General features: G+C 42.9%; 26 protein-coding genes and 4 long non-coding RNA genes across 49 annotated transcripts; 9 read left to right on the top strand and 21 right to left on the bottom strand.

Annotated features, from left to right (window-relative positions):
• The first annotated feature begins 8,816 nt into the window (after positions 1-8,816).
• Positions 8,817-14,458, top strand: LOC106563502 (sulfate transporter-like). The gene is made up of 3 exons (XM_014129156.2): positions 8,817-9,055; positions 10,546-11,198; positions 11,435-14,458. The coding sequence occupies exons 2-3, from the start codon at positions 10,605-10,607 to the stop codon at positions 12,956-12,958; spliced, it is 2,118 nt and encodes a 705-aa protein (XP_013984631.1). The 5' UTR covers positions 8,817-9,055; positions 10,546-10,604; the 3' UTR covers positions 12,959-14,458.
• A 2,823-nt stretch (positions 14,459-17,281) lies between these two features.
• On the top strand, positions 17,282-31,046 carry LOC106563511 (protein regulator of cytokinesis 1). Of its 4 annotated transcripts, none has more exons than XM_014129187.2 (14): positions 17,282-17,476; positions 18,057-18,189; positions 18,295-18,417; positions 18,538-18,771; positions 18,945-19,115; positions 19,235-19,384; positions 19,710-19,860; positions 19,944-20,080; positions 23,566-23,661; positions 26,540-26,692; positions 27,153-27,254; positions 27,607-27,693; positions 28,087-28,191; positions 30,283-31,046. In XM_014129187.2, exons 1-14 carry the CDS (start codon positions 17,460-17,462, stop codon positions 30,346-30,348), a joined length of 1,725 nt encoding a protein of 574 aa, XP_013984662.1. In that variant the 5' UTR covers positions 17,282-17,459; the 3' UTR covers positions 30,349-31,046. The 4 variants fall into 4 exon arrangements, with proteins under 4 accessions (XP_013984662.1, XP_013984652.1, XP_013984644.1 ...); XM_014129177.2 differs by having other exon boundaries at positions 27,604-27,693; XM_014129169.2 differs by having other exon boundaries at positions 27,592-27,693.
• Positions 31,047-79,595: 48,549 nt separating this feature from the next.
• LOC106563528 (5-hydroxytryptamine receptor 4) lies at positions 79,596-95,033 on the bottom strand. Its single transcript, XM_045700048.1, has 6 exons — positions 95,018-95,033; positions 94,794-94,824; positions 94,221-94,421; positions 83,483-83,636; positions 81,467-82,044; positions 79,596-80,162 (listed from the first exon to the last, which is right to left on the bottom strand). The coding sequence occupies exons 1-6, from the start codon at positions 95,031-95,033 to the stop codon at positions 80,111-80,113; spliced, it is 1,032 nt and encodes a 343-aa protein (XP_045556004.1). The 3' UTR covers positions 79,596-80,110.
• Positions 95,034-95,175: 142 nt separating this feature from the next.
• Positions 95,176-108,143, bottom strand: LOC123725138 (uncharacterized). Its single transcript, XR_006757523.1, has 3 exons — positions 107,943-108,143; positions 95,674-95,785; positions 95,176-95,412 (listed from the first exon to the last, which is right to left on the bottom strand). It is a non-coding gene; the product is annotated as an uncharacterized lncRNA (long non-coding RNA).
• Positions 108,144-128,714: 20,571 nt separating this feature from the next.
• Positions 128,715-137,274, top strand: LOC123725137 (uncharacterized). Its single transcript, XR_006757522.1, has 3 exons — positions 128,715-128,911; positions 130,279-130,398; positions 134,341-137,274. It is a non-coding gene; the product is annotated as an uncharacterized lncRNA (long non-coding RNA).
• Positions 137,275-197,479: 60,205 nt separating this feature from the next.
• Positions 197,480-204,016, top strand: LOC106563492 (dual specificity protein phosphatase 4). Its single transcript, XM_014129145.2, has 4 exons — positions 197,480-197,981; positions 198,818-198,951; positions 199,563-199,782; positions 201,614-204,016. Exons 1-4 carry the CDS (start codon positions 197,594-197,596, stop codon positions 201,994-201,996), a joined length of 1,125 nt encoding a protein of 374 aa, XP_013984620.1. The 5' UTR covers positions 197,480-197,593; the 3' UTR covers positions 201,997-204,016.
• A 9,921-nt stretch (positions 204,017-213,937) lies between these two features.
• LOC106563476 (poly [ADP-ribose] polymerase tankyrase-2) lies at positions 213,938-333,281 on the bottom strand. Of its 4 annotated transcripts, none has more exons than XM_014129093.2 (28): positions 332,815-333,281; positions 330,521-330,745; positions 316,688-316,783; positions 267,396-267,432; positions 261,790-261,865; positions 236,710-236,730; positions 234,880-234,974; positions 234,426-234,492; positions 233,722-233,908; positions 233,433-233,554; positions 233,233-233,324; positions 233,053-233,131; positions 229,443-229,614; positions 229,274-229,353; positions 228,592-228,737; positions 228,086-228,251; positions 226,265-226,484; positions 223,000-223,109; positions 221,622-221,810; positions 220,991-221,363; positions 220,670-220,755; positions 218,470-218,590; positions 217,752-217,849; positions 217,424-217,498; positions 217,163-217,268; positions 216,848-217,034; positions 216,336-216,492; positions 213,938-216,197 (listed from the first exon to the last, which is right to left on the bottom strand). In XM_014129093.2, exons 1-28 carry the CDS (start codon positions 333,242-333,244, stop codon positions 216,111-216,113), a joined length of 3,900 nt encoding a protein of 1,299 aa, XP_013984568.2. In that variant the 5' UTR covers positions 333,245-333,281; the 3' UTR covers positions 213,938-216,110. The 4 variants fall into 4 exon arrangements, with proteins under 4 accessions (XP_013984568.2, XP_013984577.2, XP_013984588.2 ...); XM_014129102.2 differs by having other exon boundaries at positions 220,676-220,755; XM_014129113.2 differs by lacking the exon at positions 236,710-236,730.
• A 4,253-nt stretch (positions 333,282-337,534) lies between these two features.
• On the top strand, positions 337,535-338,497 carry LOC106563467 (heat shock protein beta-11). The gene has a single exon (XM_014129082.2). It carries the CDS (start codon positions 337,682-337,684, stop codon positions 338,300-338,302), a length of 621 nt encoding a protein of 206 aa, XP_013984557.1. The 5' UTR covers positions 337,535-337,681; the 3' UTR covers positions 338,303-338,497.
• Positions 338,498-338,892: 395 nt separating this feature from the next.
• LOC106563459 (heat shock protein 30) lies at positions 338,893-340,403 on the bottom strand. Its single transcript, XM_014129069.2, has one exon. It carries the CDS (start codon positions 340,284-340,286, stop codon positions 339,642-339,644), a length of 645 nt encoding a protein of 214 aa, XP_013984544.2. The 5' UTR covers positions 340,287-340,403; the 3' UTR covers positions 338,893-339,641.
• Positions 340,404-341,163: 760 nt separating this feature from the next.
• On the bottom strand, positions 341,164-342,140 carry LOC106563452 (heat shock protein 30-like). The gene has a single exon (XM_014129057.2). The coding sequence runs from the start codon at positions 342,081-342,083 to the stop codon at positions 341,439-341,441; it is 645 nt and encodes a 214-aa protein (XP_013984532.1). The 5' UTR covers positions 342,084-342,140; the 3' UTR covers positions 341,164-341,438.
• Positions 342,141-343,139: 999 nt separating this feature from the next.
• LOC106599147 (heat shock protein 30-like) lies at positions 343,140-344,144 on the bottom strand. The gene has a single exon (XM_014190251.2). It carries the CDS (start codon positions 344,051-344,053, stop codon positions 343,409-343,411), a length of 645 nt encoding a protein of 214 aa, XP_014045726.2. The 5' UTR covers positions 344,054-344,144; the 3' UTR covers positions 343,140-343,408.
• A 1,073-nt stretch (positions 344,145-345,217) lies between these two features.
• On the bottom strand, positions 345,218-346,112 carry LOC123725135 (heat shock protein 30-like). Its single transcript, XM_045689141.1, has one exon. It carries the CDS (start codon positions 346,019-346,021, stop codon positions 345,377-345,379), a length of 645 nt encoding a protein of 214 aa, XP_045545097.1. The 5' UTR covers positions 346,022-346,112; the 3' UTR covers positions 345,218-345,376.
• Positions 346,113-347,109: 997 nt separating this feature from the next.
• Positions 347,110-348,043, bottom strand: LOC123725133 (heat shock protein 30-like). The gene has a single exon (XM_045689127.1). It carries the CDS (start codon positions 347,985-347,987, stop codon positions 347,343-347,345), a length of 645 nt encoding a protein of 214 aa, XP_045545083.1. The 5' UTR covers positions 347,988-348,043; the 3' UTR covers positions 347,110-347,342.
• An 864-nt stretch (positions 348,044-348,907) lies between these two features.
• On the bottom strand, positions 348,908-349,880 carry LOC123725134 (heat shock protein 30-like). The gene has a single exon (XM_045689134.1). It carries the CDS (start codon positions 349,783-349,785, stop codon positions 349,141-349,143), a length of 645 nt encoding a protein of 214 aa, XP_045545090.1. The 5' UTR covers positions 349,786-349,880; the 3' UTR covers positions 348,908-349,140.
• Positions 349,881-350,802: 922 nt separating this feature from the next.
• On the bottom strand, positions 350,803-351,671 carry LOC123725567 (heat shock protein 30-like). Its single transcript, XM_045691883.1, has one exon. The coding sequence runs from the start codon at positions 351,582-351,584 to the stop codon at positions 350,940-350,942; it is 645 nt and encodes a 214-aa protein (XP_045547839.1). The 5' UTR covers positions 351,585-351,671; the 3' UTR covers positions 350,803-350,939.
• Positions 351,672-352,597: 926 nt separating this feature from the next.
• On the bottom strand, positions 352,598-353,511 carry LOC123725562 (heat shock protein 30-like). Its single transcript, XM_045691849.1, has one exon. The coding sequence runs from the start codon at positions 353,509-353,511 to the stop codon at positions 352,867-352,869; it is 645 nt and encodes a 214-aa protein (XP_045547805.1). The 3' UTR covers positions 352,598-352,866.
• An 886-nt stretch (positions 353,512-354,397) lies between these two features.
• On the bottom strand, positions 354,398-355,387 carry LOC106598773 (heat shock protein 30). Its single transcript, XM_014189781.2, has one exon. It carries the CDS (start codon positions 355,309-355,311, stop codon positions 354,667-354,669), a length of 645 nt encoding a protein of 214 aa, XP_014045256.1. The 5' UTR covers positions 355,312-355,387; the 3' UTR covers positions 354,398-354,666.
• Positions 355,388-356,329: 942 nt separating this feature from the next.
• Positions 356,330-357,209, bottom strand: LOC106600230 (heat shock protein 30-like). Its single transcript, XM_045691777.1, has one exon. It carries the CDS (start codon positions 357,109-357,111, stop codon positions 356,467-356,469), a length of 645 nt encoding a protein of 214 aa, XP_045547733.1. The 5' UTR covers positions 357,112-357,209; the 3' UTR covers positions 356,330-356,466.
• A 786-nt stretch (positions 357,210-357,995) lies between these two features.
• On the bottom strand, positions 357,996-358,972 carry LOC106598765 (heat shock protein 30). Its single transcript, XM_014189777.2, has one exon. It carries the CDS (start codon positions 358,907-358,909, stop codon positions 358,265-358,267), a length of 645 nt encoding a protein of 214 aa, XP_014045252.2. The 5' UTR covers positions 358,910-358,972; the 3' UTR covers positions 357,996-358,264.
• Positions 358,973-359,952: 980 nt separating this feature from the next.
• hsp30 (Heat shock protein 30) lies at positions 359,953-360,941 on the bottom strand. Its single transcript, NM_001140968.1, is given in 1 exon segment — positions 359,953-360,941. A coding segment is annotated over 1 exon segment (645 nt). The 5' UTR covers positions 360,881-360,941; the 3' UTR covers positions 359,953-360,235.
• Positions 360,942-361,582: 641 nt separating this feature from the next.
• On the top strand, positions 361,583-371,677 carry carm1l (coactivator-associated arginine methyltransferase 1, like). 4 transcript variants are annotated; one of them, XR_006757509.1, is made up of 15 exons: positions 361,650-361,809; positions 362,123-362,135; positions 363,024-363,149; positions 363,253-363,362; positions 363,456-363,560; positions 363,674-363,784; positions 366,997-367,174; positions 367,280-367,370; positions 369,963-370,044; positions 370,150-370,235; positions 370,387-370,476; positions 370,599-370,736; positions 370,854-370,943; positions 371,175-371,285; positions 371,422-371,677. XR_006757509.1 is itself a non-coding variant. In XM_045689120.1 (13 exons), exons 1-13 carry the CDS (start codon positions 361,638-361,640, stop codon positions 371,429-371,431), a joined length of 1,389 nt encoding a protein of 462 aa, XP_045545076.1. In that variant the 5' UTR covers positions 361,587-361,637; the 3' UTR covers positions 371,432-371,677. The 4 variants fall into 4 exon arrangements, 2 of the variants coding, with proteins under 2 accessions (XP_013984517.1, XP_045545076.1); XR_006757508.1 differs by lacking the exon at positions 362,123-362,135 and having other exon boundaries at positions 361,583-361,809; XM_045689120.1 differs by lacking the exons at positions 362,123-362,135; positions 371,175-371,285 and having other exon boundaries at positions 361,587-361,809.
• On the top strand, positions 371,637-388,141 carry pum3 (pumilio RNA-binding family member 3). 3 transcript variants are annotated; one of them, XM_045714666.1, is made up of 17 exons: positions 371,637-371,877; positions 372,890-372,966; positions 373,103-373,330; positions 373,512-373,650; positions 375,407-375,482; positions 375,882-375,975; positions 376,101-376,167; positions 376,900-377,074; positions 377,256-377,359; positions 377,467-377,545; positions 377,631-377,729; positions 377,826-377,879; positions 377,983-378,206; positions 380,890-381,112; positions 381,386-381,473; positions 384,416-384,506; positions 387,607-388,125. In XM_045714666.1, exons 2-17 carry the CDS (start codon positions 372,903-372,905, stop codon positions 387,731-387,733), a joined length of 1,932 nt encoding a protein of 643 aa, XP_045570622.1. In that variant the 5' UTR covers positions 371,637-371,877; positions 372,890-372,902; the 3' UTR covers positions 387,734-388,125. The 3 variants fall into 3 exon arrangements, with proteins under 3 accessions (XP_045570622.1, XP_045570602.1, NP_001133835.1); XM_045714646.1 differs by lacking the exon at positions 371,637-371,877 and adding an exon at positions 372,398-372,538; NM_001140363.1 differs by lacking the exon at positions 371,637-371,877 and having other exon boundaries at positions 372,891-372,966; positions 387,607-388,141.
• Positions 388,142-389,297: 1,156 nt separating this feature from the next.
• Positions 389,298-393,089, bottom strand: LOC106563439 (potassium voltage-gated channel subfamily V member 2). The gene is made up of 2 exons (XM_014129015.2): positions 391,634-393,089; positions 389,298-390,637 (listed from the first exon to the last, which is right to left on the bottom strand). The coding sequence occupies exons 1-2, from the start codon at positions 392,936-392,938 to the stop codon at positions 390,329-390,331; spliced, it is 1,614 nt and encodes a 537-aa protein (XP_013984490.1). The 5' UTR covers positions 392,939-393,089; the 3' UTR covers positions 389,298-390,328.
• A 4,781-nt stretch (positions 393,090-397,870) lies between these two features.
• vldlr (very low density lipoprotein receptor) lies at positions 397,871-413,933 on the bottom strand. Of its 2 annotated transcripts, XM_014128995.2 has the most exons (19): positions 413,570-413,933; positions 410,052-410,171; positions 408,880-409,002; positions 407,306-407,428; positions 406,768-407,139; positions 406,293-406,415; positions 405,327-405,449; positions 404,792-404,911; positions 404,460-404,585; positions 403,897-404,068; positions 403,381-403,602; positions 403,153-403,271; positions 402,883-403,022; positions 402,280-402,421; positions 401,724-401,873; positions 400,520-400,582; positions 399,398-399,478; positions 398,954-399,123; positions 397,871-398,696 (listed from the first exon to the last, which is right to left on the bottom strand). In XM_014128995.2, exons 1-19 carry the CDS (start codon positions 413,634-413,636, stop codon positions 398,661-398,663), a joined length of 2,592 nt encoding a protein of 863 aa, XP_013984470.1. In that variant the 5' UTR covers positions 413,637-413,933; the 3' UTR covers positions 397,871-398,660. The 2 variants fall into 2 exon arrangements, with proteins under 2 accessions (XP_013984470.1, XP_013984478.1); XM_014129003.2 differs by lacking the exon at positions 400,520-400,582.
• Positions 413,934-417,065: 3,132 nt separating this feature from the next.
• On the bottom strand, positions 417,066-442,344 carry LOC106563413 (SH3 domain-binding protein 2). 3 transcript variants are annotated; one of them, XM_014128983.2, is made up of 14 exons: positions 442,191-442,344; positions 435,235-435,374; positions 432,736-432,838; positions 427,853-427,970; positions 427,691-427,758; positions 427,379-427,464; positions 427,224-427,301; positions 420,266-420,902; positions 420,015-420,135; positions 419,705-419,760; positions 419,428-419,503; positions 419,251-419,310; positions 418,137-418,211; positions 417,636-417,911 (listed from the first exon to the last, which is right to left on the bottom strand). In XM_014128983.2, the coding sequence occupies exons 2-13, from the start codon at positions 435,368-435,370 to the stop codon at positions 418,152-418,154; spliced, it is 1,599 nt and encodes a 532-aa protein (XP_013984458.1). In that variant the 5' UTR covers positions 435,371-435,374; positions 442,191-442,344; the 3' UTR covers positions 417,636-417,911; positions 418,137-418,151. The 3 variants fall into 3 exon arrangements, with proteins under 3 accessions (XP_013984441.1, XP_013984449.1, XP_013984458.1); XM_014128966.2 differs by lacking the exon at positions 418,137-418,211 and having other exon boundaries at positions 417,066-417,911; XM_014128974.2 differs by lacking the exon at positions 418,137-418,211 and having other exon boundaries at positions 417,066-417,911; positions 420,015-420,132.
• Positions 442,345-444,783: 2,439 nt separating this feature from the next.
• Positions 444,784-449,870, bottom strand: LOC106563404 (uncharacterized). 4 transcript variants are annotated; one of them, XR_001319252.2, is made up of 4 exons: positions 449,678-449,870; positions 449,155-449,245; positions 446,468-446,576; positions 444,784-446,051 (listed from the first exon to the last, which is right to left on the bottom strand). It is a non-coding gene; the product is annotated as an uncharacterized lncRNA (long non-coding RNA). The 4 variants fall into 4 exon arrangements; XR_001319253.2 differs by having other exon boundaries at positions 449,455-449,685; XR_001319254.2 differs by lacking the exon at positions 449,678-449,870 and having other exon boundaries at positions 446,468-446,597; positions 449,155-449,428.
• A 33,684-nt stretch (positions 449,871-483,554) lies between these two features.
• On the top strand, positions 483,555-488,064 carry spp1 (secreted phosphoprotein 1). The gene is made up of 7 exons (XM_014128936.2): positions 483,555-483,797; positions 485,221-485,334; positions 485,889-485,951; positions 486,097-486,150; positions 486,571-486,672; positions 486,884-487,189; positions 487,303-488,064. The coding sequence occupies exons 2-7, from the start codon at positions 485,236-485,238 to the stop codon at positions 487,741-487,743; spliced, it is 1,065 nt and encodes a 354-aa protein (XP_013984411.1). The 5' UTR covers positions 483,555-483,797; positions 485,221-485,235; the 3' UTR covers positions 487,744-488,064.
• A 5,879-nt stretch (positions 488,065-493,943) lies between these two features.
• LOC106563402 (uncharacterized) lies at positions 493,944-496,489 on the bottom strand. Its single transcript, XR_001319249.2, has 2 exons — positions 495,193-496,489; positions 493,944-494,946 (listed from the first exon to the last, which is right to left on the bottom strand). It is a non-coding gene; the product is annotated as an uncharacterized lncRNA (long non-coding RNA).
• An 11,636-nt stretch (positions 496,490-508,125) lies between these two features.
• pp2bc (Serine/threonine-protein phosphatase 2B catalytic subunit) lies at positions 508,126-537,058 on the top strand. 3 transcript variants are annotated; one of them, XM_014128458.2, is made up of 13 exons: positions 508,126-508,760; positions 514,096-514,293; positions 514,420-514,544; positions 516,454-516,565; positions 516,695-516,840; positions 516,984-517,201; positions 517,314-517,408; positions 517,558-517,683; positions 517,773-517,850; positions 529,842-529,926; positions 531,215-531,312; positions 533,159-533,185; positions 535,505-537,058. In XM_014128458.2, exons 1-13 carry the CDS (start codon positions 508,700-508,702, stop codon positions 535,660-535,662), a joined length of 1,527 nt encoding a protein of 508 aa, XP_013983933.1. In that variant the 5' UTR covers positions 508,126-508,699; the 3' UTR covers positions 535,663-537,058.
• An 81-nt stretch (positions 537,059-537,139) lies between these two features.
• dema (Dematin) lies at positions 537,140-546,306 on the bottom strand. The gene is given in 16 exon segments (NM_001140164.1): positions 537,140-537,934; positions 539,499-539,579; positions 539,706-539,773; positions 540,300-540,345; positions 540,443-540,483; positions 540,683-540,803; positions 541,015-541,118; positions 541,212-541,346; positions 541,437-541,481; positions 541,574-541,670; positions 542,004-542,048; positions 542,146-542,226; positions 542,340-542,411; positions 542,593-542,670; positions 542,871-542,916; positions 546,202-546,306. Coding segments are annotated over 15 exon segments (1,137 nt in total). The 5' UTR covers positions 542,880-542,916; positions 546,202-546,306; the 3' UTR covers positions 537,140-537,820.
• Between the last annotated feature and the right edge of the window lie 5,773 nt (positions 546,307-552,079).

Genomic DNA, 552,079 nt, shown 5'->3' with positions numbered 1-552,079 from the left:
CCGTGCAGTCATGAGTGAACAGGGAGTACAGGAGGGGACTTCGCACTCACCCCTGAGGGGCCCCCGTGTTGACGATCAGCATGGCAATGTGTTGTTACCTACCCTTACCACCTGGGGGCGGCCCGTCAGGAAGTCCAGGATCCAGTTGCAGAGGGAGGTGTCCGAAATTTATTTTTGATCCGAAATGTATTTTTGATACTGTCGCAAAGCTAACTAAAAAGCAGCATTCCCCAAGAGAGGATGGCTTTCACTTCAGCAGTAATAAATTCATGAACTTCTTTGAGGAAAAGATCATGATCATTAGAAAGCAAATTACAGACTCCTCTTTAAATCTGCGTATTCCTCCAAAGCTCCGTTGTCCTGAGTCTGCACAACTCTGCCAGGACCTAGAATCAAGGGAGACACTAAAGTGTTTTAGTACTCTATCTCTTGACACAATGATGAAAATAATCATGGCCTCTAAACCTTCAAGCTGCATACTAGACCCTATTCCAACTAAAATACTGAAAGAGCTGCTTCCTGTGCTTGGCCCTCCTATGTTGAACATAATAAACGGCTCTCTATCCACCGGATGTGGACCAAACTCACTAAAAGTGTCAGTAATAAAGCCTCTCTTGAAAAAGCCAAATCTTGACCCAGAAAATATAAAAAACTATCGGCCTATATCGAATCTCCCATTCCTCTCAAAAATTTTTGAAAAAGCTGTTGTGAAGGTGGTAAATTACCTTTTAATGGCGTCAGACCGAGGCTCTGCATATTTCCTCGTGCTCCTAGATCTTAGTGCTGCTTTTGATACCATCAATCACCACATTCTTTTGGAGAGATTGGAAACCCAAATTGGTCTACACGGACAAGTTCTGGCCTGGTTTAGATCTTATCTGTCGGAAAGAGATCAGTTTGTCTCTGTGAATGGTTTGTCCTCTGACAAATCAACTGTAAATTTTGGTGTTCCTCAAGGTTCCATTTTAGGACCACTATTGTTTTCACTTTATATTTTACCTCTTGGGGATGTCATTCGAAAACATAATGTTAAATTTCACTGCTATGCGGATGACACACAGCTGTACATTTCAATGAAACATGGTGAAGCCCCAAAATTGCCCTCGCTAGAAGCCTGTGTTTCAGACATAAGGAAGTGGATGGCTGCAAACTTTCTACTTTTAAACTCGGACAAAACAGAGATGCTTGTTCTAGGTCCCAAGAAACAAAGAGATCTTCTGTTGAATCTGACAATTAATCTTGATGGTTGTACAGTCGTCTCAAATAAAACTGTGAAGGACCTCGGCGTTACTCTGGACCCTGATCTCTCTTTTGAAGAACATATCAAGACTGTTTCAAGGACAGCTTTTTTCCATCTACGTAACATTGCAAAAATCAGAAACTTTCTGTCCAAAAATGATGCAGAAGAATGTATCCATGCTTTTGTTACTTCTAGGTTGGACTACAGCAATGCTCTACTTTCCGGCTACCAGGATAAAGCACTAAATAAACTTCAGTTAGTGCTAAATACGGCTGCTAGAATCCTGACTAGAACCAAAAAATTTGATCATATTACTCCAATGCTAGCCTCTCTACACTGGCTTCCTGTTAAGGCAAGGGCTGATTTCAAGGTTTTACTGCTAACCTACAAAACATTACATGGGCTTGCTCCTACCTATCTTTCCGATTTGGTCCTGTCGTACATACCTACACGTACGCTACGGTCACAAGACGCAGTCCTCCTAATTGTCCCTAGAATTTCAAAGCAAACAGCTGGAGGCAGGGCTTTCTCCTATAGAGCTCCATTTTTATGGAATGGTCTGCCTACCCATGTGAAAGACGCAGACTCGGTCTCAACCTTTAAGTCTTTACTGAAGACTCATCTCTTCAGTGGGTCCTATGATTGAGTGTAGTCTGGCCCAGGAGAGTGAAGGTGAACGGAAAGGCTCTGGAGCAACGAACCGCCCTTGCTGTCTCTGCCTGGCCGGTTCCCCTCTCTCCACTGGGATTCTCTGCCTATAACCCTATTACAGGGGCTGAGTCACTGGCTTATTGGTGTTCTTCCATGCCGTCCCTAGGAGGGGTGCGTCACTTGAGTGGGTTGAGTCACTGGCGTGGTCTTCCTGTCCGGGTTGGCACCCCCCTTGGGTTGTGCCGTGGTGGAGATCTTTGTGGGCTATACTCGGCCTTGTCTCAGGATGGTAAGTTGGTGGTTGAAGATATCCCTCTAGTGGTGTGGGGGCTGTGCTTTGGGAAAGTGGATGGGGTTATATCCTGCCTGTTTGGCCCTGTCCGGGGGTATCATCGGATGGGGCCACAGTGTCTCCTGACCCCTCCTGTCTCAGCCTCCAGTATTTATGCTGCAGTAGTTTGTGTCGGGGGGCTAGGGTCAGGCTGTTATATCTGGAGTATTTCTCCTGTCTTATCCGGTGTCCTGTGTGAATTTAAGTATGCTCTCGCTAATTCTCTCTTTTTTTCTCTCTCTCGGAGGACCTAAGGCCTAGGACCATGCCTCAGGACTACCTGGCATGATGACTCCTTGCTGTCTCCAGTCCACCTGGCCGTGCTGCTGCTCCAGTTTCAACTGTTCTGCCTGCGGCTATGGAACCCTGACCTGTTCAATGGACGTGCTACCTGCTGTTTTCAACTCTCTAGAGACAGCAGGATCGGTAGAGATACTCTCAATGATCGGCTATGAAAAGCCAACTGACATTTACTCTTGAGGTGCTGACTTGTTGCACCCTCGACAACCACTGTGATTATTATTATTTGGCCATGCTGGTCTTTTATGAACATTTGAACATCTTGGCCATGTTCTGTTATAATCTCCACCCGGCACAGCCAGAAGAGGACTGGCCACCCCTCATAGCCTGGTTCCTCTCTAAGTTTCTTCCTAGGTTTTGGCCTTTCTAGGGAGTTTTTCCTAGCCGCCGTGCTTCTACACCTGCATTGCTTGCTGTTTGGGGTTTTAGGCTGGGTTTCTGTACAGCACTTTGAGATATCAGCTGATGTAAGAAGGGCTATATAAATACATTTGATTTGATTTGATTTAGTCCCAGGGTCCTTAGCTTATTGATGAGCTTTGAGGGCACTATGGTGTTGAACACTGAGCTGTAGTCAATGAATAGCATTCTCACATAGGTGTTCCTTTTGTCCAGGTGAGAAAGGGAAGTGTGGAGTGCAATAGAGATTGCATCATCTGGATTTGTTGTGGCGGTATGCAAATTGGAGTGGGTCTAGGGTTTCTGGGATGATGGTGTTGATGTGAGTCATGACCAGCCTTTCAAAGCACTTCATGGCTACTGACGTGAGTGCTACGGGTTGGTAGTCATTTAGGCAGGTTACCTTAGTGGTCTTCAGCACAGGCACTATGGTGGTCTGCTTAAAACATGTTGGTATTACAGACTTGGAGAGGTTGAAAATGTCAGTGAAGACACTTGCTAGTTGGTCAGTGCATGCTCGCAGTACACGTCCTGGTAATCCGTCTGGCCCTTCGGCCTTGTGAATGTTGACCTGTTTAAAGGTCTTACTCACATCGGCTGCGGAGAGCATGATCACACAGTCTTCCGTGGCTTCTGGTTGGGGTATGTATGTACTGTCACTGTGGGGACGACGTCATCGATGCACTTATTGATGAAGCCAATGACTGATGTGGTGTACTACTTAATGCCATCGGAGGAATCCCGGAACATATTCCAGTCTGTGCTAGCAAAACAGTCCTGTAGCTAAGCATCTGCTTCATCTGACCACTTTTTTATTGATCTAGTCACTGGTGCTTCCTGCTTTAATTTTTGCTTGTAAGCAGGAATCAGGAGGATGGAATTATAGTCAGATTTGCCAAATTGAGGGCGAGGGAGAGCTTTGTATGCGTCTCTGTGTGTGGAGTATAGGTGGTCCAGAGTTCTTTTTCCTCTGTTTGCACATTTAACATGCTGATAGAAATTTGGTAAAACGGATTTAAGTTTCCCTGCATTAAAGTCCCCGGCTACTAGGAGCGCCGCCTCTGGGTGAGTGTTTTCTTGTTTGCTTATGGCGGAATATAGCTCATTCAATGCAGTCTTAGTGCCAGCCTCTGACTGTGGTGGTATATAAACAGCTATGAAGAATACAGATGAAAACTGTCTCGGTAGGTAGCGTGGTCTACAGCTTATCATGAGATACTCAACCTCAGGCGAGCAATAGCTCGAGACTTCCTTAGATATCGTGCACCAGCTGTTATTTACAATAATACATAGTCCGCCGCCCCTTGTCTTACCAGACGCCGCTGTTCTATCCTGCCGGTACATCATATCACTGTATGTTGATATTGTCATCATTCAGTCATGACTCCATAGAGGCATAAGATGTTACCGTTTTTAATGTCCCGTTGGTAGTTTAATCTTCCGAGTAACTCGTCAATTTTATTCTCCAAGGATTGCACATTTGCTAGCAGAATGGAGGGAAGTGGGGGTTGGACTTGATTTAGAAAGGCACACACCTGTGTATATATATATATATATATATATATATATATATATATATATATATATACTGCTCAAAAAAATAAAGGGAACACTTAAACAACACATCCTAGATCTGAATGAAAGAAATAATCTTATTAAATACTTTTTTCTTTACATAGTTGAATGTGCTGACAACAAAATCACACAAAAAGTATCAATGGAAATCCAATTTATCAACCCATGGAGGTCTGGATTTGGAGTCACACTCAAAATTAAAATGGAAAACCACACTACAGGCTGATCCAACTTTGATGTAATGTCCTTAAAACAAGTCAAAATGAGGCTCAGTAGTGTGTGTGGCCTCCACGTGCCTGTATGACCTCCCTACAATGCCTGGGCATGCTCCTGATGAGGTGGCGGATGGTCTCCTGAGGGATCTCCTCCCAGACCTGGACTAAAGCATCCGCCAACTCCTGGACAGTCTGTGGTGCAACGTGGCGCTGGTGGATGGAGCGAGACATGATGTCCCAGATGTGCTCAATTGGATTCAGGTCTGGGGAACGGGCGGGCCAGTCCATAGCATCAATGCCTTCCTCTTGCAGGAACTGCTGACACACTCCAGCCACATGAGGTCTAGCATTGTCTTGCATTAGGAGGAACCCAGGGCCAACCGCACCAGCATATGGTCTCACAAGGGGTCTGAGGATCTCATCTCGGTACCTAATGGCAGTCAGGCTACCTCTGGCGAGCACATGGAGGGCTGTGCGGCCCCCCAAAGAAATGCCACCCCACACCATGACTGACCCACCGCCAAACCGGTCATGCTGGAGGATGTTGCAGGCAGCAGAACGTTCTCCACGGCGTCTCCAGACTCTGTCATGTCTGTCACGTGCTCAGTGTGAACCTGCTTTCATCTGTGAAGAGCACAGGGCGCCAGTGGCGAATTTGCCAATCTTGGTGTTCTCTGGAAAATGCCAAACATCCTGCACGGTGTTGGGCTGTAAGCACAACCCCCACCTGTGGACGTCGGGCCCTCATACCACCCTCATGGAGTCTGTTTCTGACCGTTTGAGCAGACACATGCACATTTGTGGCCTGCTGGAGGTCATTTTGCAGGGCTCTGGCAGTGCTTCTCCTGCTCCTCCTTGCACAAAGGCGGAGGTAGCGGTCGTGCTGCTGGGTTGTTGCCCTCGTACGGCCTCCTCCACGTCTCCTGATGTACTGGCCTGTCTCCTGGTAGCGCCTCCATGCTCTGGACACTACGCTGACAGACACAGCAAACCGTTCTTGCCACAGCTCGCATTGATGTGCCATCCTGGATGAGCTGCACTACCTGAGCCACTTGTGTGGGTTGTAGACTCCGTCTCATGCTACCACTAGAGTGAAAGCACCGCCAGCATTCAAAATTGACCAAAACATCAGCCAGGAAGCATAGGAACTGAGAAGTGGTCTGTGGTCCCCACCTGCAGAACCACTCCTTTATTGGGGGTGTCTTGCTAATTGCCTATAATTTCCACCTGTTGTCTATTCCATTTGCACAACAGCATGTGAAATTTATTGTCAATCAGTGTTGCTTCCTAAGTGGACAGTTTGATTTCACAGAAGTGTGATTGACTTGGAGTTACATTGTGTTGTTTAAGTGTTCCCTTTATTTTTTTGAGCAGTGTATATATACCTATATAAGGTCTCACAGTTGACAGCGCATGTCAGAGCAAAAATCATGCCATGAGGTCAAAGGAATTGTCCGTAAAGCTCTGAGACCGGATTATGTCGAGGCACAGATCTGGGGAAGGGTACCAAAACATTTCTGCATCATTGAAGGTCCCCAAGAACACAGTGGACTCCATCATTCTTAAATGGAAGAAGTTTGGAACCACCAATACTCTTCCTAGAGCTGGCAGCCCGGCCAAAATGAGCAATCGTGGGAGAAGGGCCTTGGTCAGGGAGGTGACCAAGAACCCGATGGTCACTCTGACAGAGCTCCAGAGTTCCTCTGTGGAGATGGGAGAACCTTCCAGAAGGACAACCATCTCTGCAGCACTCCACCAATCAGGCCTTTATGGAAGAGTGGCCAGATGGAAGCCACACCTCAGTAAAAGGTACATGACAGCCCAGTTGGAGTTTGCCAAAAGGACTCTCAGACCATCTGAAACAAGATTCTCTGATCTGATGAAACGGAGATTGAACTCTTTGGCCTGAATGCCAAGCATCACCTCTGGAGCAAACATGGCTCCATCCCTACGGTGAAGCATGGGGGTGGCAGCATCATGCTGTGGGGATGTTTTTCAGTGGCAGGGACTGGGAGACTAGTCAGTATCAAGGGAAAGATGAACGGAGCAAAGTACAGCGAGATCCTTGATGGAAACCTTCTCCAGAGCTCTCAGGGCCAGACTGCGGTGAAGGTTCACCTTCCAACAGGACAACGGCCCTACGCACACAGCCAAGACAATGCAGGAGTGGCTTCAGGACAAGTCTCTGAATGTCCTTGAGTGGCCTTGAACTTAAACCCGATAAATCATCTCTGGAGATATCTGAAAATAGCTTTGCAGCGACGCTCTCCAGCCAACCTGACAGAGATTAGGAGAGGATCTGAAAGGAAGAATGGAAGAAACTCCCCAAATACAGGTGTGCCAAGCTTGTAGCTTCATACCCAAGAACACTCAAGGCTGTAATCGCTGCCAAAGGTGCTTAAACAAAGTACTGAGTAAAGGGTCTAAATACTTATGTAAATGTAATATTTCAACAACAAAAAAATATTATACATTTTCAAACACTTCTAAAAACCTCCTTTTGCTTTGTCATTACTGATTGACGAGGGGGGGGGAACTATTTCATCCATTTTAGAATAAGGCTGTAACGTAACAAAATGTGGAAAAAGTGAAGGGGTCTGAATAGTTTCCGAATGCACTGTATAGGTTTTTCAAGAGGTATTTTTTGTTTGGAATGAATGGTATACAAACGGATGATGAGCAGTATTGTGTTGCCCATGAAACAATAACAATATACACATTTCAGTAATTTAGTAGTGTTACTCTACTGAAGCCTGTTACACGGTTGGACAGGGGTCTGTTGAATGCAACATCTTCAGCCCACCAACAATGGTGCCATTCACTGTGAAATACAGCCAAACAAAGCAAAAACCTAGATGAAGTGAATAACTGATTAGTGAAAAAGCCATCTTTAGTTTGCATGTAAGCTATTCCATTATAAAAGGCTATATAATATCATTCTATACACAAAGATTATTCCATACATGTAGTTTATTATGTTTACACAGCTTCTATTTCATATTGATGATCCAGACCTTTTGGAGGGTATGTTTCAACTAAACCGGTCAAACGGAGTGATAAGTTATGGTGTCTGCCAAGACCTGGCACAAATCAATTCACACACATCTCACAAGACCTCACTGGTCAACGTTTGACTTAATTCATCTGGATATAATGTCAAGGGCCATTGTACAACTTCTCCCTCATGGCACAATAGTGGAAAGACCAGACGACACATAGTCTGTCTTGTGATCCCATACTGGAGTCATGCCATATCATAATGGGATTTCACATGTGATTTCAAGCTAAGATATTCTTTAATATTGGGTCCACAGATATGACATCACTGCAGGTCACGAGACAGGAACTATTAGCTAGTCACAGATCGATTTCTGTACCATAACACTGAGCACAATGGGACTTCATATAGCAAATTTGGAGTGATGTGCTCCATGGCTTAATTGGCTAAGTCTAAGTCAATGACATAGCTAGAAACCAGGAACACAACTCATAATCTAGTAGTTCATTAATGATGACTAATATGCAATGCAGAAGTCAAAAAGAATGTGTGAACACGTATTTACCTTAAAAGGCAAAACTTACTAAACCCTAGGCCTCTGGAAACAGGACATTCAGTCAAATGCAAAAAAATCTAGTTCTAAAAAAACATGTAGATTTCCATATTTGACACGATGACAGATATATTAATGTATGCAATACATAATAAACTGAGACGAGGGATCAGTAATCTGGTGTCAAGTCAATAGTGAATGAACCGCTATCTTATTGCTGTGTTGTAAGACAATCACCAAACCAGGTCACTGTGTCAACTGGAACTACTGTATGTTAACAGTTTGGACCCTTCTTCTTCAGTTTCAGTTTGAAAACTAATCAGATCCCAGGTTAGGTCTGAATACTAACAGATAGATAAGCCACACAAGCAAGTAAACGATTGACTTTTGTTACCCTATTGCCCTGAACCTAACTAGATTGCCAAGGGAGGCCTTGCTTCCACTTTATGGACAACCCAAAAGGAGACAGTGGCCCCACCCCCCCACGCTGTCCAGCCTATGGCAATGATCAGTGTCAGGACAAGGGTCGCCCTTATCGCTATACTCATCCAACATAGATTTGCGACAACACCCTTTTTGTCATTCTACTCCGGGGTAGCAGGAGAGGAGTGTGTATGACACTTGCAGAGAGACAGGAGAGACAGGAGAAGAGAAAAGTAGAGCGAGTTGGTTGTGAGGGAGAACACTGATAGCTGTGACTATTTTTAGGTGTACCTGTAGGTTACATGTTCCTGACAACAAAACTTTGACACAAAATTTGCATTCCTCTTTGGGTTGGCAGAACGAAGTGTGGGTGAGTTATTGTTTTGCCTCAGCCTGAACATTGGTAGAATAACAAGTAGCCTGTGTTTGTAACCTATGTGTGCCATTTCATGCGTTTTAAGACAGGTAAACGTAGAGCATCTAGAGGAGGGTCTAAAAATGATTTTGATCTAAAATTGCTATTACTATTTGAGTCCCGTTAGTGCAGATAATACATGAGGGGTGGGTGTTGACTTTGGTACAGGAAGAAGAAGCAGGAATCAAAGCCCATCAGACAGCTGTAATGAGGTTATGATGGGACACAACGATAAGACTTAATCTTCTGTTTACTGCTACCGTAAAGGGTTATCATCCCAAACGGGCACAACGTCTGTTGCACGTTGGTTCAACCTAAGTTCATTGAAATGACGTGGAAACAACGTTGATTCACCCAGTGTGTGCCCAGTGGGACAGTTATCTACTGCATAGTTTAGGGCTTCTGAAGACATGATGAGACATGATGAGCTCTATGGTGAATGTCTGGATCACTCATTCATCTCAATCTACAGATGTTCAGACTGTTCACAGTGGGAAATGTAGAAATTTCTTTCTTTCTACTGATATCATTAGAGGCATGCTTTGATGCTTGATATTTCCGGTTAGGTCGCATTTAAGATATATTAGAGTTTTAGATGGTTTGTCAATACATTGTCTGCGTTTGTCTTTGAATTAAGGGGCAATCTGAGATGGGTTGATAGATGGGTTGCCTAAGACACCTGTATATTTTCACTGTGGTCCTTGAGTAAGTGTTGCCACGGTTATCACCATTCAGGTAAGACCCAGATGCAGACAACGTCAAAGTAACAACAGTTTATTAATCGAACAGGGGCAGGCAAAAAGCAGGTCAAGGGCAAGCAGAGGTCGGTAATCTAGATTGGTGGGGCAACGGTACAGGACGGCAGGCAGGGTCAGGGCAGGCAGAATGGTCAACACTGGGAAACAGGCACAATAGCGAGACAGGCGCAGAGGGAAAACCACCGGTAGGCTTGACGTAACAAAACGAGCTGGCAACAGACAAACAGAGAACATAGGTATAAATACACAGGGGATAATGGGGAAGATGGGCGACACCTGGAGGGGGGTGGACACAATCACAAAGACAGGTGAAACAGATCAGGGTGTGACAACGATGCTGAATGTCGCTGTGTAACATTGAACTTGATGTGGGAGCACATTAACAGCAAGCAGGAAGTTTCTTTGACGATAGCCTAACTAATCTCTCACAGATCCCGACATGTTTATTGCTTTTCAATGTTTTCATTTTCACTAAATCACTACTTGACTGAACCTCTGTTACAGTTTCAATGATGTAATAAACTACGCATCAAAGTTTAACGAGAGAACTATGAGTAATGCAACACCCCTTGAATTCAAATGCTAGTTGGGAAGGTGTTTAATCATTGTTTTCTTCGGGGAGGACACACTATCTAATGATCAAAGGGTGTCATGATGAGTGAAGATTCTCTGTCTGATTCATTCCAGGAGCACAGCTAAGCACCCCACCCCACCACCACCCCCACAACCCACCCCTTTCAGAGGCCATGGAGGAAGCCAAGGTCACAGAAGTTCCCCACCTGGAGCGGAGGATCCGGCAGCGGAAAGAGCCCATGACCGCTCTGAAGACCAAGCTAAGCCGTAGCCTGTCCTGCTCTGTGCCCAGGGTCAAGAACACCTTGACTGGGTTCTTCCCTGTGGTGCTCTGGCTTCCCAACTACAAGCTGAAAGAGTATATTTGGGGTGATCTCATGTCAGGCCTCATCATAGGCATCATCCTGGTCCCTCAGGCCATCGCCTACTGCCTGCTGGCTGGAGTGGACCCTATCTATGGCCTCTACACCTCCTTCTTCGCCAACATCATCTACTTCTTCATGGGGACCTCCAGGCACGTGTCTGTGGGCATCTTCAGTCTTATGAGCCTCATGGTGGGCCAGGTTGTGGACAGAGAGGTGTATATGGCAGGGTTTGAGCTGGATGACACCAAAGCAGCCACCGTAGATGGATTCTTAAATGTAACAGGAGACTCAGACAGCTCAGCCGTCAACCTGACAATAGGGGCCTTCGGCATGGAGTGTGGGAAAGAATGTTATGCCATCAGCATCGCAGCAGCCTTGACGTTTTTGGCTGGGATTTACCAGGTACAGTTTAAAATACTCTGATTGATTCAGCACTCTCATAACTGCTTTCAACATGTTAGTCATTTAGTGGAACAGATTTCAACATGTAGTGGAACAGATGTAAATCAGTTACACTTGATTAAACACTCATGTCCTAAACATCATAAATTACCTCACATCAAAGATGACTGTGCTGAATATTGACCTTTAGATTAGATTAAATTAACTATCTGATAAACATGGTTGCCTCCTTCCAGGTATTGATGGCTGTGTTCAGACTGGGCTTCGTCTCTGTCTACCTCTCTGCTCCCATGCTGGACGGCTTCGCCACAGGCGCATCGTTCACCATCCTCACCGTCCAAGCCAAGTACCTACTGGGGCTCAAGATCCCTCGCCACCAGGGCTACGGCACTGTGGTGGTCACCTGGATCAATATCTTCAGTAACATCCAGAACACCAATTACTGTGACCTCATCACCAGCGTCATCTGCATCTCCGTCCTGGTGTTGGGGAAGGAGCTCCAAGATCGCTACAAGGATCGTCTGAAGATCCCTCTTCCCACAGAGCTGGTAGTAGTGGCGGGCGCTACACTGGTGTCCCACTTTGTAGACTTCCACGGACGGTACGACTCCAGTGTCTCTGGTGCTATCCCCACAGGCTTCATCCCCCCTAAGGTGCCCAGTTTTGGTCTGATGCCCCGGGTGGCCTTCGATGCCATCCCACTGGCTGTAATCAGCTTTGCCTTCACGGTTTCCCTCTCTGAGATGTTTGCTAAGAAGAACGGCTACACCGTCCGGCCCAACCAGGAGATGTTGGCCATTGGTTTCTGTAACATTATCCCTTCCTTCTTCCACTGTTTCACCACTAGCGCTGCCCTGGCTAAGACCATGGTGAAAGACTCCACGGGCTGCCAGACTCAGGTCTCCAGCATTGTAAGTGCCTTTGTCGTTCTCCTGGTCCTGCTCTTCTTCGCCCCTTTCTTTTACTCCCTCCAGAAGTGTGTCCTGGCCTGTATCATCATCGTCAGTCTGAGGGGAGCTCTCCGTAAGTTCAGAGACGTGCCCAGTAAGTGGCGCGTCAGTAAGATGGACGCTATCGTCTGGATGGTGACTATGAGTGCCTCAGCTCTGATCAGTGTGGAGATGGGGCTGGTGATTGGGGTAGTTTTCTCTATCCTCTGTATCATCGTCCAGACCCAGAAGCCCAAGGTTTCTCTGCTAGGACAGGTCCATGACACTGTCTACTATGAGGATTTGGAGGAGTATGAAAACCTCATGTCCCTCCCTAAAGTGAGGATCTTCCGCTTCCAGGCCCCGCTCTACTATGCAAACAAGGACTTCTTCCTGAAGTCGCTGTACAAGGCCGTGGGTGTGGAACCCTTCCTGGAGATGACCAGGAGGATGGAAGCAGAGAAAAAATCGAAAAAAATGGCAGCGAAGGAAGTCGGGAGAGACGACAAGACTAATGGAGAGGTGAATGTAGGGCTGGTGTCCAGAGAACTTGACTTCCACACTATCATCTTAGACTGCTCTGCCATGCCCTTCGTAGACTCCACAGGGATGCAAACCTTCAAAGGGATCATTAAAGACTATAAGGAGGTGGGTGTCACAGTGCTGCTAGCAAGCTGTAATACAACGGTCATAGATTCTCTCAGACAAGGCTCTTTCTTTGGGAAGGCTGACAAAGACATGGAACGCTTGTCATTCTATACTGTACACGCTGCAGTTCAATTTGCCAATGACAGGGAAACATCTACATTTATTGGTGACTCATTGGTGTAGACCAGAGCCGTATATATCCAAATAAATGGATATGTAAATAAATGGCTCTGGTCAGGGATGGATTGGCCATCTGCCAATTCTGGAAAATGCAAGATAGGCTGGACAATTTTTTTTGTTGGGTGGCTTGGTCAAAATTGACACACACACAAATATTTTTTTTTTATATCAAAATAAAACAATTAAGAAGGTGACATCGCCGGCGGTCCATGGGCCTGGTAGCCCTTCACACTCACAGCCCCTGTCATCCCTATACGGGTTGAAAATGGCAGATTTGGTCACTCATAAGCACCTAAATCTGAATGCAGTGGCTGTACAGTAACGTACTATATATGATGTCAGAACTCAAGCGTTTACTTTACAGCTCAAACTTTACTTTACAGCTCACTTTACAGCCCTGTGTGGGATTCAACTGACAGTCGTTCTAAACATGTGTACCACGCACAATAAAAAACTGCCCCCAATCTCTCCTGCTAATTGGGTAAGTAGTTAAGCAATATTTTTGTGGTCTGTGTAAGGGGATGCTGTAAATTGAGAGGAGTCGATGTGTTCTGATAGATGACACTTGGAGGATTATAATAAATACTGCTTTGATGTCATACAAGCAAATCACACACCCATAAGTCCAAATGTGCACTTCACATTTCCGTATTTGAAAACTGATATAATTTACAGTATCAACAATTATGATAGCTATATTTGATGTACAGTTACAAGGATGACAAGCGTCATACCATGGGTTGTCCTGAACAGAATGTTTGTCATATTGCGAAGAACATTTGCAGCGGAACACACACTTGAATCACTCCATTCTATGAGCACCAAAAAATGTTGTTTGTCTGAAGTGCCTTGTGAAAGCCTAACACTGTAAGATCATATTTTATAACTAGTCATGTTGGCAATAGAATCATCTTTCAAATGATGCCCACCTGACCCAGATTGTGATTTATAATGGACCGTTTTTTGGATTGTGTAAACAACAACAGTAATTGTGTGATGGTGGGGACGCAGGGCTGTGTTACAAACAAAAGACTGTAAGTGTGCTTGCTTCAGTTCCTCAACGGCAAAGCTAGGAGATCTCAAAAAAGCACCTTTAAGTTGAAGGCTCTTTGTGTCATTAAAGTGCATAAAAATTACTTAGGTACTGTGCACAGTTTGGAGAGGTGTGTGTCCACTTGAAGACACCAGTTAGACCTCTCACTCAAACTCTTGTAATAATGTTTGCACCTACCCCAGAATTTCCATTATTATTCTTATCATGTTACTGAGTGTATTTGTTATCAACAAATGCAGCGAAAAGTACAGTAAATGTAAAATGCACATGAAATCAACAGCATAATGTTTGGATTTGTTTGGTCTTGTGTCAGGTGAACTGTTGTGTTCTCACCTTTGGTCTGATAATTTCTTTCATTTGAAACCATGGTCATGCATATACTTTTTATATTTCTTCTGTTAGAAACTATCCATATAGGTGTAAAGGGTTAAAGATGTACTAAGCAGAAATCTCTCCGATATTTCCTGGTTGCTAAAATTCTAATAGTTCACCTAATTTCAGTTTGTGACAAAAATAAGCAAGTATAGTGTAGAGAATCATTGTACAATCTGTGAAATATACACTGCTCAAAAAAATAAAGGGAACACTTAAACAACACAATGTAACTCCAAGTCAATCACACTTCTGTGAAATCAAACTGTCCACTTAGGAAGCAACACTGATTGACAATAAATTTCACATGCTGTTGTGCAAATGGAATAGACAACAGGTGGAAATTATAGGCAATTAGCAAGACACCCCCAATAAAGGAGTGGTTCTGCAGGTGGTGACCACAGACCACTTCTCAGGTGGGGTGGCATTTCTTTGGGGGGCTGCACAGCCCTCCATGTGCTCGCTAGAGGTAGCCTGACTGCCATTAGGTACCGGATGAGATCCTCAGACCCCTTGTGAGACCATATGCTGGTGCGGTTGGCCCTGGGTTCCTCCTAATGCAAGACAATGCTATACCTCATGTGGCTGGAGTGTGTCAGCAGTTCCTGCAAGAGGAAGGCATTGATGCTATGGACTGGCCCGCCCATTCCCCAGACCTGAATCCAATTGAGCACATCTGGGACATCATGTCTCGCTCCATCCACCAACGCCACGTTGCACCACAGACTGTCCAGGAGTTGGCGGATGCTTTAGTCCAGGTCTGGGAGGAGATCCCTCAGGAGACCATCCGCCACCTCATCAGGAGCATGCCCAGGCGTTGTAGGGAGGTCATACAGGCACGTGGAGGCCACACACACTACTGAGCCTCATTTTGACTTGTTTTAATGACATTACATCAAAGTTGGATCAGCCTGTAGTGTGGTTTTCCATTTTAATTTTGAGTGTGACTCCAAATCCAGACCTCCATGGGTTGATAAATTGGATTTCCATTGATTATTTTTGTGTGATTTTGTTGTCAGCACATTCAACTATGTAAAGAAAAAAGTATTTAATAAGATTATTTCATTCATTCAGATCTAGGATGTGTTATTTTAGTGTTCCCTTTATTTTTTTGAGCAGTGTATTTTCCATAACCAAAAATGTATTTTCAGCTGTTTGAAGCTGGTGTATAAAACCGAAAGTAAGATTTAAGACTGGGAAGCATAGAAATGGCGCTCATAGAACAGATCTACTGCTTCTTAGACTTGCTTTCAATAAGAATGACAGATCTATAACTCACATTTCTATAAAATTTGCCTTTGGTTGTTCTGTGGGCAAGGGCCGGCGTGGTTTTCTGATTGGCTGAGCTGAGGTCACGCAAACTCACATTCAAGGTCAAACGTGGCATCAGCAAAGAGACTTTCTCCGATTCTGTCATAAGCTATACAGCCAAGATCATGGATTGTAAAAAACGGAAAGGTGTTTATAAACGTAGCAAGAGCAAGTTGTACATTGTCACCTCACTCAAAACGTCCTATTTTTTGGCAGCTAAACCTACGATTTGGTCAAACAGTAAAGTGCATTATCCTCATGATTCCTGTAAGGAAAGTGTCTGCCATGTGCCTGTGCCCTCGCTGGTGTCTGCCTCCGTGATGAGCACTCTCTTCTCCCCCATGCGCTCGAGAGAAAAAATTAAAAAACAGCTTTGGAAGCTTCGTGCCCTTCGCCCCCTTCTTCCTGTCGAAGGGAGGAAGGTCTCAGGTTTCTGTAGGTATAATTTGATTTTTTAAAAACAACATGTACGCACGCGTTCATGAGAGACTCAGCTTTCGATGGTGGGGTCAACCATTCAGACGCTACAGACAGAAGTTGGCACATCAGTGGCACCGACTTCAGATGATTTTCGGGATGTCTCCTGGTCGGACAAACACCGGTGTAACTCTGCCACCTTCCACCACAGATGCGGAAGACCAATACAGGTGGATTGAGACGCAGCCCATGTAAATTACTAATCAAGGGAGAATCAATCTATTTTATGTTTCATTTTGAGTTTGACCAGGACAGATGCACCATAATATATTCATGGTGACTTCAGCAGTTATTTTGTAACACACAAACTCCAGTTTCTATTCCAACAAGGCGCTGGTATCTAAAGATTTACAATAAAAGTTGATGTTTCAGATGAACTTTTAAAGTTTGGAATCTTATCAAATTATTCTCAAAATTGTATTTTATATTACTTTGTAGAGTTGTTGGTGGTTGAATGTTTTTATAGACTGTGCATCTTAGTTATCAATAGAAACAACGCTTTTGTATAAAGTATAAGTAAATTCATGGTTTAATAAACTACTACAATACTAGCTATGTGTAATTTAAATGACTAATGATTTTGAGAGTATGAAGTTATGTTGAATGTTAGTCCTTTTCAGTTGCCAATTCACTTGACAGCAGGTGTGTCAATGATCAACTGGCAAAATAACAGAATGCAGCATTGGAACAATTCCTCTGTGCTCAGCCATTACAGGCTTACTACCGTTTAGTCATTTCACAATTTGCTGTGTCAGTGACAGAAATAATCGTTTACCTTGGGCATTGGCATGAATTATGCTGACTTTTCATATTGCAGGTTCAAACATCACTCCAGAGCACTACAGATATTGATTACAATGTGAGTTTTCCTGACTCTTTATTCAACATGATTGAATGCATAGACTAATGTGTATCCATCTAATCAGCAACATCTACCTACAAATAACAGTGATATGGCGTGTGGCGTAATTTTACAAAAGTATTTTGACTTACTTTGTATAGTACTGAAGTGAAAATGCAATGTAGCCTACTGTCCACTTGATGGCGGCAGAGAGCCTCCTGACCAAAGTGAGAAAATGGGAGTGCCATTGGTGAGTGAATAGCCTATTACAGCGCTTCTTGAACAAGGACAACTTTTTTGAATTTTTTTGCACAAGCAGCTGAAAGAGCACTGCGTCCGCACCGCTGTAGTGACAAATGAAACTAGCCAGCCATCTACGTCTTTTTGTATAAATAATTGATATTCTTCAACAGCTACCTATTTTTCCTTTATTGTTTTCGGGGGAAACTATGTCAAGTCGGAGGAGGTAAGTTCAAGTTGATTTGCTAAAGTATGCTAACGTTAGTACAGACGGTAGCACCACAGTTATACGAAATCTTTGGTAGTACCCGTTTAACTTAGCTAGTTAAAGTTAGCTGCATCAATGTTTGGTTGATTACAATTAGAAGTTGCTTCCGCAATAGAAATAGCTAATAACATTGCAGCATTGCCGAGATAGGGGAAATGTTCAAACCGTTGGTAGCTAGCTAACAGAGGACTAACGCTAATCTTTGATACCCTTACAAACTAGCCAGCTGTGTGTTGGCTCTGGTCCAGGGTGTTATTTTTACATTCGCCCCTAGATGGATTTCCACCTTAATATTGACAGGCTTTAACATAATTCCGCTACTCGCCAAAGTAAAGATGTTGCTAGAGTAACGGTTGCTGACGAACCTTTCTCTGCCTGAACCGCGAAAATAGTAACGTGTGGTCCATCCGTTGTAGTGCAGATCCAACGCATGCGCTTGGACCAGAACTAGTCTGGCAGTGAACAAAGTGTTCAAAATACCTACTTATATGTTTGCTAGCTACCAAGCCAGCTTAAGTCTTGTCACTCATCTCTGCAGTGAAGCCCTGGCTTTCTCGCTAGTGACGGGTATAAACAATGCCATGGCCAGGCTGGTGGACATCTGGGACAACATAGGCATTATGGAGGAGCAGAGGGTGGAGCGGATGGAGACAGTGAAGCAACACATTGAGGTGAGGCTTTAGACAACAGTATATTCAGATGAACTGCATGTTACTGAATCCTCATCAAGTAGATAATTAACCAACTCTATGACACTATATGACTATTTTCCTAAGGGCCTTTTGAATGACATGATCACCGAGGAGGAAGCCTTGAAGCTCCGCATCCGGGCCAATATCATCACTTTTAAAAAACAGCTGGATACCTTGTGCCTGGAAATGTCAATGGATCCATACAAAGTAAGTGGTACCTTAAGGCTTTTTATAATCAACCTCAACAACATTGTTTGCTGCTTCCTTTCCTTAACTCCTTCCCTTCCTTTGTACTAACCTCCTGTCTCCAACTTGTCCACCTGTCAGATGGAGGAGGGCCTGACAGTCCTCCAGATTGAGAAGAACCTGCGTCTGCGTGTGGAGGTTCTGACCAAGGAGAAGGGGGAGCGTTTGAAGGAGCTACACGGACTGCAGCAGCAGGATAAGGAACTGTGTGTGGAGCTGTGCGTCACCCCCTATTACATCCCCACTGGCAGCATGCCATCTTGCACGCAGCTGCAGGAGCTCCGGGAGCACATCCAGACCCTCAGCGAGGAAAAGGTACTGTAATGGCTGCAGGCCAGGTTGAAGATTTGGGTTTAGTATGAATGTCATGTTGAACCTCCTATTGTCTTTAAAAAGCAACATTATTATTCAAACTGTACATTTGTCATAGCTGCTCATTACTGGTATTTTGGGGGGAAAATCGAAACTCTTGTCTCTCCATCCTGTAGAAGAGTCGTGCAAAGGTGTTCTCAGGTCTGCGTGAGGACATCAGGAAGCTGATGGAGGAGATGGGTCATGAACCAGAGACTAGCCTGGAGAAAGAGTCTGTGGGCCACGACGAAGATGTATTCCTGCTCACTCATGAAAATATCAAAGCCCTCAAACTGCTGCTCTGTCAGGTACTGAAAATAATCAAGCCACGCTACTAATGATTCCTTAAATATTGTATTGTAGTCTTTTATTGTATCTGATGTGACTTCTAGGTCTGGGCCAATAGTATTTGTATCATTTTGTGTAGATGGAGGTCAAGAAGGAATCACTGACAAATACTCTAGCTGAGCTGAAAGAACGATCCATGTGCCTGTGGAATCGTCTGGATGCGCTGGAGCAAGACTGCAATGTGTTCCAAGAGAGTGTGATGGGTACCCTCTCTGACCAAATTACACAGGTTGGTACTCTCCTCCTTCATACCTCTCCTTCACCACTGTGTTGGACAAAGCTTCACATGCATACCACACACCACTGTTCGAAACAGTAAACCTTACACTATGACTATAATGTTGCCCCGGACTTAGCTAACAAGGGAACAGAACAGAGATGGTGCTAGTACTACACAGTGTAGTGTTTGAGACGACGGTCCTTACCCGAGTAGTGTTCATTGGGGATCACCGAGGGAAAACATGTTTCTTATTGTACCTCCTCGTATCACTGTTTCTGAGCAATGTTTTCCTTTCCTTTCTTCATACTGAACCTGACCATGTTGTTCGGTCCAGTGGCAGGGGGAGTTGGACCGTCTGACAGACCTGCAGAAGACCAGGCTGGAGGATGTGATTGACAAGGTCAGACAGGAACTAGTGGCCTTCTGGGACAAGTGCAACATGGGCCCTGAGCAGAGGGAACCCTTCAATGCCCACTTCTGTGACAGTGAGTAGAACAACACTATGAAATGTCACTCTCGCAGACAAAATACACATGCATACTGATCGAACCAATTCGTTTTCCCCTAGATAACGTCACAGAGGAGTTGTTGGCGCTGCATGATGCTGCGCTATTGAAGGTGAAGAATTATTACGACCAGGTAAAGCCCTTTCTGGAGGCCCTGCAGAGATGGGAGAAGTATTGGGCCCTCTTCCAGGACTTTGAGGTACTGCTGGTATTTGCGGTCAAGCTATGTTTGTGAATGAAATTGCAACGTTTTGTAAAATTGTGCACTACTTGGTGCATGTCATCTAGGACTGTCCGCAACAACAAAAGATCTTGGTCGACTAAGAGTTGACTTCTTTCGACCAATCGATTGGTTTAAATTTTGAAAGGTGTATATTTCCCTATATAGAAATCAACTAGCCTATATGTAGGCTAATGAGCTTGTCTTATGTTTTAAACACAGTGATTAAATAATTAGGACACAAATGACTCAAGAGGGAGCCAGAGATAGCCTTCCCTCCTCCTCCCTTTGCTGCTGGCTTTCTGCAGTTAACCTGTTGGGGTGTAGGGGGCAGTATTTTCACGGCCGTATGAAAAACGTACCCAGTTTAAACAGGTTACTACTCTGGCCCAGAAACTAGAATATGCATAGTATTAGTAGATTTGGATAGAAAACACTCTGAAGTTTCTAAAACTGTTTGAATGGTGTCTGTGAGTATAACAGAACTCGTATGGCAGGCAAAAACCTGAGAAAAATCCAAGCAGGAAGTGGAAAGTCTGAGAATTGTAGTTCTTCTCTTGATTTTCTATTGAAACTACAGTATCTGTGGGGTGACGTTGCACTTCCTAAGGCTTCCATTGGCTGTCAACAGCCTTCAGAAAGTAGTTTGAGCATTCTCCTGTCACTGGGCAGATAATAGGAGCTCAGTTACTGAGTGGACTGCCTGGAGACAAAGGGATTGGATATGCTCGGTCCCGCGAGCCTGCTGTTCCTTCTTTTTCTTCTTGAATAAATATGCTATTGTCCGGTTGGAATATTATCGCAATTTTACGTAAAAAATACCATAAAGATTGATTTTAAACAGCGGTTGACATGCTTCTAAGTACGGCAATGGAACATTTTGACTTTTCGTCTCTGGTACTGCGCTCGCGCGTTATGCCTTTGGATAGTGACCTGAACGCACGAACAAAATGGAGGTATTTGGACATAAATATGTATTATTTCAAACAAAAACAACATTTCTTGTGGAAGTAGCAGTCCTGGGAGTGCATTCTGACGAAGATCAGCAAAGGTAAGACAATATTTCTAATACTAATTCTGAGTTTAGGTTGCCCCGAACTTGGCGGGTGTCTGTATAGCTCGCTGTGATGGCTGAGCTATGTACTCAGAATATTGAAAAATGTGCTTTCTCCGTAAAGCTATTTTAAAATCTGACACAACGGTTGCATCCAGAAGTAGTCTATCTATAATTCTTTAAATAATTGATATATATTTTGTCAACGTTTATGAGTATTTTTGTAAATTGATGTGCACATTCACCTGAAGTTTTGGTGGGAATACATTTTCTGAACATCACGCGCCAATGTAAAATGCTGTTTTTGGATATAAATATTAACTTTATCAAACAAAACATACATGTATTGTGTAACATAATGTCCTAGGAGTGTCATCTGATGAAGATCGTCAAAGGTTAGTGCTTCATTTAGCTGTGTTTTGGGTTTTATTGACACGTCCTTGCTTGGAAAATGGCTGTGTGATTATTTTTGTCTATGTACTCTCCTAACATAATCTAATGTTTTGCTTTCACTGTAAAGCCTTTTTGAAATCGGACAATGTGGTTACATCAAGGAGAAGTGTATCTTTGAAAATGGAGGATTCTTTGATGAAAGCAAAGTTTGAAGGCAACAATTATTATTTCAATTAAAAATCATTCTTTATGGCCTTGTCAATGTCTTGACTATATTTCTTATTCATTTTGCAACTCATTACATGTATGTTTTCATGGAAAACAAGGACATTTCTAAGTGACCCCAATCTTTTGAATGGTTGTATGTATACACAGAGTGCATTCGGAAAGTATTCAGCCCCCTTCTCCTTTTCCACATTTGTTTTACGTTGCAGCCTTATTCTAAAATGGATTAAATAATCATTTTTCCTCATCAATCTACACACAATACCCCAAAATGACAAAGCGAAAGCAGGTTGTGGGAATTCTGGGCAAATTTATTACAAATAAAAAAAGATAAGTATTCAGACGCTTTGTTATGATACTCGACAAACACCTGTCTATATAAGGTCCCACAGTTGACAGGGGAAAAACCGAGCCATGAGGTCGAAGGAATTGTCCGTAGAGCTCTGGGACAGGATTGTGTGAAGGCACAGATCTGGGGAAGGGTGGCAACTTTTCTGCAGCATTGAAGGTCCCAAAGAACACAGTGGCCTCCGTCATTCTTAAATGGAAGAAGTTTGGAACCACCAAGACTTCCTAGAGCTGGCTGCCCGGCCAAACTGCGCAATCGTGAAAGAAAGGCCTTGGTCAGGGAAGTGACCAAGAAGCCGATTGTCACTCTGGTGGAGTGCAGCAGCTCTGTCAATCATGCCTTCATGGTAGAGTGGCCAGACAGAAGCCACTCCATATTAAAAGGCATATGACAGCTTGCTTGGAGTTTGCCAAAAGGCACCTAAAGGACTTTGACCATGAGAAATGAGATTCTCTGGTCTGATGCAATCAAGATTGAACTCTTTGGTCTGAATGCCAAGAGTCACGTCTGTAGGAAACCTGGCACCATCCCTACAGTGAAGCGTGGTGGCAGCATCATGCTGTGGGGATGTTTTTCAGGGACTGGGAGACTAGTCAGGATTGAGGAAAAGATTAACCGAGCAAAGTGCAGAGACATCCTTGATGAAAACCTGCTATAGAGCGCTCAGGACCTCAGACTGAGGTAAAGGTTCACCTTCTAAAAGGACAACGACCCTAAGCACACAATCAAGACAATGCTGGAGTGGCTTCGGGACAAGTCTCAATGTCCTTGAGTGGCCCAGCCAGAGCCCTGACTTGAACCCGATCGAACATATCTCTGGAGAGACCTGAAAATAACTGCTGCGACGCTCCCAATCCAACCTGATAGAGTTGGAGAGGATCTGCAGAGGAGAAACTCCCCAAATACAGGTGTACCAAGCTTGTAGCGTCATAAAGAAGAATTAAGGCTGTAATTGCTGCCAAAGGTGCTTCAACAAAGTACTGAGTGAAGGGTCTGAATACTTATGTAAATGTAATATTTCAGTTTTGCATTTTTAATAAATTTGCAAACATTTGTAAACTTTTTTTGCTTTGATATTGTGTGTAGATTGAAGAGAAATTATTTAATCAATTTTAGATTAAGGCTGTAACGTAAAAAGCTATAGAAAAAGGGGTCTGAATACTTTCCTGAATACAATGGATATTTTATTTGTTTCCAGCAAATCCTAAACAGATTACATTAGGGCTGACCCCATGTAGTTGACTGGTTGATGGTCAACCAATAGCCTATCAACCAGTTGCCTAAATGGGGTCAGTCCTAATGTGATCTGTTTGAGATTTGCTGCAAACTAAACTAAACTAACAATCTGCTCTTTTTCTGATACATGTTCAGTTTGTTGCTAATTTTGTTCTATATAATTTGAGAAGAAAATGTATAATCTGTTACTGAAACTTCTCTTTGCAGAAAAAGGCCAATGATCCAAACCGTTTCTCCAACAGAGGAGGAGCCCTTCTTAAAGAGGCCAAAGAGAAGGTCAAAGTTCAAAAGATGCTGCCAAAGGTAAGACTTGATTTGATTTAAGTCATGTCCTTCTGTAAATTTGTATGGCAGTTGGCTTCAGTCTGAAGGAAAGTTATATACCATTCATTCATCTGACAATTATTTTCACCTGCTTAAAATCTGTTGTAAGTTGTAGAAATTATAGTCTTTACATTTTTACATATAAAATATGTTTATGAAAAGTGACAGACATGGTTGATGATGGTAATCAAACAAACTCCTGCTAAATTAGAGGCACTTTGCAGTCCAGCGTTAAATCACCACAGCTTCTATTCACAACCGCTCACTGGGGAGCATCCAATGATCGGTTCAAGGTCATTCTCATATGCTGCTTATATGGTGGGGTCAGTGAAGTTGTAGTCTGACGTAAAATGCCAATGACGTATACAGTGCATTCAGAAATTCCATCATTCTTAAATGGAAGAAGTTTGGAACCACCAAGACTCTTCCTAGAGCAGGCCGCCCGGCCAAACTGAGCAATTGGTGGAGAAGGGCCTTGGTCTGGGAGATGACCAAGAACCCAATTCTCACGCTGACACAGCTCCTGAGTTCCTCTGTGGAGGTGGGAGAATCTTCTAGAAGGACAACCATCTCTGCAGCACCCCACCAATCAGGCCTTTATGGTAGAGTGGCCAGACGGAAGCCATTCCTCAGTAAAAGGCATATGACAGCCCGCTTGGAGTTTGCCAAAAGGCACCTAAAGGACTCTCAGACCATGAGAAACCAGCTTCTTTGGTCTGATGAAACCAAGATTGAATTTTTTGGCCTGGATGCCAAGCATCACGTCTGGAGGAAGCCTGGCACCATCTCTATGGTGAAGCATGGTGGTGGCAGCATCATGCTGTGGGGATGTTTTTCAGCGGCAGTGACTGGGGGACTAGTCAGGATCAAGGGAAAGATGAACGGAGCAAAGTACAGAGAGATCCTTGATGAAATCCTGCTCCAGAGCACTCAGGACCTCAGGATGGGGTGAAGGTTCACCTTCTAACAGGACAATTACCCTAAGCACACAGCCAAGGCAATGAGCGAGTGGCTTCGGAACAAGTCTCTGAATGTTCTTGAGTGACCCAGCCAGATCCCAGACTTGAACCTGATCGAACATCTCTGAAGAGACCTGAAAAGCTGTGCAGACCCACTCCCCATCCAACCTGACAGAGCCTGAGAGGATCTGCAGAGAAGAATGGGAGAAACTCCCCAAATACAGGTGTGCCAAGTTTGTAGCGTCATATCCAAGAAGACTCAATTTTCTTTACGTAGTTATTACACACAATGATTCATCGATACGTATGCTATGATGCTGGTAAAGTTGTCTTGCGCACCTACAGTGCTGGTCATAAAAAGAAAAGCTAGCTTAGCTCATGGATGCAAACAATGTTCTTCCCCAAAAACATAGCAAAACGACATCTGTTTCAGTAGCCATAGTTATCTAGCTAACTATATAGCCAGGTGTTATCATTTATAAGACAGTTTTTGTTAGATGGGTCCGACCACCATTAATCAATGTGACGCTAACCACAATAAGGATTAGCCACAATAGTGGACTTTGCGGTTAGCCTTCAAAATAACAGTATGGTGTAATTCTACTATTTGTATTCATTTGCATCACTTTCAATGACTTATTTTGAAGGCAAACCGCAAATTCCACTATTGTGCCTAATCCTTATTGTGGCTAGCTTCACCACACATAACCATGTCCGGTCGAGCCTCACTAGCCAGATGAAGCCAGCTGGCTGCTTATAACGTTAGCTTTGGGTAACAGGGTTAAGTAGCTGGCTAGCTATTTATTTTCATGATCTGAAGTTAAATTTCAATAGGTGAACAACAAGTGGCAACCTAGCTAATACTTACTCACAAGGATTCTTAAATCATTGCTAAGAATAATGAAAATGACTGCAGTTTCTACTGGTCATTGTTTTCAGGCTGGTTGTATTGGTGCTAGCTAGGTACCAAGCTAAAGCTAGCTTGCCCAGAAGTTGCGGTCAAACAAATTATGCTTTATTACCAACGCGGTATTGTAAACACATCGTTCGTGGCCGGTGTTTGCTGGTTTGCAGACTTTTGTACAGCTTTGACAGTGCTACTGTATCTTTTTTGACACGCAAAGACCCGAACGGCGTTCCATAGTATGTATGTCTTGACGCTAATTGCAGTGACACTATTACTGTGTAACTCCAGTAGGGCAACATCTGAAAAATAGCGCACTTGGTAGTGTTTACCGGTGCTTGACCAGTCGGCGAAAGCCAACATCACTTTTGACAGAGAACGGTTGATTGTGAAGGGCAATGAATTCCATCATCTTGGCTTTCTTGGATTTCGCCTTTTGAGTTGTCTCGCTGAAATGTTCTTAGTCTTTCAAATGACTGCTCGAGTTGTTGACTGCTCGAGCGACACCTCAGACATTGTGGGCTAGGTTGTGAATGCTGTGTTGCACACGTAGCGGCAAATTTTATGAGGCGCGATTATGGCATGTACCTACGTTATTTAGGTATGCACGTCAGCTTTGACATCGGTTTTGCACATCACTGTTAAACTAGACATCAGCCGATACCGATGTTGGCATTTTTAGCTAATATCGTCCGATTCTGATATGTTCACCGATATATCGTGCATCCCTAATTATGGGGTATTGTGTGTAGATTTTATGAGGTGGAAAAAACGATTTAATCCATTTTAGAATACAGCTCTAACGTAAAAAAATAAATAAGGAAAAGGTAAAGGGGTCGGAATAATTTCCAAATGCACTGTAAATGCCAGTGTTGGTGGTGTGTGTGTGTGTGTGTGTGTGTGTGTGTGTGTGTGTGTGTGTGTGTGTGTGTGTGTAAAGGCTTTTTACATAGGAAAAGTGACGTTGTTTCTCCCTGTTATGTGATGTGACCAGTTGGAGGAAGAGCTGAAGAAGGGGGTTGAAGCCTGGGAGAACGACCAGGGTTCTGCCTTCCTGGTTCAGGGCCAGAGAGTCATGACCTACATCTCCAGCCAATGGGAGGAGTACAAGCAGCAGAGGGGCAAGGAGAAAAGTGAACGTGCCGCCGTAAGTCCAGCCCCTCCTAATTCTCACCCATAGATTACCACAGTATGAGTCATAATCCCCATAAACCCTAGCAGTCAAACAGGGAATTGGTTCCAATTGTTTTTCCACCATGCATTTTTCCCATAGGGGATTTTAGAAACACTTAAATGAAGGGCTGTGTTTCGTCTAGGCTTACTCTGGCATAACGTTTTGATACCTGTGTAAATCTCTCTTACAAGGTGACTGTTTTTCATCACAAACTATCATAAAGCCATATCTCTCTGTTCCCATGTGCAAAAGGCCAATTCTAAAACTTACTGTGCTGAACTTAGATTAAAATAGACTTGTACAGAGTATTGTGGTCAACATGTGTAACTGCCGAATGGCAATGCTGAGAAATGGGGAGTTGACCATTCTGGGGCAATGATTGTTTGTTACTGACTGGTCTGTGACTGAGGCTTTGTTTGTCTCTGTGTTGAAGTTGCAGACATCAAAGAAGGGGGAGATGACGACTCCATTCAAAACTCCCACTAAGAGGGCCCATGGAGGGATAAACGGCCCCACCCCCAACAAGATCAGAAAGGTACTAGGGCTGGGAATTGCCAGGGTCCGAACAAGCTATGAAGGAAAAATACTGGAGTTTTGGTACAGGGACAGCTGTCTAGCGCAAACATAATATTGCGATTTTTGTCAAAAGATAATATCCAGATATGTAGCTGTAGAAGGTACAGTAACTAGCACTTACAGTGGTCCTTATGAGACTAGTTCACTGGCCTCCGAAACCAACTCGACACTTTATTATTGTGGTAACACTTACTTTGATATAATTGCGTAATGTAAGAATCTCTCATTAAGTACCTTACATGGGTAGAAAATGTAAGAAATGTGTCACTAGTCTTACATGACCTTGACTCACATAGCCCTTCTTTCAGAAGACTCCTAGCCAGCTTACCAGGGTGCGGTCATCCAGCACCTTCATAAGTGTGCCCAGCAGCAAGCCTCTCTCCCAGGTTCAGATGCAGGTACACACCCAGCACTCACTCCAAACTGTGGACCATCGTTGGTTCTTGTGCTTGCCCACTTATATCCAACTTGGATTGTGAACATCTTCCGTTTATATAGCGCGATGACTATTAAGACAACCACTAGGTGATTGCTGTTATAGAATTTTCCCTATTCGAGCGGTAAGCCACTTTCCACAGTCTACCTAGCTTGTGAAAGACACAGTATTGACAGCAAAATCAAAACTCGTCTTTAGAATCTAAATCTCTTTCCAAGTTAATAATTCTATTAAAGAGATGTAGAAATATAATACTTCAGGTGGATTCGATAGGTAAGCAGAGAAGAAAGTGTGCTGCATGTTCAGTTTGTTGACTCTGATGTGCCGTGTTTGTGTCCTCTCATTGGCTGTGCAGAAAATGAGGCCCCTGGAGAGCAGCAGCAGTCAGAGAACGCCCCTGCTGGAGTGCAACAGTACAGAGAGGAAACAACCTGTTGAAATCAGCTACTCTGACTTCGCTGTGAGACCAGCCTTTTAAACTATACTTTGACTTTAAGACCAGCTGTTCATTTGTTTTTTTTAAAATATTTTTAATAGATTTCTCTCAGCTCTATAGTCAACCAATTAAATAAATTCAATAAACATGGCACTTTACAAAACAAAAGCAATTCATACATTCTCATAGATCATCATATATTGTTAGTTGAGCCTTTTAAACTATACTCTGACTTCACTGTAAGACTAACCTTTTAAACTAAACTCTACAACCCTCATGTCTGCAGATACATTTTGCTCTTATAAATCACATTTCCTGCAATTCTACACATTTTGTCATGGGGTGGAGAGAAAATATTAGTTTTAAAGCAAATTTCCTGCAATTTATATATTGTTAAACCAGCCTTTTAAACTATATTCGGACTTCACTGTAAGACCATCCTTAAGACTGTGTCACTGTGTACTTAAATAATCTGGACACATAAATTTACAGTGCATTCGGAAAGTATTCAGACCCCTTGACTTTTTTCCACATTTTGATACGTTACAGCCTTATTCTAAAATTGTCCACCTGTGGTAAATGCAATTGATTTGGAAAAACACACCGGTCTGTATAAGGTCCCACAGTTGACAGTGCATGTCAGAGCGAAAACCATGCCATGAGGTCAAAGGAATTGTCCGTAAAGCTCCGAGACCGGATTGTGTTGAAGTGCAGATCTGGGGAAGGGTACCAAAACATTTCTGCAGCATTGAAGGTCCCCAAGAACACAGTGGCCGCCATCATTCTTAAGTGGAAGAAGTTTGGAACCACCAAGACTCCTCCCAGAGCTGGCAGCCTGGCCAAACTGAGCAATCAGGGGAGAAGGGCCTTGATCAGGGAGGTGACCAAGAACCCGTTGGTCACTCTGACAGAGCTCCAGTTCCTCTATGGAGATGGGAGAACCTTCCAGAAGGACAACCATTTCTGCAGCACTCCACCAATCAGGCCTTTATGATAGAGTGGCCAGATGGAAGCCACTCCTCAGTAAAAGGCACATCCCAGCCCACTTGAAGTTTGCCAAAAGGCACCTAAAGACTCTGTCCATGAGAAACAAGATTCTCTGATCTGATGAAACCAAGATTGAACTCTTTGGCCTGAATGCCAAGCTTCACGTCTGGAGGAAACCTGGCACCATCCCTACGGTGAAGCATGGTGGTGGGAGCATCATGCTGTGGGCCGGTTTTTCAGCGGCAGGGGCTAGTCAGGATCGAGGGGAAAATGAACGGAGCAAAGTACAGAGAGATCCTTGATGAAAACCTGCTACAGAGCACTCAGGACCTCAGACTGGGGAAAAGGTTCACCTTCCAACAGGACAACGACCCTAAGCACACAGCCAAGACAACGCAGTAGTGGCATCGGGACAAGTCTCGAAGTCTAGGCTGGGCCAGTAACCGAGAAGTTGCTGGTTCGAATCCCCGAGCTGACTAGGTGAAATTTGACGACTTGCCCTTGAGCAAGGCACTCAATCCTAATTGCTCTTTTAAGCTCTGGATCAGAGCGTCTGCTAAATATAAAGTCTCTGAATGTCCTTGAGTGGCCCAGCCAGAGCCTGGACTTGAACCCAATCAACCATCTCTGGAGAGACCTGAAAATAGCTGTGCAGTGACGCTCCCCATCCAACCTGACAGAGCATGAGAGGATCTGCAGAGAAGAATGGGAGAAACTGCCCAAATACAGGTGTGCCAAGCTTGTAGCGTCATACCCAAGAAGACTCAAGGCTGTAAATGCTGCCAAAGGTGCTTCAACAAAGTACTGACTGAAGGGTTTGAATACTTCTATAAATGTGATATTTCTGTACTTTTGTTGTTGTAGACTTGCAAAAATATTGAAACCTGTTTTCTTTGTCATTATGGGGTATCGTGTGTAGATTGATGCGATGGAAGACACTTTTTTTAAATAGATTTTAGAATAAGGCTGTAACGTAACAAAAAGTCAAGGGGTCTGAATACTTTCCGAATCCACTGTAAATTAAATGTTGACCTAAGTTTTTTTCCCTCACTTTATACTCCAACAGTGCTTTTTTTGGGGGGAGGTTATGATATCAGTTACTGAAATATGTCTTTCATTCCCTCCCAGAGTGCGCTGTCCAAGAAGACAAGTGACTCAGTTTTCAATTCCACAGAAAAGGACCCCACGTTTTAAGAGGTGCGTGCACAGTTCACTCCTCAGAGGTTGTGTTCTGTCCACTTGGCACTCTTCTCCTGGCTATACGGCCAGTGTTTTGTAATGGTCAGTGAACATTTCAGGTAACGCAAGCTTCAACAGACAAGTCTTTGATGTCTTGATGCAACTAATTTGAGCTAATTGGTGTTGCTGTTACTTTGAAATCTAACAAATTGTATTTATGTATAGTAATACTTCTTTTATACAACCTGCATGGAAGTGGATAGGTCAAAAGGGACTCTTAGTAGAATTTGCAACGTGTTGCAATAGTAAAGGTGTGGATGAAACTATCAGAAAGCCATGTTTTCCTGTGATTAATATTCTGCTGTCCAGGGAAGATATTGCACGAGTTTGATACTTTTTTAAAGGTAGAGCCCCTTAGATGTTAGACATGCAGTACTTTAATATTCATTTTAAAGGTTTTACTTTACTTTTTAATAAATGACCAGGTAACACCAGAGGAAGCATCCTGTTTTGATACAGACCTTCTAGCAGATCGACATGCTACTCTTTTAAAAAGTTTTTTTTAATGTATTTCTGTTTGTAAATATTGCTTTCTTGTAAAGCTACTTCTCATTTTTTCTTCTGCACACATAGTCTTGTCTTTGTTCTTATGTCGACATGTGAATTTTACTGTTTCTTGTATACCTATTAATAAATATGTCACCTGTCTTTGACTTATAGTAGTGCATGCATTTTCATACTGGTCCCACGCGGGATTTGAACTCCACAACCTTGGTGTTACAAGCACCATGCTCTATCAACTGAGCTACATGGCAGTGTTTGAACTTTTATCTACAGTATAGCTTAATACACATGAAAAGATGGCACGGGAGAGTTTGGCTTTATTCATGATAGGGAAAATTGATTTAGAGCCAAAGTCCTGAGATTGATCTAGACCCTGTAAACTTGAATGGTTATAGAGAATGAATGATATTCCTCTTCTGCTCCATCAATCCTGGATTGTTTCATTGACCTTGAGCTAAAACACTCCTTTGCCGTTAATTGATGAGTGGGATTGTAGAAACCATGTAATTGTCATGGATAATCAAGTTAGTCATTTATGAACAGGGAGAAGAGGTTTTTGGCTGTATAATTGCCTCACTCAAACAATGGCATAATGGTCAAGAACGTTTAAATGCTTTCAAGGCAACACAGTATTACACAATTAAAGCTGTTTGCTATTCAACTGTCTCCATTGAAGCCCGTCACGTTGTCTAGGCTGCATGATTACAAATCTAAGGCTAGATTAAACAGACCGCAATGAGTTTGAATAATACCCTGATCCAGTGGGAAAGAATTTGTTTAGACATTCAGAAGCACATTTTTAGTTGCCAAATTCTTGGCACATTACATGATAGTTACATTTGGTACATCCAAACTATGCAAAACGTATATACCTATACATACATACATGAAATATTTGTCAAAAGATAATGTAATGCTAAGTTGATTGACATATTTAAACGTAGTTGTCCTTAACACACAGGTCACTAGCAGGAATGGGAGAGACCCCAGTCCACAAAACTGCTTGGCCAACTGATTACATGGACAATAGCTTTTAACTTCATAGGGACTCTTGGAACATCAATCACAAACAATCTTGGCACAATGCTGAAGTCATTCCACAGGCACACTAGCTTTTGATCTCTTCCTGTATCGTCATTGTCTGAGTCTTCACTTGGGGGAGGGGCTCGACTGGACAGTGCTTTTTCTTTTTGCATCAAATTCCATAAACCTTGATCTGCTAATTCAATAATCAGACTGCAGTCCTCTCAAGTCCTTCAGCTCAGAATCTCAATGTCGTGACCATACGTCCCCATTAATACTTACTGTATTTCACTTGTTCAACTTGTGTGAGACGAGCAGGTTAACACCATTATCTCTCTGGGCTATAGTCCACCCATGGAGTCCTGAGATCCTACCTCATTGGATAAAATCTTTCTGCTGTTCACTGTGGCTTTGGTTGGGAAGGAAGGATAATCTAGAAGGAGGAAATGAAAAGAATGCTGTTAGTTACCGTTTATAAGCTGATGAGGGTCAAAGTGAAATAGTAATGATATCCAGTGGAAAGGTGAATCGGAAAAAACACTAATGTAGGTGTAGGGAATTTGTATGCAAGTGCTGTTTCTCATGAGTTCTAATACTGTGTGCTGTAGTTGGCTTCTAGCAGGCAGGGCAGATACCAGATAGTGTTACGCAACCAGGTACACTAACAATAGAATAATTGACACATATTTCATGCCTCAAGACATGGATTCTTAATTACTATACAAAAATACCCCTCTTAGCCAGTGAGAAAACACGTCATATTTGGAATATTGGATAGATCATGTCTTAGGTGGTTTAATCACATGTAGGGTTAGTTGAGTTATGACTGAGCCCCTCAGGCAGCAATAAGGCTCATAAGAAGTGAAAAGTAAGTAGGACTAGTGCTGCTAGGTTCTATTGCTGCCCTGCCTGAGTTCCAGGGAGTCTACTGAAGCCAGTCTCAGGAGGCCAGATTTCAGTTGTCCTCATTATCAGACCACCAAAGCCCTCGATGAGAAACCTGAGGGGGAACAAAACAAACAGCAATGTTCCTCCACCTCCAAATGCACTCTGTTCTCTCAGGAGACCCTTTACTGTCCAAGTAGAGCTCTGTAAGTACTTATCATACTCAGACAAACCATGTCAGATGCCACCTGGCTTAGCCCGTACAGTATGGGAGGTAATTGTCATGTCAGGCATTGTCATGATCAACTTAACATGAAAATGTCACCAATCAAGTTTGTCACATGAACATCCATCAGTCACATGGATATCCATCAAACTTGGGAACGTGTTATCACTCCTACACTGATGTATGTTACAAGCAAGAATAACAAATGGCTTATGAATTGTCCATAAACAATATTGTAATTGTTTTAGGTCATATTTACACTGCTGATCTGCCATTAAAGCTGTAATAATGCCACTGTAATTACTAATTTGTTGTAGTTCTGAAAGTCGCACTCACGAGCCAAAAGGCGTACTATGCCACGAATGTGCAGATTTGTGCACCACGTCATTGCTCTCTCTCTCTGGCGACGGGCTGAAACTTGAATTTCTAGGGGGCTGGCCCATGTGGGGGAAAAAATGCCGCCACACAGCTTCCAAAAAACCCCCAATGGCTTTCAAACTAGGGATTTTGCGGCTAATTGAGGTAAAACAGTACTTATTAGTTGCCAAAGTTCCACAGTATTTTTTTTATTTACACAGCAACATACCTGTATAATGCTACTGTGCCTTCTCTATGGTGGTATATTCTGTCAGTGTAAAAATGCCTATTATATACACTTAAATGGAATGAAGGCCATCACAATAACACACTGTGGCAATCACAATAAGACACAGTAGCAGAATGATTCTGTACCTATGTCATTGGACTTGTCCACTGCAATTATGTTTCAGAGACTTACAGTAGTGAGTGCATACGTTTTCATGCTTTTCCTTTTTGTACTGGTCCCCCGTGGTAATCGAACAAAACCCTGGCATTGCAAGCGCCATGCTCTACCAACTGAGCCACACAGGAACACACAAAATATACAAGACATGTTCAATGTTATTTCTAGATTATTTATATTATGCCCTCTGGAGACAGCTCAAACCTGAGGTCTGCATGCATGGTGTCAGACAGTTATGTGATACTGACTAAAAACTGAGTGGTCCTCTGTAGCTTAGTTGGTAGGGCATGGCTCTTGCCATGCCAGGCTAGTGGGTTTGATTCCTGGGGCCACCTATACATACAAAAAGTGTGCATGCATGATTATATATATATATATATATATATATATATATATATATATATATATATATATATATATAAAATCATGCATGCACATATATATGTAGGATCTTAATTTCAGTTTGCTACAGCAGGAAAATAATCCTGCAGCAATAGGAAATGTGGAATATAATTAATAAAACATTTTGTAGGGGTTGATAAAAAAAAATGGTAAGGGGAAATCAAGTCTGAAATTTCAAATTGGAAACTTCAGAAGCCTTTTTAAACCCCAAATACAATTCCCATTGCAGGAAAGTTATCCTGCAACAGAGTGATCAAATTAAGATCCTGCATATGTAGGTCGCTTTGGATAGAAGTGTCTGCTTAAAGGCATATATTGAGACAATTTGAATGCCAATCATACATTTCTAGAGCAGCACACTTGTATGGTTCCATTCACCAACAGACAGTTATGATTTAGCTTGATGGATTTACCATAATGGACATTCTCACATTTGACCAAAATGGGTTCTATAGTCCCCCTCGTAACCCCTGAATTGTATTTCATATAATGGAAACACGTTGGTGGTGTCACCCTATCACACTAAGCAGTAGATCAGACTGATATCTTTGATTGTAGTGCAAACTCTTGAGAACGAGAACAAAAGGGGGTGTCCACATTTTTGATAACTGGGAAACCTCCAGCATGTACAGTTCTGAAAGATCATGTGCCAAAATCCATTCAACGCTATACAAGTCCTCGAAAGAGAATGTGTAGTGAACATGGGGCGGCAGGTAGCCTAGCGTTCCCCGATCTAATCCCGAGCTGACAAGGTAAAAATATGTCGCCCTGCCCCTGAGCAAGGCAGTTAACCCACTGTTCCCCGGGCACTGAAGATGTCGGTTAAGGGAGCCCCCCGCACTTCTCTGATTCAGAGGGGTTGGGTTAAATGCGGAAGACACATTTCAGTTTAAGGCATTCAGTTGTACAACTGACTAGGTATCCCCCTTTCCAATGAGTAAGCTGATCCAGTTTATTAGTTTAGATCTTTCTCACTTAAAGAGATTCTCCAGTACTTTTGCATACTTTTTAGCCAGGAGTTAAAGTAGTGCTCATGAGCCAAAAGTGGTCCCCAAAAATTGTGTACTACTTCACATATGTGCAAATTCTCTCGCTCTGCCGTGTGTGCATCTTGCTAGCTTTCACTCAAATGGCAAGGGGCTCATTGGTTGGAACTCGAATTGCTAGTGGGCTAGCCCATGTGGAGTAAATGGTGCTTTTCAAACTAGATTAAATAATTATTTTTAAACTTTGAGACAATTGAGGCATGTATTGTGTATGTGTGCCATTGAGAGGGTGAATGGGAAAGACAAAATATTTAAGTGCTTTTGAACGGGGTATGGTAGTAAGTGCCGGGCGCACTGGTTTTAGTGTCAAGAACTGCAACGCTGCTGGGTTTCTCACACAACAGTTTCCCATGTGTATAAAGAATGGTCCACAACCCAAAGGACATCCAGCCAACTTGACACAACTGTGGGAAGCATTGGAGTCAACATGGGCTAGCATCCCTGTGGAACACTTTCGACACCTTGTAGAGTCCATGCCCCGACAAATTGAGGCTGTTCTGAGGGCAAAAGGGGGTGTGCAACTCAATGTTAGGAAGGTGTTCCTAATGTTTGGTATACTCAGTGTACAATGTGTGTGGCTAAATTCACTGACTACCTTGTCTTTGAATGTAACTTAAGCCCTGTTTATACCTGGTGCTAACATGGGTCCTTTGTCCTGATCTTGTCTACATTCTGATTGTGTCCACATTTCCAGAAATGTGTCTACACATAATATTAAAATGTGTCTGTTATCCATCCACTGTGTCTGCATTGTGACCAGATTTCCTGGACCATTCCTATATGCAAATTATTTCACATATATTCTTTCAAAATAATGTGTATTTATTTATTGTAAGACACATATTGATTTGATCAGTTAAGGGTGCCAACTGTCAATGACATTACCACACCCATTCCACTGCTAAGCAACAGAATGTTTCTCTGACTATGATTCAACCTTCACTATCAGCCATATCATAGAGATGGAGAAATATCCATAATATCCATCATAGCATGATCACACTTCACACATGTCCTCCACATACTGTAGAACTCAGTTGTGATTACAGCAACATTAGAGAAGATTGTGAGAACAGTATTTCAGGTAAAGTCCAGGGCCCAGATTCATAAAACCTTCTTAAGAAGAAATGTCTTCTTAACTGCAATTTTTCCCCTAACTATAGACTTATGAAGAAAGTTAAGCAAAGTTGCTATTCTTCCAAAACGTTCTTGGAAATGTACTTGCGCTATGTCTTATGTTTCTCCTTAAGCAAACATTTAAGAAGAAATGTGATTCTTGAAAATAAAGTTTTGGAATTTGTTCTTAATTCCAAGATAGCTTAACCTTTTTCTTAAACGCAGGGCAGTGAGAGACTAAGCTCATGAAAGCAATTGAACATGTTTAATTCACTCACAAGTTAATCTGAAAGTTTCAGTGTTGATTTTTTTAACCCAAGAACATGTTTTAGAACAGTAATCTCTGTAGGAAATATGCTAACATGATTGCCATTGCTAGCTAGATAGCTAGCTAAATCGGTTGACTAGCAACAAACATCCTAAGAAGATTCGTAAGAACATATTTGAGAAGTTCGTAAGAAAATTATTAAATCTTAAGATATTGTTGAGGAATTGCACATACACACTTTGTTATGAACTTCTTCTTCTTTTTTATTCTTCTTACATTTTTGAGTAACAAGTGTTTTGTGAATCTGGGCCCAGATGTTTATTATCCACTATCCTCTGTGGGAAGTTCAACATGTCTCTGACGTGGATTAAACCTGAAGCTTAAATCTCATACACATGAGGTCTACATCAATGCAGGGCGACCATTTGAACATGTCCATGGGAAGGTTTTATTGACTAGTTTGCTGTTTAATTTCATCTTGATTCCTCGGGCGCTGGTCCACATGGTTGTTCTTGCCAACACATAATGTGATCAGTCTTAAAGTATAAACTCTGAAACCTGGAGGACTCTGGGTGGAAATCAAACCCAAACACTGGACCTGAGACATGTACAATGCAGACATGAGGAGCCATGGAGATCACATGTTGATTGGCTTATTAGTAATAATATGTCTTTCTTCTGACATGACATCAAAGAATGTTGAAATTGAGCTACAGTATATGATACAAACCACTTCTACCTTATTTCACAGGGGTCAGAAAACAGAACCTGGCATGAGTCCCTTGGGTACTTGAGTATGCTGAATGTCTTACTGCCAAAACTTGCTATGAAGGATTTGTTCTGCCTCTAAAAACAAATAAATTGCAATTTTTAAACTCTATCAAATCCCAAAGTCCCAGATAGTTTCAAATGTAGTACAACCAAAGCCCATCTCTGGTGCAACTTGTCAGGGAATAGCAGCAGGCAATATTTGTAAAAATGTAGAGCCATGGTACATTTAACAACTGTTTATTCCCAGACCAAAAAAGAACAGAATAAAACATGTTTTTCTTTTTAACCTTTAACTAGGCAAGTCAGTTAAGAACAAATTCTTATTTACAATGACAGCCTACACCAGCCAAACCTGGACCAATTGCGCACCGCCCTATGGGACTCTCAATCACAGCCAGTTGTGATACAGCCTGGATTTGAACCAGGGTATCTGTAGTGACACCTCTAGCACTGAGATGCAGTTCCCTTAGACCGCTGCACCACTCGGGAGCCCAGATACCCCAAAGGAAATTAAAATACCAACTTTCCAATCACCAGACCATTATTCCAGGCATTATGCCACCGGTACAATAGGTATGTTTATGTGCCCCCAACCGATTGTATTTTTTTGTTTGTTTATCTGCGTTGTTTTAAACTTATTTTTTTACTCATTTTGTACATAATGTTGCCGCTACCGTCTCTTATGACCGAAAATAACTTCTAGACATCAGGACTGCGATTACTCACCACAGACTAGCAGAATCCTTATTCTTCTTTCACGACTCTGACGAGCCCGAGGCGGCGGATATACGGCTTCCTCGGGAACAGGCCCCGACAACCGTGATCTGCGTGAAGATGAGGCGGAGAAAGAGAGGCCAGAGAGCGGGAGAATTCGAAGGCAATCGAATAAACCCCCACTTCCCTCAATTCTGCTAGCAAACGTGCAATCTTTGGACAATAAAATCAATGAGTTACAGGGAAGATTAAACTACCAATAGGACATTAAAACTGTAATATCTTATGCTTCACGGAGTAGTGGCTGAATGACGACAATATCAACATACAGCTGGCTGGTTATACGATGTACCGGCAGGATAGAACAGCGGCGTCTGGTAAGACAAGGGGTAGCGGACTATGTATTTTTGTAAATAACAGCTGGTGCACTATATCTAAGGAAGTCTCGAGCTATTGCTCGCCTGAGGTTGAGTATATAATGATAAGATGTAGACCACACTACCTACTGAGAGAGTTATCATCTGTATTCTTCATAGCTGTTTACATACCACATCAGTTGGCACTAAGATAGCATTGAATGAGCTGTATTCCACCATAAGCAAACAAGAAAACGTTCATCCAGAGGTGGCGCTCCTAGTAGCCGGGGACTTTAATGCAGGGAAACTTAAATCAGTTTTACCACATTTCTATCAGCATCTTAAATGTGCAACCAGAGGAAAAAGAACTCTGGACCATCTATACTCCACACACAGAGACGCATACAAAGCTCTCCCTCGCCCTCCATTTGGAAAATCTGACTATAATTCCATCCTCCTGATTCCTGCTTACAAGCAAAAATTAAAGCAGGAAGCACCAGTGACTAGATCAATAAAAAAGTGGTCAGATGAAGCAGCTGCTAAGCTACAGGACTGTTTTGCTAGCACAGACTGGAATATGTTCCGGGATTCCTCCAATGGCATTGAGGAGTACACCACATCAGTCATTGGCTTTATCAATAAGTGCATCGATGACGTCGTCCCCACAGTGACAGCACGTATATACCTCAACCAGAAGCCATGGATTACAGGCAGCATCCGCACTGAGCTAAAGGCTAGAGCTGCCACTTTCAAGGAGCCGGACTCTAACCCGGAAGCTTATAAGAAATCCCGCTATGCCCTCTGACGAACCATCAATCAGGCAAAGCATCAATACAGGACTAAGATCAAGTTGTACAGCCTTCCCTGTGGCTCAGTTGGTAGAGCATGGTGTGTGCAACGCCAGGGTTGTGGGTTTGACTCCCACGGGGGGCCAGTACAAAAAAAAAGAAAAAGGCATGAAATGAAAATGAAATGTATGTATTCACTACTATAAGTCGCTCTGGATTAGAGCGTCTGCTAAATGACTAAAATGTACTACACCAGCTCTGACGCTTGTCGGATGTGGCAGGGCTTGCAAACCATTACAGACTACAATGGGAAGCACAGCCGAGAGCTGCCCAGTGACACGAGCCTACCAGGCAAGCTAAACTACTTCTATGCTCGCTTTGAGGCAAATAACACTGAAAAATGCATGAGAGCACCAGCTGTACCGGAATACTGTGTGATCATGCTCTCCGCAGCAGATGTGAGTAAGACCTTTAGACAGGTCAACATTCGCAGGGCCAGACGGATTACCAGGACGTGTACTGCGAGCATGCGCTGACCAACTAGCAAGTGTCTTCACTGACATTTTCAACCTCTGCCTGTCTGAGTCTGTAATGCCAACATGTTTTAAGCAGACCACCATAGTGCCTGTGCCCAAGAACACTAAGGTAACCTGCCTAAATGACTACCGACCCATAGCACTCACATCTGTAGCCATGAAATGCTTTGAAAGAGTGGTCATGGCTCACATCAACACCATCATCCCAGAAACACTAGACCCACTTAATTTGCATACCGCCCCGACAGATGATGCAATATCTATTGCACTCCACACTGCCCTTTCCCACCTGGACAAAAGGAACACCTATGTGAGAATGCTATTCATTGACTACAGCTCAGCGTTCAACACCATAGTGCCCTCAAAGCTCATCAATAAGCTAAGGACCCTAGGACTAAACACCTCCCTCTGCAACTGGATCCTGGACTTCCTGATGGGCCGCCTCCAGGTGGTAAGGGTAGGTAACAACACATCTGCCACGCTGATCCTCAACACAGGGGCCCCTCAGGGGTGCGTGCAAAGTCCCCTCCTGTACTCCCTGTTCACTCATGACTGCACGGCCAGGCACGACTCCAACACCATCATTACATTTGCCAATGACACAACAGTGGTAGGCCTGATCACCGACAACAACGAAACAGCCTATAGGGAGGAGGTCAGCAACAACCTCTCCCTCAATGTGGTCAAGACAAAGGAGATGATTGTGGACTACAGGAAAAAGAGGACCAAGCACGCCCCCATTCTTATCGACGGGGCTGTAGTGGAGCAGGTTCAGAGCTTCAAGTTGCTTGGTGTCCACATCACCAATAAACTAACATGATCCAAGCACACCAAGACAGTCGTGAAGCAGGCACGACAAAACCTATTCCCCCTCAGGAGACTGAAAAGATTTGGCATGGGTCCTCAGATCCTCAAAAGGTTCTACAGCTGCACCATCGAGAGCATCCTGACTGGTTGCATCACTGCCTGGTATGGCAACTGCTCAGCCTCCGAACGCAAGGCCCTTACAGAGGGTAGTGCTAACGGCCCAGTAAGATAACTGGGGCCAAGCTTCCTGCCATCCAGGACCTCTATACCAGACGGTGTCAGAGGAAGGCCCTAAAAATTGTCAAAGACTCCAGCCACCCAGTTCTCTCTGCTACCGCACGGAAAGCGGTACCAGAGCACCAAGTCTAGGTCCAAGAGGCTTCTAAAGAGCTTCTACCCCCAAGCCATAAGACTCCTGAACATCTAGTCAAATGGTTATCCAGACTATTTGCATTGCCCCCCCCCTCTCCACACCACTGCCACTCTCTGTGGTCATCTATGCATAGTCACTTTAATAACTCTACCTACATGTACATACTACCTCAACTAACCGGTGCCCCCCGCACATTGACTCTGTACTGGCACCCCCCTGTGAATGTTATTTTTTTACTGCTGCTCTTTAATTACTTGTTACTTTAATCTGTTATTCTTATCCATACTTTTTTGAAACTGCACTGTTGGTTAGGTGCTCGTAAGTAAGCATTTCACTGTAATGACAGGTCTACACCTGTTGGAGTCGGCGCATGTGACTAATAAAACTTGATTTGATTTAGTTCTACAATATACGATGCTAATAGATGAAAACACTGACAACTGAAATTACCATCCAGATCAGCCTCCTCTGATCCCTGGTATGTGGATGTTACTTGTTTCAATTTGTATTGGGTATATTGGTTTGAGGCTGAGACACACTGTTACATTTTTCAAAAATGTGGTCCTAAACTCAAAACCTTGATCATAACCAGATGACCACCAATATGGTCAGAGCAGGACAGGAGTGAGAGGGACTGTGTGAGAGAGAGGGTGGTCTGTCTGAGGAAAAGGACCCTGCTATTGGAGGAGCCTTGCTACAGTCCCTTCAGAGAGTATTCACACCGCTTGACTTTTTCCACATTTACAGCCTGAATTTAAAATGGATTAAATTGAGATGTTTTGTGACTGGCCTACACACAATACCCCATAACGTAAAAGTGGAATCATGTTTTTCAAAATATGTACAAAATAATAAAAAATGAAAATGAAATGTCTTGAGTCAATAAGTATTTAACCCCTTTGTTACGGCAAGCCAAAATAAGTTCAGGAGTAAAAATTTGCTGAACAAGTCACATAATAAGTTGCATGGACTCCCTCTGGATGAAATAATAGTGTTTAACATGATTTTTGAATGACTACCTCATCTCTGTACCCCACATACAATTATCTGTAAGGTCCCTCAGTTGAGCAGTGAATTTCAAACACAGATTCAACCACAAAGACCAGGGAGTTATTGGTAGAAAAAGCAGACATTGAATATCCCTTTGAGCATGGTGATGTTATTAACTTACGCTTTGGATGGTGAATCAATACACCCAGTCACTACAAAGATACAGGCGTCCTTCCTAACTCAGTTTCCAGAGAGGAAGGAATCCGCTCAGGGATTTCACCATGAGGCTAACGGTGACTTTAAAACAGTTACAGAGTTTAATGGCTGTGATAGGAGAAAACTGAGGATGGATCAACAACATTGTAGTTACTCCACAATACTAACCTAATTGTCAGAGTGAAAAGAAGGAAGCCTGTACAGAATAAAAATATTCCAAAACATGCATCCTGTTTGGAACAAGGCACTAAAGTAATAGTGCAGAAAATGTGGCAAAGCAATTTTGGGGCAAATCACTGAGTACCACTCTCCATATTTTCAAGCATACTAGTGGCTGCAACATGTTATGGAATGCTTGTAATCATTAAGGACTGGGGAGTTTTTCAGGAAGAAAAAGAAACAGAATGGAGCTAAGCACAGGCAAAATGCTAGAGGAAAACCTGGTTCAGTCTATTTTCCACCAGACACTGGGAGAAGAATTCACCTTTCAGCAGGACAATAACCTAAAACACAAGGCCAAATCTACACTGGAGTTACTTACCAAGAAGACAGTGAATGTTCCTGCATGGCCGAGTTAAATCTGCTTGAAAATCTATGGCAAGACCTGAAAATAGTTGTCTAGCAATGATCAACAATCAATTTTACAGGGCTTGAAGAATTTTGAAAAGAATAATGGGCAAATGTTACACAATCTAGGTGTGGAATGCTTACAGCTGTAATCGCTGCCAAAGGTGCTACTACAAAGTATTCACTCAGGGGTGTGTACTTATGTAAATTAGATATTTATGTACTTCATTTTCAATACATTTGCAAAAATGTCTAAAAACATGTTTTCACTTTTTCATCATGGGGTATTGTGTATAGATGGTTGAAAAAATATATATTTAATCCATTTTGAATTCAAGCTGTAACAAAATAAAATGTGGAATAAGTCAAGTGGTATGAATACTTTCTGAAGGCACTGTATCTCAGCAGGTAGACAAATCACCACAGGTTAGCTCACTGAAGGGATCTAGGAAGCATCAAGCATCAACCAGGTCTGGTTAAATGAAGTAACAAACAATATCTGTTACATGTGAAAAATGTTAATAAAAATTACTGTTCAAGTTTCAAAACATGCAGATAAATTACACATGAACACTACACTTTGGTGTAGTGTTCATAAAAGCTTCCATTGAGTCCATCTCAATTCTATTCTGTGCAGTAAACAAACACCTGGCTTGACTAAAGTTTGCAGAACCTAGAGGGGGTGAGTTCTGAGGTTAAAATAAACATGGCAACAGTTAACATGTCATCCCCCACGAATGATGTTATCGTGTGTGCCCACAGGTTATCCATTATATTGACCAGATAGTCAAGTGTCCACTCTAACAATGAAAATACATTTCTTCAAAAATGGAAGGCAGTTCGCCTGGGAACCAGTCTCTTTTGGTAATCCACTCCCTGTACTCCATGTCATGTGTCAAAGACTTGCAGTAAAATAGTAAATAATGGACACTTCTTAGAAAGTATTAAACTGTCAAGAATATTTATTTATTATGGCCATTGAAGTGTTAGCTATTAAAATTACATCCAACAATAATATCAAGGAGCTAGAAATCCGGGGCTTAAAAACAAAGGTTTCATTGTACGCTGACAACTCATGTTTTATTTTAAGTCCACAATTTGGATCCCTGCACAGCTTCATAGAAGATCTAGATCCTTTATCTAATCTCTGTGGATTACAACCAAATTATTATAGATGTACCGTATTACATATTGGATCACAAAAAAATAAAATGTTTACATTACCGTGCAGCTTACCAATAAAATGGTCTGACTGTGTCACGTCTACTCCCGCTCCCCCTCTGCGGTGCTCAACGTCGCCGGTCTACTAACCACCGGTCCTGGCAACCCAACATTACGCACACCTAGCAACCTTCATTACGCACACCTGCGCCTCATCATTAGGCACACTTGGACTGATTACTCCCCCTTTATCTAGCACTCTGTTGTCATCACCCATCAGGCAGTACTGTTTCTGACTTCATGTTCAGATGCTATTCTTGTTCGTGTATTCACTCTATGTTCGTTCTTATTAAACTGACAGACTGCACATGCTACCTGACTCCCTGCGTTTTCGTTACAGAATACTGCCTCACAAAATGGAAGCAGCAGCCAGCCAAGGCATCTCCCAGATGGTCCGCGAACAGGGAGACCTACTTCGCCAACACCATGACCATCTGGCCCAACTGGAGACGGCTATGGATAAGGTCCTCCACGTTCTTCAACATCTAGATCTTCCTCAAGGAGCGGAGGATCAAGCGGAGGATCCTATACCATGAGTCGAGCCAGCACCCCAGCCCATTCAACAGTCTGCCCAGGTCAGTGATGCCCGTCTGTCCCTCTAGGACAAATATGATGGGACTCCATCCAAATGCCGTGCCTTCCTCCTCCAGTGCTCCCTCTATTTCGCTCATCAAATGGGAGCCCCCACCACCGAGAGGTTCAAGATTGCCACGGTTATTTCCCTGCTGACCAGGCGAGCATTGGAGTGGGTTACGGCCGTCTGGGAGAGAGGCAAGGAGGAGCTGGGTTCCTATGAGAGGGTCATGGCTCTGTTCAGAGGAGTCTTCAATCATCCATCGGAGGGCAGAGAGGGGGGTGAGCGCCTACTACAGCAGGAGGGCCAGACCACTGGGGTGTATGCCCTCACCTTCCGTACAGTGGCAGCATCCAGCGGATGCTGCGTCTACCCCCTGTCGGTGGCTGAAACCAAGGTTATGGAGGAGTGCATCCAGGAGGCTCACCAACAAGGTTTCATCTGCCCATCCACCTCCCCTGTGTCGGCAGGTTTCTTCTTCGTGGCCAAGAAGGAGGGGGGTCTACATCTGTGGGGGCCGTTTTTTTACTAAGCTCGACCGGCGTAGTGCCAACAATTTGATCCGCATCCGGGAGAGGGATGAATGGAAGACGGCCTTCAGCACGATGTCTGGGCATTACGAGTACTTGGTGATGCCATCAAATCAAATTGTATTTGTCACATGTACTGAATACAACAGGTGTAGACCTTACAGTGAAATGTTTACTTTACAAGCCCTTAACCAACAATGCAGTTTTAAGAAAAATATGTGTTAAGTAAAAAATATGAAATAAAAGTAACAAATAATTAAAGAGCAGCAGAAAAAGAACAATAGTGTGGCTATATACAGGGGGTACTGGTACAGAGTCAATGTGCGGGGGCACCTGTTAGTCGAGGTAATTAAGGTAATATGTACATGTGGGTAGAGTTAAAGTGACTATGCCTAGATAATAAACGGAGAATAGCAGCAGTGTAAAAGGGGGGGGGGGCAATGCAAAAGTCTGGGTAGCCATTTGATTAGCTGTTCAGGAGTCTTATTACTTGGGAGAGGAAGCTTTTGAAAAGCTTTTGGTCCTAGACTTGGCGCTCCGGTACTGCTTGCTGTGCGGTAGCAGAGAGAACAGTCTATGACTAGGGTTGCTGGAGTCTTTGACAATTTTTAGGCCCTTCCTCTGACACCGCCTGGTATAGAGGTCCTGGGTGGCATGAATCTTGGCCCCAGTGATGTACTAGGCCGTATGCACTACCCTCTGTAGTGCCTTGTGGTCAGAGGCCAAGCAGTTGCCATACCAAGCAGTGATGCAACCAGTCAGGATGCTCTCGATGGTGCAGCTGTAGAACCTTTTGAGGATCATGGGACCCATGCCAAATCTTTTCAGTCTCCTGAGGGGGAATAGGTTTTGTTGTGCCCTCTTCACGACTGTCTTGGTGTGCTTGGACCATGATAGTTTATTGGTGATGTGGACACCAAGCAACTTAAAGCTCTCTACCTGTTCCACTACAGCTCGTCGATGAGAATGGGGGCGTGCTCTGTCCTCTTTTTCCTGTAGTCCACATTCATCTCCTTTGTCTTGATCACGTTGAGGGTGAGGTTGTTATCCTGGCACCACACGGCCAGGTCTCTGACCTCCACCCTATAGGCTCTCATCATTGTCGGTGAATAGGCCTACCACTGTTGTGTCATCAGCAAACTTAATGATAGTGTTGGAGTCGTGCCTGGCCATGCAGTCATGAGTGAACAGGGAGTACAGGAGGGGAGTGAGCATGCACCCCTGAGGAGCCCCTGTGTTGAGGATCAGCGTGGTGGATGTGTTGTTACCTACCCTTACCACCTGGGGGCGGCCAATCAAGAATTCCAGGATCCAGTTGCAGAGGGAGGTGTTTAGTCCCAGGGTCCTTAGCTTAGTGATGAGCTTTGAGGGCACTATGTTGTTGAATGCTGAGCTGTAGTCAATGAATAGCATTCTCATATGGGTGTTCCTTTTGTCCAGGTGGGAAAGGGCAGTGTGGAGTGCAATAGAGATTGCATCATCTGTGGATCTGTTGGAGCGGTATGCAAATTGGAGTGGGTCTAGGGTTTCTGGGATGATGGTGTTAATGTGGGCCATGACCAGCCTTTCAAAGCACTTCATGGCTACAGACGTGAGTGCAATGGGTCGGTAGTCATTTAGGCAGTTTACCTTAGTGTTCTTGGGCACAGGGACTATGGTGGTCTGATGGAAACATGTTGGTATTACAGACTCAGACAGGGAGAGATTGAAAAATGTCAGTGAAGACAGTTGGTCAGCGCATGCTCGGAGTACACATCCTGGTAATCCATCTGACCCTGCGGCCTTGTGAATGTTGAACTGTTTAAAGGTCTTACATCGGCTACTGAGATGCCTTCTGGAGAACCATCTTTATGTAGAAGCGGAGAAGTGCCAGTTCCATCAGGCTGTCCTCTACTTCTTGGGATATCGGATCAGCCCGCAGGTAGTGGTTATGGAGGAGAGGAAGGTTGATGCAGTCAGGTCATGGCCAGTCCCAACTACCATAAATGGACTACAATGGTTTTTGGTGTTTGCCAACTTCTACTACCGGTTCATCAAAAACTGCCTAGTTTTTCGTACGTAATGATTGGGTATTTCCCCCCCTAAATTCAAGTATTTACTCTGAGCATTGTAATAACTTAAGCAAAATTGAAAAGGGGAAAATAGGAAAAGGTCGCGGAGCTACAACAACAGCCTGTAACAAGACAGCAGAAGATATAATAGTAGATTAACCCGAGATGGCTAATGCTAGCGCAAATCAGATAGCAGCAGCAAAATAACCCTAATTTCGTGTGGTGATAAAGGAGGAGTTGCGCGAGGTGCTCACAGGCTTACGAGAGGAACTTCGATAAAATGTAAGAAAATAACTAAATGAGTTCAAGAAGGACATAAACCAGAAATTTGAAGAAAACAAATTAGAACTTCACAGCATATCTACAAGAATGGGAGACGCAGAACAGCGCATTGGGGAAACGGACACATGGAACTCCGCAGTCAAGGAAATACTTGAACGGTCACTGAAAACCCAACACACACTACAGGCAAAAGTAACAGAACTCGAAGGTTTCTCACGTCGAAACAACATTAGACTTTATAACATAGTAGAGGGCGCAGAAAAAGACTCTATGCCCAAATTCATGGAGGGTCTATTCAAAGACATACTTGAAGTCGACACTGACCTGGGAATCTAGAGAGCACACCGAGCTCTGGCCCCAAAACCCCCCAGCGGCGCCCCACCAAGATCAATAGTAGTACGGTTCCTAAAATTCTCAGTCAAAGAGAAAGTCTTACATGCAACCTGGAAAAAGCCTGTTAGCTTCCAAGGCAAACGAGTGTTCTTTGATCATGACTACGCGGGAGAGATACTGAAAAGAAGGAAAGAATACACCCCCATTAAGAAAGCACTTAAAGAGAAGGGTATACGCTTCCAAACACCATTCCCAGCAAAAATGCGGGTATTTCTGGAAATTGGCCAGGTTACATACGAGCATGCAGACGAGGCGGCTGAGGATCTGAAGTCGAGGGGCATCCCAGTGGAGTATACCGCCAGGAGAAAGGCGACATCAACGGCGGAAAGACTCGAGCAGGCTCTCCCATGGATCGTTATCGACAAGCAGAGTCATGGAGAAAGAGGGAAACCACCTCGGCGAGAGGACGTTCACATCCGAGAGCGACTCAGGCATTTCCAACGGGAAGATGGAAGACACTGAATCAGATTTAACAGAATTAATAGTTACCGTGAGCTGTTAAGACGTTGGGTTATTACGGTTGACATTGCAATAGGTAAAGTATCTCCCCTATTTTTCCCCAATGCTGAACAAGGGTGAGTAGCCAAAAGTATGTGTTCTTTATAAACACACTAAGTAGCGGCACGTTAACATATATATTAACTAAGTATTAATGACACATTGACAACGGGGTGACAGAAGGAAATATCAAGGGGAGGATTCATGATATGAACGCATGACCGATATAGTTTTCACTTGTAATTAACCGATGTGTATAAGCGACGAAATAGGCACTCTTATTATTTTCGTTTCCAACAGGTCTTGGTGGGGCCAACGTCACACATTTTCATATCAGAGCGAGGGGCCCCTCCAGCGGACAGGCTCATCCCCTCAAACCCCAGAGGCAAGAGACAGTCCTCTGACATGGGAGTCCAAATACCAAAGTATTTTCCCACTTTGGTTTACTTTATTATCGTTCTTGATTTTTCGTTCATTTTTAGGCTCAAGATAAGCAGGCAGATATGGTGCACAGTTTTTTGTTATTTATATCGATGCATCATCGGGAATTTAAGGTCATAAGTCAATGTAAACGGACTGGGGAGTGCCATCAAGAGAAGTAAGGTAATAGCAAAGATGAAACAGGAGAGAGTTGACATACTATTCTGACAGGAAACTCAATTATCCACACCTGAACACGAGAAACTCAAGAAAATGGGATATAGGAATACTTTTTTTTCTTCTTAGAAAATGGGTAGAAGGGGAGTTGCAATCTTGATCCCAAATTCAGTTAATTTTGAGTTTATGTCAGAAATAAAAGACAAGGAGGGTAGATTTATACTTGTTAAATGTAAACTGGATAACAAGGAAGTTACATTATTTAATGTATACGCACCCCCAGGGAGGGACATGGTCTTCTACAGGAAGGTGTTTGATTTAATTGCCACAGAAACCTCTGGCACTCTTATCTGTGGAGGGGATTTTAACACAATTTTAAACTCAAAATTGGACAGCACAAATCAAAATAGGAAAATGAGTCTAGTTGCTAAAAAGATCAATAGGATATTGCAGGATCTAGGACTGCTCGATGTATGGCGTGACACCCACAAGACCGATAAGGAATATACTTTTTACTCAGCCCGCCACACTGAATACTCCAGGTTAGACCATTTTTTCATGTACAGTGCAGATAGACACAGGCTTAAGGATTATATGATCGGGCAGAGTGACTTATCAGATCATAATGGAGATTACCTTACTCTACACCTTGATAGCAAACCAAGAAATACTCTATGGAAACTTAATACAAGTATGCTGAATGATCCAGCATTCAAGGAATCAATAAAGACAGAACTGAACATCTATCTGGAGAATAACGATAACGGGGAAGTATCCCCTGCTACATTGTGGGATGCAGCTAAGGCGGTTATTAGAGGAAAGATCATAGCCACATCATCTCTCAAGAAAAAGATTAAAGCACAGAAACTGCTGAAATTACAGGAAACACTAAGAAACTTAGAACGATCTCATAGTCAATACAAAGATCCTCTTATATTACGAGAGATTCAAAAGGTAAAAGGACATTTCACAGATTTATAGAGAAGAAGTAGAGAAAAAGCTCAGGTTCCTGAAACAACGATATTATGAAGCAGGCTCAAAGGCAACCAAATTACTAGCATGGAGACTCAGGAAACAACAAGCACAGAATACCGTTTTCAAAATAAAAGACCCCAAAACAAAGAAGATCACATGCAAATTAGATGAAATACAGAATGCATTTGAATCATATTACACAAATCTGTACAAGTAACCAGAGAAGGCAGATGCATAGACAATAGAGCATTTTTTTTAACTCACTTGATCTCCCCTCAATTGGGGCAGAGCAAAATGATAGATTAACTTTAGAAATATCCACCGAAGAAACTAATAAAGCAATATCTCAACTAAGAGTAAACAAGTCTCCAGGCACTGATGGCTTCCCTTCAGAATGGTTCAAGACCTTCAGAGAACAACTAACACCTCTACTTAAGGCCTGTTTTAACTGGACTCTGGTCTCCCACCGTCATGGAGAGAGGCCATCATATCTGTAATCCCAAAAGAGGGTAAAGAAGGAATGCAGTTCACATAGACCTATCGCAATTCTTAACACGTATTATAAACTATATGCATCAATAATAACCAAAAGAATGGAGAACATAATCCCAGAATTGATTGACGGAGATCAAACTGGTTTCATACAAAATAGGCAGACACAGGACAATATAAGGAGAACACTACATGTCATGGACCACATTACTCAGAATAAGACAAGTGCAATATTAATCAGTCTAGATGCAGAAAAAGCATTTGATTCAGTGGGATGGGATGACCTATTCCAAGTTATGGAAAGATTTGGTTTCAACAAAGAAGTGATACAGTACATCAAAACACTGTATTCATGTCTGACCGCTAGAATAAAGATAAATGGACATTTGTCACGAACGATAAAATTAGAGTGAGGGGCAAGACAAGGCTGTAATCTTTCACCCACGCTCTTCTCCTTGTACCTCAAACCATTAGCACAGGCAATAAGACAGGACCCAACCTTAGAGGGAATAACAATAAGAGGCAGTGAACATAAGATATGCATGTATGCTGATGACGTTCTGTTATTCCTTAAAGACCCAGGCTCAAGTGGACCTAGATTGATGGATGTTTTACAAACATTTGGAACATATTCAGGGTATGTGCTTAACGTACACAAGACCCAAGCCCTAGTATATAATTATACCCCACAGGAAGAGCTGAAGAGTAGGTATAACTTCCACTGGACTTCTTCATCCATTAGATATCTTGGAGTATATCTACCAAAAGATACACCCAAACTTTATTGCATGAATTACGATCACATCAACAAGAAAATAAATGATGACCTAGACAGGTGGAATTCACTTCCCTTAGATCTTAGTAGTAGAATTGAAACAATCAAAATGAACATCCTGCTGAGGTTACTGTATTTGTTCCAATCACTGCCCATAGAAATCCCACCTAAACAGTTTAGGGATAAATTGATATCAAGGTTTATCTGGAACAGTAAGAGACCAAGAATTAGATATACAACATTACAATTACCAAACAACTGTGGGGGTATGGCCTTACCAAACCTAAAAGATTATTATGTGTCAGCCCAATTGAGACCTCTGGTGTGTTGGTGCAATTCAGAATATGAATCCAAATGGAAAGACATTGAGACTACTTTGACAGAGACACCCATACAGTCAGTTTTGGGAAATAAAGACATGGTAATAGAAATATACAGTAGACAAAATCAGTGGATTCATTTCTCTCTGAAGACATGGTTTAGGGTAGTTCAGCAAAATCATTTAGACAGAGATCAAACTGCTGAGCTGGCCCGCATACGACCCCAGCTTCATCCCTGCAACTCAGGACAGCAGATTTAAACAATGGACGCAGAAAGGCATCACATCATTCAGTACAATTATAAGGAATGGGGACCTAGTTAACTTCCAGGACCTAAGTAAAAAACGTGGCTTGGATAAACAAGATTTTTACAGATACCTACAAGTTCGACACTATTTCTTAAGGGAGACAAAAGTGACTGACCCTCGAGCACCTCCAAAATTAATCCAAGTATTCACTAACGCATACAACTTGGGGAGTAACAAAAAAACGATCTCAAATCTCTACTTGGGTATTCAAGCCTCAAAGAAACATTCTACAAACTATATTAAAAAGAAATGGGAGGAGGAACTTAACATGTAAATAACTGATGAAACATGGTTTAACATATTAGAGACTCAACAAAGCTCCACCAACTCAAGGTCATGGAGAGAATTCTGTTGGAAGAATGTTGTACGTTTCTTCATAACACCTAAACTTAAATCAAAACAGACTGGCTCCCTACATACTTGTTGGAGAGAATGCAGCCTATCGAGGGTGGATCACTCTCATATCTTTTGGACTTGCCCCGCAATCGAAACCTACTGGGGAGAAATAAGATCTAACATTGGAAAAATAATGGGATTTGACATAGAACAAACATTTCTTTGTACTTGGGTGAAATACCTGATAACTTACACAATAGAGAAAAGTACCTCTTGAAGGTCCTACTGGCAGCCAGTAAAAAGGCTATCACTAGGAAATGGCTACAAAAAGACCCTCCCACAGTGACACAATGGATAGACATTGTAAAAGAAATACACCACATGGAGCGTATGACCTTTGCTTTAAGAACACAAGAGGAGAGAGGTCAGGAATACTGGGGAAAATGGGTTTCGTACTTGGAAAAGGTCTAATTCAAAGATGTCAATGTAACTAATATGATGAAGGTATGACGTGCACTATAACTGCCAGATCTTTTGTTGTTCTTTTATTTTACTTCTTTTGTACTTTCTTTGTGTTCCTACAATAAAAACAAAGTCTAATTGTTTTTTTAAGCTAATTAAGCTACGGCCGTTTCTAGTGAGGCATTGCAAACAGGGACGAGCGTTGCCCGAAAATGAGAGCAGCCTCCGTCAAACTCACCTGCCCCGTGTGTTTGACCAACATATGACTGCTGTTCTACAGAAGATCCGTGGGAAGAAGTTTGCGGTGGTTGTTCTGCCTCTCCAACTAGCTAACTATCACTGTATCTATATTGTGTTTACACTTGAAATTTAAATCATACTTTTATTTTGTCACAATGTTATTTTAAGTTAAAACATAATTAAAGTTTTTCCTTATCTTTCATTGTAGGTGTTGAAAACCAGTACTTTCTGGCGGATGTCATTTTCATGGACAGATGCAACTAGTCAACGTTTTCCCAAGCTATACTAGCCTCCCTCCACAGCAACGATCTGAACCTGAATGATGCCTGGGAAGTGGTCACAGATAATGCCTCCTACTGCCTGAAGACATACAAGGAGGTTCTGAAAGGAGTGACGCACAACAGTGTTCATGTAACCTGTCTCTGCCATGTCATCAATTTGGTGGGGAGACCTGGCAGCACTACAAATACTACTCTGAAGTTGCATCACTTGTGACATGGATGAGATCTGTCTTCTTCAAGAAGCCTGCCAGAAAGAGAAGACGGGTGAGCTTCCTCATTATGAAGGAGTTTGTGCAGGCCAAGGCTCCTCCTGAAGCAGTGAGCTCCACATGGAATAGCTGGTTTGAGGCAGTGAAGTACCATGCAGAGCATGTTCATCTGTACAGAGAGTTTTTGTTGGCAGAAAAGTCATCATCCCAGGCAGTCACAAATATCCTCAGACAGCTGGAAACAGAGAAGAAGGTTGCTGCACTGTTGCCTAGATTTTTGCATTCCTTTTTTAAATTTATAATAAAACACTTAGTAGAACTCTGTATTGAAGCACTTGCCTTGATTAAAAAATTGTGGAATGTTGTGCTGTAACATTCCAAATGTACTGTTATATCTTATTAAATTGTTGACGTTTTATTCATTCACATTATTAGACACTCTTTCTGATGATAAAATTAGAGTAAATCGTAAAACCCAGAATTCTGAATTTTTTTTTATGGAAAAAACATAATTTGGGAAAAAAAATCTATCGTAATTTGGAAGAAATTAAACGAATATCATAGGGCCATATTAGCTTTGCAAATAACACTTCTGGGTGATTTGAAAAGCCATAGTCAATCGATCAATAATAATAATACTCTTAGTAAAAATGTCTATCTTAAATTTACAATCTGTAGAAACTATGAGAATAGAAAGGTTCAGAACTTTTGTGAAACATTACAGCACAATATATATGGCAAGTAGAAATCAAAAGTGGATGGTGTTCAGAGATACTGTAGATGGGAGGGGTTGAGGGGAGATGAAGGGTGGGACTAAAAACACATTTAAAAAGTTAACTAATGTAAAATATACCATGTCTGTAAAATGTATATAGTAGGTAGAAGCCAAAATATTGTGGTCTATTATTTTACTCCAATTAGGGGAGGAGTGGTAGGGTTAGGGGAAAATAATAAAGGATTATTTCTACAGATTTCTTCATGGTTCTATTTAAAGTCATGTTCTCAGAACATCAAGAAAACGTTGCATAAAAAAACACCCCAAAAACATTAGTAACATTATTTTTTTTTTATAAGAATGTTATTTAAAAACATCTATATTCTGTTCTCAGCAGCAATAATACTCTCTCTATCCTCTATCTTGTTAAGTGTGTTCAGGTGGGTTGGCTGCTCCCACTAATTGGCCACACCTGATTTGAATGAGTGCTTGATTAACTTGAAATGGGGTCTGTTTGAATAGACTAAAACAAACAGCTTTGTATGAGTAAAAAAAAAAAGCCCAGCTAGCCTCATCCTGGTGGAGCAGTGGACTAATTCCATGGATAGTGAACAGAAGACCATAGGTTGGAATCTCACTGATGCTGTGCCGCAAGAAAAATAATGCCAAAGGAAATTCATTTCCTTATGTCCTATCTGTGCTTGGTGTTCAAAACAGTTAACCTACGCTAGCAATGTTATTGAAAGTCTTACTGACACATTCAGTGAAAGTTTTAAGGAGGTTATTCAGTAAATTTAGTTCACAACATTTAGAGAATGATCTCAGAACTTTATTTAATTACCTTCAAATAACCTATAATTTTCATTCTCCGAATGTTAATACAACCTCCCAGGAAAACTTTCTCAGAACCACCCTGCAACCTAAAAATGTACATTCCCAGAACAGGTCTAATGAATTTATTTCAATTGACTGATTTCCTTATATGAATTGTAACTCAGCAAAATCTTTGAAAATGGTTGCATGTTGTGTTTATATTTTGCGTATATATATAAAATTACTGCTGTACACACCTTTTCTATTCACATACTGTCCACACTGTCTATGCACACAATTCACATACATATACAGTGCCTTATACAGTGCCACACCCCTTGACTTTTTCCACATTTTGTTGTGTTACAAAGTGGGATTAAAATGTATTTAATTGTAATTTTTGGTCAACAATCTACCAAAAATACTCTGTAATGTCAAAATGGAAGATACATTCTAACATTTATAAAAAAATCAATGAAAAATAAAACGAATATATCTTGACTAGATAGTGCCTTCAGAAAGTATTCATACCCCTTGACTTATTCCACATTTTGTTGTGTTACAGCCTGAATTCAAAATGTATTAAATAAAAAAAATTCTCACCATCTACACACAATACCTCATAATGACAAAGTGAAAACATATTTTTAGACATTTTTGAAAATGTATTCTATACAGAAATATCTAATTTACATAAGCAATGTCAAAGGTCCTTCCACTGCCCAAAAATAGCAGAGCACCCTTTAATGGTTCAAACAGCAGACCAATCAGCCTGCTACTGATGCTTAGCAAACTTTTGGAAAAAATTGTGTTTGACCAAATACAATGTTATTTTACAGAAAACAAATTAACAACAGACTTTCAGCATGCTTATAAGGAACATGTGCAGCACTGGCATAAATGACTGATGATTGGCTGAAAGAAATTGATAATAATGTAACGGCTGTCTGGAAGAGGGAACCAAGGTGCAGCAGAGGATGTGTTCATCATTAGAATTTTAATTCAAATAAACAAGAGAAAACTACAAAATGAACAAAAACGACAGCAAACAGTCCTGTTAGGAAAATACTCAAAACAGAAACAATTACCCACAAAACCCAAAGGAAAAACATGCTCCTTATGTGTGACTCCCAATCAGCAGCAACAAGCTTCAGCTGTGCCTGATTGGGAGCCACACACACGGCCCAAAACAAAGAAATACCAAAACATAGAAAAAGGAACATAGAACGCCCACCCAATGTAACACCCTGGCCTAACCAAAATAAAGAACAAAACCCTCTCTATGGCCAGGGCGTTACAGTACCCCCCCAAAGGTGCGGACTCCGGCCGCAAAACCTGACTCTGAAGGGGAGGGTCCGGGTGGGCCTTCTTACGGCGGCGGCTCAGATGCGGGACGTGGCCTCTGCTCCACCCTTGACGTCGCCCTCTTAGGTGGCGCACCTGGCCGCGCCGAAGGTCTGGTGGGCGACGCTGACTGCGCCCGGCTGGCGGGCGGCGATGGTTGCGCCCGGCTGGCGACCGGCGATGGTTGCGCCCGGCTGGCGGGCGACCCTGGTTGCGCCCGGCTGGCGGGCGGCGATGGTTGCGCCCGGCTGGCGGGCGACCCTGGCTGCGCCCGGCTGGCGGGCGTCCCTGGCGGCTCCGACGGCACTGACCCAGGATTCACCAGGCTGGGGAGACATGATGGATGCCTGGCCCTGGGCACAGGCACAGGACTCACCAGGCTGGGGAGACATGACAGAGGCCTGGCCCTAGGCGTAGGCACAGGACTCACCGGGCTGGCGGGCGTCCCTGGCCACTCTGGCAGTTCAGGGCAGTCTGGCCACTCCGGCAGTTCAGCGCAGTCTGGCCACTCCGGCAGTTCAGCGCAGTCTGGCCACTCCGGCAGTTCAGCGCAGTCTGGCCACTCCGGCAGTTCAGCGCAGTCTGGCCACTCCGGCAGTTCAGCGCAGTCTGGCCACTCCGGCAGTTCAGCGCAGTCTGGCCACTCCGGCAGTTCAGCGCAGTCTGGCCACTCCGGCAGTTCAGCGCAGTCTGGCCACTCCGGCAGTTCAGCGCAGTCTGGCCTCTCTGACGACTGTTGACTGGCGGGCAGCTCTGACGACTGTTGACTGGCGGGCAGCTCTGACGACTGTTGACTGGCGGGCAGCTCTGACGACTGTTGACTGGCGGGCAGCTCTGACGACTGTTGACTGGCGGGCAGCTCTGACGGGTGAGACCCACTGGAGGCCTAGTCCTGGGAGGTGGCACAGGACGGACCAGGATGGGGAGACCCACTGGAGGCCTGGTCCTGGGAGGTGGCACAGGATGGACCAGGATGGGGAGACCCACTGGAGGCCTGGTCCTGTGAGGTGGCACAGGATAAACCGGGCTGTGGGGGAGCACTGGAGTTCTGGTACGGACACTCTTTACCCACACTCCAGGCTGAATGCCCACTTTGGCCCGGCACGGGCGGAGAGCAGGCATTGGGCGAACTGGACCCTCCCAGCGCTCTGGAGACACAGTGCGCAACGCCGGCGCAGGATAACCTGGACCGAGGAGGCGCACTGGAGACCAGACGCGCTGAGCTGGCACCATCCGCCCTGGCTCGATGCCTGCACTCGCATGGCACTTGCGGGGGGCTGGTATGTAGCGCACCGGGCTTTGAACGCGCACTGGGGACACCGTGCGCTCCACAGCATAACACGGTGTCTTACCAGTACCACGCTGCTTCCGGTAAGCACGGGGAGTTGGCTTAGGTCTACCACCTGACTCCGCCAATCTCCCCGTGTGCCCCCCCTCAAAAAAAATTGTGGGGCTGCCTCCCGTGTCTGTTGCGCTCCCTCTCCTCATACCAGCGCCTCTCAGCTCTCGCCACCTCGATCTCCCACTGTGGGCGGCGATAATCCCCAGCTTGAGTCCATGGTCCTTTCCCGTCCAGGATTTCCTCCCAAGTCCATGACTCCAGATAGCCTTTCTCCTGGTGCCTCTCCTTGTGCTGCTCCTTCCTCTGCTGCTTGGTCCGTTGTTGGTGGGTAATTCTGTAATGGCTGTCTGGAAGAGGGAACCAAGGTGCAGCAGAGGATGTGTTCATCATTAGAATTTTAATTCAAATAAACAAGAGAACACTACAAAATGAACAAAACGACAGCAAACAGTCCTGTTAGGAAAATACTCAAAACAGAAACAATTACCCACAAAACCCAAAGGAAAAACATGCTCCTTATGTGTGACTCCCAATCAGCAGCAACGAGCTTCAGCTGTGCCTGATTGGGAGCCACACACACGGCCCAAAACAAAGAAATACCAAAACATAGAAAAAGGAACATAGAACGCCCACCCAATGTAACACCCTGGCCTAACCAAAATAAAGAACAAAAAACCCCTCTCTATGGCCAGGGCGTTACAAATAATAAGATTTTGAGAGCTGTTTTGTTAGACTTCAGTGCAACCTTTCATATCATTGATCATAACATATTGCTGAAAATAATTAGGTGTTATGGATTAGCATTCTCTGCCTTATCATGGATGGACAGTTATCTGTCCAATAGAACACAAAGGGTTTTCTTTAATGGAAGCCTCTCTAATGCAAATTTGGTTGAGCGTGGTGTACCGCAGAGCAGCCAGCTTGGACCATTATTGTTGTCTGTGTTTACTAATGACCTTCCACTGACCTTGTCCATGTACGCTGACAACTCAACAGTATACACGTCGGCGACAACAGTAAAATAAATAGCTGACGCCCTCAACATAGTGCTCCAATCAGTTTTAGAATGGATAACTAGCAATTGGCTGGTGCTAAATATTTGAAAAATTAAAAGCACAATTTTTGGGACAAATCACTCACTAAACCTAATCTGGATCTATTATTGAATCTATTACATAAATCTGTTGATGTGCCTTTGAGCAAGGCACTTAACCCCAATTGCTCTTGTAAGTCGCTCTGCATGAGTGCATCTGCTAAATGACTAAAATGTAAAATATCCAATTTATATATGTATTCACACCACTGAGTTGATACATGTTAGAATCACCTGTGGCAGTGATTACAGCTGTGAGTCTTTCAGGGTAAGTCTCTAAGAGCTTTGCACATCTGGATTGTACAATATTTGCTTCAAGCTCTTTCAAATTGGTTGGTGATCATTGCGAGACAACCATTTTGATGTCTTGACATAGATTTTCAAGCAGATTTAAGTTAAAACTGTAACTCGGAACATTCACTGTCTTCTTGGTAAGCAACTCCAGTGTAGATTTGGCCTTGTGTTTTACGTTATTGTCCTGCGGAAAGGTACATTCATCACCCAGTGTCTGGTGGAAAGCAGACTGAACCTGGTTTTCCTCTATGATTTTGCCTGTGCTTACAGAAGCGCCATTCTATTTATTTTTTACCCAGCCACCACTATGCTGGAAAATATGGAGAGTGGTACTAAGTAATGTGTTGTATTGGATTTGCCCCAAACATAACACTTTGAATTCAGGATCTTCACTCTGTCAATTAACTTAGTATTGTGGAGTAACTACAATGTTGTTGATCCATCCTCAGTGTTCTCCTATCACAGCCATTACACTCTGTAAATGTTTTCAAGTCACTGTTGGCCTCATGGTGAAATTCCTGAGTGGTTTACTTCCCCTCTGGCAACTGAGTTAGGAAGGATGTCTGTATCTTGTAGTGACTGGGAGTATTGATACACCATCCAAAGCCTAATTAATAACTTAATCATGCTCAAAGGGATATTCAGCATCTACAAATAGGTGCTCTTCTTTGTGAGGCATTGAACAGACGCAGACACAGGAGGCAGATGGTTGAGCTCCGATATTTATTATGACAAAAGGTGTAGGCAAACGGCAGGTCGGTGTACAGGCGAGAGTTCATAAACCAGGTCAGAGTCCAAACAGTACCAGGTGATAGGCAGGCTCGAGGTCAGGGGCAGGCAGAGTGGTCAGGCAGGCGGGCTCAGAGTCAGGACAGGCAAGGGTCAAAACCAGAAGGCCAAGAAAAGAGACTGGGAAAGCAAGAGCTGAGAAACAAAAATGCTGGTTGACTTGACAAACAAGATGAACTGGCACAGAGAGACAGGAAACACAGGGATAAATACACTGGTGAAAATAAGCGACACCTGGAGGGGGTGGAGACAAGCACAAGGACAGGTGAAACAGATCAGGGTGTGACAACAGCAGTCTCCTCTGAACAGTTGATGTTGAGATGTGTCTGTTACTTGAACTCAGTGAAGCATTTATTTGGTCTGCAATTTCTGAGGCTGGAAAGTCTAATGAACTTATCCTCTGCAGCAGAGGTAACTCTGGGTCTTCCTTTCCTGTGGCGGTCCTCATGAGAGCCAGTTTCACCATAGCGCTTGATGTTTTTTGAAATGTTCTGTATTGACTGACCTTCATGTCTTAAAGTAATGATGGAATGGCATTTATTTTTGTTATTTGAGCTGTTCTTGCCATAATATGGACTTGGTCTTTTACCAAATAGGGCTATCTTCCACAAATTAACTTTCAACATGGCACACCTGTTAATTGAAATGCATTCCAGGTGACTACCTCATGAAGCTGGTTGAGAGAATGCCAATAGTGTGCAAAGCTGTCATCAAGGCAAAGGGTGGCTACTTTGAAGAATCTCAAATATAAATTAGATTTTGATTTGTTTAACACTTTTTTGGTTACTACATGATTCCATATGTGCTATTTCATAGTTTTGATCTCTTCACTATTATTCTACAATGTAGAAAATAGTAAAAATCTAGAAAAACCCTTTAATGAGTAGGTGTGTCCAAACTTTTGACTGGTACTGTAGCTCATTCTAATATTTCTACTACTGTACAATGCATTTTGGTTACATTGTTTATACACAATGCATATTTATTTATATACTGGATTCTTGACATAGCTTACTCTAATATATCTACTGCTGTACATATCATTCTTAGTATAACTGGTGTAAATTCATCCGTTGTATATACATATGGATCGCATTTGGATTAGTGTTACACTGCTGTTTGGATTGTTAATTGGATTCGTTCTGACATTTCTAGATAATTTTTTGTATTATTTGTGTACTTGTTTGACATTTAACTGAATTGTTAGGAGCTAGTAACATAAGCATTTAGCTGCACTGGCTATAACATCTGCTAAAAGTTGCACACAACCAATACATTTTGATTTGATTTGTCAAATGGTACAGGGGCCAACTCAGGCCATGAAAAGAAAACCGGTCATGTTACATCATGAATAAATGTTGCTTGTAAAACAAGTTCCTAGTCGCAGCTATTATTATCTGAGTACAAAGTATGACACTTTGCAAACTTTATTGTTTACAATTTCATTAAGAATTAATTATGAGTGTTGATGTGAAGGTGTATCATTTATAGAATGCATTTGATCTTTGTTATATGGAATGTTTGTCCAGAGTTAATTGTGTTGCTGCACAATGCGGAGGAGAGCTTGACTTAAATCAATTATCAACGCTCTATCAACAACTGTCAAAGCAAACACGTTGATATGCAACGCTCATATCAAGGCTAATTAAACGTAAATAAACCTTCAATAAACTGAATTTCAACTTAATCAAAACCAAGAGGTGATACAGTATCTGAACAATCAAAAGGTCTGTACTGAAGATCACTGACTCTCCAGACGTTACCGCGGACTGACCAAATCCAGTCTTCACATACTTCAATAATCCACTCGCATTGCTGCTCCGTACTGTTCGTCACTATTACTCAGTGTTAATGGAACAGTGCATATTTATACTGGCAATTTGCTTGAAAGCAAAATCCTCCAAACGCAGATCCTGCCAAACGCCTGTCTTGAACTGGGACGGGAAAGACTAATCAAAATGATAATTTTGGACAGATCTGGCAGTATCACCACCTTGGTTTGATTTGAACACTGACATCAGACGACAACACATGAGATGACGTACCAGTTGTTTTGCTGTTACTATACAAACAAACATAATGGAAAACAACTTCTTTGGTTGTGAGTATCATTCTGAAAATACATGGGACCATGTCACTGAGCAGACATTTATTGTAATCAAATTAGTCCTGCAAGCTGGAGAAGATACTGGAACCTTTTCCAGGTTACATGTGTTACAATGACGATTACTGAGATTGTCAAAATACAAGTCGACCACAAAGCTGCTCTTTTGGAGATGAAACCAGCTACATTTCCAGAATTAGCTAGATATTTCAGTATGCTGTATTGGACAGACACGAGAGGCAAACCTGAAAAACAATGGATGTTTTCTAGGACTAATCAATGTGACTGCCTGACAGCCGTAGCCAACAGACTGACAGGGCTGGCCATCAACCGAGATGAGTTGATTTGGTGCTTCATAGACAAAACTTTACCCAAGTTTGACCAAATATGGAGATATCCTTCTAGGAAATGGGTATTTTCTTGGTAAGTCACCATGGTGATATACACTGATAGAAAGGCTGATAATTGGGAGACAAATTGTACTGGACAGCCTCACTCAATCCACTATTGTAATCAGCATAAAAAATGCTCTGTGATTTCAGTAAAAATAGGATTTGATTAATTCTAGTGGTATATCAAAAATGTTGATCTCACTACCAACAGTGCAGTTGACTGCAAGGGCCGTAATGCTATGGGGGGAGGATTGTATATTTACTTTTGATCTCACACTCACAGGTTCTAACACCCAATATCCCTGATCAAGCCAGAACATAAATAATACCTTTCATCTCCTGATTCTCCTCATACATAGAAACAAGTGGAGACAGAGTTTCCCATGTACAGTAATGTAGTCAAGTCAGAGTAGGAATAATAGAACTGGGCAATGAGATTCCAGAAGGTAACTTACCCTCTTCATGCAACCTAATTTCACTTCCATACAAAGAAAATGTATTTAGGCATTCAGGTCAGCAAAGTACAGCTGTTGGTGATTAACATTGGCAGCAGAGGGTACAATATACAATAGACTGCAACACACCAGTCTCTACAGAACACCTTCTACACTAGACAACAGAAGCCCAAAGGGTGACCACCGAACCAGACCTTCACACCGTTATCAACATGTACATTTCATTAAACATTGTAGACATTTGCAGGCGTTCCCCACGCATGTAAATTGCAACGTATAGACTTGTTGAATTCTTTGTCACACACAGCATAGTATAGGCACGTGTCTTTTTAAAATATCAGTCTCTCTAAACCACAGAGGATGTTAGTTGACATTTTAGGACGCTACAATGACTGGTTTCCAGATCCATATGATTAACATCTGCAGAATATACATACACACATGCACAAACACACACAGTGCACACAGCTAAACACCTGTAATGTACCAAAGGTCAAATCTATATAGCACTTAGCCTGCTTCTCTAGTGAGCTTCTTGAAAGGCCTCAACCCTTCTGTCTGTCTACCTGGAAGGAAGGTTAATAATAGTGTGCCAAATGATGTAGTGATTACATTGAACATATCTTCTATTCTGTTAGGCCTATCCTTTACCACAATGAAGACACACAACACAAAGGACGCTGATCATCATTTTTGTATCAGTTCATGACTGCAATGTTCATGGGCAAAGCTAATTGTGACAAAAGAAGCATCATGACCCGATGTAGGCTACAGTACGGCTGTGTCAGTGAGAGAATCACAAAGAGTCCAGGTCTGTTTGAGCTGAAGAACATTAAACCCAGTGTTTCCCCAAGGATTGGTAGTGGTACTGTAGTGATAGTGGGTTTGGCCAATTGCACAGTCTCCCACCAAAGATTTTAAAGGTCCTACTATTGGCTGCAGAGACAAAATGTTGCTTGTTTGAAAGCTAATTTCCTTCAATTTTTCCATGGGCCGGAGAGAAAAATGTACAATTTTAAAGTTGTTTTTCTGCAATACTACACATTTTATTATGGGCTGAGAGAAACGAAAAAGGTTTTAGAGCTAATGTCCTGCAATTCTCCACATTTTAAAGCTAATTTCCCATGGCTTATGCCATTCTTATGCTATCAGAGTGACTCAAACCTTACAAAAAAATCAATGAAAAAAGTTCTTAGTAGCTAGTTAACTTTTCAATTTGGATCTCGCGACGCAGTTGGCATCAGTTGCTGGGACTGCTAGCTTCTGTCCAGTGATCCTGCCGACCAAGAACGGGTCTGAGGAGCAAGCTAGCGGGGTTTTCTTGAGGGCTTGAACACCGGTTAGCCATTGTGTCTGGGACTGCAGATTGTCCCGGGTTTGTGGCTGCCTAGATCCCTGATGTTTGTTGTTTTCAATCTTCCCTGTGACTTGCCCTGTCTCAAACTGCGAGGAGTAACAGCCTAACCTACGTTGCTAGCTACCATGACAAAGACCAAAGCCAGTGGGAGTACCGTTGAGGACAGTGGTGTCTCTCTATCACACGTGAAGGATCTTTTAACGAACAAAAAGAGTTCTACAAGCAGTTGTTACAACAACAAGGAAATAGCTTAAATTGTTTTGTCCAAATACTGGTAGATTCAACTAATAAAAGAATGGACGACCTGACCAGAGAGATCCAGGACCTGAAGAACAGTTTGCAGTTCTCCCAGGGTCAGCTCGATGAGTTGAAACAGGAGAACGGAAAAATGACAGCAATCTGTAAGTCATTGAGAGAGGATATCAGTTCTGTATGTGAATCCTTGATAACAATGATGGATAAATCAGACTATCTCGAGGGACAATCAAGCTGGAACAACATGGTTGTGGACGGAATTGCAGAATCTCCACATGAGACCTGGACGGAGTCTGAGGACAAAGTGATCTCTGAGAAACGGAAGATGGACCACAGGAAGATTGGAGTGCACCCACAGGACTGGAAAACCCTCCACCAGCCCAGGTGACAGGCCCAGGCCAATAGTGGTAAAGTTCCTGAGGTTCAAGGACAAGGTAGCTATTCTGGAAAGAGCCAAGAACTTGAGAGGAACGTATATCTTCCTCAACTATCCTGAAGCTGTGCGCCAAAAGAGGAAAGAACTGATCCCAGCCATGAAAGCTGCCAGAGTGTGTGGGGACATTGCTTACATCCGCTATGACAGGCTCATTGTCCACCCTCCCTCCCAGAAGCCTGGAGGGGATGAGAGAGCCAAGCCTATGGGTTCGTAGTTTCAACCCTGCAGCACACACACACACACACACACACACACACACACACACACACACACACACACACACACACACACACACACACACACACACACACACATATACACACACACACACACACACACACACACACACAAATTGATTAATGGACGGCTGAATGTATATATTTTTTATCTTGCTTTGTATGCTCTTTTCAGTATTATGTCTATCTCTGATAAGCTACCAGGAAAGGGCTGAACATAGCCCATATTAGTATATGTAGCCTTAGAAATAAGGTTAATGAAATCAACAACTTGTTAACATCAGATAACATTCATATTTCAGCCATTTCTGAGACTAATTTTGATGATACAGCAGTAGCAATACAAGGATATAACATTTATAGAAGAGACAGAAATACTTATGGGGGAGGTGTTACTGTGTATATTCAGAGCCATATCCCTGTAATGCTTAGAGAAGATCTTATGTCAAGTGTTATTGAAGTGTTGTGGTTGCAGGTTCACTTGGCACATCTAAAGCCTTTTCTTTTGGGGTGTTGCTATAGGCCACCAAGTGCTAACAGTCAGTATCTAAATAATATGTGTGAAATGCTTGATAGCATATGTGATGTAAACAGAGAGGTCTACTTTCTTGGGGACCTGAATATTGACTGGTTTTCATCAAGCTGTCCGCTCAAGAGAAGGCTTCTTACTGTAACCAGTGCCTGTAATCTGGTTCAGGTTATTAATCAACCTTCCAGGGTGTTTACAAACACTACCGTAACAAGATCATCCACATGTATCAATCACATTTTTACTAATGCTGTAGAACTTTGTTCTAAAGCTGTATCCGTACCCATTGGATGCAGTGATCACAATATAGTGGCTATACCCAGGAAAGCCAAAGTTCCAACAGCTGGGCCTATAATAGTGTATAAGTGATCATACAAAAGATTTTGCTGTGACTCTTATGTGGATGATGTTTAAAATATTTGTTGGTCTGATGTGATAAATGAGGAGCATCAAGATGCTGCACTTGATGAATTTATGAAATTGCTTCTTCCAATTATTGATAAACATGCACCTATTAAGAACCTGACTGTTAGAACAGTTAAGGCACCATGGATTGATGAGGAATTGAAAAACTGTATGTTTGAAAGAGATGGGGCAAAAGGAGTAGCTAAAAAGTCTGGCTACACATCTGAATGGCTGAATTACTGCAAATTGAGAAATTATGTGACTAATCTCAACAACAACAACAACAAGAAACGTTATTATGAAGCCAAAATCAATTATATAAAGAATGATGGAAAAAACTTTGGAGTACTTTACATTAATTTATGGGCAGAAAGACAAATTCAGATGGCTTATTCATCACAAAACCATTTGATGTTGCAATTATTTTAATGATTACTTAATTGGCAAAGTGGGCAAACTTAGGCAGGAAATGCCAATAACGAGTGAGCCATCATATTCATGCATAAAAAAACAAATAATGAAAGAAAAGCATTGCAGGTTTGAATTCTGTAAAGTTAGTGTGGGAGAGGTGGATAAATAATTGTTATCGGTCAATAATGACAAACCTCATGGCATTGACAACTTAGATGGAAAGCTACTGAGGATGGTAGCTGACTCTATAGCCACTCCTATCTGTCATATCTTTAATCTGAGCCTAGAGGAAAGTCTTTGTCCTTAGGCCTGGAGGGAAGCCAAAGTAATTCCGTTACCCAAGAGTGGTAAAGTGGCCTTTGATACTGTTGATCATGACCTGTTGTTGACCATAACCTGTTGTTGAAAAAACATACATTATGTGTTATGGCTTTTTTAGTGTGGATTCAGAGCTATCTATCTAATAGAACTCAAAGGGTTTTCTTTAATGGAAGCTTCTTTAATGTCAAACATGTCAAGTGTGGTGTACCGCAGGGCAGCTCTCTAGGCCCTCTACTCTTTTCTATTTTTACCAATGACCTGCCACTGGCGTTAAACAAAGCATGTGTGTCCATGTATGCTGATGATTCAAACATTTACTCATCAGCAACACAGCTAATGAAGTCACAGAAACCCTTAACAAAGAGTTGCAGTTTGTTTTGGAATGGGTGGCCATTGTATTTGCTACAAATCATTCCCTAAATTCTAGACCTCAGCTGAATCAGGTAATGAATGGTGTGGCTGTTGAACAAGTTGAGGAAATTAAATTACTTGGCGTTACCTTACATTGTAAACTGTCATGGTCAAAACATACAGATTCAATGGTTGTAAAGACGGGGAAAGGTCTGTCCGTAATAAAGAGATGGTCTGCTTTTTTGACACCACACTCCAAAAAGCAAGTTCTGCAGGCTCTAGTTGTATCTAATCTTGATTATTGTCCAGTCGTGTGGTCCAGTGCTGCAAGGAAAGACCTAGTTAAGCTGCAGCTGGCCCAGAACAGAGCGGCACGTTTTGCTCTTAATTGTAATCAGAGGGCTGATATAAATACTATGAATGCCAGTATCTCCTGGCTAAGAGTTGAGGAGAGACTGACTGGATCCTTCTTATTTTTATAAGAAACATTAATGTGTTGAAAATCTCATTGTTTGCATATTCAACTTACACACAGCTCTGACACATTCAAACACTTACCCCACAAGACATGCAACCAGGGGTCTTTTCACAGTCCCCAAATCCAGAATAAATTCAAGAAAGCGTACAATATTATATAGAGCCATTATTGCATGGAACTCCATTCCATCTCATATTGCTCAAATAACCAGCAAACCTGGTTTCAAAAAACAGATAAAGCAACATCTCACGTCACAACGCCTCTCCCCTATTTGACCTAGATAGTTTGTGTGTATGCATTGATATGTAGGCTACGTGTGCCTTTTTTTAAATGTATGGAGTTCTGTCCTTGAGCTGTTCTTGTCTATTGATGTTCTGTATTGTGTCATGTTTCATGTTTTGTGTGGACCCCAGGAAGAGTAGCTGCTGCTATGGCAACAGCTAATGGGGATCCTAATAAAATACCAAAAATACCAAATATACACATGTTGGGGAGTAACGGATTACAAAACAACGGTATCTGTAAACCGTTACGTTACCAGCAAAAATATTGTAATTTCAAAAAACTAGATGATTACTTCGAGGATTAAATTTAAATTCAGATAGGATGTGCGGGAAAAAAATCATTGACAATTCTCTGTTTTCTCAATGACATTCAAATCAGCATTGAAAAAAGGCTCAAGTTTAAGTTTATTCCACCTGAGCGAATTTCACCACAAGTCAGAGACCACTATGATAACACACCAAATGTATTTGGTGGATTGCTGGAAAAGAGCAGGAATGGGCTTTTTGTAGGCTACAGTCCAAGCTATGTCTTCCAATGGTACGACTGCTGTCGGCATCCAAAGATTATCCAACATGAATAAACGCTTGGAGGTAAGGAGGACAGCAGTGGTGTGGTCTACGGCGATACGGATATCACTTATTATTGATATCTACATAGCGCATTGATGTGAATCACACTGCTTCTCTCTGATTTAGCTATATGCTCCTTACGGATTGTGGTTGTTGTGGATGGCTGTTCACAAATCTAAATGTGTATTTGAACCCAATAATGGTTGAATTCAAGAAGTTTAAGCTGCCTATCAATCATTGTTTTTGATACCAGTGGACAGCAAGTGAAAAATGCGCTCTTGTTACAGCTGCATAGTGCAGATCCCAGCCTATGGAATAAAAGTGGGGATTTTATTGCTCAATCTAATTCATTTATTTATTTTAAAAAATGTAACCTTTATTTAACTAGGCAAGTCAGTTAACCTGTTATGGATAGGGGGCAGTATTTTCACGGCCGGATAAAAAACGTACCCGATTTAATCTAATTATTACTCCTGCCCAGAAACTAGAATATGCATATAAGTATTATCTTTGGATAGAAAACACTCCAACGTTTCTAAAACTGTTTGAATGGTGTCTGTGAGTATAACAGAACTCATTTGGCAGGCCAAAACCTGAGAAGATTCTGTACAGGAAGTGCCCTCTCTGACCATTCCTTGGGCTTCTTGACTCTCTTTATTGAAAACTGAGGATCTCTGCTGTAACGTGACACTTCCTACGGCTCCCATAGGCTCTCAGAAGGCGGGAAAAAGCTGAAGGATGTCTTTGCAGCCCCTGGCTGAAAAACATTAGCGCATTTTGATAGTGGTCGATCTGAGTACAATGAGACTGAGGCGCGTGCACGAGCCGACCCCATGTTTTTATTCTTTCGTCTTTGAACGAAAACAACGACTCCCGGTCAGAATATTATCGCTTTTTTACGAGAAAAATAGCATAAAAATCGATTTTAAACAGCGGTTGACATGCTTCGAAGTACGGTAATGGAATATTTAGAATTTTTTTGTCACGAAATGCGTCGGGCGCGTAACCCTTCGTCACCCTTGGATAGTGTCTTGAACGCACGAACAAAACGCCGCTATTTGGATATAACTATGGATTATTTTGAACCAAACCAACATTTGTTATTGAAGTAGAAGTCCTGGGAGTGCATTCTGACGAAGAACAACAAAGGTAATCCAATTTTTCTTATAGTAAATCTGAGTTTGGTGAGGGTCAAACTTGGTGGGTGTCAAAATAGCTAGCCTGTGATGGCGAGCTATCTACTCAGAATATTGCAAAATGTGCTTTCACCGAAAAGCTATTTTAAAATCGGACACCTTGATTGCATAAAGGAGTTCTGTATCTATAATTCTTAAAATAATTGTTATCTTTTTTGTGAACGTTTATCGTGAGTAATTTAGTCAATTCACCGGAAGTGTTCGGTGGGAATGCTAGTTCTGAACGTCACATGCTAATGTAAAAAGCTGGTTTTTGATATAAATATGAACTTGATTGAACAAAACATGCATGTATTGTATAACATAATGTCCTAGGAGTGTCATCTGATGAAGATCATCAAAGGTTAGTGCTGCATTTAGCTGTGGTTTTGTTTTTTGTGACATTATATGCTAGCTTGAAAAATGGGCGTCTGATTATTTCTGGCTGGGTACTCTGCTGACATAATCTAATGTTTTGCTTTCGCTGTAAAGCCTTTTTGAAATCGGACAGTATGGTTAGATAAAGGAGAGTCTTGTCTTTAAAATGGTGTAAAATAGTCATATGTTTGAAAAATGGAAGTTTGGGGATTTTTGAGGAATTTGTAATTCGCGCCACGCCTATCATTGGATATTGGAGCAGGTGTTCCGCTAGCGGAACGTCTAGATGTAATTAAGAACAAATTCTTATTTACAATGACGGCCTACACCAGCCAAACCCAATTGTGCGCAGCCCTATGGGACTCTCAATCACGGCTGGTTGTGATACAGCCTGGAATCGAACCAGGGTGTCTGTAGTGACGGCTCTAACATTGAGATGCGGTGCTGATAATGCAGTGCAGTGCTGATAAAAAAAATTGACACATGCTCAAACTCGCACATTTTTGATAGACTTAAAGAGGCAATCTGTCGCTATATTCATTTTTGGACTTATAAATGATATATACATATATATCCATTGTTTCTTGAAGAATATAACTTATAAAATGCCTCATGAGCTCAGTTCAACTGTCACACTCCATGAGAACCCACAATATAAACCTGTTTTTCTCCAATGTTTGTAAACATTGTAAATGTAAACGAATACTGTATAGCCAAACAAACACTGCCTCATAACATGGTTAAAAAAATACTTTTGATATCATGGATGATCAGTCCTTGTATCTATAGCTCTGTCTATTAATCTGAGAGTGGTTACATTTCTCCAGGCCCATCCCTCAGCTTTTTACCAAAACAGGGGCGGGACAGCCGTTTTGTTATTGTTTCATCTGAGGATTTGTCCTTTAAACAGCTGCATATTATCAAGATATCAAAGTGTCACCAACAAAAAGGTCAACAATAGGCCTATAGCAAATGCAGGATATGGCATTTAATTATCACATGTAAATAGCACTTTCCGTAGCGCTCAAAGCATGCCATTCCATGACCGCAGCATTTATTTTCAACTCGAATCAATGAGCCCAATCAGTCCTCCATGACAACAAAATCATAAACAATACAGTAGGCTAATAAGTCCTTAGTTTTGGCGTTATGCTCAGGTAAAACAATATGGCTAATCTATACTTCCATATTTCCAAGTCTTATTCTTGAAGATCAAGAGGGGTATAACATTTATTAAAATGACTGGAATTCTAATAGACTTTGGTTTTTAATGTAAAGATATAATTTAATGCTATTATTATATGTAGTAGAAAGCAATGGGTTAGAAGAAACCTATGTAACCAGCCCATAAAGTAAAATGTAAAATCCATATGGCCAGCAACTGTATGTATATTTTAACATAGTTCAATTGGTAACATACATTTTTGTCTTCTTCTATTGCCTATTAAGGGGAACGTAATCTAAAAGTAACTGAATGTAATCAGATTACGTTACTGAGTTTGGGCAATCCAAAAGTTATGTTACTGATTAGAATTTTGAACAGGTAACTAGTAACTGTAACGGATTACATTTAGAAAGTAACTTACCCAACCCTGCATTTACAGTGACTTCAAATAGTATTCACACCACAACTTTTTCCACATTTTGTTGTTGTTACAGCCTGATTTTAAAATGGATTACATTTAGATTTTGGTCACTGGCCTACACACAATGCCCCATAATTTCAAAGTGGAATGATGCATTTCTAAATGTTTACAAATGAATTAAAAACAAAAAGCTGAAATGTCCTGAGTCAATGAGTATTTAACCCTTTGTTTATGGCAAGTCTAAATAAGTTCAGGAGTAAAAATGTGCTAAACAAATCACATAATAAGTTGCATGGAATCTGTGTGAAATAATAGTGTTTAACATGATTTTTGAATGACTACCTACTGTCTGTACCCCACACATACATTTATCTGTAAGGTCCCTCAGTCGAGCAGTGAATTTCAAACACAGATTCAACCACAAAGACCAGGGAGGTTTTCCAATGCCTCGCAAAGAAGGGAACCTATTTGTACATTGTTAAAAAAAAGCAAAGCAGACATTGAATATACTTTTGAGCATGGTGAAGTTATTAATTACACTTTGGATGGTCACTACAAAGATACAGGCATCCTTCCTAAATTGCCGGAGAGGAAGGAAACCCCTCAGGGATTTCACCATGAAGCCAATGGTGAGTATAAAACAGTTACAGTTTGGCTGTGATAGGAGAAAACTGAGGATGGATCAACAACATTGTAGTTACTCGACAATACTAACCTAAATTACAGAGTTAAAAGAAGGAAGCCTGTGCAGAATACAAATATTCCAAAACATGCCTCCTGTTTGGAATAAGGCACTAAAGTAAAACTGCAAAAAAAATGTGGCAAAGAAATTAAACTTTGTGTCCTGAATACAAAGTGTTATGTTTGGGGAAATCCAACACAACACATCACTGAGTACCACTCTTCATATTTTCAAGCATGGTGGGGGCTGCATCATGTTATGGTTATACTTATCATTGGCAAGGACTAGGGAATTGTTTTGGATAAAAATAAATGGAATAGAGCTAAGCACAGGCAAAATCCTAGAAGAAAACCCGGTTCACTCTGCTTTCCAACAGATGCTGGGAGACAAATTCACCTTTCAGCAGGACAATAACCTAAAACACAAGGCCAAATATACATTGGAGTTGCTTACCAAGATGACGTTGAATGTTGCTGAGTGGCCTAGTTACAGTTTTGATTTAAATCGGCTTGAAAATCTATGGCAAGACTTGAAAATGGCTGTCTAGCAATGATCAATAACCAACTTGACAGATTTTGAATAATTTTTAAAATAAAAATATAGCAAATATTGTACAATCCAGGTATGACAAGCACTTAGAGACTCACAGCTGAAAAACATACAGCTGTTATCGCTGTCAAAGGTGATTCTAACATGTATTGACTCAGGGTTGTGAATACGTATGTAATTTTAATGTTTCTGTATTTCATTTTCAATACATTTCTAAAACCACATTTTCACTTTGTCATTAGGGGTTATTGTGTGTAGAAAAAAATATATTTAACAATTTTGAATTTAGGCTGTGGAATAAGTCTTTCACATGCTTTGCTTGCTGTTTGGGGTTTTAGGCTGGGTTTCTGTACAGCACTTTGAGATATCAGCTGATGTACGAAGGGCTATATAAATAAATTTGATTTGATTTGATTTGAATACTTTCTGAAGGCACTGTATATTTATTGGCGTGGCGGCAACAATTTAGAAGCGGCGGCTCACCACTGCAAAAAAAAAGATAGGGGAAACACTGTTAAACTCTCACTATGTTGTTCAACAATTTACAAGCCCTATACTGTAGCTACCTGGGCCTTTACAACCTGAAATAACTACACTTCACATAATCGCATACAGACCAATAAAGCAGTATCAACATCTTCAAGTCTGCCTCAAGTTTACCGCTAACACAATGTTCTAGTATCTTGAAAGCATTCCACCATCTTGCCAGAAGTAGCCTACTCTTGTCATCACTGTTGCATCCAAGATAAAAGCATGGATGGATTATGTTCTTTCTAAAATGTCTATATCTAAGTGATGTAGCTACAGCACCAATTTTGCACCAGGACATCCGATTTCCTGTGTATAAGCGCTTTTGGTGGCAAGGTGACAAGTCAATACAACCAAATGGAACCTGGCTAGACTGGGAATTCCACAAGGTTAGGATACAAATGTGTACTCTATAAGTGCCATTGAATCTTTATTGCCCACAAGGGTTGAGAGCAGTGGAGGCTGCAGAGGGGAGGATGGCTCATAATAATGGCTAGAACAAAGCAAAAGGAATGGCACCAAACCATGTGTTTGATGTATTTGATACCGTTCCACCGATTCCACTCCAGCCATTACCACGAGCCCGTCCTCCCCAATTAAGATGCAACCAACCTCCTGTGGTATGAGAGAAATACATTTGTAAAGTAATCAAAGGGGCTTACAAGAAAATGACTAATACGAGGCAGAAAGGGGTTTGAGCACTTTAATCCATTGTTCAGGATGAGTAAATCACCTGTACTTACCCTGAACAATGGATTAAAGGGAGCAAATAAGAAATTGATCTCTGCCTTTTTTGTTGAGTGCTCCTTTCTGCCTGCAATTTAGTCCTTTTGGAAATGTTTCTTGGTAAGCCCCTTTGATGGATTTTTTTTCATTGTTGTCAAGCACCCCTACTTTTCTTTGTTTGCTGTTGCTCATTTGTAAAGTAAATACATTCACTCTCAGTGTGTTGGCTCACCACAGAGACATAAGTGCCTCCTACCCCAGCTAGCATATAACGTTCTGAGAACCATATGTTTCTTAGAGCTTCGTGAGAGTATGGTTGTCCTATGGTTATGTTACCTGCAACCTTCACAAAATGTTATTGGAATGGTGTAGGATAGTTGCTTGGCTTTGGAACATTCTCAATACATTTAAGGAACATGACAAAACAACGTTATTACTTTAACAGAATGTTTCCTAAAAGTTCAAACATGGTTACATTGAATTAAATGTTTTGTTATTGTTCTAGGAATGTTCTCCAACTGGTTTGGCATTGGGAATGTTCTCAAAGTTCAAAGAACGTTAAGAAACAACATTCTTCTGTGGGAATATTAGTACTTCAGCATAATGTTTCCTACAGGTTTCCTCTGGGTTCTATTTAAAGTAATGTTCGCAAATTGTTCAGAGAATGTTAAGAAGCAATGTTCTTCTGTTGGAATTTTGGTACTTTAGAGTAACATTTCCTACAGGTTTCCTTATGGTTCTGTTTTAAATGATGTTCTCAGAACGTTCAGAGAATGTTAAAAAGTGGAACTGACAGCATTAACTACTTTGCAGATATGAAACAAACAGACAATCATAATATCAGTGAAGAATATCAAATTCCTACTTTATGCTACAAAACCAATTTTATAAGAGGTTTTAAATAGGTTCTACTTTACTCAAAATTCCATGATGTACAGTAAGGCATTGTTGGCAAAATAGATGGTTGCAGTTCAATACATGAATAATATAATTCACCAATACATTTCTTCGCTTTTTTCCCAAAAAATGTATAGCTGTAAATCACAGCTGGCCCCGTACATTGTTTGCTGCCTCCACCCATTCGGGCGGGATGCACTGTTTCAGGGCAATGATCACAAGTCAGTCATAGCGTAGTCATAGCGTGGCTAATAGGCTAGCGTACGTGTCAAACATAAGGCCCGTGGGTCGAACAGGACACATAAGCGAGTCAACAATTGAGTCATCTATATTATCAAATTATAGCCTGATGTCCTGGCATCGGTGAAATCAACTTCAATTGCACTGCTTTTGTTTGTCCCATTTACAGTGCACAGCGGAGGGAAAGTGTCCTAGCTAGGCTACTAAAAACTAAGCCTGCAGCAAAACAACATGCAGAGGAGCACTATTACAGGGTGAGGAGTGAGTTTCACACATCCCCATGTGCTACATTCACCCCTCAAACTTACTTAACAGTGACCCCAGCACTGAACTGAGCGCAACTGTAGATCCGAGTCACTAGGAACCACTGTAAAGGACGTCACGCTGTTTGCTTAGGGAGTACTACCTCCTCCCGATTCGGCCCATACCTGGCGCGAACTCGGGACCTCTGCCTTAAAAACACACGTGACCGCCCTCCTCAAGCGTAGCCGATCGCACCACCTCAAAAGCTAGCTAATGAGGCAAAGCAAGCAGGATACTTAAGGCTGCGGAGTAAGTTTCACACATCCCTATGTGCTACACTAGATTCTCAGAAACATATATCTTCGTTCCCAGAACCAATGGGAAACCAAAAATGTACGCTACCACTACTTCCAAGAAACCAAATGTGCTAGCTGGGACTGCTCTCAATATGGCCACCAACACTACTTCCTGTAGCAACTCCACTTTCAAATGCAGATTTGTGATCTAAACCCTAACCAACCCTAGCACTGCTCAGCTTCAGCCATTTGCAAACAGAGAGGCTGAGGGTGTGTGTGGCTGGCCTGACACAATCCATAAAAATATCCCTGAAAAAAAGCACACTACATCCCTGTCAACAGCTCAGCACCATTGGGACACATTTCCGCATTTGACATTCCTAGATTACAATTTTAGGGTGTAGGTGAAAGTTACTGCAGATGCAGTATCTGTTAATGTAATGAACACTAAGTTATTTTACCTCAGAGCTTGAGCAAAAACTGTGGAGAGTCTTCAATTGAGTAGAGACATGGTAAGAGGAAGTGATGGAGAAGAGGGCCGCAGGTTATTTTAATCATACTATGACACAAATAATCAATCTCTAGCATTCTGTGCATTTGATTGTGCTATTGATGCATCTTAAAATGTAAATACAAAAAGTATGTGTGTGTATATATATAATATATATAAATTCATTTTCAATCCTTCCCTATTTGCTATGTGAATAAAACCAGAGTGCTCAGCGAAGTGCATCAATGAACCAAGCCTTATTAATGTGTGAACCAAGGTGAGATCCGAGCGCAGCAGAGTGGATGGTAATCTGTGTGTGAACCAAGGCTAAACCAGCTTTTCAGCCACAAGAACTTAATTCTCTGTGTATATTATAACCTTATTACACAAGGCTTGGTTTTTTGACGTGTAATGTCCTTATGCCTTTTTCCTGCAGATTACTAAACACACACTCTCTATCGACACTTTGTTCTGCTGCTGAAAGCAGCTTCAGAATAAACAAATACAGACTAGAGCAGCTAAAGCTACTAAGCAAAGGGAAATCCATAACAAATACTGAAAACAATGGATGCACAATTCAACACAGAATGGATTTTGACCATCCTATGTAGGCATTATAACATAACTAATAAAGTGTTATTCAACATCCTGAAACCTCATGGAAAGACGACCAGTGCTCTATACTATGAATCAGGTTTGAGGAGTTAGCGAGGTCTACGGAATACAAATGAGGAACTTCTTAATTTCTCCTCCCCAGGCCTCCCCCTCCCCTACCTCAATCAAATCAAATTGTATTGGTCACATGCGCCGAATACAACAGGTGTAAACTTTACAGTGAAATGCTTACCTACGAGCCCATTCCCAACAATGCAGAGTTAAAAAGTAAGACAAACATTTGCTAAATAAAAAAGGAAATAGTAACACAATAAAAACAATAACGAGGCTATATAAAAGGAGTACCAATGTGCAGGGGTATGAGGTAGTTGAGATAATTATGGTAATACAGTATGTACATGTGATTATAGGTGTAAAAGTAACTAGGCAATCACTGAACAAAATATAAACACAACATGTAAAGACCCCCGAAATATTCCATACATTTTTTGTAAATTTGTTAACATCCCTGTTAGTTAGAATTTCTCCTTTGCCAAGATAATCCATCCACCTGACAGGTGTGGAAATTCAAGAAGCTAATTAAACAGCCTTATCATTGCACAGGTGCACCTTGTGCTAGGGACAATAAAAGGTCACTGTTTTTGTCACACAGAACAATGCCATAGGTGTCTCTAGTTTTGAGGTCATGTGATATTGGGATGCTGACTACAGAGTGTCCACCAGAGCTGTTGCCAGAGAATTTAATGTTAATTTCTCCAGCATAAGCTGCCTCCAGCGTCGTTTTAAAGAATTTGGCAGTACGTCCAACCGGCCTCACGTGCATGACACCGTGTGGGTGAGCGGTTTGCTAATGTCAACATTGTGAACAGAGTGCCACATGGTGGCGGTGGGATAATGGTATGGGCAGGCATAAGCTACGGACAACGGAAAAAAATGCATTTTATCGATATCAGTAATCAAGGTAAGACCCAAGTGCAGATTGGGTGAAGTAACAATATTTATTGTAACCACATGGGCATGCAAACGAGGCCAAGGTACAGGACGTCAGGCAGGCTCAGGGTCAGGTCAGGCAGAGGCCGGTAATCCAGAGGTGGAGCAAAGGTACAGGACGGCAGGCAGGCTCAGGGTCAGAGAAAGGCAGCGGTCAGGCAGGTGGGTACAGGGTCAGGACAGGCAAAGGTCAAAAACCAGGAGGACGAGAAATAGAGACTAGGGAAAAACAGGAGCTGAAACAAAACGCCGGTAGGCTTGAACAAACAAGACGAACTGGCAACAGACAGAAAACACAGGTATAAATACACAGGGGATAATGGGGAAGATGGGCGACACCTGGAGGGGGGTGGAGACAAGCACAAGGACAGGTGAAACAGATCAGGGCGTGACAATCGATGGCAATTTGAATGCACAGAGATACTGTGGCGAGATCCTGAGGCCCATTGTCGTGCCATTTATCCACCTCATGTTTTAACATGTTGCTAATATCTCTCTGTCCTAACATTTTTCCTTACGAACTAGAAAATCTTTCCATAATGTCCTCCCCAAAAATGACCTGCCCTATCCAGTCTACTTCCTCCTTTTTCTGACAGCTGAAGCAAAAGTCCTTTCACCCTCTTCCATGACTGTTATCTACAAATGCATTTGGAGCTTGTGTTTTAATTTACAATGATAAACGTCAAGATAGATAGCTAATAAGAAGTTAGCTAGCTGATGATATTGGATTTACTTAGCTATACAGTAGGGTTAGCTAGCTAGCATCTCATCATACACCTGTATGCAAGCTAATAATAATATATACATGTATATTATATATATATATATATATATATATATATATATATTTTTTTTTTTTTTTATTTTTTTTTTCAAAATGTATTTACTTCAATGAATAAGTTATCCAACTGCCTCTGTTTTTTGGAATCCTTATAAAAACGACAATCTGCAATCTTCCCGATTCTTTTGGTCTCCAAAAAACCCTACCTCTCGCAAATATTCTGTCATCATCCCCTTCATTTGAGGAAGATGACTGATAAAATATTTTATGAATCAAATATTTTTGGTTTGTAAAAAATAGTTACGTTAAAATAACTACCATATTATACATGTAATAATGACAGCATTTGCTTCCCAAACTATACGTTTTTCACAAGATTGTTTTGGAGATTTGCAAAAGGCAAACTGACAGCCACAACCAACCATAGACATATTTATCCATAGATGTAAGTTTCCATTTAAGACAAAACTGTCAGCTATTCATAGTATACCCAGGAGTTTAACAGTCAAATTGCCAGGGTTAGAGGTTCCAAAACCCTTCTATGGATTATTTCTATGGCCACAACACAACAAGCTGTTCCATCAACATGTTCTCGGAGCACTTCGTATTATTCTGTACGTAAATCTGAGACACTCCATTTAGTATGATATGTTATGTTTTGTATGGTATGTATTAATTTGTGGATGTCCATCACCCATTTCGTATGATATGTTATGAATTACAATTCATATTATATGTTACAAATTTGCTAAACATACAATATGTTACGAATTTGCAAAACATACAATATGTTACAAATTTGCAAAATGTATGATGTTATGAATTCTAGCTAGGTAGCTAGGTGGCTAACGTTGCCTATGCTAGGGGTTAGGGTTAGGTTAAAGGGTTAGGGGAAGTAAGGCTGTCCCTAACTAAATCAAATCTTGGTAGACTGAAAGTAGACTGTTTTTTCAACCAATCGATTGGTTGACATTTTCACTATGTGACTGACTGCTGACCACTTTAAAGCTAGAAGAAAAAGTATCTTACGCAAAATCCGTAATGACTTTCCAACAGCTTCTATTCCAGTTGCAGTAATTTGATTCTGAGTGGAAAAAATACACATCTGCTTTGTGTCTCAGACATTTTTTAATAGAGAGACATTAGGGTGTCTATAATACCATTTATTTTTCTGCCTACTACATTACACAAAAATGTATCCAAGGAGTAACCACTACAACTGTGAATACGGCCGCAGAGTTACCAGTTAAGAATGAAATGTTATTTTCCAAAATGTAATAAAATAGAAACACATGGATGGTAGACTTGTAACATTTTGTATGGAAACAAAGTCATAATCATTATGTGAAAAACTCACAAACAAAACATTGAACAATAACAAAAGGCTAAGTCACCCTGGAGAGAAGTATGTAAAACCAGCTACCTCTCTCTCTCTCTTCCTTTGAGAAATGATGACACAAAAAGATCACAACATCCGGCACCTCATCCGATTTCAAATGGAAAACATAATCATAAAAACATGAATAAACAAACACTATCCCATTTCCAAATGCCACATACATACTACTTCTGGGCCAATTGACAATCCAGGATATAGTCACATCCATTTTGTTTTTCCCCCTCTGTGTATCCAGTAGTGTTGATGAGGTCATATAGGCGTGGGCTGAGTGGCCTAAGTGCCTTCCTCACACATGGGCCTCTGAGTCTGGCAGAAGAGTACAGCACTGCTCAACGAGCCCAACCAAATTGGGTATGGAAAAAAAACAGGGTATAAGAGCAAATCTAAATCTCCCTAATGATGCCCCATCCTTTACTTGTCTTCAATTGACGATAACCTATTCTGGCTTCCTGGTTGTCTACTTAAACATGAGACATTTTTAAATAACACACAGACGTTCAACAGTTAAACAAACTCAAGCTTCTGATTCAACATGTTGAAATCTGATGTAAATATTCATTCTTTGATGACCCCGATTGGAGAATAACCAGGTTTTCTCTTCAGATCTCAAACTGTCACACCCTGATCTGTTTCACCTGTCTTTGTGTTTGTCCCATTAATTTTTTTATGTTTTTATTTAACCTTTATTTAACTAGGCAAGTCAGTTAAGAACAAATCCTTATGTACGGCCTACCACGGCCAAACTCTAACCCGGAAGACGCTGGGCCAATTGTGCGCCGCCCTACGGGAATCCCAATCACTGCCGATTGTGATACAGCCTGGAATTGAACCAGGGTCTGTAGTGACGCCTCTAGCACTAAGATGCAGTGCCTTAGATGTCAAATCGTACCGGCGTGTTTTGCGCGTTTCCTGTGCTCTAGTTTTTGTTTTTCTTAGTCTTCCCAGTTCTGACCTCTGCCTGTCCAGACTGATCCTGCCCGTCGTGCTGTGCCTGCATGACTCTGATTTGGATTACAACCCTTTGCCTGCCTTGACTTACCTTTTGCCTGAGACTCGTACTATCCACTACCCAGCTCCTGTGTCTGCATCTGGGTCTTAGCCTGAGCCGTGATAGTACGAACTGGCTATGACTGACCCAGCAGACTCAGACCAGCTCCACAACGCTGTCTCCCAGCAAGGAGCCACCATGGAAGACACGAGGAATTACTGCAATGCCTTATGAAGGCAGGCAAAAGGTAAGTCAAGGCAGGCAAAGGGTCGTAATCCAAATCAGAGTCAGGCAGGTACAGGACGGCGTGCGGAATCAGGGTCAGGACAGGCAGAAAGGTCAGAACCGGGAAGACTAAGAAAAACAAAAACGAGAGCACAGGAAACACAGGAACACGCTGGTAGGACTCGACGGGACAAGCACAAAGACAGGTGAAACATCAGGATGTGACACAAACATCTTGGGCAATATCTCATCTCAGATGATTCGAAATGTATTTGAAGTAAGATAGGGCACCAGAGACTCAGCTTAACCCACCTGAGAGAACATTATGTATCTGTACCTGTGAGAGAATGATCTTAATTCAAGGCTAAATGATAAAAGGTAGGACACGTGTGGGTGGTCCAGTATCAGTTCCTTACCTGAGTGCGATGGAGGTCCTGTTGACAGATCCAGAGTAGCGTCTGGTGGGGCCGTAGCTCCCCTGGCGTACGTATCTCTCACCACCACAACACAATACCATGAGGAAGGCCCGTCTGAAGGCCCTGTTCAGGAAGGCGTAGAGAAAGGGGTTAAGGCCAGAGTTAATATAGCCAAGCCACAGCCAGGCGGTCCACATCTGCCAGGGCACACTGTAGTGGATGAAGGGGTCCACCACGTTGGTGATGAAGAACGGGGCCCAGCAGAGACAGAAGCAGCCCATGATGACAGCCAGGGTCTTGGCAGCTTTGGTCTCTATGCGCATGCGACTGGAGCCCTGCTGCTCGGAGCTGAGGTAGTGATGGGGGGGCGCCGAGTAGTGGGCGGAGCCTGCCCGCTGCAGCGTGCCGATCTGCCGCGCGTGGCCCATGGCGGTGATGTAGATGCGCTGGTAGGCCAGCACCATGAGGCCCAGGGGAACGTAGAAGGCCACGGCGGAGCAGATGAGAGCATGTGGACGGTTCACCACGAATACACAGCTGGTCTTGTTGCTGCTGCTGCTGAACTTCCTCTCCTCAATCTGGAGACAGACAGCATGCAGAGAGAGAGCAATCAATGAACAAGCAGATCCACGTACAGGAAGAGGTGTGTTCATACTGTTGTATCCACATCCACTTATGGAATAGTGACACGCTTGTATCCCCTTCAACCGAGAGTGTAACGATTGCCTAATGTCCATTTACTGACTCTCTTAAAACAAACTATGAACGGGTAGATGTTAACATATAGTATTATTTGTGTTCATAAACTGGTAGCTGTGAATTGTACTCAGCACTGACTCCAGTGTTTAGATCTCAGTGTGCTTGGAATTTTCTTGGGTGTTTATGTCTATGTAAATGGTAGTGGTAGCTTTAGTCTAGGATGGTTGAGTGCACTTGGACGGCACTTACACTGAGAGAACAAAACATTAGGAACACCTTTCCATGACCTAGACTGACCAGGTGAATCCAGGTGAATGCTATGATCCCTTATTGATGTCACCTGTTAAATCCACTTCAATCAGTGTAGATGACGGGGAGGAGAGAGGTTAAAGAAGGATGTTTAAACCTTGTGACAACTTAGACGGATTGTTTATGCGTGCCATTCAGAGGGTGAATGGGCAAGACAAAATATTTAAGTGCCTTTGAGCAGGGTATGGTAGTAGGTGCCAGACACACCGGTTTGAGTGTGACAAGAACTGCAACAATTCTGGGTATTTTCACGCTCAACAGTTTCCGTGTGTATCAAGAATGGTCCACAACCCAAAGGACATCCAGACATCTTGACATAACTGTGTGAAGCATTGGAGTCAACATGGGCCAGCTTCACTGTGGGACGCATTTGACATATAGTCCATGCCCCGACAAATTGAGGCTGTTCTGAGGGAAAAAGAGTGTGCAACTCAATATTAGGAAGGTGTTCCTAATGTTTTGTCAGTGTATATGGATAATTTGAATTTTGTAAACAATAATCAGTGTCATCATTTGACAGATACATTTTTTCAGATGTCAAAGGTGAAACAATGAGTCATAGTATTATTTTTTGAACTAAAAGAGGGCTTGTGTGTTTGCTCTCCCCAAAGAGCTTGACGCATGAACAGTTCATGATCTGAGCAGCTCAAAAACGGCACTATGTCAAAACATTAAAAAAACTATTCAAACATAGGTCTCCAGTTGGATCTGTTATGCTTGTTGCTGAAAAAGGGCTGTGAATAGTGCAATTGTTTTATGACTACTACAACACCATTCTACGAACTTGAAATGTTATTCAAATAAAAAATGGAATGCTTGTTGGTTTAACCATGTGTCCTTCACTTAACATATGTCCACATTTTCAAGGATCAACAAAACAATTAATGGTAGTTCAAAACCTCCAGTATATAAATGTTTTAGATCAAACGATTTAGACTACAGAGCAAGACTCTGTCTGTAGTAGAACCATCAGATAGACAGGCTGGCCACAGCTGCTTACAGACTTACAATGTCCTCTATGCCAATGGCATGCCAGCTTTGCATGATGGGAAGGAAGGAGATGAATGAGGCGATGACCCAGCATCCCCCCAGCATTAGGGCCACTCTGACGGGAGTCATCTTAGTCCTGTACACCAGCGGCTGGCAGCAGATCGCATAGTACCTACAGTATCAAAATAATATAACAACATTATAACAACATTATAACAACAACAACATTATAGATTCAACAGAGGACAAAACCTGTAATCTATTGATAGTGGGTTTCTGAATAATATTTATATCTACCTGCTATGTACATACCAAAATACTGCAAATGATGACTCATTCCTTATTCCTTAATAATCTCCTTACTTGCGATACCAAATAATAAACTAAATTGAAACCCTCTTTTAAATGCATTAGCCCTATATAGGTGGATAAGAAAGAAAAGCAGTGACTCATCACTTCAAAGACTACTTAAAAAATATATATATATCCTTCTAATGACTGATTGCAGTTTTATAATAAAATGTTACACTAAACAAATGTGGGTCATTTCTGTAACCCAGCACTGGGTCAATATAGTACCTACCGTGCTTCTACATCTACATTGCTAGCTGTTTGGGGTTTTAGGCTGGGTTTCTGTATAGCACAGTGTGACATCTGCTGATGTAAAACGGGCTTTATAAATACATTTGATTGATTGATTGATTGATTGATACCTGGCACTAGCTTATTTTGACCCAGCAGTGGGTTGGTTTTTACTCTTGCTGGGTTATTGTTATTCATGTATTTTTAACCCAGCTGAAGGTTATTTATTACTTTATGGCTGGGTTATCATTATTTATATTTTTATTTACCTAGCAGTGTTCATTTCTTAGTTTCTTACTGGGTTATCTTTTTCTACCTTCTCTCCATTACAGAATCTGCACATTTTCTTAAAGTACAAATACTTCTAACAATCAAAGTTACAACGTTACTACACAAATTTTTATTTTTCAGCTCTTAATTTCAACTACAAAATGAAGTCATGCAAAAGATTAAAAAATAAATAAATAAGGAACACACAAATCAACCAACATTTTAGAAGCACAATCCATCATTTGAATATCACAGCAGCCCTACCAATTAAAGCTGAGGAATGAGGCTGAAGAAAAGTAACCACCCCACAGCCCCTACCAGGTATACATTTTAAACATGATTTTATGTCAAACAACAACAAAACAATATTCTGCTCCAGAGCCTGCCCATTCATGATGGTGAATGCCAGGGAGTAGAGGTGATTGTCCCCGAGAGTCAGAATGAAGGGTTCGGGTCCCTTGTTCTTTTGGTCGCCTGGCAGAGTTATTCAGCCATATGTGTAACAACCTGTGGATTAGAGAATGTTATCAATGTTGAAAAATGATCACAACACTTTTGCACACGCGCACACACACACACACACACACACACACACACACACACACACACACACACACACACACACACACACACACACACACACACACACACACACACACACACACACACACACACACACACACACACACACACACACACACACACACACACAGTGGCCTTTCCTATTGGAAAGGGGGCGCCAGGTAGCCTAGTGGTTAGAGCGTTGGACTAGTAACCGAGAGGTTGCAAGATCGAATCCCCGAGCTGACAAGGTAAAAATCTGTCATTCTGCCCCTGAACAAGGCAGTTAACCCACTGTTCCTAGGCCGTCATTGAAAATAAGAATTTGTTGTTAATTGACTTGCCTAGTTAAATAAAGGTAAAATAAAAAATTGCTCAGAACATGCTCTACTCCTATACAGTCTATTGCTGTGTGCAGGACGTTAATCTGCATTGAGTTGAGTTCAGCCCCTTTGTGCATGGTTTACAGTATTACATATTAAATAGAATTCAATATTCCACATGTATACTTACAGTATGACTTTCAGGCATCATCAATGCTTGGGCAGGCAGTCTTCTTTCCAACTTGTAACACACGTCTTTAGTATCTGTATCTGGGGAATACAGACGTAAGAAGAGTTTAGGGGACAGTCAAAATGGACAAACGTGGATAAACATTTGAGATTCTACTTTCATTTCCATATGTAGCTGCCTGCACTCTGTACACTGGTCGTGGGATAAGTACTCTCAGGGCCATGCCGCCTTTAGTATCTGGGGGACAAAGACATGGCAACGTTTAAGTGGAGAGTCTAATTGGATAGTTTAAACTTGGCTGAACAATTGAGACACTCCTTTCATTTCAATATAGCTAGCTATATCCACCTAACGTTAAGGTAACTATGCCTGCATCCAGACTGAGACTAGCTAGCTAGCTATATCCACCTAACGTTAAAGTAACTATGCCTGGATCCAGACTGAGACTAGCTAGCTAGCTAACTCATGGAAATAATAAGGATAAAAACCATACAGTAACTGAACCACCATAAAAGCATGAATTATAAGCTTGCCAACTACTGTAGCTACCAACCATGTTAAGTTTACTGCAGTGGGCACACACAGAATGTTTCTTGGTACAAATCTACTTTGAACAAAAGTATACACCTTATACACAAAGGTATGGGCTTAAAAAAGAAGATGCATTTCAATTCTATATCTGACATGTTGCAGGTATTTCATTTTGAGTTTGCATCCTAATATTACACTTGATCTACATCATATAAGACTGAAATATATTTTAAAAAATCATTTGATATAGAAACACCAGATTTTTGGCAGTTAAGAAAACCCAATGTCTATAAATTATGAAATTATGAAAAATATTAATAATATTCCACCCGTGAGGCCACTAGAGGGTGATTTGGTAATTTGACTACAGGAAAGGGCTACATTAACTCAGAGACAGGGAATACTCCTAGCTAAGTAAAATCTAACGTTTGGCTAGCTAGATAGCTAGCTAAAATAAGTTAGCTAGATACCTGAGGGGAAACAATGCCGCACACAGTAGGCCTACAGAAGACAGGTTTTCTACAGGCACTGATATAGCTATCTTCAACAAAAACCTTACACCTTACAAAAACCTGCTTTCACACACAGCACATGAAAATATCTTGCATCATATGATGCAAAATGGCATTATATATGGGATGAGTTCTGTATTTTGAAAGTTACATATCTTGGAAACTTGAGTGCTGACAAGCAAAACATTTTGGGACTATGTCAACAATGGACTAATGAAACAAATACCAAAATATAGTTTTGGGGTGGAATTTTCCTTTAAGACCATCAAAACATTAAATACATGACACAAAATCAACTACTTCCATCAAAGCATACGACAACACATACAAATGTGTTCTTATTTCAATCAATCGTTACACAATGGCCCATTAAATACGGTGCCTTCAGAAGGTATTCACACCCCTTGACTTTTTCATGTGTTTTGGTGTTACAAAGTGGGATTAAAATGGATTTCATTGTCATTTTTGTCAACGATCTACACAAAATACTCTGCAATTTAAAAGTGGAAGAAATATTCATGAAAAATAAAACACTAATATCTTGATTAGATAAGTATTCAATCCCCTGAATGAAAACATGTTAAGCCGAAACCACACAGACAGACGCCGTCAACGGCGTCAAAATTTGCGTGCCAGAGTAGAGAGAGTCAATTCACATTACACTGCCTAGTGTATGCCAACTTAATGGTCATGAGAATCCATAATAAACAGTTGTAATATGTTATATTTGCTTTGTGAATTATTGTTGTGTGTTCCTTTTGACTCACCTTATACTGTATGTCCTACGGGAGCCCCGTACCTGCCTCCTGTTACGTCGGCTCACGAACATGAGGAGAGTTGTAGCTAATACACCCTAGCAGATGATAAAGAATTTAGCTAGTCTCATTCTTTCTACATAGCAGTATTCTCTCTTGAACAGAGTTCTGCAAGTTTCCCAGCCGTAGCCTGCATAGGCCATATGCCTGTGCTCAAAATCAACAAAGGTAGGCATAACATTATTGTTTTTAAATATGTATTACTGGCACTGGCAGCTAAACTTATCAACACAAAATAGACACTTTTTAAAAGTCCAGACATAACAATTCACAAACAGTGTATTTTCTGGCAAATTTCCGCTCACTTTACCAGCATTGCTTCGCGTACACGTAAGAAAAATTGACTTGCTTTCTAATTTGAAGAGCATGATGCCGTTGAAGGCATTGAAGCTCGCGCCTCGTCTGTTTTCTCTCATTCACTACTGTACATTCTAATTCCAGTGTGTACGCGCTCATTCACGCCTGTAAAAAACGAAATTCTTTTCGTTTGATTTGGGCTTTAGAATCACCTTCGGCAGCGATTACAGCTGTGAGTCTTTCTGGGTAAGTCTCTATGAGCTTTCCACACCTGGATTGTGCAACATTTGCCCATTACTCTTTTCAAAATTCTTCAAGCTCTGTCAAATTGATTGTTGATCATTGCTAGACAACCATTTTCAGGTCTTGCCATAGATTTTCAAGTATATTTAAGTCAAAACGGTAACTAGGCCACTCAGGAACATTCACTGTCTTCTTGGTAAGTAACTCCAGTGTAGATTTGGCCTTGTGTTTTAGGTTATTGTCCTGCTGAAAGATGAATTATTCTCCCAGTGTCTGGTGGAAAGCAGACAACCAGGTTTTCCTCTAGGATTTTGCCTGTGCTTGGCTCCATTCTGAAAATATAGAGAGTGGTACTCAGAAATGTGTTGTATTAGATTTGCCCCAAAGATAACCCTTTGTATTCAGGACAAAAAGTGAATTGCCTTGCCATATTTGTTGTAGTATTACTTTAGTGCCTTGTTTAAAACAGGATGCATGTTTTGGAATATTTTTTTTCTGTTCAGGCTTCCTTATTTTCACTCTGTCAATTAAGTTAGTATTGTGGAGTAACTACAATGTTGTTGATCCATCCTCAGTGTTCTCCTATCACAGCCATTAAACTCTGTAACTGTTTTAAAGTCGGTTTCCTTCCTCTCCGGTACCTGAGTTAGTAAGGAAGCCTGTATCCTTTTAGTGACTGGGTTCTATTGACACACCATCCAAAGTGTAATTAATATACAGTGGGGGGGAAAAGTATTTGATCCCCTGCTGATTTTGTATGTTTGCCCACTGATAAAGAAAGGATCAGTCTATAATTTTAATGGTAGGTTTATTTGAACAGTGAGAGACAGAATAACAACAAAAATATCCAGAAAAACGCATGTCAAAAATGTTATAAATTGATGAGCATTTTAATGAGGGAAATAAGTATTTGACCCCTTCTCAAATCAGAAAGATTTCTGGCTCCCAGGTGTCTTTTATACAGGTAACGAGCTGAGATTAGGAGCACACTCTTAAAGGGAGTGCTCCTAACCGCAGCTTGTTACCTGTAAAAAAGACACCTGTCCACAGAAGCAATCAATCAATCAGATTCCAAACTCTCCACCATGGAAAAGACCAAAGAGCTCTCCAAGAATGTCAGGGACAAGATTGTAGACCTACACAACGCTGGAATGGGCTACAAGACCATCGCCAAGCAGCTCGGTGAGAAGGTGACAACATTTGGTGCGATTATTCGCAAATGGAAGAAACAGAAAAGAACTGTCAATATCCCTTGGCCTGGGGCTCCATGCAAGATCTCACCTCGTGGGGTTGCAATGATCATGAGAACGGTGAGGAATCAGCCCAGAACTACACAGGAGGATCTTGTCAATGATCTCAAGGCAGCTGGGACCATAGTCACCAAGAAAACAATTGGTAACACACTACGCCGTGAAGGACTGAAATCCTGCAGTGCCCGCAAGGTCCCCCTGCTCAAGAATACATATACATGCCCGTCTGAATTTTGCCAGTGAACATCTGAATGATTCAGAGGACAACTGGTGAAAGTGTTATGGTCAGATGAGACCAAAATAGAGCTCTTTGGCATCAACTCAACTCACCGTGTTTGGAGGAGGAGGAATGCTGCCTATGACCCCAAGAACACCATCTCCACCGTCAAACATGGAGGTGGAAACATTATGCTTTGGGGGTGTTTTTCTGCTAAGGGGACAGGACAACTTCACCCCATCAAAGGGACGATGGACGGGGCCTTGTACCGTCAAATCTTGGGTGAGAACATCCTTCCCTCAGCCAGGGCATTGAAAATGGTTCATGGATGGGTATTCCAGCATGACAATGACCCAAAACACACGGCCAAGGCAACAAAGGAGTGGCTCAAGAAGAAGCACATTAAGGTCCTGGAGTGGCCTAGCCAGTCTCCAGACCTTAATCCCATAGAAAATCTGTGGAGGGAGCTGAAGGTTCGAGTTGCCAAACGTCAGCCTCGAAACCATAATGACTTGGAGAAGATCTGCAAAGAGGAGTGGGACAACATCCTTCCTGAGATGTGTGCAAACCTGGTGGCCAACTACATTTAGACGAGAGGCAACATTTTTTTTTGGGCCCGTTGAAAACCTGACCATGCTCTACCAACTGAGCTACAAGAAATGTCTGACCTCTGATTGCCAACAAGGGTTTTGCCACCAAGTACTAAGTCATGTTTTGCAGAGGGGTTAAATACTTATTTCCCTCATTAAAATGCTAATCATTTTATAACATTTTTGACATGTTTTTCTGGATTTTTGTTGTTATTCTGTCTCTCACTGTTCAAATAAACCTACCATTAAAATTATAGACTGATCATTTCTTTGTAAGTGGGCAAACGTACAAAATCAGCAGGGGATCAAATACTTTTTTCCCCCACTGTACATAACTACACCATGCTCACAGGGATATTCAATGTGTGCTTTTGAATTTTTTTTACCCATCTACCAATTGGTGCCCTTCTTTGCGAGGCATTGGAAAACATCCCGGGTCTTTGTGGTTGAATCTGTGTTTGAAATTCACTGCTCGACTGAGGGACCTTAAAGATAAATGTATGTGTGTGGTACAGAGATGAGGTAGTCATTAAAAAATCATGTTAAACTCTATTATACTCCTGAACTTATTTAGGCTTGCCAAAGGGGTTGAATATTTATTGACTCAGGACATTTCGGCTTTTAATTTGTTATACATAAAAAAAATAAACATAATTCCACTTTGACATTATGAGGTATTATATGTAGGCCAGTGAATTGTGTATTAATCCATTTTAAATTCAGGCTTTAACACAACAAAATGTGAGAAAAGCCAAGGGGTGTGAATACTTTCTAAAGGCACTGTACTAACTACAACTATCAATATACCCTAACCTGGTTAACCCTCTTTTATATGTCTATGCCATTTGTTGATACTATAATTATAGGATGCGCCATAAAAGGCAAGTAAATTATATTATCACAGCATGGGCTGTATTACTTTTTCCTAAAATGTAATTTAAGAGCATGAATATCCAGAAACAAAAGGCTTTATTTTACCCTTTTCCATTTTAACTGAGAGCTGAACTTTCTTCTTCTGAGTCTCTCTACAGTACCTCTCCTTTGTCCTTTTCCTTGGCCTCTTACTTGGTCCATTCTTGCAAACAGCAACTCAGATTTGACCTCTTTTATGCATGAATAAGGACTGATTGCTGATTGAAAAATTGTGCAAATAAGTTTTGCACACGTGCAGAAGCGGTTCGCATTCATGGGAGTAATTTGTATCAGCTGTCACCAAATGTTGTAATTTTGTTTTTCCTGATTTACTCAACTGAGTTTTGCACCTTTTGTAGAGAGTTATGTTTACTGTTTTTCAATAATGTGCTTAGCATTTGCATCATGTGCAAAAGCAATGTGAAATGACTTATAGTTTTGCAAAACATAATACTGTAGTGCTCATTAGGTTATGATGGAGATCAAGTGGACCCCAGTTTCATTAAAAGTGTCTTAGCATTCGAGAAAAACTGTAACCTGAATGGATGATCAGTAACGTTAGCTTTTTACTCACAGCTTTCAGTCAGCCACAATGCCTTGCCCATTGGCCGTCAAAAAGTAATTCCGCTCAGTGCCTGGCTGAACTGGTAGACTTACAATAGCTGCAACAGTCCTCATTCACGAGCTTGCCGGATAACTTTATTCTTCTGGATTTGGCGGGGAAATTAACCCACTCACTGGGTCATCATATTTCAAGAGTACCGAGGTGATGTGCAAGGGTACGAGATAATTGAGGTAACTATGTACATATAGTAGGGGTAAAGTGACTCGGCAAAAGGATGTTTTTACTTTCACAACAGGAGTGTGAAAGTGTCTGTGTCACTGTGTGTGTAGTCATTTGATTAGCTATTTAGCAGCCTTGTTTAGCAGTCTTATGGCCTGAATTCTTCAGGGCATGGATTCTACAAATTGTGTTAGTTTCAGTGATCGCGTGCTCGCTGGAGCCGCTTCTTCTTGTTTTTAACTGATAAGCGTGGAACCCGTTGTGGTCGTCTGCTGCAATAGCCCATCCGTGAGAAGGACTGACGAGTTGTGCGTTGTGCGTTCCGAGGTACTGATCATGCCATGTCACCTAGGTCACTCGATTTTGCCCATTCTAACGTTCAACCGAACAGTAACTGATTGCTTCGATGCCTGTCTGCATGCTTTATATAGCAAGCCACGGGCACGTAACTTACTGTCTGCACGAGCAAAGCATTTTTTGAACGGGGTGGTGTACTTAATAAACAGGCCCCTGAGTGTATGTCCAAACTCTGAATCAAATAGGTTTCTCCAAAATAACATGGTTGTTTACTTTGATTGACGATCTTGTGCATTTATCAAAATTTCATCAGGTAGACTGACTTCAGATGTGTCATGTAAACAAGATTATTAGGAAATGTTTCTTCTTCCACATAACATGTAAACGTTTAAATAAAACGATTATATTATTCTGACTAGTCACCATAATCGTATTATTTTGTGCCAATCGTGTTCTTATTGGTCAGTCACCAGTAGACCTAGACCCTGTCACACTGAACAAGCCAAGACGTCCGACAATCGTTTACAATGTAAGAATTTTCCCACAGCGTCGAAATTTTTGTCTGGGATGACAAAATGGTGGCATAAGACAGCTATAATCGTACAGTCTGCAAAGGCCTTTAGGTGGCTGGAGTCTTAGACCATTTTTTGGGCCTTCCTCTGCCCCTTCACAACTGTGTGGGTGTGTGTGGACCATGCTAATTCCATAGTGATGTGGACACAGAGGAACTTGAAACTCTTGACCATCTCCACAGCAGCCCTGTGGATGGGGGTGTGCTCATCCCTCTGTTTCCTGTAGTCCACAATCAGCTCCTTTGTCTTGCTGATGTTGAGGGAGAGGTTGTTGTCCTGGCACCACACTGCCAGGTCTCTGACCGCCTCCCTATAGGCTGCTTCATCGTTGTCGGTGATCAGTGCTACCACCTATTTGGCATCAGCAAACTTGATGATGGTGTTGGAGTCGTACGCATCCACGCAGTCGTAGGTGAACAGGGAATACAGGAGGGGACGAAGCACACATCCCTGAGCGGCCCCGTGTTGATGATCAACATGGTGAATGTGTTGTTGCCTACCCTCACCGCCTCGGGTTGGCCGGTCGGGAAGTCCAGGATCCAGTTGCAGAGGGAGGTGTTCAGTCCCAGGGTCCTGAGCTTGGCGATGAGCTTGTAGGGCACTATGATGTTGAATGCTGAGCTGTAGTCAATTAAAAGTGTGGAAAGCAATAGAGATTGTGTCATCAGTGTGTTGATGTAAGCCATGACCAACCTTTCATAGATATAGATATGAGTGCTACTCGGATTTAGTCATTTATGCAGGTTACCTTGGCATTGGCATGGGGACTATGGTGGCCTGCTTGAAACAAGTTGATATTACAGACCGGGTCAGGGATAGGTTGAAAATGTCAGTGAAAACACTTGCGAGCTGGTCAGCGCATGCTCTGAGTACACATCCTGGTATTCCATGTGGCCCAGTGGCCTTGCGAATGTTAACCTGTTTAAAGGTCTTACTCACATTGGCTATGGAGTGAAAGATCACACAATTGTCCGGAACAGCTGCATGGTTCAGGGTTGCTTGCCTCGAAGCGAGCATAAAAGGTATTTAGCTTGTCTGGTAGGCTTGTGTCTATGGGCAGCTCACGGCTGGGTTTCCTTTTGTAATCTGTGTAGTTAGCAAGCCCTGCCACATCCATCAGAGCTGGTGTAGTAGGATTCGATCTTAGTCCTGTATTGACGCTTATCCTGTTTGATGGTTCGTCGGAGGTCATTGCGTAATTTTGTATAAGCGTCCAGATTAGTGTCCCGCTCCTTGTAAGAGGCAGCTCTAGCCTTTAGCTCAGTAAAACAGATTTCCGTTTCGGATTTGAGTTTTTAAAGCAAATTTTCTGCAATTATACACATTGTGCTATCTCGGGGGGGTAACTTACAGGGGGCCCACAAACTCCCCCAAATTAAAAATTATAATAATTGGTTGAGGGCCCACTGGAGGTCGGGGCATAACTGTTCGGTAATCCGGCCCTGGTCCTGTGGAGAAGCATACATTAGATTTGTGTTTGGAACGAGGGGGTGAGCTAGCAGATGACTTACTCCAGTGACTTTTGACTGTATGGGGCAGGTGCAGGACAGGACAACATAGCTGCTCATGTATCAGCCATGACAGGCTGCCATATGCTTAAGGACAGAGAAGGACAGAGAGGTGCTAGAGAAGGGCCCTCCAAGACATGTGCTAATGCTAACACACAGCTGGGTGCTAACAAAGGTGTACGGCTATTAGGCTGAATGGATGCCTCAAGGTGACTGGGCTGGGGGGGCGTGGCAACAGTTTGCAATAGTTTTGCAATAACTTCCAAAGTGAAGGGATGTTTTTCACTATGTTCATTGCTCACCTGTCCAGTGCTATGCAACACAGGTGTAGGATAGATGCAGTGGTCAGAAACACGTCCAACGAGGTCCTGACCAGACAGAAGATCTCCCCATACCTCCACTGACCTGTGGTCAGCTCAATGGCTGCAAATGGCATGACAACCACAGCAACCAGGAGGTCTGCAAACGCCAACGACACTATGAAGTAGTTGGTCTTCTTTTTCCTTGAGGGAGAAGGGGAACAAAAGCATTTTCATTCATTTACAGAAAGGTGCATGAGTTGAATGCAAAGATAATTATAATTTTTGTTATCTAGCTTTTAAAATGATCAACTCAGAACAACCTTTATTTTCTCATAACTCTACTGCATAAACATAGAACATGACAGAAACAATGCCAGTGTCTAATGTGAGAGCTGCTTTGTTTGTCACCCAATAGCCAGAAGGTGGCATATTCATCAGTCTCCTACACACATGTCCTACTTCAATTAAATTCTGTCCAATATTTTTTTGTACATGACTTCATGTCCTTTTATAGAAAACAGTGCACTTAACAAAAGGCCCATATGAGAATCCCCTAGAAGCAAATATACATACTTGTTGACAGACAGCAACAAGATAATGTTCTCTAGAGATGGTGGGACACAGGATGTAAACACAATTATAAACTATCTCTGTGCTAAAAAGCACACTCTAAAGCAGTGGTTCTCAACTCCAGCTCTTGAGTACTCCCAACAACACACATTTTCTGTTGTGCTTTAAAAGGGTCACATTCCCTCCTTTGAGCACTTAGGTGTTTTCTCAATTGGATTTGCTCCTACGTCCTCTCTCCTCCATCCTCTCACCTCCTTTTGAAAAGGGTCAAAGGTAATCGAGGAGAGGCGGCGAGGAGTGCTTGTATGAAATGAGACTCTCCTTCTCCACTCGCACATCATCAGGAAAATTACGTTTACAGGGATGGATCACGGGTCACGGAAGAGAGAGGAGAGAGGGTGGAGCATGGACATTTGCCCAAATTAGAAAAAGCCTTGACAGGACGTGACCTACATGTAACAGGAAGTGGGCTTACCGAAGATGTCTGTCCTTGCAGAGCGCCACCATCACCAGCAGGTTTCCCAGAACAGTCATGATGATGATGATAGAGAGGAAGATGGTGAGAATGACCCTCTCCAGTGAGTTCAGCACATGCTCCATGTTTACCACGTCATCGACTGAACTAAACAATCAAACAATTACTGTTATTAAGGTCATCATCATAACATCATTGGAATATGACTGATAATCATAAGACGTATGAATGAAGACCTTTCGTAACATTTAAAAATATATATTTTCAATAACAGAGAGCATTTGATGTGTGGGCTGTGTGGCCTCTAAATGGTATTCAGTTTAGATGTTTCATATAGACCATCATATCGCAACAATGAATTATGTTCCCTCTCAGGAAGTAAAAGTGATTTGAATTGAAATGAATTACTCATGTTCCACTGTGTGTTCATACTGTTCAGGTGGGTGGGATTCTGTGGCCATCGCTGTTCATCTGCATAGAGGGTGCTAAAGGAGAGTCCTCCACACCAGTCGCTGTGGCCCTGAGGACAAACACAACCAGGCAGCTCATCACAGCTCTAATACTAACACTGTGAATTGTTCACATCTACAGCTTTAAGACTGTATGATGTTACAGCTGAAATATTGTACAATGTTACAGATGTAATACTTTATGTTACAGCTGTAATACGGTACGATGTTACAGCTGAAATATTGTACAATGTTACAGCTGGAATACTGTTTGATGTTACAGATGTAATACTTTATGTTACAGCTGTAATACTGTACGATGTTACAGCTGTAATACTGTACGATGTTACAGCCAATGACGGACTGGCCGTCTGGAGCGCCGGGAGTTTTCCCGGTGGGCCGCTTGACAATTGGGGCCGATGCAACGCAAAATATAAATAACCCCAGCCCCCGCTTAAATAAAAATAACTGAGTGCTGTGTGTCTGACTGGCCCAGGCGAGTGGGCTGCCGGCCCACTGCCACTGCGGTTGGGTATTACATCTGTCAGCCTCGCTCTCCCAGCCAATTACTTTGGTCCAGTCCATTCTAACTTCACCTGGGCCCCGCCCCTTTCCCATCTCTGTTAAGTGGTGACATTTGGATAAATAGTGGAGTGGAGCAAGATGGACAAACAAAAAGAGAAAAACGTGAAGGTGGTGCTGAAAAGCAGAGAGAGAAGAGGTTGAAGTCCCTTGAGGCTGATGCAGCCAAATGTTTAAAATAACAAATTATTCATTTGGCGCCGTTACCAGTCAATCATCTCAGCCTAGTGAGCCTGAAGACACTGGCAGCAGAGGAGAGAGAGCGGAGAGCAGCCCATTGAGCCCAGCGATACCAGTTCAACTGTTAGTCAAGGTTTTGCAGCTGAAGCGGTAAGACAATATTATACTAACATTATACTATTATGTTATAATAATATTATACTAATTTATACTAATTACTCATCCAGGTTGAGGATAGTGCATCTGCAGTGGACAGATTGAGCCAGAGCCAGGATGCCACTGCCACCCCAATTTGTGATTATTTTAAGAGGCTGAAGTCAGGGGACCTAGATATGTTTTTTAGCTTTCACCCCCAACAAATGTGTGAAAAGTCTGTGGTGCAGAAGGTTTTTCTTTTATAAAGATGGGACCAACAGGAAGTGGCTGTCATACAGTGAAGAGAACCATGCTTTATTCTGCTTCATTTGTATGGCATTTGCAAAGCCCACAGAGAACAGCCCTTTCATGAATGGAATGTCAGACTGGAAGCATATCCATCAGAGAGTGGAAGAGCATGAGAAGAGCGTTATGCATAGAGGTTATGCAGAGGCCTACTTTCTAAGGTCCTCCAAAGGTAACATTGAGAGCTTGTTCATCAGCAGTCAGATGTCTGCTCATAGAGAGCAAGTCAACAGAAGAAGGCATGTGCTGGAGCGCATTATAGATGTTGTTAAAGTCATAGGCAAGAGGGGTCTGAGCTACAGAGGCATGCAATCTGAAGCAGCTTATACGCTAGATGACAGCAGCATTGACCATGGCAACTTTTTAGAGATGATCATTCTACTGGGAAAGTATGACCTGTGTATGAAAGTGCATCTCACTGCCTGCATAGAGAAAAGCAAAAAACTGCATGAGTCTGGGTCAAGAGGGGGTAGAGGCTCTCTAATCACTCCATTATCAAAGACTACCATCGATAACGTTATTACCACCATCCAACACACAATGCAGGCCACCATAGCAAGTGAAATCCAGGAAGCTGCTATGTTTTCAGTCCAGATTGACACTACGCAGGACATTACAACACAAGACCAATGCTCTGTCATAGTCAGATATGTGACGAACGTCATCCATGAGAAGTGTGTGACTGTTATGAAATGCGAGGCATCCACTGGACAATACTTTGTCCAGGTACTGAGTGAAGTACTGGAAAACATGAAGCTTGACATCAGCAAGTGCATTGGCAATTCCACTGATGGAGCCTCCAGTATGCAAGGCCAGTATACAGGCTTCCCTGCCCTGCTCTCTGCAAAGTCAACCAATCAAGTGCATGTGTGGTGCTATGCACACATTTTGAACCTTGTTTTGGCAGACACAACAGAGAGTGTCTTGGCAAGTGGGTCACTTTTTTCTCTCGTTAACAACATAGCTGTGTTCTTCTGTGAATCCTACCAGAGGATGAACATTTGGGAAAAGGAGAGCAAGGACCCAAGACACAGACGTCTTGCACCAATTGGAGAGACGCTGGTGGGCTAAAGACAGTACCTTAAAGAAGGTCTTTAGAGCTTTTTGAAATCCAGATGAGGGTCTGTATGTTGATGTCCTTCTCACTCTTTCAACCATACAAGATCAGAAAAACATCAACACTACTGCACGGGTCAAGGCACAAGGATACATTGAGGGGTTGCTGAAGTATGAAACAATAGTTCAAGCTCAGATATCCTCAGAATATTTCAGGTCACCTCACCAGTCTCAAAATATCTTCAAACAACTGGAATGGGCATTCTGTCTGCGCATCGTATGGTTGTGTCTAGAGAGGAGCAGCTGAAAGGAATGGCAAGAGATTTTGAAAAAGTCAAGGCAGCTGCAGACACATTTGTTCAGTGGGCCAACAGGAAGTTGCAGGAACTGGATGAGGAAACAAAGCTGGAGTTAGAGACCACTCTGCCAACGAAAAGGGCTTGAAAGAAGAAAACCAATGCCTGGAGGGATTGCCTAAAATGAGACTTTTACTGGGGCAGAGAGTGCATACAGGATTGGTGTCCATAATCAAATTCTGGATACAGTCATAGGTAGCATCCATCGGCGATTTCTGAGTAATGGCACTTTGTATGCCGACATGGCTCTTCTGGACCCTAAACACTTTAGTCAGCTAACATCCAGTGCCAGTGGCCTTCCACAGACAGCCCTTCAAGAACTAAGCAAATGTTTGATCAAATTTGACAGCAGAGCAACGGTGGCCAATTTATAGAGTGAGCTCATGAGTCTGGCAGAACAGTGGACTAGGTTAAAACAATCGGGATTTGAAGAATGCACAACCAGGACTATGGAGGATCATGGACCTGAAGGAAATGAAAACGAGGTGGAGATGGTGAACAAGAGCTGTTCATCTTGCAAGGACTGTCCAGCGTGTTGCTACCGTATTCTTAGTCAGTACAACCTATTGACTGACGCATACCACATCATGGGCCTTGCTTACAAGTTCCGACTTACCCTGTCAGTAACCCAGGTAGCTTGCGAGCGGAGCTTCTCTACTCTGAAATTCATCAACAGTAGGCTCAGGAGCACTCTAGCTCAACAGCACCTGGAGGCTTTTATGCTCATGGTTACTGAGCGAGATATTTTAATGGCCCTGGACAGTGACCTGGTTATAGATGACATTACTGAGAGAAGTGAGCTGCTGCAGAAATTGTTAATTTAAAGAGGTAGGAAATATGTTTATTTTAATTTTATTCTATGACACCAGTCTTTTCACCAACAAATTTCTTCCTGTATTATTTATTTCACTGGTCAGATTGTTGCCAGTGCCATTGTGCAAGTATCTGCTCCTTCTAGCCAGCCTCCTCCTAAGAGCAACACGTTCCCCTTCTTCTATTTTACATCTATTTTACTAAAGTTATTGTTTTAAATATTGTTCATTAATCTTGTTTACATAAAGTGTGGCGTGGGTTGTGTGGGTGGTGGTGTATCGCTGGGGGGGTTTTGGTGGGCCGGTCTGAGTCAAAAAGTCCAGGGCCATTTTTCATTCCCAGTCCGTCATTCCCAGTCCGGTTACAGCTGTAATACTGTATGATGTTACAGCTGTGATACTGTATGATGTTACAGCTGTGATACTGTATGCTGTTACAGCTGTGATACTGTATGATGTTACAGCTGTAATACTGTATGATGTTACAGCTGTGATACTGTATGATGTTACAGCTGTAATACTGTACTGTAGGATGGTACAAAGCCACTATTTACCCACTGTCTGGTACTCATGATCGAACAATGACTTTATAGAGGAATTCTATATCAGTCGTGAATATTTTTAACTCAGAAGTACTGGAAGGTCCATCAAAGTCCAGGAAAATGGTGTTGTCATATTGGCAACAATTATAAAGTTCATGTCATAACCCACTATATCTACTGTGTGTGAGGTTTCCCTCATGTTATGGTTCTATGTCAACATATTTGAGAATATCCCTCTATGGTCCACATTTGGCCTTGATATAAGACAGCTACAGTAGATTACAACTATAGGCTGAGAAGGGATTTCCGGATGGAGATCAACAAGTATGGTCTGAATCCCTCAGACATTGACGAAGCAATTGTGAAAGAGCAAACAGAGGGCAGTGGCTGCATGTGTCTGCACACAAATCTCCCCTCCGCATAAACCTTAGCGGCTCGACAACAAACAGAGACACACAAGCACACGTGCATACTGTGCACCCACACACACACACCTTACAGAACTACAGAACAAACACAACCCACACAGCCAATGGAATAACAAAATATCTGCTCTCTGTTTTTAATCACATAAAAGAGAGCAGAGAACGCTTTTTGACAACGCCACCATTTTCTTTGACACACTATTTCTCTAGAGGTGTCTAAATTTCCGAACATAAATGTGTCATCTTTCAGACAGGGAGTTTAGTTAAACAGGAAGGTTTCCCTGCACAACACGAGGAAGGGAGATGAGTTTTGGCACATTATTATTAACAGGGAGTCCTCTGTGGCCAAATTACATCTCAGCCTCCGAGGAGGGGGGGCAGTGGGTCCAACTCACACACGACTGCTTTGCCTAGAGCCCCTGCTGGGTAAATACATGGGGACATTGAGATCCATTTATCCTAGGCCCTACACTAGAACATAAAGGACACCTCTTACAAAGAGGAGATGCATTCCAGGAACACAAACATACATGGCGATGCCATCACAGCCTATTTCACAATGCTCAAAACACTCTCTGGGAATATCTTTCATGTATGGCTTCTATTTTGTGTTCAAATACCTCAGAGAAGAAGAGTTAATTTTCCATGAATAGCTTGTTGGAGAGTCAAAAGTCCTCAGCAATGCACTGCAATAGTTTAGACATAGGAATGTCAAGCAGAATGCACTGCAATCCTGTGAAATAGTGCACTGGGTTTGCAGTTATCTCTTCATGACCACAAACCAAAAGGATTACTAGTAAATTGATAATGACCATGTGATTACAGTTCCCTGAAAAGTTTGTGTAACCGACTCCATTAATCGGCATGGCTGACTAATTAGGGCCGATTTCAAGTTTTCATAACAATCGGTAATTGGCGTTTTTGGACGCCGATTATGGCCGATTACATTGCATTCCTTCGAGGAAACTGTTACGCGAGTGCAGCAAGGAGCCAAGGTAAGTTGCTAGCTAGCATTAAACTTACCTTATAAAAAATCTTAACATAATCACTAGTTAACTACACATGGTTGATGATATCACTAGGTTAACTAGCTTGTCCTGCGTTGCATATAATCAATGCGGAGCCTGTTAATTTATCATTGAATCACAGCCTACTTCGCCAAACAGGTGATGTTTTAACAAAAGCGCATTCGCAAAAAAAGCACAATCGTTGCAACCATAATCATCAATGCCTTTCTTAAAATCAATACACAGAAGTATATTTTTTGAAACCTGCATATTTAGTTAAGAAATTCATGTTAACAGGCAATATTAACTAGGGAAATGTCACTTCTCTTGCGTTTATTGCAGGCATAGTCAGGGTATATGCAACAGTTTGGGCCGCCTGGCTTGTTGCGAACTAATTTGCCCGATTTTTACATAATTATGACATAACATTGAAGGTTGTGCAATGTAACAGCAATATTTAGACTTAGGGTTGCCACCCGTTCAATAAAATTATGGAACGGTTCCGTATTTCACTGAAAGAATAAACGTTTTGTTTTCGAAATTATAGTTTCCAGATTTGACCATATTAATGACCAAAGGCTCGTATTTCTGTGTTTATTGTATTATAATTAAGTCTATTATTTGATAGAGCAGTCTGACTGAGCGGTGGTAGGCAGCAGCAGGCTCGTAAGCATTCATGGGCTCCGGCCATGGAGCAGGACTGGACGCCGTGCCTGGACTGGGCATTGGCGCAGAAGAAGACTCTGGCCTTGGAGCTGGACTGGATGCCGTGCTCGGACTGGGCATCGGCGCAGGGGAAGGCTCCGGCCATGAAGCTGGAGGTTCCGGACCGTGGACCGTGGCGGGAGGTTCCGGACCGTGGACCGTGGCGGGAGGCTCCGGACCGTGGACCGTGGCGGGAGGCTCCGGACCGGGGACCGTGGCCGGAGGCTCTGGACTGTGAATGCGCAATGGAGGCCGAGTGCGTGGAGCCAGTACAGGTGGCACCGGACTGGTGAGGCGCACCTCAGGGCGAGTGCGAGGAGCAGGCACAGGACGTACCTGACTGGGAAGGCGCACTGGAGGTCTAGTGCGTGGAGCCGGCACAGGTGGTACCGGACTGGTGACACACACTTCAGGGCGAGTGCGAGGAGCAGGCACAGGACGTACCGGACTGGGGAGGCGCACTGGAGGCCTGATGCGTGGGGCCGGCACAGGTTGCACCGGACTGGTGACACGCTCTTCAGGGCGAGTGCAAGGAACAGGCACAGGACGTACCGGACTGAGGACACGCACTTCAGGGTGAGTGCGAGGAGCAGGCATAGGATGTACCGGACTGGGGAGGCGCACTGGAGGCCTGATGCGTGGGGCCGGCACACGTGGCACCGGACTGGTGACAGGATCCTCTGGTCAGATGTTGATCAGAACACATTTGTACAACATCTCTCTCATCTCTCCCCATTAGGTTTCTGGCTCTTCCCTCTGCTCAGCCGCCAGCTCCATGTGCCCCCCCCCCAATTTTTTTTATTGGGGTTTCTGTGGCCGTGGTCTGACGACACGCTCCTCCAGCCATCCCTTGTGCCCCCCCCCCCAAAAAAAAATGTCTTGGGGTTGTCCTTGGGCTTTCTGTGGCTACGAACCCCGGCGTCGTCGCCTTCCTCCATCATTACCTTCCGTCTGCCACCAAGGAAGGGTCTCGCATCCACCCATCACTTCTTCCACTGTCCAAAACTCCTTCACCTGGTGAACACGCTGCTTGGTCCTGGTTTGGTGGGATATTCTGTCACGGTTGTCGTAAGAACGGGACCAAGGCGCAGCGTGTGTAGAGTTCCACATCTTTATTCCAAAAAGAAACTTCAAGCAAAAAACAAATAAATCAAATAAACGAACAACTAAACGTGACTACGTGGTGCACAGGCACAAACACAAAACAATATCCCACAAACACAGGTGGGAAAAATAGCTACTTAAATATGATCCCCAATTAGAGACAATGATTACCAGCTGCCTCTAATTGGGAATCATACCAAACACCAACCTAGAAAATATAAACTAGAACACAACATAGAAATATTAAACTAGACTATCCACTAGTCATGCCCTGACCTATTACACCATAGAGAAACAAGGGCTCTCTATGGTCAGGGCGTGACAAAAGGAAGATGAGCATTGTCATTATCAATTACAAGACTCGAGATAGCTATAGTATTTCCTAAAAAGTCTGAATTGAGTTGATCATGCAGATGATCATGCCATGAATGCAAATTAAACTTACTGTAAAAGCCTTGAATGAATCCCAAACCATTTACCAGCGCCTCCATATAAATAATTTACAAGTAAATACTCCAAAACAACTTCACACATAACTTCACACATCATGCTTTAAGTGATCTGGCATGCTGTGGATTTACATGTGAGGAGGAGGAGGGTCAAATCTGGCCACTGGCCGCTTGGACGTCTCCATGTCAAAATATGATACCCCTGTAGTACTCTCATTGCTCAATGAGTGATGATCCTGCTATCATATCCACAACCTATGGATTTCAGAATACACTGATAGACATTTTATTGAAAATCTTAGAACTGCGTGTCTTTGCATCCTAAAATAGTAATATAGTTAAACTAGAACTGGATCAATAAAATCCTATTTTTTACTACTAAAATCTAGGAAAATAACACTTGTCGCCTTCATTCATTTTCATCCATAGTCCCAGGATGTAAAATCTGGGCATTTCACTTTCCAGTGTGTTCAGGCATACTTCTGTCCCAACACATTCAGGCAAGGAGCCGAGTTCAACCCAAACAGACTTGCGGGAAGGGAAATTTAAGGGAATTTGAGAAATAGCATACTTGTAAAGTTTGTTTAAGAACCAATATACATGGGCTCCTTGTCAAACTTCTGTCCCACATTCATTTGTTACAAAGTGAGAGAATAAAAATAAGTAAATCAGAGATCCCTGATATGTTAAACCCCTGCCACCATCACAATCCGGAGTTATTGAGAAAGACCAAAACAGATTAATTGAATTACAATACATTACATAACATTAGTGGAGGAATAAGAAAAAAGTTATGACAACTGCTGCTCGCATAATCATAGCTGACACCTTCCCACACTGGCTGTCTTTACTGTGTGGCTGTTGAACAGGCAAACAGGTTAATATTCTATACACCTCCACTGACCACACGCAACAATTTGTTTAGTTAATTTTAGAGTATGGAATATATAATCTAACCATGCTATAATCTCAGCCACAGTAGTTTATTACAGTAAGAGTAAGTAACTTTAACAGTAGGTTGACAGTAACTGTACATATGTAGGATCTTCATTTGATCCAGTTTGGTACAGCAGGAAAATAATCATGCAGCAACAGGATATGTAAATTATTATGTGGATTATAATTGATGTTGAAGCTCCCAATTCACCACTTTATTGACAACGTTTCGATCGGAGACAGATCGACCTGACAAAGATCCGTTTCGGATTAAAACGTTGTCAATAAAGCGGTGAATTGGGAGCTTTAACAGTATGCGGGCCTTCTTTTTCTATGCTAGTACTCTTATTTAGCCCAGCACCTATGTTTTTAAGGTTGTGCGTATGACCACAAACTTGATTATAATTTTTGGACATTTTTGTAGGGGTTGACACATTTTTCGTAAGGGAAAATCAAGTCTGACATTTTTAAGTGGAAATTACAAACTTCAAAAGCTTTTTTATATCTCTAATACACTACAATTAAAACATTTCCTGTATTGCAGGAAATTTCTCCTGCAACAGGGTGATCAAATGAAGATCCTACATCTGTACCAGTAGTTTGTGTTCTACGTACCGTATGTTCTCTGACATTTACTCTAATGGCTGACAAATTGGGCTTCTCCACAGTAATCCAATCGTATCATCTTTTCTAATTCACAGGACAAGCATTTCAAAGCCTGTAATTTTCTCCATAAATAACACCATAAAGAAGACTTTTCCATGTGCTTAGGGAGACAATTTCACACGCTATGCAAACCAACGACAGGGACAGGATGCAAACCCAAACTCTCATTCCATGCAAAGAAACATGTTTTATGAATTGAGCTACTTAGATGACTGTAACGATTTGTGAAGGAGTAAGTGACTATGCAGGGCCACTCAGAGGAGTCGTTGTGACGCCTGTGATGGGGGGTTAACGGAGAATGAATACAGACACACCAGGCACCATGGAATAAAACAGCTATTCGCTACCATCAGGCAGCTGTGGATGTGGTTTTCCCTCTATTCGGTGGAAACTGACTAAATCTCCATTCTCTCATGGCACCTCATGGCAGCACTGTCAAGATCAATGATAACTAGATTCTTGGGCTAGGCACTGTAACTGAAGCTATTGAGAGTATGATACGCTGTTGGATCACACTTCTGCTAATAGCCTCTGATAGACAGAACATCCTACAGTATAATACTTATCAGGATGTGGATACTTTTAAAATGGAACAGAAGTGGAGCTTGGAAGTGGAAACAACCTGAAACAGAAAGAAACTAAGGGAAAGTAGTAGCAGAATCTTATGGGCATGGTACACTGGAGCACTAGTAGAGACAAAGACTCATAATATTGTGTGCAGCCACCTGGAAGGCACAGCGCTATATCTATAGCCTAGATACTATCTTCCCAATCATGTCTGCTGGTGCCTTAAAAGACAGAGCAAAGTTCCTAATCATACTATACCTATACATGCAAACATCCCCTTGAGAGTATTTCAGCAAGGCTATACATGATGCTTTGGATATGAATGAAATGAAACAGGATTGGTCAAAGCATAAGCATTCCTCCTTGGGGTTAACGTTACATCATTACTGGAGCTCTCCTAAACACTAAAGACCTGGTAGCAGCTAACCTCGTGTGTGTGTGTGTGTGCGTGTGTGCGTGTGTGTGTGTGTGTGCGCGTGTGTGCGTGTGTGTGTGTGTGCGTCTGCGTGTGGGTGTGGGTGTGTGAGAAAGACGTCAAGAGAGAGCGAGAGAGAGAGAAAGCAAAAGGAAGAGAGAGAGAAAGTGTGTTTACTCTGTGCTGTGAAATGGATGTGAATGTTTGCCATTAACGGTTCAGTACTTTCTAGTCTCTTTTTACCTCCATTTAGATCCGGGGTGTTGGTTTAGCTGCGGACCAGCCAGCCTGATCTCTGCTCTAATGAAATCCACAAGGTGTAACACTATAAAACCCAACAAGGTGTTATATATACCAACCCAGTAAGTGATAGGCTACTGTTTACTAAAGGGTGATAAAGTAACAAGGATCGAAGAAAGAATTACATTTAACGCGTTGATGAAATGAGCTTGCAGTCTATGAGCTTACACTAGCCTGCAGACCTTGAGCCTCATTTTAATATCTGATAATCATGCCATGTTAATTTCCACACATTATTTATACTAAAAAGTGTTTTTTGTTCTAAGCCTACTATTATTTTAATATAGCCTACCAAACAACAAACACTTGGATTTACACCTGGAGCAAACTCTGCAAATAGCACTGCTGGGTGATTTAAAAAGTAATAGTCAATCGATCAATAATATAATAATACTCTTAGCAAAACATGTTATATTTCATGTACAATCTGTAGAAACTATGAGAATTGAAAGGTTCAGAACTTGTGTGAAACATCACAGCACAGTTGAAAAATATATGGCAAATAGAAATCAAAACTAGATGGTGTTCAGAGATAGATGGGAGGGGTTGAGTGGAACTGAAGGGTAGTACTAAAAAGAACAAGATAATTAATGTAAAATATACTGTGTCCGTAAAATGTATATAGGTTCAGAACTTTTGTGAAACAGTACAGTTGAAAAATATATGGCAAATAAAAATCAAAACTGGAAGGTATTTAGAGGTAGATGGGAGGGGTTGAGGGTAGCTGGATGGGCCTAAAAACAAACAAAAGATAACTATTGTAAAATATACTGTGTCTGTAAAATGTATATAGTATGTACATTAGTTTAGTCCAATTAGGGGAGGGGTGGTAGGGTTAGGGGAAAATAAAACATTAAAATATATTTAAACATCTATATATTATTTATTTATTTAATATTTCATATATATATATATAGATTGTGGCTTTTATCAATGTAATTGCCTGCATCATTTCCAATCCCCCATATATTTATTTATCAAATAAATATATGGGGGATTGGAAATGATGCAGACAATTACTTTGATAAAAGCCACAATCTATCTTCAATATTAAAGCTGATCTACCCCCTAAAAAATAAAACACTTGGAGTTGTCATTTAATTGCCATCAAGCAATTAAATGCAATGTTAAGTTATGGCCAATAGGCTAAACTGTTCTATGCCACTTTGTATGAAAACTGGGTTAAGAAAAATAGTGCACTTTAATTGACAATGCTATGCACAAAAAGAGCAAGTGAAATATGTTACTGCTCTGTTCACTGTCAAATTAGCTACCCGTTCACAAATAACAAACTAAAGGTAGCCTATGCCTAATCACGGACACATAATAACGGCTAGATAATTATCTCGATTATAGCATGCATTAATTAGTTGTTAAATAGAATAAACAGCCTATACAATTCAGGGTTTGTATGGGATTTTTGTGTACGTTAACAACCAAAGTCTGATAATGCCTACTTCAATCATAGACGGATATAAGAGTACATTTGCTGAAAGTCTCGTGCGTAATTGTGTTATGCACAACGATATTGCCCATGCAGAATATCCTCAGACTGTACTACTACAAACTCTTCAATTAGGTTATATTATTTTCGATGTAACCAATTCATTTTCAGTGTCTTAATAGCTACATAAACCCCCAATGCTGCTGAGGTTTTCCAAATTTGATATCAAAGTTTTCCTCACCTTTCGGGGTCGGCTGCTCGGTTTTCGGGTTTGAGCAGCTCCCTGGGTTGCTATGGACTTTCATATTCCATAGGTGTCACGGATTAATTAAACACACCAGGCAATGACCATTGAGTGCCATAGGAGCGGGAAACGTACATGCCATGGTGCGCGAGCCGATGTGCAGGAGAACAAATGAGTGGGTCACAGTTTGCAAATGAACTAAATTTCATTTCATTTCTACCGGTGGGCGGTAGATGGGAAACCCGCTTTTAACGCCAGTTTCTCTCGAATGAGAGAAAAGGTTGACTAGACCGTCCCCATGTGGTTCCAATAAGGAGACACTAGGAGACCACATCTCTCCCCCTGTGAGCCACATTATTGTGCCAAACGCTGGATACTTAGATTCATTTTTTTTTGGACAACTGTTACTTTGATGGCCAACTTCATTGTCCTCTTTCCCTCCATGCTCTGACATTACTTGCCTCAGAATGTGCATAGGTCTGCAGCTTCAAATAAAAGAAAGTAGATGTTCAAACAGTATTAGAGTGATTTTGCAACTATGGACACTTTTGGCATTTGTTATTTAAAAAAAAAAATGTGTTTCATGAAATCAACTTTTATCAACAGAGATATTTTGTAAGGAACCATAAGCTGGTATTGGCTGTGACCATTTTATTCGACAATACATGGATTTTTCACAAAACACAGATGACACTGCAGATGTCATTATCATCACATCATAAAACATTGAATTTTAGTTTAAAACTGAATGACAAACACAACAGGTTTTGGGGTTATTGGGTTTATCTGTCTATAGGGTTTGGTACTACCACATTAAGAAATAACAGAGTAATGGTAAATTGCATTAGTTGTTAAAAAATAAGTGGGTGGAAATGGATATCTACAATATCATTGATTGTTATAAAGACAGTAAAATATCATTTGATAAGCTGTATTGAGCAGGGGTATTCCCATTTTATACAGAAGTTATACAAAAAGTCGTTATTTTCTGATAGTAATAAGCCTTGAAATCATCATTACTGACACATTTTGTGGTGGTAATGACAGTGTTGGTTATGACAATTTGCAAATATATAATGATTTAACTGCCAGGCCATGAGGTTTACTTGGTTAATATGATCAGCTATCATTTTATAAATCCCAACCACAACATAATGAGATGTATTCTTTCAAATAGAGGACAATAGAGCCCCACAGTGAAGATGTCATAACACCCATAAAACCTAGCGGTCGGACAAGGAAATGGTTCCAATCGTTTTTGCACGATTCATTTTTCCCACAGGGGATTTTAGAAACACTTAAAATAAGGTATATTTCGTGTAAGCTAACCCTGTGGGGAAAAGCTAACATTTTGATAACCATGTCAATTTATTTCGGACAAGGTGACTTTTATCAATATATTCGGCTCTACTTACTCTCAGATTGGAAAATGCTAATTAGCATTAAAGCAGACATCATGCAAGACTACAAATCCTCCTGCACATCATCTCTAGCTGACACCTAACAGGTATTGTGTCAATTTAAAACTTGCCCAAGACAGTTCACAGAATTGTCAATTTAAAGAAATGTTGACAATTTATTCATTACTGCATTTAGCTAACATTAAATAGTTAATCCAGAGATTCTTACCTTTGCCTCGATTTGGCAGTCTCATCCAGATCATCATGATTCCTTACTCATCATGAGTAAAGAATGGCGCCGGAGGAGATGGCTGCCGTTTTATGGAATTCTAACCAATTGTGCTATTTTGTGTTTTTTTTGCGTTGTTTGTCATTTATTTTGTACATAATGTTTCTGCCATCGTCTCTGCCATCGTCTCTCTTAAGGAATTCTCAAGGTTTTGCTCACCTGAGGTAGAGTATCTCATGATAAGCTGTAGACCACACTATTTACCAAGAGACTTTTCATCTATATTTTATGTAGCTGTCTATTTACCACCACAAACTGATGGCACTAAGACCGCACTCAACAAGCTGTATAAAGCCATAAGCAAACAAGAAAATGCTCATCCAGAGGCGGTGCTCCTAGTGGCCAGGGACTTTAATGCAGGGAAACTTAAATCCGTTTAACCTCATTTCTACCAGCATGTTAACAAGAGCAACAAGAGGAAAAAAAACTCTAGACCACCTTTACTCCACACACAGAGAAGCGTACAAAGCTCTCCCTCGCCCTCCATTTGGCAAATCTGACCATAATTCTATCCTCCTAAATGCTGCTTACAAGCAAAAATTAAAGCAAGAAGTACCAGTGACTCGCTCAATACGGAAGTGGTCAGACGACACAGAGGCTAAGCTACAGGCCTGTTTTGCTAGCACACACACAGATGTTCCGGGACTCATCTGATGGCATTGAGGAGCATACCACAGCAACCGTAAATACCCCAACCAGAAGGCATGGATTACAGGGAACATCTGCACTGAGCTAAAGGGTACAGCTGCCACTTTCAAGGAGCGGGACTCTAACCCGGACACTTATAAGATATCCCGCTATGCCCTCAGATGAACCATCAAACAGGCAAAGTGTCAATACAGGACTAAGATCGAATCCTACTACACCGGCTCCAACGCTCGTTGGATGTGGCAGGGCTTGCAAACTATTACAGACTACAAAGGGAAGCACAGCCGAGAGCTGCCCAGTGACACGAGCCTACCAGATGAGCAAAATTACTTCCATGCTCACTTCGAGGCAAGTAACGCTGAAACATGCATAAGAGCATCAGAGTGTGATCACGCTCGCCATAGCCAATGTAAGACCTTTAAACAGGTCAACATTCACAAGGCCGCAGGGCCAGATGGATTACCAGGACGTGTACTCCGAGCATGCTCTCACCAACTAGCAAGTGTCTTCCCTGACATTTTCAACATGTCCCTGGCTGAGTCTGTAATACCAACTTGTTTCAAGCAGACCACCATAGTCCCTGTGCCCAAGAACACTAAGGTAAACTGCCTAAATGACTACCAACCCGTAGCACTCACATCTGTAGCCATGAAGTGCTTTCAAAGTCTGGTCATGGCTCACATCAACACCATTATCCCAGAAACCCTAGACCCACTCCAATTTGCATACAACCCCAACAGATCCACAGATGATGCAATCTCTATTGCACTCCGCACTGCCCTTTCACACCTGGACAAAAGGAACACATGTGAGAATGCTATTCATTGACTACAGCTCAGCGTTCAACACCATAGTGCCCTCAAAGCTCATCACTAAGCTAAGGACCCTGGAACTAAACACCCCCCTCTGCAACTGGATCCTGGACTTCCTGACACATCCGCCATGCTGATCCTCAACACGGGGGCCCCTCAGGGGTGCGTGCTCAGTCCCCTCCTGTACTCCCTGTTCACTATGACTGCACAGCCAGGCATGACTCCAAAACCATCATTAAGTTTGCCGATGACTCAACAGTGGTAGGCCTGATCAACGACGAGACAGCCTATAGGGAGGAGGTCAGAGACCTGACAGTGTGGTGCAAGGACAACAACCTCTCCCTCAATGTGATCAAGACAAAGAAGATGATTGTGGACTACAGGAAAAGGTGGACTGAGCACGTCCCCATTCTCATCGACAGGGCGGCAGTGGAGCAGGTTGAGAGCTTCAAGTTCCTTGGCGTCCACATCACCAACAAACTATCATGGTCCAAGCACACCAAGACAGTTGTGAAGAGGGTACGACAAAACCTATTCCCCCTCAGGAGACTGAAAATATTTGGCATGGGTCCTCAGATCCTCAAAAGGTTCTACAGCTGCACCATTGAGAGCATCCTGACGGGTTGCATTACTGCCTGGTATGGCAACTGCTCGGCCTCCGACCTCAAGGCACTACAGAGGGTAGTGCATACGGCCCAGTACATCACTGGGGCCAAACTTCCTGCCATTCAGGCCATCTATACCAGGCGGTGTCAGAGGAAGGCCCTAAAAAATGTCAAAGACTCCAGCCACCCTAGTCATAGACTGTTCTCTCTGCTCCCTACATGTACATATTACCTCAATTACCTTGACGAACCTGTGCCCCCGCACATTGACTCTGTACCGGTACCCCCTGTAAATAGCCTCGCTATTGTTATTTCACTGCTGCTCTTTAACTATTCGTTACTTTTATTTACATATTTTTGTTGTTGTATTTTTATTAAAACTGCATTGTTGGTTAAGGGCTTGTAAGTAAGCATTTCACTGTAAGGTCTACACCTGTTGTATTTGGCGCATGTGACGAATAAAACTTGATTTGATTAGTTGCTTTGCTATGGTCCCTGGTTGCTGCAGCAGGGAGAAGAGAGAGAGAATGTGTACCAGTCACAGAGGCACTCGCTGTCATTTTTCTAAACACAGCTCAGCCCAAATCAATTGCAGTCGGGCTCCCTCACAGATACATATGAGGGGGGAATACAAATCTTACAAGCTTGTTGGGCTGGTCTGTAGCTTATTCTTTAGATGTCTGAGGCTGCTGGTGAAGCATGATCAAAATCAAAGGGACTCGGGACTATCGCACTTGCCAGAGTCTTTAGGATGTCTATAGCTAGGTTTCCATCCAATTGACAACAGATTTTCATGAAAATATTCTATAATCTGCATAAAAACAATATGCTCATTTCAGAGTTTCTTTTGGAAAATTTGGTGCCAGACAACTGACCTTGAAGATTTTAATTTACTGGACATTTGAGGAATTTGACGACATCCATATGCCTTCAGATCCGACCTGGCTTCAGATCCAACCTGGCGCAGCCAGCATCATCAATAAACGAGGGATATTGGCCAAATGAGCCACATTTACTTAAAAACAGCCTATTACAAATCGATGTGTAGCATATGCAAAAAAAATAAAAAATGAATTGTCCACCTCAAGGTTCAGCTGTCAGAGATTTGAGCACTAATTGCATCAGGGCATTGCATGCATAGGCATATAGGCTTAGGTGTCCACTGCATGACATTAATATTTAAAACAAATATATATAGCCTGTATATAGGAAGAGAAGCTTAGCCCCAGAGAAACTTTTGAATGAAACATTGAAATCACAGGGCTTTTGCGCTGTTATTCAAATTACATTTTCACTGCAGCCTAGAGTAGAATTTTGTACTGGCTTGAAAACAATAACGAATTATTAATTGCATTGTGGTGTTGTAGGCTAGTCTAGGGAGGATAAATGTATTGTCCCTAAAAAGATCAATAGGGGAGCTTAACTGTTCTTTCATGTGCAATGGGCTCTCCACTGCCTATCAGCTATCCCTTTTTGTTCTTGTGGATTCATATTTTTTAACATTTATGCAGCTTTGAATGCTTTCATGTGTGGTATGATTGCTAATTAGCCTATTGCTGATCTGGATAAACAATCCACCTAGCACTATTGTCACTATGAATGGTGGATAAAGGGCAGGATGGACCAATAGACTGGTAGACTATACTGATCTGTAGTATAGTAAAAGTTACCACACAGGGAAGTACCAAAACACCTTGATATAGGGGAGGAGCATGCAAGCAGATTAGGAAATTTGTCTAGGTTGGAAGAAATGATGTAGTAAAACTAGAAACTAGCGAAGGTAAACCAGGGAGAAAAATGCACTATCCTCCCCTGTGCCCAATAAAAAGAAAACACCCCTGCCACCCAATCTGTCCCTTAAATGCTATGAAAGCTGACAAAAATTAAATGTTATTTGTGTGTGTGTGTGTGTGTAAATCTACCCCTGGGACACAAATAAAATCTGTAGTTGCAAAAACGCCTATTAATTCAAGACACAGCGATAGAGGATTATATATACACTGTTATATACACGCTGCTTACAACGAACAAGTGCCAAGATCAGTGGCGACCTGTCATTCAGGGCAGGTGGGGCTGTTTTGAGCCACACCTGTTTAGCAAAAACAAAAATGTTTTGAGTTTGAGTTTATTTTATTTTTAAAGGGACAGTGCACATTAATCAACGTTTCAGTAAAAGTGCCGGTTTTAGCCAGCCGGCTAATTTTCAACCGCAGTCCCTGGGCAGGTTATTAAAAACAATTACAATATAGACAATCATTGAACAGTGAGCACACGCAGAGTAACATAGGACAAACAAGACATAGCATACAGACAGAGCAACATAGGACAAGCAAGATGTAGCATACAGACAGAGCAACATAGAACAAAAAGCAACAAGACAAAATCCATAAAAACAACAAAGTGTTTCCACACCTCACAAGCTACAGACAACAGACAACATGGAAAGCGGCAATACACAGCTAGGGATTATGTTCACAAGTCTGATTGACCTTTAGCCATGTCTTCATGCATTTTGTGAAAGTGTGATATGTGGTGCAGTTATGTGTGTCTGATGGCAGTGTATTCCAGACATGGGAAGCTCTCACAGAGAAAGCAGATTTACTAAAGGTGCTTTTCCTTAAGGGAACTATACAGTCACCTCTCATGGCAGACCTTGTGGATCTGCTGCCATATGTTTGGGTTTTCTGTTTTACAAAAATACTGAGTGGAGGGGGAGCTAGGCCATTTAGGATCTTGAATACAAGACATGCGTCGGTGTATTGCACAAGATTTTCCCAACTCAGGAGCTCATGCTTTCTGAGGATGTAACAGTGATGATGGCTATTGGGCTTCCTATCGAGCACTTTGAGAGCCTGTTTGTAGACAGACTGAATAGGTTTTAATGTTGTATAGCAAGCTTGGGTCCAACTAGTCAAGCAGTATGTTAAGTGGGGGAGTATCATCGATTTGAAATACAGTTTTGCTACCTCTGTGGTCAAACAATTTCGTATAAATGGGAAATTAGCTAGTTTGAATTTAGTTATTTGAATTACCTTTTTCACATGCTTTTTAAAAGAGAGGTTGGAATCAAGTATGATTCCAAGGTACTTAAAATCAGATACCACCTGGAGCTTCTCCCCTGACACATAGACATCTGGCTCAGTAGCATCTGTTGCCCTCTTTGTGAAGAACATGCAAACTGTTTTTTTCACATTGAGATGCAAACACGAGTCACTGAGCCACTTTGTAACCTGGACCATTACAGTAGTGAGTTCTTGTGCAGCTTGTTGTTTGCTCTTTGCATGCACATATATCACTGTATCATCTGCATACATTTGAACTTCAGACCCAGTGCAGACGGAAGGCAGATCATTAATGTACAGGCTGAACAGGAGGGGCCCCAGTATTGACCCTTGGGGCACGCCCACATCATAGCTAAGAGTGGGCGACAGTTCATTGCTCACTCTGACACACTGAGTTCTGCCTTCAAGGTATGATTTCATCCATCTCAAGGCATCGGGGGAAAAGTTGAACTTGGACAATTTTGTGATGAGAATCTCATGGTTAACAGTATGGAAAGCCTTCCTTAGGTCCAGAAACACAGCCCCAACAACGCCCCCTTTGTCCATCTTGGACTTCACATTTTCCAGAAGAAAGCAGTTGGCCGTTTCTGTGGAGTGTTTCGCTCTGAAGCCAAACTGCATGGAGTGTAATGTGAAGGGGCTGTTGTTGAGGTGGGAAATCAGTTGTTCTGCTACACACTTTTCAACAACCTTCGACACCAGAGGTAGTATACTAATGGGCCTGTAGTTACTCACGTCAGTAGGGTCGCCCGATTTAAAGATGGCCGTTATTATGGCTGACTTCCATACCCTTGGAAACACCCCCAGACCAATAGATGTGTTGGTGACCTTAGTAATGGGGCCAATGAGTGACTCTTTGTAGTTTTTAAGAAAGGTAGAGTCCAGCCCAAACACATCTTTGGATTTCGAGTTCTTTAGTGAGCTAATCACCTTGTTCACCTTTGACTCAGAAACCTCCCTTATGATGAAGACAGGTTGAGCGTCATTTTAATTGTTGTTTTTTGTGTGTGCCTGTTTTGCGTGTTATTTTGGCATTAATACTTGTCACATATCAGTTTGCCCAAAAAAATACGAAAATCTGAGTTAAGTAAAGCCGCATGCAAACATGGTCTTGCTTTGATTGGACTGATCATGTCAACATCATACAGTACTTTCAAAATCTTAGCTAGCAAGCTAGACAAGCGGTCATCATCATAAATAACATCGACATTCTACTGGCAAATCCTTTTCAATCCTTGTCATATGAAGAGAAATGATAGATAAAACGTATCGGTGCTCATTGGCCACAGGACATAAACATTACACAGCAAGTTGGGAATCGCAAATTCAACAATGCGTGGTTTGGAAGGAATCAGTGGCTAACTGCAAGCGTTGCAAAGCAATCACTATTTTGCTTCCCCTGCTATTTGGTGGAGAGGGTGTGTGGTCCAAGTATGGGTTTAAGGGACTATTTTCCAAGCTTAAAAGGATAAACATTCAACATTGGCCATGCTGTCAATCCAGCATGACGTCTGCCGCGTTCAAAACATCTGGAAACTCGGAACTGGGGTGACTGGGAAAATACACTTTGAATGGTCAACCAACTTGGAATTCCAAGTCGGGAACTCGGGCCTGTTTCTAGAGCTTCGACCTGAAGATCACTGATGCCATGATTTGCTCCCGAGTGCCGCAGCGGTCTAAGGCACTGCATCTTAGTGCTAGAGGCGTCACTACAGACCCTGGTTCAATCCCAGGCTGTATCACAACTGGCCGTGATCAGGAGTCACATAGTGCTGCGCACAACTGGCCCAGCGTCGTCCGGGTTAAGGGGGGGTTGGCTGGGGTAGGCCATCATTGTAAAATAAGAATTTGTTCTTAACTGACTTGCCTAGTTAAATGTTTTTCTGAGTTCCCTGTTGTCTTGGATTGAAAGCACCATAAATCCAGAGAATGCCAGACTTTGATGACAAAGTTTCATGACAAAATTTGCCCACAATAAGGACCACCTTCCTGTTCAAGTTAGTGCAGCACAACAGTGAGTCCAAAAATGTATTGTATGCTGCTGCATAAATGATGTAATATGCCAGGAAGATATGTATACTGTAGCTAAGAAAGTAATACTAATAATTTAATCCCTTTCCTCCTCATAATTTAGCCTACTGTTCTGACTTGGTGGTGCACATGTAGCCTATAGACTGTTTTAGAGAAATGTCATCATTGAATATTGTAAGAGTTTTCATTGTCTACTTATACCCCCTTTATTTATCCTATGGTTCTGACTTGGTGTACAGGGAGAATACTGTAAGAGCAGCCCATGTTCTGAATTCTGTCGCAGTACATTTCAAGAGTGCTGAACAAAAAGTAATATTGACTTCGTCCGTCTTAGCTTGCTCATTAATGTCTTAATTGAAATTACGGATATCCTCTTATCCGCTCATCGTTCCCTTATGCCATAGTTTATACATCTCAAATGTCAATTGTCAAAACCACATTTGTTTAAGCAAGTCAGCCATTTGAGCTATGAACTAAGGCAGTAAATGAGGCTGAATGAAGTGTGTCGCTGCCAGACAAGACTATGCGGTTGGGACAGCTTTATGTAGGCCCTAACAGTTTGTGGGCACCGTTTGTCACCGTTAGAGTGCAATTAATGCATTGTTTAGTGTTGTGTTGTGTAGTAGCTTTGCTGGCATGTATCTAAAAAAAATAACATAGAGTTTGCACCACCAAGATTTACATGCTAAAATCGCCACTGGCCAAGATACTACAGTAGTCTGAAACTCTGCAGAGGAGGAACGATCACCTGACGAAGTAGTGGGTGGGACTACTGAAGTCCATCCAGGAAGCGCTTTGCTGAATACTTTCGGTTGCGGTCGAGATATCAGGATGAGATAGGTCTGTGTAATACAATATGACAGCTGTCAGAATAAACAAACACATTGGGTGACTTTAATCATGCTTTCAGATTGATTGGAGTTTGTTTTATGGCATAGTTAGACAAATAGCCATTTCGATCTTTAACCTTGTTGCAGAATGGATATAAAAGGCTATATGCAGAATAAATGCAGAATAAACAGGTATTTTTTTTATCACTCCAACAAACTAGACCATGCCGTCTAATCCAACTACTGTTTGGTTAAACTAACCATTGAATTACCACTGCAGAGTGATTTAAAATAATGTCGAAACTACCAGCCGCTGCAGGGGTCTCTGTGTCCCGGGCGACAAGTCTGGAGTTTTACCGAGACACAGTGACTTTTTGTGAACAACGAATTGAAAAGCAATCAAGATTGCCGAAGAAAACAACCTTCGTCTGTTAGGAATTCTTTGTGATAGTCCTATAATAGCCACTTATTCGCACGCTTGTATGTGTGCGCGTGCATGTGTTGCAATGGCCTAATCAGTTGAACTTTGTCACGTTTGCCTAACAGGCCTACATTGTTATACATTAATACATTGTTTTGCTTTTCATAGTCTACATATCAGTTTAGACTTGGTTTCTGTTTTAAACACATTAGCAGGCAATGATAGGATTTCATTCATGATAATTCATCCATGGATTAGACAGGGCTTTGGTAACTGACCATGTCATGAGATGCACCAGTGACTTTGTCTGGGGGGTAGGGGTTCAATGCATTCCACATAAGGGTACAGTTTATGGTCTGAATGTAAAATGATAACATTGTAGTCTAGTTTCAGACCTATCCCTTGCACAAAAGGCCCACATTAGAAGATCACAGCTATACCCCTTTGTTTCCCCATTGAAAGAGGAAATTGCAACTGATGGGGAAATGTGGTCATGATATTACTGTTTTTCAGAGAAATCATCTCTGTTCCTGAAAGACCCCACTGATGTAATTCACAGCATGTTTTATTTTTTTATTTCACCTTTATTTAACCAGGTAGTGTCACGGCTGTCGTTGTGTAGAGAGGACCAAGGCGCGTGAACACGGAAAACAAAGAACGACAAACCGACAGTTTTACAGGCTGAATACTAGCAGTGCAAAATCAACTACCCACAAACAAACAGGTGAACACAAGCTCTTAAATATGGCTCTCAATCAGGAACAACGATGAACAGCTGTTCCTGATGGAGAGCCACACGGACCAACAACGAAATACACACACTAGAAAAACCTAGAATACAAAAACCAGAACATACACCAAAACCCCGGAATACATAAATAAAACACCCCTCTACAATACACATAACCCCCGAACCACATACAACAAATACCCTCTGCCACGTCCTGACCAACCTACAAATACAAATAACCCCTATACTGGTCAGGACGTGACAGTACCCCCCCCCCCAAAGGTGCAGACCCTGGATGCACCTAAAAATAAAAAATAATAAAAATAAACCCCAAACTAAAGGGAGGGAAGGGAGGGTGGCTGCCGTCAACGACGGCACCTGTGCTACACCCCCCCTCCCCAACCCACCTATACTGGAGGTGGCTTAGGTTCTGGCCTACTGTCCTCCAGACTGTAGGCAGAGTCTCTTGTCTCCGTACCGTAGGCAGACTCACTCGGTTCCGGGTCGCAGGCAGACTCACTCAGTTCCGGGTCGCAGGCAGACTCACTCAGTTCCGGGTCGCAGGCAGACTCACTCGGTTCCGGGTCGCAGGCAGACTCACTCGGTTCCGGGTCGCAGGCAGACTCACTCGGTTCCGGGTCGCAGGCAGACTCACTCGGTTCCGGGTCGCAGGCAGACTCACTCGGTTCCGGACAGTGGGCCGTCTCACCTGGCTCCGGACAGTGGGCCGTCTCACCTGGCTCCGGACAGTGGGCCGTCTCACCTGGCTCCGGACACTCTGGATGAGGCACTGTTGCCGGACACTCTGGACGAGGCACTGTTGCCGGACACTCTGGACGAGGCACTGTTGCCGGACACTCTGGACGAGGCACTGTTGCCGGACACTCTGGACGAGGCACTGTTGCCGGACACTCTGGACGAGGCACTGTTGCCGGACACTCTGGACGAGGCACTGTTGCCGGACACTCTGGACGAGGCACTGTTGCCGGACACTCTGGACGAGGCACTGTTGCCGGACACTCGGGCCTGGTCTGACGCACTAGAAACCTGATGCGTGGGGCTGGTAGTGGAGGTACCAGTTTGGGGACACGCACCTCCGGCCTAGTGCGGGGAGCGGGAACAGGCTGAGTTGGACTGGGCTGACTCACTGGAAGCTTGATGCGTGGTGCTGGTACTGGACGTGCCAGCCTGGAGACACGCACCTCAGGGCTAATGCGGGGAGCAGGACCCGGCCGAGTTGGAGTGGGCTGACGCACTGGAAGCCTGATGCGTGGCGCTGGTACTGGACGTGCCAGCCTGGAGACACGCACCTCAAGGCTAGTGCGTGTAGCGGGAAACACTGGACCGTAGAGGCGCACTGGCGGTCTCGAGCGCAGGACTGGCATCACCCCTACTGGCTGGATGCCCACTTTCCCCTGGCACATGCGGGGCGCTGGTACTGCGCATACCAGCCTGAAAATACCCGGCCTCGCCACAGCACCCATCACCCCTAAGCACGGGACCTGTCCAGTCAAATGTCGCCCAAAAAAGGTACGGGGATTTGGCCTGGGGCTCAATCCTCGCCCAGCCAAACTTCCCGTGTGCCTCCCCCCCCCAAAAAAAATGATTGGGGCTGCCTCTCGGGCTCCCTTACCAGCCGTGGTCCCCGGTCTTCACCAGACTTCTTCCATGGACCCTCTCCGGCCAGAATCTGCTCCCAAGTCCATTTCTCCCGTTGGTCCAACTCAAATTCACATCGCTCCTTTCTCCGCTGCTTGGTCTTTTTGTGGTGGGTAGTTCTGTCACGGCTGTCGTTGTGTAGAGAGGACCAAGGCGCAGCGGGTTGCGTGCTCATCATTATAATTTATTAAATAAATGTGAACACGGAAAACAAAGAACGACAAACTGACAGTTTTACAGGCTGAATACTAGCAGTGCAAAATCAACAATCCACAAACAAACAGGTGAACACAAGCTCTTAAATATGGCTCTCAATCAGGAACAACGATGAACAGCTGTTCCTGATGGAGAGCCACACGGACCAACAAAGAAATACACACACTAGAAAAACCTAGAATACAAAAACCAGAACATACACCAAAACCCCGGAATACATAAATAAAACACCCCTCTTCAATACACATAACCCCCGAACCACATAAAACAAATACCCTCTGCCACGTCCTGACCAACCTACAAATACAAATCACCCCTATACTGGTCAGGACGTGACAGGTAGGCTAGTTGAGAACAAGTTCTCATTTACAGCTGCGACCTGGCCAAGATAAAGCAAAGCAGTGCGACACAAACGACAACACAGAGTTACACATGGAATAAACAAACATACAGTCAATAATACAATAGAAAAAGTCTATATACAGTGTGTGCAAATGAGGTAGGATAAGGGAGGTAAGGCAATAAATAGGCCATATGTATGGAGACAACATAGTGACTGCTAATGCTGAGTTGATCCCCTAAACCTGCATGCTTTGGTGTAATTTGGATCGGTGAATTGATGGGATGCCAGGCCGTCCCAAAAATTTGACAGAGAAAAAAAAAAGAAAAAACATACCATTATGTATCTTTCGTCTCTCTGTGTTTCATAATTTTCCTTCAATTCCCAAGAGATTGAATGTATCTCACAGGAGAAAGCATTCGAGCTAAACAGCATCCTTCTGTCTCTCTATTTGTAGGCCATCTATCTGATGCTGTCTGGTCCAAACAAGTATGCCGCCCGTAGCATTGAAGCGTTGAGTTAAACTGAGCGAGCTCAACTGTGAAGGGAAGCCAGCTTGAATTTTGGCGTCACTCCTATCAAATCCCATTGAGAGCATACGTCATTGACAGAAAAACTTGAATTGTTGTATCTCGTTGTGTTGTTGTCCTCCGGTGGCTGGCTAGCTAGCCAGCTAGCTAAAATGGTCCTTTTCCTAAATTACAAATGAATGGAGATAGGGATTTGGACTTGTGGTTTTACTTAATTCTCTGTACTGGCCAATGATTATAATGGTGATTCTGATCCAACCATTAATTCATACATTGTTGTGCCCCTGGCCTGAGAGGATGGAATTTCAAAATGTAGCTAGATGTAGAAGGCTAATGTTTACTAGCTAACGTTGCCTATGAATCCAAGGTAGGCTAGCGAGCAAGCATTTGAGCCAGGTAGCCTAGAACAACAACAAATAAAAGCATGTACTGTATGACTGAGTTATAGACCATTTCGTCGACATGAAAGAGAGGAGGATGGCATTAGCGTTTCTCTACAAGTAGTGTCAACATGTTTTCTACTTGCACGCACACACACACTCAGAACCATGGACAGCCACATCATATTTAGCTTGCATTGATTAAATGACTAAATCATTTTTGGTATATTTTAGTTGTCACTGTATTAGACTAAACAGGGGTTATTTGATGATGTTGAAATGGTGGTGGAATAGTGGAGGCAACTCATGTTTTCTTTGCGACTTGCGGTAACTCTGTGGTTCTAAATCAATAGTTGTTTCGTGGTCCGAAAATGTAGGAAACATTAACTTGCTTGACCATGCTGTAGGTCATGTAACTGTCTGTTACTCTACATGCAATATGCTTTGTGGACTTCACCAGACAGAGGCTGGGATAAAACAAGGGTGTGGTTGAATTTATTCTGCCACTCTGTCTTCTTATTGTCTTGGCCTTTAGGCCTACAGTGCATTTGGAAAGTATTCAGACCCATTGAGATTTTTTCCACATTTTGTTACGTTACAGCCTTATTCTAAAATGTATTAAATAGGTGTTTTTGCTGTCAATATGCACACAATACCTCATAATGAAAAAGCAAAAACAGTTTTTTAGAATTTTTGGCAAATGTAAAAAATGTCATGAAATATCACATTTACATAAGTATTCAGACCCTTTACTCAGTATTTTGTTGAAGCACCTTTGGCAGCGATTACAGCCTTGAGTGTTCTTGGGTATGACGCTACAAGCTTGGCACATCTGTATTTGGGGAGTTTCTCCCATTATTCTTTGCAGATCCTCTCAAGCTCTGTCAGGTTGGCTGGGGAGCGTCGCTGCACAGCTATTTTCAGGTCCCTCCAGAGATGTTCGATTGGATTTAGTCCGAGCTCTGGCTGGGCCATTCAAGGACATTCAGAAACTTGTCCTGAAGCCACTCCTGCGTTGTCTTGGCTGTGTGCTTAGGGTCGTTGTCCTGTTGGAAGGTGAACCTCCTTTGCCCCAGTCTGAGGTCCTGTGCACTCTGGAGCAGGTTTTCATCAAGGATCTCTCTGTACTTGGCTCCGTCCATCTTTCTCTCGATCCTGACCAGTCTCCCAGTCCTTGCCACTGAAAAACATCCCCCCAGCATGATGCTGCCACCACCATGCTTCACCGAAGGGATGGTGCCAGGTTTCCTCCAGACGTGACGCTTGGCCTTCAGGCCAAAGAGTTCAATCTTGGTTTCATCAGACCAGAGAATCTGGTTTCTCGTGGTCTGAGAGTCCTTTAGGTGTCTTTTGGCAAACTCCAAGCGGGCTGTCATGTGCCTTTTACTGAGGAGGGGCTTCCATCTGGCGACTCTACCATAAAGGCCTGATTGGTGGAGTGCTGCAGAGATGCTTGTCCTTCTGGAAGTTTCTCCCATCATCACAGAGGAACTCTGGAGATCTTTCAGAGTGACCATCAGGTTCTTGGTCACCTCCCTGACCAAGGCCCTTCTCCCCCGATTGCTCAGTTTGGCCAGGCGGCCAGCTCTAGGAAGAGTCTTGGTGGTTCCAAACTTCTTTCATTTAAGAATGATGGAGGCCACTGTGTTATTGGTGACCTTCAATGCTGCAGAAATGTTTAAGTAACCTTCCCCAGATCTGTGCCTCGAAACAATCCTGTCTCGGAGGTCTATGGACAATTCCTTCAAACTCATGGCTTGGTTTTTGCTCTGACATGCACTGTCAACTGTGGGACATTATATAGACAGGTGTGTGCCTTTCCAAATCATGTCCAATCAATTGAATTTACCACAGGTGGACTCCAATCAAGTTGTAGCAACATCTCAAGGATGATCAATGGAAACAGGATGCACCTGAGCTCAATTTTTCAGTCTCATAGCAAAGGGTCTGAATACTTATGTTTTTTATTTTTAATACATTTGCACAAATTAAAAAAAAACCTGTTGTCGCTTTGTCATTATGATGTATTGTGTGTAGATTGATGAGGGACAAAAAGAATTGTATCCATTTTAGACTAAGGCCATAACGTAACAAAATGTGGAAAAAGTCAAGGGGTCTAAACATTTTCTGATCACACTGTATATATCACGACACAAGGCATATGAATTAACAGGTTATAGAGAGAACAATTCAATAATCACAACATAGAGGGTAAAGCTGCTTCAGGCCTCTACACTATTTGCTCTACACTATCTACATTCATTTATCAGAAGTTGAAAAGCAAACAAGCAAAATATTCCTTATTTAGACCAATAGATGGAGTCATTGTACAGTGTTTCTTTATTTCTCAAATACACTGCTCAAAAAAATAAAGGGAACACTTAAACAACACAATGTAACTCCAAGTCAATCACACTTCTGTGAAATCAAACTGTCCACTTAGGAAGCAACACTGATTGACAATACATTTCACATGCTGTTGTGCAAATGGAATAGACAACAGGTGAAAATTATAGGCAATTAGCAAGACACCCCCGATAAAGGAGTGGTTCTGCAGGTGGTGACCACAGACCACTTCTCAGTTTCTATGCTTCCTGGCTGATGTTTTGGTCACTTTTGAATGCTGGCGGTGCTTTCACTCTAGTGGTAGCATGAGACGGAGTCTACAACCCACACAAGTGCCTCAGGTAGTGCAGCTCATCCAGGATGGCACATCAATGCGAGCTGTGACAAGAAGGTTTGCTGTGTCTGTCAGCGTAGTGTCCAGAGCATGGAGGCGCTACCAGGAGACAGGCCAGTACATCAGGAGACGTGGAGGAGGCCGTAGGAGGGCAACAACCCAGCAGCAGGACCGCTACCTCCGCCTATGTGCAAGGAGGAGCAGGATGAGCACTGCCAGAGCCCTGCAAAATGACCTCCAGCAGGCCACAAATGTGCATGTGTCTGCTCAAACGGTCAGAAACAGACTCCATGAGGGTGGTATGAGGGCCTGACGTCCACAGGTGGGGGTTGTGCTTACAGGCCAACACCGTGCAGGACCTTTGGCATTTGCCAGAGAACACCAAGATTGGCAAATTCGCCACTGGCGCCCTGTGCTCTTCACAGATGAAAGCAGGTTCACACTGAGCACATGTGACAGACGTGACAGAGTCTGGAGACGCCGTGGAGAATGTTCTGCTGCCTGCAACATCCTCCAGCATGACCGGTTTGGCGGTGGGTCAGTCATGGTGTGGGGTGGCATTTCTTTGGGGGGCCGCACAGCCCTCCATGTGCTCGCCAGAGGTAGCCTGACTGCCATTAGGTACCGAGATGAGATCCTCAGATCCTTTGTGAGACCATATGCTGGTGCGGTTGGCCCTGGGTTCCTCCTAATGCAAGACAATGCTAGACCTCATGTGGCTGGAGTGTGTCAGCAGTTCCTGCAAGAGGAAGGCATTGATGCTATGGACTGGCCCGCCCGTTCCCCAGACCTGAATCCAATTGAGCACATCTGGGACATCATGTCTCGCTCCATCCACCAACGCCACGTTGCACCACAGACTGTCCAGGAGTTGGTGGATGCTTTAGTCCAGGTCTGGGAGGAGATCCCTCAGGAGACCATCCGCCACCTCATCAGGAGCATGCCCAGGCATTGTAGGGAGGTCATACAGGCACGTGGAGGCCACACACACTACTGAGCCTCATTTTGACTTGTTTTAAGGACATTACATCAAAGTTGGATCAGCCTGTAGTGTGGTTTTCCACTTTAATTTTGAGTGTGACTCCAAATCCAGACCTCCATGGGTTGATAAATTGGATTTCCATTGATTATTTTTGTGTGATTTTGTTGTCAGCACATTCAACTATGTAAAGAAAAAAGTATTTAATAAGATTATTTCATTCATTCAGATCTAGGATGTGTTATTTTAGTCTTCCCTTTATTTTTTTGAGCAGTGTACTATGAGCAGCTCCATAATGTTGTCCGTTGTATTCTGTGGTTTTTAATTCATGTGAGGAGGCCTGCTTGCTGCGTCTGTCTGTCACCAACCTCTTCACAGGAAATTGGCTCGACTCAGGGTCTGACCTCACCAACAGGTAAAGACTTGGGTAAGACAGGGTGAAAATGTCATTACAAATAGACATGAATTTAGGCTAACAGTGCTGGTTTTGCAGTTTTTCTTTCCTGCACAGTGTTTGTGAAAAGGGATTATAGGGTCTTTCTGCAACGTAAGAACCCTTTAAACCCCCAGTCACATCCTTCATGCAGTCTTACTCAAAATACACCAGCAGGACCATACCAGAAATGTATGTTTTGTTCACTTCTCTGACTACCACTTCTTGTGGAGTGTACCCCTTGTTTAAACAGCTGGGGACAAAGCTGGTGTTAGGGCTGTTCCTGAACGTGAACCCAGAGTGAGATTACAGGCTCGGTACCCTACACTGGCACAGTGAGATTACAGGCTCGGTACCCTACACTGGCACAGTGAGATTACAGGCTCGGTACCCTACACTGGCACGGTGAGATTACAGGCTCGGTACCCTACACTGGCACGGTGAGATTACAGACTCGGTACCCTACACTGGCATGGTGAGATTACAGGCTCGGTACCCTACACTGGCACAGTGAGATTACAGGCTCGGTACCCTACAATGGCACGGTGAGATCAGCCTCTGCCACCCATACTGTAGATTTACCCCTCATAGACATGCTGCTCACACTGGGCCTCAGGGAATAACCACAACTATAATTTCTACATATAAACAATTTAACACGTATTTTAGTCTCACTTTGTTTCAAAGAACTTTCTGCCCCCTTTGCACATACAGTTTATTATTTTATCAGAATGTGACCGTTGACCTTTCAACTCCCTGTCCTTCCCCTACAGGGGATCATCTCATGTCTGGCTTCTGCACAGCACTGGAGGCTAAAGACAAGCTCATGGACATCATTAAAGACAAGCTGGAGTGTGAGAGACAGGGGTGAGTCCATAAACATGTTGTCATAGACACATACCTTGTGATCACATGTAGTGGGTCTTCTCTCCTCACTTTCATCGTCACTGTCTCTCAATACTCTATCACTTACTCTCGCTCTCGCTCTCTCTCTCTCTCTCTCTCTCTCTCCTCCCCTGTCTCTCTCTCTCCCCCCTCTTTTTCTCTCTCTCCCCCTCTCTCTCTCTTCCTCTCTCTCCCACTCTCTCTGAATAGCCAATCAGGTGAGTCCACTACATTGCTTGTTATCTCAGCTCTCTCTGTCCATTCATGGTCTGAGCTCTAGGGGGAGTAGCATGCCCACGGCTCTAAAGAAGTCTGAATGTAAAGGGAACATCATGTCTTTTCCTAGACTTATTATAGCCAACTGGGATCTCCCTGTGTCACGCAGTGACAATTACTTTCTGTCTAAGTTGTTTACAATGATACGTCATGAGTATACAGATATCAACTCTATTTGTATTTTCCATCCCATCCCAATGTATGTTATCTCTGATAATAGGAAGGGTATTCATCAAAGCAGGCCTCCTACATCCCAGTCAGTGTTTATGATGCAGTTGCTGAAATGTATGGATTGTGTGACTAAAAATAAGTTATTGAATATCGTATTATGGATGTTTTTAGTAGTAGAGCTGTCAGCCAATAGATTCTTGTCTTACTCCCATCGCCAATTCATTATGGTCCAGTTGATGACGTCAATCTTGGAATTGTGTGACCTCATGCCTCTTTACGCATCAACTACAGCCCATGAGGGGAATTGATTGGGCTTAAATTGATTGACCCTCTTGTGTTTGCTGTGCGAGTGGAAAAAGTAATAGCTTGCATTTGCAATGGCTTAAACTGTGTGCTAGGATGTTGCGTAATGTCTTTTTCATATTTTTTAACACTGAGTGAGTGTGTATAGTTAGTACAATCTTTCTCAATTAAAGTTGTATTTTTTTATTAGGAAAAACTCTTAGTCAATTGGACTGATGTAAGATTTCTCCCTGTGTGAGTCCTGACCTGGAGATGTCGTTAATTAGAAGTGGCTTGGGACTTCAACCAGCCAGTGAGGCGCCGACACAACTAAGGGCAAGAAAAAACATTTACAAGTGTTGAGATTAATCAGACCCAAACAGGTGGTAATAGATGCATATTTAATCCAAATAGCTCATGAATATGAATCTGTCGTACAGAGTCAACTGTCAGGGTGGGGAGGGGAGGATGGAGAGAGTGAGGATTGCGAGGGAGAGGAGGATAGAGGAAGGGAGTCGGGAGACGGGGGGAGGATGGAGAGGGAGATGATGGATAGAGAGAGGGAGTCGGGAGACGGGGGGAGGATGGAAAAGGAGATGGAGAGAGAGGAATAGAGAGATGGGAGAGGTAGGATAGAGCGAGGGAGGATAGAGGGAGTCGGGAGAGGGAGAGGAGGATAGAGAGTGAGATGGAGGAGAGGATCTAGAGGGAGAGGATGGAGAGAGGGAAAGGTTGGAGAGAGAGAGGGAGAAGAGGGGAGGATGGAGAAGGAGGAAGGGAGAGTTGGGGGAGGAGAGGAACCCAGCTCCCAGTAGACCTCCCCCCTCTCGGCAGGTGGATGAATAATGCATACTTACACACCCAGGTTATGATGGGTAATTGATTGAGGCGTAAACACTGATGATGCAGGGCTGGAGTTGGGGGGGTGTTCGTCATGGGTGGAGGGAGTTTCGTCATGCCCTCCCCTCACCTGAGGAAAAGCAGCTCCGCCACAACAATAACAATACCAGGAGAGTGAGAGAGAAGGAAAGTGAGAGAGAGTGGGAGGGAGAGACAGAGAGAAGACAAAAGTAGGTTAGGGAGAGAGAGAGAGAGAGTGAGAGAAAGATAGAGTACTTTAACCAAGACCCAGGCAGCCAGCCAGGCATCAGAGCCGCAAGGCCTCACCTGGCATCATTAAGGTGGCGGATTAAGATTCCCAAGCTGTCGGAAAGACGTGAGTAATCCTCTCAAATGGAACGAGGGAGTGTGCAGCGGCATTTTAAGCCTGTCCTGTTGTCGCTTGCTGGTGGAATATTAACTCTGAGGTCAGTGAGTCTTACTGTTCTCTACAATGACCTGACTGGGGATGATGTGGCTGAGCTAGTTTCCACTAACACTGACAGACTATTGCTGGACTCTTTCTTTCCTACTCTAGCTATGCCACGGCACTCATTCACTTAGCCCTGGACTCTTGGACTCTCACACTTCATTCTGGAACCCGTAGAAGACTTTATATTCCGTGACAGTTGCTGCATCACCTTTGTGCCAGCCTATGATCGGAGATGGAGTCGAGACAGCAACTGTTGAGATCCAGACCCATCTCTGCCCCATGTTGGGTTTTATTTATTTCCCTCAGAACTTTGTGCCCAGAGCCCCGGCCAGGTGGGCCCATATGCTGTCTGCTAATGTGGTTATACATAAAATGTCCACAACTGGCCTGCTGCCTGCCTCACTGCCTGGTAGCAGGATGTGCATGTCACTGGGAATAAGTACTAGACCTGATGAGGGGTTGTAGTCTACCGGGGACCTGTGATACAAGACTGTAGCTCCTCAGCTTCAATCAGCCATCTTTAAATGCCAGGGATCACGAATTCAGACATCCTAAATATGTGAGGTCATTAGCTAGCTTCCCTTTTAGACTTCCACTAAACCATAGAACAAGTGTACACATTGAGGAGATTTTTTCCCCACTCGGTTTTTGATAGTTCATTGGAATAAAATCTATTTTCCCAGTCTTCAAATAGTTGTATTAGAATCGTATTAACCCAGATTCTCTGTCACTGTATCATGGTCAGTATTCCTTTCAGAGAACAAGGATCAGTATCCAGAAAAGTGTTTTGTCTAGCACTCTGCAGAGTGGTGACACATTAAGCAATGTTTTTCAAAGTGTGTGTGTGTGTGTGTGTGTGTGTGTGTGTGTGTGTGTGTGTGTGTGTGTGTGTGTGTGTGTGTGTGTGTGTGTGTGTGTGTGTGTGTGTGTGTGTGTGTGTGTGTGTGACCTGTAGACATGCTCTCTGCTCTGCTCTAAGAGGAGGCTCTCTCTATCTCCTGCTGGTAAACAGGAAGCAGATTCTCTAGAATGACACATCAGTGCCTCTCTGTGATGGACTTAATGCCTTAACAAACCCCCCACTGCCTCTAATTGAGTTAATGCAAGAGGGACAGAGGAGAGGAAGAAGGAATTCTTCCTCAGAATTCTCTCTCGATATTGTGCCAGTGGAACACTAGTCATTAAGAGTGATTACTGATTGCATACCAAATGTATGTTGCTATAATTAAATACCTCAGTTTGTTCCTGCCATGTTCATGTCTCTAGGATTTCTAGGAAAAGCAACCACTGATGTTGAGTTATAGTCAAATTACTGCCCTCACAACTCAATGCCAATCTCCTACTATTTGATTCTCTCCAAAGGACACTAGTCTGGGAGGCTTCCACATTCCCATGGGTTACGCTGCCATGTACAATAGCCACGCGGTCAAAGCGACCCGGAAGTGTTGCAGAGGACTTCCTGCCAGAGAGTTAGGGTGGAAGGTGAGGACTTTACACAGAAACTCTTCTCTTATTGTTTTTACAGTAGCATAATTCACTTTTCCTCTCAAACAGTGCATCAAAACAGTGCATCAAAACATAGCAAATCAAAAGGGAATGACCTCTCAGTGAAGGCACACTCTGGGCCTGAGTGTCTTGTCCCTGTCTGTGTGCCTCTGTCCGTGCCGCTAGCCAGACTGCAGCTGGAGTTAATCATTACGCTCTCTTTTAGAATATTGCCCTTCTATCTCTCTCTCTGTCTTCTCTAATACCTTTAGAATATTACCCTTCTATCTCTCTCTCTCTGTCTTCTCTAATAGCTTTAGAATATTACCCTTCTATCTCTCTCTCTCTGTCTTCTCTAATACCTTTAGAATATTACCCTTCTATCTCTCTCTCTCTGTCTTCTCTAATACCTTTAGAATATACCCCTTGTAATGTAAGGATTTGATGCTTTTGCCATGATCGGATGTTGAGATCGAAATGAAAGTTTCCATTATGCTGATGATCACATACTTTTCCTGGGTCAATCGAGCTGCCATCTGGCATTATAGTTTTATAGGAGGAACTTCTATATTGTGAGCTTATCTTGTTCTCTTCTGAAGGATTTAACTTAGAAAAGTGGTCCTCTTTAGCTCAGTTGGTTCTAAGCTGACATATGGAATTGTTTTGTGGTCATACCATGGATCATACCATGGATCATTTCATTTAGAATTTTAGGACCACTTTAGACTCCAAAAATATATATATTTAAACGCTATTTGATAAAATATTGAATTTGGCCTTTACTACTATATTCCATAGAAATGCACTTAATAACACATTCATAAATGGCAAAAAAAGACAGTCAAAAAAGCAAGCTCATCAATAAGCTAAGGACCCTGGGACTAAACACCTCCCTCTGCAACTGGATCCTGGACTTCCTGACGGGCTGTCCCCAGGTGGTAGGGGGAGGTGACAACACATCCACCAAAGAAGTCAAGGGATGTGAGAAACTCCCCAAATACAGGTGTGCCAAGCTTGTAGCGTCATACCCAAGAAGAGTCGAGGTTGTAATCGCTGTCAAAGTTGCTTCAACAAAGTACTGAGTAAAGGGTCTGAATACTTATGTAAATGTGATATTTCTGTTTTTTTTATTTGAATAAATATGCAAAAATGTCCAAAAAACTGTTATTCCTTTGTCATTATAGGGGATTGTGTGTAGATTGATGAAGGGGAAAAACTATTTAAACAATTTTAAAATGAGGCTGTAACATAACAAAAGGTGGAAAAAGTCAAGGGATCTGAATACTTTCCGAATGCACAGTATGTACTCACACACACACACACACACATACAGTACCTGTCAAAAGCATGGACACACCTACTCATTCCATGGTTTTTCATTATTTTCACTATTTTCTAAATTGCAGAATAATAGTGAAGACATCAAAACTATTAAATAACACATATGGACTCATGTAGTAACCAAAAAAGTGTTAAAACATCAAAATATATATTCTATTTGAGATTCTACAAAGTAGCCATGCTTTGCCTTGATGACAGCTGCACCCTCTTGGCATTCTCTCAACAAGCTTCATGAGGTAGTCACCTGGAATGCATTTCAATTAACAGGTGTGCCTTGTTAAAAGTTGTGGAATTTCTTTCCTTCTTAATGTGTTTGAGCCACTCAGTTGTGTTGTAACAAGGTATGGTTGGTATACAGAAGAGAGATTTTTGGTTCCATGTGCCGTGTCTTTGTGAGACGCAGAGTAGATGAATGGATGATCTCCACATGTGTGGTTCCCACCGTGAAGCATGGAGGAGGAGGTGTGATAGTGTGGGGGTGCTTTGCTGGTGACACTGTTGGTGGTTTATTTAGAATTCAAGGCACACTTAACCATCATGGCTACCACAGCATTCTGAAGCGATACGCCATCTCATCTGGTTTGCGCTTATTGGGACTATCGTTTGTTTTTCAACAGGACAATGACCCAAAACACACCTCCAGGCTGTATGAGGGCTATTTGACCAAGAAGGCGAGTGATGGAGTACTGTATCAGATGACCTGGCCTACACAATCACCCGACCTCAACCCAATTGAGATGGTTTTGGATGAGTTGGACCGCAGCATGAAGGAAAGCAGCCAACAAGAGCTCAGCATATGTGGGAACTCCTTCAAGACTGTTGGAAAAGCATTCCAGGTGACTACCTCATGAAGCTGGCTGAGAGAATGCCAAGAGTGTGCAAAGCTGTCATCGAGGCAAAGGCTGACTACTTTTGACTAGTTTTGATGTCTTCACTATGTTTCTACAATGTAGAACTGGTTCTCTCTCTCTCTCTCTCTGTGTGTGTGTGTGTGTGTGTGTGTGTGTGTGTGTGTGTGTGTGTGTGTGTGTGTGTGTGTGTGTGTGTGTGTGTGTGTGTGTGTGTGTGTGTGTATGTGTGTGTGTTTATGCTCCAAACTCTGACATTGCTCCTCCTAATATTATATATTTCTTAATTCCATACCTGTACGTTTACATTTGTGAGCATTGTTGTTGTCACGGATCCCTCTGGAACTTTCATCACGCGCACCTGTCCCTTATTCCCACTTATTAGTATTGTATACTGATTGTATATATGTTCCCTTTGGTTTCCATTGGTGGGTCGATTATTGTTCCCACGTCCGTTGGTGGTGTGAGTACCTATGCGTTGGTGCAGCTGTTATGCTGCGTGCTTTATATATTGTGTATTACTTGTATCGTCCTGTGTCGTTCAACAAGGTTTACCATCGCTCTTTTGTTTGGGTACAGCCCAGTGTTTTTGTCTAAGTATTTTTTGGGGGTGTATTATTAAAAAACCCTATTGTGTATTCCTGCGCCTGTCTCCAAATACTTTATATCAGCGTGACAGTTGTGAATTGTTAGATATTACTCCACTGTTGGAGCTAGGAACACAAGCATTTCGCTACACCCGCAATAACATCTGCTAAATATGTGTATGCGACCAATAACATTTGATTTGATATTCCTAGCACGCAATGACTACATCAAGCTTGTGACTCCACAAACTTGGATACATTTGCAGTTCGTTTTGGTTGTTTTTCAGATAATTTTGTGCCCAATAGAAATGTATGGTAAATAATGTAGTGTCATTTTGAGAATAGAATAGATTTCTTAACACTTATACATTAATGTTAATTCTACCATGATTACGGATAATCCTGAATTAATCATTAATAATGATCAGTGAGAAAGTTACAGAGGGTCAAAGATCATACCTCCAAGACATGCTAACTTAGTATGTCTTGTGGTTATGATCTTTGACCCTCAGAATTCTATCTCTTATAATTATTCACGATTGATTCAGGATTATCCGTATTCAAGGTAGCAGACACACTAAGTGTTATTCATTTTGGACCCCTCTGTATCAGTGGAGGCTGCTGAGGGGAGGACGGCTCATAATGTCTGGAACAGAGCAAAATGGAATCCACACTTGGTGTATTTGATCCCGTACCACTCCAGCCGTCACCACGAGCCCGTCCTCCCCAATTTAGGTGACAACAACCCATTGTGGACTGTTTATACTGTCCTTAACAATTCCACACGTCTCATACATATAAAATATGGGTTCTGTCAAGAGGAAAATCATACCATCCCTAATCATATACATTCAATATTCTCTCCAATAATTTTCCTCCACATATTTATCTAATTGTCATGTTGACTCAAATAATAGCAGAACACTGTCCTTCATTTTCTTTAGATGAATCAGAAGTACTACAGGGGAGGGGAAATATGAGTCAACCATGGTAATCTGTTGATTAGCCATGAGTCAACTAGCTTCAAATGCCTGGGTGCAGTGAGTGAGTCTCTCTAGTCGTTTCTACACTGCTGCAGTATAGCATAGAGCATGATGCCCATGGCTAATCAACAGAACAGCGTGTAAAAACTCTCTCTTCCTGTTCACTTTCCCCACCGGCAGATGGAGGCTTAATTTTCCCTGGAGGGTCCACCACTGCCCACCCTCATCCCAACCCCCACTCCGTGCCGTCCCCAGGCCTCTCTCCTCTCACTGAGCTCTGCTACCACCCCCCCAACCTGTCATCCCCTCTCAGTGGTCTGATTCCCTGCCCCCAGCAGAGGCGGTCACAGCTGGTGATATGGGAACAGGAAGTGAACTGCCACTCACTGTGACCTCATACAGGGCAGCCAGGCCAGGTCTCATCATGCATCATACCCTGCAGCAGTGGGAAGCATCTGTGGGCTTCCGACTGACAATGAGGCCAGTTTGATTCACTCTCCACCTTTCTATCCTATTATTCTCTCTCTCACCGACCCCCTCATCATCATCATCATCATCAGAGCACCTACCGTGTTACTGATGTATAATTTTATGGTATGAATTTCACACGTTGTTATCAGGCACTTATCAGACATTATCACAGTGTTACCACAGAATTTCACTCTAACCCTGTTATGACTGTATGAATAACTGTATGACTGTATCTTGTCTCTTACCAGATCCTTGGGCTCTAAGCATTGACAGCCTTATCAACATTATCTCTGATACTCAGTTGTTCTCATGATAAGCCTCTCCCATAGAACAGAGATAAAGATGAATCCCCTAGATATACAGACGCTTGTGAAAGTCTACACCCCTTGCACAGTCTTCACATTTTTCTCATTTAATATTACATGTAAAAAGGATTACGTTGGATTTTTTTTTCTTACCAATCTACACAACCTACTCCACCATTCCAAAGGGAAAGAAAAATAATATAACATTTTCCTAATTAATAATACAAAAACGAAGATGTGTTGATTGTGTATGTCTTCACAACCCAGGGTTAATACTAGGTGGAAGCACCTTTGGCATCCATTTCAGCTATAAATCATTTTGAATAAGATTCTACCAACTTTTCACAAATCTTAGGGCAACATATATCCAAATTGCTCAAGCTCAGTAAATTCGGCAGGCAATCATTGACGGACAGCAATATTCAAGCCTCTCTGATTCTCAAGCAGATTTAAGTCAGTACTGAGACTAACCCACTCAGGAACACTCAACACCTCTTGGAAAGCCATTCTGGTGTGTCTTTGGCATTAACATTTCTGTAATGGTCCCGCTGAAAAATAAAACTCTATCCCAGGGTTTGTTTGGCAGAATACTGAGACAGCTTTTCCTCTTTTTACCTGTGCTTTGCTCCTTTCATATTTATTTTGATTCTGAGACACTCCCCAGTCCCTACCAGTAACAAGCATACCCATAACTTGATGCCACCACAAAACTTGAAAATACAGAAAGTTTCACTTGGTATTGTGTTGCGTTGGATTTGATGCAAACCTGTTTTTCATTTAGGCCAAAAAGTAAATGTATTTGATGTGTTTGTCTTGCATGTAATTCCTTTATCATATATTCCAGAGATGTAGCAAATAGTAAAGGGTCTGAATACTTGTAACAGGGCTTTGTGAAGCCTTCATTTAATATGATTTATTAGGCCTTTATTAAGCGGTGCTTATGCCACCCTTTATAAAGCACAGGTTTATGTCATATTTGACATTGGTGGTTATTTCACACAGTTATGCCACATTTATGAACCCTTTAAAAAGCATGACATACGGTTATAGATGATTTGTAACACATTCATGTAGTGTTTATGAAGGCTTTATAAGCTGCACTTCATTTAAAGCGGGATCAAATGTAATGTGAGAATTGCATTGTGAAAGGCAATTACTTTATATGAACATGTATTGTAATGTGAAACATGGATTTCTAGATGAAACACTAAGTTTGATGAAACTATGATTTTGTGTGTTTTTCTTAGTCAATTGAAATTGTGCTTAGCGTTTTCAAACAACTGCCTTTTGGATGATCTGTTTTGAGTTTTGGACTAGGAGTGGTGAAAATGCTCGACATACTTGTGGAAATTGCACCAAACCGACCAAAAAAAAAACTATCCTTTCCCATACAGTGTTGACTGTAACTTGACATGAACAGTTTTTGTAGAATTTGTATCCAATGATAGGTTGTGAGCAAGTTAAGAAATATGTCGGTCCTACAGTTTCATTATCCTTATACAGTACATGCGTCGGATAAATCATCAGAAATGGGGGTAATGTAAAGCAGTTGACTGCTTTATAAACGTTGTACGGTGTTTTATGCCATTTCTGCCCCATGTAACATTGTACAAGACCACCTTTTCTTTGCGTGACTTGTCAACTGATACATTATCACCTGTCCCTCTGCTTGAAATGTATCAACTTACAGTGTAATAATACAGATAATGAGTGGCACATATTGTCATATTCAACCCAGGTATTTCAGCAGTGCATTGTACACTACACTACATGTATAATTCCAAATGGTAGAATATAGATTGACTCTTACAACTTTGTCCTATTGATGCACATTGGCTGATGGAGAATGACAACGTATTATTTACAGCCAGATCCATATTTGGTTTTACCTTCCACCATAAATGTATGTCAAATTGATACATTTATGAGGTAAAATGATAGAAATGTACAGTGTTCAGCAGTTATCAAACTAAATACATTAACTAGGCACTACATCATTTTGGTTCAATAGTTATCAGTTTTGAGCAGTTTGATTAAGTTCATTGTATTGTTAACAAATTAGAATAGAATTTTGGAAAAGCAGATACTTAGATTGAATATGTATCCAAATTGGAAGAGTGATTTGGTGCAGTGAACAAGTGACTTGTGAATTTGTTTGCTGTACTCAGTCAATTGAAAATGTGCTTAGAGTTTTGAAACATGAACCATAGGTTTTGATTTTTGTGCCAAAGTGATGATAAATAAACATTCGGGGAGGAGGAGGGGGTGTCACGACTTCCGCCGAAGTCGGTCCCTCTTCCTGTTCGTTCGGCGGTCGACGTCACCGGCTTTCCAGCCATCGCCGATCCACTTTTCATTTTCCATTTGTTTTGTCTTTGTTTTACACACCTGATTTCAATCCCACAATTACTGTTTCATTATTTAACCCTCTGTTCCCCCATGGGTTTTTGTGAGTGATTGGTTATTGTATTTTCGGTCTGTCATGGTGTGTGTGTATTTGTTACTTTTGTCATGACGTTGGCCTGTGGGTAAGGTTTATGACCCCCCCATAAATACCTTTCTCCCTTCCCCTCTCTCTCTGACCCTACTGAAGGACTCTCGAATAGCCTTGTTGAACATAGAAAGTCTGGGAACATCAAACAAGTGGGGGTAAGGAACCATATTTCGGTAATAGAACCAGTTGGAAATATGCGTTGGAACTTAATGAGTATGGATGTCAGTTCGGTTGTCATCTGAGACATTATGACTGATGACAGGACGACATAAACTGTATCTGGGAAAGTCTACACATTCCAGTTATCAGATTCACATGGAATTGTTGTGCAATTTAAATGTTTGATATTGAATTTGTTTGTTACAAGATTACATTTAATTTTAGCTTCCAAATGAGAGAATTGGGTTTTCATAAGGAAAGTGCCCTGCTTAATCAGTGGCCCGCCCCTGTGAAGAGACATGGGTAATAAACCATGAAACACACCCTTCTCCCTCTTCACTAATATAAGCCTTTGACGAAAAGGTAACCACCCTGTTCCGGGTACGTGAGGTCTGCAGCCTCTGCGTTAAAAGGACTCACATGTTAATTAAGTACAGAACTAAGCCAACCTCAGCGTTAGCTTTGGTTCGTGAATGGTATGAACTTGGAACTCTTATTCACTGCAGAAGTGATACTTCCAAGCCGTTGAGTTAGCAGCGGCCGCTGTAAACGCGGGCTAGGAAAGGACGGATGACGGATCCAGCCTAACACACAATGAAGATACTACAATGTATCCAATTTACCACCAGAGACATTCTTCCGAGGACAGGAAGATCTCTGTTGGCCAGCATCTACGACCAACCTACCGAAGCGCAGCTCAGAGTAAATATTTATTGCATTTTCCTTTTCCAAATGGGCGGTAATTTAGAATGCATAAGATTCTGTATTTACGATAGCATAGCAGCTTCTCCCTTTGTTCCTCAGTCTTCCCGCTCTTTCATTCAAGCCCAACCCCCTCTCTTTGTGTAACAAGCCTCATACAGGTTCCGTCCACCAGGGACGTTTTCTGTATGACATAATTTGTATTCTGTGTATATGTAATTCTGTGTGATTAGTTTAGGTATTTGGTAAATAAATAATTAAACCCAATTTTGTATTTCTGATTCTACTTGTTAGCCAGGGTTCGTGAAGAGACTGAATAAGGTGACGATTAACATTGACGGCTATCGATGTAAAATATTACTAAGTCTTTAAGAGTTTATTCGGAAGATAACGGCTCTATAAACACTGTTCCGTGGTGTCCCGACTTTCTAGTTAATTACATTTACATGATTAGCTAATCAGTTGATATTAATTACAGAGAAAGGATTTTATAGGATAGCATGTCATATCACTTAATCCGGCATAGCCAAAGACACGACACTTTGTATATTTGACATTTTGAGTAAAGTACGTTAATTACTCATATCTGCTGTCCTGCGCCTGACTCTCTACACCAGACACACATAGGACCCTTTACAGGGGGGGTGCATTAGAACCCATTTTCATAAACAATAGGGGGGGAATGATTATACATTTTTCATAAATGGACTGTCCATTATCTATTACTATTTTTAAAAGCATTGCAAAAACAGAGGGAAGGGCTATGTTTATGTATAACGTGGATGGGTTCAGAACTACACAGGCTGGTTTCAATCAGCCTGGGTTTAATGGGAGAGAGTCCATATGCTGCATAGAAAATAAACCAGGTAATGGGATTTATGTTGTTGTTTTTCTTGTTGTGGTGTTGCTCAAGGGAGGGGATGTACAGTCTGTTGTGCTGTCTGCTTTTCATGCAGCAAAGGAAAAATAGAAAGTAATTCAGCCATTAATTTCCACTTCTCACTGTAGCACTGTGCACCATTATCAGGACTGGTAGACTGGAATGTGACGGTTTAGGGAGGACAGTGATGGAGAGACGGGGCTATCAACAATAAAGAAACTGCTAAGTACTGCTCTCTCTATCATCACTCCCAGAATAGAGGCAAGCTAATAAACAACCTATTTATGTGTTAATTTCACTTTTACTTTTTGACTCTTTGTTGGTTTGCCAGACATACACCATTATCAGAGCCCCATAGATTCCATCTCTCCATCTAGGCAGGAAGTTGATCTGGGGTAATGGAGTGTACCTGTTGTATCTGCTACTCTTCTATTTCCTCTCAGACGAGCCGGACGCTCCTTTTGGCTGCTGTTGCTATGGTTTCCATGCAGCTGTGCAACAGATGTTGTGTGCAGCTGTGTGGGGCAGGGCAATGAACTTTGTTTGTCTCTAGCAGACAGCCTTGGTGTAACTGAAACCCTGGACCATAAACAGATAGCAGCCCGAAGACATTTGGACACATCTCTTATAGCCATTATTGAAGGAGGCCACATCAAGACATCAAGTGTTTTACAGTTTGAAGCTTTCTCTTGAGTGGGCAGCCTGATGAAAGCCAGTCAATATTTAAATCTCCCAGAAAATATAACTCTCTGTTGATATCACATTCATTATCAAGAATTTCACATGTTATTCAGATACTGACTGTTAGCACTTGGTGGTCTATAGCATATTTAGGGGAGGCAGTTGAACCTGTAGCCATATTACTTCAACAGTATTTAACATGAGATCCTCTCTAAGCTTTACCGGAACGTGGTTCTGAATATAAACAGCCTTTTGGTATTTCTGTCTTTTCTGTAGATCTTATAACAATGTATTGCTACCACTGTATCATCAAAGGTATTATCTAAGTGAGTTTCAGAGATTGTCAGAATATGAATGTCATCTGTTACTAGCAAATTATTGACTACATATGTTATGTAGTCAATAATTTGTTATGTAGTCAATAAACAATACATAACAATACATGTGTTATGTAGTCAATATGTAGTCAATAAACTACATATGTTAACATGGGCTATTTTTAGCACTTTTCTGGGATGATTGATTGTTTTTATTGCCTTACTGGGGAGATTAGCAGAGGTAGACATGCTCATGTTATTTATGTTAGTGCAGGGTGAGCTGCACACAGTGGACTTCCTCCTAGGGCACACTGCCTCAGTGCTAACAGTATAACTCTGGTTCATAGGCACATGATTACTGCATACAATAGCTGTGGGATCAGCAGAGGCATTCGGGGCAGTGAGAGAAATATAAATTAGGTTACTTACATTGTGTCTTCCAACGCCCCTGGGATAATGTACATTTGCTGAAGCATTATGACAACTCAGCGACACAATGGTAGGGATTAAATGAGCTGGGCTTGGGTCATTGATAAGTCATTGTCTCAACGCAGCTTTATAATGCTGTGAAAGGATCCAGGAACCCAAATGATTTGGGTGGATCCCATCCTTCTTAAAATACGAGCTTTGTTTCCAGAAGGTATCAAAATTGTCAATAAATGTTACACCCACAGAGCTGCCATAGTCTCGTAGCCAGCTATGGAGGGCTAAAAGTCTGCTGAACTGTTCAATGCCACGATTTAGGGAGGGCAGTGCCAGATATTATGGCCGTTTGTTGGTGTCAAGTAGTGACCCAATCAGTTCTTTAAAATCCATCTTCAGCTGTTCTGAGCTGCATTTCATAATGTCATTGAATCCCACATGAACTATGATAGACTCAATTTCCTGATGCTGGTTTAAAATGTTTGGGAGCAGCTTATTGATGTCCTGTACTCATGCTCCTGGATAGCACAATGTTTTTGCCCCAGGGACTGAGAAATTTCTCACCATTGAACTGCCCAATACAATGGCCGGAGAAGGGAATTGAGAAATCCGCCCATTGCTCTTATTTAGCATGGGAGGTTGGTTCTCAGTTGTCAGAAGCTACTGGTCAGAACCAGGTAAAGAGAGAGGATGATGGCAGCTCCTGCTGGTTCAGCCAGATGCTTTATTGTTCTCTGTGTGAATCATGCAGCCATGAATTAGATTTATGGTCCTTCCTGTTACAACGGTTCACTCCACATAATAAGGGAAATGCTTTAATGCTCTGGTTGATAGTTATTGTAACTCCATTCTCAAGTGCTCAATAATAGTGATTGTCATTTCTCAAGGTGCACTGGAGTTATGATGATGATAGAGGGGTTAATGCAGGGGTCTCCAACAAGTAGATTGTGAGCTACCAGTAGGTTGCAGCCCACCTATGACTAGCTCACCAAACAATTCTGAAAGTACATGCAATTTTGACGTGTTCCACTGCCAACTGTCATAAACAAATCTCGCAAGTATCAGACACCACAATCTAATCAACGCAACATTGACATTATCCCAACCCTGGTTGGCCACTATTGTCTTAAAAAGCCAAACTTAACACAATACTGTAATTAATGCCAATTAATTTCAGCAATATTGCTCTTGTCTGTCTGTGTGGTGTGCACGCTTGTTTATCACGCTGTGTGTAGCCAGCTGATGTGATAATCATTTTGTGGGTTGACACTACTTTATCTTGTACACTAAGGACCTGGGGAAGAGTTGCAAGGGAGAGGAGAAGAGAAGAATGTTCCTATTTGAAAGCTAGAAAAAGTAGCTCGCGACATGTTACATTTTTTTGAAGTACAGTGCCTTGCGAAAGTATTCGGCCCCCTTGAACTTTTCGACCTTTTGCCACATTTCAGGCTTCAAACATAAAGATATAAAACTGTATTTTTTTGTGAAGGATCAACAACAAGTGGGACACAATTATGAAGTGGAACGAAATGTATTGGATATTTTAAACTTTTTTAACAAAAAAAAAAAAAATAAATGAAAAATTGGCCGGTAGCTCACAGATAGGCCTAAAGTGTGGGTAGGCTGTGCGGGTAGGCTAGTCTACATGATGAGAGTATTATGGATAAGAATGTTTTTATTTGTCAAACAGCAGTCAAGCATCGACCATCATGTCACCAGAATAAGACCCAAGATATTTATTGGAAAGCAGCATCAAGCTCATCATCGTGCACCTTCACCACCCTGTTTCATCTGTAGCATAATAAACTGCATCGTTTCCCGAGTCATAGTCGGAGGACCACACACCATATCTCCTACATGAAAGCAAGATTTGCTTTTATACTTACAAGACCATCAGGCTTGGTTGAGTGAGCTGTTTTGTCGTGTAGTAATGTGGTGCCTGCCTGTTTTTCCCTAAACCTTTTTTTTAGCAGTACATGTGATTGAGATACTTTTTAGAAAATGTCATATCAGTAGGTGTCCAACATAACAACAGGTGGTCAGTCACTCATACAGACATAATGAGCTAGCCTGTCTGCATTCCTGATTCTTGTAAACGTTAACTACCTCTGCAATATTGCCATGAGCTCAGAACCACTTTTTTTTTAGCAAACATGGTCCTATTTTATCAATTGCTGTGCTGATCAATGGACAGTTCCTTACCTCTGTCAAATGAATATGTAGTTTAAAGTTATGCTTGTATTTGTATTTATTTTTGCAATGAAAATGGTGACAGTACAACAATACACATTTACAATAGGCCTTTATCTAAAAATACATACAGCCTAATATACTGTACATATTTTTATTGATATTTTTATATATATATATATATACTGCTAAAAAAAAATAAAGCGAACACTTAAACAACACATCCTAGATCTAAATGAAAGAAATAATCTTATTAAATACAATTTTCTTTACATAGTTGAATGTGCTGACAACAAAATCACACAAAAATAATCAATGGAAATCCAATTTATCAACCCATGGAGGTCTGGATTTGGAGTCACACTCAAAATTAAAGTGGAAAACCACACTACAGGCTGATCCAACTTTGATGTAATGTCCTTAAAACAAGTCAAAATGAGGCTCAGTAGTGTGTGTGGCCTCCACGTGCCTATATGACCTCCCTACAACACCTGAGCATGCTCCTGATGAGGTGGCGGAAGGTCTCCTGAGGGATCTCCTCCCAGACCTGGACTAAAGCATCTGCCAACTCCTGGACAGTCTGTGCTGCAACGTGGCGTTGGTGGATGGAGCGAGACATGATGTCCCAGATGTGCTCAATTGGATTCAGGTCTGGGGAACGGGCGGGCCAGTCCATAGCATCAATGCCTTCCTCTTGCAGGAACTGCTGACACACTCCAGCAACATGAGGTCTAGCATTGTCTTGCATTAGGAGGAACCCAGGGCCAACCGCACCAGCATATGGTCTCACAAGGGGTCTGAGGATTTCATCTCGGTACCTAATGGCAGTCAGGCTACCTCTGGCGAGCACATGGAGGGCTGTGCGGCCCCCCCAAAGAAATGCCACCCCACACCATGACTGACCCACCGCCAAACCGGTCATGCTGGAGGATGTTGCAGGCAGCAGAACATTCTCCACGGCGTCTCCAGACTCTGTCACGTCTGTCACATGTGCTCAGTGGGAACCTGCTTCATCTGTGAAGAGCACAGGGCGCCAGTGGCGAATTTGCCAATCTTGGTGTTCTCTGGCAAATGCCAAACGTCCTGCACGGTGTTGAGCTGTAAGCACAACCCCCACCTGTGGACGTCGGACCCTCATACCACCCTCATGGAGTCTGTTTCTGACCGTTTGAGCAGACACATGCACATTTGTGGCCTGCTGGAGGTCATTTTGCAGGGCTCTGGCAGTGCTTCTCCTGCTCCTCCTTGCACAAAGGCGGAGGTAGCGGTCCTGCTGCTGGGTTGTTGCCCTCCTACGGCCTCCTCCACATCTCCTGATGTACTGGCCTGTCTCCTGGTAGCGCCTCCATGCTCTGGACACTACGCTGACAGACACAGCAAACCTTCTTGCCACAGCTCGCATTGATGTTCCATCCTGGATGAGCTGCACTACCTGAGCCACTTGTGTGGGTTGTAGACTCCGTCTCATGCTACCACTAGAGTGAAAGCACCGCCAGCATTCAAAAGTGACCAAAACATCAACCAGGAAGCATAGGAACTGAGAAGTGGTCTGTGGTCCCCACCTGCAGAACCACTCCTTTATTGGGGGTGTCTTGCTAATTGCCTATAATTTCCGCCTGTTGTCTGTTCCATTTGCACAACAGCATGTGAAATGTATTGTCAATCAGTGTTGCTTCCTAAGTGGACAGTTTGATTTCACAGAAGTGTGATTGACTTGGAGTTACATTGTGTTGTTTAAGTGTTCCCTTTATTTTTTTGAGCAGTGTATATATATTCATACTCTTTATAGGGGGTAATGGACTTTACAGTGTTTTGCTATTAAAGTGTTCTGCTGTTATTTTAATAGCAGAACACTGTAAAGTCCATTACCCCCTATAAAGAGTATGAATTAGGCTGCTTGAGAAGGTTTGCCATTGAGTCCTCCGTTATTGAATGTGAGCTGCAGATCTATGAATGAACCAGGGGCCTCTCTCTCTCTCTCTCTCTCTCTCTCTTGCACTCTCTCTCTCTCTCTCTCTCTCTTTCTTTCTCTCTCTCTCTTTCTCTCACTCTCTCTCTCTCTCTCTTGCTCTCTCTCGATGTCTCTCTCTCTCTCTAGCAGATAACTGTTGTCATGGCAACTGGCCACCTGACTGTGTCTTTACCATGGGGATTCCCCTATCAAAGGTTCCTCTAGGATTTTTTTTACAGCAGCTGTGGCAAAGGCAGTGGGGGGTTGGAGGTGCTCTTTGCTGGGGTGGCCCAGCAAATGTTGTAAATTACTATTGTAGCTGGAAACGGCTGATTTTTTTATGGAATATCTACATAAGCGTACGGAGGCCCATTGTCAGCAAACATCACTCCTGTGTTCCAATGGCACATTGTGTTAGCTAATCCAAGTTAATCATTTTAAAAGGCTAATTGATCATTAGAAAACCCTTTTGAAATTATGTTAATACAGCTGAAAACTGTTGTCCAGATTAAAGAAGCAATAAAACTGGCCTTTAGACTAGTTGAGTATCTGGAGCATCAGCATTTGTGGATTAGATTACAGGCTCAAAATAGCCCGAAACAAAGAACTTTCTTCTGAAAATTGTCAGTCTATTCTTGTTCTGAGGAATGAAGGCTATTCCATGCGAGAAATTGCCAAGAAACTGAAGATCTCGTACAATGCTGTGTACTACTCCCTTCACAGAAAAGCGCAAACTGGCGCTAACCAGAATAGAAAGAGGAGTGGAAGGCCCCGGTGCACACCTGAGCAAGAGGACAAGTACATTGTTAACCAGTTTGAGAAACAGATGCCTCACAAGTCATCAACTGGCAGCTTCATTATATAGTACCCGCAAAACACCAGTCTCAACGTCAACAGTGAAGAGGCGACTCCGAAATGTGGGCCTTCTAGGCAGAGTTGCAAAGAAAAAGCCATATCTCAGACTGGCCAATAAAAAGAAAAGATGGGCAAAAGAACACAGACACTGGACAGAGGAAGATTGGAAAAAAGTGTTATGGACAGATTAATCTAAGTTTGAGGTGTTCAGATAACAAAGAAGAACATTAGTGAGATGCAGAAAAAATGAAAAGATGCTGGAGGAATGCTTGACGCCATCTGTCAAGCATGGTGGAGGCAATGTCTGGGGGTGCTTTGCTGGTGGTAAAGTGGGAGATTTGTACAGGGTAAAAGGGATCTTGAAGAAGGAAGACTATCACTCCATTTTGCAATGCCATGCCATACCCTGTGGACGGCGTTTAATTGGAGCCAATTTCCTCCTTCAACAGGACAATGACCCAAAGCACAGCTCCAAACTATGCAAGAACTATTAGGGAAGAAGCAGTCAGCTGGTATTCTGTCTATAATGGAGTGGCCAGCACAGTCACCGAATCTCAACCCTATTGAGCTGTTGTTGGAGCAGCATCAAGCCAATCCAACTTCAGGAAGCATGGGTGAAATCTCTTCAGATTACCTCAACAAATTGACAACTAGAATGCCAAAGGTCTGCAAGGCTGTAATTGCTGCAAATGGAGGATTCTTTGACGAAAGCAAAGTTTGAACGACACAATTATTATTTAAATTAAAAATCATTATTTATAACCTTGTCAATGTCTTCACTATATTTCCTGTTCATTTTGCAACTCATTTCATGTACGTTTTCATGGAAAACAAGGACATTTCTAAGTGACCCCAATCTTTTGAACGGTAGTGTACTGTAGGTGATAGGGTGCCATTTGGGACAGCTTCTGAAATATTCATCATGCAAAGAGAAGCTTGGCTTCTGACCAGAGTATTGACTGACTTGATCCTGTGTCTTTTCACCAAATGTTATGGGTCTTACTTTCTAGGAAAGAAAGCCAGCTCAGGGGTCATCAGTCTGTGTGATGATAAGTCCTTGTGTCTCTGTGCCCTTCACCGCACTGCAGACAGAGCAGCTGTAGAGGATCCTCCCCCCTTCATCAGCTGAGGCAGGGGGGCAGGGGCTGCTCTGCTCTGACTCACTTCTGAATCATCCGTCTCCCCAGGGTTTCATGGGAGAGAGCAGCATCCCTCTCTCCCAACTCACAGACACACACTCAGACGTTAACACAAACAGAGACATTCCACACACACACACACACACACACACACACACACACACACACACACACACAAGTGCACAAACACCAACATACACCGATGGACATTGCATGGATGCAAAGAGACGTATCGATAAACAGACATGCAAGAAATATGTAGACTACAGTACTTCAATCATAAGGCTAATACAACGTAAGAATGGAAGCACAGCCATAGATTGATTTAAAATCGTTCCTTTTATATGAATATGAATCATTGCGGCCACTCCAAAAAATATGATTACATGAATAAAACATTTTGTCGAGATGTGCTTCTATTTTTTTATTTTTTTATTTCACCTTTAAAGCGATAGTGCATGTAATTGCTAACAGCATGCTAGCTGTTCCTCTAAACTTCTAGTCATTGTGCTAACGCTAGATAGCAATGGTTTGTGAAACTACCTTCAACTTCCTTTAAATTGCAGGTAGAGACATAAAAATTGCATCTATGAGTTCATCTGACTCTGGGTAAGTGGAAAAAGTTCTTAGTTACCTAATCTTGCACTGTTACACTGATCAATTTGATGTTATTTTAATGGACAAAAAATGTGCTTTTCTTTCAAGAACAAGGACATTTCTAAGTGACCCCAAACTTTTGAACGGTAGTGTATGTAGGGCTCTATCTTGGGAACAGGGTGCCATTTTGGATGCAGACAGAGCCTCTCCTGCTCTCCTCATCACCTGCCTCTTCAAATCAATCAACTCGCTCTTTGAGGACCAACATCCTTTCCTAGAGCCTCTTCATCTACATAAACCCTTTGAGACTGTAGTGTTTTCATCAGCATACGGAGAACAGTAACCCCTAACACCTATAATCCAGGCTGGGGTTCTCTCCCTCTTGTCCTGATTGCTGTCGCACTCCTCTTCAGACCTCGTCGTGTTTAATTAATGCAGAAGGAAAAGTAATGCCCCACCTCTTTTTGATGGTGTCCATTGCGCTCTTCCCGTCATTGAGTTCTTCTTCTCTTTCTCTCCTCTGCTTTCTCATCTCTCTCCCCTTTCTCTTCTCTCCTCTCTTAGTCCCTGTCTTTTCTGTCTGTCCTTGTCTCCTCAGTGGACATCAGATGGAGTGAACAAAGTGCTGGGTTTCGGTCAGCTCTGAGGCTGGATCAGCCCTCTAAGCAACACTAATGACTGTCCAGTCCTGTGATAAGATGTCATGCATGGACCGCAACCCTGATCTCAGCAGTCAGGAAGGCAGGGTAATCTCACTACTAGAGCCCACTGACAACAGTACACCACTCAGACTGGAGTAATCATGCTATAAGGCAAACAATAATTTAGAATGTGGAATCCCTAGAATGTGCTTTAGAAGGTCACTTCCACAAAATCCCGTAACTTGCCTGTTGGGAGAGAGAAGGATATATAACTTGCAGCTGTGGAAACATTATCTGTTCTATCATACAGAGGGACTGGAAGAGGGACTGGAGAGGTAGAGATGCTTGCCCTAGTGTGAAAATAAATTGGCCTGAAGAAGGATGACAGTGAGATGTCCTGCTGCAGTTCATTCACACCTGGCTAGTAGTCACTGACAATGTGTGCTGTGCAGGAAGAGAGAAGAGCGGAGCCCAAGAACACCGTTCTCAGTATAATATATCTAACATTCGATATGACGATGATATGGTGATATATCGTTTTACAAGAAAACATTCTGCATGCCTCTCTCTTTCTGAACAACCAGACATTCTAAAGACTCAAACATTCTAAACAGTCGTCATTCTGGCAGACATTCTGACTGAACAATGACGGTTTTATACGTTCAGTTATTGTTTGTGAGGGCTGTTTTCAACCTCTATTGCTTCCTGGAGACTGTGATATGCTTGACCCCTGAGGTGTATGATATGTCATTCATCTGCAGATGACTCATAGCAGAGTACTGGACCCCTCCCTGCATCATAGTGACTGACTGCATACTCACTGGTACACACTGATAGAGATGGTGAGGCAACATTCATGTCTTGTATGCCTGTATGTTAGGTTGAGTGTAAAAAAGACTTGAATCAATATACTGTATATATTTCCCTACACTCTGTGGCATCTATGTTTGTTCAACGTGGTTTACATTATCACAGTTGCACAACTCCCAGGAAGTACAACAAAGGGGATGGAAAACCATTTCACACATTAGAATAACAGTGTTGAAGCTGACCACAGGATCCGATGATCCGGTTGGAAAACACAGCTCTGCTGGATTTTGGAACCCAGCCACTCAGAACCTGTGCTTCATCTCTGTCCACTTAGTGCATTAGTCCACACTCCTGTCTCAGAGTAAGCCAATATGCTTCCTCTCACTCGGCTTGCTTCCTGTAATACTGGTGGAGAAAGAGAGCTGAAGTATATTAAAAAACATGTTAGTTAATATGTGTGGTGCTGAGACAAGTAGGTTCCTGCTGTCGGTCTCACTGCTACTCTATCACTACCACCTATAGACAGGTTAGACAGAATGAATGTAGGTAGCTAGATATAGAAAATTATAAACTGGGTGGTTCACCTTCCCTGTGGCTCAGTTGGTAGAGCATGGTGTTTGCAACGCCAGCATGGTGTGTGCAACGCCAGGGTTGTGGGTTCGATTCCCATGTGGGGCCAGTACAACAACAAAAAAATACAACAAAAAAATGCATGAAATGAAAAAGAAATGTATGTGTTCGCTACTGTAAGTCGCTCTGGATAAGAGCGTCTGCTAAATGACTAAAATGTAAATGTCGGTTACTAGTCCAACGCTCTAATCACTAGGCTACTTGCCACCCCTATATAGCAAGCCACGGCCATGTGACTCACTGTCTGTAGGAGTGAACCATTTACGTGAACGGGGTGGTGTACCTAATATACTGTCAGGTGAGTGTCTATCACTGCATTTCATAGAAACCCATGGGAGACAGTCTCTAGATGCATAGTCCTAAAGGCAGTGATAGCAGTGTTCTGTCGGCTCCCTGATGCTGCTGACTCAATCACCAGGGTCGTCACCCCACATCTCTGCACCACGGCAGAGATGTGACAGCTACAAGCCACAGCACCCAAGGTCTCAGCTTTAGTCATATGAGCAGAGAGACAGAGTGGTAAGAGAAGACTGTGAAGTAATGATTGGTTATGCTGTGCTTTGTTGTCTGTCTTAGAAACGCAGGACAGGAGGATCTACTCTGCAGCCTAGGCAACGGAACTGCATTGGAGTCCAGCTCAACAGTCTTTCTCAAGGTTGCTCCTCTCATTTACTCTCCTCTCATCGCTCTTATTCCTTTCAGTGTCAGTGAGATACACTGTTATCATTTCTCTTTTCGCTCCATCAAGTATGAATTTAACATGATGCTACCAATGTCCCTTAAAAAGAAGTAGTATTTGGTCAACGTAAATGTCCAACATTGCTGACCATTTAGATAGGAAAGGTCTGTCTCCAGTGCTTGAAAGTCTGTAGCCAGTTTCTCAGCAAGTAGAGCACCACTCAGGAGACAGAGACTGGGCTGTTCAGTAGGGATTGCTCTTGGCTACAGGGATAATGCTGTTACGGTGGTAAGTGTTGCTGTAGGTATTCTATTTGGCTGCTTGTAAGAACAGGCCAGCTGTGCAGTGCCCTCTGTGGCGTCACTGCCAGGCAGGCAACTGTTAACTGAGACCATCTGGTTGCATCCCAAATGTCTCCCTATTCCCTATGTAGTGCACTACTTTTGACCCTAGCTGTTTGGGCCCTGGTCAAAAGTAGTGCCTTACAAAGAGAATAGTGTGCCATTTGGGATGCAGACACTTCTGTCTGTCCATGTGAGAAACAGGACAGGTGTGCTGCTGCCATGATGACAGTAAGGTGGGCGGGGATCCTCTTCCTGTTGCCGGTGGCTATGACGACGTGTGTACCAATAGTCTATATCCAGTGGTTTTGACGGGCAGGAGCCAGGAGTCACAGCGTCTGATCACCAGATCGCTCGCTGCTTATCAGTCAATGGAACAGAGATGTGTGACGGGCCCTGTTGACAGGGATATTGATGTCCAATGTTTGCTGTTCACAGTCAGGGTCGGCCGGTGGTGGTGACACAGGATGTCCAGTCATTACACTCTAAAAATATCACCAACACGACAACGATTGTTTTAACAACAGCAGCTGCTTAAGCCCTTGCAGATCAGATCAGATCCTCTGTGAGGCTGTGAGGGAGCCTGGGTGCCTGCCTGTCATGCCTTGGCTGTGTCCCAAATGGCGCCTATTCGCTTTATAGCGTTCTACTTTTGACCAGGGCCAAAAAAGGCTGTGGTCAAACGTAGTGCACTATAGGGAATAAGATGCAATTTAGGAGGCAGCCCTTATCCTGTCAGATCAGACTACTTCCTCTGACGTACTGAGCTGAGTGTCTGTACTGAGCACTCTGATGCCCACTGATAGACAAGGCTCTGGGAGATTGCCATCCACTAAGCAGGGAGTATGACTCACTCTCTATTGCTTTTCATCCAAGAGAACCAGTTACTGTCAGTCATATAGACGATAGGTACCACACTACTTCATTCAGCCCATCACTCACCCTGGGAATTGCAGATTTTCAGAACTATGCGGTAATACGAGACCCCCAAGGCCTAGAATCATGACAGGAGGAGTTTGTGTATGCTTACGGACGTCATCGACTTCCAAAAATAATCATCCTTTTCCTGTTTAGTGATTTTATGATTTAGTGCATGCGGGCGGGCGGACAGGGGTATTGTGAGGGATGACTCAATCCTGATCCTGATAATGGAAGAGCTGATGCTGAAGTGTACTTACACTGCCTCCTGCATACAGATGTGCTGGCTGACAAAGCCTGTCTTACAGCTGCTATAAGAACTGTGCTTCTCGCTTACTGTAGCTGTTTTGTTTGAAGGAATGGAATGCACTCATTGCTCAATTGTGGTGTAGGTAGGCCTATAGTGAAAATATAGATATCAAGCTCATTATATATGAGATATTGTGTCTGTCTGAGTAACTGATCATTGATGAAAGAGCGAGAGCATGAAGCATATCTTTGAGACGGGTACCATGGCAACAGACAGACATTGGTTTGAGAGGATGAGCTGTACTAAGTACATTTACATTTACATTTAAGTCATTTAGCAGACGCTCTTATCCAGAGCGACTTACAAATTGGTGGATTCACCTTATGATATCCAGTGGAACAACCACTTTACAATAGTGCATGTAAATCTTTTAAGGGGGGGGGGGAGGATTACTTTAGAAGGATTACTTTATCCTATCCTAGGTATTCCTTAAAGAGGTGGGGTTTCAGGTGTCTCCGTCTGTTTTATTATAACAAGCCATTTTACCTAGCTCAGGTCAAAACCTCAAAGTAATAAAAGCAATGTTGATGTTTTTTAAGAGTAAGACACCCTGCTGGGCAGACCACATCATTTCAACGTGGAAAATTGGGTAATATTTGGTTGAGAGGTTGATCAATGAGGTTACGAGCCCTACAACCCTGCCTGGAAAATGCCCTCCATTCACCTTATATGGTAACAAAAAAAAACAAATTTGCTGTATGATTTGATGATGTTGGAACTGGACCATGGTAGTTCCTAAAAGAAAGCTCAATGGCAAATTTGATCACATTTCTGTAGAGGTGTGGGCAAAATGCTGCAGTGACTTTTCCAAACTAAAAATGCATGCCGCCTAGCGAGTGCCAAACACTGGCCGCGCATTCTGCTAGATTGATTGTCCTTTCGAAACAATTGAAAAGTAAAAGCTGCAGTGCACACTTCCATGCAAAAGACAAATTGTTGTTCAATATTTTCTTTATCAATGCATGATTGTGTTTCTATTTCCTGCCCTGCTATAGGCTCAGAATTTAAATAGGCTAGGCTATGATGTCGCCCTCCTAAGCTAGAAATATCCGTTTTTTTGCATGGGCTGCGTTTCAATCCACCTCATCCGCCAATGGTGGCCTTCCGCATCTGAGGTGGAGGGTGGCCCAGCTACAGTGGTGTTTGTCAGACCACGAGACTTCCCGAAAATTGCTCTTCTCACGAAAACGTCTGTAGCGTTCGAACGGTTTGACCCTTCTAACTAATTTGACCCTTCTATGGAAAGGTGAGACTCTCACGAACACCTACATGGCGGTTGTTTTGCTCACAAGCTTCACAAGACTCTCCTGAACGTAGCCCGGTACCAGTTCAAAACTTTTATGGAAGTATATATGGCAGTGGTTTAGTGCCTAAAATAACGGGTTAAATGTGTCAAGAAAAATAAAAAATAGTTTCCTGATCTTTCTTCGATCTCTCAGATATAGGACAGACACATCAAAATAGACTTCCTTTCGATTTCTTTTTTTTACTTTCTTGTTTTTCCATGTATGAATCTGTTATTCAATGCATTTCTTTTGGCTAATAGCAGTATGACCAAATTCAATGTTTCATTCAACAACAACAAAAAATATACCGTAAATTCTGGACTATAAGCCGCAACTTTTTTCCCAGCTTTGAACATCGCGGCTTAAACAATGACACGGCTAATATATGAATTTTTCCCGCTTTCAATTTAAAAAAAACAAAAAAAACACATTCTGTGATGTGCTCAGTTTTTTGGCGGCATGAAGCTTTCATTAGACCAATGAAATTGCCGAACGGCTTAATAATAAGGTCAAACAACTTTTTTGTTTACTGTTTAGATTAAATCGAGCGCTCTCAAACTTCCCATCATTCTGATTACGGTAGTCATTTTGTCACCCTTATCATGGCAAAGACATGGAGAAATGCATATGATGCAGCTTTCAAGTTGAAGGTGATTGATCTGGCTGTTGGAAAAGGAAATAGAGCTGCTGCACGGGAGCTTGGTCTTAATGAGTCGATGATAAGACGTTGGAAACAGCAGCGTGAGGAATTGACTCAGTGCAAAAAGACAACTAAAGCTTACTGCTAATTTTTTATTTTTTGTTACAAGCCATGTTTCGTTAAAGCCTATTTATTTTTGTTACAAGCCGTGTTTCGTTAAAGCCTATTTATTTTTGTTACAAGCCGTGTTTCGTTAAAGCCTGTGTAAAGTTCATTTGTTTCAATGTACCGGTAGGCACCTGCGGCTTATAGACATGTGCGGCTTATTTATGTTCAAAATATATATATATTTTTTAATTCAGTGGGTGCGGCTTATATTCAGGTGCGCTTAATAGTCCGGAAATTACGGTACCTAAAAGGGTCCTAAAACTTTAAATCAGATAGCTAAACGATCCTTGGTATAACCATTTTAAAACAATTCGCTTAGTAGAACACCCCTCGCCCAATTTAGACTTTTAAGCTCCTAATCCTATCACACAGCAATACTGTAGCCTACCCATACTGTCACATACTGCCAAGGCTACCGGTCTATTTACTTTTGAGCCTGCTTGGCTATTGAATGAGCGATTGATAAATGGTAGCCTACTATTGAATGAGCGATTGATAAATGGTAGCCTACTATTGAATGAGCAATAGATAAATGATTGCCTACTACTAAATCAGCGATTGATAAATGCTAGCCTACTATTGAATGAGCGATTGATAAATGGTAGCCTACTACTGAATGAGCGATTGATGAATGGTAGCCTACTACTGAATGAGCGATTGCAGAATGGTAGCCTCCTATTGAATGAGCGATTGATGAATGGTATACTACTATTGAATGAGCGATTGATGAATGGTAGCCTACTACTAAATCAGTGATTGATAAATGGTAGCCTACGAATGAATGAGCGATTGATGAATGGTATCCTACTATTGAATGAGCGATTGATGAATGGTATCCTACCTTTGAATGAGCGATTGATGAATGGTATCCTACTATTGAATGAGCGATTGATGAATGGTAGCCTACTATTGAATGAGCGATTGATGAATGGTATCCTACCTTTGAATGAGCGATTGATGAATGGTATCCTACCTTTGAATGAGCGATTGATGAATGGTAGCCTACTACTGAATGAGCGATTGATGAATGGTAGCCTACTATTGAATGAGCGATTGATGAATGGTAGGCTACTATTGAATGATCGATTGATGAATGGTAGCCTACTACTAAATGAGCGATTGATAAATGGTAGCCTACGAATGAATGAGCGATTGATGAATGGTATCCTGCTATTGAATGAGCGATTGATGAATGGTATCCTACTATTGAATGAGCGATTGATGAATGGTATACTACTACTGAATGAGCGATTGATGAATGGTAGCCTACTATTGAATGAGCGATTGATGAATGGTATACTACTACTGAATGAGCGATTGATGAATGGTATACTACTACTGAATGAGCGATTGATGAATGGTAGCCTACTATTGAATGAGCGATTGATGAATGGTAGCCTACTATTGAATGAGCGATTGATGAATGGTAGGCTACTATTGAATGATCGATTGATGAATGGTAGCCTACTACTAAATCAGCGATTGATAAATGGTAGCCTACTATTTGTTGTGTAGCGAGAATCATTTAAACCAGTTAAGTCAGAAAATGGCAGACATGTCCTGCAATATGATTATTATTTAGGCCTATATAATAAAAGTAAAATAAACATATTAGATGACATGCTGCTATGCGATCTCCTTATCAATGGCAAATGCATCTGTTTTATCATTAGGCCTACGTTTGAATGTTTTTCTTAGTCTACCATTATTATAATTCCTGTGCATCAAACACCCCCATTTCCCCCAAATGAACAAGAAGCCTATTTGCTTGCAATACAGTTAATCAACATTCTAGTAGTTGTGCGCAGGCAGGGTTTGAGATTTGCGTGGAGATGCGTACACTTACCCGTCAAGTTCAAAATGGATAAATACCAACCTTTGTGGAAAAACTGGCGCACGCAAGGTTTAGAGTAAATTTTGTGGGCATGCACCTTTGATAAATGAAGCCCCTTGATTGCTGTTAAGACTACAATAAAAGTACATGGCGCAAGTGATCGTTGCCGTTCGAGATTCTGCGCAGATTATTACAGCGATTGTGAAGATCTCCACAGACCTGCGACGACCTATACATGCTATCTTGAACATGCATGCTTTATATGATTACATAAGAAGACATTTATAGTTACAGTAACCTCAAAATGTGGCCATGGATGTATTAGTCATTTTAAGGTGAATGTTACATTAGTTTGTAAGATAGGCTTAACTTTTGGCTGTTTAATGTATTACAAAAGTACTATTGAATTGTGTTTGGTTTGACAACGCAACCAAATATCAACATTTAATGGAGATGTATCTTCTGCTTGGATAGTTCCATCTGACTTAGTATGGCTTTAATTCCAGTTTGTCTACAAATTAATAACTCATGTCAATCAACCAAAAATCAAAGTTAAAGAATAGGACAAAATCAAATCAAACTTTAAATGCACTTTAATTTAGTCCTATTCCTTAACTTAGATTTTTTGGTTCAGTTGGAGACTTTTTGGATGAGATGTGAATCCAGCGTATCAATTATTAATTTGTAGACAAACTTGAATTAAAGCCAGACTAAGTCAGTGGCACAGATGGAACTATTTGTATTTCTAGTAATATGGGTTTGGATTATGGTTAATTGTTTAGCTCACTCTGTTTAGCACATGGCCTCACATGTGAATCCTTAAAGAGATAGGTGGGGCTAACAGGCTGACTACACCGCTCGCATCGCATGCGCAAACGTTGCAAAATAAATTTACACATACATGTTATTCAATTACTGCACCCACACTGCTCGCGCACGCCAACGAGCGTCTGCGTTTCCAAGGGCTAAAGTAGAATTCAGTTCTATTTCTGACACAGATCGCGCTGCAAGTCCTGCCTCTCCCATCTCCTCATTGGTTTATAGAAGCAGGTATCCACGTGCCATCTCCTCATTGGTTATACCCATGTGGGTATCTGACAGACGAACGAAGTCAGTGCCGGTAATGCACCTAATTTATGAAAGTTGCCAATCGCAATATAAAGTCAAGAGAAGAAAAAGCCTGGAAGGAGGAGAGATGACTAGAAACGATTCGGTTGACCATTTTATGTGTGGATTAACTGGCGGAGTAGAGGACCTTGTGCATTTCAGGTAAAATAACAACTCAATGTTTATATCCCAGTACAAATTAGCTAGCAACAGCAAGCTAGCTAAATAGGACAAATTAGCTAGCAAGTGCAAGCTAGCTATGTTTAATGCTTTTTGACCTGTCCCCAAATTAATATAATTGGTTCAGAGTTTGTTTTGATATTTTAACCTGCGTGTCATGATCGCGTTTGGTGTGGGGGGACAAAATACATTTATGCATGATGGCGCACTCGCGCAGCCGGTTTGGGTTCCATGTAAGGCTTAAGAGGGTGTGAACGATGCTGAACAGGTGTAGACAAAGAAGAGCTCTCCAAAACATTCAAGGGGCCATTTTCTCAAAAGTTGATCAACTTTCAAAGCAGAATAACTTTCACATTGTTCCTCAACTGCAGTATATGATACATTATTTTCTAGCTCTGAGTCTCTACTTTTATCCAATGTAAAACTTTTTTACAATTTTTTATATTTTCCTACGTAAGACCTGTGGGTCACATATGGTGTCGTAGTGTCCTGTTCGTCAACTGCAGGATCTCTGAAGTGACCAGTTTGATGCTAACAGTACTTGAATGACAGGTCGTCCTTGCCCCTCCTCTCTTTCCTTCTGAGTGAGTGCCGTTGCCAGGGGCCGTAAGGGGAGAGGGTAAGGGAGAGGGAAGGGGGAAGATGACTCATAGCTTCTGACCTACATCCTACTGCTCTCCAGAGTCTCCTCTCTGGTCACATAAATCCCAATCACTAGCCTGGCCAAGACAGAAACTGCCAGCTACCCCTCTTGTGATGGTGCCTCAGTAATGACCACTGAGAACACCGCTGCAGTTGGGATGGGCCAGGTAATAAATCACAAGAATACAGAGAGCATGTTTCGGATGGATTCCAAGAGGCTATTCCAATGCATTTGATTTAAAAAGCTAAAGAAGGGTTCCATGCAATACACTAATTGACTGTTTTTGAAAGACACCCCATTTCTCTTCTCTTAATATATGCCTTTATGCTTAAAGAGAAATATATGATTTTGTTTTACGTAGATATAAATCAACACTTAGAGTAGATCCATGACTCTGAAACTCACACCTTCTCACCTCTCATACAACTCATGGTCCTATAGAATGGTGTTGAGCAATTAGTGCTTTTAGAGATCGGTTTGGTTTCTGTTCGAATATAAAAATTGTTATTACGGTTTCCGACTACAAATATTTTTTACAACATTAAATGCATTATGCATTATGTGGGATGACTGTGACAACACAGACTAAAACAATTAATAGAAGTCCCATGATGGTAGTGACTGCTCATTACTGCTTATTATTAACCATAGTTTTTTTCACATTACTTTTATTTTAGAAAATATTTCAGTTGTGTACAATACATCTGTTTTATTTAATGACTTTATTTCATTCCAAGTCATCATCTCATCTCTATAGAGCTGCTGTCTATACTGTCTGACAAAATCTATATTTTAGTAGATCTTCAAACTAAATGAGGTATACTTTTATGACTGCTGAATACCAATTATCAATCACTTAGATCATGTATTTTCAGGTAGAGATACCTCACGAAGCAACTGCTCTCTATCCCTGTTGATCGTGCGTCTTCTGTCTCTTCTCTCCCTCTTCGTGTCTGCCGCACACAGACAGGACTAGTAGGCGCGCAATGGATTATGGTAATTCTAGTTAATTACTACATTTTCCGCGCTAAACTATGTAGAATATTGACCTGTTGGAAACTACAACTCCCTACTTCATCACACAGTTTTGGGCTTGATCTGATTTATCTCTGTAGAAACTGTGCATTGAGATCACAGATAAAAACTTCATGAAATGGAATTCAAATAATTGAACCGACCATCGTCAATTATTTTTTCTGTTTTTAAACAACTAACCAAATGTTGGTTAATCGGTCAGCAATACATTAGTAGTGTTCTTGGTACTGCTGTAGAGAGAAAGCCCTGCTGATGTGTGTGTGGGTGTGGAGGCTGCCATGTGTAAAGGAGGATGACAAATGGACTGTCCCCTCAGGGGTGACCTAGGTTTGGGGGGCTGGCCACGCTAGATTTCACTAAGCCAACATCATCTGTCCCATGACTTAGCCCGCCCCAGCTCCTCAGAATCTCAGAATGTGTATGTCTGGGTTCAATGTTAACGTCACAGCCCACTGCAGCTAGCTAGCAGCCCCGGCATGACGAGATACTGTAGGATATACTTCTTTACAATGCACCATCACCTAGGATCTAAACTTAAGAGTAGTGAATCTTGTTTCAAGTACCGCAGAACCTATATATATACCATCAAAACCTGTTACTGCGTGTCTGTACACAACAAGGGAGAATCGCAATCTAGTCAACATAGGAGAGTAATGTCCCACTGGGCGCAAACTGGTTGAATCAATGTTGTTTTAACATAGTTTGTCAACGTATTGTGACGTGGAATCTATGTGGAAAATACATTGGATTTGAAAAAAAGTTATCAATGTAATCTACTCTAAGTGTTCTCTTGAGGGTGAAATTTCAACCACAGGATTATGTCATCATGGTAACCAAATTTCAACATAGACAAACCTTGTTGAATTTGTATCTTTGAACAACAGATCTTCAACATTATATCCACTATCAGAAAAAAATAAACAGTAGGCTGGACAGCACCTCCTACTGGACAAGGGAACTATTTACAGCTACCCTTCAGTCTCCCGGCCTGGGTTTTAACCAATCCCAGCCCTGCTATGACATTTGTCACTGACTATTACCAATGTGCTATGGTGAGAATGACTGTTGTGCAATCACCACTTAAAAACGAAATAGATTCACTGTTGCTATCGAAGTCATTCCAAAGGGTAGATTTAACAGAGCAAATGAAATCATCAATGACTATATCAATGACTAGGACTATATATCGTTTGCAAAGTCATCAACAACTATTGTTTCAATACAACCCAGGGTTCCTCAGAAAATAGACAATATATAGGCCTAGGGTTTCAAGCTTGGTTGATTTCAAATGTAATGATATTTAGTGATATTGAATTGTGTTTGGTCGTCCACACAACCAAATATCAACATTTGAAGGAGATGCGCTGTATCTTCTACTTGGATAGTTCCATCTGTGCCACTGACTTAGTCTGGCTTTAATTCAAGTTTGTCTACAAATTAATAATTGATAAGCTGGATTCACATCTCATCCAAAAAGTCTCCAACTGAACCAAAAAATCTAAGTTAAGGAATAGGACTAAATTAAAGTGCATTTAAAGTTTGATTTGATTTTGTCCTATTCTTTAACTTAGATTTTTGGTTGATTGACATGAGTTATTTGTACTGGGATATAAACATTGAGTTGTTATTTTACCTGAAATGCACAAGGTCCTCTACTCCGCCAGTTAATCCACACATAAAATGGTCAACCGAATCGTTTCTAGTCATCTCTCCTCCTTCCAGGCTTTTTCTTCTCTTGACTTTATATTGCGATTGGCAACTTTCATAAATTAGGTGCATTACCGGCACTGACTTCGTTCGTCTGTCAGATACCCACGTGGGTATAACCAATGAGGAGATGGCACGTGGATACCTGCTTCTATAAACCAATGAGGAGATGGGAGAGGCAGGACTTGCAGCGCGATCTGTGTCAGAAATAGAACTGACTTCTACTTTAGCCCTTGGAAACGCAGACGCTCGTTGGCGTGCGCGAGCAGTGTGGGTGCAGTAATTGAATAACATGTATGTGTAAATTTATTTTGCAACGTTTGCGCATGCGATGCGAGCGGTGTAGTCAGCCTGTTAGCCCCACCTATCTCTTTAAGGATTCACATGTGAGGCCATGTGCTAAACAGAGTGAGCTAAACAATTAACCATAATCCAAACCCATATTACTAGAAATACAAACTGATTGTCATAGCTAGCCACCATGCATGAATTTGCAGCTAGCTAAAGCTAACCAACTAGGTTTAATGTTAGCTAGCTAGCTATAACTAACAATGCAAATGGATTTCTGAGATATAAATAATATTACTGCACAGAACATAATGTTAGCTTGCAAGCCAGTCAGCTAACATTAGCTAGCTAACAGTACACTTTAACTTGCAATGAAAATGACTTTCTGACAAAATTAGAAACATATAATATCTGAAAATGTAGCTAGTTTCTTAACCGTTTACATGAATGAATGCTTCTCCCTCTCTGTCATTGATGCCATGGTTGGCCTTAGTTTGAAGATGTAATCCAGAGACAGGTGTTTTATACAACAGCTTTCTGTGTTCTCTTTTCAACTCCCTCCACATTCACAAACATACTCTGCTTCAACCGGGCATTCCACTGATTTCAACACTCGGTCAACTTCTTCTGTGACAACAACACTGTTGATCTCTGTTTCTTCCCCATCACTATCATCAGAAGACTCTACAATGTATGATTCAATTAAAATGTTTTGACCTAAATCAGGGATTTCCTCATCGTCTGATTCGTTTTCAGAGTCAGAGAATGTCAGCATGGCACGATCGTTCTCCAGAAAGTAGTCCCTCACAACTTTTTCCCCACTGATCTTTGTCGATAGAGCCTGTTAAATTCAGGGCAGCAATATTGAGAGCAGTAGCAACACTTTTACAGTACTCCATGATATCTTTCAAAAAAGAGGTGGTAACAAGGATTATGTACACATACTGAGCTGCTCATGTTATAGGCAGAAGCATGCTACATGGCAGACCAATCCAAACTCATCTCGGCATGTGCAGCCCATCCATTAGCTCAGCCAATCATGGGTAGCGGGAAGGTTCCCCAATTTTTCCGTGGCTAAACAAACTAGGCTCATAATTTAACAATTGTATTTGTATATTCAGGTGGCATACAAATTTGTTATTAAGGCACATGAAAGTTCCAGAAAGCATTTCTGCCAAAAAATGCATTAAACAAAATGTTTATGTTCAACTGCATCTCCTGTGAAGTAATGACGTGCAACATACGTCTAGCTTCTTGAAACGGGTCACATATTTGGACCTCAGTAGCCAGATTGGCAAGAGTGATAGTTTATGTACCCTAGTGTGTTGTGTCTTAAAATAACATCTCTATTGAGGAGGGACATCTGTTTCAGGCAGCGTGTGGGTACCTGCTCCAGTACTATAACTGGGACCTGAGCCCCTCCTCACAGGCCCTCCAGTATAAATGGCTCCCTGTGTCCTGCCTCACTGTCCCCCCCCCATGGTGAGCTTCACTGGGCTGGAGCTGGAGAGCAGTGCTTCAGACCTGCCTGATGGTACACCCTAAAAACCAGAGCATGGACACTGAGAGGCAGGCGAATTAGATCAGGAGAGGCCTCTCTATAGCAGTGGCCTTCATGGTCCCTGGGCCCCAGTATGTACGGGCCTTAGTCAGTACTAGTTACTCGATCTTCAGGTACTGATCTTTAAAGACGATTTCGATGTTGATATGGATCACTGTTCACATGTTGATACTGTATATTGTCCAGAACAGGACTGACAACAGTGGCAGTGTCATATCTCTGTTGTTGATGTAAACTGCTGCTTTTTGATTGTCACGTGGCTGTCAATGACTGGAACACAGGTACAGTACATACTGCAGCCTACATTAGATCATGTTGGCCTATTTTAAGATTGTTGTTGTTGGTCTTGTTTATACGTGTGTTTATTGAGGATGCTTTAGGGCTGTCTCTAACACTGCGCCATAAGCCTGTCATATGAGTGGAGTTTGGGTTTGAAACAGTTCTGCAGCAGCACCAGCTGTCAAGGAATGCCCTCAGATTTCAGCATTGCACCAAGGGCTCCCCAAATGTTCTTACTCTCACTTAGCAACCAGAAGTGCTTAGCAACGGTTCGCCCCAGCGACTCAGAGCTACCCAGCCCATGTTAGTGTCTGGCTGCTTGTTATCATGCAGCTCTCATCCTCACACAGACAGACATCTTCACATTAAATATTTTGTTTATTATAGCAGAGGGGACGAAAATAACGTATGAATGGCAATGAAGTGCAAGCTGTTTTGGGTGAATTTGAATATGTCAATGGATATCTTGTTTTTTTTATGTTCAATATTTACAAAAAAATTATGGCAATGCTAGAGCACTTTTAAAAGTTGATTGTAAGTTGTGTATAATATATTTGAATCCATATTTATTTAAGACTACGATAGACTGAACAGATGATGCTGTATCTGATCATTAGGACAGTTAATTGTGCCCTTTTTTATTAGACTGATTGTGAGGATATAAATCATTACTTATTTCTCCAGATCATGCAATGTACTCTGTATTCCCTCAAAACACAATTCCATCAGAGGTCATATGTCCTTGTGTTTTAAATGTGGTGTTATAAGTACATTTTGAAAGTTACGTCAAATATTTATTATGCATTTACCATGTACAGATTTCTTTTTACCATGTAACAATGGTTCCACTCTGTTTTTCTGTCAATCACAAGTAGAGAATCCCTGATAAAGCTATTTGAATGTAGAAACACTCACTGCCTAACGATAAACATTTGCACAACAGTAACTCAATTCTAGTTAATGAAAATAAATCTATGAAATGTAAGATATGCTGCCTATCCTGGATAATGTTCCTATAGATTCTACAGGACACTATTGTCCAGCACTGCTACACTGCACAAACCTCGTCAGCACACAGGAACGCACTTTAGACATCCTGCTTGCTCTCTCACAGACAGAGCACAGAAGGTCTGGTAAGTAATAGCTTGTTTGTGAAAATGTAAGTAATGCAGGAGTCACTTCATTTTTTTAATTTCATGTGGAATAGTATGGACATTCCAAACTACTGGCCTATGTGTGTTTTGTATTCCTCCCTGTTTTGTGCAGAATAATTAAACCCATTCCATCTACGTTCTCACACTGCTGTATTCATTCTGTTGCATTAATGTAGCATTTTGCACACATAGTTCTGTATTTCTATGCACACTGTAGGCTCCTACCTCCTACTCTGCCTCCTACACACAGGAAACACAATAGCAGGCAGTATGCCTCCAGTAAGGGCACATAGCTCTAAACATTCTGTCTGCAGAGGCCAAGGCCCATGTAATGAACTAGCGCTCAACACTGTCAACGGAAAGAAAGAACACATGTATGAGAATTCTTAGATGACTTTGAACGTGTACATAATATCACTCAGGCTACAAATACAAGCATGAAGTCCGGCTGAAACGGAAAACATACAGAGGCCCCCTACAAGATCACTTTAGCGTTCCTCGTGCTTCATATTTTCAGACTTCCTGTACAGTAGTACACTGGAGAGAAAAACACGCACCCACACATACATTTTAGCACCTCGAGATCCGGTGGTAGCTCTTCCTGTCCCTGACCTATCACCCCATGCCCTGTCATGGTGGTGAGGCAGTTATAGCCCACTTCCTGGTTTTGTTTGGTCTGTTTCTCCACCCCTGATACAGGAGGTAAACGGGGAACCAGATGTCACTACAAAGGCACAGGGCCTCTTTTAATTACCATGCCTAATTAGAGCATGGCGGCTACAAGGAGCCCTGTGCCATTCAGCCTCACAGGACTGCCTTTCACATTGTAATCAGAGGAGGAAGAGGCCACAGGATACACCTCTGCATGGTCTGGAACTGGATACTATATGGACGGACACTGTAATTGATCTGCTTTGTCGTTATTTGACTTTAGCATGTTGAGCGTTTCCTGTCTTGCATAGTGCTCCTTATATGGAGCTGTTTGATGAAGATATAGGTCACTAAGACGGTTCAATAAACATTAGGACACAGCAACTGCGGTCAATGTGAATGAAGTAAAATCCCAGCGCTGGGAGAAGACAACCGTCCCTCCCTCCATCCTTCCGTCCATCGCTCCCTCCAGCTCTTCCTTGGCCCAGCAGGAACCATGTCGAGGCACAGCCCCCAGGGTCAGGTCAATTCCATTATCACAGATTGAATTGGCTTCCTGTGCAGCTCTGGGACCGTAATAACCAATCGTACCCAGCTTCCTGTGAGGCTAAGGGACCGTAATAGCAGTCACACACACAAACAGCTCCAAGCTGGACCACAACCTTGAGTAAGGGAATGGAATGGCAGGAGGGTGGGGGGAGGCTGTCTGAGACAAGGGTGGCTCTTCAGACTGTAAGAGCAGCATAATCAACGGGGCAATTGTGATCATTTAAGTGTGCACGCTTAGGCCTTATTAATACGTGCTCCTGTCTTAAGGTCATGCGACCAGCAAACAAGCACTACAGGCGTTCTTCCTCTGGCTGAACATACGATAAATGGCTACAATAACTTAAGCGATTGAGTTTTAAAGTGCTGGTCCGGTCTGTGTGCATTTGCTGAGTTATTGAGAAGGGGACACATGCCCTCTCTCCTCATAGCTGGGACAATCTCTACCCTTCCATAGGACTATTCATGCTAACTCTAATGAATACTGCAAGCCCATTCACCACCCCAGCTGAGTCATACACTCTATTTGCAGCCACTTGGAGGCTCATGCCATGAATCGTTTTGCGCGCTACATGCCTACTAATGTTATGGCATAATCTGCAATAAATCAATTACGGTCCTGAAACCACACATTTTTCACTGTCACCTCGGCAAGCGCAGGAGATCATTTGTTTAGATTTTTCTGGCTTTATTGTCATATTCCATTAGGCAGGAAGTTAGATGGTGATAAAGTAAACCATTAGGTTTCACAGAGACTCAGGGCCAAGTGTGACACCCACAGAGCCCAAGTACCAATAATCTATTCAATCTTTCAAGCAAACATGAACTGTGTTATATTACAGAGGCAAGTAAGAAGGAGAAGGATAGATACTCTGTAGTGGATATCTTACTACTTCCATACCCAGCACCTCTCCTCTTTAGTGTCTTCCTATGCCATGTAAACTCAAGCCCAGTATACACCCACCTATACATATATACCTGCTCTCTATGCTCCTTCCACTGATTGCTACTCATTGACACTCAGCACTGACATCCTCTGTTTCACTCTGCACCTGCACGCTCAGCTCAAGTACACACGCACGCACACATGCATGGACGCACGCAACACACACACACAGACACAAGCACACACACACACTTCCTCTCTCTCTGATGTGTGAGTGTTTGTCTGCCTGGCTGGCTGGACCTCCAGAGCTGGCAAGAAGAGGGGCCATTACTCACTGGGGTGCCATGAACGTCTCTTTAATTGTGTCATTTTTCATCCCAAGAGCCACAGCTCTCTCTTGTCTCCTCAATCAACACTAGTCGTTAATTGCAACACTATGGAACAACACTTGAGCTATTTTTACACCAGAATCACAATGGCACTGTGGAAAGGGGAAGAGAAGTAGGTTAGAGACAAGACAAGGTGAACCAAGGTGACAAACATTTCCTGAAGAGACAAAAAATGGATTGCATTTCATACTCAATCTACAATACCTGACAATATTCGAGAAAAAAACATGGCCCATATAGCTATTACTAAAAAGGACATCTAAAATCCTGGAAAACTTTTCAGTCTCTTGGTATACAGTAAGGAGCAGTCCATCTTCAGTAAAAGTCAAAAGTTTGTACACACCTACTCATTCAAGGGTTTATCTTTATTTTTACTATTTTCTACATTGTAGAATAATAGTGAAGACATCAAAACTATGAAATAACACATATGGAGTCATGTAGTAACCAAAAAGTGTTAGACAAATCAAAATAGATTTTAGATTCTTCAAAATAGCCACCATTTGCCTTGATGACAGCTTTGCACACTCTTGGCATTCTCTCAACCAGCTTCACCTGGAATGCTTTTCCAACAGTCTTGAAGGAGTTCCCACATACTGAATGCTGAACACTTGTTGGGTGCTTTTCATTCACTCTGCGATCCAACTCATCCCAAACCATCTCAATTGGGTTGAGGTCAGGTGATTGTGGAGGCCTGGTCATCTGATGCAGCAGTCCATCACTCTCCTTCTTGGTCAAATAGCCCTTACATAGCCTGGAGGTATGTTGGGTTATTGTCCTGTTGAAAAACAAATGATAGTCCCACTAAGCGCAAACCAGATGGGATGGCGTATCACTGCAGAATGCTGTGGTAGCCATGCTAGTTAAGTGTCCCTTGAATTCTAAATAAATCTCTGAAAGTATCACCAGCAAAGCACCATCACACCTCCTCCTCCTCCTGCTTCATGGTGGGAACCACACATGCAGAGATAATCCGTTCACCTAGCTAAGGCTAAAACTGGGGAGTTTAGAGAGTATTTAGGATATTGTTATCCACGTCGGCACCAACAATATTAAGATGAAACAGTTAGAGGTCATCAAGCGCAACATATAGCTTCAGTGTGTAAATCAGCTAGAAAGATGTGTCAGCTTCGAGTAATTGTCTCTGGCCCCCTCCCAGTTAGGGGGAGTGATGAGCTCTACAGCAATCGCTGGTTTTAAACTGTTTTCTGCCCCTCCTGAAAGATAGAATTTGTAGATAATTTGCCCTCTTTCTGGGACTCACCCACAAACAGGACCAAGACTGGCCTGCTGAGGAGTGACAGACTCCATCCTAGTTGGAGGGGTGCTCTCATCTTAAGTACAGTGCCCTGCAAACGTGTTCAATCCCCTTGGCGTTTTTCCTATTTTGTTGCATTACAACCTGTAATTTAAAATTATTTTTATTTGGATTACATATAATGGACAAACACAAAATAGTTCAAATTGGTGAAGTGAAATGAAAAAAATTACTTGTTTCAGAAAATTCTAAAAAATGTGTTACAGAAAGTGGTGTGTGCATGTGTATTCACCCCCTTTGCTATGCAGCCCCTAAATAAGATCTGGTGCAAACAATTACCTTCAGAAGTCACATAATTAGTTAAATAAAGTCCACCTGTATGCAATCTAAGTGTCACATGACCTGTCACATGATCTCAGTATATATACACCTGTTCTGAAAGGCCCCAGAGTCTGCAACACCACTAAGAAAGAGAAACCACCAAGCAAGCGGCACGATGAAGACCAAGGAGCTCTCCAAACAGGTCAGGGACAAAGTTGTGGAGAAGTACAGATCAGGGTTTGGGTTATAAAAAAATATCAGAAACTTTGAACATCCCACGGAACACAATTAAATCCATTATTAAAAAATGCAAAGAATATGGCACCACAACAAACCTGCCAAGAGAGGGCCGCGCACCAAAACTCACGGACCAGGCAAGGAGGGCATTAATCCGAGGCAACAAAGAGACCAAAGATAACCCTGAAGGAGCTGCAAAGCTCCACGGCGGAGATTGGAGTATCTGTCCATAGGACCACTTTAAGCCATACACTCCACAGAGCTGGGCTTTACGGAAGAGTGTCCAGAAAAAAATAAGCAAACATGTTTGGTGTTGATGTTTCCTTGTGGGAGACTCCCCAAACATATTGAAGAAGGTACTCTGGTTAGATGAGACTAAAATTTAGCTTTTTGGCCATCAAGGAAAACGCTATGTCTGGCGCAAACCTAACACCTCGCATCACCCCGAGAACACCATCCCCACAGTGAAGTATGGTGGTGGCAGCATCAGGGACTGGGAAACAGGTTAGAATTGAAGGAATGATGGATGGCGCTAAATACAGGGAAATTCTTGAGGGGAACCTGTTTCAGTCTTCCGGAGATTTGAGACTGGGACTGCTAAAGCAACACTCGAGTGGTTTAATGGGAAACATTTAAATGTCTTGGAATGGCCTAGTCAAAGCCCAGATCTCAATCCAATTGAGAATCTGTGGTATGACTTAAAGATTGCTGTACACCAGCGGAACCCATCCAACTTAAAGGAGCTGGAGCAGTTTTGCCTTAAAGAATGGGCAAAAATCCCAGTGGCTAGTTGTGCCAAGCTTATAGAGACATACCCCAAGAGACTTGCAGCTGTAATTGCTGCAAACGGTAGCTCTACAAAGTATTGACTTTGGGGGGGTGAATAGTTATGCACGCTCAAGTTATTTGTTATATGTTTGTTTCACAATAAAAAATATTTTGCATCTTCAAGGTGGTAGGCATGTTGTGTAAATCAAATGATACAAACCCCCCCCCAAAATGCATTTTAATTCCAGGTTGTAAGGCAACAAAATAGGAAACATATCAATGGGGGTGAATACTTTCACAAGCCACTGTATGAACATAGACAGGGCTCTAGCTCCACAATGAGATAGGGTGCAGGCCAGGCAGCAGGCTGTTAGCCAGCCTGCCAGCTTAGTGGAGCCTGCCACTAGCACAGTCAGTGCAGTTACCTCAGCTATCCCCATTGAGACCGTGTCTGTGCCTCAATCTAGGTTGGGCAAAACTAAACATGGCGGTGTTCACTTTAGCAATCTCACTGGAATAAAGACCTCCTCCATTCCTGTCATTACTGAAGGAGATTGTGATATCTCGCATCTCAAAATAGGTCTACTTAATGTTAGATCCCTCACTTCCAAGGCAGTTATAGTCAATGAACTAATCACTGATCATAATCTTGAAGTGATTGCCCTGACTGAAACATGGTTTAAGCCTGATGAATTTACTGTGTTAAATGAGGCCTCCTGGTTACACTAGCGACCATATCCCCCGTGCATCCTGCAAAGGCGGAGGTAGTGCTAACATTTACGATAGGAAATGTCAATTTACCACAAAAAATGTTTTGGTCTTTTGAGCTTCTAGTCATGAAATCTATGCAACCTACTCACTTTTTATAGCTACTGTTTACAGGCCTCCTGGGCCATATACAGCATTCCTCACCGAGTTCCCTGAATTCCTATTGGACCTTGTAGTCATGGCAGATAATATTACATTTTTGGTGACTTTAATTTTGACATGGAAAAGTCCACAGACCCACTCCAAAAGGCTTTCGGAGCCATCATTGACTCAGTGGGTTTTGTCCAACATGTCTCCGGACCTACTCACTGCCACAGTCATACTCTGGACCTAGTTTTGTCATGTGGAATAAATATTGTGGCTATTAATGTTTTTCCTCATAACCATGGACTGTCAGACCAACATTTTATTATGTCTGCAATCGCAACAAATAATCTGCTCAGACCCCAACCAAGGATTATCAAAAGCCGTGCTATAAATTCTCGGACAACACAAAGATACCTAGATGCCCTTCCAGACTCCCTCCACCCACCCAAGGATGCCAGAGTACAAAAATCTGTTAACCACCTAACTGAGGAACTAAATTTACCCTTGCGTAATACCCTAGATGTAGTCGCACACCTGAAAACAAAAAAACATGTCTAATAAGAAACTAGCTCCCTGGTATACAGAAAATACCCGGGCCCTGAAGCAAGCTTCCAGAAAATTGGAATGGAAATGGCGCTACACCAAACTGGAAGTCTTCCAATTAGCTTGGAAAGACAGTACCAAGCAGTATCGAAGGGCCCTCACTGCTGCTCGATCATCCTATTTTTCCAACTTAATTGAGGAGAATAAGAACAATCCAAAATGTATTTTTGATACTGTCATAAAGCTAACTAAAAAACAGCATTCCCCAAGAGAGGATGGCTTTCACGTCAGCAGTGATAAATTCATGAACTTCTCTGACGAAAAGATAATGATCATTAGAAAGCAAATTACAGACTCCTCTTTAAATTTGCGTATTTCTCCAAAGCTCAGTTGTCTTGAGTCTGCACAACACTGCCCGGACCTAGGATCAAGGGAGACACTCAAGTTTTTTAATGCTATATCTCTTGACACGTTTATGAAAATAGTCATGGCCTCTAAACCTTCAAGCAGCATACTGGACCCTATTCCAACTAAACTACTGAAAGAGCTGCTTCCTGTGCTTGCCCCTCCTATGTTGAACATAATAAACACCTCCCTATCCACCGGATGTGTAGCAAACTCACTAAAAGTAGCAGTAATAAAGCCTCTCTTGAAAAAGCCAAACCTTGACCCAGAAAATATAAAAATATAAAAAATATAAAAAACTATCGGCCTATAATCTCCCATTCCTCTCAAAAATGTTAGAAAAGGCTGTTGCGCAGCAACTCACCACCTTCCTGAAGACTAACCATGTATACAAAACGCTTCAGTCTGGTTTTAGACCCCCTCATAGCACTGAGACTGCACTCGTGAAGGTGGTAAATGACCTTTTAATGGCGTCAGACCAAGGCTCTGCATCTGTCCTCGTGCTCCTAGACCTTAGTGCCGCTTTTGATACCATCGATCACCACATTCTTTTGGAGAGATTGGAAACCCAAATTGTTCTACATGGACAAGTTCTGGCCTGGTTTAGATCTTATCTGTCGGAATGATATCAGTTCGTCTCTGTGGATGGATTGTCCTCTGACAAATCAACTGTAAATTTCAGTGTTTCTCAAGGTTCCGTTTTAGGACCAGTATTGTTTTCACTATATATTTTACCTCTTGGGGATGTCATTCGGAAACATAATGTTAACTTTCACAGCTATGCGGAGGATACACAGCTGTACATTTCGATGAAACATGGTGAAGCCGCAAAATTGCCCTCCCTGGAAGCCTGTGTTTCAGACATAAGGAAGTGGATGGCGGCAAATGTTTTACTTTTAAACTCGGACAAAACAGAGATGCTAGTTCTAGGTCCCAAGACAATTAATCGTGATGGTTGTACAGTTGTCTCAAATAAAACTGTGAAGGTCCTCAGTGTTACTCTGAACGCTGATCTCTCTTTTGACGAACATATCAAGACATTTTCAAGGACAGCTTTTTCCATGTACGTAACATTGCAAAAATCAGAAACTTTCTGTCCAAAAATGATGCTGAAAAATGTATCCATGCTTTTGTCACTTCTTAGTTAGACTACTGTAATGCTCTACTTTCCGGCTACCCGGTTAAAGCACTAAATATACTTCAGTTAGTGCTAAACACGGATGCTAGAATCTTGACTAGAACCCAAAAATTTGATCATATTACTCCAGTGCTAGCCTCTCTACACTGGCTTCCTGGGTAAGGCTAGGGCTGATTTCAAGGTTTTACTGCTAACCTACGAAGCATTACATAGGCTTGCTCCTACCTATCTTTCCCGATTTGGTCCTGCCGTACATACCTACACTTACACTACGGTCACAAGACGCAGGCTTCCTTATTGTCCCTAGAATTTCTAAGCAAACAGCTGGAGGCACAGCTTTCTCCTATAGAGCTAATCTTTTAAGGAATGGTCTACGTATCCATGTGAGAGACAGACTCGGTCTCGACCTTTAAGTCTTTTTTGAAGACTCATCTCTTCAGTAGGTCCTATGATTGAGTGTAGTCTGGCCCAGGGGTGTGAAGGTGAATGGAAGAGCACTGGAGCGATGAACCGCCATTGCTTTCTATGCCTGGCCGGTTCCCCTCTCTCCACTGGGATTCTCTGCCTCTAACCCTATTACGGGGGCTGAGTCACTGACTTACTGGTGCTCTTCCATGCCGTCCCTAGGAGGGGTGCGTCACTTAAGTGGGTTGAGTCACTGACGTGATCTTCCTGTCCGGGTTGGCGCCCCCCTTGGGTTCGTGCCATGGGGGAGATCTTTGTGGGCTATACTCGTCCTTGTCTCTGGGTAGTAAGTTGGTGGTTTGAAGATATCCCTCAGGTGGTGTGGGGGCTGTGCATTGGCAAAGTGGGTGGGGTCATATCCTGCCTGGTTGGCCCTGTCTGGGGGTATTGTCGGACGGGGCCACAGTCTCCCGACCCCTCCTGTCTCAGCCTCCAGTATTTATGCTGCAATAGTTTATGTGTCGGGGGGCTAGGATCAGTCTGTTATATCTGGAGTATTTCTCTTGTCTTATCCGGTGTCCTGTGTGAAGTTTAGTATGCTCCCTCTAACTCTCTCTCTTTCTCTCTTTCTCTCTTTTCTCTCTTCTCTTGCAGGACCTGAGCCCTAGGACCGTGCCTCAGGACTACCTGGCCTGATGACTCCTTGCTGTCCCCAGTCCACCTGGTCGTGCTGCTGCTCCAGTTTCAACTGTACTGCCTGCGGCTATGGAACCCTGACCTGTTCACTGGATGTGTTACCTTGTCCCGAACCTGCTGTTTTCGACTCTCTCTCTCTTCCGCAACTGCTGTCTCTAACTCTGAATGATCGGCTATGAAAAGCCAACTGACATTTACTCCTGAGGTGCTGACCTGTTGCACCCTCTACAACCACTGTTATTATTATTATTACTTGACCCTGTTGGTCATATATGAACGTTTGAACATCTTGGCCATGTACTGTTATAATCTCCACCCGGCACAGGCAGAAGAGGACTGGCCACCCCTCAGAGCCTGGTTCCTCTCTAGGTTTATTCCTGGGTTCCTGCCTTTCTAGGGAGTTTTTCCTAGCCACGGTGCTTCTACATCTGCATTGCTTGCTGTTTGGAGTTTTAGGCTGGGTTTCTGTATAGCACTTTGTGACATTGGCTGATGTAAAAAGGGCTTTATAAATAAATTTGATTGATTGATTGACCTATTCTGCGACTCACAAAGACACAGCGGTTGGAACAAAAATCACAAATTTGGACTCATCAGACCAAAGGACAGATTTCCTCTGGTCTAATGCCCATTGCTCATGTTTCTTGGCCCAAGCAAGTCTCTTCTTATTATTGTTGTCCTTTACTGGTGGTTTCATTGCAGCAATTCTCCTCTGAACAGTTGATGTTGAGATGTGTCTGTTACTTGAACTCTGTGAAGTATTTATTTGGGCTGCAATTTCTGAGTCTGGTACCTCTAATGAACTTATCCTCTGCAGCAGAGCTAACTCTGGGTCTTCCTTTCCTGTGGCGGTCCTCATGAGAGACAGTTTCATCATATCGTTTGATGGTTTTTGCGATTGCACTTGAAGAAACTTTCAAAGTTCTTGAAATGCTCCGTATTGACTGCCGTTCATGTCTTAAAGTAATGATGGACTGTCGTTTCTCTTTGCTTATTTGAGCTGTTCTTGCCATAATATGGACTTGGTCTTTTACCAAATAGGGCTATCTTCTGTATACCACCCCTACTGTCACAACGTCCACAGAAGGTGGCGCCACTCCCCGGTCCCGCGGGACTCGGCGGTCGTCGTCGCCGGCCTACTAGCTGCCACCGATCCATGTTTCATGTGTCTGTTAGTTATGTCTGTTTTGTGCGCACCGGTGTCTTGTTTGTAATTAGTGGGAGGGTATTTAGTTTGTCAGTTTCTTGTTTGGGGTTGTGCGGGATTGTTTCATGTTACGTTTTTGGATTTAGGGCTGGAGCATTTTCTTATGGGTTTGATTACACAATGCTGATATTAGGCATTAGGGTTGCCGGGCTGCGTCCCGTGTATTTTGAGTTTTGGAGCTGTTCTACCTCCTGCTTATGTTTTGCACCCTGCCTATCGTTGTATTCACTCTGGACTTAATTAAATATTTTTCTATGGACCTTTTTGTCTCCTGCGCCTGACTCACCCGTTTCCTGCTCCTTGAAAGACGTGACAGAATCCCGCACCACAAGATGGAGTCAGCAGGAGCCGAAGCACCGTCCATGGCAGATCAGGTATCACAACATGCCAGCCTCCTTCAACGACTGGGCACGGCCATGGATCAGGTGCTGGTCCATTTGGAGAGCTGGGAGAGAGCCGCTCCCTCACCACCTCCAGTACATACTCACCACCCTGCGCCCCTACCAGTAATCACCGAACCCAACACGAGTGGGATTAGGATCATGGCTCCCAGGGAGTTCGATGGTACGGCCGCCGGGTGCAAGGGGTTTTTGTTACAATTAGATTTGTACCTGGCGACTATTCGGCCCCTTCCCTCGAACGAAGAGAGGGTGAGCGTTCTCGTCTCATGCCTCACGGGTAGAGCCCTAGAATGGGCCAACGCAGTCTGGGATGGCCCAGACACGGCTAGGAGCGACTACCCGGAGTTCGCCTGTCACTTTCGGGCGCTATTCGATCATCCCCCGGAGGGCAAGGCGGCGGGTGAGCGATTATTCCACCTGAGGCAGGAGACGAGGAGCGCTCAGGACTTTGCCCTGGACTTCCAGACTCTCGCCGCTGGATCGGGGTGGAATGAGTGGGCACTGATTGACCACTACAGATGCAGTCTTTGTGAGGACGTCCGCCGGGAGCTGGCTTGCCGAGACAATACGACCACTCTGGACCAGCTTATTGATTTGTCCATCAGGCTGGACAACCTGCTAGCTGCCCGGGGGCGTTCTAGTCGGGGTCTGTTTGCTCCACCTCCCGGCCCTCCTGCTCCAACGCCCATAGAGATAGGGGGGGCGGCAGCTAGGAGGACCGGAGGTGGAGCATTTGTGGACGAAGAGGGCACACTGCGGACCGGTGCTGGAGAGGTCCACCCGGGAGTTCGGATGGCAGGCAGAGCACCACATCGACCCCCCAGGTGAGTCAGCACCAGTCACACCCAGAGCCCCCTGTCGATCATATGTACACCTCTGTTTGTTTCCCAGATTTTTTCCCGCACTTTACAGTATAAGGCACTAGTCGATTCAGGCGCAGCTGGGAGTTTTATGGACCGTGGGGTCACCACTAAGTTAGGTATTCCCCTGGTTCAGTTGGAACAACCTTTTCTGTACACGCCCTAGATAGTCGACCACTAGGATCCGACCAAGTGAGGGAAGTCACAATGCCACTACTCATGGTGATGCGGGGGGGTCATAAGGAGCGTATCAGCCTGTACCTCACTGATTCCCCAGCGTTTCCGGTGGTACTGGGAATTCCCTGGCTGGCTACTTATAACCCTAATATTTCATGGAGGCAGAGGGCTCTTAAGGGGTGGTGGAGGGAGTGCTCAGGCAGGTGTATAGGAGTTTCCATTGGTGCGACCACGGTGGAGAATCCAGAACCAGTCTCCACCGTACACATTCCCTCAGAGTATGCCGATTTAGCTATCGCCTTCAGTAAAAGGAAGGTGACTCAATTACCCCCCATCGTCAAGGGGATTGTGCGATAAACCTCCAGGCTGACGCGACCTTTCCTAGGAGTCACGTGTATCCTCTGTCTCAGGAGGAGACAGCGGCTATGGAGACATTCGTCGGTGAGTCCATGAGACAGGGATACATTCGGCCATCTAAGTCACCCCTCTCCTCGAGCTTCTTTTTTGTGATGAAAAAGGAGGGAGGTCTGTGCCCGTGCATTGATTATAGAGGTCTAAATTCCATCATGGTGGGTTTCAGTTACCCGCTACCTCTCATTGCCACGGCAGTGGAGTCTTTTCACGGGGCGTGCTTCTTCACAAAATTAGATCTCAGGAGCGCGTATAACTTGGTGCGTATCCGAGATGTAGACGAGTGGAAAACCGCATTTAGTACCACATCTGGCCATTATGAGAACCGCGTCATGCCGTATGGGTTAAAGAATGCTCCCGCTGTCTTCCAATCCTTTGTAGACGAGGTTCTTCGAGACCTGCTCGGTCAGTTTGTGGTGGTGTATATCGATGACATTTTGATTTACTCCGCCACACGCGCCGAGCATGTGTCTCTGGTGCGTAAAGTGCTTGGGCGGCTGCTGGAGCATGACCTATACGTTAAGGCTGAGAAATGTGAGTTCTTTCAACGAGCCGTCTCTTTCCTGCGGTATTGCATTTCCACCAATGGGGTAGAGGTGGAATGTGACCGCGTTACAGCCGTGCGTAATTGGCAAGGAGGTGAAGGAGGTGCAGCGGTTCTTGGGGTTTGCTAATTACTACCGGAGGTTTATCCGGGGCTTTGGTCAGGTAGCGGCTCCCATTACCTCACTGCTGAAGGGGGGCCCGGTGCGGCTGCAGTGGTCGGCAGAGGCGGACGGAGCCTTTAGCCATCTGAAGGCTTTGTTTACCGACGCCGTGCTGTCTCATCCGGACCCCTCTTTGCCATTCATAGTGGAGGTGGACGCGTCCGAGGCTGGGTTAGGAGCAGTGCTGTTGCAGCGCTCGGGCGCACATCCGAAGGTTCACCCCTGTGCATTCTTTTCTAAGAAGCTGAGTCCGGCAGAGCGCAACTATGATGTGGGGGACCGGGAGTCGTTGGCTGTGGTCGAAGCTCTGAAAGTGTGGAGACATTGGCTTGAGGGGGCACGTCACCCTTTCCTCATCTGGACTGATCACCGTAACATGGAGTACATCCGGGCAGCGAGGAGACTTAACCCTCGTCAAGCCAAGTAGGCCATGTTTTTTACGAGGTTCCAATTTACCTTGTCGTACATTCCAGGTTCCCAGAACCAGAAGGCCGATGCACTGTCGCGTCTCCACGACACCGAGGAGCGGACCATCGTTCCGTGTATTTTGAGTCTCCTGCTTATGTTTTGCACCCTGCCTATCGTTGTATTAACTCTGGACTTAATTAAATATCTTTCTACGGACCTTTTTGTCTCCTGCGCCTGACTCACCCGTTTCCTGCTCCTTGAAAGACGTGACACCTACCTTATCACAACACAACTGATTGGCTCAAACACATTAAGAAGGAAAGAAATTCCACAAATTAACTTTTAACAAGGCACACCTGTTAATTGAAATGCATTCCAGGTGACTACCTCATGATGCTGGTTGAGAGAATGCCAAGAGTGTGCAAAGCTGAGTAGGTGTGTCCAACTTTTGACTGTTACTGTACATCTACGTGACACAGGCCTCTCCTCTCCTCCAGGGATTTGATCAGCTCTACAGATGTAGGATCTTAATTTGACCTATATTGTCACAGCTAAAATAATCCTGCAGCAACAGGATTTAAACGTTTAGTCCATCATGTTGCTTCATCGGTGGTTAGGCTATTAGCTTCCAAAAGTAGGCTAAATGAAAAGTGCAATGCTGTTAATATAACTGTGTGTTAATGTGGGCTTTCAGTGAATTTCTGGAAATCACAAATCACAATTCTCAGCAACAAAAGATTGATCCAATGAAGATCCTACATCTGTATCTCCAGTGGCAGGCAGTAGGCCGGGAGATCAGGACGGGCTATGTCTCTGGTGACTCACTACAAGGGAAGCTGACAGGCCACAGCCCAGCAGCATATCAAACAGAATGATTCATCCCTGTTCTATTCTTCCCTATAGACAAGACACACCTGGATGACTGACCTCTGACTATGTGATGTTACCAAAGCGATTCATCTCCTTCGTCCTATGATGAATGCAGTTTGAATTGGTTCTATCTAACAAGGACAAAATGTCCTTTGTTTCACTATTTGGAAAATCAGCATCAGGATGTTATTTCTGCTCAGTTACTATGGTATTACTGTAGTCCGTTATGTTCACTAATAGCTTTAGTTTCAGCAATAATTCTCTTATCCATCAACTTCTTTGAAGGGTACGGTAATGCTTGGTTCAGTTGGTTTAAGTCAATATTAGACATTTAAATAACCAACTGTAGTCGGAATCTGTCTGGTTCTGCAGAAACATATGGTTTCTCAGAATCAGCAGGCATTCCATACATAGAGGAGTTGTGTGACAAACATACACATCAGACTCTCCAGCCTCTCAAGTTTGCAGACGACACAACAGTAGTGGGCTTGATTACCAACAACGACGAGACAGCCTACAGGGAGGAGGTGAGGGCACTCGGAGTGTGGTGTCAGGAAAACAACCTCTCACTCAACGTCAACAAAACAAAGGAGATGACCGTGGACTTCAGGAAACAGCAGAGGGAGCACCCCCCTATCCACATCGACGGAACAGTAGTGGAGAAGGTGGAAAGTTTTAAGTTCCTTGGCATACACATCACTGACAAACTGAAATGGTCCACCCACACAGACAGTGTGGTGAAGAAGGTGCAACAGGAGGCACCTAAAACCCTCACAAACTTTTACAGATAAACAATTGAGATCATCCTGTCGGGCTGTATCACCGCCTGGTACAGCAACTGCACCGCCCTCAAATGCAAGGCTCTCCAGAGGGTGGTGCGGTCTGCCCAACGCATCACCGGGGGCAAACCACCTGCCCTCCAGGACACCTACAGCACCCAATGTCACAGGAAGGCCAAAAAGATCATCAAGGACCACAACCACCCGAGCCACTGCCTGTTCACCCCACTACCATCCAGAAGGCAAGGCCAGTACAGGTGCATTAAATCTGGGACCGAGAGACTGAAAAAAGCTTCTATCTCAAGGTCATCAGACTGTTAAACAGCCATCACTAACTCAGAGAGGCTGCTGCCTACATACAGACTCAAATCATTGGCCACTTTAATAAATGGATCACTAGTCACTTTAAATAATGCCATTTTAACAATGTTTACATATCTTACATTACTCATCTCATATGTATATACTGTATCTTATACCATCTATTGCATCGGCCATCGCTCATCCATATATTTATATGTACATACTCTTATTCCATCCCTTTAGATTTGTGTGTATTAGGTAGTTGTTGTGGGATTGTTAGATATTACTGCACTGTCAGAACTAGAAGCACAAGCATTTCACTTCATATGCTAAGCATGTGTATGTGACCAATACAATTTGATTTTATTTTATTTGGGGGGGAAAAAAGCCTAGTAGTACTTCAAATCTTCATCTGAATTGGAACTGACTATACGGTCGTCAGCCTTATCCAATCATGAGTAGAGATGGCTGGCCTCATATGGTTGGCATCATTCATTTAATCAGAGTAAAGACTACTGTGTGTTCTACTGCTTCATTCAGACCAGAGCTTCATTCTGACCTTTGCACTGGGTCAGAGGGCCCAGGAAATACGCATATTTATCCTGGTTGGGAAACAGGGTTTTACAAACACTCACTGATACATACCCAACAAAAGGCCACTTGTTTCAGTGTTCTTGCATTTATCGTTGCAGCAGACCAGACCAGGGCAGAGTTAAAAGGGTAGGACATGTTTCTGATGTTCATTTCACATCGAGGAGGTCAGCTGCCAAGCTAGTATTTGTCCATAAAAACCTTGATTTGTGATGAGGTTAGATGAACAACCAAAAATACTTTTGACTCTTTTAAATAAACAATGTTATTAATTGCGTTGTTACAAACATGACTACACCAATCACACTGTGTGGTACGAAATCAAATTGTTCCTTAGATATCCCCATGGTTCCTTGGAACCACATGGTGTAGTACGACATTCACATTTTCCTTAGAAAGTACAGAGGGTGGTTTGTTGCAATATAATGTTTATTGCAGTATAATCCGCTGTGCTACCTGAGTAGAAGACATATTGGGGTCGTTGTTAGGCAATTTCCTCTTCCTCCTTCCTCAACAGTATAAATAGGCAGCAGATTACCTAGAAAACTGGGAGTAACTGTCATTAAAGCCTAGATCCACACAGAGATAGTTATAAGGTCATGAACAGCCCACTCAAACAACGTCACTATTCTTCACTTGAAATTATCGCAGCACTTGTTCTGCATATTTTCTAACAGATTACGCCTCATTCCAACCAGATTTGTTTAAGAACATTATACTGCAAACTATAATAATCCTTCAGACAAGCTGGACAGGAATAGTTTATGAAAATGAAAGGGTTGAATTAAGGTGATTCTGTACAGGTCCTCATTACTTCAACGGCAGTTTCTCCCTGTATTGTGAAAGGTATATATAAGTAAGTAATTAAGTAATAGAAGTAATTATACAGTCAATAATGAACGGAACCTCTCTTCTGAAGACAATGTTGTACCCTGAATGTATTGTCTTCACCTGTCCTTTTAGGCTTTATTTTTTGTCTATCCCACAAGCATATTACCAGGGCATTCACATTTCCACTGAGGTGTTTCCACGGCAACTCGTCTTCCTATCAGGAACAGACGTCCTTGATGCCTCACCTCTCTCTTCTCCCTAAAATCACTCCAACCCGCACCCCTGTCCTACGGACCTACTTCTTTTGTACAGATTTCACTTTCAATCTTTCTTACTGTCTCTGGATTCAACCGTGGGCGTACAGCCTAAAGGATATGAGTAAGAGGAGAGGGCAGTGACTGACACTGACTAATTAGGGCTTGAACAGGAACCTTGGCACCACCGCCAAGGTTTGGTTACTGTTACTTTTGGTTTTCATTCAGTTTCATTTCCCAAATGCACACATCAGTAGAGGAGGTGCCTGTATTATCACCTTGCCCCTGTGTGAGTGGGGTTGCACTACGCATCGCATATTCACTACCTCATAATATACTGTCAGTGGTTACTGTTACTTTTGGTTTTCATTCAGTTTCATTTCCCAAATGCACACATCAGTAGAGGAGGTGCCTGTATTATCACCTTGCCCCTGTGTGAGTGGGGTTGCACTACGCATCGCATATTCACTACCTCATAATATACTGTCAGTAGCCCGCCCTCCCTCCCCACTCCAACAACTCACAGGTTCTCAGATGGTTGTCAGATAGTTGTCAGGTTTTTACAGCGGGTTCAGCCCACTGTGGCAGTTAGACCAACAGAGTCAGATGTATTTGCTTTAGCAGCTTATCATTTTCCCATGTGAGAGAGAGTGCGGACTATTTGCATATCGTTACAACACTGTGCATAGCCATAATATGACATTTCAAATGTCTCTATTCCTTGAAAACTTCTGTGAGTGTAATGTTTGCTGTTCCTTTTTATTGTTTATTTCACTTTTGTTTATTATCTATTTCACTTGCTTTGGCAATGTAAACATATGTTTCCCATGCCAATAAAGCAGTTTGAATTTAATTTAATTGAGTGCCATTCAGAGTGCCATTCAAGGTTAGAGCTAGTCCTACACTGGCTTCGTGTCGAATTATGATTAATTCCCTTGGAATCCATTACAACACATTTTGATGTCTGTCGGCGGACTGCACAAGGATAATTTTATTATTGGCCAATAGTACTCACACAGATGCTTGATTATCCATTCGAAACACTTTAGCTGTCTTGCTCTGTAAGAGAAGAGACCACACATCAATTAAAAGTCAGGAAAGGAAATTCAATCACTTGGAAGTACCACTGTCACGTTAGTGAGAGGACTTTGCTTCCTCCCTCTCTGTCATCTTTCCTGTCTGTTTCGTCCCTATCACCCCTCCTGTCCACTCTCTCACCCCTGGCTTTGCTGGGGAGGGGACCTGGTGCCAAAAGTCTATACGTTGAAGTCTGCCTCCTCCCTTCTAACTTTCACTGACATGAGAGGGAGGCTTCCTGTGTCTGGCCTTTGTCATTTTTTAGTCGAGCAAAGCATAAAAGAGAGGACAGCTTAGCGCATATCTTACTGAGCATAATCTGTCTTTAACATAATTCAAAAGATGAAGGCTGTAGTGCTTAAAATGCCAAGATCTTGAGCACTTAGAAAACACGGCAATTAGCATTACATAACACACACTGGCTTGGTGGATGTGTGTGCCATTTAACGTGTCACTATTAATTTGATTAAAGAAGGTTAATTTAGTTCAAAGTAAATTACATTTCACAAAAAAAAAGTCTATTGATTCAAATGTCTATTCAAAGGTTATTATGTTCTCATGATCTGAGTGTTGAAGAAATGTATCCCAGCACTGAAAGAAAAATGTCAGCACGGCAAACACTATCATATCTGGCAGTTGTTTACTAACAAATGCAAAGAAAACCGGTGAAAAAAACGAGGCCCATATTTTCAGTAGGAGTAGATGTGTCATCATCAGACAAGCTGCGTTGCCATGGTTACTGTGTTCCTAGCTATTTCTTAGTCTGTCTCGAACTCAAAGAGTGAGAACTTGACAGATGATGTGTCATCGTGACCCCTCCCAGAAGCAGTATAGCAGCCTGTGTCACGCCCTAACCTTAGAGACGTTTATTTTCCTCTAGTTTGGTTAGGTCAGGGTGTGATGTGGGGTGGGCAATCTAGTTTTTCTATTTCTTTGTTTTGGCTGAGTGTGGTTTCCAATCAGAGGCAGCTGTCCATCGTTGTCTCTGATTGGGAACCATACTTAGGCAGCTGTTTTTTTTCTTCCTTGAGTTGTGGGATCTTGTTTTTGTGTAGCTGCCTTGGAGCAGCCCCAGAACGTCACAGCCTATCCATTGCCACAGTGAAGGCAAGGGCGTTAATGTTAGTAAACAGCTGGACAGTATAGTGTATATGATTCATGACACATCTCTGGGTGCGTAGTACAAGTCCAAGCCAGAGCATTAAAGGGTGCATATTTAATTTATATCTCAATTCATCATATTATAATGCCACCTATAACCTCATAAGTTTACAAGGCTTTTGGTCCTAAGCCCACACATATTGCTATAGTTGGAAGGGCATCTTTTGACACATTACATTTACATTTTAGTCATTTAGCAGACACTCTTATCCAGAGCGACTTACAGTAGTGAAAGCATACATTTCATACATTTCATTTCACGCATTTAAAAAAAATAATTGTACTGGCCCCCCGTGGGAATCAAACCCACAACCGTGGCATTGCACACACAATGCTGGCGTTGCAAACACCATGCTCTACCAACTGAGCCACAGGGAAGCTGTGACTGTATTGTAGAAGAATCAGTATTCATCAGTGAATATGATTCATTATTGACAAAGAGATGCTGAAGCCATTTTGCAACTTCGACACTCCCCACTCACCACTCTCTCTTCTTTCTGAAGAGACTTCCCATAAGAGATAGGTGAGCCTGGTGCATAGATATCCAGTTGCTTAGCAACAAATCAAACTTCATAATATCCAATATCCTGCTTATTATGGAGAAAATGGTGGTAGTGTGGCTGAAAGGGGTGCTGTAACCTTATCCAGAGAGAGAGAGAGAGAAAGAGAGAGAGTGGAGAGAGGGAGAGAGAGAGAGAGAGAGAGAGAGGGAGAGAGGGGGGGGGGTAACAAGGTCAAGGTACTGAGCCACTTCCTGCTGATGTCATTTGCGATTAATGTCAGTTTTCTGCTTTCCTGTTAGTCAAGATACCTTGGCCATGAAAATAAATATCGGTATGAATAAAATATTGTTGTTAAGCACCCTTTGAGAGCTTCGAGGAAATGCAATATTACATGTACTTTTCTTCCAGGAGGATGTAGGAAGGTTTGAAAATACTCTTATACTTACTGTGTGTATACTTGTGAGAGGTATCCCATCTCTCACAGTATAAAGATCAACCCACAAGTCTTTCTCATCCAAACAAATCAACATAAATTACTGCTGGGTGACATAAAATAGCTTACATGAGTCTGAAAATATAAAGAGAGAAATACATGCACACATACACATACAGCTCTCACACACTCACATTATCCCTGCTTCAAAGGACATCTGCATCATTTTGTAAAATTGAATATCACAGAGGTATCTTAAAATCTGCAATACATTAGTAGCCTACGCATGTAAACGCAATTGCAGGGTAACCATGAGATTTTTGTTGTTGTTGAGAGAGCCATAAGACAAAACTTGTACACTGACGACTTTTTGCATGTTGATGCAACATGATTATCGTCATAACAAGTTGAAATGACCGTTCTTTTTGCCCAGGGGGTGGGGTAAAAGATAAGAGTGGAGAGACAGATACAGTGCCTTCAGAAAGTGTTCACACCCCTTGACTTTTCCCACATTTAGTTGTGTTACAGCCTGAATTTAAAATGGATTAGAATGAGATTTTGGTCACTGATCTACACACAACACCCCATAATGTCAAAGTGGAATTATGTTTTTAGAAATGTTTACAAATTAATAAAAAATGAATAGCTGAAATGTCTTGAGTCAATAAGTATTCAAACCTTTTGTTATGGCAAGCCTAAATAAGTTCAGGAGTAAAAATGTGCTTAACAAGTCGCATAATAAGTTGCATGGACTCACTCTGTGTGCAATAATAGTGTTTAAAATGTTTTTTAAATGACTACCCCATCGCCGTATCCCACATATATAATTATCTGTAAGCTCCCTCAGTCGAACAGTGAATTACAAGCACAGATTCAACCACAAACACCAGGTAGGTTTTCCAATGGTTCGCAAAATTGGGTAAAAAAAAAGCACACATTGAATATCCCTTTGAGCATGGTGCAGTTATTAATTACGCTTTGGATGGTGTGTCAATTCACCCAGTGACAGCAAAGATACAGGTGCCCTTCCTAACTCAGGGATTTCACCATGAGGTCAATGGTGATTTTTAAAACAGTTACGGAGTTTAATGGCTGTCAAAGGAGATAACTGAAGATGGATCAACAACATTGTAGTTACTCCACAATGCTAACATCAATGAATAAAAAGAAGGAAGCCTGTACGGAATACAAGCATTCCAAAACATGCATCCTGTTTACAATAAGGCACTGAAGTAACACTGCAAAAAAAAATGGGGCAAAGAAATCAACTTTTTGTCCTGAATACAAAGCGTTATGTTTGGGGCAAATCCAACACAACACATCACTGAGGACCACTCTTCATATTTTCAAGGACAGTGGTGGCTGCGTCATGTTGTGGGTATGCTTGTCATTGTCAAAGACTAGGGAATTATTTAGATAAAAATAAACCGAATAGAGCTAAGCACAGGCAAAATCCTAGAAGAAAACTTGCTTCTGACTGCTTTCCAACAGACACTGGGAGACAAATTCACCGTTCAGCAGGACAATAACGTAAAACACAAGGCCAAATATTCTTGAATATTCTTGAGTGGCCTACTTACAGTTTTGACTTAAATCGGCTTAAAAATCTATGGCAAGACTTGAAAATGTCTATCTAGCAATGATCAACAACCAACTTGACAGAGCTTGAGGAATTTTTTAAGAATAATGGGCAAAGATTGTACAATCCAGGTGTGCAAAGCTCTTAGAGACTTGTCCAGAAAGACTCACAGTTGTAATTGCTGCCAAAGGTGATTCTAATATGTATTGACTCAGGGGGTTGAATACTTATCTAATCAAGATATAAAATGTGGAAAAAGTCAAGGGATGTAAATACCTTCTGAAGGCACTGTATAGCCAAGCCCTACTCTATTTAGGAGTGAGTCAAGAGGCGTATGAAGAAACCTTAGCAGCAGCAGCAGTGTGTGGGGCAGAGGAGTCCACGTGTGCTGGGCCTCTCCACAGCTTCCTGGATCCAGGGGGTTTAGCTCTCACATGTTGTTTAAACCTCTTAAATGTAAAGTCCCCATATTTGGGGACCCTATTAGATTGTTTTTAATTCAATTCAGTCTGGTATGAGAACGGTAGCCCCTATCTGCAAAAGCAAGGGGTCTGCGGAAAGCTGAGTATCTTGGCTATTGATCGGTGCATTCAAATCTTTGGTATGACTTACTACCGTATATGGGCATACAAATGGCAGGCCGAGCCGATGACCTCATTTCAATATGGCTGCTACCTACATTCCGGTTAATGTTGTGAAGCATAAACAAAATAAACACGGAATAGGTTGATACATACCGAAAACCCGGACTCCACAGATCATGGGGATATCTTATTTGTCTGCCTGTGACCTACCGTTATTGATCACCAGCCCCAAGAGTCAAAATGTTTTTACACGTTGACACCAAACAGCAAACATCTTACAAGGTAAGCTTCAATTTGGTCTGTGTTTGAGCTATAGCTACATGGGGGGTATCAAATGAATCTTTGGTTGGTAGGAACAAATCTAGCCTATCGCCAATGTTATCTGATGGTGTATGACCATCGAATGTCCACCAAGTGACTATATCTTTGCGCATCAAAGAAATTATGTTGTCTGCTTATCCATATCCCCTGTATGTCCCCAGACACCAGCACAATGTTTGAGAGAGGTTGGTGTTGTAGACATTTTGTTTTTATAGTGAACAATAACTTTTAGGCACATCCAGTGTGCAAAAACAGTGCAATTACCACATTTGGACACTTTGGAGAGGTTGAAAAGACACTTGAATGTACCCTGGATACCCCATAACACAAACAAACTCTTACAGGGGATATTTAATGATAGAATATAATAGATGTACTCTGTGAATGCCCTTTGGTTGACTACAATCCCCTAACATAAACAGTGCTGTATAGTTCAGTCTTAAGTGGATTCCAAGCATCTTTTCAAGACAGTCAAAGCCTGTGTCCAACTTGTGTCTGTCTGGCTTTTTCCACACAGCCAAAGCTCCTGTCTAGGCTGAGGCTCTCTACCCTCCGTCCCTCCATCCCCAGGAAGTCCAGATTCAGGCGGTCTGCTCTGCTGTGCTATTGAGGGGATGAACATGGATTATCCCTGGCCCAGGCCAGCCCACGAGGCCAGCCCACCAGGCCAGCCCACCAGGAGGCATGGGGAGAAGCAGTGCTAAAGAGTGTCTGTGGTAAGTGGCAAGTAAGCAGTGCGGACACTCAGGGATAAGGGAGCAGAAAAACACTAATATTAAAACCTCTTAAATGTAATGGCAAAATATAGATTTCAGCCTAAATAGACATACCCAAAAGTAACTGTTATTCCTGTATATTTACATGATTCTGACATGCAACAATTGGTATATCTGGAAAGAAGACATCTGGGAGATTATTAGGAAATGAACAAAAGATAGATAGGAGTCACAGTTCAGAATACACAAGATCAAGCACACACAAAATACATTTTTTTCCTATTTATTTTGAAAGTCATCTTTCATTGACAAGCTATAAGTAAATTATTGATGACTTTGCAATCCCTAAATGCTATTTGTTCAGTATAAAAACACAATTTCTACCATATCAACCTCACTCAAACATTGTGGTGGTGGTATGAGGTTTTGCAATCTACTCTGGGAACATTTCAATTTCCCATGGTGTCAGATCACTGAAGAATGAATAGGTTTGTGTTTCATCCAAGAGCTTCACCCAATAAAATCATCGAGTAACATCTTGTCAGTGGCCTGACCTGAACCCATCTGCTCCCATCTGATTGACAAATTTGACTATACAAAACAGGGAGTTTGAATGAGGATACAGCAGTTTCCGGAGGTGTGTGGGTGGAATTTGTGTCTGTCACACTGGCCTGGGTGTTATGTCAGTGAATATCCTCCTGCTGCACACACACACTCACTCACACACACTCACACACATACACACACCTAAACACAGAGGGGGGGGAGATGGCGAGAGAGAAAGAGAGAAAAAGAGAGTGATAGCGAGGCTGTGGTTCTGTGACTTACCGTATCTTTAGGGTGGTTCAGTGAAATGGGTGCCTTTTGTGACCCTTTGGTATTTTAGGTAGACGTTGTGCACCAATTTAGAATTTGAAAAGCCTGTTATGTTCAATAAAGTGTCCTTTACTATTGACCACATCGATAATTCAATAAATCTGATTTATTTTATATGAATAAAGACTTGCTAAAGAGCCAAAATGCATTATTATGACAGTATTATCTCTCTGTGCACTCCCTGTGACTAGCAGGAAGATTTCAACCCACTTAACCCTATCATTTCTCCAAGTTTTCACCATCATTGCAAAGCGCTAGTTATTTTACAAATCTGTCGTTCTGCCCCTGAACAAAGCAGTTAACCCACTGTTCCTAGGCCGTCATTGAAAATAAGAATTTGTTCTTAACTGACTTGCTTAGTTAAATAAAGGTAAAATAAAAAATAAATAAAAAATGGTTGCTTTGACAAAGTCATTTGTGAAGATTATTATTTAATGTGATTAATGATTGATTTTAAGCTAAAAAAACAATAACCTGTACCTCATTTTCAGGTCAAACATGTTAGGTGAAGTGAACTCTCATTTTCATATGGTGAAACAACATTTTTATTTTTTATTATTTAAAATAAATATTGGACATCTAATAGTCAAGTCATGCAAAACAGGGGTTCACAAACGTCTTTGGCCCATGACCCCATTTTGATATCTGAAAATTGCCGCGAACCCAACCATGTGAAAAAATATATGTAATTAACAGCCGAAGTTACGTTTTTTTTATTTGGGACTACAGCAGTCAATTGAAAAACATTCTAGCAGTATTTCTGATTGGCTTCTCAACTCACCATCACATACTTTTAATGTGGGGCTATGACAGTCAGTTGCAAATGAGTCTGACATAATGTCTCTTATCTCACCGCCACTAATGAGGTGGGTGTGATTGATGCATGTCGAGTCAGAGCTTCTCAAAGTCAGGGGGCGTGGTCGATAATGCGCACCTCCTCTCTGCTCACATCCAACCTGGATCGATATTTGGTTTTAATGCAGACGAGAGCACTGAATCCAGATTCACACAGATATGAGCTGGCGAAGGGTAGCCTACCATGAGTTTTATGGTGCTTTCAAGAAAACTGGGAACTCTGAAATATATGAGGTCAAATCATGATGTCAGTGATCTTTAGGTCAGAAAATCGGAGCTCTAGAAAGAGGCCCGAGTTACCAAGTTGGAATTTCATTTCTTTCCGAGTTCCCAGTTGTCTTGAACGCAATGGTGCAGCTGTAGAACATTTTGAGGATCTGAAGGGCCCATGCCTAATCTTTTCAGCCTCCTGAGGGGGAAGAGGTGGTGTCGTGCCTTCTTCACGACTGTGTTGGTGTGTGGTCTAGAGGCCTTTACAGATCCACCCGTACCCGAATACCCGAGACCCGTGAAGACCTCTAGTCTGGACCATGATAATTCCTTTGTGATATGGTCACCAAGAAACTTGACGCTCTGGATGGGGGCGTGCTTGTCCCTTTGTTTCCTGTAGTCCACGATCAGCTCCTTTTTCTTGCTGAAGTTGAGGGAGAGGTTGTTGTCTTGGCACCACACTGCCAGGTCTCTGACTTCCTCCCTATATGCTGTCTCATCGTCGTCGGGGATCAGGCCTACCACTGTTGTGTCGTCAGCAAACATAATTATGGTGTTGGAGACTTGCACGGCCACACAGTCGTGGGAGTGCAGGGAGTACAGGAGTGGACTAAGCACGCACCCCTGAGGGAGGGGTGTTGAGGGTCAGCGTGAGGGATGTGCAGTTGCCTAGCCTCACCACCTGGAGGCAGCCTGTCGGCAAGTCCAGGATCCAGTTGCAGAAAGAGGTGTTCAGACCCATGGTCCTGATCTTAGTGATGAGCTTGGAGGGCACTATGGTGTTGAACGCTGAGCTATAGTCAATGAACAGCATTCTCACATAGGTGTTCCTTTTGTCCAGGTGGGAGAGGGCAGTGTGGTGTGCAATAGAGATTGCGTCATCTGTGGATCTGTTGGGGTGATATGCAAATTGGAGTGGGTCTAGGGTTTCTGGGATGATGGAGTTGATGTAAGCCATGACCAGCCTTTCAAAACATTTTGGCTACAGATGTGAGTGCTATGGGGCATTACCTTGGCGTTCTTGGGCACAGGGACTATGGTGGTCTGCTGGAAACATGCAGGTATTACAAACTGGGTCAGGGAGAGGTTGAAAATGTCAATGAAGACACTTGCCAGCTGGTCAGCGCATGCTCTGAGTATGCCCCTGCGGCCTTGTGAATGTTAACCTGTTGAAAGGTCTTACTCACATCGGCTACAGAGAGCGAGATCACAGTCATCCGGAACATCTGGTGCTCTCATGCATGGTTCAGTGTTGCTTGCCTCGATGCAAGCATAGAAAGCATTTAGCTTGTCTGGTAGGCTTGTGTCACTGGGCAGCTCACAACTGGGCTTAATTTTGTAATCTGTGATAGTTTGCAAGCCATGCAACAACTGACAAGAGTCAGAGTCGGTGTAGTAGGATTTGATCTTAGTCCTGTATTGACGTTTTGACTGACGGTTTGATGGCTCGTCGGGGGTTGTACCGGCATTTCTTATAAGCGTCTGGATTAGTGTCCCGCTCCTAGAAAGCGGCAGCTCTAGCTTTTAGCTCAGATGTTGCCTGTAATCCATGGCTTCTGGTTGGGATATGTACATACGGTCACTGTGGGGACGACGTCATCGATACACTTATTAATGAAGCCGGTGACTGATGTGGTAAACTCCTCAATGTTATCGGATGAATCCCGGAACATGTTCCAGTCTGTTCTAGCGAAACAGTCCTGTAGCTTAGCATTCGCTTCATCTGACCACTTCTGTATTGAGTGCGTCACTGGTACTTCCTGTTTGAGTTTTGGTTTGTAAGCAGGAATCAGGAGGATAGAGTTATGGTCAGATTTGCCAAATTAGAGGCGAGGGAGAGTTTTGTATGCGTTTCTGTGTGTGGAGTAAAAATTAGGTAAAACGGATTTCAGTTTCCCTGCATTATACTCACTGGCCACTAGGAGCTCCACCTCTGTATGAGCATTTTCTTGGTTGCTTATGCCCCTATGCAGCTCATTTAGTGCGGTCTTAATGCCAGCCTTGGTTTGTGGCGGTAAATAGATAGCTACGTAAAAATATAGTTAAAAAACCCTCTTGGTAAATAGTGTGGTCTCCAGCTTATCATGAGGTATTCTAACACAGGTGAGGAGAACCTCGAGACTTCCTTAACATTAGAGATCACGCACCAGCTGTTGTTAAGAGACACACACCTCCCCCTTAACCTTACCAGAAGCTGCTGTTCGGTCTTGCCGATGCACAGAAAAAACAGCTAGATGTACAGTATATTATCCTTGTACTCGTTCAGCCATGACTCCGAGAAACATAGGATATTGCAGTTCTTCAAGTCCCATTGATAGAACAGTCTCGAATGGAGTTCGACTTGTTTGTTCTGTAATGATTGTATGTTCGCCAAAAGAACGGAGTGTAGAGGCGATTTATTTACTTGCCGACACAGTCTCGTCAGCATGCCCGCTCGTCGGCCTTTCTTGCGCGGTCTCTTCCTCCTTCGAGTCCCGGGGATTAGGGCCTGGTCTGTTGAGCTGCTGACCCGTTGAAGTAGAAGTCTTCATCCAAATCGAGGTTAGTGATTGCTGTTCTGATGTCCAGAACCTCATTTCAGTAATAGAAAATGATGGAGGAAATATTATGTACAAAAAAAGTTAAGATCAGTGTAAAAAAACAAACAAAATTGCATTATTGGTCAGGAGCCCGTAAGACGGCAGCTATCCAGTGCAGCATGTTGACAGAATGTTAACATTTTGTGAAAAACATGTTTTTTTTTTCACCAAGCTGCACATCTCAAAAGGCACGTGTTGGTGGAACGACCCAGTAGCAATAGTGACTACCCATTAGCCAGCAGCTTCCCTGTGATCTGAGACCTATTTAGATAGATGCTGTCCACCACTCCTAAATATCAAAACAATTATTTTATTAAGCAACAGAAATGCAACATAAGGTTATATTGATTCAGATACTGTAGCTTGCTTTTGTGGTCTGTCATAGATTTAAATATTAACGTTGTGAAAACGTTTATATTTTCTATTTCTGGACATTATCATTTAAGTCAACCACTGAGTCGTGGCTGAACAAGTACAATTGGCAATGATTCCAGGATGAATTTCTCATAACGGTCATTATATGTTAGGAAACCCCCAGTTTGAATAAATAGCCTGAGCACAATTGATCTGTGGTGTCTAACTGTTGTAACAGCCAGCAGAAACATGCAGGCCATTGGGTATAACCGCAGAGGATAGAAGGGAACAAGAGAGACTGTTCCTCAGGACTAACTGACTAATTAGGAAAAGATTACTCAGCCCAACTGAGCCTGCGGTTTCTTATTCTGTCTGCACTGCCTGGCATCTGTGGGCAGAACCCAACTGGCATGTCTCAGACTGAGCAATATGGCTATAGGGGAAACGGTATTCAAGACTATAGTCCCTAGACAAAATAACTCATTATTCAAAGAGTTTAGTTACAAAACACTATGTCCACCAATTTTTCACATTTGTATTTTTTCATCAGAAATGATTGCTTATGGGTACCTTCATGTCTGTGTATTACTGCTTTCAGATTTTTCATTCATAGATTTTAGATATGTATTAAAATGGGTTTTGTTGCAAAACGCTATATATCCATTGTTTAGCTGGAATGGAAGGTTCATGTCCTGTATATTTGACTGTGATATGTGGTTGTCTCACCTAGCGATCTTAAGATAAATGTACTAACTAACTGTGAGTCGCACTGGATAAGTCCATCTGCTGAATGGCAAAAATGGCAAATGTAAATATTTTACATACAGATCTCATATTACTATATTGATAACTTTTTTTAAATGTAGTTATTCGTCACATTTAACTGTGTAAAACCTAGTATTACTACTTATTTCTCTGAGAGTGACGCGGATACATAGCTATTTGCTAAAATATTATTATTTGTCTGTCATTGAACAACCCAATGCCAAGTTAAGGTGATAAGTTCTTTATACAATAAAAGGTAATTTACCAACATTTCTAAAATGAATATATAGCATTTTGGAATGAAACTCTTCATTTATTCTATATTGAGCAGAGTAGTGAACCCATGACCTCTTAAATTGTTGCGTTTCGATCCACCTTTGTACACCAAATGAAATGGACTCTGCTCTGAGTCTGAGCTGGTTCCATCCAGAGTGAAAGGTCTCTGGCTTGCCTTTACAGGGTGTAGAAGCACAATGTTTGCCTTCCTATCCTGTTCTTACACTAATCTCATGGTCCCAGCCGCATAAAAGATGTCCTTTTAAACCAGATTCCATTTCCGCTTGTTATTGTGCATTGCACATACCTCAACAATTCAAAGCCTGTATGAATGCACGGTACCTAAACAGAAGGAAATTGTCAAGTCACATAACATCCACAATGGAGTTGGAGCTGTAGATTCCAAAGTCCCTACCTCAATAAGCTAACAAGGACTGAGGTTCTGGTGAACTTTCCATGCCTGGACTGAAGTCTGCTGCCCAACCAATATACTATTTTACAGATCCAGCAAACAGGTGAGAAGTCAACATACGGGTTGAGGTTATTGACACAGTAACTAGGTCATTGATTAACTCACAGATTTTCCAAAAACACCACTGTCTAATGCTGCTCTGTGGCGTGTTGACGTTTAACGTCATGCACTACACGTGTCATATTAACTTCTTCTTAGAAATGGAAAAAGCAGCTGGCGCGTACACTGTAGCCGTCTACATTACATTCACGTGGTTGGGTACCTTTGAAATCTACTTCCTCATGTATCTCATAGCCTGATGTTGTGGATGATGTTTATCCAAAGCCCTGCTACATATTTTGCCGTGATGAGAGGGGAAACCCGTCTATGATCCAAACAAAACTCTGAGGGATTTCCACAGGAGCAAATTTAGTTGAATGGATCTTCTGGCCTTTTTGAAATGGTTCTTGGTCTACCCCCACCTCCCACCTCCCTCAGCCCAGTCCAGTAATCCCAGGAGAAATCAAGCAGTCTGGAGTTACAATCTAATCTAAAAGCCTTGGACAAATGACACACTGTGTGACAAAAACATACATAACACATATGCAACCTGTCCACATGATGCACACATGCAACCTGCCCACCCATCTCTATGTCTGCCCCATATAAACATATAGAAACACACACTTATACCAAAACACCACATACACATTCATAAAAACACACCACTCTCAGTTGATGCTTAAATACTGGATTAAAATGGTTTATGGAGAAAAGGTTTAGAGTGCAGGGTACAGAGAGATTTGTGAGTGGTTTCCATGAACCTGAGAAAGGGGGGTGGGAGAAGGAGAGAGGTAGAGAAGGAGAGAGAGTGGATGAACTGAGGCAGACGGACATACTGGTGTAGTCAGGGAGGGACACACAGCTGCCCTGAGAGCAGAGAGCAGAAAGCAGACAGCAGAAAGCAGAGAGAGGAGAGCGAGGGAGTGGGATGTAATTCCCATGGCTTCAACGGGTGACTCATACCCTACTCAGCATGCAAAGTGATGGATGTTTATCATTCCAATGAGGGAGGGAGGGGGCAAGGAGTGTGTGAGAGAGGAGGAAAATTAAGCTTCACTTGGGAGTAGTCTGTGTTTGGGAGGATGTGGAGGGAGGGAACCCAGCCTGTGTTGTGTGCCTGCCTGGGCGTCCTCTCCTGGGGTGTGATGTGATGGGGACCGGCGGATGGAGGGTGGTGGAGTATAATGACGTCAAACAGAACAGAGGAGGGCCACACACACACTAACACACACATCCAATGACAGCCACATCCAGCGCTCTCTGCACCCACTTAATATACCTTTCCCTTGTTGCCATGACGGCTGAGATTCATTGCAGCTCCCTCGTTGCATGCATACGTGGCGCTGGGAGCCATGGCGATAGCAGGACAAATTCCATTCTGACACTGCTGACCACTGTGCACATGTTGTCACACTGGCCTGGGTGTTATGTCAGTGAATATCCTCCTGCTGCACACACACACACACACACACACACACACACACACACACACACACACACACACACACACACACATATGCCACCTCTTTCTCTCGTTCCTCTCTGCTCTGAAACATTCAAGGCCTTCCATTCATTATTCAGCTGGTACCGCAATGCAACACTGCCAGTACGCCTGACACCTCAGGATATACTTATTTACTATTTGTCCTTTTATGCTGTCTTATTGTAACCTGGACACTATTTCTGATACTGTACCTATCTAGCCTTTTTGTATAGTAGCAGAGTGCAGTCGGTCTGTCCGTCTCCTACGTGCCCTGCAGCCCAGGACGTTGTGTTAATTTTCACATTAACACATCCGCCCTGTGTCACCTCATCTCCACCCTACCTTACTGAAGCCATTGAGATGAAATCAACATGCAAATACCTGAGCACTCTGAAAGGTTTTGTGTTAAACTATGCAAATGATACACTTTTACCTTAGAGAGAGAGAGAGAACAAAGACTCTACAGTAGGCTATGACGCTATATACAGGTAACTGCCAAAATAATGGAAACAATTGAGTGAATGAGGGATGCAAAGTGTATTGAAAGCAGGTGCTTCCTCACAGGTGTGGCTCCTGAGTTAATTAACATGCTATCATGCTTAGGGTTATGTATAAAGACCCAATTGATTCTGGAGCGGCACCTGAGACAGCGTTTTTCACCACCATCAATGAAACACCAAATGATGGAATTTATTGTGGAAGAATGGTGTTGCATCCCTCCAATAGAGTTCCAGACACTTGTAGAATATATGCCAAGGTGCATTGAAGGTGTTCTGGCTCGTGGTGTCCCAACGCCCTATTAATTAAGACACTTTGTTGGTGTTTCCTTTATTTTGTAAGTTACATGTATGTGGGGAACCACTAACCTCTGTAAGATGAATGACATGACATGTTCTCTGAATTGGAAGTGTTATTGTGGCCTTTGACAGATTTGAAGACTAATTAATGATGACACTTGAGTGAGAATGGGGCATTAGGAACTGAAACACTCCAGAGACATTGAACCTTAATCAGACAATGACACCACAACAAAGATTCAGGAAATCACTTTGTGGACACTCAATGTGGTGCCTTCATCTATTCCTTCAGATCTGTCTGAGGAAATCAATTATGCTTCCTTCTTTTAAAGCCGTGACTTCCTCCGTGAACGTCTTGGTTACTAATGCTTGATCAAAACCACTCAGAGAGAGACAAAGTAGAGTGGACATGGAGGAGAAATATCCAGTAGATATCTGACAGAAATAGAACATAGAGAGCGAGAGAAGAAAGAAAAGAGAGTGATTTTCCACCATGACAATAAATTGAAACAGTACATTAATAATGATGTCTGTGAAAAAAGAATTCAGGGCTGATTATAATGGGATTTCTTCTGATAGGGAGAGCAACCATGCTGCAATTATAGGAGAAGGAAACAAAAAACACTCAATAGGGTTTCTGGCACAACACTCCATTACTGAGGCTCATCAGAGAGGAAGAGGCGAAGCAGGAGGGATAACTGGGGCCAAACTCTGTCTTCTCCAGCAGGGGGCGTTTTTAATTTTTTCGCTCACCAAGTGAGAAGTTTTGTATAGGGGTCAATGAGAGAATGTTGAATTTGGTTAACAAAAAATGTCTTATCACTAGTTACCTGGTCTTGCCTCGTCATCACTAGTTACCACAGCCACAAAGTCATAATCCCTGCCTATTTACTAAATGTATCTTCTTAAATGTTGATTTTAAACCTAAACCTAACCCTAACCTTAACCACACTGCTAACACTACGCCTAACACTAACCTTAAATTAAAAGCAAAAAGCAAAAAATGCAATGAAAATTATACTTTTTGTGTTCACTAAAGTAGCGCACTGGGCCTTTACTAGTCCTGTATTAGCCACTGATATAACCGTCTGTAGAGCCCCCCCACCCCCCCCCCCCACCCCCTTCACAGTGGAAGTGAGGGATAGCCTACTGATGAGGTGTGAATGTTCTAGAAGACAGCTGCCACCGAACAGAACAGTGAAACTACTGATTGCGTGAAACTGAGAAAATCTGCATACCCTGCTTTCAACGCTCTGATCCTGTTGCTAAAAACAAGTTTGGGCAAATATCATTGGTCATATCCTGCAGGATCCTGTAACGGCTGTGTGAGCAAACAAGAGAGGTATCCTGGCCCTCTGGCACCCAGTTGAGAGAAAGGGATTGGGGGAGGGAAAGCTCTACCAGAGGAGGCTGGTGAGAGGGGCTAAAGGAGGACAGGTTCATTGTAATGGCTAGAATGGAATCAATGGAACGGTACCAAACATGTGGAAACTCCGTTCCGTGAATTCTATTCCAGCCATTACAATGAGCACATCCTCTTATAGCTTCTCCCACCAGCCGCCACTGGTCGGTACCCTATTCACAAAGGTATACTACTTAGAATCTAAATCAAGAATGGCAAAGGCATATAACACATTCATAACATTTGACCAATTGATCTTCCTATGAAGGAATATAAAATAGTACATGATTAAATAGCCTCGGCATGGTAGCCTATACGATAATTTTGACTATCGTGGGAAAAGAAGTAGACTACTGCATTTTGCATTCATTCAGAAGAGAGTCAACATCATTTTCGAGGTTTGGCAGGGGTAATTTCATCTTCTGTCGGCTTTGATTGTTGACTTTTCATGAATGAAGAGAAAGGAGAGAATGGCTAATGAACGGTACTAGCAGGTGACGTCACCTCCAGCGTGACGCCACCACCCATTCATAAACGGAAAGAGGTGACTGCTCGTGATAGTAATGCTCTCAGAAGAATAACAGCACAACATTGCGCAGGAGCTGCTCAGGATTAACGCACATCCAGCACTCTCTTCGTGTTCTTCAACACGAAAAACTGTTTTTTTTTCTTCATTATGGGGGAAAATATGGTTATCATGGATGAACTTTGTGAAATGGATTGCAACGTTTTGAAAAGGTTGTTGAAGGACGACAGTGCGAAATGTCTGGTGCTGGACTGCAGATCATTCCTGGCGTTTAGCGCTGGACACATTCGGAGTGCAGTGAATATCCGCTGTAACACAATCGTGAGAAGGCGAGCAAAGGGCTCGGTGAGTTTAGACCAGATTCTATCCGGTGATGAAGAGGTCAAAGCCCGGCTGAAATCAGGACTGTACTCCGCTGTGATCCTCTACGACGAGAGGACGCCCGACATAGACACGGTTAAAGACGATAGCACAATCACTCTGGTGCTCAATGCATTATACAGAGACACATTTGGAACTGAAATATATCTACTAAAAGGTAAAATGATCCCAATACACTTAAGGTTATCAGAATTTAAAACATGCCCAATGCTGACTTTGTTTACAAATATAAATAACAACAATTAAATATCACATCTGTCTCATTATATCTGACAAGTGTGTTATTGCCATGTTATTATTATACTTTCTCAATCAGTTTAAAATGGTAGGGTACATGTAGTGCGGTTTTGTATTGCTGCACAATTCAACCCACAATGGGCATTAGGCTCTAACAATGATGTAATGCGTAGAGAGCCACATCTGGGTGCACGAGGATGTGCCGCAGTGAGTATCTTGTGATCCTCAACAATTGGTTCATCATCAAGATTTCCACGTAATATTTTTTATTTGATAATAGTTATTATTGTAAATTGCTCATTATCGCAATGTCATTATCCAAAAGAGATTTAAATGACGCACACGCATTGAAGCGTGAAGTGTTGGCAGAAAATCACACAACAGTATTTCTCAATAAATTATTGGAAGTTAATGGGGAAATGCAAAAACATTTAATCTATTCGAGTATTTAATAGGTTTTCAATTTTAATTAAGGCTTTAACCGTTAGGCATAGGCCTACCCAAATTCTAAATTACATTTTAAGAAATTGAAATACTAATTATGATTGTGTTCTATAATGTTTTATGTAATTATTCAGACATATTTAATTGAGTTGTTATTGAACAAATGTATGATCTGTAGGCCTATTAAGCTAGGTAGGCCTAATTTGTAAATTCTTCCGTCGTTTTTTAACGCACACGGTGTGCTATTATTTTGTGTTGAGTGTGGCCTGTGATTGGAATATCCTGATGTCTAACGTTCATCTCTTTTCACAGGGGGCTATGACACATTTTTCACGGAGTATCCCGAGTTCTGTTTGAAGACCAAAACGTTATCTTCGTTCTCTACCCAGTCCAGTTTGGACTCCTGTTCTTCCTGTGGAACTCCACAGACGTTGCACCATGACCAGGTAAAGAAGGGTCCCTGTTTATCTCGGTGGCCGATTTTGACTGAATATGTGGCATTGAGTGAAATACTAGGGGACTCGTACATTTTGGCCATCCACTGGTTTCCGGGCTCGATAAGAGCACCAGTTGTGCTTCCGTTTTTTTCCCCTGCTGGAAGGGGTGGTAGGCCTGTGTGACGAACATTGCCCCGGTCTACCTTCCCTATGCACATCTGTTTTACATAGCCCTTATCGATCATTTCTGCCGTTTGAAGCGGGCCCATATCAGCAATTACATAACAGGGCCCAAATCAATAAACTGTCCTGAGATAAATAATCTGCTGGAGTTCAAATCATTGCCGTTGGTGATTGGCCGAGATTTTATATGACCACATGTCAGACCCTATTGCTGCTACCTTTCTATTAAAATCATTCACATAAAAAGTGCACACTGTAAATTGTATTTATCAGAACCTTTTAATTTATTGATGATTACAAATTGTTAATAGTCCCTTTCTCCAGTCCTATTAATTGTGTTAATTTGTGATGTTTGAAAGAGACATTCTGACTGTAAAATTGCCTCTATTCTCTCTTGGCTCTGTATTAATGCCCACTTTGTCTTCTCTATGTACCAGGCTGGTCCAGTGGAGATTCTTCCTTTCCTGTACCTTGGCAGTGCCTTCCATGCCTCCAAAAAGGACATGCTGGACGGCATGGGCATCTCAGCCTTGCTCAATGTGTCCTCTAACTGTCCCAACCACTTCGAGGGGGTCTACCAGTACAAGTGCATTCCTGTGGAGGACAACCATAAAGAGGACATCAGCTCCTGGTTCATAGAAGCCATTGAGTTTATCGGTAAGTTTCAATTTCTTAGGAGAATACGTGGGACCTGTCCCGAATGACACCCTGCTCCCCACAGTGCACTTCTTTTGACCCGAGTCAAAGTAGTGCACCATAAAGGGAATAAGGTGCCATTTGGGACACAGTCTAATGCAACTTCATCATGATGAGCAGAAGGAGAATTACATGGTTCCATGATGGTCTCCGTAGGACCCAGCTGCCGCATAGCCCAGTAGAATGTTAATTTGGTCATGTGATTGAAGGGCGTCTTCTTGCAGGGACGAGATTGTTACTTTAATTGATGGCTCTTCAGGAGCATGTTGTACAGATGGCTCCTTTGCTAATTCATGCTAGTGTATGAGTAATGGTTGGCAGTATCTTTCAAATCTGCGTGGCGTGATGTATTTGAGAGAACATTTTCATTTCATGCTAGGTAATAGCCTATCTGATGGGAGAGCATTTTAGAATAAATAATTGGGAATAAATAGAGAGTAAATAATGTGCTCATGCAGAATCTCAGTGTGTGTGTGTTGCCCATGCTCAAAATGCTTTGGTGATATGGGCGACGGAGGGAGAGGAGTGCTGAACTATAGTTATTGCAGTACTCCAATGGTTAGGGATTACCATGAGGGAGGATAGGAGGGCGTAGCTCCTAGAGGTTCCATCTTGGAGGTGTGTGTGTGTGTGTGTGTGTGTGTGTGTGTGTGTGTGTGAGCGTGTACGGACTTGAATGCGTCAGAGCTAGCTGCTTAGGGAGTCTGACTCATCCACTGTTCTTGGGTGCGCCGCCTCGTTAGTTGGAGTTACCTGTGTGTGTGTGTACGCGAGAGACACACGACGGCACTTGTATAGAAGTGGATACCACATTTCTATGTTTTAATGAGTATTTATGAAATTCTACCTATGTGTAAATATGTGTGTATTACTACTCAAAATGGCCTCCCTGTGATGAGGGCATGTCCCCTGTTGTTGCTATTTCTCATGGTGAGAAATGTTTATTTATGGGAAGGGCTGCTGTAGGTGTCTTGGATGCGGGATATACTGGAAACTGTATATAAAATAAAGGAAACACAAACAGAGTGTCTTAGTAGGGCGATGGGCCACCACGAGCCACCAGAGCAGCTTCAATGCGCCTTGGCATATATTCTACAAGTGTCTGAAACTCTATTGGAGGGATGCGACACCATTCTTCCACAAGAATTTCCATAATTTGGTGTTTTTTTGATGGCGATGGAAAACGCTGTATCAGGCGCCGCTCCAGAATCTCCCATAAGTGTTCACTTGGGTTGAGATCTGGAGACTGACACGCACGCGCGCACACCCTAAACCCCTAACCCTAATTGCAAACCTGACCCCTAAGCCTAAAATAGCCTTTTTCCTTTGAGACCCCTCTTTCAAAGTCACCGATATCTGTTCTTCTAGCCATGGTAGCCAAAATAATGGGCAATTGGGCATTTATATACCTGACCCTAAGCATGATGGGATGTTTTAATTGCTTCATTAACTCAGGAACCACACCTGTTTGGAAGCACCTGCTTTCAATATACTTTGTATACCTCATTTACTCAAGTGTTTCCTTTATTTTGACCGTTACCTGTCCATTTGCATGTCTTTTCTCTTGGGTGCATAGTGTTGCTGTTTGTGTTTTATAGGGCTACAGAGTAATATATTGCTTATGAGACACTGAGGTGTAAGAGGCTGGTGTATGCTTTTGTTGGGGGGTGTCTATCATCAAAGCTTATGGACCATGGCGACAGATCATCCTGAGCACTATGTATCACCTATCCTGTACATATCAATATCCTGGGGTCAGTTCTGAACCCCTTATCTCTTTGTCTCTCTTCAGACTCGGTGAAAGACTCTAACGGGCGTGTTCTGGTGCACTGCCAGGCGGGCATCTCTCGCTCTGCCACCATCTGCCTGGCATACCTGATGAAGAAGAAGCGTGTTCGCCTGGACGAAGCCTTTGAGTTCGTCAAGCAGCGCCGCAGTATCATCTCCCCTAATTTCAGCTTCATGGGTCAGCTGCTGCAGTTTGAGTCCCAGGTGCTGGCCACGTCATGTGCGGTGGAGGCCGCCAGCCCCTCGGCAGCCAGCCTGGGCCCCAAGTCTTCCTCCACCCCCACCTCACCCTTCATATTCAGCTTCCCCGTCTCCGTGGTAGCACATGGCCAGCCCAGCAGCCTGGCCTACCTGCACAGTCCAATCACAACCTCGCCCAGCTGCTGATGCCCTGCCCCCACAGACAGACATCGACACTGAACTGACCCAGGGGGCTCCTGTCAGCCCCATTTCTCTCTCAATCCAGGGCAGAGAGAGAGAGTTTCTCTTCTCCTAACTGGTATAAGCTGAAAGGTCCATTGACAATGAAAAACTGAGGGTGCCTATGCTGCTGCCTGACTCAAAAAACTGTATATAATATGACACACACACACACACATTCATCACTATTTGGTAAACATTAAATAAGCTTTTTCTGAAAACAGGCTCAAGAAGATATGCAGTTCCTGTGGTTTAGTGTGAAGGACGGGGCGGCAGACTTCTAAGTTGCAGTCCATCTCTTTCATTTCCTGTGGAGTTTTCCAAAGCCTCTCCAGTCCTGCTGAGAGGGGTGAATGGCCATGAGCAGAGATGCAGAGAAAAGGAAAGAGCAAAGAGGGGAGGAGGGGGAAAGAGAGAGAAAGAGAGCTCAGTCATTTAGTCGCTTCCTGATGGAGAGCAGGAGGCTCTTCAGTTGTGACAGGTGCTCTACTAGCGTCCTGTCCGGCTTCCTGTCCTTGACATCCCCATCCTATCTCCCATGCGCCCCCTCCTCTCCTGGAGCAGGACTGCTGATGAATGAGAGAATAAAAGCGTCCCCCATGCGGAGGTGGAGAGGCCGTTGAGATAAAGAGACTAACTTTCTGAGACGGTGCCAAATGAACGTCTGAGCCCCTGCTACATAGCCCGGGCAACCCCTGGTCTTCCATGTAATAGGCTCGGTCGGTGGACAGATAGGCTTTTGAGGAGAAAGTTTGTTTTTTCTGTTTGTTGGTCAGTGCCTTGTTCAGAAAAGGTATAGGATGTTTTTTCTGGCGCTTTTGGATGTGCTCAAGTGCCCCAGCGTCTTTCCTTTTCAAACAGACTGAGGCAGATAAACTGGGAAATCTCTAAACAACAACGTTTCAAGTCAACACTGCAATACAGACAATGTAATCCCATCCGTTCCTCTCCCCCAAGTAGAGCAATAATCCGTTTCTCTCTCTTCCCAGTTGCCACCAAAGCACTACATTGTGTTGTGTATTTCTGATCATGTTTTTTAGCTTCATATGTGTATTCACTCATCGATACAGACCGGATATTTGAAAAGTGTTTTTTTGCCTTAACAATAATTATTTATAGAATTCTCAAGATAAGAATGTGTTGTTTTTCATCCTTGTATGGGGGCATGTTATTGTCTGTTACATAGGTACTATTTCTGTCCAGACAATAGATGTTGATTGGTCTAATGCTTGTTGAAAGACGTAGACTTAATTGGGAACTGACCTATGAACCTGAAGCGGACTTGTTTTTTTTGTCTTGTCACTGTTACTCCACCAATGTCTAGTAGAACAAGTCTACTATCTAATTGGGATGATTTCCCAGCTACGCACAAACACCCCTAAGAAACAGACACTGGGATATCAGACATCACTGGGAAAAGAAAAGGTAGAAAACTGCTTGTGTGTGCTGCCACTAGACTGACTCCTGAGAAATGGTTCATTGTTTTCCTTTTCATGTTAAACAGACAGTTCTCTGAGCGTTTGAGACAAAATATTGCCTGGAAGCATTGGCCTAGGTGACGATCAGAGCCAGGAGCAAAGGCTTCTGGGGAAACAGGATTTAATTCCCCTCTTTTTTGAAGAATGTTAGCACCTTTTATAGAGCACTTTTAAGTGATGCAATACTGTATTATTTAATTGGTTTGCACATTATTGTTATACCAGGTGGTAACTGATTACTTTTCATACACTCATTATGTTGTTTTCTTCTTGAGCAAGAGTATGTAAATGATATGAAGATGAGAGGTGTTCTCTGGTCCACAATCATTGAATAATGCAATACTTTCTACCTGTGTCAAGTGAAATGCTGTTGTCTCCTTATGGCAGTATCATTAATCAATTTGACATTTTTTGTACTTTTTTTGTTCAATTGTATATGCTTTATTTATTTCTAAAATTCCATTGTTAAATACAACATTGTTCTTAAAAAAATAATCTCTGTGTCTTATTTGCATGAAACATCACACATGGCTACATAGCGGTGGTCTTTTTTTACATTCATGAACACTTTATTACACAAACACCTAGGTCATAAACAGGCAGATGGCTCATATTCAAATACAACCTTGAATTGAAACATTTTTGGCAGTTTTAATCACCATAATTGCAAGAACAGGTAATGTCTCAAAATAATCAAAGGCCTACTTACCATCTAAATCACCTCACAAGGAAAAGGCTGGTGTTTAGATGTAGCCAGCCTTAGACTATGCAGCAATCTTTGCCGCAAAACTTGATGAATAGTGATGGTCTGTTCATAACCGGAGTTGGTCCTGTCTAAAAATCTACATAAACTTCAGTGCTGTGACCAGAATAGAGCTGTGTTGCGTTTCCCAACATTAGTGTAGGGTTATAACGCCCCCTAGTGGGTGATCTTAATTCTTCGCATCCTCTTAAACCTCTCCATAGAAATCAAATGACATTTTATTTGTCACATGCTTCGTAAACAACAGGTGTAAACAGTGAAATGCTTACTTGCAGCGAGAGAGAAAAAATAATGACACGAGGAATAAATACACAATGAGTAACGATAACTTGGCTATATACATGGGTACTAGTACCGAGTCGATGTGCAGGGGTACGAGGTAATTGAGGTAGATTATGTACATGGTTGATTTTGCAAATAAGGGCATGTTAAATGTTTATCAGAATATCTTCACTCTGTCTGGAAACAAGATTTAATAGTGGCAGACTATTTGGAAGTTTTCTTAATTATATGTATTCCTCATTGTCATGTTTAAATGCCCATATATGCCTTGGTGATACTCAGAAACATGTATTTACCACATCAATATCTTACTATTTTACATTATGTTAGGAATTATCTTAAGAACAAGCATATAAGGTTCACATATGGGGAAAATCATCCATATCGATTGAAATTTAATACACCTTTTCCTCAAAAAGATGTACTGTGATGGTAATGACCTAGGGTTGTGGTAATGACCTAGGATTGTGGTAATGACCTAGGGTTGTGGTAATGACCTAGGATTGTGGTAATGACCTAGGATTGTGGTAATGACCTAGGGTTGTGGTAATGACCTAGGATTGTGGTAATGACCTAGGATTGTGGTAATGACCTAGGATTGTGGTAATGACAGACTGTGGTGGAAAGTATATTTCATATAAAACTGATGAAAAATACCATTAAACAGTTTAATGTCACAGTTGTACATGTTCATCTTGATTGAAGACATAGAACACACCATTCAAAACCTCAAATAACAAAGGTCACATGCCTCATGAACTTAAAGCATATTTTAGAACAATTTTTGGGATTCAATGCATTAGGCAGAAATACAAGTACAAGGTAGGAAACATCGGTTGACATTAAACAAATGATTGTTCACTGGCTGCAGTCTATTGATTCAGACTCGTGAGACTGGTGTGGGCTCACTCAAGATTAGGTTTTGCCCTTAACGCACTCTATTGCTTAACGAGAGAGCAATTTTTCTCCCAGACTGCGCCATCGAGCATCATATGTGATTTTGTCGCTGGATGAGCCTCAGGGACAAGCCCAAGCCCCTTCTCTGGTTGGTACCATACAATGTCCTCTTTCATTGGTCCAAATAATCAGTTGGCTCCCACATGACTCATGGTCTTGACTAGAGCGCTGCTCTCTGGGTCAACATCTTGTATAATACCAGGGTAACGGTCTTCATCATATTTCACAACACATCACCTTCCAATCAGTCTCTCTTGTATGTCTGCAATGGGCTGTATTGCGCTAGAAGATGGATGAGATGCTGTGCAGGTGGAAAGTGGAAGGTTGTGCTTTGTCTGCGTCTGTTTGTTGAATTATCCCGGTCTGTCCACCTAAACAATCACACAGATGTGGAGTCATTTGAGGGGCAGGTAGGTCATCATTCTGTAGCTGTAAGACTTCCGGTGAGTGTGGTGGTGTGTTCCTTGCCAGGTATGACTTCATAACCACTCTTTTCTGGATAGTTGATCTTCTGTTTCTTTGGTTAATTTTCCATCACCTCCACTTTTTGCTTTTTTCTCACTGGGAGAGTTGTGAGATGGATTTCGGGTTCACTGCTTTATTTTCTCTTGACATATCTTTCTTTTTTGTTTCTTAAGATACTCCTGGTATCTTATAGGAGCATGTTTGATTTTGTTTATATATAGTATGTCCTTGTCCTTTCCTTGGTTGATTTAGGGAGCATCTTATAGAAAAAAATCAATCAATAATTAATGTCAGTAATAACCATAGTAAGTCACATTAAATAGACATCAAAATCACTCAATTATCCTAACATACAAAACGTAATGGTCTTATTTAGAAAATAAGTGTTCAATTTCAACTTAACCATGATCATATACAGTACCAGTCAAAAGTTTGGACACCTACTCATTCAAGGGTTTATCTTTATTTGGACTATTTTCTACATTGTAGAATAATAGTGAAGACATCAAAACTATGAAATAACACATATGGAATCATCTAGTAACCAAAAAAGTGTTAAACAAACCAAAACATATTTTATATTTTAGATTCTTCAAAGTAGCCACCCTTTGACTCGATGACAGCTTTGCATTTTTACGATATTTGGTCATAAATAGCAGCGATTCTAGCATGCTAACTCCAGTTGAACAGCTACCATACAACGTATCCTAAATACACATGATTAAAACATAACTTCACAAATCTAACATCATTTCATGAAATTAGAGCCTATTTGGTAATGACGTTCAATATTATCTTCTCAAATCATATTTACCTTTCTTTTTCTATCCTTTCCCGGCATCAACATTTGAATCTCCCTCCAAGACATCCATGTGCTCCACGGTCACTATTTATAACCATGGTAACCAAGTACACAAACTTTAGAAAAATATTATCATTACGTAATCAAAGAATATGAATATGTACATATAAATACATGGATGAGCGTTGACCAAGCGGCATAGGCAAGATGCAATATATGGTATAAAATATAGTATATACATTAAGGGCATAAGGGCACTGCGTTCATCCACCACTGGCCTGCTGGCCCCCCTACCTCTGAGGAAGCACAGTTCCCGCTCAGCCCAGTCAAAACTGTTCGCTGCTCTGGCACCCCAATGGTGGAACAAGCTCCCTCACGACGCCAGGACAGCGGAGTCAATCACCACCTTCCGGAGACACCTGAAACCCCACCTCTTTAAGGAATACCTAGGATAGGATAAAGTAATCCTTCTAACCCCCCCCCTTAAAAGATTTAGATGCACTATTGTAAAGTGGTTGTTCCACTGGATATCATAAGGTGAATGCACCATTTTGTAAGTCGCTCTGGATAAGAGCGTCTGCTAAATGACTTAAATGTAAATGTAAATGTAAATATGAGATGAGTCATGTAAGATATGTAAACATTATTAAAGTGGCATTATTTAAAGTGACTAGTAATCAATTTATTAAAGTGGCCAATGATTCGAGTCTGTATGTAGGCAGCAGCCTCTCTGTGTTAGTGATGGCTGTTTAACAGTCTGATGACCTTGAAATAGAAGCTGTTTTTCAGTCTCTCGATCCCAGCTTTGATGCACTTGTACTGACCTCGCCTTCTGGATGGTAGCGGGGTGAACAGGCAGTGGCTCGGGTGGTTGTTGTCCTTGTCTTTTTGGCCTTCCTGTGACATTGGGTGCTGTAGGTATCCTGGAGGGCAGGTAGTTTGCCCACGGTGAAGCGTTAGGCAGACCGCACCACCCTCTGGAGAGCCCTGCGTTTGCGGGTGGTGTAGTTGCTATACCAGGTGGTGATACAACCCGACAGGATGACCTCAATTGTGCATCTGTAAAAGTTTGTGAGGGTTTTAGGTGCCTCCTGTTGCGCCTTCTTCACCACACTGTCTGTGTGGGTGGACCATTTCAGTTTGTCAGTGATGTGTACATGAGGAACTTTCAACCAAAAAGTTCAATCTTGGTTTCATCAGAACAGAGAATCTTGTTTCTCATGGTCTGAGAGTCCTTTAGGTCTGAGAGTCCTTAATTCCAAGAGGGCTGTCATGTGCCTTTTACTGAGGAGTGGCTTCCGTCTGGCCACTCTACCATAAAGGCCTGATTGGTGGAGTGCTGCAGAGATGGTTGTCCTTCTGGAAGGTTCTCCCATCTCAACAGAGGAACTCTGGAGCTCTGTCAGAGTGACCATCGGGTTCTTGGTCACCTCCCTGACCAAGGCCCTTTTTCCCCAATTGCTCAGTTTGGCAACCAGCTCTATGAAGAGTCTTGATGGTTCCAAACTTCTTCCATTTAAAAATTATGGAGGACACTGTGTTCTTGGGGACCTTCAATGCTGCATCAATGTTTTGTACCCTTCCCCAGATCTGTGCCTCGACACAATCCTGTCTCAGAGTTCTACAGACAATTCCTTCAACCTCATGGCTTGGTTTTTGCTCTGACATGCACTGTCAACTGTGGGACTTTATGTAGACAGGTGTGTGCCTTTCCAAAACCTTGTCCAATCAATTGAATTTTACACAGGTGGACACCAATCAAGTTGTAGAAACATCTGAAGGATGATCAATGGAAACAGGATACACGTGAGCTCAATTTCGAGTCTCATAGCAAAGGGTCTGAATACTTACGTAAATAAGGTATCTGTTTTTTATTTTTAATACATTTGCAAACATTTCTAAAAACCAGTTTTTGCTTTGTCATTGTGGGTATTGTGTGTAGATTGATGAGGACATTTAGAATAAGGCATTTTTAGAATAAGGCTGTATTGTAACAAAATTTGGAAAAAGGGAAGGGGTCTGAATAATTTCCAAATGCACTGTAACTGTTTGTTACATGCAGTATGCTTTGTGTACTTCACCAGACCAAGGTTTTGTGATAAAACAAAGGTGTGGTTGAATTTATTCTGCCACTGTGTCTTATTGTCTCAGCCTTTAGGCCTATATATCACAGTCGCAAAGCATATGAATTAACAGGTTATAGAGCAAACAACGCAATTATCACATCACATAGGTTGTAATATGGCTTTTGTTCTGGCTTCCCCAGTGATTTTACCCACGCACTGATCGGTACCGATTGCCATGCAGTAGCAGAGAGAAGTCTATGACTTGGGTGGCTGGAGTCTTTGAAGAGTCAATACAAAAAGGGTCAATGCAGATAGTCCGGGTAATTTATTGGATAAAATACTTAGATTTACCAGTGCGTCAATCTAAGTAGCATAATAAAAAAAATCCCCATCAACTTCGGTCTGTTTAAACTAGAGATATGTTGTTTTTTTTACATGGCCTGTGTGTCAATCAACCGCATCCCCTTATGTCGGCCTTCAGCATCTTACATTTACGTCATTTAGCAGACGCTCTTATCCAGAGCGACTTACAAATTGGTGTATTCACCTTATGATATCCAGTGGAACAACCACTTTACAATAGTACATCTATATCTTTTTTTTTGGGGGGTTAGAAGGATTACTTAATCATCTGCGGTGGAAGGTGGCATAGCTACGGCAGTGTTTGTCAGACCATGAGACTTCCCAAAAATCAGTCTTTTCACGAAAATGTCTGTAGCATATGAACGGTTTTGCCTACACTCTATGAAAGATAAGTCTCTCAAGAATAAGATGGTGTTCTCTGTTTTGCTCTACAACCCCCACGTCGGTAACGCTGATGTGCTAACTTCTGTCTGTAGTTTCCAAACCGTTTGGGCTACAAACTAATATGACCCCACTTTTTGCACTACGACGCCCACAAGTGTCACGGGACTCGTCTGAAGGTAACCCATACAAATGAATGGAATTATGGAGTTTCGTGCCAACAAAAAATGTGTAAAAAATATATATACATTTATCTATTTGTATTTAACTAAACAGGTCAGTTAATAATTCTTATTTACATTGACGGCCTACCCCGGCCAAACCCCAACCCGGACGACGCTGGGCCAATTGTGCGCTGTCTTATGGGACTCCCAATCACAGCCGGTTGTGATACAGCCTGGAATCGAACTAGGGTCTGTAGAGACGCCTCTAGCACTGAGATGTAGTGCCTTAGACTGCTGCGCCACTTGGGAGCTGTATATACTGTATGCATTTCCTGAGCATTCTTATATCTCCTAGATATAGGACCTTAAAACCTTATTCCTTATGATTTATTTTTTGACTGTCATTTTTGCCATTTATTAATGTGTTATTCAATGCATTTCTATGGGCTACAGTAGTAGGCCAAATTCAATATTTTTTTCATACCTAAAGGGGTCTTAGAATTCCAAATCAAATAGCTAAAATATCCATGGTATGACCATCTAAAAACAATTCCATATGTTAGTTTAGTAGAACATCCCCACCACCCCTGCCCAATCAGCTGAAATCCATAGGTTAGGTCTTATTTTATTTATTTCAATTGACTGATTTCTTTACATAAACTGTAACTCAGTGTAATCTTTGAAATGGTTGCGTTTACATTTTTGTTCAGTATATTTAACTAACTATTTAGCAGTCTTATGGCTTGGGGTTAGAAGCTGTTCAGGGTCCTCTTGCTTCCGGACTTGGTGCATTGGTACCATTTGCGTGTGGTAGCAGAGAGAACAGTATGACTTGGGTGGCAAGTATCTGACAATTCTGACACCGCCTGGTATAGAAGTTATGGATGGCAGGGAGCTCGGCCCCAGTGATTTCTGTGCCGTACGCACTACCCTCAGTAGCACCTTGCGGTCGGATTCCAAGTAGTTGCCAAACCAAGCTGTGATGCAGCCAGTCAAGATGCTCTCAATGATGCAGCTGTATAACTTTTTGAGGATCTGAGGGCCCATGCCAAATCTTTTCAGCCTCCTGAGGGGGAAGAGGCGTTGTCGTGCCCTCTTCAAGAATGTGTTGGTGTGTGTGGACCATGATAATTCCTCAGTGATGTGGACTGAAAGAAACTTGAAGGTCTCGACCTGCTTCACTACAGCCCTGTTGATGTGAATGGGGGCGTGCTCGGCCCTCCATTTCCTGTAATCCACAATCAGCTCCTTTGTCTTGCTGATGTTGAGGGAGAGGTTGTTGTCTTGGCACCACACTGCCAGGTCTCTGACCTCCTCCTTGTAGGCCATCTCATCGTCGTCAGTGATCAGGCATTACCACCATGTCATCTGCAAATGTAATGATGATGTTGGAGTCGTGCGCGGCCACCAGAGTATGTGAGCGGAGTTGAGCGGTCGGATCACGGATCACGGAGCAGTGCTCGTGGGGTGAACAGGGAGTACAGGAGGGGATAAGCACGCACCCCTGGGGGGCCCCCGTGTTGAGGGTCAGCGTGGCAGATGTGTTGTTGCCTACCCTCACCACCTTGGGTCAGCTGGGGAAGCCCAGGATCCAGTTGCAGAGGGAGGTACTTAATCCCAGGGTCCTTAGCTTATTGATGAGCTTTGAGGGCACTATGGTGTTGAATGCTGAGCTGTAGTCAATAAACAGCATTCTAACGTAGGTGTTCCTATTTCCTGGTGGGAAAGGGCAGTGTGGAGTGCATTAGAGATTGTGTCAGCTGTGGATCTGTTGTGGCGGAATGCGAATTGGAGTGGGTCCAGGTTGTCTGGGATGATGTTGTTGATGTGAGCCATGACCAGCCTTTCATAGCATTTCATGTGAGTGCTACAGTGCAATTTAGACAGGTTACCTTGGCGTTCTTGGGCACAGGGACTGCGGTGGTCTGCTTGAAAACATGTAGCTATTACTGACAAGGTCAGGTAGAGGTTGAAAATGTCAGTGAAGACATGCCAGCTGGTCAGTACATGCTCTGAGTACGCGTCCTGGTAATCAATCTGGCTCTGCGGCCTTGTGCATGTTAACCTGTTTACAGGTCTTACTCACATCGGCCATGGAGAGCATGATCACACAGTCATCCGGAACAGCTGGTGCTCTCAAGCATGGTTTAGTGTTGCTAGCCTCAAAGAGAGCATATAGTATTTAAAAGGTTGGCTTGCGTCACTGGACAGCTCATGGATGGGTTTCCTTTTGTATTCCATGATAGGTTGCAAGCCCTGCCACAACCGACGAGCGTCGGAGCCAGTATAGTAGGATTCAATCTTAGTCCTGTATTGGTGCTCTGCCCATTTGATGGTTCATCAGAGGGCATAGCAGGATTTCTTATAAGTGGCCGGATTAATGCCCCGCTCCTTGAATGCGACAGCTCCAGCCTTTAGCTCAGTGCAGATGTTGCCTGTAATGTATGGCTTCTAGTTGGGATATGACCGTACGGTCACTGTGGAGACGACGTTGATGCACTTGTTAATGAAGCTGGTGACTGATGTGGTAAACTCCTCAATGTCATCATTTGAATCCCATAACATATTCCAGTCTGTGCTAGCGAAACAGTCCTTTAGCTTAGCATCCGCTTCATCTAACCACTTCCATATTGAGAGCGTCATTGGTACTTCCTGTTTGAGTTTTGGCTTCTAAGCAGGAATCAGAAGAATAGAGTTATGGTCAGATTTGCCAAATGGAGGGCGAGCTTTGTATGCGTCTCTGTGTGTGGAGTAAAGGTGATCTAGTGGGGTTTCTTCACTTCTAGCTTCGCCTCTAAATCACATTGTAGGAGTTTGTTGGCTATAATGATGACATGATGGGCGACGAACCTGGAGCTCAAAATCAAATCAAATTTTAATGGTCACATACGTGTTTAGCGAAATGCTTGTGTTTCTAGCTCCGACAGCGCAGTAATATCTAACAATTTCACAACATACCCAAAACACACAAATCTGTGTTTGTGAAGTGTGGTGAAGAAGGTGCCTCCTGTTGCACCTGCTTCACCACACTGTCTGTGTGGGTGGACCATTTCAGTTTGTCAGTGATGTGTACGCGAGGAACTTGGAAGCTTTCAACCTTCTCCACTGCGGTCTCGTCGATGTGGATAGGTGGGTGCTCCCTCTGCTGTTTCCTGGAGTCCACGATCATCTCCTTTGTTTTGTTGATGTTGAGGGAGAGGTTATTTTCCTGGCACCACTCCACCAGGGCCCTCACCTCCTCCCTGTCGGCTGTCTCGTCATTGTTGGTAATCAAGCCTACTACTGTTGTGTCGTCTGCAAACTTGATGATTGAGTTGGAGGCGTGCTTGGACACGCAGTCATGGCTGAACAGGGAGTACAGGAGGGGGCTGAGCACGCACCCTTGTGGGGCCCCAGTGTTGAGGATCAGTGAAGTGGAGGTGTTGTTTCCTACATTCACCACCTGGGGGTGGCCTGTGAGCATATCCCCTCCATATATGTATAGGCCTATACACTATGCATAATAAACACATCATCATACAAGCTCTAGGTCCATCCACGTCATCCAGCAGAGAAAACAATTTAGCTCTGTGTGACAAACAGGAGGATAGATTGCTTGGCTTGACCAACTGATTTCTAATGGGCCTTCTGAATGAGAGGATTGATTAAACATCCGTCTTTTCCTGCATGGGATCGCTGAGGTAATGGTCAACTCTGTCCTCACACCTATTCATCTCCCCCACTTTGCAGGAAATCAATTACCCTCTACAGGAATGCAAAGCATGGACAATACTGTTTCAGTGTCTAGTGAATTTTACCCTCTCCAGGAATGCATAGCATGGACAATACGGATTTAGTGTCTTGTGAATTTTACCCTCTACAGGAATGCATAGCATGGACAATACGGATTTAGTGTCTTGTGAATTTTACCCTCTACAGGAATGCATAGCATGGACAATACGGATTTAGTGTCTTGTGAATTTTACCCTCTACAGGAATGCATAGCATGGACAATACCGTTTCAGTGTCTAATGAATTTTTCCTCTAGACATTTCCATGAATGTCCTGTACAGTATGTAGTGTAGCCAATACAAGGCCCTGCTCCTTAAGCAGGACAGTTATATGCTGTGCATTTAACTTCAACAAAAGCCATTCAAAGTCTAACATTAAGACCAAACAATCTTCAGTGAATAGGCATTGGTCGGATGTGAAGTTATGTACTTTATTAAGACTTTACAACACTGAGGAGTGTTACATTAGTCTGCAGATCAGCTGTGAGTGGGTCATTGCAGGATCTTTCAGCACCAGGAAAACAAAATTAACCAGTGATGAAATAAGATACCTGTAGTAGGAAGTAGGTATAGGCAGCGAGGCTCTCTCCAGGTGCTGTTGGTCTGAAGGAACGCGGAGTGGAGATTGAGACCATGGTTCCATCCCAAATGGCACCCTATTCCCTATATAGTGCATAACCTTTGACCAAAAAGGCACTGGTCAAAAGTAGTGTACTATATTGGGTTTAGGATGCCATTAGGGACACAGGATGCCATTTGGGAACCACTCCAGGTTGTAGTAACAGATGCGTTAACATTCCGGTCAAAGCACAGGCAGTTATGGAGGACTAGTGATCCTAGCAGTGGAAACAATAGGGAAAGCACAGTACCACAGCAGCAAGATGCAGATAGAGGCCAGCTAGTGAGAGGAGACCGAGACACTGTCTTTCAATTCAAATCAGCCACTACTACTTCTGTTGCTTCCAATTGCTATTTCCCAGAGGACGGTAGACAAATCCAGCAGGAAGTAAGAAAAGTTATTGTTTACGCCTCAGAAAGAGGACAAAGAGCAGAGGGATGAATATGGCAAATAGTGACTAAGAAAAGATGAAAACACAGCTGCAAACAGTTCATACAGGTACAATCTTAAGAGGGTACAATTGAGCAACTCACTCAACTAAAAAAATCTATTTTATCCCAGAAAAAACCCAAAGCATAAAAGATCCACAAAAACCCCCACTTAATTTACAGTACTAATACAGCCCACTCTTCATCCGTTAACAACATGGTGAGCTTTACAAAGGCATCGTCTGCTACACACTGTACATCTTTTTTTCGTCGTTATTTTCAATCAATTTTCAAATAACTTAAAAATCATTCCCGTTAAAAAGTGCAAATCCATTAAAAGATGAGCTTGACTGGATGGGCAATGGTCATGAAAAGTCCGATGTTCAGTGTTTTCTTGTGCAAAGTAATGTTATAATAATACAAATAATAGTAATTATAAGAGTAATACAGGTGTGATAGCTCGCTGTACTTTCTCACATAACTCCATTCGAGTCTCAATCCCACCTGCTTTTTGTTCCCAATCTGAAACCTTTTAGAGGATGTTCCATCAAATCCGGGAATGGAGAGAAAACCCTTAATAGTCCCAGAGAGGGATATTATATATCATCTCAACTTTTTTTTAAATCAGAAAGGGGTCAAAAACCGGCAGGTCCCCGTTTTGACATGGTCCCATTATAGTGTACACATCTCCAAAAACAAAGTCAAAACAATAACGTAAAACCAACATGAAAATATCACTAAATAATACAGAGCTAATATCATAAATGAGGTCTAATGCTTTTGAGTTGTTTTGCTTAAATGATTAGTGTGCTGGAAAGGAAAGGGTGAGGTCATTGGTTGTCTTTATAGTAACACATGATCTGTGTCCGGGGTCTGTATACTGCAGCTTCCCTTGCCAGGCTTGTTGAAGACACAGGGCTTGGAGCGAGGCTAGTATATGCACTACTACACCCACCCTAATCTCTGCCCCTGTCTGAGGGATAGGTAGAGGAGCCTCTGCCAGGCTTCATTAGGGCTGCTAACACTCAGGTAAAGGCAGACTGGCATGGGTCCTCATCTCAGACCCTAACTGCTTATCAATGAGCTGCGAGTCCCCATCTCTAACCTTAACTACTAACCAATGAGCTTTGAGTCGCAATGTCTGACCTAACCCTTATCCACTTGGTTCTCTCTATTTGGCCTTAACCAGTGAAAACAATCACAAAGGGCAACCATGAGCGAGAGACCTGGAGATGGGCACTAGGGGGCGACAACATGACTCGAGAGACGATTCCCCGGGAAGGCAACATTTTCATGTAAACACTGAAGTAGGATGAGGAAAGAATAAATGGGTGGTGGTTGTGAGAAAGTGGTCATTTATAGTGAAATGGAACAACAAAAAACAAGTGGAGGAAAGAAATCTTTCCATTGGTGTAGAGTTGAGTTAAGGGCCTGGGGTTTGTCCCGGCTCAGCCCAGAATGTGTGAAGTGTTTCTGGTAAGAGTCTCTGTGGTTGGTTCTTTCCCAGTAAAGGTGGGTGTGAGTTGGTCTGGTTCCGTCTGGACTAGGACTTCTGTTCTTCTCCGGCTGTGGATGAGGGTGTGCTCTCTGGCTTCAGGATCTGATACGTGATTAGGTACTCTGGGTACGCCTGAGGAATACAGTGGGAGAGGACAGTCATTGTCATTATAAACACCAACCATACACTCTCAACACATCTACAGTATGTGCTTTTTTGCACTGTGGAACCGTGGCTCTTGTGAAAGGTGTGTGTGCGTGTTAGACCGACCTGTTCTCCTCTGTAGATTACGTACTCTGCGTAGGCCAGTCCATTGACGCTGGGCCGGCCAATCACAGAGTGGTGTCCAGGGGGGGCGTGGGCCATTTTCATGGCACTGAACTGGAGGAAGGACTTACCCAGGGTCACCCTGCAGAACAACAACTGCCTGCAACACACAACAACCCAACACACACACACACATTAGAACAAAACACATACCTGCCTGTAATAAACAACTTAACAGACGCCAGAACATTACACACAACTTCAGATCATTCATAACACACACACACACACACACACACACACACACACACACACACACACACACACACACACACACACACACACACACACACACACACACACACACACACACACACACACACACAAATCAGAACAGCACATACCACTGGCTGCAACACCAGATGGATTAGAAAACAGCAGCATACACACAGCCTCTGCTTGCAGTAGAGGCTAGACATCACACATCATTAAGGAACGTCTGGATTGAGTCTAACCTGTGGCAGACATAGCAGGAGCGGTCTTTGTGAGTGGGGCAGCCCGTGCCCCCTCCTATCCCGTACACGTACTGGTTACTCTTGGAGGAGTTCTCTGCGAAATAGATGCCTGCGCCGAACATGCCCCCGATGTAGGCATGCCGCTCGTCAAAACCCTTATGGATGATGGCGTTGATGAATGGAGAGCCTGGCAGAGGAAGGGGTGGGGGGGGGGGGGGACAACCCTCATTCAGAAACAAAAGTTGTAAGAGAATTGTCTCTCTTCAACAGAAATGATAGGTAAATGGTAGAGGTACTGGGTAAATGAAAAACTACCGTGGAAGAGCATGCGCTCGTTGTGGTGGTTGTGGTTTTCGTCAGCGATCTCTTTCTGTCTGTGCGAGTACCTCTCCCTCAACTTCTTATTCACCACCTTCTGGATCTACAGACGGACAGAGCGCACACAGTCAGACTCAACAGAACTGCCCACGTGCTCAAATCTTCCAGTCTTATTACCAGTGTTATTAGAGAGGTGTTTTAGTGAGGAGGAATAGGGCTTTGGGGAGGTCGTCTCCTCTCCAGACGCCTACGACTCACCTTTAGGATGTTGTACCTGCTGAAGACCCCACCTGCGTTGCCCCCGTCCTGGTGCTCTCGGATCGTACTTTGCAACTGTGAGGACGGTAAAGACAGAGCTGTCATGACAGAGCTTTTGGTCCGATGTCCTTACTCCTCCTAAGTCTACCTTGTCCACTTCTAACACTGATCGAATCTAATTGAACGAAGGCCTGTTTTCGATTGTCCACTTGATTGAGGAAATGATCTACGTCGTTGCGCTGCCGACTGAGCAAGTAGCCCCTGGACCAAATCAGAGCTATGTCTGCAGTGTTTACATGGTAGAGGAGAGCTATAGTATAGCACATACCTCCTCCTCAACAGACTGGAACTCCTTATCGTCGGTGGCCAGGTCTATGAGCACCGTGCCCTGACTGGCACAGTGGAACGTCAGGTACGGGTTAGCACCTGGAGCAGAGGGACAACAACACGGCATATGACAATAATTAATCATGTGAAATTGTATCAGGCAACAATGTAAATGCCCGCTACCTTATCCTCCAATGAAGACGTTTCTTTATAAATTGCCTAATTGTCCTTTTGTCCACTGTACTTGTTTTATGCATACATAGAAGATGTAGTGTAGTAGTGTAGTATAGACGACGCCTGGCCCATGTTTGACTATGTTTGTATTCAGTGTCTCACAACTCAATTTGAGTGGTCCACGATGTGGTTTCAAAATATTTGTAAAAATCTGTCTTTTGTATTACTGCGTCATAGTGGAGTGACACTTCAATACATTTGTCGAACTCCACGAGAAACCACAATAACACAGAGCTGAAGGTGGTGTCCTCTGAGTAGCAGGCTGTACTGAGAGAAATAGGGTATGGGTTAGCAGCAGTGTGCATGTGTCGTATTACTTCAAAAGACGTTAAACAGTCCAGCTAAAAAACCTTAAACTCTCGCGATTAAGCCTTTAATTAAGCCACTATATACTGTATAAGAGAGTTGTTAAATATTAAATCAATAAGAGATGAATGGAAAACGATCCGGCTGGCAGTATCTTGGCTGAGATCTGGCTCTCTGACCTTGCTGTCCTCCCAGGAGTCTCTCCATGCCTTTGATGAGTTTGTGGCGGTGACCGTAGGCGTTGATCCCAATCTCCTTCAGCTCCTCGTGGCCCATATCGGCCAGGACATCCAGCGTAATCTGCACGGAAACAGAACAATCAGCCAATCAAAAACATGAGCAGAGACAGAGCATCCTAAACACAGCAAATCGGAGTGGCTCTCCAAAAAAATGCATCCAATCATAATATCATTAGAACCAAGAGACAGTGACAGTGCAGAGAATAGCAAGTCACAGACCGCTACAAATAATGTGACATTTGGAATGAAGAATATCAACAAATTCCAAAAAAATCTTAGATTTATCTTAGTTCTCTGGTTAAATGTACTTGCAGGCCACCATTTCTAGCCCTGCAGCCTACAATGACCCATTTCTACCAAGATATGACAAGATACGGTTTAGAGCCATCTCTCTCGCTCTCAGTCTGTGTAAACCCTCACTCATCCGGCCAGTGCAGGGAGTTGTGTAAAATCTCTCCAGCCACTGAGGGGATAAACTTAGCCAGTGGTTGAGGAGAAGAGAGGTGTTTAAATGGGTAACTCACTACTCAAATGCATATTCACTGATCAACAACACTGGAGAATCCTCATCACAGCATCATCTAGTCTACTCACCAAAAACAAACCTTCAGATATGGACAAACAAACGCTCACACAATCACATAGAGAGAGTGTAATATAGAGAGACTATGAAGAGGCCGTGGTGTGAGTGTGGGGTAGGTTAGTGACTGTGTGTGGGGGACACTTCATAATTTCTATTCCCTGAGCATATATCCTCTAAGGCTGAATCACCTCTTCTCTCTCTGACACTCCCAATCTCAAATAGCCCCCTCCTTGGCTATCCTTCACAAGTAAGACAGGTCTGTCACACACTGACACCCGGGCCGCTGGCCCTGTCTAATCAATCAGGAAAAGGAACGCCCCACGTTTGACTCACATACAGATGTGATAATGCAGCACAGGAGGTTGGTGTCACCTTAATTGGGGAGGACAGGCTTGTGATCATATGTTATTTAACCTTTATTTAATTAACTAGGCAAGTCAGTTAAGAACAAATTCTTATTTCTAATGACGGCCTACCAAAAGGCCAACTGCGGGACGGGGGCTGGGATTAAAAATAAAACAAAATAAAAATATAGAACAAAACACTCAACAGCTGGAGCGGAATCTGTAATGCAGTGATAATGGTGAGGAACCAAAAACCAATCTGGTACGAGAACAAACCACTCCACTTTCATCTCATAAGCTTCTCTACATCTGAAAGACAAACCTTTTCCTTTAGCTGTGAACCCCTTCCTTCATGTAACTTCTTTCTTTCCTTTCCTGGCCTGGCTGCTCTGATTCTGAACTTGTCTTTAGGAGAGACAGGAAGGTTGAGTAAGGTCTGATTTGCTCTCCTCTCCTGACCTCCCTCCTCGCTCCCGTTCCCTCGCTGCAGGGATCCCTCTGCTCATCTATGTGCAAATGAGATCCCTCTCTGTTCCAGCACGGCTACCATGTCCCCAGCCTGATTTCACCTGACATGTCGTCCCGCACCCCCCTAACACCACACGCCGCTCAGCGTGGAACCCAACATCCCCCTAAAATCAATCAGTGGTGGGATGAAGAGGTCAGTCTAAACTACCCTGCCGGAGACACGGTGCACTTTGAGCTGCTGCAGACACAGAAAGAGACAGGGAGAGAGAGAGACAGGGGGAGGGAGAGAGAGAGAGAGAGAGAGAGAGAGAGAGAGAGAGAGAGAGAGAGAGAGAGAGAGAGAGAGAGAGAGAGAGAGAGAGAGAGAGAAAGGGAGAGAGACAGGGGGAGGGAGAGAGAGAGAGAGAGAGAGAGAGAGAGAGACAGGGAGAGAGAGAGAGAGAGAGAGAGAGAGAGAGCACAATGTGCTCTGCAGCATGAGGGAAATTTCATAGTGTCTGGCCATGCAGCACAGTGAAGTCTGATTTCAGCCTGTCTGAGATGATCTGTCTATGCATAAGGAGGCAAGTAATACGACTGACTGACTGACGATCTGAAGGGCCAGTAAAAAGGCCAGCTGCAGACAGAGCGGCACGAATGACAGACTGATTGAGAGTTGAGCTTTTTAGACTTGTGAGTGACGGAGGTGTATGAACGGGCAACAGTAAAAGTGATTGGCTTGTACAGGGACCACTAGGATACGTGCATTTACCTGTTCCCTCTGGAAGATGTCGCGTAGGTGCTCCAACCCCAAGCTCTTCAGGAACTGGCTGATGTTCATGTCTAGAATGGCTGTTGAATAAAACACAAAACAGACAACGTGTCAAATGACGGCTTAAATACGGTCTACTCAGACAAATCAGACTAACTCTTTTTCATACGTATGGCCGTATTATGGGAGTCTTTATTTTTACATTGATGGCCTACCTTGTATGGTGATGCAGAGGGAAAATGTCCATCCATGGCTGGACACAAAGTTTAATTATATTCTATCTGTGATATGTAAAAGACGAAAGTGGTTACGTACGCTGTCCTTCCTTCCTGTCGGACCCGGAGGCTCCGTCTGCAGGCCCGGTGGCTCCAGCCACAGTGAGCTCACTGAGGGGACCGGCCAGGTTGTCTATGCTGCTGGCTGCAGACAGGCAGGATGGCGTAGAGGCCGGAGAGATGTCCGCTGCGCTGCCCACCGAGCCGCTGCCCACCGAGCCGCTGCCCACCGAGCCGCTGCCCACCGAGCCGCTGACCACCGAGGCGCTGACCACCGAGGCGCTGACCACCGAGGCGCTGACCACCGAGGCGCTGACCACCGAGGCGCTGACCACCGTGGCCTGAGGCTTGAAGCAGCTGGGCAGGGCGTCTGGAGGCATGGCATCAATCAGCAGCGCTCTGATGTCATCAGCCTGAGACAGAGGGGACAAGAAACAGACATGTAATGAGGATACTATGATAAACATATTGATTGATTTACACAGTAAACCGTCTACCGCATTCATCTGAAGGAAGGTCTTAATTGCCTAAAGTTAATTACTTCTCAATATCAGAACACGACGGAAATTCTAACAAGCTACGGTTGTGTATTCCAGTATTAAAGGGCAGAGTGACTCTGTGAGAGGCCATTTACCGGAGGTAATTACAAGTGTGTGTGTGCGTGTGTGTACCGTAGCCAGGTCCAGTGGGGTCTGTCCCTCCTGGTTCTTCATTGTAGGGTCAGCTCCGTGGGCCAATAGCAGAGCACACAGCTGGGTCCGGCCTTTCTGAGCCGCCTCGTGGAGCGGAGTGAAGGCCCATTTATCTGTAGCGTTCACACACGTGTTGTGCTTGATCAGGAGAGCAGCTATATCCACGTGCTTGCGGGAGAAACAACAGGGACGCATTAGGCTCAAATCTGAATGACCCGAAAGAAACAAATCCTTCAGTGAATCAGTTCAATGACTTATCTTAGTGAAAGAGAGAACTTAGAAACCCTATCAAGGTCTGACGTTTCTAGTGTTCTGTAATCATCTCAGTGTTGAGCCGAGCCCACTGACATTTCATCATCACCACACACTGTCACGCACACCCACACAGTGGCCCTACGGAATATAGACGGCCAGGCCCAGTCAAGGTCAACCAAGGCCTGCCAGCAGCCAACTGACCCATGGGCCTAAGGAGCACACACTCCACACCCACACAGTGGAAGTCAGAGCAGCACACAGGCAGATAGTTGTGCAGCAGGAGCAGTTCTCAGGACCCATGCCAAGGGTAGCAGGCGTTGGACTGGACTGAGAGCTATCCCAGGACTGTTACGTAAAACAGCCTGCTCCGAGCTTCCTGCTTGGGCCCAATCATGTCACCAGGCCCCTACACACTATTACTGGACTAAACGGCATAAAGATCACAAACAACGGCCATTTGGACTGCCCATTAGCTTAACAAATGTCCAAGTTTCCCCATCTGTGTCGTCGCAATGGTCAGAGCTGTCCCTGAGAATGCGTTTGATTTAGGGTGGGAGAAGGTTTGGTTTTGGCTTGTCCCTGAGAATGTGTTTGATTTAGGGTGGGAGAGGGTTTGGTTGTGGCTTGGACATTTATTTTGCTTGTTTGATTTAGACCGTGGTTGTGTTTCCTGTCAGTGCTGCTGTGCTCGCTCTCTCTCTCTCTCTCTCTCTCTCTCTCTCCCTCTGTGACCACTCTCCGTATCATCTCCATATCAGCCAGTGTTCACAAAGCGCCTCCCTCAATAGGCCACGGCAGTGCTTCCCTACTAAATGAGTGATGAAACGCAGTGTTGTATGAAAAGTTGATGAGCTTCTTCGGCCTTGGAGGGACCTCTACAGCACAACATTTACACGCCCGACACAATGTGTCACACTCAGGAACACAACAGAGTGTTTGGTATAAGCAGGGAGCACAGAGAGGCCGTGTGGGGGAACAGGAGTAGAGGAGCTCTGATTGGCTCAGTAAATGTCATTGGCACACTGGTGTTATAAGTAATAGTCACTTTTTGGGCTGTGCTCCATGGATTGGAGAAGAGGGGGGATGAGATTATGGCACTCACCCCATAAGAGGCAGCGTTGTGGAGGGGGATGAGGCCCCCCTTGTCCTGGGCGTTGACATCAGCTCCATGCGCCAGCAGGTACTCTGCTACCTCCAGGTTATTGTAGCCAGCTGGTGGGGGGGGGGACGCAAACACACAATGGGTTAATGCAGACACCGAAATGTGCTCATATGTATTGCCATGAATGCCTCATTTGGTCAGCCAAAACTTTTCAGAGACCTTTGCGAGGAAAAGGGTGCAAAATGGATTACTCTGGCACCATGGGGCTCAGTGTTCCATCTGACACTGGTATCTCTCTCTCTCCCTAGCTCCCTCTCTCTCTCCTTCTCAGTATTCTTTCAAGGTCTCAAACGAGCTCAGCTTCAAAGGAGAAGTGACCCTATACCACTGCAGCAATTTATGGTGTGAGAAATTGAGCAGAAATCCAGAAATCAGTTCCGCAGCGGTGTGTTGGAGGCACGGTGAGCACACTGTTCCCTCTAGTTGACTCCCCTCCAGGACCCAATCTAATTAACACTCATTATTAGCTGCAGCCCGATGCCGATCCACACACGGCTCTGGGCGTGTGCGTCTCCTACACTCTCAGACTCTCTCACTGCTACTTTAATGAGAAGACAGCTAATCAAAGTCATTCTCATAGATTAGGTCTCTCGCTCCTCTCAGCTCTTCACGGTGTGAACATGAGGGGAGATGTCTGTCTGGCACATAGACCCACACACACACACACACACACTTCTCACACTACTAAACACACACATCTCTCCCAGCAGCAGGGTGTTTGATTGGACTTAACGTTCTGCTGGGGGAGATAATTGAGCTGCCGTGTTATGGAGACTAAAGACCTCCGAAACCTCCACTGCAGCACGGACCTCTAGTTAGCAGAATGGAAGTGAATGATAGACTAGAGACACTAAGTTTAAGTGGTAGTATTGCATGTAAACGTAATTAAACAGTTGAATCACACCACACACACACACCCCACCATCTTCATTTCTGCCGTGCGGTCGAAAGTTGCTCATTTAACTGTGAAATCAAGCTGCGGTAGAAAGTGTGTGAGCGCATGAGACGAGGGGCGTCTGTCCTGATCATCCGCCACCTAGAGAGAGGCCATACTGTAGTAAACACATGGTGTGGTGTGAGGTTTGTGTCAGGTCAGCCGTTGACTGTTGTCCCAGCCCAGGTCCGTTCCCGGTTGCCTCCTGTGACTGTTTGTTCACCCTCACCCATCTGTTGTCCCCCCTCAACTGAGCGGGCACAGGGAGGGCAGACTTGTCCAACAGTCCTGGCCATCTGGGTACACACACTCATGACCATTCGGACCTATATACACTAGAGGTCGGCCGATTATGATTTTTCAACGCCGATACCGATTATTGGAGGACCAAAAAAAGCCGATACTGATTAGTCGGACGATTTTTAAAAATGTATTTGTAATAATGACAATTACAACAATACTGAATGAACACTTATTTTAACTTAATATAATACATTATAGCTTCCGTCCCTCTCCTCGCTCCTACCTGGGCTCGAACCAGGAACACATCGACAACAGCCACCCTCGAAGCAGCGTTACCCATGCAGAGCAAGGGGAACAACTACTCCAAGTCTCAGAGCGAGTGACGTTTTAAACGCTATTAGCGCGCACCCGCTAACTAGCTAGCCATTTCACATCGGTTACACCAGCCTAATCTTGGGAGTTGATAGGCTTGAAGTCATAAACAGCGCAATGCTTGAAGCATTGCGAAGAGCTGCTGGCAAAACGCACGAAAGTGCTGTTTGAATGAATGCTTACGAGCCTGCTGGTGCCTACCACCGCTCAGTCAGACTACTCTATGAAATCATAGACTTAATTATAATAAACACACAGAAATACGGTCGGATCCGGAAACTATCATCTCGAAAAAAAAGTTTTTTCTTTCAGTGAAATGCGGAACCGTTCCGTATTTTATCTAATGGGTGGCATCCCTAAGTCTAAATATTCCTGTTACATTGCACAACATTCAATGTTATGTCATAATTACGTAGAATTCTGGCAAATTAGTTCACAACGAGCCAGGCGGCCCAAACAGTTGCATATACCCTGACTCTGCGTGCAATGAACGCAAGAGAAGTGACACAATTTCACCTGGTTAATATTGCCTGCTAAAAATATATACTTGTGTATTGATTTTAAGAAAGACATTGATGTTTATGGTTAGGTACACGTTGGTGCAATGACAGTCCTTTTTCGCGAATGCGCACCTAATCGATTATATGCAACGCAGGACAGGCTAGATAAACTAGTAACATCGTCAACCATGTGTAGTTAACTAGTGATTATGATTGATTGTTTTTTATAAGATAAGTTTAATGCTAGCTAGCAACTTACCTTGGCTTCTTACTGCATTCGTGTAACAGGCAGGCTCCTCGTGGAGTGCAATGTAAAGCAGGTGGTTAGAGCGTTGGACTAGTTAACCGTAAGTTTGCAAGATTGAATCCCCAAGCTGACAAGGTAAAAATCTGTCGTTCTGCCCCTGAACATGGCAGTTAACCCACTGTTCCTGGATCGTCATTGAAAATAAGAATGTGTTCTTAACTGACTTGCCTAGTTAAATAAAGGTGTAAAAAAAATATTTTACAAAAAATATCAAAAAGCGGAAAAAATATTGAAAACAAAGATGAAAGAAAAAAATTTCATGACATTTTTTTTTAAATAAAATCGGCAAATCGGTGTCCAGAAATACTGATTACCGATTGTTATGAAAACTTGAAATCGGCCCTAATTAATCGGCCATTCCGATTAATCGGTCGACCTCTAATATACACACACTGCGGGAATCTAGAATCCCACTTACGCCTGGCTTGAAAATACAGTGGCTTCCATGAGCTTACACTAGACGTGGTATGGCATGTAACTGCTGCAGTGGATGGGAGCTGTCTTATTGGCTCGTGACCATTTTGTGTGTGTTTTTTTTTTTTTACGCTGATCTTAACGTATCTGCCATCATTTCACCGTGTATTTTTTCCTTGTGTCACAATTTCTATATTTTATCTCTAACTGCACATTGTGGGAAAAGGACCCGTAAGCAAGCATTTCACCGTTAGTCTACACCTGTTGTTTACGAAGCATGTGCCAAATAAAATGTGATTTGATTAAGCTATTCATCAAATCTGGCCCTTTTGACAAGTATAACAACCATTGATAATTGTTAACAGAACTTCAGAAACAGACGTCAAACTAGATGGATCTATGTACCCATGGTTATGTCTTGGTGGCCAGTCTTACCTGCAAGGTGCAGGGGGGTGGAGTTGCGTCCCTGTGTGTCTCTACAGTTGATGTTCTCTGGGCTGCAGAGTTTCTGGACGCGGGCCAGACAGCCCTTCTTCGCAGCGTCCAGCAGGGCAGCGTCTCCTCTCAGTAGGTCCTGGATGTCCGTGTCCCCCTCCTTCACCATGTCCAGAGGAGTGTTGCCGTCACGGTTCTTCTTGGTCGGGTCCGCCCCATGCTGAGGGGACCACCAGAGCAGAGAGGCTTGTCATGGATTGCTAAGGAAAAGCACTGAATATACACTCTTCTGTATGTATTTGAACTGTGAAGCTACATTTTTACATTTAGCTCTATACTCCAGCATTTTGGATTTGAGATCAAATGGATTTGAGATCAAATCAAAAGTTCCTATTGGGAAAAAAACATAACTCCAAACAAATGCAAATGAATCCAACGAGTTTGTAGAGTCGCAAGCTTGATGTAATCATTGGGTGATAGGAATATGGGACCCAATGCTAAACTTTTTGACTACTTTAATACCCTGTAAGGGAATTTGCCATAATACTTATGACATCTTCGAATAGGCAGACAAGACACATAAAGTGCTTTCATTTCTAAACGGTAAAACAGATATGTATGAATATACCCTCAAATAAAAAGTGACATGCTGTACTGTCGCGTCAAATGAAACATTTGATCTCAAATCCTAAATGCTGGAGTATAGAGCCACATTTGTTATTTTAGCGTCACTGTCCAAATAGATACGTAGGGAAGTATGGCTCTTGGCTGCTGCAGTTAGGCAGAGTTAGATGTTATGGTGGTGGGTGAATCCATGGCTGCTTAGATGCCAAAGTGAGACCATTGTGCCTTCGAGAAGACATTTTGAAATGGTTCTGAAATATCCTCTTCTGAAACTAAACTAACAAGCTCTCTTTAGATAGAAATTGTCTCAGTTGATCATTGAGGTGACGGCGTCATTTCTTATCATGTGCATCAAGTTCAATGCAACACTTGTCCCTCTAACCATGAGGTGGGAAGTAACACGTTCCAGCAGCTCTTGGCGGTCTTATAAGATAACGCTACCAAAAATAACTCCCCAACTCACAGCTCAGACGCACATGTTTCTGAGGTCCTTATGATTTTAGAACTCACATCAATTGGACCTGCTTAACCATAATGATGAATAAAACCATAAAAAGGTGCTTACATACGGGCCATGGTAAATAGCAACTGAAACGCAAGAAGATCCGCCTACCGCGTGTAGAGACCAGGGGTCCCGGTTGTTGTCTGCTCAAATGTTGTCATTAAAACATTGCTTGATTGGTTGACAAGATGAACTCTGCTAATTGGTCAACCATGCGCAATGTCCGCTCAAGACTTCGGCCAAATTTCATCTTACGGGCGCTCGAGCCAGTGGCACCGCTCACGGGAGCACAAACCACGCCGCTTGCAAAACTTATTGCGTTTTGCCGCCCTACCCCCATTGAAGTCTAGGAGACCTTTGCCGCTTACAGCGGCCCGTCTCTAAGCGCCTTTAAAACACCCTTCTCGAGTGATGTTTTCATGACCGGAGATCTAATGAAAAAAAGTCCATAAAACACAAGTGGTGTTACTGTCCGCTATTCACCCGTAATCAACAGTATAACTACCACTGGGCTTTAACATGTGGTAAAATTCTAATACTGAAGCGTTATGACTTTCTACAGTACCTCTCCGTAAAAAAGGGCTTAAAACAGAGAGAGGGAGAGAGACAGAGAGAGGTTGAGAAAGCGTGTGACAGTCTACAGAGACTGAGGGGACTGACTAACTCAGTTTTAGACACCCAGTTGCAGGACATACCTTGAGGAGCAGCTTGCAGATCTCATATTTGCCCTTGGCTGCAGCCTCGTGGAGAGGGGTGAACTTCCACAGGTCTGCTACGTTCACCGACGCCCCGTGTCTCACCAGCAACTCAGCCACCTCGTAGTGACCGTAGGAGCAGGCGTTGTGCAGGGGCACCAGACCTCTGCACAGAGAGGGGGAGGGAGAGAGAGAGGATCGAAAGAGATAGAGAGGGAGAAAAAGGGAGAGAGCAAAGGGAGACCCAGAGGAGGGAGGGTTAGAAAGTGATGAGCTTCTCCCTACTCTGAAATGTCTTGGGTCTAATATAAGAGACATAGCCTGAGGAAACACAACAGAGCGATAACATCTTTGATAGAGATTCTATATTATCTGGGGGGAGTGGTGGAGCGGAGAAGATGAAATCACTGCTGAGACAGAAGGTGATTTACAGACATATAGATTCCTGAGCAAACAAGACGGCTACAGAAAGACAACTAGCCAGCCAGCCAGCCAGAAAGACTCACCCCTTGTCTTTAGCGTGGACGTCGGCCCCATGATGCAGCAGGTACTCCACCACCGCCACACGGTTGTAGCCGGCGGCGAAGTGCAGCGGCGTAGAGTGACGACCCTCCAGGTCCCGACAATTCACATTCTGTGGAGAGCACAATGACTGCAAGGAGAGAGAGAGAGAATCAGTTTACATTCTGACAGTGGCACAGGAAGTCTGCAGAGAGCATGGTCACACACGCGTGGGAAGTGCACACACACAGAGGGGGGGGGAGGAGAGAGAGAAAGAGAAGCAGTCTAAAGAGTGACATACTCAACATTCTGACAGCAGCACAAGCTGTCTGCAGGCAGAATGAGAGTATTAGTGTGAGCTCTGAGACCAAAGCCTAGTTCAGATCAAACCGGCAAAAGCAGCCGTGATGAAACTGGCAAGTTTTCAAAAACATTCTCAGAATATCTTGAGCTGAAGGCGATGCAGTCCAGTGAGTTCATACACCAGAACACGGAGTAGCAGAATATTAAATAACAGTTTCCATATCAACGGGTCCTGGGCATGTCATGTAAACTTGCTTATTAGCCTTCTTTTTTTCCTGTGAGTCAGCTAGCTATACCTATAGTAGGGACCCACACACACACACACACACACACACACACACACACACACACACACACACACACACACACAAATGAGAATCCTACCTTCACAGTGTCCAGGTCTCCAGCTTTAGCTGCCTCCAGGAGCCGATAGTCTACGTCAGAGTTCCTCACTGGTACATTTTCTGGGGGAGAGAGAGAGAAGTACAACGTCACAGTATCATCAACCAGTGTCTTAGAGTAACACACACACGCCCGCTCTCTCTCGCCGTACCGTCGAGTATCTGCTGCACGGCCTCATTGCCCATCTGTGAGGCGGTGAAGCCCTGCAGTGAGAGGATGGAGGCGTCTGCTCCGTAGCTCAGCAACAGCCTGCAGGTCTGGAGGTGTCCCGCCATTGCAGCACGGTGCAGGGCTGTCTGCCCCAAGGTGTCCAGGGCATTCATCTGGGAGAGCAGGAAAGAGTGAGTGAGGAGAGGAGTTGAGAGTTGTGGGGATTGAGCTGTGCGACTAAATTCCCGCATTTTGAAATGAACACAAACAATAATTAATCAGCTGAGCCCTCATGCTGCTGGAGCTCTTCAGAGACTATCAGCACCGAGCAGGAACTGGGAGAGATAGTGTTATTTTGTGTGTGTGTGTGTGTGTGTGTGTGTGTGTGTGTGTGTGTGTGTGTGTTTGGGAGGTCAACTGCACATGTACGTGTATAAATGTACGCTTGTCTCCCTGTACAATTGTGTACAAGAGCCGAGCGTTTCAAGTCTGAGATTGCTTCCTGCCTGGCTTTTATTTATTCTGCCCCGTCTTCGTTTCCCTTAGCTCCTGGGATATCCTCATTTCGATTCATTACCGATTGTACAACTCCAAATGAAAGGGGAGGCTCTGCTTAGAACATACACACCACAGCGCTGCTCCCCACAGACCCACTGATCAGAGTACAGCAGCAAAACTCCAATACCAGGCGCTGCTCCCACAGACCCGCTGATCAGAGTACAGCAGCAAAACTCCAATACCAGGCGCTGCTCCCCACAGACCCACTGATCAGAGTACAGCAGCAAAACTCCAATACCAGGCGCTGCTCCCACAGACCCACTGATCAGAGTACAGCAGCAAAACTCCAATACCAGGCGCTGCTCCCCACAGACCCACTGATCAGAGTACAGCAGCAAAACTCCAATACCAGGCGCTGCTCCCACAGACCCGCTGATCAGAGTACAGCAGCAAAACTCCAATACCAGGCGCTGCTCCCCACAGACCCACTGATCAGAGTACAGCAGCAAAACTCCAATACCAGGCGCTGCTCCCCACAGACCCACTGATCAGAGTACAGCAGCAAAACTCCAATACCAGGCGCTGCTCCCCACAGACCCGCTGATCAGAGTACAGCAGCAAAACTCCAATACCAGACGCTGCTCGACTTTACTTGTTAACCCTGCACACTCATGGGAATTGGCCTCTTTGAATAGGGCCAAATTGAAATGCTTCTAACAAAATAAATATGAGAAGCATAATCACGGTAGAAATTGAAGAGAGATTACGGGGAAAAGATCAGACCAAAAGGTTAGGACAACAGAGCTCATTTGACATTTACTGTACTTTTCGCAGCATTTGTCGCAAAATCTGAAAAGCCTCTGGATATATTCAATAAGACAAGAACAATATTCATTGAAAACGTGGGGTAGGTTCAACATAAAGACCAAAAATGAAAGGGTTTGAGTGAGAGGTCTCACTGGTGTCTCCAAGTGGTCACACAGCTCTCCAAAGTGAGCACAGTTCCTAAGTCATTCCAGTGCACTTTTCTGACTCAAAGAAGAGAGCCATTAACTATAAAAGGTGCTTTCTTGAGCTCCCCTAGCTGTGCCGTTGAGGAACTAGAGCAAGGACATCCGTATTGTTTTGTTTGGAACACAGCTCTGCATCCCCACCATCACTGAATCACTGTTGTTGTTGTTTACGCAATCCAAGAACGGTCCATTATAAATCGCAATCTGGGTCGGATGGGCATCATTTGAACGCTTGTTCTATTGCCAACATGACTAGCTAACTTAGAAAATGCCATGTTACAGTGTCACGCTTTCGAAAGTTGGTCCCTGTAAAATCAGCACTGCAGAGAACGTGGATGGAATCATGGAATCCAGACATAAAAATGGAATGAAACAATACTCAAAAAATGTATTGAACTCAGTAGGAAATCAACTAAATGTATTGAACATATAAGAAAACTCATTCATTTGCCCAAGTGAATCAAAAAGACATTAACAAAATGCATCAGTGATTTGTATTTTCCTGCCACTTCTGAAACGGCAAGCGAATGTGCGGTGCGCACGCAGGTCTACACTTTGTGTAGCCGTTAGCGATGATGTTAATGATAACCTTTTGGTAGAGATGGAAAGGCTTTCCCAAATACCTTCTCAATTAAACGCTAACTCCTTAGTAGCCCACGCCTACCTGGCAGAATGACGTCATGACTATTTGCATCAATCCAGTGGCCATTTGTTATGCAAACTCAGCAATCACATGAGCGCTTGCTGGTGTGCACTTGCTTTAAAAGGGTCAATTCACCCCAATGTTTTAGATATTTTTCCTAGACCTCAAAAGTGGTCTCCTGATGTGGTTTAAGCATTGATGTGGACTTAGAACACCAAATGTTGTTGTTTTTCTATAAATAAGTGTGATTTTGAGTAAAAACAGAAAATAAATTAACGGAATCACACTAAACAAGGGCCCTACACAACGCCCTTCGGAGAAACGGTAGTAATTTTGGTGCACATAGAATAGAGTCATTAGTGCATTCAGGTGTGTGTTTTGGGCTAATTTTCTTCACAGCATAACAAAACATAGGCTAATTCTGTTCAGAGCAACCCAGGTTTTGACATGTCATCCATGTAACTGTACATCAAACAAAGCGGTCATAAACATTGATACTGTAAATGACATGCACATTTGGACTCGGAGACCCTGTAACATGTATAGCATGTTACTGCGCAGCCAATGCGTTCTAATATAGGCGCTTATCAGTGATCAAATCTGCCATTTTCACACCGTATACCGGTAGCGAGTTTAACAGGCTGCCTGCTCAGGCAGGCAGGGAAGTGCTGCGGTTTACTTTCGATGTCTGTTCCATCTGTCATGCTCCCTAACCAGCTAAGTAGTGCTGGGCCTCTGTGGGGGATAGCTACCTCCCCTTATTACTATGAACAAGACAAGCCCAGACATGACAGTCAAAATACCACTGTTTGGAGACTTCTCTTCTCTGGATAGATACTCAATGAGTGGTTCTGTCAAAAACACTCAGGAGCCTCTCTGTCCGTCTCTGACGTCTTTCTTTAGAAAGTAATATAAAACACAACTCACGCCATTGAGAGAATTCCATCAAGGGAAGCTATCAAGAGGATTCTCTTCAGAGGCTGTCTGGCTTTTAAACATTGTGGAACTGGTGTGCGTCTTTCACTAGGTCTGCATGAGGGAAGGACCGCCTGTGAAGGTGAGGATGGGCTCTTCAGGGGGTGACTGGCAGGCTCGGAACACTCCATCCATCTGCTCATTCTTATCTGATGGAGCTCTCAGAACCAGGCAGTTGATCGGCCAGGAGGACAGTCTTCCACCCCCAGTCCGTGCTGTCGTTGGTCTCAATAATACTATAAATGACTGAGCTCTAAAACAACTGGTAACTTCAGACCCACCCGGACACTGAGGAGAGAGATCTCTGCCTTTTTTTTGTTAGAAAAACATCCCGTCTCACAGGGTCTGGGTTCACTGAAACGGCTGCAGATTTACACTCCGATGTAGTATTTTCCATTAAACTTGCCGCTTTTGCTGATACAAGCAGCAAGACCAGTAGAGAGCATGGCAGAAGGGATGGACGGGTGAGGTGAACACTGTACCTTTGCTCCATGTTTCTGCAACACCTCCATGATGTCATTGTGGGCCCTCTCAGCAGCCACGTGTAGGGGGGTCATGAAGCTGCAGAGACAGACAGACGCACACAGGGTTGGGTCAACATCGTCATGATATAGCAGTGGTTAGAGGTCAGACAGAGGTCAGCTAAACAGGAAGACACTCACTCCTTGTTCTTCTCGTTGACGTTGGCACCTTTACGTAACAGCAGCTCTGTGATCTGCTTCCGCTTGGGGTGAGGAGAGGCCACTGAACAGTGCTGCAACACAAGAGGAGGAGTCCATTTAACACTGTGTGGTGTGTGTGTGTGTGTGTGTGTGTGTGTGTGTGTGTGTGTGTGTGTGTGTGTGTGTGTGGTGTGCCTCACCAGTGCCGTCTCGTGTGTCTGTGGGTGTTTGAAGTTGATGATCTCTAGAGCGAGGGACTTCTTGGCCTTGGCCACGTCTGCTTCCCGCGCAGCCTGGAGCAGAGAGTGCCCCTTAAACTCATCTACCCAACACACACAGGGGGAAAACCATGTCCTCATTTACACACACGCCATAAAACTTCCATTAATCTCCCAAGTCGTCTGAGGGAAAAACTATGTGAGCATGTGAGTGCATAGGAGAGTCTATAGGTCAGTGTGTGAGTGTTAGTAAGTAGATGTCTTTTCTCACAGGTGAGTCTCTCTTTGAGCTCCGGGGTGGGGGCCATGTCCAGAGCACTCTTCCCATGACAGTTGACCAGGGTGGGGTCAGCCCCGTGGCTCAGCAGCAGAGAACACACCTCCACGCGGTTCTTCGAGGCAGCCTCGTGGAGAGGGGTGAACTGCCACAGGTCCATGGCGTTCACACACGCTCCATGCTAACAGGAAACAGGAAACACACAGTACACGTGGTGAAGGAAATAAAGTGGCAGACATTTAGACATGTTTTTAAAAACATTTTTTTTTTTTTTAAACTCTGTTTTGAAATCCGAACTGGTTCAATAAGAGCAAAGAAAAACGGCTTATTAAAGTGTGAACACAACCGAGGTGTTACAGCACTACTGACGCGATGTCTGACGCGATGTCTGACATGAAACGTCAGATGCGTTACGATGGCTTCCCTTAGACATGCTAGTCAGTCCTGAGTCTTCATCTCAAAGACCAACTCAAAGACAACGTGAAGGGAGAAAGTCTGTCTGTCCGAGTCTGTCTGTCTTCTGTCAAAGGAGGAGAAGCCGGTCAGGCTTTTCGGCCTGTGACAAACCCCTCTGAAAACACCTGACAATAACAGCTTTCTCAGGGACCTCTATCTCCCCAGAGCTAAAGGATTCTCACTTCCGTAGCCGCCACGTAACAAGCATACCAGCACACACAAAGCAGCATAGAGTTTCTTACCTTCAGCAGCAGCTCTGTGACTTCGTAGTGACCATAGGAACATGCATTGTGGAGAGGAACCAGACCACTGAGGGTGAAAGGAACACAGACACCATTAGGTCATTACAGGGACAGAGCCTTTATATCTCTGTGCAATTAAAAACTAAGTTCATTAGTTAAGGAGGTCAAATGATGTGTCTGAGCAAAGTGTGAACTCAACATTCCAGAAACATTATTGGGACGGACGGACACTCCAACACAACACTCACCCTAAAGCGCATGCAAACAACAAACATTTTACATTTTAGTCATTTAGCAGACGCTCTTATCCAGAGCGACTTACAGTAGTGAACGCATACATTTCATACATTCTTTCCCCCGTACTGGTCCCCCGTGGGAATCGAACCCACAACCCTGGTGTTGCAAACACCATGCTCTACCAACTGAGCCACAGGGGACAAACAAACACACTTACCCTTTGTCCTTTGCATGTACGTCTGCACCGTGCTGTAGTAGGAGCTGTACTATTCTGACCCGGTTGTACCCTGCTGCCAGGTGGAGAGGGGTGGACTACAGGAGAGAGAGAGAATGATCAGAACAAGACAAGGACATCTGAGAGCACACTTTCTAAACCACAGGAAATACCTCCTACTGGGCAGGAGCATGATGCGCATTACAGCACCTAAAGCACATTAACAACGCTCCTTAGTGCTAGCCTATGGGCGTGTCTGTCTGGGGAGAGAAGTTGATGTGAGGTCCCAAAGAGGGAGGAGAGGACTTAGGACGGAACGTTTATCCGGAGGTCAGAGTTCACTGAAACAGAAGCGCAATTAACTCTGAACCGGAGGCGGCAACATAAAGAGCTGATCTGGGAGGACAATATTCTTTAGGTCATTATAGTTAATGCTTCATATCAGGTGAAAACCTGGTGGGCTAGCCTGGGCTATAGTGTGACTGCTTTCATATCTTATCAGTGTGTGTGTGTGTGTGTGTGTGTGTGTGTGTGTGTGTGTGTGTGTGTGTGTGTGTAACCTAAATGAAGTGCATCTCATCTCACAGATTCTGTCCTCCCACTGAATAGTCAAATAGATTACTTCACCTCATTAAAAACAATTAGTGCAATTAGGAAACTGCAGATTCAAGCTGGATCAAAAACGTGAATCAATGTCTTCCTTCAGAGCAGGCGTGTGAAAGCCTCTCTCAGCTGTTTCAGCCTTGAGCAGAATGCTCTACACTGTTGAGTCAACAGCCAAGTAGGGAAGCACTAGAACAATGGCTGCTTTAACAACACAGGGAACACATTGATTTGCATGTTTTGTTGTGGACTGTCCTACTGTTGTGATTCTAGTAAGTTGTGGAAATTACTTAGCTACGTCTGTTGTGAAGAGGCAGTGACAAGACAACACAGACAAAACAACAAACTGAAGGAGGAACTCAAAAGAAAAGGAAGCATCAAGGTCATTCTATCAACAGAACAAAGAGATGAGCAGCGTAGCATCAATTGTCATTCACAGAGACAGGAGTTAGCCTAGCGCCCGTGCATTGAGTGGGTATCAGAGACAAAATAAATGGTAACAACCAGACAGTGAATAAACAGAAAGCAGGAAAAAGAGAGGACCCCATCCCCCTTCATATATACTTTCTAGGTGAGGAACAAGTATGTGACTGGAGAATAGTGAACCAAATAAAGAGAAAATGTGCCAATGAGGCGTGCACAACAACAAATACTGACAATGTGTCATTGTTTCCTGCATTCCACTGATTACACAATTAAGGAACTGTGTAAATTGTCTACCCATAGATCATTTACAACTCTTATTTGGTCTTGACAATATTACCAAAATGCAAGAAACAAGCTTTCGTCACATGCACATTATAAAAACGACAGCGAAGTAGACAACAAACCGAGTCAAGAACAATATTAACATGTGTGACTCAAGCTATGGGATGGCAGGGTGTCACAGTAAGGCATTACAGTAGCAGGTGCAGACAGGGGAGGGGAAGTATATTGTCTCCCAGTAATTAGCAGGCAATAAGGTGGAATCAGGAACACCTCTTAGAGAAGGTTCGTATCCCAGGGTTCTTTATCCTGCCCCAAACTCACCTCCACCCCAAATCATAACCTTAACCCAGGACACAGCAGGAGCATTGGTGGGTGGATGAAATATGACCAACAAAAAGGCCAAGGTTCCAAAATGTGCACAAGGAGTCAAGAGGCATCTTAACTGATAAAACCATAATCCAAGAACCCCAAACAGAAATCAAAAGGAGTGCATCATCTTACAGCTGTTTGAAAATAACTTACCAGCATTTTTTGGGTTGTTGACTGATAGACAATGTCAGCAGAATCACAAATAAAACAGAACAAAAAAAGGAAAAAAAAAACAGAAAAAATGATATGAAAGCATCATGTTGGTATTCCAAGCTAGTAGAAGTTCCGTAGAACTCATTTGATTCCTCCCTGTATTTTCAGCTGTTCACTAGGCCTACATGTTTATTATTCTTTGAACAAGTTGTGGAGAACCGCGTGACTGCACTAGAACTTTCAGGGACAGTTGGTCGGGTGGGAGGTGCAGGAGACAGGCATTAGCAACCATAACATTTACAGGACATTTGAACAGAATCTGGAGGGAGGCGACAGGGTTGTTCATCATCCTGTCTTCTCTGTCCTCCTCGGTTCGGCCCATCTGGCCACAGGAAGGGTTGGGCCTGGCGTCAGGGGCACCAGTCAGCCCTGTTCTGTTCCACCCCCAGATAGATAACGCTACATGAGCAGGACTGGGAGGATGATTCAGCCAAAACATGGCAGAGCAGAGCTGTTGTGTGTTATTTAGGACAGGATGCAACACTGGGCCTCTCTCTTCAACGTGACAGCTGTGAGTCATATGTATTTATTTCTATGCTATTTAGCAGACACTTTTATCCAAAGCGACTTACAGTCAGTCATACTGTGGGTCTCAATACAAGACTGCTATAGAACCAAAAAAAGCCATTGTAAGACTTCAGAACTAGCGCCTCAGGAGAAACCAGTACCATGCACGTCTTGATTGCTTATTTTACAGTGAAAAAATAAACCATTATACAGTGCATTCGGAAAGCATACAGACCCTTTGACTTTTTCCACATTACGTTACAGCCTTATTCTAAAATGTATTAAATAGTTTTTTTTAATCCCTCATAAATCTACACACAATACCCCATAATGACAAAGCAAAAACAGGCATTTCTAAATATTAGCACATTTCAAAACAATATATATGAAATATCACATTTACATAAGTATTCAGACCCTTCACTCAGAACTTTGTTGCAGCACCTTTGGCAGCGATTACAGCCCCGAGTCTTCTTGGGTATGACGCTACAAACTTGGCACACCTGTATTTGGGGAGTTTCTCCCATTCTTCTCTGCAGATCCTCTCAAGCTCAGGTTGGATGGGAAGTGTTGCTGCACAGCTATTTTCAGGTCTCTCCAGAGATGTTAGATCGGGTTCAAGTCCGGGCTCTGGCTGATCCACTCAAGGACATTCAGAGACTTGCCCCGAAGCCACTCCTGCGTTGTCTTGGCTGTGTGCTTAGGGCCGTTGTCCTGTTGGAAGGGGAACCTTCGCCCCAGTCTGAGGTCCTGAGCGATCTGGAGCAGGTTTTCATCAAGGATCTCTATGTACTTTGCTCCGTTCATCTTTCCCTCAATCCTGACTAGTCTCCCTGTCCCTTCCGCTGAAAAACATCCCCACAGCATGATGTTGCCACCACCATGCCTTGCTGTAGGGACGCTTGGCATTCAGGCCAAGGAGTTCAATCTTGGTTTCATCAGACCAGAGAATCTTGTTTCTCATGATCAGAATCCTTTAGGTGCCTTTTGGCAAACTCCAAGCGGGCTGTCATATGCCTTTTACTGAGGAGTGGCTTCCGTCTGACCACTCTACCATAAAGGCCTGATTGGTGGAGTGCTGCAGAGTTGGTTGTCCTTCTGGAAGGTTCTCCCATCTCCACAGAGGAACTCTGGAGCTCTGTCAGAGTGACCATCGGGTTCTTGGTCACCTTCCTAACCTTGGCCCTTCTCCCCCGATTGCTCAGTTTGCCCGGGCAGCCAGCTTTAAAAGAGTCTTGGTGAATCCAAACTTCTTCCATTTAAGAATGATGGAGGCCACTGTGTTCTTGGGGACCTTCAATGCTGCAGACATTTTTTGGAACCCATCCCCAGATCTGTGCCTCCACACAATCCTCTCGGAGCTCTACAAACACTTCCTTCCACCTCATGGCTTGGTTTTTGCTCTGACATGCACTGTCAACTGTATATAGACAGCTGTGTGCCTTATATAGACAGCTGTGTGCCTTTCCAAATAATGTCCAATCAACCGGTGGACTCCAATCAAGTTGTAGAAACAGCTCAAGGATGATCAATGGAAACAGGATGCACCTGAGCTCAATTATCGAGTCTCATAGCAAAGGGTCTGAATACTTATGTAAATAAGGTATTCATTTATTAATTATTTTATTAAATTTGTAAAAATGTCTAAAAACCTGTTTTTGCTTCGTTAATATGGGATAGCGTGTGTAGTTTGATCAGAGGGAGAGAACAATATAATTAATTTTAGAATAAGGCAGCAAAGTAACAAAATGTGGAAAAAGTCAAGGGGTCTGAATGCTTTCCGAATGCACCGTATATGCCCGACATAAAGCAAACCACAAAATAAACACCAAAATACCCACAAAAGGTCATTTTTTGTTTCTCTATTTTATATGCATCCCATACCACTGGCTAGACCAATGATAAGACTAGACTATGTATCCCAGTTACATGCCACTATTCTCTAACATGTTGATATGAGTCACACACCATGCTGACAAAGGGCTTTCTTTCACTGCATTTTTCATTAACAGTTTTCCCTTGTCTGCCAGTCTGTTTTTATTAGGCTGTGTCTAACCCAGGAATATTGCAAATTCAATGCATCACAGGGCTGCATCACCATGGCGACAGTTGTAGCCGAGGTTGGGCTCAATCGCTTAGGCTCCGCCCGTCAATCTGTCAACCCGGAGGGGCGGGAATGAGGGGAGAGGGGGAGGTAGGGAGGAGGGCGAGTCTACTGATAGCTAGAGCTTCCCACCGGCTTTATACGGCACACAATCAAACACTGCAGCTCTCTCTAAAAAAACAAAACAAAAAAAAACACTTAAGGACACAATAACAAACCCTGTTGTTAAAAATAACTAAGTACTGCTTCCGCTCTCTCCCCCTCTGCAATCGCTTACATGGCTCATTGACAAGACCGGGTAATGTTCCATCTGCTTTCAGACACAAAGCTGTTCACTGTTAAACAACTGACTGGAAATTATTACAATCCGGCCTCCCCTTTCGAGAGTCATCATGACCTTCCAGTCTAGTCAACTACTACACAACTCACTACCCTGTCCCCACCTCTAATAATGTACTGTCGCCGCGGATATGAAATCAAACGACAGTTTTGATTTGGAACATGACGTACTGAAGACATACAGATAGGGGAATTGCATGCTGGGGCATATTGTCTCGGAGGCCCGACGTGATAACGGAGAGTTTTCATCTTCGAACCAAATCTTAAGTATTTGTAAGGGAACATCTGTGATGGAATAAAGCACTGTTTCATTTCCCGGTGGACCTGGAGAGGGCAAGGCAAAGCTGAGCTGCTTGTCGGAGAGAATATGAGAGCGAGAGAGAGAGAGAGCACGAGAGCGAGCGAGTGAAAACGGATGTGGCAGGATTAACCTATTGTCTCCCATCCCTTGGAGATATGTACTGTAGTGAGTCAGATAGAGGGAGAGAAAGGGGGAGGAAGAGAGCAGGTTCAGGAGGGTGGAGTGTTAGAGAGTAATATGTCTGTGTGTACTATATTGCAATGTTCTTTGAACTGTTACCTGGCAGCCCTCTTCATCTCCAATACACAATGAGTACGGATACATACAAACAATAATACAATTGTGAATAATCAAATTGATATAATAGTTTGATTTAAACGTATACATGCTTTGCAAGAAGAACGATTTCCCTAATAATCTTTTGTACATATCAAATAAATTTACGTGACGGGACTCTGAAATTGAGAAAATCGGCAATCAAAATAAACGTTCCACCACAGCGACCATGTTATTTTTGTGACGCATATTTGATTCTGAGTTCGGACATATACAGTTTGTATGTGAAAACTATTTATATGACGCATACTTTCAGTTTTTCCGAACTCACTTCACTCGGACAAAAGCAAGCTGCTCGTGCGAAATACACTGCTATAAGGCTGATTATGGGGTTAACGTGTCCTAATAATTTGAAAGATTGCTCAGAAAACCAGGTGTTTTAAAGCGTGTATGCTTACTCGATTATGATTATCTTCATATAATATTTTTGCAGGAATCTCCTTGCGAATGATTTTGCCGAAGATTGTATCTCCGCTGGCCTGGGCAACCTGAGCTTTTGCTATCAATAACCCCCAAAAATTCAAAGAAACACATTTTTTTTTTGAATTTATCTTAAGCCTCTGTTTCATAATTTTCCTTCAATTTGCAAGAGGCTGAATCTATCCGAGCCAGCGAAACAGCTCCACTCTGTATGTGTAGGCCATCTATCTGGTCATAAAGACTGACATTGTTTGTCGCCCATGGCATTAAATGAAAGGGAAGCCAGCGAGTATTTGGCCTCCCTTGATAAAAAAAGTATTCAATAATATCCCATCTGCATTGATGTAAACTGAGTGAGCGCAACTGTGAATGGTCCTGGCACACAAAAACAAAAGTGACAAGGGAAGCCAGTTTGTATTTGGCTTCACTCCTATCACATTGCATCAAGAGAAATATGTCATTGACAGAAATAACTTGAATTGATGCATCTCGTTTTGTTATTGACCTCCGGTGGCTAGGTAGCTATCTAAAATCGTCCCTTTCCTAAATTAGCCATGGATGGAGATAAGGATTTGGACTTCTGGTTTTACTGAATTCTCCATACTGGCCAACGATTACAATGGCAATTCTGATCCAACCATGAATTCCTCTATTGTGCCCCTGGTCTGAGAGGATGAAAGTTCAATATTTAGCTAGAAGTAGAGGGCTAATATTAACTAGCTAACGTTGCCCATGAAAGGAGGTTAGGCTAGCGAGCAAGAATTTTTGGCAGGTAGCCTAGAACAACAAATAAAAGTGTGTACTGTATGACAGTCATAGACAGTTTCGTCAACATGAAAGAGAGAAGAATGGCATTGGCGTTTCTCTACAAGTAGGGTGAGTCAACATGCTTATTCTACTTGCACGCACGCACACACACAAATCAGAACCATGGACAGCCACATCATATTTAGCTAACGTTGATTGGACTTTTTGGTATGTTTAGTTGTCACTGTATTAGACTAAGGGTAGGTGATTTCATGATGTTGAAGGCGAAATGTTGCTGGAATAGTGGAGGCAGCTCCTGTTTTCTTTGCGACAACTCTCCGTGGATCTAAATCAATAGTTGTTTAGTGGTTTGAAAATGTTGGAAACATTAACTTGCTTGACCATTCTGTAGGTCACGTAACGTTTTGTTACATGCAATATGCGTCGTCGACTTCACCGGATAGAGGTTGCAAGGCATATGAACTAACATTATAGAGCAAACAAGGCAATCATCACTACACAAGGTGTAATTTGGCTTATTTTTGGGCTTGGCTTCCCCAGTGATTTTACCCACACCCCGCTACTGCTTGTAGAGTCCATTCCCAGACCAATTAAGGCTCTTCTGAGTGCAACTCAATATAAGGAAAGTGTTCTTAATGTTTTGTACACTCAGTGTATATTCAGTCTTCAATTACACCAGAAATTGTATGACACACTATTCCATTAGACTAAACAGGGACATAGCAGACTTCCAAACTTAGCTGGATATCCAGCCGGTACTTTATGAAATCGGCACTAAGGTAAAATTGAATAAAATACGTTGTGTTTTTAAACTCTAAAAGCAGACTGCCAGGCAACCGGAGCATATACAGAGTAGCAGGCAGGAGAGCGGCAGGGGTGGGAGTATGTCGCAAAGCTCTGATTCCGTCCTTTGCCATTACTTTCATGAGCTCCATTCCTTTGTCCCATTTTCTCTCCTATTTCCTTAGCCCTCTCTCTCACTCTTCACAGAATTGTAACCTGTAACCATGCCAACGGTGACTGCTAGCTGTCAGCTGTTGCCATGGTGGCAGTGCATGCTATAACTACCATAAAATTGGTACAGTGTGAGGTTTGGCCGAGGCACTGCGCTTTCCTGAGCGAACCAACTTACAGAGAACCTCTCTCTCCACTGAGATAAGCCTGTCGATGCATGGTTAACCCTGGGGAGGGAGAGAGAGACACACCACCAGCCAGGGAGGGAGGGAGGGTGATTGTCTTCATGTCCTGTTCCAAGGGATACGGTAGAGTAGACAGCCCGGTCCGAGGGGAGGCAGGCGAACACAAATGTTGGCCAAACAGAGAATGGAGGATAGCCCACTCTTTCCCTGGATCGATAATACATTAGGCCTCTCCACTCCCCTCCTCTGCCCTGCTGACGGCTAACTGCTGGGGGAGATATACGGCCCTGCCCCGGCCCCTATCCCCAGCCACTCTGTGGTAATGATGCATAGCACAGCCCAGGTCCAGGGGGATGGGAGCCCTGCCCATCCTCCAGACATAAAGCACACTACATGCACACCTCTGTTAATGTGTCCTTCTGACCTCCATATATTCCAGGCTAGCGACTACGTAAACACAAACACCACCACCGTGCAGGTATGTTCCTGAAACCTTACAGCAGGCTATTTCTATTGGGTGCCCCTTTTCATGAGCCAACAGTTGACAAATGTTCAGAAAATGTACTTAACATTAAGCACATATTTAAACAGTCTGTTTTCCCATAGTACAGACAGAGGGTAGTCTTCACACACCAAAATTGGGAGCCGTCTTAGCATGCTGCTTTCATCCAGAAATATGATGAACATCTTAACAAGCATCTTTGATGAGGGCTACAGAGCGACTCCCTAATCGTTAGGTCTTTGATGTTGTAGTTAGCTGTGGCACGCGCGTGGGTGGTACTTCACTGCCACCTTCTATTCCCATTACAGCTAGACTCAGACAAAACACAGTCAGGAAGGACAGCCGTGCAGGCGGCCTACATTTATATACGGTCAAAACATGGATCGAGAACATTTTAGAAATCACATACGCCTTGCCGAGCAACTGATCTTTCCAACCTTGAGGCGGCTGCGGCACGATAACGGTGAACGATCTAAACCACACGAGGCTCAAAAGAAGCTCAGAATCCCTGAGTAGCAAACTCACAAAAGCTGCTAGTGTTTATTGGGTTGAAAAGAAACACTCTTCCAGCATTGGCCGCAGACTCTCTTCCCAGTCCAATCCTAGCACTCACACCAGCAATAGATCATTTTTAAGTTCAAGCCAGGAGATATCGTCATGTAAATGTTAGATATTACCCCTGCCAACGTGATAGCAGAGTGCAGGTGGACATTCTGCCGGTAGTTCTGATATAATCTTAATGGAATAACGTGTGGGTGTGCAACGAGAGGCTAACAGTCAAGTCTGTACACAGTAGCCTACACAGAGAGAACTGAGAAGGGTACAGTCTTCACCTGGTACAGGAAACTATGTGAGAAAGAAGCAGCTCAGTGAAATAAAGATGAAGGACTTTGTTCAGTAGTGGTGTTACCAACTCAATATCTGTGCCATGAACCACAACAAAAAAATACCACCACATTTGCCTGCCGGGCAGCTTTCGTGGATGGTTCAAACAAGTCAAAACACTCCACATTAACGACCCTGTCTCAGTGAGGTCCTGCAGCACATACCGCAACATTAGCCCTCTCTGTACCACACTCAGGATTCTATGCTGAAATTTGTTCCTAGGGGCACCGGTGCTCCTAAATTAAAATTCCAGGTAGCACAGTAAAATATTTAGGAGCATATGCGACCAAAATTGTAGCACTGTGGAGCCCTTACACTCCCCTCTCACAGAACTAGTACGAATGAGGAATACATAAAAAGGAGAAAAAGAGAGGAAAAACCAGAAAGGTCAGTGAAACAATCGAGGTGGGATTCTCATGGCTGCGCTGCACATGTGTGGTGGAGTAAGTGATTGGTTTTTGAGAAGGCATTTTGATAATGCTCTCCAGCGAGCTGCCGCATCGAGCCGTGCCACGTTAATAACGTCCTGCACTCCTGAGCTCTCCATCATCTTCAGACCCACCCACGGAGTCTCTCTCGTACACACACAATCACACACCTCTCTCTCGTACACACACACACACACACACACACACACACACACACACACACACACACACACACACACTGTTACTACAAACTTCCAAATTAAAGCTTCTGTTGGAGGCAGGATAGCGTAAAAGAGGGCGGCTGGTGTTACAGAGATGCCTTTTCAAATGATGCTTTTGAAGAGTTGCTTCATTGCAGACTGAGTTAAGTGGCACACACACTGACTCCTGTCAGCTTTGATGTGAATCACAGGCAGCAGTATTAATACCTGGCCGGTGTTTCGTATTCCTACTCCCTCCACAGGTATTGATGGCAGTTGTCACATTTGACGGTAAAACCGGTGACAGATTCAGAAGTGGGCATTCCAATCTGCATGAGCTGATGATCGTCATGCATTTGGGACGTTGGCTGCTCTTTCAGTTCACCACAAGGGAAAACAGCTGTCAACATCCAGCCACAAGCTTGACTTCCATCAGTATTCGTCACATTGCACAATGCACATTTGCATGTATGATCATTGAACCTGGCTGGCTATCAGTCCTCTCAGAGGGGGAAGTAATGACCTGTCTCTATGACCTGTCCTCTCCATGACCTGTCTCTATGACCCAGCAGTGTTTTGGACTGCTCTGCTCTCTCCCCCAAAGGCTCTCGGGGGAGTAAACCTTTAATGCAAGGGCGGCTCAGGAAATGTACTTGGGCCTCCATATCCAGGACAAGGAAGCACAGAGGAGCTTTGACTAGTAATGCCGGAGCCTCGCTACAGCAGACTGGGTCAACACAATGGAGCTTACCTACCCATCTTGGCCTGACAGGGCAAGTAGCAGAACACTTATGCGAGGAGTGTTGACAGCATTAACCCCTTCCTGGCTGGACTTCTACTGCAGACTAAAGCCATCCAGACTAAACTACTGGATGCTAATCATACCTTTGGTCGATGGCAAACTGTTCTGCAGAATGTGGAGCACCAAAGAACTGAGACTGGTTTCGCTCTTCTGGTTACAGCATAGACTAATGGGTGAAGAGGTGGTATTCCCAACGCCCAGGAATTACCCTTAATTACACAGGCAAATCACCAGCTAATCAAGACTATTAAAGGATGAAGCATAAGTGCCATCAGAGAAATTATCACCTCACAAACATCTCTTATAGGACGGTGTGAACCAGATGGTTAACGGATTAGACTAGACAGAATCAGCTCTGTGAGAGAACACTAATGTGTTGTGCCTTCAATAAGTTTTCAGACCCCTTATCTTTATCCACATTTTGTTACAGCCTCATTCTAAAATTGATTAAATAAATAAAAATCCTCAGCAATCTACACACAATACCCATTATGACAAAGTGAACAGGTTTTTAGAAATGTTAGTGAATGTATTAAAACTAAAAAACAGACCTTATTTACATAAGTATTCAGACCCTTTGCCATGAGACTCGAAGTTAAGCTCAGGTGCATCCTGTTTCCATTGACCATCCTTGAGATGTTTCTACAACTTGATTGGAGTCCATCTGTGGTAAATTCAATTGATTGGAGATTATTTGGAAAAGCACCCAGCTGTCTATATAAGGTCCCACAGTTGACAGTGCATGTCAGAGCAAAAACCAAGCCATGAGGTCTAAGGAATTGTCCGTAGAGCTCTGTGAGAGGTTTGTGACGAGGCACAGATCTGGGGAAGGATACCAAAACATTTCTGCAGCATTGAAGGTCCCCAAGAACACAGTGGCCTCCATCATTCTTAAATGGAAGAAGTTTGGAAACACCAAGAATCTTCCTAGAGCTGGGCACCTGGACAAACTGAGCAATCGGGGGAGAAGGGCCTTGGTCAGGGAGGTGACCAAGACCCCGATGGTCACTCTGACAGAGCTGTAGAGTTCCTCTGTGGAGATGGCAGAACCTTCCAGAAGGACAACCATCTCACCAATCAGGCCTTTATGGTAGAATGGTAGCATTGCCTTTAAATTGTATAACTTGGGTCAAACATTTCAGGTAGCCTTCTACAAGCTTCACACAATAAATTGGGTGAATATTGGCCCATTCCGCCTGACAGAGCTGGTGTAACTGAGTCAGGTTTGTAGGCCTCCTTGCTCTCACATGCTTTTTCAGTTCTGCCCACACATTTTCTATAGGATTGAGGTCAGGGCTTTATGATTGCCACTCCAATACCTTGACTTTGTTGTCCTTAAGCCATTTTGCCACAACTTTGGAAGTATGCTTGGGGTCATTGTCCATTTAAAGACCCATTTGCGACCAAGCTTTAACTTCCTGACTGATGTCTTGAGATGTTGCTTCAATATATCCACATAACTTTCCTCCCTCATGATGCCATCTATTTCGTGAAGTGCACCAGTCCCTCCTGCAGCAATGCACCCCCACAACATGATGCTGCCACCCCCGTGCTTCACGGTTGGGATGGTGTTCCTCGGCTTACAAGCACATTTGCATGTATGATCATTGAACCTGGCTGGCTATCAGTCCTCTCAGAGGGGGAAGTAATGACCTGTCTCTATGACCTGTCCTCTCCATGACCTGTCTCTATGACCCAGCAGTGTTTTGGACTGCTCTGCTCTCTCCCCCAAAGGCTCTCGGGGGAGTAAACCTTTAATGCAAGGGCGGCTCAGGAAATGTACTTGGGCCTCCATATCCAGGACAAGGAAGCACAGAGGAGCTTTGACTAGTAATGCCGGAGCCTCGCTACAGCAGACTGGGTCAACACAATGGAGCTTACCTACCCATCTTGGCCTGACAGGGCAAGTAGCAGAACACTTATGCGAGGAGTGTTGACAGCATTAACCCCTTCCTGGCTGGACTTCTACTGCAGACTAAAGCCATCCAGACTAAACTACTGGATGCTAATCATACCTTTGGTCGATGGCAAACTGTTCTGCAGAATGTGGAGCACCAAAGAACTGAGACTGGTTTCGCTCTTCTGGTTACAGCATAGACTAATGGGTGAAGAGGTGGTATTCCCAACGCCCAGGAATTACCCTTAATTACACAGGCAAATCACCAGCTAATCAAGACTATTAAAGGATGAAGCATAAGTGCCATCAGAGAAATTATCACCTCACAAACATCTCTTATAGGACGGTGTGAACCAGATGGTTAACGGATTAGACTAGACAGAATCAGCTCTGTGAGAGAACACTAATGTGTTGTGCCTTCAATAAGTTTTCAGACCCCTTATCTTTATCCACATTTTGTTACAGCCTCATTCTAAAATTGATTAAATAAATAAAAATCCTCAGCAATCTACACACAATACCCATTATGACAAAGTGAACAGGTTGTTAGAAATGTTAGTGAATGTATTAAAACTAAAAAACAGACCTTATTTACATAAGTATTCAGACCCTTTGCCATGAGACTCGAAGTTAAGCTCAGGTGCATCCTGTTTCCATTGACCATCCTTGAGATGTTTCTACAACTTGATTGGAGTCCATCTGTGGTAAATTCAATTGATTGGAGATTATTTGGAAAAGCACCCAGCTGTCTATATAAGGTCCCACAGTTGACAGTGCATGTCAGAGCAAAAACCAAGCCATGAGGTCTAAGGAATTGTCCGTAGAGCTCTGTGAGAGGTTTGTGACGAGGCACAGATCTGGGGAAGGATACCAAAACATTTCTGCAGCATTGAAGGTCCCCAAGAACACAGTGGCCTCCATCATTCTTAAATGGAAGAAGTTTGGAAACACCAAGAATCTTCCTAGAGCTGGGCACCTGGACAAACTGAGCAATCGGGGGAGAAGGGCCTTGGTCAGGGAGGTGACCAAGACCCCGATGGTCACTCTGACAGAGCTGTAGAGTTCCTCTGTGGAGATGGCAGAACCTTCCAGAAGGACAACCATCTCACCAATCAGGCCTTTATGGTAGAATGGTGAGACGGAAGCTACTCCTCAGTAAAAGGCAAATGACAGCCCGCTTGGAGTTTGCCAAAAAGGCACCTAAAGGATTCTGATCATGAGAAACAAGATTCTCTGGTCTGATGAAACCACGATTGAACTCTTTGGCCTGAATGCCAAGCATCCCTGCAGCGAGGCATGGTGGTGGCAGCATCATGCTATGGGGATGTTTTTTGGCGGCAGGGACTGGGTTACTAGTCAGGATCGAGGCAAAGATGAACGGAGCAAAGTACAGAGAGATTCCTGATGAAAACCTGCTCCAGAGCGCTCAGGACCTCAGACTGGGGCAAAGGTTCACCTTCCAACAGGACAATGACCCTAAGCATACAGCCAAGCCAATGCAGGAGTGGCTTTGGGAGAAGTCTCTGAATGTCTTTGAGTGGCCCAGCCAGAGCCTGGACTTGTACCCGATTGAACATCTCTGGAGAGATCTGAAAATAGCTGTGCAGCAATGCTCCCCATTCAACCTGACAGAGCTTGAGAGGATCTGCAGAAAAGAATGGGAGAAACTCCCCAAATACAAGTGTGCCAAGCTTATAGCATCATACCCAATAAGACTTGATGCTGTAATCACTGCCAAAGGTGCTTCAACACAGTACTGAGTAAAGGGTCTGAATACTTATGTAAATGTGATATTTAATTTTTTCAAAATGTTTTGCTTTCTCATTATGGGGTATTGTGTGTAGATTGATGAGGGGGGAAAACAATTTAATTACATTTTAGAATAAGGCTGTAACGTACAGTTGAAGTCAGAAGTTTACATACACCTTAGCCAAATACACTTAAACTCAGTTTTTCCACAATTCCTGACATTTAATCCTAGTAAGAATTCCCTGTCTTAGGTCAGTTAGGATCACCACTTTATTTTAAGAATGAGAAATGTCAGAATAATAGTAGAGAGAATGATTTATTTCAGCTTTTATTTCTTTCTTCACATTCCCAGTGGGTCAGAAGTTTACATACACTAAATGTAAATGTAAATGTAAATGGTAGCATTGCCTTTAAATTGTATAACTTGGGTCAAACATTTCAGGTAGCCTTCTACAAGCTTCACACAATAAATTGGGTGAATATTGGCCCATTCCGCCTGACAGAGCTGGTGTAACTGAGTCAGGTTTGTAGGCCTCCTTGCTCTCACATGCTTTTTCAGTTCTGCCCACACATTTTCTATAGGATTGAGGTCAGGGCTTTATGATTGCCACTCCAATACCTTGACTTTGTTGTCCTTAAGCCATTTTGCCACAACTTTGGAAGTATGCTTGGGGTCATTGTCCATTTAAAGACCCATTTGCGACCAAGCTTTAACTTCCTGACTGATGTCTTGAGATGTTGCTTCAATATATCCACATAACTTTCCTCCCTCATGATGCCATCTATTTCGTGAAGTGCACCAGTCCCTCCTGCAGCAATGCACCCCCACAACATGATGCTGCCACCCCCGTGCTTCACGGTTGGGATGGTGTTCCTCGGCTTACAAGCCTCCCCCTTTTTCCTCCAAACATATCGATGGTCATTATGGCCAAACAGTTCTATGTTTCTTTCATCAGACTAGAGGACATTTCTCTAAAAAGTACGATCTTTGTCCCCATGTGCAGTTGCAAACCATAGTCTGGCTTTTTTATGGCGGGTTTTGGAGCAGTGGCTTCTTCCTTGCTGAGCGGCCTTTCAGGTTATGTCGATATAGGACTTGTTTTACTGTGGATATAGATACTTTTGTACCTGTTTCCTCCAGCATCTTCACAAGGTCCTTTGCTGTTGTTCTGGGATTGATTTGCACTTTTCGCAACAAAGTACGTTAATCTCTAGGAGACAGAACACGTCTCCTTCCTGAGCGGTATGACGGCTGCCTGGTTCCACGGTGTCTATACTTGCGTACTATTGTTTGTACAGATGAACGTGGTACTTTCAGGTGTTTGGAAATTGTTCCCAAGGATGAACCAGACTTGTGGAGGTTTACCATTTTATTTCTGAGGTCTTGGCTGATTTCCTTTGATTTTCCCATGATGTCAAGCAAAGAGGCACTGAGTTTGAAGGTAGGCCTTGAAATACATCCACAGGTACACCTCGAATTGACTCAAATTATGTCAATTAGCCTATCAGAATCTTCTAAAGCCATGACATCATTTTCTGGAATTTTCCAAGCTGTTTATTAAAGGCACAGTCAACTTAGTGTATATGTAAACTTCTGACCCACTGGAATTGTGATACAGTGAATTATAAGTGAAATAATCTGTCTATAAACAATTGTTGGAAAAATTACTGGTGTCATGCACAAAGTAGATGTCTTAACCGACTTGCCAAAACTATAGTTTGTTAACAAGACATTTTTGGAGTGGTTGAAAAACTAGTTTTAATGACTCCAACCTAAGTGTATGTAAACTTCCGACTTCAACTGTAACTAAATGTGGAAAAGGGGAAGGGGTCTGAATACTTTCCGAATGCACTGTAACTAGGGCTGACCCCATTTAGTCGACTGGTCAATTGTTTGGGTCCATAAGCTGTTGGTCGACCAAGATTTCTTTAGTCGAGCAGTCGCAATTCATTTGTACTTTAAAAAAAATGGTGCACAAGACACCAGTCTGATTCGCGACTGTCTCAGTGGACTAATCCTTTGCGGAGGCCACGGGGATGGAACAGTCCATCGCTCTAAGACATGTGATACTGAAATTGTATATGGTTATATTATGTAAAAATAACGTTGCAACACTAATACATTTAATATTATTTTATATCAAATGCACTTTCTCCCGCGTTGTTTACGGTCACTGACCGCGGCTTTGAAACATACTTTAGTGCGCCGTAGAATTGGCTCTTTTCCCTATGTTGCTATGTGCATAATAGCAGTTAACCTGTATATGGGGATTGAGAACATTGCAGCGGAGGCAGCAGCAGCAAAGACGAGGAAACAGCCCTTGCCTAATTGTCTAATAAAATTGAGGAGAGAGGAAACCCCAACTTAATTAGCTCTATAATAAATAGCCTAACTGTTAAATGTGCCTGGCTTTACAAATCATATATATATATATATATATATATATATATATATATATATATATACACACACATATATATATATACACACATATATATATACACACATATATACACATGCATACATACATACATACACACATGCATACATACATACATACATACATACATACATACATACATACATACATACATACATACATACATACATACATACATACATACATACATACATACATACATACATACATACACATAAATAAGACAGAGCTTGCCTATGTTGCCTGTTTGAGAGCTTGTTTAATTGCCTGCTGATTCGTGAGAACCAAGCATCATGCAACGGCAAAACAGATTTGGCTGTTTTTAGCCTTTGCTATGCTGTAATATTTTAACACACGTTATTCTATTTTGTTAGGATAGACTGGTATTACTTACAATTTATTTAGTGTTGTTTACACTGTTCCAAACAGGCAGGAAAAAATATATTTAATCTAACAGCATCCGTTTGTCACACATAATAAGCACGCATCTCTCGGTCTTATACCCTCCATTTTATTGATCTCATTCTTATTGTTACAATTATTATTACAATTATCATTATAATAATAAGTATTGTCATTATCATTAGTAGGCTTTGTACTGTAGCCTTGTACAACCACCAAGGAGCTGTAGGCCAGTCTTAATACTGTAACTTACTTAGGCCTATATTTCAATATACACTATCAATCAATCATTTGTTCATTCATGCCATCACACAGCATCCGAGACATTCATACTTTGAAATGCAATCAAGCATAATTAAATATCAAGGGGAGCTTTGAATAAGAAGCCTAAACAATAAATAAACTGCAATTCACGAATGCATGCAACTGTTTTTAGTCTGCTGTAATAAAGGCTCCATATTTATTATTTTTCATTATAACAGACATATTTATTTAGTGTTGTTTACTGTTCCAAATGGTCCCAATTTTTTTTTAATGTAATAGCAACTGTTTGGCACACATAATACTCACGTTACTCTTGCTCCTATACCCTCCTCTTTCTTCATCTCCAGGATTTTCCACAACTAAGTAAAATCTCTTCCACAGATCTGACTTCCACTTTTCCTCCTGACAAACCAGTAAACAAACCGTTTTGAGTTTATTTTTCACGTCTTCCGCATCCATTTTGCGGTCACGTGTTTGTTATAACCAATATATTGATGTGATTATGGTTACATGCATGTGATGCTTACATGTTGCAAATCAAATCTAATTTCAAGTTAAGAAAGCAAATATTGAGGGAATAGGGAAAGTTTCTCCTAAACAAAATAGGGATTTGGGTAACAGTATTTTTCAGTCAGAAACAAGTAAGAAACAAATGGCTGAAATGTTGCAGCTTCAGCACAATAAACACTTGCTGTGCGGTGGTACCTTTTCGCTGCAGTAGGGAGGAGAGCGAGGCAATGTGCGCCAGTCACACAGGCACTCGCTGTAAACATTTTTTTAACACAGTGTGACCACCGGGGTCTTTGACTCATCTGTGTGTCTTAATAATTTAATCAAACAGTGTGCTTAAAGCATCAGACACGCTCAGTGCATATGTAGTTGATTTTATTAAAACACATAGGGTGTGCCTGTCTATATATGGGAAAAAAAGGTTAAACATTTCCAAGATTTTGTCAAGTTGGGGACAACCCTAAATGTAACAAACACTTGTGTGATTACGTAGTCCAGCTGGTGTCACGCAGAGACATCCATGGACCTGAGCTACCCAATCACATGATTGATTCACTTAACTCAGTGATTCATCCTCAGCGTCATATGCTCTCCATTGAAATTCTAAAGCCCGATATACCAAAGCATTTCTTTTAGTCGCCCCCTCTCTCATTTTCCCCTGCGGTACGATATGCGGAGGCGGATGTCACTTCGAAGTCAGTCCCTGAATACAGAGGCAGTAATGGTTATGACAAGCCTTGATGTTGATGATGGTTAAGACACGGCAAAAATTGTGAGGTTTGAGACAGGCCCGGTTCCTTCATCCTCAGCACATCCCACTGTTCCTAGGGCCATTGGAGGGACAGGATGGCAGCAGGTTGTTAAAGTAAATTGAGATGCCATTGTGCCCGGGGAGACGAGCACGTGTCTGCTCTGCTCCTCACACATAGACAGACTGGATCTCCTCCTCCTGGATACTGAGCAGCTTCCGAAGGCGTTTGGCCGCGTCCGGGTACTGGGTTGAGGCAAACCGGTCATTACAGGGAGCGTCTCATCTCAGCGCTCCACTAAGCTTCCCGTCAGTGTCCACCCAAGGTCATTTCTTTACACACTACTGATATGACAGAGCGGAGTTACTAACAGCAGACGCCAAGGGATAGGCAGTCTACAGATTCCTCCACAGTATCAACACAAACCAGTCAGAAAAGAAAAGTAAGGATTTAATAAATCCTGCTACATAAAAGAGGATGATCAAAAACAACTAGGGCCTATTGTTCATGTCTTGAACCTCAACCTAATAGGGGTTTCTAACAACTAACTATAACCGGTGCTGCAGACACCGCAGTAACCTAGATTAAAAACATGGCTGTTGGCAGGGGGTCCACGTATGCCTAATATCAGGTTCGGAGTGGATTAATCACTTTACAATGTTCTCTAGTATCGCCTACCCCTCTTCCCCTCCTTGTAGTAGCCATGGAAATAGCCTAACACTGAGGACACTGCCAGGGACAGCATTCTCCATTTCCTATTGTCCCTGATCACCCCATCATCGCCAACAGCCTTTTCTGTCCTGGGCTGCTGCAATATCCATTGTAGAAGCAAACTGTGACAAACGCAATGAATTTACGGAACAAACTGAGTTTCAGGCCATGAAGATATCGGAGGATGATAACAGCCCTTTGCTGCTTTTTTTTTTTACTCTGGGTGTGGATTCAACAAAAAACAGAAGAGGGGAAATAGAAGAGAGACTGGCACAGCAACAGAGTCCCATGACAAATGGTGCCGCTCGGTAAGAGCTAAAGTATTCTATTATATACTTCAACAAAATAATGCACCTGTAAGCTGGAAATGTATGACAAATGGAAAACAGAAGACTTGAGCAGCCAAGGGCGAGCTTCTCTTAAATTCTTTCCCTGGGTTATGGAGGCGGAGGGACAGAGGAGCGGGGTGGGGGGACGGGCAGAGGCAGCAAATGCGAGCAGTGGATCTTTAAAACGCACATAGGCAGATCACTAAGGAGATAAAAACAAAAAGCTAACTGAATAGGTTCAGGAAGCAAGTGTGATCAACTATTTATTTAGCCGAGTATCGAAGGAGAGATTAGCTGGGCATGGAATAACGCTAGACAGGTGAGAGCACTGAGGACTGACTGACTGTGCCTCTGGTCTCTTTAAGGAGAGGTTAAAGTAACACGTACTGCACCTGAGTGGTAGAATCTCCACGAAACAACCTGTGCCACAAGGTTACTTCTTAACTACCACATGAATAGCACACATCTCTGAATAAAATGCACCAACAAAACATCAGCAAGCTTAGTACATTTTCAAGTTCACTCTTCTCTCTCAAGGCGGGCCTTAGACCTTTACTTCCATTCCAGTTGAGTCGCTCATTTCTTTATTAGTTTTGACAACAGAAATTACAAGTGGAATGGGTTATGAGGACGGAGAATCCTCAGAACAGAATATCATTAGTATGGTAATCAGAATCCACACTTACAGTATTTGCATATTGCACGGAGAGATCACGCAGATGGCTCTATCTCTGGCTCACACACTCAGTTCTCCCTCTTTCTTAGGAAGAAATCAGGGCAATTCTGTGTTAGCGTTAAGTGGAGTCCAGGTAATTACAAACAGTGAGTTGACGTGTACTAACCATCTTAGGATAGCTGAGAAGTTCACTTTTAGAGGTTAGAGTGGGAAGGGGACTAGAACACACCTGACAGACTGGATGTAGCCTAAACACCTACAAAAAGCTCCCTTGGAAATATCTAGGAGCCCTATGAATTGCACCGTGTCGGCTAAATGCTGACCTCTCACTTTCCCATAATCTCCTCTATAACTCCTGGGTCTCCCTCCTAGGTAAAATACCTGTGACTCACTGGACAGTCAATTAAAGGGCTATATAGTAGCAGGGAAACAGAGCTGTGGCCTTAGGAGAGGCCAAGTAAGCCTTTTCTATCTGAAAAACTCATAAAACACAATTATAGTCCAGTCCAGCACAACGTACCATCCGAACACACATGGTGTTTCTCAAAATACATACCAGCACAGAAGGGTCAGAGTATGAGTCCAAATCAAAGTATGAGTCCAAATCAAAGTGTGCGAAATGGAGCACAGAGGGCACTTCTCGAATGTGTGCTCCGTTTGTACATATCTTGAAGCATGCACCGATGCAAGCTTCAACGGAAAGTATGCAAAGAAATATGATGCAACCATGTCAAAAATTACACACATTTTCTTGAAATCAATGGTGGCCATTATTGGAGCTGAAGTGAGAGAAAATACACTCTGACTTCGAATGAAATGTTGCCTATTGGCCTCCCGAGTGGCGCAGCGGTCTTAGGCACTGCATCTCAGTGTTGCGGCATCACTACAGCCTCGGGTTCAATCCCAGGCGGCTGTGTCACAACCAGCCGTGACTTGAGTCCCCTATGGCGATGCACAATTGGCCCAGCGTCTTCCGACACATTGGTGCAGCTGGCTTCCGGGTTTAGCGAGTGGGTGCTAAGAAGCGCGGCTTGGCGGGTCGGATGCATGACTCGACCTTCGCCTCTCCCGAGCTCGTTGGGGAGTTGCAGCGATGAGACAAGATTGTAATCCCAAAATTGGGGAGAAAAAATTGACAAAGTAATAAATAAATAAATAATAATAAATGTTGCCTATCCACCTCTCATATGTTGTCTGACTACAATATTTTAACTTCATACCTTAACAAATACATGCTGTGTTAATTTTGGCATGGTTACCTGCCTACCATACCCACTGTGGTGTGTGTAGACCGAAAGCCATAGTAAGTCAATAGAGCTAACTGGCTAGCTAATACTGTTAGCTAGCTAGATAGCCACGAAGAATTGTTAGCTAGCTACCCATGTAGAATTCACATCTATATTGGATAACATTGGTTTTAGGTCATTTTTGCCAGTTATACTATCTGGTTAGCTACATTATTACGATTCACATATAGCTAGCTGATAGTTATGAAGTAAAACTTTTGTTTTGTGTAAATCTTGTTTCGTCTCTATTGCCATTGTCCTGGCTAGACCGCTGCTCGTCTAAGACACTGCATCTCAATGCTAGAGGTGTCACTACAGACACTGTGGTTCGAATCCAGCCTGTTTCACCACCGGCCGCGATTCGGTGTCCCATAGGGCGGAGCACAATTGGCCCAACATCGTCCGGGTTTGACCGTCATTGTAAATAAGAATTTGTTCTTCACTGACTTTCCTAGTTAAATAAAGGTTAAATAAATAAATACAAATAAAATGGAAGGTTCAGTGAATGGGTAAGTCCATAGTAAGTCAATAGGGCTAACTGGCAAGCCACAAAGAATTGTTAGCTAGCTACCCACGAAGAATAAACATCTACTGTACCTTGCATAACATTTGTTTTAGGTCATTTCTGCCTGTTTAACTAGATAGCTGGCTAGCTAGATTACAAAGATTCATATATACAGTATATCTAGCTGATAATTGTGAAGTAAAACGTTAGCTTGGTGTACGTCTTGTTTCGTCTATATTGTTGCCATTGTCCTGGCTGGAAGATGGTTCAGTGAATGGGGAGATGCAGCGTGAGGTAATACAGTACGGGGAGTGAGAGTGTTTATTAAATGTTAAGTTTTATGTGTTCTCCACACCCTTGTCCTCACAAGAGCATACTCAAGAGCACTGCTTTGGAGAAAGCACGTGGAGCACGAGTGTGGGGAGCACGGTAGTATGCATATCGAGAAACACCGAGGACTCAACAACCCAAAGCAATGTAACTAGCAGGAGCAACCCTCTCATCTGCCTTAGAACAGCATCTCTGAACCGACATGCTGTGCTGCCAGGGCCACAGCAACTCATTAGCACAGAGAGACTAACCGCACTGCACATTAGTGAAGACTGTAAAGGAGAATACATTCTCTCTGTTCATAAACACTGAGGTCTGGGGAGCAACCAACTGGCTGGCTGGCTGGCAGACAGGAACACTGCACCCTGCAGAGCTGTATTAGAGGGCCGTGATCTGGCAAACAGAACCAGCCATAAACATCCACAACGTCTAGAACGGCACTGCTCACATAAAAGGCAGAGAATTGGCCAGGGAGGTGGAGGGAGGGATGGTGGCATTTTAATTAAAAGGAAAAAAGGGGTAATAAAGAAAAGGGTCTTGAGATGGAGATTATGGCGACAATCTTTGGGAAAGCTTCATTAGCATTTTAATATGCATCATTGTGTCAGTTATTATTATCGCTGTCATCATACCCTCACGGAAATCAATCCAAATCTAAATGTCATTGCATGCCTCCTGAAGCAGACAGGGACAGAATTCAGATATACAAAGCCACAGCAGTGACAACCCAGCCGGTGGATGATCAGGAGTCATTGAATGCTAACGGCTTACTTAATAGCCATAACTACAACCTACACTGCTGTGGTGTAGGAATACAAAGAACCTCACTGCGGAACCCCACACAGATCCCCAAATCCCTCTACCGGAATAATTCTAAACTATAAAACCGGTTATTTGGATATTGGATGCTGATTGGTTGATAAGAGTTAGTAACCACAATCCCGGGTAATGAATTTACTAAAATAATTTACTCACCCCTACTACCTACATGTACAAATTACCTCAACTAACCTGTACCCCCGCACACCGACTCTGTACCTGTACCCCATGTATATAGCCTCGTTATTGTTCTTTTATTGTGTTACTTTTTATAATTTTTTTACCTTGGTTTATTTGGTAAATATTTTCTTAACTCTTCTTGAACTGCACTGTTGGCTAAGGGCTTGTAAGTAAGCATTTCACGGTAAGGTCTACACTTGTTGTAGTCGGCGCATGTGACAAATAAAGTTTGATTTGATAATGTCTGTTAACAGTTCCATTTGAATCAATGCGCATCCACTGTCCGACAGCCTAGCCAGGTAATTTATGCACTTCATCTCCCCTGAGAAAAAACGTCTAGGCAATATTTCCCCATGCTACTAGTCTAGCATTTGGTTTGCAACAGTTGGGGTTTGTCTAAAACTTGCTGTCTGCTTCTCCAATCCGTGCCATGCATATGAACGTGACTGACAGATTCTCTGGATATAATGAATATATCCAAAGAAACGAAGGTAAAACAAACAAAAATGCACATTGCTTGCTGTCATTTCAGCTGCTTGATGTGATTGTGTGTTTGCTTTAGTTGGCTAGGTTTGCAAAGGAGAAAGTGCTAGTCTCATAGCAACCTTTTTTGCTTAGACCAGGGGTGTCAAACTCATTCCATTGAGGGCCTTGTGTCTGCAGGTTCTTGGTTTTTCCTTTCAATTAAGCCCGAGACAACCAGGTGTGGGGAGTTCCTTACTAATTAGTGACCTTAATTCATCAATCAAGCACAAGGGAGGACCGAAAACCCGCATAAACTTGGCCTTTTGTGGAATGAGTTTGACATCTGTGGCTTAGAACGTCCATGCCAATAGAATGGACGACCAGCCCATTTGGCTTGCAACTTCAGGATTCCAGGACTAACGACTGTCTTTTCTCAGACTATATCGTATGGTGGAAGGATTAAATCAAACAAATTTACTAAATAAAAAATGAAAACATGCCGTTAAATCTGTTTTTTTGGTCATACACTAGCAACCGTTTTATAAAAGCAATAAGGGCCTCGAACCCAGGAATTATCTTGAATAACAAATCAAACTTTATTTGTCACATGCGCCGACTACAACAAGTGTAGACCTTACCGTGAAATGCTTACTTATAAGCCCTTAGCCAACAGTGCAGTTCAAGAAGAGTTAAGAAAATATTCCCGTCCCTCTGCTCTGCGTCGGGCCTAAAAACAGCCCTTAGTCGGGAGTTACTCATACGATAGTTCTCAGGCCTTATTGCTAAAATGTTCCCAGGAAGATAACATTACAGTTCTCTCTGAAAGTTTGGACATGATGAATATCACAGCATGTGGCTATACTGTCCAGTCGTGGCCAAAAGTTTTGAGAATGACACAAATATTAATTTGCAAAGTCTGCTGCTTCAGTGTCTTTAGATATTTGTCAGATGTTACTATGGAATACTGAAGTATAATTACAAGCATTTCACAAGTGTCAAAGGTTTTTCTTGACAATTACATGAAGTTGATGCAAAGACTCAATATTTGCAGTGTTGACCCTTCTTTTTCAAGACCTCTGCAATCCGCCCTGGCATGCTGTCAATTAACTTCTGGGCCACATCCTGACTTATGGCAGCCCATTCTTGCATAATCAATGCTTGGAGTTTGTGGGTTTTTGTTTGTCCACCCGCCTCTTGAGGATTGACCACAAGTTCTCAATGGGATTAAGGCCTGGGGAGTTTCCTGGCCATGGACCCAAAATATCGATGTTTTGTTCCCCGAGCCACTTAGTTATCACTTTTGCCTTATGGCAAGGTGCTCCATCATGCTGGAAAAGGCATTGTTCGTCACCAAACTGTTCTTGGATGGTTGGGAGAAGTTGCTCTCGGAGGATGTGTTGGTACCATTCTTTATTCATGGCTGTATTCTTAGGCAAAATTGTGAGTGAGCCCACTCCCTTGGCTGAGAAGCAACCCCACACATGAATGGTCTCAGGATGCTTTACAGTTGGCATGACACAGGACTGACGGTAGAGCTCACCTTGTCTTCTCCGTACAAGCTTTTTTCGGGTTGCCCCAAACAATCGTAAAGGGGATTCATCAGAGAAAATGACTTTACCCCAGTCCTCAGCAGTCCAATCCCTGTACCTTTTGCAGAATATCAGTCTGTCCCTGATGTTTTCCTGGAGAGAAGTGGCTTCTTTGCTGCCCTTCTTGACACCAGGTCATCCTCCAAAAGTCTTCACCTCACTGTGCGTGCAGATGCACTCACACCTGCCTGCTGCCATTCCTGAGCAAGCTCTGTACTGGTGGTGCCCCGATCCCGCAGCTGAATCAACTTTAGCAGATGGTCCTGGCGCTTGCTGGACTTTCTTGGGCGCCCTGAAGCCTTCTTCACAACAATTGAACCGCTCTCCTTGAAGTTCTTGATGATCCGATAAATGGTTGATTTAGGTGCAATCTTACAGGCAGCAATATCCTTGCCTGTGAAGTCCTTTTTGTGCAAAGCAATGATGACGGCACGTGTTTCCTTGCAGGTAACCATGGTTGACAGAGGAAGAACAATGATTCCAAGCACCACCCTCCTCTTGAAGCTTCCAGTCTGTTATTCGAACTCAATCAGCATGACAGAGTGATCTCCAGCCTTGTCCTTGTCAACACTCACACCTGTGTTAACGAGAGAATCACTGACATGATGTCAGCTGGTTCTTTTGTGGCAGGGCTGAAATGCAGTGGAAATGTTTTGGGGGATTCAGTTCATTTGCATGGCAAAGAGGGACTTTGCAATTAATTGCAATTCATCTGATCACTCTTCATAACATTCTGGAGTATATGCAAATTGCCATCATACAAACTGAGGCAGCAGACTGTGAAAATTAATATTTGTGTCATTCTCAAAACTTTTGGCCATGACTGTAGTATCCATTGTCACTAGAATGTCGTGTACTGTACTAACAATGTGTTACTTATAATCAACATACTATAGAAACTAGGTGTGGTCAAAATCTCAAAAACAAATTTAGTAGAACAGAGAGCGGTGGTGCTATCCTCAACTCTGACCTATTATTGCATTATGATTACCTTGCAGCAGACAACTGGGTAGCACAAATCCTCTCATTTCCAGTATGAAAGGTCTGTGAGAAGGGATGTCGTGGCTCAGATTAAGCCTCTTCTCTGGACTGACTTGGATCCTGTAGCTTTCCCTGAGATCAGACCAGGCCTCTAACACTGACACCTGGGACCGGACTATGACATCAAGAGGGCCACATACCCCTCCTCACACTGTTCCACTTGTGTTCACTTACAATTACTACCTCCGCTAGCAAAGAATGTCTCAATGCCTCTAGATTTACCTGAACCGATTGGTCCATTTCACTATGACTTAACGATTGAGTTGGAATATCATGGTTTGAGCGGAGATCGCTTGGGTAACAATGTGTGTGCAGACACGTGCGTGCTGGCGGAGCGAGCCCTTACCTTGCGGCCGTCGCTTGCGTGGCAGTTGACGTTTAACGGAGTGAGCAGGGCCATGAGCTTCTCTTCATTTCCACTCCTGCAGCGGAAGAAAACAATAGAAAATAGGGATCGAAAAAAACAAAAGAATTTATACCATGCCCTGCATTAGATATACCCCAACGAGTGAGCGAGAACGAGAGATAGAAAGAGAAGGGAGGAATATCATTAACTAAAAAAAGGAGAATAACAAAAGGCTTGGAGAGTAGAAAACTTGCCCAGGGAGTTGCCTAAAATGGACAGAACGGCGAACTAAACTAAAAGAGCATTATTTATGTCTGCAGTCAAAACCAGTCTTTAGATCTCTGAACACACTGGTCAAGATAGTTAGGTAACAGAAAACAACAAGAGTGAAAAACACTGACGCAGTATAAATTATTTCCTTATCCCAACAGAGACTTCCTTTTTGCCAAAGGCTATGCATGGCTGTAGAGAGATTCAGAGAGAAGGCTTCCGGATAACAGAGTCAGCATCTCTACCTGCTGTGGAGGTCTTTCCTGTGTTCTGCTCTACCATCCCAAAACACAGCAGGACATTACACATTGAACACACACTAACAGCCGGTCCTGAAGTCTGGTCCTAAAATCCGGTCCAGGGTGATGGTCCAGTGTGGTCAGGAGACATGTAAAGCCTCAGCATCTCTTTCCAGGGTCACTGAAGCCGAAGGGCCATCCTCTCCGCTCCACTCAAGTTCTCAATGTGACTGTATGGCACTCCGAAGGATCCACAGTTAAGAGCCGGGGGGGGTAAAAGACAGGCCTGAATATGGGATGGACAAAATAAAAAACTACAGTAAGGCCCTACTACTGTGCTGGGTCAGGGTAATGCTACTCATTCTCCTCTGTCCGTGTGTCTCTTCACCCTTTGGCTGTTACCAGAAGCCCTGCTGCCTGCTCTGTTCTGGATCAGGGTGGCCGTGCCAGTCAGTCTTAATGTTGGCACGCTCTGAGAGTTTATTTATTAGGGATGCCCTCTGCCTCCTGTGGTTGGTGCACGGTGCCCAGACACGGTGACGGCAGGCCTGGCCAGGATGCACTACCCTGGCAGCGGAGCCGGCCAGTCTCTGCATTACCCAGATGACGACAACTCTTTAAGGCTGTCAGAGAAAGGAAGAAAGGGATCTTTCTCCCCCCCACCTCTCTTTCTCTTTTGTTCCCCCTGTATCAACCTTTGCCAAAGTTCCTTCAGCGAAGATGCATTCATAGTCGGTGGCTTTGCTTTCTTCTGTTCCTCTCTTCTCTCCCCTCTTTCTCCTTCCGCCGGTAGACAACGCTAACTGGGCTTAAGTGAAAACAAGAGATTCTTAATTGAGATGCACAACAACATCCCAAGGTTTAGCAGAGAGTGGAGGCCACAGGATTAAAGCTAGTGTGTTTGTCAGTTTCATCTTCCTAATTACCAGGGCGCTAAGATGGAGCCCATACAGAGTAAACCTCCTGTCATAAGTCAATCAGCTATATGAGGCTCGCCCCCTCCATAATACAGACATCTCAGAAGAGCCTTATTCCTTACCGCAGAATAACCAATAGCAGGCCTCGTCTTTATTAGAAGTGCTGAAAGCAAAGCCCTGGATGGATGGAGCTCCACAGTACATGTGCTTGTTGTGGAAAGAGTGAGTGGAACATTACATTATACTCCATGGCAACCCCTCTCATCATGGTTTCAACCGACCAACTGCGTTCCCAGATAATGAAGACGGAGTCTTTATAGTTCTCATCTCTGCCTGCCTTCATTCCCCCAGTGCGTATTCTGATTCAGTCATCAAAGACAGATTTCATGTGTTCTAGTAGGGTCTGCTGGCCAAGGGCCAACAGAGACAGGCACTTCAGTATAATGAGCTGAATGTGACATACATGCCTTGCACTGCAAGACATGTTCGGGTGGTTCAAAGCACGACTATAACAGACTTTGCTATGCTGGGGTGACCATTGTGGGGAGGAAACTGTGCGTGGAGCGACCACAACAGCCATTTTGGGGCAGCCTGTATGTCCTTCATTTGTAGGAACAAGAGAGAAATCCCCTCATGCTTATAGCGGACATGACAGGAGTTCCCAGTGGGCATAGGGAGTTCGTGTTCAGGCAGCAGGAGCATCGAGAGCTGGGCGGACAGAGGGTGGGAGCACAGAGCAGGAAACCAGGGAATCTCAGCTGTTCAGATGACAGGAGGAAGACTCAGTACTGCTCCTCTTCCTCTCTCTGGGGGCTTCACTCCTTCCCAAAGTGCACCTCTGGCCGTGTGAACTGTGAACCCGCTGGCCAATAAGAAATATCCATCCACCACATCTACAATGGTGTTGTCATGTCAGTCATAACAGCCATAGAGAGAGAGAGATAACCCCTACTCTGAATCCCAGCTGCCTCCGGACCAGACGGTCTATCTAGCCTTCTGTTGTTATCCCTACAGCAGGGATCATCAACTAGATTCAGCCGCAGGCCATTTTTTGTTGTTGTTGAGAGGATGGTAGGGGGCAAGAACATAATTATGAATAATTTATAGACTGCAAATTGACCGCAAGAAGCTCAAACAGATATGTTTGACTAAAACAATCATTTCCAGCCTTTGTATATGATCACGTGTCTGTCGATTATGTGTGGGAATACTTGAAAACAGATTTCTTAAATTAAAATAACTTGGAGCTGACTTCCTGGTGTTTTTACAGTCTTTTATGTCGAACAATGAAATGACAAAAACGGTTTGGTTATTCTTTTGCTCATAAAGCCACCATTTGGCGAACCCTGTCCAAAAGGGTCCTTCCAAATGATTTCAATCACTTTCTGACCGCACTCCTTTTGATTTGAACTAAACCTTCCATACATGTTTGGCCATGGTAGAAGTGGTCAGAAAGTGACTTTTTGGACATGTATGCCAAAACATTCAGGAGATAGAGGTTCTCAAAGTTGACCCATTTTGCATAGCCCGCCCTACCATGAGACATCCATGTCGTTGTCACTGAAAAAGATAAATGGTTGAGTTCGATATCATTTGAAAGCTTACAGAGTTGTCAAACTATTTTATAATAAAACATTTAAAAATATATACAGTACCAGTCAAAAGTTTGGACAGAACTACTCATTCAAGGGTACATCTTTATTTTGACTATTTTCTACATTGAAATAACACATATGGAATCACGTAGTAACCAAAAAAGTGTTAAACAAGTCAAAATATATTTTAGACTCTTCAAAGTAGCCACCCTTTGCCTTGATGACAGCTTTGCAAACTCTCGGCATTGTCTCAAACAGCTTCACCTGGAATGCTTTTCCAACAGTCTTGAAAGAGTTCCCACATATGATGAGCACTTCTTGGCTGCTTTTCCTTCACTCTGCGGTCCAACTCATCCCAAACCATCTCAATTGGGTTGAGGTCGGGTGATTGTGGAGGCCAGGTCATTTGATGCAGCACTCCATCACTCTCCTTCTTGGTCAAATAGCCCTTACACAGCCTGGAGGTGTGTTGGGTCATTGTCCTGTTTAAAACAAATGATAGTCCCACTAAGCCCAAATCAGATGGGATGGCGTATCGCTGCAGAATGCGGTGGTAGCCATTGCTGGTTAAGTGTGCCTTGAATTCTAAATAAATCACAGACAGTGTCACCAGCAAAGCACCCCCACACCATAACACCACCTCCTCTATGCTTCACGGTGGGAACCATACATGCGGAGACCATCCGCTCACCTAATCTACATCTCACAAATACACAGCGGTTGGAACCAGAAATCTCAAATTTGGACTCATCAGACCAAAGGACAGACTTTCACCGGTCTAATGTCCATTGCTCGTGTTTCTTGGCCCAAGCAAGTCTCTTCTTGTTATTGGTGTCCTTTAGAAGTGGTTTCTTTGCAGCAATTCGACCATGAAGGTCTGATTCACGCAGTCTCCTCTGAACAGTTGATGTTGAGATGTGTCTGTTACTTGAACTCTGTGAAGTATTTATTTGGGTTGCAATTCCTGAGGCTGGTAACTCTAATGAACTTAACCTCTGCAGCAGAGGTAACTCTGGGTCTTTCTTTCCTGTGGCGGTCCTCGTGAGAGCCAGTTTCATCATAGCACTTGATGGTTTTTGCGACTGCACTTGAAGAAACTTTCAAAGTTCTTGACATTTTCTGGATTGACTGACCTTCATGTCTTAAAGTAATGATGGACTGTCATTTCTCTTAGCTTATTTGAGCTGTTCTTGCCAAAATATGAACTGTTGCGTTTGATCCAATCAGTTGTGTTGTGACAAGGTAGGGGTGGGTATATAGAAGATAGTCCTATTTGGTAAAAGACCAAGTTCATATTATGGCAAGAACAGCTCAAATAAGCAAAGAAATTACAGTCCATCAGGAATTTAAGACATGAAGGTCAGTCAATCCAGAAAATGTCAAGAACTTTGAAAGTTTCTTCAAGTATAGTCACAAAAGTGCTATAACGAAACTGGCCCTATGAAGACCACCACAGGAAAGGAAGGCCCAGAGTTACCTCTGCAGCAGAGGATAAATTAATTTGAGTAACCAGTCTCAGAAACGAATGTCTCATGGTAGGGTGGGGGGCTATGCAAAATGGCTCAACTTTGAGGGCTTCTATCACATGAATGTTTTTGCATTCAGGTCCAAAAAGTCACTTTCTGACCACTTTACCACAGGCAAACATGTTTGGAAGGTTTTGCAGTCGGAAAGTGATTAAAATCAAATGGAGCAACCTTAAATGATCCATTCTGGTTCTACTCTGGGTCTCTGGTCGGTGAGCTAGCACCTTACCAAGGAACTCAGTCCGGACTCCGGTCAGTGTGTCTTAACATAGTGTGTTCTGTGTTGATTGAATGACACGTCGCTGTCCTGCCACCCACACCAAGCAGAAGTAACAACTAACCCTCCACACAGACAGGGGCCTTTAAATTGGATTTGCTCAACTCCTGCGTTCTCTGTCCTCTCTCGCCTCCTTCTGAAAAAGGTCAAAGGTAATCGAGGAGTGGGAACGTGGACGAAAATGCTCTTGAATGAATGAGAAGCTCCTCCACTCGCGCGTCATCAGGCCAATGACGTTTACATGGGTGGAACCCAAAATAAATGTGTAAAGTGCTAAAAATAAATTAAGTTAGTTGTGCAAGACAGTTTATAGCTAAACGGATACGTAGCTTTTTGTCTTTAAATGTGTGCATGCTTTTCCCCTCTGACAATACAACAGCTGATTCATAAGGTGGTGTGGCAGATATCAAAACTCTTCCGCGGTAGGAAACATTTGTGCTTCCTCGCCAAAAGGAGGCTATCGAGGGCGGGGGGACCATCTTCCGTTTGCCTACTAACTAATTGACACGCTCCTCGACCACATCGGTTTACGGGGCACGGAAGTGAAAGGACGGAGGAGAGCGAGGACGGACTTCTGCCCAAAAGAGAAAGGGCCACACACAGTCCACGTGGGTATCCCTTCACAATAACAACCCTCACCGTGCACCAGCACTCCTAAGCCACACGCTCAGCCCTTTCACAACACCTGTCTGCTAATGCCGGAGGGGAAGAGGGGAGAAGGGAGATAGAGATTAAAAGGAGGAGAGACATGGAGAGAGGATGAGAGGGGAGCTTGTACTCACCTAGCCGCCTCCAGGAGTTCGTCTTTCTTGTATTCACCTAAATGGTTGCAGAAAATCATAGTGTCAGAGACGGGCAGGGAGAGAGATGCACAGCAGCAGCACAGAGCCAGTGTCACAGTCGAGAGAGAGGCAGCTACGGCACAGAGAGAAAAGAGAGAAACACACACAGACACTGTGTGGGAGAACACACACACACACACACACGGTGTAGCAGAGCACCCACACATTAAACAGAGAACCTTCCTCAATGCCTGCCTATTTCTCTCTCCTTACGGCTCTCTCTCGCACTCCCTCTGTTTTCTCTCTCCCCCTCCCCTCCCTCGCACATCTCTCTCTTGGTTTGGGTGGCGTAGCTCAGTGCACACCCCTTTGGCTGATGTTGCCGTGACGTTGGGCAGCCTGTGCACACAGCATTATCATCCTCTAGGAGACGGCTTGTTTCAATCTTCAAATTAAACGGCTTTCTTTCTCTCTCTCACACACACACACACATCCAACCAACGCCGCCTCTCTCTCTCTCTCCTCCTGTTTTTCTGTTAGCACAGGAGGAGGGGTTGCCGTGATAACAGAAGGGAAATAGATATCATAAACAGAAGTGGTCCCACCCTCATCCTCCCTTCTCCCTCATCCCTCTCATCCCACAGCCCTGCCCCCGCCACTACAGTCGCAACAAATTCCATCCCCCTCTCCCTCCTTCCGACCCCCCTTGATTTCCTCTCCTCCACCCCCCCATCCCCTATGTGTGTGCTTTCTCTGCCAGGACCTGAGGAGACTGAGGGGGAGACGGGGAACGAGGAGGAAGAATGAATAACATGGTGAAAGAGGAGTGATTAAGGGTCCTGCGACAACATGCGTGGATTTGACAGGACATGCCTGAGGGGTGCCACAGAGACGGAGGGAGGGAGAGAGAAAGCATTCTGGAACACAAAAAGAATACACGCAGTCAGACACAGTGGCTTAATTGGAGGAGTCCTTTGTTTCCATTCCAACAGCCGGGGATGTGGAGACAGGGAGGGAGGCTGCCTGGTGTTAAGATCAGAACACACAGAATACATCCAGGAGGGGGGGGTCTCTGGGGGCTGGCTGGGGTTAGATGACTATGGCTGGGATGGACTCCCATACAGAGAGGGGACAGGTCTAGGCAGGCTTTTAGGTCTCTATGGACATAATACATTTATTAACTCAGAGACATATGGGCAGCAAGATCAAACAAACAACACCCCTCCTCTCCTGAGATAAAGCAAGGTGAGAGGAGAGCACACACACCATCTTTCCTCGCCCTGTGTTGTTAGTGGTGATGCCCCTGCACTCAGTCACCCTCTCTAATATTTGATAGGCAGCTGACGTGGACATAGTGATAGACTGACTGGAATGGCCAGACCCCAGAGGGCAGTTAATGGATGCCATGAATTACATTGTGTTTCTGTGGGGGAGTAGGCTGTGTGTATATATATATTCGGGGTACGGTTGCCTCAGTCAATATCAAACAGAAGTAAATCTCCTCTGAGGCATGGGGTGCTCCCATCCATCTTTGCCAGAGCAGTGGTTGGTTTCTTCTGTCTCTGCTGTGGTGTGCCTGACTGCCTGTACTCTGACTCTGATTGGATCATTCTAACAGATATGATATTATCGACAGGGAGGAGAGGATATAAAAACAGCAGATGGCGAGGCAGAAATTAGCACGGCTTCTAGGGCTGACCCCAGTCGACTGACTGGTCGATTGTTTGGTCGATAGGCTGTTGGTCGACCAATATTGTTTTTTGGGTCGAGCAGCAATTATATAAAAAAATTGTGCCACAAGACACCGGTCTGATTCACGCATGTGTCAGTGGACCAATCCATTGCGTAGGCCGTGGGATGGCACACCATGTCACGACTTCCGCCGAAGTCGGTCCCTCTTCCTGTTCGGGCGGCGTTCGGCGGTCGACGTCACCGGCCTTCCAGCCATCGCCGATCCACTTTTCATTTTCCATTTGGTTTGTCTTTGTTTTACACACCTGGTTTCAATTCCCCAATTACATGTTCATTATTTGTTTTATTGTAAGTTCGGTCCGATGTTTGTGGGCTTGGTATTACTTCATGTATTTGGAAATTTTTAGTAAAGTTCATTGTGTTACTCATCTCTGCTGTCCTGCGCCTGACTCCTCTGCACCAGCTACACCCAGAACCTTACACACCAGTAGTACATTTACTGTTAATTACCATAATTTCAAATCTACAATGTTTGGTTAAGGTAATTTCTGTTAATGCATTCAATAAATTATTATTACAGTCTTTTACCGTTCTCATTGTTGGAGTTTGTGGACCGCACAACCTAGGCTACACTTGTGAGGAACACGTTTTGGTTTATTTCATTCCATTTACGAGTTGTCAATTCATTCAATGTATTTTATTTGTAGCGCTCCGTTAAATGGTGAGTAAGGACGCACACCGGATTATGCATAGCAGTAGGCCTAGGATGCCTGGCCTGCGCGCAAATGTAGGCCTATAAATGATAAATGCGCCCATTTGGGGATCTGATAGTATTTTTGATTGTCTTAACTCACCACCACTGTGGAACATATGAGTCATTTTGTCTTCACCTCAAACAGCAAGTAAATAAAAGTCTGTTTTTACGTCTATTGAGACAGACAATATTTCCTCAACATAGCCTATTTGGAGAAAAGAAAATCACTCTCTCTTTCAATCACTCGGTGTGAAAGGGAGAAAAACGTGTATGTTCTGATCCGTTTGAAACGTCATAAAATAGGCCAACCTGATTACTTCTTATCCCTTGCACAAATAGCCTACAGTTCTGTCTATATGGAGCTCACTGGCACGGGAAACTCTGAGGGCCCAGAATATTTTATACAATGTGGCAAGTTTCCGAGGGTGAGCTTCAGGCCAGACCAAGTTGATACAATATTTCAAGTTCCTTGCAGACATGCCATGCATAGCCAATGTGATTAATAGGATATCAATTTTTTAAATCAGGATGTTTTCTACCTGCAAGTTGCAACGTTTTTATTTGTTGGCTTTATGTTAGCAATTTTTACATAGTTGGCAATGGTAATATAAGTTACTTTTAGAATTTTGAATAACCACAAAGATTTTGAGATTCAAAGACTTTATTATAAATGAAATGACTGTTCCACAAAAATGTGCATATGAAAATCATAACTGGCACGCATATCAGTAGAAATGGTCAAAGATAAATTGGCACTCCAACTGGAAAAGGTTGCTGACCCCTGGTGTAGCCTGAGGGGGACGACGACGACAGGTTTTTTTCCTTCTGGTTATGCGATCTTGAACTCTGGTTCCCTCATGAGTAGGGTTGCAAAGGGAACAGTGAGCCTTTTTCTGTGGGATACACACAAGGCATTTCTAGGTCTTGTGGCATATTTTGGTTAAACTATCTCAAATTTCAATGGAATTGCAACCCTCTGCATGCACAGTGCATTCTTCCATCACATGCACAGCTGACTCAAGATCTTGCACACCTATGAGATGCTATTGAGCCCACACTACTACACTGTCTGAGCCAAGGACTACATGCTTTCTGGTAAGGTTTGATTACAATACTGGTTGGGTTGAATATATTTTATATGACATACATGATTTTTTGGTTAACTAGTAAATAGTGGCCTACAGCAAAGTGTGTTTAAATCATTTCTAACTTGTTAACAATTTCTGCTAGTTAGTTTTTGCTTCCATGTGGGTTTTAGCTTGCTAGAGCCTGCTAACTGAGGAGTGTTAATTCACCTGTTTCCATACATGTCAAATTTTAAAACATTTATCTTACAAAGGAGTTGTTTAATCTAACTGCTTAACTAAACTCAGCAAAAAAAGAAACGTCCTCACTGTCAACTGCGTTTCTTTTCAGCAAACATGTGTAAATATTTGTATGAACATAAGATTAAACAATTGAGACAAACTGAACAAGTTCCACAGACATGTGACCTGAAGAAAGGGGAGAGGGTCAAAATGAAAAGTAACAGTCAGTATCTGGTGTGGCCACCAGCTGCATTAACCTGTTAGGGCTAGGGGGCAGTATTTACACCGCCGGATAAAAAACGTACCCGATTTAATCTGGTTACCACTCCTACCCAGTAACTAGAATATGCATATACTTATTACATATGGATAGAAAACACCCTAACGTTTCTAAAACTGTTTGAATGGTGTCTGTGAGTATAACAGAACTCATTTGGCAGGCAAAAAACTGAGAAGGTTTCATGCAGGAAGTGGCCTGTCTGACAAGGTGTCGTTCTTCTTGTCTCTGTTTATTGAAGAGTGAGGATCTTAGCTGTCCCGTGACACTTCCTACGGCTGCCATAGGGTCTCAGAAGGCGGTAAAAAGCTGAATCGTGGCTTTGCAGGCTCTGGCTGAAAAAAAGTAGCGCGTTTGGGTAGTGGCTGGTTACAGTACTGTGAGACTCAGGCTCGTGCCCGCGTCGACCGAAAGCTTTGTTGACTTTCCTCTGTTTAGCTAAATGGACATTCCCGGTCGGAATATTATCGCTTTTTTACGAGAAAAATGGCCTAAAAATGGATTTTAAACAGCGGTTGACATGCTTCGAAGTACGGTAATGGAATATTTAGATTTTTTTTTGTCACGAATTGCGCCATGCGCGCAACCCTGATTGACCATTTCAGATAGTGTCTGGGACGCACGAACAAAACGCCGCTATTCGGATATAACGATGGATTATTTTGGACCAAACCAACACTTGTTATTGAAGTAGCAGTCCTGGGAGCGCATTCTGACGAAGACAACAAAAGGTAATCAAACTTTTATAATAGTAAACCTGATATTGGTGAGTGCTAAACTTGCCGGGTGTCTAAATAGCTAGCCCGTGATGCCTGGGCTATGTACTTAGAATATTGCAAAATGTGCTTTCACCAAAAAGCTATTTTAAAATCGGACATATCGAGTGCATAGAGGAGTTCTGTATCTATAATTCTTAAAATAATTGTTATGCTTTTTGTGAACGTTTATCGTGAGTAATTTAGTAAATTCACCGGAGGTTTGCGGGGGGTATGCTAGTTCTGAACGTCACATGCTAATGTAAAAAGCTGGTTTTTGATATAAATATGAACTTGATTGAACAAAACATGCATGTATTGTATAACATAATGTCCTAGGGTTGTCATCTGATGAAGATCATCAAAGGTTAGTGCTGCATTTAGCTGTCTTCTGGGTTTTTGTGACGTATGCTAGCTTGAAAAATGGGTGTCTGATTATTTCTGGCTTGGTACTCTGCTGACATAATCTAATGTTTTGCTTTCGTTGTAAAGCCTTTTTGAAATCGGACAGTGTGGTTAGATTAACGAGAGTCTTGTCTTTAAATAGCTGTAAAATAGTCATATGTTTGAGAAATTGAAGTAATAGCATTTCAAATGTTTTGAAAATCGCGCCACAGGATTCAACTGGCTGTTACGTAGGTGGGACGAATTCGTCCCGCCTAGCCCAGAGAGGTTAAGTACTGCTGTGCATCTCCTCCTCATGGACTGCACCAGATTTGCCAGTTCTTGCTGTGAGATGTTACCCCACTCTTCCACCAAGGCACCTGAAAGTTCCCGGACATTTCTGGGTGGAATGGCCCTAGCCCTCACCGTCTGATCCAACAGGTCCCAGACATGCTCAATGGGATTGCGATCCGGGCTCTTCGCTGGCCATGGCAGAACACTGACATTCCTGTCTTGCAGGAAATCACGCACAGAATGAGCAGTATGGCTGGTGGCATTGTCATGCTGGTGGGTCATGTCAGGAAGAGCCTGCAGGAAGGGTACCACATGAGGTAGGAGGATGTCTTCCCTGTAACACACAGCGTTGAGATTGCCTGCAATGACAACAAGCTCAGTCCGATGATGCTGTGACACACCGCCCCAGGCCATGACGGCCCCTCCACCTCCAAATCGATCCCGCTCCAGAGTACAGTCCTCGGTGTAACACTTATTCCTTCGACGATAAACGTGAATCTAACCATCACCCCTGTTGAGACAAAACCGCAACTCGTCAGTGAAGAGCACTTTTTGCCAGTCCTGTCTGGTCCAATGACGGTGGGTTTGAGTCCATAGGCGACGTTGTTGCCGGTGATGTGTGGTGAGGACCTGCCTTACAACATGCCTACAAGCCCACAGTCCAGCCTCTCTCAGTCTATTGAGGACAGTCGGAGCACTGATGGAGGGATTGTGCGTTTCTGGTGTAACTTGGGCAGTTGTTGTTGCCATCCTGTACCTGTCCCACAGGTGTGATTTTTGGATGTACCGATCCTGTGCAGGTGTTGGTACACGTGGTCTGCCACTGCGAGGAAGATCAGCTGTCCGTCCCGTCTCCCTGTAGCGCTGTCTTAGGCCTCTCAGTACGGACATTGCAATTTATTGCCCTGGCCACATCTGCAGTCCTCAAGCCTCCTTGCAGCATGCCTAAGGCACATTCACACAGATGAGCAGGGACCCTGGGCATCTTTCTTTTGGTGTTTTTCAGAGTCTGTAGAAAGGCCTCTTTAGTGTCCTAAGTTTCCATAACTGTGACCTTAATTGCCTACCGTCTGTAAGCTGTTAGTGTCTGTTCACACAGGTGCATGTTCATGAATTGTTTATGGTTCATTGAACAAGCATGGGAAACAGCGTTAAAACCCTTTACAATGAAGATCTGTGAAGTTATTTGGATTTTTACGAATTCTCTTTGAAAGACAGGGTCCTGAAAAAGGGATGTTTCTTTTTTTTGCTGAATTTAGTTATTTGTACATGGAACTGTATTCTTTTTTTTTTTTTTACCCTTTCTAATTTTGACAGGAAAATGCCAAGGGCACTATCTGATGTGTGGAGACATTTCACTGCAGCTAATGTAGACGGAAAAGCTGTGTACATTTGCAAATACTATGCCAAATCATATGTGAAGAACGCAATAAAGATGCAGAATCATCTGGCCAAGTGCATAAAGTTCCCTCAGAGCTCACAACAAGCAACCTCTGACAAAAGTCCCTCTACTTCTATTCGAGGTGAAAATTATGAATCAGACACCTTTTCGATAGCAACAGCTCATGGTGCTCCTGGAATCAGAAGTTTTTTTGACTCAATGGAGGAACGCAGTCAGAGAAATGCTGATTAATGTCTTGCTCGAGCTGTGTATGCAACTCGTTCACCTCTGACGCTCATAGGCCATGTGTATTGGAAGAGATTTCTGAATGCTCTTCGCCCAGCATACACCCCTCCAACAAGACATGCTTTATCTACTCATTTGCTGGATGCAGAGTTCAACAGAGTTCAAGTGAAGGTCAAGCAAATCAGAGAAAGCAGACAGTATTGCAATCATCTCTGATGGTTGGTCAAATGTTCGTGGGCAAGGAATAATGAACTACATCTCCACCCCTCAACCAGTATTCTAAAAGAGCACAGACACAAGGGACAACAGACACACCGGTCTGTACATTGCAGATGAGCTGAAGGCAGTCATCAATGACCTTGGACCACAGTAGGTATTTGCACTGGTGACAGACAATGCTGCGAACATGAAGGCTGCTTGGTCTAAAGTGGAGGAGTCCTACCCTCACATCACACCCATTTGCTGTGCTGCTCATGCATTGAATCTGCTATTCAAGGACATCATGGCAGTGAAAACAATGGATACACACAAGAGAGCCAAGGAAACGGTTAGGTATGTGAAAGGTCATCAAGTTATAGCTGCAATCTACCTCACCAAGCAGTGAGAAGAATAAGAGAACCACATTGAAGCTGCCCAGCAACACCCGTTGGGGTGGTTTTGTCATCATGTTTGACAGTCTCCTGGAGGGGAAGGAGTCTCTCCAAGAAATGGTCATATCACAGTCTGCCGATATGGACAGCCCCATCAAGAGGATCCTCCTGGATGATGCATTTTGGGAGTGGTAAACAGCCTGAAACTCCTGAAACCTATAGCAGTAGCCATTGCATGGATTGAGGGAGACAATGCCATCCTGTCTGATGTTCAGACTCTGCTTGCAGATGTAAGAGAAGAAATCCGTATTGCCTTGCCCACTTCACTGTTGCTCCAAGCAGAGGAAACTGCAGTTCTGAAATACACCAAAAAGCGTTAAGACTTCTGCCTGAAGCCCATACATGCCGCAACGTACATGTTGGTCCCCAAGTATGCTGGCAAGTGTATCCTGTCTGGTGCAGAGATCAACAAGGCCTATGGAGTCATCACTACAGTGTCTCGCCACCTTGGCCTGGATGAGGGCAAGGTTCTTGGCAGTCTGGCGAAGTACACTTCCAAGCCAGGGCTTTAGGATGGAGATGCAATACGGCAGTCGTGTCAACATATCTCATCAGCTACCTGGTGGTAGGGAATTTATGGATTTGAGACTCTTTCCCCTGTTGCCTCCATCCTCCAAATCCCACCAGCGCAACTGGTCCTTGTTTGGGAACACACACCAAAGCACTCAACAGGGTGACCAATACAACGGTTTAAAAATTGGTGGCCATCTGGGCAAATGTGAGGCTTTTTGAGCCTGACAACGAGCCATCCTCAACAAGGTTGGAAAGTGAGAGTGAAGATGAGGCCTCAGAGTCTGATGTTCAAGAGGTGGACATTGAGGAGGTCCAGGGAAAAGATATGGAAGCCTGAGAGGAAGACAGTCTGGAAACTAAAGCTTTGGCTATCATTTTATAGATATTGAAAATGTTTTTGGGAGATAATGGATCATTCAATATTCATTTTGTTGTTCAGTGAAATCATCCCATGTGATTTAAAATCATAACTAAATTAAAATAATATATTAAATTGTATGGATTTAATCTTTTGCAATTATGTCTACTTATGATAAGGTAAAAGGTTTATGTTTGTCTCCATATATGGTAAATATATCTAATGCAAAAAAACATCTACATTTAAATGGTATTAATATTAATTTGCATATATTCCCGTTAATTCCCACAGAAAGTTTTCACCTCTGATTATTCCCAAAATGTGCAACCCTACTCATGAGTCATTGGTGTGTCTTAATGATTTAATCAAAGTGTGCTTAAAGCATCAGACACGCTTGGTAGCCTAAAGTGCATTCTGAAATTATTCAGAATTCTTCCCTTTTTCCACATTGTATTACATTACAGCCTTATACTAAAAAGGATACAATTATTTTTTCCCCCTCATCAATCTACACACAATAGCCTATAATGACAAAGTAAACAGTTTAGATTTTTTTGCACAAAATAATTAATAAATGAAAAACCTTATTTACATAAGTATTCAGACCCTTTGCTATGAGACTCAAAACTGAGCTCAGGCGCAAGCTGTTTGCATTGATCATCCTTGAGAAGCTTCTACAACTTGTAGTCCACCTGTGTTAAATTCAATTGATTGGACATGATTTGGAAAGGCACACGCCTGTCTATATAAGGTTCCACAGTTGACACTGCAAAAAACAAGCCATGAGGTCGAAGGAATTGTCCATATAGCCTTTATGGTAGAGTGGCCAGACGGAAGCTACTCCTCAGTAAAAGGCACATGACAGCCCGCTTAGAGCTTGCCAAAAGGCATCTAAAGACTCATAGACCATGAGAAACAATAACCTCTGGTCTGATGAAACCCAGATTAAACTGTTTGGCCTGAATGCCAAGGGTCACGTCTGGAGGAAACCTGGCACCATCCCTACGGTGTAGCATGGTGGTGGCAGCATCATGCTTTGAGGATGTTTTTCAGTGGTAGGGACTTGGAGACTAGTCAAGATCGAGGGAAAGATGAACGGAGCAAAGTACAGAGAGATCCTTGATGAAAACCTGCTCCAGAACGTGCAGGACCTCAGACTGCGGAAAAAATGTACCTTCCAACAGGAAAAGAACCCAAAGCACACAGCCAAGAAAACGCAGGAGTGGCTTAGGGACAAGTGTCCTTCAGTGGTCCAGCCAGAGCCCGGACTTGAACCCGAGCGGCGGTAACTCACCAGAACTTCCAGAATTACAACCAGGATTACGACTTCCCTGGAACGGATCCCTTGTTTGCTCTCCCCAGAGCAATTTAACTTATTCCAGAGGCTGACCCAAAACAACACCGGCAAAGGAGAGGTACTCGAGGCGGTCTTCTGGTTCAACTTAGGAAGCGTGCACACCACCCACCGCTCCCGAGTATTTTACATGCTAATGTCCAATCTCTGGATAATAAAATTGATGAGCTCAAGGCGAGAGTTGCTTTTCAGAAAGACACCAGGGATTGTAACATACTCTGCTTCACGGAAACATGGCTCTCTCGAGATACACTGTCTGACTCTGTATAGCCAGTTGGGTACTCAGTATATCGCGCCGACAGGAACAAACATCTCTCCGGGAAGCAGAAGGATGGAGGTATACGTTTTATGATTAATGAATTATGATGCAACTGTGATAACATACAGGAACTCAAGTCCTTCTGTTCACCCAACCTAGAATATCTCACAATCAAATACCAACCGTACTACCTCCAGAGAGAATTTTCATCAATAATAGCCACAGCAGTCTATATCCACCCCTCCCCCCAAGCAGATACCACGACAGCCTCAAAGAAATCCACTGGACTTTATGCAAACTGGAAAGCACATATCCTTAGGCTGCATTTATTGTAGCTGGGGATTTTAACGAAGCAAATTTGAGGAAAAGGCTCACGAAATTCTATCAACATCTTGATTGTTGTACTCACGCTGTTAAAACGCTCGACCATTGCTATACTACCTTCCAGAATGCATATACAGTGGGGGGGAAAAGTATTTGATCCCCTGCTGATTTTGGATGTTCGCCCACTGACAAAGAAATGATCAGTCTATAATTTTAATGGTAGGTTTATTTGAACAGTGAGAGACTGAATAAAAACAAAAATATCGAGGAAAACGCATGTCAAAAATGTTATAAATAGATTTGCATTTTAATGAGGGAATTATGTATTTGACCCCCTCTCAATCAGAAAGATTTCTGGCTCCCAGGTGTCTTTTATACAGGTAACGAGCTGAGATTAGGAGCACACTCTTAAAGGGAGTGCTCCTAACCGCAGCTTGTTACCTGTAAAAAAGACACCTGTCCACAGAAGCAATCAATCAATCAGAATCCAAACTCTCCACCATGGCCAAGACCAAAGAGCTCTCCAAGGATGTCAGGGACAAGATTGTAGACCTACACAAGGCTGGAATGGGCTACAAGACCATCGCCAAGCAGCTTGGTGAGAAGGTGACAACAGTTGGTGCGATTATTCGCAAATGGAAGAAACACAAAAGAACTGTCAATATCCCTCGGCCTGGGGCTCCATGCAAGATCTCACCTCATGGAGTTGCAATGATCATGAGAACGGTGAGGAATCAGCTCAGAACTACACGGGAGGATCTTGTCAATGATTTCAAGGCAGCTGGGACCATAGTCACCAAGAAAACAATTGGTAACACACTACGCCGTGAAGGACTGAAATCCTGCAGCGCCCGCAAGGTCCCCCTGCTCAAGAATACATATACATGCCCGTCTGAAGTTTGCCAATGAACATCTGAATAATTCAGAGGACAACTGGTGAAAGTGTAGTGGTCAGATGAGACCAAAACAGAGCTCTTTGGCATCCACTCAATGTGTTTGGAGGAGGAGGAATGCTGTCTATGACCCCAAGAACACCATCTCCACCGTCAAACATGGAGGTGGAAACATTATGCCTTGGGGGTATTTTTCTGCTAAGGGGACAGGACAACTTCACCACATCATTTGACAGGGCCATGTACCGTCAAATCTTGGGTGAGAACCTCCTTCCCTCAGCCAGGGCACTGAAAATGGGTCGTGGATGGGTATTCCAGCATGACAATGACCCAAAACACACGGCCAAGGCAACAAAGGAGTGGCTCAAGAAGAAGCACATTAAGGTCCTGGAGTGGCCTAGCCAGTCTCCAGACCTTAATCCCATAGAAAATCTGTGGAGGGAGCTGAAGGTTCGAGTTGCCAAACGTCAGCCTCGAAACCTTAATGACTTGGAGAAGATCTGCAAAGAGGAGTGGGACAAAATCCCTCCTGAGATGTGTGCAAACCTGGTGGCCAACTACAAGAAACATCTGACCTCTGTGATTGCCAACAAGGGTTTTGCTACCAAGTACTAAGTCATGTTTTGCAGAGGGGTCAAAAATGTATTTCCCTCATTAAAATGCAAATCATTTTATAACATTTTTGACATGCGTTTTTCTGGATTTTTTTGTTGTTATTCTGTCTCTCACTGTTCATATAAACCTACCATTAAAATTATAGACTGATCATTTCTTTGTAAGTGGGCAAACGTACAAAATCAGCAGGGGATCAAATACTTTTTTCCCCCACTGTAAGGCCCTCCCCTGCCCTCTATTAGGCAAATCGGACATAGATTCCATCTTGCTCCTCACCTCCTATAGGTAGAAACTCAAACAGAAAACACCCGTGGTAAGGACTTTTCAACGCTGGTCTGACTAATTGGAATCCACACTTCAAGATTGTTTTGATCTCGTGGACTGGGATATGTTCAGAGTAGCTTCAGAAAATAATATTGACATATACCGATACGATGAATGAATTTATTAGAAATTGCATAGGAGATGTTGTACACACTGTGACTAAAACCTACCCCAACCAGAAACCGCAGATAGATGGGAGCATTCGTGCAAAACTGAAAGCGCGAACCACTGCATTTAACCAGGGCAAAAAGGGAATATGGAAGGAAACAAACAGTGTTTGTATATGTTTATTCCCTACGCAAAGCAATCAATCAGGCTGGCTAAACGTCAGTATAGGGACAAAGTTGAGTCCCAGTTCAATTGCTCAGACACGAGACGTACAGTTGAGGTTGGAAGTTTACATACTTAGGTTGGAGTCATTAAAACTCGTTTTTCAACCACTCCACAAATTTCTTGTTAACCTGTTGGGGTGTAGGGGGCAGTATTTTCACGGCCGGATGAAAAACGTACCCAATTTAAACAGGTTACTACTCTGGCCCAGAAACTAGAATATGCATATTATTAGTAGATTTGGATAGAAAACACTCTGAAGTTTCTAAAACTGTTTGAATGGTGTCTGAGTATAACAGAACTCATATGGCAGGCAAACACCTAAGAAAAATCCAAGCAGGAAGTGGAAAGTCTGAGAATTGTAGTTCTTCTTTTGATTCTCTATCAAAACTACAGTGTCTGTGGGGTGACGTTGCACTTCCTAAGGCTTCCATTGGCTGTCAACAGCCTTCAGAAAGTGATTTGAGCATTCTCCTGTCACTGGGCAGATAATAGGAGCTCAGATACTGAGTGGACTGCCTGGCAACAAAGGGATTGGATATGCGCAGTCACGCGAGCGCACCGTTCCTTCTTTTTCTTCTTGAATGAATATGCTATTGTCCGGTTGGAATATTATCGCAATTTTACGTTAAAAATACCATAAAGACTGATTTTAAAACAGCATTTGACATGCTTCTAAGTACGGTAATGGAACATTTTGAGTTTTCGTCTCTGGGTCCGCGCTCGCGCGTTATGCCTTTGGATAAGTGATCTGTACGCACGAACAAAACTGAGGTATTTGTACATAAATATGGATTATTTCAAACAAAAACTAAATTTATTGTGGAAGTAGCAGTCCTGGGAGTGCATTCTGACGAAGATCAGCAAAGGTAAGAGAATATTTCTAATACTAATTATGAGTTTAGGTTGCCCCGAACTTGGCGGGTGTCTGTATAGCTCGCTGTGATGGCTGAGCTATGTACTCAGAATATTGAAAAATGTGCTTTCTCCGTAAAGCTATTTTAAAATCTGACACAGCGGTTGCATCTAGGAGTAGTCTATCTATAATTCTTTAAATAATTGTTGTATATTTTGTCAACGTTTATGATGAGTATTTTTGTAAATTGATGTGCACATTCACCTGATGTTTTGGTGGGAATACATTTTCTGAACATCACGCGCCAATGTAAAATGCTGTTTTTGGATATAAATATGAACTTTATCGAACAAAACATACATGTATTGTGTAACATAATGTCCTAGGAGTGTCATCTGATGAAGATCGTCAAAGGTTAGTGCTTCATTTAGCTGTGTTTTGGGTTTTATTGACACATGTCCTTGCTTGGAAAATGGCTGTGTGATTATTTTTGTCTATGTACTCTCCTAACATAATCTTATGTTTTGCTTTCGCTGTAAAGCCTTTTTGAAATCGGACAATGTGGTTACATCAAGGAGAAGTGTATCTTTAAAATGGTGTAAAACAGTTGTATGTTTGAGAAAGTTGAATTATGACATTTTGTTGTTTTTGAATTTGCCGCCCTGATATTTCACTGGCTAGCGTCCCACGTAGCCCATAGAAGTTAACTATAGTTTTGGCAAGTCGGTTAGGACATCTACTTTGTGCATGACACAAGTAATTTTTCCAACAATTGTTTACAGACAGATTTCACTGCATCACAATTCCAGTGGGTCAGAAGTTTACATACACTAAGTTGACTGTGCCTTTAAACAGCTTGGAAAATTCCAGAAAATGATGTCATGGCTTTAGAAGCTTCTGATAGGCTGATTGACATCATCTGAGTCAATTGGAGGTGTACCTGTGGATGTATTTCAAGGACTACCTTCAAACTCAGTGCCTCTTTGCTTGACATCATGGGAAAATCAAAAGAAATCAGCCAAGACCTCAGAAAAAACATTGTAGACCTCCACAAGTCTTGTTCATCCTTGGGAGCAATTTTCAAACGCCTGAAGGTACCACGTTCATTTGTACAAACAATAGTACGCAAGTATAAACACCATGGGACCACCCAGCTGTCATACCGCTCAGGAAGGAGACACGTTCTGTCTCCTAGAGATTATCGTACTTTGGTGCGAAACAGGTACAAAAGTATCTATATCCAAGGTAAAACGAGTCCTATTTCACATTCTTAAAATAAAGTGGTGATCCTAACTGACCTAAGACAGGGATTTTTTTCTAGAATTAAATGTCAGGAATTGTGAAAAACTGAGTTTAAATTTATTTGGCTAAGGTGTATGTAAACTTCCGACTTCAACTGTATGTGGCATGGTCTACAGACAATCACGCATTATAAAAGGAAAACCAGACACGTCGCGGACACCAACGTCTTGCTTCCGGACAGGCTGAACACCTTCTTCGCTCGCGTTGAGGATAATACAGTGCCACCAACTGCGGGCTCCCCTTCTCCGTGGCCGATGTCAGTAAGACATTTAAGCGCGTTAACCCTCGCAAAGCTGCCGGCCCAGATGGTATCCATAGCCACGTCTTCAAAGCACGCGCAGACCAGCTGGCTGGTGTGTTCACAGATATATTCAATCTCTCCCTTTCCCAGTCTGTTGTCCCCACATGCTTCAAGATGGCCACCATTGTCCCTGTACCTAAGAAAGCAAAGGTAATTTAACTGAATGACTCTCCCCCCGTAGCACTCACCTCTGTCATCATGAAGTGCTTTGAGAGACTAGTCAAGGATCATATCACCTCCACCTTACCTGCCACCCTAGACCCACTTCAATTTGGTTACACCCCTAATAGATCCAGACGATGCAATCGCCATCACATTGCCCTGTCCCATCTGGATAAGAGGCATTCCTATGTAAGAATGCTGTTCATTGACTATAGCTCAGCATTCAACATTATAGTAACCCTCCAAGCTCATCATCAAGCTTGAGGCCCTGGGTCTGAACCCTGCCCTGTGCAACTGGCTCCTGGACTTCCTGACGGGTCACCCACAGGTGTTGAAGGTAGGAAACAACACCTCTTCGCTGATCCTCAACACTGGGGCCCCACAAGGGTGCATGCTCAGCCCCCTCCTGTACTCCCTGTTCACCCATGACTGTGTGGCCATGCACGCCTCCAACTCAATCATCAAGTTTGCAGATGACACATCAGTAGTGGGCTTGATTACCAACAATGACGAGACAGCCTACAGGGAGGAGGTGAGGACTTGGAATGTGTTGCCAGGAAAATAACCTCTCACTCAACGTCAACAAAACTAAGGAGATGATTGTGGACTTCAGGAAACAGCAGAGGGAGCACCCCCTATCCACATTGACAGGACCGCAGTGGAAAAGGTGGAAAGCTTCAAGTTCCTCTGTGTACACATCACTGACAAACTGAAATGGTCCACCCACACAGACAGTGTGGTGAAGAAGGTGCAACAGCGCCTCTTTAACCTCAGGAGGCTAAAGAAATTTGGCTTAACACCTAAAACCCTCACAAACGTTTACAGATGCACAATTGAGAGTATCCAGTCGGGCTGTATCACATCCTGGCACGGCAACTGCACCGCCCACAACCGCAAAGCTCTCCAGAGGGTGGTGCGGTCTGCCCAACCCATCACCGGGGGCAAACTTCCCGCCCTCCAGGACACCAACAGCACCCAATGCCATAGGAAGGCCAAAAAGATCATCAAGGACACCAACCACCCCGCTATCATCCAGAAGGCGAGGTCAGTACAGGTGCATCAAAGCTGGGACCGAGTGACTGAAAAATAGCTTCTATCTTAAGGCCATCAGACTGCTAAACAGTCATCACTAGCACATCAGAGGCGGCTGCCTATAGACATAGATTAGGAATCACTGGCCACTTTTAGAAATGGATCACTAGCCACTTTAATAATGTTCCGTATCTAGCTTTACTCATCTCATATGTATAAACTGCACTCCACACTATTCTACAGTATCTTAGTCACTTTTAAATTGTGCTTACATATTGCTACACCCATTTCATATGTATATAGTGTATTGTATTCTATACTACACCATTGACTGTTAAACAGCCATCTCCTGGCTGCTGCCTACAGACATAGATTAGGAATCACTGGCCACTTTAATGTCGTCTCTGTATCTTGCATTACTCATCTCATATGTGTAAACTGTACTCTATAATATTCTACAGTATCTTAGTCACATTGTGTGTAAATATTGCATCACTCATCTCATATGTATATACTGTACTCTATACTATGCCACTTTATCTTAGTCCAATGCCGCTCTGACGTATATGTATATACATTCTTAATCCATTCCTTACTTAGATTTACGTGCATTTTGGGTATATGTTGTGAAAAGGTTAGATATTACTGCACTGTCGGAGCTAGAGGCACAAGCATTTCACTACGCCCGCAATAACATCTGCTAAACACGTGTATGTGACCAATAACATTTGATTTGATTTGAACAAGTAGGTGGTCTGGGCACGTTAAGAGTTTCTGGCAAAACTATCACGAGGTTGACTAATTAATATGCAGTTGGTAAGGGAAACTTTACAACAAAAAGCAACCATAGTCTATGAAGTCTGTGCAATTGACTGTGTGTGTGTGTGTGTGTGTGTGTGTGTGTGTGTGTGTGTGTGTGTGTGTGTGTGTGTGTGTGTGTGTACATACACTGGTGTGCATGTCTGTGTGTATTCTACAACAATGCTGACTACAGGGAGACCGAGAGGACAGGGCAAAAGCTCAGGACACTGCTACCATCCACCTCTGCCGGCTTGCATGCAAATCTCCCACCACAGAGCAGAGTGGCTCTGTGCTGTGGATGTTTCCTCTGACAGCAGCACAGCAGTCAGTGCTTCTCCCTCCACAGCCTGGGAGAGCATGTGTCTAATAACAGCACTATAGAGACTAAGTGACCTTACTGAAACAGACAGCTCCACTGATGATGCTGCCGCTGCTGACAGAACCATGAGTCTCTTCAGTCCACCTTACACTACCGTGTGTGAGTGACTGAATGTCTCTCTGTGTGTGTGTGTGTGTGTGTGTGTGTGTGTGTGTGTGTGTGTGTGTGTGTGTGTGTGTGTGACTGCGAGTCTACAAGATGGCGCCGATAGAGATGGCAGCTTCGCTTCTAGTCCTTAGGAAACTGTACAGTATTTTTATTTTTTAATGTATTATTTCTTACATTGTTAGCCCAGAAAACCTTGTGTTATTACATACAGCCGGGAAGAACTATTGGATATCAGAGCAACGTCAACTTACCAGCACAACGACCAGGAATACGATTTTCCCAAAGTGGATGCTTTGTCTGCACCTCTCACCTTCCTCACACTCAAATGTGAAAGTATTTTCTCCCAAGAGAACTATCCTCGGTTATAGTCACAACAGTGTATATCCCTCCGGCAAGCAGATACCAAGACGGCCATCAAGGAACTTCACTGGACTTTATGCAAGCTGGAAACCATATATCATGAGGCTGCATTTATTGTTGCTGGGGATTTCAACAAAGCTAATTTGAGGCTACCTAAAGGCTACCTAAATTCTATCAGCATTTCGATTGCAGTACACAAGCGAGTAACATGCTCGACCAATGCTATTCTAACTTCTGCGATGCATACAAGGCCCTCCCCCACCCTCCTTTTGGCAAATCTGACCATGGTTCCATCTTGTTGCTCCCCTTCTATAGGCAGAAAGTAAAACAGGAAGTGCCCGTGCTTAGGTCTATCCAACGCTGGTCTGACCGATCGGATTCCATGCTTCAAGATTGATTCGATCACATGGACTGGGATATGTTCCAGGTAGCCTCAGACAATAACATTGATGTATACGCTGACTCAGTGAGCAAGTTTATAAGGAGTGTATTGGACAAGATGTACTAGAGGTGTTTGAATGAATGCTTATGAGCCTGCTGCTGCCTATCACCGCTCAGTCAGACTGCTCTATCAAATATCAAATCATAGACTTAATTATAATATAATAACACAGAAATACGAGCATTAGGTCATTAATATGGTCAAACCTGGAAACTATCATTTCGAAAACAAAATGTTTATTCTTTCAGTGAAATACAGAACCGTTCCGTATTTCATCTAACAGGGGGCATCCCTAAGTCTAACTATTGCTGTTACATTGCACAACCTTCAATGTTATGTCATAATTATGATTCTGGCAAATTAATTACGGTCTTCGTTAGGAAGAAATGGTCTTCACACAGTTCGCAACGAGCCAGGCGGCCCAAACTGCTGAATATACCCTGACTCTGCTTGCACAGAACGCAAGAGAAGTGACACAATTTGCCTAGTTAAAAGAAATTCATGTTAGCAGGCAATATTAACAAAATATGCAGGTTTAAAAATATATACTTGTGTATTGATTTTAAAGAAAGGCATTGATGTTTATGGTTAGGTACATTGGTGCAACGACAGTGCTTTTTTCGCAAATGCGCTTGTTAAATCATCACCCGTTTGTCGAAGTAGGCTGTGATTCAATGAGAAATGAACAGGCACTGCATCGATTATATGCAACGCAGGTCATGCTAGATAAACTAGTAATATCATCAACCATGTGTAGTTAACTAGTGATTATGTTAACCTGTTGGGTCTAGGGGGCAGCATTTGCACGTCTGGATAAAAAAAATGTACCCGATTTAATCTGGTTACTAATCCTACCCAGTAACTAGAATATGCATATACTTATTATATATGGATAGAAAACACTCTAAAGTTTCTAAAACTGTTTGAATGGTGTCTGTGAGTATAACAGAACTCATTTGGCAGGCAAAACCCTGAGACATTTTCTGACAGGAAGTGGATACCTGATGTGTTGTATTGACTTTAAACCTATCCCATTGAAAAACACAGGGGCTTAGGAATATTTTGGCACTTCCTATTGCTTCCACTAGATGTCACCAGCCTTTACAAAGTGTTTTGAGTCTTCTGGAGGGAGATCTGACCGAACAAGAGCCATGGAACGATGATGTCCCATTAGACACCTGGCGCGCGAGTTCATGTTGGGTACCCTCGTTCCAATACGTTATAAAAGATTATGCATTCGTCCACCTTGAATATTATTCATGTTCTGGTTAAAAAGGCCCTAATGATTTATGCTATACAACGTTTGACATGTTTGAACGAACGGAAATATATTTTTTCCCCTCGTTCATGACGAGAAGTCCGGCTGGCTTACATCATGTGCTAACGAGACGGAGATTTTTGGACATAAATGATGAGCTTTTTTGAACAAAACTACATTCGTTATGGACCTGTGATACCTGGAAGTGACATCTGATGAAGAGAATCAAAGGTAATGGATTATTTACATAGTATTTTCGATTTTAGATCTCCCCAACATGACGTCTAGTCTGTATCGCAACGCGTATTTTTCTGGGCGCAGTGCTCAGATTATTGCAAAGTGTGATTTCCCAGTAAGGTTATTTTTAAATCTGGCAAGTTGATTGCGTTCAAGAGATGTAAATCTATAATTCTTTAAATGACAATATAATATTTTACCAATGTTTTCTAATTTTAATTATTTAATTTGTGACGCTGACTTGACTGCCGGTTATTGGAGGGAAACGATTTCCTCAACATCAATGCCATAGTAAAACGCTGTTTTTGGATATAAATATGAACTTGATAGAACTAAAAATGCATGCATTGTCTAACATAATGTCATAGGAGTGTCATCTGATGGAGATTGTAAAAGGTTAGTGCATCATTTTAGCTGGTTTTATGGTTTTGGTGACCCTGTCTTTGACTTGACAAAACATTACACACAACTCTTGTAAATGTACTGTCCTAACATACTCTAAATTTATGCTTTCGCCGTAAAACCTTTTTGAAATCGTAAAACGTGGTTAGATTAAGGAGATGTTTATCTTTCAAATGGTGTAAAATAGTTGTATTTTTGAAAAAATTTGAATTTTGACATTTATTTGGATTCAAATTTGCCGCTCTTGAAATGCACCTGCTGTTGATGGAGTGCACCACGGGTGGCACGCTAGCGTCCCACCTAGCCCCAAGAGGTTAAGATTGACTGTTTTTTATAAGATAAGTTTAATGCTAGCTAGCAACTTACCTTGGCTTCTTGCTGCCCTCACGTAACAGGTAGTCAGCCTGCCACGCAGGCTCCTCGTGGAGTGCAATGCAAGGCAGGTGGTTAGAGCGTTGGACCAGTAACCGGAAGGTTGCAAAAACGAATCCCCGAACTGACAAGGTAAAAATATGTCGTTCTGCCCCTGAACAAGGCAGTTAACCCACCGTTCCTAGGCCGTCATTGAAAATAAGAATGAGTTCTTAACCTCTCTAGGGAAGGGGGCAGTATTTGCACGGCCGGATAAAAAAACGTACCCGATTTAATCTGGTTATTACTACTGCCCAGAAACTAGAATATGCATATAATTGTTTGATTTGGATAGAAAACACCCTAAAGTTTCTAAAACTGTTTGAATGGTGTCTGTGAGTATAACAGAACTCATATGGCAGGCAAAAACCTGAGAAGATTCCTTACAGGAAGTGCCCTCTCTGACCTTTTCTTGGCCTTCTACACTCTCTTTATTGAAAACTGAGGATCTCTGCTGTAACGTGACACTTCCTACGGCTCCCATAGGCTCTCAGAAGGCGGCAGAACGTTGAATGATGACTTTGCAGGCCATGGCTGAAAAACAGTAGCGCATTTGGTAAGTGGTCGATCTGAGAACAATGAGACTGGTGCACGAGAAGAGTCCATTTTAGATTTTCAGACTTTGAACGAAAACAGGGTTTCCCGGTCGGAATATTATCGCTTTTTTACGAGAAAAATCGCATAAAAATTGATTTTAAACAGCGGTTGACATGCTTCAAAGTACGGTAATGGAATATTTAGAAACATTTTGTCACGATACGCGCCGGGCGCGTCACCCTTCGGATAGTGTCTTGAACGCACGAACAAAACAGAGGATATTTGAACATAACTATGGATTATTTTGAACCAAACCAACATTTGTTATTGAAGTAGAAGTCCTGGGAGTGCATTCTGACGAAGAACAGCAAAGGTAATCCAATTTTTCTTATAGTAAATCTGAGTTTGGTGAGTGCCAAACTTGGTGGGTGTCAAAATAGCTAGCCCGTGATGGCGAGCTATCTACTCAGAATATTGCAAACTGTGCTTTTGCCGAAAAGCTATTTTAAAATCGGACATAGCGATTGCATAAAGGAGTTCTGTATCTATAATTCTTAAAATAATTGTTATGTTTTTTGTGAACGTTTATCGTGAGTAATTTAGTAAATTCACCGGAAGTTTGCGGTGGGTATGCTAGTTCTGAACGTCACATGCTAATGTAAAAAGCTGTTTTTTTATATAAATATGAACTTGATTGAACAAAACATGCATGTATTGTATAACATAATGTCCTAGGAGTGTCATCTGATGAAGATCATCAAAGGTTAGTGCTGCATTTAGCTGTGGTTTGGGTTTATGTGACATTATATGCTAGCTTGAAAAATGGGTGTCTGATTATTTCTGGCTGGGTACTCTGCTGACATAATCTAATGTTTTGCTTTCGTTGTAAAGCCTTTTTGAAATCGGACAGTGTGGTTAGATTAACGAGAGTCTTGTCTTTAAAATGGTGTAAAATAGTCATATGTTTGAGAAATTGAAGTAATAGCATTTCTAAGGTATTTGAATACCGCGCCACGGGATTCCACTGGCTGTTGAGTAGGTGGGACGATTTCGTCCCACATACCCTAGAGAGGTTAACTGACTTGCCTAGTTAAATAAAGGTGTATTAAAAATAAAAAATTAAAAGAAAGAAAGAATATCGGCAAATCGGTGTCCAAAAATACCAATTACCGATTGTTATGAAAACTTGAAATCGGCCCTAATTAATCGGCCATTCCGATTAATCGGTTGACCTCTAGTCAAAGCTGACGTGCATACCTATATAACGTAGGTAGATGGAGTAATGACACCACAGAAATTACAGCACTACATGTGCAACACAGCATTCCTGACTTAGCCCACAATGTCTGCTGTGTGGATCAAGCAGTCAACAAGTCGAGCAGTCATTTGAAAGAGTAAGAACATTTCCGCGAGACACGCAAAGGCGAAATCCATTAACGCCAAGATAATGGAATTTATTGCTCTTGACCATCAACCGTTCTCTGTCATGGATGATGTTGGCTTTCGCCGACTGGTCGAGCACCTCGAGCCCAGGTACACTCTACCAAGTAGGAGCTATTTTTCAGATGTTGCCCTACCAGAGTTACACAGTATTGTTGAAAAGCACATCCATGAGCTACTTGCTATGGGCGTGCGTCACTGTTATTAGCTTCACGACTGACATTTGGACCAGCGATGTCAGCCCCATGAGCATGCTGAGTCTGACAGAACGGTGAGTCGACGAGGATTTGGTACTGAGGAAAGCCGTATTGCATGGTCAAGAATGTGCTGGTTCTCATACCGCTGCTGCCATTTCAATGGCATTTGAGAACATCTAGGAAACATGAACACCCTCCTAGCTCCATTCTAACAACTGACTGGAGAAATAAGCTCATAAACTGCATCTGCAGCAGACGTGATACCCTCCGTCATGGCATTGAAACGCCTGCTCAACAAAACTGCCGACACAGACCGTGGGGTTAACTTGGAAAAGTACTCTACTAGAGGCTGTGAACAAGCTAGTCGGTGGCATTCTCTGAGCTTCTTTACTGTGTCGCCACCATGCTCGATGCTAGGTACAAGGACCGCTACTTCGATGCAGACAAGAAACAGGGTTTACGTGAAATGTTACAGACACAGCTGGACAAGATGGAAACGGACACAGTGACAGTGCGCACCGAGGAAGAAGCGCCACGGACCGACAGACAGAGCTGAAACTTCACTGCTTGACGTGTATAATGAAATCATGGTTGAGAATGAAACGACTGATCAAATGAACAATTAAACAGCACAGCAAGTTAGTGAAAGAAATTGGTTTTGATTATGTTTTACTGGCAATGGTGACATACGTAAATGCTAACAAAATAACTTTTTGGTCAGTGCGTGTGTTTCAACTATTTAACTGTACTATAATGTTAAATATCGGTTATCGGTACAGGGTTTTATGGCAAGGAAAATATCGGATATCGGTATCGGCCAAAAATGTCATATAGGTACATCCCTATTTCCAACTTTAACTGGACTAGGAGTATTACATGAGTATTACAATATCTAGAATTGTAGATGTACATGTGATAAGCTGATCACCACAACATAAGATGGTTTAAAAAGTACGATAACAGACAGTACACTTGAAACTGCTTCTCCAATAGAAATCCCCAATCATGCTTGTAGACAATGTCTTTGCGACATTGGCTAGCTGAGCTCATGCACAGAAACACGTCATCGGGCATGACCGTGCAGGCCGTCAAATCAAAGGCACTCGTTCGATATAAACTTGTTTTTGCCGAAAATGAAAACGTGTCAGTTTGTCACATTCATGAGGATGGAGTAATAACACATCCAGCTACTTCAGACATTGGCTCGAATCTACGTTGTCTTTAGATTGAGAAAATGAACAACTAAATAAAAGGAAGAATTTTTCACTTCTCCCGTTGACTTCCCAAACCCGTCTGGTCTGTCAAGTCTGCTTCGTGAAGCGTTCCCGGAAGTATCGCGATGTTGGGCCTCTGGGTTTAACTCTGATAATATGCTAGCTACATCCATAACAGCATCCATAACAGGAGCGAAGAGACAGGCACAGAAACATTAGCAGTGGAGTAAATATGGTAATTTCTCCTACTGTACAATCCTCTTCCAGACAGGCACACACAGCAGAGCCAAGTGGAGCAGCCATGTGAAAAACTAGGCAATTACAGCTGGATGATAACGGCCACCAAGGCCAACAGCCTGGAAGATGAATCACTCCCTGTGCCATCACAAAGTGGAAAACCAGCAGCCTCACTGCCCGACCCGCTTGTGGGGACTAGGGAGGTTGAGTGCGCGCACGCTCATCTGTTTGCTCATGTGTGCGCCTGCGTAATGTGCATGTGCGCCTGTGTGTCACGGAGGACGACTTCATATCCGTTCAGCCTGTCATCTGGCCCAAATGTTATGAGTGGAGGACATAAGGGGACAAGGAACGAATGTTTCCGGGAAGATTCTGCATTTTCTCATGGCAACAAACCACAGATATATTGTGCTCTGCCAGAAGAAGAATGATGAGTGCTAGCTGGATGTCTTAAACCCGGGCCCATTCATCACAGGGACCAATCGAAAGGCAGTCGCGACAGTAATCAATGAGCCTGTCACTGATAAGAAGAAGGTTTCTTAAGCACAAAGACACTTGCACTTTGGTATGCATTGTCTCTCCCTCTCGCGCACACTCTCCCTATCACACGCTCAGAGAAAGAGAAAAAGAGGGAGAAGGATAAACAGAGATAAACTGAAAGAGAAACTGAAAAAGAGTGAGAGAAAACATCAAGTCAAAGAGTTTCTCTCTAGGGAAGGTTAAAGAGCGAACGGAGGGTATTTCTCCATCTTTCGTATTTATTTACCCCATATTTTACCAGGTGAGTTGACCGAGAATACATTCTCACTTACAGCAACGGACTGGGGAATAGTTATAGGGGAGATGCAGCTCAATCTAAAGGGCGGCCGTCAGAGAGACCTACCCATCTGGCTCCCTCCCTGTGTCCCTCTTTGTCCTCCGTCCTCTCCTCACCCTCTGTCCTGGGCTTAAACCTCTTCTGCTGTGGGTTGGCCTGGCACCCTGAAAGGCTTTGGTTCCAGCCCAGTAAGAGGTTTATCCTCTACACATTCACAACAGAAAGAGCTCCAGAAAGAGTCTTAGTGGCTCAAGGCGACAGAACAAGGTCCTGACTGAAAGACTACCTGAATGGGGCTGATAAAGTGTGTAACACCAAGAAGTAAGACGCCATTGTATAACACATTTCAATGCTCCAGCTCATTGTCTGCTTCTATAATTGATTCCTGGGAAGAAGGGGAAAAAACAACGGTAGTCCGAGAGATGGATGGTATAAAATAAAAATACCTGTAGTGACAAGTGACGATTGGTTTCATAACCAAACCCTATTCAGAGTGCTTTTCTTTCTGTCCTTTCTCAGTTCCCTGTTGTGTGCTGGTCAGAGCTATATTATTACCTGAGTCACTGTGCTGCTGCTGCCTAACTGATGGCCAGGCTGGGTTGAAGGCTGCTGAGATCACTCCCACAGGGGAGCACTGCGACTCCTGAGACTCAATACACAGCACGCACACACACCCTTTCATAGACGTAGAAATAAATATAACCTAGGCTACATACACACACGCGCACGCGCGCCAGTGATTGTTTACCTTGACAAGAGACCCTTCAACCTTAAAACACACTGAAACCCCTGATTCCTCTTTCCCATATGCAATTACCCGGTGTGCTACTTGACATTATCCCTCGCCAAGGAGAAGTGGCTGTTTGTGGTAGAGAGAGAGCCTCATGCCTCGTGGGGCCATGATTTAAGATGTTGTGCTTTATGACGCTGGTAAGATAGAGTAGAAATTTACCTCAGCGCAGCAGAATGGGAAAAAACAACAGTCAAGGCAAAAGGGTGCTACAGATACAAATAACTCTGGAAAATCCATTACTGTCCAAGGTGAATTCACTGAACAATAACGCTAGCTACTACTGTACTTCTTGTGTCGGGGGCAAACAATTAGCAGATGGAAGGAGTGTTTAATAAAAAGTATACAGCCAGCTTCAAAATCAATACTCCATCTGCAGCGCCATTCATGCAAACCCTCCCTACAGCATCGGCCCTTGGGAAACCAGAGAGCTAGGCTACTCTTCCGAAACAGTGTTTCAAAACATAAGCATCTGACGATAGAGCCTATCAATTGACAACACAGCACAATCACTGGAATCACTCTTCTAAAGAGTCTAAAAATAGCCTAGAGATCCCCATGCTTCAGTTTAGACTGACATTCCTCCCGTGCCAATGTTAGTGAGAGTGACAACCCCACTGGACCCGGTCAAACAGTGATGAAGTGGCCAGTGAATGGAAAGCTACATGCCACATTATGTTAGTTACTATACAGGAGAAAAAGAAAAGGAGTAGGGGGATGATCAAGGTCCTTTCTTCCAGTGCACCGTCAGGTTGAGAGAATTGATCCTCCCCTCCCCCTACAGGCAACCAGCCTCTGAATACCAATCACTGAGGTAATTAATAGGAGTTAATGTTGCCTAAGATAGCAGTTTCTCTGAAATGTCTCTGTGAACTCCCATTACTGTTGCCCCCCCCGAACATTGTCTCATCAGCAGAAATAAATGAGCTTTTTGAGGAGAGAAGGGGCATGAAAAGAATGGGATCTTATCGGCCCTGGAAAATCCCAACAGAGAAAATTAGATTTGAAAATGATTTAAGGGTAGGACGGTTTCTGTTGTAGTCTTTATTTTTCACTTGTGTGTGCCAACTAACAGTCTGGGGGTTAATAGGTGAAGAGCTATGTGATATGACCTCCTCATGCTCTCCCTATGCAGGAGAAACAGTCTCTGTGAGTAATTCTTCCACTTAATTAGCAAGTTCCCTCATTAAATGGGACTCAGAGAGATAAGCCTAGATAGATGCTGTATTAGGTGGAATGCTAACACAAATACAAACCAATAAGATTATAGGAGCCTGATAATGAGCCCGCTGCGTATAAAGTCCAGAGCCAACCATGACAGAGCGACAAACAAATGACGGATGAACAGGCTTATTCAAAACCAGGAATTAACTGGATTTGTTTCATGCGGGTGAACTGGTTCCTTCACATTACTCCTTAACCCCTAGACCACACATTGCATACAAACTAGGGCTGTGACAATACTAGTATAGCCATGTTTTTTTCCATGGCAAAAATTAACACGAAGCAGGCCAAACTCTTTGTTCCTTTAAAAATCTGATGTATGTAGAATATTGTGTGCTATAGTTTGGCAAATATATGTGTGACTCTGGATAACAACATAATGATGTTTGTTTCCAACATTAGGGCTGTTTTCCGAAAGAAGTTAAATCCACTTCCTGTTTTGTTTCCTTGCCACGACAACAACTAGTATTGCGATAATGGTATAGTCCCAGCCCTAATACAAACTGTGTGGCGTAGGAATGCACCTAACCCTCCCACTCAGAGTCAGTTTGAGAGGACAGTGCCTCAATCAGTCAGAGAGACAAAAGCCAGACGAACCTCCACTGCAGTATTAGTGATTCAGTCATAAACAGATACCAAAGCCCAGAAACAGCCTTCCACACTGAGGGACTGGAATGGACCAAAAGCGCCAAGCCTCTCCTGCTCCAGATCAATGAGAGCAGTCTCCATGGCAGGGCCACCGCTGGCCTGGGTAGCTATTTCTGGAGAGCCAGTGGAAACCATATAGTGAGCCTGAACACAACCCCATCCCCACCCCATTGCGGCTGGCTCCTGTTGTGGACCGGGCAGGGAGAAGAGGACGTGGCCTGCAGCGCAATCAATGGGCAGGTGATTGAACAGCGTGGCAATATTTTTTGCTGTAACGCATTGGGCATCTGTGTGGTTAAAGAACTTTAACATTATCATGGCTAGACTTGCTACAAAGATAAGGAGCCTCTCTGCAGCCTCTCCTCTCTGCTGAGTCCTGAAGGCTCGCCCTTACTGAGGATCAACACATCAGAATGACACTGAATCTCGGGATTTTAGGACTCAGAGAACAATGTTTGAGATAAAGGCTTAACGGAGTAGGAGGACTGTGCGAATCAGAATTCTACTGAAGGTTTGGATAGCCAACTGGAGATGTCAATATTGTTGTTGCAGTTTAATCTGCGTTTGTGTTTTTATTTATTGCAGAGAGAGACACAGAGAGAGACCTCTACCTGTGGGATAGGACGGAGAGGAGAGGTTGGTGGAGAGAGCGATTCGATGACATGGTGTGTTTGCTCTCACAGATCAGAGCTGGCTGTCTGACAAAGCTAACATGACCAGAGAGAAGACTGACAAGAAACCAACAGTAGGGCTGTGAAGGTCTTGGAATTTGATGTTATGGTAAATATGAATCAATACATTAACAAAAGCCAGGTTGAAGAGGATCTGTCACATTTTCCTACTGACAACTTTAACAGAGTTAAAATAAAGATATATGCCTACCTTGTTCTTGTCTGTTGGCTTTTCGGCATATAAAAACATTTAATACAGATCCTATTTTGAAGCACAAAACCAGTCAAACGAAGTCCGATGGGTTTTCTCCCACTTTTCTCGAAATATTTGCATAACATCACTAACCCTGCTGCTGCGGTCATTCGACAGAATTGGCGTATGTTCCTCAAAGAGAGGACGCCGTAATGAGAAAAATAATGTAGCCTACTGAAAACAGGCTTTTTACAAGATTAAATCTTGACAGGAGCATTTGATTCTTATTAAAGAGATGGAGTCCAGACATGCTAATTTTGGAAACCGTTTTGAATGGACATATAGGCCTATAGAGAGAATCAGTGAACACTCACAGCCCCTGTAAAAGCACCTGTCAATCAAAGCAACCAGCGTACACTACCGGTCAAAAGTTTTAGAACACCTACTCTCATTCAAGGGTTTTTCTTTATTTTTACTATTTTCTAGATTGTAGAATAATAGTGAAGACATCAAAACTATTAAATAACACATATGGAATCATGTAGTAACTAAAAAAGTGCTAAACAAATCAAAATATATTTTAGATTTTAGATTCTTCAAAAAGCCACCCTTTGCCTTCATGACAGCTTTGCACACTTGGCATTCTCTCAACCAGCCAAAATAGCAAATATTTCTCCTTCACTTAAAACTTTTTTTTTTTAACTAGGCCTACTTTAGGCATTACTGAAAGTAGGCTACAAGATAATGAATTGACAAGGAAAGTATGACAGGGACAGCTATGTTATAGTATGAAGATTAAATGTTCAAATCATTAAAATAGAAACCAATACACGCATCATGTCCATAACCTAGTTATTAGCGACACGGATTATCGAGGGGGAGAGTGTTGGAAAGATTGTTTAAATACTGTGAGGAACTATTATAATTTGAATGTTTTGGTTTATTTCATATGTAAAAATGATCGTATGAAATGAACCAAAACTTGTTTCTCACAAGTGTAAGAGGTTTTGAGCTCTGCAAACAACGTTTCCACTCCGAGAATGAGAACAGTGAATTTACTGTAATTATGCAGAGTATTTAATGCATGGACAGAATTTTATGTAACTAAAATGACAGGGATAAAAGGTAAATTGGCTGTTTTACATGGACATTCATAGAAGTACATTGCGAACCGACGCTGTATAGCCTAGGATAATATTCTACTTTGCGGGGATAGGAGGACATCAGTATTTTTGGTCTCGTCTAGGGCATAATATTGGTTAGGACCGGATCAGCATTGGTTAGTGTATAAATTGAGTGAAGATTATGTATCATATTATACCATGCCAAATTGGAGAGGATTGGCGCATTGTCCATTTGACACAACATTAGCTCATTATAGGACTCATAGCAGGAACAACCTTGTTGACTGCTGTTGAATAATTCATGAAGTCAGACACATCAACCTTTTTTAAAAGACCAATTTATTTATTTACTAGCAAGCAACGAAAACGTGCATTGTGTAAAAAAATTCCACACAAACAATTGTTTTAATGAAGTGCCATAACACTACACACACATACACAGGGACGGCAGGTAGCCTAGCGTTTAGAGCATTGGGCCAGTAACCGAAAGGTTGCAAGATCGAATCCCCGAGCTGACAAGGTAAAAAAATCTGTCGTTCTGCCCCTGAATAAGGCAGTTAACCCACTGTTCCTAAGCCGTCATTGTAAATAAGAATTTGTTCTTAACTGACTTGCCTAGTTAAATAATGGCTAAATAAAAAATAAAAATAAACATTAGCATATTAGCTGCGCAAGCATCCAAGGACAGTTGGAAAGAGGACTAGATGTAGAAAGTTCAAGTTAGCAAAACAATTGCTTATAATCCTTAGTAAACACTCCTGCTATTAGGTGACGTTGACCTACATGAAAATAAAAACAATTCATGAGGGTCTTGATCCATAAAAATCAGTTACACGGTTATTCAATTACCATCGCAGCCATAACCATATGTACAGCTCTCTGCCACTCTCAGACTTAATTCAAAGACAGCACATCGACACCAATATGTCAAATAGCTTAGGTGTATCCAGAGCCTTATGTGGATTTCAGAAGGATTTTCTCATGGCATCTCAACAGTATAGGGATTGGGAAAGCACAGTAGGCTATAAGCATCTTCAATACAGGTATAATGAAAATTCCAATGTAAAGAGCGGCAGCAGCGAGAGCTGAGATACCTGCATACCTGAGCACTACGCCATCAGAGAGATCTATCCCCCCAGAGGACAGCGAGACACACAACTAAACACAGTGGGGAACCTTGAGGGCCATCTAGGCCTTCAGAGAAGGCCTAACGATTGATGAAAATGTAGTTCAATTTATATTTCATCTTTACCAGTTGAATATAAAAAAATATCCAAATCAGGATTTTCTTTGGTCTCTGGGTAGAAAAATATCAAGCTTGGTCAGCCAGCCATAGGCTCAGCCTTCAGAAGCTGGACAGAAGGCCTCTAACATTCAACTGTATTAGAGCAGAATTTTCGAGTGACAGCGGAATGAACCAATCACATTTTGACTTGTAAAGGGTGGGACTGTAAAAAAAAAAAAAGTGATGTGTCTAGGCTTTCTCAGAGGCCTACTGACAGCGCAAGAGAAAATCAGTGGTGCAAGCAGTTGTTTTCCCCGCCTAAGGCAAGTAAAGTTAGCTAGCTTGTGTTGTAGTATTTTGACAATAGCGACAGTGGCTGCAGCAGCTGTTATCAACGTCAAGGTGGATGCTGTCGCTAATTTGTTAAAAAAAAAAAAATCGCCCTTTTCAAGATTAACTTTTCATCTTCTTTCAAACTTTATTTACAGATTATCATCTGGTGAGTGGCACTGTTTTTTGTTGCAGCTCGCTTGCTGTTAGTTATCGCTTTGAAAATGACTGAAACATAGTGGCCAAATTGAAACTTCAAATCACCGGTTAGTGCGATTAAGCTGATGAAATATAATTTGCAATCGGAAGTAATAGCTGGTTTGTTCATTTCATTTTTGAAAATGCTTTTGTATTGTTATGATTTCATGGGGCTTACTGGAGTGAATGGACTGCTTATTCTTTAACATGAATTGATGTGTGACTGCTGTCGTCTGTCTATCAGCCGTGTCTATGTGTTCGATCAAAACTGTCCTTTCAGCACAACGAGCCTGTCACCTTTGATGTGACACTGTTGTTGTCACTATTGGTGATTGTGTGATAGCGGCGTTAGGCTACCATAGGTGTTGTAAACAGTGTTTTTTTTTGTCTTGCTGGTCGCATTATTTCATGCGGTGTGTCACGTGTTGTGTCCATTTGTATGCAGCGCGGCCAGGCCTGTTTGATTCATTCATGATGTCATCAAAAAGCATCGCTCCTCCTTCACTACAACTACAATGGTCCGACTACAGAAGATATCATGTTTTCTGTTCTCTTCTTGATTTTTGGTTTGTTTGAGACAACGTATTGGAAGATTTTTGGTCCCTCTGAAGCCCTAGGTCCTATAGTCACGGTTCGCCACTGACTAAACAGCCCCACATCTGTTTAGCTCACCATCAGACAGGCCTGCCTGCCATCTCTCTAGATCTGGGTTGCATAATACCTCCCAACTTTGGCAGCATGTCTCCCTGATTGTTAATGAGCAGCCGGACCTGTCTGGTCTGATGTGCTGCTCTGCATGTTGTGATCTGATCCTACCACAGATGCAAAACTTGGTTTCTCACTATGGATAAGATACATTTTCCATTCACCACCAAGCCTAGAAACTGCTGCTGGGCATTGTTGATGAGGTCCATTTTTCATTTCACAATTAAATCGCCCACTGTGCCAATAGCACACTTATTATAATGTACGAGTCAGTCAACACCGTTCACTTTAATATTGTTTTACTTTAGATACTGTATTCTAGTCATAGCTCATTCTATTTAACTACTGTTATACAAACCTTTCCGATTCACATAAACGTCCATACACACACCATTCACATACATATTGAGTGAAAAGCAAGAGCAGCAGCATAAATTATACATGTAAGCCATCTGCATTGTGAATTCACATGGATTTAAGATAATTCATATGAACTCCTTAAAGTCAATAAAACCCAGAGAGAACTAAATCAATGGCACACAACGGCTGGCGGACCAGAATTTCCTCGTGATTAGAGTGCCAGCCAGCCCAGCCAGCGCTCAGGCGCTAACACTTTGACGTAATTAATCCTCCAGCTCTCCGTGCCTCCTGTCAGCAGGTAGAATAGTCTGACAGCAGCCTCTGTCCCCTCAGACAAAGACTAAAAAGGTGTGTTCCCTGGCCAAGAGTGTGTGAACTGTGAACTGATATTGAACCATTCTTCCTCCCTATGGAGAGGGGGAGGAGAGAGAGGACAGAGGGATGGAGGGGGGGGGACCCTAAGAGAACAGGAGTATGAAGATTGAGAGAATCTCAATAGAAGAAGCGCAATAACACATTTCTAATATTAAAAAAAGGTGCAATATGTGAAAAGCGCGCCGCCATTTCCTGGTTGCTGAAATTCCAACTTGACAGCTGTGGGAAGCATTGGAGTCAACATTGGCCAACATCCCTGTGGAACACATGACACCTTGTAGAGTCCATACCGTCGGTGAATGGAGGCTGTTCTGAGGGAAAAAGCGGGGTGCAATTCAAAATTAGGAAGGTGTTCATTATGTTTTATACACTGTGTTTAACTCACATTTCTATGTCAATTTGGTCGGGGCGCCCAAAAGGTTACATACTGCAGCTTTAATTTATTGTAAAGTTATGCACATCTATCCAAAATGTGTGCATGGCTACATAATTACCTGGGGCAACACATGGGAGGTAGAAACTAATTCCAGTCGTTCAACATTAACTTATAGAAGAAATCATACTCCCTCATCTACATTGAGCCTCCTTCCCTCACACACTCACTGTCAGTCGTGCAATGGTTGCAGTGCACTTTTCGGATCGAGTTAAACATGCTGCATTCAACTGCCTTACATGATGCCATTATATTGTTATGTGCTATTATACTATTGATCATTCTTAACTTATTTTTCCTTTTAATTACGTAGAAGAAATTACCACATTCACACGTTTATTTGGGGACAAAAGGCAGGAAAATTAACAATAGCTAGCTTAAATACATCCAGCTTATATGGACCCACAAAAACGAATAATCACATCACGCAAGCCATTTCACTTATCCTGGTATTTAAGCTAAGCAAAGAGGAAGTAATAATGGAATATACTTCTTTCAATAGTAATGGAGCTTGGAGCTTTGGAATAAAATGACAGGCGAGCAGTCATTTGCAAAAAGTCTTAAAAGGGATTTGCATTCTCAATGTTAACTCTTCAAGACCTATAACTCAAGCAAAAGGAAAAAAAGATTTCTACGCTAATACTAGGCCCATGTGTGAATCCCTCCTCACTGGTGCACCTAGTCTGGAGAGGGGAGAGGTTCTGGCTGGTGCATAGCTTCCTGCTGGGGCATAAGCTTCCTGTACATAGGACTAGAGATGGCTATAGAAGGACATTCAGAGATACAACTTTTTAAGCAATTAAGTGTTAAATGAGGCCTATGGCCATTTAACAACAAACAAAAAAAATTACATGGAGGAAATGAAAGTCTCCTTGCGGTCAGATGGTGAGAAGGGGGCCAGAGAAAAAGAGGAACAGAGAAGGAGAGATAAATCCCCACTTTCAATACCTAGCACTGCCTCAAGTCAGGATCATTAAACTGGCTTCTAATTGATGAGAAGATGCCAAGGCATCCCATGGACACAAGGACACAGGATAACGACCTGAAAGTCTTCCTTCCTCTCAGAGTACGTAGAGGAGGATTATTCATAAATGAAGAAGAGCCTTGCACTTAGCCGCTTCCTGTACTGCAGTCTCAGTCAAACCAGGGACCTCCGTCCTTCAGAACAAAAAACACCCAAGGGAAGAACATTTTTCTGGCTATCATAACAATCTAAAGCTTTGGCTAGCAATTACTCTACTCAATGACAGAAATAGTGACGCTTTCTTAGAGGGAAGGTTTTCTCAACTGAGATCCTAAGTATCATTAGACTGCTGTGGTATAGAGACGTAGATCATGAAGCCAGAGCGTTAATAAGTAGACCTAGGCTAATTAAAATAATATCCTACATGGATAATCTGGGTGATAGCTAACTAAATATTCATTGTCTAGGAGGGCTGTAATTGAGGAATCCCTCAGTTGCCACCATGAGAGAAGACACACGGATACGCTCTAAGGGCTGGGAAAAGGTTGAAACTTTCCGGATCTCCGATGCACGCATGTTCATTGAGATTTCCCAGCGACCTTGACATTTCATTTTCCACTAACAGCAAAGTCATTTTTGTGGTACAAGCTCCGGGCTGGCTTGTGTCAATGGCGTCCCCTGGCTACGTAAAAACCTGTCACAATCACATTCACAGGCTGTCATAATAATAAGAACTAAAACTCTTGGAAAAGGTCCACTTGAAAGTTCCCTTTGGAATTACCTAGATTTCTGCTTAAAATTGGCCATACAATTTGATCTGATCTTCATCTAAGTCACAACAAGAAACAGTCTGCTTAAAATAATAACACAAACAATAAGTTTATGTCTTTAATGAACACAGTGTAAACATTCCCAGTGCATGGTGGGAAAAAGTATGTGAACCCTTGGATTTAATAACTGGTTGACCCTTCTATTGAAGCAACCTCAACCAAACATTTTCTGTAGTTGCGGATCAGACCTGCACAACGGTCAGGAGGAATGTTGGACCATTCCTCTTCACAAAACGGTCTCAGTTCAGCAATATTCTTGTGAAGTCTAGTGTGAACCGCTCGAGGTCATGCCACTGCATCTCAATCGGGTTGAGGTCAGGACTGACTGGGCCACTCCAGAAGGCATATTTTCTTCTGTTGAAGATTTACTCCTGTGTTTTGGGTCGTTGTCCTGTTGCATAACCCAACTTCTGTTGAGCTTCAATTGGCGGACAGAAAGCCTAACATTCTCCTGCAAAATGTCTTGATAAACTGAGGAATTCATTTTTCCGTCAATGATAGCAAGCTGTCCAGGCCGAGGCAGCCCCAAACCATGATGCTCCCTCCACCATACTTTACAGTTGGGATTAGGTTTTGATGTTGGTGTGCTGTGCCTTTTTTCTCTCCACACAGTGTTATGTGTTTCTTCCAAACAACTCAACTGTAGTTTCAGCTGTCCACAGAATATTTTGCCAGTAGCACTGTGGAACATCGAGGTGCACTTTTGCAAACTTCAGACGCGCAACAATGTTTTTTTGGACAGTGATGACTTCTTTTGTGGTGTCCTCCCATGAACACCATTCTTGTTTAGTGTTTTACGTATCGTAGACTCGTCAGAGATACAAGCATGTTCCAGACATTTCTGTAAGTCTTTAGATGATACTCTAGGATTCTTCTTTACCTCATTGAGCATTCTGTGCAATTATCTTTGCAGGACAGCCACTCCTAGAGAGTAGCAACAGTGCTGAACTTTCTCAATTTCTAGACAATTTGTCTTACCGTGGACTGATAAACAATCAAGGCTTTTAGAGATACTTTTGCAACCCTTTATAGCTTTATTCAAGTCAACAACTCTTAATCTTAGGTCTTCTGAGATCTCTTTTGTTCGAGGCATGGTTCACATCAGGCAATGCTTTTTGCGAATAGCAAACTCAAATTTTGTGAGTGCTTCGTATACGACAGGGCAACTCTAACCAACATCTCATCTCATTGAGAAGTCATTAGCCTAGGGGTTAACATACTTTTTCCTACACTGTGAATGTTTAAACGATGTATTCAATATAGAAAAGAAAAATACAATTACTTGTGTGTTATTAGTTTAAGCACACTTAGATGGTCAGATTAATTTTTAGGATCAATTTATGCAGAAATCCAGGTAATTCCAAAGGGTTAACATGCTTTTCCTTGCCAGTGTATATATATATATATATATATATATATATATACACACACACAGCTGTGAAAAAGTATTTGCCCCCTTCCTGATTTATTTTTTTGCACATCACACAAATATTTTAGATCAAAAATGTTTAAATATTACACAAAGATAACTTAACTGCATTTTGTGTTTACTTGGGTTATGATTTTATTAAGGGAAAAAAGCTATCCGAACCTTCATGGCCCTGTGTGAAAAAGTAATTGCCCCCTAAACCTAATAACTGGTTGTGCCACCCTCAGCAGCAACAACTGCAATCAAGTGTTTGCGATAAATGGCAATGAGTCTTTCACATCACTGTGGAGGAATTTTGGCCCACTCTTCTTTGCAGAATTGTTTTAATTCAGCCACATTGGAGGGTTTGAGCATGAACCGCCTTTTTAAGGTCAGGCCACGGCATCTCAATCGGATTCAAGTCCGGACTTTGACTAGGCCACTCCAAAACCTTCATTTTGTTTTTTTTAAGCCATTCAGAGGTGGATTTGCTGGTGTGTTTTGGATCATTGTCCTGCTGCAGAATCCAAGTGCGCTTCAGCTTGAGGTCACGAACTGATGGCCGGACATTCTCCTTCAGGATTTTTTTGTAGAGAGCAGAATTCATGGTTCCATCAATCACAGCAAGTCGTCCAGGTCCTGAACCAGCAAAGCAGCCCCAGACCATCGCACTACTACCACCATATTTGACTGTTGGTATGATGTTCTCTTTCTGAAATGCTGTGTTACTTTTACGCCAAATGTAACGGGACGCACACCTTCCAAAAAGTTAAACTTTTGTCTCATCAGTCCACAGAATATTTTCCCAAAAGTCTTGGGAATCATCAAGGTTGTTTTTTGCTAAAAGTGAGACGAGCCTTTGATATTTTTGATCAGCAGTGGTTTTCGCCTTGGAACTGCCATGGATGCCATTTTTGCCCTGGAACTGCCATGGATGCCATTTTTGCCCAGTCTCTTTCTTATGGTTGAGTCATGAACACTGACCTTAACTGAGGCAAGTGAGGCCTGCAGTTCTTTAGATGTTGTTGTGGGTTCTTTTGTGACCTCTTGGATAAGTCGTCGCTGCGCTCTTGGGGTAATTTTGGTAGGCCGGCCACTCCTGGGAAGGTTCACCACTATTCCAAATTTTCTCCATTTGTGGAAAATGGCTCTCACCGTGGTTCGCTGGAGTCCCAAAGCTTTAGAAATGGCTTTGTAACCCTTTCCAGAGTGATAGATGTCAATTACTTTGTTTCTCATCTGTTCCTGAATTTCTTTGGATCGTGGCATGATGTCTTGCTTTTTGAGATCTTTTGGCCTACTTCACTTTGTCAGACAGGTTCTATTTAAGTGATTTCTTGATTCAACAGGTTCGGCAGTAATCAGGCCTGGGTGTGGCTAGTGAATTTGAACTGAATTTGAACAAAAAATGTGATTAACCACAGTAAATTCATGATTTAACAAGAGGGGACAATTATTTTGTCACATGAAGGTTCGGATAGTTTTTTCCCCTTTATAAATAAAATTATCACTTAACTGCATTGTGTGTTTACTTGGGTTATCTTTGTGTAATATTAAAATTAGTTTGATGATCTGAAACATTTAAGTGTGACAAATGTGCCAAAAAATTAAAAATAAGAAATCAGGAAGGGGGCACAGCACTCTTTCACAGCACTGTGTGTGTATATATATGGTTATTTCCCTCATTAAAATGCAAATCAATTTCTAACATTTTTTACATGCGTTTTTCTGGATTTTTTGTTGTTATTCTGTCTCTCACTGTTCAAATAAACCTACCATTAAAATTATAGATTGATCATTTCTTTGTCAGTGGGCAAATGTACAAAATCAGCAGGGGATCAAATACTTTCCCCCCCCCTCACTGTATATATATATATAAAAATAATTTTTATATTTAACCTTTATTTAATTAGGCAAATCAGTTCAGAACAAATTGTAATTTACAATGACGGCCTACCAAAAGGCCTCCTGCGGTGATGGGGGCTGGGATAATAAAAAAATGAAAAGCACACATCACGACAAGATAGATCTCTCTTTATGTAGTGATGTGGTGTCTAAGACAACACAGCATGGCAGCAGCACAACATGGCAGCAGCACAAAACATGGTACAAATATTATTGGGCACAGACAACAGCAAAGGCAAGAGGGAGAGACAATAATACATCACAAGAAGCAGCCACAACTGTCAGTAAGAGTGTCCATGATTGAGTCTTTGAATGAAGAGATGGAGATAAACTGTCCAGTTTGAGTGTTTTTGTGGCTCGTTCCAGTCCACTAGCTGCAGCGAACTGAAAAGAGGAGCGACCCAGGGATGTGTGTGCTTTGGGGACCTTTAACAGAATGTGACTGGCAGAACGGGTGTATGTGGAGGATGAGGAGGTATCTCAGGGGGGAGTGAGGCCTAAGAGGGTTTTATAAATAAGCATCAACCAGTGGGTCTTGCGTCGGGTACACAGAGATTGACAGTTTACAGAGGAGTGTAGAGTATATACAGAGCCTTCGGAAAGTATTCAGACCCCTTGACTTTTCCAAATTTTGTTACAGTACAGCCTTATTCTAAAATCTATTAAATTGTTTCCCCCCCATCAATCTACACACAATACCCCATAATGACAAAGCAGAAAGAGGTTTTTAGAAATGTTTGCAAATTTACAAAAATAAAAAACAGAAATATCAGATTTACATAAGTATTCAGACGCTTTACTCAGTACTTTGTTGAAGAACCTTTGGCAGCGATTGCAGCATCGAGTCTTCTTGGGTATGACGCTACAAGCTTGCCACACCTGTATTTGGGGAGTTTCTCCCATTCTTCTATGCAGATCCTCTCAAGCTCTGTCAGGTTGGAAGGGGAGCGTTGCTGCACCGCTATTTTAAGGTCTCTCCAGAGATGTTAGATTGGGTTCAAGTCCAGGCTCTGGCTGAACCACTCAAAGACATTCAGAGACTTCTCCCGAAGCCAGTCCTGCGTTGTCCTGTTGGAAGGTGAACCTTCATCCCAGTCTGAGGTCCTGAGAGCTCTGGAGCAGGTTTTCATCGAGGATCTCCCTGTACTTTGCGCCGTTCATATTTGTTCAATCCTGACTAGTCTCCCAGTCCCCGCTGCTGAAAAACATGCCCACAGCATGATGCTGCCACCACCATGCTTCACCGTAGGGATGGTGCCAGGTTTCCTCCAGACATGACGCTTGGCATTCAGGCCAGAGTTCAATCTTGCTTTCATCAGACCAGAGAATCTTGGTTCTCATGGTCTGAGAGTCCTTTAGGTGCCTTTTGGCAAACTCCAAGCGGGCTCTCATGTACCTTTTACTGGGGACTGGCTTCTGTCTGGCCACACTATGATAAAGATCTGATTGGTGGAGTGCTGCAGAGATGGCTGTCCTTCTGGAAGGTTCTCCCATCTCCACGGAGGAACTCTGGAGCTCTGTCAGAGAGGCAACTGGGTTCTTGGTCACCTCCCTGACCAAGGCCCTTCTCCCCCGATTGCTCAGTTAGGCCGGGTGGCCAGCTCTAGGAAGAGTATTGGTGGTTCCAAACATCTTCCATTTAAGAATGGAGGCCACTGTTTTGGGGACCTTCAATGCTGCAGACATTTTTTGGTACCCTTCCCCAGATCTGTGCCTCGACAATCCTGTGCCGGAGCTCTACGAACAATTCCTTCGACCTCATGGCTTGGTTTTTGCTCTGACATGCACTGTCAACTGTGGGACCTTATACAGACAGGTGTGTCCCTTTCCAAATAATGTCCAATCAATTGAATTTACCACAGGTGGACTCCAATCAAGTTGTCAAATCATCTCAAGCAGTGGTGTAAAGTACTTAAGTAAAAATACTTAAGTCGTTTTTGGGGTATCTGTACTTAACTTTTAAAAAAAAATGACAACTTTTACTTCACTACATTCCTAAAGAAAATAATGTACTTTTTACTTCATTTTCCCTGACAACCAAAAGGACTCGTTACATTTTGAATGCTTAGCAGGACAGGAAAATTATCCAATTCACAAACTAAACAAGAGAACATCCTGGTCATCCCTACGGCCTCTGATCTGGCGGACTGACAAAACACAAACACTTGTAAATGATGTCTGAGTGTGCCCCTGGCTATCCATAAATAAATAAAAAAAGAAGAAAATGGTTCCATCCGGTTTGTTTAATATAGGGAATTTGAAATGTATACTTTTACTTTCAATTCTTAAGTATATTTGAGCAATTACATTTACTTTTGATACTTAAGTATATTTAAAATCAAATACTTTTACAATTTTACTCAAGTAGTATTTTACTGGGTGACTTTCACTTTTACTTGAGTAATTTTCTAATAATTTATCTATACTTTTACTCAAGTATGACAATTGGGTACTTTTTCCACCACTGATCAAGGACGATCAATGGAAACAGGATGCACCGGAGGTCAATTTTGAGTCTCATTGCAAAGGGTCTAAATTTCTATGTAAATAAGGTATTTCAGATATAGATATAGATAGATCTATATATATATCTATGCAAACATTTCTAAAATCCTTTTCTCGCTTTGTCATTATGGGTTATTGTGTTTAGATTAGAGGTCGACCGACTATGATTTTTCACTGCCGATACCGATTATTGGAGGACCAAAAACCCCGATACCGATTAAACCGGACGTTTTTTTTATTTGTAATAATGACAATTACAACAATACTGAATGAACACTTATTTTAACTTCATATAATACATAAATACTATCAATTTAGCCTCAAATAAATAATGAAACATGTTCAATTTGGTTTAAATAATGCAAAAACAAAGTGTTGGAGAAGAAAGTAAAAGTGCAATATGTGCCATGTAAAAAAGCTAACGTTTAAGTTCCTTGCTCAGAACATGAGAACATATGAAAGCTGGTGGTTCCTTTTAACATGAGTCTTCAATATTCCCAGGTAAGAAGTTTTAGGTTGTAGTTATTATAGGAATTATAGGACTATTTCTCTCTATACGATTTGTATTTCATATACCTTTGACTATTGGATGTTCTTATAGGCACTTTAGTATTCAAGTGTAACAGTATAGCTTCCGTCCCTCTCGTCGCTCCTACCTGGGCTCGAACCAGGAACACATTGACAACAGCCACGCTCGAAGCAGTGTTACCCATGCAGAGCAAGGGGAACAACTACTCCAAGTCTCAGAGTGAGTGACATTTGAAACGTTAATAGCGCGCACCAGGCTAACTAGCTAGCCATTTCACATCGGTTACACCAGCCTAATCTTGGGAGTTGATAGGCTTGAAGTCATAAACAGCGCAATGCTTGAAGAATTGCGAAGGGCTGCTGGCAAAACGCACGAAAGTGCTGTTTGAATGAATGCTTACGAGCCTGCTAGTGCCTACCACCACTCAGTCAGACTGCTCTATCAAATATCAAATCATAGACTTAATTATAATATAATAAACACAGAAATACGAGCCTTAGGGCATTAATATGGTCGAATCCGGAAACTATCATCTCGAAAACAAAACGTTTATTTTTTCAGTGAAATACCGAACCGTTCCGTATTTTATCTAACGGGTGGCATCACTAAGTCTAAATATTCCTGTTACATTACATAACATTGAAGGTTGTGCAATAGTTACGTAAAATTCTGGCAAATTAGTTCACAACGAACCAGGCGGCCCAAACTGTTGCATATACCCTGACTCTGCGTGCAATGAACGCAAGAGAACTGACACAATTTCACCTGGTTAATATTGCCTGCTAACCTGGATTTCTTTTAGCCAAATATGCAGGTTTAAAAATATATACTTCTGTGTATTGATTTTAAGAAAGGCATTGATGTTTATGGTTACAGTCATGCAACGATTGTGCTTTTTTCGCAAATGCGCTTTTGTTAAATCATCCCCCGTTTGGCGAAGTTGGCTGTCTTTGTTAGGAAGAAATAGTATTCACACAGCTCGCAACGAGCCAGGCGGCCCAAACTGCTGCATATACCCTGACTCTGTTGCAGAGGTGACACATTTTCCCTAGTTAAAAGAAATTCATGTTAGCAGGCAATATTAACTAAACATGCACGTTTAAAAATAAATACTTGTGTATTGACGTTTATGGTTAGGTACACGTTGGAGCAACGACAGTCCTTTTTTGCGAATGCGCACCGCATCGATTATATGCAACGCAGGACAGGCTAGATAACTACACATGGTTGATGATGTTACTAGTTTAACTAGTGATTATGATTGATTGATTGTTTTTTATAAGATAAGTTTAATGCTAGCTAGCAACTTAACTTGGCTTCTTACTGCATTCGCGTAACAGGCAGGCTCCTCATGGAGTGCAATGTAAAGCAGGTGGTTAGAGCGTTGGACAAGTTAACCGTAAGGTTGCAAGATTGAATCCCCAAGCTGACAAGGTAAAAATCTGTCGTTCTGCCCTTGAACAAGGCAGTTAACCCACCGTTCCTAGGCCGTCATTGAAAATAAGAATGTGTTCTTAACTGACTTGCCTAGTTAAAAAATATTATAAAAAATAAATATATGTATAAAAATAGAACAGATTGGGGGGAAAAATGAAAAGTTTGAACGATAAAATATTAAATAATTACATTTTTTTTTTAAGTTAAATAAATCGGTGGCCAAAAATACCGATTGGTATGAAAACTTGAAATCGGCCCTAATTAAATCGGCCATTCCGATTAATCGGCCGACCTCTAGTTTAGATTGATGAGGAACATGTTTATTTTATCCATTTTAGAACACGGCTGTAAAAAAGGGAAGTCTGAATACTTTCCTAATGCACTGAACATATACGAACACATATTTCCACGCTATGAGGTTGGAATAATACTGTAAAATTGTGAAAATGATCATGTATGAGGTTTTTAAAAAGACTGGCTGAAATTTCCGCCTGTTTTGTTGTGATGCTGTTTTGGCCTTCCATGGTGACATCACCATGTGGTAAATGAGTTAGTAGACCAATAAGAAAGAGTTCCAAACCTCCCTGCCAATAACATCTAATTTTCAGTTTTCCCCTCCCCACTCCCAGACAGTCGTAGCAACATTCTTGCTTGAGAAGTTGCTAAAAAGTTGTTTATTTTTGACCATTTTAATAGAAAACAATCAGATACTTAATTTTTATCTAGAAATAATTTAATATGGAGATATTAACTGATTCAATGGACCTTTAACACTCCGTGAACCTATTGTCTCTGTGTAGCCTCAAGAGCAGCTGGTCTCTACACGCCCTCACTCTATCACTGTCCCATTTAGCCAGCCTCTCTCCACTGCTCTCAGCGCCCTTCTCACTCCCTGTGATTCTAAGTACGGCGGTGGGGTGTGGTGGAGTGGGGCCAGGGCAGCTGAGAGCTGGGGGCACTGGGGCAGACACTTCATCAGTAGCAGGTAGGGGTCCTGGCTGCAGTAGAGGGAGAAGAGAAAGGGAGCACCCACACAGCATCTTACTCATCTTGCTCAGGTTCTGGCACTCCTATTTAAATCTACCTCGCATAGGGGGTAGAGCTACAGGTGCTACTGGGGCTAAACTTCAGAATCAAGTCACGCACAGACCACTCAATCCAGCTCGATCTGTGTCTTTCATTTGCAGAGTTGCAAAGTCAATACAGCCAAAATGACATCCAAATAAGCACCATGTACAATCTGCATAAATGTTCCTCCATCTTCTTATCGGCATGTCATTGTGTTCTGTTGGAGAGGTCTCCCATCATATTGGGGACCATCTTCCCCCCACTCCCCGGGGCCGAAAGAACATCCTACTCATCATACTGGGGCCTCTGAACATGCCTTGCATTTTTCCATCACAAGATGAGATGTGTGAAACAACATTACATAATTCTTTTCATACCCAGAGTACAGCGAATTTAATTTCAAGTCATCTGGAAAAAGTCAATAATTCAACAGCGATTAATCTGTGTGTGGAGGACGACGTGGAGCAGCATGTATCAAGCTGTGTTATAAGGAGATTTCTTTAATGCAAGCTTTGAGGATCCAACAAAAGACTAACCCCGGGTGTCGTCCGTAACACTAAATTACTTTTAGCCGGGATTTGAAAATGCATTTTCATGGCAGTTAGTTACGGATTACATGTAGGGATATATTCTCCGCTCAGGAACCGTGGCAACACTTCAAGCTTTGCTGGAACGACGTAGATCTAAATTTGTCATCGCTACAGGATATTTGTTCCCCGTCACCCGGGTAGTTTATAGGTCAATATAATCTTTAATCAAACAGTGTAGTCGCTGTTCGCTCTGAGGTAGAAGAACTGAATAACAGCTCTAAATCCATCCCAAATGCAGCCTGCAACTAGGAGTACACTACGGACAGGGACTAACAGTAACACACCGTGCCACAGTGTTTTGAAGTACGGTGTGGACTCCCAGGTGTGGCATCTTTAAAAGAAGATACCATTTCTCATCTGGTGCCCTCTAGAAAACAACATGTCAATGTAAAACAAGTTAGACCAGAGTAGAGTATGATGTACAGTCCTGTGGATGAGAGAAGTCAGTTTACTCTAGGATGGTATACGAACGTCAGTCTTTGACGGTTCCGAGATCGCAATAGTCAATCATAAGTAAATAGCATTATATTGGCTGTTATTGCTGTGTATACACAGTACATCTAGCTTATTTCATATGACAGATCTATATAGATTGCATGTAATTTACCTCATATCACAGACATAGATAACTGGTAGAACAAACCAGATACCGCATGATTACACTGTGCTCTTGTCCATGGGGTAGTTTGGAACAAAACCTAGCCCATGGCCTCTAACACTGTTCTTACGGTGAGATGGTTATGGTTTGTCGCTTTGTGCCTTTTCACAGCCAAAGGCTTGGGGTTTTTCCTCGAGACATCAGTCCTGTTACTACTGTATAAGCCAACACCCAGAGGATGTATAGCCACAGCGACACAGCGACAGCCACAGCGACACCAGGATCATTGAGCCTCTGCTTAGTCCTCTGTTCAAGACTAACCTTGAGGGGGATTGTTTATGTAACACAGTCAGCACAATACACCGTCCACACCTTTTAGGTAGGCCAACTGAGAAAGCACAACATTATCCTGCTATGACTGGGAAAAGCCTCATAAGAGCCCTGAAAATAGATTTCAGCGAATGATTTGACAATCTAATTCAATCAAGTATAATTTTTGTGCGACGTGTCCTTGGTTTCTACATTATTATAAACGTATTCCAATGTCTAAGCTAAGTGCTGAATAAAAAAAAAGACATTCGACCCACATGCAGTGCCTCTGTTCTATTCTCCCCTTGTTTCATTGAAGTGCCAATGAAAGAGTTTTTGATGGTCTGCATAAAGAACATCCATATCGATCCAATCTGGCAAAAATATTGCAGAGCTAAAAAGACGGACTCCTCAAAATGTTGTCGGTCTCGTCTCCACTCGTGACATTAGAACTGAGCTCTATATTACAAGAAGATTGTGCCAGGCGAGGAGATAAAACTAAGTGTCAATGGAATCTCCATTTTCAAGATAACAGTCCTATAGTTTCTCTATCTCAGAGAGAGAAACTGTGTGTGTGTGCGTCTTGTTCTTCTGTCCTCGTGGGGACCTGAAATCCCCAAAAGTCACCACAAGGATAGTAAAACAAGGAAAAATCCACGAGGATAGAAAAAGAAGTGTGTGGCGTTTATTCTAATACCCAAATGAACATTAGTATTTGAATACTTGTGTGAATATACATTTTTGTGAGAAAACAAATGCCTATTTTAACACGTGTAGCTTGTTTTTGTTGGCCAATCAAAGTGGCAAAGAGGCTCAATGTGTAGCAAGTGGAGTGAGAGTTCACTAACGCAATGCAAGATGGAATAAAGTTACAGAATTAAAATGTTAGCGAATTGAGAAGTAGTAGGCCACAACGAGCAACCAAAAGGTAGATTGTTGTTTTATCTGAATGGGGTTGGGGAGGTAGCCTCAATTATCCTAGCTAGCTACAGCTAGCTGGACAGATGACATTTTAAACAATGCTTTTTCTGATAAAAGCTAGTTCATCGCATCCGCCGTGGAGCCCAGTTTCATAATATGACCATATTTCCAAGCTGCTTGTCATCGTTTTGAAGTAATCACGAAAAAACAGGCCTTCTTTTAGGTCATTTTTCACCCTGCCAGCTCCTATTAGTTCTATTGAGCATCGTGGCACCAACTCGCCTTCCGAACGTTCTATTCCCAGCTTATTGTTTTACGTCACAATGGTTTGCTATTGTTGGCAATGAGACCTGCTCACGTTGTTAAAAGTTCAAATGCAAACAAAAAAATACTCATGGAACTCTGAGGTCGTCCTATTGATTCCTATAGGGGAAATATAGTAATGTCTGTCTATTTCGCCAAATATCTTGCAATGTGTTTATTTAGATTTTTTTCTAGTCGGACGTCATTTTAAAATCATGCGAATCTCCTCTTTCTAATTATGTAAATCTGGGCAGTGAGCTTGGTTGTCATCAAATGCTAGCCCCAAAATGTTTGGCCTTGGAACGCTGAGCTCCCCCCATTGTTTTCCTATGGAGAGGCTTGCCGGTCTATTTCGCTAAATATCTCACCATGCGTATATTTAGATTTTTTCAAGTTGGGCACCATTTCAATCAGGAGAACCTCCTCTTTGTAATTATGTATGTCTGGGCAGCGAGCTCTTTTGTCATCGATCACTAGACTAGAAATAGTCAGAAGTTTACATTTTTCCCCCTACTTTCATTACACAGACATAAGCATAGTTGACACCATCGAGGTGCAGATGTTTACTTTCTACACAAGTAATTGTTTTCCAGTTTTGTCCGACGAACAGATTGTAGTGGTAAAATAAAAAAGGGATACATTTTTCTGTGCATTTTAGGCGAAATGGAATTCTAAGCATCAATCCAGTCAAAACAGGCTCCGAACGTTCGATTCCATTCATTTGCTATGGGCTCGCGCTTGTGTTCCAGCTTAGCCAATGTTCTTTTGCTGTTTTTTTTGACTTGGGTAAATTTTAACTCGTTCTATTGTCCAGCCTCTCTCTAGGCTACTTCAGTCAAGACAGGCACTGTTATATGTGATGATAAATAACATTGTGGCTGCTACAAGTTAGCTTGTCTTGGCTGTAGCTGAGTTGCCGTGGCTACAGTGACACTCCCTCCGTCTGCTCGCTCCAAGCCCCTTTACAGCTGCAGCAATAGAGTACCAGCCTCTCTCCCTCACGCAGCAGTGATCAGGTTTAAATAAATAAATGTAACAAAACAAACTACGTTTAATAAAGAAAATCGTGTATTTCGAATATCCGGACTTAGGGCAAAAATTCATGATACTATTTGAATAGTAAAATTGTTTAAAAACCCCTTCCCTAGTATGTGCGTGTGTGAACACTGTTAGCTTTGCTCTGGGAGAGAGAGTCGGGGCCATGAGCAGCATGAGGGTCGGACAGAGTGCTGGCGCAAAGTGCAGAGAGAGATAAGAAAAGTCGATATGTAACAATTATCTGGAGTACTCCAGTGACTGGAGGAGTTCTCCTCTCTCGCTGCTACACTATTTATACAGACAGTACAGTCCTCTCGGCTGCTCTTTCTCAAACCATGAAAGTCATCTGGTGATTGTTGATAGCTGGGTCATGATACTACAAGGCCAGAGTTTTAGTGTGACAGTGACGGGCATTTTCTACCTGGATCACATCAGTTCACTGACAGTATCTCAAAACAAAAGTCCTAGCAGGTGGTATAATTAAGATGGTGTATTGGCATCATTATACATTCATCTCCAAGAAATCTAAACACACACACACACACGGCTTAATAGGGCGGTCTACACACAGCAATCAATAAGCTGAAGTTTTTGTCACGGTCATATTCAGCAACAGAGGACAAATAGGCAACAGTAAACAGTGGGTTGCGCTTCTTGCGCGTTACACTCCAATGTACTAAAGACTTTCTGAGTGTGTAATAGTCCTGTCTGCTCTCTTATCATGTGAATGTTGTTGTTGTTGAATACTGTTATCAAAATCAGTTCACGTTTGCATCACATACAAATATTCCAGACAAATAACATCCTCTCTGTGATTTATGTTTACAAGGTGGGTGGGAAAGCCTTTTAGGACAGTTCTCCGCTCTGTATCGCTCTTTAATTTATCTACCAGCCAGGGAATATGATGAAACCGCGTGAACAGAGAGAGCGTGAAAGAACAGAAACACAACAGCCTAATTATGGATTTGTCTGACTGCTTAAAGGAGAGAGAGAATCACAACCAACTCACACACAAAATCAACAGATAAGACCATAGAAGAGGATGAAGGATAGAGTAGTGTGGATACAAGTGGAGGATCAGTCGCAGTTCGACAACTTATCTCTGGGAGAGAGAGAGGAGAGATGGAAGTAGAGGTGAGGCGCAAGAGGTCAGGTACGTAGGAAAAGAGAGAGTGGTAGAGAGAGAGAGGGGTAGAGAGACTGCTAGAGGTGAAGGTATGTAGACACAAAGAGAAAGAGTGGCAGATACAAAGAGAAATAGAGTGGTAGAGGTAGAGAGCACGAGAGAGGTAGAGCGAAAAAGTGCAGTGGAGGTAGAGAGACAGAGTGATAGAGGTAACCTGAGAGAAAGAAAGCGGGAGGAAGAGGTAAAAAAAATGTTAATACATAATAATCGCTCATCACTTACCAGTGAGCACAGCCTTGGCAGATGAGTCGGCAAGGTCCAGGGCACTCTTGCCGTCGGTGTTGCGAATGTTGGGGTCGGCTCCATGCTGGAGCAGCACTGTACAGGGGAAACACAGACAGTAGCTGAGCTCAGGCAGGGACAGACACAGACCGCCGCTGCTAACACCAGGACTAGCGCTGCCGCCACTGCTGCCCGCTAGCACTCTCTGGCTCCGCGGCATGCTGCCGACATAAACATACATGGCACACCAGCGGTGCGTCGTGAGAACGGAGGACCGGAGCGACAGCAGGCAGCAAGAGGGGAAAAAAACAACAGCCCAAACTGAATGCTGCGACGGAGGTGAGGAGGGGAAAAAGCCATATTAGAAAAACAGGCAGGAGGACTCGGGCACTACCATGTGACTCCAGCACAGGTATGTGAGCAGAATATCAAAGCCCGCCTGCCTGCCTAGCCTTTCTCTCTCTAGCCCAGGGAGGGAGAGGGAATGAGAGAGAGAGAGCGAGCGAGCGTGACAATAAAAGAGCAGAGGGTTAGAGACAGAGTAAGGGAGGGGAAAGAAGAGAGATGGGGGGGAAAAAGGACATGTTTCCCAGGGTGCAGCGTTTTAATCTCCCCCAGATGAGTGATTGTCTGAGTGGATGAACAGCAGAGGGCTCGCTCGTAAGGAGACCAGTGGCCCCGAACTCTCAGCTCTATCCCCAAACACGCGCACACACACACACACACACACACACACACACACACACACACACCCTGCAACACTACTACGCTTCAGTCATTCTTCACTTCACACACTGCTCTATGTACTACCAAGGTTTACACACTGAACAATACACACAAAAGACACACAAAGGGAGAGAGGCAGAGAGCTGCTCTGCACTCAAATCAGGGAGCAGGAGAATGAAAGAAAGAAAGAGTCAATGGGGGAAGGTCGGGAGAGGAAAACAAGCGGGTCGGTTAAAGACAACTCCTACTCAATCTGGATCGCACCTCTCAAATCGCAAACCCCTTTTATACACAGCAGAACAGGGTGAGGGTGCTAGCTTTCGGAGCCATTTGTCATCATACATATTCAGTCAAGCGAGCAGCAGCTTTTCTCAACATCGCCACTCGGATGATCACTTGGCTAAATGGGAGCCCATGTCTGTCTGCCTGCCTGCCTGCCTCTCTCTCTCTCTCCTTCCACGTCGGTGACGCACACCACACGTTAACTCACCCATTCCTCAACACAAATGTGATTTAGCTCTGCACCAAATCACATTGTCTTCCACATCCACTCCTGTCCTACTAGCCTGGTAACTAAAGGAGCAGGGAGACACTAAAGAGAAAGCCTTGGTGGAAGAAAGAGTGAACAAATCCAATGAAAAGGAGCCCTCTGTAAAATAGATATACGCTGGGCTATAGCAGCAGTCTCAGTCCTGTAACAGAGATTAATATGTAGGTAGGCTCTCATACGCTGCTGCGTTAGCTGGAGGCAGAGCAGAGAGCAGAGGTATGACAGGCAGTCAGTGGGAGTCTGATGGAGGGGTGGCCGTGCTGGTGGAGGGGGCAGTGGAGAGAGGGATGGGGCAGTGTGGAGGGGGCTTGGTGTCGTGTCAAGGCGTAAATGATGGCGACGGGGTGATTAAGATTCGCAGGTGCTCCTCTGACAGCTTGCCTGCCTATCTATCTGTCTGTCACACATGAGCGAGAGCGAGAGAGGGAGCTCAGCTGTTCCTGTACAGCAACAACCCCTCCTTCCCCCTCATAATGTAAACCCACACAAGATACTTTAGTGACCTCCACCCACCCTCCCTACACACACACCAAAGAGAGACACTCCCAAAGCTTGAGTAGATGAGCCCTTTGCCTTGCCATCGTCGCTCACCCTGTTCCCATGGTGCTGTGCGTGCAGCTGGCTAACACTGCCAATAACACCTACAACAATGATAAACGAGAGGGCGGGAGAGTGCTCAGCATACAAACACCCGCCACTGTGGAGTAACAGAGCTAGCTGACAAGATGGAGAGGGGCCTGATCATATCATCCTGATACTTAGGTGCTGACGCGATGTGTATTGCGATTCTATACATATTAGGATTCCATACTATGATTTTATTGAGTTATGTTAGCCCACACAACTCCATACACGCCGTCTGCCCGGTACAATTCTCCAACGTGCCAGTGGCCATCAAAAGGTGAGCATTTCCCCACTGAAGTCAGTTACAACACCGAACTGCAGTCTGGTCAAGAGCCTGGTGAAGATGACGAGCACGCAGGTGAGCTTCCCTGAGACGGTTTCTGACCGTTTGCGTAGAAATTCTTTGGTCGTGCATAGGGCTATTGCGGTATCCCGTATTATCGCAACACCGGCGGTCATGAGTCATGAAGGCAGTTCAATTCCAAGTGACCGTTTAGTCACGGTAATTAGGCTTCTCCAAGTGATGGTCATTAGTAGCCTACCAATCTTGCTAACTGCCTGGTACTCAAGCACTCTATTGTCCCTCTAAATCACTCTGACAATACAAACGTAATCAAAAATCTAACCAAACACTTCATGAGAGCCCATGAGCTCATGTTGCGCAACATTTCCATAGGCTATGCAACTGCGCGAGAAGTGATGGTCGATATTCAAAAGAAGAGGATCCCATCATAGGCCAGGCCTACTATATTTATTTCTCAACTTTCCTAATATTTAGCACATCGCTTATATTTACAACAGGAGTATAGCCTACCTGGCTGGCATGAAAATGAACCACGGAAAGGTGTCCTCCATTCGCTATTTAAGTGCATAGATGACATGTATTTTTTCCGCTGCCCCTGTTTCGAGACAAGTGCATAATGATCCATTCTAAATCAAAACAAATTTCACACATATTCTAAATAATATGTAAAAACAAGATTAAATCAAGAATAGTCTGATGGGTAACAATATTAGCCTTTCACTTGTGAATGATGCCCAGCACAAGGCAAGAAACAATTCCTTTTTTGGCGACTTTTTCAAATCAGTCGCACAACTCATGCACCCTAGCCCATAGGCCTATATGTTGAGATAAGGTTTGTATGACAACTAAAGTGGCCAAATAACTTATTAAAATGAAGCACATTAATCCGCTTTACAAGGTGTGTGGAGCCTAACTGGCATACATAAGCAGCGTGTGAGTTTCAAGTTTGGGGAAGATCATTTTCTCCATAAAAATGCATCTTTATAATAAAAGCATTACATGCATAATCGCATTTGCGGTCACTTATGATAATGGTCTTTTCCCGCTAAATGGAACATTTGCGCCTATAGCCTACTACCATGTGTGCATTGCTGCGCTTATGGAATAAATAGCTTAATAGTTAATTAATATTTTAAGCTAAACATTCTGATCTGTTGCGTCAGCCATATTGCGTAAAAAAAGGTGTATTCATTTGGGATCTATTGCATTCCACAACTGTCCCAGACTATGTTTGGAATAGTTATTTTTTGCACAGAATTGGTCAACTTTTGCACTATGGGGGATAGCAGGTTGACATAGGCTAGTGCTTTTGCTATTCGTTAAGCCTACTCATTTTGTTGGCTGAAGAAAAGTGAAATGTGGACAGTCCTTCCAATATCTTCAATATGCACCTCGGAATTGGATAAGGACCCGCTCAGTTGCATCCACGATGTGTCCGTCTTCACTTGTAGCCTGTATGAAAGGCCCGATCACGTGATGGGGAGCCATGTGAGTGAGAGATGCTCGGAGCGCACAGCACTCAGGGAGAAGGCCACATCGCAGACCAAGGTGCATTACGGCCACAAAAGGGGATTGCGCCGTGAAATTTGAGGCATTATCAAGTGCTTGTCAAATTGTATTAAATATCAAAACATATAGCCCAACATTTGTAGAACAACAAAAGTTACATTAATAACTCTAAATTAAGCATATAGGAGTACATATTTCTTTATTAACCGCTCAACACAGAATGTGCGCACTCTCAAATAGTTTTATTTCCACTTTGTTCAATTGTATTCTTTATACTATAAAATAATTCTAAGCAAATCTTGTCTGCTAAATTAAATAGTGTAGCCCACAGCCATTTGGCATAGCCAGATCAGGACCTAACATTAGGACAACTCAGAGTACACAATTCTCTTCTGCTGAAATAGACTACATTTTCTTCATATCATGCTTCTTTAGACCCGTCTAAAATAAATGAATGATTTATTGTGAAGGTGTAGGCTATATTATATGGATTTATTAGACTTTTTAAAATGTAGATGTTCCACAGGTCTGCATCAGTGGCTTGTAGGCTGTGTGCGGAAGCCAGGAGATGCTAAATGTCTTTATGTTAATTAACAGTCAATTACTGTGAGACCGACAGTTAATTGCTTGAAAATCACCGGCTGTCATGACCGACACAGGCTTAGTTGTGCAAACCCACAGATACATCAGCTGTCCGTGTGGCTGGTCTCAGATGATCCCGCAGGTGAACAAGCGAGATGTGGAGGTCCTGGGCTGGAGAGGTTACACGTGGTCTGTGGTTGTGAGGCCGGTTGGACGTACTGCCAAATTCTCTAAAACGATGTTGGAGGCGGATTGTGGCAGAGAAATTAAAATTAAATTAGCTGGCAAGAGCTCTGGTAGACATTCCTCCAGTCAGCATGCCAATTGCATGCTCCCTCAAAACTTCAGACATCTGTGGTAATATGTTGTTTGACAAAACTGCATATTTTAGAGTGGCCTTTTATTGTCCCAAACACAAGGTGCACCTGTGTAATGATCATGCTGTTTAATCAGCTTCTTGATATGCCACACCTGTCAGGTGGATGGATTATCTTGGCAAAGGAGAAATGCTCACTAACAAGAATGTAAACAAATTTCTGCAGAAAATTTGAGAGAAATACACGTTTTGTGCATATGGAAAATTTCAGAGATATTTTATTTCAGCTCACTTTACATGTTGCGTTTATATTTTTTTCAGTATAATATCGTCCAAAATAATATTGTGGTATGTAACTATCAATCCCCCCCACCCATCACTAGTGAATGGGAGCCTGTCCAAATGCTATTAGTCTCTGTGAGAGTGAGAAATGTGTGTAGTAATTACATTCTGGCATGAGATGAGCAGAGTGAGTGTTTTTATGTTAATGAACTGGCACTGCTGAAATTAGGCTAAAGTCACTTAATGGTTACTGTTTAATTTCTTCTGGAATTATTTTCATTCAACATAAACATAACACACAAAAAGATGTATGTAATATCTGAGACAAGCAAAAGCATGAGTGAATATCTCCTTACATGCCCAGTTCTGAAGAACAGCAGCTCACAAACCAACAATCTGTGTAGCTAGATTTCCATCCAATTGGCGACAGACTTGTGAATATTAAAAAATATGTTCATTTTCCCCACCAGTTTGTTTCCACCAAATGACAGTGCACACAAAATGTTCTTCTTTTGCTTAACTTTTCATGTACCAAACAAAAATCTAAAGCCCAATGCGCTTCCATCACACTCTAACCTAGATTTCTTTTCACCAAAACTGTTGCGTTAAATAGCAAATGTGCCTACTCTATATTTATTTCATGAATATGAATTCGGAGGGCAGAAATCATTAAGTATTAAAGCATTAGACCTCTTACTAAAGGCTTCAGTCATGCAAAAGCTATACTTAAATCTGAACGGGTTCTCTAGCAGATTAGTAAGAATGGCTCACCCAATTTCCCTTTATCCAGATTACAACCACACACTTTTAGTTATTATATAAATAATCTCCAAAATATTGCTATTTTTAAAACAAACCATAGAAAGTTACTTGCAATTTCAGTTAATCCACCAGAAAAGGCAGAACAAATATGACAACCAATATTATGGTGTAAATTATATCATGAATAGTGTTGGTGGAGTTAAATCACACACGCAGATAAAAAAAAACATATGGAAACTAAATTACAACCAACTAATTGCAGCATTACTGCAAAAATGGAAGACGCAAGTGGAATACGGAGAAAGTAAGGAACTGTCTGAACTGGTGAAGAGGCAACCCGGAGTTGACGTTCAGACTGATTTAGGACTTGTGAGGCATCTGTTCCTCAAACTAGACACCTTTATTTAACTAGGCAAGTCAGTTAAGAACAAATTCTTATTTACAATGACGGCCTAGGAACAGTGGGTTAAGTGCCGTGTTCAGAGGCAGAACGACAGATTTTTACCTTCTCAGCATGGGGATTCGATCTAGCAACCTTTTGGTTACTAGCCCAACGCTCTAACCACTAGGCTACCTGCCGCTCCAATGTACTTGTCCTCTTGCTCAGTTGTGCACCGGGGCCTACCACTCCTCTATTCTGGTCAGAGCCAGCTTGTAAAGCTGCTCTACACACTAAAAAGAGTTTTACAAAATTATTCTAATAATAATAATAATAATAATAATAATAATAATAATAATAATGTGCCTACTCTGGTCTTGGTACGTCGCTCAAGCCAACAGCTTGCAGATGCTGTGTGGGTATGCTAGTCTACATGATGACATTATGGAAAAAATTTTATTGTCAAATGGCAGTCACACATCGATCATCATGTCATCAGAATCAGACCCTCAATATTCAGTTGAGATCTGAAGTTTACATAGACCTTAGCCAAATACATTTAAGCTCAGTTTAACAATTCCTGACATTTCATCCTAGTAAAAATTCCCTGCCTTAGGTCAGTTAGGATCACCACTTTATTTCAAGAATGTGAAATGTCAGAATAATAGGAGAGAATAATTTATTTAAGCATTTAAGTCTTTCATCACATTCACAGTGGGTAAGAAGTTTGCATGCACTCAATTAGTATTTCCTACCATGGCTTTCAAATTGTTTAACTTGGGTCAAACATTTTGGGTAGCCTTCCACAAGCTTCCCACAATAAGTTGGGTGAATTTTGGCCCATTCCTCCTGACAGAGCTGGTGTAACAGTCACATTCGTAGGCCTCCTTGCTCGCACACGCTTTTTCAGTTCTGCCCACAAATTTTCTATAGGATTGAGGTCAGGGCTTTGTGATGGCCACTTCAATACCTTGACTTTGTTGACCTTAAGCCATTTTGCCACAGCTTTGGAAGTACGCTTGGGGCCATTGCCCATTTGGAAAACCCATTTGCGACCAAGCTTTAACTTCCTGACTGATGTCTTGAGATGTTGCTTCAAAATATCCACAATTGTCCTCCCTCATGATACCGTCTATTTTGTGAAGTGCACCAGTCCCTCCTGCAGCAAAGCACCCCCACAACATGATGCTGCCACCCATCTGCTTCACAGTTGGGATGGTGGTCCTCGGCTTGCAAGCCTCCCCCTTTTTCCTCCAAACATGATGATGGTCATTATGGCAAAAATGTTATTTTTGTTTCATCAGACCAGAGGACATTTCTCCAAAAAGTACAAAGGCTTTTTTTATGCTGGTTTTGGAGCAGTGGCTTCTTCCTTGCTGAGCGGACTTTCAGGTTATGTCGATATACGACTTGTTTTACTGTGGATATAAATTATTTTGTACCCGTTTCCTCCAGCATCTTCACAAGGTCCTTTGCTGTTGTTCTGGGATTGATTTCATCTCCAGGAGACAGAACGTGTCTCCTTCCTGAGCGGTATGATGGCTGCGCGGTCCCATGGTGTTAATACTTGCGTACTATTGTTTGTACAGATGAACGTGGTACCTTCAGGCGTTTGGAAATTGCTCCCAAGGATGAACCAGACTTGTGGAAGTCTACAATTATTTTTCTGAGGTCTTGGCTGATTTCTATTGATTTTCCCATGATGTCAAGTAAAGAGGAACTGAGTTTGAAGGTAGACCTTGAAATACATCCACAGGTACGCCTCCAATTGACTCAAATGATGTCAATTAGCCTATCAGAAGCTTCTAAAGCCATGACGTAATTTTCTGTAATTTTCCAATCTGTTTAAAGGCACAGTCAACTTAGTTTATGTAAGCTTCTGACCCACTGGAATTGTGATAGTGAATTATAAGTGAAATAATCTGTCTGGAAACAATTGTTGGAAAAATTACTTGCGTCATGCACAAAGTCGATGTCCTAACTGACTTGCCAAAACTATAGTTTGTTAACAAGAAATTTGTGGAGTGGTTGAAAAATGAGTTAACTTCATCGGGGTAGGGGGCAGTATTTTGACGTCCGGATGAAAAGCGTGCCCGTAGTAAACTGCCTGCTACTCAGGCCCAGAAGGTAGGATATGCATATTACCAGTAGATTTGGATAGAAAACACTCTGAAGTTTCTAAAAATGTTTGAATGATGTCTGTGAGTATAACAGAACTCATATGGCACGCAAAAACCTGAGAAAAAATCCAACCAGGAAGTGTGGAAATCTGAGGTTTGTAGTTTCAGGTGATTGCCTATCTAATACACAGTGTCAATGGGGTCATTTTGCACTTCCTACGGCTTCCACTAGATGTCAGTCTTTAGAACGTTGTTTCATGCTTCTACTGTGAATGGGGAGAGAATAAGTGCATATGGAGTCAGATGACTGAGAAAATGACATGAGCTCAGTGGCGTGCGCTCCCTTGAGAGTTAGGTGTGTTCCTTTTCATTTCTGAAGACAAAGGAATAGTCCGGTTGGAATATTATGGAAGATTTATGATAAAAACATCCTAAAGATTGATTCTATACATCGTTTGACATGTTTCTACGAACTGTAATATAACTTTTTTGACTTTGTCTGAACTTACTGCGCGAGCACAGCGCATTTGGAGTACTCGACCGAATGCGCAAACAAAAAGGAGGTATTTGGACATATATATGGACTTCATTTAACAAAACAAACATTTATTCTGGAACTGGGATTCTTGGGAGTGCATTCCGATGAAGATCATCAAAGATAAGTGAATATTTATAATGTTATTTGTGACTTCTGTTGACTCCAAAATGGCGGGTATCTGTATGGCTTCTTTTTGTGTCTGAGCGCCGTACTCAGATTATTGCAAAGTTTGCTTTCGCCGTAAAGCTTTTATTTTTTTTAAATCTGACACAGCGGTTGCATTAAGGAGAAGTGTATCTATAATTCTTTGAATAACAGTTGTATATTTTATCAACATTTATGATGAGTATTTCTGTAAATTGATGTGCTCATTCACACAAAGTTTTGGGAGGCAAAACATTTCTGAACATTACATGCCAATGTAAAATGGGGTTTTTGGATATAAATATGAACTTTATCGAGCAAAACATACATGTATTGTGTAACATGAAGTCCTATGAGTGCCATCTGATGAAGATCATCAAAGGTTAGTGATTAATTTTAGCTGTATTTCTGGTTTTTGTGACGCCTCTCCTTGCTTGGAAAATGGCTGTGTGGTTTTTCTTGTCTAGGTGCTGTCCAAACATAATCTAATGTTATGCTTTCGCCGTAAAGCCTTTTTGAAATCGGACAGTGTGGTTGGATTAACGAGAAGTGTATCTTTAAAATGGGATATAATAGTTGTATGTTTGAGAAATTTGAATTATGAGATTTTTGTTGTTTTGAATTTGGGGCCCTGCTATTTCACTGGCTGTTGGCGAGTGTGTCCCGCAGGTGGGACGCTAGCGTCCCACATACCCCAGAGAGGTTAATGACTCCAACACAAGTTTATGTAAACTTCCGACTTCAACTGTATGTATGTATGTATGTATGTATGTATGTATGTATGTATGTATGTATGTATGTATGTATGTATGTATGTATGTATGTATGTATATATAGGAAAGGAGCATCAAGATCGCTTCGCTTGCATAACAATTGTGGACGGAAACATGGTTAGTGAGGTTTTCAAATATTCTCCTCAATAATAAGTGTCTGGGGAGACAACAGACACAATCAAAGTCAAGAGGAAGTCTTAATCAGAGTACGGTACATCAACTTAATTCAGATCATTACCCACCAGAAAGAATAACATGCTCATCCCTGTGCCACGATGCGCATTTCACAGCAGAGAGACTGCAACAACAAACCAGCTGCATTCTCAAGAGCCAACAAATATAGTAGTCAAGCATAATTCAAAGAACCAGATGCTAAAAAGCACACTGCTCTGAAGGCGTATAGACAACTCGTGTCTCAACTCTTGGTCAATGCTGGGATAATTCCATTACAGCAATGGGAGAAAATAAACTCTTGCCAATATATACAGTGCCTTTGGAAAGTATTCGAACCCCTTGACTTTTTCCACATTCTTACGTTACAGCCTTATTCTGAACTTGATTTGCTAAACTATTTTTCCTCATCTACACACAACCCCATAACGACAAAGCAAAAACAGGCATTTTTGTTGGCGCTAATTTATTAAAATAAAAAACTGAAATATCACATTTACATAAGTATTGAGACCCTTTACTCAATACTTTGTTGAAGCACCTCTGGCAGTGATTACAGCATCGAGTCTTCTTGGGTATGACGCTCCAAGCTTGGCACATCTGTATTTGGGGAGTTTCTCCCATTCTTCTCTGCAGATCCTCTCAAGCTCTGTCAGGTTGGATGGGGAGCGTTGCTGCACAGCTATTTTCATGTCTCTCCAGAGATGTTAGATTGGGTTCAAGTCCGGGCTCTGGCTGGACCACTCAAGGACATTCAGAGACTTGTCCCGAAGCAACTCCTGCGTTGTCTTGGGTGTGCACTTAGAGTTGTTGTCCTTTTGGAATGTGAACCTTCATCCCAGTCTGAGGTTCTGGACCAGGTTTTCATCAAGGATCTCTCTGTACGTTGCTCTGTTCACCTTTGCCTCGATCCTGACTAGTCACCCAGTCCCTGCCGCTGAAATACATCCCCACAGCATGATGCTGCCACCACCATGCTTCACCATAGGGATGGTGCCAGGTTTCCTCCAGACGTAACGCTTGGCATTCAGGCCAAAGAGTTCAATCTTGGTTTCATCAGACCAGAGAATCTTGTTTCTCATGGTCTGACAATCTTTAGGTGCCTTTTAGCAAACTCCAAGCTGGCTATCATGTGACTTTTTGTGGCTTCCGTCTTTTCACTCTACCATAAAGGCCTTACTGGTAGAGCGCTGCAGATATGGTTGTCCTTCTGGAAGATCCTCCCATCTCCACAGAGGAACTCTAGAGCTCTGTCAGAGTTAACATCGGGTTCATGGTCACCTCCCTGACCAAGGCCCTTCTTCCCCAATTGCTCAATTTGACCGGGCGGTCAGCTCTAGGAAGCGTCTTGGTAGTTCGAAACTTCTTCCATTTCAGAATGATGAGGCCACTGTGTTCTTGGGGGACCTTCAATGCTGCAGAAATGTTTTGGTAACCTTCCCCAGATCTGTGCCTCAACACAATCCTGTCTCGGAGGTCTACGGACAATTCCTTCAACTTTATGGCTTGGTTTTTGCAATGACATACACTGTCAACTGTGGGACTTTAGACAGGTGTGTGCCTTTCCAAATCATGTCCAATCAATTGAATTTAGCATAGGTGGACTCCAATCAAGCCGTAGAAACATCAAGCATGATCAATAGAAATAGGATGCACCTGAGCTGAAATTCGAGTCTCATAGCAAAGGGTCTGAATACTTACAGTGAGGGAAAAAAGGATTTGATCCCCTGCCGATTTTGTACGTTTGCACACTGACAAAGAAATGATCAGTCTATAATTTTAATGGTAGGTTTATTTGAACAGTGAGACAGAATAACAACAAAATCCAGAAAAACGCATGTCAAAAATGTTATAAATTGATTTGCATTTTAATGAGGGAAATAAGTATTTGACCCCCTCTCAATCAGAAAGATTTCGGGCTCCCAGGTGTCTTTTATACAGGTAACGAGTATAAAAGACACCTGTCCACAGAAGCAATCAATCAGATTCCAAACTCGCCACCATGGCCAAGACCAAAGAGCTCTCCAAGGATGTCAGGGACAAGATTGTGGACCTACACAAGGCTGGAATGGGCTACAAGACCATCGCCAAGCAGCTTGGTGAGAAGGTGACAACAGTTGGTGCGATTATTCGCAAATGGAAGAAACACAAAAGAAATGTCAATCTCCCTCAGCCTGGGGCTCCACGCAAGATCATGAGAACGGCGAGGAATCAGCCCTGAACTACACGGGAGGATCTTGTCAATGATCAAGGCAGCTGGGACCATAGTCACCAAAAAAACAATTGGTAACACACTACGCCAGGAAGGACTGAAATCCTGCAGCGCCCGCAAGGTCCCCCTGCTCAAGAAAGCACATATACATGCCCATCTGAAGTTTGCCAATGAACATCTGAATGATTCAGAGGACAACTGGGTAAAAGTGTTGTGGTCAGATGATACCAAAATGGAGCTCTTTGGCATCAACTCAACTCGCCGTGTTTGGAGGAGAAATGCTGCCTATGACCCCAAGAACACCATCCCCACCATCAAACATGGAGGTGGAAACATTATGCTTTGGGGGTGTTTTTCTGCTAAGGGGACACGACAACTTCACCGCATCAAAGGGACGATGGACGGGGCCATGTACCGTCAAATCTTGGGTGAGAACCTCCTTCCCTCAGCCAGGGCATTGAAAATGGGTCATGGATGGGTATTCCAGCATGACAATGACCCAAAACACACGGCCAAGGCAACAAAGAAGAAGCACATTAAGGTCCTGGAGTGGCCTAGCCAGTCTCCAGACCTTAATCCCATAGAAAATCTATGGAGGGAGCTGAAGGTTCGAGTTGCCAAACATCAGCCTCGAAACCTTAATGACTTGGAGAAGATCTGCAAAGAGGAGTGGGACAAAATCCCTCCTGAGATGTGTGCAAACCTGGTGGCCAACTACAAGAAACGTCTGACCTCTGATTGCCAACAAGGGTTTTGCCACCAAGTACTAAGTCATGTTTTGCAGAGGGGTCAAATACTTATTTCCCTCATTAAAATGCAAATAATTTTATAACATTTTGCGTTTTTCTGGATTTTGTTGTTGTTATTCTGTCTCTCACTGTTCAAATAAACCTACCATTAAAATTATAGACTGATCATTTCTTTGTCAGTGGGCAAACGTACAAAATCAGCAGGGGATCAAATACTTTTTTCCCTCACTGTATGTAAATAAGGTATTTCTGTTTTTTAATACATTTGCTAATATTTCTAAAAACCTGTTTTCGCTTTGTCATTATGGGGTATTCTGTGTAGATTGCTGAGGAATTGTTTTTATTTAATCCATTTTAGAATAAGGCTGTAACGAAAGAAAACATGGAAAAGTCACTGTAGGTCAAAGTAAGTGACAGAGAGGGGACTGTGGCTCTAGTTTCTGCCCCGAGAAACTGATCTGGCCAGATGTTCTTTTCAATGGTGTTAGGTTTCTCTCCCTGGAGACAGGGAGACTGTTAGGACCAGACCATTATGGGCTGGTCAGAAAATGCCATTATGTCATTGAGATGTTGTGATTCTGTTGAGATCACTAGGGGTGACATGCTTGTTTTATGGCAAAATAACCTGATTGTAAGACTTGATGATACAATATGCAGCAGCAGAGCTACAGACCATAGCCTCTCCTATCAATTTCTACAGCAGTTAGGCTGTTATATGTTCTGTTATAATCTCCACCCGGCACAGCCAGAAGAGGACTGGCCACCCCTCATGGTTCCTCTAGGTTTCATCCTAGGTTCTGGCCTTTCTAGGGAGTTTTTCCTAGCCACCGTGCTTCTACACCTGCATTGCTTGCTGTTTGGGGTTTTAGGCTGGGTTTCTGTACAGCACTTTGAGATATCAGCTGATGTAAGAAGGGCTTTATAAATGAATTTGATTTGTTAATTAAGCTGTTCATAACACAGTAGCCTTAGATTTGCATTCAAAGATGGCAAGGACTATTTTATCATACAGAAAACTGATTCAAGTGTGTAAAGTCAGCACAAAATGCAAGGTAAGCATAAAAGTTGCATGTCGTCGTAGATGTTTCTTACCGATGCACACATCTATTTTGCCCTTGATGGCAGCCTCGTGGAGAGGTGTGTAGTTCCAGTTGTCCCGGGCGTTTGGGTCGGCACCCTGACAGAGGAGCAGGCTGACCACCTCAGCGTGACCAAAGGAGCAGGCGTTATGCAAAGGGATCAAACCTCCGTCATCACAGGCGTGAACGTTGGCCCCTGTCTGAAGGAGGTGCTCCACAACATCCTTCCTCCCAAATCCTAAAAAGTGGAAAGATTGTGCAAAGTGTTTTTCCTCCATACACAAATGGGTCTCTAAAACAGTGACACAACCTGCAATCATTGTTTAACATATTTTATCGGGTTTTTTTATTTATGAGAAGACATACTGGTTGTGTATCACATATATTAACTCAGTATGGTTAGCTGCAGGCGAAAGTTAAATCTAGACTTGGTTTCCTCTATTGTAATCACTCCTCTTTCACCACAGCTGCCAAACTAACCCTGTTTCAGATGACCATCCTACCCATGCTAGATTACGGAGACGTAATGTATAGATCGGCAGGTAAGGGTGCTCTCGAAGGGCTAGATGTTCTTTACCATTCGGCCATCAGATTTGCCACCAATGCTCCTTATAGGACACCACTGCAATTTATACTCTTCTGTAAATTGGTCATCTCTGTATACCCATCGCAAGGCCCACTGGTTGATGCTTATTTATAAAACCCTCTTAGGCCTCACTCCCCCCTATCTGAGATGGGTGGGTATAATTTGTGGAACATTCCAACAGGAATCTGTTCCACAAACTTTGTAAAGTACAAGGTTGCCAACAAACAACGCATACAAAGTAACATGATCAATCCACCTAGCTACCGAATAGGCATTAACTCACCATGTAGCTTATTCTTAATGTTTGTCGATAGGCTACCAGAGTGAGTACAGACATTTTTCAGAATAAACATGGTGAGTAAAAAAACGTAATTAAAATAGCCCACTCCCTAGCCCGGTATCTTATTCTTATTGTTGGCAACCATGTTATTTATGAAGTTTTTGGAACAGATTCCTGTTGGAATGTTCCTCAAATAACACCCACCCATCTGAGATACTTACTGCAGCCCTCATCCTCTACATACAACACCCGTTCTGACAGTCACATTCTGTTTTTTTAACCTTTATTTAACTAGTCAAGTCAGTTAAGAACAAATTATTATTTTCAATGACGGCGGGTTAACTGCCTTGTTCAGGGGCAGAACAACAGATTTTTACCATGTCAGCTCAGGGATTCGATCTTGCAACCTTTCAGTTACTAGTCCAACGCTCTAACCACTAGGCTACCTGCCGCCTACCTGCCGCCCCTGTTAAAGGTCCCCAAAGCATTCACATCCCAGCAGCTGCAACAAACGCTCAAACTGGACAGTTTCATCTCAATCTCTTCATTCAAAGACTCAATCATGGACACTCTTACTGACAGTTGTGGCTGCTTTGCGTGATGTATTGTTGTCTCTACCTTCTTGCCCTTTGTGCTGTTATCTGTGCCCAATAATGTTTGTACCATGTTTTCTGCCTGGAAAGGCCTATGTGTTTTGCTTACAACTTGCTGGCTAATACAGTGCCCCCTCCCCTAGCAAAGTACCGCAAGTCCACGACGACTTTTTAAATGAACCTCTGACTCCTTGGAGTCGGTGCAGACGATAGACCTTGTCCTCTGTTGTAGCATTCCTTTGTTTGCTTAAATCAACACTTTTTAATAACACGTGCATATTAACATATACAACCACTAGACGGTTTCCTGAATGTTTTTTCTCAAAGGTGGCAACGCAGAGTATGTGCCAATTGAATCCCAAAAAGAAAAAGTCGGTGGTTGTAACGTTTCATTACAAACTCTGGATTTAAGCAAATAAAGAAAACGCACGCATCCACAGAGAACAAACATTGGTACAGGTTAAGGTTTTATCCAATAAGTTTCATTTTCTGTTAGGTATCTAGTGCATATCGACTCGAACGAGTCGGTGGTTCATTTAAAAACGAATCTGCGATTAACTCCGTGGATGGAATCATCGCGGAGTTGAGTTACTTACCAACCCCTCCCCGAGTCAAAAATGTAGGCTAGTTGGCTCGGCATTTTCGACAAGCTAGCCTAACCTTACTTAACTAGTAAGCGAAGTTTGTTGGCTAACGTTAGTTAACTAACAAACTGAGAAATGTAGCTTGCAGAAGTTAGCCTAAGAAAATGTAGCTAGTTAGTTAGCAATTTACTCAAGTAACGTTAGTTGGCTAGCTATGTTAGCTAAACAAACCAGTTCGTAGCGAACATTCGCCATCGACGTTACCTGCAGCGAAGTGTAGCGGAGTGGATTTTCGCCCAGCCATGTCCTTAGCATTCACGTTAACCGTATCCACCAGCCTCTTCACCCGCGATACGTCCCCATTACGACAGGCTTCAAACAGCTCTCTGAAAGTCCCGCAGTCGCTGCCCCCGGGGCTGCTATTGCTACCTGAGTCAGGACTCGAGCCAGCGCTGCTGCTACCCCCGGTGGTAGTGGAGTTGCTGCTGCTTAGGGCCGGGGCGGGGATATCGGGGGAGGCCGGAGTTAACTCTGGATCCCCGGCGCTGTCTACTTCAGCACCCGCTAGCACCGAAATTATGCCACCACAGGGAACGGGGGGAGACCCCGGAGGAGTGAGTGAAAGAGAAATACTGCGAGGTGGCGAGGAAATGCTCTGCTTTTGCTGCTGGGAAGAGCGACGAGACGTCGCCATTTTTACAGCAATCCCACTGGCAACAAAACATATATTGGCTAAACTTCCTGGAAGTGGAGACGCTAACTTCCGGTTTCGAATGTCAGCAGTGAAAGTCGCCCACGAAAATATTTTTAGAACTGGCTTTCAAAGCTGTTTTTTTTTTACACAGCCTATGGTTTAATTAAATTGTCTGATTAAGGAGCTTGTTATTCAATTGACATAACAGTTTATTTTTGCTCTTTCAACCGAATAGACTAGGCATGACATGGGTGACACTTTCTCTCCTACTCATGCACAGCAAATTCTATGGTGTTATAACTCTTCCATGGTCTGATATCTTATGTTTTTAGTGTCAGAGACAATAGTGTGTATAACTTCTAACAGCTACTATAGCTATATTATAATCAACCTTTACATTTCTGCACTGTATGCAACCCTCAAAATAGCAGAAATAGACTGTCATATATGATAAGGAAGATTCATTTCACTGAACACAATTTCCCTCTCGTCTGTGAAATTCAGTGTGCACGTACTGCACGATGAGTCATCCCCAGTATTTCCCTATGCAGATCACATTTTTCACTTAATCTAAAGTAGCCTGAATCACCAGCAGGCAGGACTGCCTGTCCTGATATTGACATGGACGAGAATATGAAACATATCTAACAGGCAATATCTGTTTCAGAAAAAAACACACTTTATTGCATGACTTAAATAGAAAATGGCATTTTCAATGAGCAGTTGAATTCAGTGTCAGTCAGGTTGGCCTAATTACATTTCTGCCTTGACATTCAGAGCCTTGCAAATGACATATGAAAAAATGAAAGCTATTTGAATAACTATAGTCTATAGTGACAATGGTGAAAATGTACATTCTGCAACCATTCCGGTCTTACCCATTTCAACATTGTAAGCTTATGGTTTTTTGGCATGTATAAGGAACAATTATGGGAGAAGTACTCTTGACCTGGAGTGCTGGGAAACACACAGGGAAGAAAATATACTCAACACAGATAAAGGACTTGGAATATGTGCTCTGCTTCTTCTATTACTGAACAAATGAAGAAAATGACTCATGTGCAGGGTGACACCCAGTGGAGAACTATGGCAAAAACAGGAATGTTCCTGAAGACACGAGCTCCAAGTGGCAGGATAAACACTGAACAAAAATATAAACGCAACATGTAAAGTGTTGATCACATGTTTCATGAGCTGAAATAAAAAAATACCTGAAAGTTTCCATACACACAAAAAGCTTATTTCTCTCAAATGTTGTGCATAAATTTGTTTACATTTCTGTTAGTGAGCATTTCTCCTTTGCCAAGATAATCCATACACATGACAGGTGTGGCATATCAAGAAGCTGATTAAACAGCATGATCATGACACAGGCGCACGTTGTGCTGGGGGCAATAAAAGGCCACTTTAAAATGTGCAGTTTTGTCACACAACGCCACAGATGTCTCAAGTTTTGAGGGAGCGTGCAATTGACATGCTAACTGCAGGAATGTCCACCAGAACTGTTGCCAGAGAATATAATTATAATTTCTCTACCACAAACTGCCTCCAATGTCATTTTTGAGAATATGGCAATACGTCCAACCGCAGACCAAACGCCAGCCCAAGAACTCCACATTCGGCTTCTTCACCTGTGGGATCATCTGAGGGGATGCAGAGGAGTATTTCTGTCTGTAATAAAGCACTTTTGTGGGGAAAACCCATTCCAATTGGCTGGGCAGGGCCTGGCTGCCAAATGGGCGGGCCTATGCCCTCCAAGGCCCACCCATGGCTGACCACTGCCCAATCATATGAAATCCATAGATTAGGGCCTAATGAAGTTGTTGCATGTTGCGTTTATATTTTTGTTCAGCATAAAAGCTGTGAAACTCCCACTGCTGAGACAGAAACCAATGCAACCAATACAGTGCCATCTCAGAGCAAGAAGATTCAACATTGACTGAAGATGCTGTGCTCCCAGGAAGCTCCACATCGAGGCACCAAATAATCCATTATCTGCTGAGGAGTAGGTGGCTGAGAGAGTGGTGCCCATCAACTGTAGCCTGCATGTGAGAATGCAACAATCCCTCAGCTCACAGACAGAGGGCAGCACCACAGACGACAGCACCACAGACACACAGGAAAATGAATAGACAGGCTTCTAATCTTGTCTTTGTTTTTTGTCATATTATGTTTTTTATAACATTATCTCTGGAATTATGTCTTATATGTTTAGTTTTGTTACCCAATAAAATGTGAAAAATATATGTATTTTTGTGTACTAATAAAAAGCACAAACTGTACTTAATACGTTTTTAACTTATTTCACATACAATATTTAAGTCCCAGTCTTTATCAAGTAATTGAAAAGGACCTGCTGTAACCCTAACAAAGCTCTGCGAAAACCCAGATATCTTATGTCAGGCTTCCCATAACTGGCAGTCCGTGGGCCAAATGATTTTATAAGTAAACTAACGGACTTAAGACTGTAAAAACTCCAGCAAATCATCTCCAAATTATTTACATTTTGGAAATCTATTACAAAGTATTACCACGTACGCTGAGTATACCAAACATTAGGAACACCCTTTACCCTCAGAACAGCCTCAATTCGTTGGGGCATGGACTCTACAAGGTCTCAAATGTTGACTTTAATGCTTCCCACAGTTGTGTCAAGTTGGCTGGATGTCCTTTGGATGGTAGACCATTCCAGATACACATAGGAAACTGTTGAGCGTGAAAAACCCAGCAGCATTGCAGTTCTTGACACAAACTGGTACGGCTGGCACCTACTACCATACCCTGTTCAAAGGCAATTAAATATTTTGTCTTACCAATTCACCCTCGGAATGGCACACATACACAATCCATGTGTCAATTGTCTCAAGGCTTAAAAATCCTTCTTTAACCTGTCTCCTCCCCTTCATCTACACTGATTGAAGTGGATTTAACAATTGACATCAACAAGGGAGCATAGCTTTAACCTGGATTCACCTGGTCAGTCTATGTCATGGAAAGAGCAGGTGTTCTTAGGTTTTTGTTTACTCAGTGTTAGCAGATGTGTGGAAACAGGGGCGGAACATAGTGTAAAAGGCGATTGGTTTGTCTAGTTAAATAAAATGTGCTCCTTCCTGCAAGTTTCCATACAGCTGACTTCCTGCAGATAGTAAAACCAAGGGATGTCTCACATGCCTGCAGTCACACTCAAACTGATCTTAGCTATGCGTCCAGTCATATGACTAAGTCACACAAAGACAAGTTTTTATCAGGTTAGAAAAAACACTAGGCTATAACAAGAGACAATTTTTTAAGTAGTAAAGCGGGATAGCATAATTTAGTAATTTTCCACAACAGTACAAATTATTTGTAATTATGTTCCGGGGCCCTGACCATCCACTCAATAAAAAATCGTCCCGTGGCTGAATTTAGTTGATGATCCCTGTCTCGTGTCATAGTCCTGATTTAGATTCAGCCCTCTAGCGGCTCCTTCAAAAGACTCAGTGTGTTTCATCTGATGCCGTGGTTTAGGAATACAGTAACTCCTTCTTCTCACGTAACAACTTCCTGTATGTTCCTTAACATTTATTGATCGGACATGGCAATAATCTGTGTCCAGATCAAGTTTCCTTTGAAATATTTCATTAACTTGGAGAAGTTGCTGGAAATAGGATCTTAGCTGTTTTTGTACATTCAAATCGAGCATATTATTACATTATAGATTGTGACTCATTGTGCACACTATGAATACACACTATGAATAATCTTTTGGTCGTGTGATGTTCTCTCAACACACACAACACTATATTTAAAGACAGAGTAAGGAAGCAATGTTGTCAGTGGGTGTCAATTTCAGAGTCACATCCAAGAAGATGGTTGAGGGAAGTTGAATACTGACTCAAGCTATATTAATACAATATTAATACATTTACTACATGTCATATCAATAAGGGGAAGGGCACTTGTAATTCCTTTTATGTCTGTATCACTTTTAAGGCAGAACCATATGTTATAACTGTTATCTTCATAAGTACAGGGATTTCAGGAAAACTTTGGATTTGTTGTCATGGGGAAAAGGTTATTCATGGGCAGAAATGACAGCATGACAAAGCAGCTGTCGTAGATTACTTGCTCACTTTGTAGGCTACTCTTATTTAAAGGACGTTATGTGGCCCTGCGACTCTGACCTGCTTCAGTGGTCACTCTGTAAATAGAACAACGATATATCCCTAAGGCATTTGGCAGTCAGACTGCACTATTACCCGGGGCTTGTTTTGGAGAATGACAAAAGTTGCGTAGTCATAACACTCAGATGTTGTAGTCAGAGGAATGCTACTGGAACTTTCCATTGGACAGTATAAAAGCTATGAGTCCTAGTCTGCTCGGGACAGAAGCTCGTAAAGACACAATCAGGGAGAAGAGACAAAGACTAGCAGAAGCGACGCAGATTTGATTTTGAATATGCTTTGCCCCAGCATGATGCAGTCTTCCCTCAATCCAATGGGCCCCTTCATGGACTTCCACTGGCCCGTCCGCAGCCTCTGGCCAGAGACCCGGCCTCTCTTCTTCCAGATGGAGCAGGAAATGATGCGAAACATGCAGGAGATGAGGCACAATATGGAATATATGCAACGACTCCACCAAAAGATTTTCGAAGACATTGATGGCCCATTATCTTTAACTGACTTCAAGCCCATCGCTTTCCAGATGGGGAAAGAAAACAACCGCTTTGCCCTGACACTGGACACTAAAGACTTTTCCCCAGCGGATCTGTCTGTCAAGCAGGTGGGCAGGAAGCTGAGAGTCAGTGGGAAGACGGAGAAGAAGCAGGATGACGGGAAAGGCTCCTTCTCTTACAGATGCCAGGAGTTTAAACAGGAGTTTGATCTGCCTGAAGGTGTGAATCCAGAGACAGTCACCTGCTCTTTGAACGATGGACAGCTACAGATTCAGGCACCAAAAGTGGCTGCTGTGACGGAAAGCAATGAGAGAGTGGTTCCTATCACTTGTTCATCAGCAGTAACATCCCCCGGGGCTGCCACTGAGAGCACTGCTGTGGAGGCAGAGCCCAAGAAGGACTGATTACGATGACTCTATCATGATATGGCTATAACCATTCATTTTATGTTTGGAAAATAAAAATAATACCATCATTTCTGTACTATCTCAATGAAATAACTATTTTGTCAAATTTGATGAATTCAACGTCAATAATTATCAATGGCATGGAATGTAAGCCAAGATTTTAGCATGTTCAATAAAGTTTTTTTTTTTGTATTGTGTCCCTGGAGTGGGTATGCCCTGGCCTGGTATAGCTAACTTTTCAATACATGTCTTGAAAATCAATTAGTGGATTGAAAGACTATGTTTTGATATCATAACAGAGTTGAATTTTATAAGAGTAATGTAGTTAGTCAAAATGAGCGCAAACAGGTTGTGTGTGTCTATGTTAGTCTCATATTCACACTCTTCAAATTACGCTAGAGAATGTCTGAGGGTCGCAGGAGTTGAGTAGTAGTAGTGGTCCCACCAGTACTCACGTTGAGGTCACCATGATATCGCTGAAGAGACCCTGCCATATCTGAACTATTTCTCAACACAATGTAAGTAAAACATTATGAGGAGTGTAAATACTCTATATCAAAAAGGTGACCAACAGGAAATGATCCCAGGACATGGCCATGAAACTGAAATGAAAGGTCTGGTGAGATTTTAATGAACTTACAGGTTTTTCCTGATTATGTCAATAATGATTTTGTTACACATAAACAAAAATATGGGCTTGGATCCAGCCTAAATGTTAAATATATGTTCCTCTAGCTAGCATACTGTAATAGTATCTTTCATTTCAACCAGTGAATTGAACAACTCTATTAGAAGTGGACTGAACATTTTATTGGGCAACAAAACGACATAAAGACATTATTTCAGAGACAATCTAATCAAAACATATAATGACATTTAGAGAATGAATTAGCAAAACAAGATGTTTTATGAATAATACTTTAGGCCAGGCTTTAGGCAACAGGTATTTTGTCCATAGACAATTGATATTTGTGTGTGTCTGTGGTTCTGTCCACTGTGGTGCTGACCTCTGTCTGTGAGCTGAGGGATTGTGGCATCTTCACATTGAGGCAACAGACGATGGGCACCACTCTCCCAGCTACCTCCTCCTCAGAAGAAAAGGGATTATTTGGAACATCGATGTGAAAAGTTAACTTTTGATGAGAAATAATGGTCATTATGTTGATATCCATTGAAGAGAATATAACAACTGCAATATTCTGTAAGAGTTTATATTTTAATGATTCAATTAAATAGCATATCATATTGATTGTTACAAGATATGAAATATAAATGCATACTGTATCATAACATGAAAAATATTTATTAGAAAATGTGTCATCCAGTGAAATAAAAATCAGTCCTCATGTGAAATGGTGTTCTCTTGATTCTTCTGTGTGTCGGAGGTGCTTCCCTCTGTCTTTGACAGGAATTGTGGGGTTTTCACATCCAGGCTACAGTTGATGGGCACCACTCTCTCTGCCACCTTCTCCTCAGCAGATAATGGATTCTTTTGTGCCTGGATGTGGAGCTTCCCGTCATGAGCCAGGGAGCAGGTGACTGTCTCAGGATTCACCCGTTCAGGCAGATCAAACTCTTGTCTGAACTCTTGACATCTGTAAGAGTATGAGCCTTCCCCACCATCCAGCTTCTTCTCTGTCTTCCCACTGACCTTCAGCTTCCTGCCCACCTGCTTGACAGACAGCTCCTCTGGTGAAAAGTCTTTAGTGTCCAGTGTAAGGGCAAAGCCGTCTCCCTCCGTATCCAGCTTGTAGGAGACTGGTTGGATGGCCACAGAGGATGGGACATTGTCCAACTCTTCAAAGATGTGCTGCTGGAGTTTCTCCATCAGCTCCAGACTGCTCTTGATTTCCAGCAGGTTTCTCTGCAGTAGATCCCGCTGGCTGAGAAGAGGTCGGACCTCTGGCCATAGACTGCGCACAGGCCAGTAGAAGTCCATCAATGGGCTGAGGGAAGACTGGAATCCTCGGGAACACAGCATCTTCAGTCAATGTTGAGTGTTGAGTCTTGTGTGTTCAGTGTTGGATATATTGGTTTCTGTCTCAGCAGGGGGACTTTCACAGCTTTTATATGCTGCCACTCGGAGCTCCAGTGTTTTCAGGAACTTTCCTGTCATTGCCACAGTTCGCCACTGGGTGACACACTGTAGGGAAGTGGTGACGTCACTCCAGCCAGCTTCTAAATCAGGAAGTTCAGTAACAAGCTGGATGGAGTCCACCGTCCTGAGATATTAGTGGTGCTGTACTTAAAGCAGGTCACCTTTTAATGGTTTCACTGATGAATGATTCACTTAACTTAAATATATTTATGACTTTTAAAAGTGTTTTGAACCATGTTGCTTTTCACATTTACGGTATTGATGGATCATTAGCAATGTATATTCTGTGACATGCAATAGTATCAGCAAAGTCGAACAAAATTGGACAAAAGATCATAAGCTACGTTTTAAAAAGAGTTTTCACCACAGGAGTCAATGCAAGAGAGGTCAAAATATAATTGAACACATTCTAAAATAATCCAGTGAGAAATCATATTTTGGAGAAAAGAAATTCAGATTGTACAGTGTTATGAAATTTGTCATGTGTCGATTTTATGTTATTGTAATATTGTTGAAAACGGAAAAAATGTTTGTCTGGCATTATGTTTGTCATATATTTTCTTCTGTTTTTTAATAACTAAAAATAATAATTTCTAGAAGGTGTGGAAACTATTCACTCACATTCAATGGTCTAAAACAGGACACTTGCTCAAAAAGGCCTACTTTTCAAATCCTGACAAGTTCACCTAACATTTGCTTTCAGAAGTCAGGTTTATAGACATGTCATAAACATGATAGAATCAGAACATTTTTAGGAGAGCTTTTTGAAAATTGAGTTTATTGAAAATGTTCACAGAAAAATATCAGGCCAGTGAGCTTTTTGGAAAGTTAACTTTTGATGAGAAATAATCGTCATTATGCTGATATCCATTGAAGAGATTATAACAACTGCAATATTCTGTAAAATTGTATATTTTATTGATTAAATTTAATAGCATGTCATATTGATTGTTACAAGATATGAAATATAAATGCATGCTGTATCATAACATGAAAAAGATTTATTAGAAAATGTATCATCCAGTGAAATAAAAATCAGTCCTCATGTGAAATGGTGTTCTCTTGATTCTTCTGTGTGTCGGTGGTGCTTCCCTCTGTCTTTGACAGGAATTGTGGGGTTTTCACATCCAGGCTACAGTTGATGGGCACCACTCTCTCTGCCACCTCCTCCTCAGCAGATAATGGATTCTTTTGTGCCTGGATGTGGAGCTTCCCGTCATGAGCCAGGGAGCAGGTGACTGTCTCAGGATTCACCCGTTCAGGCAGATCAAACTCTTGTCTGAACTCTTGACATCTGTAAGAGTATGAGCCTTCCCCACCATCCAGCTTCTTCTCTGTCTTCCCACTGACTTTCAGCTTCCTGCCCACCTGCTTGACAGACAGCTCCTCTGGTGAAAAGTCTTTAGTGTCCAGTGTGAGGGCAAAGCCGTCTCCCTCCTTATCCAGCTTGTAGGAGACTGGTTGGATGGCCACAGAGGATGGGACATTGTCCAACTCTTCAAAGATGTGCTGCTGGAGTTTCTCCATCAGCTCCAGACTGCTCTTGATCTCCAGCAGGTTTCTCTGCAGTAGATCCCGCTGGCTGAGAAGAGGTCGGACCTCTGGCCATAGACTGCGCACAGGCCAGTAGAAGTCCGTCAATGGGCAGAGGGAAGACTGGAATCCTCGGGAACACAGCATCTTCAGTCAATGTTGAGTGTTGAGTCTTGTGTGTTCAGTGTTGGATATATTGGTTTCTGTCTCAGCAGGGGGAATTTCACAGCTTTTATATGCTGCCACTCGGAGCTCCAGTGTCTTCAGGAACTTTCCTGTCATTGCCACAGTTCTCCACTGGGTGACACACTGTAGGGAAGTGGTGACGTCACTCCAGCCAGCTTCTAAATCAGGAAGTTCAGTAACAAGCTGGATGGAGTCCACCGTCCTGAGATATTAGTGGTGCTGTACTTAAAGCAGGTCACCTTTTAATGGTTTCACTGATGAATGATTCACTTAACTTAAATATATTTATGACTTTTAAAAGTGTTTTGAACCATGTTGCTTTTCACATTTACGGTATTGATGGATCATTAGCAATGTATATTCTGTGACATGCAATAGTATCAGCAAAGTCAAACAAAATTGGACAAAAGATCACAAGCTACGTTTTACATTTACATTTACATTTAAGTCATTTAGCAGACGCTCTTATCCAGAGCGACTTACAAATTGGTGCATTCACCTTATAATATCCAGTGGAACAACCACTTTACAATAGTGCATCTAAATCTTTTAAGGGGGGGGGTTAGAAGGATTACTTTATCCTATCCCAGGTAGGGTTTTAAAGAGAGTTTTCACCACAGGAGTCAATGCAAGAGAGGTCAAAATATAATTGAACACATTCTAAAATAATCCAGTGAGAAATCATATTTTGGAGAAAAGAAATTCAGATTGTACAGTGTTATAAAATTTGTCACGTGTCGATTTTATGTTATTGTAATATTGTTGAAAACGGAAAAAATTTTGTCTGGCATTATGTTTGTCATATATTTTCTTCTGTTTTTTAATAACTAAAAATAATATTTTCTAGAAGGTGTGGAAACTATTCACTCACATTCAATGGTCTAAAACAGGACACTTGCTCAAAAAGGCCTACTTTTCAAATCCTGACAAGTTCACCTAACATTTGCTTTCAGAAGTCAGGTTTATAGACATGTCATAAACATGATAGAATCAGAACATTTTTAGGAGAGCTTTTTGAAAATTGAGTTTATTGAAAATGTTCACAGAAAAAATATCAGGCCAGTGAGCTTTTTGGAAAGTTAACTTTTGATGAGAAATAATCGTCATTATGCTGATATCCATTGAAGAGATTATAACAACTGCAATATTCTGTAAAATTGTATATTTTATTGATTAAATTTAATAGCATGTCATATTGATTGTTACAAGATATGAAATATAAATGCATGCTGTATCATAACATGAAAAAGATTTATTAGAAAATGTATCATCCAGTGAAATAAAAATCAGTCCTCATGTGAAATGGTGTTCTCTTGATTCTTCTGCGTGTCGGTGGTGCTTCCCTCTGTCTTTGACAGGAATTGTGGGGTTTTCACATCCAGGCTACAGTTGATGGGCACCACTCTCTCTGCCACCTCCTCCTCAGCAGATAATGGATTCTTTTGTGCCTGGATGTGGAGCTTCCCGTCATGAGCCAGGGAGCAGGTGACTGTCTCAGGATTCACCCGTTCAGGCAGATCAAACTCTTGTCTGAACTCTTGACATCTGTAAGAGTATGAGCCTTCCCCACCATCCAGCTTCTTCTCTGTCTTCCCACTGACTTTCAGCTTCCTGCCCACCTGCTTGACAGACAGCTCCTCTGGTGAAAAGTCTTTAGTGTCCAGTGTAAGGGCAAAGCCGTCTCCCTCCTTATCCAGCTTGTAGGAGACTGGTTGGATGGCCACAGAGGATGGGACATTGTCCAACTCTTCAAAGATGTGCTGCTGGAGTTTCTCCATCAGCTCCAGACTGCTCTTGATCTCCAGCAGGTTTCTCTGCAGTAGATCCCGCTGGCTGAGAAGAGGTCGGACCTCTGGCCATAGACTGCGCACAGGCCAGTAGAAGTCCGTCAATGGGCAGAGGGAAGACTGGAATCCTCGGGAACACAGCATCTTCAGTCAATGTTGAGTGTTGAGTCTTGTGTGTTCAGTGTTGGATATATTGGTTTCTGTCTCAGCAGGGGGACTTTCACAGCTTTTATATGCTGCCACTCGGAGCTCCAGTGTCTTCAGGAACTTTCCTGTCATTGCCACAGTTCTCCACTGGGTGACACACTGTAGGGAAGTGGTGACGTCACTCCAGCCAGCTTCTAAATCAGGAAGTTCAGTAACAAGCTGGATGGAGTCCACCGTCCTGAGATATTAGTGGTGCTGTACTTAAAGCAGGTCACCTTTTAATGGTTTCACTGATGAATGATTCACTTAACTTAAATATATTTATGACTTTTAAAAGTGTTTTGAACCATGTTGCTTTTCACATTTACGGTATTGATGGATCATTAGCAATGTATATTCTGTGACATGCAATAGTATCAGCAAAGTCAAACAAAATTGGACAAAAGATCACAAGCTACGTTTTACATTTACATTTACATTTAAGTCATTTAGCAGACGCTCTTATCCAGAGCGACTTACAAATTGGTGCATTCACCTTATAATATCCAGTGGAACAACCACTTTACAATAGTGCATCTAAATCTTTTAAGGGGGGGGTTAGAAGGATTACTTTATCCTATCCCAGGTAGGGTTTTAAAGAGAGTTTTCACCACAGGAGTCAATGCAAGAGAGGTCAAAATATAATTGAACACATTCTAAAATAATCCAGTGAGAAATCATATTTTGGAGAAAAGAAATTCAGATTGTACAGTGTTATAAAATTTGTCACGTGTCGATTTTATGTTATTGTAATATTGTTGAAAACGGAAAAAATTTTGTCTGGCATTATGTTTGTCATATATTTTCTTCTGTTTTTTAATAACTAAAAATAATATTTTCTAGAAGGTGTGGAAACTATTCACTCACATTCAATGGTCTAAAACAGGACACTTGCTCAAAAAGGCCTACTTTTCAAATCCTGACAAGTTCACCTAACATTTGCTTTCAGAAGTCAGGTTTATAGACATGTCATAAACATGATAGAATCAGAACATTTTTAGGAGAGCTTTTTGAAAATTGAGTTTATTGAAAATGTTCACAGAAAAATATCAGGCCAGTGAGCTTTTTGGAAAGTTAACTTTTGATGAGAAATAATCGTCATTATGCTGATATCCATTGAAGAGATTATAACAACTGCAATATTCTGTAAAATTGTATATTTTATTGATTAAATTTAATAGCATGTCATATTGATTGTTACAAGATATGAAATATAAATGCATGCTGTATCATAACATGAAAAAGATTTATTAGAAAATGTATCATCCAGTGAAATAAAAATCAGTCCTCATGTGAAATGGTGTTCTCTTGATTCTTCTGCGTGTCGGTGGTGCTTCCCTCTGTCTTTGACAGGAATTGTGGGGTTTTCACATCCAGGCTACAGTTGATGGGCACCACTCTCTCTGCCACCTCCTCCTCAGCAGATAATGGATTCTTTTGTGCCTGGATGTGGAGCTTCCCGTCATGAGCCAGGGAGCAGGTGACTGTCTCAGGATTCACCCGTTCAGGCAGATCAAACTCTTGTCTGAACTCTTGACATCTGTAAGAGTATGAGCCTTCCCCACCATCCAGCTTCTTCTCTGTCTTCCCACTGACTTTCAGCTTCCTGCCCACCTGCTTGACAGACAGCTCCTCTGGTGAAAAGTCTTTAGTGTCCAGTGTAAGGGCAAAGCCGTCTCCCTCCTTATCCAGCTTGTAGGAGACTGGTTGGATGGCCACAGAGGATGGGACATTGTCCAACTCTTCAAAGATGTGCTGCTGGAGTTTCTCCATCAGCTCCAGACTGCTCTTGATCTCCAGCAGGTTTCTCTGCAGTAGATCCCGCTGGCTGAGAAGAGGTCGGACCTCTGGCCATAGACTGCGCACAGGCCAGTAGAAGTCCGTCAATGGGCAGAGGGAAGACTGGAATCCTCGGGAACACAGCATCTTCAGTCAATGTTGAGTGTTGAGTCTTGTGTGTTCAGTGTTGGATATATTGGTTTCTGTCTCAGCAGGGGGACTTTCACAGCTTTTATATGCTGCCACTCGGAGCTCCAGTGTCTTCAGGAACTTTCCTGTCATTGCCACAGTTCTCCACTGGGTGACACACTGTAGGGAAGTGGTGACGTCACTCCAGCCAGCTTCTAAATCAGGAAGTTCAGTAACAAGCTGGATGGAGTCCACCGTCCTGAGATATTAGTGGTGCTGTACTTAAAGCAGGTCACCTTTTAATGGTTTCACTGATGAATGATTCACTTAACTTAAATATATTTATGACTTTTAAAAGTGTTTTGAACCATGTTGCTTTTCACATTTACGGTATTGATGGATCATTAGCAATGTATATTCTGTGACATGCAATAGTATCAGCAAAGTCAAAGAAAATTGGACAAAAGATCACAAGCTACGTTTTACATTTAATTTAATTTAAGTCATTTAGCAGACGCTCTTATCCAGAGCGACTTACAAATTGGTGCATTCACCTTATAATATCCAGTGGAACAACCACTTTACAATAGTGCATCTAAATCTTTTAAGGGGGGGGTTAGAAGGATTACTTTATCCTATCCCAGGTAGGGTTTTAAAGAGAGTTTTCACCACAGGAGTCAATGCAAGAGAGGTCAAAATATAATTGAACACATTCTAAAATAATCCAGTGAGAAATCATATTTTGGAGAAAAGAAATTCAGATTGTACAGTGTTATAAAATTTGTCACGTGTCGATTTTATGTTATTGTAATATTGTTGAAAACGGAAATTTTTTTGTCTGGCATTATGTTTGTCATATATTTTCTTCTGTTTTTTAATAACTAAAAATAATATTTTCTAGAAGGTGTGGAAACTATTCACTCACATTCAATGGTCTAAAACAGGACACTTGCTCAAAAAGGCCTACTTTTCAAATCCTGACAAGTTCACCTAACATTTGCTTTCAGAAGTCAGGTTTATAGACATGTCATAAACATGATAGAATCAGAACATTTTTAGGAGAGCTTTTTGAAAATTGAGTTTATTGAAAATGTTCACAGAAAAATATCAGGCCAGTGAGCTTTTTGGAAAGTTAACTTTTGATGAGAAATAATCGTCATTATGCTGATATCCATTGAAGAGATTATAACAACTGCAATATTCTGTAAAATTGTATATTTTATTGATTAAATTTAATAGCATGTCATATTGATTGTTACAAGATATGAAATATAAATGCATGCTGTATCATAACATGAAAAAGATTTATTAGAAAATGTATCATCCAGTGAAATAAAAATCAGTCCTCATGTGAAATGGTGTTCTCTTGATTCTTCTGTGTGTCGGTGGTGCTTCCCTCTGTCTTTGACAGGAATTGTGGGGTTTTCACATCCAGGCTACAGTTGATGGGCACCACTCTCTCTGCCACCTCCTCCTCAGCAGATAATGGATTCTTTTGTGCCTGGATGTGGAGCTTCCCGTCATGAGCCAGGGAGCAGGTGACTGTCTCAGGATTCACCCGTTCAGGCAGATCAAACTCTTGTCTGAACTCTTGACATCTGTAAGAGTATGAGCCTTCCCCACCATCCAGCTTCTTCTCTGTCTTCCCACTGACTTTCAGCTTCCTGCCCACCTGCTTGACAGACAGCTCCTCTGGTGAAAAGTCTTTAGTGTCCAGTGTGAGGGCAAAGCCGTCTCCCTCCTTATCCAGCTTGTAGGAGACTGGTTGGATGGCCACAGAGGATGGGACATTGTCCAACTCTTCAAAGATGTGCTGCTGGAGTTTCTCCATCAGCTCCAGACTGCTCTTGATCTCCAGCAGGTTTCTCTGCAGTAGATCCCGCTGGCTGAGAAGAGGTCGGACCTCTGGCCATAGACTGCGCACAGGCCAGTAGAAGTCCGTCAATGGGCTGAGGGAAGACTGGAATCCTCGGGAACACAGCATCTTCAGTCAATGTTGAGTGTTGAGTCTTGTGTGTTCAGTGTTGGATATATTGGTTTCTGTCTCAGCAGGGGGACTTTCACAGCTTTTATATGCTGCCACTCGGAGCTCCAGTGTTTTCAGGAACTATCCTGTCATTGCCACAGTTCTCCACTGGGTGACACACTGTAGGGAAGTGGTGACGTCACTCCAGCCAGCTTCTAAATCAGGAAGTTCAGTAACAAGCTGGATGGAGTCCACCGTCCTGAGATATTAGTGGTGCTGTACTTAAAGCAGGTCACCTTTTAATGGTTTCACTGATGAATGATTCACTTAACTTAAATATATTTATGACTTTTAAAAGTGTTTTGAACCATGTTGCTTTTCACATTTACGGTATTGATGGATCATTAGCAATGTATATTCTGTGACATGCAATAGTATCAGCAAAGTCAAACAAAATTGGACAAAAGATCACAAGCTACGTTTTAAAGAGAGTTTTCACCACAGGAGTCAATGCAAGAGAGGTCAAAATACAATTGAACACATTCTAAAATAATCCAGTGAGAAATCATATTTTGGAGAAAAGAAATTCAGATTGTACAGTGTTATGAAATTTGTCATGTGTCGATTTTATGTTATTGTAATATTGTTGAAAACGGAAAAAAATGTTTGTCTGGCATTATGTTTTTCATATATTTTCTTCAGTTTTTTAATAACTAAAAATAATATTTTCTAGAAGGTGTGGAAACTATTCACTCACATTCAATGCTCTAAAACAGGACACTTGCTCAAAAAGGCCTACTTTTCAAATCCTGACAAGTTCACCTAACATTTGCTTTCAGAAGTCAGGTTTATAGACATGTCATAAACATGATAGAATCAGAACATTTTTAGGAGAGCTTTTTGAAAATTGAGTTTATTGAAAATGTTCACAGAAAAATATCAGGCCAGTGAGCTTTTTGGAAAGTTAACTTTTGATGAGAAATAATCGTCATTATGCTGATATCCATTGAAGAGATTATAACAACTGCAATATTCTGTAAAATTGTATATTTTATTGATTAAATTTAATAGCATGTCATATTGATTGTTACAAGATATGAAATATAAATGCATGCTGTATCATAACATGAAAAAGATTTATTAGAAAATGTATCATCCAGTGAAATAAAAATCAGTCCTCATGTGAAATGGTGTTCTCTTGATTCTTCTGTGTGTCGGTGGTGCTTCCCTCTGTCTTTGACAGGAATTGTGGGGTTTTCACATCCAGGCTACAGTTGATGGGCACCACTCTCTCTGCCACCTCCTCCTCAGCAGATAATGGATTCTTTTGTGCCTGGATGTGGAGCTTCCCGTCATGAGCCAGGGAGCAGGTGACTGTCTCAGGATTCACCCGTTCAGGCAGATCAAACTCTTGTCTGAACTCTTGACATCTGTAAGAGTATGAGCCTTCCCCACCATCCAGCTTCTTCTCTGTCTTCCCACTGACTTTCAGCTTCCTGCCCACCTGCTTGACAGACAGCTCCTCTGGTGAAAAGTCTTTAGTGTCCAGTGTAAGGGCAAAGCCGTCTCCCTCCTTATCCAGCTTGTAGGAGACTGGTTGGATGGCCACAAAGGATGGGACATTGTCCAACTCTTCAAAGATGTGCTGCTGGAGTTTCTCCATCAGCTCCAGACTGCTCTTGATCTCCAGCAGGTTTCTCTGCAGTAGATCCCGCTGGCTGAGAAGAGGTCGGACCTCTGGCCATAGACTGCGCACAGGCCAGTAGAAGTCCGTCAATGGGCAGAGGGAAGACTGGAATCCTCGGGAACACAGCATCTTCAGTCAATGTTGAGTGTTGAGTCTTGTGTGTTCAGTGTTGGATATATTGGTTTCTGTCTCAGCAGGGGGACTTTCACAGCTTTTATATGCTGCCACTCGGAGCTCCAGTGTCTTCAGGAACTTTCCTGTCATTGCCACAGTTCTCCACTGGGTGACACACTGTAGGGAAGTGGTGACGTCACTCCAGCCAGCTTCTAAATCAGGAAGTTCAGTAACAAGCTGGATGGAGTCCACCGTCCTGAGATATTAGTGGTGCTGTACTTAAAGCAGGTCACCTTTTAATGGTTTCACTGATGAATGATTCACTTAACTTAAATATATTTATGACTTTTAAAAGTGTTTTGAACCATGTTGCTTTTCACATTTACGGTATTGATGGATCATTAGCAATGTATATTCTGTGACATGCAATAGTATCAGCAAAGTCGAACAAAATTGGACAAAAGATCACAAGCTACGTTTTAAAGAGAGTTTTCACCACAGGAGTCAATGCAAGAGAGGTCAAAATACAATTGAACACATTCTAAAATAATCCAGTGAGAAATCATATTTTGGAGAAAAGAAATTCAGATTGTACAGTGTTATGAAATTTGTCATGTGTCGATTTTATGTTATTATAATATTGTTGAAAACGGAAAAAAAATGTTTGTCTGGCATTATGTTTTTCATATATTTTCTTCTGTTTTTTAATAACTAAAAATAATATTTTCTAGAAGGTGTGGATACTATTCACTCACATTCAATGGTCTAAAACAGGACACTTGCTCAAAAAGGCCTACTTTTCAAATCCTGACAAGTTCACATAACATTTGCTTTCAGAAGTCAGGTTTATAGACATGTCATAAACATGATAGAATCAGAACATTTTTAGGAGAGCTTTTTGAAAATTGAGTTTATTGAAAATGTTCACAGAAAAATATCAGGCCAGTGAGCTTTTTGGAAAGTTAACTTTTGATGAGAAATAATCGTCATTATGCTGATATCCATTGAAGAGATTATAACAACTGCAATATTCTGTAAAATTGTATATTTTATTGATTAAATTTAATAGCATGTCATATTGATTGTTACAAGATATGAAATATAAATGCATGCTGTATCATAACATGAAAAAGATTTATTAGAAAATGTATCATCCAGTGAAATAAAAATCAGTCCTCATGTGAAATGGTGTTCTCTTGATTCTTCTGTGTGTCGGTGGTGCTTCCCTCTGTCTTTGACAGGAATTGTGGGGTTTTCACATCCAGGCTACAGTTGATGGGCACCACTCTCTCTGCCACCTCCTCCTCAGCAGATAATGGATTCTTTTGTGCCTGGATGTGGAGCTTCCCGTCATGAGCCAGGGAGCAGGTGACTGTCTCAGGATTCACCCGTTCAGGCAGATCAAACTCTTGTCTGAACTCTTGACATCTGTAAGAGTATGAGCCTTCCCCACCATCCAGCTTCTTCTCTGTCTTCCCACTGACTTTCAGCTTCCTGCCCACCTGCTTGACAGACAGCTCCTCTGGTGAAAAGTCTTTAGTGTCCAGTGTAAGGGCAAAGCCGTCTCCCTCCTTATCCAGCTTGTAGGAGACTGGTTGGATGGCCACAGAGGATGGGACATTGTCCAACTCTTCAAAGATGTGCTGCTGGAGTTTCTCCATCAGCTCCAGACTGCTCTTGATCTCCAGCAGGTTTCTCTGCAGTAGATCCCGCTGGCTGAGAAGAGGTCGGACCTCTGGCCATAGACTGCGCACAGGCCAGTAGAAGTCCGTCAATGGGCAGAGGGAAGACTGGAATCCTCGGGAACACAGCATCTTCAGTCAATGTTGAGTGTTGAGTCTTGTGTGTTCAGTGTTGGATATATTGGTTTCTGTCTCAGCAGGGGGACTTTCACAGCTTTTATATGCTGCCACTCGGAGCTCCAGTGTCTTCAGGAACTTTCCTGTCATTGCCACAGTTCTCCACTGGGTGACACACTGTAGGGAAGTGGTGACGTCACTCCAGCCAGCTTCTAAATCAGGAAGTTCAGTAACAAGCTGGATGGAGTCCACCGTCCTGAGATATTAGTGGTGCTGTACTTAAAGCAGGTCACCTTTTAATGGTTTCACTGATGAATGATTCACTTAACTTAAATATATTTATGACTTTTAAAAGTGTTTTGAACCATGTTGCTTTTCACATTTACGGTATTGATGGATCATTAGCAATGTATATTCTGTGACATGCAATAGTATCAGCAAAGTCAAACAAAATTGGACAAAAGATCACAAGCTACGTTTTACAAAGTCATTTAAGACGTTTATCCAACGACTTACAATTGGTGCATTACCTTATAATATCCAGTGGAACAAATAAATAGTGTAATTAGGGGGTAGAAGGATTACTTTATCCTATCCCAGGTAGGGTTTTAAAGAGAGTTTTCACCACAGGAGTCAATGCAAGAGAGGTCAAAATATAATTGAACACATTCTAAAATAATCCAGTGAGAAATCATATTTTGGAGAAAAGAAATTCAGATTGTACAGTGTTATGAAATTTGTCACGTGTCGATTTTATGTTATTGTAATATTGTTGAAAACGGAAAAATTTTTTGTCTGGCATTATGTTTGTCATATATTTTCTTCAGTTTTTTAATAACTAAAAATAATATTTTCTAGAAGGTGTGGAAACTATTCACTCACATTCAATGGTCTAAAACAGGACACTTGCTCAAAAAGGCCTACTTTTCAAATCCTGACAAGTTCACCTAACATTTGCTTTCAGAAGTCAGGTTTATAGACATGTCATAAACATGATAGAATCAGAACATTTTTAGGAGAGCTTTTTGAAAATTGAGTTTATTGAAAATGTTCACAGAAAAAATATCAGGCCAGTGAGCTTTTTGGAAAGTTAACTTTTGATGAGAAATAATCGTCATTATGCTGATATCCATTGAAGAGATTATAACAACTGCAATATTCTGTAAAATTGTATATTTTATTGATTAAATTTAATAGCATGTCATATTGATTGTTACAAGATATGAAATATAAATGCATGCTGTATCATAACATGAAAAAGATTTATTAGAAAATGTATCATCCAGTGAAATAAAAATCAGTCCTCATGTGAAATGGTGTTCTCTTGATTCTTCTGTGTGTCGGTGGTGCTTCCCTCTGTCTTTGACAGGAATTGTGGGGTTTTCACATCCAGGCTACAGTTGATGGGCACCACTCTCTCTGCCACCTCCTCCTCAGCAGATAATGGATTCTTTTGTGCCTGGATGTGGAGCTTCCCGTCATGAGCCAGGGAGCAGGTGACTGTCTCAGGATTCACCCGTTCAGGCAGATCAAACTCTTGTCTGAACTCTTGACATCTGTAAGAGTATGAGCCTTCCCCACCATCCAGCTTCTTCTCTGTCTTCCCACTGACTTTCAGCTTCCTGCCCACCTGCTTGACAGACAGCTCCTCTGGTGAAAAGTCTTTAGTGTCCAGTGTAAGGGCAAAGCCGTCTCCCTCCTTATCCAGCTTGTAGGAGACTGGTTGGATGGCCACAGAGGATGGGACATTGTCCAACTCTTCAAAGATGTGCTGCTGGAGTTTCTCCATCAGCTCCAGACTGCTCTTGATCTCCAGCAGGTTTCTCTGCAGTAGATCCCGCTGGCTGAGAAGAGGTCGGACCTCTGGCCATAGACTGCGCACAGGCCAGCAGAAGTCCATCAATGGGCTGAGGGAAGACTGGAATCCTCGGGAACACAGCATCTTCAGTCAATGTTGAGTGTTGAGTCTTGTGTGTTCAGTGTTGGATATATTGGTTTCTGTCTCAGCAGGGGGACTTTCACAGCTTTTATATGCTGCCACTCGGAGCTCCAGTGTTTTCAGGAACTATCCTGTCATTGCCACAGTTCTCCACTGGGTGACACACTGTAGGGAAGTGGTGACGTCACTCCAGCCAGCTTCTAAATCAGGAAGTTCAGTAACAAGCTGGATGGAGTCCACCGTCCTGAGATATTAGTGGTGCTGTACTTAAAGCAGGTCACCTTTTAATGGTTTCACTGATGAATGATTCACTTAACTTAAATATATTTATGACTTTTAAAAGTGTTTTGAACCATGTTGCTTTTCACATTTACGGTATTGATGGATCATTAGCAATGTATATTCTGTGACATGCAATAGTATCAGCAAAGTCGAACAAAATTGGACAAAAGATCACAAGCTACGTTTTAAAGAGAGTTTTCACCACAGGAGTCAATGCAAGAGAGGTCAAAATACAATTGAACACATTCTAAAATAATCCAGTGAGAAATCATATTTTGGAGAAAAGAAATTCAGATTGTACAGTGTTATGAAATTTGTCATGTGTCGATTTTATGTTATTATAATATTGTTGAAAACGGAAAAAAAATGTTTGTCTGGCATTATGTTTTTCATATATTTTCTTCAGTTTTTTAATAACTAAAAATAATATTTTCTAGAAGGTGTGGAAACTATTCACTCACATTCAATGGTCTAAAACAGGTCACTTGCTCAAAAAGGCCTACATTTCAAATCCTGACAAGTTCACCTAACATTTGCTTTCAGAAGTCAGGTTTATAGACATGTCATAAACATGATAGAATCAGAACATTTTTAGGAGAGCTTTTTGAAAATTGAGTTTATTGAAAATGTTCACAGAAAAAATATCAGGCCAGTGAGCTTTTTGGAAAGTTAACTTTTGATGAGAAATAATCGTCATTATGCTGATATCCATTGAAGAGATTATAACAACTGCAATATTCTGTAAAATTGTATATTTTATTGATTAAATTTAATAGCATGTCATATTGATTGTTACAAGATATGAAATATAAATGCATGCTGTATCATAACATGAAAAAGATTTATTAGAAAATGTATCATCCAGTGAAATAAAAATCAGTCCTCATGTGAAATGGTGTTCTCTTGATTCTTCTGTGTGTCGGTGGTGCTTCCCTCTGTCTTTGACAGGAATTGTGGGGTTTTCACATCCAGGCTACAGTTGATGGGCACCACTCTCTCTGCCACCTCCTCCTCAGCAGATAATGGATTCTTTTGTGCCTGGATGTGGAGCTTCCCGTCATGAGCCAGGGAGCAGGTGACTGTCTCAGGATTCACCCGTTCAGGCAGATCAAACTCTTGTCTGAACTCTTGACATCTGTAAGAGTATGAGCCTTCCCCACCATCCAGCTTCTTCTCTGTCTTCCCACTGACTTTCAGCTTCCTGCCCACCTGCTTGACAGACAGCTCCTCTGGTGAAAAGTCTTTAGTGTCCAGTGTAAGGGCAAAGCCGTCTCCCTCCTTATCCAGCTTGTAGGAGACTGGTTGGATGGCCACAGAGGATGGGACATTGTCCAACTCTTCAAAGATGTGCTGCTGGAGTTTCTCCATCAGCTCCAGACTGCTCTTGATCTCCAGCAGGTTTCTCTGCAGTAGATCCCGCTGGCTGAGAAGAGGTCGGACCTCTGGCCATAGACTGCGCACAGGCCAGTAGAAGTCCATCAATGGGCTGAGGGAAGACTGGAATCCTCGGGAACACAGCATCTTCAGTCAATGTTGAGTGTTGAGTCTTGTGTGTTCAGTGTTGGATATATTGGTTTCTGTCTCAGCAGGGGGACTTTCACAGCTTTTATATGCTGCCACTCGGAGCTCCAGTGTTTTCAGGAACTATCCTGTCATTGCCACAGTTCTCCACTGGGTGACACACTGTAGGGAAGTGGTGACGTCACTCCAGCCAGCTTCTAAATCAGGAAGTTCAGTAACAAGCTGGATGGAGTCCACCGTCCTGAGATATTAGTGGTGCTGTACTTAAAGCAGGTCACCTTTTAATGGTTTCACTGATGAATGATTCACTTAACTTAAATATATTTATGACTTTTAAAAGTGTTTTGAACCATGTTGCTTTTCACATTTACGGTATTGATGGATCATTAGCAATGTATATTCTGTGACATGCAATAGTATCAGCAAAGTCGAACAAAATTGGACAAAAGATCACAAGCTACGTTTTAAAGAGAGTTTTCACCACAGGAGTCAATGCAAGAGAGGTCAAAATACAATTGAACACATTCTAAAATAATCCAGTGAGAAATCATATTTTGGAGAAAAGAAATTCAGATTGTACAGTGTTATGAAATTTGTCATGTGTCGATTTTATGTTATTATAATATTGTTGAAAACGGAAAAAAAATGTTTGTCTGGCATTATGTTTTTCATATATTTTCTTCAGTTTTTTAATAACTAAAAATAATATTTTCTAGAAGGTGTGGAAACTATTCACTCACATTCAATGGTCTAAAACAGGTCACTTGCTCAAAAAGGCCTACATTTCAAATCCTGACAAGTTCACCTAACATTTGCTTTCAGAAGTCAGGTTTATAGACATGTCATAAACATGATAGAATCAGAACATTTTTAGGAGAGCTTTTTTGAAAATTGAGTTTATTGAAAATGTTCACAGAAAAATATCAGGCCAGTGAGCTTTTTGGAAAGTTAACTTTTGATGAGAAATAATCGTCATTATGCTGATATCCATTGAAGAGATTATAACAACTGCAATATTCTGTAAAATTGTATATTTTATTGATTAAATTTAATAGCATGTCATATTGATTGTTACAAGATATGAAATATAAATGCATGCTGTATCATAACATGAAAAAGATTTATTAGAAAATGTATCATCCAGTGAAATAAAAATCAGTCCTCATGTGAAATGGTGTTCTCTTGATTCTTCTGTGTGTCGGTGGTGCTTCCCTCTGTCTTTGACAGGAATTGTGGGGTTTTCACATCCAGGCTACAGTTGATGGGCACCACTCTCTCTGCCACCTCCTCCTCAGCAGATAATGGATTCTTTTGTGCCTGGATGTGGAGCTTCCCGTCATGAGCCAGGGAGCAGGTGACTGTCTCAGGATTCACCCGTTCAGGCAGATCAAACTCTTGTCTGAACTCTTGACATCTGTAAGAGTATGAGCCTTCCCCACCATCCAGCTTCTTCTCTGTCTTCCCACTGACTTTCAGCTTCCTGCCCACCTGCTTGACAGACAGCTCCTCTGGTGAAAAGTCTTTAGTGTCCAGTGTAAGGGCAAAGCCGTCTCCCTCCTTATCCAGCTTGTAGGAGACTGGTTGGATGGCCACAGAGGATGGGACATTGTCCAACTCTTCAAAGATGTGCTGCTGGAGTTTCTCCATCAGCTCCAGACTGCTCTTGATCTCCAGCAGGTTTCTCTGCAGTAGATCCCGCTGGCTGAGAAGAGGTCGGACCTCTGGCCATAGACTGCGCACAGGCCAGTAGAAGTCCGTCAATGGGCAGAGGGAAGACTGGAATCCTCGGGAACACAGCATCTTCAGTCAATGTTGAGTGTTGAGTCTTGTGTGTTCAGTGTTGGATATATTGGTTTCTGTCTCAGCAGGGGGACTTTCACAGCTTTTATATGCTGCCACTCGGAGCTCCAGTGTCTTCAGGAACTTTCCTGTCATTGCCACAGTTCTCCACTGGGTGACACACTGTAGGGAAGTGGTGACGTCACTCCAGCCAGCTTCTAAATCAGGAAGTTCAGTAACAAGCTGGATGGAGTCCACCGTCCTGAGATATTAGTGGTGCTGTACTTAAAGCAGGTCACCTTTTAATGGTTTCACTGATGAATGATTCACTTAACTTAAATATATTTATGACTTTTAAAAGTGTTTTGAACCATGTTGCTTTTCACATTTACGGTATTGATGGATCATTAGCAATGTATATTCTGTGACATGCAATAGTATCAGCAAAGTCGAAGAAAATTGGACAAAAGATCACAAGCTACGTTTTAAAGAGAGTTTTCACCACAGGAGTCAATGCAAGAGAGGTCAAAATATAATTGAACACATTCTAAAATAATCCAGTGAGAAATCATATTTTGGAGAAAAGAAATTCAGATTGTACAGTGTTATGAAATTTGTCATGTGTCGATTTTATGTTATTGTAATATTGTTGAAAACGGAAAAAATGTTTGTCTGGCATTATGTTTGTCATATATTTTCTTCTGTTTTTTAATAACTAAAAATAATATTTTCTAGAAGGTGTGGAAACTATTCACTCACATTCAATGGTCTAAAACAGGACACTTGCTCAAAAAGGCCTACTTTTCAAATCCTGACAAGTTCACCTAACATTTGCTTTCAGAAGTCAGGTTTATAGACATGTCATAAACATGATAGAATCAGAACATTTTTAGGAGAGCTTTTTGAAAATTGAGTTTATTGAAAATGTTCACAGAAAAAATATCAGGCCAGTGAGCTTTTTGGAAAGTTAACTTTTGATGAGAAATAATCGTCATTATGCTGATATCCATTGAAGAGATTATAACAACTGCAATATTCTGTAAAATTGTATATTTTATTGATTAAATTTAATAGCATGTCATATTGATTGTTACAAGATATGAAATATAAATGCATGCTGTATCATAACATGAAAAAGATTTATTAGAAAATGTATCATCCAGTGAAATAAAAATCAGTCCTCATGTGAAATGGTGTTCTCTTGATTCTTCTGTGTGTCGGTGGTGCTTCCCTCTGTCTTTGACAGGAATTGTGGGGTTTTCACATCCAGGCTACAGTTGATGGGCACCACTCTCTCTGCCACCTCCTCCTCAGCAGATAATGGATTCTTTTGTGCCTGGATGTGGAGCTTCCCGTCATGAGCCAGGGAGCAGGTGACTGTCTCAGGATTCACCCGTTCAGGCAGATCAAACTCTTGTCTGAACTCTTGACATCTGTAAGAGTATGAGCCTTCCCCACCATCCAGCTTCTTCTCTGTCTTCCCACTGACTTTCAGCTTCCTGCCCACCTGCTTGACAGACAGCTCCTCTGGTGAAAAGTCTTTAGTGTCCAGTGTAAGGGCAAAGCCGTCTCCCTCCTTATCCAGCTTGTAGGAGACTGGTTGGATGGCCACAGAGGATGGGACATTGTCCAACTCTTCAAAGATGTGCTGCTGGAGTTTCTCCATCAGCTCCAGACTGCTCTTGATCTCCAGCAGGTTTCTCTGCAGTAGATCCCGCTGGCTGAGAAGAGGTCGGACCTCTGGCCATAGACTGCGCACAGGCCAGTAGAAGTCCATCAATGGGCTGAGGGAAGACTGGAATCCTCGGGAACACAGCATCTTCAGTCAATGTTGAGTGTTGAGTCTTGTGTGTTCAGTGTTGGATATATTGGTTTCTGTCTCAGCAGGGGGACTTTCACAGCTTTTATATGCTGCCACTCGGAGCTCCAGTGTTTTCAGGAACTATCCTGTCATTGCCACAGTTCTCCACTGGGTGACACACTGTAGGGAAGTGGTGACGTCACTCCAGCCAGCTTCTAAATCAGGAAGTTCAGTAACAAGCTGGATGGAGTCCACCGTCCTGAGATATTAGTGGTGGTGTACTTAAAGCAGGTCACCTTTTAATGGTTTCACTGATGAATGATTCACTTAACTTAAATATATTTATGACTTTTAAAAGTGTTTTGAACCATGTTGCTTTTCACATTTACGGTATTGATGGATCATTAGCAATGTATATTCTGTGACATGCAATAGTATCAGCAAAGTCAAACAAAATTGGACAAAAGATCACAAGCTACGTTTTACATTTACATTTACATTTAAGTCATTTAGCAGACGCTCTTATCCAGAGCGACTTACAAATTGGTGCATTCACCTTATAATATCCAGTGGAACAACCACTTTACAATAGTGCATCTAAATCTTTTAAGGGGGGGGGTTAGAAGGATTACTTTATCCTATCCCAGGTAGGGTTTTAAAGAGAGTTTTCACCACAGGAGTCAATGCAAGAGAGGTCAAAATATAATTGAACACATTCTAAAATAATCCAGTGAGAAATCATATTTTGGAGAAAAGAAATTCAGATTGTACAGTGTTATGAAATTTGTCATGTGTCGATTTTATGTTATTGTAATATTGTTGAAAACGGAAAAAATGTTTGTCTGGCATTATGTTTGTCATATATTTTCTTCTGTTTTTTAATAACTAAAAATAATATTTTCTAGAAGGTGTGGAAACTATTCACTCACATTCAATGGTCTAAAACAGGACACTTGCTCAAAAAGGCCTACATTTCAAATCCTGACAAGTTCACCTAACATTTGCTTTCAGAAGTCAGGTTTATAGACATGTCATAAACATGATAGAATCAGAACATTTTTAGGAGAGCTTTTTGAAAATTGAGTTTATTGAAAATGTTCACAGAAAAAATATCAGGCCAGTGAGCTTTTTGGAAAGTTAACTTTTGATGAGAAATAATGGTCATTACGCTGATATCCATTGAAGAGATTATAACAACTGCAATATTCTGTAAAATTTTATATTTTATTGATTAAATTAAATAGCATGTCATATTGATTGTTACAAGACATGAAATATAAATGCATGCTGTATCATAACATGAAAAATATTTATTAGAAAATGTGTCATCCAGTGAAATAAAAATCAGTCCTCATGTGAAATGGTGTTCTCTTGATTCTTCTGTGTGTCGGTGGTGCTTCCCTCTGTCTTTGACAGGAATTGTGGGGTTTTCACATCCAGGCTACAGTTGATGGGCACCACTCTCTCTGCCACCTCCTCCTCAGCAGATAATGGATTCTTTTGTGCCTGGATGTGGAGCTTCCCGTCATGAGCCAGGGAGCAGGTGACTGTCTCAGGATTCACCCGTTCAGGCAGATCAAACTCTTGTCTGAACTCTTGACATCTGTAAGAGTATGAGCCTTCCCCACCATCCAGCTTCTTCTCTGTCTTCCCACTGACTTTCAGCTTCCTGCCCACCTGCTTGACAGACAGCTCCTCTGGTGAAAAGTCTTTAGTGTCCAGTGTGAGGGCAAAGCCGTCTCCCTCCTTATCCAGCTTGTAGAAGACTGGTTGGATGGCCACAGAGGATGGGACATTGTCCAACTCTTCAAAGATGTGCTGCTGGAGTTTCTCCATCAGCTCCAGACTGCTCTTGATCTCCAGCAGGTTTCTCTGCAGTAGATCCCGCTGGCTGAGAAGAGGTCGGACCTCTGGCCATAGACTGCGCACAGGCCAGTAGAAGTCCGTCAATGGGCAGAGGGAAGACTGGAATCCTCGGGAACACAGCATCTTCAGTCAATGTTGAGTGTTGAGTCTTGTGTGTTCAGTGTTGGATATATTGGTTTCTGTCTCAGCAGGGGGACTTTCACAGCTTTTATATGCTGCCACTCGGAGCTCCAGTGTCTTCAGGAACTTTCCTGTCATTGCCACAGTTCTCCACTGGGTGACACACTGTAGGGAAGTGGTGACGTCACTCCAGCCAACTTCTAAATCAGGAAGTTCAGGACCGAGCCCAATTTATTCCACATTCGTCAGGAGTTAGTCCTGCTCAACTCTGCTATGTTTACAATGATATCAATAGACTAAGCTGTCCTCTTTTGTGTCATTCAACATAGTAAAAAGTGAACAAAATAGAACATGAGTGAAAGTCAGTTTTATTCAAGTGAAAGTGTGTTTATTATAATGTTAGAAAAATATGTTTTCGCACTGAATTTGGAAGTTATCCAAGCATTGATGATACAAATATGTATTTGCATAATTCTAAATAAAATGTTTGTTTTCTTTGCCTTTATACATTAATAAACCTTTATCTGTTCAGATTCTTCAATGCCTTGGCCTAAATTGCTGTAATAGATTAGCTAAATCTAGCTATAGTTAATATATATATATATATATAGATTGTAACTTCTCTTTTTGTTCAAAGCATATTCCTATACACAGTCTGTCCCCGCCCCTTGACTCCTGCCAGAGCTCCTTCCCCTCCCACCTCAACCAAACTCAGACACATCTACAGAACCTTACTACAGAAGTTACGACAGCTGCGACCATGGAGACCATGGAGAGGAGTTCAGAAGTGACCTGTTTTTCCATCAATCTGTTCACTGTGAATGAGGACCAGGTACAGGGAGAGATACAGGTGGCCAAACAGAGGCAACACCAAGGCCTTTCTCTACAGTTGAGCACAGGGCTGGAGGAGACAGAGCTCACTATTCAGGATGGTAAGTACACATACAAGAAACAAGAACAAGCTAATATATCAAATGACTGTTTTTTTATTTGTATACATCATACTAGCTCTTTCCATATGAGTACAAGCAAGAACAAATAGTGATGACGCTCTCTTTATTTCTGAATAAAATTGCCAATAGTTTTTTTTTTTAAGACAAAAAAAATGAATTGTATTGTCCTCTCCCTGGTCTATGAGAAGTCCATGTATGTGTATGTGTGTGTACGTGTGTGGGAGTGTATGACATTTTCCAACAGACTTTCCCATATGGCAATTTTACTTCTTTCTGTGTGGTCGCTGGACAGGCAGTGCTGAAAGGTCTGTGAGATTTACTACCCAGTTGTGTGCACCCTGTGTGTGTGTGTGTGTGTGTGTGTGTGTGTGTGTGTGTGTGTGTGTGTGTGTGTGTGTGTGTGTGTGTGTGTGTGTGTGTGTGTGCGTGCATGCGTGCGTGCGTGCATGCGTGCGTGCGTGTGAGAAACCAAATCAAATCTAATTGTATTTGTCCCACGTGCCGTATAGGTGTCGTGAAATGCTTACTGACGAGTCCTTTCCCAACAATACAGAGTTAAAAAAGTAAGCAAATGAACAAATAAAAATAGAAAATAGTAACACAACAAATAACAATAATGGAGCTCTATACAAGCAGTCCCTGTACCGAGTCAATGTGCAGCGGCACGAGGTAGTTGAGGTAATATGTACATGTAGGTAGGGGTAAAAATGACTAGCCTATCAGGATAGATAATAGTAGTAGCAGCATATGTTGAGAGTGTGAAAGTGTGTGTATGTGTGTATGTGGGGCGTCAATATGCATGCGTGTGTGCGTGTCTGACTCCGTTGTTATGGAGTTCTACTGGACAGTATGTACCTGGACTGTGTTTTCCTATACTATACGGTACAGTGGTCCTAGCCGCTATAGCTCTCTGCCTGCTGGTGCACAGGATCAGATAGTGCCGCTACACATTAGTAGCCTCGTGCTGCCAGAGTATGCTGAAGGTTTTCTTAGGTTAAGGGCTCACATTGTTATTTATGGCTCCTTTGCTGATACGTTTGCAAAAGGCCAAGAACAAATGAATGGACTTGGGGTAGATAACTCAGAGGAACAGCCCCCTTGATAGTGGATGACACAGAATACAGTGAGAATACAGAGGTCTTGTATTTGGGTGTATTTGAATTAACTGTCTGTTGTGTTTTTTTCGTTTGCAGGTGATGGGGTCTGTGTTTTCAAATTCACAGTCACCAGGGAAACAGACTGTTGTCGGGTGGGCACCCAATCTTTCCTCATCACCGTTGGCTGCCTGAGTGTTCTCTTGCAGTTCAGAACACAGAGTGGTAAGGGCACACATAAAACTTCTCACGTTAGCTAAAATGGAAGCCTACTTTGCACAGTCAAAAAGAGTTTTCATCCACAAAGCCCGTTGTTTTCTGACCCCAGAGTTTCAGGAGTTCCACATTCAGCTGAGAAGAGAAGATAAGTCAGCAGAAAGGCAACAATCAGTGTTTGACCAGAGAACTGAAGACTCCTCAGCCCTGCAGTACTTCCAGGTAGTTTTACTGTAAAAGTCAACTAGGCCCTCAGAGAGACAAACTGCTGGTGTACTAGGTTGTGAATGAACCTCGTCCTCCCTTCTTCTGTAGTTTTATGGCTGTCTATCACAACAACAGAATATGCTGCAGGATTATTTGAGGACAGCCACGTATCAAAAGGCCATTCTGCTAAACGAGACGGACTTCAAGGACAAGGTAAGAGTGGAACCACATAACCAGAACCACACCTATCCATAGAACCTGATCATGTCTTACATTTTGTCTGTTACTGCATGCAGATGTAATGTCTGGCTCCTTCTTGTACCCAGATAGTACTTGATGTTGGCAGTGGATCAGGGATCCTGTCTTTCTTCGCCATCCAGGCAGGAGCGAAGAGGGTATATGCTGTGGAGGCCAGCCCTGTAGCCAAATTTGCAGAGGTAAAGGCATCTGTTTTACCTTTCAACCATACGGCCTACTCTGGCAGCATCTGATTGTTTTCCTGTCAACCTTCCAGGAAATGTGAAAGTTAATGTTAAACGAGCATCCTTTTGCACTTTAACATGCGCTATCTGGCATTTTCAATCTATAGCACCAGAATTCTTAATAGTAACGTTATTGGTCTGTTGAGATGATTGAACGTTCTATGCTGCTTTGAAATCTGATTTATGTTTCTGCTGTTTTAGCAGCTTAAACCACTTATGCCTAGAAAGAGAAGGAAAACCTTACGGCTTTGACCAGTGAATAAAGTCATTTGTATTGCTTGGCCCGAAACACCCCGGATGATGAATCACTTATCACAGCCCTAATCACCTGTGTTGTCAACACATCTAGCTCAATCCTCATGGTGTCTACATGGAGCCAAGGACAAAGCCTTGATGAAAACCGCACAACCCTGGAAACGCTATCTCAGCGAGAGTCACACCTCCAGAACAGAACAGCCCCCATAAAACGGACCTCGTGCTTCACTCACAGAGCATGACATTCTGAGGGTGTAATGATTTGAGGCCGCTCTTGGCCCAGAAACCAGCTTGAGGGTGAAGGAAACATATTTTCATGGATGGATGGCCTCTAGTTTAACAGTCAGGCATAGTTCTCCCTGTTCTATTTCTACTCTACTGGTGCTTGTTTCTAGACTGCAACCAGATGTGTCCCTTCATATTTATTTTCTTCCACATTGCAGCTGATCTGCCAATAGCCGAACCGTATACTCAGTTTGACAAAATGGTGGACCTCCATAATGTATTCCTGTTGAGGTGGTTGCATGGTCTCTCTGAGCAGGCTGAATCCCTATCATACTGTAGGCCTACACTGAGGTCTATATAAACAGTGTGAACCAGAGCCTGGGACCACCCCTGTGGATGCCTGGCCAGCGTCAGTGTCCACGTGCACGTGCATGGGTCACTGCCTCACAAGAACGCTCCACAGGCCAAGGTCTGGATTAAACAGGAAGGGTGCTCTGCCACGGTGTGGGATGATGACCTACGCAGACAGCAAGAGAAAACCAACCAGTGTGGACAATGTCCTTTTGAAACAATATTATGAGGGGCTCTGTCACACTCCCAGTCAGAGGGTCTTGCCTGGCCAGCTTGACCAGGTTTATGTCTTTAATACACCATATGCTTCAGTCTCTCAGTAATTGAAGACCCAGCAGTCTGTCCCTCTCACTCAGTGTGCATGGAGAGCATTTCCATGTAAAAGGACCCATGAGCGTCAACTTGTGAAGTTCATAGGAACATATCAAATTGTGTGTCAATTGAAAGCTAAGAGTCTATATATTGGGGAAATGAAGGCATATATACATTTTTCTACATTTGCCATCCTAAAAATCGGGACTAACAAACTGATGGAAAGGGTTCTTAGACCACAACATTAACCAGTAAAAGGTATGAGAAATACATCAGAACACAATGTTGAAGTAAAGACTCCTGCCAACTAATATCAATACTTATGTTTAGTTTTGGATAAATTATTTGCTTTAAGAAACTTTGTGCCTTGTGATTCCGTTACCAAAAACCCACATATCTTTAAGACATTTTTTAATGTCTCTCATGAGGAGGGAGGATAATGAAAGTTCACAGAAGTAACAAGTAAAGGTAAACCTACCAATTAGTTACTGTGCAGTGTTTTTACTAATATCAAGTTTGTTATGAATTATTAAGTGATTAAAACTCATAATTCTGTTACCAAATCGGAATTACTGCAATTGAATTGTCTACAGTGGGAAATGACAGTAGTCACAAACCACAGCGGGGTCACCTGCTACTGTCCTCCCTTCCTCTGGCATTCTGTTATGTTCAGTACTACTGTACTCCCTTCCTCTGGCATTCTGTTATGTTCAGTACTACTGTCCTCCCTTCCTCTGGCATTCTGTTATGTTCAGTACTACTGTCCTCCCTTCCTCTGGCATTCTGTTATGTTCAGTACTACTGTCCTCCCTTCCTCTGGCAGTCTGTTATGTTCAGTACTACTGTCCTCCCTTCCTCTGGCATTCTGTTATGTTCAGTACTACTGTCCTCCCTTCCTCTGGCAGTCTGTTATGTTCAGTACTACTGTCCTCCCATCCTCTGGCATTCTGTTATGTTCAGTACTACTGTCCTCCCTTCCTCTGGCAGTCTGTTATGTTCAGTACTACTGTTCTCCCATCCTCTGGCATTCTGTTATGTTCAGTACTACTGTCCTCCCTTCCTCTGGCAGTCTGTTATGTTCAGTACTACTGTCCTCCCTTCCTCTGGCAGTCTGTTATGTTCAGTACTACTGTCCTCCCTTCCTCTGGCATTCTGTTATGTTCAGCTCATAACTGTTTTCTTTCTCTTTCTGTCGTCTGGTGGTCAAAGTTAGAGTGTTAAAACATTCTGGACAACCCCTCTCTCTCTCTCTCTCTCTCTCTCTCTTTCGCTCTCTCTCTCTTTCGCTCTCTCTCTCTCTCTCTCTCTCTCTCTCCCCAGTTAATGTCTCCTCTCCCGGATCTTAGTGAAACCTACCATGACACCTACCACCTACCCTCTTTCCATTTACTGTAACAAGCATCCTCACCCACTGAGCAGACGTGGTCGCATAAAAAACAGAGGGAGATTTTACCATAATTCTGTGACCAAATTTAGCATCTGCACAGTTCTTCCAGTAAATGTGTTTTTGTGAAATTTTCGGTGCAAAATTGTTCAAAGTAGTTATTGTGCACAAAGTTGTATGGTTTGTTAAATGTTTAAATCAATGGTTTTGTTAAGCATACATTTTAAAGTGAAAAATCTGAGTCAAAGCGTAATTCCGTTACCATGGAATTGCCCTGGAGCAGCAGCCCAGCAACTCTCGCATCATTAAAGTAGAACTCCCTGTTTACACAGCAGGGAAGTGTAATGTACCAGAGCACTTCATGGGAGAGTTTGCATGCATGAGGGTTTACCAAAACACAATTTGTCAACAGCTAATTATTTCTCTCTAATTTTAGACAGCAGATTAATGCAATTTCAGGTAAAGAAACAAGCTACAAATACCCTTGATCCAAGACATCTGCTCTCAAATATACTACACAGGATGTCTTCATCAAAGCCTCAGACGTGCAGTGGTGCATCAGTAAGATCAGACCCTATCTGACTCAAAAAACAAATGTCATTTTTGGGGGGGACAGCAATGTTTTGTGTTTTCCCTTCAGATGCTCGTAAAGAGCAATAGTCTGTCAGATAGGATCATAGTCCTGGCTGGAAAGATTGAGGAGGTGTCGTGCCCTGAGCAGGTGGACGTGATCATCTCAGAGCCCATTGGCTACATGCTGCTGAACGAGAGGATGCTGGAGAGCTACCTCCACTCCAGGAAGTGGCTCAAACCCAAGGGTCAGTTGAGTTCCAACAGAGGCTATTTTACATGCTGGGATTGATCTGTTGATCGTTTTGTTCAGCTAACGTTACACCAAACATGTCTCTCTTCTACCTATTCAGGTATGATGTTCCCAACCTGTAGCGACATGCACCTCGCTCCCTTCACTGACGAGCAGCTCTACATCGAGCACTATGGACGCTCTAGCTTCTGGTGAGAGAATAAACACAACGTTTCAGAATCTGTCACGTGTCATTCCGGCACCACAGGGTGGAGGCTGAACTCAAATAAACGTTCTTATTAGTTTCGTATTCTGGATTAGTGCTGCTTTCCATAGGGGGTTTCACAGTTGGCATCTGTGCTAACTTAACTCGTACTTAACTGTGACAGCGGTGTGTGTGTGGCTGCCATGAAAACACAGTGAACTGCTGTATGGGATGAGCTCATAGTACTCTCCTTCCCCCTCTCTCCTCTCCTTCTGGGGAGAAGCAGAGCAGAGCAGGATGCCAGTGCGTTAACAGACCATGATTGACCCCGCCTCACACCCCCACAAAGCCTCTCAGTCTGGGCCTGGCCCTGCCTGACGCTCCCCTCCCCTCCATCTCCATGAGTCTCTGTGACTGTTTACAGCTGTGTCCATGAGGGTTTATTTGACATCCCCCCACAGAGGCCCGGGCAGGCTGTGGGGCTATGCAACATGCCAGGAGGCTAATCGGCCCCCCTGACTGGCACTGGGCTGTGACCCCAGTCAAGCGGGTTTCCTGTCAACGTAAAACGCTCCAGTTCAGTCCAAACCTGACTCAAACATACCCTCTCGAACCCCCTCTACTCAGATAACTGTCCTCACACTGCCAGTGGCAGAAGACACAAAGACATAGAGAGAAATGTAAAGAAAATATCTGCTGCTCAAATATTGTTGGTTTGAGATAGGGCAATATGGCAATATGTCTTTGCCTGTAGTTTTCCTCCCTCACTACATTCAACACATGAGCGCAGATGCCATGCTTACATGGAGATACCGGATAGATGTTGTAATGCTCCTCTGTGAATCCTCTGCCTTCCTTCTCACTTACACACCTACACTTCATGAACAAAAGTATGTGGACACCTGCTAGTCTAACTTCTCATTCCAAAATCTTTGGCATTAATATGGAGTTGGTCCCCCCCCGCTACTATAACAGCCTCCACTCTTCTGGGAAGGCTTTCCACTAGATGCTGGAACATTGCTGCGGGGACTTGCTTCCATTCAGCCACAAGAGCATTAGTGAGGTTGGGCACTGATGTTGGGCGATTAGGCCTGGCTCGCAAGTTGGCATTCAAATTCATCCCAAAGGTGTTCGATGGGGTTGAGGTTGGGGCTCTGTGCAGTCCAGTCAAGTTCTTCCACACCGATCTCAACAAACCATTTCTGTATGGACCTCACTTTGTGCACGGGGGCATTGTCATGCTGAAACAGGAAATGGCCTTTCCCAAACTGTTGCCACAAAGTTGGAAGCATAGTATTGTCTACAATTTCACTGTGTGCTGTAGCGTTGAGATTTTCCTTCACTGGAACTAAGGGGCCTAGCCCGGACCATGAAAAACAGCCCCAGACCATTTTTCCTCCTCCACCAAACTTTACATTTAGCACTATGCATTCGGACAGGTAGGGTTCTCCTGGCATCCGCCAAACCCAGATTTGTTTGTCGGACTACCAGATGATGTAACGCGATTCATCACTCCAGAGAACACGTTTCCACTGCTCCAGAGTCCAATGGCGGCGAGCTTAACACCACTTAAGCCGACGCTTGGCATTGCGCATGGTAATCTTAGGCTTGTATGCGGCTGCTCGGCCATGGAAACCTATTTCTTGAAGCTCCTGAAGAACAGTTATTGTGCTGACGTTGCTTCCAGAGGCAGTTTGGAACCCAGTAATGAGTGTTGCAACCTAGGACAGACGTTTTTTACGTGCTACGCGCTTCAGCACCCGGCGGTCCCATTCTGTGAGCTTGTGTGGCCTACCACCTCGCGGTTGAGCCGTTGTTGCTCCTAGACGTTTCCACTTCACAATAACAGCATTTACAGTTGACTGGGGCAGCTCTTTCAGGGCAGACATTTGACGAACTGCCTTGTTGGAAAGGTGGCATCCTATGACGGTGCCACATTGAAAGTCACTGAGCTCTTTGGTAAGGCCATTCTACTGCCAATGTTTGTCTATGGAGATTGCATGGCTGTGTGCTCGATTGTATACACCCGTCAGCAAAATGTGGCTGAAATAGCCGAATACACTAATTTGAAGGAGTGTCCACATACTTTTGTAGTTATATTGTATATCACCCGCACCAGTTCACTAGTGCTAACAGCATCCTCACTCAAGCTTGAACATACTGAAAAGGTTATTAGTGATAATCTAATGCACTTCATCTCACACCCATCTTGTGTTTCACATGCAAGTCTTTTACACCACCCATTTATAACAATACGGGACCAAAGACACTTCACCAAGATGGGACGTGCAATGAAATCAACGCTGTCATATATACACTTCACTTTTCCCCTTGAAGCTTTATAAAGTTACAAGATAGTGGCCTGCATGCCTTTTCCAGCAAGAGGACTATGGTGTAGTGTCAGTCTTTGCTCCACTACTATGAGGGGATGACAAGCCTTTTCAGTTTTTAGGAATGCCGAAATCCTTCTTAACCTGGTGCTCATACATTTTACAGCATGAGTTTCAGTTGTGTCTGCCTGGACAAGTTAGGCTTAAGTGCAGAATCTTCTGATCTAATACATTATGTGCCTTATTGTTCTGCCACACTCTCTTTGCAGGCACCAGACCTGTTTCTATGGGGTTAACCTGAGTGGTCTTCACAGTTCTGCAGTTGATGAGTTTTTCAAACAGCCCATAGTTGTGAGTACCTCGGTTCAATGAGGCTAGAATTGCATTCATGCTGATACATACTGTGAAATAATACAAAGATGTTCAATTATCCTCATTGTCCTCATTTTGTTGTAGGATACATTTGAGATGTCGATTCTAATGGCAAAATCTGTCAAGCACTGCATCAATTTCATGGAGGCTAAAGAAGAGGACTTACACAGGTGATTGTCTAAGTCCTTTTTCAACAACAACACAAATGTAATTGCACTGCTCTTATTATGAGCTATGAAACTGTATTGGCAGATAAGAGAAAATCTGTGATAATGACAGAATGTCGCTGTAATAAACATTCCATTTCAATATGTTTTGCAGGATGGAGATTCCATTTGTGTTTAAACTGCTCCAGTCTGGATTGATCCATGGGCTGGCCTTCTGGTTTGACGTAGCGTTTATAGGATCCAAGTAAGACCTCTTGGTGTGATGTTTTTCAATTATTTTCATTGTTAAAAAAAACAAGCGTTGTCTCAGGCTCCATGGGGGTACAGTAGATATACTCTGTTCATTTGAGTCCTTTCTCTCTGCAGGATGACAGTGTGGCTGTCCACTGCTCCTAGTGAACCTCTGACTCACTGGTACCAGGTCCGCTGTCTCTTCCAGACCCCTCTGTTTGGCAAGGTGGGACAGACTCTGTCCGGATCTGTCCAGTTCATAGCCAACACAAGGTAAGCCGGAGAAGGACAGTGTCTGTACTACAGAAATGGAATGTGGGAAATTTGGGGAATGGAAACAATATTATACAGAGATTATATTGTTTGCTTTTTGCTCTTCATCTCTACCAGGCAGAGTTACGACATTCACATCACAGCAGTCGTTGATCAGTCAGGCTTCAAATCTGGCAACAGTTTGGATCTAAAGAACCCTTTCTTCAGGTGAGCAGCTGCTGTTTGGTTCAACAGTGAGATTCAATTATGTCTTATTCTTCTATGTATGCAGATGTCTATAATGTTGGTCCATAGCAGAAGCTTAAATTCTCTTCATATCCTTTCAATTAATACAGCTTTTGGTAGAAGCGAGTAGATATGGTAGTATTGTTATTTCCTACTTGCCTAATGTGCTCTGTAGTGTGCCTGGACTACACCTCTGTCTGTCTGCCTGTTTAGGGTACACAGTTGGCTGCTGGTGTAAGAACCTCCAGACAATGCAGGAGCAAAGAGTGTGGACAGACCCTTTACAGAGTAGAGTGTGGCACAAGCCCGGGGACTATAGGCTAGGTAAAGTACACCTGAACTGCCCTGCAGGGTTAGTAGTGTAGTCCATGACATATCCCCTTTGTAGGAAAGTGCATAGTTCCATCCAACAGGAGTTTGACTTTGTTTGTTTGGTTAAAAATGCATTTTCTTTCCAAAGGTATGCCTGAAGTGATGATCACCAATCAAGTTCCAGGAGCCTTCATGTCCTTCGCTATAAAACTGTCCATGAAAGAACTTTGAATGTACATGAATATGTTTTTATTTTGCATAAACATATAGCCAAAGCTACATTTCATGCATTATAGTGTACAGAGACACCAAGTGGATCTACAATAGTAATGCACTGAGAGATACACGTGTATGTATCGTAAACCTGTAATACGAAACCAATAAACTTGTGTTATCCATAACAATAACCTATCATTACTTCTCTAATCAACACATATCTGGTTCCATTTCGGTCCCGGGCTCGTTAGCTCTGACTTGGATTTGAAAATCATTGATTTGAAGGAACAGGTGAAAACAACATGGTGGTGATGAGTGACTTTCTTGGGCTATTCAGGGGATAGATTGAGCCATGACTATACGTGACTTAGGTTACTTAGCTACTACAGTAAGTATCACCGTTTTTTCTGTAAACACATAGATATCATAAATGTAATATAATGATTTATCAGGTACAAAAACAGGCGCCGGGTCATGTCTAGATGGATTACAGCTAGCTTTTGGCAAATTTACGCCGTTTTTTGGGGTTTGTTTCGCATTTTACCTAACCCTAACCTTAACCTAATTCTCATAACTGGCTACGTTAATTCTCCTAACTTGCTGTGTAAATTCTGCAAAACCTGATACGAAAACTCAATTTTAACAAAGCTATTAGACGGGTTATGGTAGGAACGTCCCAAGTATCCCGGATTGCACTAACCTCCCAGGGTCCCCACAAGTTACCACAGCCAGAAAATGTCATAAACCCCGCCTATTTCTACAATGTATCTTCTTCAAATGTGATGTTTAACCATAACCACACTGCTAATCGTATACCTAACCTTAAATTAACATAAAACAGCAACATTTTCTTTTCATTAATGTCTACGACATTGCCAATTCTGATTTTGTGGCTGTGGTAACTAGTGACAACCCAGGCACTGCACAATATGCCGTATCGTTCTAGTATTGTCGCAATAAAAAACAACCCATGCATTTTACGGCAGTCAGGACGTTTTCTGATTGGAAGGTTCATGCCGTAAACCGTTAAGTTCAGAACGCATGTCAAGGTACGTAGCTAAACGTGTGTATTTTGTCTTCAGCATAGGAAAATGCTAAAATAATGTGGTTAACATGACTGTTTTGTCGGTGAAAATAACTCTACCGGACTTGTTTAATTATTACACCTTATACCTTACCTGTAGTTCTTTCTGGCCTGTCAGGTTTAGTAGCTAACGTTAGCAAGTCAGCTGAACGCTAACTAGCTATTTGCTATTGCTAGCTAGTTACTGCAGTTAGCTGGAAAACACATGGCAATAGCACATACAGTAATCAGTATTCAAGCTGGAACTATGATTAATAGATAGTGTAAGCTGCAACTACATACTGATCTTGCGCTTTTTGTCTTTTCCTTTGAATAGTGAGTTCTTGAGAATGGAACCCAAAAAGAAAATATTTTCCCCTAAAGGTGGCAAGAAGTTAATACAGAAAGGAAAAGGTAAGTTAATACGTAAACGTATTGGTAGAAGTAATACTACTACTAATACAAATATTATACTTTTAAATATTGGTTTAATGATGTACTGGTAAAAACAATGTGTAGGACTAACTGACTAGCTACAAACTCTGTTCAGAAGGTACAGGTAAACCGGGGACCAAACCAACAGGCAAATCACCAAGGAAAAGGCCATTTAAACCCCACAGTGGAGAAAAGGGCAAGACGTTTGAGAAGACTGGCGGAAAGGGGGCTCCAAAGAAATTCTTGAACAAAAAACCCACAGATGGAAAGTACATCAAACCCACAGATGGAAAGTTCACCAAAAAGCGAAAATTCATACCTGGGAAGGCCAAGGAAGAGGAAGGTATGAAATATGTGCAACAGCCAATTATCAAACACACTTTAAATAGGCTACATTTTGTAATGGCTTGTTGGAAATGTTTTAACAGTATTTTTTTGTAATAGGTCTATTAGATTTCTTCATCTTTGTATGAATGATCAGTCATCACACCAATGGTGTAACGCTTGTCTGTCTGTTTGCTCAGGTTCCGAGGCCAAGAAGCCCAAATGGGACGAGTTCAAACAGCAGAAAAAGGAGCTGAAACAGAACCGGCAGCAGACTGAAAAAAAGGAGAGTTATCAAATAGTGAGCAGAGCCAAGCAAGTGTGGGAGATGGTCAGAAGGTAGGTTAAAGCAGCTGCTATATTAGTTATTGTACATGCAGTCTTAACAAAACAAAAAATGTAGGATTAAGTTGCATATATTTTTATCATTAGTTGTCACAAAGTGCTATACAGATACCCAGTCTAAAACCCCAAAGAGCCACCAATGTAGAGGCACGGTGGCTAGGAAAAACTCCATAGAAAGGCAGGAACTAGGGTTGAATGCTGGGAACCCGGTTAATTTACCGCACAAAACCACGGCGCCTATTCCCGGGATAAATAACTGCAACAAAAGGTCAATTATAATAAATTATTTCTATGAACAGCATGGCATGAAATGGAACTGTTAAATAATATGCGATGTCTAAATTTGGCTTCCCTTACGGACTCTGCATGATGAATCAACAACGCTCCGGGTGAGGACAGACAGCCCATCTCAGTATGGAGCACAGTTCACAATGCACGTAGACCTATCATCTCATCATGGTAACTTTTTTTCAGGTAGGCCTGCATTTGCTGCAGCGTAGTCTATGCTACAGTAATATAAAGACTGAATGCGCGTCTAATTTACGTCTAATCTCCATCTAGATGTCAGGGCTCACCTTATTTTTTTAATTGTGAAGATTTTTTTTATTTCACCTGCAGCATTTTAAAACCGCATATCGCTCGAATATCCTTGCTTTAAATCAGTGCATGCACGAGCACGCTCTCGCACTCTCTCTACTTCAACTATATTGAAATTGCATCCAAAATAGATAATCATGTTCTAGATTGATTTATAGATGTATAGCCCTATATGCGAATATGTGTGTCTGTATATACGGTAGGCTAGCATTTATTTATTCAGACCCATAACCATTCAATCATCGAAGTGAAAGCCTTCTACACCTAATTCTAGTCCTGTACTATTCAAGGATGTCATTAGAATGAAGATAAGAACAACGTAACTTATTTCATTAATCTGTTGGAAGGAATGAGCAACAATAGAAAGAGGTAGGATAATAACATTAGGGGAAATATTATGAAAGGTATATATGAGTCAGCCTACTAACAATACAAATAGGCCCTATTATATTTAGCCTATACTTCTAACTTTGAAGGCTGCATGTGCAGCACCAGAATCGCGTGTTCTCTCTCTACTTTATCAGGGTTTGAACCTGCGTAATTCCAGTCCGTTTAATACAGTAATACAGTTACTACAAGATTAGCCTACTGGGACTAGTTGCATCCATGGGCTTTATGTTTTTCTGTTGTGCGTAATGTGCAGTAGCCTATATCAAATATTTATTGGAGAACGGCACAATCATTTGGGCTTTTTCGTGCTAAGCCTCATAAAATGTCTTTAATGTAGGCCTCAGGTAGTATCAGGCTTGAATTTCCGATCAATGCTCTAATCTAATCCCGACCCGGGTCTATTGATATGCGTTATAATGCTTTTGAATAACACTTCTGGTTTTGGCTGGAAATACTGGCTTACCTGGGAGAAAGGGGATTTATTGTCGGGATGGAACATTTGTAAAATACCAGGGAAATATTCAACCTTAGCAGGAACCTAGAGAAGGGACCAGGCTCCGAGGCGTGGCCAGTCCTCTTCAGGCTGTGCCTGGTACATGGCCATTCTTCAAGACATTCAAACATTCATAGATGGCCAACAGGGTCAGATAAAAACCACAGTGGCTATAGAGGGTGCAGTAGTTTAACACCTCAGGACTAAATGTCATTTGGCAACGGCAACATTGTAGACCTGTGTTTATTATATGTCCCTCTTTCAACACAGGAAAGATTGCGACAAAGAGAAGAGGATCAAACTCATGAAAGAGCTTCAGGAACTTGTGAAAGGAAAGATAAAAACAGTGAGTACAGTCTTAACATTTACACTGCTGAAAAGCGCCATTCAAATCTATCGTTTCTGTCGTTCTGCCCCTGAACAAGGCAGTTAACCCACTGTTCCCTGGTAGACCGTCATTGAAAATAAGAATTTGTTCTTAACTGTCTTGCCTAGTTAAATAAAGGTAAAATAAATGAAAAAAATACTGTAGATTGTGCATTGTCAATCACGACAATGTACGAATTGAGAGCATGGCACAATGGAGAATTTGTCATCCGCTGAAATTATTGGACAGACAATGCCTGTCAATACTTGAGTACAATAAAACAATTGAGCACAGTAGACTTATTCAAATTAGTTTTCAGTGCATGGCATCCAAATGCTCAAGTTTGCAGATAAAGATGAAATTGTTTTTCTCTTTCAGATAGCATTTGCTCACGACTCCACCAGAGTCCTCCAGTGTTTCATCCAGTTTGGGACCGACAAGCAAAGACAGGAGGTTTTTGATGAACTCAAAGGTCAGTGGTTTGCTCTGTTCTACTGTTCTGTTCTAATGATCTGTTCTTCTTCTGAGTGTGGTCAGTTGTTTTTGTCACGTCAATCACAATGCTCTACATCTCAATGATGTTATTCTTTTCCCTAGATGATATGGTCGAGCTGAGTAAATCAAAGTATGCCCGAAATATTGTGAAGAAGTTTTTAATGTATGGGTAAGTGTGCCTTTTTCTTCCTCCAGACATTTTGCTTATACATGAAGTCGTCGCACGAGCAATGGATGTATTCTTTCCATATCATCCGATCTTGTGTTGATGGCATAAGATCCTAGCAGGAAAGCCGGCCAAAAAATATAGTAAAAACAACAAAAGGGTAATCTTGTTGAGTAAATCGCATCATTGTAAATCATAGTATGTACATGATTCAACAGTAATCCTTTGTGCTCGCATGCTGTTGTCATTTCAAATTTGTAGTGCTGCTTGATCTGATCTGTCGTTGAATTCCCTGATCATTTGTTTAGGACACGTTGAAATGGGAATCAGGTCAATAATTCAAAACTTGACTCATCGCAACCTTCCCTGTAGTCGTGACCTTTGCTGAAGATACAAGTTGTTTCAATTACAATCTAATGCATGGCTCTGCTATTAAAGGATGGGGGAATGTTATCCTGTTATGAAGGTGTATCTTGTAGGACGAATATAAAGGTCATCATTTGATTGGTTTACATTGTGAACACTCATCTCTGCGTTTCCTGTCATCTTCCATGTGTAAGATTTGGAGAATGATATCTGGGGAGAAAATTCAAGTCATAATGATCTCTCTATTGAGTCTCTTTACTCACTGCTAGTTTCTGACAGGGCAGTGTTGTTACATCATAAAGAAGTAAACCTGACATGGGTTTCTGAATGAAAATCTGACGTCAGGTGTGTGTATCGTTGATCCCACAGGAGCAAAGAGCAGGTTGCGGGTGTGATGGTGGGCTTCAAGGGGAAAGTGAGGCAGATGCTGCGTCACTCGGAGGCGTCGTCGGTGGTGGAGTATGCTTACAACGACAAGGCCATCCTCTCCCAGAGACTCATGCTCACCGAGGAGCTCTACGGAACCACATTCCAAGTCTTCAAGGTCAGGACACGTCCCACACCTCTCCCACGAGCACAGTGTAATAGTGTAGTTCTAAAAGTCTGGAAACCTTCTCATAATCCAGTTACCAAGAGATCGTCTTTCTGATTGCTTGTCTCTGTGAATATCGGCTGGAGTGGATGTTATGCCAAATTTTACTGACAGTTGGCGTGTTTGTTCACAGTCGGCAGTGTGCCCCACGCTAGAGAAGGTGCTGGAGGCGAACCCAGACAAGGTTAATGGCATTTTGGAGGAGATGAAGCAGATCCTTACCCCCATGGCCACAAAGTGGGTATTATTGAGTACACACACAGCTCTAACCCTCCACAAGGGAAACCGAGATAATAAATCAAGATACTGCTTTTGATTTCTGTCCGTGTTCTCTTCTCCCACAGAGAGGCTGTGATCAAACATTCTCTGGTGCATAAAGTGTTTCTGGACTTCTTCCTGCATGCCCCAGCCAAACAGAGGACTGTAAGTAAAACCACCAATGGCTGTGGAAATGACAGAGCGAATCCTACCATGTTTCTAATACCATGTTGATCATGTGACTTCACAGGAAATGATTGAGTCAATAAGGGAGTCTGTGGTGTATATGGCCCACACTCACGACGGAGCTAGAGTAGCAATGCACTGCCTGTGGCATGGGACACCTAAGGTGAGTATTCACTCAGGCCTTCTAGAGAGATGAGCCTCACCAGCCACAGACTAGTGTGTGTTCTTTGTATGTACACTAATTTGTTTTATCTTTCAGGACAGAAAAGTCATCATTAAAACCATGAAGACCTACATGGAGAAGTTTGCAATGGTACTCAAGACAACAACAAACAGACAATATTTGATCGCCACAGTCGGACATGCGAATATGTAAACGTGTGACTTACTGATTGGTATGTTGATTTTCTCTCCAGGGAGAGTTTGCTTTCTTAGTCCTCATCGCTGCCTTTGACTGCATAGACGACACCAAGCTAGTGAAGCAGGCCGTCCTATCAGAGATTCTTGCTTCCCTGCCTGATGTCATCACTAATAAGAATGGAAAGAAAGTTCTGCTGTACCTGCTCAGCCCGCGAGACCCTGCCCACCTGTTACCTGAAATCATCCAGGTGCTGGAGAAGGGGGACGGAAACGCCCACAGGTGAGTCCTGCCACCACCTACCAATCTTTCTAAAGGCGTCCGCGTACTTCAGTTTGGCTGGTGCCTAGCCGGATTTGGCTAGGTGTACCGAACGAGTGTGCTTGCATACTCGCTTAAAAGACCTTCACTTGGAAAATGAGAAAAAAGCGGCAATAGTATTGTTTGTCCAGTATACACTTCCTCAAAATAGTGAATTCATCTAAGATAACTCAAGAACTCTGTCATTAGGCAGAAGGTAGCCTAGTGGTTAGAGCGTAGGGCCAGTAACCGAAAGGTTGCTAGATCAAATCCCCGAGCTAACAAAATCTGTCGTTCTGCCCCTGAACAAGGCAGTTAACCCACTGTTCCCCGGTAGGCCGTCATTGTAAATAAGAATTTTCATAACTGACTTGCCTAGTTAAATAAATGTTGATGTTTTTGCAGAGGAGATCTTAGTTGCTCAATTTTACATCTAACTAAAATGTTTGCCGCAATATTTATTTGTCTTTTTTTATATTTTTGAATGAAAACGAGTCAGCGCTCATTGAATAACACTTTATTGAAGAATCCCTACTGTTGCAAATCACAGACGAGGGGGCGTGGACTTCGGCTACCGGCCTCGAGAGAGAGAGAAAAATGTGTGTGCCCGAACAGCCGAAAAGGCCCCTAACCGAAGTCCAAAACTAACAATATATGCACTAACTCGCCCGATCTGCCTTAACCAGCTAGCTAGACTAGAACAAAGGGATGTTAACCTCTATGGGCTAGGTGGGACGCTAGCGTGCCACCCGTGGTGCACTCCATCAACAGCAGGTGCATTTCAAGAGCGGCAAATTTGAATCCAAATAAATGTCAAAATTCAAATTTTTCAAACATACAACTATTTTACACCCTTTGAAAGATAAACATCTCCTTAATCTAACCACGTTTTACGATTTCAAAAAGGTTTTACGGCGAAAGCATAAATTTAGAGTATGTTAGGACAGTACATTTACAAGAGTTGTGTGTAATGTTTTGTCAATTCAAAGACAGGGTCACCAAAACCATAAAACCAGCTAAAATGATGCACTAACCTTTTACAATCTCCATCAGATGACACTCCTAGGACATTATGTTAGACAATGCATGCATTTTTAGTTCTATCAAGTTCATATTTATATCCAAAAACAGCGTTTTACTATGGCATTGATGTTGAGGAAATCGTTTCCCTCCAATAACCGGCAGTCAAGTCAGCGTCACAAATTAAATAATTAAAATTAGAAAACATTGGTAAAATATTATATTGTCATTTAAAGAATTATAGATTTACATCTCTTGAACGCAATCAACTTGCCAGATTTAAAAAATAACCTTACTGGGAAATCACACTTTGCAATAATCTGAGCACTGCGCCCAGAAAAATACGGCGTTGCGATACAGACTAGACGTCATGTTGGGGAGATCTAAAATCGAAAATACTATGTAAATAATCCATTACCTTTGATTCTCTTCATCAGATGTCACTTCCAGGTATCACAGGTCCATAACGAATGTAGTTTTGTTCAAAAAAGCTCATCATTTATGTCCAAAAATCTCCGTCTTGTTAGCACATGATCTAAGCCAGCCGGACTTCTCGTCATGAACGAGGGGAAAAAATATATTTACGTTCGTTCAAACATGTCAAACGTTGTATAGCATAAATCATTAGGGCCTTTTTAACCAGAACATGAATAATATTCAAGGTGGACGAATGCATACTCTTTTATAACGTATTGGAACGAGGGTACCCAACATGAACTCGCGCGCCAGGTGTCTAATGGGACATCATCGTTCCATGGCTCTTGTTCGGTCAGATCTCCCTCCAGAAGACTCAAAACACTTTGTAAAGGCTGGTGACATCTAGTGGAAGCAATAGGAAGTGCCAAAATATTCCTCAGCCCCTGTGTTTTTCAATGGGATAGGTTTAAAGTCAATACAACACATCAGGTATCCACTTCCTGTCAGAAAATGTCTCAGGGTTTTGCCTGCCAAATGAGTTCTGTTATACTCACAGACACCATTCAAACAGTTTTAGAAAATGTAGGGTGTTTTCTATCCATATGTAATAAGTATATGCATATTCTAGTTACTGGGTAGGAGTGGTAACCAGATTAAATCGGGTACGTTTTTTTATCCAGCCGTGTCAATACTGCCCCCTAGCCCTAACAGGTTAACTGACCAAACCTACCCTAGAGTCACTTCTTAACATACCTAAATTGCTATTTTGAACCCAATTGGATAGACAAGATTAAATAAATGCTTCATGCTTTTCACTTTAAATGGTCTCCATCCGACCCTCTGTCCCTTCAGCAAGAAGGATGTTTAAATGGTCTCCATCCGACCCTCTGTCCCTTCAGCAAGAAGGATGTTTAAATGGTCTCCATCCGACCCTCTGTCCCTTCAGCAAGAAGGATGTTTAAATGGTCTCCATCCGACCCTCTGTCCCTTCAGCAAGAAGGATGTTTAAATGGTCTCCATCCGACCCTCTGTCCCTTCAGCAAGAAGGATGTTTAAATGGTCTCCATCCGACCCTCTGTCCCTTCAGCAAGAAGGATGTTTAAATGGTCTCCATCCGACCCTCTGTCCCTTCAGCAAGAAGGATGTTTAAATGGTCTCCATCCGACCCTCTGTCCCTTCAGCAAGAAGGATGTTTAAATGGTCTCCATCCGACCCTCTGTCCCTTCAGCAAGAAGGATGTTGCCCTTCGCCGGAAGGAGCTCCTGGAGGCGGTGTCTCCGCACCTCATTCAGCACCTGTGTGACCACGCCCGCACCATGGCAATGGACAAGGCCTCCAGCGTCACCGTCAGCGACATTCTGGGGTCCGCCATTGGGGACCTGCATCCTGCCATGGAGGCTGTGGCTGAGCTGGCTGCTGACGACTTCACACCAGGAGGAGTGGCGGGGCAGGTGAGGAGGGGACCGGGGGGTGAGGGGTCTGGGGCTTGGTGTGTCTGTCAAATTCAACTAGGAGAATGTCTCATGGGTGAGAATTGCACTTGGTTTTGGAGTCTCCATTGGGTTTGCTTCAGTCTGTCTGGTCAACTGCAGGATGATTGTCCAGGCTTGGTATCAGAAACACTTGAAGGGCAAATTCTGTTTCTCTCTTCTGTCCTCTAGAAAGACGGTGGTATTCAGTGTGAACATGTTTTGTCTGTTTTATGTCTGTTTCCTGTTCTATAGCTGCACATGGCTGAACACCCTGCTGGGCACCTGGTGCTCAAATGGCTGATTGAACAAGACACCAAGATGAAGGAGGTTGGGAGAGAAGGTATGACCGTCTGCAAAAAATATCACCTGTAGGGCTGACCGTACATATGACCTCACAAATGTATATATTTGAACTGTGAAAGTAAAACTTTTTAATTTGGCTCTATAATCAAGTATTTTGGATTTGAAATCAAATGTTTCATATAAGGCGACAGTACAGGATGTCTCCTTTTTATTTGAGGGTGTTTTCATATCCGTTTTACCATTCAGAAATGAACGCACTTCATGTATCTAGTCCCCCCCCCCATTTTGAAGGTGTCATAAGTATTTGGACAAATTCACTTGTATGTGTATTATAGTAGTCAAAAGTTTTAGCATGCAATGATTACATAGCTTGGGCTATGTTGTGGCCAATAGGAATTAATGGTAAATAATGTATTGTCATTTTAGGGTCACTTGTATTGTAAATGACAATAGAATATGTAAAAAAAAATATATATATGTATGTTTCTGAACACTTCTACATTATTGTGGATGCTACTATGATTATGGATAATTGGGAATAATGTTAGCTATTTTGAATTTTAGGACCCGTTCGGGTGTAAATAAAAAAATATATATATATGCTGAAACATTGAATTTGGCCTTTCTGCTATTAGTCCATATAAATGCATTGAATAACAGATTCATACATGGGAAAACAGATAATCAAAAAGAAGTTTGTTTTAAAGTGTCTCCTATATCTAAGAAAGAATTCAGACCCCTTAACTTTTTCCATGTTTTGTTACATTACAGCCTTATTCTAAAATGTATTATTGTTTTTTTTGTCCCTCAATCTACGCACAATACCCCATAATGACAAAGCAAAAACAGATTTTATTTGCAAATTTTTTGAAGCATGTTTGGCAGCTATTACAGCCTCAAGTCTTCTTGGGTATGATGCTAGAAGCTAAGCACACCTGTATTTGGGGAGTTTCTCCCATTCTGCTCTGCAGATCCTCTTAAGCTCTGTCAGGTTGGATGGGGAGCGTGTCTGCACAGCTATTTTCAGGTTTCTCCAGAGATGTTATATCACGTGCAAGTCCGGGTTCTGGCTGGGACACTCAAGGACATTCAGAGACTTGTCCCGAAGCCACTACTGCGTCATCTTGGCTGTGTGCTTAGGGTCGTTGTCCTGTTGGAAGGTGAACCTTCACCCCAGTCTGAGGTCCTGAGCGATCTGGAGCAGGTTTTCATCAAGGATCTCTATGTACTTTGCTCTGTTCATCTTCCTCGATCCTGACTAGTCTCCCAGAGCACGATGCTGCCACCACCATGCTTCACCGTAGGGATGGTGCCAGGTTTCCTCCAGACGTGATGCTTGGCATTCAGTCCAAAGAGTTCAATCTTGGTTTCATCAGACCAGAGAATCTTGTTTCTCATGGTCAGAGAGGCTTTAGGTGCCTTTTGGAAAACTCCAAGCAGGCTGTCATGTGCCTTTTTACTGAGGAGTGGCTTCTGTCTGGCCACTCAACCTTAAAGGCCTGATTGGTGGAGTGCTGCAGAGATGGTTGTCCTTCCGGAAGGTTCCCCCATCTCCACAGAGGAACTCTGGAGCTCTGTCAGTGACAGGTTCTTGGTCACCTCCCTGACCAAGGCCCTTCTCCCCCGATTGCTCAGTTTGGCTGGGCGGCCTGCTCCAGGAAGAGGCTTGGTGGTTCCAAACTTCTTCCATTTTAATAACGATGGAGGCCTCTTTGTTCTTGGGGACCTTCAATGCTGCAGACATTCTTTGGTACCATTCCCCAGATCTGTGCCTCGACACAATTCTGTCAAGGAGCTCTACGAACAATTCCTTCGACCTCATGGCTTGGTTTTTGCTCTGACATGCACTGTCAACTGAGGGACCTTTATATAGACTGGTGTGTGCCTTTCCAAATAATGTCCAATCAATTGAATTTACCACAGATGGACTCCAAGTTGTAGAAACATCTTAATGAAACATGATGCACCTGAGCTCAATTTCAAGTATCTTAGCAAAGGGTATGAAGTAAATAAGGTATTTTGGTTTTTAATTTAATACATTTGCACACATTTCTCTAAACCTGTTTATGCTTTGTCATTATGGGTGTTGTGTGTAGATTGAGTATTTTTTTTTTATTTAATCCATTTTAGAATAAGGCTGTAACGTAACAAAATGTGGACAAAGGGAAGGGGTCTGAATACTTTCCAACCAAGTACTAAACTTTGGATTACTTTAATACACATATATGTTAATTTGTCCAAATACTTATGACACCATCAAATGGGGCCTAGAATAATGAAAGTACTTTCATTTCTAAACAGTAGTACTGATATGTTTGAAAATACCCCCAAATAAAAGGTGGCATCGCAGTGCTAGCTGTGCCTCTAGAGATCCTGGTTCGAGTCCAGGCTCTGTCGCAGCTGGCCGCGACTGGGCAATGGGGTGGCGCACAATTGGCACAGCGTCATCCGGGTTAGGGGAGGGCTTGGCCGGCAGGGATGTTCTTGTCCCATCGCGCACCAGCGATTCCTGTGGCGGTCCGGGCGCAGTGCACGCTGACACGGTCGCCAGGTGTACGGTGTTTCCTCCGACACATTGGTGCGGCTGGCTTCCGGGTTAAGCGGGCATCGTGTCAAGAAGCAGTGTGGCTTGGCTGGGTTGTATTTCGGAGGACGAGTCCCGTCACTTCCACTCCTGTACGGACAAGACTGTAACTACCAATTGGATACCATGAAATTGGGGAGAAAGGGGGGTAGAAAAAATTACGGTAACATTCTGTACTGCCGCCTCATGAAACATTTGATCTCAAATCCAAAAAGCTTGAGTATAGCGCCAAATTTAGTTTTAGTTTCACTGTCCATAAATAAATACTTAGGAGAGTGTATGATCTTGAAACAGCACTCCACTCACAGACAATGCAAACATGGCTGTATGCGTGTCCATTTGGACCTGTGACTCTATCCTGTATCCCCCTGACCATGACTACCGTGTCTCCACAGAGCGTTTCTCCAGGGTCCTGTTGGACAAGGTGGGGATGGACAAGCTAAAGACGTGGGCTGCAGTGAACCGTGGGGCTATCGTGCTCTGCTCGTGAGTACCTCTATCTACACTGTTAGATCTAATTCCTCTAGCCAGACACAAACTGTAGCACTATTGGCAAATACTGCAAAGCAAGCAAACTGGTGCTTTTTTATTTAATTAACCTTTATTTAACTAGGCAAGTCAGTTAACCTCTCTTGGGCAGCGTCCCACCCACGGTTCACACTATTCAACAGCCAGTGAAAAATCAGAGCGCCAAATTCAAAACCACAAAATGTCATAATTCAAAGTTCTCAAACAAAGGACTATTTTACACCATTTTAAAGGTACACGTCTCCTTAATGTAACCACATTGTCCGATTTCAAGAAGGCTTTATGGCGAAAGCATAAAGATCATGTTAGGACAGTTTCAACACAAGAAAAAGCACACAGCCATTTTCCTAGCAAGGACGGGCGTCACAAAAACCAGAAAACCAGCTAAAATTATGCACTAACCTTTGACGATCTTCATCAGATGACACTCCTAGGACATCATGTTACACAATGCATGCATTTTTTGTTTGATAAAGTTCATATTTATATCCATAAACCCCATTTTACATTGGCGCGTGATGTTCAGAAAATATTTTGCCGGTGAATCAGCACAACGATTTACAAAAATACTCACCATAAACGTTGATAAAATATTAAACTGTTATTCAACGAATTATAGATGAACGTCTCCTTTATGCAAACGCTGTGACAGATTTCAAAAAAGCTTCACGGGGAAAGCACACTTTGCAATAATCTGAGTACGGTGCTCAGAAAAATACACTAGGCAATACAGATACCCACCATTTTGGACTCATCTAAAATCATAAATAGCATTAGAAATATTCACTTACCTTTGATCTTCATCAGAAGGCACTTCCAGGATCCCAGGTCCACAATAAATGTTGCTTTGTTTGATAAAGTCCATAATTTATGTCCAAATAGCTCCTTGTTGTTAGCGCGTTCAGTTAGCTACTCCAAATGTAGGAAGCGCGTGAAAAATGTCACGACGAAAAGTAAAAAAAGTTCTATTTACGTTCGTTCAAACATGTCAAACGTTGTATAGCATCAATCTTTAGGGCCTTTATCACTTAGCACTTCAATAATATTCCAACCGGACGATTGCAATGTCTTGAAAAACGTTTTGGAACACAGCTAACTCTCACGTGAATGTGCGCCAATGAACGCCAGTACCTTCCTGAGTCAACAACTTCCAACTTCCTCTGTTCGCTCTCTGTTCATCATAGACGCCTCAAACAACTTTCTAAAGACTGTTGACATCTAGTGGAAGCCTTAGGAAGTGCTAAATGAACCCTGAGTCACTGTGTTCGATAGGCAATGACTTGAAAGGACTACAAGCACCAGAATTCTCACTTCCTGGTTAGATTCTTCTCAGGTTTTTGCCTGCCATATGAGTTCTGTTATACACAGACATCATTCAAACAGTTTTAGAAACTTCAGAGTGTTTTCTATCCAAATCTACAAATAACATGCATATTCTAGTTCCTGGGCCCGAGTAGTAGGCCGTTTAATTTGGGTACGTTTTTCATCCGGCCGTGAAAATACTGCCCCCTACCCTAGAGAGATTAAGAACAAATTATTTACAATGACTGCCTACACCGGCCAAACCTGGACGACGCTGGGCCAGTTGTGCGCTGCCGTATGGGACTCCCAATAACGGCCGGTTGGGATACAGCTACAGCCTGGATTCGAACCAGGGTGTCTGTAGTGACGCCTCTAGCACTGAGATGCAGTGCCTAAGACTGCTGCGCCACTCGGGAGCCCAGTGCCTAACAGTAAAAAATAAATAAAAGTAGAACAGAAATGATACCAGCTCCTTCCTAGGAATTGGGGGAAAACTTCCTCCATTTGAACAATCCAAGCCTTGCAAAACTTGTAAACCAGAGATTGGAACCGGTTCAGCTTGCCTGCTCCATAGCGAGCTGCTCTGTCTGAAGTAATTTAATGTAGAAAGGAACAATTATAAACCGTTTATTTATTTTTGGTTCGAACCGGTTCAGAACTTAATTTTGCTGGTCGGAACAGTGGAACGGATGAAATAATGGTTTTGTTCAGAACGAGAGAAAAAAAACAGTTGTAAACAGATTGAAACTAGAAGTGCTTAGAAATGTCTACCATGACAGCGAAACTCACTGAGCCATGACAATGGTAATTGAACTTGGATCAAGGTCTCTGGAGGCCAAACACTTCAGGAATACAAAACACCATCACAAAAGACTAAGCTTAGTTATTTGTCTTGATTTAAACATTTAAATCTTCCCATCACTATAGATGTTCTGCTTGTCGTATCATCCTAGCTGTTGCCAGTGAAATTGAGTGTAACGCGAGAACAGGCAGGCGTCAGCTGGGGGTTAAGCAAGTCTTACAGGGTGGCTGTTTGTATTCATTCACCATATCACTGGGTGCTGTGGGTGAGAAAGGGGCGGGCAGTTGGGCACAGCTGCCCATTATGAAACAGCAACACAAGCCATGGATTACGCTTCCTCAATTCCTTGGCTTTCATTTTCTTCTCTCATTTCTCTGCCTCTCTTCTCTAGCCCCTGTTCACTCTAGCCCTTCCTTCAGTCCTTCTCTTGTCCTGTTCCACTGTCCCGCCTCCTCCTGCCATGTCTTTGTGCCCATTGTCCTTCTGTAATCTCTCTAAGTCTCTAAGCAGTGAGAGATTTGTCTGATTCACTCTCTGAAGTCTACATTTATAGCTGTAGCCTGCCATATCAAATCAGTTTTTCTCTTAAGATTTTTTTTCTCCAGCAGCGGTGGCAGTTAGCGGGGGGGGGCAGGGCTCTGGCTTCCGGGGGCATATCTACATCTACATTATAAAACTTTTTATTTATTTTGTAATCATTTTTTTGCAGTGGCGGCCACAATTTAACAGGGGCAGTGCACTGCTGCTAAATGCAAATAGAGGAAACACTGAAAATAATTCAATTTAATGCTCGATGTTCACTAATTTCTTCGCTAAAAATAGTTTGCCTTGGTTAATTTAGTATGGGTAGAAATGTTTCACTAAGCAGGTACGAGATGAGTCATTTGTTTTGTAATGTGGGATATGTGTAAAGGTTACCTTCAGCAACATATCTGTTTTTTGTGTTTTTTACAGTCTCCTGAACAGTGCGGATGAGACTGTTGCAGAGGAGGTCAGGGAGGCATTGAAGGCCTACACTCCAGAACTACAGAAGATCCAGAACTGTAAAGGAGTGGAAGTTCTTTTGGAGAAACTGGCCTGATACATCTTTCATGATGTCTATCCTCAGAGACAGTCCACCCACTTACTCGTGATTTCTCACCAACTGGAGTAACAGGTTTTCATTACTTCACTGGGGGTTTATGTCGTTTTCTCATAACTATCCATACTGTCCACCCAGTCCATTGACCTGACCATCCTGGTGAAATAGTGTGACGAGGGAAGAACAGAGGATACTTATTTGTACTGCATTTCTTTTGTCCAAATAATTCCGATATGCTTGTTTGTAATGCTGTGGTGCAAGTATTTTAAAGGTAAAAGATACCCACATACTGGCAGACAGTGAGTTTGTATAATTTGTAACTGACCTGTATTTTTGTGTTGTGCTAGCTGACTGCGGCGCTGGAATAAACAGAAATGTTGGTTGGAACACTATCATTGTGTGAAACTATCCATTGCAAATGAATTTGTCAGTAAGCAAATGTTAGAGGAATTCTTTCATATATAAATCCAACCATAAATGCATTAACGTTAACCCTGACAGGGAACCTCAGTCCATCACCTTTATGCCCCATTAAGTCACCAATCTGTGTCCCGGCCTGTCAGACTGCTCGTAGCCTATTCATCTGTGAAGGAAGCAGAAGCCTGCATGCTCACTAGTGGGCCCTACTTAGATTCCATCTGTCCAGGTCTCTGTGATTTGGATGGACCCAGTCAGCCGAGAAACAGCTTTTTCCTTCAAGGCCCAGCATTCTTCTCATCAGTTTAGAGGATTATCAGTGGCTGCCTGTGTGGCCGCTATTCTGGAGATTTTAGTCACATTGTAGTAGTCAGTCTGACTTGCCCTACTTCTGAGGATTCTGTTCAGTGGAGACAATTTGGCCGTTAGGCAATCAAAAACACCTGAGAGCTGTGCTGTCATGTTATATTGATCTTTCTCTTTAGCAAAAAGTCCGCTTTCTGCTAAGTGGAAATACATTAGCTATGTGTGGCTGGCGAGAGGTTTTACTCTGCCCAAAATCTGTCCATGAAAATAAGCGCACGTGAGGTATTTTTGTATAGTGGTCAAATTTGGTCATAAAAGTGGCCTTGCTAATTTGCTCGAAAATAAGTTTTGTAGTGGTTAGGTTATGATGAATGAATGTACTGATATAAGTGGACACGTGGCATTTCGGCAAGAAATCTAACACTATTGGAGTTGTGCATGTTGTCATGGAGAGAGGACTCTTTTAACTATAACCCGTTTTAAGCATGGACATTGAGGGATTCCACCATTTTAAAGTCAACTGGGTGGGGAATCCTATGCATTGGGAGCAATCAGCCAATGAAGAAGAAATTACTACTTTAAAATGGAGATGGCCTCAATGGTGCTGCTCATACGGTCCGTCAGACGCTATAATGGCACAGATACAAAGATGAGTCTATAGCCTGTTCACACACGTATCTACCCTCATTAGCTAGAATGGTCTCGCCTCTCCCTGCCTTTCATCTTCGAGAAAATGTATTTCCATTGTTAGAGCGGTCACTTGACTATCTTGTCAATATAATAGACAATCTTGGGAGAGTACTTGTGAGGTTTTCCAAATACGCATAAAGAACATTCAAGATCACCGTGACCTATTATTTTTATTTTATCTTCTAGCGCAGAAACATTGCAAGCTGTTTCCATATTCAAACATCGGCTTTGGGAAGATTCAATCATACACAGATTCCCATACCAAGGGGGAGGGGCTGAGTATTTAACCTGTCTGTAGATTCATCCAGATGTTGCATTTTTTTTAAAACTTATTTCAGACCGTCCCCACCAGCCCTGGAGGGAGGTCGAGGACGGTAGTGATTTGATTGGAAGGGAATCCGTGGTATAAAAAAAATGTAAAATATGCATTTCAAAGGCTTTGTTTCTTCTGTAGGAATTAATTGATTCTAAACCTCAAATGTAACTGAAGGAGAGTTTTAACATGGTAAACGGAAAACGCATTAAGAATTGATAATGTATATGATGTATTTCTTTGTCTGCGGTATTTTTGCTACAATGCAAGGTTGCCCTCCACTGCGTGGGAGCATTAAAATCCAAGCATGTAATTTCATAGAATCTCAGAATGCTTGGCAATGCTGAAATCTATGCAAGCAATAACCTGAAATTAACCAGTTATACAGTAACAGTAAACATAAGCCTTGTTTATACCTGGTACTAACATGCTTCCTTTGTCCTGATCTTGTCCACATTCTATTTGTGCTCACACTTTCAGAAATGTCTACACATGATTTTAATGTCTCTCATCCATCCACTGTCTGCATTGTGACCAGATGTCTTGGTCCCTCTCTGTATGTAAATTATTTGACAGCTATTCTTTCATAATGATGATTTGAAATGTTTTCGTTGTCCATATCGGTTTACACTTGTAAGCGTGCCTGACTACCTCAGGAGGTGGTCAGGAAGATCTGATGACAATCGGATCACGTTGCATATTTTAATCGTCTACACCTGACGGAAAATGTGGGCACAATCAGAATATGGACAAGACCAGGATAAAGGATGCATTTTAGAGCCAGCTTTACAGGACTATAGATGCATAGTAACTCCAGCTCCCTTGGAACCCCACTTGGTAGAAATAATTTCATGCTGTCACAGCATCTGTTAATTGAATGGAAAGTCTCCCATAGTGCTCAGAGAACATTCACCAGTGTGTTTATGGACTGCATCGTCACAGCATTTGGTAAACTTCCTGGCCGCCCTCTTGGCGAACCTGACCTTGCCCCGAGCCTTCAGTGTGGAGCTGTACTCATAAGACTTCAGCTTGGTGTAGTAGTCTGAGAACTTGTTGTACAGGATGGAGATGGGCATGCCATTCAGAATGATCCCAAAGGAGATGCAGGCGAAAGCGAACAGCCGGCCCAGGATGGTCTCTGGAAACATGTCTCCGTAGCCCACAGTAGAGATGCTCACCTGAGGGAGGGAGAAGGCCAATGGTCATGTTATCTGTAAACATTAACCGAGTCTCTACTGAGCTTGCTAACATTGCCAGGAAGTTACAACCTGGACTCAGATTCAACTTGCACTGCATAGCAGTTTTAACTTTGCTTTGCAATCTGAGCCCCGAGTTGACCCTTTGTGATATGTGTGTCACTGTGCTCACTAAAGACCTTGGAGGAGGCCAAGGAGAGCCCTGTGAAAAGCTTTATTTGGAGGATTAATTGAGAGGAGGGCGAGTGACGTAGGTCGTTTCTGGGGATATATTCGACCTCCGTCTCCGTTTTGAAGCATTGTTTAATGGAAGTACAGAACTAAGGCACTAGGTGGGTCTACAGTCAAATGACATAGACATATGACAGATCAATTCCCATGTCATCTAGTTCCATTAAGTAAGGTGGAAGTGCCTCAAGGGAAATCCCTAAATGCCTCTCCCCTGGCAGTGAGAGGGAACCAGAGTCCAGCCCTCTTTAATACCATTCTATTTATTAGGCAATGGAAAATAGCTTCCACATCTGCTGAGTCAGCAGTAATGAAACAAGATCAAGACATCAGGGCAGGACAGGCTATTGGCAATGTGAAGGTGTCTCTTAAAGGTAACCGTGATAATAGGCTACTGTACTTGACAAGTGTGTGATGAAGATATCATCACACACATATTTGTAATTAAGGCCAACTTTAGTTCTAGGTGGAATTGAATTGTCATAGAATCTGCAGGTAACAATGAATCAATGTTTCTCCATGCTGTGTAAAACCCAATTCTGTGTTTAACAGTACCGCATAGACACAGAAATATACTCAGCACAGAGCAATGTCAGAATGTGCTGAATAATAACAGTCCAGAACTTTCAGTGATATTATAATAATACACAGTACAACCATTTCCAAATAACTAAACTAATCAATGAAGGAATGCAATAATATTAAGCAAATTCCTTATAATGACCAATGAAATAGAATGGGATGACTTACAGCTGCCCACCACCATGCGTGAGGGATGCTTGTGAAGTTGGTCTGATGGACGTCATGCTCCACCGTGTACACCATGGCAGAGAAGGTGAGGATTCCCATGGCGATGAAAAGGAATAGGCAGCCCACCTGCTGGTAGCACTGGCGCAGCGTGAAGCCGAATGCTCTCAGCCCCGTAGAGTGGCGTGCCAGCTTCAAGATACGGAAGATCCTCATCAAACGCATGATTCTCAGCACCTGGCCCAATTTGCCCACCCGGCCCACCGTCTCGATGTCTTGGTGCTTCCCGTAGTCGTCGCTCTCGAAGCACTCCAGCACCAGCTGCAGGTAGAGGGGAAAGATGGCAATCAGGTCCACCCCGTTCAGGACGCTTTTCCCGAAGCGTCGCAGGTCCGGTGTGGACACCAGACGCAGCAGGTACTCCATGGTGAAGAAAGCGATGCAGAAGGTTTCCACATGCTCCCCGTAGGTCTTCCCGCTCAGCTGGCCCGTGGGGGTGTTGTACTGCATCTCCTCCACCGTGTTCAGCGTCATGGCCACCAGGGACACCAGCACGAAGAAGCTGGAAGCCAGAGCCATGAGCTTGGCGGTGACGGAGGAGAAGGGCTTCTCCATCAGGTTCCAGATAATCCAGCGGGTCTGGCCAAACGCCATCCCGTGGAACAGGTCCTCATTCTCCTCCATTTCCACCTCGGCCTCCAGCTCCCGCTGGATCTTCAGCTGCTCATTGAGTTCATCCTGGCGCTCCTCAAAGGAGATGCGGCAGCAGCGGTGTGTGTTCTTTATCCTGACGCCCCAATAGTTGATCTCCTCCAGGAAGTTCCTGGGACACAGCTCGTCCTTGATCCAGAGCACGCCCGTCCGGTAGAAGTTGAAGATGCTGTGGAAGATGTCCGGGTCCCTGTCGAAGAAAAACTCGTTGTTTTGGACAATATAGTCGTCACACAGGTCCAGCTTTCTGTTGTGGTCTGTGCATGTCGCCAGGCGGCCGATCCTGGTCTTGGGATACCTGGCAGCAACCCTGTATGAGATCTGATACTCCTTCCCACCTACGTTGATGTTCAGCATGTAGTTCTTCACAAGAGAGGAGAGACCTCTTGTTGGGGAGGCCATTACATCTTCCTCGCTTTCGTACTCTGCATAGATGTCGTAGATGTCTCGTCTGAGCTCATGCATGGAGTTCCATTGTTTCACCAAGTTGTTCTGGGTGAGGGGAACATTGTAGTCCTCCTCTGGGTCCTTGTATGTGGGGCCTGTCCCCCCCACTTTGTAGTTGGGGAAAAGGCTCTGTCTCCTGATTTTGAGCATTCTTGAGTCCTGTGTTGGGACCTGGTCAGACGCGCCGGCTCACTGAGTGGTGTGGAGGCATTACCACAGGTCTAATACCCTCTCCTGAGTCACCCACAGCAGTATACCAGCAGAAAGAAACAACCCTGACCGTCTAATGTTGCTGACTGAGGAATCTGGGTGCTTAAAGATTTAAATACTATTATCCTCTTCCAGTCGCTTTCCCCTCCTCTCTCTCTCCCCTCCACCCTGATGTCTTTCATTTGCCTTACATTCACAGATCAAATTGCCTAGCCACAGCAGGGGACACTCTGTGCTGTATTATAGACCATTACTGACCTGGTTGGTTGTAAAAAAAAAAAGGTGAGGATGCAGCATAAATCCAGTTTGTTTCAATGATTCTAACACTATCCCATCTTCTGTCATCTAACAGAAACTGTCAGAAATGGACAGAAGTCCTAAGGAAATCTTTCCGGTCATAGCTCATGTGATGTGTTTTCCTCTACATGCAGCAACTAATAGTCTTAAAACCCCTGGCTTATGTGGAGTATTATAATCCTAGAGGCATGATAAAATACAATAACACACGCCTAATGTCTACTGGCATTAACATGCAGAGCAGGACAGCTCCAGTTTAGATGTGGCCTGCTGCCAGCTGCACTGTATGGTACTAATTCATTGCTTACCACCAAGTGGCACCAACCACTTTCTCTCATGCAAATAACTAAACAATGGCAAATTCCTAGGGGTGCTGAGGGTGCCTCAGAGCCCCCTGGAAAATCGGAATAAAAATATATATTCTTTTTTTTTTTTTAAAGGAGGTACACTGGGCCTTTACTAGCCCTGTATTAGCGGACCAATATAGCATCTGTAGCACAGGCACATTTTTTTTATTCAGCAGCGCCCTCAACAAAAAAATTCCCGTGGCTATGGTACACACCTCTGTTTATAGCGTGCAAGGGAACTTTGCTGTGACCCTTTAATCCAATCTGGTGCAAGAAAACTAGTTAAAAGTGCTCTAAAGTAACCTGCCCTCCAAGCCTCTGTGTAAACTCTGTTTCAACTACACTTGTTGTGGGCTTAGTCTAGTTAGACTTTTTACTCTACACAGCATATTGTACTGCACTCTGTAATGCTAGTCTGGTTGACCAACCTGGTCTCAGAGCATTTTGTATTATTTTGTACGTAAATCCAAAACACTTCATTTTGTATATGTAACATTTTGTATATGTAACATTTCGTATGGTATGTTTTTAATTTGTGGATGCCATCACCCATTTCGTATGTTAAGAATTTGCAAAAAGTACAATATGTTACGAATATGCAAGGAATGCAATATGTACATATTGGAAACGTATATGTTACCAATTCTAGCTAACTGGCTAATATTAGCTAGGCAAGGAGTTAGGGTTAGGGGAACGGTTAGCTAACATAAACCTCAGTCAGACTGTCTTAGGCATCTCACAGTACGGACATTGTAATTTATTGCCCTGGCCACATCTGCAGTCCTCATGTCTCCTTACAGCATGCCTAAGGCACGTTCATGCAGATGAGCAGGGACCCTGGGCATCTTTCTTTGCGTGTCTTTCAGAGTCAGTAGAAAGGCCTCTTTAACGACCGTTCCACAGGTGCATGTTCATTAATTGTTTATGGTTCATTGAACAAGCATGGGAAACAGTGTTTAAACGCTTAACAATGAAGATCTGTGAAGTTATTTGGATTTTTACAAATTATCTTTGAAAGACAGGGTGATTTATTGTATTGCCGAGTTTGTTTTGTGATAAAACAAAGGTGTGGTTGAATTTATTCTGCCACTGTGTCTTATTGTCTCGGCCTTTAGGCCTATATATCACAGTCGCAAAGCATATGAATTAACAGGTTATAGAGCAAACAACGCAATTATCACATCACATAGGTTGTAATATGGCTTTGGGGGGGGGGCTTGGCTTCCCCAGTGATTTTACCCACGCACCGCTACTGGATCTTCAGGTCAGAAAGTCAGAGCTCTAGAAAGAGCCCAGAGTTCCCGAGTTGGTTAACTGTTCGAAACTATTTTTCCCAGTCGGAGCTAGTTCTTTTCAGAGTTCCCAGTTGTCTTGAACGCACTGAAGTTGGAAATCTGAGAGTTCCGAGTTCCCAGTTGTTTTGAACGCAGCATTAATGCTTAGAGGAAGACGGCGGGGTATTCACTTTGTCAGGAACCAAAACTCCTCCGTAGTGACCTGTGAATGCATTCGGTCACGACAGCTCGATCGGCTGTTCGATTTCACTTAATAGCATGTCAACTGAGACAGGATCACATTCAAATGGATTGGGAGGTAGGTCCCAAAGTGCTCTTCCAAGCGTTGAGGCTCTGTGCAGGCCAGTCAATTTCTTCCACACCGATCTCAACAAACCATTTCATTATGGACCTCGCTTTGTGCACTAGGGCATTGTCATGCTGAAACAGGAATGGGCCTTCCCCAAACTGTTGCCACAAAGTTGGAGGCACAGAATCGTCTAGAATGTCATTGTATGCTGTAGCGTTAAGATTTCCTTTCACTGGAACTAAGGGGCCTAGCCCGAACCATGAAAAACAGCCCCAGACCATCATTCCTCCACCACCAAACTTTAGTTGGCACTATGCATTGGGGCAGGTAGCGTTCTCCTGCTATCTGCCAAACGGTGAAGTGTGATTCTTTACTCCAGAGAACGCCTTTCCACTGCTCCAGAGTCCAATGGCGACGAGCTTTACGCCATTCCAGCCAACGCTTGGCATTGCGCATGGTGATCTTTGCCTTGTGTGCAGCTGCTCGACCATGGAAACCCATTTCAGGAAGCTCCCGACGAACAGTTATTGTGCTGACGTTGCTTCCAGAGGCCGTTTGGAACTCGGTAGTGAGTGTTGCAACCGAGGACAGGTGATTTTTACGCACTATGTGCTTCAGCACCTGCCGTTCTGTGAGCTTGTGTGGCCTACCCCTTCACGTCTGAGCCGTTGTTGCTCCTAGACATTTCCACTTCAGTTACATCACTTACAGTTCACCGGGGCAGCTCTAGCAGGGAAGACATTTGACTTGTTGGAAAGGTGGCATCCTATGACGGTGCCAGGTTGAAAGTCACTGAGCTCCTCAGTAAGGCCATTCTACTGCCAATGTTTTTCAATGGAGATTGCAATGGCTGTGTGCTCGATTTTATACGCCTGTCAGCAACGGGTCTGGCTGAAATGGCGGAATCCAGTGTATATATATTGCACAAAAATAAACACATGCTACAATTTCAAAGATTTTACTGAGTTACAGTTCATATAAGGAAATCTGTCAATTGAAATAAGTAAATTAGGTCCAGATCATTGGATTTCACGACTAGGAATACAGATATGTTGGTCACAGAGACCTTTAAAAATAAGGTAGGGGTGTGGATCAGAAAACCAGTCAGTATCTGGTGTGACCCCCATTTGCCTCATGCAGCGCGACACATCTTTGCATAGTTGATCAGGCTGTTGATTGTGGTCGGTTGTCCCACTCTTCAATGGTTGTGCGAAGTTGCTGGATATTTGTAGGTACTGGAACACTGTTGTACATGTCGATCCAGAGCATCCCAAACATACTCAACGGGTGACATGTCTGGTGAGTATGCAGACCATTGAAGAACTGGGAAATGTTCAGCTTGCAGGAAATGTGTACAGATCCTTGTGACATGGGGCCCATGCATTATCATACTGAAACGTGATGGCGGCGGATGAATGGCATGACAATGGGCCTCAGGATCTTGTCACGTTGTGTATTCACATTGACATTTTATCGATGGCAATGGTGTTCGTTGCTCATGCTTGCCAATACCATAACCCCTCCGCCACCATTGAGCACTCTGTTCCCAACTTTGACATCAACAAACCGCTCACCCACATGTCACCATGCACGTGGTCTGCAGTTGTGAGTACTGCCAAATTTTCTTAAATGACATTGGATGTGGCTTAAGATAGAGAAATGAACATTCAATTAATTCTCTGGCAACAGTTCTGCTAGACATTCCTTCAGTCACCATGACAATTGCACACACCCCCAAAACTTCAGATTTAAGACTGGCCCTTTGTCCTCAGCACAAGGTGCACCTGTGTAATGATTGTGCTGTTTAATCAGCTTCTTGATATGCCACACCTGTCAGCTGGATGGATTATCTTGGCAAAGGAGAAATGCTCACTAACAGAAATGTAAACACATTTGTGCACAGAATGAGAAAAGCATCTGTGCTCTTTTAATTCAGCTCATTAAACATGGGACCAACACATGTTGCATTTATATTTTGTTCAGTTATATATAGAAGCATATCATTTTAATACCCTACTTTTGAATAGTAAAACATTTCCTATTTTACTATCTGTACATGAGCTTGTGTCCTCAAGTATGTACACCAGCAATTTAAACAATTTACCCTTAAGGGAGACACACCTATGCAGCATTACCAGTTCATGACAAACACTTGTCTATTAGGCAGGAATCTACATTTTGCCTGAACATTCAAGAGGTTGTCTTTGTCATTATGATTTCCTGTACATATAAAATAATCATACTGCCACCTGCAATATCAGGCACTACTATGCATATGTTAATGCAGTTGAAATAGGCTGTCAATCATTAAATAATGAAATGATGCACTCTTGAATAGCTACTAGGGCCACTATTTTAGACCAACAAATGACATCCTAGGTTGCACTCAGATTCTCTACCACTCTCCAGAAGTTGGTACACTTTCACTCCCCCCTCATTTCAAAGTCATTGGTTTTTAGTGCATGCGTGACATCCTCAGACCAGTCCATTCCTTTTGAATTAATGAGGGGAGTGTATGCTTTGGGAGAAAGGTGGACATTCAGAATGTACCCATAGATAAATGGTGGTACAGGGAAAATTCAAGCAGTGGCTTTTGGGTCTTCCAAAAAAATGTATAAATCAAATGAAAAGGTCTTGTTTTATCTTTAGTGTTTGCAAATAATTTTATTCACGATACAGAGCATTTAGTCCCCCTGCACATGGCTAGAAAAAGTCACAGCAATGGCACAAACATACAAAATAGTTTAACAAATTCAGTTTTAAATACATCTTACCCTACCCTGGTACTATGACCAACCATAGCAAAAATTGATTTCAGTCAAATGTATACAATCTTATTTACAGCAGACCATTTGATCAAAGTGCTTCAGTCCTGATTCTGTTCTTAGGGGAAGAGGGTTTATGTACAGTGTTTTACAAATGCTGTAGTAACATGACATTCCTTAGCTCTCATCTTCCCAGCACAGAATCACACCAAAAAAAGCTTTCTAAGAATGTGCTTCTGGAGATAATGTTTAAGAAACGTACATATTTTAAGACCGTACTGCCTAAAATATGCTTTCTATAAATATTCAGTGAAACATGTCCAGTAGGGGACTGAAGGTCAGAAGCAGTAACGCGCCCTGCATTGCCTCACAAAGGACGACCAGTGTACTGAACTAGACGCAAGGTCGTACGTAGTAGAATCTTTGAAATGTTTCGGGGCTAAGGAGCGGGGATATAAAGAGGCCAAGCCCCCAAAACCCCTTGCCACTTTGGACACACTTGGTGTGAGTAGGACAATTCATACAACTAATGACAAACATCTCCCCCAGAAAACACAACTTTATGCACTTCAGAAGGCATCTGGTTGTAGCTCTTTTAAAAGAAGCAGAGGTCGTTGGCATGGAGACCAAAGGTTGAATAAACCGATGGGGAGTCACTTGGCAGATTGGTTATGACAAGTCATCTTCTGTATTCACAACTGATATCTGGAAGGAAGACAAAAGCACAATGAAGAGTGGCCCTTCACAGGCAGAGAATCTAACCAATTTACAGATTGAGGGCTAAAGTAGTCTGTCTACTAGTAACAATAATGAATGGGATTTCCCCCTTATGTTTAGCTGTTTAGTGGACAGTCTGCAAGTAAATGTAAGGTGATAAGTCAATGCAAAAAGGGATTGGAAGTTCACACAATCAAGTAGTTAATTACAGAAGTGAACACTTGACTGATTAAGGGACGACTTACTGCTGGGTAGGTGTGGCCTATATTGGAGGAGTGCCTGCTGATATCAATGTTGAGGTCTTCTTCTGTGGTTTTCAGGTACACTGGATTGTCAAAGTTCATGCTCTTTTTATTCTTCAGCTGCCAGTTACGCCACATCAAGTAACCTCCCGCAGCAGCCATGGCCAGGAACACTGGGGACAGAAGCCAAAAGTAGGATCAACATGAGCCATACTGGAGTAGTTTAATATCCAGCTAGCCAGAGCTAAGGTTACACGGCGGCGGTGCAATTCAAGGGTTACCTGAATAAGTCACCACATTCAATCAATAAGTACTACAGCTAGGAAAAACCATTGAAGTATTGCTCATCCACCCACTTATACAGTTGAGTGTACTTTAAAAGTGTGAGTCATAGACAGCTGCAGGAGAGAGAGCGGCTGAGGGATGGGCAGTAACAGTGTTACTTACACACAGGGAGGATAACCCAGGCAGCTGCAGATCCTCTAGCTGTAGAGTCCACCTCATGGACGGATGTACTGACTTTGGCTTCTACAATAGAGAAAGTAAGTCTGAATGAGAGTCAGTCCTTTGAGGGACCATGTAAACACAGAAATATACTGGTTCAGGTCTTTCTATTAGTCTCTGTATTTAGAGTAAGATCAGTTGTAACCAATAATCACGTTGTATCAAGAATAACCTTGAGGGACAAAAGTACAATAGACGCAGCTGGTCACGTGTGAAAGGAACATGGGTGATATGAGAGTTGGTAGTGACATGACTTGCAAACAAGTAGGTGAATGGAAGGGGGGGGCAAAGAGAACTAGCTTTTTTTTCTTCCCTGCCGGTCTGCCAATAGGGTGGCTCTGATCCCCTGGCAACCCCCTGGTGGTCAGCTGGGCTCTGGAAAATTATGTGGCCATCAGGAGCTGGCAAGAGCATGCTGACGGACCAGTGTTTTGGCACAAATCACAGTCTAAGGAAAACTACCACTTCTTTTCACCAAGGGCTCAATCAGGGAGGGAGAACTGGGGCTGACCAGCAGGGACAGGTTGGGGGACAACTTTTGGCACCGTAGTCACTTTGAACAAAAAACACTGAGATCAGCGCAACAAAGGCATCTTACAAAAATAAATGCCTAAACAAATTACTGAAAAAGCAGGCTAATCAAATAAATCCACTAGAGATAATTTGTTACTTTAATTGTGGTCCTTAATTATGTACGCATCCACTGGCTAATTGTAGATGTCACTTTAAAATCTACCATTTAACATCCCTGGGTGGATGGCATTAATAGCTACTTCCAAAATCTACTTTGACAGTACAGGAATGTTTAACACTCCAGACGTCTTGACCGACTGACCAACTTCCCCCCCCAGTAGAAGGCTGAAAGCTTATAGGCTAATCACCACGACGGGAAGCACAGGGAAGCCAGACCAGAGTCATCCAAGAGTAAAATTAAATCGTTGACATCTGTTAACTAAAAACCCGAAAGGCTATGAAACTAGACTACTGGGTTTTGAGTCATGGCTGTAGCCAGGACAGGCATGCAGCCCCAGCCGCACACGGCATGCGGGCGGTTGACATCTTTACCTTGGGAGTCAGTGGGACGTATTAGAGCTTTCCCATCATCCTTTGATGGAGCTGAAGGGGTCACTGTCATAAGAGAACAAAGTTTTGTAACGCTTTGGCAAAACTTCCATCACAGCTTCACATTCTGACTACGGAAACACTTGTTACCATGCAGGTTTTTCATGTTACTTTATGTCACAAATTAATTCCTGGCGGAAAAACAGGAAAGCAGAGCAACGCGAAGCACAGAAGCGTTTGGAAAACACATGCAGAAGTGATCCAAAATTAGAGGGAAAGCAAAATCAATTTTCTATACTACTGTCCAGCTAACCATAGAGCCTTGTTCAATTGCCAAAGGAATTGGTGACAAAAAGCTGGAAATGTTAAGGCCCATAGTAGTGCAAAATCTGAAGGCTGCTCATGTAGGATTATGAATGAAATGAAGCACAAGACCATTAGATCAGACAAAATACCATACTTGCTCATACCTGGGCCTAAATCAAAGTATCTGTGGAAAGATCTTTGTGTAATTAAAGCATAGACTACACCGCATGACAAGTATAGCAGTATTTTAGGCGATAGCTCTTGGTTAACGGCAGTGGGGTGCACAGCCTGAGCTTTCCCCGCTAGTACCCTCACTGAGCAAATTCGACCCCTTTGTCTCACGCAAATGAAAAGCGTCAAGCCAACCGTCTATATCCTAGCATTCCATCAATTACCAGGCAAGACAAATTCATTCAGTTAGCTTCTATTTGGGTAGAAAACATGTTGCTTTCTGGATCGAATCTAAAAAGCAGTATATAAAGCATTCTTCAAGTGACAGGAGTCCCTCTTATTGGCCCCTACAATAACCCCCGTCCCCTCCCCACCCCAGGTGGTTCATTCAATCAAACTGCGTTTAAAAGCCTGGTGCCATCTCAACTATATTCCCAAACGTCGGTGGCTCTGAGAGGGGAAGAAAAAGCACATTGAGGCTAAAGCGGCACAGAGGCTTCAGAAGGGCAGTGGGATGGAGCAGAATACAGGCAAACAGAGGGACAGACAGCCTGGCTACAGCTGTCAAGCAACACATCTGAATTGCAACAGAGGGGAAAGAAATGCTTGGGTGACAGAATAGGAATTAGAGGCCTCTAAAGAGAGAGGGCTCTTACAAAAAAAAAAAAAAAAATCACAGCACAGTTTAACCCCTCACTGTCCAACCGGATGTTAACGTTACAGTACTTGCCTGGTCTACAGTGAAGGCCGTTTGAAGCGAGCGTCTGGTCTTTCGGACACACGCAGGTGTATTTGGGAGAGTATTTGTTGATCTGTGGAGCTGGAAGGCACATGTAGGCACAGCCACCGTTCTGAGCCTTCTCATTGCACCAGTTTGTCCCTGTGTGGATTCAAAATGGAGGGAACCAGTTAGCCACTGCCCCATACTTCTAGGATACATTACGTGAACTATGCTACTTTGCCTGTAAAAATGCAGATCAATCTAGTCACTCCTACATGACAGAATTTGTATCTACTAAAATGTCCTAGTCTAAGTGTTTTTTTAAACAGTACTCTGGCATTTAGAGGCTAGCCAGTTAGTGCATGGAAGGATCCTTGTTTTTGACCTTTCCCTATCCAACGGTTACAGGGGTCAATGGAGTTGACTGAAGACGGTTACATATGAGTGTGGAGCCGTGAATTTCACAGAGGCAGCAAACACAGCCCTCTCTCCCTGTGATCTAGGCTAACTAACATTGCCTTCTCTCCCAAACACCAGTGATCAGGCTAACATCTGGCAGCCTTACCAGACAGCTGGATTAGCTCGTGGTAAACAATGATGTCCTGTGGCTCGTTCAGATTGCTTGCCAGGGTAATCACATCAGAGCCTGTGAACTTGTTTGCTCCGTAGATTGCCTCGTTCTCCCCATCTGTCCAAAACACTCGATCCTGAAACAATAATCACAGTCACACACAGACAGGCACACACTAAACCCCAGAGCAGATGCCAGTAGAAATGGCTTGGGACCCATGCTTCAGAGAAGGAAAGACTTTTGAAGACACTGAACAGCTATTTATTCTAATAGTGTGACAGTAATTCTGTCAAATGCCACTGATCACCACACATGGAGAAAATCATGGAGTTTACAGTTTCCAGAAAACCAGTTATGGTGAAACCAACTAATCCCTTTTACTAAATCTCTGTTCAATTACCCATCATGAATGTCAATAAAAGCATCAGTTTGCTCTGCAGCATTACCAACACGAGAAGCAATGAAATTGCAGACGCAAAACTACAATCTCAACCGTCAACTGCCCTGCCAGTGTATTAGTTACAGGAAGTAACTGTCGCACACTTGTTACATGCACATTTCACCACCCTCACAGCGCATCGAGAGCCATAGCCATACCTCGAACACAGTGACAGCGAAGGGGTGAGCCAGGTATTCGGGGGACTGGAGCACTTTCCTCCGGTTGTCTCCGTTCAGGTCGACGCTAGAGAGCATGTGCAACTTTGAGTCCACCCAATACAGTCTACTCTTGATCAGGTCTAAGGGAAGGAAATTAATATACATGTTCACCACACCCTGTAGCCGTGAAAGCAATTGAACCTGCTCAAAGGGTAAATGCACATTAGGTATAATGCAGTGACGGGACAATCAGAATCCAGCTTTACCCACCCAGGGTGATTCCATTGGGCCACTGAATATCAGTCTCGACCAGGACCTGCCTGTCAACCCCGTTCATGCCAGACTTCTCAATCTTAGCTGGTTCACCCCAATCTGACCAGTACAAGAACCTAGAACACCGGCAGAGATGAGAAAATCATTATGAGGGTTCCAAAAGGTGGAAGCATTCAGGAACTGTTCAACAGAAACACGGACCCCCATAAAGTACAGCAACTTTACCCAGACAGTGGATCAACAGCGACGGACGCAGGCTCTTTCAAACCACTGTCGAAGATAACTTTTCGTTTGGTGCCGATGAAGTTGGCCACAGCTATGGTCTTGGTACCAAGGTCTGACCAGTAGATGTTCTTGTAGATCCAGTCTACTGCGATCCCCACTGGTGTCTGGACGTTATCTATCACCTTCACATGACTTCCTACATCTCGCTTATCCAACACCGTGCTGGAAAGACAAGGAGTTGAGAAACATTTTGGTGTTCGGTTTGAGGTTACTCAGAGCCAATAATGTAGTTTGTAGGGTTGAATGGTTTATTGCTGGGAAGTATAGCGACCATATGCTCAGTGAACTTAGACCCTGTTACCATGTAAAAATGCTTTCATACGTCTACCAGAAACCAGTGATAACAGGTCAAGGCGAACAGACTCCCCCATGATAATAGACCATCTATGGGCTTAGACTTAATCTCATGTGGGTGTGATGGGACACGTTGCACCTGAAAATGGGACCTGTAGCTACCTGAAGATGGCCCTCTGGCTCAGGTCAGCCCAGAAGAGCCTCTGCTGGGTGAAGTCTGCATCCAGTGCCACCGTGTTCCGCAGCTGCTCCACGATCTGCGTGTACTCCCTCCTCTCCAGACCCAGCTTCCGGATGTCCCTCCGGTTAGTGAAGATCAGACAGGGCTCCGTGCCTTGAGGGAGCCACATAGACACTCATTCATAATGACAATGGAGCCTTTTAAGTCTGTCCTAATGTCAGAACAACACTAATCACGAGTCACTGAGTCAGAAATGGCACAAGAACATCCCCAGCTGGACTTCTCAGATCAAGGTCGTTGTGAACAATATCACTGCTATTCTATTTGAACTTGGATTCATATAAGCTTGAGAATATATAAAGAAGCTTGAGAATTCAAACACATTGATCAGGACAGAGCGACACGGGGTACAGAGTCCATTGGATCGGATGCCCATTAGTGATGCTGCGTTCCTCTAGCGCGCCAACGTCTGCCTAGGCATCCCTCTGCCATGTGCTCGTGGTGGTACAGCATGGTGTATACACGCCAGGGTGAGCCAACTTACCCACAGCCTTGCACACTCCTGTGGTGGGGTCCATCTGGTAACTGTTGTGGCACTCGCACTTATACCCTCCCTTCAGGTTGATACAGATCTGACTACAGATCCCAGGATTCATACACTCATTGATGTCTGCAGGAAAGGGGAAAAACAGGAAGTCACTAACAGGAGGTCAATGAATTTTGTTGTAAATATTAAGTCAAATGTAAGAGATGTAGTAAGTAGTTAAAATGTAGTAAGTCTCAATACCCAGTTACAAATGTCAACTGAAAATGCCTTTCTTTCACATGAGTTAATATCAAACAGTGTATGGGTTAATGATTGGATATTTCACCTACCCCCACAGGTTTTACGGTCTATGAGCTGCAGTCCAGGGGTGCAGTCACACTCGTAGCCAATCACCATGTCCCTGCACATGTGGGAGCAGCCGCCATTGTTCAGCAGACACTCGTTCAGGTCTGAAACGGGAACAGCAGAACAGTGGTTACTCATGCCCTTCATTCACGAACAAAGGCCTGCCTGAAAATCAATCACATCAGCGGACTGGCTGAACGATAGACTAATGGGAATCGCTGTAGCGTAGGACGAGTTTGATCAGGACAATACGAGGTATCCTCCATGTGACAGGTCAAAAAGGGTAAATGTATATAGTAAGTGGTACACACAGAACACTTGCGTCAACCCCATAATGTTCTGCGGTCTACAACCAGGGCAGTATTGCAACTTGCAATGCAAGCTAACCCACTCCAGTGAGAGCATTCATGGCTCTTCATCGTGAACGAACAAATCACAAGACTACACACTAACTGAACTCATCCTCGCGTCGCTTAACTGCTTAATTAAAAACAGGTTTGGTTCCCGTCATCCACTTACTGCACTCTTTGATGGGCTCGTCGCTCCAGTCAGGACAGTCCCGGGCCTTGTTGCACACTTTACTCATCTCGATACACTCTCCACTCCGACACTTGAACCTGTCAGGGCCGTTGCACTGCGTCACTGGGTCGTGAAAGAGAAAGAAAGTGACATTACAAACCGGTGATACTGTTAAACAGGTACAGTGGGGGGCCTCCAGGGGGGCGCAGTGGTCTAAGGCACTGCATCGCGGTGCCACCAGAGATTCTGGGTTTGAGCCCAGGCTCTGCCGCAGCCAGCCGCGACCGGGAGGCTCATGGGGAGACGCACAATTGGCCCAGCGTCGTCTGGGTTAGGGAGGGTTTGGCCGGCAGGGATATCCTTGTCTCATCGCGCACTAGCGACTGTGGCGGGCCGGGCGCAGTGCACGCTGACCAGGTCGCTAGGTGTACGGTGTTTCCTCCGACACATTGGTGCGGCTGGCTTCTGGGTTGGATGTGCGTTGTGTCAAGAAGCAGTGCGGCTTGGTTGTGTTTCGGAGGACGCATGGCTCTCGACCTTCGCCTCTCGAGTCCGTACGGGAGTTGCAGCGATGAGACAAGACAGTAACTACCAATTGGATACCACAAAATTGGGGGGAAAAAAACAGGTAAAATAATATTGAAAAAACAGGTAGTGACATAATGGAAGTGGGTGTAGGTGATTGAGTCGACCATCTACAAGTGTTGTGCATGTCCCCCATAGGAACATGAAGGCGTGCTTAATTGCAGGTGCAACCAATGCAATTCATGTGACGGTTTGAAGTCAATAATCCCATTACTGTAGTCCTGAATATCAAATTATAATATTTACTGAGCATTTTGACCCAACTCATACAGGAATAACTGAACACTGAAGCAAAAATGACCTTGTTTAGGAAACGTTCTGTAGTGTAGCAACACTAAGTACATTCATTCGGAACGACATTACTCCTGGTTGAACACTCACAGTTCTTGCAGTTGAGTTCGTCGGTGCCATCTGCACAATCGCGCAAGCTGTTGCACTGTCTGCTGCCGTGGATACAGTTGCCGTCCTCACACTTGAACTGGTCTGGCCTGCAGGTACGAACAGCTGGAGAGGAGAGGACAGACCTTACACCATTAACCCTTACACACATATCAGCCCATACATACCAACAACCATCATTACTCCATTTGCACTCAATACCTACACCACAGTCATAACCGTAACAAACAAACTCATGACAGCTGCTATGAACACTGAGTATAGAGAAGCACGGCTTTTATGACCAGATCCTTTTATTGCAATATCGTTTTATTGTAATAGAAGGTTCCATTTATGATCATATGAAACCAGCGCAATCTGACCTGTGTAGCAAAAAAGTAGTAACAAAAAAACAAAAAGTACATTGGCTGGCCTGCTGGAACTTGCAGGCCGTCTGATTAAGCCGCGCCACACTCACAACAGTTGGCTTCGTCACTGCCGTCCTTGCAGTCGGCGTCGCCGTCACAGCGCCACTTGCGGTGGATGCACTCCCCAGACCCACACTGCGTCTCGCTGGGTGAACATTTAGCCGGGGGAGTGGGGTGGCGACCACAGCGCTGAGGGGATTCGTCCGATTGGTCCTGGCAATCCACGTCGTCGTCGCACACCCAGCTGCCAGGGATACAGGTGGCGTTGCCACATTGAAACTCGCTGGGGCCGCAGGACGACGGGGCACACTCCTGCTCGTCACTCCCGTCGCCACAGTCGTCCTCGCCGTTACACACAAAGTTGCGGGAGATGCAGCGGCCGCTCGCACAGGTGAACTCCAGCGAGGCGCACGTGATGTTACCTGTGTGAGTGAATGGAGTACTCAGTAACGTGACACTACTGTAGGAATCAACAACCATGTACTCTTAAATGAACTGTCGCTGCTTGGAGTCATTCAAATACACAGTAAGGAAATCCACCTAGTAGTTTGAGGGACACCTCTCGCCCTACATGGCAAATCACCTCACCGCAGTTAATTTCATCCTCGCCGTTGTCGCAGTCCTTCTCGCCATCACACTTCCAGAACACTGGGATGCATTGGGTGGACCCGGCCCCACAGCTAAACTCATTCACACGGCAGGTCCTGGTGTCTGCAGGGCACATGGATGGAGAGGGAGTGAATTTATAGACCTTTAGTGCTGTGATGGGAAATGCTTAACACAATTCTGCAGGGTGCTGGGCTAGGCTGGCTAATGGAGCACTGAGCGATATATTGAGCGGAGCACTGGGTCGACCGCCTCGGACAGCAAACGTAGGCGGTTAGACAAATGTGATACATTTACAAATCAATTGGTCTTGATGTGTTCAACAAGATTAGATTTGAGATTAGTGTCCACTCCCTCACTCTTTACGGGGTAGGTAACTATAGATCAGATTACGAATGCTTCCTTAACTAGGCCGAGAGTCCAGAGCATGTCTTCGAGCCCATTCAAAACATTTACAAGCCTCTTATCTAGTGGCTATTGGCACAATGCCTGTTGGTTAGGGATCAAACCGAGAGGATTTTAATATTTCAATCAAAGACATCAATATATCAGGAACCGACTTACTAATCATACCATTGAAGCAGAGGAGACAGACGATTCATGTGTAACAGGGGATATGGAAAAGTCTGGTAAGAGTGCTTGCTACCAAATCAATGAAACGCAATTTCTGAGGAATGCATATGAAAGCATGCTGGGCAGTATCAGTCAGAAGAGCTTGTGAAGCATTAGCTCCACATCAGAGAAGCCAACTCATACTGTTCCTAATGTAACATCTCACACTGGGCTCAGAGTGTAATGTACGGTGGCAGATGAAAGGACAGACATGCTGCTTTGGAAACATTCTTAACGTCTCATCTAACCTAACGCACTTTATGGAAGGGAATGGCTTCATAGCCAACTGCTTCTATCTAAAGAAAAAAAAATTGGGGAGAATTAACAGTTCCTCAATTCTACAATATTTTATGTGTGGTGACTCATTCGCACACAAACATTACCATGCGTAGTGACAGACAGCTTTCCCGACAGCTGGTCAAACAAACCGGTGATATGACGTCTTGACCTGCACGTACACACAAACCACCCCAAATATGACTGACACCCTGCTCATTGTGTACTTCAGTGGAATACATTGCTGCTGCCCACATCACTGGGAACACTCCCATTTGGAACATTAAATTAAGGCTTTTAATGTGGCCACCTGGTCTCTATGCAAGTCGAACTATGCGAGGGTGCACGGAGGACATGCACTTAAAGCAGTATAGCGGAAAGAGCCAGAGTAACCTGATCCTAAGCCATATCCACAAACTGACACAGCTGTTGCATTGGCTGACAGTGGGAGGCACATGGTGAAACTGATTAAACACCTCCGTGTGAGACTGACAACCTGATTCACTTACTACAGAAGAGGCCATTTAACCCAACTTTCCATCATACTGTAAGTGAAGGCAAAACAGTCAAACATTTATTTTAGACAGGCATACAATTCTCAACTGAACATGATGATCAGAAGGAAAAGGAGTCCCAATCTGGGGCTGGCCTAGTTGCAGATGACTTACGGCAAACTTCAACGCTCTCGTCAGAGCCATCCTCGCAGTCTGGCTCACCGTCGCAGTGCCATCTCTTGGGGACGCATTGGCCATTGCGACAGACAAAATCCACCTCCGCACAGGTCTTACGAACTGCAAAGGCACAGTGGCATCCAGTGTGTTAGAGTGATACAGTATGCGAGCTTCAGAATCAGAAAACCCAAACAGCAAGTGAAGCATCTTGGTCTTTCAGTGTGAGGACAAAATCCACTCCAAAGTACCACAAAGAGCCAAAAGTCAGATCCAGACTAAACCAATATAAGGATTGACAATGTGCCCTTTAAAATCATAGTCACTATAGTGTATATTTAGTATAGTGGTCTATTGCATAGTTTTCCAAACACGGTTCTTCGGCCCCACTACACAGCGGGTTTTATATAATCAACGCTTGAAGATGAAGTGTTGATTTTGAATCAGCTGTGTAGTGCTAGGACAATAACCAAGAGGTGCACCCAGGGGGCCCTCAGGACAGCGTTTGGGGAAACCCTGGTCTATTGCACTGAGCATAATATTATTTGTCAAACAGACCTCTACAATGGCAAAGCACTCACCCTCCCACATACCCACCCTATTTTCAGTCACTTCATGTCCACTGTCTTAAAGAGCCTCCTCACAGGCCATTCCTCCTTGTGACTAGACTGCCAATAAGTGGCAGAGGCCCCTCTAACTATTATGGAAGTCCCATCAACATTAAAGTCACCAGAGCTGTGTTGGTAATGTATAAAGTCAATAGAGGGATCCACGGGCAGAGAGACAAAGGAAACAGATGGGCAGGTAATCCATAGTAACACTAAAGCGGTCATGTCAGCACAGTTATCATTGAGACCGCGCCACACATCCCTTTCTACGGCAACCTCTTCTTTCCCTCCATCCCGCTCAGTCTCATCCCCCATGACCCAGATAGCACAGAAATCAAGGTGACACACTCCGTTTGCCCAGATGGGGCTCGTTTGCGCGTCTCCGTCACTGCCATTTTTAGCTCTCCAGAACCGTCGCCACTTACACCAGGTCATGATAACCCTGGTGGATTCAGTCACAGCACCAATGGGGCCAAGATTACAAGGGTCGTTTTCTAACAGGCTATGCCACTGACTTGTCACCAATCTGATGAAATAGTGCGAAAAGCGGTTTGTGCGTCTCACCACAGGTGTGCTCGTCACTGCCGTCGGAGCAGTCCTCATCCCCGTCACACTGCCAGACAGACGGGATGCAGCGGCCATTCCCACACTGGAACTGACTGGGCTCACATTCCGTCTTTGATCCTGTAAGGAACAAGGAAATACAGATTGCACAACAATGTAGAACTAGCGTTTGCTTCTCCAGGCCTCAAGGACTACAACGGTCCACCTTGTTCGCCACCAAATTGAAAGTCCTGACCTGGGTCGTGTTTGTAGGACACAGAAAAACAAAATAAGCCATCACTACATGCACACATTCAGCCAATCGATGGTTAAGCCATGGGTCAAATTCTAAATGACTGTCTATGGGGTTAATATTGACAAGGGGGAAGAGGGTTCATTTGACATCACCAATGACCCACTGTGCCGTAGGTACCAGCCAGCCACAGTGAAACATGGCATATGGCTCCTGTATGACAGAGTGGCTGTTGCCAGCCAGCTACAAGCCTGTGCAGAGAGGAGAAAGTACAGCTGGACCATGTCTAATAACCCCCTGCTCCTCAGAGTGTGCCTGAATGATCATCTGCTCAGTACGGTACACTTCTGCAGCAGGGAGCTAACAGATCTGTGTGACGGGAGGCCAATACCACCAGCACAATAGTCTGCCTGGGACTGACTAGTAATTGTCCTGGGCAGTGGCCATAGGGTGTCCGAAATAGCACCCTATTGCCTAAATAGCGCACCCACTTTTGAACAGACGCCTCGAGTCAAAGGCAGTGCACTAAATAAGCAATAGGGTGCCATTTTCAGACACAGCCATTTTCTAAACAAGCCAGCAGATCAGGCTCCTGAAGGGTAGAATGCCAAAGAACGATCAAGAGGGTTATATAAAGCAGAGCGCTTGCAGTGTGGACATTAGCATAAGTCTCAGGGGCACTACCAAACAAGTGGCTGATATGGGTCCACACAGGCCTACACATAGTAGAGCGATTACATTAATCAGTGCCACTCATGCTTAAACCTTCCAGTGATAGGTCAAGGCAAGGACCGGTGCGTAGCAGCAGTGCTCCTAGAGTGGTTTACACTACAGCTAAACCCATGACCCCCCCCCCAACCACAACTAGAATAATAAGGCTGGTCCTAAGGGGCAGGGCAACAAAATGAAGTCTCAGGCCAAAATAAATGGAGACTTGCATTATCATACACACTACGAGGCTGAATCATGTGAATATTAGTCATTAGTTAACTGTATAGGTCCTACTGCTTTTGTCTGTTCTATAGAGCAAGACAGCACGAGTTAACTCTGATACATCTCTGCTATTGTACCACATTTTGTACTGCGGTTGCTTCTCTGAAAAGTTAACATGTCAGCGAGCCTGGGGCAGTGGGTCTGTAGATTATTTTATTTTTTTTAAACTGTAGGCAATAACTTGACAAATACTTAAAAATATAAATGCAACATTTTCAAAGATTTTACTTTTCATAAGGAAATCAATCATTTTAAATAAATGCATAAGGCCCTAATCTATGGATTTCACATGACTGGGAATACAGATATACATCTGTTGGTCACAGACCCCCCCCCAAAAAAAAAAAAATAGGCTCTTGTCACATCTCTGCATTCAAATTGCCATCGATAAAATGCAATTGTGTTCGTTGTCTGCATGCCTGCCCATACCCCCACAGCCACCCTGGGGCACTCAGTTCACAACATTGACATCAGCAAACCGCTTGCCCACACATGGTCTGCGATTGAGGCCAGTTGGACATACTGCTAAATTCTCTAAAACAATGCTGGAGACTGCTTATGGTAGAGAAATGAACATTCAATTCTCTGGCAACAGCTCTGGTGGACATTCCTGCAGTCGCCATGGCAATTGCATGCTCCCTCAACTAGACAATCTGGGGCATTGTGTTGTGACAAAACTGCACATTTTAGAGTAGCCTTTTATTGTCCACAGCACAAGATGCACCTGTGTAATTATCATGCTGTTTTGTGTGTATGGAAAATGTCTGGGATCTCATTTCAGCTCATGAAACCAACACTACATGTTGCGTTTATATTTTTTGATCAGTGTACATTAGGGAATAAACCCACCAATCAAACTTTAAAGCAGGCTTACTAACGCCTATTGGCATCTTGCTGATCCGTCTCATTATTCACACTTTTCAAATTAATTGTAGGCTTCTCATCAAGTGTTTGCAATTGTGTGATCATTAATAGCAGAAAGTCTGAAACACTCCAAGGAAATATGTAATTAGTGTTAGACCAATGTTATTGTGAAATGTGTGATTAATACTCAAATAACCAGTATCCATAATGGAAGCTATAGAGCAAACATTGAAATTAAAACTGGTGTAGCTAGGCTTAGCCTACTTTTATTATACTTTTAACTGAGTAACAAAAGAGACATTTCAAAAATATGCGCATCTTTCATTTAGGCCCATTGTCTAATTTGATTGACGAACTAATTTCCATTCGCCACTGATTGTGTCCGTCTAGTCCCTGTCCAGTATGGTAGCCTACAGTCTGAAGACAACGAGCCTTTGAGCCCTATTGGTCTCAGTATAACAACCAAAATGGAGAATAAAGCCTTGGTCCTTGGATACATCTCCATTTTAATTAGGTCAGGGAGAATCTCATTTGCGTATAGTCTCGCTCAATTCACGAAGTAAAACAAAGCCCCTGACACTAATAAAATATTATTTTCATGGCAAAACATTTCCCTTCATGCTCAATGACAAATCTAAACACTTCATAGATGGCCTACATACCGGTAGGATAGGCTAATATAGACAAGCGCTTAATTGCCAATGCCATGCAAAGCAATCCAACAGGAGTCGGCAAATAATCAGTCACCTGTTCTTTATAAATTTGTTCTTAATAAATTGTCCCCCCACCCAAGCGGAGAATGTGGTGTTGCTACGCTGTCCCACTGCCCAGTGTGAAACAACATATCAATCCATTGAAGGCTCGCCCCAATCTTCAGGAATAAATTAGCACTGCTGGAAGAAGGAAAAAAAAAAAAATTCTGTAACCTACAGAACGCGAATGTTAAAGAGAAGAATTCAAATGCATTTTCTCCCTATATCAGTACATCGATTTCAGGTTCATTGTAACCAAACCAAAGACCCACACTGACCATTTAAAAAAACAAAACTATGATATATTTTCCTAGTATAACGACCACGTAGTCTACATAAACACAGCCGAAGGCCTTTTTCCTGGCCGCATTTTAAATGACCGACACTTAAAGACTGAAAGCAATTATTAAAGAGTTAATTTCAATCAAACCTAGGCATTTTATTGGAAACTGCAAATGTTGGAATAAATATCCTGAGGGCACTGTGAAACCGTCTGACCGTGTGTACGTTTTGTGCCATATTCGTAGAACGAAAGCAAGGTTGAGAATTAGATTACACAGGAATGACAGCGGCAAAGAAACCATAGGCAGGTGTAATGGGCATAACCAATCCGGTGTTGTACCAACACATTGAAATATACCACAACACGTTTAGACATGTACAATTAGGCTACTCACCGTGTACAAAACCACACTGCTGAAGACATATTGGTAGGATAAGGAGCCCAAGAATAGACGTGACCATTTCGCGGTGTAGCTGGGCAGTGTGAGCTGGCCTCGTCGTTCTGCGCTGATATTCACACTGCTACGGATACGACACCTAGCTGGAGTAAAAAGTACCAGCGCCAACCACGCGCTTTTTATCTCATTTAGGCAACACCGTTCAGGCTCTCCCTCCTCTCAAGCTGGTCATCGAGCTGCAAGCCATGTCCTAATTTACTGATAACGTCAACCTGCACCAAACAACCGCGCCAGCAGAGCTGTGTGTGAGCTCCCCCCCTTCAAAATGTCATTTTACAAAACAGTAACCCTTTCCCTGCCCACCGGTGATGTTAGGCTATGTGTAATGCTATTCTGATGGGAAGTGTTTCGATACATATGCTATTACATTTAATAACTGTAGCCGAGATGAAAATGTATGTATGATTGTCAAGGGTCAATTGTGGTTAGCTGAGTGATTGATTGACCGATTGATTCCACTAATTGGTTAATTGATTGATTACTAGTCAATCTAGCGTGAGCGGGACATATCACTGGCCAGACTTCATGGGACTCTGGATATAAAATCAATTATCCAGCCAATAACAGCACATAATTGCAGTAATTGCAGTCAATTTACAGAGCAATTGAACATACCGTTTGAAAAGTGAGAGTGCAATGAAAACCAGCCATACAGGGGTTAATGTGGACCAACTTTTATGTTTAAGCTACAAGTTTCAGATATCTCCTTCTTGTTATCCATCCACTTGTTTTTTATCATGAAGACTATTGGGCAGCTGATGAATCTCCCTGCGACTTGCCTGTTCTGTAATATTAGTGATGTACCGGTAACACTGCTGGGGGCACTTTCTGTCCTAGATTCTGCAGGCAGCCCAAAACAAAACTGGAATACTGTGCATCATCATGGGATCTCTCTCTCTTTATCTTTCCTTTCCTTTCATTCTCTCTCTCTCCATAATTACAAATCCATAATTTAGTGCTGTTTGAAAACATAAACCCAGGATTTAGTGTTATTTGCAGACTTTGATATTCAGATATTGTACCCTTGACACATACACTGAGTGTACAAAACATTAAGAACATCTGCTCTTTCCATGACCTAGACTGACCAGGTGAATCCAGGGGAAAGATATGATCCCTAATTCATGTCACTTGTTAAATACACTTCAATCAGTGTAGATGAAGGGGAGGAGACAGGTTAAAGGATGTTTAAGCCGTGAGACAATTGAGACATGTATTGTGTATAAGTGCCATTCAGAGGTTGAACGGGCAAGACAAAAGATTTAAGTGCCTTTGAACGGGGTATGGTAGTAGATGCCAGGCGTACCGATTTGAGTGTGGGAAGAACTGCAACGCTGCTGGGTTTTTAATGCTCAACAGTTTCCTGTGTGTATCAAGAATGGTCCACCAGCCAAAGGACATCCAGCCAACTTGACACAACTGTGGGAAGCATTGGAGTCAACATGGGCCAGCATCCCTGTGGAATGCTTTTGACACCTTGTAGAGTCCATGCCCCGACCAATTGAGGCTATTCTAACGGCAAATGGGTGGTGGTTGTGGGTTGTTCCTAATGTTTTGTATACTCAGTGTACATTTACAGTGTAGCAAACAAGTCAACTCAGGTTAAATAGTATGGTTTGGAAAAGTTGTGCTACCTTATATTGATTGTGAAATGGTGTGTGCACTACTCTGAATCAAGTTAATACTCCCCTAACTCCAGTGAAGTAACATTTTCTACAAGAATTATGAGACATGCCCCCAGAGTGGCGCTGCGTTCTAAGGCACTGCATCGCAGTGCTTGAGGTGTCACTATAGACTCGGGTTCAATCCCAGGCTGTGTCACAGCCGGCTGTGCCTGGAGACCCATGAGGCGGTGCACAATTGGCCCAGCGTTGTTAGGGTAGGCTCTGGGTATCTTTGTCCCATCACGCTCTAGCGACTCCTTGTGGTGGGCTGGACACCTAAGGCGACTTCGGTCACAAGTTGTATGGTGATTGGTGCGGCTGACCTCTGGGTCAGGAAACAATGTGCCTTGGCAGGGTTGTGTTTCAGAGGACGCATGGCTCTCGACCTTCGCCTCTCCCAAGTCCGTACGGGAGGTGCACCGATGGGACAAGATTGTAACTACCAATTGGGGAGAAAAAGGGGTAAAACTACAAAAAAATATCTGTATTTTTAACATCAAATATAACTTCATGGAGTCAATTTCCACTGCCAACTAGCCTTTAAAATGCTAAATTTAATGGATTTTGACATATTGGATGCTATCATTCTTGCAGTGTTGTCTGTAGGCGCCCAATATTCTCTGTTAATTAATTTACAGCGATCGAGTCTCGTAATCCTGCCTTCAAAAATTCCAATTTGCATTAGTGTTCGTTCTCGCTGAATCCCATTTAATGAACCAGTTGAAGAACAGTGCACTAATATCCTGTGCTGATAACGTGGTGATGCTGGTGGTGATATGGCTGTGGCAGAGTAGAGGAGGGAGGGGGAGAAAAGACAACAGACAGAGATAAGAAGTGATTTAGCTAGAGCGCTGAATCTCCTGGCATCCTTCCCTGTCAAGGTCTGATAGAGACATTGTTATATAATTCTCCTCTCTGAGTAAGACGGGGGAATATTGAATATTAATCACGATACCATTATAATGATTTACTTAGTATGCATGTTTAACGAACCAGCGTCTCTGCTGCTTGTGTTGCTGCTGTATCAAGCATTCCTTTGGGAGGCTTTTATCTGAACCAGTGTCTGCTCATCACTATCAGTGAGTGATCTCTGTGTGATTTTGCTGCACGTGCCCTCTGGGCTGGAGAACAGAACACACGACACAAGATTACAACATAGAAATATCTAAATCAAATCTACAGTAAAAAAAGAAAAGAGCAACAATAAAATAACAATAACGAGGCTATATACAGGGGGTACCGGTACCAAGTCAATGTGCAGCAGGTACAGGTTATTCGAGGTAATTGAGGTAATATGTACATGTAGGTAAGGGGTGAAGTGATAGGAGCTATGATTTCACCTTAAATACTTTCTACTGAACAAAGTATACTTCTAATTATGTGGATGTTCATTATTGTCTGTGACTCAACATAAATTGAGTCATACCCTGACTATTTTTTAATAATTTGTAAAAACTGTAGGGTCTATGTTTTTTTATTTTACCAGGCAAGTCAGTTAAGAACAAATTCTTATTTTCAATGATGGCCTAAGAACAGTGGGTTAACTGCCTTGTTCAGAGGCAGAACGACAGAATTTTTACCTTGTCAGCTCGGGGATTTGATCTTGCAACCTTTCTCTTACTAGTTCAACGCTCTAACCACTAGGTTACCTGCCGCCCCAGTTACATGGCACGGCACCAAACAGCGCCACCCAATGGAATCTTCACCTGCCCTCTGCTGTTATCCAGTTACACACAAAAACCAATATAATCAGAAAGAATTCGACAAAATAATTTTTTACAATACATTTAATTTACATATCACAAATTGACAGTTCTGTACAGTGCAATAGGATGTGTGGACAGTTTGATAGCATAGGTTTTTTTGCACCATATTTATTTCACAGTCATCATTATCTAAGCATTTTAAAATATAACTTTTTTTCTGAAGATAATATGATATATTTCATAAACTTTATGGAATAAATAAGTGATTTACACATAATTGGTCCTCAATGCGTAATGGAAAACCAGTGCTTAATATTCTGACATTAATGTGCAGTCAACCCACAAATCTTCACATTTGCTTGTATTCTGAACAACACTACAGCAGTGCTATCCAGTGTAATGACAGACCTTTAGAGTACTAGTCCTGCAGTAGTCCTCACATAATACAACTTTGTTCTGTATATAGAGCTCATTGTCCTCCTCACAGATACCATATTTTCTTCACAACTGCAACCATGTGCACTCGTTGCACCTCTGCCCAAACGTTGTTTAGGGCTAGGTCTCATGCCATGACGCTCATCAGAATCATTCCAACAAATACTCAGGCTTAGTTACAGAAATGCAACAATCTGACTTGCCCTACAGGGGGCAGTGTCATTTTGTTGCTACCACAGCAGGTTTTCACTGTAATTCATGACAGTGGCAGAACCGTATTAGACGCCCAAAAGGAGAGCGGATGAGGCAATGGACTCATGCAGAGTCAGGACATGGTCATCTGGGCATGATGTAACGATATGGCTGCTGCAGACACAGAGAGTCGTGATTGGGAAGAGGGTGGCTATGGTAGTGCTCCACTAGGGCTGACAGGGAGGCAAATGTCATCTCAAACTCCAGGAACACCCGGGAGTCCTAAACCATAAACACATTGAAGTTCACATCAAACAAGACAGATATGGTACTGGAATCCTTCTTTTATTATTGATTTAGTCAGACAATCGACATGGTAGACACGGCCTTAACCAAGGTTTGAGTTTTAGTGAGGTCCGGTAGCTTAATTTCTATACAATTAAAAAACTTGAAAATGCTATTTGGAGAACAACAAAAGCAAGCAAAAAGGATCCCAGCCATTATCACCTTGGCTGCTGTAGGTTAATTCCCCTCAGTCGATCTACAAACACATAGCCTGTTAGCTACTGTAATGTTCTTCCCCTGAAAGGGAGGAAATATGAGAAATGATTCACACTGACATGTGGCATCAGCGACGTATGACATTTTTAGAACTGTACTGTTAGCATTTTAATGTCGGCCTATAGGGAAGATAGGCTATGTGGAGATGTTCATATTGAAACATCTTTTTTTTCTTCAAGTTCCTAGTTGATAAAATTAGTACCGATTGTCTCAGGGGACCCCACATGGGGGCCCGACCCCAAGTTTGGGAACCACTGTACTAACCTCTCTGCTCCTCTCTCTCTGTCTCCTCTGCTTCCTCCTGCATGCATTGCAGCCTGCCTCAGCCTCACCACTAAGCGCCACATCACTGTCTGTCTCAGGAGCCTACTCTCTATAAAGCAAAGTTTTTATGAGAACTTTGTAGGCTAGCGTATTTTTTGCTCCTGCTGAAGTTGGCTCCTTTTAACGTTAGCTTCTTAATTCATCCTTCTAGCTGGCTAAGTAGTACTAGCCAGAGCCTTCAACGTTACTGCAATAGAAGTGTGTGCCGGCAGTTAGCCACCTGATCGACTGACATCTATAAGCGACTATTTACCAGTTGTGCACTCATTCTCTGAGATTCATTTTCTGTTTGTTCGGGGGATGTCTGTAGACACGGCAGGAGTCGCGGGATGCTTTTAAAACGCGGGTGGTTTTAACATTTATTTTGGTATCTCGCAAACACGCTGTCTGCAGGGTCTTTAGTTGCCTACTCGAGGGTACTCCGATCTGGGGTAGTTAGTTTCTCGTCTCAGGCCATTTGAGAGAGTAGTGAACGTGCTGCTAAAAAGGCTTATCCGGGAGGCAAATCCAGGGGGACACAGGCGAACATAACAAGCCTGGATCAACGTCCTGAGCTTTGATCAACGCTGGGGCAATATTTAGATGTTGACCCGTAATTGATTTTCTTTATTGTGTACAAAATATATATTTTTATTATCCATTTTTTTCTTCTAATTATAAAAGATGACCGGACCTCTGTGTGCCCGTGTGTAGTTACGGGCATGGGTAGACAGAAAGTAAAGACAGTGGTTCTGACCTCCTCAAAGAGCCTGTAATTTCTGGCCTTGCACAGATCCACATCCCACACCACCAGCACCTGATTCAATGAGAACAAATGTACATGATTTACTAAAGCAGTTTCTTTTTAATATTCATTGTATGATGTGTGGTGAATCCCTAGATGTTTCTGCATCACAACATGCACATGTTGTACCTTTGATGTCTTTGATGCTGAGTTCCTGAAGCAGTAGAGACCATCCTGCGGTGAACTGGAGCTTTCCATAAACATCCTGCAATTAAAGCACAATAATAATGTATTTTAGTAAGACTGCATTCAGACGTGTTATGCTCTTCTTCCAAGAGAAAACAGAGACATGATTATCAGAAAGAGATTCCCTGATCGAACATTAGTGGGCGCTAAAGACTGTTACACAAAAAGGAACAAGTTGGATTTAACAAATGTTCAATACAGAAATCATTTATTGTCTTACTTTTCAACACTGCTTGTTTCTGTTATGTCCACAAACACAGAATCTGGTAATTGAACCTGAGGTCAGAAACATTTGTCGAAAACAACAACAACAGACATAAGGAAGTTAGAATTGTGTCAGCAGGCCAAGACTAATCTGTAGTACACTGAACATGACTGTGCGATGAGATTATGGAATTTGTGGTGAAACAAGGGCATGCACGCACCACTGAGTAAAGACACTAAACTAAACACAAAACCTAACCGATGTGTGTTTCTCTTGTAGCCTGTGTACACAAGAGTGATAGTTGATGGAGAATATGGCCGCTTACATTCTCATAGTCTTCATCAGAGTCATCGTCAATATACTTGGATGGATCCCTGTTCTTTCTTAAAGAGGCAGGCACCTGGTCCACTGAGGTTTGGGAGCTTAGTCCATCTGGAGGGGATCTTCTGAGAAGAAGTGGGTGTTTTAACCTTCATCTTAAACGGTGCTTTACATTTTTGCATGATTACAATATAACAACCTTGAAATCAAACTGTAGTTTTCAGAGCAAAAATTAAAGCCTTTGCAGACACTTACTGTGCTGACCCTCTTGGTCGTTTAGGCATGGTTGCCGGACATGGAGGTTTCGTTAGGAGGGGTGGCTTGTACGGTCCAAGCTTGTGGTTCAGTGCTGGCGAGGGCTGTGGTGGGAGATCTGGTGTTGGCCTAGTGCTGTGGCAGTAGTTTGGCACACTTGGGATGTGACTGGGTGTGTTGCCATGGCAACCAGGTGGACTAGGATTCAGCCCCATTTGCCTTTCCAGGTTGATGCAGATGGGCAGGGTGGCGGGAGACTTGAGGGTCACTGGAGCATGGGGCTTCTTGTCTCTGTGGTCCCCCCCAGGTAGGGTGGAGATGGACGTCTTCCCCATCATCATCTGCTTCTGTAGGCTGGCAATGTGAGTGGGATGAGGGGCCTTAGGGCCCCTCACACTTCTCTCTGGGCTGTCCTTATTTGGGACGTCCTTGTGTCCATGGTGGTTGTGGCCGACCTCACCCAGCTTGGGTCGAGGTAAGAGCGGGGACATTTTCTTTGGAAGGGGGCTGGAGAGGGTCCTGTTGGGGACAGGGGCAGGTTGGGGGAGACCTTTGCAGGATCCTGACATTGATTCTTGTCTAAACTGGCATGGGAGTGGAGGAGGATGGTATGATGGTGGTGGGACAGTTAGTCTTCCTTCAATAGTAAAAAAAAAATAAGATATTCAGTGATAGTTACTAGAAACAGTAGGAAACATGTACTTCCTAAATTGCTGACAACTTTGTTGAGAGTTGAGAGACAATGTTGTTTCAGTGGTAGTTATCGTTTAGCTATAGATACAGTGCATTCGGAAAGTATTCAGACCCCTTGACTTTTTCCACTTTTTGTTTAGTTACAGCCTTCTTCTAAAATGGATTAAATAAATACAAATTCTCATCAATCTACACACAATACCCCATAAAGACAAAGTGAAAACAGGTTTTTCGAAATGTCTGCAAATGTATTAAAAAGAAAATGATTTACATAAGTATACAAACCCTTTGCTATGTGACTCGAAATTGAGCTCAGGTGCACCCTGTTTCCATCGATCATCCTTGAGATGTTTCTACAACTTGACTGGAGTCCGCCTGTGGTAAATTAAATTGTTTGGACATGATTTGGAAAGGCACACATCTGTCTATATAAGGACCCACAGTTGACAGTGCATGTTAGAGCAACAACCAAGCCATGAGGTCGAAGGAATTGTCCATAGAGCTCTGAGACAGGATTATGTGGAGGCACAAATCTGGGGAAGGGTACCAAAAAATGTTTGCAGCGTTGAAGGTCCCCAAGAACACAGTGGCTTCAATCATTCTTAAATGGAAGAAGTTTGGAACCACCAAGTCTCTTCCAAGAGCTGGCCACCCGGCCAAACTGAGAATTCGGGGGAGAAGGGCCTTGGTCAGGGAGGTGACCAAGAATTCGATGGTCACTCTGACAGAGCTCCAGAGTTCCTCATTGGAGATGGGAGAACCTCCCAGAAGGACAACCATCTATGCAGCACTCCACCAATCAGGCCTTTATGGTAGAGTGGCCAGACGGAAGCCACTCCTCAGTAAAAGGCACATGACAGCCCACTTGGAGTTTGTCAAAAGGCACCTAAAGACTGTCAGACCATGGGAAACAAGATTCTCTGGTCCGATGAAACCAAGATTGAACTCTTTGGCCTGAATGCCAAGCGTCAAGTCTGGAGGAAAGCGGCAGGGACTGGGAGACTAGTCAGGATCGAGGGAAAGATGAACAGAGCAAAGTACAGAGATCCTTGATGAAAACCTGCTCCAAAGCGCTCAGGACCTCAGACTGGGGTGAAGGTTCACCTTCCAACAGAATAACGACCCTAAGCACACAGCCAAGAAAACGCAGGACAGGCTTCAGGAAAAATCTCTGAATGTCCTTGAGTGTCCCTGACAGAGCTTGAGAGGATCTGCTGAGGAGAATGGGAGAAACTCTCCAAATACAGGTGTGCCAAGCTTGTAGGGTCATACCCAAGAAGACTCAACGCTATAATCACTGCCAAAGGTGCTTCAACAAAGTACTGAGTAAAGGTTCAGAATACTTAGGTAAATGTCATATTTAAATGTTTTCTTTTTTATAAATTTGCTATTTTGTTTCATAAAAAAACAGTTTTTACTGTGTCATGGGGTATACAGTGAGGGGAAAAAGTATTTGATCCCCTGCTGATTTTGTACGTTTGCCCACTGACAAAGAAATGATCAGTCTATAATTTTAATGGTAGGTTTATTTGAACAGTGAGAGACAGAATAACAACAAAAAAATCCAGAAAAACACATGTCAAAAATGTTATAAAATGATTTGCATTTTAATGAGGGAAAGGTTAATGAGGGAAAGGAGGTTCTCACCCAAGATTTGACAGTACATGGCCCCGTCCATTGTCCCTTTGATGCGGTGAAGTTGTCCTGTCCCCTTAGCAGAAAAACACCCCCAAAGCATAATGTTTCCACCTCCATGTTTGACGGTGGGGATGGTGTTCTTGGGGTCATAGTCATTATTCCCCCTCCTCCAAACACGGCGAGTTGAGTTGATGCCAAAAAGCTCTATTTTGGTCTCATCTGACCACAACACTTTCACCCAGTTGTCCTCTGAATCATTCAGATGTTCATTGGCAAACTTCAGACGGGCATGTATATGTGCTTTCTTGAGCAGTGGGACCTTGCGGGCGCTGCAGGATTTCAGTCCTTCACGGCGTAGTGTATTACTGTCACGTCCTGACCAGCAGATGGAGCTGGTGTAGTAGTTTGGGGGTCAGGACGTGGCAGTCTTGTGTGTGTCTTGTGACTCCTGATCAGGAACAGCTGGGAATCGTTGTTCCTGATTGGGAGTCATATATGTAGGAGTTGTTTGTCACTGGGGTTTGTGGGTGGCTGTTTTGCACTGCGTTTGTTAGCCTGCAAACTGTTGCTGTCGTGTTATTGGTTTCCTGTGGATGCCTTACTTGAGTCTATTAAAGTATGAGTATTCACAGTCTCGCTGCGCCTTGGTCCTCTTCTCTCCAGTACGACATTTTCCGTGACGAGTACGACATTTTCCGTGACAGAACCACCCACCAACACAGGACCAAGCAGCGGAAGAAGGCTGGCGAGGTAAGGGAGAACGAGAGGCACCCCCAATAATTATTTAGGGGGGGCACAAGGGGAGTTTTGCGGGGCAAGAATGGAGCCCCAGGCCAGCTCCCCGCACTAGCATGGAGGTGCGTGTTCACAATCTGGTACGCCCAGTACCAGCACCACGCACCAGGCTTCAAGTGCATGAACCCAGCCTCGCCAGTCAACAGTCGCCAGAGCTGCCCGCCAGTCAACAGTCGTCAGATCTGCCCGCCAGTCAACAGTCGTCAGTGCTGCCCGCCAGTCAACCATCACCAGAGCTGCCCGCCAGTCAACCATCACCAGAGCTGCCCGCCAGTCAACAGTCGTCAGAGCTGCCCGCCAGTCAACAGTCGTCAGAGCTGCCCGCCAGTCAACAGTCGTCAGAGCTGCCCGCCAGTCAACAGTCGTCAGAGCTGCCCGCCAGTCAACAGTCGTCAGAGCTGCCCGCCAGTCAACAGTCGTCAGAGCTGCCCGCCAGTCAACAGTCGTCAGAGCTGCCCGCCAGTCAACAGTCGTCAGAGCTGCCCGCCAGTCAACAGTCGCCAGAGAGGTCAGACTGCGCTGAACTGCCGGAGTGGCCAGACTGCGCTGAACTGCCGGAGTGGCCAGACTGCGCTGAACTGCCGGAGTGGCCAGACTGCGCTGAACTGCCGGAGTGGCCAGACTGCGCTGAACTGCCGGAGTGGCCAGACTGCGCTGAACTGCCGGAGTGGCCAGACTGCCCTGAACTGCCGGAGTGGCCAGACTGCCCTGAACTGCCGGAGTGGCCAGACTGCCCTGAACTGCCGGAGTGGCCAGACTGCGCTGAACTGCCGGAGTGGCCAGACTGCGCTGAACTGCCGGAGCTGCCAGACTGTCCCGAGCTGCCAGACTGTCCCGAGCTGCCAGACTGCCCAGACTGTCCCGAGCTGCCAGACTGCCCCGAGCTGCCAGACTGCCCCGAGCTGCCAGACTGCCCAGAATGTCCCGAGCTGCCAGACTGCCCAGAATGTCCCGAGCTGCCAGACTGCCCAGAATGTCCCGAGCTGCCAGACTGCCCCGACTGCCCCGAGCTGCCAGAGTGGCCCGACTGCCCGGAACGGCCAGAGCCTGAGCCGCCTCCAGGATAGGTGGGTTGGGGAGGGAGGGTGTAGCACAGTGCCGTCGTTGACGGCAGCCACCCTCCCTTCCCTCCCTTATTGTTTAGGGTTACTGTTTATGGGTTTTGTTGGGGATTTTGTTTGTTGGTGGTTTTTTGTTGTTGTGGTTAGGTGCATTCCGGGGTCTGCACCTTGAGGGGGGGGTACTGTCACGTCCTGACCAGCAGATGGAGCTGGTGTAGTAGTTTGGGGGTCAGGACGTGGCAGTCTTGTGTGTGTCTTGTGACTCCTGATCAGGAACAGCTGGGAATCGTTGTTCCTGATTGGGAGTCATATATGTAGGAGTTGTTTGTCACTGGGGTTTGTGGGTGGCTGTTTTGCACTGCGTTTGTTAGCCTGCAAACTGTTGCTGTCGTGTTATTGGTTTCCTGTGGATGCCTTACTTGAGTCTATTAAAGTATGAGTATTCACAGTCTCGCTGCGCCTTGGTCCTCTTCTCTCCAGTACGACATTTTCCGTGACAATTACCAATTGTTTTCTTGGTGACTATGGTCCCAGCTGCCTTGATCATCGACAAGATCCTCCCGTGTAGTTCTGGGCTGATTCCTCACCGTTCTCATGATCATTGCAACTTCACAAGGTGAGATCTTGCATGGAGCCCCAGGCCGAGGGAGATTGACAGTTATTTTATGTTTCTTCCATTTGCGAATAATCACACCAACTGTTGTCACCTTCTCACCAAGCTGCTTGGCGATGGTCTTGTAGCCCATTCCAGCCTTGTGTAGGTCTACAATCTTGTCCCTGACATCCTTGGAGAGCTCTTTGGTCTTGGCCATGGTGGAGAGTTTGGAATCTGATTGATTGATTGCTTCTGTGGACAGGTGTCTTTTATACAGGTAACAAGCTGAGATTAGGAGCACTCCCTTTAAGAGTGTGCTCCTAATCTCAGCTCGTTACCTGTATAAAAGACACCTGGGAGCCAGAAATCTTTCTGATTGAGAGGGGGTCAAATACTTATTTCCCTCATTAAAATGCAAATCAATTTATATTATTTTTGACATGCGTTTTTCTGGATTTTTTTGTTCTTATTCTGTCTCTCACTGTTCAAATAAACCTACCATTAAAGTTATAGACTGATCATTTCTTTGTCAGTGGGCAAACGTACAAAATCAGCAGGGGATCAAATACTTTTTTCCCTCACTGTATTGTGTAGATTGATGAGGGGAAAAAACTATTTAATACATTTTAGAATAAGGCTGTAACGTAACAAAATGTGCAAAAAGTCATGGGGTCTGAATACCTTCCAGATGCATTGTATACATCTGGAAAGTTTTAGAACACCTACTCATTCAAGGGTTTTTCTTCATTTTTACTATTTTCTACATTGTAGAATAATAGTGAAGAGGTCACAACTAGGTCACAACTAGGAAATAATATATATACAGAAAATATATACAGAAAATAGCCCTATTTGGTAAAAGTCCATATTATGGCAAGAACAGCTCAAATAAGCAAAGAGAAATTACAGTCCATTATTACTTTAATACATGAAGGTCAGTGAATCTGGAAAATGTCAAGAACTTTGAACGTTTCTTCAAGTGCAGTCGCAAAAACCATCAAGTGCTATGATGAAACTGGCTCTCATGAGGACGGCCACAGGAAAGGAAGACCCAAAGTTACCTCTGCTGCAGAGGATAAGTTCATTAGAGTTACCAGCCTCAGAAATTGCAGCCCAAATAAATGCTTCACAGAGTTCAGGTAACGGACACATCTCAACATCAACTGTTTAGAGACTGTGTGAATCAGGCCTTCATGTTCGATTTGCTGCAAAGAAACCACTTCTAAAGGACACCAATAAGAAGAAGAGACTTGCTTGGGCCAAGAAACACGAGCAATGGACATTAGATCTGTGGAAATTTGTCCTTCGGTCTGGAGTCCAAATTGGATATTTTGGGTTCCAACCGCCGTGTCTTTGTGAGACATGGTGTGGGTGAACAGATGATCTCTGCATGTGTATTTCCCACCGTAAAGCATGGAGGAGGAGATATTATAGTGTGGGGGTGCTTTGCTGGTGACACTGTCTGTGATTTATTTAGAATTCAAGGCACACTTAACCAGCATGGCTACCACAGCATTCTGCAGCGATACGCCATCCCATCTGGTTTGGGCTTAGTGGGACTATCATTTGTTTTTCAACAGGACAATGACCCAACACACCTCCAGGCTGTATAAGGGCTATTTTATCAAGAAGGAGAGTGATGGAGTGCTACATCAGATGACCTGGCCTCCACAATCACCCAACCTCAACCCAATTGAGATGGTTTAGGATGAGTCGGACTGCATAGTTAAGGAAAAGCAGCCAACAAGTGCTCGTCATATGTGGGAACTCCTTCAAGACTGTTGGAAAAGCATTCCAGGTGAAGCTGGTTGAGAGAATGCCAAGAGTGTGCAAAGCTGTCATCAAGGCAAAGGGTGGCTATTTGAGGAATCTCAAATATAAAATATATTTCGATATGTTTAACACTTTTTGGGTTACTACATGATTCCATGTGTTACTTCATAGACTTGATGTCTTCACTATTATTCTACAATGCAGAAAATAGTAAAAATAAAGAAAAACCCTTGAATGAGTAGGTGTTCTAATACTTTTGACCAGTAGTGTGTGTATGGTCTCAAATGGAGCCAAATGGGACCATTAGTTTTAATTGTGATGACATGCCAGTCTCATCAAGGGCTGTCTATCACGGTTATAGCACCTTTCAGCACCAAACTCAAAGATATGTATTATTTAGTACCTTTATAAGTTGGTGGGCTATCTGGTTTTTCATAGTCATCTTCATCCTCATCATCTTCTTCATCCTCTAACATGTAATCTAGGCAAGAAAACACAAAAAAAAGTTTGTCTACAGAGTTAATTGTATGAAACAATGTTGTGAGTGCTGTCACTTACTGTCTCCTGGGTCATCATGGGCATAGGTTATGTCCATGGGGCACTCGATCGATCCATAGAAGCTGTCCGCATCACTTTCAGAGTCACTATGTCAACAGAGAGAGGGCCACATCAATCACCTTCTATTGAATTGATTCACTGATCATGCAGTCACTGACTCCCATTCGTACTTTTTGTAACACAGCAAGCGATATCCTACGAGATCAAACCTGCATGCTCAGAAAGTTAATCGGAGCCAAACTGTCTACCATTTATCAGAAAGAGCAAGTGACTGCAGATGGTATGCTTGTGTGAAGGGATGTGTTGACTTACTTTGGAATATGTGAATCCCTTCTGTCATTGTAGTGATCGATTTCTTTTCTCAGGTTTCGCATCCATTTCTGTTAGTAGACAAAAATAATCGGGTTTACGTGATCTATGTATTGCTGTAATGTTACTAGGAATGTGAGAGGTTCTGTACATATCGCCCCTCACCCTTCTCTCTTCCTCGTTGGCTGCTGAGAAGCAATAGGTCCGGTGCTTCTTACTGAAGTGGACGATTTTGAAGGGAAACACGTTACTGGAGGTGGTCTCTTCTGCTGCCCTCATCACCCTGCCAACGAGAGAAATAGAAACTGAAACCACACCGGGGAGAAGACCACATGCACATACATTGTAATAGATACACAGACATAGGAAAACACAGTGCAGTAAGCCTCCTCACTCTGACCAATCCGATTTCACATTTCGTAGGTTAAACCATATCAGTGGTTAACTCATTTATAACTATTACTATCACATTATTGCTGTGACAAACATTTCATGCCGTCTATGTCATATTGTGTGCTGTTGGAGCTGTATGGGCCTGCTGGTCTGGCCATGTTTCAGTGTACCAGGCTGCTCAGCTGTAGAGACAACCCCCTTGCGGAGGGCAGAGTCGTGGTTACTGTTGTTATGGCAGAGATGTGTGGGTGTTTACTACTACTGTTGGTAGTAGTTGCTATTGCTATTCCCTGTAACGTTATTACTGAGTTATTTCTGTTTGTGCAAACGGCTAGCAGGAGCTCGTCTGAGCGATTGGCTGGATCTGCCCTCACCCGCTAGTAACTTCTGCTGATTCATTACGCTCTGCCCACTATAGTGTTGTCCTGTCAGAACTGGATGTTAAGGCCCATATCTATACACTTTGTCACCACAGACACAAACACACGTGCGGACACATCTGCTTCCATATGAAGATGTTTATATGATTGTGGTTATGATCGATGGCAGCACAACACTTCAAGATAGAAAACCAGAATGGGAGAGTCTGTCACTACACAACTTGCATCCCCTCAAGACAGCAGGTGATCATGCTCTGGCATGAGGTGCACGGATCGGATCCCTGGAGAAACTCCCCAAGCTCCCTGAATGGTTGAAATTGTGATAGGTGACTGACAGGTCTGAAACCCAGTCAGGTTAAGAGGGCCGGCCTTTTTTACAATGTTGCATGTTCAGGTAATATGTTTATATGTATTTTTAGTTGAAGTCGGAAGTTGACATACACCTTAGACAAATACATTTAAACTCAGTGTTTCACAATTCCTGACATTTAATCCTAGTAAAAATTCCCTGTCTTAGGTCAGTTAGGATCACCACTTTATATTAAGAATGTGAAATGTCAGCTTTTTTGTCCTTCATCACATTCCCACTGTGTCAGAAGTTTACATACACTCAATTAGTATTTGGTAGCATTGCATTTAAATTGTTTAACTTGGATCAAATGTTTCGGGTAGCCTTCCACAAGCTTCCCACAATAAGTTTGGTGAATTTTGGCCCATTCCTCCTGACAGAGCTTGTGTAACTGAGTCAGGTTTGTAGGCTTCCTTGTTCGCACACACTTTTTCAGTTCTGCCCACAAATGTTCTATAGGATTGAGGTCAGGGCTTTATGATGGCCACTCCAATACCTTGACTTTGTTGCCCTTAAGCCATTTTGCCACAACTTTGGAAGTATGCTTGGGGTCATTGTCCATTTGGAAGACCCATTTGCGACCAAGCTTTAACTTCCTGACTGATGTCTTGAGATGTTGCTTCAATATATCCACATAATTTCCCTGCCCTCATGATGCCATCTATTTTGTGAAGTGCACCAGTCCCTCCTGCAGCAAAGCACCCCCACAACATGATGCTGCCACCCCCATGCTTCACGGTTGGGATGGTGTTCTTCGGCTTGCAAGCCTCCCCCTTTTTCCTCCAAACATAACAATGGTCATTATGGCCAAACAGTTCTATTTTTGTTTCATCAGACCAGAGGACATTTCTCCAAAAACTACAATCTTTGTCCCCATGTGCAGTTGTAAACCGCCGTAATCTGGCTTTTTTATGGCGGTTTTGGAGCAGTGGCTTCTTCCTTGCTGAGCAGCCTTTCAGGTAATGTTGATATAGGACTTGTTTTACTGTGGATATAGATACTTTTGTACCTGTTTCCTAAAGCATCTTCACAAGGTCTTTTGCTGTTGTTCTGGGATTGATTTGCACTTTTCGCACCAAAGCACGTTCATCTCTAGGAGACAGAACGCGTCTCCTTCCTGGGCGGTATGACGGCTGCGTGGTCCCATGGTGTTTATACTTGCGTACTATTGTTTGTACAGATGAACATGGTACCTTCAGCGTTTGGAAATTGCTCCCAAGGATGAACCAGACTTGTGGAAGTCTACAATGTTTTTTCTGAGGTCTTGGCTGATTTCTTTTGATTTTCCCATGATGTCAAGCAAAGAGGCACTGAGTTTGAAGGTAGGCCTTGAAATACATCCACAGGTATACTTCCAATTGACTCAAATGATGTCAATTAGCCTATCAGAAGTTTCTAAAGCCGTGACATCATTTTCTGGAATTTTCAAAGCTGTTTAAAGGCACAGTCAACTTAGTGTATGTAAACTTCTGACCCACTGGAATTGTGATACAGTGAGTTATAAGTGACATAATCTGTCTGTAAACAATTGTTGGAAAAATGACTTGTGTCATGCACAAAGTAGATGTCCTAACCGACTTGCCAACACTATAGATTGTTAGCAAGAAATTTGTGGAGTGGTTGAAAAACAAGTTTTAATGACTCCAACATAAGTGTATGTAAACTACCAACTTCTCCCCAATTTCCCCAATTTTCTCTCCAATTTCGTGGTATCCAATTGGTAGTTACAGTCTTGTCCCATTGCTGCAACTCCCGTACGGACTCGGGAGAGGGGAAGGTCGAGAACCTCGCGTCCTCCGAAACACAACCCAGCCAAGCCGCAATAAAGTTCCCTGTGTATGTTAACTCTCTGTGAGGTTGCTTTATTCCTTTGACCGGGAAAGGTTTTCAATGAGTCACAGACCAGTCAAATAGCTATATTAAAGCTCTATTTATGCAAGGCCAAAGTAGAGAGAAGAGACTCCAGATGTGTAATTACACAGTTACACAGTTCTAACACTACCCCTATGGTACTGCCTCATGCGCCTTCAGGGGGAAGCAGTAGGAGGAGGAACTCAATGGATCACCACAGGCTAGGATTCCTCAGTATCCACTTTCACTTTTCAAAATGTCAAACAAATATGGAAAAGAGATGGTTTAACAGTGCCGTCTCTATTACTGACTCACCTATGTAGGAATTAATATGATGAGTCCCCCCGTGTTAGGTATTCGTAAGCAAAAACTCATGACCTTTATAGAGATGATCTCATTTAGCAGGAAGTGGCACACCAACACATAATCCTCTTGACGTTACCCTAGGATAGGGGGCGCCACAGCGCATTTTGGAAAAAATTCGTGCCCATTTTCAACGGCCTACTAATCAGACTCAGAAGCTAGGATATGCATATAATTAATACCTGTGGATAGAAAACACCCTAAAGTTTCTAAAACTGTTTGAATGGTGTCTGTGAGTATAACAGAACTCATATGGCAGTCAAAACCCCGAGACCGATTGAACCAGGAAGAGGAATTCTTAATTGTGGACTCAACTTCACGTCGTCGCCTATTATTCACACCGTGAGATATCGTTCATTGAGCACTTCCTATTGCTTCCACAAGATGTCGCCAGTCTTTACAAAGTGTTTTGAGCCTTCTACTGTCCAAACTCAGTGAATGAGACGCATTGGAAATTGGTCACAGGGGGAGGGCCATCACCATTATGACGCCGGCGGCCCTGTCTACCCCCACCTTTGGAAACGTTTTGAAACACAATGAAATCATCCCCCTCGAATCTTATTGCCTCTCTTGTTGAAACAGGCCCTGAAGATTTATGTTATACAACGTTTGACATGTTTGAACGAACCTAAATGTGAAAAAAATGTATTAGTTCGAAACTGCTGTGGCGCGCACGGCAGAGTAGTTGGATACAGCCTTCGGACGCGCTAACAACAGCAAGCTAATGGAACATAAAGGATGGACTTTTTCGACCGAAAATACATCTGTTGTGGACCTGGGAATCCTGGAAGTGCTTTCTGATGAAGACAACTAAAGGTAAGGGATTATTGACAATATTATACAACATTAGATGTGATATGCGATTGTTCCAAGATGGCGCCGAGCTGTATTTACTAGCTCATTTTCTGAGTATCGCATCCCCTTTTATCGCTAAGTGTGATTACCCAGTAAAGTTATTTTTAAATCTGGTATGACAGGTGCTTTCAAGAGATATTCATCTATAAATCTTAGAATGACAATATTACATTTTAAACATGTTTTCGAATAGTAATTCAGTAAATTGTAGCACTGTTTCATCGGATGCTTTTGACGGGAAAATAGTTAGTCAACGTCAGACGCCGATGTAAAATGCTGTTTTCATATATAAATATGAATTTTATTGAACAAAAGAATGCATGCATTGTGTAACATGATGTCCTAGGTGTGTCATCTGATGAAGTTTGTAAAAGGTTAGTGCTGCATTTAGCTGTTTTTTGGTTATTTGTGATGCATGTGGTTGGTCGGAAAATGGCTATGTTGCTGCTTTTTACGATGGACTCCTCTAACATAATCTAATGATTTGCTTTTCCTGTAAAACCTTTTTGAAATCGGACGACGTGGGTCGATTCAGGAGAGGTGTATCTATAAAACAATATAATTTGAAAAAAAAAATGAAAAAAAAAAATTATTAAATTTTGTTATGCTAATGGCGATATGATTTTTCGCTGGATTTTGATCCCGCTAACGGGACGAGACGCTGAAGTTAAGAAATGCTTTCATTGTCAGCAGACTTTCTCGTCTGATCAGGATTTCTCAGCATAAAAACTGATTGCAACGAACAATGCCAGCTGTATTTCAAACATTGATAATCATATGTAGGCCTATGTGAGAATGCCAACATGTTTTGCCAAAGTCCAAAGTCTGACAGCTGCATGACAATAGTGGACACCGACCTGTTGTAGCCATTGAGAGAGAAAGCTCCTTGCGGTGCAGGACTGGTACTGCTCTTAAAATAATACACACATCCCCTGTGGATGATTATATAGCGAAGAGGCCCTGTAAGAAAGAAAGATAACGTAAGGAAAGGTCTCACACATACAATAACCTAGGTATCAAATCAAAGTTTATTTGTCACGTGCGCCGAATACAACAGGTGTAGTAGACCTTACAGTGAAATGCTTACTTACAGGCTCTAACCAATAGTGCGAAAAAAAAGGTGTGTGTGTGTGTGTGTGTGTGTGTGTGTGTGTGTGTGTGTGTGTGTGTGTGTGTGTGTGTGTGTGTGTGTGTGTGTGTGTGTGTGTGTGTGTGTGTGTGGGTAAGTAAAGAAATAAAACAACAGTAAAAATACATTTGAAAATAAGAGTAGCAAGGCTATGTACAGACACCGGTTAGTCAGGCTTATTGAGGTAGTATGTACATGTAGATATGGTTAAAGTGACTATGCATATATGATGAACAGAGAGTAGCAGTAGCGTAAAAAGAGGGGTTGGCGGGTGGTGGGACACAATGCAGATAGCCCGGTTAGCCAATGTGCGGGAGCACTGGTTGGTCAGGCCAATTGAGGTAGTATGTACATGAATGTATAGTTAAAGTGACTATGTGTAACCGATGTGAAATTGCTAGTTAGTTAGCGGTGGTGCGCGCTAATAGCGTTTCAATCGGTGACGTCACTCGCTCTGAGACCTGAAGTGTTTGTTCCCCTTGCGTTGCAAGGGCCGCGGCTTTTGTGGCGCGATGGGTAATGATGCTTCGTGGGTGTCAGTTGTTGATGTGTGCAAGGGTCCCTGGTTCGAGCCCAGGTTGGGGCGAAGAGAGGGACGGAACCTACACTGTTACATTGATGCTGTTGACCCGGATCATTGGTTGCTGCGGAAAAGGAGGAGGTCAAAAGGGGGGTGAGTGTAACTGATGTGAAATGGCTAGTTAGTTTGCGGTGGTGCGCGCTAATAGCGTTTCAATCAGTGACGTCACTCGCTCTGAGACCTGAAGTGGTTGTTCCCCTTGCGTTGCATGGGCCGCGGCTTTTGTGGCGCGATGGGTAACGATGCTTTGTGGGTGTCAGTTGTTGATGTGTGCAAGGGTCCCTGGTTTGAGCCCAGGTTGGGGCGAAGAGAGGGACGGAACCTACACTGTTATATATGCATATAAGATAAACAGAGAGTAGCAGCAGCGTAAAAGAGGGGTGAGGGGGGGGGGCACACAATGCAAATAGTCCGGGTAACCATTTGGTTACCTGTTCAGGAGTCTTATGGCTTGGGGGTAAAAACTGTTGAGAAGCCTTTTTGTCCTAGACTTGGCACTCCGGTACCGCTTGCCATGCGGTAGTAGAGAGAACAGTCTATGACTGGGGTGGCTGGGGTCTTTGACAATTTTTAGGGCCTCCCTCTGACACCGCCTGGTGTAGAGGTCCTGTAGAGGTCCTCGATGGCAGGCATCGAGGACCTCTAGCAAATATAAAGACTTTCATTCTAAAATGCTATATATCCATTTTCAGACATGTTGGTAAATTTAGTCTTTATTGTTTAAAGAAATGATGAAAGAGATTGGTGTGTTCTTTCAATATCTAATCATGGCATGAGGTCGTTCAATGAGAGACATCAAATTGGCCCAGCGTCGTTCGGGTTTGGCCGGGGTAGGCTGTCATTGTAAATAAGAATTTGTTCTTAAGTGACTTGCCTAGTTAAATAAAGGTTAAACAAACAAACTAAAGAAAACATGTATTTGTTTAAAATCTATCACTTGATGATTTCATTTCAGAGACAAATAATCAAGTTTGTTTTGCAAAATGCTATATATCCGCCTCACTCTCAGGTAAATAAGAAGCACTGCTAGGTTTTATACAGTCAAATATAGCAAATAACTACAAGAAATGTACAAATGATACATTTGTGACATCAATATTTATTTATTTTTGAATCAATTAAAAACAGTAATATGAGATCTGTATGTAAAACATTTACATTTGACATTTTAGCCATTTAGCAGATGCTCTTATCCAGAGCGACTTACAGTAAATACATTCATCTTAAGATAGCTAGGTGAGACAACCACATATCACATATCAAATACAGGATAAGAACATTCCATTCTAGATAAAAAATGAATATATAGCGTTACGTTTAGTTCATCTAAAATCTATTAATAAAACATCTGAGAACAGAAATATTTTACACACACATGAAGGTACCCATAAGCAATCATTTCTGATGAAAAAGCAAATGTGAAAAATAGGTGGATATCGCGTTTTGGAAATAAACTTCATATATTGTTCCTAATTTGATGAATCTCCAACCCCGCTCGAGGGCTGATGAACTAAACGTTGTGATGAGATGAAAGTATGCAGTGCAACTCATCTCAGACCTTTGCCAGAATCCCTTGGTACAGTGCACATTAATGTGCCATGAAAGTTATATATGTAATGTAATGTTATGTACTGTAGGGCTACTCACACTTCATAAGGCTGAACTGGCTCCCTCCCTTCTTGTGGAGGTACCCAGAGTGGCACACGCCTCCTGGCATGGTGAGCAGGTTCTGGGCCCCAATGGCCCTCATTGGGACAGGCCAGTAGTTCTCTGCTGAAGCCATGTTTCTGAGGAGGACAGGGAGAGAGAGAAATAACACATCAAATACCACATTACACATCACAGAGCTGGCAGTGGTCTGAACATATCCAACTTGACATTTCTGAGATGCAATGCTAAAATAATAGTTCAGCTGCTGCATTTCTCATTGAACCCAAGTCTGACAGTGAATTCTAAATCTGATTGCATCAAAACAGCAACATGTCAATGAACAAATGACACAAGGACTTGAGAATTCGGACCATGTAAACAAAATATCCACAATCAAAAAGAAGTAATACAACTTCCCATCACAGCTTTGAAACACCTCAGTCCTTGAAAGCATCTTACATCCTGACCCAATAACTTTCTCTCCACTTTGAAAGTTACAAGAAACACCATGACAATTCTACATACACTCTCAGAAAAAAAAGGGTTCCAAAAGGGTTCTTGCAGCTGTCCCCATAGGATAATCTTTTTTTGGTTCCAGGTGGAACTATTTTGGGTTCCATGAAGGACCCTCTGTGGAAAGGGTTCTACATGGAACCAAAAGGGGTTCTTCAAGTGAACACAGCCAAAGAACCCTTTTTGCTTCTAGATAGCACCTTTTTTTCTAAGAGTGTAGACTTAGAAACAAACAAACAAAAAACAAACACCCCAGCCAACAGGTCTGCTACCCAATCAAAAACCCCAGTCATAATACCTGGGTGCCCCAGCAGCAGCTTACCTCCTGCTCATTCCTCTCTTGAGGGTCTGAATGCTCTCCCTGAGCATGCGGGCAATGGAGAGAACACACTAATAGGCTGGTCGCGTGCAAAATACATTTAGAAATCTATGTTATTCAATTATTGCACCCACACTGCTCGCGAGCGTCAACGAGCGTCTGCATTGCCAAGGGCTAAAATAGAACTCCTTTCTATTTCTGACGCAGATCGCGCTGCAAGTCCTGCCTCTGCCATCTCCTCATTGGTTTATAGAAGCAGGTACCCACGTGCCATCTCTTCATTGGTTATACCCACGTGGGTGATTGAAAGACGAACTGTGTTGCCGGTCGGTGTAGTAATACTATGAAAGTTTAGATGCCAATCACCATATAAGTTCAAAGATGAAAAAGCCTGGAAGGAGGAGAGATAACTACAAACGCTTCGGTTGACCGTTTTATGTGTGGATTAATTGTCGGAGTAGAGGACCTTGTGCATTTCAGGTAAAATAACAACTCAATGTTTATAAATGCCTGCAAAATGTGTTTATGCTCCCTATCTTTAGTGTCTAAATTGGACTCTGATGAGGCAAGCAGATTGGAGTGTTTTGGACGCAGCAAGGTGGCTTGGTTATTTCTGACCTGTTTGTGGTGTCTTCTCGAAGTGGACTTAAAAGGACAACAGCAGTCTTTATCTGTCCTGCTGCCACCTGATGTTTGTGTAGTTTCCACTGGAAAGCTCACTGTTCAAAAGGCATACAGGGTGTGGGACCTATGGACGTATTCACCCTGACCGCGTGCTCTGACTATTTGTGGTTTTGGATATGTGTGGTTGTAAAGAGGACAGATAGGTAAAATTAGGAACTTTACTCTCTTATTTACAATGGAAGACTGCATGAACAGAATGGTCCCTTAGTTTGCATAATGCCTAACTCATTGCAGTTAATAACAAACCTTATTAAAGGGCATCTATGTGGAAAATACCTTGGAGTTGCAAAAAGTCATCAAGGGCAACATTTCAACCACAGGATTATGTTATCATGGTAATCAATTTTCAACATTGACAAACCTTTATAAAATATGTTGAATTTCCACCATTGAAACATGTTCAATGTTCTATCCACTATCAGAAAGAAATAACAGTAAGCTGGGCATAGTAGTGAGACACTAATCAGGAATGGAGAGTTCCTTTTTACCAGGAACTGAAATGTAAACAGGAGTGGCAGGTATAACATAACAGGTTATTAATCAAACCTACTTCCTACTGCTGCCACGAACAATCCACAGGAAAACTACTCAGCATAACCCATGGTTCTAGAGGAGAAACTAAATGAAACAAAAGTACAATGTCAACGATTCACAGTGTACTCTCACCTACTGTGAGACACATTCTCTGAATGACTACTCATAACAGGTACAGGGAGCAAAAGATCACTATCCTAACTGTATCATAACCTTTGACGTACATGTCCCAGCCACAGTGTTACCAAATTCAACTTTATGATTACATCTCTGGTTTTGCAGACGTCTGCCCAGCTATTGGTGAACAAAAACAAATTGCAGGTGGATCCGCCACAGTCATATGAAGAAAGTTGACGAGCATAGTCTCACAGGTGTACAACACTCACAACTGTTGGACATGTCTTTAAAGGAAAATTCCACTAAAAAACTACCTGTTGGTATTTGTTTCATTAGTCCACTGTTGATACAGTCCCAAAATGTTACATGTCAGCAATCAAGTTTTCAAGATATAGAACTTTCAAAATACAGAAAGTGTCACGGTATGATACATTTTGGGAATGTATTAACAGTGGAATAATGAAACAAATACCAAAATATAGTTTTTGAGTGGTATTTTTTAATTTGAGCACCTCTCCGTTTTGGTCGACATGAGCCTGCAACTCTCATCTCACCAGCATTTCACTTCATTTATTTCCTTATAGAATCATAGCCACTCGAAGGGTTCGGAGCTGCAGCACGCCTGATACATTTAAATACATTTGCCAAAGTTATAGAGTTACTGCTGTCTGTTCAGAAATTAATGAAATAATTCAGAATAGCCTACTACACCATGAGAAAGCCTCAAATTTGACCACAGAGGATAAATAGCTTGTTTTAAAAATAGCCTAGTGGAGTGTAGCCCAATAACAAGGCATAGCCTACAGGCATAGCCTACGCTTGAGAAATCTGTCAGTGAACAAACAGCATGCAGACAAAACATGCCTTTCGCAATATTTCAAATAGCCTACAATCGCGGCAAAATACAGGTTGGGAAGCAAATCACTCCTGCTGAAAAGAAAATACTATAATCTGTCAGCTGTAGGCTACCAAAATATTTGATAAATATACTGCTCAAAAAAATAAAGGGAACACTAAAATAACACATCCTAGATCTGAATGAATGAAATAATCTTATTAAATACTTTTTTCTTTACATAGTTGAATGTGCTGACAACAAAATCACACAAAAATAATCAATGGAAATCCAATTTATCAACCCATGGAGGTCTGTATTTGGAGTCACACTCAAAATTAAAGTGGAAAACCACACTACAGGCTGATCCAACTTTGATGTAATTTCCTTAAAACAAGTCAAAATGAGGCTCAGTAGTGTGTGTGGCCTCCACGTGCCTGTATGACTTCCCTACAACGCCTGGGCATGCTCCTGATGAGGTAGCGGATGGTCTCCTGAGGGATCTCCTCCCAGACCTGGACTAAAGCATCCGCCAACTCCTGGACAGTCTGTGGTGCAACGTGGTGTTGGTGGATGGAGCGAGACATGATGTTCCAGATGTGCTCAATTGGATTCAGGTCTGGGGAACGGGCGGGCCAGTCCATAGCATCAATGCCTTCCTCTTGCAGGAACTGCTGACACACTCCAGCCACATGAGGTCTAGCGTTGTCTTGCATTAGGAGGAACCCAGGGCCAACCGCACCAGCATATGGTCTCACAAGGGGTCTGAGGATCTCATCTCGGTACCTAATGGCAGTCAGGCTACCTCTGGCGAGCACATGGAGGGCTGTGCGGCCCCCCCCAAAGAAATGCCACCCCACACCATGACTGACCCACCGCCAAACCGGTCATGCTGGAGGATGTTGCAGGCAGCAGAACATTCTCCACGGCGTCTCCAGACTCTGTCACATCTGTCACATGTGCTCAGTGTGAACCTGCTTTCATCTGTGAAGAGCACAGGGCGCCAGTGGCGAATTTGCCAATCTTGGTGTTCTCTGGCAAATGCCAAACGTCCTGCACAGTGTTGGGCTGTAAGCACAACCCCCACCTGTGGACGTCGGGCCCTCATACCACCCTCATGGAGTCTGTTTCTGACCGTTTGAGCAGACACATGCACATTTGTGGCCTGCTGGAGGTCATTTTGCAGGGCTCTGGCAGTGCTCCTCCTGCTCCTCCTTGCACAAAGGCGGAGGTAGCGGTCCTGCTGCTGGGTTGTTGCCCTCCTACGGCCTCCTCCACATCTCCTGATGTACTGGCCTGTCTCCTGGTAGCGCCTCCATGCTCTGGACACTACGCTGACAGACACAGCACACCTTCTTGCCACAGCTCGCATTGATGTGCCATCCTGGATGAGCCACTTGTGTGGGTTGTAGACTCCGTCTCATGCTACCACTAGAGTGAAAGCACCGCCAGCATTCAAAAGTGACCAAAACATCAGCCAGGAAGCATAGGAACTGAGAAGTGGTCTGTGGTCCCCACCTGCAGAACCACTCCTTTATTGGGGGTGTCTTGCTAATTGCCTATAATTTCCACCTGTTGTCTATTCCATTTGCACAACAGCATGTGAAATGTATTGTCAATCAGTGTTGCTTCCTAAGTGGACAGTTTGATTTCACAGAAGTGTGATTGACTTGGAGTTACATTGTGTTGTTTAAGTGTTCCCTTTATTTTTTTGAGCAGTGTATTTGATCAAGTAAAACGAGAGAGAGGCTTTTGGCACGAGCACATATGCCATCACCAGCTAGTGAGCTGCACATCATTGGGTGAGTCAGTGAAACTGGAAAGCATTTTTAGGACTATCATTTCCTCCTCATATTGTAGCATACAACAGGGGCGCAACTTTGGTTTTAGAAATGGGGGGGGACATAATTAGTATTATATATTTGTTTTATCCACTCGGATAAACACTCCAAACAGCCTACCCAACTGCTCAGAGGTGTCTGCATGGTCCTAAAGCACACCATTGCCTTGTTTTGTATCACATTCCAATGATAAAACTGCCACATTTTATAATTTGTCCCCAGTGAAAGTTGCGCTCCTGGCATACAATATGTATCTCCACATACCTAGGCCTAGGCTATTGATGGATTCAAGACAAAGTCGTTTTCATTGATCTCAGATTCTCAGTTTGTCAGTGTCAAAGTAGTCTGTCATTTCGATCATTTGTGTGGTATTATGGTGCTTTCAAGACAACTGGGAACTCTTTAAAAATTCAGAGTTGGATGACCGTTCAAAGCGAATTTTCCCAGTCGGAGCTTGTTTTTTCCCGATTTCCCAGTTGTCTTGAATGCACTGAAGTCAGAAGTCGGAGATTTCCCAGCTCCGAGTTCCCAGTTGTTTTGAACGCAGCATTAAAAAAAGATTATGCCAAAGTCTCCAGTCATGTAAAAGGACGTAGAATTGCATGAAATGCGTTTATTTTCATGGACCCCAGGCCACATTTATTTCCCCCCATGTTTGCAACTTCTGTAAGTGCCACTACGCAAATGTGATGATATTCATGCAATGCTCCCCAGGTCACCCCCATCTCACGCTCACTTTTTCTTCCGGCACCTTCCAATTTACAAATTAAGCACTGTGAGTGCCTGTGAGAATGTGATCTTGTTTCGTGTAAACAGGACTCAATATGACTAGCACACCATTTGTTGGATGTAAACAGTTGAACACACAGAATAACCGTTGATTTATAACTCCCAATAAAATAAGCTGTCCAGCAGTTAAATTGATGACATATCAGTGTGTTTGTTGCCCATCATAAAGTAATTGTTGGGAGAGGATGATAGTTGAAACAATCATTGCCATCCTCTTCCACACCAGTAGGGGTATTTATCATCAATATCTTTCACTGCATCACCAAATACTCAGAAACTGAGTCGGTAGGAAAGTAGCTAGGAAAGTCGGTAGGAAAGGAGGTAAGGAATTCGGTAGGAAAGTAGGTAGGGAAGTAGGTAGGAAAGTCAGAAAGAATTAGGCCACTTACATGCTACCCCGTTCCCAACACATTCTCACACTGGGCTCGCTTGCAAGGAGAAACAACATATTTTTTTCTTACTGACACATCCATTGATGGTGCAGGGCACTTTTCGCTACCATGTTATCTCTGACAGGTCGCGGAGTCAGATGGAAGACAGGGACAGACGGACAGACCACCAGAGTGTGCTGCTGTACAGATATATAGATTGATACTCCAGACAGACAGAGCCTGCAGGGGCAGTCTGTCTGTGGTCTGAGGAACTGCCTGCCTGCTCAGATGCATCGACTCATTTCCGGAGGGCCTCGTCTCAGGGCCCACACTCCACATTGGCTGACGTGCCTGAGCAGCTACTTCCCGCTCTGCGAGGCGGAGCTGCAGATTGGACAACACCCTCATGCCTTTAGCCCATCAGCCAACAGGGCCACAGTGCTGAGTGTTGGAGGGACTTTCCACCTCCAGCACCATGGAACAATGAAATGGACACAAACAAAATATCCTGAGTGCCACTATGACCTATAGACAGAACACCATGTGTCCTGTATTCTACAGTGTGTATCCAAATCACATGCATCGGAGATTAATACACTATATCAACCATGTGTAATAACATAAAAAATATAGATATATATATTACACAGTAATAGCACTAACTACTTTCTTACTTTCTAGTGTCGTTTGATCCACATCCTGTGTAGTCCCAAGACCAATAGCCTAATAAAAGACATAGCTGGTAGACCAGGAAGTTAGCTTCTGGTATTAGCATGGCCTATTTAGAAGTGATCCATGACTTTCCAAGGACATAGCTAAACAATAACAGTTTATAGATTTGAAAGATGCTGCACTAAGAAAAACACTGTTCCATAGATCTTTCCATAAAACAGACTATTAACATAATCGGCTGCTAAATTCTGTTTATTTGACATGAATATGGTACTTACCCATTGAGACCTACAGAAGAAGACTGCTCTCTCTTCTTAAGATCCGTGGTTTGCAGTGAAAACTAGGCCACTTCCTGCACGCCTTTAATACCATAAAGTGCGGTGACACCCTCCAAATTTAGAACTCTAAGGCAACGAATGTGCACACTCAGAACACTAAGAACAACTTGTCACGCCCCCATGTCTTTAGACCATTTACTAAATGGCATTTAGTCCCACCTGCATGGGCCATTGAAGAGAAATATGCCTTGCCCCATATTTGGATGCATTAGATTCAAAATAATACAATGGTGTGATAAGCCTATACTTTATATAATGAAGTTAATTTAGCATGGTTGTTCCACTGTCAGTAAACTAAACTTCACAAACAATTATGACCTTTGAAGTCGAAAATCTCATTTGATACAGTATCAAAGCCATTGTAATAGTGCAATCATTTATGGGCCCATGTTATCTACGGACTTCTTTCGTGTTAGAGAAAATATACAGTAAGTGAGTACTCCGAAAGCAATCAAAACTAAAGACAAGCTGAACAACAGAATAAAGACCACAGTCAGTTGTAACCCATACTGTACATGGCAGTAGCCTAACTATTACAATTTCTCCCATGTTGCTTATAGTAGGCGTCTGGGTCAAGGCTGAGCGAGAGCTTGTGAAAGAAGGTGAGAGTCACCATGGTGATTCCTGCTAGAACAGAACAGGCTTTTAGAGTAATGTGTGTCATGTCATCGGACAGACCAGAGAGGAAGTACTTGGACTACCTTGTCAGTTTGGGTAGAGGATGGGTTCTCTCTCACAGCAGATGGGCATTCTAGTGTAGTTTGTGTATCACTGACTGACTGACTGACTGTCTTCTCCTGGGAGCTTTTAACGTCCCCCTGCCACAGAGGAGGCTGATGGGAGGAGCTATAGGAGGATGGGCTCATTGTAATGGCTGGAATGGAATCAATGTAATGGTACCAAACACATGGAAACAAAGCATTTGACTCTGTCCCATTGATTCCATTCCAGACATTTCAATGAGCCCGTCCCCCTATAGCTTCTCCCACCAGCCTCCTCTGCCCCGGCACCTAAACCATGCCAGCCCATCATGCACGACCATCAAAGCACATTGAAAGTCTTACTGGAAGAGTTGAAATGCCACTTTGAAAAAATTTGTGAAGAACATAATGAAAGACAATCTACACACTTTAAAGGGGCAATCTGCAGTTACTACAATTAATCGAATGTACCCATTGATCCTTGAAGAATAAAATGTATAAATGCCATATGAGCTCAGTTCAACTGTTGTACAACATCAGAACCCCAAAATATAAGCTGGTTTTACTCAAAGTAAACAAAGTAAATGTCAACAAAAACTATATAGCATCAAAACATGGTTAAAACTAGAATTTTGCTATCATGGATGATCAGTCCTTGCATCCATAGCTCTGTCTAGGAATCTGAGAGTGTTTACATTTCTCCAGCCCCACCCCTCAGCTTTTTACCAAAACGGGTGGAGAGAACGCTTCGTTATTGTTTCAACTGCTGATTCCCGCTTTAAAATGCTTCTCAAAATACATCTTCTGAACTGTCATATGGGAAAGAAAGTAACTTGCATTGCTCTTTAGTAAGGGGTAGCACATGCACACACTGTACGGCGCGATAAGAGCTGTGAGAATGGAGAAGTTGGATCTAGTCTAAAATTAATGTCTCTTACTTGTTGCACAATGTCTCATGTCATGCCATCTCCAAGTAAAAACTAATTGCAATGTCTCCAACTCTGCATTTATTTATGGTACTGAATCCACTTCATAGTGTATAACAATGGGAGATCCACAAAGTACACTATGGTGTATAACAATGGGAGATTACATCATTCTGAGATTTTTGTGGTTTGTTCCTCTCTAGGTTTCTTCCTAGGTTCTGGCCTTTCTAGGGAGTTTTTCCTAGCCACCGTGCTTCCACACCTGCATTGCTTGCTGTTTGGGGCTTTAGGCTGGGTTTCTGTACAGCACTTTGTGACATCAGCTGATGTAAGAAGGGCTTTATAAATACATTTGATTGATTGTTTTTCATGACTATTATGGTTCCTGGTCTCAGTCAGTAGGCTATATACAGTCCATCACATGGAAGCAGGAAAGTATCTGCAGTTCCTTTGATTACCTCAATAAATTGCTCCCGCATGTCATTTTATCGTTAGCGCATTCAATGATAAAAAAATGAATGAGCCAATCACGGCAAAGCAATGCCTGTCCCTTCACAATCCCATGTCTGAAATGCTCCCAATGACTGAAATGCTCTGTGTGTGGGCACTGTAGGCCTACTGTGACATTTAAAGAGTAGGTTTAAGTTGGTCATGTAGAAAGCTGGAACATCAGTAGACTGTAGAGAGTGCAGATGTGGTGGCCCAAAAATAACACGCTTCAGCCTCTAAGCAGCACATTTGCATAAGTATCTCAACCACGGTCTTGAAGTAATATCTGAGAATAGGAATTCTCAATTTAAGTTAAGTTGACAGAATAATTGTATCTGTTCATCAAATAAACACCCACAATGATGTAAGTTTCCTTTAACAATCAGTCTTCCAGATAGATGACACAGACACAGGAACCTTGGTATGAAACTCTTTAGTAATAAAATGCAATTGCAGACAGAGATTCACATACAGAATACCTCAGTAGTCTATAGTAAAGATCTGTGTGGCGAAACAGGAAACAACCCTCCTTTTTACTAGTTGGTGTGGACAACTTACTGTCAATCGTACCTTAACATTGTTGCATTGGATTAGATACAAAATATGTAAAATGAGAAAAACATGTCTAGACTGTGGTTTCTCACTCTACTATCTCGGTCTTGAGGCTGCGTGACTATCAGCAGGTGCAGACAATTCTAAAGCAGTACATCTCCATTTACCCAGTACTTTTCCATCATTGCGCATTGCAAGCATACAAAGGTTATCACATATATAGTAATCATGGCATTGGTGTAGCCCCACACCTGACCCCCAGGGTAACCCTCAACATTCCCCTGTTTGAGACTATCTAGTCTCATATAACCATGTACAGAAATCGACGTTAGACATCTGGAACTTTAACCATTCACATATACTGTAGGTAGTATGGGAATCATCCTCTGGGTCAGTTGGGCAAGCAAGAGGGTCATAGTTGGGGTCAACACCAGTGGCATCATAGGAGGCAGGTAAAGCCAATACCATTAAACCAGGCATGGTCTTCTTCACTGCCCATTTACTAAGACAACAAAAAATCTAAACACAACAAAAGCCTATCAACACAGGAACTACAAATGATAAGATACCCATTAAAATCTGGCCCTTAACATTTCCAAATTTCCCAGTGAACCATTTACCCATCCTGGACAGAACACTCATCACTAGGGCTGAGAGTATTAGAGAGCTTAGACATATCAAGCAAGATTTTGGTCCACAGGCCTGATCTGTCTTTGCCGTTGGTCTACTCATTGAACCAAACAACTCACTCGTGGATTTGGGTTTAGACAAAATTAACACCGCAGTCCCATTTGAGACTTAGGTAGAAAAGTGTCCCCAAACAAACTTTACCCACACGTTGACAGGGCAATCTTCACCCACACAAACAAGTAATGTGGATAGAGCCAACACAGTCAACCACCAATGACCACATGCCGTCATCTTCCCTCTCTTTTATCCCCTAAGGGTTTGTTTATTTACAACATAACCTTGCTGATCATGTAAACAGTTGGTTCTTCAGGGCTTTGGTCTTGCCCTTCATCTTTTTCAAGTCTTTGGTCTCGACTCACATCTGCTTCTGCCTCTTGTTTCAGGCTGTGTCTGGCTCAATCATCTCCTGTGAGCTGATGTCACGAAAGCCATCTTCAAATTCCCTGTCATAAATCAGCCAAGGCGCAGCGTGCCGGTAGTTCCACATATTTTATTAGTGAACCCGAACAAAACAAGAAACAGGTGAACCTGAAACAAACGTGACGTTCTGGGGCTGCTCAAACACAGCTGCACAAAAACAAGATCCCACGAAAACACAGGGAAAAACAGGCTGCCTAAGTATGGCTTCCAATCAGAGACAACGAATGACAGCTGCCTCTGATTGGAAACCAAAACCGGCCAAACACAGAACACCAAACATAGACTGCCCACCCACCTATCACACCCTGACCTAACTAAACAGAGAAAACACAGCTCTCCTAGGTCAGAGCGTGACAGCTGAACACCTTCTGGCAGTGGGACAGGTGAGCCAGCCGGAACTTTCCTGAACTCTGACCGCCATTGGTGTTGCCATGGTTACCTTGAATGGCCCCATCCATCTTGGCTGGTTCCATTTTCTCTTGTGGACCCAGTCTCCAACCTCCACAGGCAGGTAGTCGGGGTCCTCACCTGGTACCTCCTGAGTTTTCCTAGTGTGAGAGTGGAGAGATCTGACAATAGTAGTTAGCTCTTTCATGTACTCCAAGTGTTCTACTTCAGCTAGAGTGAGGTCTATTTGTCTATCAGTCATGGGTCTGTGTGCGGGAACATTCATGCGTCTTCCTGTCAACATTTCATGTGGTGTACACCCCAGGCCATTATTAACAATACTGCGCATTTTCATTATCACCAGTGGTAAACAATCCACCCAAGATTTATTGGTGGAGTGGCATGCCTTAGCTAACCCTTGTTTAATGGATTGGTTAGCTCTCTCGGTAACCCCATTACTCTGGGGGTGGTAGATGGACACAAACTTCTGGTCCACTCCCATCATTATGGCTACCTGGCTTCACTACATCACCAGTGAATTGAGTACCATTGTCTGCAGATAAAACCTCAGGAACACAAAATCTAGGTATTATCTCCCTCACAGGTAGCTTTGCTACTGTCTTAGCATCACAGTGTATGGTGGGAAATGCCTCCACCCACCTGGTGAACCTGTCAGTAAGGACTAAACTGTACCTTTTCCTTTATTTTCTTCCTACAAGATCTATAAAATCCATGGCAAGATGGACAAATGCTCCTCTTGGCGACGGTGAAATGACCTGGTTTCAGAGGTGTTCCTTTGGCAATGTTAAATTGCATGCACGTAGCACATCGAAACAGAAACTGTTTCACATGCTGAATCAAATTTGGACAAAACCAATCCAAAGAAATTGCCTCTATCATATCCCCCCTTGACAAATGGACCATACCATGGGCCACTTGGCAAACATGGTCTGTCTCCAAATTTTAGAAATGGGGTCAAGTTTACAACCCTGCTGTTGCCATATCAAATGAGAACCAACATCCAAAGCCTGTTTAGATGACATATCAGTGTCTTTCCCAACAGTAGCAGAGAAGAACATGGAGTGGCTATGACACTTTGAGGCAGCCAATTTAGCAGCCTCATCTACCATAGTGTTACACATACTCACAAAATCTTCCCACCCAATGTGAGCAGCAACCTTCACAATAGCCAATGTAGAGGGCAGAATCATAGCCTCCAAGAGATCTAAAAACCATTGTTCTATTACAAATAGGACTTCCACAAGCATTGTGAAAACCCCTCTCCTCCAGACACCACACCAGGAGAGACAAACCCCTATTGCATAAGCAGAATCAGAGAAAACTGTAACCCTTTTCCCTTCTCCCATTTTACAGGCAGTGGTTAGCGCCAAAAGTTCAGCCTGTTGAGCTCAGAAAGTATCTGTTAATGGTTGTTGTATGTGAGTGGTTCTATCAATTGTTACAATACCAAACCCTGCATGTTTCTTCCCTGTAGTTTGATCTATATATGCAGAACCGTCAACGAAAAGCTCCAAGTCAGCATCAGTCAGGACAGTGTTAGAGAGGTCAGGCCCAGCCTTCATTGGTGTGGGACCCACTGTTTCTGCACTGCCTTTGGTTGAATCTGTCATGGTGCCCCGTGATTTGTTTTAATCAGGTTCTATGTAATGTGGACTGAGTGACTTATCTGTATGGTACTGTAGAAAAACCCAGTTCTATCCCTGTATATGGGTAGTAGAACCTAACATAGGATGATATAGCCAATGCAGTTCTATTTTCTCTAACCCCTCTTCTTCTTCAGCTTCATTCCGTTTATTCACTAACCACGCTACTCTAAATGGTTCCACATATGTGAGGTAAATAACCACAGTTGGTTTCAATTGTATTTTAACTTCAGTACGGGGGTCTCTGTCTCGTCTCTTGTGGATGTAATGGAAGAGTAAACTCACAACATGTCTTTCCCAATACGCAATTCACAAATGTACCCCTTCTTGTACCAGTCTAGATGTATTTCAGTACATAGAAATGTGTGATATTAACTAGCATATAGCCATTCACTGTTATTTATACACTCAACTCATACAACAATTGTCCCACACCAAATGTATAATCCCACCAATTATACATATATCAAAACCCGTGTCTTCCCTCAGGTAAGGACACCATACATAAAATCCGTGTCTTCCCTCAGGTAAGGACACCATACATAAAACCCGTGTCTTCCCTCAGGTAAGGACACCATACATAAAACCCGTGTCTTCCCTCAGGTAAGGACACCATACATAAAACCCGTGTCTTCCCTCAGGTAAGGACACCATACATAAAACCCGTGTCTTCCCTCAGGTAAGGACACCATACATAAAACCCGTGTCTTCCCTCAGGTAAGGACACCATACATAAAACCCGTGTCTTCCCTCAGGTAAGAACATCATGTGCATAAAACACTTTCAATCACTTGTCACCCAGTACTGACTTGGTTCATCCTAATCTATAACCAAGTTCCTCACACAAGGTTCCATTAGACCCTCAGGAATTTCAGACTATTACACCTGGGGTTCTCGGTCATTTATCATATAAATTCTATTATGGGCCTATCGATGCGTACATTCTATTAAATGTAGGCATCGACTGTTCCTGTAATTATCAACCCCAGGAGTGAGGTGTCAAACTGGAATGAGTCATCAACCACACGGTGCTATTTCTAATTTCAGACTCTTGATTTAACAGGCGTCTGCTTACCTTATAATTTGATGCGCTGCACAGCGGGACGAAGATAATCCAGACGTAGTGGTCACTCACTCCCGGCAAGCTCTCCAAATATAGGGTGGTCCTATACATGGGGTGATGTAAGTTTCCTTTAACAATCAGTCTTCCAGATAGATGACACAGACACAGGAACCTTGGTATAAAACTCTTTAGTTATAAAATGCAATTGCAGACAGAGATTCACATACAGAATACCTCAGTAGTCTATAGTAAAGATCTGTGTGGCAAAACAGGAGACAACCCTCCTTATACTAGTTGGTGTGAACAACTTACCGTCAATCATTCCTTAACATTGTAACATTGTTGCATTGTATTAGACACAATGAGAAAAACATGTCTAGATTGAGATTTCTCACTCTACTATCTCGACCTTGAGCCTGTGTAACTATCAGCAGGTGTAGACAATTCTCAGCCTGAGAACTAAAGCTGTACAACTCCATTTACCCAGTACATTTCCATCATTGCACATTGCAAGCATACAAAGGTTATCACATACTGTCACGAATCCCACCGAAGGCGGTTCCCCTTCCTGTTCGGGCGGTGCTCGGCAGTCGTCGTCACCGGTCTACGAGCGGCCACCGATCCCTTTTCAGTTGGTTGGGTCTGATTGTTTTCACCTGTTCCTTGTTGGGGTTTGATTAGGAGCTATTTGAAGCTGGAAATGCCTCCTTGCTGTTGTGAGGGCTTGTTTCGCCTGTGTAGTGTTGGTGGATGTGTTGATTTGCTTTTACGCAGTACTGTAGTGGGTCCTGTTTTGGCTTGGTGTGGGTTTTGCAGCTAGTGTATTTGGCGTGACCGTATTCAGTCCTTTATTAAATTACATTCGTCCAACGCTCTGATCTTTGCACCTGATTCCTGCACCCACGCGTTACACATACAGTTGAAGTCGGAAGTTTACATACACCTTAGCCAAATACATTTAAACTCAGTTCCACAATTCCTGACATTTAATCCTAGTAAAAATTCCCTGTTTTAGGTCAGTTAGGATCACCACTTTATTTCAAGAATGTGAAATGTCAGAATAATAGTAGAGAGAATGATTTATTTCAGCTTTTACTTCTTTCATCACATTCCCAGTAGGTCAGAAGTTTACATGCACTCAATTAGTATTTGGTAGCATTGCCTTTAAATTGTTTAAATTGGGTCAAATATTTCAGGTAGCCTTCCACAGCTTCCCACAATAAGTTGGGTGAATTTTGGCCCATTCCTCCTGACAGAACTGGTGTAACTGTGTTAGGTTTGTAGGCCTCCTTACTTCCACACGCTTTTTCAGTTCTGCCCACAAATTTTCTATAGGAATGAGGTCAGGGCTTTGTGATTCCCACTCCAATACCTTGACTTTGTTGTCCTTAAGCCATTTTGCCACAACTTTGGAAGTATGCTTGGGGTCATTGTCCATTTGGAAGACCCATTTGCGACCAAGCTTTAACTTCCTGACTGATGTCTTGAGATGTTGCTTCAATATATCCACATAATTTTCCTCCCTCATGATGCCATCTATTTTGTGAAGTGCACCAGTCCCTCCAGCAGCAAAGCACCCCGACAACATGATGCTGCCACCCGCGTGCTTCACGGTTGGGATGGTGTTCTTCGGCTTGCAAGCCTCCACATATTTCCTCCAAACATAACGATGGTCATTATGGCCAAACAGTTCTATTTTTGTTTCATCAGACCAGAGGACATTTCTCCAAAAAGTATGATCTTTGTCCCCATATGCAGTTGCAAACCGTAGTCTGGCTTTTTTTTTGCGGTTTTGGAGCAGTGGCTTCTTCCTTGCTGAGCGGCCTTTCAGGTTATGTCGATATAGGACTATTTTTACTATGGATATAGATACTTTAGTACCTGTTTCCTCCAGCATCTTCACAGGGTCCTTTGCTGTTGTTCTGGGATTGATTTGCACTTTTCGCACCAAAGTACGTTCATCTCTAGGAGACAGAACATTTCTCCTTCCTGAGCGGTATGATGGCTGCGTGGTTCCATGGTGTTTATACTTGCGTACTATTCTTTGTACAGATGAACGTGGTACCTTCAGGGGTTTGGAAATTGCTCCCAGACTTGTGAAGGTCTACAATTTTTTTTCTGAGGTCTTGGCTGATTTCTTCTGGTTTTCTCATGATGTCAAGCAAAGTGGCACTGAGTTTGAAGGTAGGCCTTGAAATACATCCAAAGGTACACCTCCAATTGACTCAGATGATGTAAATTAGCCTATCAGAAGCTTCTAAAGCCATGACATAATTTTCTGGAATTTTACAATTTGTTTAAAGGCATAGTCAACTTAGTGTATGTACACTTCTGACCCACTGGAATTGTGATACAGTGAAATAATCTGTCTGTAAACAATTGTTGGAAAAATTACTTGTGTCATGCACAAAGTAGATGCCCTAACCGACTTGCCAAAACTATAGTTTGTTAACAAGAAATTTGTGGAGTGGTTGAAAAACAAGTTTTAATGACTAAACTTCCGACTTCAATTGTATATACAGTAATCATGGCACTGGTGTAATAATTCCACCTGGGCAGTTGGGACACCCACCCTTTACAGTTCTTCTAATACATACAGTGAGGGAAAAAAGTATTTGATCCCCTGCTGATTTTGTATAAGTATTTGACCCCTCTGCAAAACATGACTTAGTACTTGGTGGCAAAACCCTTGTTGGCAATCACAGAGGTCAGACGTTTCTTGTAGTTGGCCACCAGGTTTGCACACATCTCAGGAGGGATTTTGTCCCACTCCTCTTTGCAGATCTTCTCCAAGTCATTAAGGTTTCGAGGCTGACGTTTGGCAACTCAAACCTTCAGCTCCCTCCACAGATTTTCTATGGGATTAAGGTCTGGAGACTGGCTAGGCCACACCAGGACCTTAATGTGCTTCTTCTTGAGCCACTCCTTTGTTGCCTTGGCCGTGTGTTTTGGGTCATTGTCATGCTGGAATACCCATCCACGACCCATTTTCAATGCCCTGGCTGAGGGAAGGAGGTTCTCTCCCAAAATTTGACGGTACATGGCCCCGTCCATCGTCCCTTTGATGCGGTGAAGTTGTCCTGTCCCCTTAGCAGAAAAACACCCCCAAAGCATAATGTTTCCACCTCCATGTTTGACGGTGGGGATGGTGTTCTGGGGTCATAGACAGCATTCCTCCTCCTCCAAACACGGCGAGTTGAGTTGATGCCAAGATCTCCATTTTGGTCTCATCTGACCACAACACTTTCACCCAGTTGTCCTCTGAATCATTCAGATGTTCATTGGCAAACTTCAGACGGGCATGTATATGTGCTTTCTTGAGCAGGGGGACCTTGCGGGCGCTGCAGGATTTCAGTCCTTCACGGCGTAGTGTGTTACCAATTGTTTTCTTGGTGACTATGGTCCCAGCTGCCTTGAGATCATTGACAAGATCCTCCCGTGTAGTTCTGGGCTGATTCCTCACCGTTCTCATGATCATTGCAACTCCACGAGGTGAGATCTTGCATGGAGCCCCAGGCCGAGGGAGATTGACAGTTCTTTTGTGTTTCTTACATTTGCGAATAATCGCACCAACTGTTGTCACCTTCTCACCAAGCTGCTTGGCGATGGTCTTGTAGCCCATTCCAGCCTTGTGTTGGTCTACAATCTTATCCCTGACATCCTTGGAGAGCTCTTTGGTCTTGGTCATGGTGGAGAGTTTGGAATCTGATTGATTGATTGCTTCTGTGGACAGGTGTCTTTTATACAGGTAACAAGCTGAGATTAGGAGCACTCCCTTTAAGAGTGTGCTCCTAATCTTTGCTCGTTACCTGTATAAAAGACACCTGGGAGCCAGAAATCTTTCTGATTGAGAGGGGGTCAAATACTTATTTCCCTCATTAAAATGCAAATCAATTTTATAACGTTTTCGACGTGCGTTTTTCTGGATTTTTGTTGTTGTTATTCTGTCTCTCACTGTCCAAATAAACCTACCATTAAAATTATAGACTGATCATTTCTTTGTCAGTGGGCAAACGTACAAAATCAGCAGGGGATCAAATACTTTTTTCCCTCACTGTACTGTGACCCTGAGCCCAAGCATGCTGGTATCTTTAGGGTAATTTACCCTGTGGTTAGTTTGTGCATGCAAACATACAGACACTTGCACATTGTGCAAACAAAGGTCAAATTCAAGCTTGCAAGATGTACAGGTTTTTCTTAGGCATTGCTAAGGGTAGTAACACAAAGTATTCATTATGAACAAACTTAACCACTACAGGATACGAACTGCCAGTGGGCCATCTCTCTGCTGTTACATTGTATGTCCTGTATGTTATACCAACCACTATGGTTAAGTGAGAGCCGAGAAACTAAACAGAAGTGTAGTTACTTGCAAACCTGTGATGACTAATTCATGACCAGAGCATATGCTAACTGTTCAAGATGCTCCATACTACAGTATTCCGTCTACTGTACTTACAATTGTCTGGAAATACATAGATAGCTACATTTGCCTAAAACAGTAGACTTTGTGTTCTGTTTCAACAGCAGTAGCTGTCTTCCTTCAACAACAATCACTAGACGTTTTGCTAGTCCTTTTTCAGCTCTACAGTAGTTCAGTCTCAAAGATTTTCAACACATTACAACCAACATATCTCACATATCTGTCTAAGAATAGCACTGGCGGAAATACCTCTTTGACCATTTTTCTTCTCGTTGCATTGCAACTTTTTTTCTGCATTTCTAATTGAAATGACTGAAGTTAAAACATGGTCAACTTATCAAGCTTTACAGAAAGTTGAGCTATATTTACATTCAGTAAATAAAGAGATAAGGAAGAAGAAGTTGTGTGGTATGGGGAGGGGATGTGATGTGATGCTTCCCTATCAGTGAAAAACTGAATCCAGCACTTAAAGAAAGAGTAAAATTAGGGATATATGTATAATTATGTATAATTATTTAACTACAGGTACCGTAGATGTGAGTGAAATAGCTGTAAGTAGCAGTAGAAGTATTGTTGTCCATTAGTTTACTGCAATCAGGGTAGGGGTTAAAAATATAAAAATATCTTCAAAAAATATGGGGATTGGAAATGATGCAAACAATTAAGTAGAACGTTGTGGTGGTAACTCTGACTCTGCTTCGATCAGCCCCCACATCTCACAGAGCAGAGCCACATTGCTACGGAGACTTTACTCAGTCTCTCAGAGCAACCGTATGGCTGACACAGCACCGTCCTCAGTTAGCATTTGGTGTGAAAGTAACAAAGAGTGGGGAAATGTAACTACAGTTACCATGAAAAAGCCACACTGAAATTTGCATTATACAAGACAACAAAATAACCAAAGATTGTAAAAAATCAAAAGAATAATAATATCTTCTCTCCAGCAGCAATGTATAACCTGCTTAGCAATTTGTATCTATGAGTCCTGTTGGTGTGCGCTGGGCTGGCACATATCATACCTAGCCACAGATGGGGCTCTGTGATCAGTCTGGAATATGATTACCTCTGAGGCAGTCAGGCAGATAAGAGGGCTACAAGGGCAGTTGTGAAGGTTATAGGACACTGAGCCCACAACATGGACAAACACTGCTCTCTAGTGGGGCTAAACAATCCCAAGGCACACACGGGTGAATACTGTCCTCTGGTGGTCCTACATCCCTACGGCACCCGGCCTTATTAGTAAACAGTCTGCTGTGCACATTGTAGGCAACAGGGAAGAACATTGACTTCTGGTGGTACAAGACCAGTAATTGCTAAAAATCCATGTCTAAGCTTGCATGTGTGTACTGTATACTGTAGGTTTGGAAGCTACCCTGACCTGTCCCCACATAGATACAGACCATGTCCAATGTTCTAGCATCCTTTTGCTTGGTGATACTGTGCTATCAATATAATTTATATGGTTGTTTGAGGACAGTGTATGACGTAACCTTCAGAACAAACAAAAAAATATTTAAGAGGTGGTGCAATGGTGGCCAGGGGCTTGCAACTCCATTTGATTGAGTTTTTGGCCTGCGATAAAGGATCACCAGGACCCTCGCTCTACAGTGTATAAAAAAACAAGATGGAGTGTATTGAATAGGGAATGAAGCTATATTGTAGCTTTCCTCCCACTCTCAACTTTAATAAACACTCTGAAACAGACGTTTTATGAGATCCGCAAAACTTGTCAGGAAATGAAAAAAAAAAAAGACTAAGAAACCAGAGCCATTGAAAAGAGTCACTTTGTGAAACAAGTATAGCATCAAATAAAATCTAAAACCCTTTAAAACCCAAAGAAAGGACAGAGGTTCCTATACTTAAACTTTAACATGCTAAGTTTACTTTTTATTACTGGAACAGCACGCCAGAAAACATATCTGTGAATTGCATATTGTACTTATTAGGATATTCGCTTCCAAAGTCTTGCAATGCTTTGGGTCATGACTTTAGGATGACATGATATTATTCGAATCAAATAATTGACCTGTAAAACAGTAATGTACATGTGACAATATGCAATGTAATGAAAACTTTATCAATAAGACAGATAAAGACGCACAAATATATCAATGAAAATATTACAGCTGAAACATTGGTACGGTTTATTCAAAATCATATCAGTTGTCATGGTCAAATGTAATATTCCCTCTGTAAACATTTTCTGGGATATATTCACATATCAAAAATTACTTCCAAAGACCGTATGAGGTATATGACTACACAAGTCAGAAAGCTGAAATCAAGTCCAATCAAATCACTTGTTTACATACAAATTAAATATCTCTGCAAACTACACCCGTTTTAGCATTTCAACTTTCAAAATGTTATGGTTAGCAGTTAAACTAAGTTATGTGGCTTTGGCATTTTCTGTAAATGAAACACTTTTAGACGTTTGAAGGGATAATTTGAAAACAAGTTTGGTGGGGAGGAAAACAGTTGGGTGAGAGTCACGTACTCTGGCACAGTAGGGTATACAGAAAGACAGATATAGCTGAGTACGTGGCAAGGGCTTAAAGCATTTTCAACTGCTGGGATCTATTCAAACATGACATTTAGCTGTCGCTATTTAGGGACTCGCTCAGTTAACTTCCATAATGTACAGTAGCCTACTATCAAAAGCCATTAGGCAGTGGGTAAGATGAACACAAAGATAAAGATAAGCACCTGCTTATGGAGAAGTATCACACAAATACACTACTGTTCACTACAGTCGGCAGTAAAGGGCAAAACAAAAAGGAAGTCAAAAAGGAAGTCCTGAAATAGACAGAATTGCTGTCCAGGACAAGACTCGAAACAACGTGTTTCGAAAAGGAAATACTCAAAGGCATCAACATTTCCCACCACATTTCTCTGCCATTCCTTGGTTGGGACAGGTCACTGTTATGGGCGTTCTCCAGGGTTGCCCATATAAGGGCATGTCCTTGTTCTTCCTTCTCAGGGTGAGGGCCTCTGTGCTGGGCTTGGCTGCTTTCAGGCTCAGCCTCCTCTGGGACTCACCCCTGTAATTGCTCCTGTGGGGGCAGAAGCACATAGCACCGGCGCTAGGACACACACACACACGCCACACACACCAGAACCACACGGAACTGCTTTCCTGGACCTCCTTTCTGCCTCTCAGACCTGGGACAAATACTGAACATAGTATGCCAAATACTGTATTCAATGTGTGCTTGATTTAGCTTGGAGTTAGCTTAGAGTGTTGCAGATCCATTGGTTTTATTCTGCATTATGTATTTGACCCTGGTCTGCTGCCCATATTGCAACACTGGAAGGGAGAGGACAACAGGGACCACAGTGTGGGGGTTCTGAAGTAACCAAATTATTTGAATCATTGTGTTACAGTTACAGTAAGCTTTTGCCAGTCAGCACAGACAGCCCAGCAGCAGTTCAGGGTCAGGGACACCACAGACAAGTTACAGTATAATTGATAAGTGCAGTCTCATCTGCAGTCTCAACAGGGTCGTGGTGAAGGAACCGAGGTCATGCATCTCACCACTCCCACATTGGTCTCCAGTGACAATGCAGATCCGGACCACAGGTTGAGGGAGAGGAGAATGCAACAAAGTAAAAACAGTAGCCTTAGCTAGATGGCCACATCCTGTAGATAGGTTACTGACTTCCTTGTTTACATTTCAGCAGATTTGCTTGTCACCGTCTTCTCATTTGTGTTTGAGATGCTTAAGACCAAACCGCTTTGTCAATGTCAACCTAATGATAGAAACTGTTAGTAGTTGATGTTATTCTTTAATAACGCAGATCCCAAAGCAAATCAGGGGGAGGAAAATTGGTTTATTCAAAGCGAACGAATCATGCTTGGAAGTAGATGGTAGATGTTCATGCTCCCCTGTCCACAGTAATTCTCTCTCAGTGTCACGTCCTGACCAGTAAAGGGGTCATTTGTCATTGTAGTATGGTCAGGGCGTGGCAGGGGGTGTTGTTTTTGTGTGTTTTGGGGTTGGTTTATTTAGAGGGGATTTGTTCTAGTTTTCATTTTCTATGTTCGTTTTCTATGTGTGGCCGAGTATGGTTTCCAGGCAGGTGTCTTTCGTTGTCTCTGATTGGAAGCCATACTTAGGCAGCCCTTTTTTCCTTTGGGTTTGTGGGTGGTTGTTTTCTGTATAGCCTGTGTGCCTTACGGAACTGTTTCATCGTTTGTTTATTTTGTTTGAGTGTTCTCTCTAAATAAAGAAGGAAGATGAGCACTATACCCGCTGCGCCTTGGTCTGTCCCTTACGACGCCTATGACACTCAGTGATTCTCTCCTGTGAACAAATGGACAGGATGTAGTTTATAACCCAGCCCTAGCCTGTGGTTGACCAATTAGAATTCCTTGCAATAACAAGTATACTATTTCAGACTCAATATATAGACAAATTCCTCCCATGTCTCTGCATTAATCCCTTTTACAGAAAAAAAACACTATTTCCCTTGATCGTTTAATGACCTATTATTATTGACCTCTCGTCCTATGTCTCTGCATTGTGTATTTATCTTCAAAATATTCTTATAAAACCTTTTTATTTTATTTCAACTAAACACTCTGGTTTCCTCCATTTTTTTATGTTTCATTTTATTCTGTTTGGACACTGTGTTTCACAATACTTGATCTCCAGGACATTCTGTCTCGCTGCAATAGCTCTCATACAAGCTTCAAAAGCTACACGTAAAAGGGGTTATGGAAATCCTACTGTATTGAGATAAACATTAAGACATGCATGCCTTCACGCACACATGCACATGACACCCATTCATTTTGACTTGTTCTTTTCATTTTGACTTGTTCTTTATGTCTTCCTGTCAAAATACATCTTAGTATATAAACATTTAAATAGACTAAAAGTAATCCCAGCCATGGAGTCTCTCTATAAAAGGATGGTGGAGTAGTAGTAGTAGTAGTAGTACTGTGGCAGTTGTTGGGCAGACACAGCAGTGGCCACATGGCATGCCACACACATAAATATAAATGTTCTTCAGCCATGAGGAATGATTATTAAAGATATATGTAAACCCTCCCAGATGTGTCCCTTCTGGTCAGTATTAAGGGAAGAGCTTAGAGAGAATGCGGGGATAGCTTATTGTGGACATGCAAAAGGTACAGCACAGTAGCTGTGTATGTTTTTTTTATGCAGTCTTTTGGAGAAAATAAAACTTCAGCCTCTAGTGATGTTGACCTTTTATGTAATACACGCACATGCGTGCATGCACCCACAAACACATAAACAACGTAATGTATGCACTACTTTCACAAAAAACTCTAATACTTTTTTGAGACAGCAAAATTGCTTTATAGTTCATCTTCTCACACCCCAGGCCTTGAACACATTACAGTTTCTCCTCCGTCTCAGTAAACATTTTATGGTCTCTATGGAGTTGGCTACCAGTGGTGATCACAGGAGGTTGGTGTCACCTTAATTGGGGAGGACGGGCTCGTGGTAATGGCTGGAGCGGAATAGGTGCAATGGTATCAAACACATCGAACACATGGTTTCTATGTGTTTGATGCCATTCCATTCGCTCCGTTCCAGCCATTATTATGAGCCGTCCTCCCCTCAGCATTCCCTGATGAACAACACTCTGAAGCCCAATCCCCAACCCATTCATCCAGACTCCGTCTGAGCTTCACAGACCACTGTGATTCCACCACTGCACAGTGCACAAACTCTGGCCCTAACCCTACAACCGCTGGAGACTATGGTGATGCACCCAGGCCTCTACACATATACTTTTTTCATTGGCATCACTGGTGCTCCCAACGTTTAAAAGTTAGGAGCATCAAACAGTATTTAGCACTAGAAAAAGAGATTGAATACATTTGATTTAGCTACAGGCTACATTAGGCCTTTATTATTCCTACTTTTGGAGGCATTTGTGGCACAAATCCCATTCAAGTCATGGTACCTATATTAGCATTTTTCCTGCTTCATGCTCAAATCATCTATAAGTGACTTTGTTGAGCTTCACAATCAATTTGAGATATTTTCAAATTATTTGTACATGATGCGCGAAAATTGCTAATATCGGTACCATGACTTGAATGGGATTTGTTTCACAAATGCTATAACATTAGCATTTAGGAACAGTGCCAGGGAAATAAAACCAAAGCATGGATTGCTGTCATACTTTGTCCATAGACTGCTTCCAGGGTAAGGAAACCATTTTGTAATTTGAGTGAGCTATCCCTTCAATATCTTTATCTGTAACACAATGATGAGAGCTGATGCTCCAAGAGTTGCTAAATTTCCTCAGGTGAATATTAACAGGTGAGGTGAAATTATACAATGTTTGGACTATGCTTGCGATGTGCGCTGCTCAAGTAATACAAATGTAGCCTTATAACAGATGAGCTCACATGATAGAAATGTAGCCTTACAACAGATGACACAAAACAACAATACAAAAGTAACGACTTTGCTCGCTAGATCCCAACCCTGTTAGCAACGTACGCTCGGCAAACAGGCGCCCCTCCAAAGCACCAGGCCGCTTTTAGTCAGGCGGCAGCCATGGTCTTCCCGCCGGTGAGCCGTTTTTACTCACACACCAAGCCGCAATTTAGAGCCCTATATGTATACATTGCAGCCACTGGACGAGGCTAACATTGCTTTGTGGAAATCTCATGTTTATGAATTATCATATTATCATAGACGTATGTAATTGATTTTTGAGAAGTAGAGGTACTTCTATGTACATAACCAATACAGTAACACCCATGTTGTGCATGGTCATTCGGTTCCTCTCAAAACATCTGAATAGTCTGATGATGCCCAGATTATATCTGTTTACAACTTATTTGACACTCTCCAGGACACCAAGGCTATTTAAAGGTAGTATTTGTATAATTGATGTATAATTCATACAATCTTAAAGTTAAAATCACTTGTTTTCATAATTTGGCTGCTTGGCTCAGGGTCATTTTAACACTGCGATACAATTGCCCCCAACCCAGCTGCCTTGACAACAACTCGTGCCTAGGAAGAGACAACAATAGTGACACGTCATTCATGTCAACGTTTAGCCAACATATAGTAATAAATTCTTGAATTCTTGGACATTAATGCTCAAGACAGTATAAGAAAAATATAGCCGGTGGAAAAAACAACTTTCCCATAAAATGTGCAAATAGTGAGATATTTGTCTGTAACTTTTCAAGCAGGGAGAGAAACTAAATAGACATACACTGTGTGAGTTTCATCACTCTAGCTTGTTTCTGTTGGGAGAGATTAAAAGAGTTACAATTTCCCCCGGTCTACAGTATGTACTACAGTATGTACTACAGTATGTACTACTAATACAACATAGTATATGGGCAGTGATCACCATTGGGTACAACAACAGAACACCTCAGGGTTTGACTAGCTGGAGTCTGCTTCCCAGTCCATTGCTCTATAACCATCAGGTCGTAATGCAGCTGTTGTGGACACAGTCCCAGGCTATTCTTGACTGCAGACTAACGATGCCCAGAGCAGGCCAAGGGAGCCAGGGACGCCAGCAGAACAGGGAAACATGGAGATGGTGTTCCACTCTGCTTTGGTCACACAACATAACTCATGCAGCCTCGAAAGACTGAGTGGAGTTTTGAGTTGCTGCGGTCTATGCATAACCATACTTTTTCTTGACGTATGCCTTTTGTCATATTTTTACTCTTTAGTGAGTGCATTGGTTTCATTTATTCACATAGGTCACTATTATACTTAAGGAGATGGCTGCCGTTTTATGAGCACGTAACCAGTTGTGCTATTGTGTATGTTTTTTTGCGTTATATGTAACTTATTTTGTAAATAATGTTTCTGCCACCATGTCTTATGACCAAAAATAACTTCTTGATATCAGGACAACGATTACTCACCCCGTACTGGAGGAATACTTTTTCTTCAACGAGTCGGATGGGAAGGATTTACTTCAGACGCCCGACAAGGCCCTCATCCCCATCATTCGGAGGAGAAAGAGACGGAGGTAGCGGGGACGTAGGTCCGGGTGCCTTGTAAGGATCCGACGGTGAGAGGGTAATCTACCTTTACCATCAGTCCTATTAGCCAACATACAATCAATCAATAATAAAATAGACAAACTACGAATATGTATATCTTATCAACGGGACATTAAAAACTGTAATATCTTATGTTTCACCGAGTCGTGGCTTAACGACGACATGAATAACATACAGCTGGTGGGTTTTAGACTTTTTTGGAAGGATATAACAGCAGCCTCTGGTAACACAAGAGGTGACAGTCTATATATATTTGTAAACAACAGCTGGTACACGAAATCTAAGGAAGTCTCGAGGTTTTGCTCGCCTGAGGTAGAGTATCTCATGGTAAGCTGTAGACCACACAATTTATCAAGAGAGTTTTCGTCTGTATTCTTTATAGCTGTCTATATAACAACACAAACCAATGCTGGCACTAAGACCGCACTCAATGAGCTGCTATAAGCAAACAGGAAAATGCTCATCCAGAGGAGCCACTCCTAGTGGCCGTGGACTCCCTTGTGTAGTCTTAACATTCTGTATACTCCCATTGTCCTAAGGGTAAAAAATGACCCGCTTTCACTAAACTCCAAAAATAAAGCAGCTTAATTGAATTTTAAACCCCAAATGTATTTTGCATGATCAAATAACCTGTCATTCATCACAAACTTTGTGAATATCTGGGTTTTCCCTCTTCACAATGCAGAAAGACTGCATTTAATCAGTGGACACCACTTGTTTTTAATACAACACACCTGTCATAATTGTTTTCTTTACTAAAGTAGATGTTGATTGCTAAAGGTACTGCATACAGTTGAAGTCGGAAGTTTACATACACTTAGGTTGGAGTCATTAAGACTTGTTTTTCAACCACTCCACAAATTTCTTGTTAACAAACTATAGTTTTGGCAAGTCGGTTAGGACATCTACTTTGTGCATGACACAAGTAATTTTTCAACAATTGTTTACAGACAGATTATTTCACTTATAATTCACTGTATCACAATTCCAGTGGGTCAGAAGTGTACATACATTAAGTTGACTGTGCCTTTAAACAGCTTGGAAAATTACAGAAAATTTTGTCATGGCTTTAAAAGCTTCTGATAGGCTAACTGACATCATCTGAATCAATTGGAGGTGTACCTTTGGATGTATTTTAAGGCCTACCTTCAAACTCAGTGCCAGTTTGCTTGACATCATGGAAAAATCTAAAGAAATCAGCCAAGACCTCAGAAAAGAATTGTAGACCTCTGCAAGTTTGGTTCATCCTTGGGAGCAATTTCCAAACGCCTGAAGGTACCACGTTCATCTGTACAAACAATGATACGCAAGTATAAACACCATGGGACCACGCAGCCGTCATACCGCTCAGGAAGGAGACACGTTCTGTCTCCTAGAGATGAACGTACTTTGGTGCGAAAAGTGCAAATCAATCCCAGAACAACAGCAAAGGACCTTGTGAAGATGCTGGAGGAAACAGGTACAAAAGTATCTATATCCACAGTAAAATGAGTTCTATATCGACATTACCTGAAAGTCCGCTCAGCAAGGAAGAAGCCACTGCTCCAAAACCGCCATAAAAAAGCCAGACTACGGTTTGCAACTGCACATGGGGACAAAGATCATACTTTTTGGAGAAATGTCAAGTGGTCTGATAAAACAAAAAATAAAACTGTTTGGTCATAATGACCATCGTTATGTTTGGAGGAAAAAGGGGGAGGCTTGCAAGCCGAAGAACACCATCCCAACCATGAAGCACGGGGGTGGCAGCATCATGTTGTGGGAGTGCTTTGCTGCAGGAGGGACTGGTGCACTTCACAAAATAGATGGCATCATGAGGGCAGGGAAATTATGTGGATATATTGAAGCAACATCTCAAGACATCAGTCAGGAAGTTAAAGCTTGGTCGCAAATGGGTCTTCCAAATGGACAATGACCCCAAGCATACTTCCAAAGTTGTGGCAAAATGGCTTAAGGACAACAAAGTCAAGGCATTGGAGTGGCCATCACAAAGCCCTGACCTCAATCCCATAGAAAATATGTGGGCAGAACTGAAAGAGTGTGTGGGAGCAAGGAGGCCTACAAACCTGACACAGTTACACCAGCTCTGTCAGGAGGAATGGGCAAATGTTCACCCAACTTATTGTGGGTGTCACACCCTGACCTGAGAGAGCCGGTTTTCTCTGTTTGGTTAGGTCAGGGTGTGACATGGGGTGGGCATTCTATGTGTTGTAATTCTGTGTTGGTTTTTCCTTTGATTGGCCTAGTATGGTTTCCAATCAGAGGCAGCTGTCTATCGTTGTCTCTGATTGGGAATCATACTTAGGCAGCCCTTATTCCCACAGTCAGTTTTGGGATCTTGTCTTCGTTTGGTTGCATATATTTTTGCACTACGAAGCTTTTCGTTCATTGTGTTGTTTATTGTTTTTTGCTGGTTCACCTTTAAAATAAAATATGAATAACCCAACTCACACTGCGCCTTGGTCTACCTTTAATGATGAACGTAACAGTGGGAAGCTTGTGGAAGGCTACCCAAAATGTTTGACCCAAGTTAACCAATTTAAAGGCAATGCTACCAAATACTAATTGAGTGTATGTAAACTTCTGACCCACTGGGAATGTGATGAAAGAAATAAAAGCTGAAATAAATCACTCTCTACTATTATTCAGACATTTCACATTCTTAAAATAAAGTGGTGATCCTAACTGACCTAAGACAGGGAATTTTTACTAGGATTAAATGTCAGGAATTTTGAAAAACTGAGTTTAAATGTATTTGGCAAAGGTGTATGTAAACTTCTGACTTCAACTGTAGGTGTAAACATACATTTTTTAGCAAGAGATAGCACTTGTATAGCCTAAGATAGTAACATACATTTTGAATGCATTTTATTAGAGGGAAACAGTAACAGTCTTGAACTTTTTTGGCAACATAGTGATATATTATATACTGTACAATGAGGAATTCAACTACAAAATACTAGTCTTCTCCCATTTTTTTAACCATTGCCCCCACACACAAGGTGTATAAACAACAACAATAAATAAGAATAAGATAATAGATACAAAACAAGAATGTGAAGATCATAAATCAATCAACTCTAATTAGCACATGTAGGACAGTATGCAAGTCTGTGTGTGTTCATAGACTTTGCAGATATATTTCTCACATGTGCAGCACATAGTATTTGTTTTACAGTCCTTCTTTGGGAGCAGAATTGGCATCTCCTCCTCTTGCCTGCCCCAGCTGCAGCCTCAGGTGGATCAGGACAAGATTCAGCCCCCTGAACAGCTTTCACATGCGCTGCAGAGGCTGCTGTGCGGGGGAGGCGCTCCCTTCTTTGAATGTGTGGGGTTGGTAACAAGTGCCTTTCCCAGCTGCTCCAGGAACACCCTCCTCTTGTTTCTCTTATCAGGCATCCAGGTAGGGTTGATCTTGTTCCATATCACAATGGCATTGTATGAGGACACATCAATGATGTTAAAGAAGATGACCAGTCATCTTCTTATGCAGCCCTATGTAGGCACGCAGGTCAATCTTATCCATCCTTTTCCAATTGTTTCCATATTTACGGAAACCCTCCAAATTTGTCATCTCCTGGATGATTTTTTCGATGGCTGGTGGGATGAACATGTAGAATGTTGAGGTGATGTCCTGGGCATGGGCAACTGCATGTCTTGTGGGCCCTTCGGTCATCCTTATGACATTTTGTGCTGCCATCCTGCCCTGGCTGTCATATGGTGACAAGGACCATGTTGTTTTGCTGTTCTTTGATAAAAATGTCTCTCTTTCACCTTTGGGGATTTCTTCTTCGATCTGATGATGATGCATCGTGCTCTGGGTTGTATTCTTCCCCATCTTCTTCTTCAGATACCTTCTCTTCTTCTAAATCATTGTTCTCTTGTTCCTCCTGGACATCTGAAAAAATCTGATCTACGACCTGTTGGGCACTGAAACGTGCACTCATGGCTTCAGCAAAGAGAGAACTGGGGGAACTGTCATCTGCAGCACCTTTATAGCCTCCGACTGCATTCCCCATCAGTAAACAATGCTTTCAAGAAATTAGGATTTTGTCTGAAATTTTGTTTATTTTGTCTGAAATTATTTTTATTTTGTCTGTGGACTTGAGTCATGTGTGGGGTCGTGGAGGGGAGATGTTGCACATGCACAAGAAAGTTCTAGTTTTGTCTGAGTTCAATCAGTAGCACACATAATCTCAATTTCTCATTTTGTGTGTGTGTGTGTGTGTGTGTGTGTGTGTGTGTGTGTGTGTGTGTGTGTGTGTGTGTGTGTGTGTGTGTGTGTGTGTGTGTGTTTGTGGTGTGTGTGTTTTTGTGGTGTGTGTGTTTTTGTGGTGTGTAAATTATTTTATAACTGCTGGGTCAAAAATGACCCTAAGACAATCTTTGTACCCTGGTGGTGTACAGCTTTCATGGCAATGTTTCACTTTTTCTAATGTTGGGGTCACCCTAGGAAAAGTCATCAAATTTCAGGTTGAAAAAATATAATTTAGGGGGTTTTCTCTGCTGTTGAACATAGTGGCGGGTCATTTTTGACAACACAAGGGTTAATGCAGGGAAACTCAAATCCGTTTTACATTTTTACCAGCATGTTAAATGTGCAACCAGAGGGAAAAAAACTCTAGACCACCTTTACTCCACACACAGAGACGTGTACAAAGCTCTCCCTCAACCCTCCATTTGGCAAATCTGACCATAATTCTATCCTCCTGATTCCTATTTACAAGCAAAAACTAAAGCAGGAAGCACCAGTGACTCAGTCAATAAGAAAGTGGTCAGATGAAGCAGATGCTAAGCTACAGGACTGTTTTGCTAGCACAGACTGGAATATGTTCCAGGATTCTTCCGATGGTATTGAGGAGTACACCACATCAATCACTGGCTTCATCAATAAGTGCATCGATGACGTCCCCCCCACAGTGACCGTACGTACATACCCCAACCAGAAGCCATGGATTACAGGCAAGATCCGCACTGAGCTAAAGTGTAGAGCTGCTGCTTTCAAGGAGTGGGACTCGGAAGCTTATAAGAAATCCTGCTATGCCCTCCGACGAACCATCAAACAGGCCAAGTGTCAATACAGGACTAAGATTGAATCGTACTACACTGGCTCGGACGCTCATCGAATGTGGCAGGGCTTGCAAACTATTACAGACTACAAAGGGAAGCACAGTGACACGAGCCTACCAGACGAGCTAAATTACTTCTATGCTTGCTTCGAGGCAAGCAACACTGAAGCATGCATGAGAGCATCAGCTGTTCCGGACAACTGTGTGATCACGCTCTCCGTAGCCGATGTGAGTAAGACCTTTAAACAGGTCAACATTCACAAGGCCGCAGGGCCAGAGGGATTACCAGGACGTGTACTCCGAGCATGCGCTGACCAACTGGCAAGTGACTTCACTGACATTTTCAAACTGTCCCTGACTGAGTATGTAATACCAACATGTTTCAAGCAGACCACCATAGTCCCTGTGCCCAAGAACACTAAGGTAGCCTGCCTAAATGACTACCAACCCAGGGCACTTACGTCTGTAGACATGAAGTGCTTTGAAAGGCTGGTCATGGTTCCCATCAATACCATTATCCCAGAAACCCTAGACCCACTCCAATTTGCAGACTGCGCCAACAGATGCACAGAGGATGCAATCTTTATTGCACTCAACACTGCCCTTTCCCACCTGGACAAAAGGAACACCTATGTGACATGACTGTTCATTTAATACAGCTCAGCGTTCAACACCATAGTGCCCTCAAAGCTCATCACTAAGCTAAGGACCCTGGGACTAAACACCTCCCTCTGCAACTGGATCCTGGAATTCCTGATGGGCTGCCCCCAGGTGGTAAGGGTAGGTAACAATACATCCGCCACTCTGATCCTCAACACGGGAACCCCTCAGGGGGGCGTGCTCATTCCCCTCCAGTACTCCCTGTTCACTCATGACTGCATGGCCAGGCACGATTCCAACACCGACCAAGCCTATTCCCCCTCAGGAGACTGAAAAGATTTGGCATGGGTCCTCAGATCCTCAAAAGGTTCTACAGTTGCACCATCGAGAGCATCCTGATTGGTTGCATCACTGCCTGGTATAGCAACTGCTCGGCCTCCGACCGCAAGGCAATACAGAGGGTAGTGCGTATGGCCCTGTACATCACTGGGGCCAAGCTTCCCACCATCCAGGATCTTTATACCAGGCGGTGTCAGAGGAAGGCCCTAAAAATTGTCAAAGTCTCCAGCCACCCTAGTCATAGACTGTTCTCTCTGCAGCCGTACTGCAAGCGGTACCGGAGCACCAAGTCTAGGTCCAAAAGGGTTTTTAACAGCTTCTACCCCCAAGCCATAAGACTCCTGAACACCTAATCAAAGGGCTACCCAGATCCCTCTTTTACGTTGATGCTACTCTCTGTTTATTATCTACACATGGTCACTTTAACTCCACCTACATGTACATATTATCTCAATTACATGGACTAACCGGTGACCCCGCACATTGAATCTGTACAGGTACCCCTTGTACATAGCCTTGCTATTGTTATTTTACTGCTGCTGTTTAATTATTTTTAACTTTTATTTTCTATTTTTTACTTATTTTTTTCTTAAAACTTCATAAAGCATTGTTGGTTAAGGGCTTGTAAGTAAGCATTTCACTGTAAGGTCTACACCTGTTTTATTTGGCGCATGTGACAAATCACATTTGATTTGATTTGACTTGACAACCACCCATAAAGGGCACTATAGTACATCAGTGTTCAGAGATGGCATTTGATGCATCCACTCCGATACCAAGATTGCCCTTTACTTCAGCATCCTGTTTTGAGCACTCTGTGTTCCTTGTGTGTAGGCCTAGGTCTGTGTTGGTCAGTGGAAGTGGCCCCTGAGTGTCTCCTTATGGTCTGTTTGGGCTGCAGCTCATGCATGGAGACACAACAGCTAGACGCCCTACTCTGGACCCAGGCCTGTCCCTGTCCCTGTTTACACTCATAAAACCCCATGCTGCCTGTGTGGGTGTCACTTTAATCCTGTTTACATCTCCTTCCTCAATTCCGTGAAAAAATACTAGATTTCCAACTAAACTGTTGCGAGCCCACTTTTATATATAGGCTAATTTGTTTTTAGACAGTCTGAGACCAAGAGGCCCTTTGACAGACAGAAACACACATATTTAAAAAAAAATGAAAAAATGTTTTATAAGGGAGGGTTTTTCCATACAGACACATACCGTGCAGCCACTGCAGCAGTGTCAAGAAGACAGTTGAATTCTGCCACGAATCGAGAGTTGTCCCGCTATGACACAGTGTTGCTATTTCGAACTGTCATTAATTAAGAGACGCTCCAGTCAGTCACGACTTGTCGTAGTGTAGTGTACAGCTCTATACACAACAGCAGGGAGTCTGCTGGGTCTGTTTTCCCTGTTTAAGACTGTGTTAATTTGTCACATGTAAAGAGGCAGCTGACTAATGACCCTGTGAGACCGCATTGTGACATTTCAAAGTGACTAACTAAAGCAAGCGGCACAGTCAGCCAGTCAATAAGTCACACTGTCAATGGCACATGTCTGAGCCTGCCGACAATGCAAACCCTTGCAGACAGATAAGACGCTGTTGTGGATACATTAACGTCACTCGTGATTTAAAACATCTAGGTTTCATTTTCACTTAGCTTTACTCTTTAATATGATTTTGTATGCATGTACACCAAAACCCCAATCGACTGACATGATGTGACACACTGCTGTCAAAATAACACAACAGCTGCCAAGTTTCACTGGATATCTTCCCATTTTTACATGCACTTGTAGCCGATGTGAAATGGCTTTGCACTAGCAGCGTTCAGTCGGGTACGTCACCTACTCTGAGACATTGAAGTAGTTGTTTCCCTTGCATCCCAAGGACCACGTCTTTTGTGGCGTGACAGTTAACGATGCTTCATGAATGACAGGTGTCGATATTCAGAGGTTTCCTGGTTGGAGAGGGACGAAAGCGACACTGTTACACATTTACACGAAAGAACCAAAACATATTTTGAGATGCAATTAATAATCATGCTGTGGTGGTTAACTGTATAACAATTAAAAAAATCTTAATTTTCAATCATATACTGAAGACTTCCTGCTATGGTTCATCAGTTGTTCCACTGGTGGAGAGTTATATAATCCAGAACTGCTAGTAATGTCTATTACTGTCCAGCGTTTCTCAGGATGCAGGCTTATCTGGTGGTCATAGAGCTAGCCAGGGCCTATCCTGATCAGTTTTCCCCTAATGAAAATCCACATTTACTGCTTAATGGAATGCTTTTTATTGCATGGTCACATATAAACCGTGTTCATTAAAAACGTATGAATTAGTTGGAGTAAAATAGTAGAACATGTTGTATGGATAAATGTATTAGCTACTGCTTATAAATGTGCATCTGTTCATTTCACAGCAGTGAACGTAATTTTATTCAAATTTGATTTGTTACGTGCGCCAAATACAACAGGGTGTAGACTTTATTGTGAAATGCTTCCTTACGAGCCCTTTCCCAACAATGCAGAGTTAAAAAGTAAGAAAACATGCTAATAAAAATTGAAAATAGAAACACAATAAATAACAATAACAAGGCTCTATACAAGGAGTACCAGTAACAAGTCAATATGCAGGGGTACGAGGTAGTGGAGGTATTCAGACCGCTTGACTTTTTCCACATTTTACATGTTACATTAGAGCCTTATTCTAAAATTGAATAAATTTATTTTTTTCTCAGCAATCTAAACACAATACCCCATAATGACAAAGTAAAAACAGGCTTTTAGAAATGTTTGCACTTTTATTAAGAATAAAAACATAAATAGCTTATTTACATAAGTATACAGACTCTTTGCTATGAAACCTGAAATTGAACTCAGGTGTATCCTGTTTCCATTGATCATCCATAAGATGTTTCTACAACTTGATTGGAGTCCACCTGTGGTAAATTCAATTGATTGGACTTGATTTGGAAAGGCACACACCTGTCTATATGTAACAGTGTAGGTTCCGTCCCTCTCTTCGCCCCAACCTGGGCTCGAACCAGGGACCCTTGCACACATCAACAACTGACACCCCATGAAGCATCGTTACCCATCGCGCCACAAAAGCCGCGGCCCTTGCAACGCAAGGGGCAACCCTACTTCAAGTCTCAGAGCGAGTGACGTCACCGATTGAAACACTATTAGCGCGCACCACCGCTAACTAACTAGCCATTTCACATCGGTTACACTCACCCCCCCTTTGACCTCCTCCTTTTCCGCAGCAACCAACGATCCGGGTCACGGCACCAATGTAACAGTGTAGGTTCCGTCCCTCTCCTCGCCCCAACCTGGGCTCGAACCAGGGACCCTTGCACGCATCAACAACTGACACCCACCGAAGCATCGTTACCCATCGCGCCACAAGAGCCACGGCCCTTGCAACGCAAGGGGCAACCCTACTTCAAGTCTCAGAGCGAGTGACGTCACCGATTGAAACGCTATTAGCGCGCACCACCGCTAACTAACTAGCCATTTCACATCGGTTACATATATAAGGTCCCACAGCTGACAGGCATGTCAGAGCAAAAACCAAGCCATGAGGTTGAAGGAATTGTCCGTAGAGCGCCGAGATAGGATTGTGTCGAGACACAGAGCTGGGGAAGGGTACCAAAACAGTTCTGCAGCACAGAAGGTCCCCAAGAACACAGTGGCCTCCATCATTCTTAAATGGAAGAAGTTTGGAACCACCAAGACTCCTGGAGCTGGCCACCCGGCCAAACTGAGCAATCGGGGGAGAAGGGCCTTGGTCAGGGAGCTGACCAAGAACCCAATGGTCACTCTGACAGAGCTCTAGAGTTCCTCTGTGCAGATGGGAGAACCTTCCAGAAGGACAACCATCTCTGCAGCACTCCACCAATTAGGCCTTTATGGTAGAGTGGCCAGATGGGAGCCACTCCTCTGTAAAAGGCACATGACAGCCCACTTGGAGTTTGCCAAAAGGCACCTAAAACCTCTCTGACCATGAGAAACAAAATTCTCTGGTCTGATGAAACCAAGATTAAACTCTCTGGCCTGAATGCCAAGCTTCACGTCTGGAGGAAACCTGACACCATCCCTACAGTGAAGCATAGTGGTGGCAGCATTATGCTGTGGGGATGTTTTTCAGCGGCAGAGACTGGGCGACTAGTCAAGATTGAGGCAAAGATGAACGGAGCAAAGTACAGAGAGATCCTTGATGAAAACCTGCTCCAAAAACCTGCTCCAGAGCATTCAGGGTTTCAATTTATAATCCGTAATAATCTGTAAATCCTGCCACATCCGATGAGTGTCCAAGCCTGTGTAGTAGGATTCTATCTTAGTCCTATATTGACCTTTTCCATGTTTGACGGCTCATCAGAGGTCGTAGCGGGTTTCCTTGTAAGTGCCTATTTCAGTGTCCCATTCCTTGACAGCGGTAGCTATAGCCCTTAGCCCGGTATGGATACTGCCTGTAATCCATGACTTTAGGTTATGGTACGTGCGTACGGTCAATGTCGGGACGACGTCGTCGATGCAATATTGATGAAACCCATGACTGATGTGATAATCTCTTCAATGTTATCGGATGAATCCCTGAACATATTCCAGTCTGTGCTAGCGTCCACTTCGTCGGACCACTTCTGTACCGAGCACATCCTGTTTGAATTCTTTCTTGTAAACAGAAAGCAGGAGGATGGAGCCATGGTCTGATTTGCCGAAGTGTGAGGGAGGGCCTTGTATGCATTAGGGCGGGTAGAGTGCAAGTGGTCCAGAGTGTTAGCACCGCTTGTGGTGCAGGAGATGTATTGGTAAAAAGCATTTCAGTCTCCCTACGTTAAAGTCTCCGCCAACTGGAAATGCTTCCTCTGGGTGAGCGTTTCTTGTTTGTTTATGGCCCTGTACACCTTGTTGACTGCCTGCTTAGTGCCATTCTCATTTTTTGGTGGAACGTAGACAGCATTGATGATTACAGATGAAAACGCTCTTGGTAAATAAAAAGGTCTGCTATTTATCATGAGGTGTTCCAGTTCAGGTGAGCAAAAGCTTGAGACTTCCTTCACAATTGAAGCAGCTCACCAGTTGTTGTTTACAAAGAGGCACACCCCTCCTCCTTTGGTTTTACCAAGGTCCGCTGTCTGGTTGCAACGAAGCATGACGAAACCCTTGAGTATTATGTCCATATCGCCTGTCAGCCAAGTTTCTGAAAAGCATAGAACATTATAGCTTTTCACATCTCGTTGGTAGAAAAGTCTTGAACAGAGCTCATCCATCTTGTTCTCAAGTGACTGGACATTTGCCAATAGAACGAAGGGGAGTGCCGGATGACTTTCTCTGACAACAAGTCCAGCCCTCCTCCTGCGTCTTTGCTTGCGGCGCTTGGGTAGCCCGAACAATGGAGTAGGCTCACGTGTAAACAAGGGAACAGCTGAGTCGCAGTTAAAGTAGGAGCAGAAATCGAGGTTGAAGTCGAGGTTAGTAGCTGTCGATTCATAGTTCAAAAGTACTTGGTGGTCATAGGTGATAATGGTGTGAGCTTTCTGTCCAAAATAACTAAGGACAAACACAAAAAAAGTCACAAAATAGCAAAGTCGGGTTTGAGCACGTAAGAAGTCAACCATCTCTGTCGGCACCATCTTGTTCTGAGAACCAAACATTTATTGGAAGCGTATGAGGACAACATCTAAAATGCTGTCTGAACAAAAAGTTGTTAAAATAATAGTATTGTTGTTCTAAAAGTAATGATCAATAATTAAAGTGCATGACAGTGAAGACTTTGAATGACCTTTTCCTGGTAAGGCTTCCTCCCAGCAGCCCCAGTCCCTTACAGTAAACCAAAATAATATAACCCCACAGAGGTGGAATTCCCCAGCAGCAGTGGTGACCAAATTATTGTCTGTCTGTCTGTCTGTCTGTCTACAGACAGTCTTGTGGCTGAGAGTCAGGCTATGTGTCTCAGTCATAATGGTACATCTGAGGGATGTGTTGGTCATGAGGGATTTGGTGTACAGAACTAGGCAATATTTCCCCAAACAAGCAAACCGACCTTACTGTTGCAGAATCACTGTGACGCTGCTTAGACAAAAATCGGTCTCTTTACAGTTGGAGTCTTGTTGAAGCAATACTCTCTGGCAATTGGCAAAGACAAGTGAGGCAACTGAATGATGATATTCACATGATGGCGCTTTCTCTCCTCTCCACAGCACGGGTCCACTAAGGCTAGATACACAAAGCATCTTACCACTAGTGTCTGCCTGGCACCTGGCCATCCTGGGAGACAGAAAAACCCGATGGATGTCTTCTACAATTACGCATTACTTGAATGTCATGACAGTAGTGTCTTCCCGAATGTTTTTTTTTTCATCACAAAAATATGATGGTTTTTATTGTATGATCAAATACGTTTGATAGAGTACACAGAACTTCTACAAACAATGTGTAAAAACAAGATTACATAACAGGCTAATTTTACTACAATTTTACCACTCTTTCCCTCTGCATACTTTTTTTTGTCCAAGTGAACAATGTCAGCGCAAACTTTACAACTTGTTTTACCAGGGAGCTTGTTAAATATTATTGGAATACCCCAACATAGTATCACACCCATTAACCCAATGCCCAACCATTGGACTGTATTCTCTCTACAAGAAAACACCGAATACATAGTAGAGTGGTTCCTAAAACCCATTATGACATACCGTATGCCATACATGCATTTGTATAGCATTAACATGTTTGGGTAACAAATAAGTCAAGCTGTCTCAAACCTGAAATCAGGTGACATTGAGATCATGAAGGCAGCAGGTATAGGGCCTGTGTTGTCGACACTTACAGCTGACTCATCACAATCTCTCCAGGGAATCAGTGTTATAAGTGAGGCATGACCGTAGCAAATTGCGCTTGTTTTTCCTGCACCCACACATTTCTTATTATGTTAGTGGTGAAATAAATGAGTTTGTTTTAATGATAGTGTTGACTTAAAATTGGAGTGCTTCAGCTCCACATGAGCTGGATTAACAGTTGGACTTCAGCCTGGTTTGATCTAATCCTTCACCCCTCAGTCTTAACAAACCATACTGCACTCAAACTGTGATAGTGTACTGGAAGACCATGAAACTGTCTCTAAACGGTCTGAGAAGTGAAAAAATATATGGTAGCAGCGTATGGTATATGGTAGCAGTATTCATGTTTTATCTTGTCTAATATAATAATATAGGCCATTTAGCAGACGCTTTTATCTAAAGTGACAGTCATGTGTGCACACATTTTACATACGGTGGCCCCGGGAATCAAACTCACAATCCTGCTGTTGCGAGCACCATGCTCTACCAACTTAGCCATACAGGACTAATAATTGCTGCGCTCAGAAAGATGTCATAATTCTGATTTAGTCATGTTCTTTTCGCCCATCAACTCCTTTTGAATGAGTTGTGACAACGTTTCTTTCTAGTAGCACTTTATATACCATGCTATATAGCAAAGAATGTTAGCATTACATGTAAGCTATGTTACCATTTCTACAAGTTTCATGGCCATATGAATGTAATCTTACAGTGCCCATGTGGTTTGAGGAAAGTGTAGAGTTGTCGTGCTAGTGCATAGCCAACTGTAGTAGAACTGTGTCCAAATGAATGGCTATACAGCTGGGCCTCACCCTGAATGAGCTAGAATAATATGAATTATATACCCAGACTAAAGTCAACAATAGACCTAATCCATAGCCTGAGAAACAGCCCAAACTAAACATATTACAAGTGTTTTTCTCACTTGAGTATAACCATTGTGGACATGAGAACAAACTTATTCATCACCCAAATCAAATTTTACAAACGTATTCATCAACTTCAATTAGAACAAGAATGTCTCAACAAGATTTTTCGGGAACCACCCTGAGCTCCCTCCCAGACAGGAAATGTATGTCCTATTGCAGTCTATTTTCATACTGCATGGTGGTTAGTACTGTAAAAGAGTGGGCGAGATTTCTTTCTCTCTGCTGGTAAGGTGGCAACAATATTCTTAAGAGTTATTGCAGTCCTAAATTCTGGTTAAAAGTGGTGTTCTGCTGAATCTACTGAACAAGATGCATACTGTTTAGGACATGAAGAATAAGATTGGGTGTACGGTAAACCATCAACACTTTACAAGGAGAAAATACAACTACTGTAACAGTAACATGGACAGTTGAAGGTCAAATTAGTGTCTTTCTAATTCAAATTAAAAGTCCACAAATACATCTAAGCAATCGGCTGGTGAGGTGGGCTGTTGGTGGCTTGTCTGTCTGCAGATCAGTCGATCCATGGAAATACGTCCTGGGTTCCAGGAAGTGAAGCATGCTGTAGAGGTAAAATAAGAGACAGGAAGAATGGCAGTCCAGTCACTGTGGAAACTGGGGGTGGAAACCATGAATATTGCATACACCTCAACCAGCACCTATGTGGGATCAGAGAAAACAATGACCTAAGATCGACTACTTCAGACTAGTACAGTACTTTGGTGACCTTCACAATAACAGACCTCCCACTGGGAAAAGATTTCAGTTCAACGTCTAGTTTTGATTTACATTTGGTTGGATTTGTCAACTAACATGAATTCAACGTGAAATCAACTAAATCATTCACCATGTCATTGGAGGAAGGTTAAAAGTTGGGTGAAAAAAAGACTAAATTCCCTAAGGTTGATGACTTTTTTCAAATCCAATCACTATTCCACGTTGAATTTTTTGTTGTTGAAATGACCTGGAAACATCATTGATTCAACCAGTTTTTGCTGTAGTTTTTTCATGAAAATATTGTTATTTTTCCTTGAAGATTTACAGATTTCCTTGCAGAGGCCGAAGAACAACAAGATTCAACATTCTAGACACTTTCATGTTCCAAGGTGTGTAGGCTATTAACACAATTTCTATTGTTTTTCTCCAATCCAAAATCATTAATTTTATTGTTTTTCAAAGTACTTTTCAGTAGTTGTATGTCCTGTTCCGAGTATAAAAATACCATTTGTGTAGACAAATGTCTGAAAGTATTTGTTTTGTGGTGTCGGTTCTGTCCCATATGAAGTCAAATTGGCCCACATAGTTTCCTCAAAGCAAGAAGCATGGCTCCTCTGTTTTTACAGGGTTTCCACATGATTAATTGTATTATTCTTATTGTGCTTTCTGTTTATATTTCAACAGTAAAACCATTGGGTGTTTTACATTGTGACAACTTCTGAGAGGAAACACCAAACATATAAAGCTGGAGTCCCATATACCGCACAATATACTTCTCTGGTTATTTACTTAAATAACTGTATACTGACTTTGTAGAATAATCCGAACAATGCATATGCTATACAACAATTATGTGCCAATGTATGTGACAGGGCTTGACCTTGAATCAGTACAGAGCGGGTATGCTGCTCATACTTGTTTCATTGAACTTGTTTCTCCCCAGACATACTTTGACATGAAATTGTTAGGGATACACACTATATATGCAAAAGTATGTGGACGCCCCTTCAAATGAGTGGATTCGGCTATTTTCAGCCACATTGCTGACAGATATATAAAATCGAGTGCACAGCCATGTAATCTCCATACACAAACATTGGCAGTAGAATGACCTTACTGATGAGCTCAGTGACTTTCAACGTGGCACCATCATAGGATGCCACCTTTCCATGAAGTCAGTTCGGCAAATTTCTGCCCTGTTAGAGCTGCCCCGGTCAACAGTATGTGCTGTTATTGTGAAGTGGAAACGTCTAGGAGCAACAACGGATCAGCCGTGAAGTGGTAGGCCACACAAGAACAGAACGGGACCACCGAGTGCTGAAGCACGCAGCGCGTAAAAATTGTTTGTCCTCGGTTGCAACACTCACTATCGAGTTCCAAACTGCCTTTGGAAGCATGTCGGCACAAGAACTGTGCATCGGGAGCTTCATGAAATGGGGTTCCTTGGCCGAGCAGCTGCAGACAAGCCTAATAGCGCTATGCGCAATGCCAAGTATCGGCTGGAGTGGTGTAAAGCTCGCCTCCATTGGACTCTGGAGCAGTGGAATCGTGTTCTCTGGAGTGATGAGTCACACATCACCATCTGTCAGTTAGAAGGACTAATCTGGGTTTGGCAGATGCCAGGAGAACGCTACCTGCCCCAATGCATAGTGCCAACTGTCAAGTTTGGTGGAGGAGGAATAATGGTCTGGGGCTGTTTTTCATTGTTCGGGCTATGCCCTTTAGTTCCATTGAAGGGAAATCTCAACGCTACAGCATACAATGACATTCTAGACGATTCTGTGCTTCCAAATTTGTGGCAACAATTTGGGGAAGGCCTTTTCCTGTTTCAGCATGAGAATGCCCCCGTGCACAAAGCGAGGTCATAGTTTGTCGAGATTAGTGTGGAAGAACTTGACTGGTCCGCACAGATCCCTGACCTCAACCCCATCGAACACCTTTGGGATGAATTGGAACGCTGACTGCGAGCCAGGCCTAATCACCCAACATCAGTGCCTGACCTCACTAACGCTCTTGTTTGTGGCTGAATGGAAGCAAGTCCCTGCCTCAATGTTCCAACATCTTGTGGAAAGCCTTTCCAGAACAGTGGAGGCTGTTATAGTAGCAAAGAGGTGACCAACTCCATATTAATGCCCATGATTTTGGAATGGGATATTCGACGAGCAGGTGTCCACATATTTTAGTCTAGGTTATGGCAAATTGCTCTATCTCAGACAAATTGTCTTTGACTTCATTCACTTGCAAAAACAGCTGAGGACGGACTTAGTGTAGAAATCTCCTGTTCATTTTCAGTAGGGCTCTTGATTTTGTCATACAAACTCAGCAAGAAAAGAAACGTCCCTTTTTCAGGACCCTGTCTTTCAAAGATAATTTGTAAAAATCCAAATAACTTCACAGATCGTTCGTGGTAAGGGGTTTAAACACTGTTTCCCATGCTTGTTCAATGAACCATAAACAATTAATGAACATGCACCTGTGGAACGGTCGTTAAGACACTAACTACTTACAGACGGTAGGCAATTAAGGTCACAGTTATGAAAACTTAGGACACTAAAGAGGCCTTTCTACTGACTCTGAAAAACACCAAAAGAAAGATGCCCAGGGTCCCTGCTCCTCTGCGTGAACGTGCCTTAGGCATGCTGCAAGGAGGCATGAGGACTGCAGATGTGGCCAATAAATTGCAATGTCTGTACTGTGAGACACCTAACACAGCGCTAAAGGGAGACAGGACGGACAGCTGATCGTCCTCGCAGTGGCACACCACGTGTAACAACACCTGCACAGGATCGGTACATCCAAACATCACACCTGCGGGACAGGTACAGGATGGCAACAACAACTGCCCGAGTTACACCAGGAAAGCACCATCCCTCCATCAGTGCTCAGACTGTCCGCAATGGGCTGAGAGAGGCTGGACTGAGGGCTTAGGTCCTCACCAGACATCACCGGCAACAACGTCGCCTATGGGCACAAACCCACCGTCGCTGGACCAGACAGGACTAGCAAAAAGTGCTCTTCTCTGACGAGTTGCGGTTTTGTCTCACCAGAGGTGATGGTTGGATTCGCGTTTATCGTCGAATTTATGAGCCTGTACTCTGGAGGCCTGTACTCTGGAGCGGGATTGATTTGGAGGTGGAGGGTCCGTCATGGTCTGGGGCGGTGTGTCACAGCATCATCGGACTGAGCTTGTTGTCATTGCAGGCTATCTCAATGCTGTGCGTTACAGGGAAGACATCCTCCTCCCTCATGTGGTACCCTTCCTGCAGGCTCATCCTGACATGACCCTCCAGCATGACAATGCCACCAGCCATACTGCTCGTTCTGTGCGTGATTTCCTGCAAGACAGGAATGTCAGTGTTCAGCCATGGCCAGCGAAGAGCCTGGATCTCAATCCCATTGAGCACGTCTGGGACCTGTTGGATTGGAGGATGAGGGCTAGGGCCATTCCCCCCAGAAATGTCTGGGAACTTGCAGGTGCCTTGGTGGAAGAGTGGGGTAACATCTCACAGCAAGAACTGGCAAATCTGGTGCAGTCTATGATGACGAGATGCACTGCAGTACTTAATGCAGCTGGTGGCCACACCAGATACTGACTGTTACTTTTGATTTTGACCCCCCCAGTTGTTGAATCTTGTTCTGTTCATACAAATATTTACACATGTTAAGTTTGCTGAAAATAAACGCAGTTGACAGTGAGAGGACGTTTCTTTTTTTGCTGAGTTTAGCTTGCAGTATGTTACATTTTTGACCATTTATAAAATAGAGGATTTATTAACCTTTCTCTTGGTGCAGTCCCACAGACTAGTTCGTCACAACTACAGTAACATGAAAGTTATGTCAAGTAATATGATCTCCTGTCTTTCAGTATGTCACACTGACAGCACATGTATGAATTTGTCAAAACTTCACCACCCAACCACTTATATAAACCTATGGGGGTTTAAGGAGACATTATTGAAGACATTATGCGGTTAACACAGACTGACGTATAGTAACACACACATACTGTTAATGACTACATTGAAAATGGGTTTGTCTGGGAGAGTTCTTGTCGTAGTGGATATCCAACTCCCCTCCACCACTTGGCCGCCTGTACCGGGTTCAGAAACACTCTATTTGGATAGTCCATCTGTAGATGCTCTATAGACTATCTACAGACTAGCATTTTCAATTTACTTACCCTAACCTTAACCCTTATCCTAACCCTAACCTTAACCCTTATCCTAACCCTAACCTTAACCCTTATCCTAACCCTAAACTTAATCTTTACCCTAACCCTACAGTGGCCCTAACGCTAACTTTAACCCTCACCCTAACCCTTATTCTAAACCTAACCCTAACCATAACCTTAGCAAGCAGTTGCTTATCAACAGATTTTTGGTAGTCCATCTGTAGATGCTCTACATACTATCTGGACTATCCAAATCAAGTTGGACCCTTGGTTCTTTCACTGTATGATAGTTAGGTTAATACCACATTTACAGGCTGTGGGTCAACAGCAGGAAATTCCTCACTGTGAATCAACCTGATAGAGACCACATCTGATCTCAGCTTACTATTAACACTCTTGTATAGTTTTTTTACCATAACAAAAGTTGATGGCTTAATTAAATATTCCAGTAAAACACTAGACAATCTGCATAATGCCTGTACTGTATGTTACAATGACTTTAAAGAATATTTCCAAACTAAATGACCACAGAGCGTGACGGCCCGGGCCTAAGATGCATTTAACGACGTTGCTGCATGTCATTGAACATGGGTTCCAGCTTCATAAACTAATGCTGTGCATCATGGCTCACTTTCCCTTATTTCAGCTTTGCTTTAAGGCAGCCAAACCGCCAGCTCTGCATTGACCAGACTAGGATTACAGTAAGGTCCTCAACATGCTCTGTGGAGATCGTAAAAGTGGTTCTCCTAATTCTACTGCAGACTTTCCACAAAGCAAAGTATATCAAGAATACGGGCTCTGTGATCCAGTGATGTGATATCCACATTGATAATGAATGGTGTGTTTCATGCCTGGTCTGGGGCTGGTCAAAACACTCTTTCTTTCTTTCTTTCTTTCTTTCTTTCTTTCTTTCTTTCTTTCTTTCTTTCTTTCTTTCTTTCTTTCTTTCTTTCTTTCTTTCTTTCTTTCTTTCTTTCTTTCTTTCTTTTTCTCTCTCTCTCTTTTTCTCTCTCTCTTTTTCTCTCTCTTTTTCTCTCTTTTTCTCTCTCTTTTTCTCTGTCTTTTTTTCTCTCTCTCTCTCTCTCTCTCTCTCTCTCTCTCTCTCTCTCTCTCTCTCTCTCTCTCTCTCTCTCTCTCTCTCACACAGCTTTTTCTATACTGTGTAGTCAATCAGATAATGATTGGCCTCGTGTGTCACATAATGGGGAAGTTCTAAAATGTTCATGTCATTATTTGTGGTGTTGGTTGGAATCACTTCATTTGAATGGCATTGTTTGTTGATACGAATGTTGAAGTATACACTCAAGGTACTGTAGGTGTTGGGGTAATGATTGATTCAGACAGAACTGGGAGAAAGTGTTTCATCTTGGGGCGGTGTTAGAGGTGTCTTGGTGTTCAGCTCCTGGTGAACCACTGGTTGATTTGACAGCCCGGGAATATCAGACATCTCAGTGAGAATTCCAGACACAACCTGAAGAAGATGGAACTGTTGTGACTTGACATCAAACCAGGTGAAAACGTAGCAAATGCAACATGTTTCAACTTGATGCGTCCACTCTCAAGCTTTCCAGACATCTGTCTGGGAGTTTCACTGTACATGTCTGATGTTGTGTCTTGTCTTCCTTTTTACAACATTTAGTTATACACGAATACACCCTAAATCATTCCACTGAACACCAAAGCCACTGGAGGCTATTTTATTATGGTCATACCGTAGGAAATCAAGCTATAATGGATTACATTCAAAGTACTAAAGCAGACTCAACATGTAGCAATGCATACTCCAGTGAGTATGTCAGACACCTGTCAGACATTAACACAGGAATCCTGACAAGTTAATTGCAGGGTTAGGAGAGATAGTTTGACAAAGAAACCAGTCAGGGGTGCTACCTTAGTTTCATACCTACTACTTTAGTGGGTCATATTTCAATGCTCTCTAACTTTTATGAGAGGTAATCATATTCTAGAATTCAGAGAATGCATACTGTGGGTGTCTGGAAGTTCTCTTCCTCAATGTGCACAAGGATTACTCCATATCCTTGCACTCTCCATGCAATGTATATTTGATATATATATACTGAAAAAATATATAAACGCAACATGTAAAGTGTTGGTCCCATGTTTCATGAGCTGAAATATGAGATCACAAATTTGTTTACATTCCGGTTAGTGAGCATTTCTCCTTTGCCTAGATAATCCATCCACCTGACAGCATGATCATTACACAGGTGCACCTTGTGCTGGGGACAATAAAAGGCCACTCTAAAAATTTGCAGTTTTGTCACACAACACAATGCCAAAGATGTCTCAAGGTTTGAACTGTAACTCAGTAAAATCTTTGAAATTGTTGCATGTTGTGTTTATATTTTTGTTCAGTATATATTATTTTCTTTACAACCTTTCATATATCAGATTAAAATGGTAATACCAGTAGTTATAGTCTAGCTTCACAGATAATGACACTGAGTCGCAGAGTCACTCCGTAAAAAGATGACTGAGGGTCACAATGAGTCCAAACTTATCTTCCCAAGAAACATGCTGAGTGGGGTGTAGAATTGTGATGTTAATGCTGGCTAATGATGTCTTGCATTGAGGCCAATGGAGATGAGAGAATATGTCCTCTTAACAAAAAAGCTCTGCTGTCTACACTGTTAAATGTACATGAATGTATGGATTCACTTAACACATCCTCTCTTTCTCTCTTTCTGTCTTTCTCTCGGAGGACCTGAGCCCTAGGACCATGCCTCAGGACTACCTGGTATGATGACTCCTTGCTGTCCCCAGTCCACCTGGCCGTGCTGCTGCTCCAGTTTCAACTGTTCTGCCTGCGGCTATGGAAACCTGACCTGTTCACCGGGTTTTAGGCTGGGTTTCTGTACAGCACTTTGAGATATCAGCTGATGTACGAAGGGCTATATAAAAATAAATTTGATTTGATTTGAATTTGATCCACCTCCACTTTGACATTGGCTCTTCTTTGACCGTGGCTTAATGATGAAGTGATGATAGTATGTATTACCTTACAGACCCACAATAATGTTTTTGTACTTCAACCCTGGTTCAGATGCTGAAACCTCCTTAACTAGTAATAAAGCCAGTATCTCTACATTTAGTGTTTTCTAACGTCATGTGACTGTAAGCACTGTCATGTATTTTATCTCAATTTCACAGGGCTTGTGTCCTCAGTTTATTTCTGTAACAATACAGGATATGTGTTTTTTTTTCTTCCTCTGTCTTGTCGATTGGTGAATGTTTGCATTGAGTGGCCACATTAACCACAGGAAGAGTGGGAGAGGAGAGGTGGGCCAGAAGTGGTAGACCTCATGACATCACAAGACACAAGCCCTGCTTCTATTGGCTGGAGCTGGAGGCAGCCAGGTTTATAAGCCAACCAGCAGCCTCCGTTCAGCAGCATCCATCCACATCCAAACTGAACTGTGCTGATCCTCTTCTGGCATCCAAGAGAATATTGAGCAGCTCTCCACTCATCCTGACTGACTAGTGTAGTGCTATCCTGTGGATTCTCTGAGGAACACATCCAGGTAAAACAAAATTGCTTATCACTTGTATTGGTGCTCAGGTGCATAGATTTGATTGATTATTTGGGGAAACTGAAGGAGATTTCATATAGACAACGTAACTATAGCAGAGTAAATTCTGACATTGACATGTTATGCATATGCTTTGTGCACATTAAGAAATACAATTTTAGCCCTTCTACATGTATAATCCTCTCCCATAAAAAGCTCAAAGAAAATCGTGGTGAATGTTTTTACATTTTGTGCAAAGATTGAAAAAGCTAGTTAATTTCAGCAGTTAGATAGTAAAATAATACCCTTTCAATGCCTAAATGCTTTGTACATTTGGGGCTTTTTATGTAAATGAGAATAAATGCATTATGGTTAGTAGCAAATTCATAATTTACCAGAAAAGAGAGCTTGGTGATCTATTGTAACAATTAGTTTGTGTTATTACACCGGATATTTCTGGTAACCTGATAGAGTCAGCTCAATCATAAACTAGGTTTTATAGTGTTGGAATGATGAACGTGACAGCAGGAAGAGGAAGCTCTGGGCTCAGCTCTCAAACCCACAGCTAATTTATTGTCAACTAACTGACTCCTATGTTCCAAGACTAAACCACATCATTTAAGTGCTGCTGGGAGAACAAATAATAATAGCAGCAAAACTGAAAGGCTGGATTAGTTACTTCTGAAGTCAGATCTCATCTACACACATCCTATGGACATCCCTAGTAGTATCTCTCGCCTCCGTCACACTTCCATCTGTCGACACCACAAATTTAAGGGCTCTTCATTCTAGAACCCAAGGATCAAATGACAAAGTAGAGTTGGCTTCCAAAATAAAGCTGAGGGGCGTTCAATCATGTTCCCCGCCTTCCTGGACCGACTGTGGTCTTCCAGACTTCCACTTTTAACTTGGGGAATTATACACTATGCAGAGATCATTATAGGTATAGCTAAAACACTGCCTGCTCAGAGTTATACTTGATGTAATGTTGTTCTAGCTGAGAGTAGCTCAGCTGGAAAACAAGGGAGACGTTCATGCATGGGGGTAGGATAGCTAGGCTAGGCTGGATGTCATTAGCTGGGAGCGAAGCCCATGTTATCTGCCAACGGTTAGGGACTGACTTTAAAATGAGTGCACTTCCTCCAGAGTTCCTCCACTTAGCCATGGTGGAGACTCATCATGGCCCATGGTTAATTCTCCCTGTATACTAATCAAGTCTTTAATGGTTTAACCATTACAAAGCAGGACTTCACAGGCAATTTGCAGTTAAACTCAGTCTAATTGCCTCCCATCCAGGCATTTCTGCTGTAATTGAAAAGAATGGATCACATTTTCAGTTTAAAAGGGTGTTAAATGTAGCTAACATACTGTACAGCTTTCAACACAGTTTGTATCTTCAGTTCACATCATTTTGCTGGAATCTCTCTCGTTTCAGATACACATTGTGACTATGAAGGCTGCAATTGTTTTCGTCCTGCTCTTTGCAACGGTCCTCTGTCGCCCGGTGAAACGCTCATCCAGCAGTAGTTCAGAGAGCTCAGAGGAAGTGGTGAGTGTTCCTCTCATATGAAAACATATACATTGACAGACATGCGAACAGACAGACGTGTGCTTGGTATCAACTTAAATTCATGTTCATGGGCCTCCAGAGTGGTGCAGCGGTCTAAGGCACTGTGTTGCAGTGCTTGAGGTGTATCTACAGACCTGGGTTCAATCCCAGGCTGTGTCACAACTGGCCATAACCGGGAGTCCCATAGGGACCGTGCACAATTGGCCCAGCTTCGTCCGGGTTTGGGGAGGGTTTGGCCGATGGGGTGCTTTACTTGGCTCATCGCATTCTAGCGACTCCTTGTGGCAGGCCGGACACCTGCAGGCTGACTTTGGTGGTCAGTTGGTGCAGCTGGCTTCTGGGTTAAGTGGACGGGTGTTAAGAAGCGCGGTTTGGCGGGTTATGTTTCGGAGGACGCATGACTCGACCTTCGCCTCTCCCAAGCCCGTTGGGGAGTTGCAGCGATGAGACAGGATCGCAATTGGATGTCACGAAATTGGGGAGAAAAGGGGGGTAAAAATAGTAAATAAATAAATGAATGTTCATGTTGGCAGGTAAAACCAGCTCCGGTGCTTCGGAAAGCCCTAGTAGATCTCACCCAGGTTGCATCTGTACAGGTAAGAGCATGTTCACCTTCTTTCAGGGTACATTACTTTATAATCTGTATGTGCATTGAAATGTATACATTTATCCTATAGGGAAAACTGCAATAAATATGACAGTTTTTATTGGACTCTTTTTAATGCTGCTGTTTTCTTTTAGAATGTGGGTGCTGGTACAGCATCAGACGAGAGCTCCGACGAAGATGAAACAGAAGTAAAACATCATTCTGTTGTACCATAATTAAGCAATAAGGCCCGAGGAGGTGTGGTATATGGCCAATATACCATGGCAAAGGGCTGTTCCTATGAATGACCGAAAACGGAGTGCCTGGACACAGCCCTTACCCGTGGTATATTGGCCACATACCACAAACACCTGAGGTCCCTTATTGCTATTATAAACTGGTTACCAACGTAATTAAATCAGTAAAAGTAAATGTTTTGTCATACCCATGGTATACGGTCTGATATACCACAGCTGTCAACCAATCAGCATTCAGGGTTCGAACCACCCAGTTTATAATGTAGCATAAGACACTAAATCCCTCTTACACATGATATAGTTGTCTCTATCTGTACTTTTGATGGATGTTGTTGATGACATGCTGATGGGTCCTGTTTTTCTATTATCCAGGGAGCTGATCCTACATCAGACCCAACAGTGGACAGCACATCATCGACAGACAGTGCAGACAGTGACGAAAGCAAGGACAGCACAGGCAGCACAGACAGTGATGTAATACACCAAGTATAAAACTATTCATATGTAGGATATATTGAGTCACATTGTCACGTGTAGTTATGGCTCCAGTAAGTCTACAAGACCACACAGACTGTAGTTTAAAATTCAATGAAGACGTCTAGGTAACCTCGACAGACAGGAGCGTTCACTAAGCTCTTATTTTAACTTCACATCTTATAAAGGTGTTGTTGTGATGTGTTTTCAGGACACAGAGGAGTCAGAGTCCGGGGAGGCAGACACCACCGCTGCCCCTCCCACCGCTGAGCCCACTGTTGAGCCCACCCTGGCTCCCACCGAGGCCCCAATCTACGACGACGGACGCGGAGACAGCATGAGCTACCCCGGTGACTACAAGAAGTCCATCTATGTAGATACCAACAACATCGAGAAGGGACCCTCCCCATACAAATACTATGGAAAGATGGACGAGGGCATGTATGCTGGCAAGAAGGTGTCCGTCTATGACACCGGGCTCGGAAACGAGATTGAGAAGACGCTGACCGTGTTCAAGGTACATTTGTCTCTCCTCTGTTAGAATTCTCCCATTTAAAACTCACAGGCATTATTTCCTTCCATTTAGTTGTAAGAATTGTCTCTAAACATCCTTCCATCACCTCTCTCCAGGCCCTGCAGGTGCATGATTTGATGGAAGAGGACACCAGCACCCCCGAGGTGGAGAGCCAGGGTTTGGATGTCTCCAGCGGGACAGCCGAGGAGCCCAGCCTGCGCCAAGCGCACGTCGATGAAGCCAGCCAGGACACCGGTCTCTCTGAGAGCCCCGAGAGCCAGGGAGCTGAGAGCCTGGAGGAGGAAGAGGCAGAGAGTGCCAGCGCTAGCGCCAGTGATGCGACAAGTGAGAGCACCAGTAGCGCTAGCAGCGACGGCACCAGCGAGAGCACCAGCGCCAGTGATGAGACTGACAGCAGCAACAGCAGTGAGGAGGCTACAGCCACGCCCGGGGCGGCAGACAGCGACGAGAGCCAGGAGATTGACAGCAACTCGGCTGAGGAGGCAGCCACAGAGGCTACCATAGATACTGACGCTCCCGTTGTCATAGTTGCCTAGTAAAGGCCTGTCTCTCTCATCCTGCTGCTGTCGACAGTGAAGAATGCTACCAGGACCAGGACGGTGCTCTATGACCCTAAATTAGGAGGTCAGAACAGAGAGAATAACAAACAGACGGCCCTTAAGGTCTAATACAGTACGTCAATAATACCTGATAAGAGCAATACTAGCCAACACGTCAGGACATACAGAACAGTCCATTTTTTTCAATTGCACAATTATTTACACTACATGTTGTTTGTCCCATTTTTACTGTATGTATAATGTTGTATCGTTTCTAAATAATTTCTTTTTTTCATAAAACGCATGGTGGGTCTGTTATTTCACATTTGTATACTTTGTTGTATCTACTGAGCCATTGCTCTCTGTGTATAGTACTACGCAGAGGCTCATACAATATGAGCTAAATTACAGATTCACAGCTGTGTTCACCAGAGAAAGAGACTAGACACCCAGTATTCTTTGTGATGAGGGCCCTCCTAAACCACACTCCATCACACACCACCATTCAGTTCATTCTGAGCTAAAATATGAACAAAAGGCCCTGTCACAGTTAACGTCTCATTCCTTACCCTAATGTCTCATGTGATGAGTTGTTGCCTCAGTCAGGAGGAAGGCGGAGTTCATATGAAGCTATGAACTCTTAGCAGTGTAGTGCAGCAGATAACCACAAGAGAGTGCTGTAGGAATGGATAACACCACAGTCAACTCAAATCAAATCAAATGTTATTTGTCACATACACGTGGTTAGCAGATGTTAATGCGAGTGTAGCGAAATGCTTGTGCTTCTAGTTCTGACCATGCAGTAATATCTAACAAGTAATCTAACCTAACAATTTCACATCAACTACCTTATACACACAAGTGTAAAGGAATTAATGAGAATATGTACATAAAAATATATATGAATGAGCGATTGCCGAACGGCATAGGCAAGATGCAGTAGATGGTATAGAGTACAGTATATACATATGAGATGAGTAATGTAGGGTATGCAAACATTATATAAAGTGGCATTGTTTAAAGTGGCTAGTGACACATTTATTACATAAATGTGTCATTATTAAAGTGACTAGAGATGAGTCAGTATGTTGGCAGCAGCCACTAAATGTTAGTGATGGCTGTTTAACAGTCTGATGGCCTTGAGATAGAAGCTGTTTTTCAGTCTCTTGGTCCCCGCTTTGATGCACCTGTACTGACCTCGCCTTCTGGATGATAGCGGGGTGAACAGGCAGTGGCTTGGGTGGTTGTTGTCCTTGATGATCTTTTTGGCCTTCCTGTGACATCGGGTGGTGTAGGTGTCCTGGAGGGCAGGTAGTTTGCCCCCGGTGATGCATTGTGCAGACCTCACTACCCTCTGGAGAGCCTTACGGTTGTGGGCGGAGCAGTTGCCGTACCAGGCGGTGATACAGCCCGACAGGATGCTCTCAATTGTTCATCTATAAAAGTTTGTGAGTGTTTTTGGTGACAAGCCGAATTTCTTCAGCCTCCTGAGGTTGAAGAGGCGCTGCTGCACCTTCTTTACCACGCTGTCTGTGTGGGTGGACCATTTCAGTTTGTCCGCCGAGGAACTTAAAACTTTCCACCTTCTCCACTACTGTCCCGTCGATGTGGATAGGGGGCTGCTCCCTCTGCTGTTTCCTGAAGTCCACAATCATCTCCTTTGTTTTGTTGACATTGAGTGTGAGGTTATTTTCCTGACACCACACTCCGAGGGCCCTCACCTCCTCCCTGTAGGCCCCCTCGTCGTTGTTGGTAATCAAGCCTAGCACTGTAGTGCCGTCTGCAAACATGATGATTGAGTTGGAGGCGTGCATGGCCACGCAGTCATGGGTGAACAGGGAGTACAGGAGAGGGCTGAGAACGCACCCTTGTGGGGCCCCAGTGTTGAGGATCAGCGAGGTGGAGATGTTGTTACCTACCCTCACCACCTGGGGACCCAGTTGCACAGGGTGGGGTCGAGACCCAGGGTCTCGAGCTTAATGACGAGTTTGGAGGGTACTATGGTGTTAAATGCTGAGCTGTAGTCGATGAACAGCATTCTTACATAGGTATTGCTCTTGTCCAGATGGGTTAGGGCAGTGTGCAGTGCAATTGCGATTGCGTCGTCTGTGGACCTATTGGGGCGGTAAGCAAATTGGAGTGGGTCTAGGGTGTCAGGTAGGGTGGAGGTGATATGGTCCTTGACTAGTCTCTCAAAGCACTTCATGATGACGGAAGTGAGTGCTACGGGGTGATAGTCATTTAGCTCAGTTACCTTAGCTTTCTTGGAAACAGGAACAATGGTGGCCCTCTTGAAGCATGTGGGAACAGCAGACTGGGATAAGGATTGATTGAATATGTCCGTAAACACACCAGCCAGCTGGTCGGCGCATGCTCTGAGGACGCGGCTGGGGATGCCGTCTGGGCCCGCAGCCTTGCGAGGGTTAACACGTTTAAATGTTTTACTCACGTTGGCTGCAGTGAAGGAGAGCCCGCAGGTTTTGGTAGCGGGCCGTGTCAGTGGCACTGTGTTGTCCTCAAAGCGAGCAAAGAAGTTTTTTAGTTTGTCTGGGAGCAAGACATCGTGGTCAAAGTAATCCCAATGATACACTCAATCGAAGTGTGTAATAATACTCCGTTCCAAGTGTGTAATCATACACTAATAATTTATTTTGAGTTATCATACATAACAAAAACTTGATTGGATTAAAATTAAAAATAAAGAGACAAATATTTTCTCAGTTACAATATTCTTCTCTCTCTTTTTTGGGTACACAAGGACAACACACGTAAAGACATACTGGATCTTAACGCAACCATGTAAAAAAACATGTACAAACATGTACAATTGTCTATATCATACCCACAACATTATGACCCCTTAGTTTACAGACACCCAAACACCCGTGACTAATTACCACTGTATTTTAGACTAGTCTCTGCACGAGTAAATATTACAGGACTTCTGAAACATAGTGCTATTTCTCCAACATTATAAATTCCTCAAGAAAAGCAAGCCAAACTACTAACATTGTCATTCATACTCTATGCAAGTAAGCGACTTAACTATTCTTTTTTCAGTGCAAGTAACCACAACCTACATTTAGCTGTCATGACATCCCATGTGGAAAAGATATAGAAGAATTTAAGAAAACTCCTGTATGTTCTACCTGGAACTTGTAAATAATCCATATGGTAGAAAATATACTTACAAGATTCATAGAAGATTGGTGGGTAACATTTAGACATAACAGAAATGTTGCACGTATTGTATAAAAAACATACAAGAGACATGTTAGCTAAGTCTTCTAAGGTCTCACATGCCTGGGACATGCACATTTCAAAGTATAGCACTGTCTGGTGTCATTTTACTGGACAAGCACACCTGATTAAATTTGTCAACTAATCATCAAACCCTCTCGTGGCAACGTCACACTTATTGAAGAAAGAAGCAACGTTCGCCACGAGGAGGTGCAGGAGGAGGAAGGGAAAAGCAGAAAAAGGGGGAAGAGAGGAGGGGAAATAAGAGTGACTTTGATAGCAGCAGTGAATCTATTTCATTATTTAACTAGGCAAGTCAGTTAAGAACAAATTCTTATTTTCAATGATGGCCTAGGAACAGTTCAAGACAACAGATCTTTTACCTTAACCAGCTCAGGGATTTGTTCTTGCAACATTTCAGTTACTAGTCCAACCACTCTAACCACTCCCTCAACAATCATTCTCACGATAGGACATTGGTAGTGGTCAGTGACAAATATCAAAGCTAAGCAGGCTGGGCTTGGTTAAAACCAGTGGTGTCAAAGTACTTAAGTAAAAATACTTTAATACTTTACTTAAGTCATTTTTGGGGGTATCTGTACTTTACTATTTACATTTTGGGTTACTTTGACTTTTACTTCACTAAATTTCTAAAGAAAATAATGTACCTTTTTACTTCATATATTTTCCCTGACATCTAAAAGTACTCGTTACATTTGCATTGCTTAGCAGGACAGGAAAATGGTCCAATTCATGCACTTATCAAGCGAATATTCCTGGTCATCCCTACTGCCTCTGATCTGGATGACTCACTAAACACAAATGCATTGTTTGTAAATTATGTCTGAGTTTTGGAGTGTTCCCTTGGCTATCCGTACATTAAAAAAAAGAAAACAATGCCATCTGGTTTGCTTAACATAAGTTATTTGAAATGATTTATACTTTTAATACTTAAGTATAGTTTAGCAATTATATATATTTTTGATACTAAAGTATATTTAAACCAAATACTTTTAGACTTTTACTCAAGTATAATTTTACTGGGTGACTTTCACTTTTACTTGAGTCATTTTCTATTTAGGTCTTTACTTTTACTCAAGTATGACAATTGGGTACTTTTTTCACCACTGCTTAAAACCCTGGATGGGAGACCAAAGGCATATCTGTAGATAAATCAACTGTCCAGTAGGAGGTGCTGCCTAGCCTTAACCATGTTAACGCATACCTGAAAATGTATATACAGAAAAATGTTGACTTATAAAAACACTGTGAAACCTATAAGTAAAACATTTATTTTCTAGAAATTACATTGTCAGAACATAACACTTTTACTCATAATTCATATATTTTGTCTCAAATATGTCATACCATATCTATGTAGGACAGCTGGTCTCCAACAAGTAGATTGTGAGGTAGCAATAGCTTACAGCCCACCTATGAGTATCTCACCAATCAATTCTGAAAGTACATGCATTTTTTTATGTGTTCCAACTGTCACAGACATAAAGCTCCCAGCTACTAAACAATCAAAGCCACTTTGACATTATCCCATCCCTGGTTTGCCACTATTGCCTTCAAAAGCCAAACGTAACACAATACACATTCCCTTGTCTCATGCCCTTCTGCACACTTCTCACACCTAGGAACCTCCCTCCAACACACTGCTGCCACAAGCCCATAAGCCTGACACCTGTAACAACGTAACGTATTCGGCACAAAAGCTTGTATGGGATAACTTATACAGTATATCCTAACATCACTTTGTAGGGCAAAGACTCAACATCAAAACTCAAAAGAACAGACATCGACTCTTCTGTTCCACCACTCATGCCACCCTGTCTCAATCGCACCAAACGACGAGCATCACAAACACTGTGAATCTTCCCCTTCAGTTGGTCAACTTTCACATGTACCGCTACGCCAGTAATCACTCCATTCAATGGCGCCCTTTTCTTGAGAGCAAAACAGTTCACATCTCTTGTCCTCATTCGTTTGAAGTGGAGTGCCTGCCTGCTCCCTCTGACCAGCAGAAACACAAACAATTATCACAAGACCACTTCTGGTTACCTTCACCGATTCCACAGCACCCCAACTCTGTTTTCACCCACCCTGAAACCACAAATGGATCAGCCAAAAGGCAAGGGTCCACTTTTTCATAAAATGTCACTCCTACCGTCACAGACTCATCTTTATCCTGACCCTCGGTACAAGCCTTGGGCTCCGAGAACTTCACCACACCTACCACCTCCGATAATTCGCCCTCACTTCCATTTCTCCTCCTGTCTTCGATCCGGCATACAGCTCACTCTGCTAACACTTTCTACCATTCTTCAACAAACCAGCTCCCTTTTATCCGCCATTCTTAACCGATTCAAGCTCACACTCTTCCTCTCTCTCTACGACCTCCTCTGCCTCTGTTTTTCCCTCCATTCCTCCTATGTATTCGAAGTATAAGTCTCCTTATGATAATATTGTACTTCCCCTTACATGCATCTCATTTTTGCCCTCTCAAGGGACGCCATTCCCCTCGCTACCTGTCGAACCCACCAATAGCAAAGTTAAATTGTCTCCTGGTTTAATATTTATTGATGAACTTCGGAGACCTGTAAAAAAAAGCCGTGCGTCTATGATCTCGTGAGAGTAGCCTGGCTCAAAATGTTGCCTGCCCAGAGTACCTTTGGCCTGTTCTTTTCCGGGTCTCCCAATATCCCAACTCAACACATTCATCTCTTGATAATTGCGCATTTAAAGGGGCATTACACAACCCAAAAAACATTTTAAAAAATTTTGGCTGAAAAATGATCTTCTGATGTGATTTAAGAATTGGTATGGACTCAGAACATCCATTCGTTGTTTCTCTATAAATAATTGTAATAGTGAGAGTATATGTTTTGTTAAGAAATCCCAAACCAGGAAAAAACTAACAGAGAAAACAGAATTCAGGAAAATACCAAATATCATTTTAGGGGGCCCTCTTAGAGTTGTTTATTAAACATCATTTTACCAGGTATATTAACAGAAAACATGTTGTACACCAAGGACCTAGGGAAGACTTGCAGGATGAAGGAAAAGAGAAGAATGTGCCTATTTGAAAGTTAAAATAATGTTCTCATGCTGGAATAGGTTGGAGACCCCTGATGTGGAAAATCCACCACAATTGTGTATGTCACCGTAGTCATATAAGTCAAGACATATTCAAATACACTACTGACATAAGGCAAAACATACAAAATCTTACCAGATACTCATTAGATTTTTGTATAAAAACAAAAATCTTACGCCATACAAGATTCTTATTTGTTTTTCATTACTCTTTTCCATTTGGGAATTTACCTGTAATACTATTCTGAAGCTGACAACAAAAGCTATAAATCCATTCAAAACTGTAAATACATTCAAGTAAATTTTCCATACAACAAATAATGATAAACTCTTTGGAATTATTTAGCTTGAATTCTGACTAATATTTATAAACATTTAAAGACTGTCTCCTCTGCTCTCTGTGACTGGAGGGGGAGTTGGTGGAGTGGGAGTTGGTGGCGCGGGAGTTGGTGGAGCGGGAGTTATAATGTCCTCAGTGACACATGCAGTAACGTTCCCTGGCGAAGGTGTCGTTTCATTGATGACTGGCCCATTCGTGGACATTTCTATCACCGGTGGGATAGTTGACATGGCAGCAGTGGGTGGGTTCACTGTGGTTGGAGCAGTTGGTCCAGGTGTCGTCCTCTCAGGGAAGATCTCCTCTGAACTTGATGAATCAGATTCTGAGGACTGGCTGGATTCTGCAGATTCTGAGGAAGACTCCATTGATACTGAAGAATCAAAGGACTTTGGTGATTCCGGGCCTCTTTCATTGCTGTGTCTGATGGCATCCTCAGAAGAGTGACCCCACTCGAACCATTTCAACCTATTCAATGGATTTGATGCTTTATGGCCATTATGGTGTCCAGGCCTGCCAAACTGTGGAATGAACAAAACACAAGACAGCAGCACCTGAAAAATACTGTAACGATAGCCACTACCAGGGGAGAAACTTTGATTTTAGAAGTGGGGGGGACATAATTATTCTTATTAATGCAGTCGGATAAACACTCCAAACAGCCTACCCGACTGGGGGGACAATTAGCAATTTCCCAGTGAAAGTTGCGTCTCTGCACTACTAATTATGGAAAAGGAAGGAAAATATCAAAATGTTCACCCACTTACCGGTTTTGTGAATGCTGTTGTGATAAACACAACAAGAAGTGCAGTCCGCAGTAGCTCCATCTTTTACAATTATTTTCTGATTTAAAAAAAAAACACAAAATCAAAGATAGTTGTAGAGGTCCTGTATGAGCCTACTGTGGAGGAGAACATAAAATGGACAGACATCCGAAGCTGGTGCTAATATAGCCAGTGTCAATGAGTAAACCAAGGGTTGGGCAGCCATCTAATCCTTGGAATGTTGCAGGGGGATGACTTGGCCGGATATTTCCCACTACAGTAGGATAGGCTTTCTGACTGTGTGTAACACCCATCTGCCATTTCATCACTGAAAATGTTCCTCTCTGAACTCCGAAACTGAAATAACTTGTGTAAACAAAATAATAAATCAACTAGGCAGCTCCGTCTTTGTTGAAGAGATCCATTGTGTTGAAACAACTGAAAAAAGCTGCTACCATATGTCTCTAGAAGGATTTATATATTTGCCAAAAGCAACACTGTGGTTTTATTTGACATAGTTTCAACTATTTGATTAGTCAGGTTCCAGCCGCACTAGCTCAAACTAGTGACGATAATAATTTAAACCACAAGCTTAGCCAACAATATAATCATGGAAATTCCCTGAAACCAACTCATTTATGATTCAAAAAGTGTAGACATGCCTTGCGGCAGGTAGCCTAGCGGGTAGAGCATTGGGCCGGTAACTGAAAGGTTGGTGGTACAATTTCCCGAGCCGATAAGGGAAAAAATCTGTTGATGTGCCCTTGAGCAAGGCACTTAATCCTAATTTTCTCCAGGGGCATCATATGGCTGACCCTATAACACAACAGATTTCCCTGGATCCTGGTATGTGTGACAATATGTTACTCATTGGCTATATATACACTGGCTATATTAGCACCAGCTTTGGATGGCTGTCCATTTTATGTTCTCCTCCACAGTAGGCTCATACAGGACCTCTATTCAGAGTAAGGGAAGACCCCCTCCAAATGGACAAAAATGAATGGGGACATATTGGCACCGCACGAATCATAAACCCTAATGACAATACCACCCAATTCGGTCCACATTCATCCAAATCATATTGAAAATTTCATATGGCAAATGCCAAGTGTCACACCCCAAAAATCCTATAGATGGCGAGCGCGCTTCACCATTGATTTTCATATTGCAAATGTAACACAAGTCAACACCCAAGGGTCAAATTTTGAAAAAATGAAAATTCTTTTGAAAACTTATCACCCCCTTAAAAAAGCGCATTCTGGACTGTTTTTAGAATTTTTTTTCAATTTTTTTGTCAATTACACATGTATAAGAGCTGTATGAACATACTTTTGACATATTTTATTGACCAAATTTTTTGGGTTGTTTTTGCTTGTGCATAAGGCATATGTTTTGTGCATTTTGAATATGATTTCATAGGAAGTCAAAAGTTACTTTTTTTTTCTTTTTTTTTGCCAAATGCCATTAGAAATGTCCAAATGAAATGTCCAATTCTTTTTTTGTCAATTATTCATGCATGAAAGTATTGAATGTGCCAAATCACAGCAAATATCCAATAGATGGCGAGCGCGCTTCACCGTGGATTTTCATGTTGCAAATGTAACACAAGTCAACATCCAAGGGTCAAATTTTGAAAAAATGAAAATTCTTTTGAAAACTTATCACCCCCTTAAAAAAAGTGCTTTCTGGACCGTTTTTCGAAATTCTTTCAATTTTTTGGTCAATTACACATGTATAAGAACTGTATGAACATACTTTTGAGATATTTTATTGACATAATTATTTTTTGGTCAATTATACATGTATGAAAGTATTGAATGTGCCAAATCAGGATGTTTCTCCATTTGCCATGTACGATCATAGGAAGTCGGTTTCCAAACCCAAAAGTCAGTGAACCATGTCCAAATGGCATTTATACTGCCCAAATGACATATAGCCCTATGTTAAGCCATGAATCAACCTTGTCATGTATGATGAGGGAGAAGTGGGAGAAGTGGGACTTCAAAAACGTCCAAAATGACATTACATCACGAATTTGACATGCTCAAAAATACTGCAGAAATGCAAAATTGACTGGCCCGATGAACTCAGGATGGCCGGGCAGTGACTGTGGTTCCTCTCCATCGCTCGTTGTGGTGTTTCCATCATGTCCATTTGGTGATGTTTTTCACTATTGAATCATATTGCAAATGCACAATATGCTGCAATTTGTTGCAATATTTTTCAATGGGCATTTACCAACACAAATTTGACATGCTCAAAAATACTGCAGAAATGCATAATTGACAGGCCCGATGAACTCGGGATGGCCAGGCAGTGACTGTGGTTCCTCTCCATCGCTCGTCACCCAGCAAGTCAGCGTCCATCAGTCAATTAGATGTCATTCTGACACCAAACTGATACCATCTGACACCAAATTCACTTTTTCCAACTCGTTTAGAACCAACTATCACATATATCAGAGCAGGCCCATAATTCACAGCGCCTTCAGTTTAAACCATAAAAAAACATAAAACACGTAGTTACGTTCTAGCTGCGGGTCCAGCTCTGACATTATGTGTAGGCCTATGTGAGGCGACCCCAAATCCCAAGTTTCGGCTCGAAAGGTCATTCGGTGCCCAAGCAACGACCTTAATTGGTGCTGAAAATCCACTTTTTCCGGGCGTTGCTACGGGGTCCTTGAATGAGCTATCGGACAGAAACGTTGGGGTCTGTCTCTATGGGCCATGGCGGTTTCAATGCACCTAGTCTTGCGACTCTGGGACATTTCTAAATGTCGCCATTTTTGTGATGGTCAAAATTAATTGAACATATTGCAAATGTACGAGGCTGTTTCTCGGTCTGAGAACCTTCTAGAGCCACATAACTCACCATGCACTATCGACTTGAGCTCTAGAACAGGTTTCTAAAGTTTCAGAGCTCTAGGTCTGATGGTTCTTGAATCGTTCAAACGAAGGTAACTATTGCAGGCAGTGTATGTCTCTAAGCCCCACACTGTGTCACTATGTCCTAGCTGTGTGTGTTATTTTTTGAAAATCTGATGGGATAAATGACTGATTTACAGTTCATGAGGGTTACCTAGTCACACATATGAAGTTTTGAAATGATCTAACTTTTTTAACCCTTCAAAACAGCCCCTGTGACCCATATTTAAGGCACTTCTGGTTGGCACAGGAAGCTATAAGTAAACACATATTCTGATTGGGGTATGCTATTACAGAATCCTGAGTTTTAAGTCTTTACATTAAGAATTGACTGATCTACATAGGGTTGAATGCAGTGATTTTCACAATCTGCAGGCTGGTTATAGAAAAACACTTTTTGGGTGTTTTTAACCGCTTCCGGTTGCTCCAGGAAGCTTAGAATCGACACAGGTAGACCTCATTATCCGGCCGTGAAAATACTGCCCCCTATCCCAAACAGGTTAAGCACCGCACTGTGTCACTCCATCCTTGCTGTGTCTGTGTGTGTGTGAGAGCTTTTCTTTGACATCTGAAGGGATTAATGACTGATTTACAGTTCATGAGGGTTGCCTAGTCACACATATGAAGTTTTGGAAAGATGTGACTTTTTTAACCCTTCAAAACAGCTACTCTGACCCCAATTTAAGGCACTTCCGGTTGGCACAGGAAGCTTAGAATCGACACACGTTGTCATTGGGGTAGGCTTTCACAGAATCCTGAATTTTAAGTCTTTACCTTAAGAATTGACTGATTTACACAGGGTTGAATTGAGTGATTTTCACAATCTGCAGGTTGGTTATATCCAAACACCTTTTTGGGTGTTTTTAACAACTTCTGGTTGCTCCAGGAAGCTTAGAATCGACACAGGTAGACCTCACAGTAGCCTGATGGATTGTTATTGAAGACAGGTTCATAAGGCATTCATAACCCACGTAGGCTTCAGGTTGAATTAAGGGTAATAGGCAATGTATTCCTATGGGGAGAGAAGTCATTGCAAACTGTGAGATATAAACACCTTCTTTTAACTGTTAAGGGTTAATGCCACACGGTCAAGGTTAGGTTTGCACAGATCGGGAGGACCTCAGGAACGTTCCTGAGGTCGGATTGTGATTCTAACCCTAACGGTTCTCTCGCTGTCACCCAAAAACTGTTGAGTGTAAAAAAAAGAGCAGTTCTTAATGTTCTTAATGTTTTGTACCCTCAGTGTATTTTGATACCTTGCCTTGGAGATCTTACAACACAACAAAAACAGTTGAGTATCAAGTAACAGCTAGTGTAAACGAGATAGCGCTGAATAAAAACAGATCAACACTACAAAGTAGATACATTTCCTGGGACATTCCCTCTGACTGTGTTTCACTGAACCAATCATCATCATCCTTTAGGAAAGTTTCTTCCCAGAACCAAGGTTGATGACAAATGGGGGAATTTTGGTGCCACCAAGTCAGAGAGTAGGGATAATGTGTTTACGTGTGTAATGGAAATTCCCTGTTAGAAACAACTCATTAATTATTGTCAAAGTGTAAACCTACTGGGCAAAAACTGGTTGAATCAATGTTGTTTCTGTGGAAAACTGATTGGATTTGAAAACGTAAGGGAATTTAGCTTCCCCCTCACCCAATTTAACCTAAATCCAATGACAGTGACATTTTTGGTTGATTTCACGTTAGTTGAAAACTCAACCCATTGTAAATCAAAACTAGACGTTGAACTGACAATCCTTGTCAGTATCCTGTCAACCATTACAAAAATGTACTATATTGAGACTGATGACAATGACAAAAAGTCAATTAAGTCCAGTCATAGCTGCTGTAATCTTCCCATAATCTCATGCAAGGAGCAGTCAAAAAGGTAGCAGTCTAAAATGGAGATTGAAATATCTAGGGAATCTATGTAATGAAGAATCATGGTTGGTTAAGCAATTTCATTTTATAATGTAAGAAATATTGACTAACAAGTTCAATCTTGCCCAACCTGTTGCATCCAGGGTGGTTCCTCCATGTCCTTGATTTCAACCACCGACAGAGGGTAGATGTAAGGACACAGAGCCTGCAAGCAGATCGATGGCACAGTCCCGGGGCGATGAGGAGGGAGACAGGTGGCGCAGGTTTTGGAAAATACTTCCCGCAGGTCCTGCTATACCTCTAGGATGTTGGGCTAAAGGGCAACCACAGGACACTCAACCAACGTGGAACCACAGGGGACGGGAAAGCAGGTCCTCCGCATTTGGGTCCCCAGTCCGTGATTTTCATCCTCGAGATGGTGGGGTTATGGCGTTGAAGCCAAGGGAGGCAGAGGATGATCTTGTGAGCTGGTGATGAAGAAGGCAATGTTCTCCTGATGGATGGACTCCACAGTGAAGGTGAGTGGTTTGGTGATGTGTGCGATGGTCCCGGAACCTAGTGACCAATTATCGAGGGCTTGAACTGGGAAAGGAGAGGAGAGCGGGGATGAGGTGATGTTAAGAGAGGAGGCAAGGGTCTGGTCAATGAAGTTCCCCGCGGCACCGGAATACACTAACGCTGTAGAAACAATACATGAGGGATAGTCAACTAGTGTGATCGACACCAAAAAGGGTTTGGCAGAAAGGGATGAGGGGATACTCACTCCTGCCATAGGAGGTGGAAGATCATGTGATCGTCCCTCTGTTCTCGTGGATCCCGAGTTGGGACGTACCGGACACTGCTGGAGCTGGTTCCCTCCTTCACCTCAATAGAAACAGAGCCCCAGCTGTCTCTATCTGTGTCGCTCCGCCACGGGGAGGTGTGTGACCCCTACCTCCATGGGTTCAGGCTCTGATCCAAAGTGTTCACTGAGGGAGGGAGAGAAGTGATGAGAGCACCAACGCTACTGAAGTAGGTTATCACGATGAGTGCGTCCACGGAGAGGTTGTCATCTCGACAGGACATGTCCGTCTGGACCTCCTCGCACAGTCCTCTTCTGAATAGCGTACGAAGCACCATTCCATCCACTGGATGCTGCTACTGTCCGGAAGGTGAGCGCGTACTCGGCAGCCGTCTGGTCCTCCTGCCAAAGTTGGAGTAGGCACTCACGCCCCTCTCTGCCCTCCGGTGGAAGATCGAAGATAGCCATGAACCCCCTCATACAAATAAAGCTCCTCCTCTCTAGGAAGCCACAGCATTTAGATGGGTTGCCATCATATTTATCTGGGGGGGGGGGGAAATGGGCATCGCTGACCTGGGTGGGTTGCTGAATGGGCTGGTGTGCTGCCTCGCAGAGTTGACTAGTGGTAGAGTATCCTCCGCTAGTTGAAGGCAACGCCTCTCAGGTATGTTGGAGAAGTTGAACACTGCAAAGAACCTCTTCCATAGCATAGCCATCCCCAGTTGTACCAGCTGGTCGTGGTATTGACGAAGTAGGTATCCATTCTCGTCGACCGACTGGGAGATGTTCTGATTTCCTGCTGCTTCCATTTGTAGAGGCAGTTTTCTATAACATAGACGCTGGGAGTTGAGAAGCAGGTGGTAAGTTTAATACAACATAGGAGTAGTGTCTTGACACGAAACACAGAAACAAAACTGACTAGGGAATGAACCTAAGGGAGTGCCAGATAAAGGGGAGGTAATGGAGTCCTGGTGTGCCTCGTGATGAAGCACAGGTGCGAGTAATGATTGATGCCAGGTGCGCTTAATGATGGTTGCCAGGAACATTGTTAGTAAACCGACGACTTTCGAACGACGGAGGGGAGGAACGGGAGTAGACGTGTCATTGGGTATGACGCCACAAGCTGGGCACAACTGTATTTGGGGAGATTCTCCCATTATTTTCTGCAGATCCTGTCAAGCTATATCAGGTTGGATGGGGAGCGCTGCTGCACAGCTATTTTCAGGTCTCTCCAGAGATGTTCGATTGGGTTCATGTCCGGGCTCTGGCTGGGCCACTCAAGGACATTCAGAGACTTGTCCCGAAGCCACTCCTGCGTTGTCTTGGCTGTGTGCTTAGGGTCGTTGTCGTGTTGGAAGGTGAACCTTCACCACAGTCTGAGGCCCTGAGCGCATCAAGGATCTCTCTGTACTTTGCTCCGTTCATCTTTGCTTCCATCTTGACTAGTCTCCCAGTGCCTGTCTGCTGAAAAACATCCCCACAGCATGATGCTGCCACTACCATGCTTCACCGTAGGGATGGTGCCAGGTTTCCTCCAGACGTGACACTTGACATTCAGGCCATAGAGTTCAATCTTGGTTTCATCAGACCCGAGAATCTTGTTTCTCATGGTCTGAGAGTCTTTAGGTGCCTTTTGGCAAACTCCAAGTGGGCTGTCATGTGCATTTTACTGAGGAGTGGCTTCCGTCTGGTCACTCTACCATAAAGGCCTGATTGGTGGTGTGCTGCAGAGATGGTTGTCCTTCTGAAAGTTTCTCCTATCTCCACAGAGGAACTCTAGAGCTCTGTCAGTAACTATCCGGATCTTGATCACCTCCCTGACTAAGACTCTTCTCCACCGATTACTCAGTTTGGCCAGGCGGCCAGCTCTAGGAAGACTCTTGGTGGTTCCAAACTTCTTCCATTTAAGAATGATGGAGGCCACTGTGTTCTTGGGGACCTTCAATTCTGCAGAGATGTTTTGGTGCCTTGACACAATCCTATCTCGGAGCTCTACAGACAATTCCTTCGACCTCATGGTTTGGGCTTTTCTCTGACATGCACTGTCAACTGTGGGACCTTATATAGACAGTTGTGTGCCTTTCCAAATCATGTTCAATCAATTGAATTTACAACAGGTGGACTCCAATCAAGTTGTAGAAACATCTCAAGAATGATCAATGGAAACAGGAGACACCTGAGCTCAATTTTGAGTCTCACAGCAAAGGGTCTGAATACTTATGTAAATAAGGTATCTGTTTTTTATTTTTAATACTTTTGCAAAAATTTCTAAAAATCTGTTTTCGCTTCGTCATTATAGGGTATTGTGTGTAGAATATGAAGGATTTTTTGAGTAAGGCTGTAACGTAACAAAATGTGGAAAACGTGAAGGAGTCTGAATACTTTCCGAAGGCATTGTATGTACAGCACATGTAGGTAGAAGTGACTATGCATAGATAATAAACAGAGATGCAAAAAGTCCAGGTAGCGATTTGATTAGCTGTTCAGGAGCCTTATGGCTTGAGAGTAGAAGCTGTTAAGAAGTCTTTTGGACCTAGACTTGGCACTCCAGTACCGCTTGCCGTGCGGTAGCAGAGAGAACAGTCTATGACTAGGGTGGCGGGAGTCTTTGGTAATTTTTATGGCCTTCCTCTGACACTGCCTGGTATAGAGAGGTCCTGGATGGCAGGAAGCTTGGCACCAGTGATGTACTGGGTCGTACGCACTACCCTCTGTATTGCCTTGTGGTCAGAGGCCGAGCAGTTGCCATACCAGTCGGTGATGCAACCAGTCAGGATGCTCTCGATGGTGCAGCTGTAGAACTTTTTGAGGATCTGAGGACCCATTCCAAATCTTTTCAGTCTCCTGGGGGGGAACAGGCATTGTCGTGCCCTCTTCACAACTGTCTTGGTGTGGTTGGACCATGATAGTTTGTTGGTGATGTGGACACCAAGGAACTCTCAACCTGCTCCACTACAGCCCTGTCGATGAGAATGGTGGCGTGCTCGGCCCTCCTTTTCCTGTAGTCCACAATCATCTGTTTTGTCTTGATCACGTTGAGGCAGAGGTTGTTGTCCTGGCACCACACTGCTAGGTCTCTGACCTCCTCCCTATAGGCTGTCTCATTGTTGTCGGTGATCAGGCCTACCACTGTTGTGTCGTCGGAAAACTTAATGACGGTGTTGGAGTCGTGCTTGGCCATGCAGTAATGGGTGAACAGGGAGTACAGGAGGGACCCCTGAGGGGCCCCCTTGTTGAGGGTTAGAGTGCAGATGTGTTGTTACTTACCCTTACCACCTGGGGTGGCCCGTCAGGAAGTCCACGATCCAGTTGCAGAGGGAGCTGTTTAGTCCCAGGGTCCTTAGCTTAGTGATGAGCTTTGAGGGCACTATGGTGTTGAAATCTGAGCTGTAGTCAATTAATAGCATTCCCACATAGGTGATCATTTTGTCCAGGTGGGAAAGGGCAGTGTAGAGTGCATTAGAGATTACGTCATCTGTGGGTCTAGTGTTTCTGGGATAATGGTGTTGATTTGAGCCATGACCAGCCTTTCAAAGCACATCGTGGCTACAGATGTGAGTGCTACAGGTCGGTAGTCATTTAGGCATGCTATCTTAGTGTTCTTGGGTACAGGGACTATGGTGGTCTGCTTGAAACATGTTGGTATTACAGACTCGGTCAGGGAAAGGATGAAAGTGTCAGTGAAGACACTTGCCAGTTGGTCAGCGCATGCTCGGAGTACACTCCCTGGTAATCCGCCTGGCCCTGCGGCCTTGTGAATGTTGATCAATATCAGAAGCACACATTCTATACAATCACAGACACTCACCCCAACATTGACTGGTTTTTCCACTCCCCTTGTTTTGTCATCCACCTATGTTGAGAGAAAGTAATCTAATGTATCAGAGCTGATGTTCAGGTGACGTACCATTTTGATAAATGTGTTACATTCTTTTAGTCACGCACTTACTGGGGCAGCAAGACAGAAGCTCACAAGTAGAATAACCATCATTGTAAGGCTACCTGTATGAAGGATAATCAGAATTGTATACATCAGAATTACCTGACATGCCATTTACAATGAATAAAGTGAATCTACAAAATGTTCAAAGAGTATGAATCCAGTTAGACGACTGTGTATCCTACAGTTCCAATTTGACATCTTAGTGGGCTTATATAAATGGTTCACCTATTCTGAGCTATCCAATCAGATCACTGCCCTGTTATTTGTTTAATTAGTTTCACCACAAAAACAAAGTCCCACCATCATTTAATTCAATATGAGTCACTGATCAGTTATTATGAAATGAAAGACGTCTCCCCTTGATTGTTTTTTAAATGTTTGGGGGGTTCCAATACTGCTGAATAGGAAATAACACACAGTATTGATGTATTTTCTGAGGTGAGCGTATCATAGAAAGGGTGGAGCAATGCTGTGATGGTAAAGTCTAGACTTGATTCTGGTGGGTTCAATTGTAATTTGGGATTGTGGAAAAAATAAATGAGCTTGGTTTGAAGTCCAATTCACTTTCATAATGTTTCGGGAGTTGTCACGTTTACTCCTGCTCCCCCTATCTCCGGCGCTCGACGTCGCCAGTTGTCTCATCATTACGCACACCTGCCACCATCGTTACGCACACCTGTGCCTCATGACACTCACCTGGACTCCATCACCTTCCTGATTACCTCCCCTATATCTGTCACTCCCTTTGGTTCTTTCCTCAGGGGTTATTGACTCTGTCTCTGTTTCATGTCTGCACCTTTTTTTTTATTTTTTTTTAATTTTTTTATTTATTTTCCCTCTTTTTTTGTTGTCTTTTTTAAATTATTTATTTAAATTTCTAATATTTTTTATTTATTTTTTATTTTTTATATATATATATATATATTTTTTTTTGGTCAAGTTATTATTAAATTTGCACTCCCTGTACTTGCTTCCCGACTCCCTGGCTTTAGGTCTTTCATTATAAATGTTGATATTTGGATTGGTTCATGTGGCTCATGTTGATCGATTTCATAGTGATTTCTATTTTTCATTATAAACTGGTTGATTTGAGCCCAGAATGCTGATTGGCTGACAGCTGTGGTATATCAGACTGTACACCACGGGTGTGACAAAACATGTATTTTTACTGCTCTAATTACATTGGTAACCAGTTTATAATAGCAATAAGGTAGCTCAGGGGTTTGATATATGGCCAGTATACCACAGCTAATTGCTGTATTCAGTCACTCCGCATTGCATCGTGCATAAGAACAGCCCTTAGCTGTGGTATATTGGCCATATACCCCACCCCCTCTGGCATTATTGATTTTATATTGTACAAGTATACTATTCTGCTTTTATCGAACCCCTAATCATACCCCTCAAAGCCCTCATAATCCTTGACCAAGCGCTTTATGCTAAAAGGATTTAGCTAATCCTATAGAGCAGACACCATTGGATTCCCAGTAGAGCAGTGTTTCCCAATCAGGGGTACTAGGACCCCTGGGAGTACACGGCCTATCCACAGGGGCTCCTTGAGAAGACTCATGAGACCACAGGGGTACTCTGGGCAGAGCAATATGTACTTGGTGGTACAGTAACCAAAAAAGGTTGGGAACCACTGATATAGAGGAATAACTGTAGCCCACATTCACTCCACACTGAGATTAAATACTTTAGCATTGACATGATTACAAACGCTAACCTCAAATCATTAAGCTGTGAGGAGAAGATATTACACTTGGTGCACACTTTATTTGTATTTTGTTTATTAGATCAATCGGTGTAATCCATGATGACAGTATAGGGTTTCATCACACTGTTGTGCTGTGGTTAGTTAATCCACCATTCCTGATGAGGTTGGGGTTGCAGCTGATTGGATGTTATGGTGCCACTGAGGCATTCATATTGACTTATGTTGAGAAGACTCAAACATACTGTTGTTGATATCCAGGTAATTTAAGCAGCTAACTTATCCAGAAGAGGTAAGATACCCTATCATCTGTATAAATTACTTTTCATATACTGTATACTTTTCCCAAAATCCCAAAGGTGTATAGTAATGAACATATAATGGTCAGTAAGTCTGTATGTCATTGTCCTTCTCACAGAACAAACTTTTCAGTGTATGTCTTACTGCTCTGGCAAGTCTAATGGATTCTGAATAATAGCTAAACACTTGAGAATTGCTATCTGTCTGATACCAGGGGACACAAGTGTATAAAATACATTTTCTGTTTATAATATTATAGGTGGATCAACAAGAACCTGAAAAGAGTGGAAATGTTGAGATAAGAGAACATTGCCATGTCTTCTTCTTCACACTTTAAAGCATGTCTATACTTACATGGCCAGAGTGAAGTTGAATTATCTTTTAGGGGGGGGTGGTGATGGGAAAAGTCTCGCTCATGATTGATTTCTCATATCATTGATGATGTCTTCTCTCCCAGAGTCCAAGCCTTATTGGAGCTCCATTGGCCCAACCCACTGGCACTACAGCTACCACCCGGACCATCTACTACCCTGTGCCCAGACCAGGGACTGTCTTAAACAACCCCTACAACCCACTACTACACATACCCCAACTACTACAACCCTTACAATGTGTTCAACATGTATAACTACGGCTTGAACCCTACTCCCTCTCAGTGCCTACACTCTGCCACCATTGTGACCAGTCTGCCCAAGCTAACCCGCTGAGGGGAGAGGAATAGGCCTACTCATCATCATGTGGAGGTCTCATGAGCTGTGCAGCACCTGGAGCAGATCACTTGGTACCTCTATGTGTAATTTGAGCCATTTCTCAATACAATAAAGACTTCAATCAACATCAGACATATCGTTTTATTCGTTGTAGGGGCAAGGTGGATTTCAATTGTTTTTTAAATAGTCAAAAACTGACAGTAGAGAGCAATTTCTTGCATGAGTCTGGTAAACGTCATTGTACTGAAGCCTACATCACTAGTGGCTAGCGACATCTAGTGTCCGATGAGTATATTGACTAAAACAACTGTTCTGAGAGGTGAATTGTCTGTTGAACCAGAAGTTAAGAAAAGCAGCGAAGGAACGGTGACACAGCAGGTTAGGTATGTAGGTGCGGAATGTCCAATAGCATGTCTATCCCTATGCATAAAAACGAGTTTATACATGCAAAATGTCCAAACAGCCTTAACAGCGTGCACGAACGTACATTTTCAAGACACTTGACCAATAATATGTTGGTATTGAAAGAAAACCAGTGTGTGTGTGTGTGTGCGGCCTACAAGCAGACAGGTGTGTCCTGTGTCCCATAAGTGTGTCCCATAGTGCGTGTCCCATAAGTGTGTGTCGGCAAGACAATAATACTACACTACCCACAACACCATGCGTTAGACAGACACAGCCATGTTGTAGGAAATCCGTTTGTGGTGGATTACAGTAATCCGACAGCAGAGTCTGGACGATACATTTGATCACGACCAAAACCCAAACCGAGAGGCCTGGACCAAATGAGGTACAGCCAAGAACAAACAGATGAAATTAAGACATGAACTGATGCGCTGTGTGTAAACCTGAGCAAAGTGACAGTGAGATTGGCTGGAAATCGTTTCCTGGACTGGAGCGGTCGATTCATCTGACAGAAATTGACAGCAGCTGGCTAGCTAACGTTACCTCCGCAGCGCAGGGCAGAGAGACAAGGCAGGAAAAAAGCTTTCATTTAGTGGTTAAAGTGATCTTCCCCTTTCCCTCCCCCTCACATCTACAGCTAGCTAACTAATTTACGCTCCTGCCTAGTTGATCTGCGCTGCCCTAGTCTGCAAGCCCGCTGCGGTAGAGGAAGGCTGCGGATCCAGAGGTGCTGTTCGAGCTAGCTAGCTAGCAGCACGGCTAGCTCATTTCACCAGCTAGCCTGCTAGCTACGCCGAGGAATTCACACCATTAGCTAGCTGTTTCCTGCTGGGGAAGATACACCGAGATGTCGGTGACGAAAGACCAAACGCCAACCAAACTGTCCACCACGGAGCGGCCCATTAAAGGTATACAATAGTATCTCTATTAATTCAGCAAGTGGTCGCAGAGAATTTAACGTTAGCTAGCTAGTTACACGATTATTACAGCTAGTTAGTTAACTAGCAATCAAGCTAACTAATTTAGCTAACTAGCTAGTTAGGTCATTGTTGTTCACTGTTTGGCTTGTTTGGCGCAAGTGGGATAATATGGCATCTGTTTATTTCCTAGCATCCCTTGCTAGCTTGTTAGCCTGCAGTACTAGTAGGAGGACATGACATATCATGATAGAATGTCAAGCAGCTAGCTAGTAAATATTTGACACCAAATAACTTAGATTTGGCCATTAATCTTGGACTAACAAACTAGGTAGTCAACTGTTTTTGAGCCTCCTAGTCCCAGCTTGATTTTATTTTTGTTGAATCTGACTGAACTTAAATAAATGTTTGATGTATATCTGGTTCAATAGACGTGTGTGTGTGTGTGTGTGTGTGTGTGTGAGAGAGAGAGAGAAAAGAGAGGGTGTGTGTGTGTGTGATGGTCTACACACACACACACATACGGTTCCTGCGGCATATGCTGAATGACTGTCAGTGGACTGAGTGCCATAGAGCGGGTCTTTTTGATTTACAGCCTGGGTGGCTTATTAGGAGAGGGGGGGGATTTGCTTTGCTACCAAATTGCAGCATTTGCTTTTGAAGTATCTGCTTATATTTGTAATGGACTTGAATGGTACAGCATGCAGATGGCAGGCCTAACAGTGCATAGCTACTGCTCTGTCTCAACTGTAACAGGTAGCAGGTACTGTGTGTAGCCTGATCTAACCCTGATCTATATTATGAAAATAACAACAGGACTCATGGACTTTGGGTTAGGCCACAGGGACTGACGAGGAGTAAGTAGTGACCTCTGGCTTTATGACAATGTCCTTTGTTGTGGACCCAGAGAGAGAGTGTGAGTGAGTGATAGGCTCAGTGGGTAAATGGTGCTTAGGAGCATGAAGATGATGTCATTATACCTGCATCTCTCAGACGCTGCCAGGCTAACCATCATCCTACAGAAAGCACTAGGCTATATACGATCACATTGCTAGCCCTCACACACTCATACATAGGTCTATAGCATGACTCTGACATGACCACTGACCTCCCTGGCTGTGACTGACCAAGATGCTCCCCCCTCCCTCCACTGCTCAGACCGTTCTACCTCCATTCTTGCTTCTTGCTCCCTTATCTTTTGATTTTGTTGTATTTCGTCTTATTAATTGAAATTCTTTTCTTGTATGTGTTAGTCTACTCTAATTCAGCTTTTAGCTGGCATAGTACACATTCAATTACATTTAAAAAATATTATTTAAATTGTGTGTGCGCGCACACAATTTAACGTGTGTAAATCACAATCTGCTTAATCTGATGTTACCTGTAGTTTTAAATGTATTTTTATAGCATTTAAAATAGAAAGTTGGCAGAACACATCTCTCATGCTAATATTTTGATTAGTGGCAGACCGTTGTTTGTCCAAATAATGCAGCCTATGCCTTTAAATGTTTCTGGTACAACGCGAGCATGCATTTTAAAAGAATTGGCTGCGATCAATAATCCGTTTTGGTCAGAGGTGTGTGTGGGCGTCTGTGTGGGTGGGTTGTCAATGCTCTGTGAGGGTTGATGTTTTGACCTTTTGGCTTATTTACCGATGGTAACCTGATCAGGCCAGCCAGCTGCATCGCTCTGCCTGTGTAACGACTATGTCTTCATACATGCATGTATGGATATGGGCCCTGATGCAGGTCCCAGGGAAGAACTCTATCATATACAGTAGCTATGCCCGGGACTAGAGTGTGTTTAGTGTGGAGTCACTCTGGATAAGATGAACCAATATTCAGTGTATGGGTTAGATATGATGAACTAGTTTAGTGTGACATGATTGGCTCAGTCTGTCTGTGTGACCTGCTTCTGTTTTGAAGTTTTACACTAACTAGATCACTCGGCCGAGAAAGGCGATAGAGATGTATAGCCAGACCGAAGGGAATAAATATTTTTACAATTTTCATAGGGGAAATTATGGATGCAATACCTGGCCCCATGCCGACGATAACATAAAAGACTGGGTTCTAATGAATGAATGGTAGATTATTAATGTGGTTAGGACTTAACACTTAATATAGCCCCGAGACAGAGAGAAGAGAGAGAGACACAGATAGAGATGGTTATTTGCCAGTCAAACCTGCTCTTCCTGATAAAATAACTAGTCCTCATGCAAATGTGACGCTCTATTCTTACCCACTGACTCAGCCATGCAGTACACCCATAAACGCTCTCTCTTTCTCTAGAGCCAACACCTCTTTATGTGAAAGGATGGGCACCCTGAGGTCTCCAGAGGGTGTGTCCTGGGGTTCAATTGACCAATGGATACATTAGGGTGTGGGTCCTGGGGTCAATTGACCAACAGATGCTTGAGGGTGTTTAATGCACCAATTATTTACAGTAGTTAGCAAGTTGGTGTTAGTAGTAGAGGTCGACTGATTATGATTTTTCAACGCCGATAATGATTATTGGAGGACCAAAAAAAGCTGATACCGATTAATCTGCCATTTTTTAAAATTTATATTAAAAAAATATATAATATATATTTGTAATAATGACAATTACAGCAATACTGAATGAAGGAACACTTATTTTAATATAATACATAATCGATTTAGTCTCAAATAAATAATGAAACATGTTAAATTTGGTTTAAATAATGCAAAAACACAGTTGGGGAAGAAAGTAAAAGTGCAATATGTGCCATGTAAAAAAGCTAACGTTTAAGTTCCTTGCTCAGAACATGAGAACATATCAACGCTGGTGGTTCAATATTCCCAGTTAAGTTTTAGGTTGTAGTTATTATAGGAGTTATGACGCGTCGACTATTTCTCTCTATACCATTTGTATTTCATATACTTTTTGACTATTGGATGTTCTTATAGGTACTTTAGTATTGCCAGCCTAATCTCGGGAGTTGATAGGTTTGAAGTCAAAAACAGCGCTGTGCCTCAAGCATTGCTAAGAGCTGCTGGCAAATGCAGGAAAGTGCTGTTTGAATGAATGCTTACGAGCCTGCTGCTGCCTACCACCGCTCAGACTGCTCTATCAAATATCAAATCATAGACTCAATTATAATATAATAAGCACAGAAATACGAGCCTTTGGTCATTTAATATGGTCAAATCCGGAAACTATAATTTCGAAAACAAAACATTTATTCTTTCAGTAAAATACGGAAACGTTGCGTATTTTAATCGAATGGGTGGCAACCCTAAGTCTGTTACATTGCACAACCTTTAATGTTATGTCATAATTATGTAATATTCTGGCAAATTAGTTCATAGTTAGCAACGAGCCAGACGGCCCAAACTGTTGCATATACCCTGACTCTGCTTGCACTGAACGCAAGAGAAGTGACACAATTTCCCTAGTTAATATTGCCTGCTAACATGAATTTCTTTTAACTAAATATACAGGTTTTAAAAAAGATACTTCTGTGTATTGATTTTAAGAAAGTCATTGATGTTTATGGTTAGGTACATTTGTGCAAAGATTGTACTTTTATCGGCAATGCGCTTTTGTTAAATCATTTCCCGTTTGGCGAAGATGAAGTAGGCTGTGATTCGATGATAAATTAACAGGCACCGCATTGATTACAGTTAAAGTCAGAAGTTTACATACACTTAGGTTGGAGTCATTAAAACTCGTTTTTCATCCACTCCACAAATTTCTTGTTAGAACAAACTATAGTTTTGGCAAGTCAATTAAGACATCTACTTTGTGCATGACACAATATTTCCAACAATTGTTTACAGACAGATTATTTCACTTATAATTCACTGTATCACAATTCCAGTGGGTCAGAAGTTTACATAAACTAAGTTGACTGTGCCTTTAAACTGCTTGGAAAATTCCAGAAAATGATGTCATGGCTTTAGAAGCTTCTGATAGGCTAATTGACATCATTTGAGTCAATTGGAAGTGTACCTGTGGATGTATTTCAAGGCCTACCTTCAAACTCAGTGCCTCTTTGCTTGACATCATGGGAAAATCAAAAGAAATCAGCCAAGACCTCAGAAACAAAATTGTAGTCCTCCACAAGTCTGGTTCATCCTAGAGAGCAATTTCCAAATGTCTGAAGGTACCACGTTCATCTGTACAAACGATAGTACAGAAGTATAAACACCATGGGACCACGCAGCCGTCATACCACTCAGGAAGGAGACGCATTGTATCCTAGAGATGAATGTACTTTGGTGCGAAAAGTGCAAATCAATCCCAGAACAACAGCAAAGGACCTTGTGAAGATTCTGGAGGAAACGGGTACAAAAGTTTCTATATCCACAGTAAAACTAGTTGTATATCGACATAACCTGAAGGCCGCTCAGCAAGGAAGAAGCCACTGCTCCAAAACTGCCATTAAAAAAAACAGACTACAGTTTGCAACTGCACATGGGACAAAGATTGTACTTTTTAGAGAAATGTCCTCTGGTCTGATGAAACAAAAAAAGGTCTCAGTTACACCAGCTCTGTCTGTAGGAATGGGCCAAAATTCACCCAACTTATTGTGGGAAGCTTGTGGAAGGCTACCCAAAATGTTTGACCCAAGTTAAACAATTTAAAGGCAATGCTACCAAATACTAATTGAGTCTATGTACAATTCTGACCCATTGGGAATGTGATGAAAGAAAAAAAAAAGCTGAAATAAATAATTCTCTCTACTATTATTCTGACATGTCACATTCTTAAAATAAAGGGGTGATCCAAACTGACCTAAGACAGGGAATTTGTTACTATGATTAAATGTCAGGAATTGTGAAAATCTGAGTTTAAATGTATTTGGCTGAGGTGTATGTAAACTTCCGACTTCAACTGTATATGCAACGCAGGACAAGCTAGTTAACCTAGTAATATCATCAAGCATGTGTAGTTTTTTTTTTTTATAAGATAAGTTTAATGCTAGCTAGCAACTTACCTTGGCTCCTTGCAGCCACAAGGTCCTTTTGAAGCTGCACTCGTGTAACAAGGGGTCAGCCTGCCACGCAGTTTCCTTGCGGATCGCAACGTAATCGGCCATAATTAAATGAAAACTTGAAATCGGCCCTAATTAATCAGCCTGCCGATGAATTGGTCGACCTCTAGTTAGTAGTGTGTATTCGGTTAATCCAGGCTGCATCACATCCGGCTGTGATTCGGAGTCCCATAGGGCTGCGCACAATTAGCCCAGCATCTTCCGGGTTTGGCCGGGGTAGGCCATCATTGTAAATAAGAATTTGTTCTTAACTGACTTGCCTAGTTTAAATAAATAAATAACAAATGTTGTTTTATTGTGTTGTAGCGGTGCCCTACCCCCCTGGTTCCAGGCTGACTGTAAAGGATCTGTATGTAGATGGGAAGCCCAGTGTTGAGGTACTGAAGAGCCATCTGGTTAAGGAGGGCCGCCTTGAGGAGGAAGCAGCTCTACGCATCATCACTGATGGAGCCAACATCCTGCGACAAGAGAAATGCATGCTGGAGGTGGAAGCACCTATTACAGGTAACCTCAGACCTCTAATTAACCCCTAACATATTCAGACAGACAGACCTCTAACGTGTGTGTGTGTGTGTGTGTGTGTGTGTGTGTGTGTGTGTGTGTGTGTGTGTGTGTGTGTGTGTGTTGCAGTGTGTGGGGATGTCCATGGCCAGTTCTTTGACCTGATGAAGCTGTTTGAGGTGGGCGGCTCGCCCAACAGCACCCGCTACCTGTTCCTGGGGGACTATGTTGATCGAGGGTACTTCAGCATCGAGGTCAGTGTGTGTTTCAGCATCTGCTGTTTCATCTGACATTTGGAGTCATGGCCTGTTACACAGCCTTGAGTCGCAGGGCTTAGGAGCACGTCTTTAAATAGACAGGAAGCACACTACCCAGTACCACCGCCCTCCCCCACACAGACAAACAGAAACACACACTACCCTCCCTAACCCAACACACACTGTTGGGTTTTGTGTCCCACTTTAAAAATATTGTGGGAAGGCTGTGAATAGCATGTATTCTAATGAATTAAAGAGATACTCCGGTACTTTTGTAGTTCTGAAAGTAGCACTGTAGAGCCAGTAGTTGTGAAAGTAGCGCTTTAGAGACAAGTGGTCCCTGAAAATTCCATACTACGTCACATAGTGTATGTGAAGATATGTGCCCCACGTCATTGCTCTCCTTCTTTCTGCTGTGTGTGCATCTTGCTAGCTCTCAATCAAATGGCAAGGAACTGAATCTCATTGCCTAGAACTTAAATTGCTAGGAGCCTGGCGCACGGGGGGGAAATGTGGGAAAAGTTGGCCTTTATCCTAGCTGTGGTGATCATCGCTAACGCTAGCATCATGATAGGAATCATAGCTGAAGCTAGCATCATGATAGGAATCGTAGCTGAAGCTAGCGTCATGATAGGAATCGTAGCTGAAGCTAGCGTCATGATAGGAATCGTAGCTGAAGCTAGCGTCATGATAGGAATCGTAGCTGAAGCTAGCGTCATGATAGGAATCGTAGCTGAAGCTAGCGTCATGATAGGAATCGTAGCTGAAGCTAGCGTCATGATAGGAATCGTAGCTGAAGCTAGCGTCATGATAGGAATCGTAGCTGAAGCTAGCGTCATGATAGGAATCGTAGCTGAAGCTAGCGTCATGATAGGAATCGTAGCTGAAGCTAGCGTCATGATAGGAATCGTAGCTGAAGCTAGCGTCATGATAGGAATCGTAGCTGAAGCTAGCGTCATGATAGGAATCGTAGCTGAAGCTAGCGTCATGATAGGAATCGTAGCCGAAGCTAGCGTCATGATAGGAATCGTAGCCGAAGCTAGCGTCATGATAGGAATCGTAGCCGAAGCTAGCGTCATGATAGGAATCGTAGCCGAAGCTAGCGTCATGATAGGAGTCGCAGCCGAAGCTAGCGTCATGATAGGAGTCGCAGCCGAAGCTAGCATCATGATAGGGGTCGCAGCCGAAGCTAGCGTCAGGATAGGGGTCGCAGCCGAAGCTAGCGTCAGGATAGGGGTCGCAGCCGAAGCTAGCGTCAGGATAGGGGTCGCAGCCGAAGCTAGCGTCAGGATAGGGGTCGCAGCCGAAGCTAGCGTCAGGATAGGGGTCGCAGCCAACGCTAGCGTCAGGATAGGGGTCGCAGCCAACGCTAGCGTCAGGATAGGGGTCGCAGCCAACGCTAGCGTCAGGATAGGGGTCGCAGCCAACGCTAGCGTCGGGATAGGGGTCGCAGCCAACGCTAGCGTCAGGATAGGGGTCGCAGCCAACGCTAGCGTCAGGATAGGGGTCGCAGCCAACGCTAGCGTCAGGATAGGGGTCGCAGCCAACGCTAGCGTCAGGATAGGGGTCGCAGCCAACGCTAGCGTCAGGATAGGGGTCGCAGCCAACGCTAGCGTCAGGATAGGGGTCGCAGCCAACGCTAGCGTCAGGATAGGGGTCGCAGCCAACGCTAGCGTCAGGATAGGGGTCGCAGCCAACGCTAGCGTCAGGATAGGGGTCGTAGCCAACGCTAGCGTCAGGATAGGGGTCGTAGCCAACGCTAGCGTCAGGATAGGAGTCGTAGCCAACGCTAGCGTCAGGATAGGAATCGTAGCTAGCTATCGTTAGCATTTTAGCCATGATTCTTATTATGATACTAACGTTAGCATCATGAGAGGGATCTCACACACACTCTTTCTATCTTCAGTGTGTGTTGTTCCTGTGGACTCTGAAGATCAACCACCCCACCACTCTGTTCCTACTCAGAGGAAACCATGAGTGCCGACATCTCACAGAGTACTTCACCTTTAAACAAGAGTGTGAGTGGTCCTTGTGTATTTAGTGTGAGTGGTCCTTGTGTATTTAGTGTGTGCGCCTGTGTGGGTGTGCCTATGTGTGGGTGGGTGCATGGGTGGAATAGTAATAATGTCCTCTTTGTTGTGTTCTAGGTAAGATAAAGTACTCTGAGCGTGTGTATGATGCGTGTATGGAGGCGTTTGACTGCCTTCCCTTGGCTGCGCTCCTCAACCAGCAGTTCCTATGTGTCCACGGAGGCCTGAGCCCTGAAATCACCTGCCTGGATGACATACGCAAGGTATGACCCCTGACCTCTCATCCCTGACCTGCTCTGGGTTAACTTAATCATTTTAATTGGTTTAGCTGGCTATGTTAAGTGTTTTAACTGTGTTTAATTGGGAAACCCTGTAGATCAACTTTGTTTAACTCTGTGTTGACCAGCTGGATCGGTTTAAGGAGCCCCCTGCATTCGGACCCATGTGTGACCTGCTGTGGTCGGACCCTGGAGAAGACTACGGCTCTGAGAAGACCCAGGAACACTTTGCTCATAACTCTGTTAGAGGCTGCTCCTACTTCTACAGTTACCCAGCAGTATGTGACTTTCTGATGAACAATAATCTGCTGTCAGTAATAAGAGCACATGAAGCCCAGGACGCTGGGTGAGTATTATCCATAATATGACGCATGAATAATAATAATATTAATAGTAGTAGTAGTATAATACTGTTTCGTGATATAAAGAGTGTATTTCCTGTTTAATGTGTATTTCAGGTATAGAATGTACAGGAAAAGCCAGACGACAGGTTTTCCTTCTCTGATCACGATCTTCTCTGCTCCGAATTACCTGGACGTGTACAACAACAAAGGTAAACAAATTACCAAGGCCACACTCCATTTCAAACCACGACAACAGGGAAGAAACCATGACAACAAGGTAGAAACCATGACAACGGGATAGAAACCATGGCAACATAGGGTAGATAGATTATGTATATATGTGTGTGTGTCCTTGTAGCGGCAGTGCTGAAGTATGAGAACAACGTGATGAACATCAGGCAGTTCAACTGCTCCCCCCATCCCTACTGGCTGCCCAACTTCATGGACGTCTTCACCTGGTCTCTGCCCTTCGTAGGCGAGAAAGGTGAGTGTGTGTGTGATAACTTCGGGCTCCATGTTACCTTTGCAAAACTGACCTGTGAGATGATGTGGTGTGTGTGTGTGTTCCTACAGTGACAGAGATGCTGGTTAACGTGCTCAACATCTGCTCTGACGACGAGCTCATGTCTGAAGGAGACGACACCTGCGAGGGTAAAAAAAAAAAAACACACGCTGTTAAGAACTTTTTTTTTATATTGACTTTCAATGTAAGCAAATGATGAGGAGAGGCTGAAATAGCAGCATTTTGTTTCTTCAAGGAGGAACTGAAACTTAGGGAAGTGAAGTTGTTTTTGACTGAAGTGCATTATTGCTCATCACAGAGCAGCAGTAGATGTGAAGGTAAATAGACAGATATAAAGGGTTGTTAAAACAAAGATCTGTATATAATGACTAGGGATAGGGGTTTGAAATAATTTCACTATTGGAATAGTATCATGCATTTTTTTGCCGGATATTCGAAATACATGTGACTCTTCTAACCTGAGCACTGCTGCGTGAGGGATAAAGACTGCCACGCTATCGCTGCAGCTGCAGATGGGCCGGTTTATAATTTATGAGATGGGAACGAGCAGACGGGGGAGGAGAGAACAACTCTACTACAGCCTAGACTATCTAACTTGTAGCAGCCACAATGTTATTTATGATCCCATATAACAGTGCCTGTCTTGACTGGAGTAGCCTAGAGAAGCTAGCTAGTTGAGGCCACATGCTGTACTTTCTCCCAAACCCCATTCAGATAAACAACAGCCTACCTATTGGTTGCTCGTTGTAGCCTACTCCTTCTCATTTCTGTAACTTTTAATTCTGTAATTTCATCCATTTTGCATTGCTTTAGTAAACTCTCACTCCACTTGCTACACGCTGAGCCAATTTTCCCCCTTGATTGGCCAACAAAAACAACAAGTTACACACATGAAGGCTACTGGTCATCTGTCAGTATTTTTATGGGGCGCACCGTGCACATTGTGAAAACTTTGTTGTTTTATGAAATTAATCATTTGAAATGTCATGGTATATTCTTGTATGCAACTATGTCACATGAATATTGCATTTATTTTTATTAGAAAAAGCCTTTTCGGGTATAAAATAGGCCTATCATTGTTTTCTCGCTAAAATGTATACTCTCACAAGTATTCGAATACTGGCATCCGTTCAAATATTCAAAGAACCGTACACATCCCTAAAATTGACGAGATGCTCATCTTCCCACCCTTGAGTTGTCTCAAAGGCAGGAAGGCAGGCGACAAGCTTAGGTGCAAGATAAGGCCATAGAACCACATTGGGTTATTTTGGACAGATTTTGGCGAAAAGTGAAACATCTTGCTTCGCCTCTTCCTCTGGTTAAAAGTATCAATTATAAGTCTGAGACTGAAGGTCTGCTTTTAAAGAGCAACTGCCCCTAAAAACCAACTTCTCATTTAGAAAATAGCCTATGTGGTGTTAATATTTGTCAGAATATGAGTCAGAAATATTTATTCTACTCTCAAAATGTACTATTAAGTGTAAATAAGAACATTTTGGTCGTAAAGTCCGTCTCATCAAAACGGAGTGTTGTGTGATTTGTGGACGAGACAGTATCACAACGTGAATGAAAGTGGGGTTTGTTTCAAATCAAACCACATGCCCCCAGCTGGCTGCACACAAGTAATGATCAATTCTGAGTGCAGCTGCACGCGACCGTATCGTAATGCCTGTGGTAAATTTAGCCTAGGGACCATCGGTAAATTACACAATGACTTATAAACCTCAAACCAACTATATATTTTTTAGAAATTCATGTACACATTTTGAAAGCGTTTAATGATAACTAAAAGGTGTGCCAACATGGAAATATTGACTCGTTTACATTATGTAATCGAACACAAACTAGCCCCGGGGATATAGTGCCTTCAGAAAGTATTCATACCCCTTGACTTATTTCACATTTTGTTTTACTGCCTGAATTCAAATTAATATTATTTAAAAAAATAAAATCTCACCCATTTACACACTTGCCATATACAGTTGAAGTCGGAAATTTACATACACTTAGGTTGGAGTCATTGAAACTCGTTTTTCAACCACTTCACAAATTTCTTAACAAACTATAGTTTTGGCAAGTCGGTTAGGACATTTACTTTGTGCATGACACAAGTAATTATTAAGATTATTTCACTTATAATTCGTTGTATCACAATTCCAGTGGGTCAGAAGTATACAATACACAAAGTTGACTGTGCCTTTAAACAGCTTGGAAAATTCCAGAAAATGATGTCATGGCTTTAGAAGCTTCTGATAGGCTAGTTGACATAATTTGAGTCAATTGGAGGTGTACCTGTGGATGTATTTCAGGGCCTAACTTCAAACTCAGTGCCTCTTTGCTTGACATCATGGGAAAATCAAAAGAAATCAGCCAAGACCTCAGAAACAAAATTGTAGACCTCCACAAGTCTGGTTCATCCTTGGGAGCAATTTCCAAACGCCTGAAGGTACCACGTTCATCTGTACAAACAATAGTACGCGAGTATAAACACCATGGGATCACGCAGCCGTCATACCGCTCAGGAAGGAGACACGTTCTCTCTCCTGGAGACGACCGTACATTGGTGCAAAAAGTGCAAATCAATTCCAGAACAACAGCAAAGGACCTTGTGAAGATGCTGGAGGAAACGGGTACAAAAGTACCTATATCCACAGTAAAACGATTCCTATATCGACATAACCTGAAAGGCCGCTCAGGAAGGAAGAAGCCACTGCTCCAAAACCGCCATGGTCTGAATGAAACAAAAATATTACTTTTTGGCCATGATGACCATTGTTATGTTTGGAGGAAAAAGGGGGAGGCTTGCAAGTCGAAGAACACCATCCCAACCGTGAAGCATGGGGGTGGCAGCATCATATTGTGGGGGTGTTTTGCTGCAGAAGGGACTGGTGCAGTTCACAAAATAGATGGCATCATGAGGGAGGAAAATTATGTGGATATATTGAAGCAACATCTCAAGACATCAGTCTGGAAGTTAAAGCTTGGTCGCTAATGGGTCTTCCAAATGGACAATGACCCCAAACATTCTTCCAAAGTTGTGGCAAGATGGCTTAAGGACAACAAAGTCAAGGTATTGGAGTGGCCATCACAAAGCCCTGACCTCAATCCTACAGAAAATGTGTGGGCAGAACTGAAAAAACGTGTGCGAGCAAGGAGGCCTACAAACCTGACTCAGTTACACCAGCTCTGTGAGGAGGAATGGGCCATAATTCACCCAAATTATTATGGGAAGCTTGTGGAAGGCTACCCAAAACAATTGACCCAAGTTAAACAATTTAAAGGCAACGCTACCGAATACTAATTGAGTGTATGTAAATGTATAAGCCGCAATTTTTTTCCCACGCTTTGAACCCCGCGGCTTAAACAATGACGCGGCTAATATATGGATTTTTCCCGCTTTAAATTTTTTTCTACAAAAAAAAACACATTCTGTGACGTGCTCAGTTTTTTGGCGGCATGAAGCTTTCATTAGACCAATGAAATTGCCGAACGGGTTAAGGTCAAACAACTTTTTTGTTTACTGTTTAGATTAAATCGACCGCTCTCAAACTTCCCATCATTCTGATTACGGTAGTCATTTTGTCACCCTCATCATGGCAAAGACACGGAGAAATGCATATGATGCAGCTTTCAAGTTGAAGGCGATTGATCTGGCTGTTGGAAAAGGAAATAGAGCTGCTGCACGGGAGCTTGGTCTTAATGAGTCGATGGTAAGACGTTGGAAACAGCAGCGTGAGGAATTGACTCAGTGCAGAAAGACAACTAAAGCTTACTGCAATTTTTTTTTTTTTTTTTTTTACAAGCCGTGTTTCGTTAAAGCCTGTGTAAAGTTCATTTGTTTCAATATACCGGTAGGCACCTGCGGCTTATAGACATGTGCGGCTTATTTATGTTCAAAATAATATATATTTTTTTAATTCAATGGGTGCGGCTTATATTCAGGTGCGCTTAATAGTCCGGAAATTACAGTATCTTTGTTTCATAGTACAGTTTCTTCTTCTTTTTGTTCGGTTTAGTCACATTATTATTCAATGTACAGTGTGTTTGCCAATCGGCTGTGCAGCCAGATTTATTTGCCATTCCCTTTGCCTCATCCCTCTCAACCCTACAATTTTTCAATTCCACATCAATCCACACTGATTTAAAATGTTTTTACATACATTTTCTTAGTAGGTGCATGCTTATTTAGTAACTGGAATAAGCAATTTCATAAATGTGTGAAGTACAGCGTCTGGTTGCTCCTCATTATCCAGGCTGTATCACAACTGGCCGTGATTGGGAGTCCCATAGGGCAGCGCACAATTGGCCCAGCGTCATCCTGGCTTGGCCAGTGTAGGCCATCATTGTAAATAAGAATGACTTGCCTAGTTAAATAAATACAATTACACACCACATTTTTAACATAGGAATCACTAGAAAACGTCTTGTATGACCTCTTATACACACTATTAGGCCCAGCCTTTGGAACTTTGGTTTTCCTGGGTATGGCTGCTATATTACGATCACTACATCTGTTGGATCTGGATACTGCTTTAGAGCAGATTTCTGCAGCATTAGTGAAGATATGATCAATACATGTTGATGATTTCATTCCTGTGCTGTTTGCAACTACCCTGGTAGGTTGACTGAACCTGAACCATGTTGCATGCACTGGTTACAGCTTGAAGCGTTTTCTTGAGTGGGCAGCTTGATGAAAGCCAGACAATATTTAGGTCACCCAGAAAATACCCCTCTGTTGATATCACATACATTATGAAACATTTCACACATTATCCAGATACTGACTGTTAGCACTTGGTGGTCTATAGCAGCTTCCCACCAGAATGGGCTTTAGGGGAGGCAAATGAATCTGTAGCCATATTACTTCAACAGAATTTCCTCTCTAAGCTTTACAGGAATATGACTCTGAACATATACGGCAACACCTCCACCATTTGGCATTCCTGTCTCTTCTGAAGATGTTAAAACCATGCATTGCTACCACTGTATCATCAAAAGGTATTATCTAAGTGGCTTTCAGAGATAGTCAGTATATGAATGTTATCGGTTACTAGCAAGTTCGTTTTAGCACTTTTTGGGGTTTATTTTTTGTTGCTTTACTTGACAAGCTTATTAGAGGTAGACATGACAGTGATATTTATGTTTGAGCTGATGGTGCAGGGTGAGCTGCACACAGTGGACTTCCTTCTAAGGCAAACCGGCTCAGTGCTAACAGTGTAACTCAGGTTCATAGGCACATGATTACTGCATACAAAAGATGTAGGATTGGCAGAGGCATTCAGGGGAGTTAGAGGGCCAGAAATTAGGTTACTTACATTATGACTGCCAACGCCCGTGGGACAATGTACATTTGCAGCAGCACTACGACAACTTGGCGACTCAAGGGTAGGGATTATCTGAGCAGGGCTTGGGTCACTGATAAATAATTTTCTCAAAGCAGCCTTGAAATGCATGGACAGGGTTAGGGCTGGGTGATATGGCCAAAATATCATATTGAGGTATTTCAACAACCAAAAAATGACAATTTGACGGTATTTTATGTTTTTAAATAATAACAATAAAAAAAATATTTAAAACAAGTAGTGAGTGGTCCTAGGGTGGCAACACATATATTCAAAGTGATTTTCAATGGGTCTTTCTCCGTTCTGATTGTTTTATGCTTCAACCAAAAACAATTTTCATACATTTCTGCATTTTCTGCACTCATTTCAGATTATTTCCACACTGTCACAAAGGGATGCACGATATGGGCAAACAATCTAGGCCATATTTTTCAGCAAATGTTGCAATTGCTATTTGACTTGCGATTTAGAGCAAAACACTTGGGTGAAATGTTGTAATCATGGAAATAGAATGATTAGTCTAATTCTATAGTTAGAATATAATAGTGTGCACTTTTAATACAGTGTTTGACATGACAACGAATTAAAATGCAAGGGAGGAGTTATTGTGGCAGGGTAGGAACCAAAGTGTTGATAAGTGTTTCCTAGGGGATGCTATAATCTTTGGCTACATTTAATGTTTTCTCTTAGCTACTTCATGTAGCTAACATATTCATTCTTTGTGTATTCCTCTTTGATTTAGAAGGTACTATTGCACAAACAACATGCTGATTTAGGTCTATATCACTGGTAATACCACGCTGTATAGCTTATTACGTTTGCTCTGACTCAGTACATTTATTAGCTAGCCAGACAGCTAAAATGATTTAGCCCCAACTTGCTAAGAAAAGACAAACTAGCTGTTTGCAGATGTAACAAACACAAACTAATAGTGTAATTATAGAACTCTACTGGATTTATATTAAGTTGCAAAGTGAAAACACTATTGTTGTCATCAACAATGACCTCACCTGGCTTAACTGGTGCCTCCAGAGACAAAACCTCTCGTCACTCAACGCCTAGGTTTACCTCCACTGTACTCACATCCTACCATACCATTGTCTGTACATTATGCCCTGAATCTCTTCTACCACACCCAGAAATCTTCTCCTTTTATTCTCTGTCCCCAATGCACTAGACAACCTGTTATTATAGCCTTCAGCTGTACCCTTATCCTACTCTTCCTCTGGTGATGTAAAGGTTAACCCAGGCCCTGTAGCCCCCAGTTCCACTCCTATTCCCCAGGCGCTATCATTTGTTGACTTCTGTAACCGTAAAAGCCTTGGTTTCATGCATGTTAACATCAGAAGCCTCCTCCCTAAGTTTGTTTTATTCACTGCTTTAGCACACTCCACCAACCCTGATGTCCTAGCAGTGTCTGAATCCTGGCTTAGGAAGGCAACCAAAAATTCTGAAATTTCCATCCCCAACTACAACATTTTCCGCCAAGATAGAACTGCCAAAGGGGGTGGAGTTGCAATCTACTGCAGAGAGAGCCTGCAGAGTTCTGTCATGCTATCCAGGTCTGTGCCCAAACAGTTCGAGATTCCACTTTTAAAAATCCACCTTTCCAGAAATAAGTCTCTCACTGTTGTCGCTTGTTATAGACCCCCCTCTGCCCCCTACTGTGCCCTAGACACCATATGTGAATTAATTGCCCCCCATTTATCTTCAGAGTTTGTACTGTTAGGTGACCTAAACTGGGATATGCTTAACACCCCGGCCGTCCTACAATCTAAGCTAGATGCCCTCAATTGCACACAAATTATCAAGGAACCTACCAGGTACAACACTAAATCCCTAAACACGGGCACCCTCATAGATATCATCCTGACCAACCTGCACTCTAAATACACCTTTGCTGTCTTCAACCAGGATCTCAGCGATCACTGCCTCATTGCCTGCGTCCGTAATGGGTCCGCTGTCAAACGACCACCCCTCATCACTGTCAAACGCTCCCTAAAACACTACAGTGAGCAGGCCTTTCTAATCTACCTGGCCCGGGTATCCTGGAAGGATATTGACCTCATTCCGTCAATAGAGGATGCCTGGTGATTCTTTAAAAGTGCTTTCCTCACCATCTTAAATAAGCATTCCCCTTTCAAAAATTGTAGAACTAAGAACAGATATAGCCCTTGGTTCACTCCAGACTTGACTGCCCTTGGCCAGCACAAAAACATCCTGTGGCATACTGCATTAGCATCGAATAGCCCCCGCTATATGCAACTTTTCAGGGAAGCTAGGAACCAATATACACAGGTAGTTAGGAAAGCAAAGGCTAGCTTTTTCAAACAGAAATTTGCATCCTGTAGCACAAACTCCAAAAAGTTCTGCGGCACTGTAAAGTCCATGGAGAATGAGAGCACCTCCTCCCAGCTGCCCACTGCACTGAGGCTAGGAAACACTGTCACCACTGATAAATCTACGATAATCGAGAATTTCAATAAGCATTTTTCTGCGGCTGGCCATGCTTACCACCTGGCTACCCCTACCCCGGTCAACAGCTCTGTACCCCCCACAGCAACTTGCCCAAGCCTCCCCCATTTCTCCTTCACTCAAATCCAGATAGCTTATGTTCTGAAAGAGCTGCAAAATCTGGACCTCTACAAATCAACTGGGCTAGACAATCTGCACCCTCTCAAAAATTATCCGCCGCAATTGTTGCAACCCCTAGTACTAGCCTGTTCAACATCTCTTTCATATTGTCTGAGATCTCTAAAGATGGGAAAGCTGCCACAGTTATCCCCCTCTTCAAAGGGGGAGACACTGTAGACCCAAACTGTTACAGACCTATATCTATCCTACCCTGCCTTTCTAAAGTCTACGAAAGCCAAGTTAACAAACAGATCACCGACCATTTCGAATCCCACCGTACCTTCTCCGCTATGCAATCTGGTTTCCGAGCTGGTCAAGGGTGCACCTCAGCCAAACTCAAGGTCCTGAACGACATCATAACCGTCATTGACAAAAGACCGTACTGTGCAGCCATATTGATCGACCTGTACACAGCCCATCTGTAAATAGCCCACCCAACTACCCCATCCCCATATTATTATTTTTTTTGCTCCTTTGCAACCCAGTATCTCTACTTGCACATTCATCTTCTGCACATCTATCACTCCAGTGTTAATGCTAAACTGTCATTATTTTGCCTCAATGGCCTATTTATTGCCTTACCTCCCTAATCTTACTACATTTGCACACACTATATATAGATTTTTCTATTGTTACTGACTGTACGTTTGTTTATTCCATGTGTAACTCTGTGTTGTTGTTTGTGTCACACTGCTTTGCTTTATCTTGGCCAGGTCGCAGTTGTAAATGAGAACTTGTTCTCAACTGGCTTACCTGGTTAAATAAAGGTGAAATAAAACATTCAAAAAACATTGTTAAATGCGCTGTATTGACCATGCAGACTGAAAGCAAGTGTCTCGTGGTCGAGGAACAACAAATGTGCTCCTTTAGTGAGAGGTGGCGTGGCTATGTCTGTATTGAAAGAGGCAAGGGGAGCGAGAGAAGGCTCAACTAGCTAAGTAAACTATAAAAATGGATGTTACACACGGCGTATCACATTTAACAAACCAAACATTCAAATACTGTTATAGAAGGTAAAGTAAAAACCCAAACCGGTCCGTGCATCGTAAAGTACGGTATACCGCCCAGCCCTAGACAGGGTCCAGGAGCCAAGATGATTTGGATGGACTCCCGTCTTTCCTATAGAGCATCTTCTGTTTCCAAAAGGTATCTATGAAAGTTATTAACACAGAACTACAGTATAATTTTAGCCAAGTGTGTAATGCCAGCTGAATCTGTGCTTAGCTACGTTCTGTTTATTTTTTTATTTTTTTATCCTCAAAAACTCCCCCAGTCCGTAACGATTACAAGCATACCCAACATGATGCAGCTACCACTATGCTTGAAAATATGGAGAGCGGTACTCAGTAATGTGTTCTGGATTTGCCGCGAAAATAAGACTTTGTATTCAGGACAAAAAGTGTATTGCTTTGCCACATTCTTTGCAGTATTACTTTAGTGCTTTGTTGCAAATGATGTTGCAAGCTTTCCTTTCCTTCTTTTCACTGTCAATTAGGTTAGTGTTGTGGAGTAACTACAATGTTGTTGATCCATCCTCCGTTTTCTCCTATCGCAGCCAGTAAATTCTGTCTTAAATTCACTATTGGCCTCATGGTGAAATCCCAGAGCGGATTCCTTCCTCTCCGGCAACAGAGTTAGGAAGGACGCCTGTATCTTTGTAGTGACTACAGTTGAAGTCGGAAGTTTACATACACCTTAGCTAAATATATTTAAGCTCAGTTTTTGACTTCCTGACATTTAATCCTAGTAAAAAATCCCTGTCTTAGGTCACTTAGGATCACCACTTTATTTTAAGAATGTGAAATGTCAAAATAATAGTAGAGTGATTTTATTTCAGCTTTTATTTCTTTCATCACATTCCCAGTGGGTCAGAAGTTTACATAGATTTAATTAGTATTCGGTAGCATTGCCTTTTAAATTGTTTAACTTGGGTCAACCGTTTTGGGTAGCCTTCCACAAGCTTCCCACAATAAGTTGGGTGAATTTTGGCCCATTCCTCCAGACAGAGCTGGTGTAACTGAGTCAGGTTTGTAGGCCTCCTTGCTTGCACACGCTTTTTCAGTTCTGACCACAAATTTTCTATAGATTTGAGGTCAGGGCTTTGTGATGGCCACTCCAATACCTTGACTTTGTTGTCCTTAAGCCATTTTGCCACAACTTTGGAAGTATGCTTAGGATCATTGTCCATTTGGAAGACCCATTAGCGACCAAGCTTTAACTTCCTGACTGATGTCTTGAGATGTTGCTTCAATATATCCACATAATGTTCCTTCCTCATGGTGCCATCTATTTTGTGAAGTGCACCAATCCCTCCTGCAGCAAAGCACCCCCACAACATGATGCTGCCACCCCCATGCTTCACGGTTTGGATAGTGTTCTTCGGCTTGCAAGCCTCCCCCTTTTTCCTCCAAACATAACAATGGTCATTATGGCCAAAAAGTTATATTTTTGTTTCATCAGAGGACATTTCTCCAAAAAGTACGATCTTTGTCCTCATGTGCAGTTGCAAACCGTAGTCTAGCTTTTTTTAATGGCGTTTTTGGAGCAGTGGCTTCTTCCTTGCTGAGCGGCCTTTCAGGTTATGTCGATATAGGACTCGTTTTACTGTGGATATAGATACTTTTGTACCTGTTTCCTCCAGCATCTTCACAAGGTCCTTTTGCTGTTGTTCTGGGATTGATTTGCACTTTTCGCACCAAAGTACGTTCATCTCTAGGAGACAGAACGCGTCTCCTTCCTGAGCGGTATGACGGCTGCGTGGTCCCATGGTGTTTATACTTGTGTAGTATTGTTTGTACAGATGAACGTGGTACCTTCAGGCATTTAGAAATTGCTCCCAAGGATGAACCAGACTTGTGGAAGTAAAAAAAAAAAAAAAGAATCTGAGGTCTTGGCTGATTTTTCTTTGGATTTTCCAATGATGTCAAGCAAAGAAGCACTGAGTTTGAAGGTAGGCCTTGAAATACATCCACAGGTACACCTCTAATTGACTCAAATGATGTCCAGTTAGCCTATCAGAAGCTTCTAAAGCCATGACATCGTTTTCTTGAATTTTCCAAGCTGTTTAAAGGCATAGTCAACTTAGTGTATGTAAACTTCTGACCCACTGGAATTGTGATACTGGGACAATCAGGCTTTGGCAAACCTCCCTGGTCTTTAAGGTTGAATCTGTGTTTGAAATTCACAGCTCGATTGAAGGACCTTACAGATAACTGTATGTGTGGGGTACAGAGATGGGGTAGTCATTCAAAAATAATGTTAAACATTATTATTGCACACAGAGTGAGTGCATGTATCTTATTATGTAACTTGTTAATCACATTTTGTATTCCTGAACTTATTTAGGCTTGCCACAACAAAGGGGTTGAATACTTATTGACTCAAGACATTTTAGCTTGTCATTTTTATTAATTTGTAAACATTTTTAAAAACAATTATACTTTGACATTATGGGGTATTGTGTGTAGGCCAGTGACAAAACATAATGTAATCCATTTTAAATTCAGACTGTAACAACCACAACAATGTGGAAAAAGTCATGTTCATACTTTCTGAAGGCACTGTAGGCTATCCAAAGTCAAACCAACTTTGCCACGATCGTACACCAGCCTGCTGAAGGTAATTGGCAAAATAATTTGGCTAACACTTCCCACCTGCGAAGGCACACATGAAATACCCAAGTCAAACCACACCCCGACACCAACTCATGTTTGAATTCAGTCATGGCCGCGAGCATTTCTTAATGATCCAAATGTAAAACGTGGCCAAATCAGGAAGGGCAGTGGCCCTATAAACACTATTCAGTCTTAAATATCTGTTGTTGCACAATACCTTATCAAAGCTTCTATTGATGCCACATGCCAGCTGAGTATCAGCTGAGCTGTGTGTGTGTTTGTGCGGGTGCACGCGTGTTCGACTTTAAAGGTGAGTCGAGACGGACTGATCTACATATCCCCTAGCATCATAAATAACTACTCAATAATATATATTTATAGGTCAGTCGGTCACAATTTACCCATGAGTTTTGATGCTCTCGAACACTGCCAGTGTGTGTCGTGATGTGCGTGTGACTATGAAGAGTAGTTTTAGTTTCACCAGTCCCTTACCTCCCCCCCTCCCCATTCCTCTCTCTGTCTCTCTCAGCTGGGACTTCTGCTGTGAGGAAGGAGGTGATCAGGAATAAGATCCGAGCGATTGGGAAGATGGCCCGCGTCTTTTCTGTACTCAGGTAAGTGTTTGTGTGCGTTTGTCTCTATACGGTTTTATTGTTGACGTAATCAACCTCTGTAAAGGTATTTTTTTATTTGATTTAACCAGGAAGGACACATTGAGATTTGAAATCTCTTTTTCAAGAGCTTCCTGGCCAAGATGGGCAGCACCAAGTCATTACACAATTACAGACAGACAACATGAAAAACTACAAGTAATTTAGTAAAAACCATAGATTTCACAAGAGTATAACAAAATCATAAAACAGCAAATTAAAAACATTGACATGTCAGGGAATCAGTCTCAAAATCCTTCATCAGTGATTTAAAAACACCAATCGGGACAAGTTCTTCCAGTTTAAAAGTATTTTGTAAGGCATTCCAAGACGATGGCGCTGAGTACATAAAAGCCCTTTTACCAAATTCAGTTTGGATATTTGGAACAGTTAGCAGGATAAAGTCCTGCTAATGAAGAGAGTACCCACCACATTTCTGAACAATAAAAATGGCCAAATAAAATGGTAGTAAACCCAAAATGTCTTTGTGACTGAGCCTACGAGTGACTAGAGAAGGCCAGCCAACCCCGGTATACAAAGTGCAGTGGTGCGTAAGGGTTTTTCAGTTTAAAATAAATCTCAAAGCGCCATGGTAAAGGGTGTCAATTCATCTCAAACCATGAGTGGTAGCATTCATATATAAAATATCCCTATAGTCTAGTAAAGGCATAAATGTAGCTGATACTAGCTTCCTGGCTTCAAAAGAAAAACAGGCCTTATTACTAAAATAAAATCCCAACTTCAGTTTCATTTTTTTTGTAAGTTGTTGAATATGCAATTTAAAAGAGAGACCGTCATCAATTAAAATTCCAAGATATTTATGAGGTTACAGTCTCAATCTCATTGCCCTGACAGGTAGTAATAGGTGAAAGGTTCAGATATCTATTTCTTGCTTTAGAAAACACCATTAGTTTAGTTTTGTCAGTATTGAGGATAAGCTTCAATTGACACAAGGTATGTTGAACAGTATAAAAAGCAGTTTGCAAGTTCTGGAAAGCTTTTGTGAGAGATGAGGCACAACCATAAATAACAGTATCATCTGCATAAAAGTGAAGTTGCGCATCTTGCACATTTTTTGGGACCAAGTACAGAGCCCTGGGGCACACCATTACAGACAGTATTGATGAAAGACCTGCATACAGATTATATCTGGCCTTGGTTAGGTTCAGTTTTCAATCCAATCTTTGTACGGTGCCTCCCTTGTAACAACCATGCTTTTGAAATTGAAAATGGAATTTGTGTGTGTTGACAGAGAGGAGAATGAGAGTGTGTTACAGCTGAAGGGGCTGACCCCGACTGGGGCCTTGCCTGTAGGAGTTCTGTCTGGAGGACGGCAGACCCTGGAGAGCGGTATGTATACACATCTAAACCTACACACACACAAACATACACCTACACTCATACACTCTAACCTGAATTACTATGGCATCATGCTTTCTCTTTTGCCTGCACTCAAACCCACCAACAGACAAAACCTTCATCACACCCCCCTCTCTCGTTCTCTCTGACTCATACACCCACACTACTAAATCACTCTCTCCCTCTCTCTCCCAGAACACACACAACCTCTCACTCACACACACCAATCCCTAATCCACATTCTCCTTCAACCTACAAAAATATCTTTAAACCTCGATCAAGCTCTTAAACCAAAAACATTGCTGCACTCCTTCTGCACTAACCACTGTGACTGGGACGATCATGTGTAAATCCTAGTACTCCTGTGTCGGGGTTGAGAGGGCAGGGGGAGGTTGGGGATGTAGTTGAATGACCATTGACTGACTGGATTGATAACAAGTCACTGACTATAGATATTTACCACTTTCTAAATGCATTGATAACATACACTGCATGGCCAGTATGTGGACACCTGCTCGTCAAATATCTCATTCCATGGACATTCATATGGAGTTGGTCCCCCTTTTGCTGCTATAACAGCCTCCACTCTTCTGGGAAGGCTTTCCACTAGATGTTGGAACGTTGCTGCGGGGACTTGCTTCCATTCAGCCACGAGCATTAGTGAGGTCGGACACTGATGTTGGGCGATTAGGACTGACTCGCAGTCTGCGTTCCAATTCATCCCAAAGGTGTTTGATGGGGTTGAGGTCGGGGCTCTGTGCAACCCAGTCAAGTTCTTCCACACCGATCTCGACAAACCATTTCTGTATGGACCTCGCTTTGTGCTCGGGGGCATTGTCATGCTGAAACAGGAAAGGGCCTTCCACTAACTGTTGCCACAAAGTTGGAAGCACAGAATCGTCTAGAATGTCATTGTATGCTGTATCGTTAAGATTTCCCTTCACTGGAACCATGATAAACAGCCCCAGACTATTAGTCCTCCTCCACCAACCTTTACAGTTGGCACTATGTATCGGGGCTGGTAGCGTTCTCCTGGCATCCGCTAAACCCAGATTTGTCTGTCGGACTTCCAGATGGTGAAGCGTGATTCATCACTCCAGAGAACGTGTTTCACTGCTCCAGAGTCCAATGGCAGCAAGGTTTACAAAACTCCAGCCGATACTTGGCATTGCACATGGTGATCTTAGGTTTGTGTGCAGCTGCTCAGCCAAGGAACCCATTTCATGAAGCTACTGACGAACAGTTGTTGTGCTGATGTTGCTTCCAGAGGCCGTTTGGAAGTTGGTAGTGTGTTTCAACCGAGGACAAGACGATTTTTACACGCTTCAGCACTCGGTGGTCCCGCTCTGTGCGTTTGTGTCGCCTACCACTTTGCGTCTAGCCGTTGTTGCTCCTAGACGTTTCTACTTTACAATAAAGCACTTACAGTTGACGAGGGCAGAAATTTGACAAACTGATTTGTTGGAAAGGTGGCATCCTATGACGGTGCCACGTTGAAAGTCACTAAGCTCTTCAGTACGGGCCATTCTCCTGCCAACGTTTGTCTATGGAGATTGCATGGCTGTGTGTTTGATTTTATACACCTGTCAGCAATGGGTGTGCCTGAACAGCCGAATCTACTAATTTGAAGGCGTGTCCACATACTTTTGGCCATGTAGTGTAACTCACTACAGATTATGTTTAACACTGAATGCATTGACAACATAATTCACTGACTATATATGATGTTTAACACTCTCTGAATGCATTGATTGCTCACTGATCTGGTTCTGTTGGTAATGTTAACACTCTCTCTCTGTATGTTTTGGGCATGGCTCTACTACTCACGCTTACACAGCTACCGTAGAGGCAGAAGAGGCACGAGGTACGCAAGTCATTTGTCATCTCTCTTTCTCTCTCTCCCCTCCTCCCTCCCCAAAGTTTGAGCTTGTTGTTTATGTACTTATTACCAAGTCTACCTTCAACCCATCAGAGACTAAGGGTGAGGGGTTCTACTAAGATATATGGAATTGATTATTTGATTTGAAATTTTAAGACCCCTTGAAGTAACTCCCAAAAATATGTAAAACATTTTTTTTATTCATTATTATTTTGGGCCTTACTGCTATTAGCCTATACAAACACATTGAATAACAGATAGTTCCAGAAAAATATCAAAAAGAAGTTTGTTTTGAAGTGTCTCTCCTATATCGGAGCGATATTAGAAAGATCAGGAAGTGTTTTTAATTTTTTTGTTTTATATTTTTATGCATTAAATCGTCTCCATATATACTGTACTTGCATTCATTTTTTTTCAACGGGTACCGGGGACCTTCAGACAAGTCTTGTTGAGGCCAGTGGGCATCCCCGGGCAAAACAATTGACATGTACATGTTTGTGAGAGTCACCTTTGCACAGAGGGGTCATATTAGTTTGTAGACCAAACGGTTCGGACCTTACAGACAGAAGTTGGCGGATCATCTGTACCAACTTCAGACGAGTCTGACACTTGTGGAGGTCGTAGAGCAAAATGGAGAACGCCATCGTGAGAGTTTCATCTTTCCATAATAGTTTGTAGGCCATTCGGACGCTACAGATGATTTTTTTTGTTGAGAAGACCAATTTTCGGGATGTCTCATGGTCTGACAAACACTGCTCTAGCTCTCACCTTTCAGCGCAGATGCGGAAGTCCGACATCGGCAGATGCGGTGGATTGAGTTGCATCCATTTTCTTTTTTTGTTAAACGTCTCTAGCTTATTTATTATGGTAATTTGTTTTCCCCGGGGGCGCAGACATCAACTTTAGGGGGTTTAAGGTATTTTTTTACAGAGTTAAGTGCAGTTTTGTGGACATAAAATGTTGCCCATTAGTCAGTATTGATCTACATAACCACTATGTAAACATGGTTTCTCATAAGCTATAGGAACATGCAGATTTTTTTTGTTAGCTTAACTAGCAACACAAAATATCAGGCTATTGACCTTAAAGTATCAGACTGTTTATGCCAGTTTGCGCCCATCCGCTCCCTCTGTCTCTACCCTTCACTCCCTCGTTCTCTCCCCTGCACTCCATCTCTTTTTCTCTCACCTGGTCTCAATCTCTCTCTCTTGTTTGTTTGCCCATGCTGCCTTGATGTTCTTCAAGTAAGTGTCTTACCTCTAACCACCAAGTCTAACAACTAAACCTCTCTAGTCTGAGAAAAAATAAGAAACCTGCACACTGCTCTTTCTAGTATCACAATGATACTAGCAGGAGCAGTGATACTAGCAGGAGCAGTGATACTAGCAGGAGCAGCGATACTAGCAGGAGCAGCGATACTAGCAGGAGCAGCGATACTAGCAGGAGCAGCGATACTAGCAGGAGCAGCGATACTAGCAGGAGCAGTGTGCAGGTTTCTTCTTTTTTCTCATGTTACCATGCACCTGCAACAAAGAGCTCAGATTGGCGAGTGCCATTTGAATAAAATATCAGACTACTACTTTACCATGTATTAGCGACTAAACATTACCATATTAAACTACTTTACCATGTATTAGCGACTAAACGTTACCATATTAAACTACTTTACCATGTATTAGCGACTAAACATAACCATATTAGACTAGTTTACCATCTATTAGTGACTAAACATTACTATATTAGACTAGTTTACCATGTATTAGTGACTAAACATTACCATATTAGACTATACTACTTTACCATGTATTTGCGACTAAACATTACCATATTAGACTAGTTTACCATGTATTAGTGACTAAACATTACCATATTAGACTATACTACTTTACCATGTATTAGCGACTAAACATTACCATATTAGACTATACTAGTTTACCATGTATAATCAACCTAACATTACCATATTAGACTATACTAGTTTACCATGTATAATCAACCTAACATTACCATATTAGACTATACTAGTTTACCATGTATTAGTGACTAAATTACCATATTAAACTATACTAGTTTATCATGTATTTGCAACCTAACATTACCATATTAGACTATACTTATGACCACTACCTAGTACCTTCTAGACTAGAGCCTAATCCTTCCTCTTTACCCATATACCTCCCTTACCCAGCATCATACCAAACCTAGAGTTGTATCCCCCTTACCCTCTTTATACCCTGCAACTGTGGTGTGTGTTGGGTTCCTGCACTGATGCTAAACTCTACATCTCTCCTCCAGCCATCCAAGGGTTCAACCCGCAGCATAAGATCCAGTCCTTTGAGGAGGCCCGAGGTCTGGACAGGGTCAATGAGAGGATGCCCCCCCGCCAAGATGCTCCTCCCCCTTCCAACAACCTTACAGCCAGCGCCCCACCCGACAAGAACGGGACCAACACACAGGCCTAGACACCTGGCCCACCTCCCTCACTCTGTCTCCCTCTGTTTTTCCCTCTTCTCCCTTTCTCTTGTGCCTTTCTCCCTCTCTCTGCTGTCCTCTCTCTTTTTTTCACTCTCTCCCCTTCCCTCTTCTTCGTCTCTTCTTTCTCTCCTCTCTTTTCTCCCTCTTCCTCTCCTTCTCTCCCTCTCTTCTCTCTGTGAGGGGCAGTAGGATGGGTCTTTCTTACTTGGCCTCCAGAGAATCAGTCCAACATCATGTTTATTTATTTCATCTAGAATGAATCTAATGTCATCAGTTTAAAAGTGGATCTGAACAAATGACACATGATGATTAAATCTACAGTGTACATTTCTATAAATGATACATAACGATTCAATATACAATGTACATTTCTATGTAGACTGGCCCTAGGCTGGGGCTTCACTGCCGTATTAAATAAAAGGCAAATCCATTTTGTAATTTTGAGTTGATATTTGGGATAATATTCAGAACACATTTTTATCTGTTACTACTTTGTGTGCTTGGCAAAGGAAGACCTGTGCTGTAACTCATATAAAGGTCTTTACTCCTCTAAGATATAAAGTATCTAGGCTATGGTACCTAAAATATGAAGTACCTACGCTATGGTGCCTAAGATAAAGTACATCTGCTGTGTCTGTTCGTGTCCCACCCAAAAAGAGCAAGCAAGAGCACTTGAATAAAAAAAAAAACGAGAAATCGATTGGAACCTCCATTGCATTAAATCCATCCTTTCTTATGCCAATGATAGTGTGACAGAGTATTGACATTTATATTATATGTACATTATAAATGTTCCCTTCTCTCAATGTGATTTTGACTTTGTTTTTATTATTTTTTTATTTTTACGAAAAGTAGAATTAGGCGTTATACCTAGCTCAGCCAGGGGGAGGGGTGAAGTAAAGATGAGTTGTCTCTTTTTGAAGATGTCAGTTGGTTATCAGTGGAGGAGTTGAAGATTGTGTATGAGAGAGAGAGCGCGAGATGTATGAGTGAAAGGTTTGTGTGTGGAGAGGATGGTGGTAGGTGGATGATGACTAAGTGGAGGCGAGTCGGTGAGACGAGTGGCTGTTTGGAGTGTGGGTTTTTGGATGGGGTGGAGGTATTGGGGGTTGTGGGGGAAGGGGGGGGCGTTAATAAAGAATGGTGTTGTGGAGGTGTACTGTATGTGAGGGGGTGGGAGAGGGGGGGCCGGGGCCTCATTTTGTTTCTGACTTCTGTTCCAGCTCCTCAACATCTCACAGAATGTACAGAGATTGTTTAATCAAGGTTTTTCTTAATAGCTGAATAAAAAAAATATATGTTTTTTTGTCAAGTACTTGTACTGCGAGGCCTCTGATTTCTGTAGATGTATCACTCCATTCAATAAAAACTGAAAAGGAACAATTATGTTAACTTGTAGAATTTGTTGAAAATACGTTTTTTTTATATATACATTTAGCATTCTACAAAAAAAATAAACACCGCTTTATTTTATTCATATTTTATTCATTTTCTAAATTCAGCATATACACTGTAGGGTTGGGAGGTAGGGGTTATGGGTCTGGTCCTGGGTTCGATGTGGGATTGGAATGTAAGTAATTCCTGATGTTCCACAGGGATAAAAGATTGCTCTACTGTTTTGCGAGACTAAAAGATATAATCATATTCAAATAAATAATCTCAGTCAACCTCAATCTTGGGTAACACATTAACATGAATATAGAACTAATACGTTACAGAAGACAAAGATCCCAATCGGTCAATCATAAATCACATTTACAAAATCTCTGATAATGTACATGGATTTATCATGAAAATAATATTTCCAGTTTCTGAGTGTAATAAAAGCCGTAATATGTATTGTGTGAGTAGGTGGTTGCGTCTGTGTATGGGGGTAGGGAGGCAGTAGATACTAGGAGATTCTCATTGCATATGATAGGGATGGTTAGGGCCAGGCTTGTCTCTGTACTGATGCTCTATAGTAAAGCTAGTGGCGACTAAAGGATACGAAGGAACATACAGATAGAAGAATATGTGTATGATATGATATAGGGTAAGTTAGTATGTGATATGGGTAGTTAGGGAGTGATAGTTTGTTGTGTGGTATTCTTCGTTAGGCAGTGCAGCGGTTCCTGTTTCCTGTCTGACGGATAAGGTCACTTCCTGCTAGAAAAGTTGAACGTTTTTCTTCAGATTATTTCGTTTCCACAGCGACAGGCGGTCGAACTCAGCAATGGGCATTCCGAACAGACGCTCAAAGTCCTCAGGAGAAAGGTGTCTCTGAGGAGAGAACACACAAACACTTAGTAACATACACACACAAACTAACACATTTCAGTAGTAACACATATGACATATGTCCAGTTGAAGTCAGAAGTTTACATACACCTTAGCCAAATACACTTAAACTCAGTTTTTGACAATTCCTGACATAAAATCCTAGTAAGAATTCCCTGTCTTACGTCAGTTAGGATCACCACTTTATTTTAAGAATGTGAAATGTCAGAATAATTAGTAGAGAGAATTATTTATTTCAGTTGGGTGAATTTTGGCCCATTCCTCCTGACAGAGCTGGTGTAACTGAGTCAGGTTTGTAGGCCTCCTGCTCGCACACGCTTTTTCAGTTCTGCCCACAAATTTTCTATAGGATTGAGGTCAGGGCTTTGTGATGGCCACTCTAATACCTTGACTTTGTTGTTCTTAAGTCATCTTGCCACAACTTTGGAAGTATGCTTGGGGTCATTGTCCATTTGGAAGACCCATTTGCGACCAAGCTTTAACTTCCTGAATGATGTCTTGCGATGTTGCTTCAATATATCAAATATTTTCCTCCCTCATGATGCCATCTATTTTGTGAAGTGCACCAATCCCTCCTGCAGCAAAGCACCCCCACAACATGATGCTGCCACCCCCGTGCTTCACGGTTTGGATGGTGTTCTTCGGCTTGCAAGCCTCCCCCTTTTTCCTCCAAACATAACAATGGTCATTATGGCCAAACAGTTCTATTTTTGTTTCATCAGACCAGAGGACATTTCTCCAAAAAGTACGATCTTTGTCCCCATGTGCAGTTGCAAACCGTAGTCTGGCTTTTTTATGGCAGTTTTGGAGCAGTGGCTTCTTCCTTGCTGAGAGACCTTTCAGGTTATGTCGATATAGGACTCGTTTTACTGTGGATATAGATACTTTTGTACCTGTTTCCTCCAGCATCTTCTCAAGGTCCTTTGCTGTTGTTCTGGGATTGATTTGCACTTTTCGCACCAAAGTACATTCATCTCTAGGAGATAGAACGGTGTACTTCCTGAGTGGTATGACAGCTGCGTGGTCACATGGTGTTTATACTTGCGTACTATTGTTTGTACAGATGAACGTGGTACCTTCAGGCATTTAAAAATTGCCCCTAAGAATGAACCAGACTTGTGGAGGTCTACAATTTTGTTCTGAGGTCTTGGCTGATTTCTTTTGATTTTCCCATGATGTCAAGCAACGAGTCACTGAGTTTGAAGGTAGGCCTTGAAATACATCCACAGGTACACCTATCAGAAGCTTCTAAAGCCATGACATTTTCTTTAATTTTCCAAGCTGTTTAAAAGGCACAGTCAACTTAGTGTATGTAAACTTCTGACCCACTGGAATTGTGATACAGTGAATTATAAGTGAAATAATCTGTCTGTAAACAATTGTTGGAAAAATGACTTGTGTCATGCACAAAGTAGATGTCCTAACCGACTTGCCAAAACTATAGTTTGTAACAAGGAATTTGTGGAGTGGTTGAAAAACGAGTTTTAATGACTCCAACCTAAGTGTATGTAAACTTCCGACTTCAAATGTACATGCACACACAAACCTCCAGTCTGGTACGGTCCACGCCCGGCGGAAGCTTGCAGCGCCCTCTATGGGTGACTATGAGCATTTCATATGGGTAGATCTGAGGAGAAAACACAGTGCTGGCTGGGTCTCTTTTTTTTTTTACATGCAAGAAAGAATTTAGTATCTTAAAGAAATCTCACTGTGATTTTAGTGGGGTTTTGTCTGTGTGCATGTTAGTGCTCACCGTCTGTTCCAGCATACTTGGCAGTGAGTTTCCTCTGTCCATCCTTTCCCGCGGTGCCTCGCCATTCTACACACACACACACACACACACACACACACACACACACACACACACACACACACACACACACACACACACACACACACACACACACACACACACACACACACACACACACACACACACACACACACACACACACACACACACACACACACACACCGTTAGTGAAATCCAAAATGCACTATAGATAGATATGACTTCAACAGAGGGAAGAGGTCGCTTTGAAATCACGTCCGGGATTCAAACGGATCGTGCTTGTAGACAACGCAGACATCGGTTCAATTAGAAATTGCCTTTAAAGGTCAAGCATGCTATAACGCAGATCTAGCGCATATCGAAATGGATCTCGGCCTAACCTCTTACCTCTTCAGTTGCACAACACGACAGGGAGAGACAAGAAAAAGGAGAAAGTGAAATAGTTATATTCATACATAAATATAGACTTAAATATATATATATATTGGCGAACTTGCTTGTGTGGGCCCTACTTCACTACTACAAGTGCTTTTGTAACACATGCTAATAGCCTACCTGCTCTGCCCTGATCCCCCTCTATAGCAAACTCTGCTGACTGCATCTGCATAGAAGTAACACGCGTAAGTCATCACAAACAAACACACACACGTACACCCACTGCAACGCACGCACAAACACACACACACACACACACTCACCCTGGTCAGACCTGAGTGGGAGGAGGACTTCAAGGAGGAACCTGTAGTAATCAGAGCAACCAATCAGAATCAGGTTCTTACACACACGCACACACACACACACACACACACACACACACACACACACACACACACACACACACACACACACACACACACACACACACACACACACACACACACACACACACACACACACACACACACACACACACACACACACAGAGGACTGTAACTTACTGGTGTGCATGTGCGTTCTGTCTGGCAGTGACTGAGTCTTCCTGCGTCCAATGCCAAGTAGAGCCTTCTCCTTTTCCTCCTTCTCCTCCTTCAGGATCAGCCTGCCCAGGTTAGACTTGATCTGGCACACCCACGTCACACACACACAAGCAAACATGTGCATGCAGACATACACACCATCAATCAATACATATTGACTAGTGAAGACGGTTACACTTCCTATGATAATATGTTTTGCATTACAATGCATTATACATAGCTGAAATGGCGTTATGAAAGCACTTATATAACATGACGAACATGACGAAGACGGTCTCCGTGGGATGGGTTACCTTGTGGAGCTCCTGCTCCTGCAGTGTCTTGGCATCATCAGTCAGGTCTTCAAATTCATCCTTCCCCTCTTCCTCTTCCTCCTTCTTCCTCCTCCACTCGATCTCTGTGGCAACAACAGGAGAGATTAGACCACACACTACCAGTACCTCTCCAATCACATTCGCGCGTGTCCGTGCGGCGTGCGTGTGCGTGTTACCCATAGTAGCCAGTGAAGGAGGACAGGGCCAGTACTCTGTCTCTATCTTTGAGGGCAGATTGGGGTCTGGTTTCTGAGCTGCTGGGAACATAGACGACTGGATGATGCTGGCCATCACGTGCTGCTTGCTGACCTCTACAGAGGCAGAGAATGAATTAGACACACAAAGACACACACACACACACTCTTAGAATTATCAGACACACACAAACAAATATACTGTACCCTGTTTAAAATTAGGCAACTTCTTGTAGATGTTGGCACCATTATCTAAAATAAAACACAGAATTAGAAAAGTAGATGTGTGTGTGTTTATGTGTGCAAGTGTGTGTGTGTGTGTGTGTGTGTGTGTTTGTGTGTACCTGGCGTGTGGAAATGTTGCTGTACAGGGGTGGCTGTCTTTCGGAGCTGCAATGTAGAGCCTCCTGGAGACCCTCCCCCCTCTCTATACTCCTTCAGCTGAGAGAAGAGAGAGAGAGAGAGAGAGAGAGAGAGAAGAGAGAAAGAGATATGGAAAGAGAGAGAGAGAGAGAGAGAGAGAGAGAGAGAGAGAGAGAGAGAGAGAGAGAGAGAGAGAGAGAGAGAGAGAGAGAGAGAAGAGAGAAAGAGATATGGAAAGAGAGAGAGAGAGAGAGAGAGAGAGAGAGAGAGAGAGAGAGAGAGAGTTACTACTGCTGGGTAACTGGATGAAAAGAAAGACCCACCCAACACAGAGAAATAAAGGGAGGAAGAAAGGGGGGAGAGAAGAAGGGGAGAGAAGGAGAGGGAGAGAGGGTCGCAGAAGTGTCTTACCTCAGGAGAGGGAGGAGGAGAGATGGAGGAAGGAGAGAGGGATCTCTGGAGAAGGAAGAGGAGAACACAGTCACATCCCACTCTCCTCCCTTTTTACACAGCCTTTATGAGTTACTTACTCTAACACGAAGTGTGTGTGTACCTCTCTACGGGGCGTACGCGGCGCGTCTAGCGGTGAGAAGGTGAGGTGGGGTTGGTAGGTCATCAAATCTGGTCTCTCCACCTACAGAATAGCACAGACAGCGTTGAATCACAAACACGCATGTACACATGCACCAATAAACCACACACACACACCCCCCACACAAAAACCATGTACACACACACAGACCCTACCTGTAGAATACTTTTATCTCTGGGCAGAGCAGCAAGATCCCTGTACTCCACCACTTCGTCATTCACACGGGCCTGGAGGAATAGCAAGAAAGTGTGTGTTGGTGCAGTGTGTGTGTGTGTGTGTGTGTGTGTGTGTGTGTGTGTGTGTGTGTGTGTGTGTGTGTGTGTGTGTGTGTGTGTGTGTGTGTGTGTGTGTGTGTGTGTGTGTGTGTGTGTGTGTGTGTGTGTGTGTGTGTCTCTCTCTCTCTCTTACCATGATGCTGGGTGAGCCAGGAGCACTTGGACCCCGCAAGGAGGAGGATATGCTGCCCGGGGCTGGCCGTCCCTCCACCTAGACACAGACATTATAAATCACACCTAACCCCTCCCTCCACCTACACAGAGGAAGACGTATGTGTGTGTGTGTGTGTGTGTGTGTGTGTGTGTGTGTGTGTGTGTGTGTGTGTGTGTGTGTGTGTGTGTGTGTGTGTGTGTGTGTGTGTGTGTGTGTGTGTGTGTGTGTGTGTGTGTGTGTGTGTGTGTGTGTGTTACCTTCTGCATGATGGTGAAAATCCCTCCTGTGGTTTAAACCAGATGGCTTTGAGAGAGAAAATAGAGGGAGGTTAGGAGAAGCGGAACAACTCAGTGATGTGGATAAGGACCAAGATTCATAAAGCCCTTCTTTCTGATGGAGGATATTGTTGCCACTGTGAACTGCATCCACAAGCTCCTCACAACAACATCCCACTCACACTGTCTCACACACACACCGCCCAAAACCACTGCCCTCAATAGTCACTCGACATAGTGTGTGACACACGCACCCTCTGGCTGTACGTGATGAAAACAAAGATTCTCTTCAGTGGCGGTGCGTGGGTAAAATCAGCGGGGAAGTCTAGCCAGAAAACAAAAAGCCATATTACAACCATATGCCTATCGACCGTGATATATAGGCCTAAAGGCCGAGACAATAAGAAGACACCGTGGAATAAATGCAACCACACCTTTGTTTCATCACAAAACAGGAGAACAACTTCTGTCCACAAAGCACAACGAGATGCAACAATTCAAGTTGTTTCTGTCAATGACGTATTGCTCTTGATGTAATGTGATAGGAGTGATGCCAAATCCAAAATGGCTTCCCTTGACAGCTCATTCAGTTTAGTTCAACGCTGATTGGCTGTTATTTTATACTGTTTTTATTAAGGGAGGCCAAATGCTCGCTGGCTTCCCTTGCATTCAATGCTATGGACAGCAACAATGTCATACTCGGATAGATGGCCTACACATACAGAGACAGCGATGTTTCGCTCGCTCAGATGCTTTCTACGGTGAGATACATTCAGCCTCCTGCAAATTGAAGTAAAATTATGAAACACATAGAGACGAAAGATAAATTATTATTATATTTTTTTTTGGCATGCTAAGTTAACATATGGAATTATTTTAAGATGGTCATACCAAGGATCATTTAGCTATTTTATTTTTTATTTTAAGACCCCTTAAGGTACAAAAAAATATGTACAAAAAATATTTGATGAAACACTGAATTTGGTCTTACTGCTATTAGCCCATAGAAACCTATTGAATAACAGATTCACCACATGGAACAACAGATAGTCTGAAAAAAATGTAAAGGAAGTTTGTTGTGAAGTGTCTGTCCTATATCTGAGAGAAAAAAAAGAAAGATCAGGAAACAACATATATTTTTACACCTATTTAACCTTTTATTTTAGGCACTTAACTACTTCCATTCATTTTTTCAACTTGTACCGGGGTATCTTCAGACGAGACATGTGAGGCTTGTGTTTGTCCTAGAGCAAAACAACCAACATGTACGTCTTCGTGAGAGACTCCATAGACGGGGTCATAATATTTTGTAGGCCTAACCGGTCGGCCCGCTGCAGACGTTTTCGTGAGAAGACCCATTCGGGATGTCTCATGATCTGACAAACACCGATGCAGCTCTGCCACCTTTCACAGCAGATACGGAAGGGCGACATCGGCGGATGCGGTGGATTGATGCATCTAATGCAACGAAATAGATATCTCTAACTTAAACCAACGGATTTTGATGGGGATTTTTGTATTATGTTACTTAGATTTGCACTGTGGATCGGACATTGGCTCTAGGGGTTAAAGAAAGAGATAATGGTTGAGAGAGAGAGGGAGAGAGATGAGGGAGAGCGATTTAAGGAGGAGAGTGGGAGTAGAGAGATGAAATCCTCTGCTGAAGGATCTATTCTTCCTCTTACCCTCCTTTCCCATCCATCTCTTACTCCCCTTCCTCCCTTTCTCTCCCTCTCCCTGGCTAGGTTCTGGTTTGCCCCACCTTCTCTCCGAAGTGCACTTGTTTGTCAGATTTTTTAAACCAGTCCATTCCTTAAAGATTCAGGCACCAACCTCCATCCTTCCCCCTCCCCCTCTCCTGCCTCCTCCCGCTCTCTCTCTCTCTAACTGAACTGTTTATCAGTCCTGCCAGTCAAGCCGACGCCCAGCCAGCCATCACCACGGTTACACTCCCCACACTGGGGATCATCACTTTGGAGAGGCCACCTCTCTTTTGCTTTCTCTCTCCCTCTGGCTTTCTATCTCCCTTTCTCTCTTCCCCTCTTTCTCTCCCAGTCCCTCCTTCCACCTTTCTCACACACACAAACAGACAGACACACACACACACACACACACACACACACACATTGATACAGTGTGTAGACAGCAGTGTGGGGCAGCTCTGAGCTCTCTGCCAACTGTGTGAGCAGATTAATATTGATCTATTGGGATCTGTCCTGAGATCTGTTGCTCTGAGAGTGGATCCGGCTTAGGAGATCTATAGGGAGCAGGCAGGCCGCAGACGCTACAGTAAAATATAGATGGGGTCTAGTCTATAGGGTAATAGAAGAGCTAATAGCTCCACCTTGCCCTACTTATAGGCAAGTTAGATTGTTTTTGCAACATTGCTTATACCTATCCAATCTGTTCAGATCTATAGGGGGTTAAGGGTTGTTTGTTTGTGGACAGTGCCCTTGAGGACAGACTCAAGTTCCCAACTCTGCTCACAGAGGAATTTCCTTTAGAACCACATCCTGCATGGCCACTGCCCAAAACAACACACACTTTCTCCTCTCTCTCTTTCTTTCTCTCTCTGTCACAATTCCATGGGCTTTATTGGCATGGGAAAAATATATTTCAATTGCCAAAGCAAGTGAAATAGATAATAAACAAAAGTGAAATAAACAATCAGAAATGAACAGTAAACTCTCTCTCCCTCTCTCTCTCTCTCTCTCACACACACACACACACACACACGCACAAACCCACACAAGGTCTAATTAGGCACAGTCAGATGGCTGGCCTGGTTTGAACGCGTAGTGCTCGCAATAGAGGGGCCGCGTAAACATGCGCAGCATGCATCATCACCGAGTGGGCTGGCTGGTGCCCTTGTCTGATTAAAGATACAGTTTGGAGTTGCTTTCAAGGAGTCATATTTGCTATGATAAAGATGTATAACAATATAGCCTCAAAATAGATAACGGACCAGATGAACATAGGCTGCTATAAGCTAAATGAGCCTATTAATAATACATCATGTAAGCCTATCATATTATAGGCTCTCTATCCAATAAGACTATAATAATCACGTCATACGGCTTTCCGTCGATAAATGCGCACGAGGGGGAATGAGACAAAGAGCTGGCCGTAGCAAAACAATATGCTTGAATTATTTACATGAAATGTGCTTATCAGCCCGTATGATAATACGATATAGGTCATTATTTATCCTTCCAGGACGCCCTCGGGCCAATAGCCCTAGTTGATTTTCAAATGCAATGGTTTTTTTTAAACGTGCCTAATAATACAATAAAATCAAATAATCCGATTTTACCTGCGATTCAAACCGATCGATCCGCCGTCATCAACAAAATAACACCAACTATAATGATGGGAACAGATCAAGCATGCCAGAATCCCATCAGTCGCGTGCCATGGGCGAGAGGCTTTCGGGTTAACGGCGCTCCTAGACACGGATGACGGTGGAGGAAGGGAGGATGTACGCGTGCGTGAGTGCGTGTTTTAAAACGGGGCTTGGGCTGCAAAGAGACAGCCCCTGGGCTGCATCTCAATCTAGTAGCTTCCTCCTCTCCTCTCTTCTTCTATTCTCTAGTCTTCCATCATCCCCTCCCAACCAGTGGCGGTTGGTGTCATTTCAGATGAGGGAGGATGATTCTGTTTTTTTATGAGCATGGCCTTATTTCTATTACATTATATTAGATGACTGTCATTCATATTCCATTAACCCAGCTCAATGTAACATCAACCGGTTTAGTCTACTACATGATACTCAAATGTACCCTGTACCCATCATGAGGTTTCTACAACCTAGCCTATGAATGTAAGTTTACAACATAGAGAATTTTGAGTACTCAAGGTGACAGACAGTGACACATTCAATACCGCCTTGCACACTCTTGTCTGCATCTAGCTGATCTAGACAGTAATCATTAGTTCAACAGTTGCAAATGTACATTTCTATTGGACAAATTCAGGTATTTTTATCTCAGTTTCGTTTCATTTGCTTCCGCTGAAGCATTTTTTTTTCTACAGAATCGGCGGAATGAATACACCCCTTATCACACGCAAACACAGTTCACTTTCATAGCAGCCACATAAAAACAGTGCCATCACGTTGCTCATTGTATATATAATTCCTTCTCGCAGCTATCTACGCTCTCTCCTCCTCTCACCTTTTCCCTTCGCTTGTGTGACCAGCCGAAAAAAACTTTCCAAGCCAAGCCTTCATATCATGACCGCTACACACAGCCTACATCATTGTCAAGTCATAGTCAAAATAGCTACTAGAACTAAAGCGTTAGTAAACCCATTAGCTACAATTACGCATTAGTCTACAGCCAGAAAGCAGTTTAGCAGTTACACCGATGGGCCCCGGTGGCAATAAATTAATAGAACCAAAAGCTTACCTTGACTTGGAAGAGTTTCAGTGTTGGATAGCCATAGCCAGCTAGCTAACATAGCATCCCTCTCTGTTTGAGCAGGGTGATTGAGTAGGCCTAACTAGCTAGGTGCATTATTTCGCTAAGTCAAAGTAAAAGTTTAAAGGGATCAGTGCATTTTATGCACTGCAGTGCTAGCTAGCTGTAGATTATGCGTTCAGTGTTCATTCTCTGATATTTTGATTGGGTGGACAACATGTCAGTTCATGCTGCATGAGCTCTGATAGGTTGGAGGACGTTCTCTGGAAGTTGTCATAATTACTGTGGAAGTCTGTGGAAGGGGATGAGAACCATGAAGCCACTTCTAAAGGACACCAATAAGAAGAAGAGACTTGCTTGGGCAAATAAACACAAGCAATGGACATTAGACCTGTGGAAATCTATCCTTTGGTCTGATGAGTCCAAATTTGAGATTTTTGGTTCCAATCGCCGTGTCTTTGTGAGACGCAGAGTAGGTGAACGGATGATCTCTGCATGTGTGGTTCCCACCGTGAAGCATGGAGGAGGAGGTGTGATGACGTGGGGTGCTTTTCTGGTCACACTATCAGTGATTTATTTATAATTCAAGGCACACTTAACCAGCATGGCTACCACCGCATTCTGTAGCGATACGCCATCCCTTCTGGTTTGCTCTTAGTAGGACTATCATTCCTCATGAAGCTGGTTGAAGAATGCCAAGAGTGTGTAAAGCTGTCATCTATTGTACTTAACACTATCAAATCATTCTCTTCAGCTTCTAGTCTGGAACTTAATGTACATTTCCATTTTAGTAATTTAGCAGACGTTCTTATCCAAAGCGACTTACAGTAGTGAGTGCATACATTTTCAAACTTAAATACAGTAAATGTGAAGTATTGTCCCTGCATAATTTAAATGACCAATCTATTGAGAATATTCCAGTGAAAGATCTTGTTAAATATTTCGGGGTGTACATGGCGAAAAAAAACAAATTGTTACTGCATCCATAGCTCTGTCTATGAATTTTGCAGTACGAAAAAGTATTAAAAATGTATGCACTCACTACTGTAAGTCACTCTGGATAAGAGTATCTACTAAATTACTAAAATGTAAAACATAAAATTCCTGTTCCCAAGAAATCTAAGACTTCATGCCACAATGACTACCGCCCTGTAGCACTCACATTTGTAATCATGAAGTGCTTTGAGAGGCTGGTTATGGCACACATCATCTCTATTATCCCAGACACCCTAGACCCATTCAAATTTGCATACCACCCTAACAGATCCCTAGATGACACAATCTCAATTGCACTCCCCACTGCCATCAACCACCTAGAAAAGAGAAATACCTATGTGAAAATGCTGTTCATTGACTACAGCTCAGCGTTCAACACCATTGTCTCCTCCAACCTCGTCACCAAGCTTAGGACCCATGGACTGAACACCTCCCTCTGCAACTGGATCCTGAACTTCCTGACGGGCCGACCCCAGGTGGTGAGGATAGGAAACATCATCTCTGCCACACTGACCCTCAACACGGGGGCCACACAGGGGTGTGTGCTTAGTCCCCTCCTGTACTCCCTGTTCACCCATGACTGCGTGGCCACGCACGATTCCAACACCATCATCAAGTTTGTTGACGACACGGCTGTGATAGGCCTGATCAACAACCTCTCCCTCAACATCAGTAAGACTAAGGAGCAGATTGTGGACTACAGGAAAGGGGGGGGGGCGCCTCTTCCCCCTCAGGAGGTTGAAAAGGTTTCGTATGGGCCCCCAAATCGTCAAAAAGGTCTACAGCTGTACCATTGAGAGCATCTTGACTGGCTGCATCACTGCTTGGTATGGCAATAGCACCATCCTCGATCGCATTGGTGGTAGAGAGGGTGGTGCGGACCGCCCAGTACATCACTAGGGCCGAGCTCCCTGCCATGCAGGCTCTCTATATCAGCCGTTCTGAAAGAAGGCCCAAAAAATCGTTAAAGACTCCAACAACCCAAGCCATAGACTGTTCTCTCTGCTTCCTCACGGCAAGCGGTACCAGTGCATCAAGTCTGACACCAACAGGCTCCTGAACAGCTTCTATCCCCATGCCATAATACAGCTAAATAGGTAACTAAATAGCTAACAAAATGTCTACACAGACTATCTGAGTTGCCCTTTGTATTTTATTCTTATTTTTGCCACGGCTTCACGCACACTCACAGGGCCCTACACACTATGGACACTGATACTCCAACACACATACAAACACTCACTCCATCATTTGCTCACACACACATAATATGCACCTACAATCATCCTATATGCTGCTGCTACTCTGTTTATCATATACAGTTGAAGTCGGAAGTTTACATACACTTAGGTTGGAGTCATTAAAACTCGTTTTTCAACCACTCCATACATTTCTTGGAAACAAACTATAGTTTTGGCAAGTCAGTTAGGACATCTACTTTGTGCTTGTGTAACCGATGTGAAATGGCTAGTTAGTTAGCGTTTCAATCGGTGACGTCACTCGCTCTGAGACTTGAAGTAGGGTTGCCCCTTGCGTTGCAAGGGCCGCGGCTTTTGTGGCGCGATGGGTAACGATGCTTCGTGGGGTGTCAGTTGTTGATGTGTGCAAGGGTCCCTGGTTCGAGCCCAGGTTGGGGCGAGGAGAGGGACGGAACCTACACGGTTACACTTGACACAAGTAATTTTTCCAACAATTGTTTAAAGACAGATTATTTCACGTATAATTAATTGTATCACAATTCCTGTGGGTCAGAAGTATACACTTAGTTGACTGTGCCTTTAAACAACATAAAATGATGTCATGGCTTTAGAAGCTTCTGATAGGTGTACCTGTGGATGTATTTCAAGGCCCACCTTCAAACTCAGTGCCTCTTTGCTTGACATCATGGGAAAATCAAAAGAAATCAGCCAAGACCTCAGAAAGAAAAATGTAGATCTCTACAAGTCTGGTTCATCCTTGGGAGCAATTTCCAAATGCCTGAAGCTACCACGTTCATCTGTACAAACAATAGTACGCAAGTATAAACACCATGGGACCACACAGCCGTCATACCGCTCAGGAAGGAGACGGGTACTGTCTCCTAGAGATGAATGTACTTTGGTGCGAAAAGTGCAAATCAATCCCAGAACAACAGCAAAGGACCTTGTGAAGATGCTGGAGGAAACAGGTACACAAGTATCTATATCCACAGTAAAACGAGTCCTATATCGACATAACCTGAAAGGCCGCTCATCAAGGAAAAAGCCACTGCTCCAAAACTGCCATAAAAAAAGCCAGACTACGGTTTGCAACTGCACATAGGGACAAAGATCGTACTTTTTGGAGAATGTCCTCTGGTCTGATGAAACAAAAATAGAACTGTTTGACCATAATGATCATCGTTATGTTTGGAGGAAAAAGGGGGAGGCTTGCAAGCCGAAGGACACCATCCCAACCATGAAGCACGAGGGTGGCAGCATCATGCTGTGGGCATGTTTTTCAGCAGCAGGGACTGGGAGACTAGTCATGATGGAACAAATATGAACGGCGCAAAGTACAGGGAGATCCTTGAGTCTGAGCTCTTAGGACCTCAGACTGGGGCGAAGGTTCACTTTCCAACAGGACAACAACCCTAAGCACACAGCCAAGACAACGCAGGAGTGGCTTCGGGACAAGTCCCTGAATATCCTTGAGTGACCCAGCCAGAGTGCGGACTTGAACCCGATCGAACATCTCTGGAGAGACCTGAAAATAGCTGTGCAGCGACGCTCCACATCCAAACTGACAGAACTTGAGAGGATCTGCAGAGAAGAATGGGAGAAACTCCCCAAATAGAGGTGTGCCAAGCTTGTAGAGTCATACCCAAGAAGAAAGTAATAAGTAAAGGGTCTGAATGCTTACAGTGGCAAGAATTTTTTTTGAATCCTTTAGAATGATCTGTATTTCTGCATAAATTGGTCATAAAATTAGATCTGATCTTCATCTAAGTCACAACAACAGACAAACACAGTCGGCTTAAACTAATAACACACAAATTATTGTATTTTTCTTATCTATATTGAATACAGCGTTTAAACATTCACAGTGTGTAACGATCATCTGAAAGAGGGGACCAAGATGCAGCGTGGTGACTGTTCATATTGAATTTTAATAATACAAAACACTTGAACATAAGACACAAACGAACCCCAACGGAAAAACATGCACTTATGTGTGACTCCCAATCAACAACAACGAACTTCAGCTGTGCCTGATTTGGGAGCCACACACGGCCCAAAACAAAGAAATACAAACACATAGAAACAGAACATAGAACGCCCACCCAATGTAATACCCTGGCCTAACCAAAATAAAGAACAAAAAACCCCTCTCTATGGCAGGGCATCACACAGTGTAGGTTGGGAAAAGTATGTGAACCCCTAGGCTAATGACTTGTTGGTTAGAGCTGCCCTGCCCTATAAAAAACATTTACAAAATTTGAGTTTGCTATTCACAAGAAGCATTGCCTGATGTGAACCATGCCTCAAACAAAAGAGATCTCAGAAGACCTAAGATTAAGAATTGTTGACTTGTATAAAGCTGGAAAGGATTACAAAAGTATCTCGAAAAGCTTTGATGTTCATCAATCCACGGTAAGACAAATTGTCTCTAAATGGAGAAACTTCAGCACTGTTGCTACTCTCCCTAGGAGTGGCCATCCTGCAAAGATGACTGCAAGAGCACAGCGCAGAATGCTCAATGAGGTTAAGAAGAATCCTACAGTGTCAGCTAAAGACTTACAGAAATCTCTGGAACATG

This window comes from Salmo salar, chromosome ssa01 (genome assembly GCF_905237065.1).
Source record: "Salmo salar chromosome ssa01, Ssal_v3.1, whole genome shotgun sequence".
In the NCBI taxonomy this organism is placed as follows: Eukaryota; Metazoa; Chordata; class Actinopteri; order Salmoniformes; family Salmonidae; genus Salmo; species Salmo salar.
The sequence above is the reverse complement of the archived record's forward strand: the minus strand, read 5'-3'. Positions and strand labels throughout refer to the sequence as shown.

Excerpts from the sequence above, each read along its gene's own strand:
- spp1 (XM_014128936.2), top strand. The coding sequence starts at position 485,236 with ATGAAGGCTGCAATTGTTTTCGTCCTGCTCTTTGCAACGGTCCTCTGT. Across the intron at positions 485,335-485,888 it reads CAGAGAGCTCAGAGGAAGTG|GTAAAACCAGCTCCGGTGCT; the intron begins GTGAGTGTTCCT and ends TCATGTTGGCAG. Across the intron at positions 485,952-486,096 it reads CCCAGGTTGCATCTGTACAG|AATGTGGGTGCTGGTACAGC; the intron begins GTAAGAGCATGT and ends GTTTTCTTTTAG.
- carm1l (XM_045689120.1), top strand. The coding sequence starts at position 361,638 with ATGGAGACCATGGAGAGGAGTTCAGAAGTGACCTGTTTTTCCATCAAT. Across the intron at positions 361,810-363,023 it reads AGAGCTCACTATTCAGGATG|GTGATGGGGTCTGTGTTTTC; the intron begins GTAAGTACACAT and ends TTTCGTTTGCAG. Across the intron at positions 367,371-369,962 it reads TATGGACGCTCTAGCTTCTG|GCACCAGACCTGTTTCTATG; the intron begins GTGAGAGAATAA and ends CTCTCTTTGCAG.
- LOC123725567 (XM_045691883.1), bottom strand. The coding sequence starts at position 351,584 with ATGCTGTGTTCCCGAGGATTCCAGTCTTCCCTCTGCCCATTGACGGAC.
- LOC106563467 (XM_014129082.2), top strand. The coding sequence starts at position 337,682 with ATGCTTTGCCCCAGCATGATGCAGTCTTCCCTCAATCCAATGGGCCCC.
- LOC106563502 (XM_014129156.2), top strand. The coding sequence starts at position 10,605 with ATGGAGGAAGCCAAGGTCACAGAAGTTCCCCACCTGGAGCGGAGGATC. Across the intron at positions 11,199-11,434 it reads TTTTGGCTGGGATTTACCAG|GTATTGATGGCTGTGTTCAG; the intron begins GTACAGTTTAAA and ends GCCTCCTTCCAG.
- LOC106563476 (XM_014129093.2), bottom strand. The coding sequence starts at position 333,244 with ATGGCGACGTCTCGTCGCTCTTCCCAGCAGCAAAAGCAGAGCATTTCC. Across the intron at positions 228,738-229,273 it reads GAGACCTGGACACTGTGAAG|TCATTGTGCTCTCCACAGAA; the intron begins GTAGGATTCTCA and ends CTCTCCTTGCAG. Across the intron at positions 217,850-218,469 it reads ACTCCTGGGAGGACAGCAAG|GTGCTAACCCGTACCTGACG; the intron begins GTCAGAGAGCCA and ends CCTCTGCTCCAG.
- LOC106599147 (XM_014190251.2), bottom strand. The coding sequence starts at position 344,053 with ATGCTGTGTTCCCGAGGATTCCAGTCTTCCCTCTGCCCATTGACGGAC.
- LOC106563459 (XM_014129069.2), bottom strand. The coding sequence starts at position 340,286 with ATGCTGTGTTCCCGAGGATTCCAGTCTTCCCTCAGCCCATTGATGGAC.
- LOC106600230 (XM_045691777.1), bottom strand. The coding sequence starts at position 357,111 with ATGCTGTGTTCCCGAGGATTCCAGTCTTCCCTCTGCCCATTGACGGAC.
- LOC123725562 (XM_045691849.1), bottom strand. The coding sequence starts at position 353,511 with ATGCTGTGTTCCCGAGGATTCCAGTCTTCCCTCAGCCCATTGATGGAC.
- vldlr (XM_014128995.2), bottom strand. The coding sequence starts at position 413,636 with ATGGTCACGTCTATTCTTGGGCTCCTTATCCTACCAATATGTCTTCAG. Across the intron at positions 405,450-406,292 it reads CGAACTCAACTGCAAGAACT|TGACGCAGTGCAACGGCCCT; the intron begins GTGAGTGTTCAA and ends TTCACGACCCAG. Across the intron at positions 404,069-404,459 it reads AGGAGTGTGCAAGGCTGTGG|GCACGGAGCCCTGTCTGATC; the intron begins GTAAGTTGGCTC and ends GGCTCCCTCAAG.
- pp2bc (XM_014128449.2), top strand. The coding sequence starts at position 508,700 with ATGTCGGTGACGAAAGACCAAACGCCAACCAAACTGTCCACCACGGAG. Across the intron at positions 517,409-517,557 it reads GGACGTGTACAACAACAAAG|CGGCAGTGCTGAAGTATGAG; the intron begins GTAAACAAATTA and ends GTGTCCTTGTAG. Across the intron at positions 517,684-517,772 it reads GCCCTTCGTAGGCGAGAAAG|TGACAGAGATGCTGGTTAAC; the intron begins GTGAGTGTGTGT and ends GTGTTCCTACAG.
- LOC123725135 (XM_045689141.1), bottom strand. The coding sequence starts at position 346,021 with ATGCTGTGTTCCCGAGGATTCCAGTCTTCCCTCTGCCCATTGACGGAC.
- LOC106563528 (XM_045700048.1), bottom strand. Across the intron at positions 83,637-94,220 it reads TGTTGCATAGCACTGGACAG|GTACTATGCGATCTGCTGCC; the intron begins GTGAGCAATGAA and ends TTGATACTGTAG. Across the intron at positions 80,163-81,466 it reads AGGACCTCCATCGCACTCAG|TGCTGTACTCTTCTGCCAGA; the intron begins GTAAGGAACTGA and ends CTCGTTGAGCAG.
- LOC106563439 (XM_014129015.2), bottom strand. The coding sequence starts at position 392,938 with ATGCTCAAAATCAGGAGACAGAGCCTTTTCCCCAACTACAAAGTGGGG. Across the intron at positions 390,638-391,633 it reads ACGCATGGTGGTGGGCAGCT|GTGAGCATCTCTACTGTGGG; the intron begins GTAAGTCATCCC and ends TCCCTCCCTCAG.
- LOC106598773 (XM_014189781.2), bottom strand. The coding sequence starts at position 355,311 with ATGCTGTGTTCCCGAGGATTCCAGTCTTCCCTCAGCCCATTGATGGAC.
- LOC106598765 (XM_014189777.2), bottom strand. The coding sequence starts at position 358,909 with ATGCTGTGTTCCCGAGGATTCCAGTCTTCCCTCAGCCCATTGATGGAC.
- LOC106563511 (XM_014129169.2), top strand. Across the intron at positions 19,861-19,943 it reads CAATGCCCACTTCTGTGACA|ATAACGTCACAGAGGAGTTG; the intron begins GTGAGTAGAACA and ends GTTTTCCCCTAG. Across the intron at positions 28,192-30,282 it reads TCAGCTACTCTGACTTCGCT|AGTGCGCTGTCCAAGAAGAC; the intron begins GTGAGACCAGCC and ends ATTCCCTCCCAG.
- LOC106563413 (XM_014128966.2), bottom strand. The coding sequence starts at position 435,370 with ATGGCTTCAGCAGAGAACTACTGGCCTGTCCCAATGAGGGCCATTGGG. Across the intron at positions 432,839-435,234 it reads CCAGTTCAGCCTTATGAAGT|GGCCTCTTCGCTATATAATC; the intron begins GTGAGTAGCCCT and ends TCTTTCTTACAG. Across the intron at positions 420,903-427,223 it reads TAGCCCACCAACTTATAAAG|GAAGACTAACTGTCCCACCA; the intron begins GTACTAAATAAT and ends TTACTATTGAAG.
- pum3 (XM_045714646.1), top strand. Across the intron at positions 377,360-377,466 it reads CTTACCCCCATGGCCACAAA|AGAGGCTGTGATCAAACATT; the intron begins GTGGGTATTATT and ends CTTCTCCCACAG. Across the intron at positions 381,474-384,415 it reads GAAGGAGGTTGGGAGAGAAG|AGCGTTTCTCCAGGGTCCTG; the intron begins GTATGACCGTCT and ends GTGTCTCCACAG.
- LOC106563452 (XM_014129057.2), bottom strand. The coding sequence starts at position 342,083 with ATGCTGTGTTCCCGAGGATTCCAGTCTTCCCTCTGCCCATTGACGGAC.
- LOC123725133 (XM_045689127.1), bottom strand. The coding sequence starts at position 347,987 with ATGCTGTGTTCCCGAGGATTCCAGTCTTCCCTCAGCCCATTGACGGAC.
- LOC106563492 (XM_014129145.2), top strand. The coding sequence starts at position 197,594 with ATGGGGGAAAATATGGTTATCATGGATGAACTTTGTGAAATGGATTGC. Across the intron at positions 197,982-198,817 it reads TGAAATATATCTACTAAAAG|GGGGCTATGACACATTTTTC; the intron begins GTAAAATGATCC and ends CTCTTTTCACAG. Across the intron at positions 199,783-201,613 it reads AGAAGCCATTGAGTTTATCG|ACTCGGTGAAAGACTCTAAC; the intron begins GTAAGTTTCAAT and ends GTCTCTCTTCAG.
- LOC123725134 (XM_045689134.1), bottom strand. The coding sequence starts at position 349,785 with ATGCTGTGTTCCCGAGGATTCCAGTCTTCCCTCTGCCCATTGACGGAC.